At 45.9% G+C, this 558,019-nt stretch overlaps 7 protein-coding genes and 1 pseudogene across 15 annotated transcripts; 3 read left to right on the top strand and 5 right to left on the bottom strand.

Annotated features, from left to right (window-relative positions):
* Nucleotides 1-10,195: 10,195 nt before the first annotated feature.
* Nucleotides 10,196-10,457, bottom strand: LOC121453140 (ATP synthase subunit e, mitochondrial-like). The gene has a single exon (XM_041659651.1). It carries the CDS (start codon nt 10,455-10,457, stop codon nt 10,242-10,244), a length of 216 nt encoding a protein of 71 aa, XP_041515585.1. The 3' UTR covers nt 10,196-10,241.
* Nucleotides 10,458-89,626: 79,169 nt separating this feature from the next.
* Cables1 (Cdk5 and Abl enzyme substrate 1) lies at nt 89,627-192,990 on the top strand. Of its 3 annotated transcripts, XM_041660353.1 has the most exons (10): nt 89,627-90,690; nt 134,249-134,320; nt 139,756-139,848; nt 156,950-157,027; nt 173,405-173,501; nt 174,678-174,834; nt 176,159-176,262; nt 186,167-186,273; nt 187,612-187,819; nt 191,785-192,990. In XM_041660353.1, the coding sequence occupies exons 1-10, from the start codon at nt 89,972-89,974 to the stop codon at nt 191,923-191,925; spliced, it is 1,776 nt and encodes a 591-aa protein (XP_041516287.1). In that variant the 5' UTR covers nt 89,627-89,971; the 3' UTR covers nt 191,926-192,990. The 3 variants fall into 3 exon arrangements, with proteins under 3 accessions (XP_041516287.1, XP_041516288.1, XP_041516290.1); XM_041660354.1 differs by lacking the exon at nt 156,950-157,027; XM_041660356.1 differs by lacking the exon at nt 187,612-187,819.
* A 26,757-nt stretch (nt 192,991-219,747) lies between these two features.
* Tmem241 (transmembrane protein 241) lies at nt 219,748-367,864 on the bottom strand. Of its 3 annotated transcripts, XM_041659603.1 has the most exons (15): nt 367,733-367,864; nt 364,335-364,381; nt 357,840-357,917; nt 349,751-349,832; nt 340,263-340,340; nt 333,936-333,961; nt 330,176-330,227; nt 322,728-322,776; nt 320,687-320,732; nt 316,987-317,022; nt 303,926-303,960; nt 292,386-292,455; nt 288,398-288,491; nt 237,826-237,890; nt 221,005-221,192 (listed from the first exon to the last, which is right to left on the bottom strand). In XM_041659603.1, exons 1-15 carry the CDS (start codon nt 367,802-367,804, stop codon nt 221,132-221,134), a joined length of 891 nt encoding a protein of 296 aa, XP_041515537.1. In that variant the 5' UTR covers nt 367,805-367,864; the 3' UTR covers nt 221,005-221,131. The 3 variants fall into 3 exon arrangements, with proteins under 3 accessions (XP_041515536.1, XP_041515537.1, XP_041515538.1); XM_041659602.1 differs by lacking the exon at nt 237,826-237,890 and having other exon boundaries at nt 219,748-221,192; XM_041659604.1 differs by lacking the exon at nt 288,398-288,491 and having other exon boundaries at nt 221,110-221,192.
* LOC121453722 lies at nt 305,444-305,522 on the bottom strand (annotated as a pseudogene).
* A 12,753-nt stretch (nt 367,865-380,617) lies between the features above and the next one.
* Nucleotides 380,618-403,935, top strand: Riok3 (RIO kinase 3). The gene is made up of 13 exons (XM_041660304.1): nt 380,618-380,836; nt 384,356-384,471; nt 385,137-385,282; nt 385,369-385,476; nt 385,682-385,791; nt 388,009-388,152; nt 392,964-393,091; nt 396,442-396,639; nt 397,167-397,326; nt 400,199-400,279; nt 400,371-400,460; nt 401,235-401,342; nt 402,391-403,935. Exons 1-13 carry the CDS (start codon nt 380,774-380,776, stop codon nt 402,496-402,498), a joined length of 1,560 nt encoding a protein of 519 aa, XP_041516238.1. The 5' UTR covers nt 380,618-380,773; the 3' UTR covers nt 402,499-403,935.
* Nucleotides 403,936-417,122: 13,187 nt separating this feature from the next.
* Nucleotides 417,123-443,002, top strand: Rmc1 (regulator of MON1-CCZ1). Of its 3 annotated transcripts, XM_041659873.1 has the most exons (20): nt 417,123-417,304; nt 417,670-417,746; nt 419,610-419,694; nt 421,951-422,007; nt 423,922-424,008; nt 430,333-430,473; nt 430,712-430,815; nt 432,536-432,625; nt 432,721-432,826; nt 433,742-433,853; nt 437,015-437,059; nt 437,240-437,293; nt 438,639-438,767; nt 439,352-439,458; nt 441,095-441,214; nt 441,394-441,471; nt 441,736-441,840; nt 441,931-441,999; nt 442,080-442,305; nt 442,847-443,002. In XM_041659873.1, exons 1-20 carry the CDS (start codon nt 417,203-417,205, stop codon nt 442,924-442,926), a joined length of 1,974 nt encoding a protein of 657 aa, XP_041515807.1. In that variant the 5' UTR covers nt 417,123-417,202; the 3' UTR covers nt 442,927-443,002. The 3 variants fall into 3 exon arrangements, with proteins under 3 accessions (XP_041515807.1, XP_041515809.1, XP_041515808.1); XM_041659875.1 differs by lacking the exon at nt 442,847-443,002 and having other exon boundaries at nt 441,339-441,471; nt 442,080-442,247; XM_041659874.1 differs by lacking the exon at nt 417,670-417,746 and having other exon boundaries at nt 417,174-417,304.
* On the bottom strand, nt 442,709-490,198 carry Npc1 (NPC intracellular cholesterol transporter 1). Of its 2 annotated transcripts, XM_041659871.1 has the most exons (25): nt 490,061-490,198; nt 478,545-478,667; nt 477,639-477,745; nt 472,232-472,407; nt 470,605-470,772; nt 469,763-470,012; nt 467,481-467,554; nt 466,813-467,183; nt 465,593-465,819; nt 462,322-462,422; nt 459,448-459,550; nt 455,206-455,395; nt 454,822-455,004; nt 454,094-454,208; nt 452,456-452,583; nt 452,237-452,377; nt 451,624-451,713; nt 451,047-451,237; nt 450,480-450,595; nt 449,869-449,998; nt 447,941-448,141; nt 446,898-447,129; nt 445,844-445,957; nt 444,251-444,413; nt 442,709-443,456 (listed from the first exon to the last, which is right to left on the bottom strand). In XM_041659871.1, the coding sequence occupies exons 1-25, from the start codon at nt 490,115-490,117 to the stop codon at nt 443,374-443,376; spliced, it is 3,834 nt and encodes a 1,277-aa protein (XP_041515805.1). In that variant the 5' UTR covers nt 490,118-490,198; the 3' UTR covers nt 442,709-443,373. The 2 variants fall into 2 exon arrangements, with proteins under 2 accessions (XP_041515805.1, XP_041515806.1); XM_041659872.1 differs by lacking the exons at nt 477,639-477,745; nt 478,545-478,667 and having other exon boundaries at nt 490,061-490,181.
* A 12,887-nt stretch (nt 490,199-503,085) lies between these two features.
* Nucleotides 503,086-555,041, bottom strand: Ankrd29 (ankyrin repeat domain 29). 2 transcript variants are annotated; one of them, XM_041660128.1, is made up of 10 exons: nt 554,948-555,041; nt 541,870-541,980; nt 536,886-536,984; nt 530,936-531,034; nt 528,394-528,492; nt 524,663-524,761; nt 513,603-513,701; nt 512,291-512,386; nt 510,598-510,696; nt 503,086-505,422 (listed from the first exon to the last, which is right to left on the bottom strand). In XM_041660128.1, exons 1-10 carry the CDS (start codon nt 554,957-554,959, stop codon nt 505,315-505,317), a joined length of 921 nt encoding a protein of 306 aa, XP_041516062.1. In that variant the 5' UTR covers nt 554,960-555,041; the 3' UTR covers nt 503,086-505,314. The 2 variants fall into 2 exon arrangements, with proteins under 2 accessions (XP_041516062.1, XP_041516063.1); XM_041660129.1 differs by lacking the exon at nt 510,598-510,696.
* Nucleotides 555,042-558,019: the final 2,978 nt, after the last annotated feature.

Here is a 558,019-nt window from a genome sequence, read left to right as displayed (position 1 = left end):
TTTGCAGAAGCTTCTCAGTCTCAGGAGGTCCCATTTATTCAATGAGGCCCATAATGTCTGTGCTGCTGGGGTTGCACGTAGGAAATGGTCTCCTGTGTCCATGTGTTGTAGAGTACTTCCCACTTTCTCTTCTATCAGGTTCAGTGTGTTCAGACTGATAATGAGGTCTTTAATCCATTTGGACTTGAGTTTTGTGCATGGTGATAGATATGGATCTATTTTCATTCTTCTACAGATTGACATCCAGTTTTGCCAGCACAATTTGTTGAAGATGCTCTCTTTTTTCCATTGTATACTTTTAGCTCCTTTATTGAAAATCCGGTGTTCATAGGTTTGTGGGTTGAAGTCAGGGTCTTCTATTCGATTCCATTGGTCAACTTCTCTGTTTTTATGCCAATACCAAGCTGTTTTCAATATTGTAGCTCTGTAATAGAGTTTGAAGTCAGGGATGGTAATGCCTCCAGACAATCCTTTATTGTATAAGATTGTTTTGGCTATCCTGGGTTTTTTGTTTTTCCATATAAAGTTGATTATTGTCTTCTCCAGATCTGTTAAGAATTTTGATGGGATTTTGATGGGGATTGCACTGAATCTATAGATTGCTTTTGGTAGAATTGCCATTTTTACTATGTTGATCCTCCCAATCCAAGAGCAAGGGAGATCCTTCTATTTTCTGGTGTCCTCTTCAATTTCTTTCTTCAAAGACTTATAGTTCTTGTCAAATAGATCTTTCACTTCCTTGGTTAGATTTACCCCAATATATTTTATGCTATTTGTGGCTATCGTGAAAGGTGAGGATTCTCTGATTTTCCTCTCTGCTTCCTTATCCTTAATGTATAGGAAGACAATTGATTTTTTGGAGTTGATCTTGTATCCTGCCACATCACTAAAGGTGTTTATCAGCTGTAGGAGTTCTTTGGTAGAGTTTTTGGGGTCGCTTATGTGTACTATCATTTCATCTGCAAATAACAAAAGCTTAACTTCTTCCTTTCCAATTCAAACCCCCTTGATCCCCTTATGTTGTCTTATTGCTAATGCTAGAACTTCAAGCACTATATTGAAGAGGTATGGAGAGAGTGAACGTCCTTGTCGTGTTCCTGATTTTAGTGGGATGGCTTTGAGTTTTTCTCCATTTAATTTAATGTTAGCTGTCGGCTTGCTGTAAATAGCTTTTATTATATTTAGGTATGACCCTTGTATCCCTAATCTCTCCAAGACCTTTATCATAAAGGGGTGTTGAATTTTGTCGAATGCTTTTTCAGCATCTAATGAAATGATCATATGGTTTTTTTTCTTTCAGTTTATTTATATGGTGGATTACATTGATAGATTTGCGTATGTTGAACCAGCCCTGCATCTCTGGCGTGAAGCCTACTTGATCATAATGGATAATTTTTCTAATGTGTTCTTGGATTTGGTTTGCCAGTATTTTATTGAGAATTTTGCGTCAATGTTCATGAGTGAGATAGGCCTGTAATTCTCTTTCTTGGTTGGGTCTTTGTGTGGTTTTGGTATCAGGGTAAATGTAGCTTCATAAAAGGAATTTGGCAGTGACTCTTTTGTTTCTATATTGTGAAATACATTTAGGAGTATAGGTATTAGCTCTTCTTGGAAGTTCTGGTAGAATTCTGCATTGAAACCATCTGGTCCTGGGCTTTTTTTGGAAGGGAGATTTTTGATAACAGTTTCTAATTCTTCGTGACTAACAGGTCTATTTAGATCGTTCACCTGGTCTTGGTTTAGCTTTGGTATATGGTACTTACCTAAAAAAAAATGTCCATTTCTTTTGCATTTTCCAGTTTTGTGGCATACAGGCTTTGTAGTAAGATCTAGTGATTCTCTGAATTTCCTCTGTGTCTGTGGTTATGTCCCCCTTTTCATTTCTGATCTTATTTATTTGCGTGTTCTCTCTCTGTCGTTTAATTAGTTTGGATAGGGGTTTGTCGATCTTGTTGATTTTCTCCAAGAACCAACTTTTTGTTTCATTGATTCTTTAGACTGTTTTCTCTTTGTTGATTTCTGCCCTCAGTTTGATAATTTCCAGTCTTCTACTCCTCCTGGGTGTGTCTGCTTCTTTTTTTTCTAGAGCTTTCAGGTGTGCTGTTAAGTCCCCAATGTATGCTTTCTCCATTTTCTTTAAGTAGGCACTTAGTGCTATGAACTTTCCGCTTAGCACTGCTTTCATCGTGTCCCATAGGTTTGAGTATGTTGTCTCTTTATTTTCATTAAATTCAAGGAAGACTTTAATTTCTTTCTTAATTTCTTCCTTGACCCAGGTGTGGTTCAGTAGTTGACTGTTCAGTTTCCATGAGTTTGTCGGCTTTCTGGGGGTAGCATTGTTGTTGCCTTCTAACTTTAGTTTGTGGTGATCTGATAAGACACAGGTGGACACTGATATTTTTTTGTATCTGTCGAGGTTTCCTTTGTTTCTGAGTATGTGGTCAATTTTCAAGAAGGTTCCATGAGCTGCAGAGAGGAAGGTATATTCTTTCCTATTTGGGTGGAATGTTCTATAGATGTCTGTTAAGTCCACTTGCTTCATTACCTCCAATAATTCTTTTACTTCTCTATTAGGTTTCTGTCTGATTGACCTGTCCATTGGTGAGAGAGGTGTGTTGAAGTCTCCCACTACTAGTGTGTGTGGTTTGATGTCTGCCTTGAGTTTTAGTAATATTTCTTTTACATAAGTGGGTGCTTTTGTATTAGGGGCGTAGATATTCAGGATTGAGACTTCATCCTGATGAAATGTTCCTGTTATGAGTATAAATTGTCCATCTCGATCTCTTCTGATTGATTTTAGTTTGAAGTCAGTTTTGTTAGAAATTAGTATGGCCACACCTGCTTTTTTCTTAGGACCGTTTGCTTGAAAAACCTTTTCCCAACCCTTTACTCTGAGTAGATGCCTGTCTTTGTGGTTGAGATGTGTTTCTTGCAAACAGCAAAATGTTGGATCCTGTTTTCATATCCAATCTCTTAGCCTGTGCCTTTTTATAGGTGAATTGAGACCATTAATATTAAGTGATATTAATGACCAGTGGTTGTTTACTCCGGTTATCCTTATTGTTTTTGATAGTAGAGTTTGTGTGTCTCCCTTTTTTTGAGTTGTGCTTGTGAAGGGTTGCTAGTTGCCTGAGTTATTGTAGTCAGTGTTGGCTATGTTGGATTCCTTGGGTTGTGATTTTCCTTCTATTACTTTATGTAGTGCTGGATTTGTGGCTACGTATTGTTTAAATTTGTTCTTATCCTGGAATGTCTTGTTTTCTCCATTGATAGTGAACGATAGCTTGGCTGGGTATAATATTTTGGGTTTGCATCCATGGTCTCTTAGTTTCTGCAGTACCTCTATCCAGGACCTTCTGGCTTTCATGGTTTCCATAGAGAAGTCAGGTGTAAGTCTGATTGTTTTACCTTTATAAGTTACTTGCCCTTTTTCCTTTGCAGCTCTTAATATTCTTTCTTTAATCTGTATATTTTGTGTTTTGATTATTATATGGCAAGGGGATGTTTTTCTTTGATCCAGTCTGTTTAGTGTTCTGTATGTTTCTTGAATATTCAAAGGAATATCTTTCTTTATGTTGGGAAAGTTTTCTTCCATAATTTTGTTAAAAATATTTTCTAGGCCTTTGAGCTGTGACTCTTCTCCTTCTTCCATCCCTATTATTCTTAGGTTTGGTCTTTTTATTATGTCCCATATTTCCTGAATGTTTTGTGATGAGAATTTGTTGGCTTTGCTGCTTTCTTTGATCAGTGTGTTTATTTTCTCTATGGTGTCTTCAGAATCTGAGATTCTTTCTTCTATCTCTTGTATTCTATTGATTATGCTTGTTTCTGTAGACTCTGCTTGTTGACCTAGATTTTCCATATCTAGCTGGTCCTCAGTTTGTGTTTTTTTCCTTGCTTCCATTTCAGTTTTCAATTCTTGAACTGTTTCCATTACCTGTTTTATCGTTTTCTCTTGGTTTCCCAGGGTATCATTTACGCATTTACTCATTTCTTCAAACTTTTTGTTATACTTCTCATCCATTTCTATAAGGGCGTTTTTTACATGTTGTTTAAGGGACTCTATTGCTTTCATAAAGTCAATTTTTTCCACTTCTTCTGTGTTAGGGTCTTCAAGTCCTTCTGTTGTAAGATCATTGGGTTCTGGTGTTTTCATGTTGTTTTTCATATTGTTGGGTGAATTCTTTCCTTGGCGCCTGCCCATCTCCTCCTATCGATGCTATCTAATGTGTCTTTTAAAACAGGAACAGGTTTTCCTGCTGGCCAGGGGCCCCGCTTACAAAATGCCTTCTCTCCGTTTCCTGGGTCCCGCTGCTGACCAAGATCTCTTTCACCACTCAGAAGGGTCTTCAGGACCAGGACCAGGCTCCCCGTTCACCAGGGACCTCGCCGACAAAAGGCCTACCCCTCTGCAGGCCAGCCACCAAAACAGAGAAACTCCCAGTGCCCTCTGCCCCGAGCTCCCTATCCAGCGCCCAAACAGGCTAAACTGGGTGATCCTGCGGCCACGCAGAAGGGAGGGGGAGTGAAGGAGGTCCCTAGGCATAAGCTGGGATATGCCAGGGAGAGAGAGGTCGCAGCAGAGGAGGAGCAGCCCCAGCAGAGGGTACCAGCTCTCGCAGGCTAACCGGGGGATGGGGGGGGTCAAGAGGGTCGGGGAATGCCCCCACTTTGTTTCCTGTGTCCTGCCACGAGCCAAGAACACTCTGCCCATTCAGGGTGGTCTTCAGGGACAGGACCAGGCTCTCCGTTTGCCCGTGGACCTTGCCAATAAAAGGTCTACCACTCTGCAGGCCACGCCCCAAAAAACCTACTTGATTTAGTTGTAGTGTGGCGATCTGCTCTCAGTGTGGGCTTCACTGTTTCATGCTTGGACTATTCCGCATGTGCCAGTGTCCGCCGCGTCTGCGCGCCGGTGTCCGCCGCGTGAGTCTTTCTTGTTTATGAGACTCAGAAAAGAAATTCACTAAAGAAATATAAAGTTTATTAGGTTGCGAGATATCAAATGATAATTTTGGAATGTATTGCAAGTTGTGGTACAAAGTAAATTAGGAACAAGACTTTAGACTTGCCAAGATGGGATAGATATGAAATATTTTCTCTGAATCTGTCAAATACAAATGGACTAGACATTGTTGATGTATTTATTGCCTGTATATATTGTATATAGTTATTGTACTTATGTATATACTTTTTCTTATATTATTTATAGTCTTTTTTATTTTAGACAAAAAGGGGAAATGTAGCAGCATATCATTTGTATTTTAATAAATAAAGCTTGCCTGAAGATCAGAAGGTAAGATAGTCCACTGGTCAGCCTTACAGCTAGGCAGTGGTAACACACACCTTTAATACCAGTAGCCACACTAGTTGCCATAGAAACCAGGCACTGCACGCCTTTAATCCTAGCTCTAGAGAGGATGATAAAATGGGAGGAGACAGCTCTCAGACAGAGTCTCATTCTGCGATTCCTGCAGGCAGACATGGTACTGGTTACATCTTGATCCAAAAGCAACAGGAAGTATACTGAGAAAATGGGCATGGCTTGAGCACACATGAGACCTTAAAACCCACCCCCACAGTGCACACTTCCTCCAACAAGGCCCCACCTACTCCAACAAAGCCACACCTCCTAATCGTGCCACTCCCTATGAGCTTATGGGGGCAATTACAATCAAACCACCACCACATATAGTAATAAGAATTTACTAGTTTAGTTTAGTCAGGAAAGCTTTCATATGAATTGCCATGTAGGCAGAGACTGCTGTTTTGTTTCTGGTTATCCAGACCTGAATAATCACACAGAAACTATATTAATTACAAAACTTCTTGGTTGATAGCTTAGGTGTATTCCTAGATACCTCTTGCATCTTAAATTACCCCCCCCCCTTTTTATTAATCTGTGTATCACCATTAGGCTGTGACCTATTGGTAAGGGTTCCTGCACCTGTCTCCTTTGGCACTACATGGCATTTCTTTGCCTAGGTCTACTCTCTCTATATATCTCTGTTCGGATTTCTTGCCTGGCTTTATTCTCCCCTTCTATAGGCCAAAGCAGCTTCTTTATTAATCATTGGTAATAAAACATATTCACAGCATACAGAGGGGAATTCCATACAATTGCCACAAAATCTGAGTCAACTTGGGCAACACAGCTTAACTTCACGACATCCAAATTATAAAATCTTACGTAATATATTTATTATACAGCTTAAACTGAAAGTAACTCCTAGAGAAGATGTTAGCAGGCCAGTGACGTGCTTGAATGCATTAGGATATAACATATCTTGTTGCATGAATAATGAGTCTGAGACTCAGCAGATGTGTTTGTCTAGACCAATGCTTTTTTATGTTACTTTGGTCAAGGCTGCCTTTTGTACCTTTAGGCAATCTTGTGGGTAAAAGAGATGAGATGATATAACCTTTGAGGTCCCACCCAGCTTCACCAACTTCCTACATTTAAGTAATAGTGTGATAGTGGAAGAAGACTGGAGAGTAATTAAGAGCATAACCTTCAGAGAAAACAAGACTAGCATTCCAGTTCCACCCCCAAGAGTAGGCTGTGACCTGAGCACTTAGAGTCGCTGAACTTCTCATGCTTACAAGCGGCAAGGCCATTATATGAATCGAATGTGATAGTAGAGACTCTCACTACAGTGCTTGGAATGTACTGACCTCAGTAATGAGATTGCTGTGAAATTATTGCCACTGTTGCAGAGATGTGGATGGTGAGTCAGAAAGAGAAGTAGGAATGGCGTCTGGACCTTGAAGGCCAGATAAAGTTGATGGAGGCTGGGAAGATGGTTCATACATGTCTAAGCAGGTCACAGGAGCAAAGGCCTGAAGACCCCAGGACGGGTGCCACAGGTTGTGGTGGGGCAGGAGAATCCAGGAGGCTAGTCAGTCACATACCCTCAGAACACACATAGAGAGCTAAGTGAAGTCCTCTGTCACACCAGACCCTCTGCAAGCCCCTGGTCCCTTCTGTTTACTGAATGTTCACTCTAGAGGAAGGATAGAAAGCATTTGCATTCCTAGACCATAGTAATTTTAAATGCTGTCATCTTTGAAGAGTAGATTTTATTCCATACTAACTGCTTCTTATTTGCTCATGATAAAATCAGCCTAGAGGCAGGCACTAAAATCTGGGGTCAATATGAAAACTGAAAGACCAAATTAACACTTTTGGAAAAATACCTACACACAAACAAATGTGTTCCCTGTCTCTTGGCACCCGGTAATCTGTGCCACTCAGAGCCACATTCAGATGAGGTCCCCACACCTGGCGATTCCAAAATCATGGACCAAAATAATGTGTCTATAAACAAAACGAAGAAGCAATCAGAAAAGCACCTACAGAGGGAATGTTCCAAATGTGCACAGGCAGTCCTGCTTCATAATTCAGGCTTGAAAGGAAAACCCGTCTGCCCGTTGGCCGATGCAGTGGAGGGCAGACAGCTCCGCAGTGGACCGGTGTCCATTTCAGGCACAAGGTGTCCTCTGGCAGCACTGACTGTTCCCCCAGAGGTCCTTTCTGTGCACCCCTTTCCAGACACGGTGAAGGGAAGCTGGGTCAAATGACACAGTTGCTGAATTATCTAAAGATGCACCCTGTCGCACGCCTCCCTCCATCTTTGCACAGCCCATGGGAAAACCTTTATCAGAAACACAGCATAGAGGAGGGTATGGGGACATGTCCAGGCTTGAACATTAGAACATACCCTACATGTCCAAATATCACAAGGAGGAATAAAGTGGAGATGTCAGAAATGTGATTACCTATGTATCAGCTGTATAAACTGAGACCGATGTCATGATTCTAATTGTCCTTTGATAAGATATATTTTCCATTCATGAGAAACTTAAAATTTTAAACCCCACAACTTTCATCTCACCAGGGGATAAATTACTGACACACACATTTTCTCTCTTTCCTCCAATCATTTGATCACTCAGTTCCTCAGACATAGGTGTGGCTGAGTAGGCTTTTTGATGTAATTTCAGGGGCCCCGGATTCACTCCATTTGCCTCTCAGCCTCACCTGAAATGTCCCCACTATAGACTGTTTCCTTTTTAGTTCATTCTACCTGTAGGAGTATCTTACTGAGACATGAGCACTCCTACATAACCCAAGTATTTTTACATATGTATGTACGCATGTATATGCATGTGTGTACATGTAGGTCAGAGGACAGTTTGAGAGGATTTGGTTCTCTCCTACCATGTATGTTCTGGGGGTAGAATTGGAGTAGCCCGGTTTGGTAATGAGCCCCTTAACCTGCATTTCACAGTTGCCCATTCCTTGGTAGCGATTCGTTTCTCTGGTGAACATGTAGAACAGAGGCTCAGGAAAGGGTTTTCTTGAGGATGTAATGTTGAAGAAAAGAGGAAATGTCTAATGTCTGAGTCACAAACTACTTCCCATGCACTGAAAGTGCAAGCACTGCCCGGACAGGCACCCAGCACAGCCTGAGGGCGCCTAGTTTGTTCTTTAGGGTTCTGCTCTTGAACTGTGGATAAACACAGCTGTTATGGTGACAGGGCTGTTCTGAGAGCTGAGGAGCTTCTCTGCATGACAGGGCTTTCTCCCAGGTGGCCCAAGGCAGCAGAAAGCACTGGGCATTGGTGGGAAGATAGAAGTCTCCCAAGAATGTGCCATGTCTTCCTGGCAGGTCCTGGCTCTGCAGTTTCCTCCAGGTAGAGACAGTGCTCATCCAGAGAGCATTGAACAGCTGTATCTGGATGCCCAACAAGCCTGATGCTGTAAAACAAAAGCCGAGTGGAACTACCTGTGCTGGGAATGATGTAGATCCCTCTGGCTCCATGGAAGCTCTCGCACCTTTTCAGACAGTCCTTGTGGGCAATGTATAATGACCAACACGCACTGCCTTCCATTATCCTAACATTTCCACCGACAGTACAAAGCAATGCTAGCTACTTCTTGTGCCTAAATCAAATTAGTGGCCATTGCATTCTCCATAACTAAACCCTGCCATGGTGGGGAAGGCCTTTTTCCTTAAGAATACACTTACTGACAATACTACAGAATAGAGGAAGGTAAGATGTTCCATGCCACGTAGGATCCTGGATCCACTGCCTGGAAAAGATCATTGGCAAAAAAAACTGTGAAATTTGAACAACGACAGTTTTGCTGCTTTGTTCCTAATGTTTTATAATGCTAACGGCCTAGTTTTCCCAGATGACCAAGACAAGATGGTAAATAACTGTGTTGGAGCTGGAATGTTGGCTCAGCAGGTAAGAGTATGTGTTGTTCTCAAAGACTGAGGCTCAGCTCCCACACCCACATGGCAACTCACAACTGTCTAACTCCACTTCCATGGAATTTGGTAGATAAGCTGTCACATTCTGCTGGCCTCCTTCTGGACTGGAGAAACAGGTGCTACAAACACATACAGGCAGGCACTTATACACATAAAATTTAAAATCTTTTGAAAGCTTTATTATTAGGCATTTAGATTCTACTTTGCAACTAATCTTGTAAAAAAAAAAACCTGTACTTATTAGTTTGTAGTTAAGTGAAAATATGCTCACTTTTATCAGTAAGAAGTTAATCTGTGTTCTTGGAGATGTTATTCTTTAAGTTGCTAAGTTTAACGTTTCTATGAACTGTTAGCACATTTGTAAGATTTCAGAGAAACACACGTGCGTTTATCTCTAAAGAGAAGTTTTCTTAAACTGTTCAAAGCATTGTTAGATGTATAAGGAGTGTTCCCCTTGTAACTGAAAGCTGTAATTTGAAAGAATCTCTACATTTAATGAGAGTGTATTTAGCTTCTTAATAGAATTGTGAGTGTCCCTCCAAAAAAATGCACGACGCTTTCTGTGAAACAAGCACGTTTCTATTCCAAAGCAGCTTCAGAAGTAGTTCTTTCTAGTCACCTGGTAAGTGCTCTCTCTCTCTCTCTCTCTCTCTCTCTCTCTCTCTCTCTGTGTGTGTGTGTGTGTGTGTGCGTGCGCGCGCATGCGTGCATTTGTGTGTATGTATGCATCTATTACAAAGTTCTGGCTCAGAACTCCTTAAACCTGTGTAATTTGGGGCAATAGATATAAAAACATCTTCTAGTGACCAGAAAGAACAATGGCATAATTGAGGGATTGGGACTGTCACCCACCCAAACCCTAATTCTTTTTTTTTTTTTTTTTTTTTTTTTTTTTGAGCATCGCACGACAAAGCTTTTATTCATTCTCAGCGACTTAAGAAAGGCAAGCTCACTGGCGCTTCACTTGAGTATGCTGTCATCTTGAGCTTCTGCCCGTTCTCTTTCAATCCGTTTCAGCTCATCTAGTCTCTTCTTCTCCTCCTCCGCAGCCACCCTCCTCTCCTCCTCTGCCCGGGGCTTTAGGTAACTATAGCGCTTGGCATCGTAGGCCATGCCGACCAGGGCTGAGTATCGGCCGAGCTTGATGAGCGGAGAGACCTGAACTGGGGGCACCATCTTGTCCATGACCTTTGCGCCGGAAGCTTAACTGAGGCAGAAGACTTGGCAAAAAGCCCTAATCCTTTTTTTTTTTTAACTAATTAATTCTACATGTTGGCTGAAGTTTTCCCTCCCTCTTTTCCTCCCCGCTTATCCCCACTCCACCCTCCCCATCAGTGTCCACTCCTCCATTTATGTTCAAGGGCAGGTCTCCCATAAGAATCAACAAAACAAAGCCTGGCATATCACGTTACAGTATGACTAAGCACCTTCCCATGTATTAAAACTAGGCAAGGCAACCCAGTATGGGGAGTAGGGTCCCAAAAGCCTGTAAGAGTCAGAAACAGTCCCTACTCACTCCCACTGTTAGAAGTCCCACAGGAGGACCAAACTACACAACTATAATATAAATACAGAGGGCCTAGGTCAGTCCCATGCAGGCTCCCTGGTTGTCAGTTCAGTCTCTGTGAGACCCTATGAGCCCAGGTTAGTTGATTCTGTGGATTTTCTTGTGGTCAGACCCCATTCTGATGAGAGAACCAGGAAATCATCAATAACCAATGCTTTAATCAATCATGCCTACCTTAGGATGCCTCCAATGGAACATTAAAAATAGAGCTCTGAGGATTTGGGAGCTGGTAAACACATCTAGGTACCCCAAATCTACAGAGACACGTGCTCCAGACACTCTGGACCTCATTCATACGCCACTGCAATGGTCATGTATTGTGCCCTTTAATGTCCCTCATAATAAACTGGCAAAAATAAGTAAAATGTTCCCCTGTGTTCTATGAAGCTTTAGAGAAAATTATCAGATCTAAGAAATTTGGAAATACCTGATTATTTTAGTCAAGTAGTTGTTTTGGGTGTGGCTGGATTTTTCTTTGAGCTGCCAACTCACAAAAAACAGCATAGAGACTTATTATTAATTATGAAACCTTAGCCAATAGCTTAGGCTTATTTCTAACTAGCTTTTATAATTTAAATTGACTTATTTTAATCTACATACTGCTTATGGCTTTTTCCTCTCCTTCTATATGTTCTCCTTCCTTTGCATCCACCTGGCCACCCCACCTTTCTTCCTCCCAGAGTTCTCCCTCTGTGTCTAGAAGTCCCACCTAACCTCTTTCTGACTAGCTGTTGGCCATTTGGCTCTTTATTAAACCAGTCACAGTGACATATCTTCACAAAGTGTAAAGGAATACTCCACAACATTCACCCCTTTTTGTCTAAATAAAAATGAAAAGTTTTAGCTCTAACATAGTAAAACTGTAAGTAATAAGAACAATTATCAGGTAAGAGTTATATCCACAGCATCCAGTCCATTTGTATTTTGAATATTCAGTGAAAATACTCTATTAACTGTCTTATCTTGATGAATTTAAAGTTTCATACTTAAACCATCTTCTATCATAACTTGTATTACCATCTTAAAACTATCTTTTTAGACTTCAAGACATTTTCTTAAACAATTTAAACTTTTATGTGTCTAAATCTTACACATTTTTTACCTTCTTTGTGAGTTTCTTTTTTGAATTTGGTAACAAAGAAAACTGTAACTACAACTATCTCATCTTCAACTCCATCAGAAATCCAAGAAGAATATTATGCTACCTAAATAAACAGGAGGTACAGAGAAGCCAACTTCCAAAACTATAAAAATGACAGAAGCAGCTGGCTGCCTGGACAGTAACCCAAGTTTCCTCTGTAATGTTGGGGCGTCCATTTTCAGCCTGCAGGGTTGGAATATCTGACAGACTTCTCTGTGAAGTGGGAATGTTTGAAGGACTATCCTGCTCTATCTTGTTATACCTTCCTTTCTTTATTATCCTAAAGAGTTTGTAACAATAATTTGAAAGGACTAGACATTTATATTACATGGCTAAATGAGCTACAGAGGCATGATATCTTAAACTAGAGTGGAAACACATGTACAGTATGTTCTAGCAAAAATAATCTTAAATTTGTATTAGTATACAAAAATCCATACCAATTGAAAATATTTGAGACTAGTGGTCTTTAAAAGTAGACTCAACAATCTGCCTCCACCCTTTTATCCCATCATTTCTGTATTATATCCCCCCTTTCCCTGCAAAAGATCCCTGAATCTAGTCTCCTTTGTTTAGCTTTCTTCCTGACTATGACCAGTAACAGTTTTTAACCAACTCCCCTAAATGACAAACATCCATAACCCACCAAATGACCCATTTCTTGGAAATGTGGGCACTATGTTCTCTGGACTACTTCCTGCTGTCTAGGAGGTGATGGAATCTTTGGGGAACCCTGGGAAAACTGAAACAATGGTCAAGTCCTGGGGAAACTAGCCATAACATTTGTTGTCCAGTCTCTGTGCAATAGGAAAGCACAAGGCTTATCTGTACTCCTGACTAGAATAGTTTCTGAGGCTGGACCATCTCAGTCAGCAGCCTTGAAGCTGTTCTGGATACAGAACTCTGAGGAAACCGCAGCAGAGGCTCGTGAGAGGCTGGATCCCCTGGGTCTCCTGTTTTTATTGGTGCTAAGTCCCTTTGCTCTGAAAACACACAAACTTTCAAAGGTAACATACATATCTACAGTAACACAAGTATGGACTACATGTTATACACAAGCCAGTCAAAAATGATTTTTTTGTTTTATATTTACGCAGGTTAAATATATGTCACCTGTCTTTCAATTTTTTTAGGTTTATTTCTTTATGTCTATGGTCAGGATTTTCACAAGGGTCTCCTCCAATCAAACCTGATCCATTTTAACCTTGAATGAACCTTTTGTTTTCTGTGGCACAAAAACATAATCTCTTCACCAAAGCAATACATTTTCTGACTTTCATTTTAAAGTTAAGGCATTCCTAAAGCATCTAGGCTAATTTAATTTGGCAGCCCCTTCTACAACCCAGTGTCTCTCAGCAGCTGCCATTTTCTGTTTATTAGCATTAAAACATTCAAAATTAACAAAGCACCATATAAGATCCACACTCCCTGTGTAACAGTAGTTTTCATCCTTAACATGCCTTATTTTTATATTACTTTACTCTCCTTTTAAAGACTTTGTTCTTTTTAAATTCTTTTATGACTGCCTATACCCATTTGCTTTTCTTTCTTCAACATCTAAGCACATTTGTAAGCATACTGTGCCGTTTTAGAGGATTTCTGTGTCTGGATCTGGCTTTACTAAGTGCCTGCAGCAGTTTCTGACTGGCAAGACAAATATTAAATTGCTTTGTTAGCTAGCACACAGCTCACCTTAGCACATGGCACTGGTGGCTGGCTCCAGGGCATAGGCAGAAGCTGGCAGCTGCATCTCTGTATGCCACTGAGCCTATCTGAGAGACTGCAGTGACCAGGAAGCCACATTTGACTCCATGTTCTGAACATTTTATTTTTTAGCTTTCTCAGGCCTTATGGGGTATGGTAATATTTTTAAACAAAGCTTGCCTGAATATCAGAAGGGCAAAGTTAAGCCACTAGAGGTCAGACAGTGGTAACACACACCTTTAATCCCAGGATTTGGGAGACAGAGGCAGTGGGATCTCTGTGAGTTCAAGGCCACCCTGGGCTGAAACAAATCCAGGTGGTGGTGGCTCAGTACTAATCCCAGTACTAGGGAGTCACTCCTTTAATCCCAGCACTGGAGGGATATAAAATGGGAGGAGAGAGGCTGAGTCTGTTTAGTTGGCTTAGTCTGTGGTCACCCAGCCTTGGTAGAGGTAAGGCTTCTCTAGTGGCTTGACTGCCTTGCTTTTCTGGTTTTCAGGTTGAACCCCAATATCTGTGTCTGGGTTTTTATTATTCGTGCTACAATGAGAATATACATGGCCATATGTAACTGGAATTTTCTTTGGACTGCCAGCTCACACAAAATGACACAGAGATTTCTTATTAATTATGAAATGTTGGCCTATAGGTTAGGCTTGTTTCTAGCTAATTCTTACAACTTAACCCATTTCTGTTAATCTACATGGTGTCATGTGACTTGTGGCTTTTGCCCCTCCTCCTGCACGTCCTGCTTCCTCTACAGTCAGCTGGCCACCCGGCCTTTCTTCTTCTCTGAGACCTCTTTGTCCCCCAAATCCAGCCTAGCCTCTTCCTGGCTAACTATTGGCCACCCAGCTCTTTATTAAACAAATACCAGTGGCATTTCTTCAACAGAGTAAAAGAATATTCCGCAACATTTGGGCACCCTGAGCACTCGAGTTGCAGCTGGCCGGAGCAGGGAGCTGTGCTGTGTGAGGCACGGGTGTACTGTACAAGGAGCACCCACGGGCTGTGCTATGTGAGGCACGGGTGTATTGTACAAGGAGCACCCACGGGCTGTGCTGTGTGAGGCACGGGTGTATTGTACAAGGAGCACCCACGGGCTGTGCTGTGTGAGGCACGGGTGTATTGTACAAGGAGCACCCACGGGCTGTGCTGTGTGAGGCACGGGTGTATTGTACAAGGAGCACCCACGGGCTGTGCTGTGTGAGGCATGGGTGTATTGTGCAAGGTGCATCCATGAGCATGCTGCTGTCTTTCCATAATGTAAGAGTTTATTGAACAACAATTAACAACAGCTTTAATGGCAGCAATTTTTAATAAAATCCACCTACCTTGGTGGCCTGGGCAGTTTAATCTGAAATTATTTACTAATATTAACTCTCATACCACACAGCACACAGTAAACACATCTATATGCATACATGTGTGTTACAGAATGAATGCTGCAGAGTTCGAGAGGTTTCAGGAGTCGGCATTGACGAGAGAGTGAAGCGGACCAGTGCTGGCAGAGCTGCGCTGGGGCTGCCGCAGTCTGCTGTACAGGAGAAGCTGCAGAGTTCACGAGTAAGGTAAAAGGTCAAGCTAGATCCAGAGTAGGAAACCAGTCAGGCACAGGAAACAGCCAGGCAAGTCTTCTCCACACAGCTGAACACATAGGCGAGCAGGCAGCACTGACGGCAGAGGATGGCTCCATGTTGGGAGTGAAGGAGATGGGTTGGTCGGGGCCCCGGATCACACTGTTAGGTGCCCATCACTTTATGGGGCTATTAGAGGGGAATCACACCCTTTCCTCACTCTGATATGTCCAGTTAACTTTTGGGCCTGATTTCTCTGATAGGATTTTAATATGTCCATGTGCCCACACAATTTAAATTCACCCCCTACAGGGTGGCGCCCTTCCTACTTCCAGGAATACGTCATAGATCATTCTGTGCTAGATGGGAGGTGGCTACAGGTGGTGCAGTTTCTCAGTCCATTCAGTGGCCGAAGTCATCGTCTCCTTCCAAACGGGGTGAAGAGCTACTTAGGTGGAGACTCCTAGGGGGAGGCACAGACTAGAAAAACACTCCTGGAGCCGCGCACAAGCTGAGGCCCTAAACTGTGCAAACTCCTGTCGCTCTGGCTTGTATCAATATTGAAGTATGATATACACACCAGTTGGAACCAAGAGGGAATTGGAGGCTTGTCTGGTATCAAAAACTTGAATATTTGTAAGAGGAAAATGGTTTTTCTTTACCCCTTCCTTGGGGGCTAACATTCTGAGGCTTTGCTAGTTCAAATCCATTACTGGACAAAGGTGTCAGCTGCAGGTAGGAGCTGCCCCAGATGAAGATAAGGACTGGACTGGATGGTTCTGCCTAGAGCATCTGCTGTGTTCTGTAGTGACAGACTTGGGAACCAGCTGGGTACAACTGTAGTAACAGGAGTGGCGGGGCTGCGTCCCCTGGCACCCCGGCCGCCTGGCTAGCTTATGCCCGAAATAACAACACACAAACTGTATTCATTTAAACACTGCTTGGCCCATTTCTATCTAGCCTTTTCTCGGCTAACTCTCACACCTGGACTAGCCCATTTCTAATCATCTGTGTTGCACCCCAAGGTGTGCTTACCGGGAAAGCCTACATCCATCCTGGGTCGGAGCTGAATCGCGTCTGTCTGCCCGGGAGCGGGGCATGGCGTCTCTCTGAGGTGTCTGCCCCTGAGAGGAGAGCTGTCGAGTCTGAGCTCACTTCCTCTTCCTCCCAGCATTCTGTTGTTTTCTCCACCCACCTGTGTTCTAACCTATGAGGGCCAGCCAAGCAGTTTCTTTATTTTTTTAACCAATGACCTTCCTCCATCATTTCCCCTTTTTCTGTTTAAACAAAAACAAAGGAAGGCTTTAACTTTAACATAGCATAATTACATATAACAAAACAGTTATCAAGTAAAAATTACAATAATCTTCATCATAACTAAGGAAAACTATAACTATAACTAACTATTATATATATATTATATTATAATATATATTATATATATATTATATCTTAACTCCATCAAAGACTCCAGAAAGATACAATATTACCTAAGCAAACAAGAAAAAAGCAACTTTCAAACTCTAGAAATGACAGAGACATCTCGCTGCCTGGACAGTCATCCAAAGTTTCTCTGTACCGTTGGGGCATCCATCTTCGGCCTACAAGCCCATGGTATCCAGAGACATTTCCATGAAGCAGAACATTTCAAAGTCAGTTCAGTCACTATCTGTTGTGTCCTGAAGAATGTCTTGCAGACTCTTTCATGAATCAGGAACCCCAAAGGATCATCTCACCTTTAGGCAAGTTCAGTAGTCCTCTCTCTGCGGGTTCTCTGTGTCCAGTTTATACAATAGTCCAGGCAAGAGCAGTTTCTTGCCCAAATGGCTATCAAACTCCATAAGGTGCCTCTTCGATGCCCATCTTCCTCTTGAAGTAGATTGGTGCTGCCAGGAGCAGACATGTCTCATTGTTATGAAAAGCCCTAAATTATTAAAACATTTAAAATGCCATATTCTATAATCTTTGAAAAATATGAAGAATGCCTATCTAAAATATATCTATGCACATCTAGAAAATCTTAACTAACATGACTACAAACTTGACTATTATGATTATCTATTAACAATCTATATTTCTAATTATACATTACATTTTTAAATGAACTACACAATCACAGTATCTTAATCAATAGCAGAAATATGCATATACATATAACAAAATTGACCTTAAATCTCTATCAATAAAGCAAAATCTATACTAATACAAATTATTCATATCTATATCATATCCCCCTTTAAATGTTAAAGAACGTTTATAAACCATATTTGGGAACATGGACACAGTTTTTTCTCTCCAAACTGCTTCCTGCTGAATGGGGGGCGCTGTTAATTAGGTCTTTCATGGTATAACCTGTGTGCTAGTTTCATCTCAGTTGGCAGTTGAGCAAAGCAATTTTCTGAAGGTGTTCACAGCAACCCTTCAGGAGGGCGTGGTCCATCATACCATATCGGAATAGAAAAAATGAACAAGGTCTCATCCTCTGTGAAAACAAAATAAGAAACTCCTTTCCAAAGCATCATGTCCTTAAATCCAAATTTCAAATTCAAGGCATTTTCAAAATATCTATGTTGGATTAGTTCAGCAGCATTTATAAACAAATATCTTTTGGCATCTGTTGCTCCTTCCTCAGCATTCAAACAATTCAAAGAGAGCATAATAGCATACAGTATCAAAATTCTCTGTCTATTTTCCATCTTTGTACAGCTTTGTTTTAACCTCTATTTCGTTTATTTTTACTTTTAACTTTTTGCTTTTTGAGACAGGTTCTCTGTATCTTTGACCTAGAATAACTCTGTAGACCAGGCTGTCCTTGAACTCTCAGAGATCCGCCTGTCTCTGCCTTCCAGGCATTGGGATTAAAGGTGTACACTACTACACCTTGAACTCACAGAGATCTGTTTGTCTCTGCCTTCTAGGCACTGGGATTAAAGGCGTGTGCTACCACACCTTGAAGTCACAGAGGTCAATCTCCCACTGCCTCCCAAGTGTTGGGATTAAAGGTGTGTACTACCACACACAACTACTCTCTTTCTTCCTTATTTTTGTTTTTTACTTTGAGAATTTTAACTTTTAGTCTGCATATATTTTAACACTGTAAATCATTTAAAAATTTTCTTTGTCTTTGATGTTCTCTTTACTGTATCTCTGTTTTTCTGACCACATGAGTCTTTAATTTACCAAGCAATATCAGTAGGACTAAAGCCGTGGCTTTGCCGGCTAGATGTAGTCCATTCCTTAGCTTTCTGCCATTCCAACCTTGTAGCTGAGGGACCGGCCAGAGCCGCATTCAGCGCCACAAGTCTACAGTGTTTCAAGGTCCCTGCCAGTAAGCGAGCTTCAGCAGCCTGTGCTTGCAAACCGCACGAACCGCCTGCGTAAAAGAGTCAGAGCTTGCCCTGGCAGGACAGCCCAGAAAGCCGGCATTTTTAAATGGCACAGCTTTTTTCCTGCTATGGCTGAAAACCGAAAAGCATGCATTCAGCTTTTTGTCAACACCGTTTAAGTGTTTCGTGGCAGGACCTCTAAAGAGCTGCAGGGTTTTGCAGCTGAAGCTGAGTCAGGAAGCCTCTCTTAGATGAGAGCGCTTGCTTGCCTCTAACAAGCAGAGCAGACCCAAGAAATTGCCACAAGAAACATGCTTTACTCTATTCTTTTCCAAGCTTTCTCAGGCTTTCTGTGGACTCAGTTACCCACACGTCTGGGCACCATTCTGTAGTAAATTAGGGGCGGCAGGGCTGCGTCCCCAACACCCCAGCCTCCTGGGGCGCCATTCTGTTGAAATAGGAACGGCGGGCTGCGTCCTCGGCACCCGGCCGCCCACATGGCTAGCTTTACCCAAAATAATTACATGGAAACTGTATTCTTTTAAACACTGCCTGGCCTCTTATTGGCTAGCTGTTGCATATCAATCTAACCCATTTCTAATATCCCTGTAACACCACGAGGTGTCTTACCAGGGAAGATCTTAACCTGCGTCTGTGTCCGGTAGGAGAATCATGGTGACTCCTGATTCAGCTTCTTTCTCCCAGCATTCTGTTCTGTTTTCTCCGCCTACCTAAGGGTTGGCCTATCAAATGGGTCTAGGCAGTTTCTTTATTAATAAGAAATCACTCCCACGTCATACAACTGAGAGCATTGCTTGAAACATGCTACTAACTCTGTAGTAGCTGTGTCCAGAATGTACAGAGTCCCCACAACTAGGAGGTATAGGTAGGAATGAAGGGGAAGAACTTTGAATGTCTAGAAACCAAGTGAGACCTTGGTAAGTAGCTATTCCAAAGGGCAGTGCTGAGGTCTCACCAAAGCATCACGCGCCCTTGGCAGTTTCAGCACTGCAGCTCCCTGCCCTTACCTTATCTAAGTTCCACCATATCAGCAGAGGCCAGCACTCTCCAGCTTAGGGAGCTTTTCTAAGGCTGACAAAAGATTTTAAAGTAATTATAGAAGTGTTCTTCATCTCAGGGTCTTTGATCCCATTCCAAGCTTTGATGTCACCTAAAAGTCTTTGTTATACTGACCTTGCCTTGCTGAACATGGCTCTACTATTTGCTCAAAAGAGCCAAAAATGTCTATTTTTCTCCTTCAGAAAAAACAAAAACCAATCCCCTCTGCCACACAAAACCCTTTTCTCATCATCTATTTTATTTTTAGTTGTTTTAAGGGATAAAAAAGCTGACAAAGAAGCATGGTGATAAGCGTGTTATTTAAAAGTGTATTTTTAATAGCAAGTAATTCTTTCCATTTTGGAAGACTAATTGCCTTTTTAGCAACCAGGCACAAATCAGGATAAATTATTTCCTTCATTAAAAGAAAAACTTCTTCTGCTCCACATCACTGTAGCTGTTCAGTTGGATTGGCATTCCCTGGTCCCTGGTCCTGGGGGAGGCAAAAAGCCACACGTTAGAGCACCAAATGGATGCGGCGTAATAACCAGGCTAGCTTACTATGAAATAGTAAGTTTTAATGAGGTAATAGCTTACAACACCAGGGACCCAGCGATGAAACTGAAAGGACAAGGCAAGGGGCAGAGTCAGCTCTTCTAGGCCCACGTCATCAAGGCTAGCTCTCCCACACACGCGGAGAGAGGTGGAGGCATCTCTCCCAAGTGCCGGGGGTGGGGGGCTTTCGGGAACAGAGGTGCAGAATCAGCTCTCCTATACAGGGTCCGATGAGGGCCAAGGCCAGCTATCCCAGGCCAGTGAGGGGTGAGACTGGCTTAGCACGGCCCTCGGATTTCAACAGGCACCCAGACATCAGCACAGACCCCAGCAGCAGCAGAAACATGGACCCAAACTGGCCCTCTGTAGTGTCTTGAACTCATATGTCACCGTGGCCCCAGTGGCAGCCCGTCCCTCAGACACCAGCATAGTCTCAGGTGGCTGACCAGACCACAGGCATCTCACAGCTCTCAGTGATAACAGGAGCCAGGGATATCAGATACTCGACATGGCCCTCAGTTGCCACCAGGGCACCGACGTCACCATGGCCCCTTGTAACAGTGTGGGTCATTCAAATCTGTACGGCCCTGACTGCAGCATGACCCTCAGACACCCACCTGGCCTCAGGTGATGGTCCAGACCCCGGGTCTTTGCATGCCTTTGGTGGTAACAGGAACCACAGACAGCAACATAGATCCTGTCTGTATTAGAGACATGGACCCAGAATGGCCCTTAACAGCAGCTCAGACCCGGATGTCATCATGGCCCTGTGTGGTAACACAGGCCACTCAGATCATCATGACTCCAGGGGCAGTATGGCCCTTGGAAACCAACATGACCACAGGTGATGCCCCAATTACCACAGTAATTTTAATTTTCGTCTATTTTTATTTTTCTTTTCTTTTCTTTTTTTTTTCTTTTTTCTTTTTCTTTTTTTTTTTCTTGGTTTTTCAAAACAGGGTTTCTCTGTGTTGCCCTGAACTCACATTGTAGACCAGGCTGGCCCCGGACTCACAGAGATTCACCTGCCTCTGCCTCCCGACTGCTGGGATTAAAGGTGTAGTACAGTACGTCTTATGTTTATGATTGTCATTGGCCCCAACTCCCTTAATAAAGGAAGACTTCTGATGTTGTTCTTTGTGTGAGGAAAGGGGAACTCTACCCAGTGAGGACCCAGCAGGGTTTAATAACTGACCTTCCAACAAGAACACTAAATATTGCATGCATACATTTGTATGTAAGTGTGTGATAAACGTACTAATAAAAAAGGTGTACCGTGCAATTTAGAAATTACAAAATATATAATACTGTTTAAATTCTACATCTTTAACTGGTTTTCAGAGAATGATTTAACTAGCTCTTGCCAGACTCTCGAATCTGAAGCCGACATTGCTTGTAACTGTATTAGTCGGTGTCCTCTAGAGTAACAGAACGTATAGGATGTATGTATATATGATTTATTGAAAGGGCTTACAGGCTGTGGTCCAGTTAAGCCAACAATGGCTGGCTGTGAATGGAAAGTCCCAAGGATCCAGAAGGTTCTCAGTCCGCAAGGCTGAATGTCTCAGCTGGTGTTCAGTGCACGCTGGAATCCTGAAGAGGGGACTGTAACGGCAGTGAAGGGTAGACGGCTAACAAGCCGAACGCAAGCAGACAAGCAGCAAGGGATCCCCTCTCCCACGTCCTTATAAAGGTGTGCCTTCCCTCCTCAAAGGTCTGGATTAGAAGTGGATCTACGGACTTCAAATTAAGCTAAAGTACCCCTCTTGTATGCCCTCCATTTGAGGATTTTAGTTGATTTCAGATGTCGTGAAGCTGACAACCAAGAACAGCATCACAATGATTAAAAAGATAGTTCTGACATGAATTAGGTTATTGTTTTCTTAAAATGAGAGACAAACATGAAACAGCAAAGACATGCCAAGGTATTACTCTTCTTCAACAATGTAAACAATCTTCCAATGTATTAAATCATTGCTTTTGAATAGTAGAAGAATATTTTTTGCTTCTTGGATCATCTATGATATAATAGTTACAGGTTACAGACGCAACACTATTTAACCCGTATTATGAATCCTTTCGTCACCCTGTTGTTATATTTAGACAATTAACAAACTATTTTAAGCCCTAATTTATATCATTTACTGATTTCCACGCAAAATCCTTCCACTGTAACTGATTCCAGCCCATGGGTGTGGATCCACTGAAGGCAGGGTAGGGAGGAATATGCAGTTACATAACTTTTTGTTTGCTTTCTATTGCTGTGATGAAATGTCATCACTAAAAGCTAGTGGGGAAAGAAGGATTATTTCAATTTACAGTTTATAGTCCATTGTGAAGGAAAATTAGGGCAGGAACCAATGCTAAGTCCATAGAGGAACTCTATTCACTGGCTTGCTCTGTTTGCTTTCTTACACCTTCCAGGGCCACCTGCCCAGAGATGACACTGCCCCCAGTGGGTTGGGCCTTTCCACATCAATCATCAGTCAAGAAAATGCCCACAGTCTTGCCTAAAGACCAATCTGATAAGGGCATTTTCTCATTGGTGTTTTCTCTTCTCACACGACCCTAATTTGGATCAAGATGACAAAAAAAAAAAAAAACCAAAAACCTGCATATCTTAATCAGTGTTTTATTTCTGTGAAGAGACACCATGACCACAGCAACTCTTAGGGCTTGCTTACAGTTCGGCAGAAAGTTATGGAGGCACAGGCAGACATGGGTACTGGAGAAGAAGCTGAAAGTTCTGCTTCTGAATCCAAAGGCAGCAGGAAGAGAGAGCTAGTGGGCCTGCCTTAGGCCTTTGAAGCTTTAAAGCCCACACCCCATGGCGCACTTCCTCCAACAAAACCATACCTCCTAATTCCTGTCAAGTAGCACTACTCCCTAATGACCAGGCACTCAAACATATGAGCCCACGAGGGCAATTCTTATTCAAACCACCCCACAGCACAACGTCATTGCATGGAATTCCTACTAAGACATGTGAAGAGCCTTCAGAACATGGCGACACAGAGCTGAAATTAACATAATCACAAAGTGATGGCCCTTTGTACTCTATAAATCTTTTGAGTTTCATAAAGTGATGAGTTTTGAGTATAGTCTTTAATATTTATGCCACTATAAGTTAAGTTAATTTAATTTTTAAAATAGCTATATCTAACAACTTGCTTACAAAATTGCTAAAGATTTAATAATTGGCTTTCTTAGACCAGTGCACATCAGGTATGGCAAACGATAAAATCTTATTTCTTCATGGGAACTACAGGGTCTTGGAAAAGCTCCCCAGGGTAACCCCACAGAGCGCAAAAGTTGGAAGAGTTCTGTCACGTAGACCCCGCAAAACTGTTCTCACCTATTCTGCTTTATCTTCTGCAAAAGACATAGTTAGGCCGACATAGCGCTCTCTGAGCAGCCTTGCTCACAGGGTCTGCTTCCTTCTGTGTCCCCCGAAGGCCTCTTGGGCGTTAGCATCTGTGAGTTTCTTTCCCGCTCTCCTTTCCATTGCGCTGCACTCATGGCTCCCCCTCCACATGTTCATGCCCCCATTTCCCATCAGCCAGCACACAGCTTTTATGCTGGCGTTTCCCACGGTTTTCTCCAAGCCTCCCTCTCTTCTCTTGGTACACAGATAAACAGGAATCCATGTCTACCAGAGGATTAAGAAGATATCTACAGCAAACTCAACTTCGGGGAATTTTCCTCTGTTTTCCATGCTCAGTGTCAACATTTTTATGAATTCAGTAATCAGAATCAGAAAAGAGAGGGAAATACTACTATATCTTATTTGTTTGTTTGGGTAGTGCTGGTGTTCGAACCCAGAGCCTCATGTATTCAAGGCAGATGCTCTTCCAGGATGCATCTTGAAATGGGCCTTTAAATTGAGTGGTTGCCCAATAAAGGGCTTTCATCAATAAGAAAAGCATAACATAGAGGAATTGGAAGAAATGGTAGAAAAGTTAGCAAGCCCTATAATAAAATGAGGCATTAAAAACAGACCAAATCTTTAAAAGGCTGATTATAAAATTATTTTATTTAAAGACCTCAATTATATATGGTTATCAAATATTAAATAATTCACGGACCCTTTTAAAACAAAATATTATACAGAGCCTTTCTAAAGGAAAGATGAGCCTCATGAACAAGTAGTATAGATTTATTATTTTTATTATGTTCTTACTGACTACAAATATAATAAAAATAAATGTAAAAATATCAGTAACATTTTAATGAGCAATATTACTTCTACCTGATGAATGTTGTTTTCAAAAGCAAGGTGCCATTATTAAGGTAGTAAGTAAGTAATGAATTAATAAATCTACTCTTCATTCACTGATGGAGATAAATGTCAATTATGACATCTGTTTCTCCACTCACACAATATTGCCACACAAACATCTTCATTGTCACACAAGCATTCAGAAATAATGATTTCCTGTCTTAGGTTCTCCCATATCATATCTGCCACTGTTAATAAACTAACTTTAGAAGAGAAAACCAACACAGTGTGTTTGTCTTCAGTATTTAATGCCGTAGGGAATTTTTAGCTTTCTTTTCCATTCCCTGGTTCTTAAGCCACCATTTTCTACCTCACCATGGAAATATCATATTACAATTCAGAGCACAGTGTCTGTCCTAAAGAAGAATCAGCTTCTGCATCTCTTCACTTTTCCTAGAAGGTGACTAGGTTGCGGATAACCTGTCATATAGGACAGCAGCCCTGGTCCATGCATATCAGCATCCTCTGGGTTGGCTTCTTCTGTCATTACTGCTCCCAGAGATTCTGATCAGACATCACTTTATTTGCCTTTTTGACAGGATGACCCATTGGCCTGAACAGTCTGGAAGTCTCTTGGTGTGGGAGGTCCTTCTGTCTATGTGTTGCTTTTATTGGTTAATGAATAAATCTGTTTTGGCCACTGGCTTAGCTGAACAGAAATAGGCAGGGAAAATTAAACTGAATTCTGGGAGAAAAAAGGTGGAGTCAGGAGAAGCCATGCAGCTGGAACCTTGCCGATAGGCCACAAGCCTCATGGTGAAATATAAAATAATAGAAATGGGTTAATTTAATATATAAGGGCTAGAAAGAAGCTAGAGCTGATAGGCCAAGTAGTGTTTCAAATAATAGTTCATGTGTGATTATTTCGGGACTGAGCAGAGGGGACGAACGAACCGCTTTCCCAACAGTCTCTTGTGCTTTTCTTGACTTTCCTGGAGTGGAAAGAGATATAGGCACGAGTGCCTGTGGGAGAGAAGCACTCATGTTTCCAGCTCTCTGTCACTGCACTGGCTGAGACACAGCACTCTGGTAGTGTGTCTCCATCACCTCTGCCGCGTGCCTCTAGCCCAATCCGGCTATCTTACTACAGACACCCTTCTCCAAAGTCTGCTTTGGTTCACGCCAGGAAGCTTCTACTCTAGCAATTCACCTATGCTGTTTCCCCACTAATCTCTCCTCCCTGGGTCCGGAGGATCTTTCTCTACCTTATGGTGGAAATCACTCTTAGACCAACACTCACCGTTGTGAATCAATTGTAATACATCGGTGAGTTTTTAACTCTCCAGGGGAAGCTCTGATTGGCAGTGTTGGCCGGTTTTCACAGTCTGAAGACTTCCATGGATTTATTTCAAGCCATATACATGATGGTTCTGAATATACAGCTTACCCTCCCTGGGGCTGGGGAAGCAGGGGAGGCTGACATTGTTGGATTCTGGAGATGAAGGAGCACCTGGTTAAGGCTGGTATCCCTGAGGTTATCTGGTGTTGAAAAACTGTAAACAGCAGCTTCCAGCTGCTGGAATCTGCTATTGCTACCAAGGTACAGCATCACTACTGTGGCAAAAATGACAGCAAGTGACACACATACTTCAGGAAGCCACCATTCTCTGTAAGTCTCCCTCTACTGTGCCCTACAGGGATCAGCCCCCTCCACAAGTCTCCCCCCAGCGTTCTCTGTAGGGAGTTACCCCCCTCCACAAGTCTCCCCCAGTATTCTCTGTAGGGAGTTACCCCTCCTCCACAAGTCTCCCCCAGCATTCTCTGTAAGGAGTTACCCCTCCCCCAGAAGTCTCCCCCAGCATTCTCTGTAGGGAGTTACCCCTCCCCCACAAGTCTCTCCCAGCATCCCCTGATGTAGGACTTCTCTGTGTATGTTGTGAATACCATTGGTTAATAAAGAATTTGTTTTGGACCTATTGCAGCATAGAATAGGGCAAGGCGGGAATTCCAAGCAGATAGAGGAGGATAGAAAGGCAGAGTCAGAGAGAAGCCATGTAGCAGGCCACAGGAGATAGACGCCAGAAGCCAGAAAGAACCTAACTGGTAGGCCACAACCACGTGGCGATATACAGATTATCAGAAATGGGTTAATTTAAGATATAAGAGCTAGCCCCTCAGAAGCGTGAGCTAGTAGACCAAGCAGTGTTGTAATAATACAGTCTCTGTGTGATTGTTTTGGGTCTGTGTATCTGGCAAATGAACTAGCAGCCTCTACCTACAGAATGGCTCACAACATTGGGCTAATCTGCGTGGCAAGTCACACACTTCAGGCCCAGAGGCATGTATCCCTGCTCAGGGTTAGGAGGAAAGTAGCTAAGAGCATGTCATTCAGCACCCCAGCCTGGTAAAGTGGCCAATAGAGACTGCTAGGCCTGCACAGGCAGGAGAGCATGATAGATTCCCACCGCCATACACAGGGATATTTCCAGGCCATGCAGTGTGCTGCCTGGCAGATTTAGCTTTTACTCAGATAAAAAGGATTTATATACTTCACGGTGCTACCCAGAGTTGAAGTGATGAGGACGGCTCCCTCCCAGATGTCCCAAAGCTAGCAGTGAATTACCTCTGCCATGCTAAAAGGCTGAGAGAGGCAGAGCCAGTATCCAGGGCCATGGTGATGACACTGCTTACCATTTTAAAAGGCGTTTTGTCAGAAAAAGATTTCAGATGCACAATAGGACAGATTCAGACATAAAAGAACTCTAAATGAGTCACAGTGTGTTGAAAAAATGTACATGGGCTTGGGAGAGAGAAGAAAAAGAGTATAGAGAGTTATAAAAAGAAGTAAATCATTAAAAAATAAAACAAAGTCTTTAAAGAGACAGAGTCATAGATTAAAGAATTAAAGAAAAATAAGCCACATAAAGATGGAATATACACAAAGAGTCTGTATTATGTATATTATTGTGTTTTTTTTTAATTTTTGACGGTGAATAAGCTAAGTACAGAGAGACATTTCATTTTACATGCTGCTAAGCTAAACCACATATATGTTTTAAAGGTATCTTGACTTCAAAATTTGGGTCTAAGGATATGTTGCTTTGGAAAAGAGGTTCTGCTTTTGCTTCCATAAAAGATGAGAACCTGTGGATTCCTTCCAGACTAATGTGGTTCAATGGAACAAGAACCCCTGAAAGGTCTCCATAAACCTCCAAAATTACCTCACTCAACAAAAAGCAAGAAGCAGCTTGGAGAGAACTATACCCAAATTCCTAAATTACTGTTTATAAATGTTAGAGAGAAATACTTTGCATTGATATGGACCTTGGTTTATTGATACAAATTTAAGGTCAATTTTGTTATATTTCTGCTCTTGATTAAGGTATTGTGTTTGTGCAGCTCATTTAAAATGCAATGTATAGTTAACAAATACAGATTAATAGTCATTTATAATAGTCAAACTTGTAGTCATGTAATTAGTTTTCCTAGATATATAGAGAGATATTTCAGTTAGATAGGTATTCTTCAACTCTTTCAATGACTACAGAATGTGGTATTTAAAATGCTTTAAAAACTTAGGACTTTTCATGACAATGGGACACATGTGCTCCTGGTAGCACCAATTACTTCAAGAGGAAGATGGGCACTGAAGAGGCTCCTTATAGAGTTGGTTAGCCATGTGGGCAAGAAACTGCTCTTGCCTGGACTGCTTGATGAACTGGATATGCAGGACCCACAGAAAAATGACTGCTGAACTTGTCAAAAGAAGGTAAGACAGTCTTTTGTGGTTCCTGCTTTATAAAAAAAAAAATCTGCCAGACATTCTGTAGGACACAGAAGAAAGTGACTGACAAACTGCCAATATAGGTGGAACTGTCTTTGCAATTTCTTGCTTCATGGAAAACTCTGCCAGATACTATGGGCCTTTTGGCTGAAGATGGGTACTCCAATGTTACAAAAGTACTTTGGTGATTGTCCAGACAGCAAGATGTCTCTGTCAATTCTAGAGTTTTGGAAGTAAGTTGCTTACAATGGACTTCTTGTTTACCTAGATAATATTATATCCTTCTGGAGTCTTTGATGGAGTTGAAGAATAGATAGTTGTAGTTTTCCTTAGTTATGATAAAAGATAAAGTACATATAAATATTGTAACTATAGTTCTTGTTTGATAATAGCTTGTTGTATGTAATCTTGTTATGTTAAAGTTAAAACCTTCCTTTTTATTTAGACAGAAAAGGGGAAATGATATGAGATTCCCCTCTGTATTCTGTGAATACCGTTGGTTAATAAAAAAGCTACTTTGGGCCTTTTGTGACACAGAATAGGGCAAGGCAGGAATTCCAAGCAGATAGAGGAGGAGAAAGTAGGCAGAGTCAAGGAGAAGCCAAGTAGCCATCACAGGAGACAGACACTAGACACCAGACAGAACCTTACTGGTAGGCCACAACCACATGGCATTACACAGGTTAATAGAAATAGGTTCATTTAAGATATGAGCCAGTCAATAAGAAGCATGAGCTAATAGGCCAAGCAGTGTTGTAATAATACAATTTCTGTGTGATTATTTTGGGTCTGGGCAGCTGGAAAAGGAACAAGTAGCCTCTACCTACAATCCTCTGTAGGGAGTTATCCCTCCTCCACAAGTCTCCCCTAGCATCTTCTGTAGGGAGTTACCCCTCCTCCACAAGCCCCCCCCCCCAGAATCCTCTGTAGGGAGTTACCCCTCCTCCACAAGTCCCCCTCTCTGCATCCTCTGTAGGGAGTTACCCCTCCTCCACAAGTCCCCCTCTCTGCATCCTCTGTAGGGAGTTACCCCTCCTCCATAATCCTCCCCCAGCATCCTCTACAGGGAAACCCATCCAGGATCCAGTTGGCTGAGGAGGAAATGTAGCAACCCCCGACTCACATGTGCTGTGTTAGAACATCCCTTGCCTCACTCATCTCCACTTCCCCAGTGGATGACTGAAACAGAAGTACCAATCCCAAAGATCACACACTATGCCTTTTTCTTACACACACACACACACACACACACACACATACACACACACACACGAGACAATTTTTTTTAAAAGATTTATTTATTTATATGCTCACATGCCAGAGGAGGGCGCCAGATCTCAGTACAGATGGTTGTGAGCCACCATGCGGTAGCTGGGAATTGAACTCAGGACCTCTGGAAGAGCAGCCAGTGCTCTTAACCTCTGAGCCATCTCTCCAGCCCCCACGAGACAAAATTTGATTGTAAATTATGCACACTGAAAAATTGACAATAAGTTAATAATAAAATAGAACAATTATGACAATACACTGAACTAAAAGTTACATGGCAAGTGGTCTTTTTCTCAACATATTATACTGTATTATGTGTTCACACCCTGCAAGACTGCAGGTAACTAAAACCATGGGAGGTAAAATCCTGGATGAGGAGAGACTACTGTACAAAGAACCCTGGTCTCAGTGCCACACATCAAGAGAATCATTCCATCATTCTGTGGATGAATGTAGAAGCCATCGGAAAAGCAAACTAGTTTCAGCTCAGCCAGTACCCCTGCTGCTGCAGAAATTCTCTTTCGGATAGGGAGCATGAGAGTGGTCACAGATGTCCCCAGAAATTCTTACAAGGGGCAGGAGCAGCTGATCTGCTGTTTCCAAAACATTCAGCTGGTGATTTGACTTGAGTCTCTGGAACAGACATAAATACAAAGGAAAGATAGGGCATTTTGGTGGCATTTTACCCACACCACAATCTTTCTCCAAAGGTAATAGACTACACTGAGACTTTGAGAAGACTTCCCTGATAATAAGTACTATGGACTCCCAGCTTCAAAGTTCTTCTAAGCAAACTGCCAGTGTTTTGCATCTCTCTCTGAATAATGGTGAAGTTATGATCCATGTGTCTTTGCAGTGACTAAAGACAGTGCGATCCCAGTTTGCCATGTGGCTCAGGAAAAAAGGATGACCTCCTCTCAGCCATTAGAAGGTACCCATCTGCAGACACCCAGCTCTGACCCCTTGTAGAGTGGCATGGTTAAATGACTGGATGGACGGATGGATAGGTGGACAGACGGATGGATGGACGGACGGACGGATGGATGGATGGACGGACAGACAGATGACTGGATGGATGGATGGACGGAAGGATGGATGGACTGACAGGGGGATGGATGGATGAATGGACAGACGGATGACTGGATGGATAGATGGATGGACGGACGGACAGACGGATGGATGGATGGACGGACGGACAGACAGATGACTGGATGGACGGATGGACGGAAGGATGGATGGACGGACAGGGGGATGGATGGATGAATGGACAGATGGATGACTGGATGGATGGATGGATGGATGGACGGACGGACGGACGGACGGACAGACGGATGGATGGACGGACGGATGGATGGACGAAGTCATGATTCATTTATGGCATGCCAGACTCCAAATACGCAGAATTGGATCTGAAGAGAACAAGAGATGGAGTTCCAGTGTCTGTGGAAACTACACAACTTGCATCACACATGCTTCATTTTGAGGTCACTAAAGGTGACATGCCTTAGACAACTTGTAAGAGGGCAACCAGGTATTGCAAGGATTCCAGTTGCCCCAAGAAGGACAAGAATCCTACTCCAGAAAACCGTATCGATCAACAATTTGAAACTTGAACTATTGGCACACTAACAACCTCCCCACAAAGTGTTGATATGCTAAACAGGAGAATTATAATTATTCTGATAATGTGCTTCTTTCAACTTCATCTCAGCCTCAGTTAGTGACTCCTGTCTGCTGGTTATCTTTGGCTTATGGAACACCCATCCAATGTCCTCCCGTAGTCTAAACCAGCAGGGCAGAAAGGGGCTGCCATGCTGTCACTGAACAAAGCAGGAGGACAGTGGGCCTGGCTTGGTAATTGGGCCTTTGACATAGCTCTTAAAAGTCAAGAGCAGCAACATTCTGTAGAAGTGTCTCTACTTCCTTCCAGACACCAGCAGATCTCAATGCAAAAGTCAGGTTTGGCCAGGCAATGGTGGCGCACACCTTTAATTCCAGTGCTCAGGAGACAGAGGCAGGCAAATCTTTGAGTTCAAGGCCAGTCAGTTGTAATAGGAGCAGCGGGGCTGCGTCCCCAGCACCCTGGCGGCCTGCTAGCTTATGCCCAAAATAACAACACACAAACTGTATTCATTTAAACACTGCTTGGCTCAGTATATCTAGCTTTTTCTTGGCTAACTCTCGCACCTGGACTAGCCCATTTTCAATCATGTGTGTAACACCCCAAGGTGTCCTTACCAGGAAGATTCTAGCCTACGTCCATCTTGGGTTGGAGCTGAATCATGTCTGACCGGGAGCTGGGAGCATGGCATCTCTGCTCCAGAGAGCAGAGCTGTCGAGTCTGAGCTCTCTTCCTCTTCCTCCCAGCATTCTGTTCTCTTTACTCCTCCCACCTATGTTTTAACCTATGAGGCCAAGCAGCTTCTTTATTACTTAACCAATGACCTTCCTCCATCACCAGTCTGGTCTACAGAGTGAGTTTCAGGACAGCCAGGGCTACACAGAGAGACCCTGTCTTGAACAAATAAAAACAAGTGAGGTTTGCAGATCAGAAACAACTTGCAAAACAGTATGGATGTGACCTGAAAGACACTGAGAAAGCCTCCAATTTAAACCTCGAATATAACCTCAAGATAGACTTCAGTGACACATGGGCAGGAAGGACAAGGAACATTTAACATATATTTTTGAACACATGCATTGGTTTAGCACTGTATAAATCTTTATGCCCATGTAAAATGACTTTTAAGCACCCGTTTCCTTTCCATCCAGAGCTTATGGAACTCCACGTGGCTGTAATATCCTAGGCTCTCTTGTCATTCACCTGTTCACCACTAGCATTCTAAGAGGAAGATATCCCATTCCTTCTCTCTCCACTATCAAATAGGATACATAATTTGTCAATAGTGTCGTATGGGAGGTGTTTTGGTCAAGGATATGGAGAATGGCAGAAAAGGGCAACCATTTTAAGGCCATCTCCACGTAGAGATGAAACAGATCCAAGGATGCTTCCAATTGTCTCTTTCAATCAAGCCAAGCATGGAAATCTATCCTCCCCCACTGTGGTTGGAACATCTAATCCTTCAAGCTCTCTGTGACTCTGCAGGCAGAGAACATTGATCTGTCTAAAAATCCCCTGAGAATAATTCTCAGGATATTCCTTCTGCAGTTATTCCCAGAAGTAGCTCCTGGGGGGGATGTGTGGTCAGAGTGGAAATCTGGACGCAGCCATGAAAACAATTTATAGGCATAAAATTATTTTTTTAAATTTTATGTTCCTTATATTTTCTTTTACTGATTATTAAAGTAATAGAGTTCACTGGGAAAAATGTAACAAATCAAAAAGAAGAGAAAGAGAAAATCACCAAGCAGTACACAGCTTGTCCAGCCTAATAAGCTAAGAGAATCTGTCAGTCGAGTGTCTTGAAGTGTCATGGTGCCTCCTCTTTCAAATAGTCTTTTACCAACAACTCCAAAGTCAATGGTTGTACTTCCAGGTAAGACTTCATCTTGGCAGTATACAGCCAATAAAATATGCCAGAGAAGAAACTTAGGTATAAACATAAAACTCATTTATGTTGTGTAGACACATAGACTAAATGTAATTATAGCCAGAAGTTTTAAATAATTCTGTAGTGATGACTAATCTTGGTTGTCAACTTGAAAACAATGGGAATCAAATTAAAACCCAAGCAGCTGGCATGCCTGTGGGAGATTTTCTTGATCGGGTCATTTGAGGTGAACGACCCACCCAAATCTGAACCACACTCCTGGTGGCAGCCCACAGAAAGGACAAGGAAGACCTGCTTGCCCTCACTCCTGGCGAGTTCACCCACCTGCTGCTGAAGCATCCCTTCCCTGGTGTTAGAACCCACTTCATGATGCCAAGGCAGACTGAAGAGCAGCTGCTCTCTGGGATTCCCAGGGACTCCAGCACCAGATCGAGACAGCAGAGACATCAGTCTCTTGAGCCGAGCAACTACCAGGTCCTTCAGGGAATATGCATTGCTAGACTACTCACAGCCTGTGAGACTCTCTATATATGTAATATGTGTGTGTGTGGATTTACACACACACACACACACACACACACACACACACACACATAGAGAGAGGGAACAGAATTGATAGAACGAATACACACATAGACATATATTGTTCTATCAAATCTGTTCCTTCAGAGAACCCTGACTAATACATTTGTATATGAAGCAAAATTTGTATATCAAAGCCGAAGAGACCGGAAGTGGCCCTTTTCATCCCTGCAGATGCTGGATAAATTGTATGGTGTCAGCCTTCATCTGACGGCCACTCTTCATTAAGGGTACAGAATTTCTACTTATGTCTTGTGCTAATGCTCAAAATGTTTGGGATCTTGGAATATTTCCGACTTTGGAGCACTGTGGTCTGACAAGTTAACCTGTAATGATCATTTGGCCATTTCCAAGAGAACCAGCTTCTGTAAAGAGCTTCTACACTCGGAATTCTGGGTATCTTGGTCAAGAAACAACAGCCCTGGGTCAGAGCGAGCCTTCCCACACTACAAGGTCTCTAACTTAAAACATGGCCATTTGAACAGAAGCGTGCAGAGAGCTGCTGTCCAGGGTTGTGATGTTCTGCACCCTGGCCCCCTAAGGAAGCTGGCCTGGAACCTGACTGCACCCTGGCACCCTAAGGAAGCTGGCCTGGAACCTGACTGCACTGGCACCCCCTAAGGAAGCTGACCTGGAACCTGACTGCACTGGCACCCCCTAAGGAAGCTGATCTGGAACCTGACTGCACCCTGGCCCCCTAAGGAAGCTGACCTGGAACCTGACTGCACCCTGGCCCCTAAGGAAGCTGACCTGGAACCTGACTGCACTGGCACCCCCTAAGGAAGCTGACCTGGAACCTGACTGCACCCTGGCACCCTAAGGAAGCTGACCTGGAACCTGACTGCACCCTGGCACCCTAAGGAAGCTGACCTGGAACCTGACTGCACCCTGGCACCCTAAGGAAGCTGACCTGGAACCTGACTGCACCCTGGCACCCTAAGGAAGCTGACCTGGAACCTGACTGCACCCTGGCACCCTAAGGAAGCTGACCTGGAACCTGACTGTCGCATCACAGATGTTATTTATTTTCTGCCTTAATCCCTTTGAAAATATTCTTTTATTTAAAGCTTCTCAATTGTTATAGCTCAATGCGACAGTGAATCCACCAGGCTGAGCTATGTGACTTCACATGGGATAAGTGTCTTGTCTCCTCACAGTCTGTCTCTTCCACTTAGCTGTGGTTCTGGGTTCATTAAAACACAAGTTAAATATCTGGACTATCTTTAAGCAAGGGGCATCCTGTGTTTATTAAACAGAATTAGGCAGTATTTTCCAGATTTCTGTGCAATAAACCAATCTCTTGGGTTTTTTTTTTCTTTTTTTTTCCCCTATTCTTTGAAGTCTCATGATTTTTCATGTAACGTTTTAAGGGTCTTTTTTCCTTAGAAGTGGGAATTGATGAAAACTTGCAAATGCTTGTTTTAGTTACTCATGGGGCAGCAGATGTCAGGACCCAGCTAAAGGAAAAGTCTCTCACACTGGGTGTGGGCTTCACTAAAGTCTGGGACTTTAACTGTGTAAGTTTGTGTTCAAAAATCATCTGGGTGAGTTTGAAGGAATCCTTATACTTACAAATATTCTTGCTGCATTCATTTTTCTTAATAAAAAGAATGATAATAATAACATCTATGGCAATAGAAATATACCACCCTTCAAACCCCTCTATTCTCTAGGATAGAACTGACATTTTCTATCATGTGCCAAATCCTCATTATTACTTGCTGTTTTCTATTGGATTGTGTTGTTTTATAACAGAATTTCTCTATACACCACTGGCTGACTTGGATTGCTATGTACCCTAGCTGGCTGCAAATGGGGACCTTCATCCCAACCCAAGCATCCCAAGTTCTGAGACTATAAACATGAATTATTATTATACCCGGCTCTGGTTTTTCTTTTTAATAATATGTTGAGATAAAACTCATAAAATTGCTATACAAGGACCAAATCAGTGGCAATTAGAACAAAAGCAATCTACAGATTCAATGCAATGCCCATCAGAATCTCAGTAAAATTCTTCAAAGATGTCAAAAGAAAAATATTCAACTTTATATGAAAAAAAAACTCAGGATAGCCAAAACAATTCTGTACAACAAAGGAACTTCTGGAGGCATCACATTCCCTGACTTCAAACTCTACTACAGAGCTACAGTACTGAAAACAGCCTTGTATTGGCCTAAGAACAGACAAAAGGACCAATGGAACCAAATCAAAGACCCAGATATTAATCCACATACCTTCAAATATCTGATTTTTGACAAAGAAGCAAAAAATATAAAATGGAAAAAAGAAAGCATAGTTAACAAATGGTGCTGGCATAACTGAATATCAACATGTAAAACAATGAAAATAAATCCATATCTATCGCCATGCACAAAACTCAAGTCCAATGGGATCAAAGACCTCAACATAAAGCCAGCCACAATGAACCTTATAGAAGAGAAAGTGGAAAGTACACTTGAACGTATTGGCATAGGAGACCACTTCCTAAATATAGCCCCAGTAGCACAGACACTGAGAGAAACAATTAATAAATGAGACCTCCTGAAACTGAAAAGTTTCTGTAAAGCAAAGGATACAGTCAACAAGACAAAACGGCAGCCTACAGAATGGGAAAAGATCTTTACCAACCACACATCAGACAGAGGGCTGATCTCCAAAATATACAAAGAACTCAAGAAATTGGTCATCAAAAGAACAAATAATCCAAATAAAAAATGAAGTACAGACCTAAACAGAGAACTCTCACCAGAGGAATCTAAAATGGCTGAAAGACACTTAAGGAAATGCTCAAAATTCTTAGACATCAGAGAAATACAAATTAAAACAACACTGAGATTCCATCTTACACCTGTAAGAATGGCCAAAATCAAAAATACTGATGACAGCTTAGGCTGGAGAGGATGTGGGATGAAGGGAACACTTCCTGCATTGCTGATAGGAATGCAAGCTGGTACAGCTGCTTTGGATGTCAGTGTGGTGATTTTTCAGAAAATTAGGAAACGGCCTTCCTCAAGACCCAGCAATACTACTTTTGGGTATATACCCAAAGGATGCTCAATCGTACCAAAAGAATATGTGCTCAACTATGTCCATAACATCATTGTTTGTCATAGCCAGAACCTGGAAACAACCTAAATGCCCCTTGATCTAAGAATGGGTAAGGAAAACGTGGTACATTTACATAACGTAGTATTACACAGCAGAAAAAAATATCTTGAAATTTGCAGGCAAATGGATGGATCTAGAAAACATTATTTTTGTGTGAGGTAATCCAGACCCAGAAAGACAATTATCACAAGTACTCACCCATACATGGTTTTTAAAAACATAAAGCAAAGAAAACCAGCCTACAGTTCACAATTCCAGAGAATCTAGACAACAAAGAGGACCCTAAGAGAGACATACATAGATCTAATCGACATGGGAAATAGAAAAAGACAAGATCTCCTGAGTAAATTGGGAGCATGGGGACCATGGGAGAGGGGAGAAGGGGAGAAGAAAGGAAAGGAGGGGAGCAGAGAAAAATGTAAAACTAATAAAATCATTAGTAATAAAAACAGACACAAAAAGAGAAAGAAAGAAGACTGATCAGTCCATGGATAGCAAGCCATTAAGCAGCGTTCCTCTAGGGTCTCTGCTTCAGTTCCTGTTTCAAGGTTCCTACCCACAGGTTCCTGCTTTGGTTTCCTGCCTTAGGTCCCTCAATGATCATTTGCAACATAGAAGTGTAAGCCAAAAACCTTACTCTTGAAGTTGCTTTTGGTTGTGGTGTTTATCCCAGCAATTTAATGCTAACTAGGACATATATCTACTCATGTATGGATGGACCTTCTAGTCATCATGAATCGTGCAGCTATAAACATGCTTTTCTCTCTGTTTTCAATTATTTTCCTGTTTAAATTACTTGAAATTAAAATATAATTGTATAATTTCCCTTCCCTTTCCTCCTGATAGTTCTTGCCTGCCTGTCCACTCCCTGCCCCTCAAATTGATGGACTCTTTTGCTTCAATGTGTTTGTTTGTGTGTGTGTGTGTGTGTGTGTGTGTGTGTGTGTGTGTGTGTATGTATGTATGTAATATGGGATGTTGCTTTATTGGTTGATATATGAAGCTGTTTGGGCCAATGGCTTAGCATATTAAATTCAGGCTGAAAAATTGAACAGAGATATATATAGAGAGAGAGGAGGAGGAGTCAGGGTGATGCCACATAGCTGCTAAAAAGGAAAGACACCCAAAACCTTTGCTGGTAGGCCATCGCCTTGTGGTGATATGTAGAATAATAGAAATAGGTTAATTCCATATGTAAGAGCTAGCTAGAAATAAACCTGAGTCATTGAGTAAGCAGTGTTGCAATTTACATAGCTTCCATGTGATTATTTGGGTCTGGGTGACTGGGACACAACCAAGCAGTCTCCCACTACAAAATGGTGCCCATATGTTTAGGGTTAACCCGCATGGCCAGCCACACACTTCAGATCCAGTGCTTGTATGCTGCTCAGGGTTAGGAGGAAAGTAGCTAAGAGCATGCCATTCAGCACCCCAGCCTGAAAAAGCAGCTGGATTGGGTCTGTTAGGCATGTACAGGAAGGAAAGCATGGGGAATTCCCACCGCCATACACAGAGACATTTCCAGGCCGTGCATGCTGCATGGCAGATTTAGCTTTTACTCAGACAAAAAGGGTTTATGTGCTTCCCAGAATTGAGGTGGTGAGTATGGCTCCTACCCAGTAGTCCCAGAGCTGGCAGTAAATGTACCTCCGCCATATTGAAAGACCAAGAGAGGTGGAGCCAGCATCCAGAGCTGCTGCTAACACACTGCTTACCATTTTAAAATGTTCATTGTCAGAAAAGGATTTCAGATCCACAGAAAATATTCAAACATAAAAGAATTCTAAACAAGACACAGTGTGTTAAAAAATGTATATATCCTTGGGAGAGAGAGGAAAATAGTATAGACAATTATAAAAAGAAGTAAAGTATTTAAAGAGACAGTAAAATATAAAAGTATAGATAGTCATAGGTTAGAAGAGTAAAGAAAAATAAGCCACATAAAGATGGAAAATACACAGAGTCTGGATTATGCATATTATTGTACTTTCTTTGGATTTTTTACTACATAGAGACATTTGTTTCTGGGAGCTGCTAAGCTAAACCAACATACATATTTTAAAGGTATCTTGACTTCAAAATTTGAGTTTAATATATGCTACTTCAAAAAAAGAGCTTCTGCTTTTGTTTCCACAGAAGATGAGAACCTGCGGGGTCCTTCTGGCCTAATGTGGTTTGATATAACAAGACCCCCTGAAAGGTCACCATGAACCCCTAAAAATACTTTGCCCAACAAATAGCAGGAAGCAGTTTGGAGAAAAATATGGCCAAATTTCCAAAATTATTTTTTATAAATGTTTATTTTTATTTAAAGGGGGTTGATTATAAATGGTTAAATGGTCATAGTCAATCTGTTTCTTTAAATAAAGGGGGGGAGATTAGATATAGAGATGAATAATTTGCATTTGTATGGATCTTAGTCTATTGATACATATTTAAGGTTGATTTTGTTGCACTGTGTATATGTATTTCTGCTCTTGTTTGAAGTATTATGTTTGTACAAGTCATTTAAAAATGTAATGTATAATTAAGAAATACAGATTAATAGATAGTCATCTATAATAGTCAAACTGTAGTCATGTTAGGTTTTCTAGATATAAAGAGATATATTTCAGTTGAATAGATAATCTTCTACACTTCAAAACCTTACAGAATATTGCATTTAAAATGTTTTAAGAACTTAGACTTTTCTCGACAGTGAGACATGTCTGCTTTGGACAGCACCAACTACTTCAGAGAGGTTGATAGGCATTGAAGAAACTCATTATGGAATTTGCCTTCAATGCAACAAGGATAGCCATTTGGGCAAGAAGCTGCTCTTGCCTGAACTGCTTGATGATATGCTGTATGAACTGAACACGCATGCAAGACCCACAAAAAAGTGACTGCTAAACATTCCAAAAGACAGGATGGTCCTTCAGTGTTCCTGCTTCACAGAAGAAACTGCCAGATATTCTGTAGTATACAGAAGAAAATGACTGACAAACTGCCAAGATAGGCACAACAGCCTTTCAAATTTCCTGCTTCATGAAAAAGTCTGTCAGACATTATGGGCCTGTAGGCTAAAGAGGGATGCTCCAACATTACAGAAGAACTTTGGGTGATTATCCAGGTAGTGAGATGTCTCTGTCAATTTTAGCACTTTGAAAGTTGCTTACAATACACTTTCTGTTTACTTAGGGAATATTATATCCTTTTGGGGTCTTTGATGAAGTTAAAGACAAATGGCTATAATTATAGTTTTTCTTAGATATGATAAAAGATAAATTAAATATAAAACTTTAGACTCACAAAGAAATATTTTAATTATAATTCTTGCTTGATAACTGTTTTGCGTATGTCATTTTACTATGTTAAAGCCTTTCTTTTTAATTAGACAGAAAAGGGGAGATGATGTGGAATGTCATTCTGTATTCATGTTGTTTTATTGGTTGATGAATGAAGCTGTTTGGACCAATGACCTAGCAGATTAAAGTCAGGCTGGAAAACTGAACAGATATATATACTTTGGGTGGGGGCAGAGTCAGGGAGATACCACATAGCTGCTGAAGGGGAAAATGCTCAGAACCTTTGCTGGTAGGCACAGCCTTGTGGTGATACACAGATTAATAGAAATGGGTTAATTCTAGATGTAAGAGCTAGCTAGAAATATGCCTGAGTCATCTGTTGAGCAGTGTTGTAATTCATATAGTTTCTGTGATTATTTGGGTCTGGGTGGCCAGGAAACGAACAAGCAGCTTTTGAATACATACAAATACAACCTGCTAAGTCCATTTAATATTACTTATACTTACAATTAGAGGGCTGACCACTTGGTGTTGGATTATCAGCTAGGTAGCTCATCCCTGAAGAAGACTATTCTTCCCACTCTCAGCATTTCTTAGTTGCCCATAGTTCTTTGTTTATGTGTGGGATCCTGTGATATCTCCTCCTTCCTACTAGCATGTCTATTGTTGTCCTTGTTCAGGTCTTGTTTGCGCAGCCATTTTATTGATTCTAGGAGAAACAATCCCACAGCAGATTTTTTTGGTCCTCTGGCTCTTACAATCTCTCCACTGTAGTATTTAGGCAGACCTGGCAGTGCCCCTTGGGGACCTGGTAGAGGGCATCATGCCTGTCCATTTAAAAGGCAGAATTCCACCTACTTCTACCTTTTCTTTCTCTTCTTCTCTCTGCTCTCTCTTTCTCTCTCTCTCTTCCCACATGGCCACTTCTCTCTTCCAGTTGACTATCATAAACTCCCCTTTTCACCTTCATGTTCATTAAATCCCATGAGGGTTAATACTGTAGTAAGTCTAACAGCCAGTGGTTACAGCCACTGGGGCATGGCCTCTTATATTATATAGGCCAATGTAGAGCATGAATCTGGGCTCTGGGCTCTCTCTTTTCTGGTTGTGGGATTCAGTTTCTCATCTCTGTTCAAGCAGAGAATTCTGATTTATGAGTTTACCTCTAAATAAATAACCATCTTGTCTCAGTTCTGAGCTAGTATGGGATTTCTTTTAAGTGTCCTTCTTCATTTAGCACCCACGTGGATTCAGACTCCATGTCTACCAGGTGGATGGCCTAATGGCCTAGCCAGTCCACAGCTCAGACAGTCTCCCAACCCTGCCTGCCTTGCTTGCTTTTACCTAAGTGGTTTTTTATAGAACTCCCACCACACCAGGGTTTACTGTGTATGGCAACTTGGAAATTTCCTAAGTGCACACATGACTTCCATTTTCCCCGGCACAGTTCCTTGCCATGTGATGACTTGTGCAGCTTCCAGTTTCTGCTTCCTGCCCGTAGGTTCTGGATTTCTTGTTCCATGTATGGAATTGATTTAATTGCTTTTAATTTGTCAAGCAAAGCATATTTCTCAGTATTTAACCAGTACTAAGACAGGAAACTAAAGCAGCTCAGGACTGTTCCTGTTGCCACTGGTTGTATTACTTTTAGTCATGACTCTGCAACCACAACATCTGCTGAACAATAAAGATTACAGTTTACTGGATCACATGACAGGTAAAAATATATCTCAGAGAAGAGGCAAAATATTGGAACAACAGGGAAAAGCAAAAGGCCTTGAGACTTCCCAAGATCAAATTCTTGGTGAAGGCCCTTATGTTGACCTACAGGTTCAAGCTCTTTATGATGAACAAATCTTGTCCCTATGCCAGCCTAAAATGCTTGAGATAGGATTCAAGAACTAGGAAAAAGAATTGGATCATATACCAGGGTTAAATGGGGCCAGAGAGAACCCTTTAGTGACTTTTTTTTTTTTACAAAGATTAAGTAAGGCTGTACAAATAGGAATAACAGACCCAGATGCTAGATGAATACCTATTGAATCTCTGGCTTTTGAAAATGCCAACTTAGAATGCAAAAAAGATACCTGGGCCTTTAAAGGTTAGATCAGCACCTATGGATGAATGGCAGCCCACTTTCCAAGTTCTTGCCTGCTGGGCTACTTCACACATCGGCTACCTTTGGTGAGATTCCCTTCTCCCACTGTCTCTTTTGCTGACAATCACCTCTATCAATTTCCTGTGAGAGAGGCTTTTTTGTCTCTTGGATTCCATGCCCTTTAGGCCTATTCCTTCACCACCATATTAAGTGATCAGCTTGCACCTTCATTTCTTGAATTTAGGTTTTTCAGGCTCCAGCCCTTTGGCCTTCATGCCTTGTCTCTTAGACTCACATCCTTTGCACTCAGTGCCATGCCCCCCCCCTTTTTTTCTTTTCTTTCTTTTTTTTTTTTTTTTTTTTTGCTGATGAGCAATTAAGTGGCTTGAGCCATTATCTTTCTGCCTCACTCACGGGAAACAAACTGACAAAAGCTATAAGCTCATCCACTTCTCTGGGATGCATTTTAAAAAATTTAAAACCTCTACAGTTAGTGCCATATATAAAGGCTTCTAAACTCGCTTGCCTCTGTACTAAAAATGACCAAAATACCCCTAGATAACAACTCAAACTTATCATCTCTTACCTCCTAAGGAAAAAACCTGTGTCCTACATTCAAGCATTCCTCTACCTCAGTTCCAAACACTTCCTCCACGATTCCTGCTCTCCATCTAGCTACACAGTCTGAGCAGTCTGGACGGGGGAGCAGGTCCCTCTTTCCCACCTGGCTGAGAGCTGTCCTGAGACAAGCAGCAATCCAGCTCAGGATGGTTCCTACCTGTTTCCCAGCCACTCGCCTGCAGCAACATGAACAGCATTTGGCTTGGGAAGAGTTTTTGTTTCCTGTCTGAAAGAGAGATGTGTGTATGTTGTGTCCACACATGTGTTCCTAAGTGTCCTGTATGTGTGTCTTGCTAATAGGGTATGGTTTAAAATCTTTACAACTGCTCTAAAAAAAAAATCATGTGGTCAGAGGGAGCACAGAAACAAACAGGTTGTTTAGCCAGAAACTGCCCTCGTTTTTCAATTTACCCTCTCATCTTTTCTGTAGACTGACCCTGCTGGCCAGTCTTCCAGAGGACATCCCTCAGAGTGCCCCTAGTTCTCGATCTCAACGGTGCTTCCTGTGGCACCTGCACCACCCAGAATCACTATCAGGCAAGGGTCTGGGGAGTAAAAAACACAAAGACACATACCCATCTTCAATTCACCCTCACCAGTCCTGAGGGCGATCTCTCAGGGATCCCTAGTTTCCAATCTCACTGGGGCCTCCACCTGTTCAACTAACCTGTACAGTACCGCCTGTCTACGATGCAATGGTTTGCAAGTCAGGCAAGGGGCTGGAGATTGAAACACACACACACACACACACACACACACACCCAGAGTGGGGTCATCCTTGAAACAAGAATTTTATTGTGTCCCAGGGTAGCTTATATAGGGGTCTCCTTGACTAATGGCCATGCCCCAGCTCTCAGGACTTCTCAGCTGCAAGCCCACCAGAAACCACTCCCCTGCCATCAGGAACTCATGAGGGTATCATGCTCAGAGCAGCTGCAAGCAAAGGAAAACAAGTTGTTTACTCTGGCAGGCAAGAGGTAACAGAAAATTCAGGGTCCGAGGGTCTGCAGTCCCCAATAGGTTCCCATGTATATTCTTTGACTACCTTAGGGTTCTTGGTGCCAGATGCTCTTTCCGAGGAGATCACTGGATAGGCAGTGAGAACTCTGGGTGAGCTATCCCAGATTTTGGTAGTACCGATAAGGCTAAATTCTGTCTTTGTACCTTCTGTCCCTGGTCATCAAATTCAATAAATTCCTCAATCTTTTCACATTGTTTTACCACTGCCTTTTGTAAAGTCTGGATCTCCTGTCCAGTGTTCTGTTCTAATGCCCTCACTGAGGATTCCAAGGTGTGAAGTCTATCTAGTAAAGGTAATGTCTCATCCTGGGATGTAATTTTTATAGTGTACATACTACTTTCCTGGAGAGACATTCTATCTGTTAACCTATCATAACCATTCAACAGATTCCGATGAATACATTTGGCAGCATGAATTCTCTCAGCAATGTCTCAGTGCCTTTTGTCATTGACTGGGTTTTGTTCATCAAATTGGTTGTATCCTTCTTCAGAGTGCTGAATTTCCCTTTTAGATGGTCATTATCAGTCTGTAAAGACTGTGTCATTTCTAAATTATTAAACCATGTTTTTTAGGAGAAAACATGAAGGACAAAGCTAATACCCAGAATCAAATAGAGGGATGTAGAAGGGAAATCACACAAGCCTTGCATAATATCATGCATGGTATAAGTAAAAAAGCTGTTGAATTGTTGTATTGTTATCTGTCATCTTGCCCCTTTAAATTATAAATTTGACCTTATAAATTTTACCTGTAATGAGTTGGAATAGGTGCAATAACCGTTACCGGCCAGTAGGTGTCGCAGTAGCAACCACATGGCTGGCTCAAACAGTTTGAATTGTTTATAGCAATAAATACTGAAAAATATGCTCAAGTTAAAAGCAGTTATTCAGTGTAAATCACAGACTGTGCATTCTACAGAGGTTCCTGGCTGGTCAGCAGCTGTGCAGGGGCAGCTAAGAGATAGATCAATTATATTTTTCGTTATTATAAGGGCAAACTCATGATCAGGAACAAGAAGTTTAAGCTCAGCTGTGTAGCATAGGAACCACAGAGAGAGTGAACCTTTGGCCGCCTGGTGTTTTTCTCTGGGTACTCAAAGGTCACACCTTAACCTGATCCCATCCCTTAAAGATCATTGGCTGACAAAGATTCCTCACCCGCCAGAGGCATTTTGTTTCATGGATCTTTTAGGCACAGTAATGAAAACTTAAAATGTAACATTGGCTCTCACATCTACATATGTAATGGGTTGTGGGGCACATACTGTATCCAACAGTGGTTTCGACATTCCCAGTTCTGCGACCCTTTAACACAATTCCTCGTGGTCTGGTGACCCCCAACCATAAAATTATTTTGCTGCTACTTCATAATGATAATTTTGCTACTGTTAAGAATTGTAATGTAAATGACATCTGATATTTGACCCTTATGCGAAGGTCATTCTACCTCCAGAGAGGTCACAACTACCAGGTTGTCAACTGCTGGCATAGGATTTGGTGTTGTCTGCAGTTTCAGGCATTCACAGAGAGATTGCGACTGTATCACCTATAAGTAAGAGAGACTAACTGTACAGAGCCCGCTGCCTTGGAGCTAGAGTGAGCCTCCCACTGGTGACGCTGGCATCCTCTGCTCACACTCAGCTTCCTGTGGATCTGCAAAGCCCATTAACTGAGCACCCAATAGAATGGAGGAACAAAAGTATTAATAGGAAATACTCCAACTCAGTAAATCTTTCCACCCAAAAGAAGGGATGTTCTGATCTCCAGAACACACATTGGTTTGTGCAGAGATGCTTAGTAGTCCAAAAGGTGAGTCTGGCACCCTTGTCCCATGAGGGCTAAAGTAATGTTTTAAGTATAAATTACTGCACTTCATATGTAACCATCTAATTTTCTTAATTCCAGAGCTCTTTATAAAGCCCACTTCCTTCCACTACCATTCCCGTGCCTTGATCCTCCTTCCCCCTTTTCCTCCACCAAGCCAACCTTGGCTCACTTCTAGACCTCACTCACAGTTCCCTCCAGAAGAAATCTTACCAGTCTTTAAGAAAGCAAGGGCCTCCACAGGAAGCAAAGCCTGCAGGCCAGCACAAGCTGCCACTGTTTTGTCCTTTGTTTTCCTAGTTGGCAGAGAAAGCTTTTTCAAGAAGCTGTTTCGAAACTAAATCTCAGCAGATTTTATTTCCAAGTAGAATTAAAACAGGAAGTGAGAGTTGAAAGTGTGTCCCACTGTGTTGAAAGTTACATTGCAAAACCAAAGTCTCTTCATTCCTAAGAGGCAGAGGGACACTTCCATCTGTCTGAGACTCTGCAGAAGCCCTCTGGAGAGGTTTGGAGGCAGAGTCAAATGTTCTGTGGCTTTGACAGCCAATGAAAGCTCCTGCAGTGTCCATCAGGGAGGGGAGAAAGGCCTTGCAGGGAGCCAGGCAGAGGGCCAGTGAGAACCCAGCAGAGACACAGTGTTTCCTTCATTCAAGGAAAAAACAGCGTTGTAGAGGAAGTCCTCGGTCCCCAAGTAGTTTCTAACTTCATTTAAAATGCTGAGCTAAGCGGTGCCAAACAGCCCAGTGCTCTCCCAGCAGGGCTGAGAAAACAGGTGGCTGTCTTCCCCCGCTCTAGGACGGAGGGGTTAACAATGGGTGCATTTGTCTTATACAGAATAAGTCAAATGGGACTCACTTTTACCCGCCTTAACTACTAAGACCAAGCTCCTATTATTTAACTACATCTTATTTATTTTGTTGCTCTCTTGGTTCTTCACACAAACATCAATAAACCAGAGACCAACATAGGAAGCGACAAGCCATCTAAGGGCACAGGAAGCACACTCTCACACAGACAATGAATTTCCATACTGTCTTCAGCTCAACCAAGAACTTGCGGTCTTGTTTTGTAATTCATTCATTTGTTCGTTGTTACTTACCGAGCAGTCATATGGGAGACAGTATATTGATTTTTTGTTTGTTTGTTGCTGCCGTTATTTTGAGATGGTTTCTCTGTGTAGCCCTAGCTGTCCTGTAGCCTAGGTTGGCCTAGAATTTAGACTTTTGCCTCCCAAGTGCAGGGATCAAAGGCGTGCACCGCCACATCCAGGTAAGACCTTATATTGAAAATCATATATTGGATTAATACAGCTTTAAAAATGACTCATGGCGCACGCCTTTAATCCCAGCACTCGGGAGGCAGAGGCAGGCGGATCTCTGTGAGTTCGAGACCAGCCTGGTCTACAGAGCTAGTTCCAGGACAGGCTCCAAAGCCACAGAGAAACCCTGTCTCGAAAAACCAAAAAAAAAAAAAAAAAAAAAAAAATGACTCAAACTTTGGTGCCTTGAGTCAGTACCTTCCTGTTGCTTTCCACGGCTGCTGCTCTCTGGACTCTGTCAAAGCTAACACTGATAACGAGGCCCCAAGGGCACTGTTGCTGGCAGGTGGTGGCCTTTAAGAGGTGGAGCATAGTGGGAGGCCTGCAGCGAGTGCCCTTCCCTCCCCTCCCCAGCACGTGCTCCTTCACCCTGGTGTTGCCTTGCAACAGATGCAAAATAGTGGGGCCAATCAATTATGGATTGAAAGCTTCAAAACTGGGTTAAAATAATTTTTTAATCTTTATAATTTAATTACCACAGGTATTTCAACACAGTGATGGAAAGTTGGGAATAACCATGGCCATGCGGTGAGGAACTTGTATTTCTTAGAATTTCCTGCCTAGGGCAAAAGCAGTACATGCCTTTTTTTCCTCAGCACTCAGGAGGCAGAGGCTGGTGGATCTCTGTGAGTTAAAGGCCAGCCTGGTCTATAAAGTGAGTTCTTGGATAGCCAGAGCTGTTACATAGAGAAACCCTGTCTCAGGGGAAAATAATGTTCCCAGTAACTTAGACTTAGTGGTGCATGTCTGCCATTGCATTACTGGGGAAGAGGAAGAGGGGGGGATGGGATCAGAAATTCAAGGTCATCTTTGACGACAGAGATTTGAGAGAGACCAGCCTGGGCTACATAAACCTGTCTCACAAACAAAACAACCCAGGCAATATAAATGTACCAGCCTATATCCACTGCCGAATCCCTAGAATGCCTTAAATTTGAAAACACTCAATAAATATTCATTGCATTGAAGGAAAGCAGATTTGAGAAAGTCTGAGACAACAGATCAGCTTGCACACATCTTCACACTCTTCCTAACTGAGACAGAAACACAAGATGCAAGGACAACTTGATAGACCAAGGCGCTCTGATTTACACTTTCAATATGAGGGCAAGCACAGTGTCTGCCGCTGACATAAGTGGGTGGGAACTGGGGGAGAGCTCATGGTTGGAGCACGTGCTTAGACTGAAGGGGGCCCTGACCAATGTGAGGGGTGGAGGAGGGGGCAATGAAGACAACTCTCATCTTTACCTTCTTCCTGCATCTCTCTTCCTTCCCATCCGCCCTCTCTCTCCCTACTCCTACTCCTCCACCAGGATATAATTTAGTATGTATACAAATACTTGCGTTCTTTGAACAAAGAGAACCTATATTGCTGCAAACGAAATCTCTTTTTCAGGAAACAAGGGGTACAGGATGCTGGAGAAATTGCTCTGCTGCTGAAAGTGTTGATTCTCGCCAGCCTGCCTTGGCTGCTAAGGAGGTTCCCTGACGCCAGGTGCCTTTCCACAGTTAGCTCTGTGACATGCACATCTTTAAAAGTGTGGTCGGTCGCGGTCCCCTCTCTTGTCTGTTCTCTCTATCTCCCTGTGTCTCTCATGTCCCCACTCGATGAAGCTCTTTTGCTCTTTCACCCTCCCCGTTCCCCAGTAAACCTCTTGTACCAACCGTGTGAACTCTTGGAACTCTGGTATGTTCTCTTAGGGCATGCTTTGGCGGGGCCTGCCCAAGGTGCCCACTTCACCACTGTTTGTCCTTTTAGAGAGGATCAGGGTTTCATTGTCAGCACCTACAGGGCAGGCCACAAGCTTCTGTTACTAGTTCCCAGGAATCATAGACTCTGTTCAGGCCTTTGCAGGCACTGTGTGCCCACTGAGCACATCCAGCAGAACACCATGTGCATAAAAATAATACAAAGTGAGTGACAGAAGTACATTGAATCTTTAAAACCACCTGCCATTTATTGAACACTTGTTGCATGGCAGGTATGGGCCAGTTGTTGAAGATACCTTTTAGACCAGACATAATAATACACAGATATAAGACATACATTTTAAAAATGTACAGTTCAGTGGTTTGAGCATATTCACAGAAATGATATGACCAATACCATTATCTAATTCTACAATATTTCCACCACCTTCCAGAGAGATGCCATGTTCACCAGCTATCACTAGATAAAGGTATTTTAAACTAACTTTCCAGCTGGGAGGTGGTGACACATGCCTTTAATCCCAGCACTTGGGAGTCAGAGACAGGCAGATTTCTGTGAGTTCAAGACCAACCTGGTCTACAAGAGCTAGTTCCAGGACAGCTAGGACTGTTACACACAGTAAACCATGACTCAAAAAACAAACAAACAAAATTAACTTTCTAAATAACAAGATGGCAATTTTAACTTCTTTTCTTTGGCATAAGGATCATGTCTAATATGAGCAAAGTGGTCAAGACAGTAACGGGGACACCCACTGAAACAGCTTATCTGAGCTAATGGGAGCTCACCAACACCAGCCGGACTGGAAAGGAACAAGCATAGGACCAAACTAGTCCCTCTGAGTGTGGGTGACAGTTGTATGGCTGGGACAGACTGCGGGGCCACTGGCAGTGGCATCAGGATTTATTTATCCCTACAGCTTGTACTGGCTTTTTGGGAACCTAATCTCTTTGGATGGATACCTTGCTCAGCCTAGATATAGTAGGAAGGGCCTTGGACCTTCCCCAAAGCAATGTGCCTTACCCTCTCTGAGGAGTGGATGGGGGTGTGGGGGGGGGGTAAGTGAAGATATGTAAAATGAAATTTAAAAATTTAAGTAATTTTTTAAAATAAAAATAAAAAAAATAATTATTTCTGGAAGAATATTTCTTTGGATGGTATCCTGGCTAATTTTTTGTCAACTTAATACAAGTTAACTTTTGTAAGCTTTACATGATTGAGGAAGAAGACCATCAACTGTCAACATTCTCCACTGCTGTTTGTATTTTTGAGTCTTAAGAAATAATATCATTTCCCACCTCGAGATTCAGAAGGTTCTTGCATATACTTTCTTTTGGGTCTTTTACAATTTATCTTTTATTATATAAGCTCTCTGGAATGTACCTTTGTTTATGGTGTGATGTAGGAATGAAATTTAGTGATTTTGTTTTAACCATGGAGAACCGGCTCCCAGTTCCTGTTACTAGATCTTCACTGCAGGCTCCTTTGAGCAGGGGTCTCTTCAGGAGTCCCCACCCACCTCCACTCCCAGGTCTGCTTTTCCACGCCTGAATCACTGCCTGAATTCCTATGGTTTTAAGGAATCCTAACATCCGGGCAAAGCCTCCTGTCGTGTGCTCTGTTCTTCAGAACCACCAAAGCCGTTATTGGCCCTTAGTTCTCTGTGTAATATTTTGAAAAAGATGATAGAGAGCCTCAAAGTGCCCAGTAGGGTTTACCTAAATTTTACTAAATTCATAAATTATTTTGAGAAGTAGCTCAGTTAACATACTGTTTTCTTCTGCAGTGCAGGGGCACTGAGCTCAGAGCTTACAGGGCTAGGCAAATATTCTAGCACTGAGCATGCCCCAGCCCAACTCCCTTGCGATTTTGAGTTTTGCTGCTCACAAATACAGCAGAGAGCTCTGAATAGATATTTGTTTTCTGTTGAGCGCTAAGATTTCCCCATCATTTGCTCTTGCATAGCATCTGTTGGTCTAGCTCCCAGCTCTCTTGGGGTTTACAGCTATAGATGGTATTTTTCAGACACTTGCTTCTGATGTGCAGATATTATAACCCCACATCTTCTGAAAAACAGAATTTCTCCATGTGATCCTTCAGCCAGTGGTCCCTTTGGGATATGAATATGAGCTAATTTCTGTGGAAACTTTTGATTGTTCTGAGACAGTCTCATGTAACCAAATACGATTTTGAATTCTGATCCTCCTGCCTCTGCAACCCAGGTGACAGCACCACAGATATGGACCCTGAAAAATTTCACACAATGCTTTGCTGAGTGTCAAGCCTGCTGTGGACATTCTGTAAATAACTTGAGTAAATTATGACTACATGGTGGAGCAGTATAGGCCTTTATTCCCAGCACTTGGGAGGCAGAGGTAAGGTTAGCCTGGTCTACAGACCGAGTTGCAGGATGGCCAAAGCTACATAGAGAGACCCTGTGTCGACCGCCCCCACCCACCGCCCCAACCCCACAAAAGACTAAACAAAACCAACTAACTACATTTTAAAAATTGTACACTTCTATACAGTATGCAAATTTCATGTTTTACTACGTTAGTATAAGAATATCATCTATGCATTGCCTTTCTTGAAATTTTATGTAGGTAAAATCTGGTTAGAAAGGACACTTGGAATAGCACTCAAAGAACAGGAAGACTGAAATACCACAAACTGATGTCTGGAGGGAGGCAGTAAGAGGGCAGTGTTGCTAAGCAACCAACTTCGTTCCTAGCTGTTCCTGGCCCCAGTTGTAGAAATCTCCTTTTCCTCCCTCCACCTTGATGAGACAGTAAACAAAAGGGTCACCCCTGACAACGGGAGGTGGAGATGGAGGTGGAGCGTGCGGGGTCTGCAGACCAGCTCCGTGTCTATGACCTGACAATGGGAGGCAGAGATGGAGCACTCGGAGTCTGCAGACCAGCTCCCTGTCTAGGGCGAAGCTAGGATGAAGTTTATGGGAGAGGTTTTACCGCCTAACAGATTTTGATTCCTCTTCCTTGGAGAGGACATGGCCACATTAAGCTCATCCAGGTAGTGACATGATACCCATTCTGTTATCACACACTGGGTTATTCAGAGCTTTGGGGAACCGCAAAGGCACAGTGGTCTTATTTACTAAACATATTGTCCTGACATGAGGACTTCATAATAATTTTTTTTTTAAATTTTCTGGGAGCTTCAGTGAAAGGATGGAGGCTCTGCTTTGGTGTCTGAAGTGACTGGAGATAGCCAGGTACAAATCTGAGAAGCAGGGGCCGGAGGCAGCTGCACTGCCTGAAAGTTAGTTGTCAGTGGTGATCAGTGTGTACAGAGCTGTGTGTGACTCAATCACACAGACACTCTGGGTATAAGGTATGTCAAGGTCTCAGAACGCCATGTGTTACACTCCTGGGAGGGTTTGGGGTTTTGTTTGTTTGGTTTCATGTTTTTTCATACCCAGAGACCTTGGCTGAACTCAAGACTCACTGAACTGGACTCTAGAAATGGCTGAGGCTTTACTCATTTTAAAGGCTGTCCAGATAATTAGAATTTTAGACATGTTAAAGAACCCTAAGCACCTAGTTTACAAAATTAAGCTTGTATCCAAATCACTTAGATGACCTGGCACAGATTCTTGAGTTTGCATCCCTAACTAAGCAGAGATTGGGTCTCATGCCCTTAATTCCAGCCCTTGGGAGGCAGAAGCAGGATGATCAAGTCTTTGGCCAGTGCAGGTGACATATCAATAGCCTGACTCAAAATAAAGCAAAAACAATGGCTGGAGGGTAGTAATAGAGTGCTTGCTTACCACATGCGAAACACTGGTCTGGGTTTGGTTCTCATCTCTAAATAACACACACACACAGTCCTATTTTTGTTTTTCCGAGACAAGGTGTCCTGGCTGTCCTGGAGCTTGCTCTGTAGACCAATCCGTCTGTTTCTGCCTCGCTAGTGCTGGAACGAAAGGGGTGTGCCACCACTACCACCTCCTGGCATAAATTTGCACTTCTCATAATCTTCCAGGACATGTTGATGCTCCCAAAATGGGAACAATAATTATAGAACTACTTCTGGTCTAAAATTGCTGCTCACTGGCCAGGAACTCATAGAGATCTACACGCCTCTGCCTCTGGAGTGCTGGGGTTAGAGCATGAACCACAACACCCAGCTGATATCAACTTATTTCTAACAATTTATACCCAAATTCTTGACTTTTAGCCAATGAGAGACGTGGACCCAGATGAGGGAAGACCTCTTTTCTTTCTTATGTTACTTTAATTTCCCATCTTTCTATTGGCCCTCGATGCTGCTGGTCTGAAGTCTTCTTACCCAAGTGGACTTGAGGATCATGGGAGCGGAAGCAGACAGAGTCTGGAAGCCTGGATGGCAGAGATGCGGCCATGGTGGGGCCGGAAGGTTTGTACTGTGAGGAAGCAGCTAGGGACTAAGCTCATGGGGATTCTACTTAAAGGAAGAGATGACCAAGGAAAGTTCTACCCAGGATGTGTTGAGGGAGGCTGTCCGTTCATTCCCAGCTGTTTAGACCCAAAATAATTACTCAGAAACTATACTATTTGCAATACTGTTTGGCCAATAGTTTAAGCGTATTTCTGGATATCTCTTCTATCTTAAATTAACCCATTTCTACTAATCTGTATATTGCCATGTGGCTGTGGTTACATCCGGTGTTTGTCTCTGGCAGGGCTACAAGGCTTCTCCTGACTCCACCTTCTTCCTTCCAGCATACAGTTCAGTCTTCCCTGTCTAACTTTATTCTGCCCTATCACAAGCCAAAGCAGCTTCTTTAATCTTTAACCAATTAAAGCAACACATACACAGAAAGACTTCCCACACCAAAGATGTCTATAAGAAACAGTCAGAGCAGCAAGGGGGATGATGGGATGGGTGGAGAAAGGAGCCATGAGAAGCCAGATAATACTTTGGGGAGAAGTAGGAGTCCTGTATCACAGAGGGGGTCAGAGAAGGGCAGGTGTGTGCACTGACTGAGCATAGCTCACAGCTACCATGGTGAGTTGGTAAACTGTTCCCTGGTCCTTTTCTATCTGGGGAGATAAATCTAATATTATATGTCTCTGGGTGAGTAAGCCTTGGTCTGGTCTAGTCTGCTTAAGCCTGCAGCATCTGTAATCTATAGACTGAGGATAAACACTTCTTGAAGGACTGCTCTACACGATGTGGGAACTTAAATTTCTCTCTTCTACCCCTCTTAGGTTCTTTGGCGAGAGCCCAGGAAATCAAATGACAGAGACAACAGATAAAAGCTAGAAGTTTATCAACACATGTTGGGGTACCCAGCGGAGACAGTGGGAGAAACTCCACGGGCGACTGCAGTGGGGGCCGGCGCTGCAGCTCAGCCAAAGGACAGTTATTTCATTTTTAAAGGCTGATGTTTCTGTTTAGCTGAGGCTGGCCTTGAAGTCGCTGTCAATTCTAAGCTGGCCTTGGACTTGAGATCCTCCTGCCTCCGCCTCCGAAAAAAGCACCAGGTTATAGATGTCTGTGCTTCTAATAACTTTTTAGAGAAGGGACAGGACAAAGGAAAGTGACTTTGGGCTTCTAAAAGTGACAAGGACAGGGCTAGTTCAGTATGGTTCTTTATGCAGATCCCTTGAATTAAGGAGACAACTCACCTTCACTCTGCTTGTGCGAAGAGGTCAAAGGTTTCTTTGTAATTGCTTCTTAATTGCCCCAACTCAAAATCACCCCTATGTCAAAGTGGCATATTTGAGGATATTCTCCTACCTTTCCTGAGAATAACTAAAAAATTGCTCAGCATCCTGCTGATGTCTTAAATTTTTATTAATTATTCTCATGCATGCATGCAACCAAGGCAGGTCAGAGGACAGTTTTGTTGAGGGCAACTTTGTGGAGTTGGTTCTCTCCTTCCACCTTTGTGTGGGCTCCAGGGATCGAACTCGGGTCCCAGACTTCTGTAGCAGTCCCTTTTACCCACTGAGCCAGCTCATCAACCTGATGACATTTCCTAATAAGCCCTTAGTTCCTTCGTCTTTGTCTTCCCTCCTTTAGATCATTCCAGGAGCCCAGCTGACGACCTGTGGGACCTAAAGCTCTCTCACAGCGATGGAGACCTAGAGAGCACTCCACTATGTCTCGTGTCTTACATTCACCAACCTGCCCTGCAGAAGCACCCTCCCACCCCATACCTGCAGAAGCACTATCCCACCCCATAGCAAACCTCAATCATCTCTCTGGCACATGACTTGAGTTTTCCGGACATAGGCAACAAAGTTGATAAATGTTTCTCTGGAGCATTTTCTTAGAGTAATTATATAGTGGAGATGTTCAAGTGACCCTTCAGATTTCTCCATGAAAGGATGCAGGGTTGCTAGGAAACCAACAATAGGTGTTAACCACACCTCACATAAAAATGTTCCCAACCTAAAGCGCTATAATTATATTCAGAAGAATTTTTAGCTACAGTTCCATTACCTTTTGAAAAGTCAATCTGACAAATATTTATGGAACTTATGCATGCAATGGACTTGGAAATCTCAGGTCCAATTATGCCACTCCTTAGCTTGAAGGTTTTCTTTCCCTTCCTCCCTCCAGAACCCCACAAAATTTAGACAAAAATCACAGTGTGGCCTACACTTTTCCACCCCCAGACCCCCCAGCCCCAACCCCTGCCTTTAACCTGGCCTCCAGGCTGCTCTGTCGGCACATCACCACTCGGGTTTTCCTAGAATCCCGCTGGCACTCACCAGCACGATTTCCCAAAGCTCAGTGTAAAAGGTACTGTCTGAGGCAGGATAATCTCTCATTTTTGCTTATTGATTCTTTGAGACATGTATGCTTTCATTCAAGAAATACGTTTGGCCACTGTGGGCTGAGCAGAACTTGCTTTCCTCCTTTCTTTTTCTTTCTTTTTTCCTTCCTTCCGTCTTTCCTTCCTTCCTTCCTTCCTTCCTTCTTTCCTTCCTTCATTTTGTTTCTTTTGTTTTTTTTAAGACAGGGTTTCTTTGTAGTTTTGGAGCGTGTCCTGGAACTCTCTCTGTAGACCAGGCTGGCCTTGAACTCACAGAGATCCGTCTGTCTCTGCCTCCTGAGTGCTGGGATTAAAGAAGTGGTCACCACCGCCCGGCTCTCCTCCTTTCTGTATGAGGCACAAGCAGTAACTGCTGTCTGCCTCTGCACATAAGTTTCCCCTGGTGACAGAACTGCAGCCGCTGGGAATTCTTTATTCCACACACTGTGATCCTAATGTAATAAGTACAGTGTTGAGAATTTTAAATTTTAAAAAGGAGCCAGCAATTATCCATGAGCGGTTCTTAAAAATCACAGATGCTTTGTTACCTCACTGTGATCAGCATAGCCATGGGAGATGCCCTCCTCTCTCCTGGCTTTGTTTAAATTTTATTAAATTACGGTACTCACATCCCCAAACACTTCTTCTCAAGGGTGCGGCATTGTCTGAGGCGACGTGGCACCAGAAGGCTTCTTCCTGAGGAAATGGATCTTCTCAAAAGAAACATCCCACCAGCTAACTGCCATTGCCCCTGTACTATTCATTAGCTGACTTCATATACTTACGCTCCACTCTCATCTCCATACATAACAGCCCAGCCTCTTGTGACCTCTGCATGTTATCAGAGGTGACAGCAAGTTCTAGCATGGCGCTGAGACATCATGACCAAGGCAGCTTATAAAAGAAAGCGTTTACTTGGGTTCATAGTTTAGAGTCCATGAAGGCTGCAAAGGCCTGGGAGCAGAGCAGATGAGAGAACACATCTTGATTCACATCCAGGAAGCAGAAAGAACACTGTGCATGACAAGGGGTCTTCAAAGTCTCAAAGAGCACATCTCCTCCAATAAAGACACACCTTCCAATTATTTACAAACAGTTCCCTCAGCTGGAGACCAAGTATTGAAACATGTGAGTCTTCTCATTCAAACCACCCTAGCACTACCCTGTGCAAACTGTCACCCCCTAACCTTCTCACCACACAGCACCAGTGTGAATTGTCACCACTAACCTTCTTACCACACAACACCAGTGTGAATTGTCACCCCCTAATCTCCTTACCACACAGCACCAGTGTGAATTGTCACCCCCTAGCCTCCTTACCACACAGCACCAGTGTGAATTGTCACCCCCTAGCCTCCTTACCACACAGCACCAGTGTGAATTGTCACCCCCTAGCCTCCTTATCACACAGCACCAGTGTGAATTGTCAACCCCTAGCCTCCTTATCACACAGCACCAGTGTGAATTGTCACTCCTAATCTCCTTACCACACAGCACCAGTGTGAATTGTCACTCCAAATCTCCTTACCACACAGCACCAGTGTGAATTGTCATCCCCTAACCTCCTCACCACACAGCACCAGTGTGAATTGTCACCCCTAACCTTCTTACCAGCCCAGCACCTCCTAGTGTGAATTGTCATGTGAATTGTCACCCACTAACCTCCTTACCAGCACAGCACCACCCAATGTGAATTGCTGAAGGGGAAGCCCAGCCAATCACCTTGTTTGTGGGGCGTGTTCCCCTTAGGCTAAGATTTACTTATAAATCTTGCGGGTGTGCTTCCCACTCTCTGTTTTCCTGTGCTTAGCGGGAACTCTGGCTTTGTAAGTTCCCCATTTCTTCCCCTTATTAAAGCTGAATATTTTATATTAAAGCTAGTCTGGTTAATTCTATCCACCACTCGCCAACAAATTGCCATCCCCTTTTCAACCTAAAAGTCTACCCTCAGTGACAACTTCCTTCAATAAGGTCGCACTTCACTTCCTAATCCTTCCCAAACAATTCCACCAACTAAGGACCAAACACACACACACACACACACACACACACACACACACACACATCTAGAATTCTTGCTACATATATATACATATATATATATATGTATATATATGTAGCAAGAATTCTAGTTAGTCTTAATAGTAAAAACACAGGATCAGATATAGGAGTTAACTCTAAAGATCAGAGAAGCAGGAAGACCAGTCACTAGAGAGTTCTTTTACCTCTACCAATGCTCAGATTGAAGGGGTGATCCTGTCCTCAGACTTCATCTCCAGACTCCATCGGTCTCCACCAAATCTCAAACTGCACTGAGTTCCTGTCTCCTCCTGCCTTATATTCCTCTCTCTGCCCAGCCCTATTCTGTTTTCAAATCCACTTATTTTTAAAATTTATTTGCATGTGTGTATGCATACATGTGCGTGTGCACACATGTTTGTGTAGATGCCCAGGGAAGCAGAAGAAGGAACTCCCGAAGTTGGAGTCACAAGTGGTTGTGAGCCATACAAAATGGGAGCTGGGAGCCAGACTGTAGTCCTCTGAACCACTGAGCCATTTCTCCAGCCCCCAAATCCATCCACTTACTTTTTAAGTGGATTCTCCTTTTTCCACACTAAAATAAAATGAAATAATAAATGAAAAGGTAATTTCAATCACAGAAATGGCAATGGATTATGTTAAAATGATGGTTTTGAGTACAATAAGTTCTATCACTATATAAAATTATGTCACTGCTGACATTATAATTTTAAGGATATGTATTATTAGATGTTTAGTATATTAGTCATGCTTTTCCAGAGAGAAAGTACTAATGTAATATATATGATAAGTATATTTCATATGTAAATATATTTCTTAGGCCATTTGGCTCACTCAGTTACAGAGGCTGACCAGGAAGCCTACAGCGGCCATCTTGCCTAGAGGCTGGATACACTGGCCTGCTGGCTGCATGGTCAGTCTAACTCAGGCCCAAGGAGGCCTGGGTCTCACCTTCAGCGGAGATGAAGTTGAAGAAAGAGGATCCTCTAGTGTAAGACCCAGAGTCCAGAGCACCTGATGCCTGAAACTCTTTTGTCCAAGAGCAGGAGGAAAGGATGTCCCATCTCAGGAGAGAGAGTTTTCCTTCACTACGCCAGTTCTAGCCAGCCCGCCAGCCAACTGATGGTGCCACTTGGTCCATCAGCTCACAGGCCTATCTTTTCTGGAAATACCTCGAAGAGACTTTCATAAATGATGTTTTGTTCATAGATCTGATGATGTTTCCTAGCCCATTAAAACTGCTCCCCAAGTATCTGCCCCCCATCTATCTTTCTCTCCCCCCCTTTCCTACCTTTGGCCTCTTTGCCCTCTTGGCTCTTTCTCACTATCCCCCCACCTCCTCTCATGGCCTGGTTCAGTTTGATTCTTCCAGATGCCTCTGTTTGTTCTCTCCTTCACAACTCAGTAAAACCCCTCTCGCCCGTATGTTGAAGCAATCTTCAGTCACTTGATATTACATTATGACTCATAACAGCAGCGAAATTACAGTTATGAAGTAGAGTGAAATCATTTTATGGTTGGGGGGTCACCACAACATGAGGAACTGTATTAAAGGGTCACAGCATGATGTGGAAGGTTGAGAGCCCCTGCTCTAGAGAGTCACATACACAAAGGGATTTGGGTGTTATTAAACATAGCTTCTCTCCACTCGACAGTGAAGATATGGATGACAGTTGCCCTGTGCAGATCATTGGACTAGTACAGATAAAGCAGACAATAACAAAACACACAATCCAAAGAGCTCTGCTGGGAGGGTCCTTCTGCTTATCATTCCTGTCGGCACAGTTCCAGCCCAGAAGACAGAGGAAACCGAATCAGAAACTTTGACGCTGTATGGAACGAGGTCTGGCCTGCCAAGAGGAATGCTGGTTGATAGGGAAAGGTGACAACCCCATGTGACCTTAGCACTGTGACCTGCGTGTGCACATGTCCATCACACACACGCACGCACACACGCACACACACATGCACGTACACACAAAAGCACGCACACGCATGCACACACATGCACACACACACACACACACACGCACGCACACGCACACAGACACACACATTTATACCAAACCCGAAGTTGCATACAGTGAATGACGTGTGAGCTAGGTCACAGTTCTCCAGTGGCCTGGGGTGAAGGTAGATTTGGACAGAGAAAGAAGAGCATCGTCTGTATGTTGGTAATTGTGGAAATGAACTGGAAGGACCACAGAGGTGTGTTAACCCTATGCTATTTGTGTGGGTGTCTAGCGTGTCTCATACGGCTCACTCTAAAGCAAGAGAAACGCAGAAAGAATGGCAGAGATAGGACACGCTTTAGGAAGGAAACTCTCAGTAAACACACAATCCTCCCCCTGTGGAGAAAGGGGATGTGGCGTGGATACAGGCTACAGGCGGTGTCTAAAACAGCCGACTGAGCTGACACGGCAACCTGCCCTAGGGGACATTGGGAAGCTTGGGGGGACATTTTTGGTTCTGTTCCTTGGCAACAATGCTGGTTCTCAGTGGGTGGGTGAGCAGGGGTTAGGAATCTAAAGTCCTTTAGACCAAGGACATAGAAGTCTCCACCTCTCATGGATGTCCAGCTGGGCATCACTGGGGTGAGGGAACGGGTCTCCGCAGGAGCCGCCGCTGAGCCGTTCTACAGATTCCATCTTGAAAGCGTGAGGTCCACATAGCACAGGGGAAAATGAATCCCACAGACATACCCAGAACAGTAAGGAACACATCCACAAAGACAAAAAGGCCACAATTCTGAAATCCCTGACCAGAGACTTGTCAAGAAGAATCAACATGTCATGGGGAAAATACTTGCAGGATTGAGAAAGACAGAAGAATTTCTTCTAATCAGGAAAAGGTTGACTAACAGAGTTAAAAGAGAGAAACAAGGTGGGAAGTGCATACCAGAAGTCACCATCAGGGATGTAAGCACGTGTGCTCACAAGTGTGCATACCAGAAGTCACCATCAGGGATGTAAGCACGTGTGCTCACTAGTGTGTATATCAGAAGTCACCATCCGGGATGTAAGCACATGTGCTCACTAGTGTGTATACCAGAAGTCACCATCAGGGATGTAAGCACGTGTGCTCACAAGTGTGCATACCAGAAGTCACCATCCAGGGATGTAAGCACGTGTGCTCACTAGTGTGCATACCGGAAGTCACCATCAGGGATGTAAACATGTGTGCTCACTAGTGTGCATACCAGAAGTCACCATCAGGGATGTAAGCACATGTGCTCACGAGTGTGTATACCAGAAGTCACCATCAGGGATGTAAGCACGTGTGCTCACGAGTGTGTATATCAGAAGTCACCATCAGGGATGTAAACACGTGTGCTCACTAGTGTGCATACCAGAAGTCACCATCAGGGATTTAAGCACGTGTGCTCACTAGTGTGCATACCAGAAGTCACCATCAGGGATATAAGCATGTGTGCTCACTAGTGTGCATATCAGAAGTCACCATCAGGGATGTAAGCACGTGTGCTCACGAGTGTGTATACCAGAAGTCACCATCAGGGATGTAAGCACGTGTGCTCACGAGTGTGTATACCAGAAGTCACCATCAGGGATGTAAGCACGTGTGCTCAGGAAGGACACGCTAGAACCACTTAGCCCTCTAAGACTCAACAGCCACCGTGGACTCAGGGAGCAAACTGCCTCCGTTCGGGGCTGTTTTAAAACTAATTTGCACATTGCCAGCACGGCCTTCCTCTTGCAGTCCTAGCATTAGGGCCACACACAGACTGAGTTCAGCCTGGGCCACAGCTTCAACCTCTTCCCCAAATGTACATACCGATTTGGGAGGCGCTACCTTAAATATTCCCTTTTCATATTTAAAGTTTGACTTCAACCAAGGGTGTTCATACTTAGTAATTTTCTTTGATTCCATATCTAAGACATTTGGGGAAAACAAGTTCAGAATGGTCCTTGCCACCTCTCCCTCCCAGTCTGAGAGAACATACTTACTGTTTCTGTCTATTTACCTGAGCAGTGGCTCCACCGTGGGCGAGCCATGACCTTTGGAAGTACGAGTCCTGTCCAGCTTCACTTTCCTGATGGGGTCATAATCTCAACACATTTACGTCTTGTTTGCGGGAGACAGAGACTCATGGCAACAACTCCAAGTGTGTCCAAAGGCGGCGTGAGATTAAATCCTGAGAGTTGTACAGATGGTAAATGACTTACGTCACAGCCACGAGGCCTATGTCTGTGGCTTGAAACTGGAGGGGGTCTCCGTGTTGTGAGGAGAGGGTGCCCTGTGGAAGGGTCACACGGAGCGGGGGGAGGGGAGAGCAGGTCCTTGCCTAGGTGGCAGGTACATGCACTCTGGCCTCCTTGTCTTGCCCCTCCCTCCAGTATTTCTGGACTCTCACAGGTCACCTGCTTCTGTTTCAGCTGCTCAGGTCCATGGGCTGTCACGTTTCCCACCCAGCTCTTTTGGCCGCAAGCCATTGATGCCTTGACCTGAAACAACTGAGCCAGCAGCCAAGATGTAATTATGAGAAAGGGAGGGGCACCAGTGCTTGACATTCATGTCATTTTTTTCTTCTTTCCCTATGCATAGACAAATTTTTAAAATTATTTTTTCTTTTCAAAAAAGCAACACTAAAGATGACAGAAAATTTTCCCCCAGTATATCATAAATGGTAGTATAATTTTGAAGGTTTATAAAAACATTGGTGAGTGAATTCTTAGCAATAATATACTTAGAATCAACTTAAAAAGCATTAATCCAGGGCCAGCAAGATGGCTCAGTGAGTAAAGTCTGGGGAGCAGAGTTTAATTCCCAGGATCCACGCAGAGCTGGAAAGGAGAGACCCAGCTCCACAAGGTTGCCCTCTGACCTCCAGACACATGCCTGTGGCACACACCTGCAAACACACATCATGTGCATGTACAGGAGTAAATTTAAACAATTTAAATCACTAATCCTCCAGCTCTGCTGAAAGTCATTAAGTGAGTCTTAAAGGAAGTCAGAATCAAAATCAGTCTAGTGAGTATGTGATGCCAGGAGTCGGTGACGTCCGTGCTGATCTGGTGATGGAGCATCGTGCTTGTTTCTGAGAGCGCCTCTCTCAGGCCCTTCATCCGTCAGTAACTGCCAGTCACAAGCAAGCAGCGGTGACGCGCACCTTGAGAGGCAGAGGCAGGCGGATCTCTGTGAGTTCAAGGCCAGCCTGGTCTACAGAGCAGGTTCCAGACAACCAGGTCTACACAGAGAAACCCTGTCTCAAAAAACACCACCAGAAAACCATATCCAGTTAGAATACTCGGCACACAAGTGACGAGGGAGAGCGGTGAAGCAGGGGTTATGCTTTTCTGCGTTCCTGCTGACACAGGCATGAATGTTCTGGAAGTGTGTGCCTGTGTGTGCACACACACGTGTGCGTGTGATGCTGTCTTATAGGCACATATTTCTCATAAAGATAGCTCTTGAAAGGCTTTAAAATTGTTCACAACATACAAACGCTCAGTAACAATGGCAGGTTTTCCTTGAGAAAAGCACCTAGAGACACAAAACAGTTGACAATATTTAAATTTTGCTAATTCTGTATGAAACTGTGTGTGTGTGTGTGTGTGTGTGTGTGTGTGTTATAATGGAGTGGACAGTTTTTGAGACAGTGTCTAGGGAAGCTGCCGTCTGGACCCACAGTGTCCGTGTGTTGATTGTGGAGTTTTTAGTAAGACCTGTACTCAACTCTTTAGTCTGAGGTTTCAGTCTTATTCTGGCCCATACTTTAAGGGATTCTGAGCTGCTAATACCCAAATAAACGGATGTTGAGATTTTTTGCACACTATCCTAGAAAAAAATAAAAAACGCCTTTTCTCCTCAGGTCCACATAGCACGGGGAAAATGAATCCCACAGACACACCCACGAGCTGTAATGACTCCAACATGAGTGTTCTACCTCAGTTGCTCTTCAAGCACCACTCCCATGTCCATCAGTCGTTAAGATAACTGTTAAAAATAAATGCCAAATTTTAGATTTATTTTAACATCAAGTACATGGGGCCTCATTGAAAGCAAATGTGCTTCTTTCTAAAAATCCTATTTTAGTTTCCTAAAATTTTCCAGCTACATTTAGGGAATATGTTGTCAGCTCTGCGTGGTTTACATACCATTTCTAAAAAACATAAATGATAAAAACACTGTTGAATTTTTAGAGCATAAAAACATGACTATCAGGGCATGGTGGCATATGAACCCCAGGGCTGAGGAGGTGGAGGCAGGAGGTTGTGAGTTCAAGGCCAGCCTGAGATACCCAGTGAGACCCTATACCAAAAAATCAAGGGCGGGTTGTAGCTTACTGTCAGAGTGCTTGTGAGTAAGTTTGAGTATGTATGTGGATATATTTGATTTACAGCATCACCTGCTGGAGGTAGCTCCTACGGTGGCTATGAAAACAAGCCTACCAGCTACAGACAGGTCCCTGAGCCAGGCTAGGAGAAAACACTCACTGAGTGTATTGTCTACAGCCTGGCTGTTTGTCTAGACACACCAACCCTGCCAGTAGGTCAGAATGCCAGGCCTTTCTCACCATCCAGAGCTGGCAGGACACTCCAAGGATGCCCCTGTGCCCCATGTATCTGCTCTCATTTAACTCACAAAGAAGTCCGAGTAAACAAGTGATTTTCTCAAACAACCCATTTAAAACCATTTTCCCTAATCAGTTCACTGAAAGAGAAATAAGAGTGAAGCTGGCCAGAAGCCGGCTCAGTGTGCTGCCTCCATTTATTCCCTGTTTCCAGGCAGCTAACTTTCTCAGCTTCGGAACTCTTTGGTCCTCAAAAATAAAACTGGTAACAAAGTTTGCTAGTTGTTTTATTTTTCTATTCTTGCATTCTCTCTCTCTCTCTCTCTCTCTCTCTCTCTCTCTCTCTCTCTGTGTGTGTGTGTGTGTGTGTGTGTGTGTGTGATGCTGTGTGTAAGAATGTTTTATGTTGTGGGCACACATGGGTGTGCTTCCGTGCATAAGTGAGCACAGACGGAGGGAGGCCCAAGAATGTCAGCAATCATCCTTAATCGTCTTCCATCATACTAAATGAGGTGGAGTCTCAAGCCAGAGCTTGTCAATATGGCTGGTTGGCTCTGGGCATCTCCTGCCTCTGCCTTCTAAGGCTGGGATAACAAGCAGCCACCATGCCCGCCAGGCATCTGGAGAAGTTTTGGTCGCCCAGCTCCGGTTCTCACACAAACCAGCAGGTACTTGAACCACTGAGTTATTTCCCTACTCCGAGACTTCTGTTCCTATTGATTTGGAACACCGGGGACTAGATCCCACTCTCCCTTCTTTTTGCTCAGGACTCCTAATCCTGTCTGAGCAGCTCACTGGCAGATGGTATCCTTCATAGCCATGACAAACGGAGAACAAACCCAGGCCTCTCCTCACTCTAGGCGAGCATTCTACCATCAAGCTCCATCCCAGGCTGAAGGTGGCTTCTGAGGTAGGTAGCCCTACGCTTTAGAAGGCTTCCTCAGCGCCTGCTGCAGCCGGTGTTCACCCAGGCACCAGCTGTCAGTGGCTAGACCGAGAAACCACAGCGACCCTTTGGGATTCTGACTCCTGAAAGAGCAGCGGAATCAGGCAGCCCTTCCCAAAGATGTCAGGAACAGTGCATGCTCCATATTGCACAAGACTTTATGCGGAGAAAATGTCTCCCAGATGCCCTCTAAAAGTGGCCATGGCTGAAGTTCCCACCAGTGACTTCTAGAGAGCATGGCTGCATGTTTACCTAAGTATTTTGAGAGAGCCTTTTCTCAGAGAGCAATTGTTCTCACAGGTCCCTGACAGCATGAGCGGGGTGGGGCTGATCCGAAGGCTCGTGGGAAGGCTCAGAAACTAATGACTCTGGAACAGCTGTTCCCAAGTAGACATCACAGCTCTCCTTCAAAACACCCGGAGGAGTGAAGGACTATGTGGCCAGGACCCAAACACCTCACAATGCCAAGGCCGCTGTGCATGGGGAAGCAGTGCATGCTGGGCCAGACCAGGCTGAGCTGGGCTCCTTCCATTCTCACCCCAGCTACTGAAAGGTCATAGCTGGACCAGTGGCCCAGAAGAGGTGTCGATTGCATGTGTCATTGTATGTACTGCTCCCTGGGAGAAGGGCTGTTTCCTGTCCTGAACATGGAAGCAGATCCACCCCAGAATCTGAAGGTGTGTGGTGACTGATAAATACATCACATTTCTGCTCCTCATCCACCCAGAGCCCTCCCCCCACCCACCCCAGGGCTGCTCCTTGTACTCTGGAAACAGCCCAAGTTTGGGAGCAGGAAGTATGGAGTCTGCTTCTGCTCTTGCTGGCCATGTGGCCTTGGACAAGTTGTTTACCCCTAGTCTGGAATTTTATTTTTTTTCTAGGAACAGTTGACTGCATGTAACCCCAAGTTATCACATCTAATAAGAATTTTACTTGTTTGGGTAAATTCTGCATCCTTTTTGTGTGGAGGTGGTAGATGGTTAGGAAAGGGGAAGGGCCAGGCTTGGCTTGATTGGATTGCAGAGAAAAGAACAGAGAGTTACAGGAAGAAAGGAAATATGTCGGAGGAGGACGAGGAAAAGAGTCTAAAGAGACAGTGTCGAGGACAAAGGAGCATGAGAGAAAAGGAGGATCTCTGGGGCACTGTGGGATACGGACACTAGAGAGAGAGAGAGCTGGGACCTTGGACCATCACAACACCCTTTAGCATTCTTCGGGGGAATTTGTTAAATAAGACAATCATTTTTTTCAAATAGGTTGTTAGAAACCGCTTTCCTTTGTTCAGCCTGTCCACACATGATGTAGGAATGGAAATACCCAGGAGATTACAGCCCTCTGCTTGCATCGATCCGCTCCCTCCCCAGTTGCTGACACCTGGAGCGGCAGGCAGCTTGTTCATCCCGGCTGACCAGAACCAAAAACCACACAGAAACTGTGTTAATTAAATCACTGCTTGGCCCATTAGCTCTCGCTTCTTATTGGCTAACTCTTTTTTTTTTTTTTTTTTTTGGTTTTTGAGACAGGGTTTCTCTGTAGCTTTGGTTCCTGTCCTGGAACTAGCTCTTGTAGACCAGGCTGGCCTTGAACTCCCAGAGATCCGCCTGCCTCTGCCTCCCGAGTGCTGGGATTAAAGGCGTGCGCCACCACCGCCCGGCTCTTATTGGCTAACTCTTACATCTTAATTTAACCCATCTCCATTAATCTGTGTATCGCCACGTGGCTGTGGCTTATCGGGTAAAGTTCCCAGCATCTGTCTGCAGCAAGCTACGTGGCTTCCCTCCAATTCCACCTCCATTCTCCCAGCATTCAGCTTAGTTTTCCTCACCTAGCTCTGTTCCCCTATAGCCCTTGTTTTAGTGAGCCTCAAACTACAGGCGTATGGAGGAATTATATTTAGAAATAGAAGAAATCAAGAAAGTCTTTTTGCTTTACCTTTTCCTTTTTTGGAGCCTATTCACTTCAGACCTGGGTGCATGGTTTTTCTTTCATCTCGTAAGACAGAGAGCTAGATAAAGGCTAAGTGCATTCTCTCTGTTTCCCTTTCTACACAGCTTCTCTCACCCATCCCATCTCATCTGCTCTGTAGGATGCTGTCAGTCACTTCACCGCCTCTACTGCCCAAGATCTGATGAGAAAGGTGGAGCAAATCCATAGGAGCTCCTGCCCACAGCACAGGGATGACCCACAGGCTGGAGCGGCATCTGGAGGGGTGGCCTCACTGGTACATCCTGAATAGAAAGTATATCTTCGTGTTGACCATTTAAAAATACGGAAAAGAAGTTAAATAAAATTTTAGTGAAAAATCATTCTAGTTTCTTTTCTTCATAATATTTTTATTAATTCTTTGAGAAATCCATATGATAAATTTTAATCATATTCACATCTAACCCGTCTGGGATGCACCACCCCCCTCCTTGTATGTGCAGTTATGTTTGTGGAATAGGTACATAGATGGTAGAGATGACATACGTGTTAAACTGACTTGTGGATGATCAAATGTGAAACACTGCCATTTTAGTTACTATTTTCCACTAGATGCATCTGGAATGGCTACATTTCTGCGGAGTTCTGCTATGGTTCAGTTAGCCGAACCCACATGGCTACACATTAGTTTGTAGCTTTTGCTGTTAAAATACTGCCTCATGAGGAGGCTTTGTGTTCAGACTGTGCAGACACCAGCAACAAACTCTTTGGCACAAATCTGGAAACGCCAGGTTGTAAAGCATGCCCACTCTAAAGGTTTCTGACGTATAGCTTTAACGTCAGTTTCCAGTTCCCCGGTTATGTCACCATGGCCTGCCACCCCGGAGTTCCATCACACGCTGCATGCTAAGCCATTTGGTGTTTTATATGAATCTATATGATTACATACGAGCTTTGGGGTTTTTGTTTATTTTTATTGACTGTTCACATGCACTGCTTCCCGAGTACTGGGATTAAAGGCATGTGCCACCACTGCCCAGTTACATTTTTACTGATTTTTAATTATATGTATGTATATGTGTCTGTGTGTATGCATGCCGGTGTCCACGGAGGTCAGAGTGTCAGATTCCTTGGAGTTGCAGTCACGGGTGGTAGTGAGCTGCAACATCGGCGTGGGAACAGAACTCAGGGCCTCTGAAAGAGCAGTCTGCTTTCCTAACCACTGCAGCATCTCTTCAGACCCAACATTATTACTGTTTTATTAGTGTGTGTGTGTGTGTGTGTGTGTGTGTGTGTGTGTGTGTGTGTGAGCATCAGTGTGATGTGTGTAGCCTTGCATATGGAGGTGAGAGAACAACTTTTGGAAGTCAGTTCATTCTGTTCCATCTCATGTGGGAACCGGGCATTCAACTCCGATCACCAGGCTGACATAGTGAGCACTATCACCAACCGAGCTGTCTTACAGGCCCTCAAACTAACAAAAGGTACAGCCCCTTTAGATGTCAGTGTGGTGACTTCTCAGAAAATTTTTAAAAAATCTTCCTCAGGACCCAGCAATACCACTTTTGGGTATATACCCAAAGGATTCTCAGTCGTACCACAAGGACATGTGCTCAACTATGTTCATAGCATTATTTGCCATAGCCAGAACCTGGAAACAACCTAAATTCTCCTCGACAGAATGGATAAGGAAAATGTACATTTACACAACGGAGTACTACACAGCGGAAAAAAATAATGACATCTTGAAATTTGCGGGCAAATGGATGGATCTAGAAAACATCATATTGAGTGAGGTAACCCAGACCCAGAAAGACAAATATCATATATACTCATTCATAAGTGGCTTTTAGACAAAAAGCAAATAAAAAAAGCAGCCTACAGTTCACAATTCCATAGAACCTAGACAACAAAGAAGGCCCTAACAGAGACATGCATGGGTCTAATGTACATGGAAGCAGAAAAACAAGATCTCCTGAGTAAATTGGGAATATGGGGACTATGGCAAAGGATAGGAGGGGAGGGGAGAGGAAGGGAGAGGAGCAGAGAAAATATAGCTCAATAAAAACAATTAAAAAATAAAAAAAAAGAATGCAATTTGTTTCCATTTTACGCACAAGTGCTCTGTGTGTATGCCTGCAGGCCAGAAGAGGGCATCAGGTCCTAGATGACTGTGAGTCACCATGTGGTTGCTGGGACTTGAACTCAGGACCTTTGGAAGAGCAGCCAGTGCTCTTACGTCCTGAGCCATCTCTCCAGACTGAATTCATATTCTTCTATTTTTCATTTCTATTTTGCTTGTGGTGTTTTTGGTGTGTAGACAATTTTGTTTCTGAGAAGTTAAATGATTTGGGTGATGCAGACGATTCTGTTTTCCCAAGGCTGTCACACAAACACATACTCACAAGCTCTTTCAGCGTGTGGTCACTGCTTCTGGGCTTGTACACTAGCATAGCGTGTGGTGGCATTTGGTGAAATGGCTCACTTCATGGTGGAGCTACGAAAGAGAAAAAGACAGAGAGCTGGATCTCATAATATTTTTTTTTTTTTTTTGGTTTTTCGAGACAGGGTTTCTCTGTGGTTTTGGAGCCTGTCCTGGAACTAGCTCTTGTAGACCAGGCTGGTCTCGAACTCACAGAGATCCGATCTCATAATATTTTTGAGGTCACACCTCTGATGCCCCCCCCAAGCCACCCACTGAGAATCCCCTTTTAAATTTTCTACCACCTTTCATTAGCACCACGGTGAGGATCAAGCCTTTTCTATGTGACCTTTGGGGTTCATTTCAGATCCAACATTGCAGCCCCCTTCTCTTGATGGAATAATCACATTATTCTCTGAAGGGAGGGTCACGAGACCACCTCTGGACAGCACCATCTGATGCAGAACACTGCAGCTGAGCGACTTAGGGAGCAATAGAGAACCCTAGGCTGGTCTGAAGACTAAGCATTCCGAGGAGCCAGTGGTCAGAGGAAGCCTGGAATAAGCGCCACTTCCTGCAATGGCTACCACTTCTGGCTTGCGTTTCTTAGGAAGTGATATCAGAATAAGTTCCTATCCTCACACCCTGCAGGTCTCCTCTTCCCTCACACAAAGCCACAGGCCTGGAACAGCACTGTGCAGCCCAAACCCTCTTTCTAGAAGACCAATTTTTGCCTTTTTTAAGAGCCAGAGAATTTGCTCAACTTTAAACAAATAAACTCTGCAAGCTTCCAAACATTGACTGGGCTATTCTTGACTCCAGGCTATGCCCCAAGAGTGGCTGAAGAGCATTGACATCTATCTCAGAAAATCTCTTCCACTCTGAGAATCCCAGGTAATGATGTTCTCACATCCAAGAAACTAAACCATCCATAGTAATTCCCAGGTAACAAAGCAATTAAGTCTGTCTTAAGCAACTTGGTTAAGGTAAGCAGCGAGACGTCTATCATCATAAAGAGGTCTTGCTCAGAGGGGTTCTGATCCCGGCAGAGGATTATAGAGAACTAGATCCATGCTGTTCCTTTACTGCTGTTTTGGCCCGTGCAAATGCTGCTTTCCCGCCCACTAATGCTTAGCTCCAAAGTTGAAAACAACTGCATGGCAATTTGGAGCACTCCATAATCTGATCCCCGCCTTGTGGTTTGATGTGATTTGTGTACTGTATACAAGACTTGACCTGGAGCAAGCAGCAAGAACTGTCATTAGAGGCACTTTCCAAGGAAATTACCGTGACAAGCAAGGGTTTGAGGTTTTCTGTAGGAGCCTAGAGCTATTCATTGTAGGCACTTGGGAAGCGAAGCTGTGGGTGCTAAAAACTGTCCACTCACCGTGTCCCCGCTGCAGACACAGGACAGTCCCGGCCAACCAGAAGTCTTGTCTATGGCGACACTCCACTCCAGTTTTTAACTTTTCATTACCATCACTTCCTTTTTCTTTCCACCCTTTGGAGTTGGTACTGACAGTGAGCGCCCTGCAGGGCAAACATTTCCTGGAGCTAACGAGTAGCTGGGTAAGTGCCCTAGGCTTTGCCTCTAGTTAGGCCTTAATTGCTGCACTAGGAAGTACTTTCCAATCAAATTATTGTTTAATCCAAACAAAAGAAAATGAACTGCTATTGCTGTCAACAGCAATTACCAACTCTCCCTGGGAGTCTGGGAATGTGGGGATGGTGAGGGGTGGTTAAATGTAGGGAGAAGTGTTTCTCTGGGTTTCTTCCTCACTCTACACCCTGGTAAACAGCAGAGCAGAGCACAGCCTACAAAATAGATATGGGGAAAGATACAAAGCAGAGAGTTCACGGTCCTCGCCATTCTCAATTAGGCATATACCTGTTAAAGGTTTCTTTATTTTTATTTTATGTGAACGAGCGTTTGCCTGTGTGTATATATGTACCACAGGTATGCAGTGCCCACAGAGGCCAGAGTGGTGCTGGAGCCCCTGAATCTGGAATTGGAGGGGGTTGTGAGCCGCCATGTGGATGCTGGGAACTGAGCCCAGGTCCTTTGCAAGAGCAGCAAATGCCCGTAAGCACTGAGCCGTCTTCCCAGCACTCTTGGCTGAAAAAAGTGGTTCAGTAGTGATAAGTCCCAACCACACTGCTCTGCAGCCCTCACTTCTACTCACTGGACTCACTCAAACTTCCCCACTCCTCCTAACGTCCAATTCCCCGCCCACAGCCCTGGTACTTCTGCTTGCTAAGTCGCTGACAGTCCTAGGGCCCAGCGCAGAGAAATCAAGTATTATTTATCACGTGTGACCTACTTCCTTCATCACGATCAGGTTTTGCTCGGGTTTCAGCACACATCAGAAAGTCTTTCCTTTCGGAGGATGAATATATTCCACTGGGTGTGTGCACACAGTTCTGTTTGTGCATCGTAGGGCGGGCATGCGGGCACCTCCAGCTTCCAGCTGCTGTGGATAGTGCTGCTTCTGGGGATCAGCAGGGCACCGTGTGACCTGTATCCTGCTACACTGGCAGCTACTCTGCTGGCCTGCAAAGCAGAGCCCAAGACCACAGACCTTACAGAGACAGGCAAACTCGGGACCCCAAGCAGAGCCCAAGATCACAGACCTTACAGAGACAGGGAGATAACTCGGGACCCCGAGCTTCCGTGCTGGTAGACCTGAAGAGGGATTTCAGCGCTCAGTCCAGGTTGAGGCCCGAGTCTTGGATTCTCGAGAAAACAGGTTCATCATATTCAGTCAGCTCACACTGGGGCTGGCAGCATAGCTCAGCCTCAAAGCTGCTGCTTCTCTGTGTTTGACCCCCAGTACCCAGACCAACTTGATGCCAAGTCACATACCTGCACCACATCTGTTGGGTCTACACACACAGTGCGTGTACTGGGTCCTACAGTCTTCTTGAAACTCAGTGGTACCCAACAGGAATGAGCAGTCTAGACTTTCGGTGCTCATAATAGGCTTTGTAGATGAGTGAGGAGTGTTGACATTGTGTTGTCATAAATAGGATCACAAACCCTTTGGGGGGTCGAACTATTCTTTCATAGGGATCACCTAAAACCATTGGAAAACATAGACATTTACGCTACTATTCATAATAGTAGCAAGATTACAGTTATGAAGTAGCAATGGAAATAATTTTATGGCTGGGGGTCACCACAACATGAGGAACTGTATTAAAGGGTTGCAGCATTAGAAAAGTCTAGAACCAAAAGACCTTATAGAATATATATAGACAGAGATATCACACACACACATACACACACACACACACACCTCAGACACACACAGACACACACGTACGAGTCCGCACGCACGATATAGGATTTATTAGAATGGCTTATAGGCTGCAGTCCGGTTAGTCCAACAATGGCTGTCTACCAACAGAAGGTTCAAGAACCCAGTGGTTGTTCAGTCCATAGGGCTGGATGTCTCAGCTGTCTTCAGTATACACCAGAATCCCAAGGAAGTAAACGCTAATGCCAGTGAAAGAATGGAAAGCAAGCAGGCAGAGAACACACTTCCTTCTTCCATGTCTTTTATCTGGGCTGCCAGCAGATGGTGTGGCCCGGATTAAAGCTGGCTCTTCCCACCTCGGAGAGCTGGATTAGAAGTGCCTCTCCCCACTTCACCGCTTCAAATGATTTAATTAAGCAAACAATTCCTCACAGGTGCTCCCAGATATGAGTTTTAGCTAATTCCAGATGTAGACAAGCTAGCCTTCACAGTGACCATTATCTTTGCCCTCCTCCGCTGATTTATTGACAAATCTTGCTCATCTTTAAGACCCCTGCCCAGTTTAACAGTCCAGCTCTTTCATGATATGGATGGGCCAGAATTTAGCTGTTCCTACATGGCCGAACACTAACACACAGCCAACTTAGTCTAATACAAGAGCCCAACCAATACGACCCTTGATGTCTTTCATCTCTACCCATGCTGGTGCATCTGCTGGTGTGTTCCGAAGAACACTCACAAGACAGACCATGTCATCCAGGCACCAAATCGACCTTCCGTGCTATTCTAATCCAGTGCCCTTCCCCACGTCAGATGATCACAGTGGACGCTAGTGCGCTCAAACTGCCTGCTATCCGCCAATCTGAATGTTGCAATATCTGTTGCTCATGAGTCTTGCTTGCCTGTTATCACAAGTCAGGCATCTGTTTGTGGTGAAGAGCCCTTTAAAGGTATTTGCTGGCCTTTTCTTATCAATGTTTTGAATTTCTCATAGTAGTAATCTTAAGACCAGGGGGCTAGAAGTGTATCTCAGTGTTAAAGTACCTGTCTAGTGAAGTCCTAGGCCAACTTCCCAACCTGGAAAAAAATGAGGAGAAATATACTTTTTGTGATATGAATAGCAAATATTTCCCTCCACATTGTCATTTGCAGCATTTGTGACTACTTTGTAGTGGAATTGCCTTTTGTTTTCATGCTCTGGGTTTTAATGTCATACTTAGAAGCGCTGCTCCCGTACCTGAGACAATTAAAAATATTCTGGCATTAATGTGTGTGTGAGGGTCTGTGTGTGTGTGTGTGTGTCTGTGTGTCTATGAGTGTCTCTGTGTGTATACTACCTGTGTGCAGGTGCCCACTGGATGTGGTTCCTGGGTACCAAACCCACCACGCCATCTCATCAACCCCTTATCTGTGTTCTAATGACCATAGCAATCCTTTGCAATGCAGATAGTTGTCTCCACTTTGCAGGGAGGAAATTAGGTCTAGACTCAGCCATAGCCTTGGTGAGAGATCCCTGTTGATTTATATTCTCCATGTCCACATCTCTTTGCTGGAATATGCTCTGTTCCAAGACCACCACCTACTTCTCAACTCGACTGCCCAGTCCAAGCTTACTCCCCTCGCCCTGCCAATCATAAATCTGCAGTGGAAGCTTAGAGTGGCCATTTGTTGTAATAGGAGCGGCGGGGCTGCGTCCCCAGCACCCCGGCCGCCTGGCTAGCTTATGCCCCAAAATAACAACAAATAAACTGTATTCTTTTAAACACTGCTTGGCACATTCTGCTTGGCCCATTAGCTCCAGCCCTTACTGGCTAATTCTGATATCCCCATCAGCCCATCTCTAATAAACTGTGTAGCTCCGGTCTTACCGGGAAAGATTCAGCATGTCTGACCTGGTGGCTGGCTTCATCATGTGCGTCTGCCCGGGAGAGCGGAGCATGGCGTCTCTGCTCCAAAGAGCAGAGCTGTCGAGTCTGAGCTCACTTCCTCTTCCTCCCAGCATTTTGTTCTGTTTACTCCTCCCACCTATGTTTTAACCTATCAGGGCCAAGCAGTTTCTTTATTGCTTAACCAATGAAATCAACAGATTAATATATGACACTCCCACATCACTTCCCCTTTTTCTGTTTAAACAAAAAAGAAGGCTTTCATTTTAACATAGTACAATTACATATAGCAAAACAGTTATAAAGCAAGAATTACAGTTACAATATTTTTATTTTATCTTTATCATAATAATGGAAAACTATAACTATCTATCCATTCTTCAACTCCATCAAAGACTCCAGAAGGATATAATATTACCTAAGTAAACAAGAAATAAGAAACTCTAGAAATGACAGAGACATCTTGCTGCCTGGACAATCACCCAAAGTTTCTCTGTACCATTGGGGCATCCATCTTTGGCCTTCAGGCCCATAGTATCCATGAAGCAGGAAATTTTAAAGACAGTTTAGTCATTTTCTACTGTGTCCTGTAGAATGTCTTGCAGACTCTTTCATGAAGCAGGAACCCTGAAAGACTATCTCACCTTTAGGCAAATTTAGCAGTCCTCTCTCTGCGGGTTGTGTCCAGTTTATGCATCAGTCCAGGCAAGAGCAATTTCTTGCTCAAATGGCTATCAAGCTCCATAACGAGCCTCTTTGATGCCCATCTTCCTCTTGAAGTAGATTGGTGCTGCCAGGAGCAGACGTGTCTCATTGTCATGAAAAGTCCTAAGTTATTAAAATATTTTAAATGCCATATTCTTCAGCCTTTGAGAGATATGAAGAATGCCTATCTGAAATATATCTCTATATATCTAGAAAATCTAACTAACATGACTACAAGCTTTACTATTATCGATGATTATCCATTAACAACCTATATTTCTTAATTATACAGTACATTTTTAAATGAACTACACAATCACAATACCTTAATCAAGATCAAGAAATACATATACATATAACAAAATTGACCTTAAAATCCATACCAATGTAAATTATTCATACCTATATCATTTCCCCCTTTAAATGTAAAAGAACATTTATAAACAATATTTTGGGAACATGGGCGCAGTTTTTTTTCAAACTGCTTTCTGCTGAATGGGGGCGCTGTTAATCAGATCATTTAGGGTGTAACCTGTGTGCCAGGTTTATCTCAGTTGGCAGTTGAGTGAAGTAATTTTTTGAGGGTGTTCACAGCAACCTTTCAGGAGGGCGTGGTCTATCATACCATATTGGGATAGACGAAATCCACAGGGAAAACAAAAGAAGACCCTCTCCAAAGCATCATATCTTTAGACCCAAACTTTGAAGTCATAATACCCTTATATCCATTGTGGTTTAGCTTGGCAGCCCATGTAATGAAATGTTTTCCTGTACTTAGCTCCTTCACAGTCAAAAATTTTAAAGAAAACACAATGTACATAATCCAGGGGAGCTGTGGGGCTGTGTCCCCAGCACCCCAGCCGCCTGGCTAGCTTATGCCCCAAAATAACAACACACAAACTGTATTCTTTTAAACACTGCTTGGCCCAGCCGTTCTTTAGAAATCATGAAATTGGAAGTTGGTCAGGACATCGCATCTTGTCCAGTGGACCAGAGGCATGAGGAGTGTAGAGAGAGCGGGAGGCAGGCCCAGGACAGCCTCCTCGAGCTTGTGCTCACCTCTGCTCGAGTTCACCAGGCTGTATCTCCCTCTGGGCTTTTCTAGCCCTCCTGCATCCTTGGAATGTTTTCAATAACTTCTCCTGGGCACACCATGGAGGGGGGATGGGACAAGACTGGGTAGGACAGATGACATCATCTCTGCTACTCAGAAGGCAAAGCAAAGGGACCACAAGTTCAAGGCTAGCCTATGCTATTAGTAAGACTCTGTATCAAAATAAAGTGTGTGTGTACATGCATGCATATGTGTGTTGTACATACATGTGTGTGTATGCATGTGTGTGTAGGCCAGATGAAGTTCTCTTTGACGCTACTGACTCTAATATTCTTTGGTTTTGTGTTTTGGTTTGTTTTCTTCATTTGAGATAGAATCTCAATGCTTTGCTATAATTCTTTATATTTTCCAGGCTGATTGTCTCTCCCTCTCCGCCTCTGTGCTGGTTTAAAGGATGAAGCACCACACTGCCTACTCCCCTCTGATTCTTTTGTCTTTGTTTTATTTTGTTCTGTTAGACAAGGCTTCCTACTGGCCTGGAGCTTGCCAGGCAGCTTCATGTTGCTGGCCACTCACGCCCAGGAATCAGTCTTCCTCACTTGCCAAGCACCCAGATTATAAAAGCCATGCCTGCTTTGTTTCGCTTTGTCTTTAAATATGGGTTCCAGGGAATGAACTTAGGTATTCATGCGTATATGCCAAGCACTTGACTAACTCCACTCTCTCCCCAGACTCACCAAAACAAAAATTTCTAAAAGAGCTGCAACTGCTGCTTAGCTATGTGTGAGGCCTGAGTTTGGTTTCTAGCACTGAAAGAAAAGTATTAGGATGCTGGTTCTACCTTGATTCACAAAGCAAATTCACAGACCACCTATCCCCTTACCCAAAGGGTGCATCCTAAACCTTGCAGTGAGTCCCTGAAGCAGATGATAGTAAACCCTACCCACACATCCCTATGACAATGTCAGCTTATACATCCATCACAGTAAGAGATAAACACCAATAATAAAGCCGAGCCATTGGAGCAGTGTTTGATAACAAGATTTATGTGAACACAACTGCTCTATCTTGAAAGAGTCAGACAAATTTTAATATTTTAGATCCTTGTTGATCACTAGTAACACAGAAGTAGAAAGAGCAACCTAAGATAGAGAACTATGTGAGGTCTGTTGAGGGCAGGAGTCTCCAGAAGCCAATGTCCTTAACTGGCCTTGGTTTGAGAACACATGACCATGCTGGAGGGTCATGACAGTAAAACCCAAAGCCTACTTCTCCTTCAAGAGGATGAAGATGGGTAAAATCGTGAATTATCACAGGAAGCTTGGCTTAGTCTCTTTATTGTCCCTTCTGTGAAGGTAGAAAATTAACTAATGCCAAATGTGCCAGTCTTTCACCTTCAAATCTGTCCTTCATTCTCTGGCACTCTTTGTTCTTTGGGGAGTAACTGCTGCTCCCCAGGTCGCAGATCTTGAAGCCAGTTTTTCCTCATAATGTCTCTGACCCTTGACCCTTCTTTTCCATTCTCATTGCCAAGTTCAGGTTTTACTGCCTTGGGCCTGAGCTGCCATCACGCTGCTGCCCTTGTGCCTCTGCGTCCTGAAATGTCTTTGTCTCACAGGTGAACTGGGCCTTGTTCATATGTGACTCTCCCCATGAGGATGGTTTGGCTCCTAGGAGTCATGGCCATAGCCCCCAATACAAATCTCCTAAGGGGCATCACCACTCTTAGCTTTGTAGATCCTTGACTTCATCTCATAGAGAGCAAAAAGCAGGCTGATGTTGAAGAAAAGAAACTGCATATATGAAAACATCAAAGCTGGCCTGCCCTTGCTCCCTCTGCTTGCTTAACTCTTCCGAGCCTGGGTCCTTCATGCAGCAGAATGTGGTTACAGAGCAGGCATTGACTTAAGAATGAATACGTACCCTCCTGTTTCTTCCGGTTTCTCTTCAATCCCTTCTGCATGTGGCCAAATGGGTGCTCTTCCAATATGGTTTTTAACAAGCTTGTCACTTCTTGTTTAAAATATCATTTGACCATGTACTTATTTCTATTTATATAAGCAAAAGGAAACAAATGAAAGCAGCCATCTCTACTAGTTAGTGGTTTGACCTTCTGGTTCTATATCCTGAGACACATCTAGTTGTTTAAACAATCTCACTCATTTTAAACAAAATCGAAGTATTATAACTGACCTAGTTTCTACCCTGTTTTGTTTGGTTAGCATTATTTCAAAATCATTTTCACAACAGTGGGAACGATTCATGCAGATTTCTTCATAGACATACAGTGTCTCCGGTTTAAGTAAGCGCCCATGGACTTAGCTTCTCGGTATTTCATATGTAGTCATTTTTTCAAGTTTATTTCCTTAAACAGTGCTAGCATGGTTATTTGTTTGCATACATCTTTGACCCTTTTTCTCTACACATGTGAGAACTCCATTTATTCTCAAAAGTTCTTTGCCAATGCCCTGGACCTTCAAGCAGTGTTCTGAAAGAGATGTTGTGATTTCCACCCCACATATGACAAAAGCAGAGAAATGGTCTCCACACACACCTTGAGAGTATGCTGGCTTTGTCTGTTTTCTCTTGCTAATACCATCACACCTCAGGCTGGGTGAGTAATGGAGATGTTTGTTTTGGCTCCTGGCTGTGTGCCAAGGTCAAGGGGCTGCATCTGCTGATGGCCTTTTTGCTGGTAGCTTTGAAGCAGCACAGGAAATCACACTACAGGGCAAGAAGCAGGTGCGTTCGAGCCTCTACTTGCCTTGTCCTTCTTATAAACCTGATTTACTCTTGGGGCCTCACCCTGATGACCTTACTTCGTCCTAATAATCTTTCAAAGATTAAATAATCTATAAAATATAGTTCACATTTTTACTAATTAATTTTGTGTGCATGGGCATTTTACCTACATGAATGCCTGTGCACCTTTTGCTAACAAAGGCTGAGGACATTAGGGCCCCAGGAATTGGAGGTATAGTTTGTTGTGAGCCTCTGTGTGGGATTGGCAATCGAAGTTAGATCCTGAGAGAGTAGCCAATGCTCTTAACTGTTGAGACAACTTTCCTGTCCAGAGCCTCCACCTTTAAACACTACTGTAGTAGGAGGCTGCTTGTTCGTTCCCAATTGCCCAGACCACGAAATAACCACTCAGAAACTGTATTAATTAAATCACTGCTTGGCCAATCACTTAAGCGTATTGCTAGCTAACTCTTATATCTTTGGTTAACCCATTTCTATTATTTTATATTTTACCACGAGGCTTGTGGCCTATCAGCAAGGTTCTGCCTGGCAGCTTGCATCTTTCTCTACTGGGGGCTACATGGCATCTTCCTGACTCTGCCCTTCTTTCTTCCAGCACTCAGTTTAGTTTTCCCCACCTAGCTCTATTCTTCTAAACCACTGGCCAAAATAGCTTCTCATTAACCAATAAAAGAAACACATAAACAAAAGAACTTCCCACACCATTTCCCCCTTTCTGTTTAAACAAAAAGGAAGGCTTTAACTTTAACATAGTAAAATTATATATAGAAAGACAGGTATCAAGCAAGAATTACAGTTACAATATTTATATCTACTTTATATTTTACCATATATAAGGAAAACTATAAATATTTATACTTCAACTCCATCAAAGACTCCAGAAGGATATAATATTCCTAGGTAAGCATGAAGTGCATCATAAGTAACTTCCAAAATGTGCAACAAATAGAGACAACTGGCTACCTGGGCAATCACCCAAAGAATCATTTGTAACGTTGGAACAACCAACTTTGGCTAAGGCCTAGAGTAACTGACAGACCATTTTCAGAAGCTGAAAATTTTCAAAACCGTTTTACCCTGTCTTGGCAAGTCTTTTTGACAGTCTTTCTTTCTTTTATCCTGCTTGTCCTGTCCAGACATTGTGCATTTTGTCAGTGGTTGATGCATGGGCAGTTCCTTGCTAAGAAAAAAACAAATTCCAAGTGGAGTGTCTTCAGTGCTCAACATTCTCTCAGGAATACAACTAAGTTCTATCCTTAATGCCACACAATGTTATTAAACTCCAACATGAGTTCCAGTGGGATCAAGTCATATTCACACCACAGCAAAAGTGGAAGTTAACCTTGTTCCTACCAAAACCCATGTGCTCAGTCTTGAACATTTTCTTATATTTTGTTTTCATTTTGTTTTGAACCAGGCTCTCATCAAGTAGCCAGATTGCCCTTGAACTAATAGCAATCCTTCTGTCTAAGTCTACAGGTGCTGAGAGTCCAGGAACACACCACCGTCACAACAGTCATTCACAAGAGTCAATGGCCAAATGGCTCCTCAGAGAGGTCACTGTGATCTACACTTCCCCAACAACATGAGTTTCCACACTCAAGTAATGATGGCCAGCCATCTGCTTCCTGCCTTTGTGAGCTGCCTCTCCTGAAGTGTAATTTAACAGCAGAGTACTCCCAGGGACCACCATCATCATGGGTGGAGCAACACCATTGTCCAGCCTCCCAGCAGCAGGCACACTGGCAACACCTCCCACAGAATTCGGCCACCCCAGTCCCACTTGGATGTGTAAATACTACAGAAGGGACTGGCTGTGTTGGAGGACACAGAGACCTGGGGCCAGCCTTGACTCACACCTTGCCATGTTTGTGCTAGGGTGTATGTGGGTGTGCATATGTGTGTATGTGTGTGCTTATGTTGTGTGCATATGTGTGTGTCTGTGTCTTTCTAGAGGTCCATTGTGTTTACAAGCTGTAATTCCACAAAAAGTGGTTTCTTATTGACTGTAAGCTGGCTCTTCATTTGGCCCAGTATAACGTCAAAGAAAAGAAAACTAGTTTTCCTTCGCTATACTTTAAGTGCAATGGCATAGAAGAAAGAAAATTTGTGGGTTTTCTTATGTCAATCAGAATATCATTTAAACTCTGCATCTTGATCACAGAGGGAATGAACAGTACCCGATTGAGACCTCCTCACAAAGGCATCTGAAGCAGTTCTTCTAACAGTTTTTCTGCCAGGTTTCTTCCATGGCAATCAATGCCTGAGGCGGTGTGGTACACTAACAAGCACACATTTGGTTTCTGGTCCTGGTCCTTGGCACAGAGATCCCCATCCCCAAAAGTCTCTGATTAACAAGTGCCTAGGAACACACTTTGTTCTAATACTGGTCTCCGAGCCGACTCGACTCAGAGCGCCTACGTTCTATAAAATTGTCTGCGTGGTAGAACACTTTGTAGCACTGAGGTGACCCTTGGCTCCTGGACAGCTTCAGTATGGGAGCTGGTCACCAAAAAGATAAAACCATGATTAGAAGCTTGGAGCTTTCAGCCTCAACCCTTTCCTCTGGGGAGAGGGCCAGAGTTAATCCATCACGCATGTTTGATCAATCCTCCACAGTCCCTGGGTCTGGAGCCTCCCAGGGTGGTTGACACATCCACACTGTGCTAGGATGGTACGCACTACTTCCGTGAAGGCCCTTCCTGTCACCTGTGTACCTCTTCACTTGGCTGCTCAAGGGACCCTTGATAACATCCTATTTAATAAGCTGGTAGACATGAGTATTTCCCTGATTTCTGTGAGCATCATAGCAAATTATTATACTTGAGGAGAAGCCCAGGGGCTGTGAGCTAAGGAAGATAGGAGGAGAAACTACTGACTGAAGTAGGGTGCGTGTCCCTCTTCCCTCTGCAACTGGTGGAGCTATACCCAGGAAAGAATCTGAGGAAAACTAAGACTGAATGTTCCTGCACTGTTGTCATTGTCCTTTAATGAGACTGAGGAGAGGAAGGGCTGCCCAGAACTGCTCTCAGGTGGGTGAGGCACTGACCCCCATTCCTGGCATAAAGTACGGCTCCTCACAAGCCAGTCCTGCAGTTACAGAGCTGTCCGTTCCTTCAGGCAGATAAACCCGCTAGCTAGTTTTCTCAGCTTTGCAGACAAGTCATAAAACCCACAAGGCTGTGCACAGTCCTTGACAGGGACTGCAGTAACATACTGTGTAGCTGAACTTTCTTTGAAATGCCAGATCCCAATAATGACATGGAAACATACTATTCAGTACTGACCTTATTTTAGGCTTGTTCCTAACTAACTCTTAGAACTTAAATGAACCTGTTTATATTAATCTAAGTCTGCCACATCTTCATTATCTTCCCTCCATATTGTACATCCAACTCCCAATGGGTCTCACTAGCAAATTCTACCTCTCTTCTTCCCAGAGTTCTCTCTCCCAGGAAGTCCTGACCATCCTCTCCTGCCTAGTTACTGGCTGTTCAGCTTTTTATTAAACAATCAGAAGGAACCTTAGCGAAGACACATTTTCACAGTGTACAAAAAGATTACCCGACAACAAGGTCTTCTTGTCTCCACCAGGCATCAGGTGTCTAACAACAGTGCTCCCATTTAAGCCTGTGCTTGAACAGTGAAGGAGGTTGTGGTGCCATTGATGAGGAAATGATGGGTTCTTAGGCAGGAAGCAGAGACTTGGAGGTCAAAACCATGGGAGGAAGTAGGGAGATACTCATGGTGTCCTAGACCCTCGCTTCTTAACTCTGGGCCAAGTAATTGAACATGGAGATTGCAAAAAATTCATCAGTAGTAAAGGGTTTCTGAATGGTCAATGACCAAAAATTTAAGAAATCAAACATATAACAGATTGGAAATATTTCTAGCCGAGTTGGTGCTGTTGCATTGCCCTGTGACTTCGCTGAGGCCTTGCTTCTGAACACAGAACACACACACTTTCTGCCACGCATGCCGTCTCACCAGCAACACTACTGACCACTGCCAGGACAGCTCGGATTTAAAGGTTTGAGGCCTGTATGTTGGGCATTACAGTGGTTTTGCCTTTTCTTTCCTTTTTCTCTTGTTTTCTTAGACAGGGTCTCTATGAAGGCCAAGTTGGCCCCCAGTCACAGAGCTCTTCCTACCTCTGCCTCTCGGACTACTGGGAAGAAAAGGTGCTTTCAAACCCCTCTGTGTTAAAGTGTTTTTATTGTCCGTTCAAAGTTTTATGCTCTTCTAGAAATAAAACGTTTTAATTATGAGAGTCAAAGACTTAAATATTTTCATACTGGTACGCCTCGGCATAATAGTATCAAATCAGTGTGTCTTCCGATTGTACTGTTAGAATATTTGGTTTAAAAAATTGTTGTTTGAGTTTCTGATGAAGGCAGTGGTGGCACACGCCTTTAATCCCAGAACTCGGGAGGCAGAGGTGGGCCGATCTCTGTGAATTCGAGGCCAGCCTGGTCTACAAGAGTTTCTGATGAGTTTCTCAGAAAATCATATTAATTATTTTGTCACTGGGCTCACAAAATACCTGATGAAATAACCTTAAAGAAAGGACTGGAGGGCATGCAGGACACCACAGTGGACCTGGCAGCAGGGGTACAAGGGGTCACGGGCACCTGCAAGCAGGTAGCAGGGAGTGATGGAGCAGCGTTCAGCGCATGGCTGGTGCTGCCCACATCCTTCTTCTGTAGCACTTCGGGAACTCTTCCAGGCTGTGCAGAGTCGTGTCTCCTCTGTGATTTTAAATCCAGTCAAATTGACAACAATTACAATCATTAAACGAATTTTGGCTTGGGATTAAGACAGAATATTCAACAGTTTCTGAAATGGCCCTGAAGATACTTCTGTCATTATAATGAATAAGAATTTATTTATCTTATGTATATGACATTGGATTTCCTGGAATTGGCATTAAGGATGATTGTAAGCCACCAACTGGTTGCTGGAAACCAAACCTGGGTTCTCGCAAGAGCAACAAGTGCTCTTAACCGGTGTGCGTCTGTTGTTTTGTGCTGTGTATCTTCGTGAAGCGGTGTCCTCAGCATTGATGGATCAACTCTGAAAATCACAAGAGGCTTTGCATCCTTCAGTGTCAAATATCAGTCAAGGTTCAGCTTTAAATACACCATTACTGTGCAAATTTGAATTCATCTATAATAAATGGCAAATTTACATGAGTATCAAAACTGTTTTAAACAAATTTCATGACCAGCAAATCTTTGTGTACATATTTTCTATACCTATGTGCTGTGGTCACATAAAAATGTCTTTGACAAAGGGGCTGTGAAGTGGAAGCGTCTAAGAGGCCTGGCCTGCACTAGGTGTGGTGGTGCACGCCGTTTTCAAGTTCATAAAAAGGTCTGAGTTCAAGGCCAGCCTGGTCTACAGAGCGAGTTCCAGGACAGCCAGGGCTACACAAAGAATCCCTGTCTTGTAAACCAAAAACAGAAGCCCTGTGCTGAAGAGTGGCTTGGGTGCAGAGGCTGAAAAGCGCTGTTCTAGGAGCTATGCCAGAGGCTGGCACGGGCTTTCCGCTCCCCTGCTTTCTTCGTCCCTTTGTCTTCAGTACCGAAGGCATCACAGTGTGGACAGCGACTTTCTCCACTGGAAGCTACAGAGAGGCCCACTTCCCACCTGCCCTAGAAGTCACAGAATCTAGAGGAGCACCTGGCAAGGGACTGGCGTTTAGGAAATACGGTGATGAGAGTTACAAGTCACATTTCGTCAGCTGCTTTCTGGGGCTGTGATTACCCAGCAACTTAGTTTTTCATTTACTGTCCCTCAACTTCTCATTTTATTCGAATGTTGTATCGTATTCCAGAAGTCCCAGGGAAAACCAAGGAAAGAAATGAAGATATTCATGACAAGTTACCAACGGGGAGACAGTGGACATGTCCCTACCTTCCCTTCTGTCCCTATTCTCTCAACAGAGGTGACACATATTCATTCAAGCAAGGTCAACTTCTCAAAGCCTGGGACCTTGGCCTAGGGCATTTAACTGGGCACAAGAAAGCAGGCCTCTCGGGACACCAGGCCTTGATTTTAGATACACTAGTCTGCTGTGTGTCCCAGCAGTGGGGTCAGCCTCTGTTTATGTGGAACACATATAAAATAACCTGATCTGAACTGGAGCCAATGGCCAGGGTCTCTTCTGATCCTGCCTGCACGAGGGAAGCTACAAACGCCAGGACCCAAAGCATACTGGCCCTCCTATGAGGCTCCTATAGGCTGCATCTTTCTAAAAATACCTAACTCAGTGCCAGACAGCCTGGTGCTGGTTATATAACTCACATTACCAGCAATGCTCCCAAGCCCGCAAGGTAAAATGCTGCCAACCTCACCTTGACACACCAGAACACTGAGACACAGAGCCGAGAACTTACCCAAGCTGGAGACCTGCTCGTCTGAGTTGGCACCGGAGCCTGGATGTTTCTCAGTCTACAGACTTATTTCTCCTTCGTCAACTTCTGAGTCATGTCCACTACCATTTCTATGCCAATTTTCAGACTTACTGGTTCATTGTATTATTTCTAAGGGCCAGCAATTTTATGTAGGCTCTCCCCCTGCCTCTTTTTTTTTTTTTTTTTTTTTTTGTAAAAGCCCAGGTACTGAATTTGTTGATCAAAACAGTGCATGCATGTGGGTCCACGGAGGCAAAGGGAGCTTCCAGACTTGAAACCTAACTATGAAGAGGAAATATGAAAGTGAAAATGAGGGCGGGCTGAGGGAGACATGCATTTCACTGTCTAGTCCTGTATGGCCACGGTGCAGAAGGGATTTAAACACAAAATTGTGCAGTTGGTTACCTAACAAATACTTGAGCTTACAGAGAAAAGGTTTGAGAGAGGTAGCTCTAGCTGCCGAGACTGATAATTTGAATTTAATGCCAAAGGCCACATGGTGGAATGAGAAAAGCAACTTCCTAGGATTGTCCTCTGATTTCTGTATGTGTGCTGTCACACACAGAGACACAGGCACACATGCATGCACACAATAGGCACACACAGGTTTGTTTTAGTTCACCATTTTGAAGCTTTCTGTCATAAATGATTGCACCAAAAGCTTTAGATCCATGAAGAAGCAGCATAATGAGGTGGATATGAGGTAAGCAAAACCCCCTACCTCAAGGTTGGGATGCTAAATGACCGGCAGAAGGCATCAGAACCCCACAACCTTCTAGAGGCATGCACTCAACGACCTAACTTCCTTGCAGCAATGCTGACCTTCCAAAAACCCAACCCAGCTCCTAACCATGCCTCCTTGAGGGACAGACCTTTATCACATGGACCTGTGGGGTCTAAACCATAGTAACTTTCTAGGGCAGCTCAGATTCTGACCTTGTTTAGTGCCTCCCCAAACCGGTCTCACTTCAAATTAAAAACTTTCTTTCCAAAGCTGAGTGGTGGTGGTGGTGGGTTTAATTCCAGCACTTAGGAGTCAGAAGCGGGTGGAACTCTGTAACTTCAAGGCTAGCCTGGTCAGGGGAGCAAGTTCTAGCACAGCCCGGGTTACACAGAGAAACCCTGTCTCAAATCTCCCCCAACCCTAAAAGATCCCTTTTCCCATTCTAATAACCCATTGCTCGTTTGACAGTCAGCAGGCTTAGAACATTTCTTCAAATGTAGCCCTGAGCTCGTGTTGTCTGCTGTTTTAACCATCAAGGGTACAAGTGCATACAAGCCACACTTCTTTTATTCCTTTGTCTCACACAGCACCACACACACAGAAGTTGCTCAATCAATGATCCAACAACTAGTAGTTAAAGATGAATGAGTCTGAGAGAGCTCAGGACCCATGAGGATTTGGGCAGTGTCGACAAGGCCTGGCATCTGACGTGCATCGGGGATGAGCAGACTCTTCCTGTGCAGCGTCCCCTGGAAACCAGAGCAACCCAGATCTCCTACTCCACAGCTTGGGTTTCCGCTCTAGTTCACTCTCAAGGATGAAACAGGAGACTGACTCTGCCTATAAGACTGCCTTACCAGTAGAGGGAGCAGAAACATGCTTGCGTCTGGGAGCCAATGGGACCTGTGTGCTGGCCCAGCCACCATGAGCAACTTTATTGAGTGTTTCTGTGTTTGGTCTTTAAAATCCCAGCAACAATGCCCCTTCACCACCACCTCTGGGTGGTCGAGTCCACTCTGGCTGACACACAGTGGGGGAACAATAAACCATATCTCAGGACCCCACTAGGCGATCACAGAGACGTACTCTGGTTGACACACAGTGGGGGAACAATAAACCATATCTCAGGACCCCACTAGGCGATCACAGAGACGTACTCTGGTTGACACACAGTGGGGGAACAATAAACCATATCTCAGGACCCCACTAGGCGACCACAGAGACGTACTCTGGCTGACACACAGTGGGGGAACAATAAACCATATCTCAGGACCCCACTAGGCGACCACAGAGACGTGGAAACTAAACAGACACTGGTTCCTGTTTGATGCTTTTAATAAACATTTGAAATCAGTTTTCCTACTTGAAACTTAAAATAAACAGCTACATCAAATGGTCACGTAAACGGATTGCTGAAAAGGTATTAGTACCCAGCAAGAATTTCAGGAGGCCATTACATCTCTGGACAGAAGGCCTTAAAACGAGGCATGCCATCCACACTAGAAGCTGTTTAAACTAAAACATGCTACTGTTGCAGGATCGTCTGAGGTGCTGCGCGAGAGGCCTGTGATGAGCTGTCTGGGAGTTGAGGCAGGAGGTTCAGAAGTTCAAGGCCTGCCTCCAGTGCCACCCTAGACTCCAGAGACTCTGTCTAAAATCTAGAAGCAAGAAGAGAGCTGGGGATAAAGCTCAGCGGGGGAGTGCTCACCAAGAATGAGTGTAACCCCCAAAGGCAATAAATAAATATAGATAGATATAGGTAGTTATATTTCATAGTCGAAAGTCTGAAAGATTGTTACTGTTGTGTCCTTGATGGCAGTAATGGGGTCAACAACCTTACAAACACAGGAGTTTAGTAACTTATAAGTGCTCCATCAAATTGAGCACCATGAGCCATTACAGTGGTGCGGAAAGACAATCACTACATAACGTGAAAACTCCCAAGGCACAAGCAGTCTGCTTTCCCTTTTGTTTGAAAATATTCCCAGGACAGAATAAAAATAAAATCTGTCTTAATAAGATAAAACTAAAAATATTCAGAACAAAAATAATAAAAATATTAAAATATTTTCATAGACAACGAGATTGTTAGTGAGTCCCCCTCCTTTTTATTTAAAACTTATCATTTTTTGTTATAAAATAGTGCAACTTTTTTTCTTTTACAGAGGCAGAAGTCTCATTTAACATTGCTTTCCAGAAAAGCTAGGTCAGTGATTAGGTAAATTAAGTCAATTGTAATAAAGTGACTTGAAGTTTCAAGGTAGTTAAAGTCATTATAAACCTGATAAAATCCAGACTTGGTCGCTAGACTTTAACTGTTGTGAGTTGGCAGTAGACAACATCTCTACTTTTTTTTAATCAGGCCTAAATATGACTCAGAATTACATATGAACCATTGTTCATGCAAACAGCCACGTGACCTGCTTGTCCCCTCGGTGTAACGCAAAACTCCCCTATCTCCCAGTCCAGGTTGGTTGCACTTCTCCGAGTCGTGTATGTTTGCTCTCCGCTACTTAATTTACTCTGCTGAAATAGAGTGGAATTTCAATGCAGAGTTACCCATTAGCTCCAAGGCTAAATTTAAACCTCTAATTAAATTAATCCACTCACCTTAAACACTTTGCTTCTCCCGCAGAGAAGGGTAGCAAGGCTTCTTAGGTGTCACAGAGCCTAATTCAGGAAGACAGTTGCTCCACACTGTGTTTAGTTTTGGCTTAGAAAACTGGGTGGACGTTTTGGGAAGCCCCTGGGTAGTCCCACAGTTGCAAGTCCTAAAACCACTTGTTGCGGGGTGGGTCCAGAGTCACAGTGTCCTTAGGCAGGAACCCATATTTCTGGGACATATAGCTAGGAGCCAAACGGATGTTTATGAGATAAATGGGAATAATTGCCCTATCTGTCCCCGTTTACAGATGAGTAAAGAGATTACAGTGGCAAACATTTAAAGGTGGCGACAGGAACATAACTGCAAGATTATTTTAGCCCACCCAGATCTTCAAAGAAAAGGCAATACATTTTCAGGGACCAAATGAAAATCCTGCTATCTTTTGCTAAGAGCACCCGGGGTGTGTAAGTAAAACAGCTGGCTCACATAGAAGGTGTTCACAAACCTGGGCAGCTAGATGCCTTTATTCATCCTTAATCTTGGCAGCCACCCCCTGGGTCTGCGAAAGTGGGGGCACATCCCAGTGGTTAGCGACACTTTCGGTGGGAATGTCCACGTAGAAAAGTGTGCCCTCCCACGTAACTGTTAACAAGGTCCCGTGTGCCCAGGCCCAAGGGTAACGCTAGATTCGGTTACTAGGTCGCGGTGCAAAGGCTCCAGGTGATCTCCCCGTAACTCTTCTGGGAGCACAAGCCTGGGCTGTGGCTCACTGGGCTCTGTGGACACCCGCGATTCTCCGCCCGAGCGTACCGAGGTGACGTGCTCGCCTCCAGCACCTGGCTTCCGCGCGCCCCAGGAATAGGACCGGACGGGCGAGCCCCTGCCCTGCCACGCGCCGGGCTCTGCCTTCCTCCTCCTCTTTCACCTCCTCCTCCTCCTGCACGGTCGCCTCCCGCCGCTGCGGACTCCGCCTGCGGCTTTGTTTTCCTCCCAGGTCTCATTCCCCACACGTGATACTGTGTTATTGCAAAGAGCGCTTCGGAGCACGAGCGCGGGGCGCGCGCACCTATAAATACGGCCGGCCGGGCCCGGGAACACGCGATCGCGCGGCGCGCAGGGCCGGCCAGTGCGCGTGGGTCCCGGGCGTGGAGGGCGAACCAGGAGCGCGTGAGTCCCAGCGGCGCCTGAGCGCCCAGGACCGAGCATGGCCCGCCTGCGGGAGGGCAGGGCCGCCGCCTCGCACACCGCCCGCGCCCCGCGCCCTGCCCAGCCCGGGTCGCCGAGGCTCGCGGCCGCCGCTTAGCACTAGGCACCCGCCACTCGCTTCTCGGGCACCGCGGAACTGACGCCGCAGACGGACACAATGGCGGCGGCGACTGCCACCGCGGGCACGGCCGCCTGCAGCAGCAGCAACAGCAACAGCAGCAGCCGCCGCGGCACGGACGCAGCGGCCACCAGCGGGGTGCAGGCGCCACCGCCGCCTCCGGCCACCGCTAAACCCGAGCCTCTCCGTAAGTCGCGCGTGGACCCGCGGCGCCGCCAGGCTGCCCTGTCCTTCCTCACCAACATTTCTCTGGATGGACGGCCGCTGCTGCAGGACGACGAATGGGGCGGCGGCGAGGAGGGCGGCGCGACCAAACCGGGAGCGAGAGCTAGGATCAGCCTGCTGGCCGCCGGCTGCAACGCGTTCTCTGCACCGGGCACCGCGGTCGCGCCGTGGACAGCGGTCTCCGGTTCCAGCCCTTGTCCGCTGCCTCCGTCCCTGGTCCCCCGGCCGTCGGGGGAATCGCTGCCTCCCCGTTCAGCCCCAGCTGTCACGGGTGCTCAACTGCAGCTGCCCGACGGTCCGGGGGGTGTCGAACAGGAGGAATTGGAGGAGGACGATGCCTTCATCAACGTGCAGGTGCCTCTGGCCAGCTTCTTGGGCTCTGGGACCCCCGGGAGTGCGAGCGGCAGTCGGGGCCGCCTCAACTCGTTCACTCAGGGAATCCTGCCCATCGCCTTCTCCAGGCAGAACTCGCAAAATTACTGCGCCTTGGAGCAGCCAGGCCAGGGAGCCTTGGAGCAGCTGCAGAGGTCCCGGTGAGTATTCTGAATGCCAGGCGCGGCCAACTTGGCGTTGTCCTTACGACAGGAACCCCACCGGGGTCGCTCCCACCCTCCCGCGCCTGACTAGATCCCGGGCTCCTGGCTGGAATCCCGAACTACTAGGGCATGTGAAAAGGGGAAGAGGCCCAGGGAGTATGTGGTCACACGTGTGCATGAACTCGGCACTAGCAGAGCAGGCGCACCCTGCCCCTGCTTTGGCCAAGGAGTTGGAAGAAGCAGTTAAAAAGCTGTTCTCAAGCCTCCCGGTGCAAGCTTCCTGAAAACCGGTCCAGACCCGGAGGCGCGTCCCCAGCTCTGGGCGAGCAGGCCGGGTGCAGTGGGTGGGGCCGGGACTGGGCGGCGCTCCGGAGCCCCAACTAGTAGCAAACACGTGGGAACCCATTGGAAACTTTGTGGAGCCCGGGAAATCGTGTTTTCCTTTTGTTTTTCTAAGAAGTGGATAGTTTTTTTCTGGCATTTCCTTGGTCCAGGCCTATGGTGTCGGGGACAGAAAGGAAATATGCCCTGAGACTTACATTCAGAGAAAAACTGGCGAGAGTTAGAAGCTTGCTATATGCTTGTTTGGGTTATTTGCGGGTTTGTGACATCTTAGCAAAACCGTGAAGTCTGCTTAGTGGAGAAATAGTTGTAGTCCATTGCCGTATGTTGGGGCAGTTGGCTTTGGTTCCGCGTGAGATAGTGAGACTGCAGGTGGAATTCTGCAGGCTTGCAGCACGAGTCCTTCCTAGCTAATAAAAGCCTCCTAAGAAATTATCCCATCGACTATCTTAGTTAACTAGCAGAATCGTAGGCAACCAGAGCCTCTGTTTCCTTTAAGGGCTAGGCCCTTGCCAACGTTCTGTGGGCATCTAGGTAGGCAGGGAGACCACCTCTGCTGCCCATGCTCTCCTGGACGCTTCAGTGAGGGCTCAGACTTGCTATGGCCTGAATAAGAAGGTGACGTCTGTTGGAAAACTTCCTTGCTTAATGGAATGAGAGAAGAAGCAGCTGGGCGCACACAGAAGTTTGCTGGCTTCCCAGTGCTGTAGCCAGAACCATGCTGCTGTTGGGTCTGATCCTTGCAGTGCACAGGGGCCTTAGGCACGGTGGTGGGGTCTGGGGAGGCAGCCTCCTGATTGCATCAATGAATGAATGATTCCGGGTACAAGTGGCAATCCTGCCCTGGCATTTCTTGTCAGAGCATGCATCTTCTGGAAAGCCCATGAGTGGATGGGCAGCTCTAGGCTGGCAGAATTGTGTTAGCACTTGACTTCACACCCTGGCTCTTAGTGACTCTGGAGTCTGAGCCCAAGCCCCGCAGAGGTTATGACAGGCATTGTGCTAAACCAGCGTGTGGCCTGGAGGGCAGACTGCTGACAGCAGCAGGAAATGGGATTACCCTCCACACTTCCTCCAGGAAACTCCAGAGGTGTGGAGCACAAAGGGCACCCTGAGCTCCCTTGCTAATCCTAGCCCTGGAAAACTTTAGGGTGGCTTGTTTACTTTTTTATTTTTGTTTTTCTAAACAGGGTGCCTCTGCGTAGCTCTGGCTGTCCTGGAACTCACTCTGTAGACCAGGCTGACCTTGAACTCACAGATCCACCTGCCTCTGGGATTAAAGATGTGCACTGCCACCACCTGGCTAAGATCTCCTCTATCCAAACACACTTCAGCATTTGCTAGTCTCAAAGATGTGTCTGCCTGACAGTCATACTTGACCAAACTATTTCTGAATAGCCATTATTTGACAACCTGATTTTGGCAGTTCTTAATTGGGGGAGGGGGCAGAGGGAAGGCTGAGGTGTTTTGAGAAAGGTCACTGTGGCCATGGAGACCTCCCCCCCCCCCCCAGGTGTATCACTTTTATGGCTCCTCAAGAGGACTTTCACCTGCTCAAGCTTGCTAGCTCTTGGCTCGCCTGACCAGGCCAGCCCTCTGCTGCTCCTTGCCTTCCTGGTGTATTGGCTTTCTGAAGCCCAGTAGCCAATGGGCTCTCTACATACACTGTTTTACAAAATCTCCTAGGAGGTGAGCTGCCAATCAATGCAGACTTTCCGTGGATTCTTTCCTAGCTCTGTAAGAAAGTCTATGGAGCCTTGTTTTTTCTGATTGTGAACTCTGGACCCTTAGACTTATGGAGAGCTCTGTCTGTTTCCACTATGTCCCACGCGAATTCTTGCCCAGGTTCCCCAAGTGGTTCATAAGAGCTGCCATAGTGGGCTCAAGTCCTCTCTTTCTAGTGAGTTGAAGCTCTTCAGTATTGAGTTTGTTAAGGATATATAAAAATCACAACTTCAAGGCCTGGACTCCTAAAACTGTGTCTGGTTTCTTCCCTCTGCACTCTTGAGGGACGGGGGTGGAACCCAGCTCCTTAGGCAAGCCAGAGAAGCCTTCCGCCACTCCGCTATAACCCCGACTCATCTGGTGAATTGCCTTGCTGTCCGAGTTGGAACTGCGGTGGGAGGAGCATTTCTGTGGTCGGAGCTTAGGGTGCAAGCTCAGTAGCCATGAATCCAAGCAGTGGTCACCACCGCTGTACACAGAAACTGGACATCAAAGGTATTTGATCCCCCCACAACTGCCCTGTGTGTGAATTCTTTTGCAGACAGGGAGACTTCAGGGTCAGGGAGATTGAAGACTGGCCCAGCCACTGAGAGGCACCTTGGCTGTGGCCCGGGCTTGGGACTGGAGAGGAACCTGGGTTTTTGCCATCCATACATGGCCCCTTCCTTTCTGCCCGTTAGCCTTATCCTTGTCTTACACATAGTAGGACCATCCTGACTGTAACAGTTGTCTGGAGCATAGCAGGCCAGTTGTTCCCTGTGATTCTGTAGCCCTCTTCTGATGGTCTGATGTTTTGTTTTTTCTGTTTCATCCTCCAACTTTGTTACCACTTCCTAGGCTCCCTTGTGTTTGCAGGGCTCCCAGAATCCTGCCCGGCCCTTGTGAAAGGATCTCTGTGCAGCTCTGGGGTTTCTGAACTGCAGTTTAACTGTACACACTGCTGAGCCCCACATGGGCAAGGTGTTAATAGACAAAGAGAGCAGATTTTTGGAAATGTATTTTAAGGCTTTAAAACATATTTTATTTTAAAATCATCATCCAAGGCCACAGCTGGCTTCAGAGAACCTTGGAAACTGCTGAATGGCGTGCAGCACGGGGCTCAGGCGTGAATGCCAGCCAGAGGGCTGCCCAGAGGGGCTCAGGCGTGAGTGCCAGCCGGAGGGGCTGCCCAGAGGGGCTCAGGCGTGAGTGCCAGCCAGAGGGCTGCCCAGAGGGGCTCAGGCGTGAGTGCCAGCCAGAGGGCTGCCCAGAGGGGCTCAGGCGTGAGTGCCAGCCAGAGGGCTGCCCAGAGGGGCTCAGGTGTGAGTGCCAGCCGGTGGGCTGCAGATTGGGGCTCAGGCGTGAGTGCCAGCCAGAGGGGCTGCCCAGAGGGGCTCAGGCGTGAGTGCCAGCCAGAGGGCTGCCCAGAGGGGCTCAGGTGTGAGTGCCAGCCAGAGGGCTGCCCAGAGGGGCTCAGGTGTGAGTGCCAGCCAGAGGGGCTGCCCAGAGGGGCTCAGGCGTGAGTGCCAGCCAGAGGGCTGCCCAGAGGGGCTCAGGCGTGAGTGCCAGCCAGAGGGCTGCCCAGAGGGGCTCAGGCGTGAGTGCCAGCCAGAGGGGCTGCCCAGAGGGGCTCAGGCATGAATGCCAGCCAGAGGGCTACCCAGAGGGGCTCAGGCGTGAATGCCAGCCAGAGGGCTACCCAGAGGGGCTCAGGTGTGAGTGCCAGCCAGAGGGCTGCCCAGAGGGGCTCAGGCATGAATGCCAGCCAGAGGGCTACCCAGAGGGGCTCAGGTGTGAGTGCCAGCCAGAGGGCTGCCCAGAGGGGCTCAGGCATGAATGCCAGCCAGAGGGCTACCCAGAGGGGCTCAGGCGTGAGTGCCAGCCGAGGGCTGCCCAGAGGGGCTCAGGTGTGAGTGCCAGCCGAGGGCCGCCCAGAGGGGCTCAGGTGTGAGTGCCAGCCAGAGGGCTGCAGATTGGGGCTCAGGCGTGAGTGCCAGCCGAGGGCTGCCCAGAAGGGCTCAGGTGTGAGTGCCAGCCGGAGGGGCTGCCCAGAGGGGCTCAGGCGTGAGTGCCAGCCGGTGGGCTGCAGATTGGGGCTCAGGCGTGAGTGCCAGCCGGAGGGGCTGCCCAGAGGGGCTCAGGCGTGAGTGCCAGCCGGTGGGCTGCAGATTGGGGCTCAGGCGTGAGTGCCAGCCGGAGGGGCTGCCCAGAGGGGCTCAGGCGTGAGTGCCAGCCGGAGGGGCTGCCCAGAGGGGCTCAGGCATGAATGCCAGTCAGAGGGCTGCCCAGAGGGGCTCAGGTGTGAGTGCCAGCCAGAGGGCTGCAGATTGGGGCTCAGGCGTGAGTGCCAGCCGGAGGGGCTGCCCAGAGGGGCTCAGGCATGAATGCCAGCCAGAGGGGCTGCCCAGAGGGGCTCAGGCGTGAGTGCCAGCCGGACGGGCTGCCCAGAGGGGCTCAGGCGTGAGTGCCAGCCGAGGGCTGCCCAGAGGGGCTCAGGCGTGAGTGCCAGCCAGAGGGCTGCCCAGAGGGGCTCAGGTGTGAGTGCCAGCCAGAGGGCTGCAGATTGGGGCTCAGGCGTGAGTGCCAGCCGGAGGGGCTGCCCAGAGGGGCTCAGGTGTGAGTGCCAGCCAGAGGGCTACCCAGAGGGGCTCAGGCGTGAGTGCCAGCCAGAGGCACTGTTTAAACTGTACTGTTTAAAAATAGCACAGGTCTTGGCCTTTAGAACACCTGAGTTAGCTCTGCATGTAATGATCACTGCGTCCCATGCAGAACAACGTGTATGGGGGAAGGAGTCCTATGATGGAGGACCCATGTCCTGGGTTGGAATGCTGTGTGACCCTGGACAAGGGAAGGAGCCATATGATGGAGGACCCATGTCCTGGGTTGGAATGCTGTGTGACCCTGGCAGGTGAATCCGCAACTTTTCTCTTGAGCTCTTTGGCCTGTGTCTCGGCCCTTGCAAATGCCTTGGCTGTACTTACCTTTCTGAATGCTAATATTTACTGAATGTTAAGTGTGCTCTAGAGCTAGGGCTGTCACATGCCAGTGCAGCTAACATGCCCTGGGGATCTGCTCTTAAAAAGCAGGTGGTCCAGTCAAGCAGGGTAGCTTTTGTCAGTAATACTGGCTCTCAGGATCCCAATGCCGGAGGATCAAGGCCAGCCTGGGTTATTTATTGCCCGAAACAAAAGCTAGTTGTCCTTTCTGACCAACTAACGTGCCTGGGGATAAAGGAGAAGCCACTGTGGAGGGGGGCACTGTCCAGGTCTGACAACTCCTGAACCGCAGGCCTGAGCCTGCTTGGGTCATGCCACCCTTCAGGGAAGAACCCAGGCTTTCTGACTCCCCCTTCTGTGTTGTCCCTCACATCAGTATGGGAAGTTGGTTCCTGCCGCTGTACACTGTGCTCTCTGAGATTCCAGCGTGAAGAAAAATGCAAACCATGCGGGATTGAGAGCCAGAGCCTGGGAGGGGACATGGTCATTTCCTCTAACTCTGTCACCTCCTTACTTTGTGGCTGATTTCCTCAGCTGTCAGCAAACCCAGGTTACCTCTGAGCCGTGTTTCCAGCAACACGAGTTCCAGAATCCAGAGCTAAGGCCTTGGCAGAGCCAAGCTCCAGGCAGGTACTTTCCAAAGACTGACTAGCCTTCCTGAGCTTTCAATGAGCTAAGGAACATTAACTTATGGCCTTGGCCATGTCAGGGTCATCGCAGGCCCAGGTCGCCACAGTGTTTCTATAGTGACAAAGTCTGCAGTGTGTGTGAGCCAGGGAGGCTGAGCAAATGGGAAGCCTGGTGTTTGCTCTCCAGGAGAGGTGTGGAAGCCACTCTGCCTTGCTCACCCAGCAGCTGGCCCAGAGTCCCCTCCCTGGGGAGTTGAGGTGAGGAGGAGTGACCAGTGACAATGAGCATTCCAAGTAAGAGGGAACAGTGAGAGCTGCTGACCTGACCCAGGACCAGCTTGGAGGGTTCTGGGCTCTCGGCCTGTTTCCTCATGGTAGTAAAGGCTTAGGATAAGTGAGCCTGCTTGTCCAGGGCTTGTAGTCTAAGGCCTGTGGGCTGTGAAGGGCAAGGGCATGTCTGTCTTGGGGGCGTAGGATAATTTAACTATGGAACTAGATGCAAAGCAGTGGTGAGTTTGTTTATGCTTGGGAAGCGTGCAGGGATGACTGAGGGAGCCACCGAGTGAGTGGCGGGGATCCCTTCGGTGTAGAGTAGACTTTTGTTTATTTTTTGAGAGTGGTGAGCAGTCTCAAGAAACCCATAGCAACTTCAGACTTGCTTTGCCACAGGATGGACTTAAATTTCTACTCCTCCAAACTCCTGTCTACTAACGTTATAGACAGGTGCCTCTTCCGCTGTGGAGGGTGACATTGAACTTCAGACTCCAGGAGGCCACCCAAGCCTTGGCCTCCCTGGGTGACCATTCCAAGCCAGCACCCGTCCCTCATCAAGGAAGTAGGCCCAATTATAAAGTGCTTTTGTAGATAGATGTGGATTGCAGCCACAGCCAAGTGCAGAGGGCGACCTTGGGAACTTTGTTTCTCTGTCAGGTGTAAAGAAACTGTAGTACTGGTCTTGACATCCTGCGTCATGTATGATTCAACACACGCTGGCCGTGGCTAGACTCAGTCACACAGCCCCACAGTGCCGAACACAGGATGTATAAACATAAAACCGGGCCCTCTCTGTGTTGAGTGGCCCGGGTAGACACATGATTTAGCACAGTGAGGGATGGTAGGTAAGCTCTTTCCCACAGAGCTGAATACTTTTCACCCTCCTGGAGCAAGACCTTAGACACAGTATTGTTATTTAACACACACGTAGCAAGTCATGAGGATCCGGTGAGTCCTGTTTATGGCAATCCCGAGACAGTGTATCAGCCCTGTTTTAAGGTGTAGAGAGGTTAAGTAACTTGCCTGAGGTTCCTCAGTCCATACGTGGGACACTGTTTTAAGGCCTTCGGAATCTGCTGGTGCCTGCACACCTCTGTGTTACACTTTCTTTCGTCAGCTTTAGCCCACAGAAGCTGACTTGATGACCTCAAAGATTGTTGTCCACCCTGACGTCTTCGTTTAGATTCTTAGCTCTGCGTCATCTAAGGAGGAACTCTGTGGGCCAGGGCGAGCAGGACGCTCTGACCACAGCAGTGAAATCGGGTACCTAGTTGGGATCCCCTCCTCAGGTGGCTCTGTCCCCTTTCCATCCCTACTGCCGTCCCTAGCTGACCACACTGCCTCCATTAAGGGGCCTTTGCCCTCGTGTCCTGCAGGTCCCAGCCAAGGGTCAACAAGGTGTGGTCCACTGGTCTTTTACATATCGATTTCCCGGAAACAGCCACACCCTCACGTCTGTGTTGTTTTTGGCTCTCTGTGCTAGGATGACAGAATCAAGGAGTTGTGACAGAGACTAGGTGACCAACAGAAGCTTCAGCTATTGATTCCTTGGCTTGATGTAGCAAAATCATGGCACCTGTGACCTGGCGGGCCCTCAGTGCCCGGGTATGCAGGTCTCCCAGGCCCCTTTCTGCTCACCATTGGCAGCTCCCTCTAGATGACATGTGTTCTTCAAGAGGACCCCTTTCTTCTTTTGGCCGTCATTCCTTCTCCCTGGGTGAGACACTCGCCTAAGACCCACATCTAAGCCTCTACCAGTTTTATTCTTATTTCTTATTAAAGTGGCCTTGGCTGACCACTGGTTGCTGCCCTCCCGTCCCCACCCCCATGCACTGGATGGCTCAACTAAGCCTCTTCCAAGTGCAAGTTCATCCTTTTCTCCCAAGACCATCTTCCCCCAATCCCCAGGCCTTCAATCCTGCCCCAGCTTGTTTGGTAAAGCAGGGAACTTAACCACCTCCCACTCTGTCCTGCAACCTGAAGGACCCATCCCAACCTTAGCTGAGGCTGCCTGTGTCGCCTGTACCTCCTTCCTACCTGCCCTCCTCCAGCAGGTGAGAAACAGGGACAAGGCTCTCACCGCCTTCCAATGCAGCATGTTCTGAAAATCCCTTAGCTATGGGTGGGGCTGGGTTTGCCTAGCGGAGGTATTTGATGGTGAGGTCTGAACTCCTGGGACAGGGCTGGTAACACCACAGGAGTCCACCAGACCACCAGCCGGTCCCTCTTCTGGCTTCCTGGGAGCTGGTGTGCCCTGAGGCCTACCCATGAATTTTTCCCTCTGGAGGCTGTGCCAGTGTCCACATCAAAGGAAACGCATGGAAAACCAGTTTCTGAAGAATCTGCTGGATAGCTGGACGTGGTGGCTCATGCCTGCAACCACACACAAGATGGAGGCAGGAGGACCAGTGTGGGTTCAAGACCAGCCTGCACTATATAGCAAGACCCTGCCTCAAAATTGCTTCAGGGAAAAAAGAATCTGCCACAGAAGGTGATGTGAATGTCCCCAGGATGACTGCCATATTTTCTACTTCCCAATACAAGGGCTGTGGTTCTATCAGTTGGCAGTGTGTTTGCCTAGCGTACAGGAAGCCCCACATTTGAGTCCCCAGCACCATGAAAGGAAACAAAAGGCAAACCCATCAGAAGAGTTTGGTCTATGTAAATTTAAAAAGAACCTTTCAGGGCTGTAGAGATGTCTCGGTGGTGGAGAGCACGCACTGCTCCTGCAGAGAACCTGAGTTGGACCTCAGCAACCGGTCCACCATCCACAGCCTCCTTAACTTAAGGACCACTCCTCTGAGACCCTCTCTGGCCTCTTTGGGTGTCTACATGCCCCCAATATGTGTACACCTACCTTAAAAATTAAAATATATTTTAAAGCCCATGAAATCTTTTTAGATATTGCAGCTAGAATCCCGTGCCCAGCACTTGACACTGTGTGAGAATCGTGAGCTCACTGCTGAGTTTTCATTTACCAACTGCAGTGCCGTGGTTTTGATTTTGGTTGGCTTTCAGAGACTTCCAGGAACACAGCATTGGTTGGGGTTTCCCAGCCCTACTGTTTGTATGAGTAGTTTGGATAATCGCACACTAGTTCACATGGAACAAGGTTGTCATTGGTGCCCTGAGGCTTATTGCTGCATGTTTAGCCACAGGGACGAATGCTTAGAAAGCCTTAGCACTTGGAGCATTGCAGTGTTATGTGAGTGCATGAGGGACTCGGTCTCACTCTTGAGTTGAAGGACTCTGTGTACTTTATGGAGATGGAGTTCATGACAGAGTTAAAAAAAAAAAAACAGCAAGGGTCTAGAATATTTGCAAGGACCAAAAATCTGTCTGCCTAGAACACTGGTTTTTATTTTAAAACACTTTCCTCATTGACCCAATTATTAATCACCAAAATGTCTACTTTGTAGTCTGAGGAAGGCTGGCACTATAAAGGATAGAAGATTGGCAAAGTTAATCTTTTCTCAGGGTGAGTGAGCTCTCATGCCGAAGCCAGTTCTCCCGAGTCGAAAGCAGTGTGCTGTAGGATGTGCGGTGAAGAAGGGAGAGAAGAGAGGTGACAGACTCATGAGGTGGTTTTGGCGTTTGCTCTGTTCAGCGGGTATTGTATATTTGACTTGTTTGGAGCTCACAGCTCACAAAGGGCCTCTATAGGTTTTCCCCATCAAGGCCTTCAGAGGAGGCAGGGGCAGCACAGGCTAGAAAGCCACCAAAAACACTTCAGTGTAAAATCTGTTTCCCAATTCTGGGAGATTTCAAACATCCAAATCTTACCCCTTAAGTCATATCACTTAACAAACCCAAAGGGGTCTGCTGAGCACTGCAGCTCGGCCCCTCCATTTTGTTCCAAGTCTCCACAGAGAGCTTCAGGCTGGACCTGAAGTTAGCCAAGGTTTGGGACTGCATCCTGCCCATCAAGTGTGGTGATAACCTCCTAGGCAGGCCAGCAGCACCCCGGGTTGGAAGGAGTGATAAAAAAATTTCCCAAGAACCCAAGAAGGGCAGCTTCTCCCATGGGGAATGAGCCTGGCACCCCTGCCTTCTCCCCTGTCTCTCCCCTGCTTTGCCATCACAGTGGGAGAATGGGCTGAGAAGGGAAGGACCAGCCGTGGAGTCCCACACCGCTGCTACTTAGCAAACCTTACCACCACTCACGTTCCCTGTGTCCCAGTGTGGCCCCTCATCTGTAGATTGGGGCTGTGATTTCTGCCTTGCAGAACGTATTGGTTTTCTGTTGCTGCAAGTGATTATCTATCAAGAAGAACTTGAAGATGGATTATTTCAGAGACAGCGAGGTGGCTGGTCACGTGGCTTCTGCAGCCGGAATCAGGAGCGAAGTGAATGCTGACATTCAGCCCTCTCCCTTCTTCCTTTCTATTCAGTGTGGGATGGAGTTGCCCGCAGTCAGGGTAGGCTTCCTTCTCAGTTTACCCCAAGGACCTCCCTGATAGACACATCAGAGGTATGTGGAAACCAGTGTTTCCATGACGTTGGTCCTGTTGACAAATTATCACAGAGGTGACTGGGCTGGGGAGCTGAAGCCTTAGTCTCTGTCCAGTTAGCTGAACCCTGCTAACTACCCCATGCTTTTCACCAGGAAGCAACTGAGAAGCTGGGTCAGGCCTGAGAAGGTGGTGAGGAGCTGGGGTTAAGGTACTGGAATGACTGAGTCCCTGCAGTTTTATTATTTCATAACTGGCAGTAAGACCAGCCTATATGGGAAACCGTGCCCCTGCATCCCCAAGACAGCAAGACCCAGTGCAGCCTATTTGCCATTGCTGACTCAGCACGGGGAGTGGTGAGGTACCATAGCCCTTCTTGCCTGTGTGTGTAAGGCACAGTCAGGAGATGCCATGCCAGGAGGATCTCTCAGGGCAAGCCAGGGAGATTCCTCACTCCCTTTGCAGACTTCTTCCCTGCGGTCAGGTGCTGTTTATTCAGCTTGCAGGCTCTAAGTGGCTTACCCGCTCCGGTAGGAGGGTTCCTTGGGAATGGACAGAACAGTGGGGCTGTGATGCGTGGCATCGAGTCCATTGCTACTCAGGGACTCGGCTGATTCCTGTTGTAAGTTCCTCTTCACAGGTCCCTACCTCCCCTTGTGCACCTCAGCCAAACACTGAGGACTTTGTTGAGGCTTCTAGGTATAGTCTGTTTATCGTTGGGACGGCAGCAGTTTTAGGATCAATTTTGCCCAGGTGTCTGATCAGACAGAGTTGGTTTATTTAATGGGGCCCAATTCTTGTTCTAGAAGAGAAGCAGAATCGCTGTGCCAGGGCAGCTGGACTCCAGGTGTCAGAAATCGGGGCCACCAGTTCTGAGGTGGGGTCAGTGCCCTGGCAGCTGGGCTCTGGGTGGCAGAAGTCGGGGCCACCAGTCCTGAGGTGGGGTCAGTGCCCTGGCAGCTGGGCTCTGGGTGTCAGAAGTCAGGGCCACCAGTCCTGAGGTGGGGTCTGTGCCCTGGCAGCTGGGCTCTGGGTGGCAGAAGTCGGGGCCACCAGTCCTGAGGTGGGGTCAGTGCCCTGGCAGCTGGGCTCTGGGTGGCAGAAGTTGGGGCCACCAGTCCTGAGGTGGGGTCAGTGCCCTGGCAGCTGGGCTCTGGGTGGCAGAAGTCGGGGCCACCAGTGGAGTGGAGCCCACAGGAAAACTGTTGATCCCTTTTGGTGTTGGAGTTATCCTTCAGGAAAATGCATTTGGGCATGTCCAGAATTTCAGTTTTCCACCTACCTTTCCCACTTTAGGGTTCATGAGATTGAAGCAGGCTCTGGAAATGTCTCCCTAAGGAGGTCAGGAGAGAGGATGGAGGGGTTCAGGGAAAGGGGAGGATTGAATGTAGTGGTAGTCCAGAGATACATGACTGTTCCTAACACACAACACTTCTTTTGTCCTCTGAAATATTGCCTTCTGGGCCTGAGCTGGCCCTTACTGTTGAAATCAGAGCAGCCATGAGTACCCAGTGAGAGTACCCAGTGTGAGTACCCAGTGTGAGTACCCAGTGAGAGTGAGTACCCAGTGTGAGTACCCAGTGTGAGTACCCCGTGAGAGAGAGTACCCAGTGTGAGTGAGTACCCAGTGTGAGTACCCAGTGTGAGTACCCCGTGAGAGTGCCCAGTGACACCCTCACAGGTTGGGTCTATTACCTTTGTCTCATTAAGGGGCTGGGAGAAGGGCATCAGACCCTTTACTGAGACTGCATGCAGTCTCCTGCTCCCTCCTGCACTGATTCTGCATTGCATTCAGTTCTGCGCCAGCTACACATGGGCTCAGGAGACACAGTATTTAGGAGGGTAAGATTAACTGGAGTGCAGGACTCCTGTATCATGAACAGTAAAAACCCAGAGTCAGATATTGGGGTTCAACCTAAAAACCAGAAAAGCAAGGCAGTCAAGCCACTAGAAGAGCCTTACCTCTACCAAGGCTGGGCGACCACAGACTAAGCCAACTAAACAGACTCAGCCTTTCTCCTCCCATTTTATATCCCTCCAGTGCTGGGATTAAAGGAGTGACTCCCTAGTACTGGGATTAGTTCTGAGCCACCACCACCTGGATTTGTTTCAGCCTAGGGTGGCCTTGAACTCACAGAGATCCATCTGCCTCTGTCTCCCAAATCCTGGGATTAAGGTGTGTGTTACCATTGCCTGACCTCTAGTGGCTTAGCTTTGCCCTTCTGATATTCAGGCAAGCTTTATTTATTAAAACTGAAATAAAATATCACTATAGACCCCAGTGAGACAGCCTGTGTGAGTTGTCATGGGCTGAGGGGGAGCCAGTGACTGTCTTGGAGATGACTTACCTGTGAGTTGGACCTGCAGAACAATGGCATACCATGGTGGGCACCTGGCATTGCCACCCATTGGATGTTCCCCTAGGGAGAGTGAGTCTCACTTCAGCGGGAACAGGGACACTTCTGAGATTTTCAGAGATGCACGCTTGAGTCATCATGCTTCCTGTAAGTCACCCAAATAAGCGTCTGGCTTGACTGGGTGGGATTATCCCTTTGTCTGGAGTAGACAGACAGACACTCCAGGAGGAGCCCACAACAGTCACCTGCTTCTGTGGCACCTAGGTTTTGCTCTTGCAGGGTGTATGCAGGTGAACAGTGTCCCCTCCCTGTGCCCACTGGGAGCTGCAGGGTGGACCCTCTTGGGATGAAGAACTGAAACAAAAGGAGGGGGATGCGGCTGCTCTTAAAGAATGGAGAGGATTTTACAGTAGCAGTGAGGAAGACAGCAGGCAGAGGGAAGGGTCCAGGCTGAACGTGGCTGCAGACTAAACAGGACCACGAGAGGAGAGAAGGGAGGGGAGAGCAAGAGAGGAGCCCCAGACTGAGAAGCGACCTGGGCTAAGAAGCCAAGAAAGTAAAAGGTAGACCAAAGGATTAGGTAACCAAGCGACTGAACTGTATAAGGAAGGGCAGCTGGTAGGAGGACCCCAGTCCTGGACTGGAGAGTTCAGAGTGTGGGAGGTGCCAGCCACACCCTGTAACACGTATGGACTGAGGGATGCTGGGAGAACCTGGCCCCAGGTCCACTTGTTTTGTTACATAAGCACCTCAGTTAGCTGTTGCTGGGCTTGGGACCTAGCAGAAATGAGGCTGTAACTGTTCATTACTTCAGATAAGCTTGCACCGAACCAGGGTAGCTCCAAATGGTGACTTCCTAAGGCCATGTGAGCACACAGAACCAGAAGACAAACAGACAGGTTGGTCTAGCATGGTCAGAGAATGTTAAGGAATGCTAGCAACATTGGGAGCTGGAGGGCACACATCTCCCTCGAGTTCCAGGGGAGTCAGCCCTACCCACCTTGAGTTTAAACTTTCGTCTTCAGAACTAAGAGCTGTAGTCAGAGCTGGGAGTCGGTTCTCATGTGGATGTACCAGCCTTTCTCCTCTGCCTGCAGGACGGACAGAAGCTTTCCGTCACTCGAATAGCTGAGATGACCTCCATCGGAAGGTTGACTCAGTGTTTGGGAAGTTTCAGGCCGTGATCTTTTGGGCCACAGGTAGGCAAACTGTTAGTGAGAGAAATGATTGCATAGAACTGTGCAGTTCATGTCCAGCAGACGAGAGGAGAGAGCCTGGGCATCCACAGTGCTCTGATGCCCATGCTCCCAGAGGAGCCAAAGGCCAAAGGTAACCAGGGCATAGGTGTTTAACACCATGACCCTTGAGGGACATCCCAGATCTGAATTACAACAAAATCAGTTACCAAACCAAAGTTAGGGTAAAGGTGATGGCTTGGTGCCTGAGCTGTGGGGTTTGACTGGAAGATGGGGGGTAGAATCTCTACTCCACTCTGATGTTGACGTTTTTGCTCAAACCTTTGGCTGGCTTAGTGCAGTAATTCTCTGCATATGTTCCCTAGCAGCGCCCTTCAGGGCAGGTGTAGGAGGCACAGAGGTCTTTGTGCTCACAGAGAAGCACTGGAGGGATCTGGAATGTTGAGCACACAGGGCTCTGTCCCTTCAAGGGCAGGAATGCAATACCCATTGTCTGCCTAGAAGTCTAGGAGAATCTAGACACAATCACTAGCCTGGTGCCCTTTGCCCTGCAGATGTGGCTAGTGACTTTTCCAGCACCGAATCCCCACCCCATCCCTTATCGACGACTTGTTTTTCTTAGAACCCGTTTTTTATGGACTTTACAAAGAGTTTCCGGGTATCACATCTGATCTGTAGTTATCTTACTTTGTCCCTTGAGGAGATTTATGGATGCTTTGTTGTTCATGCAGGATGGAGTTAATCATTGCGGAGTAGTTTTCACCAAATTGTGCTGTGCTTAAATACGCCCAAAATACACCACTTGGGATCAGACTCCTGGAGTTTGAACCTGCACCAGCTCCTGAGTTGTCTTGAGCCAACCTGCTTTCCTGCCTCCTAAGGCTCATCTCTCTGTAGCCTGTTAAGACCACAGAGACCCCCACAGATGTGGCCAGAACTTGGTGCTGTAGTGAGTTTGAAGCCCAAACCCTACAACCATGAGCTCTGTGAGGTACATGGACTTTAGTCCTCACTATGTCTGAGTTGTTATAGAAACGAAATTCCCTCTTGATTCTCTGCAGATTTTATGGGGGCCAAAGTCATCATATCAACGGGAGAATTGAACCTGCTGGAGTTTGGTTTTCTCCCCAAGTCCCTAAAACCAGCAGGCTTGGGGCCCCATCTGACCCCAGAAGCCATGCTTTCTCCCTCTGCACTGTTACCATTTGATAAAGGTAATAATTTATCTAAATGAGTTTTGGACTCTGCTTTAGGACCTAGGTGAACAACACATTCTTGACCCTGTCTTAAGGATATACACTTGTCACTCCACAGTGTGGTGTTTGATGACGGGGAGCTGCCTTCGTGCAGGATAAGGAGGCCACAGTTTACAAACTGACCCCTTTCTTCAGACATAAGTGTTTCATGGGGGCCAGGTAGATTGGAAGCATCAGGAACGGTCAATCTCATTCCAGCTATCCTTCAGGCCTTTACACAGAGAAAGAATTTAGCCTGCATTGCTCAGTGAATAGGTGTAACATTCAAAATGCTGAACTTTAGTTCTTTGGAGCAGGAAAAGAAGAGTCAAGACTGAATACAAGGAAGTGAGTAAGACACATACAGGCTGGTGGAACCTGGCATAGGAGGAAATATTTACATGAGTGTTCAGCATTGACTTTCTTTTTATTGTCACAAATTGGTAGCAGATGCCTGCCTTTTCAGACAGACTCACAAGCTGATCTGAGAGACTCCAAGTTAGACAGCAAATCACTCTGCCATTGATATGTTTTGGAAGTTTTTGTTGTTGTTTTCAAAGGAATGAGAATGCACACCAGAGAGCTCTAAAGCAGTGCTTTTGTGAATGGTGGTTAACGAGGGACGCCCCAGGGGAGTGTTAGTTCAGCCTGGGGTAGCCATGTCTGACCCTGGCCACTCTGTTTGCATCGTCCTCCAACCTCAGGGCACAGGAGAAACAGAGTGCCTCTGTTGGACTTTAGGGCCCCTTGTGGGCTACATGTGGCTTGCTCGAGTGCACTTTCCCTAGGGTTGGAAACAGTGGCTTTTCATTTTGAGCCCTGGGTTTAGTCTCAGCGTGTTTTCTTACGCTGCAGGCGGTTTTTCTTGCTGGATGTAAATGCCTTATAAAATAAGGTTGGATGGTCTGACACCTCCTTAGGCCTGGAACACTTTCTCAGAGGGGCGACCACATGCCAGCGTGAGCTGATTTCCCTTGAGGCCGTCGAGGGTCACCTGGGTAACGGGGAGAGTCGAGTCAGCCTTGGTTTTGATGCTGGGGTGCGATCAGACTTTGAGAATCTGGGGCTCAGCCTGAGAAAGTGATGTGTATATGAGGCTGTAGCTGGAGGAGGGCGTGCAGGCCTGGAGGAGGGCGTACTGACCCGGAGGGTGGTGTGCTGGCCTGGAGGGTGGTGTGTGGGCCTGGAGGAGGGCGTGTTCCCCTGGAGGATGATGTGCTGGCCTGGAGGAGGGCGTGCAGGCCTGGAGGAGGGCATGGAGGATGGCGTGCTGGCCTCAATTAGTGCGCACCGCTACAGGGTTTCTCTTACAGCTTGGAAGTTCATCATCGAGGGACGCCAGGGCAGGAACCTGGAGGCAGGAGCTGATGCAGAGACCATGGAGGGATGCTGCTCATTGGCTTGCTCTCATGGCTTGCTTTCCTATTGCGCCCAGGGCCACCAGTCCAGGGATGGCTCCTTCCACAGTGAACTGGACTGTCCACCATCAATCATTAAACAGGAAGATGCAGCCCAGGTTTGCCTGCAGGCCAGTCTGGTGGGAAGATGCAGCCCAGGTTTGCCCACAGACCAGTCTGGTGGGAAGATGCAGCCCAAGTTTGCCCACAGGCCAGTCTGGTGGGAGGTTTTTCTCATTGAAGGGTCCTTCTTTCAAAATGACTCTAGCTTGTGTCAAGTTGAGGTAAAACCAAACAACACAGTTACTGGTGGAGGAGTTACATTCTAGCATGGTGGGGAGACAGTGGCAGAAGCATGAGGCAGGGGGTCCAGCTGTCTCCAGCAGGAAGAAGAGAATGCTGGGAGTCGGTTTACTTTGAGTTTGGGATCCCAGGAAGTGGTGCCTCCTACATCCAGGGTGGACTTTGCTCCTCTCTGGAATCACCGTGAGAGGTGCGTGTGCTAGCATGTGGTTCAGTCAGTGAACAGGGAAAGGAGTGGTCACATCTGGGCTGTGGCTTAGCCTGTGGTCAGGCTGGGAACTCTCACACAGGGACACAGAACGAGAGAGGATGAGACAGCTCAGCTCTGCACTTCTGGCTGACCTTAGCCAAAGGTTTCCAAGCTGTGAACAGGACACCCAGAGGGCAGTGGGCACCACTCTCTGCACAGAGGTCCTGGGAGCCTGGCCACTGCCCATCAGTGTCTGTCTGTATCTTCTTCACAGCTACCTGTACACCACACAGGTGACTTTTTACAAGACAAGTCTTGCTCGTGGTGCGTTCTTAATGCTCTTGTTGTTTTAACAACGTTATTGAAAACGGGGAATCCTGAACCACCGCTCCAGGCTCAGTCTCCCGAGAACCTCTGGTAATTCAGTCAGTACATAACCTTGTTCTCCACATGTTTAAAGACATCTGATGACTGCGTGCTGTGGATGTGTGCTTGAGCCCACGTGTGGCAGCCTGGGATTCATGCCTAAACGAAGAGTCTCGTACATGCTTGTCTCAGGGCATATCAGCTTCCTCGTGGTTGGGAACACTAAACTGAACATTAGTTCTATGGTTTGGACCATTTTAAATAGTCAAATTATGACACAATACACAAAAATTTAAAAAATAACTGAATTACCAAGTGTGTGTGTAGGGGAAGGACAGGTGCTTACTGTGCCGACTGCTAAGAGCACAGTCTTACAGTGTCCCTCAGCCACTGGGCTCCTGCTCTGCCGCTTTGCCTGTGTGTCCCCCCCCCCCCCCCCCCCCCCCCCCCCCGTCAAGAGCAGGGATGTGGCTTTGATATAGAAGTTAATAGATGAGTTCTATATTTGCAAATTTACTTGTGTTTTGTGATAGCTCCATCCGTTTACTTAATGGTGGGGACCAAAACAAGGGTACAGTGCCTGCTACATACCTGGCCCCTAGAATGTGTAAATAGTGGGGACTCTGTTTTGGTCAGGCCCTTATTACTGTGTTTTCAGGAGACGAGGGCTAGAAAAAGGCCAGCCTCATCTAATGTCATGCATTCTTCACCAGCCCCTTAAGGGGTGAGGGCTAGCCTCATCCTCTTTCCTTCATGGATGAGGATGAGAACAATTTACATGACTGGGGTCACAACAGAAAAAAAGACCTCTTGGCTCCAATCTGTTTTTAGCCTGTGATGCTGTGCTGGCAAGGAAAGTCCAAGACAGAAAGAGTGCAATGTGGCGGAGGATGCGTAGGATGGGGGATGCGTACAACAGGGGGATGCATATGACTGGGGGGGGGGGATGCGTACGACAGGGGGATGTGTACGACGGGGGGATGCATACTACGGGGATGCTTACGATGGGGGATGCGTATGACAGGGGGATGCATACGACGGGGGGGGGGATGCGTACGACGGGGGGATGCGTAGGAAGGGGGGTATGCGTACGACGGGGGTATGCATACGACGGGGGGATGCGTACGACGGGGATGCGTACGATGGGGGATGCGTACGACGGGGGGATGCGTATGAAGGGGGGTATGCGTACGACGGGGGGATGCGTACGACGGGGGGATGCGTACGACGGGGATGCGTACGATGGGGGATGCATACGACAGGGGGATGCATACGACAGGGGGATGCATACGACTGGGGGGGGGATGCGTACGACAGGGGGATGCATACGACAGGGGGATGCGTATGACAGGGGGATGCGTACGACGGGGGGATGCATACGACTTGTGGGGGGGATGCATACGACAGGGGGATGCGTATGATGGGGGATGCATATGATACACCATATCTTGATACTGTTTTTTTAAAAAAGCTTCCTCCTAATGATTTCTGTATAATATATTCTCTTTGTGATTAAGAGTCTAAATTCTGGAGCCAAAATTCCCAGGCTTGAGTCCTGGCATTGTGGCCTCAGCTCTGGACTTGGAGTGGCTCATAAATACGATAGAACAGGACCAGGGAGAGTGGTAGAGTTTGTCATAAAAGCAGGAGAACCTGAGTTTCAGCTCCAGCTGTGCAGAAAGCCAGGCACAGCAGCACACGCCTGTAATCCAGTGCTGGGGAGACAGATCCCTGGGGCCTAGACCCCAGCCAGCCTTGCCTGAAAGGCCAGCCCCAGGTCCCAGTGAGAGAGGAAGATGCCCAGTGTGAGTTGTAGCCTCTGTACACACGCATGCTCGTCACACACACACACACACACACACACACACACACACACACACACACTGAGAGACTGATTCCTGGTTCCCTATTTATGAAATAAAGACAGCTACAAACGCAACCAATGGGTTAAATGAGAGACTCAAGTGAACGGATTTATCTGGGGCTTGTACTCACAGAGCCTGTATTTTAGCCCAGAATGGCACTGAGTATGCTAAGTACTCGAGAGAAGATCCTGGGCCATCACCTGCAGCGCCGGATGAACACAGAAACGACACAGTATGGCTATGATTTCATGGCTCCAAGTCAAGGAGGATTTTGAAAAAGTTCAGTCCCTTTGGGACATGTGGCTTCTTCTGAGCCTGGGAAGTTCATTTTGAGCTTTCTGTCTGAGTCTGACTGCCGGCAGCTAGCAGGTTAGACTGTGCCACTTTTTCACCTTTTTTTTCTTTTTTTTTTTTTTTTTTGATGAGTAGCCTGTTAGTCACAGGGGCACCTGCTGGGTCCCACCAGGACCTGTGACAGGGTGAGCAATCGAGGATTAGAAGGCAGGAGGTCACAAAAAAGAGCACCATTCATTTCTGTGCTGCCCCCCTCCCCGCCCCCTGTTAACCAACTTGCCCATTTTCCCTCCCTCCCTTCTGCTGCCCAGCCATAGTAGAACAGCATGGATGGGGCGGAGAGAGCCACAGACACCCTGGACCCAGGCAGACCCATGCACAGAGCACGAAGCCTTCCTGCGACAGCAATTTCCACACCTGTGTAATTATGGTAATTCGAGAAATTTATGCCCTTTTCTTGTCTCTTGGAACCACTTATACAGTTCTCCCGCTCTGACCCTGTCCTCACAGCCGACTGGCACAAAATCAGTACGGGGTTGTTGGGGACAACTCAGTAAGTAGGCTTAGGCTAGTGGCACAGCCTAGGAGATTTCGCGGAGGGTCTTCTAACCTTTGTTCAAAGGTACCAAGGGGAGCTTCTCCTGTGTTGACATTTGTCCTGTCATCTGATGAAACCACTCAGCCTAACCTGCTTACATGACTAACGCATGCCCCTGCTCGCAGGAGGACTGCTCGCCCTGAGAGGACAGGGCGCCGCTCCTGCATGTACGCGTCCTGTGCCCTGTTTTAGGTCGACCTGCACTTGGTGAGGATTTTTTCTGCAGCATATACACTTCCTATCAGCGAACAAGAGCTTCTTTCTTCCTGTCTGTTTATTTTGCCTGGGGCAGTGGTGCGAGATGCTCTGCTAAGTAGAACTCAGTCAGATGATCCCCAGTGTGTGAGTTGTTAAAGACGTCTGTTTAAGTTTGAAAGAAGTGATTAATGCACACTCGGACAGAAGCTACTCTTAGCGAGGCTAGTTTGTCTGCTGGCATTTTCTGCGTCTCTCAAAAGAATCTTTTTTAAAATTTCATCTAAAGATAAAAATTTAAAGAAGATTAAAATCTGATTCTTTGCTCCCTTTAAAAGGTACATTCACTATCTAGTTACCTAGTTAATACTAACCTTCCACTGCCCTGGAATCTTTTTCTCCTGGAGACCCAGAGACAACTCTCATCTTTTGCCGTTTTGAAATTTTTCTTATCTAGGAGAAGATGAGCCCAAGCGAGGGTTTTGGTGAGATGCTGATTTCATTGGTGGGAGCTTGACTTCAGACATGGCCAAGAGGAGGCTGGAGAGCATGAGAGAGGACTTAGATTCAGATCCCAGCACCCATGTGGCACGCATCTGCAGTCCTTGTACACATGCGCGAGCATCTGCAGTCCTTGTACGCATGTGCGAGTGTGGGAGGCAGAGACGGGAGAGCCCTGCGAAGCTTTCTGGCCAGCTAGTCCGGCCTGTAAACAACAGAGAGCCTGCCTCAAATGAGTGGAGGGTGGGGACCAACACCTAAAGTTGTCTTCTGACCACCATGTGTGACCACACATGGCCATACGCAGGCACACAAAACATGCACACACACACACACACACACACACCGACCATACACACACATATACATACACCGACCATTCTAAAGGCCCAGGCACAGCTGTCTTTTCAGAGGACTGTCCATGACAGGTTCAGGCCTAGGCAGAGCGTGTGTAGAAAGCCATGGACGTCTGCTGTGGACGAAAGCATCTGTATGGCTTGCCAGATGTTCAAGGTCATCAAACACATCACTGTCTGAGTCAGCAAGGCCACTGCCAGGAGCATGCTCAAGATGTACTGTGAGGAACAGGTGTGGGCTGAACTTGAAAGGTCACTAGACACGTGTGTTTGAATGCTTAGTCCTCCACAGCTGTGGGCTGACCTTGAAAGATCCCTAGACAAGCGTGTTTGATGCTTGGTCCTCCACAGGTGTGGGCTGAACTCCAAAGGTCTCTAGACACATGTGTTTGAATGCTTGGTCCTCCTCAGGTGATGCTGTGTTGAGAGGTTATGGACATGGAACTGACAGACATAGACCACCAGAGTGAGCCTTCTGTTTTTTAAAATTCTTTGGGAATTTCATACAGTGTATTTATAGCCTTCTTTTCTATCCTCTAACTCACCCTAGAGTCTTTAGTTCCCCCACCTCCACCCTGTCCCCTCCCCACCCCCACCTTGTTTCCTACCCACCCAACAACTTGTTTTTTTTCTCTCTTAACAAAAACAAAAAAGAAAAAGGTCACAAAAATCAGTGGAGTCTGGTTAGTGCTGGCCATCTGCACCCAGAGATGCTCCAGCTCGTGTTTGATGTCACTCCATTGCTCCATTGACAAAAACTGCTCCTGGTCAGCCAAGGTGTGAACAAGCTCCCACTGCCATGGGTGGAGCTGTGCCTCCCCACCACAGTAATCCCAGAAACTGTGCCCCAGTCCTCCTTTCGGTGGTTTCTGCTAGCGCTTCTGCCGCAGTGAGGGGAGAGTCAGCACACAGAAGCCCGGTCCTCACTCAGACACTCCTGTTCTGCAGGTCCCTCTGCATGCAGCTTGGCCTGTGACCACTGGTGCTCACTCTGTTGGCCAGCTACTTGGGAGGCTGAGGCAGCTGGGCATCCCAGTAAGACCTCATTAAAAGCAAAGACCTTGTGAATTTAGGGGAAAATAGTCTATCCCACTTTAGCTGTCATGGCTTGTCAACCATTTGCCCTAAAATTACTGACCAGTACTGTGTGTGGGTGCTGTGTCCAGGAAGGTTCTGTCTGGAGTTGTACTGATTAAACTACATTGGATGTCAGTAATGGAGTCATTGCTAATTTGGTGTGCTTACTCCTTGGGTGGATCCAGCTGCTCCTTGGTATTTCCTTTACTCATAAGAGCAGGCTCACGACAGCCCTCCTGGAGGACTACTGTATGAGACTCCCTGCATAGCTACACCATTCTACACTTTGGTGCTGTGCTTGGCACATCTTTGAGATGCTCTGTTCTTTACTTAAAGCAGCATCTGGGAAGCAGGTAGATGTTGTCTGGGCAGCACATGCTGAGCACATACCACACCACGGAGCTGTGTGCCCAGTCCCCTGTCATATTTTAAGGTACCAGGCAAGCGCAGTGTGGTAGCACACATCTGTAATATCCCAACATTCACTTAGGTTTGCAAGTTTCAGACCAACCTGGGCTACATAGCAAAACCCAGTCTCAGAAAAACAATAGCAAACAAATATGCCAGGAAAAAAACAGGAAGGTTTTAGTTATTTTGTAAGACACAGATAATTGCCTTTAGCAGTTGTCCTGGGTGCATTATGAGCTTCTAAAGCCAGACGTTGGTTAGACAACTAGCAGAGAGGAGGAGCGGCCTTGGAATGAGCCACTGTGCTTTTTACTCTCGCCTCACAGAGACGGAACACCTAAGAGAAACAGTTGAAAGCAGGAGGGCTTGGGTTCACCGTGGTGGGGGAGGCATGGCTCCAACTGTGGCAGTGGGAACTGTCTTGTTCGTACCATGGCCGACCAGGAACAAAGGTGAGACAGACATTAGACAGCTGCTCAATTTCCCAAGTCCTCCACAGATCTGCAGCTTCTGGGGTGTGTTTGTTGAGTCTACCTGTGTGTGCCAAAGGCTGGGCGTAGGACTTAAACAAAGATATCCTTGATTCTTACCCTCAGAGAGCTTGCTGTTCTGGACTGAGGACAAAGGAGTAAATAAACAATTACAAATATAGGCCACAGTTAAGTGTCCTGGAAGAAACATCTTATTTCCTGCCAGCAGCTGTGGAATGGGGAGGAAAGAGTGCCAAGGCCATGTGGCAATCAAAAACATTTAGGGCAGCTCTGCAGTTGGAAGAGGTGACAAGGCTGTTTAGACCGTGGGCTTTGGGTCTTCTGTAGCCCAGGCCGGCCTCAAACGCAGTATGAAACTGTATCCTCCTGCCTCCTCCTCTTTAGCGCTGGGATTGCATGCAGGCACATCTAGTGCTGGGATTGAATGCTTGCTGGGTGCATGCTTTCTCAGCTCAGCCACAGCCCCAACCCCTGCAGCATTTTCTTACTGCAGTGAGCGATATGGGCTTGCATGAGCTCCCAGCAGGCTGAGCAGGAGGACCAGTGACTGGTCAGGTAGGAGCGGGCGGGAGTGTGGATGTTTCGTGGTCGAGTTCAGAAACACACAAAGGAAGGTTGTCAGAAGTGACTGCTGAGATGTGACCTCTTGGAGGTGAGTGACTGTCCTGAGGTAGGGTAACCCGAGGGAACTGGTCTCACCGGGAGCTGAGGTTGGCATGTGAGCGAGAGCCACTTATGCAGAAACCTCTGGGGACTGAGGAGGGCTCGGGGGTCAGGCTCAGGTATCCCCAGTGCATAAAGAATGCTTCAAATGTTGTGAGAGAGGACCTGGGTAGAAGGACCGAGGTGGCAAGGGGCCGGTGCTACGTAGTTAGAAGTTGACTGGAGCAGTTCCCAAAGCCTGGGGTCAGAACTGTGTGACTGTCACTGTGTGTGTGACTGTCACTGTGTGGAGGAAGAGGGCAAATGTGAATGGGGAGAAGCAAGTGTGTGGGGTACAGAGAGGGTGTAGCTGCACAGGTGCCCCAGGCTCAGGGGCACAGGGGCATTCCCGTTGAGTTGGCAGAGATGAATTTGCAGTGGCAATGCAGAAACAGCTTGACTGTGGTTGGTTGACAGCAGACAAGCCTGTAGCTACCGAGACCAAGGGTCTCTTCAGCCTGGGAAGCGCCTGGATGAGCACGTGTCTTTCTCAAGAGCCCTCTGCTGTGCTAACAGGGATGTTCATTAGTATTTGTTTTCCATACCAAGACTTAAAAGCGTTTGCTTTCAAATGTTAGTGTGTGGCATGTGTCTTTATGGTCGGTCAGTTACTACCATCCTGACCATGGGAAGGGAGGCACAAGGGAGCTTGGTGAACACATCTCGGGTCTGAGGACTGGGCTGGTCAGATGGCTCAGCGAGAAAAGGTGTCTGCTGCCAAACCTGGTGACATGAGTTCAATTCCCAGAACTGATGTGGTAGTGAGAAACCCGATTTCTGGAAGCTGTCCTCTGACCTTTATATAGATAAGTGGCCTGCACACACACAATACACATAATAAATAAATGTTACTTTAAGAATTAAAACCCCAGGACCAAGAGGCTATTATGCTGGTCTGAGGCTGGGAGGAGATGGCGCCTCTGTCTCAGGGCATCGTGGTTGGACGGGTTAGCTTTCAGAAGTGGAAACGCTTTAGGGGCTTTCTTCCTTTCCACTTCATACCAGGCAGAGACAGCATCAGTAAGGAACGTCACTTGGCAGTTTAGGATTGGGCCGGCTCTCCCTCAGGCCAATCAGATGACCTGTTAAACCCCTCCAGAGGTGACCAGCTAATGTTTGATTTAGGGCATGCACATATGGAAGGGTTGGGTATGTGCTCCAGTCTATGTGTGTCTGGAGGTGGCTGAGCTCTTGAGTGCACACTGCCCACAGTGACTCCTTGCCCAAAGACGGTGTGCCCTACAGTTTGTGCTGTATATGATCGCTGCCGAGTGGCCTCTTTAATAGAGAGGGGGGCCTCTTCTCCCCATTTTATAGCAAAGTGGAGTCAGGACTTGGCACCAGCTCTGAATGACCAGGAGGCAGGAAGCAGGAAATAGAAGCCAGATCGCTCCTGTGTCTGCCTGATTCACGTGATAGAGCTCTCCTCAAGATCATTATCAGCAGAAATTATTTCCCTTAATCTCCTGGGAGCGTGCCTTAATATTTTTATGCTGACTTATGATAATTTGATTCTGCAACTTTTAATTAAGTAAGGATGAAAACTTTTTAGGCTACTTCTGGAGTCTCACAAAGTCTTTCCTTATGTATGATAGGAATGTACATAGCTACATCATGAACTGAACCAAGATGGGCTAAAGGAGCAGGCCCTTACTGTCCTCACACTGTCCGCCCCCACCCCAGGAGTCCTCAGGTTATGAACAGTTCAGCTGAGGGCCATTGATTTTCAAAAGCTGCTTGAAAATTCAGGGTCCGTCTTACTTACTATGTGCTTTGCTCTGTCATTTTATTGATGGTTTCGAAATGCATGTCAAAGGGTTGACCAGACAGCATCCATATGGGAATCACTGGTTAGAGCCTACTGATGACAATCTGTGAGTAGTAATTTGGTGCTAATTATTTGGTGACTAGGAGCGTATGTATGTAGAATATTTTGTATGTACAGTCATTGTGTAGACAATTGTTGTGTACCCAGAAGCCCTAAGTTCCTAGGAGGGCAAGACCAGAGTGTCTGCCCTGCTGTACAGGGCTGCAGCTGAGGCATGGGGGCGGGGTCAGTGTCCATAGGGCTCTATATGCAGGGAGGGCTGGGAGGAAGGCAGGGAGGGGGTGCATTCTAACCCAGGCCTTGCATCCAGTGCCTTGGAGATGTTTGCACCTGGCACAGCCTTGAAGGGAATTCACGTTTGTCTGTGGGGCATGGGAACGGAAGGGACCCTTGTGTGGAGAGATACAAGCTTGTAGTCAATTTCTACACATACAGCCACCCTTAAACACAACAGAGAAGGCAGGCAAATGGCTCCTAGGGTGCCACCAATCGCTGAGAAGGAAGACAGTAGACCTTCTGAGGCTGCCTCTGTTCTTTTCACTCTGGAGGCTCCTTGAGGTCACCCAGGGACAAGTCTAACCCTGAGGCAGTGGGTGCGACTGACATCAGTTTGTCCTGAGAAAGTGGGTAAGGGGAGAATGGGTACTGTACCGTTGTGTTTCCCACAGCGTTGTTGACTGCCAAAGGTGGACACAGTCCAAGTATTCACTGGCATAGGCATGGTGATGTCTGTGCATGCAATGGAGTATCAGAGTATTGTCTGGTCTTCAGAAGAAGGGAGTTGGAGGAGGTATTATGATGGCTGTGCAGACGATTCACCCAGGGGCAAATGCTGTGATTCCACTTCCTAAGTTGCCTAGCATGGTCAGATGAAGGGACAGGGAGTTTAAAGGTCACAGCCAAGGCTGGAGGAGGTGATGGGAAACTAGCATTTGGTGGGTAGAGGGTTTGGGGCGATGAAACAGGAGATACATGGTGCTGATGACTGCACGACAGTGTGTATGCCTCCATGTCCGTTTATGGCACACGACAGTGTGTATGCCTCCACGTCCATATATGGCACACGACAGTATGTATACCTCCACGTCCATATATGGCACACGACAGTGTGTATGCCTCCACGTCCATATATGGCACACCACAGTGTGTATGCCTCCGCGTCTGTATATAGCACACTTGAATGTGACCATGATGGTGAGCGTCACATGTACCACAGAGTTAACCTGCAGGACAGCATGACCGCAGCTCAGACTGCAGAGGAGCCTGGAGGGAAATGGCTCACCGCCCCTCTTCAGTGCGCTGCATTTCCTGCCGGGGTCGTTGGGTGCCCCTCGGCACTAGGGACTCCTCAGAACAATTATTTTAGGTACCTAAAATAATACAGTTGCCTAAGGACCTGACTGCATCAGGTCATGCATGTCATCTGCCACCTGCTTCTAAGACAACAGTCCCTCAGGCCAGAGAAGAGGTTATTTCTCATGATGACACCCCAGAACTTTGTGGGTAACGCTACCCCAGCCCTGCCCAGGCTTCTTAGGTTTATTTCTTGCAGTCCCAACCAATCTTCTCACTAGGCTGAAGCTTAGATTGTTTCTACCTTTTGGTAAAGTCACTGCCCCCTTGGAAATAAGCTTTGAAGTTGAGGGTAAAAGAGCCTGCTTTCGGCACAAGCAGCAGGAAAGAGCTTCACTTCTTTTGAAGCAAACTTCAGGAGGACTGAGGAGAATTTAAAAGGAGCAGAAGGGAGGCTGGAGCCTGGTCCCTAGAGTAAGTACTAAGGGGATTTGAAGTGGCGTGAAGCCCTGAAGCTCTCAGACACTTCTGGAAGGCAAATGTTTGCAGAGGTAGGCGTGCTAATTATGTGACTTGATCAACCTGTATCAACCTGTCAAACTATGGCATTGTCACCCTGTAAATACAACGACGTGTGTGTGTGTGTGTGTGTGTGTGTGTGTGTGTGTGAGAGAGAGAGAGAGAGAGAGAGAGAGAGAGAGAGAGAGAGAGAGAGCATTCTCCAGCAGTCTCCCATGATGATCAGGGTCTGCTCTGTGGGTCACAGAGACAGCCAGTTGAAGGGTAAATAAGGGTAAGTGGATGAGGTCAGATGTTGGCCTGCAGACTGACCCAGCATAGCACACAGCAGAGAGCCACCATCAGGAGGGGCAGCAAACCCCTGGAGGGAACAGGTTGGTCAGACAATGTTGTGTGCCTGCCAGTTACTCTCTCTCTCTGGAAGACAGCCCTTGTGTTTTCCTGCTGGCTCAGAAGATAAAAAATTGTGCTCCTTTGAAGAGTGGGACCTCAGACATTTCCCCAGCCCTTGTCTCTTGGATCCGAGGCCTTGGGCAAGGTCTGTGCCCCATGGGAGCTTCAGTTTCTCCATCTGCAAATTGGAACTCAAGAGCTCTCATGTTGAGGTGCCCTGAGAAGTTAACACTGCCCCGTCCATAAAGCCCATAGCAGAAGACGTGGTCCGTCTCATAGCCTAAGGAACAACTGTCCTTGTGTTCTTCCTGAGACCTCAATGCTATGTTAAGGACTATGTGGCTACATGCAAAACAAAGTCCCCTTTCTGCCACATTTGCCAACTGAAGAGTTTGACGGACAGGGTTGCTTCCAAACCTTACCTGCGAGTTTCATGTCCCTTGGGTGACTTGTGGCATTTCAGGTCCATCTATAAGCACACACATTTTATTGCACTAATAGCTGAAGTTAAACCACTAGGGTTTTATGAACCCAGGAAAATGGCCTCTTAATGATTACAAGACCTTAAATCTCAGACCTGATTTAACAGACACAGTTCAGCATCAGGATGAACCTGCCACATCCCTGTGCTCCCAGCCTAAGTTTCAAAGCACTTTGTGAAAATGCAAACTGAGCCTGAGGCAGGAATCAGTGGGAGGGGCCGCTGTGCTTTGTAGAAGAGAGGCTGAGACCTCCTTTTCCCATTAGCTGTCCAGGGAGCAAGCAATTGCATGCAGACAGATTAGATTATTCGTACAGGTGGGGCTAGGGCACACATGAAGGGTGTGCCCGGGCACGATTTCCCACCCAGGTTAGTGACCTCTGGGGTTTATCCTCACACTGGCGTCCAGGAAGACTTTGATTCCCTCCACGTGTTACCCTGAGCTAGGCTGGGGTTCTCTTCTTCCTGTGACACCCGGGGTTCATTGCAGTCTGTTTTGTAATGAGCGCCTATTGTGTCTGCCAGTCGGTCGTTCATCATCCGCATGACCCTGGCGCTTTGCAGTGCGTGTTTAGGAAATGAAGGGTGACTTCTTTGTTTCGCTCAGAGTCCGGGGGTGGAGGGGGTGGGGTGCTGACAGAAGGGTCGTGCCGCCTGACCTTTTGTGGTGCGTGCTGTTTTGGTCAACTTTCCCTGTTTTCAGGCATGCTGATTCCCGCCCCTGCCTCCCAGACAGGATTGACATGCTGGTTCCTTGGTGACACTCCAGTTTGCTATCCCCGCTTTTCATCTGAGTGTGTCTAGATAGCATTTCTCCTTATGACTCTATGAATCTACTTGTTTGCCAGAGGGCACCTCATCTCCAGCGGCTGGCATTCGGCTTTCCTCTCAGCTCTCAGTCACTAAAGCCCTAGGGCAGTGGTTCTGGCTTGTATGGGCACTCCCAAACACATATGCATTCCCTCTCTGACACACAGAGGTGCATATATATTTATATGTGTATATATATATTTATGTATGTATGTATGTATGTATATGTGTGTGTACTCTTTCCACTGCATCCGTGTGATATCCCCAAAGCCTTGACATGAAGGGGCTTTTCAGACCTTTGAGATAGGCTGATGAATCCAATACGTGGTAGAATCCCCATTGCATCTGAGTGACTTCGTGTGGCATTAGGCACAGCTCTGTTGCTGCAGGGTGACTTTGGAAACTTTCCCTCAACAGCCTCGTCATTAGAACTGCAGCTGCTGAGGCGGTTGCACTAACACAGCTTCCAAAGACTGGGAGGCTGCTTCCTCTCTGCAGACGCTGGCCGAGCAGCCTGGGTGATGGAGAGATGCGTGGCTCATTTTCTACAGACCAGAGCAAGCCTGAAAGAAGGGCACTGATTTTCAAAGATGTCCTCTCCCAAAGGCGGGGAAAAGGGAGAGAGGAGAGAAACAGACATGGCAAGGAGCCTTCCTGCTTGCTCTGTCCGTGTGCAGAGTTGGGTGACAGTCCTGTGCTTGAGGCCAAAGGCTCTCTAAGCAGCCTGAGGGCAATGCTGTGGTGTCCGTGTAAGTTGTGGGAGGGCCCCTCACATGCCCACATCAATAGCTTTCAGGTCTAACCTGGTGGCTGCTGTAGTGCACTGGAAATAGGACTCATAGGAACCATTAGTGTTAGAGTGGTCCTCATCCTGGTGCCCCTACTGTCTACCGCTGACCTGAGCAAGCCGTTCTACCTCCCAGGGAGGAAAAGTTGAACCCCATAGTTTTCACAGTGACATTCTGAGGGTCTCAGCAGGGGCTTTTGGAGTTCCACAAATGGTTGGTTCATTTTCAATATGTATTTTTCCCCGTATTCATGTGCATCTATAGATTTCATATATCATACATAAATATTTTAACAGCTTTATTGCAATAAACTCTGCTGCCATCTGTTTACTGAAAGCCAATGGGTGTTACACTCCCTGCACACTCATCGAGTTATGGAACCGTCTTGGCTGTCTGATCTTAGCAAGCTTCCATCGCCTCCAAAGGAAACCCTGTAGTCACAGACGGTCCCCATTCCCTGCCCTGTGAACCTTCTCCATCTATGGCTCTGCTTCTCGGGACATTTCATCTAAACGAATTCCTAGGCAATTCTGCCTTAGAAGGTTCTCGAGGTTCATGTTGTAGCTCACGTCGATACTTTATTTCTCTTTTAAGGCTGATTGACACTGCATTTTATTTGGCCATTCATTGGTTGATGGGCATGAGGGCTTGTGTGCGCCTGCTGCTGTGAGCATTCCTGGTGAGTTGATTGTGCAAGGTAGCTGCTTAACATGTTAGGTATAATATATATGAGCTTATGTGTGTCACATGTCCATATTGTGGAGGTTTAAATGTCAACCTGCCACACTCTAGAGTCACCTGAGAAGTGTGTCTCAGCCGAGGGATTGCCTAGATCAGGTTGGCTTGTGGGCTTATCTGTGGGAGATAGTCTTGATAATTGATACAGGAAGGCCCAGCCCATTGTGCACAGCACAGTTCCCTAGGCTAGACCCTGAACTGAAGAGAAGAGAAAGCTAAGCAAAAAGAAAACAGGCAGTATTGATGGTTCCTTTCTCGTTGTTATTGACTGTGGATGTGATACGTGATTAACTGCTTGAGTTCCTGTCTTCTCCCAGAAGTGTGGGAGAATTATATAGTTTGAAATTATATGCTAAAGGTGCATTGGTGGTGGTGGGGGTTGTCAGCGTACTTTTAAAGCAACAGAAAAGACTAGAATAAACACATTGTTGTAAATAAGGTGTTTTAATATTACAGGAAAATAAAACGACCCCTACTGTCTATAACAAGCCTGGTACACTGATGACTGCGCAGTAATTACTTAGCTAACGATGCACTAATCACTCCCGCTGCCAGAGCAGGTAGAGTGTATGCAGTTAAGCTTCACCTCTACCGTTTACTGAAGAGACTGGGCCCCAAGATGTTTGAAAATGGTTGCCACAGGCTCTGCTTATGCTTGCCAATGGGGATTATACCCTTATTGTATATGCAGCACCAAAAGAAAAAAAATGAGATGCTGAGATTCACCTTGGACTCAAAAAATGGCACCCTTGTCTTCAGGTTTTCACATTTGTTTAAGTATTAAAAGGAGGTGCTGGAGAGATGGCTGAATGGTAAGAGCTCTTCCTGAGGAACGTGGTCCAGTTCTTAGCACCCCACAGTGTCTCAGCCTGCAGTCCCAGGGAATGGAATACCCTCTTTGGTCTCCCTGTGTGCCATGCACACACATGGTACACAGACACACATGCAGACAAAACACTCATACAAATAAATAGTAAGTAATTTAAATATCAACAGATTTGATGTGTTATAATCATGATTGGGCCATAGGTAAATATTGCAACAATTATGTTTAAAATGTTTGGAATTGCTTTGTGGTGGTGTCCCACACCTTTAATCCCAACACTTGGGAGGCAGAGGCAGGTGGATCTCTGTGAGTTCAAGGTCCGCCTGATCGACGGAGTGAGTTCCAGGACATCCAGGGCCACACAGAGAAACCCTGTCTTGGAAAAGCAAACAAACGAAAAGAATATGTATCAGTGTGGAGGGCTGAGACTGATGCTGGTGTCTTTGTCAGTCACTTTCTGTCTTAAATACTGAGAGAGACTCCTTCGCTTGCCCCAGAGCTCGCTAGTTTGGCTAGCTGATTTGCTCTGGGAATCCCTTGGCCAGAGTGCTGGAATTCCAGGCAGGCCACCACACCCACCTGGCATTTTTGTGGGTACTGGGGATTTGAACTCTGGTCTTCATGCTTGCATGCCAAGCCCTTTACCTAGCACTGAACCATGTCCTCAGCACTCCAGTGAGGACCTTCTGAATCCCCAGGACTGTTAACCCCACGCTGCCTCTCTTTTCCACCTGTGACTGCAGATTTATTGAAAGTCCACCTCATACAACGTGCTAGGCCCTGAAGGGATTCCAAAGAAGGAAAGACCGTGTTAGCTTTTTTTAAGATGCCTGTAGACTGGTTGGAGGTAAGTGTAAGAGAATCAGAGCAGAGTCATCCAAAGTATGAGTGTTTAGGTGTTAATATTTGCATGTAGCGCCAATACACCAAATGTTGTAGGAATTCAGAAAACACCAAGGACAGCTTCCTGGACCAGGTGGCACTGTGCTGTGTCTGAAGATGAAGGTGGCGTTCTTATGGATGGAGAGAGGATGCTGTCATCAGCTGGGGCATCTTTTACCCCCAAGCCCACTTAGGAGACTAATGCTTCAGTGCCTGGTCCCTGTTAAGCTTTGACAAAAAGAGATAAATATGAGAAACAAAGAAAAGCAGGCATTTTACAGTAAGTTTCTAAAAAGGAGTTGACCTCCCCTGGTGCCTGGACTGGAGACGCTGGGGATGAGGCAGATGCTCTGTGGGCAGATACACTGCAGTTCATCTGAGCAGCTCCTAGAAAACTAGGATTTACGGAACCCCATCGATCGTGAATTTGCTATAAATAATTGCGAGCTGTCAACACCCATTGCTGCTGCAGGTCCTTCAGAACAGAGAAAGGTCAGACCAGGAGTCAGGAGTTTTTAATGGTGGCGTCCTCGCCAGCAGGTCTGTCTGCTAAAGGTCCCTTGGCGCCTTGTGGACAGGCAGCTCCGCCAGCCCTAAGGGAGGGTGGGATGCTCACCTCCATGATGGGTCTTCCTTTTCTCTCTGCGTCTTCCGTCCTTGTGTATCAGTCTTCACAGAATTGGGCACAGATTCTGTGGGAACATGCATGTGTGTCTGGCTTAGGAAGATGTGCAGCTTCTAACGGGGTCTTCCAGGAACTAGGAAACTAAGAAAGGTGGTGTCACCAAGGCTCAGGGCATTGTCAGGCTGGGGTATGTAGCAAGGGGGATGGAGAATGAAACTGGCTTCTGAGGAGGCTGAAACTGTGGGCCAGGGATAGTACTCAGAAGCCTTTCTCAGGGATGGCTGCTGCAGGACCCCTTCCCAGCACTCCAGTCCTCTGCAGGTGTTTCTGGGCCACCTCTGAATCACAGTGTATGCACGGTTCTGTGGCTAACACCATTCCCACACAGTTTTGCATGTAGCCATGGTGGCTCCTGGGCCCTTGTATCTCCTGATTCCATCAGCCTAGGAACCTACCCATGGCTGGGCTCCCTGGGCTCCTTCCTGAGACTAGACTTTGTTCCAAGGAATGCTATGCCTCCCACTCCCCTGAGTCCTGTCTCCCCAGAACCTCCTGCCATGGTCAGGGCCTCTGTTTTAGCTGTGCTTTATCTAGCCTTTGGCCTACTCTGCCTGCCCCTCCACACCTGGGCTCTTTTGATCTTAGCAGCTGCTGGGAGCACAGGTTGCCAGTGCCTGCCTGCCTGGCTGCCTTGGGGAATACAGAACTTGATTCCTGGAATCTGGATGTCCGCTCAGAACATTCCTGACCTGTCCCCGAGCTTCTTGGGCTTGCGTCTAGATTTTGACTGCTTTTTTTTTCTATTATTTCCTTCCCACCCTTACCCTGCCCTGTCTTGGCTCCCACTTGTCACCTCTGTCACCACAGGGGAATCCAGTCTGTTCCATAGGAAGACTGGTGTCATCTGTCTCGTCAGGTTCACAAGACTGGTCTGGATCCTGACTTTTTGAGCCAGTGCATTTGCTTCTCTAGTTTTGTTCTGAGCATTTGATTAGCATGTGTACCCCAGCTGCAGGCATGGGCTCTAGTCGGGTCTGCGTGATCTGGAACAGAGCCAGTGGTCCCGGCCCAGCCCCTGACCATCAGAAGTATACCAGACATTGATAACCTTCAAAGGGACGTGGTAGCCTGTGTAGTAGCTTCTCAAGCCTTCCTCCACCCCGTGGAGGAGGTGTTTGAACTTGTCCCAGAGGGACTTAGTCATTCTGGGCTTCCGTGTCACATTTGCAGGGCCTGGGTGCCCAGGGAGGCCTGCAGGGGCTGACTGCGGATGCCTGGCCAGATAGTAAATCTGTTCACAGCTTGTCTGCCCCAAATAGCTAGAAGTACTGCACTGATCTCAGACCTGGGCTTTCCAGGATTTGGCAAGTCTACTGAGAACCCTTGTGGCAAGAATAAGAAGCCAAGCACCGTTTGTGTTCTCTGCAAACATTTAGAGTCTTTCTTAACCCACCTAGAACAATGTAAAAACAGATCTTATTTGAACAAGCTGGTCGCAGCACCTGGTGTTTTCATTTTAATTTGATTTCTTTGCCTGATTCATCAGATGGAGTCTTTTTAAAAAATAGGTTTGAGCCAGGCAGTGGTGGCACACACCTTTAATCCAAGCACTCAGGAGGCCGAGGAAGCAGATCTCTGAGGTAGCAGTGAATTCCAGGACAGCCTGAGCTACACAGAAAAACCCCGTCTCAAAAAACAAAAGCAACCAAAACAAAAATTGAGATTATAACATTCTCCCTTTCTTCTCTCTAAGCCCTCCCGTATGTCCTTCCTTCTCTCCTCCAAACTCATGGCCACTTTTTTCATTGTTATAATATACATATATGTATATACTTATATATTCCTGAATAGAGCCTGCTCAGTCCGTAGTATGTTGTTTCTTGTGTGTATGTTTTCAGGGCTGATTGTTTGGCATTGGACAACCAATTATGTGCTTTCTCTAGGGAACCTCTCTTTTTTCATAAAAAATGAACCTGTTTTCCTTCCTTTCTGAGGAAGACTCCAGTAGCCCCTGGGGATTTCTATCACTGTGGTCTATATCCTGGGATGGCTCTGACATCAGGACATTCAGCAGTAATGTGGGAAGGAGGCTGGTGTGTGCGGCAGGCCGGCTGGTGTGGGAAGGAGGCTGGTGCGTGCGGCAGGCTGGCTGGGAGCCCTTTGCCCAGTAAACTGCTGGGGAGGTGTTAGTTAGCCTGACTGGTTCTGTGACTGCTGACCCAGCCCAGGCAGTATGGCACTGCCCTGTCAGATTCCACAGCTAGCCTGAGGTTCTCTCTACTCTTTTAAACACTTCTTGCTGCTAGGTGAGCCACTAGGGGCTGTGCTCAAGTTCAGCAGCTTTTTTTGATGAAGCTTCAGATCCGTAGCGACAGAACAAAGCTTGGATCTGGTGATTGGGAGTGAAGGCCATTTTGCTTTAGGACCTAAGGCCTATCTCAGCGAAGTGATTTGACATCCACTAAGAGTCCTCTTGAATTTTGACTTTAAAGTTTGCAATGCATGGCCTGCGTTACCTTACCTTACTTGCAGAATGCAGCGCCAGCTCAGAGGGCTGTGGCTCTTAGGAGTTTAAAACCCTGAAAAGGAAGCAACAGCAGAACGTTCATGAGTTTGGCTTTGCTTTGAGAGCCTTGTCTTTGCAAAACATCATGTTCACAAGAAACACAGAAGTGATGGCAGATGCAGGTTTCCATATAGCACTGTACTGTATGTAGGGTTCCTTTAAATAGCAGACTTCCATAGTAAACCAGTGACAGATGGCAGAGAAATGCCATGTGTTTTAGGACACTACAACCTTTTTTTTGGCAGAGCAAAGACTATGTCCTTGAGGCAGGGTGCATGAATCAGGGCATGAGGCCTGTGCTCAAGAAAGAAGAGATCTTCCCACATCTTACAAAGGCCTGCTTTGCCTTCTAGGCTGGCAAGCCTCAACCCAAGGGCCGAGACTTTTAAAGTCTCTGAGTCTGTGAAGGAGCCTGGGGTTTCAAGCTTCCCTAGTTTATAAGATAAAGGTGGGGTTGTGCTTTATCCAGCCCACCTTTTCCCTATTCAGCAGTGTGGAACTTTCCAAGAATGCACTCAGGGTCTTGGGAAGTAGAATGGAGGCTCAGACATCAAACATGTTCACTAATTATATATAAAGGAGAAGGCCAAGTACCATTCTAAGGGAAGTTGGGGACTGCGCATCTGCCTAAAGAAGGACTTCTGTAGCCAGCCAGGGGGCTGTGATTATTTGAATGAGAAGAGCTCCCATGGGTCGTTTATTTGAATGCTTGGTGTGGTAGTCTGAACATAATTGGCCTCCATAATCTTATAGGGGTGGCACTATTAGGAGGTGTGGCTTTATTGGAGTGGGTATGGCCTTGTTGGAGGAAGTGTGTCACTGTGGGGGCGGGCTTTGAGGATTCCTATGCTCAGGATACTGCCCAGTGTCTCAGTCGACTTCCTGTTTCCTACAAGATGTTGGACTCTCAACTGCTCCAGCACCATGTCTGCCTGCATGCCGCTGTGTTCCCCACTGAGATGGTAATGGACTGCACCTCTGAAACTCTAAACCAGCCCCCTCAATTAAATGTTCACAGCGACAGAAACCCTAACTAAGAAGTTGGTACCAGAAGTGGGTTATTGCTGTGATGGGCCTGACCGTGTTGCTTTGGAGAACCCAAGATTCCAGAGATGCTAGAGTCTGGGGATACCCACCAAGAACAGCTGCTGATAGGGAGTAGAATCAGCCCAAGAGAGAAAGTGTGTTGCAGTCAAAAATGAACAGAGTTAGGGATCTGAGAGTGTTTTGACTTCAGACATGGAGATGTAAAGTTTGGAGTTTGCCCAGCTGGTTTTCCGTCTTGCTTTGGTCCGGTATTTCCTTATTATTCTCCCTTCCCTGTGTTTTAGAATGGTAATGTACATCCTGTGCCATTATGTGTTTGAAGTATGTGATCTGCGTTTTGATTTTGATTTTACAGAGGATTGTAGTTAAATCTCAAAAGAGACTTTGAACTTTGAAGCAGGATTGGAACTGTTATTGACTATGGGGACTTCTGAAGTTGGACTAAATGCATTTTGCATTATGATATTGTTATGAGCTTATGGGACCAGGGAGTGGAATGTGGTGGTTTGAATGGAATTGGCCCCCATAATCTCCTAGAAAGTGGCACTATTAGGAGATGTGGCTTTGTTGAGTGGGTATGACCTTATTGGAGGAAGTATCACTGTGGGGGCGGGCTTTACTATGCTCAGGTTTCTGCCCAATGCCTCAATCAGCTTCCTGTTGCCTGCAAGATGTAGGACTCTCAGTACTAGCACCATGTCTGCTCGCACGCCACCATGCTTTCTGTCCTGATGATAATGGACTGAGCCTCTGAAACTCCAAGACAGCCACCCCTATTAAATGTTTTCCTTATAAGAGTTGCTGTGGTCATGGTGTCTCTTCACAATAGAAACCTTAGCTAAGACAGTTGGTTCCCAGCTGGTGCAACTGTTTGAGAAGGCTTGGGAGCTGCGGCCTTGTTGGAGATGTGTCACTGTTAGCTTTGAAGTTTTCAAATAAACGTCCCTGCCATTCCCAGTTATCTTTCTCTGCCTGGAACTTGTGGATCAGTATGTGAGGTTTGAACTCCTGCTCAGTTCCATGCCTGCCTCCTGCTGCCTTGTTCCCTGCTACCACTGTCATGGGCTCCTGAAACTGTAAGCCCCAAACAAACTCTTTCTTCTGTATGTTGCCTTGGTTGTGATGTCTGATCAGAGCAGTAGAAAATTAATTAATACAAAAGTCCTCTGTTTTGTCTTGTTTGGTCTTGTCGTGGGGAGGGACGAGATTGATCAGTGGGCACATGTACAACACTAAGGCAGATAAATTATATGCTTGAGGATATACTAAATATTTTTTTTCTTTTATTTTAACAACCATTTGAACAGATGTGATCATCATGTCCCCAGCTTGTGACCTGCTTATGGTAGTTAAGGTCTCTACCATCACTTCCCACACCTGTGAAGAGCTAACTCTGCCCTCTAGTAGCCCAACTCATAGCCCAGAACATTGTGTGAGTGGGTTCACGCAAGCAGACAGAACATCAAGGCAGGAAACCTTTGGCATGGCTGCTCCCCAAGGGCCCTACCTGTCCACCCAGTTTTGGTTCCAGAGAAAACAGACCTAGACCTTCACTCTTCTGGCCCTTTGTATGTGTGTGGCATCCAAGTGCACTGTACTAGGTCCCTGCTTGTGTCCTCCCTAGCCTCAGTGACCTACTTTCCTTTGCTAGGTGACCTTTGTAAGGTTTCCATGCAAGGATGAACGAGACAGGTCCTTGCTCAGGGCTGGTTATGATAACCTCAATTCCAAGTGCGCCGCTGATGCAGGTGAGTAAGGGAATTAAATGAGGGTCACTCACCCTTGACCAGAGCAGGCTGTTGGCGGTGACCTCCTTTAGTGGGATCAACTGTCCTTCTCATTAGAATCCCCTGGTGGTTTAAGAAAATCCTTTTAGCTCAGCCCGGACAAGCAAGCAGACTCTCTGGAGGCAGGCCCAAGGGGCAGACTTTACAAAGGCCGTTCTGAGATGCAGCGAGGCTCAAGTGCATTGGCTTCCGGTGCCTTCGTTGTTTTACACAAGGGCATACACCAAGGCCCAGGAGTCAACTTTTAACACATTATATCGTGGTCCTTACTCTTGGACCAGGGCTTTCCACTCCTTGGGCAGTACTCAGTACCTGGCCTTGTCCTTCTAAGATGCCCTGACCACTGTGGTTTCTACCTCCCTCTACCTTCACTCTCCCAGGGTCCTCAGAGTCACTGCTGGGCAGGATGAAGACGGCGGCCACCGTGGAGCCCGGGACAGGATGGATGGATGACAGCTGCTCCTGCCCTAAAGATGGAGATAATGGCTCTCTTGTGCTAAGAAACATTAGGGATGCTGGGTCCCCCCTTTTCACCCTCACTATCTACTGTGTAGCTCTCTTCCTTTACGCCCAGCGACTTACTCTTAAGCTCTCAGTGTATGCAAACGAATTTATTAGAACATGGCCACTCTGCCCATCTGCAGGTCCCTGGGATATCCAGTGACTTCTTGCAGCTGAGCTGTGCGGGCTTAATTGTGAGTAGAACACTTTGGTTGGTGTGGGTGTATTCAGATATGTAAATTACTGTCGTGGGTCTCAGCTCCTTTCTTGCTCAGCATCCTGTGTTTAGTGTTTTGAGGTGAGTCCGAAATGCTTTCAGGATGCTGGTTAAACTGGACATTAAATGTGAACCTCACTGGGGTCAGTGTGGCCGGCATGGTAGGCCCTTGCATATCATTATCAGACAAGGGGGCAGTCCCTAGGTGTGGCTCGGTCTGCTAGTCATAGGTACTTTGATTCGGTGACTTCAGCACATAATGCTTGTGTCTGAGTCTTGTGGGTCTATTACTGAATGTCTGTGTGGTTAATAACATAGCATGCTGTTTAAAGGCTAAGTATTCTTTATCAGTCATTACAATATGCAAAGACTTTTGCTCATCAGCTGTGCCTATGATAAAGGCCTAGGAAACAAATTGCAGGGTGAAAGTGGCTGCGTAAGCTGGCTGCCTGCCCTCAGCTACCTCATCCACACAGCTTCCGGCGGATAGAAGGGTAGGGAAAAGCCGTTGCCATGGCTCCTGGAAGGGTTCAGCATGGTAAGGGGTGGAGATGATCACTACAGCTAGCTCACAGGACACAGCCTTCTAATAACAAGATAAACAGGTCGTTATCATAAGAAGGGCAAGCATTGGTGCTGGCTTGTCTTGGCACCGTGTTAGAGTTTCTTACTGTGACCGATAGTGGGTTTTTCTAGGTTGTGTACCTGTGTCTCAAGGAATCTTTGTGACTAAGGGAAGCGTGCCCATTGATTTAAAGGAACAGGTTAACATTGAGGGTTAGAATTTCATGTGAGCAGTGGGGTTGGGGTGGGGAAAGAGAACATTTAGTCTGTAATAACGTTCATGTGTGACTCTATACCTGTTCAGCTTACGAGGAAAATACCCAATGTGCCAATTAAGAAAAAAAAAGCAAGTTCTTAGAACAGTATAGAAGATGTAGTCTAACACAATGCATTCCGAATATGCAGCCGTCTTTCCCTGGGTGGGAAGAGCAGAACTGGATGCAGCTTTTCTACAGAAGCGCCTTTGGAATCTGCACTTTGGTGGACCAGCGAGGTGGAGGAGGAGCCTGGGGAGGGGGGTCCTGAGTTCAGGGGAGATTTAGCTGCTCTTCATTTTGTTGCTAGGAAAGGTAGTCTCAAAAGATTAAGGAATTTTCCAGTGGTTCTGTGAATTCCTGCCTGAACTGAAGCCCCTAAAGAGTGGCAGGCCACGTGTCCCAAAGCCAGGCCGGCAGTCATACTGTTTAAGTGGACAGACAGTGTCTTCGGGGCTGGGGGAGCCTGGCTGAGCTTGACTGGGACTTCGATTACGCCTACTCCTGAGCAGTGGCTACAGAGCTTACAGGGACCTGCTAAGGGTGATTGCAGAAGGGAGGGCAGTTCTCAGGGGCACACCCTTCAGTGCTCACCCCAGAATCCTGTTCTACAAAGGGAGGCTGAGCGCATAACAGGATTGGTTGAGACTTTAGTATCTGTAACTTACATTTACTTCTGCGTGTGGCCGTTGTGTCCAGTGATGTTTAGGGATGCACCCCATTAATCTATTAATCCTTTACTTCTGACTTCAAGGCTTTGGGTGGTGCCAGGGGTACACTACTCTTACATAGACAGACGTGGGCAGTAAGACAGGACGTGGAGGCAGATATTCTTAGTTACCAAGGCTTTGTCTTATTTTGGCCTGCCAAAAGCAACTAGATTGAGGTGATTTGGAAAGACCATATGCAGTTGGACAACGGAAAAGTTGTCATGCTAAGTACTCATTCTCACTTGTCTCTGGGAGTTAGCCTCAATCATTTGTTTCCAGTTCTCCAGAAGGGTCATGGCCTTTCTGAGGTAGTAACTGTTTACACATGATTGAAGGCAAGAGTCAAGAGCTCAGGCACTAGCCATGCAAGCATGAAGACCTGAGTTCAATCCCCAGTGCCCTTGTCAACAGCTGGGCAGGCTGGCATGCCTCCACATGCTGATGAGGTGGAGACATGAAGCTCCCTGGAGCCTAATGGCTAGTCAGCGTAGCTGAATCCATAAACTCCAGTCCTCGTAAGCTACCTTGTGTGATAGTTTGAATGCAATTGGGCACCATGATCTCATAGGGAGTGGCAGGAGGAGGTAAGGCTTTGTTGGGATGGGTATGGCCTTGGTGGAGGAGGTATGTCACTGTGGAGCGGACTTTGAGGTTTCCTGTGCTCAAGATACCTCCTAGTGTTTCAGTCTACTTCCTGTTGCCTGCATATCAGCATAGAGCAGCTCCTTTTCCAGCTCCATGTCTGCCTGCATGTGCCATGCTCCCCACCATGATGATAATGGACTGAACCTCAGAAATCATGCCACCCCAGTTAAATGTTTTCCTTTCTAAGTGTTGTTGTGGTCATGGTGTCTCTTCACAGCGATAGAAACCCCAACCAAGACACCGTGTCGCAGTAAAGATGGGTAGTTCCCAAGAGGAACAGAATCCAAGGTTGCCCTTTGGCTTGTACATGCATGCACCCACATACACGTGTGGACAGACACAGGTACACGAATGATAAAATGTGCTTTCAAAATTGAATTTCAATGAGTTCAAATGATCAACGTTTGAATTCTTAACAGCATATGCTCAGGAAGGCTCATGGTGCCTCAGCAATCCTGTGTATTGTAAGAGGCATCATGTTGTTTTTGTCCTAAATTTTCATGAAAAAAAAAAAAGTCAAATTTTCATTTTGGCAATGGACACTTGAAACAGGTCTTCTGCTTCTATAACCACCACAAAGAGGTCTGTCCCTGAGTGGCATTATCAAAATGCAGGAAAGCAAGATGGGCGTGGCAGCCCCTGCAGGGGAGGGGCACAGCAGCTTCTTTAAAGATAGCTTTTGTCTTAATCTTTTTTGCTTTAATTTTGTTTATTATTATTATGTGGGGTGTGGGCCAGGTGCACAAGTACCACCAAGGACATTTGCAGTCAGATGGCAAACTTGGGGCGTCCATTCTCCCACACGAAAAGGAACTCTCAGGACCCACTGAATCTTGCCAGAATTCCTTTCTTTTTAATGAAATCATTTCCCCCTTCCTGTTCTTTCCTCCGAGTCCTCCCATATAGCCCTCTTTCTGATTCTTGACCTCTTTTTTCATTAATTGTTGTTAATGCATATATGTGTATGTATATGCATTTTAATCTTAAATACATAAATATAGCCTGCTCAGTCTAGATAGTGTTACTTATAGGTACATGTTTTCAAGGCTAGCTACTTGGTATTAGATAGCCAATTGGTATGTTCCTCCCTGGGGAAGACTTTCTCCACTCTCAGCATTTCTTAGTTTGTGTAGGGTTGAGGACCCGTATTCCCCCGCCCCACCCCTGCACACTTGCTCATGTCCATTGCTGTCCTTGTTCAGCTCGTGTTTAGGCAGCCATGTTGGTGAGGCTGACTGTGCTCGGGACCCCAGCTCAGCACTCCTTGGCCCTCTGGCCCTTAGAATCCTTCCACTGCCTCTCTCACAGTGTTCCCTGACCCTTAAGGGTGGGGTGTTTTGTGTCCGCTGGGCCTGGGCTCCACAACTTTGTGTTTTGATTGGCTGTGACTTTCTGTAGTGGTCTATGTCTGTTGCAAAGTGAAGTTTTATAGCACAGATTCTAATTGTTCTTAATAAAAACCCAAAGTCAGATATTAGGGATGAAAGCTGAGAGATCAGAGAAGCAGAGCAGCCAGCCACTAGAGAGACCTTTTACCTCCACCAGATCCTCAGGCTGTCCTCAGACTGCCTCCTCTGGCTTACTGCTTCAGACTGTACCTCACACTGCATATCCAGACTCCATTGGTCTCCACCAAACCTCAGACTGCATCGAGCTCTTGTCTCCTCCTGCCTGAGCTTCCTCTCTCCATATCCCTTCTTGTCTCCACCTCCCGTGTGCTGGGATTAAAGGCATGGGATCCCAAATCCTGGGATTACAGGTGTGAGCCACCATTGCCTGTCTTTGTTTAATCTAGATTAATCTAGTGTAGCCCAGAGTGGCTTTGAACTAACAGAGGTCCCTCTGCCTCTGTCTCCCCAAATCCTGGGATTAAAGGTGTGCGCCACCACTCCCTGGCCTCTAGTGGCTTAACTGCACTCTGATCTTCAGGCAAGCTTTGTTTGTTCAAACGCAAATGAAATATCACCACAAAGTTTCCTTGATGAGGGGTGAGGACCACACTGCCTGTGGGCGTAAGGACAGTTGTTTAGAATGAACTGAGGGCCGTATATGCTGGGTTTTGTTTTTGTTTTTTTTTCCTCCTGATAGTTAGGAATTCCCAGTTTCTGATCAGTTTTACTGTGCACTATTAACTCCTGGATTTTTCTCTCTGTAGGCGTCGCCTTATCTCCCAGAGATCGTCGTTAGAGACCCTGGAAGATATTGAGGAGAATGCCCCTCTCCGGAGGTAAGTTCTCGTGCTTCGTGTGTGTGTGTGTGTGTGTGTGTGTGTGTGTGTGTGTACATTGTAACAGCTGGCAGTTTTTAGTTCCTAATCTTCTGAATTAAATTTTGAGGATAAGTATTTGACTCGCAGGGACAAAGAGTTCTGTGTGGAACCCGACCCTGAAGTCGTGAAAACTGGGATGCTCCATCTATAGACTGGAGCAGGCCAAGCTGCTTGCAGACTTGGTGGTTCTTTTTCCTGCGGTCTGTGGTTGGTGTTGGTCTGAGGAGCTGAGGATGGCACCCAAGGCCTCCTCATGCCATCTGTGGTGGCTCTCAAGTCTCAGCCCCAGCTGCCCTTTCATCTTAAAAGTGGCTGTTTATGGAAACAGAGCCATATTAGCCCTGGCATTACACAGTACTTAAGATCTTAGGCTTCACTCTCAGCAGAAGCAACCAGATCTCCTCAGGAGGTGATGGTGACGTCACTCCTTAGCTAGTTGCTGGGGCAACCTGGTGAAGATAGTTGCAAGTACTCCCTTGGGTTTGGAAGCATTCCATTCCATTTTTTCCTTCCAGATTAGAAAACGTGCTAGCAAAGCACATTTTTGGGATGACAGCAATTGCTTGTGACTGGCAGGTTTCCCTCCCCTCGCCCTGCCCTCTCCGTTGGCCCACATTGATGCAGAGCTCTGGCCAGGCTTCCCTTGTGAAGGAGAAAGCATTCGCATGTTGTGACTTCTTGCCTTCTCCCTGCAGCTCCAAGCTGGCAAGGGAAAAGTGTCTGGTTCCATCCTTTGAAATAGCCAAGGCCAAGGAGACAGGTGTGGACTGACTTCATCCTTTCCTGAGCCTGCATCTGGGTTCCATCTGCCTGGCTACACTCTAGGATGTAGCTTCTCCTATGCCACTGTGGAGGGCAGAGCGAGGTCCTGAGAGGGCTCCTCACCAATCTGGGAAGCAGAGGAACAAACCCAGATATCAGGTGACTGTGAATCTGGCCACTGACATCATCCTGAAGGCCGGGGTCTGGTAGGCTGGTCTCTACTTTTGAAGTCTCTGGAAATATACACTCCCAGCAGCCCCAAAGGACGTGTTCTGTGAGGCAGACGGGAAGAAGCCACTTCCCTGAAGACACCACACAGCAGCTCCAGTAAAACCAAGGCAGGGAACTGGCTTTGTTCCAAGTAGTTGGTGAGCAGGGAGGAGGGAGGGCAATGCTCCCAGGTGGCAGCACATAACTGGCATCAGAGCCGCACGACATCTCTGCATCCACCCCCATCAGCAAGGAGAAAGGAAAGGAGGCCTAGTGCTCGCCAAGCCAGTATGTGGAGTTGTGTGACAATTGTTAGCAGAAGAACCCCAGCCGATCAGGGTAGCGGTAAAAATTGCCCTCACTAGGGTTCAAGATCAGGCCATTTTGTCCCCAGGAAGTTAGAGGGTTGAGATTGACTTGGGGTGCCCTGTTAGCCCCAGACTGGACGAGGAGCGAGAACAGCCTATCCTGCAGTAACTGACTTCTCCCAACCGCGCTTACAGAAGATTGTCCTGAATTTCAAAGGGAACTTGTGTAAACGTAAACATCTAAAAGTAACCTAAAATCAAGGCAGTTTTTTAAAGTCTTTATTTCTCTAAATGAACTTCCAAAACAAAACAATAAAAAACCCCAACTTCTCAGGGCCAGTGAAATTCTCAGTGGGCGAGGGCACTGGCCACCAGTACTGCTGACTGGAGCCTGGTCCCTGCAGCTCACAAGTAGCAGAGAACAACCAATAGGGTTGTTCTTGGTCTCCACACAGCCCCGTGTGGCCCACGTGTGCCCCGTTGGCCAGTACCTACATATATAAATAAGCAAATAGGTGTGGCCACTACAGAAAAGGCGTTCGTATTTGCTGGGATGTCCTGCTCCCAGGAAACAAGCCATGTAGAAGAAGCCATGCTAGTAGGGAGTGTAGGACTCGCTGGCAGTAGTGGAACCTCGGTTCTCCCATCCGTAAAATGGGCTGACCTGTGAAGTCGGTTTGCCATCTCTGACAGGAAATGTCCCAGTAATGGCACTGACGTGTCCTGGGGATGGGGGGGGGACGACCCAGGGTGTAAGAAAGGCTCTGAGCCTAGTCTGCTTTTAAGGTTAGTATGCAAAAACAATTGCCTCCTTGGTACCTATTAAAGCGTAATTAAGTGTATCCTGTAATCAGTGCTAACAAGGATGAGCTAAATGTTCATTGAATTAGTTTTTAATTTAATTCTCTCCTCATTTAATTTCGCTTCACTCAAAGTGGGTGCTTTTAAATAGGTATTTACAAGATAGTGCAGCCAGCTCTGTGGATTGTCCTCTGCCTGACCCGCTGTCACCTGCAGCCCAGTGTTCCAGTTTCCTTGGCAATTGTTGCTAACAGCGCTCTTGAAGCGTGTCTTTGATTCCCTGGGGTTTTGGTTAGATGCTTTTGAAGAAGAAGCGTAGCACAACAGCTTGCTGAGGAAGGCTTAGGTTAGTGGGGTGCCTGAAGCTGACACCCAGAGACAGGACTTTTATTGTTATATCACAGTATACACAGTCAGTGTTTCCTGAGCACACCCAGAGCTCCAAGAATGGGAGGACTTTGGGGAGTTTGCCACTGCTTGGTGATCACCGGGGACCCCCAAACAGCACACTAGGAACGCAGCCTTGATTGGCCTCCTGTGGCCGTGGCCATCGCCAGCACCTGCCCGTTTTCCTAGACTTGGGTGGTGGAGCTACCTCTGTTGTAGTCACTGTGGCCACCTCCTCACCAGCTACTGCCCTTCTGCTGACTCCGGTCTCCCTGGTAGCCCTAGGAATGAGGGTTCCTCTCTGCAGCCCCTGGGTTGTTCTCCTTCATTCTGTCATCAGGGCACAGTAGGACCTAGAGATTGTCAGGTGACAGACTTGGTCAGACTGTCTGGCACAGAAAGCTCTGGTTTGGGGTTGAGGCAGAGTGAAGAACAGGACAGTCTTAAACTTATTGCCCTACCCAGAATCCCCTGGAGCTTCTTTTCTGTTTAAGCCGCAATCGTCCTTTTCCCCTCAGCCACCCCTTCTGTGTAAGACAGCGGGAACCTCGAGTGGCTGGTAAACCTGGAGTCAGTCAGCATGGGAGCAGTTTGGGGTTCTGGGTCTGTTATACTCTGTGTTCCCTTGAGCCCCAGAACTAAGAAGATGGAGGCCCCCTCTGGTTCTGCCTTTCCTTGATTTCTTCAGGCAGCCCTCTGCAAGGCTTCCAAAGAAATTCCACTTACCGCTCCGAATTCCAAGGGTTGCTGTCTTGAGAATATGGAGGTCCATCCCCCACCTCCCACCCACCTCACAGCTTATTAATAATGTAACACTTGGGATTTGTATATGACTGTGTGCACATGCACGTGTGTAAGTGCCTTCATGCCAATGGTTATCTGGCCATTTATGAAACACACATATGTGTGCATATTGATTTAGTTCTCACAGTGTTAATGGCGGTGGGAACTGGAAGTGTTGCTAACAGAGTTGGGAGCCCTGAGTGGTCGTGATCAAGGGTATAGTAACGTCAGGGTTGGAGGCTGGGAGGACCTGTGCGTCTGCTGAAGCTTCAGCCCACTGTAAGGGACAGTGACGGGAAGTGGTGCTTCTCTCTGGACACACAGCCCACGGGAGGGGGTTTCCTAGTAAAACCCACCAGAGGGTACTGTCTGGTTGTAATGCCTTTGCTTAGGCCTGCATTGGTTTGCATTAGTGAGATTTATTCAAGTGAGGTTGTATTTTAGGGCGGTTTTGTTTCGTTTTTGTTTTTTAAATATATTGTGATCTGTACTCTAAGAAAGGGCTTCTAGAAAGGCTGGCCTCTGCTGGAAGGGTTGGTCAGGGTAGATGGGGATCGACCAGGCCCACCCCCATCTTGGAGATTGCCCTGCGGGAGAGTAAAGACTGGAGTTGCCCTGTAAGTCTAGAACCCTTCTTGTTCCCCAGTTCAGTTCCCTTACTATTAACTTTACCCCGGTGCAGCCATGTCCTCCCGTGTGGCCTTGAGACAGAGATGACTGTATTCAGATGCTGTTCGCACCCAGAGCTCAGTGTGGAGTGCCTTTCCAGAACTTGTTTTTGAAAGTATGAGGTTGAAGACATCCACATCCTAGAGCAGCAGCCAGTTCTTGGGCTCAGAGTCAGGAAGGATTCTAATAGAAGGGACATAATTCGCTTTGTCAAGACAAGACTGTGGGGCCCTGGGCAGCTTGGTATGCACCCGTCAAGACAGGGTCTAGAGAGACAACCAGAAAGTAGGCAGGCCTGGATTCTAGTTTGCTCCAGTGCAACACCTGACTCCAGAAAAAAAGCACAAACTGGGACCACCCAGGAATGGACCAACCAGCATCCACAAGGGAAAGTACCTAACATTCCAACCATTGTAGATAAGATCACCTGATGTCCCTTAGCCCAGCACACACCCATCTGCTTTAAATAGGGCACCCAGACAAATGTCAGCCAACCAGGGGTCCTGAACCTTAAAAATCCCTCACTCCAACTTCTGCTGTTATAAAAACCTCACCCCAACTTAGCTGGGCTCTCGATCGTGCTGGTGCGTTAGACACACGGAGAGTCCAGGTTAGAACTTGAATAAGAGTAAAGGCTCTTTGCTTTTACATAGAGAACTCGGTCTCCTTGTTGGTTTTGTGGGGGCTCCGCACTCTGGGCACAATAAAGACAAAACTCTAGCCTCCTCGTGGTGATATTTTTGGCTCTGGCAGTGGTGTCCATGTGGTTCTGTAAGTCAGCATTCCCGGGTTACTTCAACAGTCTCTTCAGCTGTGGTCTGGCAGAGAAGCACAGTCAGCAATGCTGCCCACTCTCAGGAGAGATTTTACTTTTTAAACTCAGTCGCTTTGGTTCAATAGGTATTTGATTATTAAAATTTATTCTGAAGCAATAAAATGAAACAGAAACTACCTAGGTCCTAATTCTCATTCAGATTAAGCTGTGACTTCCCAAGCAGAGTCAGGAGCTGGGGCAGCTCGCCAAGGTTTCCAGGCCAGATCCTGCTCCAGAAGAAAATGACTCAGGCTTGTTTCTGAAATGAATGTTGCATGTTATCCCTGCGGCCCCAAATCTTTTAAATTTACAAGGTTCTATTCCCTTTACCTGTGTTGATTTAGGATGGCAGCAAGACTAATGTCCTTGGGACCCATTTAGGTTACATTATTGTAACTGGGGACAATAGTCAGCTAGCTTTTCAGAGATGCACATAAAATGTTATCAGTATTAGCAAGGAAATTGTCTGTCATTGGGTTTTTAAAGTTTCCTTGCTCCGGGCTGGCTGTATTGTTTTCCTTAGGCTACCCCACCCCCACTCCTGCCCGCCACGAAGTGACTCAGCCATTTGTCTGGTCTTTCCTTCCTGTCTTTGTGTGGATGGCTCAGTTGTCCACTAGGCAAGGATAATGTTTTTTAAAATGCCTTTTTTTTTTCAGATGTCGAACACTCTCAGGTTCTCCCAGACCAAAGAATTTTAAGAAGATTCATTTTATCAAGAACATGCGCCAGCACGATACCAGGAACGGCAGGTACCACAGCGGCACCAAGCTGCCAGGGCCACCGGGAGGGTGGCCAGGGGAAGGGAGAGGACTGCTTAGTGACCACAGCTAAGCAGATCATAGCCAATGCCACATCCAGACATCTCCACCTGGGGAACCCAAAGAGAGTTCTGATAGGACACGAGTCTGCTTTCCCAGAAAACTTTGGACAGAGAAACAACTGCTTTTTGTTGTTGTTTTTCTGTTCTGTTGGTTTTGTTTTCATTGCTGACCAGCACTGTCTGGGCTGGTCAACAAAGGCTGCCAGATCTGTGCCTGAACTTGGCCTTGGCTTTGTAGGCAACTCTTTAGGAGGATGGGATCTGGACTTTGGCAGGCAGATCTTTCCTCCGCAGGTTCTGGGCCTGCTGACACTTATTGGAAAGCTTTCTCCATCCCCTCACTAAATAATAATTATGGTCGAGAAGTATACAATCTTAATATTAAAATTCTCCGGAGAATAGCATTGCTGCTAGCATGTTTACCAGCCATTCCTCCAAGACCTCTGGTGTCCACTGATGCCCCCTGACCCTAAAGGATGTCCTCTTAGCTGGCATGCTAAGAGCAGAGGGCCTGGTGCCAAGCCCACCTCGTTTGCTAGGATTTCTAGAAGACTACATGGTCTTTCCAACACTCGCCAGTTCTTACAAAATGAAATAGCTAAGATCTCCCAGTGATGCTCAGTGAGGCTCAGCTTTCCTGTTCTTCTGCGGGTAGGAGACACAGTTACGTCTTGTGCAGTGACACTGGGTAAGAGAGAGACACAGTTCACGTCTTGTGCAGTGACACTGGGTAAGAGAGAGACACAGTTACGTCTTGTGCAGTGATACTGGGTAGGAGACATAGTCACGTCTTGTGCAGTGACACTGGGTAAGAGACACTGGGTAGGAGACACAGTTACGTCTTGTACAGTGACACTGGGTAGGAGACACAGTTCACGACTTGTGCAGGACACTGGGTAAGAGACACTGGGTAGGAGACACAGTTACGTCTTGTGCAGTGACACTGGGTAAGAGAGAGACACAGTTCACGTCTTGTGCAGTGACACTGGGTAGGAGACACAGTTCACGACTTGTGCAGGACACTGGGGAGTAAGTTTTTAAAGGCCTTCTTTCTCGAGGTTTATACCTCTATTTTTGGAGGCTTATCAGAACAGAACTTTATAACGGTTGTGATGGTGTCGGAACTGCGCCATCAAGGTCCCCGCATACCTTCCAGACTTTATGTGATCTTCCCGTTATGGTTCTCCAGCCAGTGCTCACATTGTGCGATTTTTTGAATTTTTGTTTTGACTCTGATGCTCACTGTCTCTTTCAGATCATTGTGCCACACTCATTCACTCACCATTTCTGTTTTCTTTTGAGGCTGTTTCTATGCCATTTTTAGGCTTTATTTAAATCTTTGGGGTTTCCCCCCAGTATCTCTTTAACTGTAACATAAACACAGAAAGGCTGTAATTCCCAAATAAAATCAGTGACAAAGCCAGAGAGATGAGCCCAGTTTAAAGGATTCTGTTTTCAGTCCTGACCACCCAGGCACACCACCAGAGGGGTCCCAGAGATGAGCCCAGTTTAAAGGCTTCTGCTTTCAGCCCTGACCACCCAGGCACACCACCAGAGGGTCCCCAGGCAGGCAGTGAAAGGATGTAGCTGATGAAGGATCAACAGAATGGTATTTAAAGTTACAGTGTGGCACTCCCCCCCCTCCTGCCCCGCCAGGGACCACTGTAACTAACAGTCCAGAGAGGCTGTGCTCAGAACTTCTGCTAGTGAGCTATGAGCCGCTGTCAAGGACAGAGCTTCCCTGAAGGTGGTAAAGGTGGAAACCAGACTGTGAGAACCACAGGCTGTAGGGGGCGCTCTACCTGAGAGAGCTGTAAGAACCACAGGCTGTAGGGGGCGCTCTACCTGAGAGCGCTGTAAGAACCACAGGCTGTAGGGGGTGCTCTACCTGAAAGAGCCACTGGGGTTCACTTTCCACCCTGGGATTCATTCGTAAGGACGGGCTGTCCTTGTGTGAAACAAAACTAGAAAGGAAGCCAGGAAGAAAATAGGGTTTCTGAGGGAAGAGAAGGGGTTGAGGAAAGCCAGAATGTAGTCCCTTCAGAAAGCAGACCAGCTGCTTTGTCTGGATGCAGGTCTCCTGTGGATTTGCCCAGACATTCAGGTGAGCCTCAGGTTCAGCCTCACCGGGTAGAGGGACCTCTAGTCATGTGCTTTGGGGGGTGTCTGTGTGGTGACTGAAGTTCCTTGTGTCCTGCCTCAGGAGTAGGGGTGTGAATGCTTGGCTCTCATCTGAGCTGTATCGGTCATGGCTCTGGCATGGCAGCTGCCTGCTTACTGCTGTGCACAATCCCCAGGCCTTCTGCTGATTTCTCTTAAACTCTTAGCCTAGTTTCTTAATCTAAGGGCAAACCAGTGGCCCTTGGCTCATCTCCCCTGAAGATGCTGATAGAGGCTCTCTTGACCCGCAGATGTCTGGCAGTATGATAGAGGCCATCATTGAAGACAGTTGGCCTCTCACAAAACAGACAAGAATGTCAGCACAGGACTCTGGGCTAGAAATGAGTTTGACACATAATTTTTAGAGAGAAATGAGAGAAAGGTACCCCCAAACTGAGAACTATATAATGGGAGACAGTATTGTAGCATTGGAAAGCAAACACACACACACACACACACACACACACACACACACACACACACGGAATATAAAACCTGAGTCGGCCTCATAGTTGGCAGCATCAGAGTGTCTGCTGGAGAATAACACCCTGGCATTGAGGTGGCTCCCTGTTCCCTACCTAGGAACAGCGTCCCTGTGACGGAGATAAACCTGTGAGATAGGTAACCGGCAGGCAAGGGAACTGGAATGGGACCTGCTGTTCTAGACCTCATACGGGAGGCAGGCTGATGCTCCAGCCCTGGGGGAAGCGGGTTGTTGTAGGTTTATAATAGGAAAACAACATGGTTCCCAGCTAAGAAGTGGAGTCCTGTGGCGAGGATTACGTTGCCAAAGAGTTGAGGGAGTAGCCACTGCCGTGAGGGAGTAGCCACTGCCGTGGGGGAGTAGCCACTGCCGTGGGGGAGTAGCCACTGCCGTGGGAGAGTAGCCACTGCCGTGGGGGAGTAGCCACTGCCGTGGGGGAGTAGCCACTGCCGTGGGGGAGTAGCCACTGCCGTGGGAGAGTAGCCACTGCCGTGGGGGAGTAGCCACTGCCGTGGGAGAGTAGCCACTGCCGTGGGAGAGTAGCCACTGCCGTGAGGGAGTAGCCACTGCCGTGGGGGAGTAGCCACTGCCGTGGGAGAGTAGCCACTGCCGTGGGAGAGTAGCCACTGCCTTGGGAGAGTAGTCACTGCTGTGGGGGAGTAGCCACTGCCGTGGGAGAGTAGCCACTGCCGTGGGAGAGTAGTCACTGCCGTGAGGGAGTTGCCACTGCCGTGAGATGCCAGTGAGTAACGCTCACTAGCACCAGGTGGCTCAGTAGCATGGGTGCCAGACTGGAAGCCCTTGATACATTTTGTTTTATCAACTAAGAACTCAACAGGTGGCCTGCCACACATCGTCAGTCCCAGTGCCCAGGAGGCAGAAGCAGGTGGATCTCTCTGAGTCCCAGGCCAATCAGGACAACATAGTAAAACCTTGTCTCAAAACTCGGGAACCTCAGTAGGCTGTCCAAGTGTGGTAATGCATGCCTGATCTCAGCGTTTGGGAGGGGAGTCCGTATCACAACAACCAAGGCGGGGATGTAGCCTGTTGGTAGAGCTGTGCCTAGCAGGTAGAAACCCTGAGTTTGATGTCAACACTGAAAAAAATAACCGTCAGTATTTGTTGGACACAAGTAGGTGCCTTTGGAATGAGTTGTAGTTTTCAGGACCAGCCCTCCAGGAATGGAAAGAATAATAAATACAAATAATCAGGGCTCGAGCTACAGCTTGGTGCTAAGCACTTGCCTAACGTGTGTGAGACCCAGGCTTCATCTCCAATAAACACAACACGAAAAAGTAATCCTTGGATTTTTATAAGGAAGACTTGACTCTCTTGTTTGTGGTTAAACAGAGTAATGTCTCACCACTAAAGTGTCCTCCTCTCCCCCCCACACCTGTGAGTACAGACAGCTGTTACAATAGCGTCTCACCACTAAAGTGCCCCCCACACACACACCTGTGGGCACAGACAGCTGTCACATAGTGTCTCACCACTAAAGTGCCCCCCCCACACCTGTGAGCACAGACAGCTGTTACAATAGTGTCTCACCACTAAAGTGCCCCCCCACACACACCTGTGGGCACAGACAGCTGTCACATAGTGTCTCACCACTAAAGTGCCCCCCCACACACACCTGTGGGCACAGACAGTTGTTACAATAGTGTCTCACCACTAAAGTGTCCCCCACACACACATACACCTGTGGGCACAGACAGCTGTCACAATAGCGTCTTACCACTAAAGTGTCCCCCACTCACACCTGTGAGCACAGACAGTTGTTACAATAGCGTCTCACCACTAAGATGTCTCCCTCTTTGTCCCATACCTGTTGAGCATGGGACAGCTGCATCTCAAGGAGACTTCGAGGTTACTAATGAGAGCTCACCTTCAAGTTGGAGGTGGTGAGGGCTTTATAGTCAAAGTCCTTCAAGGTGGAAGAGGGAATCTATGATGGGATGTGACATTTTCTTGCCTTGATTGGCGTTGAAGGCAGAAACAGGGCTAAAGACAAGGAATGCAAGTGGCCACAAGCAGTTAAATGGACCATCAAACCAGTTCTTCCCACAGCCTCCAGCAGAGACTGCCTGGTGCAGGTGCCTGCAGGCCCATAGTGGCGGCTGGTGCTAGAGTTAGAAGGTAATAGCTTTGTTGCTCTAAGCCAGTAAGTGACGGACCCTGCTAGCCAACAGCAAATACTGAAAAGAGGGAGGCAGACCTGCAGCCCAGCTGTGTGACTGCACACCTCTTCATCATGTGAGAGCCGGCTGTTCATCCACTGCGGCGCAGGTGGGACTGTGAAGTGGTCTAGTTGCCATGGGAAACAAATTGGAAGTCGCTCAATCAGCAGAGCCTCAAGTGGTTGTAACAGACTGCAAAGCACATGCTTACAGGAACTGAAAAGAAGGTCCAGCCAGGCGTCTGTGCACCAGGGCAGCGGTGTTCATGGTAACCAAGGCCTGGAGAAGAGTAGAAATCGAGCATGGTTGCACGCAGAGGGGTGCTCTCAGCCATCTGAAGGGCTGACTGGCACCCAGTGCAGCTAATCTGAACTTTAAGAAAAGCTGTGGCATGGGTGGATTAAAGTAGAAACAGAGGTCAGGTGTTGTAGAACCACATTCTATGAAATGTGCAGGGAATTTAGAGAGGTGGAGAATAGGTGAGGTTAACGGGTCACCAGGAGAGGGCGCGGAGCTTGGGATGACGTGTGCACACACTGTGACCATACGCTGTCACCCCAAGTTGTACTGACAAATTGTCTAATGGCATGTTTTACATTTTCTGTATAAGATAAAATAACAAAACATTGGCAATAGGGACAGAACTTTAAAAACCATTTCAGAGGAAGAGAAGAATAATGTACTTGAGGAGACTGACATACTTACAGCCTCCTCAAGAGAACTGGAAAGCAGAGAAACAAAGCAGTGTGCCAGCCACACAGTAGGTGCTCACACACACTGACAAACTGAGTAACAAGGCCGTGGAAGCGGAGCTGCAGCTTCAGGACCAGAACCTGGGGATGGAAAGAATTAACAATATGAAATGATCTTTGGTACACTGAAGAATTTTTAAAGTTCTGAGCCTAATGCCAAGCAAGTGTTATGTTAAGAAAGTCTAAAGGAGTCTGTGATGGTGGCAGAGGGTAAACTTTAATTATCAGCCCAACAGGCCTCCGGCTGTGGCTGGCAGAGACGAGGACCAGATGGTGTGTGTTGTAGAAGAGCGTGGAGGTTCCTAGCCATCCACAGGAGTGCACTGAGAAGTCTTGTTAAATTAGCTTCATTTCCTCATTGATGGAATAACTAGGTTAGTAAATTAGGAGAGTGCTGTAGACACGGCATTTCTTGATTTCAGCAAAACGTGAGGCTGTTCTTCATTACAGCAAATCCCAGGGGGTGGAACGGAGGGTCAGCTATGCACTGGCACTGCGCGTGTGCACTGGCTCTGCGCGTGTGCACTGGCTCTGCGCGTGTGCACTGGCTCTGCGCGTGTGCACTGGCGCTGCGCGTGTGCACTGGCTCTGCGCGTGTGCACTGGCTCTGCGCGTGTGCACTGGCGCTGCGCGTGTGCACTGGCGCTGCGCGTGTGCACTGGCACTGCACTGGCTCTGCGCGTGTGCACTGGCTCTGCGCGTGTGCACTGGCTCTGCGCGTGTGCACTGGCTCTGCGCGTGTGCACTGGCACTGCACTGGCTCTGCGCGTGTGCACTGGCTCTGCGCGTGTGCACTGGCTCTGCGCGTGTGCACTGGCTGGTTTGCCAGCTGGCTGACCTCCCTCCGCCACAGGGCCTAGAGTAGACCGGCCTGTGGTAAGCATGAGCTAGGCCATGTGGAACAGAGATGGGACACTAAGCTATGACTCTTGTGACCAGCCCGCAAAGGACCAGAGTGGAGAATGTCTGGTACAGACGGAACCGAGGTACAATTGCTTCATCAGCTGGAAGTCCTGGGCCTAGTTCACCGAGATCAAGTTTATCAAGAATAGATGCGATTATTCGCTCTCAGCTGTGCTATAGACGAGACGCCATGTGAAAGGCTGTCGGCGTTAAGATGGACATGATGCTGACTTAAGACACACAGCCTACGTTCGCCTGCCCTGTTACATGTATGGCTTTCGTACCCAGTTAGAGTCAGTCCCAACAGTCACATTGTGGCTGATGTGAGTGTCCTGTCTTACTTAGGATGTTAGCTTGTACCAGGGTGGCCCCATGGTAGTCAGCCCCGTGCGCCTGGACACCAGGTGCCCTTGTGGGAGTCTGACTTTGTCTCCTTTCTCATAGTCCATTCTGGATGCTGTTTCTTTGGTGCCCACCACTCTTACATGTTTACTTGAGCCAGTTTTTCCTAGATCCTAGACCACTGACTAACCATTTTTTAAGTATGGAAGCAAGAGTGCTTGTATAATAAGTATGAGAACCTGAGTCTGAGCCCCAGGACCCATGTCAAATTCACGTATGATTGCTCCTAGCTATATTCCCAGCATTGGGGTGCAGAGGCAGGGCCATCCAGAGACCTCAGAGATGGCCAGCCTAGTCAAAACAGTGGCCTCTGGTTCCGTGAGGTACCCTGTCTCAAGGGGATAAAGCCAAGAGTGCTAATGACATGTGATATCCTCTGTTCCTAGCACAGCCCTTCATGTTCATATGCATGTACCACACACAAACACACACTTAAAATGTGGAGTCAGTGGGGCTCGTTCCACACTCCGCCATCACATGCTTGCACACGGTAGTGTGCAGCTTGCCCCCTACCGCCCCTCCAATACAGGGAATATGTTTTGCAGTCAGGTGATTGCATTGAAATTTCACCTCCCTTTTTCTAGTTAGCAGTTTACTGACTGTACGGGATGCAGTGGTGCATGTGTGCAGTTCATCCAATGCAATTCAATGCATCCTGCTGATACTGCTCTGTGTGGGTCTTATAGGATGAGTTCATGAACAAAACAACAGTCTTGCATCTAGGAGTCAGAGCCTAGCTGGAGAGAGGCAGGCGGCAAATGGTTTAATACATCCCAGGAGATACAGCAGGGTGGTGAGTGAGAGACGTCGGAGGTATGCTAAGGGCTCATGGGAAGCCTTGCATCAGAGGTGTGAAGGAGGTAAGGGCCAACCCTATGGCAGTCAGTAGGAGGAGCATCTAGTGAGTGGAGACAGAACATGTAGGGTGTGTTTGAGAAACTGCAGGAAAACTAGCAAGGTGGGACAGAGTGAGAAAGGAGACAGAAAGAGGAGCTGAGCTCTGAGAACTGGGGGTTTGGAGGTTGCCCACTTAGAGCGCTGGCAGTGCAAGAACCTTCATGAATGGAGGCAAGAGGATATGGTCTGGCTTGGCTTTGTCAAGGCAACCAGAAGCCAAGGACAAATAGTAGGGGTCACTTAGAGTGACTTTTGTCAAAAACTAAAGAGTGGTGTAAATGGTCTCCTTAAAGTGAACTCATTTCATTTAAAAGTGAAATTTTAAAACAACTTGAAATTGTAAAAAGCCATCTGCAGACATGTGTGCCAGCCCTTTGACGAGATGGCCCTATGTGGAGGAAGAAGGGTGGCCAGCTGCCCCATGCTGTAATACCTGGTTGCCAGAGGAGCTGTCAGCTCCTGCTAGTTCCTTCTTCACTGAGTGTCCTACTGTGCACCAAAGGGCGAAGGTTGAACAGACGTCTCTGTCAGGTATAGGTGCACTGGGACAGTAACAGGCCCTCACAGCCTCAGGAGCAAGGATCTGCTGCCTCCTTGAGAGTTCATTGCTGGGAAAGCAGACCTGAGCCCGCAGAGTGACAGGCTCCCACAGAGCACATGGTTATCGTGACTACTCACCTGCACTGTCTGTTAGGAAAGATAGACCTCGCATCTTGGTGCTTGCAGCCCTGAGTGCCTCCCTGCTGCCCAGTGTAGCTGCCACGGTGCCCTGAAAGTGTCATTTCCTGATGGGACTGCTTTGAGAATCATTTCCTCTCTGCCATTGTGTCCTGGGAGAGGAACTTTCAACGTGTTTAAAGGACCCGTTTTTCATCAGCTTTTTAGAATGAGAGGACAGGAGAACAGGAGCTGAAATGACATTGAGGCTTTTCCTTTGTGGACCAGAAAGTTTTGGAGGGGAAGGGACAGCTCGGTAAGAAAAACATGAAGACCTGGCTTGTGATCTCTTCATCCTAACCCCAAGACTAACACAGTTGGGAAAAGGAGTTCGAGGAAGCAGCACTTTTCAAAACCTACAAGCAACCTGACAGCCCCCAAAGAAGATGGCACCGCCCCTTCTTGATGGAGCAAATTCATCTACTGTGTAGATGGTGTGTGTCTTCCCAGAGTTCTGATCTCACTGTCACCGCCACGTGACACCTCCATCCCTGTCTGTGCTCCCCGCTCATCTTCAGCAGCCCCAGCCTAGAGGAGCCCCTGCCTGCAGCGTTCCCTGCGACTGCCTCCAGTGCTGATGAGTGGTAGGAGGAAGAAGGCTGCCCTTAGCTGGCGCTCAGCACCTAACAGATGCACCGAGCTTACAATTTTTTTTTTTTTTTTTTTTTTAGAAAGTATGCTTTAGAAAAGCATGGCGGTCATCTGAGTGTGGTGGGGATACCGTAGTCCCTCCATTCAAGTGACTGAGGTGTGAGGATCATAAGGTGCAGGCCAGCCTGTCCTAAAGTCCCTGAACAGTACAGACTGCTGGCACAGACACGCATGCCTCTCCTCCCAGTGACTTGCCAGGGTAGCAGGGTCATTTGAGGACAGCTTGGGCAACATAGCAGGACCCTGTCCCAAAACAAACAAAACCAGTCTATAGAAAGCATAGCCGTGACACGGCTTCCCTGTGGTGTGTGAGAGTGAGTGTGTCAGTATGAGTGAGTGTGTGTGTCTGCCTGTCTTTGCTGCCTGTAGGTCCTTGTTGCTGTTTTCAGCTAGAAATTTATAAGAAGCAAGAATCCAGTCACAGAGGACAGCCAGCTTTAGGTGGGAACCAGTTCCCGTCACAGGGGACAGCCAGCTTTAGGTGGGAACCAGTTCCATCTGAACCAAATCTTTCTTGGGTGGATCAGGTCACTGTATTATTGTGGAGACCGCCTGTGCAGCCCAGACCACTCGGTCTGGACCTCATGATTGTCCCACGGAGTGATGGGAGTCCTTAGAATATTCATTCCTGCCTCTGCCTCCCAAGTGCCAGGATTGCAGGTGCATACCACCATTCTTGCTGATGGTGAGTATCCATCCTCTCCTTTGTTTCCAGGTGGCCTGGAGCTGGGGGAGGCCAGGCTTTGGTACTGGCCGGTGAGGTGATATTGCTCAGAGGAAAAACTATAATTACTTCTGGCCCGCGGCTTCAGGCCAGAGCCACACTTATGGCTCCGAGTGCTGTCCTGGAGGAGTTAGTTTTCCTAGGAGACTAACTTCTATGACATTGTGTTTGCATCCCCAAACTTCACGGTCCTGGGCTGTGGGTCCCTGACTCATGTGTTGACACCCTAACCATATCCCTCAGGGTGGGAAGCCGAGTCCTTGCGTGTGTAATTGCGTAAGCTGAGGTCATTGATTAGAGGGCGTAGTCCAGTGAGAGTAATGGCAGTGATGGCCCTGCTCAGGGAGGACTTGGCCTTAGTAAGCCCTGTGTTTGGAAGCACTCCTGGGAAATGGGATTCTCTTCAGAGGGCGCACGGCCTTCTCCACACCTTGATCTTGGACCTCTGGCCCCAAGACTAAGAGAGAAATCCTGATGTTTAAACCACTGAGGGGTAAATGTAGCCCAGGTGGGCCTTAAATTCACTGTGTATTCCAGGCTGGCTTTGAACTCGCAGTAATTGTGCCCCGGCCTCCAGAGTGCTGGGGTTACAGGAGTGTGCTGATACCCGGTTTATCTTTGTAGTCTTCACGGGACAAGTTCAATTAGAAACGGAGCCTCCATAAAACTGAGTGTGAGTAGTCCGGCTCGGTGTGGTGAGCCTTCCAGCCCAGCGTGCAGGCTCTAAGTGGGAACGCTGCAGTCGGGTCTGGTGGCCCGAGGCACTGCTGCTCTCCACACTGTGGCCCTCTAAGCTCTCTTAGCTCTGTCTTGTTTATCTCCCCGGACTGCTCCCTCCGCTAGCAGATCTTTTCATCTCAGGCTGATTGTCGCTCGCCCACAGGTCACTTCCTCGGGCAGCCTACCTTCATCTAGTTTGGATGTCCTTCAGCAGTACCCTCTGCTTGCCCATTGCAGAATGCCTGTCTCTGTGACAGGGTGTCCATCTGTCTTCCACCCAACAGTCAACTTCCTGAGGGCAGGGCTCTGGCCTGCATCATTCCTCAGATCCCCAAGGCATCGTCTAGAAGGTGTGCTTAGAAAGTGTCTGTTGAAGAGAGAGGGAGGACGGAGGACCAGCTAGCTTGTTTCTCAGAAGCCTCTTGCCACTCCCTAGATGGCAAGAAAAGCTTCACCTCCCTAGGGGTACTAAGGACCTGGAAAGTGGTAGGATGATTACATTAGCAGTGAAGGGTGAGGCGGTGGAGAAGGTGCTGCAGGAATAGAGGAACAAACTGACACTTCCGCTGCAGGAATCACTGGGACACCTAACTTAGATCTTCAGTGGTCATCCCTCTTAGCCCGGACCAGCTGTCTTCCAGTCCCTGGGCTCCTGAGGTCCTTGTAGCTCCACATCACTGCCTGAGTCCCAATATTCTTACCTGCTAGAATCCCATGCCCCTCTATAGCCTACCCCAGGTACCGAACACTCACACCAGGCTAGTTGTCCACACCACAGCAGGGTTCCAGCACCTTTCTCAGGGCTCCTTCTTCCTGCCAACTCCCCACACAGAAACAGTCTTTATCCCATTTCCGGATGGATGGGAACATACTGCTTTGTGAAGAATGTTCTTGGAAGCCCCATAGACTTCTGCTTTGCCCTTGTCCTCAGTGGCCCATCCAACAGGGAGAGGGTATGTGACATAAAGGAGGGAACTTGTTCCCCAGTGGCTAGCGAGCGTGTAAATGGGGCACAGAACATTTTCTTGTTGTTGTGGCAGTGTTCATTCAACACTCATTATGTAATTGCCGGCTTCAGGCACAAGAGAAAGGGGTCAAATCCTTCCCGCTTTTAATTGAGCTTTGTGAGCCAAGGAAGGAGCGGCTGTGGGAAAGGCGGTCTGAGTGGAACTGGGAAGGGACTGGGTTTTCCAGACACCATGCTGTTCTTTTGACCTCCTCTGGGCACAGCAAACACAGTGTATGCTCAGAGGATCTACCCGGGGTGGGGTGGGGGCACAGATCCAGCCAGAAGGAACAGAACCAAATGGCAGCCATATTCGTTTCCTGGGCTGCCTTTCAAAGCACCCAGAGCTGGGTGGTTCTGTCATTTCTGGAGGCTTGGCACGCAGGACCATGTTCTCCGGAGGCTCTAGGGAGAACTTCTGTCATCATCGCGGTTGGCGGTAGTCCTAGGCATCCTCAGCCCTCAGCAGCATCACCTCATCTCTGTCTTCCAGTCACATGATCTCTTCCTCCGTGCATGTCCAGGTGTCCACAGATCACTCTTTCCTTGTAAAGACCCAGCACATGAGACCAGCTTCAGTGCAGCATTCATCCTAACCCAGCCATGTCTGAAAATCCTTGCTTCTACACAGGGCTGTATCCACAGAGGGCAGGGCTGGGACTCCACAGGTCAGCGCACAGTACTGTCCCTACTCCACACAGGACTGTATCCACAGAGGGCAGGGCTGGGACTCCACAGGTCAGCGCACAAAACCACCCTTTTCACTATTTTCTTTTGCTTCCCTATAGAGCAAAACAATCCCACACCAGTTTGGATTCAAATGGTTATTTATTTGAGGGGAAAAACTTACAGAACACCATCTTACACGACAGCCAGGAAAGGAGTCTAGGTCGCCGGAGCAAAAGAGAGCAAGCAGCGGTCTGCCGCTGCTTTTTAAAGAGAAAGAGACCACGCCCCAGTGGGCTGGTATCTCAGCGGCTATTGGCTGAAGCAACCGAAGGAGCTCCCGCAGCACTTCCTAGGTGTGGAAAGAGTGAATCTGGAAAATGTGTATCTGCATATGTTTAGATCTTGATAGAGCCGGGGACTGTGTTTAGATGCTGTTACATTGTAACACTGCCCCCATTGTTACAAGTGTGGTATTTGTTTCTTTAACGCCATTGAACTGCTTGTCATTTTTAATATCCTTATGGAATATTTCTGCTGTTATGGAATAAGGATGAAATTTCTCCAGATTAGCAGACTCCTCAAGGAAATGGAACAAAACGATGGTTTTTGGCATCAAGCAACACATAAAGATCCTGGGTGGTGTCATCCAAGGTCGCCTGGGTGGTGTCATCCAAGGTCGCCTGGGTGGTGTCATCCAAGGTCGCCTGGGTGGTGTCATCCAAGGTCGCCTGGGTGGTGTCATCCAAGGTCGCCAACACTGAGGATGTGAAAGCAAATTCTGTGAAAAAGCATGGCCATGGAAAGCTTGTGTGTAGAGTTGAAAGGTCCCCAAGAATGTGGACATGATTCTCTTCTGTGATCCCCTTTGAGAGGCTGTACACCCCAAGAGCGTGGACATGACCCTCTGTGGATCCTCTGTGATCCCCTTTGAGAGGCTGTACACCCCAAGAGCATAGACATGACCCTCTGTGGATCCTCTGTGATCCCCTTTGAGAGGCTGTACACCACAAGAGCATAGACATGACCCTCTGTGGATCCTCTGTGATCCCCTTTGAGAGGCTGTACTCCCCGAGAGCGTGGGCATGACCCTCTGTGGATCCTCTGTGATCCCCTTTGAGAGGCTCTACACCCCAAGAGCGTGGGCATGACCCTCTGTGGATCCTCTGTGATCCCCTTTGACATGGACATGACCCTCTGTGGGTAAGAAACCCAAGCCTGTCCCAGGCTGCTGGGCATGCTCAGAACCTCCTGGAGGCTTTAGAAAACGTTGTGTGTATCCAGAGGCAGCCTGACCCACAGCCCCATGGAGGCTTCTCCTTAGCTGTTTTCTTCTTTTCTCTGGAGACATTTATATGGAAATGTGACCTTTGCTTCCTCATAGACCCATCTTTCTGGGATTAATTCCACTATTGAAATCATAATAAGCTTTCGGGACATCTTGACTTCAGTATAGTGTTAGATGTCCCAGATGGGGAAGGCCATGTGTGACGAAGGTAGCATCTGCGGTGAGGTGAGGACGCGGACGTGTTCAGTTCAGAGCCCACTGGAAATGGTATGTGGTCGTCTCATGCCATTCATGACCACCAGTGTTGAAATTAATTCTCCCCTCGAAGGAGGCAAACAAGCTGGATGTTCTTCCAAGGCGTCTCCCTTGTGATGGATGGCTCCTGAGAGCAGAGCCAACCTGCATATTCCCATGAGCCTTTTGGTTCTGGCATGCCTTAGAGTTGCCTGCGTGAAGAGTCTCATTCTGGACTTGTTGTTGCCTGCCTGTCTGGCTAAGGCCTGGAGTCCCTGCTGGAGGCCACATCCACTCTGGGAAATGTGAAAGACATGTTCCCAGGAACTCCAGTGGCAATGTTGGTGATGTTGTCATGGGTCTACCATGCAGGTCTCTGCCATGGCTTCTTCCTTCCAGAGCAGAGTCCATGGGAAGGCTGAGCCCAGAAACGGCAGGAGCGACTCAAAAGTACAGGGCTTCTCTCTCCAGACTGGCCAAGGAGAAACCCACCCTAGTGGAATTGTTGGGAAACAGTCCGTGTTCCTGGTTGCTAAGCTTGGCTCCCTAATACAGTAACACAAGTTTCTGAATGAGATCCATGGTATCAACATCTTCTATACCTAATAGAGAGGAACACCCACAGTGCACCTTCAGTTCATAGAACAATACAGCCCTTTTCCTGCTGGGCGCCTTGGATTGCCCTTGGCACTGATTGTCTCTCGTTTTCTTCTTCTATTAAAGATGTCCAAACAGATTTGGTGTGTGGGAAAGGGAGACACATCAGTACTAGTAGCGAGGAAGGTGCTGCAGTAGTAAGACCATTGAATTTGGTCAACGCCCTCTTTCCTCTGTGTTTCAGGGTCGTTGGTGTTGAGTGACTGGGGGTGTGGGGAGCAAGGGTCAAGGTGGAGCAGAGTGGAGGGTGGAGCCTCTGTGGCTCCAGCAGTTCTGGTGGTGGTAGTGTGTGATCCACCACTCTCACGGTGACCTGCAGGCAGGACTAGAGAGCTACTATGGAACACATAGGCAAAGGCAGGCTCGTTGGTGTCCACGAAGCCCATGGGTGCCCAGCTGAGTGCCTGAAGGCAGGTCTTATACAAAGTTAGGGAGATGATCATGGCCAGGAAGAGCTCAGGTTCGTATCTGGGGCTGCCACACCTGCTCATCTTCAGTGAGCCCTTCACTGGCTTGTGCCCTACTGGCTCCAGCGTTTAGTTCCTGGCACATAATTTCAGTCATTATTGTGTCCGTACAAATAAATTTGCACAGACACGCCATGTGGGAAGTTATCTCTGGGATTCGTGTGTGACAGACCAGCAGACCAGCAGGTGTGACGTATTTGACTCGGGTCCACTCAGGTGTGAAAGTCTTGGCCCTCGCCCTGTTTACACTGGGTCTGGTAGCTAATGAGCTCTGTGTGTTACATCATTGGGCCACGTGTTCGCTTTCAGCTGCCTCCAGCTTTGCATTTCTTCCTCTGAGATCTGGAGAGATGCTAAATGCAACTCCACCCAAGAAGCCTGTCTACACTGGAGGTGAATCCTATTTAACACGCATCGGGTCTGCCAGGCGATGCCCCCAGGGTTTTTCTACTATGAACTCATTTTTTTTTTCAGCTTCCCGATAAGATCATTGCTGATTTTACGCCATTTCACTCATTTGTTCATTCATTCATTAATTCACTCACTCATGTTTCGTTTCTTCAGACAGGATCCTGAGTAGCCGATATTAGTCTCAATTTGTTGTGTAGTCAAGGCTGGGCTTGAACACCTGATCCTCATGCCTCTGCCTCCCAAGTACTGAGAAAACAGGTATGTGCTTCCATGCTCAACTCAGTACCATTTTTTAGATGGGGAACTCAAGGCTCAAAGAGAGACAAGGTGACAAGGCTGGTATCAGGAGCTGGGAGCTTTGCCTTCATCCTCTTTGTCCCTACAAATAGGAACCGTTATAGGGCCAATGGAGAGCCACAGTCCTAGGTCTCCCTGGTTGGTGCTTAGGTGCTTCTCTGCATCCAGACTGTGTCAGACACATTGGGTATACATCTGTAGAGAAACAGCCCGGTGCTGACCCCTTGGTCTTGCCCTCTAGAAGAGGAGACGAGGGACTAGGAGCCTGTCTCCCCCAGTGTGCGCCACTCACCTGGCTGTGGGGTGACTTCCCAATTGGGTTTTGAAGACTCCGTGGGGGTTTGCCGAATATGCCTAAGCAGGACATCAGAGACTGAAGAAGTAGCATGTAAAGACGCAGAACTAAGCTGGCTCCTTCAGTAGGTGGAGCACTGCTGGTACTCAGCATGCAGACATGGTAAGACGCATGGGAAAAACCGTGTCACCTACATTGGAGAGGCAGAGCCAGCAGTGTGGGCTGACTTCATCCCAGGACTGTGGGCAATTTAACATCGTAGTTTCCAAACAAGGTTAAGATCTCCAAACCCTGATTCACTCAGTAGTGCTGTTTTCCCTGCTTCTGACATTGTAATACTGAAGGAGATTTGAAAAGTAAATAACTCCATATGTGAACTCTATTGACCTCGTGCCAAAAAGAATGATTTTTATTTTCTTCCACTCATTTCTTTATTATTTTTTTTTCACGAGCAATTCCCCTTGGCAAAAGTTATTCTCAGATGGCAGGATAAGTGCTTTGAGGGGTTTTGTTTTTGTTTTCAATGTTTTTCCCAGTGGCTTTGATTGCATAAGAACATCGTGTAGAATCACTCCAGTAGATTCTTTATAGCAGGGATGGTGGCTAAGACTGATTACATAATCGTTCCCTCAGTCTATTCTCAGAACCTAACATGTTGCCAGAATATGAAAAGCTAACGATGGTAATGGATTTGAACATCTTTCCAACTCACGGGTCTGGGCACGGTTGCCCTCACATTGTTTACTGTGGGGCAGAAGTCAGTAGTCCTGATGTGGTGTTCACCATGCCTGCGCTGGCCACCCAAGATTCAGTGCGGTCTGCTCCGCCTTGTCTGCACAGCTCACGTCCCCGGCAGCACCTCTCACGTATGGCTGGTCTCACACGTGCTAATATTTGGGTGGGGAAAGGCAGCAAACTTCTGCTGTGCTGAGCCTTGTGTTTTGCAAGAAGAGCAGAATGCCATCTGTTGGAGGAGGTGCGGGAGTATGCAAAAGCTGCTGTGAATTCCATGAATGCTTAATTTGCTGTAGAACTTATTTTAAGTTTGTTTTGTTTTTTTAATTTGGAGTCTTTGCATTTAGTTAGTTGTTTGTTTTTTTGTTTTTTGTTTTTACTTTTTAGAATAGTCCTTATCAGTGGCAGAAGATCCTTCTGTAGTATATTTTCCGTGCTGCCGTACCGAGACAGTACCCAAGTCGGGTATGTATATGCATGCATGCTTTACAGTTCTCTGGGTGAAAAGCTCAGACACCAATGTGCACAATGTGACTTGCCTTTCTGAATTTGCCTAGATTTGATGTTACAAATTCAGTGTTTGATTTTGGGGGTATGTTCTACTTTCTTTTCAGCCAGAAAACTTCCTTGGTTTTGTGTGTGTGGAGGCGTGTGTGTGCGTGCCTGTGTGTGCATGTGCGCGCGTGCGTATGCTCATGAGTGCAACTTCCCCACCATCTGCCTATTTCTAATGTCCATTTTATCACCTTGTCCATTACTATAAACCAAGAAAACTATGAGGTTCACCGTATGCCACTGGGTCGCTCTGACTGTTGGAAAAGGTAGGTTGAATGAGGGCTCAATCCTGTGACTGGACTACATCTTGTGTCTTGGCTTTGGTTTGGAGCGGGACTCCTACCGCAGGGCAAACATGTCACAGCAAAGTGGCACCAGGAACTGCATAACTGGAGTCTGGCAAGAGAAAAGCTCCCCTCGCTGGATTAACCCACCCTGCCTCTGACTCTGAGCACAAAGCAATGGTAGGGGGTGTGGACTTGCACACCCCTTCTCACCACAGCCTGCAGCTTTTGGTTCCTCCCTTGTCTCTCGACTCAGCCCTACTCTAGCACCTGTCATGGGGGCTGCTGGGATTTGGGGAGGGCAGTGTGCCACCTACGTCAGGCACATAGCTGGGTGCTGACTCCGCCTCTGTTCACTAGGGACTGGAGCTGTCCTCTAGTCATTGAGACAACAGGCACTGTAGATCACAGCCCTTGGGGACAATGTGGCCCTGCTGCTGTTTCACCACTTACCCACCCTGCACTGGTCCCACAAGCTGTCCCAAGGCTCTGCTGCTGTGGCTTTGAACTCTCCTCCCTGTGGGTTAAGCGCTTAGCCTGATAAACTTCCTGGTCCTTACATGGACTATGTGATTACGACAAGAGCATCTACTGGTCAGATAACTGCCTTACAGAGCACACCAAGTGTCGACGTTTTTACTTCTACACCCTTAGAACAACCTTGCAAAGTAGGTGTGTTCTAGGAAGAAGTAGCAGATCTTACAGCTTGGAGGTTTGAGGCTCATGCAGGAGCAGCCATGGCTGGCTTCAAGGATGTCCTACAGAAGCTTTCCTTTACCTGCCTAACTTGCCATGGCCACAGTTGTCTCAGAAAGGCAGCCCGTTTCCAGGGAAACCAACCGTGGCAAGGCCCAGAGCATCTGAGTGTGAGCAGCCCCGGGGAGGTCTGTGCCAGCAGCCGATGGATCTCTTTGGGCAAGCCTCTTCTGGCCATGACCTGGATGAGTCCTAGGGAGCTGCCTCATTTCTCTGCACTCCTTTGCTGACCCTTCTGATGGATGCATTCTTTCTCCTGCTCCAGCACATTCTTTCATTTCTTTGCGTACTACTTTCCACTTGACCAGGCACTGGCGATGCAGGGAGAGAGGATGGGCATGGTACCCATCCTCCTGAACTTAATCCATGAGGGGAAGACAGATCAGATTACACAGACAGACAGACAGACAGACAGATAGATAGAGATATATATGATGTCACTGTTTAAAATAGATGCTGAAGATGTTCCAGCAGGACCACTGCCCCTTCCTAGCCAAGGAGTCATTCCATTTCTGTAAGAAAACCTGGCTTCTCCATTCATTTCATCTTTGAAATGTTCACATTAGATTCATTCCCCAGGGGTTAATTTCCATATGCGGCTACCCCTCACTGCTGTCCCAAGAGCTTTAGCATTTTACAGCTATGATCTCTGAGAGCAGTGGTCCCAGGCAAGAGTGGGAACGGGAACCATTTGTATGGCCCCACCTTTTGCGTGGCCACCCCTGCCCTGCAGACAAGCCACACAAGTTCCACTACTGTGGCAATCTTTCCGGGATGGAGCATTGATGTTATCTCCTTCCCAGAGGGCACCCGGGGCTCACGGGGGTTTGTGGAAACAAGGTTCCCAGCATGGCACATGGCATGCTGAAAGGTAAGTGAGTGTGGCCCACTGATCAAGACCCCCCCCCCTTTTTTGACAGCAAAAATGGAGAGTCTGTGTGGAGAACTTTGAAGATTGTATGTTTTTCAGCTGTGGCTTTGAAGGTTTGGGTATTTTTCCTTAAAGAAATGTTCAAATGGAGCTTATCCAAATCATCTATCTCAACATGGCTCCGCGTGGCCTTCTCCATTTTTAGATACCTCAGAGAAATGCAGGCTGCCAGGTAGCTGGTCCCTGAACAGCGTCGGTTCATGCCTGATGTCCCTGATGCTAGGAATGCCTGCCTGCCTCTTAAACCGCCTGTGAGCCTGACTGTTCTGCATTGTGGCCCTGGAGACGACATTTGGATGTAACTTTATGTCTTAGATGTGAGCAGATTCGAGTCTACCATTTCTCAAAGGTGTTTAGTTGAGGAAACTAAGTGGCCCAACAATGAATTCTATACCCAAAGAATACAGTTTCTCCAGCCTGGTGTCTGTAACAGTCTGCCTTCTACCAAAGGAACAAGGAAACTGTGAGTGACAAGGTGGTTTACTGTGCTCTTGACATTTTAATAAACAGACATCCTGTTTATAAATAAATAGTAGCCCATTTGCCATAATTATCCACTGATAACTATAATTCTTTTATTAATGATTAATGGGAAATAAAGGTATATTAATAGATACATCTAAGAAAACATGCATGTCAGTCCACTACGATAGTATTTGCTAGTAACAGCTGTCTTAGCTCGTGCACACATTGACTTATTATATAATACGTCTCCACGTGGAGGAAGCTAGTCCTGTGACGTAGCCATCTGTCACAGCAGTCTAAGGCTGGAAAGACCTTCAGAGGCCAGACAATCTGCCCTTCCTGCTTTGATTCCGGGGTGGCCAAGGTGGGACTAAGGTGGGGGTTGTGTATCATTCCTAGAACTCTGAGCTGTTTTCTGGTTCCCATGTTTCCTTTGTGTTTCTCTGTGTGGACCAGGGAGAGGACCTGGTCATTCCAGACTGTTGAGTACAGCACACACCAGTGGGGGAGATGCTGCACAGCCCTAGCTTCATCACAAGAGGATTACAAAAAAAGAAAACTCCCTAGTCCGTCTGCATGTACTTGAACCTCCTTTGCAGGGCAAGCGTCTCTCAGATAGGCAGCCTTGTCTTCCTGGATGTGTTTGCTGACTTCCCTCACGGCATGGCAACTTCCCAACTCCATCTCCCATAGTCTTGTTTCACCCCGCCTCATCTCCTGCTGTGGCAGACTCTCCCTCTCCCTGTGCTGAACCCTGAGCAAATTCTCTACCACTGAGCCACAGCTGCAGCCCTGATTACTTGCTTGGTTTTATTTTGAGGTAAGGTCTTGCTACGTTGCCCAGGCTGGCCTCAAACTCATGATGCTCTTGAGTAATGGGAATTATGGGGATGTGCCACCAATGCTCTGGGTGGAGTCTTAAATGAAGAATAATTTCCCCATTTGGTGTTTCCTGCCTTTAGTCAGAGGGAGGAATGGCTGTTCTGGTGCTGTCCTGAAGTGCTCCCGCTTGATCCTCCAGGCACCTTCCCCACAGAGCCCATCTAGGCTGCTGGCCTCCTCTTTTAGTATTGGAGAGGGATTTAGGGACTTGTAAGTGTTTGTCCCCAAGTCTAGACCCAACGTGTGACTGCTGCCTCTCTTGGGGGTCCAGCGTTTCTGTAAGAGGGTCACTCTTCATAGCAGAAGACATGTCATCACTGCCCCCATGGGCAACAGGACTTTCCAAACAGAGTTTTCTTTCTACTCAACTTAATTTTATTCTGTATGGGGCATGTGTGAGTGGAAGTGCCTGCACGGGCCAGAGGTGTCAGGCGCCCCTGGAGCTGGGGTTACAAATGATTGTGAGCCCCCTTATGTGGGTGCTGGGACCAAATTCAGGTCCTTTGCAAAAACAGTTCATGTTAGCCACTGATCCGTCTCTCCAGACGCCACAACGCTTTAACTGCTCCTAAATGTGGTTTAACTTACACAGTTGCCTACATGTAACATTTCAGAAAATCATCCATTATAAATTTCATAGCTCTTTTTTCTGAGCCTCCGCATTAGAAACACGGGTCTTGCCTGCAGTAGGACACCCATGTGACATGCCCTACAGTGGCTCTGCACACACGAGTGCATGCAGGGTGGCAGTGGGCACTCGGTGTCCTGAGCAGCAAATGCAGAATTCCTATCATGGTCACGGTTGTGGGAGGCACGCAAGACCTCACAGACTCTCCAGGAAGAAACAAAAACTGGCATCGGCGCCAGGAATAGCCCAGTGGGAGGCAGTGAAGCCAAGGCAGACAGATGCCACACCCCCGGCCTCTCCCACGGAAACACTACCATTGCATTTCCCGCGGGTCCCCCGGGATGGCCGAGAATGCCTGTCTTGCCCAGGTGTGACTCATTTCCTCCATCCTACTTTACAGGAGCACTTAACTCTAACAGGGCCTGGGCCACCTCTGGGGAGCTGGGAAATGTGGCTTTCCATCTCTCTGGAGCCTGTGGCCTTGGCAACAGTGGTTCAGTTCACTGAAGATCCTCTTGTGTTTACTTGGAACCTGGGGAGGCCAGTGAAGAAGCCCCCTTTCCAGCATCGTCCACAGAAGGAGCCTCTTGTCTCCATGTCTGGGGCAGGCAATGTTATAATCCCCCAGTAACACCCCCTTCACCCAGTGACCCATTCCCTCTGCCTAGTCGACAGAGCCACTCAGAATAGCATAGCAGCCGCAGCATGTGACATGAGCCTTCGTGGGAGGGGACTTGGCATTTCATCATCACATCGTCCTTCTCACTGAACCCCTAGGCCCCTGCTCACCCTCTTTTGTGGTCCTGACAAGGGTCTTTCTAGCACCGTCTCTCCCCATGGCATCTCAGAGCCAGCAAGATGCCTGTAGATGTTTGTCCGGCTTCCCTTCCTTGGGGGTTTCCATCTGGAATCCTGCTCTGTCACTTGCTGATCCCAGCCTAGTCTGAAGGAAGTCATCCGTTCCAAAGATTCCGTAGGCCCCTTCCCCACCCCTGATACCTCACCAAGGCTCTGCTAAGAACCTCTGTCCAGTGCCTTTGCTGAGGTCTATAGACGTTCCCATTGCATGGTTTTTTGTTGTTGTTTGTTTTGTTTTTTGGGTTTTGTTTTGTTTTGGTTTGGGTTTTGGTTTTTTGAGACAGGGTTTGCCCTGGCACTAGCTCTTGTAGACCAGGCTGGCCTCAAACTCACAGAGATCCACCTACCTCTGCCTCCCAAGTGCTGGGATTAAAGGCCTGTGACACCACGGCCCAGCTCATAGCCTGTATTTTAACTTGTGGACGTGGACTGTGTCTTAGTTCCTCTCAAAGGATTTCTGCATGGAACACAGTGAACACACTGCTTTCCTAGAGAACTAGACGGATGGGTGACGTGTTTGTCAGGGCTGAATTTCTAGACTTTGAGGATTTGCTCATTTCATGGAGGAAGCAGAGCATGGTGCCACCAAATGTGACAAGAAGCATGCTGTGGTGAGAGCAGGTGTTCTGTGGAGCCCTTGGCGTGTTCCTTAGGGTCATCTCCAGAGAAGCAGAGAGCTGGACAGGTGGCCATTGAAGGGCCTTGAAGGGACTAACGAGGTGATCCAACTGGGGCCATGGGCTCTGCCTCTCTCCAAGGGACTTTGTCACAGCAATAAGAAACTTGCTAAGCCTGGAGCTTAGCCCTTTGCTCCGGTGAACCCCAGCTAAGCCCCTCCTTTGTGCTCCCTAGCCAGATGATCCAAGGTCCACACAGCTGGGGCAGACTGCATTTTACCTCACTGGTATGGCAGGTGAGCCATGCTGGGCATTCAAGCTTGTTGCTGAGGTCACATGGCTTCTGCGTTCTATCTTTTCCTAGGCCCCACTGGTGTCTCCTGACTTTTGTCAGAGTTGGTGGCTTGACTGTGTCTAAAACAGATCAAAAGATAAATAGCACATGCTCCCCCCACCCCTGCAGGTCCACACACTTTTCTTCAGTTGCACCCTGCCTCTGTTTAAATAACAGGCCCTTTAGGTGGAAGCCAGCTAGTTAGAAGGGGACAGTTTTCCCAAGGTCAGTGCTGTGGAGACAGGGTGGAGACAGGGCACTTCATCTTGGGGCGAGGTGACATCCCTGCCATCATGTATTCTAATCACGCCCTGTAGTCCTTTCTTCTTGATTCTTTGTAGCGGCCAACAGAGCCATCTCTGTCTAAGTACACGCCTCAGAAAGATGCAGGAATACTGACCCGCTTGGACCCGCTTGGTGCCCATTTTTTTTTTTTCAGATTACCCAGATGTGAGGTTGGTGTCCCACTGATAGTCACCAAGGGTCGGTCACACCTCACCCAGCAGCTCACAGGCTCAAGAACAAAGTACTTCTGAGGACACAGGAGCCCTTCTAGGGGTCATTTGTGAAGGATTTTGAAATGGTGGGTACCTAGCAGTGCTAGTTCCAGTGCCTTCAACAAAGGCAGCGACTTCAGGTCAGGAGGCTTAGAGAAGCACTTTAGTGACATCGAGTTAGCTGTCACCTTTTCACCTCACGGTTTCTAGCAGTTCTGACAACACAAGTTTACTTGGAACTCGGTCCCTAAAGTGGTTCCCCATAAAACTGCTCTAAAGGGGTGGGGAAGTCCACTGCTCCCCAAGCCATCTTGGCAATCTGTGTCAATGGGCACCTGAAGCCAGGCAAGGGGTCGGCCCAGGGGATGAAGCTGGCAGCCCTGCTGACCCCAGTTAACTCAGGTGTTCACGTGAGGTGGCTCGGAGCACCTGCCAGGCCGTGGTGATGTGGGGAACATCAGTGGGAGGTCGTTCTGTGCAGCCCTGCTGACCCCAGTTAACTCAGGTGTTCACGTGAGGTGGCTCGGAGCACCTGCCAGGCCGTGGTGATGTGGGGAACATCAGTGGGAGGTCATTCTGTGCAGCCCTGCTGACCCCAGTTAACTCAGGTGTTCACGTGAGGTGGCTCGGAGCACCTGCCAGGCCATGGTGATGTGGGTACATCAGTGGGAGGTCATTCTGTGCAGCCCTGCTGACCCTAGTTAACTCAGGTGTTCACGTGAGGTGGCTTGGAGCACCTGGGGCCATGATGATGTGGGGACATCAGTGGGAGGTCATCCTGTGCAGTCACAGATGCAGTCCAGCCTGGCTCCCAGGCAGGCAGCCAGCAGTGTGGCTCGCCAGGTACTGTGTGTTCATCTTCAGATTTTCTTTTATTTTTTCCCTCTCAGTACATGCATGTTAAAGCAGGTTTAGAAAATGCATAAAAATAAGGCCAAAATTAGCAAGCCAGACCTCAACAGAGCCATTGTTAACATTGTGGTCCATTTTCCTCCAAAGTTGTCTTTCCCTCTAGTGATTTCACAAATAGAGCACACAACAGAGGTGGGTTTCATAGTTGGTTTGTTTTTCCAGACCCCACCTTTCACAGCATGCTGGTTGGTGAAGCACAGTAATAGGGAAGGGGACAGATGTGGCCCATCTCTTCTCCTGTGGCTTGAATTCAAGCCTTCTTGTTGCTGTAAGCACACTTCTCCGATGGCGCTTGTAAACTGTACCATTCTCTGGAAGCATCCCCAGCCTAAACCAGCTCCTCCTCCTGCAGCGAGTAGTTGCCAAGGCTTTACCCGCATTAGTCATTGCTGTCCGCCTTGTAGCATGGCCTGCAATCAGGCCTGGAAGCTCTCAGCACATCAAATGACTGACATGCACTTCTGGACTCTTCCCTACTTCGTAACCAGTGTGCCATGCCCCCCACCTGACTCTCCTCTCCTCTCACCCTCCAGCCCCTACCTTGAGCTTTGGGGCCCCCACTATGGGACCAGGAGTGGAACCTCTAGGTGCCGCAAAGGGTTTGTGGAGTTAGATATAGACATTTAAGAAATGGTGATGGAAGCTGGATTGGCCTCGGAGAAAGAAGGCAAAGGCAGATCAGAGAGGAAGGTAAAAAACCTTTTAAACAGTTGGTTTAAGGGTCAGTCCCAAGCCAGGAAACCAAGAGAGAGACTCGGCTTCCTTTAGTGTCTTTCTCCTCTTCCACCCCCTAGCCTTTTGCTCAGATGAGTTTGTACTTCAAACTTCTGGCTTGTACTTTGAGGCTGGCTCGCTTCCATTAGAGGCTTTCAGCCTTTCAGGGCGTAGTGTGGCCAGTGCCCCTTTATAACATTGCATCCATTAGGAAGGTGCATTCCGGTTCCAGACTGCCTGTGTAGAGGGTTTTAGAGCGCAGTGCACTAGAGTGAGAGACAGTCGGCAGAATGTGAAGGGTTATCCCAGCTCTGTTTCCATGCTAAAGGTGCTGCATCTTTGCCCAAGGGCTTCTTTCCTGAAATATGCAGACATCAGTGGGTGACTCTGCCTAGGCATCTGACCAGAAAGAAGAAAGTAAGAATGACCTGGTGGTTGATTTGCTATTTGGAGATTTGGAAAAACAAGCTAGGTGATTCTGGCCAAACCAGTGTCTATGATATGCTGTGTGGACACAGCCATTTGTGTGACGGTCCTTAGTTGAGCAGTAGGTACTGGATCCACTGTTTACCAACTCAGCAGGGGGCGGATTGCTCAGTGGGGTGCAAGGTATCTTTGGGGGTGTGTCCTAAATTGTCAACAGCTTGCACATGGTGTTTGTGTCCTTAGCTTTTGGCATGAGGCAATCAGATGAGGTCATCTGCTTGGGTCCATTTCCTGATAACTGGCCATTCTGTGACAAAGAACAAATTCTATTCTTAGAGAGCTGTCAAGCCTAAATGCACCGCCTGGTCTGGGGCCCGTCCCCTCCTCTCCACCCACTCGCCCCAGAAACATCTCTTTTCCAAACTGTTTCTTTCCTCACACCAAGCATATTCCCACACAGCGACCAGTTCTGCCCTGATCTAATGGGTGAATTGTGCCATTATCTGGCTGTTTGCAAGAGCTGCCTTTAGACAGAGTTTGGTATAAGCTCTGTTAAGACCTCTCCATTGTCTGCCAGTCGCCCTTCTGGGGATGACTTTCCCGTGATGTGCAGAGTCTGAGAAGCCAAGATTTCTCAGCTAAAAGCTGCCTTTGATTTCACTTTTTTTTTCTGTCTGCTGTGGCCTTTGTTCATTGACTTTGAACTTTGGTGGTATAACTCTGCCTCCATCCCAGCAGGAGAAACTGGTCCGGGATGTCCATTGCACTTGAAGGAGTAGTGTTAGCTCTGTAACTGACAAATACGAGATATGATGAACTTAGGAAAAGGAAAAGGCTAACAGGTTTGTGGTTTTAGAAGTTTCAGTCTGGGGCTTGGGGGTAGGGCATGTATAAAGACCTGAGTTCGATTCCTGGCGCCCACATGAGAAAGCCATGGAGCAGTGGCACATATTTGCAATCTCGTTGCTGGAGAGGCAGACAAGTGGATCCCCTGGGCTCTGTAGCCAGGGAGCCTAGTCTATCAGGCAAGCTCCGGGCCAGTGAGGCACTGCCTCAAGAGGGTGCACTGCTCCTGGGAACAGCATCCAAAGCTGCCCTGTGGCTTCCACACATACATGTACAGGCTTCTACACATACATGTACATACATGCACATACACATTTTCAGTCCATGTTTCATTCACTACAGGTGCTGGAGCTGAGTCATGGCCCTCACAGTAGGATTGCGGGATGGGAGTTTTTTCAGTAGCCCCTTCTAGGGCCACCTCCTGACCTAAGTCCTCCATTGAGCCCTCCTAGGGACTCCTCCATCTCTCAGTAGTACACCAGGTGAGGGAGCAAGCCATTTAACACTTGACCTTTGGGGGACAAACTACAGCAGACTACAAATGGGGCTTCCTGACAGCGCACCTGTGTCCTGGAGTCCCACGGTGTGTGATCTCTTAATTAAAACTCGCTCACAAGTGGTATTTCCTTTCCTAGTCCAGTTTTCAGAGCTCTGCTTTCTTCTACTCTCTTCTTTTTGAAGGCTCTAGAAATCCTGTTAATATTTAATTAGCCCTTACATTATTTACACATCCAAGTGTTTGAGCCATTGTGGTCCTTTAAAGAGCAAGTCACTGGGTGGTGCTCCCAGCAGGTGCTCCCAGCTGCTCTGTGAGTCTGAGCTTAAGACACCATTAGAGATGTCACCATGGGGCAGAGTTCAGGGCAGCCAAGTCTTAGAAGCAGAAAGCCTTGGAAAGTCCCTAACTGGATCACACATGCCTTTCCCCATCTACTTTCCAGGTGTAAGTATTCAATTCTTAATTTTTTTAAGTATTATTGTGGGAGAGTGTCTGTGATGTGGGGTGCATGTATGTGGGGGTCAGAGGTTAACTTCGTGGAGAGGTGATTCTCCGCTACCTTTCCATGTGTCCTGGGGTACACACTAGCTCAGCTGGTTTGCATTGCAACCAACTTTACACACTGGTTTGCAATCATATTTTTTTAGATTGGGTCATTGATTTTGCCTCCAAGGGAAAGAAAGGACTCTGAACTTCTCGTCTGGCAGGGAACCCTGTTTTCCTACCGAGATCAGTTGTGTGCATTAATGATAGCCAGCCAAGCCTTTTAGAAAACACAGAGTTGGAAGCTGGCTATGCAGAGGTTAATGGGGAGGGGTCCATAACCTTTGCGCACATGATGATGTAGGTTGACAGGTGGCTCTGATCAGGTGACGAAGTAGCCACTGAGGCTAAGCCTGGGGTCCAGGGGCTGTCAGGGCTGGGGCGTACAGCTGTGGAGGACGCTGGAGCCCCAGATGAACCAGCCTGGTTTTTCAGCATGTAACTGCTGCTGGCTGTCTCCCCGAACATGCTTTCATCTATTATAATCCCCTCTCATCTTGCCACCCTGGCCCTGTCTCTATCCCCTCCCATTCCCCAACTGACCGGTTCCATGGTTGGTCTTCGCCCTGCATTTGCAAACTGTTTAAGTTTGTTTAGCCTGAGAGTTGAGCTGAGCGGGAAAGCCTGGCTAAGCTGCAGTGTCCCCTGGAGCTGGGGTGACAAGGAATTAGAACCCAAAGTTGTCCGTGGCTCTTCACCAGTGCTTTGTGACCCCCGTGGAAGTAAGTAGATGTTCTCCTACAACCTCATAAGCCATATTTGTCCCTGGGCAAAAGTGCCACATTTGAGCCTTAATATGTGTAAATCTGGAATACCCCAAGTGGGACTTGAACTTGCCATACTTTTAAAGACAGGTACTCCTATGCAGGCCTGGTACCTACCCCTGCCTCCAAATGCTGGGATTAATGGCATATGCCACCATGCCCACTGCCTTTTTGATTTTTAAAAGCAGTTGGAGTCTCAGTAAATTAACATTTGAACCTTACATATATCTGGGATTAAAAGAAGATCCTTGGCTTCTCAGAGAACGTCTGCTTTTAATGGCTTCATTCAGCCATCGCTCTGTGTTGTTGTCCTAACTGTGAGTTTAAGGCTGGCGGTGAGTGAGTCCCATTATATTTTTAATAACATCTTATAAGATTTTAGAACAGTGGTCTAAACATTAAGATTTTATCCCTGCTCCAGTGGGACTTTTGGTTGATTTTTTTCACTGGATATTCTTTTTAAAGCTTCTCTTTGGGTACATCAGTGCAATTCACAGAGAGCAGCCGGCGACACCCATGGCTCTGTCAACTCACACATGAGGCCAAGGCTATTATCTGTAATATTAGGGAGCCCATTGTGAAATTGCTGTTACTATGCCAGTCATATGGCTCCAACGGCAATTTCCTGCATCCGTGCTAATGTCAGGTTTCAGTGACATTTATTGAAGCACTTAGTGGGAAAAACCCAACCCAGAGAAGATGGACGGCCAGCATCCTTGTGTTTTCAGATTCCAACAGATTCAGGAAAGGAAATGGATATGTGCCTGAAGATGGATGTAGCTCAGCTGGTAGAATATTCGTCTAACATGTGCAAAGCTCTGGGTTCAGTCCTAGCACCACAGACGACTGGGCATAGTGGCACCTGCCTGTGGACCCAGTCCCAGCACCACAGACGACTGGGCATAGTGGCACCTGCCCGTGGCCCCAGTCCCAGCACCACAGACGACTGGGCATAGTGGCACCTGCCTGTGGCCCCAGTCCTTAGGAGGTAGAAACAGAAGGACCAGAAGTTCAAGATCTTTTCTGCTGCTTATTGAGTTTCAAGGCCACCCTGGGCTGTAGCTCAGATTCTAAAAAGGAAAAACCACATTCAGTGATGATCAGAAATGTCATGGATGAGCTGTTTTCTGGATCTGACTCTCGAGGCACGTACGTGTATGTGTGTGTGCTCTTAACTCACACCCAAGAGCCAACCTGAGAGGATGCACAGAAGCCTGGATCCCAAACATCACCAAGTCACGTTCTAGAGTGGCTAGCATATGCGTGTACCAGCTACAGCTGAAAAGATTCTGTCCTCCCTCACCTCCCTTTCCAGTCTCCATGACTATACAAAGACAGACGCAGGGCAGTGTTCTCAATCTTCCTAATGCTGCGACCCTTTACTACAGTTCCTCGTGTTGTGACCCCCAACCGTAAAATTATTTCATTGCTGCTTTATAACTGTTATGAATCTTAATGCAGGCTATCTGATATGTGACCCCTGTGAAAGGCTCATTCGACCCCCAACGAGATTGCTACTCACAGGTTGAATGCCGCTGGCCTAAGGGATTTTGTAATGCCTAGGACCTAGGGGCCACACACTGGCCATTGCTTACTGATGTGCCCTGACACTGCCAACAGTTTACTACAGCCCCCCGTGGCCCCTCCAGTATGCCTGTGCCACCTGCATTGTGGGTTCCTACACCCCCCATAGCCCCTCCAGTATGCCCTGGGCCACTTGTAGCTGTGGGTTTTGGAGTACTGATAGAATGCCAAGCAAGAAGACCCTGTGGTCACCATTTCCTCCCCATCGAGGGTCACCTCGCTGTTCTCATTGTTCTTCCTGCCTTGAGGATGCCTTCACAGCCTCCTCAGAGAACTCTGGCTTGAAAGGTAAACATCCCTGAGGCTACAGACAGCAAATGGCCAGGCTACTTTGGGGAAATAAATAGGGAGAGCAGATCCACATTATTAAATACACTGTATGTGACTGTATGGTTTTATCATGGAAGTTACCAATGAATGGATGTCACAATCCTAACAGAAAAGGACTAAGAGCTCAGTATGGTAGCCTCTAGCCACCAATGGCTATTTACATTAAGCTGATTAAAATTTCATACAATTAATATGAGCATTAATTGTATTCTCCACACTCTGGGAACTGAAGCAGGAGGATCGTGGACTAGTATAGGCTATAGAGTGAGAGTCTCTCTCTCTCTCTCTCTCTCTCTCTCTCTCACACACACACACACACACACACACACACACACATGCACACACATACACAATTCATACAACTGGAAAATGATGTGGGATGCCCTTCTATATATGTCTTGATTATATTGGTTGATGAATAAAGCTGTTTTGGCCAATATACCAGAGGAAAGCCGGATGGGAAATCTGAACAGAGATAGAGAGAGTGGGTGAAGTTGAGGTTATGCCATGTAGCTGCTGAAGGAGAAAGATGCCAGAACATTAGCAGTAAGCCACCTCATGGTGATACATAGATTAATAGAAATGGGTTAATTTAGATATAAGAGCTAACTAGGAATATACCTGAGCCATTGGCCAAACAGTATTAAGTATCTGTGTGATTATTCAGGTCCCGGGTGGGGGGAGGGCAGGAAACAAAAGCACAGTCTCCATTTATAGAAAAATTAGCTTTCTTAGCCAGACCGTAGTTCACATGTGACCAGTGACCACTGTGTGGGACCGTGTAGGTGGAGAACATGAACTGGTCCATCCTAAATCATATCTGACCTGAGGCATAGTTGAAGATTCATCTTTACTCTCTCACCCAGCTTGACCCTGGCCAAGGCACAGCGAATATTCTATTAGAAGGTAAAATGGCACGGGGGAAATGGTGACACTAGCAGGTCACATGACTTGACACATGCAGGGAAGCCTAGGGTGGAGCCTAGCCTGACCTCTGTGGACCCAAGTGTTCCTGAACACTTGGACAATTTCCTGGGTCCATGAATCTGTGATTCTCTACACAGAGACTGTGGGTCTGCTCCTTATGAAGTATAGTTTTGTTATAGCTTTATTTCCCTTGTGTGGGAAGAGGCATGACTGGCTTGCCCTGTCCACTGGGTTGTGCACTTTTAATAACTGACTGGAGTCAGGCTGTCCTGAGGACTCAGTAAGTCAGCTGAAAAAATTCTGATAGGAGCCACAGAGCACCACAAGACAGCCACACTGTCACTGGCAAATGTCTTAGTTTCTTTACCTATGAGATATGTGCAGATGGATGAGACAGAAAACACTCCTGTAGGCCCCTGCACACAGGTGGCTTTGAGATTTATTCCTCTGGTTCTTCTTGCCCCCATACCCTCAGAAGATGGTACCTACCTTTCTATTAATGTCAGCCTTCAAGTTTTTAATGGTACACATGCTGCCCCCTCCATATTTGTGGTTGATTTTGAGAATCACTATAGGTAGCTCATGTAGAAGGCAGATCAGTCAGGTGATGTTTCTCTGAGGTTGGCTAGTTTCAGGGGACCCAGTGGCCTGTGTAGGCACTGATTTCTCTTTCCCTAGCATGCTCTGTCCTAGCAGCCAGTTCAGTCAGCAGAGCAGCTCTGAAAAGCCACACACATAATCCTGGACACCCTAGCCCTCGAGGAGGGTGGTCTCTATCAGAGAGGACATCACAGAAGGACTTCGATACACATGAAAGCAGTTGCCTTGCCTATAACATTCTTGAAGTCCTCATTTGGATGACTTGTGCCTCCTTGTTACATTTTTTTGGTTTGTTTGGTTTGGCTTGGTTTTTCAAGACAGGGTTTCTCTGTAGCTTTGGATCCTGTCCTGGCACAAGCTCTGTAGACCAGGCTGGGCTCAAACTCAGAGATCTGCCTGTCTCTGCCTCCCGAGTGCTGGGATTAAATGTGTGTGCTACTACCACCCAGCTCCTTGTTTTGAGTCTTGCAATGCTATATTCCCAAACATGGAAGGCAAGCTTGATGTTGGGAATTACATACATGGGTCAGGTCTTGGAGAAGTATTTATAATGTTTATGGGTGGGAGGGAGGAAGAGAGGGAGGGAAGGAGGGAAGGAGGGAGGGAGGGGGGAAGGACAGACATATAGGAAGGGAGGGGACCCTATAAACTGAGAACTTGTTTGCCTTTGTCCTATGTGACTTTGATGTCATTTTTGAGTGTGGTGAACCATCTCCTCAAGAAAATGGCTTTAAGGATGCAATGTGCCTAGGTACCACCAGCCTAGGTCTGCTGGCTGACTTTGAAGACCGCCCCAGGCCATCCTTGGCAGGCCCACAGATCAAAGCAGTGACTCAGCTGAGCTGGAGGTGTTAGCTTTCCTGTGTTGGAAGTGGAATTCTTTCCCTTCTCTTCTGCTCATCACTCCCCAGCTCTTTCTGTCTTCCTGGGTTACCATCAGCCTTTCCATATGGCTTTCTCTTGCTGATTCTCAGAAGTCTCCATCCGGGTCCCATGGTGAGTCATTCTGCCAGTATAAAGTGGCCTTCACCCTCAAGCACTGGATCAGACAGAAGCTGGAAGGCAGGGCCAGACATGGCTGCAGTCTAGAGCCCTGGGGTGTCACAGAAAGCTCTGGATCCCCTGCTCCGTCCTGTACTGACTAGCACAGGATGCTGGACGACTGTCATAGGTAGTCAGAATGACACTAGGTGACTCTGGAGGGGCTCATCCTTTGACACAGTGAGTAATTCTACCTGGATGTAGTCACAGCAACCCTATCTCGCATCTCCGGGGTGGTGTTAAGTGTCAGGAAGAACATTCTATAAAGACTCACTCCCCACAACATGCTGTCTTGGTGGCCTTGACAAGCCTCAATTTCGTCCTCTGTAAAATGGATTAATGGTAATATCATCCCCAAACACATGATGGTAAAAGGCCATGCTGTTGGAAGGCTCATTGTTATTACTGGGACACGCACTGCTATGGAGTTTGGTCTTAGTACTGTGGCACTGATCCTTTCGTTGCTAGCAAGGACCTAGTAGCTGGATTTATCGCAGCTGATAAAGAGTGGCAAGGAGAGGTGATCTTAGTAACTTCAAAAAGAAGCCAGGGTCCCAAGAGACCCACTGTTCACCAACCAGGAAAGCCTGTGTGTCTCAAAACACAGGCCATGTTGAGGATGTTGGTAATCAAGGGCTTCCGAGCCCCTTCCTCCTCACGTGTTCTGTTCATTGGATTTCATATACACTGCAGGCGGTATGCGAGAGTGACCCCCCCCCCAGCACACTGAAGCCCCCAGAGAAAGGCAGCAAAACCGTCATTTCACAGGGTGACTGTGCTGTTTTATGCAGTAAGTGTCACATTTTGGAAAACACACACAAGCATTTCTTCTTGGCTTGTCCTTCCTAGGGACCTGAAGTTGGATGGAGGGAGGCAGTCAGCAGGGGCCATGAGCCTGAAGGAGATCATTGGCCTTGATGGTGTGGAACTGGGTGCTGATGGGAAGGTAAGGTTTCCAGTATCCGACACAAGACCCAGGATGCAACACAGAGCTAGGATGTAAGACTTACTTGCAAGGTTACACCACATCACTGCAATTCTGCCAGTGTGCGGACAGAAACCGCTAGTCAGTAACTCAGCAGAGGCCCGGCAGGAGGTCCCGAAGTATATGCATTTCTCTGCTAACACTTTTTATAGATGATTGTGCAATACTCACACACAAGCACACATCCACATTCCAGGGTGGGGTGATGGTTCGCCTCTCTATAAACTGGAGGTGCTGGTGAGCAGTAGTCCAACCACTAGTGAGGTTTTCTCTTCTCCTGATCCGGGAAGCCCAGCCCGGTGGCCACTAAACCGTGGTCAGTTTGCTGTCCCACTAAACAGGTACATTCCTCTTTCACCCACAGTACTGGGAGCTATTATACGCTGACCTCTGGTACTGGGTAATAGGTTGTCTCTGTACAACCTCCAAAAGCCGGCACCCCTGTGTCCAAGACACAGTCGCTAGTCCAGGCTTTATGTGGGTTGCGTGCTCGTCCTCATCCTAAAGGGTGAATGTTCACCGAGGAAGGAGGAAGGTGGAAGGTTAGGGTCGAGCAGAGGGTCACAGCCAGATCTTTCAGGGACACATGAGAGGAGCCAGAAGTCCTTATCAGAGACTCCTGAGGCCTGGTGTATTCTGAATCCTCTCCTGGATTTAAGATACCTTGTACGTGGCATAACATTCCAGCACATTCTGAGATGGTACCTTATTGTCTAGCATGTGAACATTTTGGCCACCCACCAGGATAGACAGACCGGATGGGGCCAGTTAAACTACACAGTTCAGAATCTGTTCAGGTGAGGCTTGGGTATGAAAGTGGCACCAATTTGGCAAAAATGAATATCAAACAAGTTGCCTTTTTCTTCCTTTCTTTTGTTTTGTTTTGTTTTTGAGACAGGGTCTCTCTATGTAGACCAGGCTGCCTTCAAACCTAGAGATCTGTCTGCCTTTACTTCAAGGGTGCTAGGATTAAAGATGGGCCCACCAGGCTGGGCTACCAGTTGCATTTTTCCAATCCCATTAGATTCCAGAATTGCGTGTTTTTTTAAAAGCAAACCTGATCTTAGAGTAGCAACGGAGCAGAAGACAAGCCGGCCACCCCAGGCATAAGCACTGCTCTTTGTTCTTTCCTCTCAGACAGTGTCCTATACCCAGTTCCTATTACCCACAAATGCCTTCGGAACCCGGAGAAATACCATAGACTCCACCTCCTCCTTCTCCCAGTTCCGGAACCTGAGTCACCGCAGCCTCTCCATAGGCCGGGCCAGCAGCACCCAGGGGAGCCTTGACACAGGTAACGTTAGCTCAGAGGGTCTGGTGACTCATGGCAGGAGGTGCCTCAGTTTACAGTACAAATGGGACAAGGTCCATGGGTGAGGTGAGGCGGGCAGGCACCAGGTGTGAGCACAGGTCACACATACCCAGAAGACCTTTCTCTTAATTAGCTGCTCTGTTACCAGCCCCCAGGGCCAACCCATGTGGGAGAAGCCCAAGCCCAAGCTCTCTCCCAGCCCCCAGTCCTTAGGCTTTTGTATTCTATTGTGTGTTCTGCCTTCTGCATTTCCCACATAACTGGATCCTGACATGCGGGGCTGGGTGCACGTTTCCGTTGCTCACAGTTGTGAACGGGGATAACTTCTGAGCCGCACATTCCACGTTCCCGTTGCTCACGGTTATGACCGGGGTTAACTTTTGAGCCGCACATTCCACGTTTCCGTTGCTCACAGTTATGACCGGGGATAACTTTTGAGCCTCACATTCCATGTTTGCCCATACACAACTACAAGGATGGAAACTCTTAGCAAAATTCCAGCTGAGGGTCTAGGAAATGGCTGGCAAAGTACCAGCCACAGAAACATGAGCGCCTGAGTTCAGATCCGTGGCAGCCACGTAAAAGACCAGCACTAAGGAGACAGACAGGCAGACCCACAAGTGTTGCTGGTAACTGGCCTGGCAGTATTGGTGAACTCCAGGTTCAGTGAAAGACCCTACCTCAAAGATGGTAGAAAAGTGATTGCGAGAAACATTATATCAACCTCTGGTCTCTACACACACACTTGAATACCTACACACAGACTTACAAACTCATGCGTACACTTACACACACTAACCCTAACCCACACATGAAATTCCCTAGGTCAGTCTGCCCCTGTCCCAATTCCCCATCACCTGCAAAGGTCATTTGTGTCAGTGTTTTCTAGTGGCTGTCACGGCTGGTCATGGCCCCGAAGGTCACTGTTTACCCAGGTCATGGCCCTGAATGTCACAGATGAGTTTAGCAATTCTCTCTGAGGCTGGTCTAGGACCATGTGCTGTGACCTACAAGAGCATAGGGCACATGCTGTGTCAAGTTTTGTGTTCTTCTGGGTCAGGGAAATGACCACATAATTTACTAACATAGCAAAACATCAGAATGGTAAGAACTGGCCAGTCTTTTTGTAAACATGTGGATGTACCTCATTGCCAAGCAGAGACGGTCCCTAGACATCAGCCATTGGAGTGACTCTGGGACAAATGACCCTGAGGCCGCCTGTCTTCAATAACTGTTCTCAGCATTTTCCCAGCAACCTCAGCTGGAGTCTGGGGCCCCTAATTGCCATTTTGCTTGTGCCCTTCAGGAAGTGACCTGGGAGACTTTTTGGACTATGACCCAAATCTCCTGGATGACCCGCAGTGGCCTTGTGGCAAGCACAAACGCGTCCTGACTTTCCCTTCGTACATGGTGAGTGGTACCTGCTGACGGGTTGGCGGGTCTGTTAGTGCTCACAGCATCCTGCAGAGGCCTCGGGGAGGTCTCTGGACTTTGCACCTGGGATATTCTATTGAGTTCTCTAATCAGAGTTGCAGGATTCTGGTTAACTGGCCTAGGAATGCCACTTAGAGAGAGGCTGAGGAGGTTGGGTCCAGTGGACATGAAAGCTACCTCCTAGCTTTAGAGGCCTTCGCTTCTGAGAAGGGCATGCCAGAATACACACCCCGGACTCCACCAGGGAAGGGCCTGACCTTTTCACGGGAGCACCAAGTTCAAGCTGAGCTGAGTCTGAATCACCTCAGTGACTGTAAGTCTCCACAACACCCCAAACCCTGTGTGAGTAGGACACAGGTGTTACAAGCAACACTGTTCTTGCTGTGTGTATTCCATGACTTCCTGGTTTCCCGTGTGTAATTTTGATGACACATTCTGGCTGACTACCTTCCCTACCATGGCGGACTCTGGTAGAGCTGTCCTAATTGCTGGAAGCAGGAAAGAGTCTACTATGCAGAGAAATGGACTGACCAGGCCTGTCAATCACAGCATCAGCAGAGGGAACATCTGCCCAGATGCCCTGCCTCTCCGTGCCTTCTGCATCCCATGGGCACTTCCTCCCCTGGCTCACTCTAACTCCTTATCTTAGAAGCCCTACCATCAGCATTGAGCCCAAGGAGTCTCACCGAGGTCTTTTGTGTCTATAGAGGCCAAGGAGCAAAGCGACTCCAAGTCCTCAAAGGTTGCCTGCATTTGTGCTTAGAGTTTAGAACCCCTGGTCAGCACTGGGCCTTTGCCGGTTACTATCAGTGTTTGTAGTCAGAGCCTTGCTGTGCCATATTGGGTAGAATGCACTTCCAAAGTAATTTAATTTAAAATGATTGCTGTCCTCACTTTTAACTACTTACCCCTCAGACCCCTCAGCTCCTAGCATGGTTGTGTTTATGTAGGGATTGTTGGGTTTTAATGTTCGCAGGTTTGTTTGTTTGTTTCTCTTTCATGCCCTGTTCATTCAAGGAACACAGCAAGACTCATTCACCTCGGTGATCAAAGTGACAATCCAGTGACAAAATCCTGTGTCTTGTTCTGAAGGAGCCACCGAGAAGTTGCTGTCTGCATGAGGACATGCGTTTTCAGTGTGGCCCACTTTGTCCATGGTTGATCACTTGATTAACTAATTTGGGCAGGAAACTTGCTCAGAACCCCAGGGAGACCCTTTGCTATTGGCAGGAAGTGGGGAGCTGAGCCTCTGGCTCCTGAGTCGGGCTCTGCTCACTGATTTTCCCTGCTTCTTTCCGAATGGGCTGTCTCCGTGCAGTCAACAGTGGGAGCTAAGGGCAGGGTATGAGGCCATTCTCTGCCGAGAAGATTAACCGATGTCTAGAGGTTTGAGAGAGTATGAAGGTGTACTGCTTGTGGCTGATGTTGGGGTCCTGCAGGGGACTCCCCGATGGAGATGTTGTCTTGTGGCAGCACTGACTTCCCTTTGACAAGAATGGCAGGTTCCAGATACCATATACCTCCTTATTTTATCGTGAGCTTTGGAGTTCTGGCCCCAGTCTTTGCAGACACAGACGACACAGCTGATTTGCCCCCATGGACATTTGGATGACTTTCCAAGTGAGAGTATGCGTGCAGCCCTCCTCATCCTGTTCCCAAGTGGGTCGGTTTTCATGTCTTGGACACTGGGCTTCCAGGAAGAGTCTGTGTTTTACAGAATGCGATCATTCTTTGGCTGCATTTCCTAGTCCAGGCCACGAGGCTTCTCCACCTATTCTGGCCCCAGACAGTGGTACTTTTGATAAAAGACAGGACATCCATTTTTTTTTGTCTTATCAGTTAAATTGTTGACAATGTGTGACAAATAGCATCAGGCCAGCTTCTGCAACTCAGAGGAGCCTACAGGGGATTTAGATTGATCACCTAGGAACTAGAGTGCAGGATTCTTTGTTTTCACAGGTTTGCCTGACTTTTGTATGCTGTGGAGCAAATCTGGAATTTGCTCATTCAGCAAATGTAGTTGCCACCCTACAATGTGCTTCCTTGTTTACTGGAGAACTAACCATCCATAGTCCCCTCTCATCGGCCTTAGAATGAGAGGGAAAGCCCCGAGGCAAGCGAGGAAGCAAATGACAGTGGTCGTGAGGAGGGTGTGGAAGATGCCGGCCTGGAAGAGTGACAGGAGTTGATGAGGGGCATCAGAGATGGGTTCCCTGTGGAAGGCAAGGGTGTGTGCAGAGTGGAGTTGAGACCATAGAGTGACGAGCCTGCATCTGTAATGGGCTGGTGACTCCCAAGAGGGACAGCAAGAGTTGGAGTTATTTGAGCAGTTGCTAAAGGGCCCTCAGTAGAAACCTGAGGCCCATGAGGAGGAATAGCACCCCGACTGCCATCCCATCAGGTAGATGCCAGGTCTCTGAGGCTGGACTCTCCTGTCTGCTGGCCCCAGCGCTTCCTCACCCCGACTGCCATCCCATCAGGTAGATGCCAGGTCTCTGAGGCTGGACTCTCCTGTCTGCTGGCCCCAGCGCTTCCTCACCCCAACAGCCATCCCATCAGGTAGATGCCAGGTCTCTGAGGCTGGACTCTCCTGTCTGCTGGCCCCAGCGCTTCCTCACCCTGACTGCCATCCCATCAGGTAGATGCCAGGTCTCTGAGGCTGGGCTCTGCTGTCTGCTGCCCCCAGTGCTTCCTCACCCCGACTGCCATCCCATCAGGTAGATGCCAGGTCTCTGAGGCTGGACTCTCCTGTCTGCTGGCCCCAGCGCTTCCTCACCCCAACAGCCATCCCATCAGGTAGATGCCAGGTCTCTGAGGCTGGGCTCTGCTGTCTGCTGGCCCCAGCGCTTCCTCACCCTGACTGCCATCCCATCAGGTAGATGCCAGGTCTCTGAGGCTGGGCTCTGCTGTCTGCTGCCCCCAGTGCTTCCTCACCCCGACTGCCATCCCATCAGGTAGATGCCAGGTCTCTGAGGCTGGACTCTCCTGTCTGCTGGCCCCAGCGCTTCCTCACCCCAACAGCCATCCCATCAGGTAGATGCCAGGTCTCTGAGGCTGGGCTCTGCTGTCTGCTGGCCCCAGCGCTTCCTCACCCTGACTGCCATCCCATCAGGTAGATGCCAGGTCTCTGAGGCTGGGCTCTGCTGTCTGCTGCCCCCAGTGCTTCCTCACCCCGACTGCCATCCCATCAGGTAGATGCCAGGTCTCTGAGGCTGGGCTCTGCTGTCTGCTGCCCCCAGTGCTTCCTGCTGCCGCTTCTGCCAGCTCAGGGGAGCAAGGGACCACCAACCTCTGGATCCTGCTGTCTCAGCATCATCTTCTCAGACCACAGTTCTGTCTAAACCAGTGGAGAACCCAAGCCCAAGGCCTTGGGACTGTGTGCTATGGAATTTCAGGCCCCATTAAAGCCTTTTTAAGTGTGTAGTCTCATGAATTCTGTCACCATCCTTTGGTCCCAATGTAGATCTAGTGTTTTTCTAATTCCCCATTTTCACTAAGGCCACCACTCTTCTGACTTCTGGAACTATATTTAGTTTTTCACCTGTCCTGGAAGTTTGTGCAGATGGAATTAGAGACAATACACTCTCTTTGGTCCGTTGTTCACACAACTTGGTGTTAGTGAAACTCACCCACAGAGTTATATTTAATTGCTGAGCAGTGCTGGATGAACACAGTTTACCCAGTCTCTCACTGATGGCCACCTAGCTGTCTCTGGTGTAAAGGCTATCATGAAAACTGCTGCCGTCAATATTTCTGTATGTGGCTTTTTGTGAGCATGGATTTCTTTTTTTCCCTGGATGAAGTCCCTATGGGTGTTCATTCGGCATCAGCCATCCAGGCTGTAGATGGATAGATGCTTCCACTGTCGCTGTTCCAAGTGATATGTCAGAGAGCCACTTGTCCCTCGGCCTGTTGGGAGGGTCTACAGGAGGAGTCCCTCACTTCAGAGTGGAAGTGGCACTAAGATGACCTTGCACTAGATGTTGAACTTGAAACCTCCCAGGGCAGGTATGGAAACCACAGTACAGCTGCACCTGTGGTTCAGCCCGGAAACTTCTAGAAGGTGACCACAGAGTACGAAAGCACGTCATAAAAAGAGACCACAAACCATGAAGGCACGTCAGGCTGCTTGGCTGCATGCAGGCTCTTGTCGGGCATTAGCTAATGTCCAGCCAGAAGGCGGGAGGGTCCTGTCAGGACCACGCTTCCTGTGCCCTGCACTGCCTGCTGCATAACTGAGGAGAGTGGTTCTTTATCACTGGAGCCTGGCAGCCTGTACTGGCAGTGGTGGACAGTGGTTCTTTATCACTGGAGCCTGGCAGCCTGTACTGGCAGTGGTGGACAGTGGTTCTTTATCACTAGAGCCTGGCATCCTGTACTGGCAGTGGTGGACAGTGGTTCTTTATCACTAGAGCCTGGCAGCCTGTACTGGCAGTGGTCTCACTATTACCTGGTTTCCTCCCTCCTTTGTGGGTGTGAAAAGCAATTAAGGAGAGAATATGAGAAAGAACTGAGCTAAGGGCAACAAAATTAACCCTGACGAATGGATTGGCGAGTTCTTTTCTTCCCTTATTCTGCTCTGACATAAAAAACGGACAGATGATGATGTCTATAGATACTCACATCTCAACAGAATACCTGGTAGATGGGTCTCTGGTGAAACTCTTCTCATTCCATGTACTTACTAGCAGCATCCTAGTCCTTTGGCAAACCCACAGCATCCTTGTGTCTCCCTTAAGCTGTAGAAATGTATGTTAGGATTCTGATTTCCAATCCACTATGAAATGCTAAGCAGTGGGAAATGGAGGACTCGGTATAAAGATTCATTTGGCCCGCCCTGCTTGGTGCTTGGTGGCTGGACTCTGCCCCCACCTCCATAGATGGAATTATTCTTGTTGCTTATTTTTGTTAAGAATTATACTGGTGGCTTAGGTGCCCACCTGGTTGCAGAAGGGGCTGCCCAGATCACTGCCTACAACTGCTCCTTCCTTTTAAGGCACGGTGGGGAAACTGAGGCAGCCTCACTTCCTTGGAATGTTCCCACTAGGATAAGGGTGAATTTTGGCCCCAAGAGACAGTAGCAGGGTGGGCAGCATGCCTGACTCTGTTGGGAGCTGCTTGGGAGGATGCCCAGACTCCAAGCCCTCGAGGAAGGAGGCCAGAGCTCCACCAGACCTTCTGCCACCTGTTAGCTTCTAACATCCCACCCTTCCAGAATCCTTACTGAGGCATATGGCTCCCCCTGCCACTGCACTCCAGGGGTCTCTCTTCATACTATTATAGCTGGTGTGGCTGAGTGGAGTCCAAGTTCACCTCTTGGACATCCACCTTCATGAGTCAAGGCGGAGTAACTATAGAAAGCAGTGTACCCCAGTGTCAGCTTGTAGGCCTTTCATCTTTTTCTGGGCCCCCTCTCCCCCCCCTTTCTCCCTGCTCCTGCCTCTGGTGAGGGCCACGCTCCTTTGTGAATCACAAAGCTGTCTTTGGGATGGGGTTCCTCCCCTCAGCTGCCCCTCCTCTTTTCCTTTACACAGCTGAGTGCACACTACTTCCTGCGGCCAGAAAGCTGCACACAAGTGCATCCAGGGACCTCACTTTGATTGGGCCTCTTGTGGCCTGGAGTTAGGTGATGTGCTGTGCTTCCAGGCCAGGAAGGAGCTATGCCCTGTTTGGTTAGCCCTTTGATTTATAGTAACATGCCTGGCAAAATCCAGCATTGTAAGTTTTTGTAACTGGTGTGTAGACCTGTAGTAAGCCTAAAGTATCAGCTCTGTGTCTCATTTCTTCTTCCCCACACCAGAAAGGGTGGCTAGCAGGGACTGGGAATCCTGCTGCCGAGTCTCCCACTACTGCCTCTCTGGCTCATTGTCAGCACTGCAAGAACAGTGGTCTCTGGGGTTTCTGGGAGGGCCAGCCGTAAGGTCTTTGTACAGCTCCCTCAAGAGAGCTTGCCATGCTCTTTCCTCCACGGAGACCTATAGCTCAGAAGACAGTGGTGGCTAGGGTAGAGGGTAGCTACATCCTACAAGGTTTGGAGTCAGACCACCCACTCAGCCTAATTCACTCCAGGCAGGTGAACACAGGGACAGCCCTCCCGATCAGATGTCCTGTGGCCATCAGCACAAAGCAGGTATCGTGTAGAGATGCCAGAGGAGGGAACTGTGGGCTAAGTACTTCAACAGTGTGCTCCAGGCTACCTGGATGCCATGTGGCAGAGCTGGGTGCAGAAGCAGAGCTCTGGCTGAGTCTCCCTGAGAAGCGGGAACCATGGAGAGCTGCCACAGCAAGCAGGGAAAGAAGGTGCCTGTGAAGCCCCCCGCAGACCGAGGTTAAGGCTGAACTCTTGGGAGGCTGAGATGACCCTGGGACAGGGGCTGAACCCTCAGCCTCAGGGAACAGGTGTGGTCAGGGGCTAGCAAGGTTACACAGCAGCACCGTGAGGTCCAGCCCATGACTGTGGCCAGGACTTTATCCCCTAAGAGATGCTGTGACTTCCTGTGACCTTAGATGTGAACGAGGGAAAGTGAGGTGGGTGGAGAGGAATGTGGGCCCTGGTCTGACATGATTGTATCGCAGGAAGGGACAGAAAGGATGGGGTGTTGTAGTGAGTCTTGGATATCAGAAGCTGGGGGGGGGGGGGTGGCAAGGAACATTCTGATGCTCCGTGAGTACAGCCTGCCAGCCTGCCCAGATTGTAGACTTTCAGCTAGGTCTCCAACCTGCAGTTGTCAAAGCTACCCAGATGGTGGGAGCTTGTTACAGCAGGCAAGGAAACCCAAGTGGCCACTTCCTGTTCTCAGGCAGTCTCGCAGAGCACAGCTCACCACTGCTAATCTTCCCCTCGTATCTAGAGGCATTTCACTGCCCCCTACACACCCCAAAATAGACTGAGGCAGACAGGCTAGAGTGGCTGTTACTGGGCCCTTGCCTCAGTAATGTGGGCTGTCGCAAGCCTCCCTCTAGGGTCTTGGGCCACTGGTTCCACCTGGCCATGCACCGATCTCATGCTTCGTGTGAGGAACACCTTTGTTTGGGCTTCCTCTGTCACTCTTCCTGGAGGACTACCAACTTCTTGGCAGTCAGATGCGGAAGCTTGAAGAGAGACAGCCTCCCTGAAGATCGAGTAAGGGGTTTCTCATCTTCACAGTGCCTGTTACTAGGCCTTGAGCACAGCTGATATTTGCAGAGGACCCTACACGTGCCTCAGAATGAATTATCTAACTTAGGAAAGACCTGATGTCAACAGCATGGCAGGGCAGCACTTGAGGCTAAAGCAAGAGGATTGGGAGTTTAAGGCAAGCCTGGGCTTCATGGTGATACTACGACAGGAGGAGCACAAATAAATGAGCAAGTCAAATGCCAGATTGGAGCTGAGCCTTATGTGCTGCGAACAGTTAAGAGGACATGGGACTACAGCTAGAAACAAGCACACAGTAGGTTGAGAGTGGTACAGATTCACTTGTGCCTGCCAGTGGCATCCCTGTGAACTTGAGAGCTTTGCCATCCTGGTAGTTGACGACCAAGGACTGGGCTGAGGGTCTCACATCTATACTCAGTTGCCCAGCCTGTACTCACTCACTACCAGCAAAGGACACCTGAGCTCTTTACCCCAACAGCAAGTATGAAGCCACCTGTAAACTGCACATGTGTGTCTGTTACAGACTACTCAGCATCCACTCCAGGTGGGGCTACATGGTTTTGTTGGGAAGTGCTTGCCTTGTAAGCCTGAAGACCTGAGCTTGGGTCTCAGGGCCCATGTGAAAAAGACTGGGCCTGACAGCACACTTGTAATTCCATCTTTGGGGAGGCGGAGCAACAGAAAGGATTCCCCAAAGCTTCCTGCTGACTAGCCCTGTCTAATCAGTGAACTCCGGGTCAGCGGAGGGCCCTGTCACAGAATCCCTAAAGATGCTACTTGAGGTTGTCCTCTGGTTGTTGTCCACTCCCAACTTCCGCAGTTGGGAACCCGCTAGTACTACTGCCGACTGCAGGCCGTGCTGCCCTTGCTGGGTCTCCACCTACAAGAGAGACATCTACAGCCAGTGAACAAGAACTGCCCAGCCACTCTTGGTAGCAGAAATAACAGGAGTGCCACCTCTTCTCCAGTCAGAAATGTATTTGTCATCCCAGCTGCAAGAGTCAGGAAACGTAACTGCTAGCTCTTGGTCTTTGTGACGGAGCAAAGCCTCCCAGAATGAGGCAGAATGTTTAGTCGTAGGGAAAGCAGCCTGTGCGCTAGGGAACTTAGCTGGGTGAGTCCAAGATGCAGCGTCACAGAACAGAATGGAAAGGATTGTTGGGTGGCAGGGATAATCTGATACGCAAGTCTCTAGACTTCAGACATAGAAGCCAACTAAAAAGTAAGTCATGGTAGACATATCTTGGCTCCTAGACCAGAGATTGGGTGACTTTGACTTGCTAAGGTGATCACTTCTCTGGCCTTGTCTGTATTCACACCTCTTTGTGACGGCCCCATGAGAAGGCTGCTACTGTCAGCTATCCATCGTCTGATTAGGGAAGAACAGCCTGAAAGACAGTGTGTAAGGGGAGCTGGAAGGACCAAAATGGAAGGCCAGGATCTCACTGCTGGTCCTGCCTGCAGCTTGCCGAGGTTGGGACACGCTTCCGCACATCACTGGGCCTCAGTTTCCTCACATGCAAGTTGAGATGGGGTGCATTCAGAGAAGCATTAGGTGAGCTTTCATATTCCCACATCCAGCCAGCTGTAGAGCTTCCTGCAGGGAAGGACCTGGGCCTCCTCAAATGTCTGGACAGACCTGTTGGAAAATGCAAAGGCCCATTTGAATCGGATGTCTTTTTGATGTTACTCACCTGATTTCTCGTCTCCCCAAATGTGAGCTGGATTAGCAGAATCAAGTTAATATAGCTAACAGTGTTTGTGCTCCAGGGAAGGAAAATGCCATTGAGATCACTTTTCATTGGGCATATGCGGCTTCTAGTTGCCACCAAATACAGTTCATGTGCCTATTCTAAGTCTTGTCAAGCTAAGGTGTAGCTCAGTGGTATAGCACTTGCCAGAGCATACCCAAAGCCCTGGGTTCAATTCTCAGCACCGCCAAAATCTAAAATCTCATTAAGCATCACATCAAACCAAGTATTCAGAAAAATCCACAACTTGAGTCAGGGTCACTGAGAAATGTTGGGTGGATCCTTCCGCTAGTGGGTCATCCCTGGGGCTGGGTGGCCTCCACCTCACATCCTGTGGAAAACAGTGACCTGCTGGGTTGACTTCTGTTGTCAGCCTAGAGTGCTGGCCCTTGGCAAATGCACTTTGGGGATGAGCCGAAACTAACTGGCGTGACCCAGCAAAATATAAAATCAGGGTTAAATATGCAGAGCACTGAGCAAGGGAGCCCAGGACATTCCCAAGGTTCAAAAGGAACTTGTCGTAGACAGAAAGTGAACAGGTTGATGGTTGGATGGAATACCGGATACAGTTGTGGTAATGGTTGCATAACAAGGTGAAAGTCTTAATGCCACTATTGCTGCCTTAAATGGTGAATTTTATGCATGTTTTGTCACGTCTTGCAAAAGAAAAGGTTTAAACAGCGGCTGTAATGTGCAGTTTAAACAGCAGCTGGAATGTGTTGAGCATCTGTAATGTGCAGGGACTTGTACAGTGCATCTCTCCTGGTTCTGTACAGGGCAGGTGGGATGTGAGGTGCTGGGTAAATGAGTCTCCCAAAGTCAAGCCAGGGAGGGGCTGAGGGTGGAGCCTTTGAATCCTAACCCATATGGACAACAGGTTGAGACACAGTCACGTGCCTGATGGTCTGTCTACTGGCTGCTTCGGGCCTTGTACGTTGTTCATACATCTGACCCGTGGTTACAGTGATGTTTCTTGTCTCCTCTATTACAGACCACGGTGATTGACTACGTGAAGCCCTCAGATCTCAAGAAGGACATGAACGAAACCTTTAAGGAAAAGTTCCCTCACATTAAGTTAACACTCAGCAAAATCAGGAGGTATGGGAGCTATGGATCACGCTGGACTTTCCAGCCAGGCCCCCTCCAGCCCGCTCCAAGCTCACGCTGTATTGTAGTTCTCCTTGTTCCTCAGGAACAGAAATACAGTCACGTTCAGTAGACACTCTTCCGCTACTGACTGACTCATGCCTGGATGTCATGGGAGAGCCCAGGGCATCAGGCGTCAGGCCAGACTCCTGACCCGCTAGTTGGCACAGCTCTTGGGGAGTTATTCAGTGAGAAAAACCATTTCATGCTGTCTGCCTGCAGCTTGCCAGCTCAGTGAAACTGAGGCTATAAAAAGTGAGAGGATGGAGCTGGAGGTGGGTCTCTGATGGCAGAGTGCTGGGCTTCCATGCACAGACATGGGTCCACGCTCCCTGAGGACACAACCCAGGCGTGGTTATACAGTCCTGTAATACCAGCACTTGGGAGACAGAGCAGAAATCTGAAAACACGAGTTGTGTCTAAAAACAATTGAAGGTCTCAGCTTTCTGGGATGCAGGCAAAACAGAAGTACCCAGAATTGGCACCTGAAGGCATGAGATAACTCCATCTACCTAGACATGACTTCAAGGCCCTATCTTTGAACAGCCACCAAAATAGCCAAAACAGAGACACAGGCCGGATTTCCCATGCAGATGATTGGATGGGTTTGCGGTGCTCCACATCTGCCAGCTGTTCACCCTGTCAAGCTAGAGAGGTGCTGACTCGCTTTGTGGCGTCCACAGGCGTGTGCTCACAGGCGTGTGCTCACCACCTCTGAGATGCTGGAGCATGTGCAGGGTGTACCCTAGAGTGTCCTAACACAGACTTGGTTATGGCATTTTCCAAGCCAAAGAATAATAAGAATTAGGTATCCATGCTTTGTGCATTTGCTAGGCCACTTTCCCAAGGACCCTAGTGGTTCTGCCTTTAGTCCAACACTTCTTCTACCTGACTTATAGTCTAATCAATACTTGGCAGAACTTAGACCAAGCACCTGCTATAGCTCTAAAATAAGCATGGGTCCCTTTCTTCACTTTGAAGAACCCCACCATTTTCCTGGGAACTCAGATATACACAATGTTCTGTGGTATCTGTCTCCTGCTCTTTGGAGCCCTGCCTGCCCGTAATCCTTGGACGTGGTGATCTGGGCCATGCTGTGTCTGTGTTAGTAGACCCACAGAGGGGCCAGAGCCCTAGCTACGCAGTCTGCTCCCACATCAGTGTGGATTAATCTCAGCCTACATCCCCCTGCGGGACGGAAATAGAGAAAATGCCTTCCAGATGGTGTCATCGTCGTCTTGAGGGTCCCCAGAGCTCTCTCAGGAATCCTTGCTTCCTGTCTTTCTCCAGTCTGAAGAGAGAGATGCGGAAGCTTGCCCAGGAGGATTGTGGCTTTGAGGAGCCCACGGTGGCCATGGCCTTTGTCTACTTTGAGAAGCTTGCCCTCAAGGGGAAGCTGAACAAGCAGAACCGGAAGCTCTGTGCTGGAGCGTGTGTGCTGCTGGCAGCCAAGGTCGGAAGTGACCTCAAAAAACATGAAGTCAAGCATCTAATTGATGTAAGTGAGCTGGGTCTTGATGGGGGGCCGAGGATGCACTCAGTCCAGGGGTCCAGGCAGATGGACTTTAACGGCTAAAGGGATGAGGACTGTAGAATGATTTGAAGGGAAATAGATGATTGACCTGGACAAGATTTAAAAAGCCATCATTAGAGTCATGACCTAAAAACCCTGCTCAGAGAAAGCTTGAATGATGAAGTTTGTGTCTTAGGGTTTCTATAGCTGTGAGGAGATACCATGAAGTGGCAAGCCTTATAAAGCAAAATAAAGCAAAATGGGGCGCTTAAAGTTTCAAAGGTTTAGTCCACTATCATCATGGTAGTAGGACACGATGGTGTGCATGGTGCTGGAGAAGGAGCTGAGAGTCCTATATCTTGATCTGCAGGCAGTAGGAAGTGAACTGTGGCATGGATGTGGCTTGTGCGTAGAAGACCTCAGAGCCTACCTCCACCCCAGTGACACACTCCCTCCAATAAGGTCATGCATCCTAATAGTGCCGCTCCCTTTGGGGGCCATTTCCTTCATACCACCACATATGGTATCCACAAGAGTCTTGTGAGCAGCGTAACTGTAAAACACCCACCAGAAATTATGGGTTCAATGTAATGGTGTGGCCTTACTTCTAAAGGACAGCCCCACCAAACAAGGACACCCTGACTGCCCAGGGTGGGTTTATGAACACCTGTTTTAACCAAGAGTGTAGGCAGGCTTTGTGAAAGAGGCCCAAGCCCCTTGTGAGGCTAAGACAGGAGGACTGAAGTTCAAAGCCAGCCAGGGCAACCTAGTGAGACCCTGTCTCAAGTAATAAAAAAAGTGGGGAGGGCCAGGCGGTGGTGGCACACGCCTTTAATCCCAGCACTCGGGAGGCAGAAGCAGGCGGATCTCTGTGAGTTCGAGGCCAGCCTAGTCTACAAGAGCTAGTTCCAGAACAGGCTCCAAAAGCCACAGAGAAACCCTGTCTTGAAAATCAAAACAAAACAACAACAACAACAAAAGTGGGGAGGGATGTAGTGCAGTGTCGAATGTGTGCCTAGCACGTGTGAGGCCCAAGTTCCCATTCCTAATACACAAATGTATATTATATGTTGTGTGTGTACTGTAGTGTATAGATAAACAAAGAAAAGCCGATCAAGAGCCAACTGCCACTGAGAAAATACGCTATCACTCACAGTTCCCAAGAGGAAGGACCTTCCTGTGGGCTGCTAAAGCACAGCCATGGAATGGCTGGATTAAACAACAGAAACTGACATCATATCACTGTGAAAGCCGGATATGCGTTTTTTTCTGAATCTGGTCTCCTTTGAGGTCACCAAGTTCATAAAGACCACCCAACTCCTCTGAGCCTAACTATCTTCAGAGGCCTTATCTCCTGACTGCTCTTCACTGGGGCCAAGGCCATCACTGTTCATTTGTGAGGACCACACCCTCAGTGTGGGGGCAGAAGGAAAGAGAAGAACTGTGGACAAGAGTCTTCATTATTGTTCCCAGAAAGGGGCTCTCACCAGGCAGGTGTGTGGGCCTAGGAGTGGCCAGTTTGGAGAATGCCTGTCTGTGCTGGACTGCCTGCAGGTGGGCAGCAGCAGCCTCGGCGTGAAGGAAGGATTTGGACCTCTTGCGTTTTAAAAGCGTTCTCACAGGAGTGTCCACTGCTGACTGGAGCATTTGAGGAGTGGGTGTTATAAGTGCTCAAAGCCTGGCATGCACAATTAAGTGCCCTGTAAATGTTAGCAATTCTTCATCCAACAAAAAGTGATCATCCAGCTTACTGCTCAAGTCCCGAGGCTCTGCTTTCTGGAAACCCTGCAGACCTGGTTCCTGGATGGTCCCAAAGAAAGGGCTTCAAGGCAGACTCATTGCAAGGCTGAGATCTCAGAGCAGCTGGATTCACCAGGTTTATGGGCAGGAGTCACACTCTGATAAGCGATCCTAGCCCCAGGGCAGATCTGCCAGGAAGTCACTTCGGGCTCACCGGCTGTGACTAACTGTTGGGGGCAGCAGGAGGAGTGTGGTCAGGAAAGGCAGGGACAGCCATGAGGATAAGCTGTCACAGGCACAGAGCAGACAGTTGGTACGATGTCCTATGTATCTGAGTACCCACTGTCTCTACTGAAGAGAGTAAGGTAGGTACTTGCTATATATATTTTTTAAGAAAGAATATTATTTAGGGCATGGTTTACTAATTTTCAGAAATAATACAGGGTCCAGTGTGTGCAGTAGATACATGAACATGGAAATGACCATTGCGTGCCAAATCCAAGCTGAGCATCAATAGGCTTATACAGTTATCCATTGGCTTTTCCTGGTTTCAGTTACCCAAGTCAACCACAGCCCCAAATACTGCATATGAAAGTCCTAAAATGCCATTTGTACATTTTAGCTTGTGCACCAGGCTCAGAGTGTGGTGAACGTTCTCCCTGTCCACCTCAGGCGCGAAACGCCATGTGTCTTGTAGCCACCTTGTTTGCTAGACTGACTGCCCAAGCATCCTAGTATGCATGTCTGACCTACTCCTATGACAGCCTGGGTCACAATGCCTTCCTCTCATCACGCAGGCACTGCATGGCTCAGCCCAGAATAAGCAACAGAGAAAACACATTTGTGGAACTTCACTACAATATGGTTACTGCTTCAGTTGCTGTTGAGCTTATAAATCAGGCACAATAAGTCAAGTTTTACTATAGATACACTATTTTATTACATATCTAGAGGATATGGTATTTTGTGTTCAGGATCTACTTGGGGGTCCCCAGATAAAGTGGGGAATTTATATACTATGCATATAACTAATGCATCTTTAGAAGTAACGCTCATACAGTTCTAAGCATATTCATATGTTTAATCAGAGTTCAGTACTATGCCACACGGCAGAAGCTGACGGTATCAACACAGACCAATAGTTCTGATCTGAAATTAGCACCCTCAAGTGAGGTCTCCTCTCAGTTTTACCTCAGTGCCTCAGCCACTGCTCTGTGAGAGTCTTCATTAGCCAAAAGCTGAGCTTAAACTGAGACCAAGTGCTCTAGCCAAAGAGGGAACTTTCTATCCCCCGTGTCTCTTCTGGTTCTAATCCTGGAAGCCTGCCTTGCCGAGTGAAGAGGTGAGGGGTCATTGCCACTCAGCTGACAGCCTCACAGGGACTTGGGTTCCCATGAGAGAGGAAAAGACTAAATCACATATCTCATGCCATGCCGAGACTGCCTGTGATGATTGCTAGCCGAGGTCTCTAACCGCTAAGCCTGACTCAGTTATGGCAGGTACAACGAGAATCCCAGCTAAGTGGCTCAGCGCAGCCGTTTCCCAGCCATGTGACTGCAGATGAGCGACGTCGGCCTCTTGAGTTTGACCACCTGTAAAGTGGGCACAAACGCAACATCAGTGGAGTAGTGAATGGAGTTGGCCTGAATCCCCAGACAGACGGCCCTCGGGGAAAGTTCGCTGTCTGCATGGACAGATGGACGATGGTCTGGGCATGTTTTCCTCACCCCTGAAACACACACTGGAATTTGATTTCCACTGCAGTGGTGTTGGAAGGGGACACCAAGGAGGACTTGTGCCATCTTTTAGGAGTTGATGTCTCCTGAAACTAGAGTAGCTACGAGAGCAGCGTGTGAGGAGTGCGGCTGTATGGCTGTGCCTCCGATTTCTGGAAGGCGCGTCTGTACGGCTGTTCATCCGATTTCTGGAGGGCGTGGCTGTACGGCTGTGCGTCCGATTTCTGGAGGGCGTGAACCCTGCCTGCCCGAGGTGGAGCAGCACAATACCTTTACCAGACGCATCTGCCCGACCTCCAGAACCTCTCTTCTTTTAAAATCCCCCCAGCACCCAAAGTTCTGTTACAGCAGTGGAGAGCAGATGAGTCCTTGATACTCCCTAGCTCGATGGTAGAAAATTGCACTTGGAAAAAAACAAACAAAAAAGCCTATGTTGTTAAATGCAAAACTAAAATGGCTCTGTTGACTTTACAGAAACTGGAAGAGAAGTTCCGGCTGAACAGGAGAGAACTGATTGCCTTTGAATTTCCGGTGTTGGTGGCCTTGGAGTTCGCACTTCATCTTCCAGAGCACGAAGTCATGCCCCACTATAGACGCCTGATCCAGAGCTCCTAGCACAGGCCCCAGGAGGGCCAAGGACGCTTCCTCTGAGTGCAGCAGCCTCGCTGCTACCAGAGAGGAGGGCGGGAGCCTGGTATACCACGCTGAGTCTCCTGGCAGCTGTATTTTTTACGGAGAAGCCGTACCTGGAACTGGCTAGGGAGATGTCGCTCAGGCTCACCAGGAGGAGCATGGGCTGGGGATGAGGTTCCCGGGTCCCCAGGCGGAACTCAGTTGTGTCCATTCCTCCCAGGCCCATGTGAAGTTCGAAGCTGCTCAGGGCCTTTTCTGCAGACTGGTTCTGACTGGGAGCGTGCTGTGCTAGAACAGAGGGAGCCGAATGTGCAGGGTTGGGAGAAGCTGCTTACAGTTCCCTCTCCCTGTGTCAAGAGCGTGCCAATCTATTTTTATATCTGCCATCGGAAGTGCACTTTCCCTGGGCACAAGGGTGTGGGTGTGCGAGTGTCTTAGGGGCACTGTGACACTTGACTCCCAAGCCAATCCCCACCTTCTATGGAGCTGACCTACAATGATTTCTAGGTAACAATGACTCAGATCCAGAGTGACTTCTCTGCTCTTAGGAAATAACACTGTTTAGAGACTGAACCTGCCACCCACCGGAGGGGCAGCAGTTCCCAGCCGGTGTAGCGTAAGTCGTGTAGAGTGGCGCTGGGAACTTCCTGCCGCCACACCACGGGCTTCTGTTTAATGCTCTAGCTCCTGCCTGTGGAGACACGAGGGCTGCACTCCATAGCGTGTATTCCTGTACTCTATGTTAGAGTGCGTAATGAGCGCGTTTATTGTGCTAAATACATATATGTGTGTATGTTTTAAAAGTCTGTATTGGGGGTAAGACGCATGATTGGAGTCTTGTGGCTTTTGCAGCTGGGACAAACTACCTTTCAAGCTGTGGTTAAGTTGATTGTTGTTACAAAATTGTGACTTGTCCTGATTCATTCTGGGGCTGCCTGTCCTAAAGTACTGACCATGCTATCACCTGGTAGTTATCTGAAGAAAGCTATGGCCTTGGAAAAAAAGAATTAAAATATTTTGTTCTTTTGCATATACATAAATGTGTGTGTAAAGATCAAGTCTCAGCCACTTGTTGTAGTCAGGGTTTCTATCGCTGTGACGAAACATCAAGACCAAAAAGCAAGCTGGGGAGGAAAGGGTTTATTTGGCTTACACTTGAGCATTGCTGTTCATCACTGAAGGAAGTCAGGGCAGGAACTCAAACAGGGCAGCATCCCAGAGGCAGGAGCTGGGTCATGGAAGGGAGCTGTGTACTGACTTGTTCCACGTGGCTTGCTCAACCCACCTTCATGTAGAACACAGCCCAGGAGGCACCATACACAATGAGCTGGGCCCTCCCCATTGATCACTAAATGAGAAAATGCCTTACAGCTGGATGTCATGGAGCTGTTTCCTCAGCTGAGGCTCCTTCCTCTGATGACTCTAGCTTGTGTCAAGTTCACACACACACACACACACACACACACCACCCAGTTCACACCTCCACAGCCAATTTCCTTGCATTCATGCCACCTCAGAACTTGTCAGTCCTGGTGAGGTCACAGGCTGAGACCCCTCTGATTACCTGGAGAAAGAAGGGTGGAGGAAGCAAGCGTTTACAGCGCTCACTCTGTAGCCCAAACTGGCCTCAGACTTGGAATCCTTCTGCCTCAGCCTCCCCAGTGTGCTGTAGGCATGCCCTAACATATCTATGGAACTGAAGCTTGTTATTAGACATTCCAGTCTCAGCCTCCCAGGAGCCGGACAACAGGCGCACACTAGCACTCCTGGCCCATACGAGGTGGAGAAGCTGCAGCTGCCGTGAGAACATGAAGCCTCTTAGGCTTAATTAGCTGAATTCAGTCCTAAATATTTTGCTATCAAGTTTCCTCCTCCAAGTATCAGTTGGGTGGGATATGATGGCACATGGTCTTTTTGGTTGCTCAAAAGTTCAACTAATATTTCAGGAACACACTGCTTACAACGCAAACTGGGAGGCACAAAGCCTCCAAACTCTGCGTTTCCTGACCTTCAGGATGTTCGTGGCCATCCTTTGCTGGTAGTGTCTGTCACCAAGCACCCAGGTGTGCTTTCGGACTCCCAGCCCCTCATTCAGAACCTGCCGGAGAGAGAACTACCCCGGTAGACAAGGCTCCTGGAGGAAGAGATGCCAGTTCCCAGGTGCCAAGCTGGGATTTAGGGAACCAAGTCCTGCCCTGTATCTTGAAACCAGATTTATGTTCTTGGATTTGGAATGATTCGTGTTTGAGCAACTGTAGGTGGTTTCAAGACGTCACTAGTCTTTTCCCTTTCAGTTTAAGCTCTGTGAGTGTGGAGGCGGGAGTCTCGTTTTAACTTGGCGGAGGGGGTGCCTTCACTCCCAGCTGGTGGTCACAACTCCAGCTTTCCAGGGGCCACAGAAGATGAGAAGAGTCGGGAACACACACCACTCAGACTCAGGAAACCTGAGCCTGCGCTGTGAGAAAGACAGGAAGGCCAGTTCTAGAAGCTTCTGTGGCTTTGCCCTTTGCCTTTATCACAGGGAGAATCCTCTGAGGACTGACCTGAAGCTTTCCTAGGGCAGTCTCTAAGAAAACTCTGCTCAGTTACCTGCTCCTTGAGACAACAGGGCTGACCCCAGTCTGGTCTGCAAGGCACGGTCACCTCTGCTCCAGTCAGCCCTGGATGCAAGGGCACAAATGAGAATCAAACCCTAAAGTGGTACCCATGAGAACGGGGTCAGTTCCCATGCCTCCCTGGACCTGTCCCAGAAGCCCCCGCCAGCCACTTCCCCTCTGCTGTATCAAATGCAAATAGGGTTTGTTTTCCTCAGCCATTTCTTTCTGGTCAGAAATTCCCCAACCAGTTTGTCTGTTATCATTAGCCAGCAGGCTCCACTTGGAGTGGTCACTTCCCACAAATCACTCCGGGTCACGTGTCCCATCTTAGTGACTAGGGAGCAGGACCAGACTGAGGTTCCTTCCCCTCCTTGTTATTCCTTCCTGTTCCCATCATCCCTGCAACAGCAAATCAAACAGCTCCAATTCCTTATCTGTGGCTCTCTGACATTTCCTGTTCAGTGTTCAACTGCCAAGGCCTTTGCCCTCCAGGCCTGGTGGCCTCCGGTAACTCAGAAGAAGCCAGGCTGCCTGCTGCTCCTTTGCAAGAATCAAACAGGAAGAGATGAGGAGTGAGCTCAGGTGTTGTGCCCCTAGGGAAGCAGGGGGCTTGCAGAGGACACCCATGGGCAGGGCAGCCTGCAGTCATTACCCTGGGACTGATAAAGACAATGCTACCAGGTGAGGGTTCCTGCGGACAGGAGGAGAAAGCAAACACCAGTTTAGATAGGGATTCCCATAATTCAGACAAATGCTAGCTCAAACAAAAGGCGGCTTCCAGAAGTGCAATAGAAGGCAGAGCTGATTAGAGCTGCAAAGGATGAGCTGTCTGAGTTAAATGTTGCCTGGGGTGGGTAGTTCAATAGAACACTGAGCTGTTACTGGGGATTAGAAGGTATGTCAGTAACATCATGGACAGGCAGAGAGACAGACAGACAGGGGTATGGCATGCCTGTTAGTGGCAGAGTCGCTCATGAGAATCAGAGCTCCCTGTGGATGAGACTTCCTCCTTGGTGACAGACAGGGAAGCTGGAACTACCTGAACAGCTGTCCTCCGGAAGCCCTTGGGTGGCGCCTGCCAGCCGAGTTGCCTGTGGCTTCTCTTTCTCTGTTCCCGTGCAGAGAGTTGAGAGCCGGCCGGCCCTTGGCTTACTAATGCCAAGGCCCTCCACTTCCCCTCTGCCCATCCAAGGAATCAGAGACAGCTTGAATACATGAAACCTCTCCCTGTCTGACACTTGGAAGAAGAGGTTCCCCATTCTGCCCTTTGTTCCCGAACACTCATCAGAGCTCCCAGCATGCTGTCTGTCTGTCTGTAAGTCTGTATGCCCATGGCATCAGTAACTTTTCTAAAAAAAAAAAAACTCTTACCCAAGAGGACAATCTGCCTCAGTGTTCCCCTTGAGCCCAAAACCTGAAACCTTTTGATAGAGGTTTGCTGAAAGCCGGGTTTGAACCAGGGATCTTCACGTCTGTTAACACCATGTACAAGACAGTCAGCCCGACACTGTGACTGAAGCACCACCCTCATGGGATCTCTAAGTCAGAGCCAGGTGGAGAATGCTGCCAGTCTGCCCTTGCTCACCCTGGAGAGCCTGGGATGGACTGGGAAGAGACATGACCCAATAAGACCCAGCTCTGCCCACTAAGGAGAGATGGTGGCCTGGCTGTTAGTTCAGGATTGATGGGGGCCAACTTGGAAATAAAAGAAACAGCTTGACATCAGCAAAGACAGAATTGTCCCTTTATAGAACACCTGAAGGGCCACAGTCTTTCTGCAGAGTAGAGACTATGCCCACATGGTATGTGTGTAGGGTAGGGGTTGGGAGTTTTATAGGGTGGAAAGAGGACTTTGGGGATGGAAGATTCCACCTGCAGGCCAGTGACCTTGCAGTCTCAAGGTGGAAGACATCACTCAGAGATGTGTGAGCTTCCCACCAGGCACTGGCAGTCACAGGTGCCACCAGGGAAGCCAACTTTCCTGTCCAGAAAGTCTCCGTCATTAACCCCTCAGGGGTCGCCCCAGTCTTCCACTCTGCTGCCTGGTATACCTGGTCTCAGGACACTAAGTTTCATCCCTACCTAAGCTGTAGATGAACTTCAGACTGGGTATTATTACATGCAGCCGGGTCAAGGGACCTCTTAGGTTCAGGTTCAAATCCCAGTTAAGCTCTTCTGGATGGGCACCCTAGCAACTCTCTCGGTCTGGGTCGCCTGGCAGTTCCACTCTACCCCAGAACTTCCCTGTCACACCCCAGGGCATGCCTCTGTCTACAGGACCAACATCACCCTGCTTCACTGGCTTCTTCCAGCTGTTTTGTCACTCGCTCCCCAGGCTGCTTGTCCCCTATGCTGGCAACCCACAGCCTGCTTCCCACCTAATCCCTCTTCCTCTCTACCTTACTCCATTTCATTTCTTTGCACCTGCTTTAAGCCTGGGATTTCTTGTCCCATCTCTTGTCCTTCCTCAGTCTCTTTCTGGTCCTTGGCTTCTACCAGGCGTGGGAGTGCATTGAGGGTGATGTGTTCCCCACTGTCATGTCCTTCCCCTGTCCTGTGGACCTTCACACACAGTCCCACATCATACTCATCGTACCCACTGAATGCAAACTGACAGGCTGGACACTCTGAGCACACAGACACCTGTGGTCTCAACTGCACAGAGAGTCCTTTGGCCACTCACTTGGGAAGTCCCTACAAGGCCTTATTGTCTTTGGTGGTTAGGTGATTTCCATTGCCCTCTGAACACGTAAACATTTGGGTTTAACACACTTTCTCTGAATGGTCCCTAGAGTTCTCATGCTGCCACAGCATGGCCTCAGTGAGACACCTGGGAAGATGTGCAAACCCAGCCTTGCCTCAGTGAGACACCCAGGAAGGTGTGCAAACCCAGCCTGGCCTCAGTGAGACACCCAGGAAGATGTGCAAACCCAGCCTGGCCTCAGTGAGATACCCAGGAAGGTGTGCAAACCCAGCCTGGCCTCAGTGAGACACCCAGGAAGATGTGCAAACCCAGCCTGGCCTCAGTGAGACACCTGTGTGAACCCAGCTGTTCCAGGATGCTTAGACTCTGCTCTCAGTTTTCCACAGAGACTGAATATGATTCTTCAGAAAGCCTTTAAAAGCATGGGATAAATCCGGACTAGCGGTACATAGCGGACAATGAGGAATACTGAGAATTCAAGAACAATTGCAGTGGGTTTTTGATCCTACTGCACGTACTGGCTTTGTAGGAGCCTAGGCAGTTTGGATGCTCACCTTACGAGACCTGGATAGAGGTGGGCAGTCCTTGGGCTTCCCACAGGTCAGAGAACCCTGATTGCTCTTCGAGCAGATGAGGAAGGGGGACTTGATCGGGGGAGGGGGAGGGAAATGGGAAGCGGTTGCGGGGACGAAGCAGAAATCCTTAATAAATAATTAAATTTAAATAAAATAAAATAAAAACAAACAAAAGACAGGAAATCAAGACCTACAGGGGAAAGAATGGGAAGAGATGATTATTCATTCTCAATACTTTTCCTCATTGAAAAATTTCATCTCTAGATCCTATTGGCCTAAAATCTGAGCTAAGAGATATGATTCTTACTGTAGCCAAAAGAAGCTTCCACAGGAGGCTGGGGAGCTGGCCCAACTGTTAAAAATGTTAGTTGTTTTTGCAGGGGACGCAGGTACTGTTTCTAGTACCCACAAGGTGGCTCACAACCATCTGTGACTCCAGTACCAGGAGGTCCGATGCCGCCTTCTGACTTCTAACCTGGCGTACATATGGTATACATACATGTAGGCAAAATACTCATGCACATAAAATAAATCTAAAAACAAAGTTTCCAGAGACCAGTTTACTCTTCTATGGCAGACCCTTTGCTGGGTGATAAGGAGGCATTTGATGAGCACATGTCAATGTGGTCCTCAGAGTCACCTGGGGACTTGTAGAAGGCAGGCTCCTATGACTCCAGACTCTCTGGAGGTGCCGTCTGGGAATTTGTCATCCCCAGGCGGCATTTTTCCCTTCCCAAGCTTGACAACCATAGCCATAATGGTGTTGAGGTGTCCTAACAAAACTCACAGAAGGCAGTCAGAGACTCTGATGTCAGCAGGGCTTCTCATGTATGCCAGAAGTCAGAGCACCCAAGTTGGAACCCAAGATTCCAAGGAGCCAGGCTCCTAGCCCACAAGTCAGTTTGTACTTTTAGAAGCAATCCAGATGAGTTGCTTCTCTGACATTAATCTCTGTAGCAGGGCATATGGGGGTGGGGTAACAGATTCTATACCTCTCTTCTCCCTGAGTACTGGAGGATGGAGGGAGAAGAAAAATCATAGGCAAAATAGATTTTGGTACCTAATATGCCACATAGGGAGACACAACCAGCCAAACAGAAAAAACGCCAATGGGAAATAAATCCTTTTGTCCTAGACTGGAAGATTTTTTTTTGTTATAATGCTAATGCTAAAGTCTTCAGAAACCAAACTGTGAGCCTTTGGAAGCCACTCAGAGGGGATGTGAGATACTCTGGGTCCAGAGCTCCAGACTGTACGAGAGATGCATGGCTGAAGCAGTGTGAATGCACAGCAGTGCCCAGGAGAAGGGAGCCTGCAGGGGCAGTGCGGGAATGCAGTGACTGAGCACAGCCAATCAAAGTTGACTATGGTTTCAAACCCAGAACCATTGCTCTAGAAACCCAGCCCCCAGCCAGGGGCAACCATTGCCCAGGGCCTTTATTTGCACACCTAATCGCTGAAGGACAGCTGCACATGGAAACAGCCATAGCCTGCCATCTCACAGTCTGTGCTACAGCTGGCTGCCCTGGCTGCTGCTCCCTTACAGTGCACGCAGTGACTGGAGAGCTGGCTTAGCAGTTAAGAGCACCGACTGCACTTCCAGCGGACCCAAGGTCCAATTTCCAGCATCCACATAAGCTAACAATTATCTGTAACTCCAAGATCTGACACCCTCACACAGACATACATGCAGGCAAAACACCAATGCACATAAAATAAAAATAAATTACAAAACCAAAACAGAAACAAAAAGAACTTGCTCTCTTCTCTGATTTGACTTGGATGAATCCTTCCATGGCCAGTGAGTCCGCCCACCACAGAAAGAAGGGGCAGTTAAGAGAAGACCCAACCCCAAGTCTTGAGAGACAGTAATGTCTTATGATAGGGCAGACATGAAGGCATCAGCAAAGAAGAGAACGAGTGGGGAGAACGGGGGAGAGTGACGGGGACAATGAGTGAGAGGGTCACAGAAGCCAGGAGGAGAAAGCTGGAGAGATGTGGTCAAGAGATGAGGGAGTCTCAACTTGAGTCAAAGCTGAGAACACTGCTAAGGATTTTCATGAACACTACCCTAGAGGTGTGAACCCAAACCACAGCATGTGGGACGGAACTGGGGACAGAGGAGTGAGGTCAGCAAACAGAGCTACCGCTCTTGGGGCAAAGTTTTCTGTGGACAGGAGAAAGCTGGAGAATAAGTTTGAAGCTGGGAACCAAACTTCAACTTTCACTATCAGTCTGGACACAGAGAACGGAAACTTCCGCCCATACGAACCTGGCTTTGCAGTTCTGCAGTCTTAGCTCACGTGACTTTACTGCTGTCTTAGCTCATATTGCTTTATAGTTCGGAACTGGCCTCATAAGTACACGGTGTACTTGTCTACTTCAGACACTCACCAAAGATCCATCAACTCATCGATGAAACTAGCAGACAGTCTGCACCCAAAGAAACTTTGAATCCATGAGTTACAGTCCCCAATCCTGAATTCCTGCTTTGAAAGATTTACCTAGAACCAGACCCAAATCTTACCTCTCTTTCCCACTCTGAACCATGCCCAAACTTTGCTGTTCTTTTCTACTCCTGAACAACTCAAACTTCGTCTTGTTGATGCGACTACTGGGGACTTGAAGGGCCACATACAACAAAGGTGAATGGAGAGAAAGCTTCTGTGTTTTCTAAACAGGGCAGATGGGAGGGTTTTTAAATCCAATGGAGAAGCAGGTTAAGTAACTTAAAAAGACATCCCTGGAGTTCTGAGGAGAGAGAAGACTTGGAATCGAGATGATCCAAAGCAGGGGGTTAATGTCAAAGAGGGAAGGTGGCACTCCTCAGCCATGAACAGAGGAAATGGGGCGGAGGCATTCACCTGACACCTTCTGCTCTTCTTTCAGCAAAGTGTGAGGGCCTCTGAGCAGAAGAGAGCCAAGGCCTGAGACACAGAGAACACCTGTCATAATTAGGGGGAAGGGGGCTACGGGCTCCTGAGAAGGTGTGTATTCCTAGAGCTGGTGTGGGACAATTCTGTATTCTGTCAATTATGTTTTAAATAAATGCTGATTGGCCAGTAGACAGGCAGGAAGTATATATAGGTGGGACAACCAGACAGGAAGTAGAGGTGGGGCAATGAGAACAGGAGTATTCTGGGAAGAAGGAAGCTTCCTCCGCTGTCCTGCCCAGACCACTGAAGAAGCAGGATGTGACCTGCCCCGCTGAAAAAAGTACTGAGCCATGTGGCTAACATAGATAAGAATAATGGGTTAATATAAGCTACAAGAGCTAATAAGAAGCCTGAACTAATGGGCCAATCAGTTTATAGTCTTATGGAGACCTCTGTGTGATTTTTTGGGGGACTTGCTGGCTATGGGAACAGGGCAGGACAGAAACCCCAACAAGCCTGGCCCTCATATTACATAGAGCTGCTGGAGACAGCATGTCCTGTTCTATAACTTCCTGAGTTAACAGATAACGAGGGCTTCTGGGTTACTATGTTCCCATCTTGCCTTGAATATAGCATTTCCAATAGATTTTAAAGACATTAAATACATTATTAGTGTTGGGATGATCCAAGGCCTATGCTCAATAAGCAAGCATTTTGCAACCAACCTATAGTGCCAGCCCTTGGTTTTCTGAGACACTTCCACACCTGTCTAAAGTCACCTTACACACAATTTACTCTGTCACCTAAAGCCAATCATGAGGATGAGTGTCACAGGGACAACAGTGACATTTGCTGTTTGGTTCCTGTAGTGGTTTGAATGGCAAACATCCCCTCAGGTATTTGAACACTACCCTCTAAGTTGGTAGCACTATTTAGGGAGGTTGTACTTTGCTGGAGGAAACCCATCAGTGGGGACAGTGAAATGATTAAAAAACGAGAGGCGAAGAGAGTACCTTTGCCAGCCTCCCAAGGTATGCCCCTAAGAGACACACAATAGAGTTAGTGCATGAGGTTTACTGGGGGAGGGGGGGAAAGGAGTGGGGACATGAGAGAGGAAGACAGACAGGGAAGAGGCAAGAAATAAGAAAGTCAAGAGAAGCAAGAGACTGAGCTGTGCCTGGTGGACACTTCAAAGGGGTGTGCATGTCACGCAGCTGCTGGTGGAGGCAGAGGCAGAGGCAGGCTGGGAAACCCATTCTTCCCCTTTGATTATTATAAAAAGATGAGGAAATAGGAAGGGGTGGTGGGTGGTGAGGCAGAAATGGGGGCACCATGTTCTTTAGAGTGCTTCCGGTTGTCTGGGAGTGTCAGCATCTTTGAGGGACCTGAGAAAGCTAGGATGCTGGGTACTTCCTGGGATAGCTGGCTATTCCAGTCACTGTTTAGGCTCTGTGAGACCACCCGGTACTAGAAAACTGCCGGCTTGGTTCAGCAGTCTGGGCCACCTGGGGCAGCCTCTCTGAAGCTGTCCTGGATGAAGATTTTGAGGAGACGCTTGGACTTGGTAGGATGCTGGCAGGACAGAAGATAAAGTTAAGTTTAGGAGGAAAATTTTTCTTAGGTCCTGGAAATTGAGGCAGAAGAGTCCCAAGACCAAGGAAAAGTGGGAAGGCTTTGAACATTCATAGCCTCACCCCACTTCCAGTTTGCTCTCTCTGTTTTCTGATCTCTCAGCTCCCTGCTCAGGCTGCATGCTGCCATTTCTCCTCACCATTATGGTTGTGGTGTTAATCACAGCAGAATAACTAATACAGTTACAATGTGCAGGTAAAAAGGCAAAGTGCTACGCACACACACACACACACACACACACACACACACACACACATTTTCTCCACTTAATTCTCTCAATAAAGCAAAGAGGGAAAATTACCTTCCCCCCTTTGACAGCGTAAACTCAGTGAGTTTAGACTCTATGCCAAAGCAGATGCCCAGGAAGCTGCTCACCCCCAGAGGCAGCCCTGGCCTCACTTGATCAAGACAACCGGCAAAGACCATGGAGGATGAGGAGACAGAAAATTCTTGAGGAGGAAATTCTGCTTTCCTACTGAATAAAAATGAATTCTTTGCCTAGGGACAAGGTAGAATATTTACTCCCACAGAGTTCCCCCAAAAGGGGTTGGGAGTTGGCTAACTATAACCCAAGCTTCCCCAGGCGAGTCTGACAGACACTGCCCTTCCTCTGGCTGTCAAGCAGCTTTCTTTCAACTTACCCACACTCTTAGGGTCCCTGCCTCTAAGGCTTCTTGAGGTGTCCTCCCCAGCTTTAACTGGCACTCAGTGTTTTCTGTAAATAATGTTGCTGCCATACTTGGCTCTACAAGGCAACTAAATATCGGGAACTCACCAAGGCCAGCTGGCCTAGGTCTGAAAAGGCCTGGGATAAATCCGGACTAGCTGAACATAGCAGACAATGAGGACTACTGAGAACTCAAGAACAATCGCAGTGGATTTTTGATCCTACTGCATGTACTGGCTTTGGGGGAGCCTAGGCAGTTTGGATGCTCACCTAACTAGACCTGGAAGGAGGTGGGCGGTCCTTGGGCTTCCCGCAGGTCAGGGAACCCTGATTGCTCTTTGGGCTGATGAGGGAGGGGGACTTGATCGGGGGAGGGGGAGGGAAATGGGAAGCGGTTGCGGGGAGGAGGCAGAAATCCTTAATAAATAAATAAATTAAAAAATAAATAAATACAGGATGAAAGCCTGGAATCTCTGCTTCTATCTGTATCTGCCTCCTGTACTCTGGTCCACCTGTTCCCTCTGCATGGAGGAACCTTACTCACTCAAGGTGTAGATACCTAGTGGACTTGGGCAAGTCACTGTCCTAACCCTGCAGTCACCTTTATCCTAGAGATAGCAGGGTCTATAGGCAAGACAGCCTACACTCAACAACAATTTACAGTGGAGAGGCTAGCCCTGCATAGATCATCCTGTAAGACCCTAGGCTAGCCCTTGGAGAGATGGTCCTGTAAGACTCTCTGGTGCCCTCTGGGAAAGACAGATTACCTGAAGGTCTACAACACAGGATCAAGGCAGAGACAATGGCAGGCAAGGCCACACCTTGGCCAGAGCAGAATTTAAACACACCATTTGGCCTGCCCTGATTCTTGTTAGAACACGGGTCTGACCCAAAAGACAGTGGTCGCTTTAAAAGGCCAGATCCCACAGTCTGAAGAGACCAGGCCATGCCTCCTGGCAGCTCTCCCTGGAAGAGAGTCAGGAAGCTGTCAGTGCATAGCCTAACAGCAGCCCCTGATTTGTGGGCCTAACCTCTCCCTGGTTCCTCCATGCTCTTCTTCACCTACCCTATGTTATACTAAATCACACGGTGTGAAGATTCTGGCCACCCCAAAAAGGTCATGAAAGGCCAGATTTCTTTATTTTGGGGGAATTGATCTAGAGATTATGGAGAATTTGGTGGTGGGGGTCCCCCAAAGTTGCTCTCTGAAGAGTCCACTCTCCCACACCCTTGCTTACTTTTAATTAAGCTCTTTTTCAGCCTTTAACGGGAAAAGTCTCCTTCGTAGATATAGTGGCTCAGTATCTCAAGTACTGAAAGCAAGTAATGGTTCTGTTTGTCCTTTGTGTCATGTTACAGCAGTCTTTTGCCTTCTTCCCCCATTTTTGGATTGGGGTGTATAAGCATATGGAAAATAAATGTAGGTGTACTCTTCAGTATTCACTGGATAGCCCTCCCGACTCTATCCTATGTCTCTGTATTTCTATCTCCATTCCTCCTATCTAATCCACATGCCCCACCCTGACATTGTGAACCCTGCTGAGTATGGACCCCAACAGATGTCACCTCAATGTCACACCACAACAGGGTAGTGTGAGTGTGTGTGTGATGTGCGTGCTGTATGTGGTGTTTGTATAGTGGGTGTGTGGTGTGCACACATGTGTGAATGGGGTGTGAAGGGGCAGCAGAATGTGGAAACTTGGTGATATCTGCAAGCACCTCATCTTCTCACAGCCCTCATGCATGGGCAGTTACCTACAGACCCTCTGACTCCTCCAGGGTTTTTCTGGTCTTCAGGCAATGATTGGATTCCAAGTTGCTCACAACTCAGCAATTAAAACAGTGATTATATAAGGAGCTTTGGAAGACAGATTGGGTGGGACACTGTTTAAGGCTCCTCAAGGAAGAGGAAGAGTGTGTCTTGGGGCTGTTAAGACACACTTGAGGAAGCCACCTGACAGCCATGGTTAGTCAGGGGTGCCTGACTACAGGATAATTATTAAGAACAAGTCGAGTGAAAAGTCAGAAAAGAATGAAGGGGTTCTGGAAACCTCTCCTGGAGAGGAAGAGAGGAGTTAATTAGAGTCAGTTGTATCATCTTACTTGGGGATTTGATGGTAAGAAGGGATGAATGCATCCCAAGGTCAGGGTATGTGGTCCAACTCTTGACATGTGACAAAGGAAACAGGTTGGACATTACTGTAAGTGCAACTCCCCCACCCTCCGTAGGCAGCTTCTCTGATGTCTGCAACTCCCCTGTCCTCCGTGGACAGCTTCTCTGATGTCTGCAACTCCCCTGTCCTCCGTGGACAGCTTCTCTGATGTCTGCAACTCCCCTGTCCTCCATGGACAGCTTCTCTGATGTGTGGAAACACTTGGTAAGAATAAGGAAAAGGGCAGGACCCTATCTGTGTGTGGTGTCTGAAGTTAATAGATCATAAAGTAGAATACTGATCACCTGGAGAGGGGAGGAGAAGGGCAAAAAGAAGTACTATTCAGTGTGTGTAGAGCTCTGTCTGGGATTCTGGAAATGGTGATGGCTGTGTAATATTTTATGTACACCTAGTGCCACTGCACTGTACTAAATTCTGAATTAAGAACTAAGGGCCACTCCCCTCAGTAATGAAGGAGTATTCCCCTTACTCCACATCCTCTCCAGCATAAGCTTTCATTAGTGTTTTTGATCTTAGTCATTCTGACAGGTGTTTTGATTTGCATTTCCCTGATGACTAAGGATACTGAACAATTCTTTAAGTACCTTTAAGCCATTTGAAATTCTTCTGTTGAGAATTCTGCTTAGATCAGTACCCTGTTTTTAAATTGGATTATTTGTTATTTTGATGTTTAGTTTCTTGAGTTCTTTGTTTATATTGGAGATCGGACATCTGTCAGATGTTGGGTTGGTGAAATTTTTTTTTCCAATTCTGTAGGTTGCTATTTTCTCTTGTTGACTGTGTCATGTGCCTTACAGGAGCTTCTCAGTTTCAGGAGATCCCATTTATTTATTGTTGATCTCAGTGTCTATGCTATTGGTGTTTAGGACGTGGTCTCCTGTGCCCATATGTTGAAGGCTACTTCCCACTTTCTCTTCTATGAGGTTCAGTGTGGTTGGATTTACATTGAGGTCTTTGATCCTTTTGGACTTGAGTTTTGTGCATGGGATTAGATATGGATCTATTTGCATTCTTCTACATGTTGACATCCAGTTATGTCAGCACCATTTGTTGAAGATGCTTTCTTTTTCCCATTGCTAGTGGGAGTGCAAACTTGTTAAGCCTCTTTAGAAAGCAGTATGGTGGTTTCTCAGAAAATTGGGAATCAATCTACTTTAAAACCGAGCAATATCACTCTTGGGCATCTACCCAAAGAATGCACACTCATACCACACCACAAGGTCATTTGCTGAACTATGTTCATAGCAGCATTATTTGTAATAGCCAGGACCTAGAAACAACCTAGATGTCCCTAAACCAAAGAATGGATAAAGAAAATGTGGTACATTTACACAATGGAGTACTATTCAGTGGTAAAAAAAACAATGACACCTTGAAATTTGCAGGCAAATGGATGGAACTAGAAAAAGAAAACCACCCTGAATGAGGTAACCCAGACACAGACAAAAACACAGTATGTACTCACTCATAAGTGGATATTAGACATAAAGCAAAGGATAACTAGCCTACAGTTCACAACCCCAGAGAAGCCAAGAAACAAGGAGGACACTAAGAGAGACATACATGGATCCCCCTGGGTAGAGAAAGTAGACAAGATCTCTTGAGTAAATTGGGAGTGCAGAAGAAGCAGGGAGTGTGGAAGTGGAGTGGGGATAGGAGAAGAGGTGGTGGGAGGAGAACATGAGGGATTGGGAAGGTCAAGCTGGGGGAAGGACAGAGAGGGAGAGCAAGGAAAAATATATCTTGATAAAGGAAGCCATTATGGGGTTAGCAAGAAACCTGGCACTAGGGAAATTCCCAGAAATACACAAGGATGACCCTCAGCTAAGAAGCTAAGCAATAGATTAAGCTGCGAGGGGAACCTTAACTTCTCCTGTAGTCAGATTGATGACTACCTTAATTGTCATCATAGAATCTACATCCAGTAACTGATGGAGGCAGATGCAGAGCTCCACAGCTAAGCACTGGGTCGAGTTCCTGGAGTCCAGTTGAAGAGAGGAGGGAGGAGCAATATGAGCAAAGGGGTCAAGACCATGATGGGGAAGACCACAGAAACAGCTGACCTGAGCTCACTGACTCTGGACTGGCAGCAGGAGAACTTGCATATGAACAAACTAGGCCCTCTGATTATGAGTGACAGTTGTGTGGCTTGGGCACGACAGCCTGAGGGATCAGGATTTATCCCTAGTGCATGAACTGGTTTTTTGGAACCTTGGAAGGATACCTTGCTCAGCCTAGATTCAGGGGGAGGGCGTTGGTCCTGCCTCAAGTGGATGGGGGTGGTGTGAGGGAAAGGTGGGAGGAGTGTGAGAAGGGGAGGGAGTGGGAACTGGGATTGGTATGAAAAATAAGAGTGTTTTAAAAATAAAAAAAAGAATTCAGGATCAATGAGATGGTTCAAGGGATAAGAGCACCCACTGCCAAGTGTGATGACATGAGTTCAGTCCCAGGAACCCATATGGTAGGAGGAGAGAACCAATTCCCAAGAAGTTGTTCTCTGATCTCCACATGTGAGCATACACATAGACACAGGTTTGTGCACATGCACACATGCATGTACACACACATATACAGTAAATAAATAAATATAAAAACATTTTTAAAGGGGCTAGAGAGATGGCTCAGTGGTTAAGTGCTTGCTGTTCTTCAAAAGAAACTGACTTCATGTCCCAGCACTCACACTACCCAAGTAGCTCATAGGTGTTGCCTGTGACTCCAGCTTCAGGATCTGAAACCCTCTCCTGGCATCCATAGGCATCTACATATATCACATATACTTGCAAAACCATAAAAACAAACAGGAAAAAGATAATAAAAAGGCTGAGATACATCTTAGTAGTAGAAAGCTTTGCTTAGCATGTACAAGGCTATGAATTCATCCTCCAACACTTCAAAACAAATAAAACATATATGGCTGAGCTGCCAGAGAAGCTGCATGGGACAGCAATAAGTCCAGGAGCAGCATGGGCTCCAGACAAAAGAGCATCGCAGGCTGGTGTTCCGTGTCCCATGCTGGGTTTTGATGGATCAGCTACAGACAGAAGAGCTTCGCAGGCTGGTGTTCCATGTCCCGTGTTGGGGTTCTGATGGATCAGCTACAGACAGAAGAGCTTCGCAGGCTGGTGTTCCATGTCCCGTTTTGGGGTTCTGATGGATCAGCTACAGACAGAAGAGCATTGCAGGCTGGTGTTCCATGTCCCGTGTTGGGGTTCTGATGGATCAGATCGGCAGTTGCAGCTCAGCCTCACATGTGGTTACTTTGCATAACTTGGAATGTAGGACTCAATTGTTGTCCAGTGTGAAATATACTGTGTGAAAAAATGTCGCTGTGATTAGTTTACTAAAGAAGTTGATTGGCTAATAGCTCAAAGGATAAGGTTATGGGGAAAGCCAAACACAGAATTCTAGGAAGAAGAAGATTGTAGTCTAGAGTCACCAGCAGATGCAGAGAGAATCAAGATGGCATGCCATGCTGAGAAAAGGTACCATGAACACAGCAAAGCATAGATAAGAAATATGGGTTAATTTAAAATTTAAGAGTTAGCTAATAACAACCCTGAGCTATTGACTAAGCATTTGTAATTAATAGTAAGTCTCCAGGTCAGTTATTATTTGGGAACTGGCAGGCGGGAAAGAAATGTCTGCCAACAGCCTAGCTAAAGCAAACTGCTAAGTCTTGGTTGCTGTCTGGTGGCTGAGGGGGTGACACAGACAGCTTGCAAATCTACACCTTTCTTAACTGTTTTCAGGGCTGACCATGAAAGAGCGATGCGAGGCAGTGAGGAAGTGTGTGAGAGGCCTTGGGTTTGACCCCCCCCCCAACACTGCACAGGTACACACATGCCTGCATGAGGTCTGGAAAACACTGCACAGGTACACACATGCATAGGTACACAATGCACAGGTACACACATGCATAGGTACACACATGCACAGGTACACACATGCCTGCATGAGGTCTGGAAAACACACATGTGTACTCTGTGCTTAGCTCTGAGTAGAGTTTTTTAACAGTCCTCTGCTGCCCTTAACTTTTATTCTTCCTATGTATTGCCAATCAGAATGCTACAATCCCAGTCTTCTAAATCTTAGTTGCTTAAACTAAAAGTCATCTTATTTCCCATGAGTCTTGGACAGGCCCAGTCACAGGTCTTTTGTCTGCTGAGGGTTGGCTGGGCTAGGTTAGCCTTGGCTTGGAGGCTGTTCTGCTCCTTTCCACAGGGCCTCTCACCCTCCACCTGATGCAGGCAACAGGTTTTTCTTTCTGTTCAGAGAGAGTAGGAAGTCGCCTGGAAAGGCAGATCTAGTTTCCCACCCTTCTCTCTTATTTCCTCGGTTCCCATGATGGTTTCATCACTCTGGGTGGATTAGCCTTCTAGGTAATCTGGCCAGTAACTGGGATGAAAGTCATACTGCCCACCTTGAATCTCGATGCTAAGTAACTTCATATAATTCCATGTGTTCTTGTTAACTTAGCCAGCTGTAGCCTTAATGACCATGGTTGGGGATATCTCTGCTTCTAAGAGTACTAGAGGGGTGCTGGACACTCAAGAGTCACTTTCTCAGACCCAGGGAAATGTTTACAGTGACCAAAGGGGGAACTCACCTAGTTGACGCTGTTGGATGAATGCTGAGTGGTCAGTTAACTGGAAGATGAGTCAATTGCAGATGAACTAGAGATAAGGGATAGGGTCCTAGTGTGGCTCAGACCAGAAGGGAAGAGCACAGGCACCAAGGGAGTATATCCTGGGTTTTTGCACCAAAATACAAGTCTCCTGTATCACTGACTACCTGGTCAAGCATGGAAGCCTTCACTGCATGTGAGGGGACAGCCTGGAAAGAGTCATCACTGACACAGCCATCTAGAGACACGGGCCTGGTGAGGTTCTCGAAACCCAAAGAAAACAAAGAATATGATATGGAGCCCCAGAAACTAATACACACATCGAAGTCAAGACTCAGGAAAAAGCAGGAGACTGGGAATCTCTTAGAAAGGACAGGGTAAGACCTATCCTTTCCTGAGTCTAAATGCTCGAAGCAGCAGCCACCATCTCAGCCACCCACCCTGCATCTGTGGACTGACTGCTTATGAGGCTCTACCGATGCAGATGCAGTGTGAAATGACTGAGCTGCATCTTTGTTGCAGGATATCTGATCACACTGTGAAACCTGAGACTGGATCAGGGAGCAGAGCCAGCATCCAGCAGACAAGAATTAGCCATAGAGAGTATGGAAGGGCCAGGAAGATCAGCAATCACAGAGAAATCCACCAGAGCAGTGAATGAGAGACCAAGGCTCAAAACCCTGGCCTGGTGAGTGATGCTCAGAAAGAAGCCAGCTGCTAGCTTCCCACTTAGAGCCTTTTAATGACCCAGTGCTGATACTTAGCTTCTGTCCTGCAGATCAACCAGGCAAACAGTGCCTGGATTAAGTCTCTGAAACCTTGGTCTCCCTGAGGCCGAGTCTCCAGTGTGAAGACAAATGGGAGCAGAAGCCTAGCCTTGGAAGCCAGCCCTCCACAGAAAGCAGGAAATAAATGACTCAAATGTTCCCTCTGGCTCAGGCAATTGTTCAAATGAGCTCTGCCCACAGCTGCCAAGGGAGGAGAGGGGTGCCCCTCAGACCTGTCCTGGCTGAGGGGAGGGTGTCCCTCAGGCCTGTCCTGGCTGAGGGGAGGGTGTCCCTCGGGCCTGTCCTGGCTGAGGGGAGGGTGTCCCTCAGACCTGTCCTGGCTGAGGGGAGGGTGTCCCTCGGGCCTGTCCTGGCTGAGGGGAGGGTGTCACTCAGGCCTGTCCTGGCTGAGCAGACGGTGTCCCTCAGGCCTGTCCTGGCTGAGGAGAGGGTATCCCTCAGGCCTGTCCTGGCTGAGAGGAGGGTTCCCTCAGGCCTGTCCTGGCTAAACACATAGTGAATAGAGGAAGAGGTGAACCAATCTGCTTCATCCACAGTAGTCCACTGCCAGTCAGACTGACAGAAGGAAGAAGCCAACTCCTAGCAAAAGCACAGAATCCCCAGCTCACTGGGGATGAGGGATGTCTCTACCAGGACCTGCTCCTGGTGTGTTATCCAGGTCAGAGGCCTGCAGATGCCCCACAGGTTGCTGGAATCCAAGGTCGACTGTATGTTTGTTCAGGATGCAGCCATACAGGGGCTCAGAAACAACCTGAAGCATGGGAAGTTCCTTTGGCTGACTGCTTTCACGTGTGACTCTGTAATCTCAGCCTACTAGTATATAACATGAATTCCAATTGAAATCTCAAGGTCCACATCAGGAGCAGAAGGAGAGAGAGCACGAGCAAGGAACTCAGGACCGTGAGGGGTGCACCCACACACTGAGACAATGGGGATGTTCTATCGGGAACTCACCAAGGCCTTCTGGCCTGGGTCTGAAAAAGCCTGGGATAAAACCGGACTCGCTGAACATAGCGGTCAATGAGGACTACTGAGAACTCAAGAACAATGGCAATGGGTTTTTGATCCTACTGCACATACTGGCTTTGTGGGAGCCTAGGCAGTTTGGATGCTCACCTTACTAGACCTGGATGGAGGTGGGTGGTCCTTGGACTTCCCACAGGGCAGGGAACCCTGACTGCTCTTTGGGCTGATGAGGGAGGGGGACTTGATTGGGGAAGGGGGAGGGAAATGGGAGGCGGTGTCCGGGAAGAGACAGAAATCTTAAATAAATAAATAAATAAATAAATAAATAGGAAAAAACAAAAAAAAATAATAAAAGCTCAGAGTCAGCTATGGGGTGAAAGCTGAAGGATCAGAGAAGCAGAGCAGTCAGTCACTGGAGTTCTTACCTGCTGTGAGACAATGCTCCTGTACACTGTAAAGATTTGTCACTCATATTGGTTTAATAAAATGGTGATTGGCCAGTAGCCAGGCAGGAAGTATAGCCAGGCAGGTGGGGTGACCAGAGTAAGAGAATTCTGGGAAGAGGAAAGGCAGAGATGCAGTCATCAGTTAGACACAGAGGAAACAAGACGAGAATGCCTTACTGAGAAAAGATACCAAGTCACGTGCCCAAACGTAGACAAGAATTATGGGTTAATTTAAGTTATAAGAACTAGTCAGTAATAAGGCTGAGCTAATAGGACAAACAATTTACAATTAATATCAGCCCCTGTGTGTGGGAGCAGGCAGAACGGAACCTTTCATCTACACTTACCTCTACCAATTTTTTCATCAAGATCACTCAATTTCTGGTCCAGATTGTTCATAGATGCTTTATACTTTTGAAAATTTGCTTGCGGGGAAGTTTTCAGTTCCTTCAATGATATCAGATGATTCGGCTCTTTTTCTTTTTCTTGCTCCAAGCTTGCAATCTGTTCATTTAATGCTTTGTTTTCTGGTGCTAGTGACTGCAGCTTGGATGCATCTACCTTATATAAATCCTTCAGCTTCTACTGCAGCTCTGCATTCATCTCTTCAAAGCTGTCAGCACTGGTCATGAAACTCTCATGGAATTTTATGGTGTAGTTCAAAAACTATGTTTAATTATGTATAATTCCATCTTTAGCTTCTTCTCCCCAAGGCTGCCCATCATCAAATAAAGGTGAGCTTCCTTTCATGGCACAATAAATCTTGATACAGTCTACTAGCCACACCAAGGCTGCCACAATTTGAGGCCAGGTATGAGGGGTTCCCACTGTATACATGGAACTCTTAGACAGTGCAAAGGGATGCCCAAGGTTTTTAAAAATTCTTGGAACCTCTTTTTCAAATTTTGTAATAGAAAACTAATAGGCACAGGAAGCCATAAAGAAAGGCAAAGATCTTCAGAAGATCTTTAGATGATGGGGCTTGTTGAGACTTCATGAATACACTACATACATTACCATTTTCTGTAAGAAACACATAGTGCCATCAAATACATTGTTGAATGAACACTTTATCATTAAGTAGTCTTGAATCTTTGATTTTTCTAGAAAATATACCAAGTTGACTGAAGAAGGACACTAAAAAGAAATCCCACACTAGCTCAGAATTGAGTATAATAAAGGGTTATTTATTTAGGGGTAGACTCACAGATTACAGTTCTGTACATGAACGGGGAACAAGAACTGAATCACACTTCCAAAGAGAGGGCAAACACATGCTTTACATAGGCATATATAGTATAAGAGGCCGTGCCCAAGAGGGCGGGTAACTTAAAGGCTACTGGCTGTAGGAATTCCTACAGTAGTTGACTATTCCTGGATCCATGTTCACTAGTTCTTTTACAAAATATAAAGACTTTTCTTTCAGATGTAGGTTTATTTGTACTCAGCTTTCCAAAGGTTGTTCTCTCTTTGTTTTGAGGGGGGTATGAAGGTTTATCAAGGTTTAGGGATCTTAACTCCTATATAGAGAGACAGCCAGCACCACTGGTGAAAACTTCATGCCTATAAGGTTTCTCCTGGCTTCTTAATGAGACCTAGCACCCAACTTTCTGCAAACTGCACAACTGAACACAAGTATGGTAACCAAAATAAGAGCTTCTCCACCAACCAAGGGTCATTTCAATTTTAAAATTTCCGCTAGCTTAACAAAACATGGAAACCTGGATATTCTTCCACTTCTCTTCTTTCTTCTTCAAAGAACTCAGATTGGATACAATGACAGTCATACCAAAACTTGCTGGCCTCGGGGTGACTCCAACGTGGGGGACTACCTGCCATTAAAAACATAAAAACACATATCAACAACAAAGGTTTTAAAAGACTTTTTATAATGTGGCAACAAGCCAAGGAAATTATAAGGAAATGTTCTACTTGTTCTTTACACAACCAAACAACACTACCTGTAGGAAGTAATGCAAAGGGTACTCAAAGAAATGAAATATGGCAGATGGATGTGTTCCATTTTGTAGAATTTGATAAATTAAAATATGTACATAACACCATTGATACCTATTCAGGTTTCCAATGGGCAACTGCTTTGAGCTTGGAAAAAGCTGATTTGGTAATCACATATTTGCTAGAAGTTATGGACATCTTATATATACTTATACAAACAAAGACAGACAGTGTTCCAGCATTTATCACTAAGAAAATGAAACAGGTTGTTGCTTATTATAATATAAAGCATATTACAGGTATACCACACAATCCTACAGGGCAGGCAATTACAGAAAGATCAAATCAAACTCTATAGGATATGCTAAATAAACATAAAGGAGTAATAAATATCCCCAGAAATATATTGTATAATGCTTTATTAACTGTGAATTTTCTAAATACTAATGAGAAAGGAACAACAGGTGCCGAGAGACATTGGATAATAGGAAAAACTAAGGAATTAAATCAGATATACTTTAAAGACATCTGAAGAAAAGGGACAAATCATCCAGAAAAAATGTCCAATGAAAAAGAGTAAAATGTCCTGTTCGTATATCACATTTTCAACAGGATAAAACTACATAAATCTTTCCAAATGTTTGTGTCTGCTATTCTCTATAGACACAAAAAGCAAATGATCTTTATGTAGTCCTAGTCCAATTAAAGATTAAAGCTGGATTTAGAGTTGGAGTGTGGCTCTCTCCTTCTCTAAACTCAAGAGTGCTTGTTAAAGTAAGATCCAAAATCTATCTCATATCAGAACTACCTGATATGAAACAGAAGAAAAACCAAAATTAAGGGACTATTATTGCCACTAATCTCATAATCCTTTTGGTTTCATTTTGACTCTTTAACAGCTTTTCTTAAAGTATAAGTATTATCTCAAAATTTATAACTAGCTGAAATAATACAGTCTCACAAACTACTCTAGCCAGGACTTGAGACAAGCTCTGAACTTTCCTATTTCTCAGAGACTGGACAACAAATGATATAGCTGCTTCTTCCAGGACTTGACAATTAACTCAAATTTTTTTTCAAGATTCTCTAAATATGCCATCACCCCCGGACAGTAGGAAGTAAAATTAAGAAGATGTCATCACCCCCAGACAGCAGGAAGTAAATTAAGAATATAACACCCACATTCCCAAAGGGCAGGATGGATAGTTTTTGGTCTTTCATTGGGTTATGGATATTTTTCATTATTTAAGGGGATTGGTTACAAGTTGCTATTGGTAATGATCAGGAAAAAAGCTAAACAAGGGAGATTAGATTCAGGGTTCTTGTTTTGAAAAGGAAAAAAAGGGGATACAGATATGATAGGATAAAAGGTTAGATTATTGAATCGACTCTGAAAAGAAAAAAGGGAGGATATAGATATGATAAGATAAAAAGGTAGATTATTTAATCTATTTTTAAAAAAGCAACTACTAGTTTTAAATATTTTACATTGTATTTTGTATCCTGTAAATAAATTTTGCATATGATACAAATTTGAGATTAATTTTGTTAAAACATATTGTACATACATTTCTATTCTTGTTCAAGGTATTATACCTATACAGCTCAACTAACAATGTAATGCAAATGTCTAGTTCTTGAAAGTTATTATTATCAACTGTTTAGGATGATAATGAAATGCAGGCTAGTAATTAGTCACCTATTATAATCAAACTTGTAGTCACATTGGGTTTGCTTTCAAGGTCAAACAGAGAAATATATTAAATAGACAGATCATCTTCAAAAACTTAAGAGATCTACAGAATACGGCATTTAAGATGTTTTAATAACATAATTGTTTATGACAATGAGACATTTTCTGCTCCTGATAGTACCAATCTACTACAGAGACAATGATGAGCATTAAAGAAATTCCACATGAATTTATTTTCTTTGTGGCAAAAGTATGCCACTGGGCAATAAAATGTCATTGCTTTGACATTATGCTGTTCTAATTGGGGCAAGCAGGGCACAAGCAGTGGCTACCAAACCTTGCCAAGATAAGATAGGACAGTCTTTCAGAAATCCTACTTCATGAAAAACTCTGTCGAATATCCTAGTCCTGTAGTCTGAAGATGGATGCCCCAACAATGCAGTGGAATGACTGTCCAGGCAATAAGCTGTTTCTGTCATTTCTCACATTTTTTTAGAAGTTACTTGCTTATACTTTCTGCTTATTCAGTTAATATTATTTCCTTTTTGGGTCTCTCATGGAGTTGAAGACTAGATAGTTATAGTTTTCCTTGTTTACGAGACTCAGAAAAGAAATTTATTAAAGAAATGTAAAGTATATAAGGTTGAGAGACATAAAAAGATAATTTTGAGGTGATAATGCAAGTTAGAATAGAAAGTGAATTAGGTATAAGACTATGGACTCATCAACATAGGACAGATAATGGAACACTTTCTCCGAATTTATCAAATGCAAATGAACTAGACATTGTTGATGCATTTATTGTATATAATTATTATGTTTATTGTATATAGTTTTTCTTATAATAGTTATAGCCTCTCTTTTAATTTTAGACAAAAAAGGAAAATGTGATATTTTGTGTTTTAACAAAATAAAGCTTGCCTGAATATCAGAGTACAAAGTTAAGCCACTAGAGGCCAGGGAGTGATGGTGCACACCTTCAATCCCAGGACTCAGGAAATAGAGGCAGAGGGATCTCTGTTAGTTTTAGGCTACACTGGACCACCCAAGATTGAATCAAAAAGAAAAACAGAGCTCACATAAAGGTGATCCCAGCACTTGGGATTCCCATACCTTTAATGCCAGCACTAGGGAGGAGTAATATGGCTGAGCAGAGAGAGGAATATAAGGTGGGAGGAGACAGGAGCAGTGTGGTCTGAGTGAGGCAGCAGTCTGAGGACAGGATTGCCCCTTTGGTCTGAGCATTAGTAGAGAATTCGCGCTACAGTAGCAGCTGGCCTTGTGGAGATTTCCTGTTCAGGCTAGGACAAGAAGTCTTGTCAGTGTTGGGAAGAGCAGGCACATAACACATGTTTGCCCTGAAGCCTGATAGACAGACAGACAGACAGACACACACACACACACACACACACACACACACACACACGATTTATCATTTCCCCATCGCTATACTCAGATCACAGCAGCCAACACTGCCCTCCCTTGAGTATACACTCCAGATAAGTCACTTTAGTTTGACAGATTTGGACCTTTTTAGCTGATGCCCAGTACCCCAGCGTTCCCAAGGCAGTAAGCAAATAACCAGTGCTTACCTTGCAGTATTCTTCAGTGTCTGCTGCTGTCAGGAGGTCATCCACCTACTGCAGGAGAGTGACTGTGAGTGTGTCCTCCAGTATTCCCTTCGTCAAAGATGGTTGGGGAGTTTTTGAACCCTTGAGGGACCTGAACCAAGTCAGTTGTCCATTGTATCCCTTCACTGGAGTTAGTCATCCACGAGGCCCTGAAAGTGGTGGAAGGGCCTAAGCTGGAGCTCAAGTCATTTGCATCCAGCAGTCTGAGACAAGAAGACAGGCTTGACTTCAGGGCCAATCTGAGCTACAGTAGGAGACCTGTTTAAAAACAAGGTGCAGCAGCAACAACCCTAAGAACTCAGCTCCCAGGGACACCATCAATCATTTCTACAGTTGTCCCCTGTTGATTTTTTTTAAAAAAAAGGAAAAAAAATAGGCAAATTATCAAGAAAATAAGTGGTTTATTTTTCTTTATAGCCATATTAGTGCAGTTTAATACACAACCACACAGAATCTTGCCTTTCTCAAAAGAAAGCATATTCTTTATTGGTACAATTCAAAGAAAATCCACACTGCTTTTCAATGGAGCTGGAGTCAGGAATGATAGTGTGCCCTTTATTTCCAGTACTGGGGAGGCAGAAGCTTAGTTCAAGGCTAGCCTGGCCTGGACCTCCAGCAGAACAACCATGGCTACATAGCAGAGACCCTGCCTCAATAAACAAACAAACAAATAAAGCTGGTAAGGATTAAGAACTAAATAGGCATGATGACATAAGGACTGTGGATACCGCGGAGCCCTGGGCCAGACAGCCGCAGTAGAGCTCTAGGGGTAATGTAGTGTAGGGGAGCCCCACCTGGGTCACTGAGCATGAGAATGGGGCTACACAGATGGAAGCTGGGGGTCGGTGTGCTGAAGGAGCAACTGGTCCTCTGTCTCTCTCTGTCATCACAGTACAAACATATTCAAGGAAGAAGACACAATGGGACTCCGGAATGTGGTTTCAGTGAGGGTTTTAATACACCCAACTAGAGATGGGGCTGAGGCTGAGTGCTTTATGGTTGGAGCTGAGGACTCTCCAACCGCTTAGCTGACATTTAGAAGGACGGGCATAGGATGATGTTTGGACAGCCACCGTTTGCAAACTGGGGGTAGAGGTGGCAGGCAGAAAATTTTAGGGGAATTAAAATGAGGAAAATTCTAAGCCCAGATTCTCCATTTGATGTACATGATATTGCTACATACTTACTAGTTGCTACACTAGATGAAGAGCAGAAATGAGTTCTAGACTGGAAACATGCTCAGCAGGTAAGAGCATGTGACACTCATGCAGAGGGCAAAAGTCTGTCTCCCAGCACCCACGTCAAGCAGCTCACACCTTCCTGTAATTCCATCTGCCTTGGATGGATATTCTCTTCCAGCCTCTTTGGGGCACCTGCACTCACTGTGCACACACTTATTGTAATGATCTGTCCTGTCCCTTTAAGAGACAAGCCATGCCCACTTCCTCCCCTGTCCACTGAGGCAGGCAGATCTTCCTTCCTGCTTGCAGCCTGAGTCTCTTCTTTTTCCATTTCCCTCCCCCTTCTGTCTCTCCCCATTCTCCTCTCTCTCTCTCTCTCTCTCTCTCTCTCTCTCTCTCTCTCTCTGCTCTTCCCCCCTCCTTTTCCCCTCCATAACCCACTAAATAAATATCCAACTTCGCTCTGCATGGCATGCCTATCCATGTCTCTGTGTCTCGCCTTGCCGCATGGCTTCCTGCCCGGGACCAGTGCCTTCAGAGGCCTGCTTGGAGAACTGGGCTGTCCTGCCTGGGACTGGCTGTTCTCAGGACCAGGTGCCTGCTGCAGTCACTAAGGAACCTGTAGCATTTTTACTTAATCCATTACATACATAATTTAAAATAAAATTGTATTTTAAAAGCAGGTTGTAGGCCTTGAGTGTTGGCTCAGCGGTTAAGGGCACTTGTTGTGCTCGCACAGCACACGGGTCACACATGGCAGCTCACTACTGTGTGTGACACTACTTTAGGCATACACATGGTACACAGCACACATACAACAACAGAATAAATAAATCTAAAAAATACTCTTAGGAAAGTGAATTGCAAACCACATAAGCATCAAGTCTTGGGACATTTTCACCTTAAGTGATAAGCTAAGACCCGAACAAGATGAACTAAAGATCCTCACATCCTGAATACATAAATTCATCCTATTGTTTCATTTTCTTGTTTTCCAACAAACTGGAAAAAACATTCAGTGATAATGGAGTTGGCTTCACTCTTCCTGGAACTGAGCCTGGGACAAGGAGTAGGTTTTCAGAGCCCCAGGGGGTGGGGTCTCCTACACTCCAGGGCTGGCAAAGTGACTTCAGTATGACCCAAACTCTCTGACACTTGCCAGAATCAAGTATCTGTAAAAAATCATCTGATCTACATGGGAAGTAGAAAAAAATCAAGATCTCCTGAGTAAACTGGGAGCATGAGGATAAGGGGAGAGGGCAGAAGGAGATGGGGAAGAAAAGAAGGGAGTAGAGAAAAACATATAGCTCAATAAAAACAATAATTTTTTTTTTAAAAAATCAGGATCAGAATCAGAAATCTGGTTTTGTTTCATTTTAAACAAGGTCTCATTTTATAGCCTTGGCTGGCCTGGAATTTTCTGTGTAGACAAGACTGACTGCAAATTCACAGAAATCCTCCTGCCTCTGCTTCCCAACAGCTGGTACTAAAGGTGTGTGTGCCACCAAACCTGGTCAGAACCAAAACTTGGAATCAATGTCAGCAATGTAAGTTTTAATGAATCTTCTGGATGATTCTGTTGTACACTAAAGTTTGAGAACACTGTAAAAAACTAATAAATGACAATTTTATTGATCCTCTAAAAAGTATTTCTAAAATCAGTGAGAAGAAATATCTAGATTGAAGCATTATTTTCTTAAGCCTTAGTGGATTCAGAGTCAAGCGACTATTTTGTGTAAAATAGCTTCTCCTCAGTAGTAAGGTGCGGGACTTGACTCCAATCTGGTGTGAGAGATAAAATCCAGTGGTCAATGCCTTGAGATCTCATCTGTGATATGAAGGAATTGCATTTTAAAAAACTTTAAGGAACAAAACCTAGGCATAGGAATGCATGCTTACAGTCTCAGCCCTCAGAAGACAGAGCAGGTAAGACACTGGAGACCCACCTGGGCCACCCAGGACTCAGAAGGCTTCAGGTAATTGATTTAATCACCAGCCTAACCTAACAGATTCTACAGAACTCACCACATTCTGACAAATTCACAAGAACCAAAAGAAATTTAGAAACCAGAAGTAAATCTGCATCAACCACAAAAGCCCTCCACTCACAACACCGTCTAAAGATCTTTCTTGGTATCTCACTTGGTCCAGAACGCTACTCAGCCCCCAACCCTGCCCTGCCCTACATGACTCTCAGGAGCATTCATGCCTTGTTTTCTGTGGGTGGGCATGGGCTCCAGGTAAACCAGAAAAAATCAAGGGGGAAAGAGACTCCAAAATGGAAAGACACAAAACACCACACAAAAAAAAAAAAATGCAATAAGACTCCATGGGACTGTAACCTCAAATTCAGGACAGTGTTTGGTGGAAGTCCTGGTGTTCAGAGGCTGTGTCCATCCAGACGACACGGCCGTCCCATTGAGATCCCCTGCCTCCTGATTCTGCAGAACTGGGTCCTACATGAGAAGATGTAAGATGGGTCCTTTCTCTGCAGCGGTGCAGAGTCCCCTGTGAAATCCTCCCCTCGGTAATGAGAAAGTGGGGTGTTTGAGTCATCAGCAAACACCAAGTTCAGCTTGGTTGCACTCTCTGAGTTCTTTCTATGTTTCTTAAGAGGGAGGCCCGAGTGCTGTGTTCTTCTGCAGCAGATGAGTGTTTCCTTTCCTTGACCATCTCCATCAGGAACTTCTCCGCTCTGAGAAAACCAGCAGGGCCTCGCCAAGTCCACCAAGCAGGAAGCTGCAAACAGTAGCATATGGTCAGTTTCCTCACCCTGTGGCCTACTAAAACTGCCTGGCACCCATAAAGAGCAAGGAAGAGTGATGTGCCCCACGACTACCAGCCCAGGCAAGCGCAGCTCCAGGCACAGCCCAGGAACCATCATACCACATAAGGGGAAAACATCAGTTACATGGTGAGAGGTAAGAGGTCTGGTAGGCCTCCTCAGGGAAGGGAGGGTACCCACATATCCTGACCAGTCAACACTCTGAAGGAAAACCATAAGAAGGACTTCTCATGACTCCTTGGATGCTAGAAGCTAAAGGGGATGGGGGGAATGTGAAATTATGTACACACAGCCTTACACTAGGAAGGGTGTGGCTTCTGAACTTAGGCTAACAACAGTTACAGATGAGCACATACATGGGAATCATGACCTTCCCACCAGCACAGAAAGAGATGTATGTAGTCAGCAATGAAAGCCAAGACACACGAGCATCTCAGCCAGGAGAAGAGTGAATATTTAACATGCCTAAAATTTAATACAGCCAAAGATCTCTCCATTTTCTATTTTAAACTTGTTGGTAGACAATCTGGTATCTGTTGCTCTTCTGGGGACTGGGCTGGGGCACTGCCAAGGGATTACAATGGCGGGTCCTGGCAGAGAAAGGCTTTTCAGAGGTGCCTGCCAACCTTCAGTTACACCATTTTTTCTGTCCTTCCTTTCTATCTTCTCAGCCGATATCCCAGCTATCTTATACAAATTCAGCACACACACACTCATCATGGTACCTTTATATTTCTAACGTGTCTGGGGTGCTGAGTACATGAAACACATTACCGTCATGGTAAAAACCTATGCGGTGATGCTGACACACAGGGAATCTGTACCACTTTGCACTTTTAGAACAAGAATGAACTATGTAAGAGAATGTAGAAGTAATAAACTTATAATCACACAGACATGAGTTCAGATTTATTTAAGCCTTCATTTCCCTACCTGGTCTATGGGAGCAGACTACACAGAACAGTGTGTAAAGACTTGAAGATAACATCTGAAGCTATATACCCCTGTGCTTGGCCTATAATAGACTACCAATAACACAGGGCTTCTCCTGGAGCAGTAATCCAAGCCTTGGTGGCAGTATGCTACCCAATCTCTGCTGGAAATATCTAATGAGGGACATGCATGTTGCACAAGTGAGTGGCCATGGATACATCAGTGAACTCAACCTCTATGGACCTCTTTCCTAGGGGAGACACCGGGTCAGCTCTAAGGACCAAGACATGGCACCTTCTCACATTGTTGTACCTCAAAATGAGTCTGCTCTGCAAGGCAAGAGAAAAAAAGACAACTCTACTCTTTTACCACATTAGAGACTGGGAAAATTTCTCTCGCTCTGGGTTAGCACATAGGAATACTGGCCCAGGAGCCAGTCACATCCCTCTATGAGACAAATAGTAGAGATGGAGCAGGAGAGGAAGATGTTCCAAGTGGGAATATTATGTCCCTTTTTCCTGCAGACACCATCATAAATAGTGAGAAAAACTCAAACCCTTTATTTACCTCACAGAAATAGAGCTGGAACTGGTGTCTTAGTAACTGTGTACACCTATGAAGACTTTCATAATCACCACTATAGGACTGCTTTAGTAACCCAGAAATGGTCTAACTTCCAAAAGACCATACCTAGAAATACCTATTTGTGAACATAGGGAGCTTGTTTGGCTCTTATCTAGTTTGAGACCCTAGAAGCTATAAGGATTCTGTATAATGATATTTTATTTATGTTTTAACAAATAAAGCTTGCCTGAAGATCAGAGTGCAGAGCTAAGCCACTAGAGGCCAGGGAGTGATGGCACACACCTTTAATCCCAGGACTCAGGAAACAGAGGCAGAGGGATCCCTGTTAGTTTTAGGCTAGCCTGGACCACACAAGATTGAATCTGTCAAAAAGAGAAACAGAGCTCACATAAAGGTGATCCCAGCACTTGGGATCCCACACCTTTAATCCCAGAATTAGGGATGTGGAAACCAATGTGATATGACTGGGCAGAGAGGGGGAGACAGGAGCTCAGTGCAGTGTGAGGCTTGGTGGAGAACGATAGAGTCTGGAGATGCAGTCTGAGGACAGGATCACCAGTTTGGTCTAAGCATTGGTGGAGGTAAAAGAATTCTCTAGTGGCTGGCTGCTCTGCTTCTCTATCTGAAGCATTAACCCCTATATGTGGCTCTGAGTTTTCATTATTAATATCAATTAGAATTCGGGCTACATCTGACATACAACTTTGGGGGCACAAATTCAAGAAAAAAAAAAGCCACTTGCCTGTGGCCTTGCAGTCACCAGGATAGGCCAGAGCTCTACATGGCCAGAGTCACCATCCTGCTACTTAGGTTTTCATTTCCTCTCTCCTGGTGGACTTTCCCTGGACCCTTTTCTTGGCTGCCAAACTACGTAGCTGCCGTGAAATCCAGTCAGGCTTTCACTGTTCTATGCAGCAGCAGCAGCACTCAGTCACATGTCCATCAACATCATTGGAAGATTTGCAGAAAATTTAGAATTCTTAAAGGAAGGAATTAGTTAAAAGAGTTTTTCCCATATTTAAAAATGGAAAAGACAATTACATCAAAGAAAGTTATGTCTATGTATAATTATGCAATGCATGACTTAAAAATAGAACAATTAAATGAAGGTATAATCAACTTAACTGGGATTGACATACTGTTAATTATCAGTTTGATAATCCTCATTGTCGTTTTGATAATTCTTGGTTTATCTCTTATAACATTGTTTGGTATGAGTGCCAAGATAAGAGCCTTAAAAAAACTTAATAAAACAGATCATAAAGATATTCAAACAAAGACAGAGGAATTTAATAGAGAACCAATTTCAGCATTGCATCATAAGATTAGAGAAGACCAGCCTAAGGTTTTCAAACAACCAACCTCATTATATCCAGAACTTTATAGGAATTGCCAAATGATAGAGGCTCTATAAGAGCTGATTGGACTCCTGTGGCAATGCCAGATTTAAGGAGATTCAAGAATGTGATAATCTCATATAGCATGAATTTACCATTTGTGAAGAAACAAATGTTAAACTCATGATCAACCTGTAATAGAATTATCCCTAAAGACTAGAGAGACTTGGCTATAGCAGTCTTGAAGCCTGGTCCACAATTACAATGGAGGACCTGGTTCAAAGATGAGGCTAAGACCATTGAAGAACAGAGTAGAGCTAGAAGTATGGAAATCCCCCAAGATCAACTTCTTGGAGATTATGCTAAAGAAAAGCAATCCCTATATGATGGCCACATCCACATCCTGGCTTTATGCTGTGCAGCAGCTTGGAATGCTGGGGACAGAATTGAAGAAGTAGAAAAGAAGATTGAGTCGATTACCAAGGTCACACAGGGCCCAAGAGAAACCTTCGCTGATTTCTTACAAAGAAAGTAGTATAATAGAATAATAACAAATTCAGAAGCTAGACAAATAATAATTGAATCTCTGGCTTTTGAAAATTCTAATTCTCAATGCAAAAGGATAATTAGGCCTTTAAAGGCAAGATCAGTGCCCCTGGAGGAAATGGATCATTTGAATCTAATGACAATGATCATGTTTGGATAGGAGAGGTGATTTTCAGAAGTTTGAGGAAAAATCAAAATGTCAAGTGTTTCCATTGTGGCAAACAAGGTCACCTTAAAAGGGACTGTAAACAGAATGTTCCTAGAAAAAAATGTTTTTATTAAGCATAATCCAAACAGAACACCCCTCCTTTCTGAATTATGCAGAAGGTGTGGCAAAGGCAGATATTGTATTAATGAATGTATATCAACAAAAGGCATTCAAGGTAAACCATTGCTGTTGGAAAACTCCTTAACGGGCCTCTTGCAGGTCCCTATGCTAAATCCGGTTCAGTTGCTTCTTGTCATCAGGGAGGAAACTCCTTCTCAGAGCAATTAAAGAACCTAATGAAAATTGGGAGCTTGGGGTGGGGATGGAATGAGGGTAAGGGGAGATGGGGAGAGAGAAATGAGAAGGGGAGGATGGGGAAAGCTTGGGGGAATTGGATGGTTGGGATGGAGGAAGGGTAAATATGGGAGCAGGGAAGTATATATCTTAATTAAGGGAGCCATTTTAGGGTTGGTGAGAGACTTGACTCTAGAGGGGTTCCCAGGTGTCCAAGGAGATGTCCCCAGTTTGTTCCTTGGGCAGCTGAGGAGAGGGCACCTGAACTGGCCTTATCCTATAGCCACACTGATGAATATCTTGCATATCACCATATAACCTTCATCTGGCAATGGATGGAGATAGAGACAGAGACCCACATTGGAACACTGGACTGAGCTCCCAAGTTCCAAATGAGGAGCAGAGGAAGGAGAACATGAGCAAGGAAGTCAGGACACTGAGACGGTGGGGCTTATCTAATGGGAGCTCACTAAGGCCAGCTGGACTGGGACTGATGGAGTTTACCTTGAATGCCTTTTGTTGATATACATTCATTAATACAATATCTGCCTTTGCCACACCTTCTGCATAATTCAGAAAGGAGGGATGTTCTGTTTGGATTATGCTTAATAAAAACATTTTTTTCTAGGAACATTCTGTTTACAGTCCCTTTTAAGGTGACCTTGTTTGCCACAATGGAAACACTTAACATTCCCACAGGGCAGGGAACCCTGACTGCTCTTTGGACTGGAGGAGGAGGGGAGGGGGACTGGGGGGAGGAGGAGGGACATGGGAGGAGGGGAGGAGGTGGAAATTTCTAATAAAAAAAAGAACCTAATGCCTATTGTAGGAAACCATACTGCTCTGGATGATAGAAAAGCTACAGAAGAGAGAACAAAAGCTTTAGGAAAAACTATAAAGTGGGTATTTTGGCAAATTTCAATAAATGAACAAAGGCCAAAATTAAAATTACAAATAAATGGCATTGTCATTGAAAGTCTGATAGACACAGGTGCAGATGTAAGAATAAATGCACCATAATCTTGGCATTCAAATTGGCCTCTTCAGGAAGTAAATGTTTAGCTTTTAGGGATTAGAAGTTTATCTCAGGTAAAACAACATGAGATGGTTGGAATGTATTGGACCAGAAGCGCAGAGAGGAATATTAAAGACAATGTTACTAACATAGCAATAAATATGTGGGGACATGATTTGTTATAGAATTAGAATACTCACAGGCCGGGCGGTGGTGGCGCACGCCTTTAATCCCGGCACTCGGGAAGCAGAGGCAGGTGGATCTCTGTGAGTTTGAGACCAGCCTGGTCTACAAGAGCTAGTTCCAGGACAGGCTCCAAAACCACAGAGAAACCCTGTCTCGAAAAACCAAAAAAAAAAAAAAAAAAAAAAAAAAAGAATACTCACATTAACATTCCCCCAATTTTAGAAACAAACCATAAATTAATGTATGTTTCTGGGAAAAATATTTGTAGGTATTATAAAGAATAGCCACCGACTGTTCAGAGCACAACACTTGCTAATCTTTCAAAGACATCAACAGTCCTATCTTTAAAATGGCTTACAGTTAAGCCTGTATAGGTTACACAATGGCTTTAACAACAGAGAAAATGCACGCTTTAGAACAACTGGTACAGGAGCAGTTAAATGCTCAGCATATTGAAGAATTAATCAGCCCTGTAATTCTCCTGTATGTGTTTTTAAAAAGAAATCTGGAAAATAGAGTGGTAACATATCTAAGAGCTGTTAACAAGGTGATTCAGCCAATGGAATCTCTACAGTCTGACATTCCTTTGCCTTCTCTATTGCCTGAAGGATGACCTCTTATAGTTACTGACTTAAAAGATTGTTTCTTCACTAAACCTTTACAAGAAAAAGACAGAAAACTTTGCCTTCACCATGCCTACTTACAATAATTCTCAGCCTGCTAAGAGATATAAATGGAAGTTTCTCACACATGGAATGTTAAGTAGTACCACCCTGTGTCAATATTTTGTAAGTTAGCCATAGGGAATGATAAATAAACAATTTTCTGGATGTATAGTTTACCATTACATGGACAACATTTTATTATCTGATTCAAATGTACATCCTTTAGAATGAATGTTTCAAGAGGTAAAGAAAAATTTGTCTTGTAGGGGATTATAAATTGCTCCTAAAAATTTCTATTCATTATTTAGGCTATAAAATAGGTTTACAAAAAATTAGCTCCAAAAAGTGTAAATTAGGAGAGATCAATTGCAGACTCTTAATGACTTTCAAAGATTGGCAGGAAAAATTTCCTATCTACGGTTCACTTTTGGAATAGGTCCTAATGAACTGATGAGTACTTTGGTCAAAACCTTAGATGGTGACAAGGACTTAAACAGTCCTGGAAATTATCAGCAGAAGCTGACAGAGAATTGACTTTGGTGGACGAAAAATTACAGAATGCACATGTGGATCATGTGGATACAAAGCTTACCTGCATTCTGGTCATATTTCCCTGTAAGCATTCCACTACAGGAATTTTAATGCGGAGGGAAGATATTATCTTAGAGTGTATCTTTTTTACCACACAAACCAAGTAAAGAATTAAAAACTTATGTGGAAAAAGTCTCTGAGTTAATTCTGAAAGAAAAACTGAGACTTCGTCAATTAGCAGAAAATGTAGTACGGTATGGGCAGAAAGTGAACCCTGACAACGAGCTTGCAGTCATCTTCGGGGAGAGATCAACAACAAATATCCCCAAAGCAAGAAAGCACAACTTATAAAGAGAGCTAACTGGGATTCTTCCTCACATTATACAGGGAACACCAATATCTGGAGCCCCTACAGTCTATACTGATGCAAATAAATCAGGAAAGGCAGATTATAAATCAGAAAACTTAAGTAAAGTGGATCTAAGCCCTTATGATTCTGTCTAAAAGTCAGAATTATATTATATTCTCATGGTACTAATAGATTTTATGGAACCTCTCAACATAGTTACTGATTCACAATATGCAGAAAGATTTGTTTTGCATATTGAAAGCACCAAAATTATGCCAGAGGATACAGAATTGACTTTATTGTTTTTCCAGTTATAAGAAATAATCAAGAATAGGAACCATCCCATATATACAGAGAGAGAGTATATATTCCATCATATAGTACAAGGTCATATAGTACAAGGTCATATAGTACAAGTAATGCAGAAATTAATCAATTATTGATTACAATTATGCTGAAGGCCACAGAATTTTATTTAAAAATCATGTCAATAACAAAGGTTTTAAAAAAGACTTTTCTATCATGTGGCAACAAGCCAAGGAAATTATAAGGAAATGACCTAATTGTTCTTCATACAACCAAACTCTACTACCTGCAGAAAGTAACCCAAAGAGTACTCAAAGGAATAAAGTATGGCAGATGGATGTGTTCCATTTTGTAGAATTTGGAAAACTAAAATATATACACTACACCATTGATACCTATTCAGGTTTTCAATGGGCATCTGCTTTGAATTTGGAAAAGGCTGATTTGGTATCAGACATTTGCTAGAAGTTATGGTCATCATAGGTATACCTGTACAAATAAAGACACACAATGCTCCAGCATATGTCACTAAGAAAATGAAACAGGTTTTTGCTTATTATAATATAAAGCACATAAAGATATATCACACAATCCTACAGGACAGGCAGTTATAGAAAGACCAAATCAAACTCTAAAAGATATGTTAAATAAACATAAATGGATGATAAAGACCCCCCAGAAACAGATTTCAAATGCAATTATAAATTACTAACTTTGAATTTTCTAAATGTTAATGAGTAAGGAATAACAGCTGCTGAGAGACATTGAATAATAAAAAAAAAACAGAATTAAATCAGCCAATATACTTTAAAGACGTGTTGAGGTCAGAATGGAAACGAGAACATGAATTATGTTGTGGAAGAGTTTTGCTTTTGTTTCCAAGATAGAGATAAAAGAAAAGAAGAGATATAGAGACAATAAAAACTGATGAAGGTTTAGATTGAAACAAGAGATACCTCTGAATTAGAAGAGATGATACTTCATCCGCAGCATGGCTGTTAATTTAAACTAACCTATAAAACTAACAAATGCTTTTCATTTGATCAGATATAACTTGCCAAAAGACAACTGCTCCAAAATTAGGGTTGGGGAAGAGTTTTGTTTCTGTCTTTTGAGGAGAATAAAGGTATCCAGCTAAGGAATCTGAAGATCACTGAACAAATGAGACATCTGAAGAAAAAGACAAATCATTCAGAAAAAGTAACCCAGGGAGCAAATTGGCCTATTGGTATATCACATCTCCAACAGGATAAAATTTCATAAATCTTTCCACGTGTGTGTCTGATGTTCTCTGCAGACATATAATGTAAATGCTGTTTTTGTGGTTCCAGTCCAATTAAAAATTAAAACTGGCTTAGAGTTGGAGTGTGGCTCTCTTCTTCTCTAAACCCAAGCTTGCTTATTAGAATAAAATCCAAAATCTCTGTCTCATGTCAGAAGAGCCACCCGATATGGGACAGAAGAAAAACAAAAATTTAAGGACTATTTTATTGCCACTAATCTTATAATCCTTTGGTTTTATATTTGACTCTTTGACAGATTTTCTTAAGATATAATTATTATATCAAAATTTATTAGATTAATATATATAGGTTTTAAAGTTTTTGTCATGATATTAATGGTCATATAGAGCACTAACTATTTCTAGAAAAAGACTTCATCTACCTTCTTGTACATGATTTCAGGTTTAAGTCTCTGTCAGGTTTTTTTTTTTTCAGTGAAACATGATTATACCTAATAGCAACCTTAGAAATCTCAAAAAGGAGGATGGGGTCTCACAACAACAATTCCACCAGGAATATGATAACACCAACAAGCTGAAAAATACCACCTAAAGATTGTCTTTGGACTACAAACTGCTCAGAACAATTTCAAGGTGGCTAGCTGAGATGATACAGTCTCACAGGCTACTCTAGCCAGGATTGGAGACAAGTCCTCTTCTTTCCCATTATGAAGAGACTGGACACCAAATGACAGAGCTACCTCTCCCAGAACTTCACAATCAACCCAAAATTTTTCTTTACAAGATCCTTTAAAAATGTCATTGCCCCAAGACAGCTGGAAGTGAATTTAAGAATATGATGCCCACATTCCCAAGTAGTGGGTTGGGTGGTTTTTGGTCATTCAATGGATTATGGATATTTGTCATTGTTTAAGGGGATTGGTTACACGTTGCTCTTGGTAATGGTCAGGAAAAGAGCTGAACAAAGGAGATTAGATTCAGGGTTCCTGTTGTGAAAATAAAAGAGGAAGCTACAGATATGATAGGATAAAAGAGTAAATTATTGAATCTACTTTTAAAAAGCAATGACTAGTTTTAAATATTTTACATTGGATTGGACTTTTGTATATTATATGTAAATTTTGTATATTGATACAAATTCGAGATTAATTTTGTTAGAACATACTGTACCTACATTTCTATTCTTGTTCAAGGTTTTGTACCTATACAGCTCTATTAACAATGAAATGCAAATTTCTAGTTCTTGGAAGTTATTATTAACAACTATTTAGGATAATAAGGAAATACAGATTAGTAATTAGCCACCTATTATAATTGAACTTGTAGACATATTAGGTATGTCTCCAAGGTCAAATAGAGATATATCAGAGATCTACAGAATATGACATTTAAGATGTTTTAATAATATAGGTTCTTTTTTTTTTATAATAATGAGACAGATCTTCTCCTGGCAGCACCAATCTACTTCAGAGAATATAATGGGCACTGAAGAAACTCCACATGGAATTTACTTTCTTTGTGACATAAGTTAGCCACTGGGCAAGAAAATCCCTTGCTTCGACTGCTGATGTTATGCTGTCCAAATTGGACAAGCAGGACACTAAAGAAAGTGACTAAAAAATACTGTCAAGACAAAGCAGAACAGTCCTTCCAAAATTCTGCTTTATAGGAAAGTCTATTAATTATTCTAGGCCTGTAGGCTGATTGGACGCCCCAGTGTTGCAGAAGAACCTTGGGTGACTGACCAGGCGGCCAGCTGTTTCTGTCATTACTCACAGTTTTTGGAAGTTGCTTGCTTGCACTTCCTGTTTACTCGGTTAATATTATTTCCTTCTCAGGTCTCTTAAGGAGTTAAAGACTAAATAGTTATCATTATAGTTTTCCTTATTTACCAGACTCAGAAAAGAAACTCACTAAAGAGGTATAAAGTGTATAATGTTGAGAGACATCAAAAGATAGTTTTGGATGGTGATGCAAGTTATCATAGAAAGTAAATTAGGTACAAGACTTTGGGCTCACTATGATAGAATAGATAATGGAGTATTTTCTCTCAATTTGTCAAATGCAAATGGACTAGACATTGTTGATGTACTTATTGCCTATATATGTTACATATAGTTATAGTATTTATTGTATATAGTTTTTCTTTTATTAGTTATATCCTTTTTTATTTTAGACAAAAAGGGGGAAATGCAGTGATATTCTCTTTGTGTTTTAACAAATAAAGCTTACCTGAAGATCAGAGTGCAGAGTTAAGCCACTAGAGGCCAGGGAGTGGTGGCACACACCTTTAATCCCAGGACTCAGGAAACAGAGGAAAAGGGATCTCTGTTAGTTTAAGGCTACCCTGGACCATACAAGACTGGATCTGTCGAAAAGAGAAACAGAGCTCACACAAAGGTGATCCCAGCACTTGGGATCCCACATCTTTAATCCCAGCACTAGGGAGGTAGAAACAGGAGTAATATGGCTGGACAGAGAGAGGACTATAAGGCAGAAGGAGACAGGAGCTCAGTGCCGTCTGAGGTTTGGTAGAGATAGATGGAGTCTGGAGATGCAGTCTGAGGTACAGTCTGAAACAGTTAGCCAGAGGAGGCAGTCTGAGGACAGGATCACCCCTTCGGTCTGAGCATTGGTAGAAATAAAGGAATTCTCTAGTGGCTGGCTGCTCTGCTTCTTTGATATGTGACCCTGGGCTTTTATTATTAGTAGCAATTAGAAATCAAACTACAATTCTGTCACTTGTTCACTTTGGTAAATGAAGGGGGCAGGAAGCCCTTCTTTGCCCCCCCCCCCCCCCGTGAGCTCTTCTTGAAAGCCCTTTCTTCACCTGAAGTAGTTCTGCTGTTCCTCCCATTCAAGAGCATACACATTACCTCCTGCCCCTGGACAAGCACACACACACAGCAGCCTGATAGAAAGGCTGCATGGAGCTCTGTTGGGGGACAATTTCATTTTAAACACTTCTCACTAATCCTCCTTAATCACCAGGAATGAACCAAGGCAGTGCTGGCCCTTGGCCAGCTGTTCTCCTACAGCCCGGGAACAAAGCCCGAGTCTAATAACCTCACATTCCTCCCTTTGGCAGAGAGACTTTATGAAGCACCCAAGGAGCTTAGTGATTGGTAAAATGAAAACAAACCTTGCTTCATTTACTGTGCGGAGAGCAAAGAGGTGGACTTTGATGCTGTGTTCTAACCAGCAGGAGCAGCTCACACGGAGTCCTGGAGTCTTCATGGCATTAGAACTATTTAAGTCAAAGCTTGAGGGAAGTGTTTGCAAACCTTGTAATCCTCACCATTCCTGAAATAAACTCGCTTCACTGAGTAAAGGCATAACCTCAGGCTGGAGAGCACACACGGCCAGAAACGCCCATTCCAAGTGTCTCTTCCAGAGCGTTGTTTCAGAGGCTTTCCAGAGTTTCCCCTGTGGGTATCAAAGGCCTTGTCTCATCTTACAACTATTATTGTGGCTACCTGGCTAGTTCCTACTAAACCCAACAGACAGACAATATTTTCCCTCAGATACAAACCCAGCACAAAGATATATCTCCAATGAATCACCAAATTGTTAAACGTGTTCCCCATCTCACATCTATACTCCAACTACTTGGTTTTTCCTCCTTTCTACCCTACTAAATATTTCCCTAACATCCCATTCCCTTGCAAATAAAATTCACAACCTGGTAAAGTATTATACATGTGAAAAAATAATGGACTTTTTTTTTGACAGTGTGTTATGTAGCCCAAACTTCAAGTCACGACATAGGAAGAATACAGCATACCTAGTTTAACGTAGCACTGGGGATGGAACCCAGGGTTTTGTTTAAGTTTAGGCAGGCACACTACTGATGGAGACACATCCGTAGCCCTTAATTTTACCTTTTTAAATGAAATGCCAACATTAATTCAAACGGGAAACTGATGTTTCATTCACTATATTCCTAAACGGTTTAGAGAATAGACTTTCTCCCCTGGCTCCTAAATTCATTTTCTGTTTATCAAGGCTTGAGTAGTCTCCAGGAAGGGGATCTAAAATCAGAGGGAGCGCATGTCTTGATTCAAAGATAACTGAAAACCTTTTCTTTCTTTCTTTTTAGACAGACTTTCTCTATGTAGTCCTGGCTGTCCTGGAACTCACTCGGTAGACCAGGCTGGCCTCGAACTCAGAGATCTGCCTGCCTCTGGAGTGCTGGGATTAAAGGTGAGCGCCATCGATGCCTGGCTGAAAATCCTTTTCTTTGTTTTGGGTCTGAATAAGTCTCCAAGGCTAGTCTCAGTTTGTAATCTTCCTGTGTCGGCCTCCCGAGTGTTGGGATTTTTGAGCATGTGCATAACATCACACCCAGCTCTTTCCAATCATTTTCTGAATACCCTTGATGTTCATGAGGTTTGTACTGAGATAAAGTCTGAGCCATTGTCATGACTGGCAGCCTGGGAGAGATGGCAGCCCCAGGGAATGACAGGCAGAGTGAAGAGTTGTCATGGAATCCTTGGAAGGAAGAAGGTACACTGTGGTCATTCCGCACAGTGTTACACTCGAATCATTCCAACGAGCACTGCACACATCTGGGGGCAGGTGGGAGGGACAAGCTACACATCTGGCTGTCATACAAAGCCACACCCAGGGTGCCTGGGTGATGCTGCCAAGAACTTGGGTTGATTCAGACCCCTAATCAGGAGATGGGCAAATTCCTTAGAATCGTGTTGAAAAGTCAGATATCATTCTCTCTGTTCATTTGCAGGAACCTTGAGACCGGTGATTCTGTCTCCAGGGAGCACTGCCCAGTGCCCTAAAAACATTCTCCATTATAAATGAGAGGTTCTACTAGCTCTAGTAGGGTAGAGGTCAGGTTTGCTTTATGACATCCAACAATGCACAGGATGGTACCTCACAACAAAGAATTATGTGGCTCCAAACACCAATAGTGCCAAGAGTGAACATTTTGATTTTATTTATTTATTTATTTTGGTTTTGTAAGACAGGATTTCTCTGTGTAACTTTAGAGCCTGTCCTGTAACTCTCCCTGTAGACCAGGCTGGCCTTGAATTTACAGAGATCCACCTGCCTTTGCCTCCCAAATGCTGGGATTAAAGACATACACCACCACAACTTGGCCTGATCTTATTTTTAGTTTTTTACATTAATGTATCTATTCTGTGCGTGTGAGCATGAGTGCATGCATGCTATGGCACACGTGTGAATGTCAGAGACAATTTGTGGCAGCTGGATCGGCACCTCTGTTCACCAAGCTGTCTTGCCAACCCAGAAACCCTGCTCTGGATGGCCTAATCTGAGCAGCTAAGATGCTGCCCTCGCAGGAGAAGAGACTAGCCAGCCAGGCATGGCTCAGCCCTGCTCACCAGAGAGCACCTTCCAGGCCAGTTATCTGTGCACTTCAGTGGCTGCAGCTCACCGCGGGCTACCATTTCCAAAGGAGTATGGGAATCTGGATTTGCAGGAAGAAATCACCTAATTTCTAAAATTTGATAATCAATCAAAACATAAGAAGCAACAACTGTACAGGAAAATGCATAGATCTAAAACATTTTAAAAATCCAAGCCCTGTAACCCCTGCCCTTCGTGACTTTGGATTAGTTTCAATCTCCAGGGGACAAAGACTAGCCAGTCCCATCTGGAAACCCAGAGCTGGTCTAGCACTGGGCCATGCTTGAACTCACACAATGTGTGGACCAACCGCCCGGGTGAGAGGCAGAAGGCGGAATTACACTCTCCTTCTGGAGGTTCACTTTGTGGCTGGAAAATTCTTTGCGGCTGAAAACCAATCCTAATCTCAAGAGTTATAACAACCCAGGGATTTTCAAAGCCAAGGTTCCTTTTGCAATAGATATACATACTGCTTCCTCGATTGGGTCCAAATGGCCTTTCTTTTCATTTTGCCCAGGGCATAACCTCAATTCCACAGACAGAAGCAGCCTGGAGACAGAGTTCCTTCCAGACAACCACCTTGCTGCTTGCCTGAGAGCAACTGGTTTCTCACTGAACTCAGCCTCACTCTGATCTCTCACTCAGTCCAACACCGAGGTTGCTTCGGTTCATTCATTCTATACAAAATATGAAGGTGTGCACGTAAGAAAGAAAAATATTGTCAAGAATTTCGGCTAGCACCATGGAGACAGAAAGATAAACACTTATGCCAGCTTCCCTGGGTCCCCTTTATGGGCTTTAACCTTGCAGACTGACTTGTACTGATGACAAGGCTTTGCCTGTGCTTGTTAGTCCCAGAGTCTGGGGAACTTTGGACACACTAAGGTCTGAGTTTGAATTCCAGTATGATATCATGTTATCTATAAAGCTCTGAGGAAAATCGGTTAAATACCACGCTGCCCTATCCAGGAAATACTCTACTGTCCAAGTCCAACCATCACCATGATGCCATTGCCATCACCGAAGAAACACTCTACTGCCCAACCACCACGTTCTTTATGGTTGGCTGTTACTATCACCAAATAAGAAGCCCCTATGTTTAAACACTGTCGCTAATCTATGGCACTACTGGGAAGGGCAGGAACCTTTCAGAAGCAGGGTCTCCCAGCACTCGGGAGGCAGAGGCAGGTGGATCTCTGTGAGTTTGAGGCCAGTCTGGGCTACAAAGCAAGTACCAGGACAGGAGCCAAGGCTACACAGAGAAATCCTGTCTCAAAACAACAGTAACAATGTGTAAACAAGTAAGAATAAAATAAAGAGGAAAAGAAGAAGGAAGGCGGAGGAGTGTTTCCTCATTTTTACCCTTCTGCTATTGTCCAGACAGGAAATGTCACTGAGAAAGGACAAGAATTCCTTATCCTGTGTGCTCAATTTTGTCTGCCTAGGGTGACTCAGGCAGGGGTTTGCCATTGGACAGGGGAACGAGTGTCTGTGGACACCACAGAAGTAGCAAGTCTGGCTGTCACTGAAGGACAGTTCCTAACGCATACACAAGGCAAAGCCAGCAAGGTGGCCAGGACAGACCAATTTATCAGGATTACTTTGGTACCAACAAGAGAAAAACTTTCCCGCCCACCCAGAATGGGACTGTGCTTAGGTAAGGCTAAGTAACCTAAAGATGATGTAAGACTACACAAAAGGATATGAATAGGTTAAATGGAAACACTGCACCACTTTACGTAGGAGACATGGACACCAGCTCCCAGATCGTGATACAGAGACTTATTATTAGTTTTGAATGCTTGGACTAGCTTAGGCTCATTTCTGGCTAGCTCTTTTAACTTAAATTAGCCCGTGTCAAAATCTCCTGAGTAAATTGGGAGCATGGAGACCATGAAAGAGGGTAGAAGGGGAGGGGAGAGAATGGAAAGGGAGTGGAAAAAAATGTATGGCTCAATTAAAAAAATACAATACAATACAATACATACATAATAAATTAGCCTGTCTCTCTTTATCTACCTTTTGCATCGGGCCTTTTTGCCTTTCTTCCTTCTGTGTATCTTACTTTCATTGCTTCTCATGTCTGTCTGGCAACTGCCTTGCTTCTGGCCCCAGGCGTGTTGCCCTCTCTCCTCATTCTCTTCTCTCTCTGTTCTCCTTCTTCCTCTCTCGAGTCTAGATTTCTCCTCCTATGTATCCTTTCTGCTCGCCAGCCCTGCCTATCCATTTCCTGCCTAGCTAATGGCCCCGTTCAGTTCTCATTAGACCAAGCAGATGCCTTAGGCAGGCAAGGTGAAACAATGCAATATTTCTTTACATAATTAGACACACATCCTTACATTGTTAAACAAATGCAGCATAAACAAATGTAACACATCTTTACATAGTTAAATATTCCACAACAGGTATTTGTAAAGGCTTCTGGGACAGCCAATTATTCCCTTCTTAGACACCACGGTATCCATGACGGCAACCCTGAGATAGATGAGTGGCTAACAGGCATTCTGGTGCTATGCTGAGCTGAGTAGTAGTTAGATATAGAATCTTCATTTGAAAATGCTGATATATAAGAACATGCTGTTTAAGTGTACAATACTGTATATCATGAGTTGTGTAAGAGTAAGAGTGTGCTCTTTTGAATGTCAATTCACACACTGATAACAGTTGAAAGATAAAGAATCAGGGCTTGCTTCCTCATTTCTGCCACCCCAGCATCTGATAGACTGAGGCAGGAGGATTAATGCTAGTTCACGGCCAACCTGGGCTACAGTGTGAGATGTAGGTTAGACGAGAGCTTGCCTAGCACATGAGTACTCCCTAGTACTTCAATCAATCAATCCACCAACCAAACAATCATTCAATGACTAAATAGAAGAGGGAAGGCTTCACTAACATAAAACTTTTCTCAGGATAAGATATCTACTTAGCACACATTCCTGCTTCATTTGAGCAGAAATCAATACCGTGATGAATGTGTGTCTTCTCTCTGCAAAGAACTTACCAGCCCACAGTTGCACTGGTCAGGACCACATCAAACAGCAAGAGTGACAAGCCAGCTGTGATGACCTGCAATACAACAAACGCCATCAGATCAGCAGGAGTCTGGGAGGCTCCCATGTCATTTCTCCCACGCTTTGAAAGGACTGTCTCTGACATCAGTCACCCCTGTCCATAGGCCTCTGCATTTAGCACGGCCTCTAGTCGAAAAGCATGATGTGGAAATGCTATGTCCTGTAGTCTACTGGAATCCCCAAAGAAGCACTGAGTTTTAAACCACTCAGAAGAGAGGTGCAGTGCCAAAGTCACAGAGAAGCTGCATTAACAGTATTTCCTTTGTCTCAACGCCCAGCGCCCAGCTCCAGGGTCATGACGATCACAGGCCTGTGCCCAGATCCTCAGGGAAACACTCATCTGTCCACACAGCTTCAGCTCTCTTCCCCTTCTAATACCCTGGTCTTTCTAGACTGTGACATGCTTTCTTAGAACCCAGGTGCTTCATGGCAGAAGAGAGCAGTTGAATCTGTAATTATCTGGATCACAGAAGCCAAGGTAGAAGGGAGAGGTTAGGCCTACACCTTTTAGAGCAAGGAGACTCAGGAATGGCGGCCATGGGGTCCAGACTCCAGAGTGTGTCTCAGAACAGTTGTCATGGAATGAGTGTGAACCAATGACCTAACTCAGTCCACACTTAGAATGTCTGTGTGAAGCCAGTTCTGAATTCTGCAGGTCAGAGGAGCTACTTGGAGGAAAGTAACCCTAAGGGACCTGCTTTCTTGCAGTGAGAGAGTGGGGTGCAGCTGCTGCTGAGAGCCATGCAAGCTGGGAGTGCTCAGAAATCTCAGCTATACCCCCATTCCCACCAAGGGGATGCCCTGCATGTGCCAGAGGCCTTTTTGGGTGTCACAGATGGGAACAAGGCAGAAAGAAGATGGCCAGGGGTGGGTTTAATAAGCCCCTCCTCGTGCACTGTCTTACATTTGACATGGTTCTTCTCCATGGTGGTCAAAATTCAAAACTGAGCTATCTTGCAGGTGAGATGTCTGATTTTGGAAATAAGGCATGCTACCTGTACAAATGTGTTTACCACCTCCTCACTTTCCAGTAGAGGACAAAGCTGAGGACAGTAAAGGCTAGCCCTAACCTGGAACCCTAGACCTAGAGTTTCTGAAGGCAGTGACCTCTAAGGACCACAGTCCCACCATGCCCTCCATTTCTACCTACCAAAAGCGTTTCATTTGCACATTCCCCAAATATATTTCATCGAGGTTTTCCCATTTATCTGTTTGGAGAAATATAGTTTTATACGGTGTATGTCTGCTTTTGCTCTCTTCCTTTTTATTCACGCTTTTATTGCCATTTTCTCTCCATTTGTTTTCATTCCACAATCTTGAACAAAATTAACAATCCTGATAATCCCTTTTTTCTTTCAAAACATTTATTATTTCCTGGAACAGTGCTAACAAGGACATGTTTCCCAGCACTGACAGGAGGGGAAGCTGCAGTCTGCAATGGTTATCAGCTACACTGTCAGTTGGTACACTGCAGTCTGCAATGGCTCTCAGCTACACTGTCAGCTTGGGACACTGCAGTCTGCGATGGCTCTCAGCTACACTGTCAGCTTGGGACACTGCAGTCTGCGATGGCTCTCAGCTACACTGTCAGCTTGGGACACTGCAGTCTGCGATGGCTCTCAGCTACACTGTCAGCTTGGGACACTGCAGTCTGCGATGGCTCTCAGCTACACTGTCAGTTGGTACACTGCAGTCTGCGATGGCTATCAGCTACACTGTCAGCTTGGGACACTGCAGTCTGCAATGGCTATCAGCTACACTGTCAGCTTGGGACACTGCAGTCTGCGATGGCTCTCAGCTACACTGTCAGTTGGTACACTGCAGTCTGCGATGGCTATCAGCTACACTGTCAGCTTGGGACACTGCAGTCTGCGATGGCTCTCAGCTACACTGTCAGTTGGTACACTGCAGTCTGCGATGGCTATCAGCTACACTGTCAGCTTGGGACACTGCAGTCTGCGATGGCTCTCAGCTACACTGTCAGCTTGGGACACTGCAGTCTGCGATGGCTATCAGCTACACTGTCAGCTTGGGACACTGCAGTCTGCGATGGCTATCAGCTACACTGTCAGCTTGGGACACTGCAGTCTGCGATGGCTGTTCCACTGCAGCAGTGGAACTCAGCTTACATCTGTTTTCCCTCTTTCTCCACTCCTGCCTGCACCTCATTTTCCTCTTTTCAAAAAAAAGTACATTTATTGAGTACAGTGTGTATGTATGTATGCATGTATGTATGTATTATGTGGGCATCACAGTCCATGTATAAAGTGGATGGTTCTCTCCTTTCACCATGTGGGTTCTGGGGTCTGAACTTAGGTGGCCAGGCATGGCAGCAAGTGGTTCTGCCCTCTGAGCCATCTTGCTGGTCTTCCAGCCGTCTTTATCACCTCTTGGAGGCTTCCTTTGGCCATCTTCTCTGCCTGTTCTCCGATCTACTCTTCATGTGACTTAGTCATGACTAAGAAAAGGGAGGCATCCCTTGTCAGGGAATATTTTCCACCAGGTCTGTGCCTGGCACCTCCACACAGTTCTGGAGCTGAGCAGGAGTCCTGTCTGCTGGGACTCGGGCAGCTGGCCTGACTGTGCCTGTGAACTGTGCCTTTTGCCAAGAAAAACATGGCTTAAAATTTTAAAACCAGTCCTGACTTGAAAATCAGTCTGCTCTAACAGCCATGCTGGTGCCCTTGCCCCTGCTCCTTCCTGGAAATGTTTGTGCAACCTCCCGGCTTCCTCTTGAGCCACATTTCCAGGCTCCCCCTAAGTTTTCTTTTTTTAATAAGCAAGACCGCTGATGGCTGTGACGCGCGCTGACATGCCATAAATCGGTGTGGCTTGTTTCTGTCAAGACTGCAGTGGCAGGCTTGCCTGGCAGGCTACTGTGGAGCTGAGCAGGCTGCTTTCCCATCCACTCCATAAGAACCATCAGGGCTTGGTTCTCACACCTTCTTTTCCTTCCATCACTAATCCTAGCAGGGCAACCTCTCAGAAAGGTGGATGCTGGCAGCCAGGTAGTTGGGCCTGTGTGACCAGTGAACAGTTCCCAAAGGCTGACCTCTCCATGGCTGAGGGTCATATTCATGTCTGCTCAATGTGATATGTTTCTGTACACAGGGCTGCTCACTCCTAATCCTACCTATGAGGAAGTAAACGCCAGTAGCTGAATGTTCTATGCCAGAATATAAAATGGCTCATGTATAGTCACTAAGGGCAATACCTAAGCAACAGAAGGACCTCCCTTGACTGATGGATGGAGGGCCAGTAACTCAGAGGTAGCGTGTGACTTGCCCCAGGGACTTTGAGGCTTGTGGCAGTGAGAGTAAAACCAAAGCCTTGTCTCCTAGCTCAACCTTCTCTCATAGCCAGGAACTCAAGAAAGGCTCACACAAGTCACATGTGGCTTTAAGAAACCGCTGAAAGGTTGGGGAGACACTAAATTGATAAAACGCTTGCCTCACAAGCATGTGGATCTTACTGAAGTCCACAGGATCCATGTAAAAGCTGGCACGGTTGGCACGGTGGTAGATGCTTGTAAACCCAGTGGTCTCGAGATAGGCACACACAGGCAGGGCCCTAGAGCTCACACACCAGCCTGCTTGACCTACCTGGTGAGTTCCAGGTCAATAAGAGATCGTGTCTCAAATAAATAATAGAAAAGCACTTGAAAAATGACACCTGAGGTTGTTCTCAGACCTACACACCCATCCACAAGCACACAATACATGTGAGCATCTACATACACATACGAACACACAAGAGTTCATTGAAAGCAAATTCTCATTTCCACACATGATGTTTACAGTGACATCATTCACAAAAGGCAGAGTCAGGAGCAACCAAAATGTCTGTTGAGAGATGATGACCAGGTAAAGAAAGTAACTCACAATAGAGGATCACTTAGCTTTGAAAAAGAGAAAAAAAAATGTGATGCATATTTCAATGTGGATATTAGGCCAAGTGAAATTAGAATCCACTCAAAGTTATCTGTCATAAAACTCATGAAGGCAGAAAGGAGAATGATAGTTTCCATGGCCTAGAGGAGCCCAGAAGGGAGAGTTACTGTTGAATTAGCCATTATAAATAAATAATATATAATATATATATTATATATATAATAAATAAATAATTCATTCAGAATTTTAGTTTGGAAAAAAGAAAAATTATTGAGAAAGATAGTAGTGATGGTCATACAATAGTATAAATCTATTTAATGCTACTGGACTAGTCAGTCATTCATGGTGGTTTTAATAAGAATGGCTCCATAGGCTCATATGTTTGAATACTTGATTACCAAAGAGTAGAATTATTTGAAAGGATTAGAAGGATTAGGAGTTGTGTTCTTGTTAAAGCAAGTGTGTCACTAGGGGTATGAGAGTTCAAAAGTCCATGTCAAGTCCCGAGTCTCTTTCTAAGCCTGCATCCCAGGTTGTAGCTCTCAGCCACTGCTACCGTGCCATGGGTGTGGCCATGTTCCCCGCCATGACGATAATGGGCCAACTTCCTGACACTGTAAGCAAGTCCCACTTACATGCTTTCTTTTGTAAGAGTTGCCTTGGCCCTGGAGTCTCTTCACAGCAACAACAGTAATGAGGATGGTTAAGTTACAGAAGGCAGGCTCAGCAGTCAAAGCGTTTACTGTGCAAGTGTGGGGATCTGAGCTCAGATCCCCAGAATCCACGTAATTGTCAGGTGAACATATCATCCTGCCTGTGCTTCCATACAAACAGTGACATGGGATCCCCAGAACCCACGTAACTGTCAGGTGAACATATCATCCTGCCTGTACTTCCATACAAACGGTGACACGGGATCCCCAGAACCCACGTAATTGTCAAGTGAACATATCATCCTGCCTGTACTTCTATACAATCGGTGACACAGGATCCCCAGAACAAGCTGGCTGGCACGATCAGCCTCGAGGTTGACTGAGAGACCTTGCCTCTGTGCATAAGGGGAAAATGCAGTAGAGGATGACTTCCCACGTTGCCCTTGGCCCTCTACACGTTCAGGCACACACAAATGGAAAGAAAAAGAAAGGCTAAGACAATAAATCTATGTTTATCAGAGAGACAACAGAGAATTTAGTTCCCAGCTCCCCAGTGCCAACCTGTCACAGAGAAGTCACGCTAACAGAGAGCAAGCACAATTTTTCTTGCCCCTCTCCTACTGTTTGCTAAATACCAGTTGTGGGAAGGCATTGATTCTGATGCCTGCTTGTACCAGGGGCATCTTGAATGTCTTGATTTTTTTCTGCTATAACAGAATGTGTAATTTACAAAGAAAAAAATTAAGAAGGATATGGTGGCACACGCCTGCAATCAAACTTGGCCATGGTAGGTGAAGGCAAACAAAACCCATGGTTTAATGTTTATCTATCTATCTATCTATCTATCTATCTATCTATCTATCTATTTTCAGGGTAGAGGAACATGTGCCACAGTTCACTTGTGGGAGTCAGAGGACAAGTTGCAGGAGTTGACTCTCTTCTTCCACAGAGATCCCCCTGCCTCTGCCTCCTGAGTGCTGGGATAGAAGGTGTGTGCCATGACAACTGCAGAAGCAAGTACCTTTACCAGTTAAGACAGTTAGTTTTAACTATTACTTGATACAATGCCTGGGTTAGGTTAGCCTGTGGGCATGTCTGTAGGGTCTTATGTTAACTAAGGTGGGAAAACCTGCCCACTGTTGGGGGCACCATTCTCTGGGCAAGGATTGGAAAGGAACACAAGTAGGCACACATTCATTCTTTTCTGTTCTTGAGTGTGGACACAATGTGGCTGGCTATCTCAAGACACCCGTGCAGTCTCACAGGCAATAACCTGAAATCATGGTTTATAAACCCTTTCCCTCCAAGTGGCTTTTGTCAGAGTATTCTATCACAGCATCATGAAATGAAACTAAGACACCCACTGGGCTCTGTCACTAGTTCCCATAACCTGCCATAAAAATCTAAAACTAAGGCCAGGGTTAGTGGATAAAGTACTTGCTGTGCAAGATTCCCATAACCCATGGAAAGCCAGGAAAGCGTGATGACCACCTTTAATCCTAGTATCTGGTGGGTAAAGATGGCATCCTTGGGGCAGACTGGCTACTCAATTAAGCAAGCCAGAATTGGTAAGCTCACGGTTCAGCAAGAGACCATGAGGTAGTATCAGCCTCTGACTACCACACGTACACATAAGTATGCGTGGACACCCCCCTATCTCACACACACACACAAACACACACACACACACACACACACACACACACACACACACACCCCTGCAAAACGAACACAAAACCCAGAGCACAGACCTGTTTGGTTCACAGTGGGCCTGGAGGTTAGGGGGTTCAAGAATGTGCCAACAGCATCTAGAGTGGCCTCCATGCTATGCCATGATATGACATAAGGGCAATCAAGACAGGGCAAAGAAACTGAATCAAATTCAACCTTTTTCTCAAGAGCCCATGATAACCACTTCCAGAACAGCATCACCTATGAGGGAAAGCCTTGTGAACCTGCAATGGCATTAAATTTTATCATGCATTTGGAGGGGACAGTCAAACTACAGAGCTAGTGACCTGGGGAGTTATCACTGGGGCTGAGAACATGGGGGTGTTCCTCATGCTCCATCTTATACTGTGCGTCCCCAGGCTACCTGGTCCATAGAATGGGATGCATCCTTTACAGTGACTCTAGAGCCGCCTCAGTTTCCCTCCTAGTGCTCCACACTTTCTCTGTTCTCCAACCCAGAGGAGACGCTTTCTAGCCTGCTTGGCTCTGGCCAGTCCTTGGTCTCTGGATTACAACCATAAACCAGAGTCCTGGGACTGAACTCCTAGAAGAGCACCCAATCTGAGTTCTAATCATGACTGCTTGACTACATCTGAAATGAGGGATTTTTTTTTCTTGCTTAACTTGAAGTAGGAAGCTCCACTTCTAATCCTGATCTTGAGATGGGAAGACACAAGCCGTTAATCACACCTTTCTTCTGGGCCACACCTTCGGCTCAAAGCCTATGTAAGGACATGGAAGAGGGGAGGCTCTTGCTCTTTGTCTGCTGACCCTAGCTTTGTTAGCAAGTGCACTCCTTCACTGACGTTAGAGCCCACATCTTCGGGACTCAGCATCTACTGAAGATCCCGAGACATCCAGCTTTGTGGACTGAGCAACTTCTGGATTCTTGGACTTTCTGTTCATAGGCAACCATGGTTGGATTAGCTGGACCACAGCCTGTGAGTCATTCGAATAAATCCTCCTTCTACATACAGAGAGTCACTCTGTTTGTTCTGTTACTCTAGAGAACCCTAGATTTCTGACCCTATATCCTACCTGCTATTTTCAGAAATAATGAAACTTTTATCCGTTTTGGATCTCCCAAATTTCACTGTCTCTGCTCTTTCCTTGCCCTGGACTTTAGGAAAGCACGGGTCTCATGTCCAGGGCTAGGTAACTTGTCCATGTTCCTTATTGAACAGTTGGCTGGTCTCCAGCTACATCGGGGAAACCTTTCACCTGAGCAGCAGGCAGTTCCTGTGCCGTTCACACACAGTTGTGATTAGAACTGAGCTTCCTCCGATATTCCTAAGCTGAGTCCAGAGGTTAAGGACCCTACTGGAGTAACCATCTTTCAACCTTTTCAATACCTCCAGTCACCTTTCATGCAATAATATTGCTGAAGTTACAAGAAAGCACCTCAAATGAACTACATTCTGTCCTTCAAAAGTGTCAGGAAAAGCATCTGCCTTCCTCTAAGAGCTCTTGAAGTGGCTAAAGCTGCCCCTTGCGGAAGGCTTTCAGCTGCTCTCAGAATTTGCCATCTAGAAGATGTAAGAAATGGTCATTAATGCTAATTGCTGTTCCTGCTTTTAAAAAGCAGTTTTAGAGACACGGGTTTTTCCCAAAGAAGAAAGGATCTTGTCAGCTGCGCATGTCCCTTAAGCCCTGAGTAATAAGCACCACGTCCCCCCTCAGGTGCAGCCCGAGCCAGCAGCAGCAGGACTCACTGCAACACGCAGCGTCAGGCTTTGATCTTCTTGGCTTTGTCAATGGGTATCATAACTTTTGTGTTATTTAAACAAATTTTGCTATTTAAAGTGGATCAAGTTTGTTTTTCAAACATTCATTTCAAACCTAAGGTGGGGTGGGGTTAGGGAAGATCAGCGGGGAACTTGCCAGACAGTGAGATAATTGGGGGAAAAGTTGGAGATTCCGAGTCCCTGTCTGTTGTTACTTAGATACACATGACTCCTTTGGCTGTTGTTTTTGAGACAAGATCTCACTATGTAGCAGGCTGATCTGGAACCCACTATGTAGATAAGGCTGGCTGTGAACTCCCGAGGGTCAGGCTGCCTCTGCCTCCCGAGAGCTGAGGTTAAAGGTGCGTGTACTATGCCCAGCTGTCACAACTCTGAAGAAGAAAAGTAATACACACATTGCCTGCTTCTACCCCAGACACCCCTTAGCTAATTCCCCAGACAGTTTCTGGGCATCACCCTTTCCTCAGTATGTTCCCCTGCTGGAGCCATCTCAAAGCCCTCCCTACGCAATTCCTGCTCACCTCCCGAGAGTCCATCCCTAGAGAGCCTTTCCTGAACTTGACCCCATGCATGTATCGTTTCTTCTCTGGGTTTCCATGGTCCCTTGTCACACACATGCCATACACATACCAACATGGTCTGGTCCCCCTAAGCAGTGTGTGTGCTAATCAGCTGTGTGTTCTCAGATGCTAACAACAGAGATCTGCATGGGACGGACGCCTCGTGAGCTTCGTGTGACTGCACTGGATCATCAGAGCCCGGAGAATAGTCTGTGACGTCACAACACTGATCAGTTAAAATCCTTCACAGATGTGGGGTGACTAAGATACCCCCGGTCCCTCGTTGCTGACTAATTATCTCCACAGAAAGGGTTGAGATCATCCTAATGCCAAGACAAACATGGCAGGAAAGGTTCTCACGGAGTCCTGGACTAACTGTGGCAGCGGGATGCAGGAATGCAGTCTCACTGTTGGGTTTCATGGGTACAAACTAGGAGGGAACATTTCTCAAAGGAAGGCATGGAAAGTTCTGACAGATGGACAGACAGAACAAAAGGTATCTTTTCCTTCTTTCCATGTATATTTTACATATGCATGTCCGTGTGTGTATGTGTGTGTCCGTGTGTGTCCGTGTGTGTCCGTGTGTGTGTGTGTGCAAGCCAGAGACTGATATCATGTATTTTCCTCTTTCACCTTATTCTTTGAGGCAGTGTCTCTTAACCAAACAGAGCTCGCCAGTATAGCCAGTTGCTGGACAGTTTGTTCTTGGGATCCCCTGCCTCTGCCTTCTGAGGTTAGAAATACAGGTGAGCTATCATGATCACCTAGCATATATGGGAATCCAATGCTTGTCCTCATGCTGTGTGGCAAGTGCTTTAACCCCCGAGACATTTCCCCAGTTCCAAAGTGTAGTTCCAGACAAGCTGCACCAGTGTCACCTGAGAGCTTGCAGGAAGTGCAGCAGTTTAGAGCCCATCCCTACAGAACGTGCTCAGGGGACAGTACGCACACTCAGAATGGGAGTCTGTTCCAACGGCCTCCAGCTGCTCTGCCATACCTCCAGGGACAAGATGAGCCTTCTCAAAGCATCTGTCCAGGGCTGCAGAGCCTTAAGGTCTATGACAAACAGTCCTGGAGTCTGTCCTGCTGACTCACATAGGGATGCCCCAAATCGAGCTTATTGCTAAGTTCAAGTGGAAATCTAACATGACATTAATAACTTGCTGGGCAGCAGTGGCACATGTCTTTAATCTCAGCACTGGGGAGGCAGAGGCAGACAGATTTCTGAGTTCAAGGCCAGCCTGGTCTACAAAGCAAGTTCTAGGACAACCAAGGCTACACAGAGAAACCCTGTCTTTAAAATAAAAATATTTAATGTGCCAGAATTTGTTGACTCCCCATGAGAGCCCTTACCCACTGGGAGGAGTGGACGGAGCGTGGGCAGAGGGAGAGGTGATGGGGTGGGAGGAGGAGCAGGGGAAGAGCTGTGGTTGGAATGTAAAATAAAATTTAAAAAAATAAAGAAATTTTAAAAAGAAATTCAAACTATTCAGAATAACCAAAAAACTAATACTTTAAATTTAAAAAAATAATAATAAATTACAAAATAACTTAAGAGCAGGCTTTTTGCACCCCCACAGAGACACCCAAGGAATTCTTCTATGTTCTCCAGATGGAACCATAGCTAAGACTAGGAAATTATTTGACATCCATTAAATATCCAAATAATCCTTACTATTCACCCTGTGACTATTACTATGACCAGTATTAATTATTAATGAGCAACAACTCTCACTAACTTGCAGACCTGACTATTAATAGTACTTGATATTGTTCACTAAAATATATGGGCTGTTCACTTCACCAACCTTGTAAGCACAGTGGTGTTGAGAACAGAGATGAACAAAATGAGGTTGAGCCAATGAAGAGGAGACAATTTTACTGCAGAGAAACATTTTTCAAACACCTGTATTTTATAAGAGAAGAAATCAAAGAACAGAATTGGGGAAATGTGGCATGGATTTCTAGGTTGAGGTGAGGAAGAAAGCAACCAATGTAAGGGGAGTAAAATGCCCAGGAGAACCAGGGTCAGGACCCTGTTTCAGTCCTATGGTGGAGGGAGGGGAGCCCACTGTACAGATGAACAAACTGGGGTCCACAGCAGACAACCACCCCAGATCACAGCACAGTTTCTTGAGTCCTGGGCCAAGCTCCCTCTGCTTGCAGCAGCAAGGTGACCTTCCATGGTAGCTTTGTTTAACCCTAATAATATCAACGTGCCTGGGCGTTCTCAATCTTTGCTATCTACGCAAAATATTATGGAAAGTCAAAAAAATGAAATCCCAGTGTACCCTGTCCTTTTCCTTTGGAACTGTTGTTGCTTTTCAAGACAGTGTTCTCCCTGTAGCCCTGGTTCTCAAACTCACAGAGATCCGCCTGCCTCTGCCTCCTGAGTGCTGGGATTAAAGGTGTGTGCCACCACTGCCTGGCTTCATCAGGACTTTTTAGGGCCTGGTTTGACAATCTTAAGAAATTCTCCTATGAGTCTTATAACGAGATAGAGGTAGATCCCTGATTACTGATATATTACTAATTTAAGTGTTGCTATATTAGTAATTTGAGTAAAAGATCCATACAGTTGTCAACAGCACAGAACCACTTGGTAACACAGATGTGTAAGGCAGACTTGGTAAGACAAGCCATCATGAGTACTGTCCCTGTCAGTACTGTGGGCTCCCTCGCCACACCCTTTTACTCTCTCCCAGCAATGTATGAGCGCTCCAGTTTCTAGTTATGATCTGTCTTTTTAACAACTGCCACCTAACGGGTATGAGGTATCTTGGACTTGTGCTTTTTCTGTTGGCTGATGATGGTCAGCGTTGTCTCATGGGCCATTCGTTCATCCTCCTTGAAAATCTGCCTATTTAGATTCTTGACCCATTTTAAAGATTTTATCTTTTACTCTTGAGACATAAGAGTTAGTTACACATTCCAGATTTTTAAATTTGAAAGTGTGTGTGTGTGTATGTGTGTGTGTGTGTGTGTGTGTGTGTGTCTTGTGGGGGTGTGCACACGAGTTCAGTGTTGCAGAGGCCAGAAGAGGTCATCAGAGTGTTTGGAGCTGTGAACCACCCTATCTGGGCAATGGGAACTGACCTTGAGTCCTCTGTAAGGGCAGGAGGCACCGTTCATGACTGAGCCATGTCTTCAGCCCCACTTCTTATCTAAGCGCGGGTCCCATGTCAGACATACAATTTTCCCGAGTGTCTTTCTCAGCTCAGAGTAATTAGGACAGACCCCACATGAGCTGCTTTTCTTCTTGCTTGTGCTTTGGTCTCATAGCCATGTTTTAAGTAACAAGGAATTCTAAATTACTGTTTCATCCAACATCTTAATTAACATGATCCACACATAGCAATAGAGCAATTCTCCATGTGTTCTTCGAATATACAATATAAGCTTTCTACATCATACACTAAGTCAGCTGACATTTAGGCCCAGTGTGATATTAGGGAATTGGCCAGTATGCTCTAGCACATGAGTCCTTCCCTAACTCGGAAGACATCTGATTAGGCTATCCAATGAGCATGAGAACACGAAACTCTAGGAAATCTCACACAGTGTGCAGTGATTTTGGAAAGGTTAGTAACCACGTCTTGAAGCAGGAAGAGAGGGATAGAGGCCTGGCCCCTGTACTTTATTTATTTACTTCTTTGTCCATTGTGCTTAGCATTTTCATTAAAATGTCAGTCTTTAGCCCAAAGCTGTTTCTTCAGTTTGAAGCAATTCCCTTCTTCTTTCCTCCCTTTTTTCATTCTTTTCTCTTTTTGTGGTGTTTGATGTTGAAACTACGCCCTTCACACGCGAGGTCAACCCTCTGCTCCACAGCTGTGCTATAACACTGCTAATGCCAGTATGTGGAGCACTTGGGGCTCTGTCCCTGGTGTCGTTAGGCACACTTACCAATTCAGCCCTCCTCTCTATCTTTTTGTTTTGTTTTTGATTTTTCTTTTGAGACAGACTTTCTCTGTAGCTTTGGAACCTGTCCTGGAACTCACTCTGGAGACCAGACTGGCCTTGAACTCATAGAGATCTGCCTGTCTCTATCTCCTGAGTGCTGGGATTAAAGGTGTGTGCCACCACTGCCCAGCTGTTCTCCCTATTCTTGCATGTGAATGTTCTTTGTAAAATAACTACAGGGTCTCCAGGCAGCACCTTCTACTAGGAAGCATTTCCTCCTACAGGGCATGGGTTCAAGTCCATCTGGAATGAGAGGTGGGAGGAAGGGGTACAGAAGGACTCAGAGATGGGATGCAGCTCTGGTAAGTTGGTCCCCTCGATTTTACATAGTCCCTTGAAGCTGGATCTCCAGACTCGGGTTTAGGAGCTTGGTGAGTGTCTATCTCCTCATTCATGAAAGGTCTGACTTCTAGAGGTTCTGAACTTGGCTTTTTTAAGCTCCTCCATTCCATCCCATTTCATCCCACCCCATCCAAACTGACAACTATCTAAACTCATTAAACATTTACTGCAGGTACCTTCTAGAAGGATTCTGTCCCACAAGACTGAGTTTCTCCATTGCCTTTCTAGACTATGCTGCGGCCTCCAAGCTGCCTCAGACTCTAGCAGACAAAGCTGGACTTGCCTCTACGGCTCCTGCAGTTTCCAACCCTTCAATCAATCCATTGTCTATCGAAAGCTCCACTAGTCCAACCCTTCAATCAATCCATTGTCTATCGAAAGCTCCACTAGTCCAACCCTTCAATCAATCCATTGTCTATCGAAAGCTCCACTAGTCCAACCCTTCAATCAATCCATTGTCTATCGAAAGCTCTACTAGTCCAACCCTTCAATAAATCCATTGTCTATCAAAAGCTCTACTAGTCCAACCCTTCAATAAATCCATTGTCTATCGAAAGCTCCACTAGTTTCTCCTTCCCTGAGAATATGTCCTCTTGAACCAAACAACGTCTCTAGCTCACAACCAGAAAGAGCACATACCTTCCCTCCTTGCTCACTGCTTCCATAAAGATATGCTGCTCCATATACCTAGGGATGGCTCTTCTCTCTCTGGAAATTTCACAAATCCCCATTGCTTTCATAGCTCTCCAACTGCCTTTAAAAATGACATACGTGCAACTTCTTTCTTCCTAGTTGTTTCTGTTGAAATGTTGGCTTGTTACAATGTGCAAAATTCTAGTCTGAAATGAAAGTTTCCCTGTTAAGTCTTTTTCTAGTATTTTACATATAGTGGCCTGGAACAAAAGAACTGTCTCAAGGGCACAGTGTCTACTTGAGACACAGATGGCCAGTGGTGCTTCCTATGGAAGTTTGGAGAGGAGCAATGTTAGTCCCTTTCTACTTCAGCCTCTGCCTCTGCAGGGGGCACTTCTGCTTCCACATCTCCCCTGTCATCCACTTCCAAGTTTACTGCAGAGGGAAGAAGTCCTTTGATTGTGCGATATACAGATTAATAGAAATGGGTTAAATTAATATGAGTTAGCCAATAAGAAGATAGAGCTAATGGACTAAGCAGTGTTTTAATGAATATGGTTTCTGTGTGATTATTTCAGTTCTGGACAGCCAGGACAAACAAGCGGCCTTCCCATTACACAAGTCCAAATGGATCAAAGACCTCAACATAAAGCCAGCTACACTGAACCTCATAGAAGAAAAAGTGGGTAGTACACTTGAATACATTGGCACAGGAGACCACTTCCTAAATATAGCCCCAGTAGCACAGACACTGAAAGAATCAATTAATAAATGTGACCTCCTAAAACTGAAAAGCTTCTGTAAAGCACAGGACATGGTCAACAAGACAAAATGGCAGCCTACAGAATGAAAAAAGATCTTCACTAATCCCACATCAAAGGACTAATCTCTAAACTATACAAAGAACTCAAGAAATTGGTCATCAAAAGAACAAATAATCCAATAAAAAAAATAGAGTACAGACCTAAACAGAGAACTCTCAACAGAGGAATCTAAAATGGCTGAAAGACACTTAAGAAAATGATCAACATCCTTAGCCATCAGAGAAATGCAAATCAAAATAACTCTGAGATTCCATCTTACACCCATAAGAATGGCCAAGATCAAAAACACTGATGACAACTTATGCTGGAGAGGATGTGGGGTAAAGGGAACACTTCTGCATTGCTGGTGGGAGTGCAAGCTGGTACAGCCCCTTTGGATATCAGTATGGTGATTTCTCAGAAAATTAGGAAACAACCTTCCTCAAACCCAGCAATACCACTTTTGGGTATATGTCCAAAGGATGCTCAATCATACCATAGGGACATGTACTCAACTATGTTCATAGCAACATTATTTGTCATAGCCAAAACCTGGAAACAACCTAAATGCCCCCTGACAGAAGAATGGATAAGGAAAATTTGTTACATTTACACAATAGAGTACTACACAGCAGAAAAAAATAATGACATCTTGAAAATTGTGGGCAAATGGATGGAGTTAGAAAACATCATTTTGAGTGAGGTAACCCAGACCCAGAAAGACAAATATCATATGTACTCACTCATAAGTGGCTTTAAGACATAAAGAAAAGAAAACTAGCCTATAATTCATAATCCCAGAGAACCTAGACAACAATGAGAACCCTAAGAAAGACATATATAGATCTAATTTACATGGGAAGTAGAAAAAGACAAGATCTCGTGAGTATATGGGAGCATGGGGACCACGGGAGAGGATAAAAGGGGAGGGGAGAGGAAGGGAGGGGGGCAGAGAAAAATGCATAGCTCAATAAAATCAAAAAAAGGCACACAAAAATTTTTTTTAAAATGTGGAGTATAGATATCAATTTAAAAAAATTAGTAAGAAGTTGACATGGGATACCCCTCTGTATGCTATGAAAATGTTTTATTATCATTGGTTAATAAAGAAGGTCCTTTGGCCTACAGCAGGATAGAATATAGGTAAGAAATTCAGTAACAAGACAGGGAGAAAGAAGGCAGAGCTGGGAAGACACTAGCAGCCACCAGAGGAGTAAACGCCAGAGCAGCACCGGTAAGCCACGCAGCATGTGGTGATGCAGATTGTTAGAAATGGGCTAATTTATACATGGAATTGGGCCGAAAGACGCTAAACATTTATAAATAATAGTAAAGGTCTGAATGATTATTTCATAAGTGGCTGTGGGGACTGGCAGGCGGGAGAGAATAGATGGGACAGAGAAATGACTTCCAGCTACAATAAATCACTGTGTCATTATTTGAGAGCTGGAAGTCCCTAAAAGAAAGTCTGACAAGAAAGTCCTTAGTAGGACCCAGGTTTTAAAAAAAAAAAAAGTGGAATGTGGTCGTTCACTTGTAATCTTATATCTGGGGAGGCGGAAATAAGAGGTCCTTGGGGCTCACTGGCCAACCAGATGAGCCAAACTGGAGAACTTCAGGTCACAGTAAGATAGTGATTCAAAGCCTTCTTAACACTGCAACCCTTTAATTCAGTTCCTCATGTTGTGGTTGACCCCCAACCATATTATTTGTTGCTACTTTAAAAATGTAATTTTGCTACTGTTATGAATTATAATGTAAATATCTGATATTTGGGAAGGTCTTAAGCAACCCTTGTAAAAGGGTCATGACACACAGGTTGAGATCTGCTGCAGTGAGAATTTTTTTTTAATTTATTTATTTATTAAAGATTTCCGTCTCTTCCCCGCCACCGCCTCAAATATCCCTCCCCCTCCCCCAATCAACTCCCCCTCTCTCATCAGCCCAAAGAGCAGACTGGGTTCCCTGCCCTGTGGGGAGTCCCAGGACCTCCCACCTCCTTCCAGGTCTAGTAAGGTGAGCATCCAAACAGCCTAGGCTCCCACAAAGTCAGTACGTGCAGTAGAATAAAAACCCAGTGCCATTGTTCTTGACTTCTCAGCAGTCCTCATTATCCACTATGTTCAGTGAGTCTGGTTTTATCCCAGGCTTTTTCAGACCCAGGCCAGCTGGCCTTGATGAGTTCCCAAAAGAACATCCCCATGTCTCAGTGTGTGGGTGCACCCCTCATGGCCCTGAGTTCCTTGCTCTTGCTCTCTCTCCTGCTCCTGATTTGGACTTTGGGGTTGGAGTCTGGTGCTCCAATGTGGGTCTCTGTCTCTGTCTCCTTTCCTCACCTGATGAAGGTTAATATCCAGGAGGATGTCTATATGTTTTTCTTTGGGTTCTCCTTCTTATTTAGCTTCTCTAGGATCATAAATTATAGGCTCAGTGTCCTTTATTTATGGCTAGAAACCAAATATGAGTGAGTACATCCCATGCTCCTCTTTTTGGGTCTGGCTTACCTCACTCAGGATAGTGTTTTCTATTTCCATCCATTTGCATGCAAAATTCAAGAAGCCCTTGATTTTTACTGCTGAGTAGTACTCTAATATGTATATATTCCATACTTTCTTCATCCATTCTTCCATTGAAGGGCATCTAGGTTGTTTCCAGGTTCTGGCTATTACAAACAATGCTGCTATGAACACAGTTGAGCATATACTTTTGTTGTATAATAGGGCATCTCTTGGGTATATTCCCAAGAGTGGTATTGCTGGGTCCAGGGGTAGGTTAATCCCGAATTTACCGAGAAACCGCCACACTGCTTTCCAAAGTGGTTGCACAAGTTTGCATTCCCACCAGCAATGGATGAGTGTACCCCTTTCTCCACAACCTCTCCAGCAAAGGCTATCATTGGTGTTTTTTATTTTAGCCATTCGGACAGGTGTAAGATGGTATCTTAAAGTTGTCTTGATTTGCATTTCCCTGATCGCTAAGGAAGGTGAGCATGACCTTAAGTGTCTTTTGGCCATTTGAACTTCTTCTGTTGAGAATTCTCTGTTCAGCTCAGTGCCCCATTTTATAATTGGGTTGATTAGCCTTTTACAGTCTAGTTTCTTGAGTTCTTTATATATTTTGGAGATTAGACCTTTGTCAGTTGCGGGGTTGGTGAAGATCTTCTCTCAGTCAGTAGGTTGCCTTTTTGTCTTAGTGACAGTGTCCTTTGCTTTACAGAAGCTTCTCAGTTTCAGTAGGTCCCATTTATTCAATTTGTAAAAAAAAAAAAAAAAAAAAAAATCAGGAGAACAACTCCCAAGATGGACCCTTGGGCTCCACATGCGTATTCACACTCACCCCATGCCGGAGTCTCTGGCAGAAAGGGTGGGGGCAGAGCCCCCGAGGAGACTCACACACTGAGTCGGGAGTATGTCGAAGCAGGATCTCATTTTATTGCATCAGGCAGGAACTTACATAGGGCTGAGGTAGAGGGTGGGAATCTTGAAATGGGCTGAGGAGGAGTAAGGAAAAAGGACCAATAATATCTGTCACGTTAGCGGTGGCTGGGCAGAGGCAGTTTTGGTTCAAACAAACGCACCCATTTTCTCAACACTTACAAGATATATTGAACCTGTACTCTACTTTTCCAAATGTATCTTAAGGCAGTGATAAATCATGGTTTTGAACCAAACAAAAACTATAAAAATACATACAGCAGAGTGTCCCCCTCCCTATCTGCCCAGTTCTCACTTCTTTCCACAGACAATCGTGTTTATTACTTAAGGTTTCTTTCTGTGCATATAATTCAGTATAAATACAAACTATGGGTTTGCTTTTGTTTTTGTTTATACAAAGAAAGCTGGCATGGTACACATATGGTTTGACTTGCTGTTTATACTTGGGGGTTTTCTCTTGGCAATTTGCTGAGAGTATCCATATGTTTTCTTTTTTCTTATTCACATAATTTATAAGTTTTAAAAGATGGACTATTCTGAGAAGCTTGATGAACTTGTGAGTTCTTCTGCTGGGGACACGAATCATGCCCCACCCCAGCATGTCTCCACCACCCTCCCATCTACACACCTGTTAGTAACTGTCTCAGTTAACAGATGCATGGTCATAGCGTTTCCATCCTTACATTCAATTTGCTATTATTTACAGAATAGTGGCTCCAAAGCAAAAGTATAGTGATGCTGGCAATTTTATTGAGATATATTTTAATAATTGTCCTGTATATTACTGTTGTTATTACTTCCTGCTGCTAACTAATAATAGTTTAATTTATTCAGCTTTACATGAGGTATGTGTGGATAGGAAACAATGTAGTATATGAGGTTTGGTACTATCTGTGGCTTCAGGTTATATTCTAGGGGTCTTGAGATGTATCCCCACAAATAAGGGGGAGGCTACTGTACCAGGGCAAAGAGCATACACATTTGCAAGTATAAAATGTCACTTCAGTGGGCATTGATGGCATATGCCTTTAATCCCAGCACTTGGGAGGCAGAGGTAGGTGGATCTCTGTGAGTTAGAGACCAGCCTGGTCTACACAGCGAGTTCCAGGACAGGCTCCAAAGCTACACAGAGAAACTCTGTCCCAAAAAACAAACAAAAAACATCGCTTCAGAGTTTTGTGGCGATAAATCAATACCCCTAAAATACAATGGATTAACTCTTGGGTTTGTTCCCTATTAAGCATGTATAAAACCATGGTATCGCCAACAGCTAACACATCTATCTGTCTAGACTTTCTGGGACTTTGTGACATACTTATGAAATCCAAAAAGAGCACTGGCACTGGAATGACCGGTGCAGGTCTAGTCTGTCTGTAGCTGACGAGAAGACAACGTAACACCGGAGGCTCTCAGTACGCATGTCTCTCGTATCCTGCCTGCCGTGAGGATTTGAAAGTACAACCTGGTATGGAACACAAGGCAGCTGCTAAGCATTAACTGCCAGTCAGAGACCTCCAAATAACACAGGGTATGGCCATGCTCTTAGTTACCCCAGGACTAATGGTAAGACCCTACAGTCTGATTTCAGGGCATAGAGAAGTCAAGCAAACTGGTATTGAAACTTTCCTTCCTGCTGACTGGCTTTCACAATGCTGGAAGGTGACAATGGAGGCCACTAGAGAGAAAAGACACCAACAGTGTTACTCAGCAGTGCGGCCTGTATGCTACAATACCCTGCCAGACAAGGTGTGCCTGCCAGTGTGACAGTGGCATGAAGTGATGGCTTAACCAACTGTTCTGTATTGAACCTCAGTCCTGTTACAAAGAAAGAAATTCAGGCTTCATACTATAAGCCTGGTCAAAAGCTTGTAGCTTACAAGGGAGGAAGCTACTACAGTTGTTTTGCTTCCTAAATATTTGTGCTTATGCCCATAGGTCAGTGCTGCCTTCAGCCTTGGCCAGAGAAGCTTCTCTTGGCAATGACCCAAGTTAATGCAGAGACTCCTAGCTAGTCAAAGTGCTGAGAATTAAGGGTCTATTAAGTACCCAGCCCTAACTGGGACATCTCTATCAACTCTTCACTCCTAAGGCTCAGGGGACACCACAGAAGAGGGGCAGAAAGAATGTAAGAGCCACAGGATGGGAAGCAACACTGTGAAATGCTGTCTTTGGGCAGTGGCATGGCCACTGCACCCATAGACACACTGTAGCTGTGATTTAACCAGAACAGGGTAAGTCAACAAGACAGTCCACATTCCCACGGGCAACATGGCTGGACTCAGTAAGTAGTAGCTAAACAAAGACACGGAGGGGGGGTGAGGAGGAAGTGTAGGGGTATCTGGGGCATCAGGACAGCACGTGTATAAAACTGTCAAAGAATTAAAAAAAACATTTTAAAAGATATTCTTTAAAAAATAAAAAGAGCTAACAGAGCTGGAGAGATGACTCAGGTTAGAAAGCACTGGCTGCTAGTCCCAGCATTTGGGAGGCAGAGGCAGGTGAATCTCTGTGAGTTGGCAGCCAGCCTAGCCTACAAAGAGAGCTCTAGGAGAGCCAGAGCTACACAGAGAAAACCCTGTCTCTGGGGGTGGGAGTGGGATGGGGGTGGGGGTGGGGGCTAACTGTTGGACAGCTTGTCATGCAGACAGGGAAGGTGTGAAAGAGGTCTCAGGTGATACAATCAGTTTCTTTCTTTCCTTCTATTCTACTGAGGTGTGTATCCTGTGTCAGACATTGTGCCAAATACCCAGCAAAGCCTGGTGCACTGGACATACTAGTCTTAAGCCATCACTTGCCTGGTCTGGCCTCTGATAAGCAAAGAACCCCTTGGGCTGGGTGAATGTACAGACTTTCCCATCTCAGGCCAGTCACTGAGTGCTGTGAACAAGTCATTCACTGAGCTAGGCTTCCATTTCTTCAACCACGCTAAGACAGATGGAAAGTCCCCAAAGTCACAAAAACCAGCAGGTAAATATGGGTATAACACAGTTGCAGAATGCTTGCCTGGCATGCATTTGATTACAAGTATTGCAAAAATAAAAGCAATCAAACAAATAAACAGAGTGGCAGAGAATAAACTCATTTTTGTAAAAATTAACAAAGGAAAGCTCAGTGTTTGGAACACTCTAATTCCAGTTCTCAGAATGCTAAGACAAGAGAATCATGAGTTTGAGGCCAGTTTGGGCCACACAGAAAGACTCTGTATCTGAAAAACAAAAACAACAAAGCAAAACTAGAGATATGGGGCTGGAGCCATGAGTGCACCCTTGCAGAACACCTGAGTTCAACTCCTGGCGTCCATTTCACAGGGGGTAGTGATGTGGCATGCTTGTTTCTCACTGGTCTTAGATGTCTGAGTTTGCATGTTCCACGTGTCTTGGTAATAGCTCAGCTGTTATTACAACTAGCTGCCTGGGCTCAGAACGTGCCCTGGGCTTCACTGAATCTAGTATGACAAAAAGTTATTTTATGCTGTTCTACCTTATTAAACAAAAACAGCTAAGGTATTTGGCATGGCTAAAATCTGTAACAAAAGTTAACTTAGAATTAGTGACTCCAAATTGTAACTGTTCTGAGAAATAACATGTGGGCAGAAGCCACTAAGTACAAACACAGCAGTCAACATTTTTACTGAGGACAAAGAAGAGGGAGGTCATATGACTTCACCGTCATGATGTAGCATCCTTCTGTATATGTGTTGCTTTCATTGGTTGATGAATAAAGCTGTTTCAGTCACTGGCTTAGCTGAGTAAAGCTAGGTGGGAAGCTCAACCAGAGATAGAGAGTGTAGGCAGAGTCAAGGAGATATCATGTAGCCACTAAAGGAGTAACATACCATTCTGGTAAGGCACAGCTTTGTGGCAATACACAATGGGTTAAGATGTAAGAGCTAGCTAGGAATATGCCTGAGTCATTGTCCAAACAGTGTTGCAATTAATATAATTTCTGTGTGATTATTCAGGTCTGGAAAGCTGGGGGAAATAAAAGCACAGACACCATTTACATAATGGCGCTCAACATGGGTCTCGAATCCATGACCCTGAGATTAAGAGTTTCATGCTGGATGTTTAGCATGTGTTTTTTGCTTGGCGTTGTTCATGTTGGTTGCAGTTCTATTTTTGTGTGTTTTCACCTTTTCTTTTTCCTGGACAATACTTGATATTTGTTCTCATGGTATATAATTCTATATTAGGTTTAGAACCCTCTTATTTAGACAAAAGGGAGAGGTTGTGGGAATTAATTCAGCCAACAGCCTTTTGGGTATCAGCCCATTAGGGTGTGGTCTGAGGTGCCATAAGAGCAGACAAGAAGAGTGCTCATGCTCTCTCTTTCTTGGTTGGTGGTCAGAGTTCGGTTTGCAGCTTCCAGTGCCCACAGAGGACCATGGCTCTCTACCCTTACTGTGAGTTTTTTTCCCCAAACAAATAAATACTTGTTACCCTTTATTATAGGCTCTTGTGGATGTCCTTAATTACACCTACACCGCCATCTTTAATGAAGGCGACCACATGGAGGGGCCCCACCAAGAAGACATTAGCTCTCTGATATATTTTAGATTAGGATGTAAGTCTGTATGATAATTCCTGTCCTGTCCTAAAACCAAGGTTTATGAAAGACAGGATTTAAAACAATGCTGGTTTACTGAGGCCAACTATTTACAATGTGAAACCTTGGTTTTGCCTTCCATGGATTATGATTATGCTCTGTCTCAGGACCACAGCTGAACATTAGAGACTGAGATACCCCCATTTTATGATGCCTAAACAGTCTGACAAAGGGTCTCTCCTTATCTAAGGTCTATTCAGGCTAACAAAGACCAATTTAAAACTATATACCTTGGTATATGTGCTTAACATTAGTAAGCTGTAGCTTATTTGACAAACTAAGTCATGCAAAAAACTGATAGATTTCCCAGTTTAACACACCCCAATGTTACAACCACCCTGCAGCTCATTAGTTCATTAGTTAAGTTTCTGTTAAAAATGCAGGCAGGTTTGCCTCATTCACAGACTTCATAGTACAGAATAAACAGGTTTCAGATGTAACTTAGGAGGTTCAGAGTTTAACACCAATAAATGCAGTTTTGATAAACTGATAGAGCGTTGACCAGAGCGTTCAGGAGTCCTTAAGTTTCTGTGTGTTTTACTGGCCCAGCCTTTAGGGCTACATACAGGCTTTTTCAGCATGACTGTATTGTCTCCAGCCACATATAACAGAACTCAACTGAAATGCCAGCTCCTCCCCCTCTGAAACAAGTTAGCATCTGAGAGGGTACGGAAGCCTGAAGGCGTGTTCAACTCTGTTCCTGCTCCCCTGCACCTCAACATCCTTCCCTCCCCCTCCTTTGTGTGTTCTACCTCTTTTGTTCAGTAAATTTCCTCCAGCTGTCTTCTAAGCATAGATTTAAAGGTGTGTTTCATCAGGCTAAAGCCAGGCCGATTTAGGAATCATTTTCATGCCTTTTAACCCAAAGACATAGCCTTCTGCTATGACAAGATGTAGATCTGTTAGAGCTGTTTTGCAGGTACCTGCATGTTCCTGGGGAAAGAGATCTGCTACTATATCAAGAAATCTGGTCTTATGTACCAGTCTCTAGACAGATCCATTCCTCCCACCAGAGAGTGTCAAGGCCAACCCACAGGGGGTCCTCCAGATACACCAACCCCTGAACCAGCTCTGACGACACTAACCAGGCAAGGATTGGCAGGTTGACTTCACTCACATGCCCACTCATAAAAAGCTTCATTATCTTTTAACTCTTGCTGATAGCTTTACAGGATGAATAGAGGCATTCCCCACCTCCAGGGAAACAGCAGATGTGACTCCTGGAACACACCATCCCTCGATTTGGCATGCCATCTTCCCAAGCTCCTGGGACATTAGTGCTGGTACCACCTCTCCTGGCTCAAGCAGACACGTATCCAGCAACTGGGACCTGGTTTTCCAGGACGTTCCAGTAAAGGGCAAATCTGCTCCTGTGTCTTGCTCATTCACCCTTGCCTCTCCCATGTGATTCTTTCTGGCAGTCTTCACTGTAGGGGGCGGGTTTGCCTCGGGCGAATGTATACTGATAAATCGGGTGCGCGGGAGGTGGCTCGTCTTTTTTTTCCTGCCTCCTGTGCTACGCGGGAACCTCGGTTCTGCAAGTTTATTAAACCATTAAAGCTATATATATTCTTTAATATCTGCCTGCATTTATTTACGCCGATACACTTCACTCTTCCCATGGCTAGCCTTGTTCATAGGGCCCGTGTTAATAATCTGTTTTCTCTCCCAGCAACCTGCCTTCTCTGCTTCCTCAAGAAACAGATTCCTGAGGTCTCCAAGGTGATAGCTAACTGAATGCTTCTTCACCCAAAACTCCTGCTAAGTAAGCATGAGCTCCCCAACTTCCCATCCCCATGCTGTCCCATGACTGCAGGAAGTAGCCAGACTTGAACCCAAGGAGTCTGGGATGTTAGGGTGGAAGGTCCACCTCACCCCTTCTTCCCTCTCTCCAAGCCCTGCCCCCTTTCAAAAAAGCCAACCAAGAGGCAGCTCCTCCCTCAAGCTGCTGAAGATCAAGATCTACAGGGTATTTAAACTGCTTTCTAGAGAACAGTCTCCTTTCTGGGGACCTAAAAATCACCCGGGAGCATATTACTCTTTAAGCCTGGACTTTTAATTCTTTTTTTTTTAAATTTTAGAAATATTTATTTATTTATTATGTATACAATATTCTGTCTGTGTGTATGTCTGCAGGCCAGAAGAGGGCACCAGATCTCATTACAGATGGTTGTGAGCCACCATGTGGTTGCTGGGAATTGAACTCAGGACCTCTGGAAGAGCAGGCAATGCTCTTAACCGCTGAGCCATCTCTCCAGCCCCCTGGACTTTTAATTCTTAATTCCATTTGATTTGGATTACTATGTCAGCAGAGAGGCTTAATATTGGGGTACAGAAACCTTTGAGGTAGCTTAAAGCTACCTGTAACTCTAGCTGCAGGAGGACTGGATGCCTCTGGTCCATGCAGGCACTGCACTCAGGTGCAAACACCCACACAGAGGAACAAGACTAAGAATAATAACTTACACTGGGTGTGGAGGCACACACCTCCAATCTCAGCACTCAGGTGGAAGAGGCAAGTGGATCTCTGTAGCCTGGCCTACAGAGTGAGTTCCGGGACGCCAAAGCTACATAGTGAGACCCTATCTCAAAACAAATAAAACAATAAAATAAGCCATTTAAAAAAAGCAGATAGGAAAGACAGATGACAGACAGGTAGATGACAGGTCAGTAGATAGATAGGACAATAAGTGTTCTCTAAAATATCGATTGTGGTGAAATCAATAAGCTTCATCTTCTTGTCACTGGTTCTCTATATTTCTTATCAGTCTTTAGGGGTTCTCCTTTTTAAATTGTACATTAGGTTCTGGCTTTGGTCTAGTTTTTGTTTTCTGTTTAATTTTATGTATATGGGTGTTTTGCCTGCATGTGTGCACCGCCATGTTTGTGCCTGGTGTCAGGCACCCTTAAGAGGCCAGAAGATGCCATGAATCCCCTTGAACTGGAGCTACAGATGGTTGTAAGCCACCATGTGGGTGCTAGGAATTGAATCCAGCTCCTCCAGGGGTGAAGCCAGGGCTCTTATTGCTCCGGCTCCTTGTTTTCATTTTTGTGAGACAAGTCTCACACAGCCTGAGCTGGCCTAGACCTTGCCCCACAGCAAGTTCTCAGAATGACCTTGAATTGACCCTCTTTGTCTCCACCTTCCAAATGCTGGGATCACTGTGTACAGCCATCTTCTTCAGTGCAAGTTTTCCCTTTTAATAAAGGGAGTAATTCCTTTCTAAAGCTTTTTTCCACACATCATGGTTCAAAATTAAGTCATAAAAGTTACCTGTTTCAGTAATGGATAACATACCCTATGGCATACTATACTGATGGGAAAATTCAAAGCCTAGGAAGGAACCACACGATCTGCACTCTGATGCTTAACCCTGTCGGGGCATACTGACACGATACTGACTGATGTCTGGGTCCCGTAGCTGCGTGGGTACAGGATGTGCTCCTGGATCCCGTGGCAGGCTCTTTCTTTCCACCAGCTTCCACCAGCTCTTGGCTTTCTAGAGTATTTTCTACATCATATAGCTATGTACAAGAGAATTTCAACAACCAGGTGCAGGCATCCATGACAAGTCTTCCCTCCACCAGACCCACATGGCAGTCCCACCAGGTCCCCTCCACCAGACCCACATGGCAGTCCCACCAGGTCCCCTCCACCAGACCCACATGGCAGTCCCACCAGGTCCCCTCTCTCCAATGTCACTCACAGCTTGGTGAGGGAGAATTGTTTGTATTTTGTCAATCATGTTTTAAATAAACACTGATTGGCCAGGCAAGAAGTATAGGTGGGTCAACCAGACAGAAAGTAGAGGCAGGGTGATGAGAACAGGAGAATTCTAGGAAGGAAGAATTCCATTCCACCACTCCTGCCCAGACCACCGAAGAAGCAAGATGTGATACCCCGCTGAGAAAGGTACCGAGCCATGTGGCTAACATAGACTAGAATAATGGGCTAACATAAGTTATAAGAACTAATATGAAGCCTGAGCAAATGGGCCAATCAGTTTATAACCTAATGTAGACTCTCTGTGTGATTTTTCTTTGGGACCTAATGACTGTGGGAACCAGGCAGGACAGAAACCCCAACAAGCAGGCCCTACATGTTACAGAATGGTGCCCAACGTCCGACCTACATGTTACAACAGCTCATAGGATAGAGCAGAACCAACACTGAGTACTTCAAGGAGAGCCACAGGATTTAAGTCTTGAGACCTGGTTTCAAGTCTGAGCGCCTTCATCCAAATGCATACAAACTATGTGATATCTTCCTATCTCTATCCCCAAAAGGGGTACAAGGTTTGAACCACACAACTATAATTAAAATCAAATAAGAAAGGTGTGTTAAAGCACCTGTCACACAGCCTAGCCAAAAGTGAGTGGCAGTTGTGATGGTTCCTTGTAACTTCATCTTATATTCCACAAGTGGGAGGTGGACCTGAGGGAACATCTGCTTTGGGTTCAGGCAGTGGTTAGGTTAGGTATTCCTATCTATGGAGCTAAAAAATCCTCTTATGTTTCGCCCATAGGCAGAAGGCCCTAGGATATCTGTTTATTAGGGAACACAAGAAAGATGTCATCTCGAATATCTTGCATATCACCATAGAACCTTCATCTGGTGATGGATGGAGATAGATTCAGAGACCCACACTGGAGCACTGGACTGAGCTCCCAAAGTCCCAATGAGGAGCGGAAGGAGGGAGAAGATGAACAAGGAAGTCAGGACCACGAGAGGTGCACCCACCCACTGAGACAGTGGAGCTGATCTATTGGGAGCTCACCAAGGCCAGCTGGACTGTGACTGAAAAAGCATGGGATAAAACCGGACTCTCTGAACATGGCGAACAATGAGGACTGATGAGAAGCCAAGGACAATGGCACGAGGTTTTGATCCTACTTCATGTTCTGGCTTTGTGGGAGCCTAGCCAGTTTGGATGTTCACCTTCCTAGACATGGATGGAGTGGGGAGGACCTTAGACTTTCCACAGGGCAGGGAACCCTGACTGCTCTTTGGACTGGAGAGGGAGGGGGAGAGGAGTGGGGGGAGGGGAAGAAGGGTGGGAGGAGGGGGAGGGAAATGGGAGGCTGGGAGGAGGCTGAAACTTTTTTTTCCTTTTCTCAATAAAATAAAAGAAAAGAAAAGAAAGATGTCATCAATCTTCAAATGGCAGGGAGGTGCTAAAGAGCAAAGCCCCTGCCCCTTCCTAAAAGGAAAATCAATAACTTGTAGAATGGATCCAAACTGCGGAGCAGAAGTTGGTCTTCAGGCTTGCCTTGATCGGTCATTCCCCATATCCTCAGGGGGTCTTGTCCCCTTCCCATTTCTCCTACAAAAGCTGGCAGGCCACCTCTGGTTGACATCATTACCCAAACACATCATGATGTGTGCCGACAGCCCAGCAGGCTGGGGCTAGGAGAGTTGTCAACGAAAAAGCTTGTTTTACAAAGAATCCGATCCTAACTCCAAAGCACAGAAGCCTGAGAGGGAGGAGGAGAAGAGCACTCTGACCACACAGCAAGCCTGAGGCCACCCCAGGGAGGTACACCAGGGAGAGGCACCACCGGGAACACGGTGTTTGCTTTGTTAACCACTGAGCCTGAGAGAACAGCAGGCAAGCAGCATTCTTTAAGCAACCCCAGCCCCTGACAGAAGAGTGTGCCTGCCATTCCAGCTCTGCACCGGTGCAGCTGAGCCAAACAACACACACTTCTGCCATGCCATGGGAACTCTGAGCTCACCTCTTCACCTTAGACCTGAGTTATTTGTTAGAAACATTGTCCAGTCATGGCATTTGGAAGACATGGTGGTGAGTAGCCAGACTAGCAAGGCTCCAACCTAAAATATCTTCCTTTCCCCAACAGGAAACACCCAGACTGCAATGTCAAAACAAGAGGTAGGAGTTAGTTGTTAAGGAGCCAGGCTACAGAACAAATGTGGCAATGGCTGCAGGGCAGGAGAGCACAGGAGGGCAGCACATGCGAAGATGTCAGAATGAACCCTGATACTTTACATGCTGATTTAAATGTATCTTCAGCCGGGCGGTGGTGGCACACGCCTTAATCCCAGCACTCAGGAGGCCGAGGCAGGAGGATCTCTGTGAGTTTGAGGCCAGCCTGGTCTACAAGTTCCAGGACAGGCTCCAAAGCTACAGGGAAACCCTGTCTCGAAAACAACAACAACAACAACAAAATTCAAAACAGCTTTTTTGAAACATAATGAACTTGTCACAAAATTCCCCCTGTGAAAGGGCACAGTTCAAACATGTCCACTGTCCTGAGTTGTGTGCCAACACAGTGTCACTGCACAGCACTGGACTTGTCTTCCCTTTGCCTGTGTATGCACTCGGGGTGTGGCAGCTGGCTTACCATGGAAACGCTGTTGGGTATGACCACATCTGACCCAGCACGCTGGTCCTTCCCACTGCATCAGTGTCTGTGTCCCGTCTCAGCTCCCACTTCCTCAGCACCAGCTTACAGGAATAAAAGCTGATTCCCACCAGGGAATCCAAGCGTCTTTACAGACAAGGAAGCATGTTCTTAAACATTAGGAAAAGAGATTGTAGGAGAGACCCAGCCAATCACTTTGCTTGGGGGCAGGGTCCCCCGAGGATATTTTTTACTTATAAAGATTGAGGGCGTGCTCCCAGTCGCCCCTTCTGCTTTCCTGTTCACCACGGGAACCTCTGCTTCTGTAAGTCTATTTCCCCATTAAAGCTGTATATATTTTTACAATCTGTCTGCATTCATTTTACGCTGATAAGAGATAAATTAGGTCCCTGAGTTACTTGAAAAAAATTAATGTATTTTAAAACTGTATAGTACAGCATGGAATTTCCTTGGTAATTTTTGGTAGTTTTAAACTCTTCAGACACTAGAGTGATGCTAGGACAGGGTGGCAACTTCCTACATACATAAGGCTCCAAAGCATAATCCAAAATGTAAGCCAGCATTTCAAACCTTCGATGAGGGGAAATCTCATTTTCTTCAAATAACAAAAACAGTTTACTTCTCTTCTCTAATTCTTGCAACATTTCCATGAAGTACACACAATTATTTCTACTTTGCAGATGAGAAAACTGGTGTATGCAGAAGTTATGTAATTTTTTGTTGTTGTTTGTTAACATGTTTTTCTGCTTCTAAGCTATGGGCTATAGGCTACTCTCTCCTGTGTCCTCACCCTGGCCTGGAATATGAGAGGCCACTTTCGGTGGGCTGAATAAGAACGGCCCTCACAGGCTCAGATATTTGAATGCTTAGTCATCAGGAAGCGATATTATTTGAGAAGGGTTAAGAAGTGCACCCTTGTTGGAAGAAGTGTGTAACTGGGGGATGGACTTTGGGATCACTCTCCACCTGCTGCCCACAGATCCAAATGCAGGACTCTCAGCCTTCTCTGGCACAGTGTCTGCCTGTGTGCTGCCATGCCCCACTATGATGACGATGAACAAACACCCCTCAATCAGATGCTTTCCGTTCTTAGAGCTACTGTGGTCATGGTGTCTCTTCACAGCAACAGAACACTGACTAAGACAGCTGAATGAGCTTGTCGATAGAACACTTTTCCAACGAGCTACCTGAGAAATAAAACTTACTCTCCTGAGAATCAGGAGCTGGGAAGTGCCAGACCAGCTTCAGCTGTGCAACTAAAAAGAAAGGAGAGCAGTTAACTGGGGCTTGCTTACAGTTTAGAGGCTTATTGCATCACTGTCATGGCAGGGAGCATGGCAACATCCAGGGAGACACGGTGCTGGAGAAGACTGACAGTTCTATACCCGGATCCACAGGCAGAGAGAGACACTGGGCTTGGCTTGAGTATTTGAAACCTTGAAGCCTATCCCCAGTGACACACTTCCGTCAACAAGGCCACACCTACTTCAGCAAGACCACACCTACTCCAACAAAGGCCACACCCACTCCAATAAGGCCACACCTACTCCAACAAGGCCACATCTACTCCAACAAGGCCACACCCACTCCAGCAAGGCCACACCCACTCCAGCAAGGCCACACCCACTCCAGCAAGGCCACACCCACTCCAGCAAGGCCACACCCACTCCAACAAGGCCACACCTACTCCAACAAGGCCACATCTACTCCAACAAGGCCACACCCACTCCAACGAGGCCACACCTACTCCAACAAGGCCACACCTACTCCAACAAGACCACATCTCTTAATCCCTGTCAAATAACACCACTCCCTAATAATCAAGTAAGCATTCAAATGTATGAGCCCATGTGGGCCATTTCTAGTCACACCACCAAAGCCTGTCTCAACAAAACAAAACATCACAAAGCAGAGGGGGCACTGAAACCAGCTGGGCGTTGTCTGAGGGGGAGACGAGCCACTAGACAACTCAGGAAAGGAGGTAAGGGAAATGGAAGCCAAGTGACCACAACCAGCTTCATGGAAGTTTCAGAAAGAATCCCACAGGGCAGGGGTACTCCAGTAGAGGAAACATCTGCTATCATCAGCTCAAGGCAGGCTGGGCATCACAGGGATCCAAGATAGTGCTTCCTCGCTGCAGTGGGGCGAGCCCCTCTTCTGCCTGCTAGAGGGCACAGGACAAAGAAAGGCAACACGAGACACCTGTGCGGGATGAGACTAAGTCACTGCCTGGAGCTTTTCCCTTGAATCCTAACATTCTAAAGGTGCAAAGAAGAAAGGGAGGGCTCAAAGTGGCAGACCAAATGGCAGCAAATGTGTGGCAATCTGGAAGAGCAAGGCAGATACAGACGCAATAAGATTTCTAAGGAGGGCAAGCCTATAAGATGTCTCAGTGGACAAAGATGCTTGCCAACCAACCAGAGAACCTGAATTCAGTCCCTGGGACAGTATAGGGAAAGCAGAGTACTGACTCCTGTGGGCTGTCCCTCACCTTCATAGGAGAGCCACGGCATGTACCTTCACACATACACAAATAAATAATTAAAATATATGATTCTATTTTTATAGGGGGAGAACAAGGCCTGGCATGAGAACCTCCTTCAAAGATGACAAACCCTCCTGCTGGGGGCTAAGACAGGAACAAAGTTAATGACAGATGGGGGAGTCTCTAAGATGAAAGACTCCACATGCTGAGAAATAATCTAACACACTGTGTCACATGTCCACACACTGAGAAATAATCTAACCCAGTGTGGCAGATGTGCACACACTGAGAAATAATCTAACCCAGTGTGGCAGATGTGCACACACTGAGAAATAATCTAACCCAGTGTGTCAGATGTGCACACACTGAGAAATAATCTAACCCAGTGTGTCACATGTCCACACACTGAGAAATAATCTAACCCAGTGTGGCAGATGTGCACACACTGAGAAATAATCTAACCCAGTGTGGCAGATGTCCACACACTGAGAAATAATCTAACCCAGTGTGGCAGATGTGCACACACTGAGAAATAATCTAACCCAGTGTGGCAGATGTGCACACACTGAGAAATAATCTAACCCAGTGTGGCAGATGTGCACACACTGAGAAATAATCTAACCCAGTGTGGCAGATATGCACACACTGAGAAATAATCTAACACACTGTGGCAGATGTCACATATTTTGCTCCTTTTCAGAGAAAAGCGAGGAAATTGTGTAAGGACTGGCTTAACCAATGGCTCCTGACCCCATTTTTGCCAGAGAAGTCCAAGAGAATTGGCTTATTTCGACACTGCTCCCTGGAAGCTTGTTTGTTTGGTACTCTTTGATGATTAATCACAGCCCCCACCCCTCCCCACGATGGGAAGTTTCACAAATGTATCAAAATAAAAGACCAGTGTTGTTATTTTAAGTTATCTAGGATATGAGGCCCACCCAGAGAAACCTCACAGTCAGGACATTTACAAAATTAACTGTCTTCCTTAGTAAATAAGAAGCGAATTCCTTCAGGTCAAAAGTTGTGAAACCCAGAATTGCCATCATACTTTTGCAACACAGAATCCTGAGAAGATGGATGGCACTAAAAATAGCCTGGGGGAGGGTGTAAAGCACAAAAGATAAACAGCCACCTTACCCAGAGCACCAAACACCGCAAATGGCACCCACTTCTGCAGATTCATTTGACAATAGGAAACAGAACCTGGCTTTTTTTTTTTTTCTCAAATCCAGAACAGTATTTCCCTCCCAGGGATCCTCTTGGAAAATCTTGCTCATAAGCAAATGATTCCTAGGTAACTGGCCGCGGTGCTGAGTGTTTCCATACGCTTCCCCACGAAGAGTCCCTCCCTAACATGCCACTCCACATTCCTGTGCCTCCCTGGCAATGTCATGGAAAGGTATCAACAGGCTGCTGGTATTGCCGAGCTAGAGACTGCAAAGGAAATTATGCCGCTGCCTCTAGGCTTAAATTTTCCATGAAAAACTGTTCTCATTGCCACGGAGGCTTAGCCAGTGAACAAGAAAGATGATTTAATTAAGAGACAGCCATAATTAGATTTTTTTTTTCAGTACACTCTTTCAACATAAAAGTTACATTACAGCAGAGCTTCATTTTACTGCACGGCTTATTTTCATCAGAGCATTCCAGAACACACAGAAATGGTGAGTTAAACTCAAAGGAACAGAAGAAAAGGAATATTAGAGTAAGAACACCCATCATCAAATAAACTTTGAAATGTGGTGTGAAGCGGGGAGATATGCTTGAAAAAACTGAGGAAGCAAGAAGAGCCATAAACACATGGGCACAGGAAGAATAAACCTCACCTGTGATGACACCTGAGGTGAGGAAAGACAGAGCTAGCCTGGTCAACTGATAGACAGCAGAGGAAAGACAGAGCTATCCTGGTCAACTGACAGACAGCGGAAGACATAGGAGGATAACAAAAAAAAAAGTAACAGTGGTAACTCACACAGTGGGTGGAAGAGAGTGCTTCAAACCTAAGAACCAACTCAGAACCTGAAGACATGGCTGCTTGTCATTTCCTCGGACATGCCAAGAATAAGGTAACAGCCAAGAATAAAGCTTGGGACTTCCTATAAACACCTCAGGTAGAAACTAAAACATCAGGGGCTGAGGAGACAGCTCAGTGGGTAATGGACCTGGGTTCAGATCTCCAGTGCTCATGTGAAGTTGGCTGTGGCAGGGCATACCTATAACGCCAGTACTTACGTATGTAGATACTGAGAGCTGCCAGCCAGATGGTCAGCTGAGTGAGAGGGAGTGACCCGGGCCAGAGCAGGCCTCGGACAGTGAACTCCACCAGAGCAGGAGCAGATCCAGACGAGGGTCATTAGGGAAGCAGGACTGGGCCAGCAACCTAGGCCAGTGTGGGCCTGAGGTGGTGATCTCCATGGGAGCAGGAACAGATCCAGTCAAGGGACATTTGAGGACCAGGACTGAGCCAGCAACCTGGGCCAGAGCAGACCTGAGACAGCGAACTCCACAGGAGCAGGTACAGAAAAGAACCACTGAGCAAGTGAGCCAGAGCCAGAGACCACTGTGGGCCTGGACCTTCAAGGGAATAGACCCCTGTGAGTCTGGGTGTGAGTCTGGGACCTCTGAGGGAGTAGTTCTGAGCACAGACCTCTGTGGGTCCAGGCGTCAGTCTGGGATGTCAAAGGGAGTAGTCAGGAACCAGAAACCTCTGTGGGTTCCAGGGAGAGTCTGGGACCTCTGAGGAAGTGGGCCTGAGCCAGGCTCTCCACAGGTCTGGGTGCCTGTGAGCCTGGGACCTCCAAGGGAGTAAATCAAAACCAGAGACCTTTACAGGACCAACCCCAAGCCAGGGACCTCTGCAGTAATGGATCCAGATCAGGAACATTTACAGAAACAGGTCTAAGCCAACAATCTAGGCTAGAGCAGGCCTGAGACAGCAAACTCCAAGGGAGTGGAGCAAAACCTGGGAATGCTAAGCAATCTCCAGGAATAAGAAGTGAGCAACAGGGTAACTAGAACCGTGGCAATGACTGTACCCCAAGGAACAGCCATCTGAGCCTTGGATTCACTGGCACCTAGAAGATTAGTCAACAGAATCACAGCCAGACCCAACCACACCTATCAGAGGAAAACATGAGTAGAAAAGGTAAGATCACACACAACACCACAGAGAGCAACACAACACCAGTAAAACCTAAAGACCCTACAACAGCAAGACGTGAACAACCAAATATAGATAAAGTGAAGAAAATGACCTTAAAAAATAACTTCAGGAGAATGTTTGGAACTCTTAAAGAGGAAATGAGAAATTCCCTCAAAGAAATGGAGGGAAAGACAAACAAAAAAATTGGAAGCCATCAGCAAATCCCTTAAGAAAACCAAGAAAATGCAATCAAACATATGAAAGAAACTATTTAGGACTTGAAAGCTGAAATAGAGACAATAAAGAAAACACAAGCCGAGGGAATTATAGAAACAGAAATCATGAGAAAACAAACAGGAACCACAAACACAAGAATGAACAGCAGAATACAAGAGATGGAAGAGAGAATCTCAAATGCTGAAGATACAATAGATGAAATATTGAAAAGAAAACATGAAATGTAGGAAAAGCTTAACCCAAAATATCCAGGAAATATGGGACACCATGAAAAGGCTAAGCCTAAGAATAATAGGTATAGAAGAAGGAGAAGTTCAATTCAAAAGCACAAAAAATATATTTAACAAAATCATAGAAAAACACTTTCCCAACCTAAAGAAAGATATGCCTATGAAGATACAAGAAGCTTACAGAACACCAAACAGACTGGATCCAAAAAAAAGTCCCCTCTAAACATAATAATCAAAATACTGTGTCTGATGCAGGGTTGGTGAAGATCTTCTCCCATTCAGTAGGTTGCCTTTTTGTCTTAATGACTGTGTCCTTTGTATTGCAGAAGCTTCTCAATTTCAGGAGGTCCCATTTATTCATTGTTGCTCTTATTGTCTGTGCTACTGGGGTTATATGTAGGAAGTGGTCTCCTGTGCCCATGTGTTGCAGACTACTTCCCACTTTCTCTTCTATCAGGTTCAGCGTGGTCAGATTTATATTGAGATCTTTAATCCATTTGGACTTGAGTTTTGTGCATGGTGATAGATATGGATCTATTTTCATTCTTCTACAGGTTGACATCCAGTTATGCCAGCACTATTTGTTAAAGATGCTTTCTTTCTTCCACTGTATAATTTTACCTCCTTTGTTGAAAATCAGGCGTTCATAGATTTGTGGGTTAATATCCGGGTCTTCAATTCGATTCCATTTATGCCCCAAACACAAGGGCACCCTCATATGTAAAAGAAACACATCTAAAGCTTAAATCATACATTAAACCCCACACACTAATAGTGGGAGACTTCAACACTCCACTCTCACCACTGGACAGGTCAGTCAGACAAAAAATTAACAGAGAAATAAGGGAAATACAGATGTTGTGACTCAAATGGATTTAACAGACATCTATAGAATATTCCATCCAATCAGAAAAGAATATAACTTCTTCTCAGCACCTCAAGGAACCTTCTCAAAAATTGACCATATACTCGGTAACAAAACAAACCTCAACAAACACAAAAAAATTGGGATAATCCTGTGTATCTTATCAGATTACCATGGCTTAAAATGAGAATTCAACAGCAACACTAATTCCATAAAGTCCACAAACACATGGGAATTAAACAATGCCCACCTGAATCATCAATGGGTAAAGGAAGAAATATAGGGAAAAATTAAAGACTTTCTAAAATTCAATGAAAATAATCACACAACATATCCAAATTTATGGGACACAATGAAAGCAGTGATAAGAGGAACGTTCATAGCACTAAATGCCTACATAAAGAAACTGGAAAAATCCCACACTAGTGAATTAACAGAATGTTTGAAAACTTTAAAACAAAAAGAAGCAAACTCACCCAAGAGAACTAGAGGGCAGGAAATATTCAAATTGAGGGCTGAAATCAACAAAATAGAAACAAAGAAAATAATACAAAGAATCAATGAGACAAAGAGTTGGTTCTTCGAGAAAATCAACAAAATAGACAAACCTTTATCCAAACTAACCAAAAGGCAGAGAGAGAGAATACCCACATTAACAAAATCAGAAATGAAAAGGGAGACATAACAACAGGCACAGAGGAAATACAGACAATTATCAGGTCATATTTCAAAAACCTGTACTCCACAAAATTGGAAAATTTAAAGGAAATGGACAACTTTCTGGATAAATATCACTTACTAAAATTAAATCAAGACCAGATGAGCAAATTAAACAGACCTATAACTGCTGAAGAAATAGAAACAGTCATCAAAAGTCTCCCAACCAAAAAAAAAAATCCCAGGTCCAGATGGTTTCAGCTCAGAATTCTACAAGATTTTCAGAGGAAAACTAATACCAATACTCCTCAAATTATTAGAAATAATATTGCCAAATTCTTTTTGTGAGGCTACAATTACCCTGATACCCAAACCACATAAAGACATTACTAAGAAAGAGAATTACAACCAATCTCACTCATGAACATTGATGCAAAAATACTAAATAAAATACTGGCAAATCGAATCCAAGAACATATCAGAACCATCATCCACCATGAGCAAGTCAGTTTCATCCCAGAGATGCAGGGATGGTTCAACATACAAAAATCTGTCAATGTAACCCACTATATAAACAAACTGAAAAATAAAAACCAAATGATCATCTCATTAGATGCTGAAAAAGCTTTTGACAAAATACAACACCCCTTCATGATAAAGGTCTTGGAGAGAGCAGGAATACAAGGAACATACCTAAACATAATAAAGGCAATATACAACAAGCCAACAACCAACATCAAAATAAATGGAGAGAAACTCCCAGAGATTCCACTGAAATCAGGAACAAGAACAAGGTTGTCCACTCTCTCCATATCTATTCAATACAGTTCTTGAGGTCTTAGCTAGAGCAATAAGACACTAAAAGAGATCAAGGGGATTCAAATGGGAAAAGAAGTTGTTAAACTCTGACTATATGCTGATGATATGATAGCTTACATAAGCGACCCCAAAAATTCTATCAAGGAACTTCTACAACTCATAAACACTTTCAGCAATGTAGCAGTATATAAGATTAACTCAGAAAAATCAGTAGTCCTCCTGTACACAGATGATAAAATCACTGAGAAAGAAATCAGAGAAACATCACCCTTCACAATAGACACAAATAGCATAAAATATCTCAAAGTAACTCTAACCAAACAAGTGGCAGACTTGCATGACAAGAACTTTAAAACTTTGAACAAAGAAATTGAAGAAGACACCAGAAAATGGAAAGATCTGCCATGCTCTTTGGGTAGGTAGAATTAACATAGTTTAAGATGGCAATCTTACCGAAAGCAATCTACAAATTTAATTCAATGCTTATCAAAATCCCTGCAAAATTCTCACAGACCTCAAAAGAATGGTACTCAACTTCATATGGAAAAGCAAAAAACTTAGGATAGCCAAAACAATATTGTACAATAAAAGAACTTCTGGAGATATCACAATCCCTGACTTCAAACTCTACTACAGAGCTACAGTACTGAAAACAGCCTGGTATTGGCATAAGAACAGACTGGAGGACCAATGGAACCGAATCGTGAACCCAAATATTAATCCACACACCTTCAAACACATGATTTTTGACAAAGAAGCAAAAAATATCAAATGAAAAAAAGAAAACATATGTAACAAATGGTGCTGGCATAACTGGATATCAACATGTAGAAGAATGAAGATAGACCCATATCTATCACCATGCACAAAACTCAGGTGCTAATGGATCAAAGACCTCAACATAAAGCCAGCTACACTGAACCGCATAGAAGAGAAAATGGGAAGCACATTTGAACACATTGGCACGGGGAACCACTTCCTAAATATAACCCCAGCGGCACAGACACTGAGAGAAACAATTAATAAATGGGACCTCCTGAAATTGAAAAGCTTTTGTAAAGCAAAGGACATGGTCAACAAGACAAAATGACAGCCTACAGAATGGAAAAAAAGTCTTTACTAACCCCACATCAGACAGAAGTCTGATCTCCAAAATATACAAAGAACTCAAGAAATTGATCATCAAAAGAACAAATAATCCAATTTTAAAAATGGAATACAGACCTAAACAGAAAACTCTCAACAGAGGAATCTAAAATGGCTGAAAGGCACTTAAGAAAATGCTCAACATCCTTAGCCATAAGAGAAATGCAAATAAAAACAACTGAGATTCCATCTTACACCTGTAAGAATGGCCAAGATCAAAAACACTGATGACAACTTATGCTGGAGAGGTTGTGGGGAAAAGGGAACACTCCTGCATTGCTGGTGGGAATGCAAGCTGGTACAGCTGCTTTGGATGTCAGTGTGGCAATTTTTCAGAAAATTAGGAAACAACCTTTCTCAAGACCCAGTAATACCACTTTTGGGTATATATCCAAAGGATGCTCAATCGTGCCACAAAGACATGCACTCAACTATGTTCATAGCATCTTTGTTTGTCATAGCCAGAACCTGGAAACAACCTGAATGCCCCTCAACTGAAGAACGGATAAGGAAAATGTGGTACATTTACACAATGGAGTACTACACAGCAGAAAAAAAGACATCTTGAATTTTGCATGCAAATGGATGGAACCAAAAAAAACCATCATTTTGAGTAAGGTAACCCAGACCCAGAAAGACAATTATCACATGTACTCACTCATAAGTGGTTTTTAAAATAAAGCAAAGAAAACCAGCCCACAAATCATAATCCCAGAGAACCTAGACAACAATGAGGAGACTAAAAGAGACTTACATAGATCTAATCTACATGGAAAGTAGAAAAAGACAAGATCTCCTGAGTAAATTGGGAGCATGGGGACCTTGGAAGAGAGTTGAAGAAGAGGGGAGAGACAGGGATGGGAGCAGAGAAAAATGTAGAGCTCAATAAAAATCAATAAAAAAAGAAATAGACAGGACACCCATCATCAACTCTGGGCTCCCTACTCATACATGGGCATGCACAAACATCCATGTGCACACATAAATAAGTACATGAAATCAATAAAAAGTAAAAATTTCTATTATTAAGATATCAGAAAGCTTGCATGATTCCCCTATTAAAACAACTCAGCCTTGTGTGTGTGATGTATGTGTCTGTCTGTTTCTGTGTGTGCATATACATGTGCAGGTGTCTCATGTCTACATGTGTACGGAGTCTTAGTGGTAAATATTGGGTGTCTTGTCACTTTTTTTTTTAGTTTAGGGGCTACTGAGCTAGGTCAGCAGTTAAGAGCACTCGCTCTTGCATAAGACCCAGATTCAATTCTTAGCACCCACACGAAGGCTCCCAACCATCTATAATAACTCCAGTTGCAAGGGATCTACCTCTGGCCTCTACAATACATACACACAGGCAAAACTCTCATACACATAAAGAAATATAACCTTTTAAAAACTTAGTTTTATCTAGCCCATTGACATATTGAAGTCTTCTGCCTAGTTCAATATCTTGGCAACAGGTCACAAAATATGTCGGCATGCCCCCTCGAAAAAAGAGAAAGTATCTGTGCTGTGGCCTTCACCTGCAAGAAAATCTGAGACAGAAAGTCGGAGCTCAGAAAACCTCCTGTGTACATCAAAATGTTATCAGGATAAATTTACTAGCAGCATTTGCCGCCCTCTTAATAGAAACTTTTACATGGGAGTTTAGACCAGGGTGGCAGTCACGTTATCCACAAGGAGATGTTCTTATGGAGATAGCTTTGAAGACTCCCAGGCGATGCCAGCATATCATTAAGACTAGACAGTGATCATAGAGCAGCCAACTGGGAGTCTCCATGGAAACCAGCAAAAATACATTTTCAAATGCACAGTGACTGTTTTGGATCAATGACTCTTTTTATAAGTTTAGAATGCTGTGAATGGTGCATCAATGGCTTCTTTTGTTGGGCAATCTCAGTTTAGGCTGTGAGAAGCCTTGTTCTTATGGATACTGCATTCAGAGCAACAGTGTAGCAGGCAGTAAATCCACACCACAAACCAGCAAACACAATGGTAAACTCACAGCCAGGAAACTACTGATCAACTTTGTGAAAGGACTGAACCAGCGTTTGACAGAGCCAAGGACCTGCCCAGGGCTGGCTCTCACCAGTCCAGAGCTGTCGGGTGGCATTCAATGCCCTCAATAAGGTAGAAATTAGTGTTGTGCTTATTCACCGAAAAGGACACAATTCGCACACCTGAGACTAGGTGAAAATTTAAGTCTTTATTTAGGTCTCTATTGTCCTCCACAAGGCTGTTTGCTATTCCCATGTGTATCCGTTCATTCAATGTGCTCTGAACCAGCAAGAGCTCACTTTGTAGTACCTTCCAGTTTTACAATGTTTTCTTCGTATGAAGAGCATACTATCCAAAGAGCAACATGAGGGAACTGCCTTCTAAGAGTGAATTCTGACTATCTGAGTTAAGGACAAAAGTCCCAATAAACCCCTGACACCAAACTCTTCCACAAGAGAAGGTTAGACCAAGTGACAGGGACAGAAGAAAGTCCCACTGTGGAGTGATATATTCCAGTAAGTTCTTATAAACCTGGCAAATGTTTTATTGAGTAGATATCATGATTCTCAACACTAGCAGTTCCCTGTGCAGAGCTGTATCAGATGTAAAAGCTACAGCGAGGTAGTTACTGCAGTCCTGCCGCTCTGAGCTGTCTTTAGATGCCCTGCAGGCCAGACTGTGCTTTATGGGGGAAAGACCTGAGGGTTTCAGGGGAACACCACTGTAATAGGCTCCTGTATTTACGGTAGCACTGTTTTGGGAGGAGGAACATCAATAGGGGAAACTGGCTACATGTGCAGATTTTGAGGTTTCGATCCTAGCCCCACTTCCTCTCCAATAACTGCTTCCTGTTCCATGGAGAAATGGAAATTTGCTGCCATGTCTTCCCCATCATGAAGGCCTGTGTTCTCCCAAACTGTAAGCCAAAATAAACCTTTCCTGCCTTACCATGTTCTGTGGAGTATTTGATCACAGCAATGAGCAAAGTAACCAATATTGGTATCTTGTCCATCAAAGCTGCTATGACTAATGACCAGAGACTGGGGTGCTTATAGATGACATAACTGTACTTCGTACTCTTCTGAGGACTGTCCAGTGTAGATCAGGATGCTGGTGGGTTCTGTGTCCTGGGAGAGTGATGGAGGAAGGTCATTGGCTAATAAAGGAACTGCCCTGGCCCATTTTATTGGTTAGGACATAGGTAGGTGGAGTAAACAGATCAAAATGCTGGGAGGAAGAGGAAGTGAGGTCAGAGACTCGACAGCTCTCCTCTCAGGAGCAGACGCCCGAGAGAGACGCCATGCCCCACTCCCGGGATGAAGCTCCAACCCAGGATGGACTAGGCTGGAATCTCCCCGGTAAGCGCACCTTGGGGTGCTACATACAGATGATTAGAGGTGGGCTAAATTAATATGTGAGAATTAGCCTAGAAGAGAATGGGCCAGGCAGTGTTTGGAGGAATACAGTGTCCGTGTAATTATTTCGGGGCATAAGCTAGCTGGGCAGGCGGCCGGGGTGTTGGGGACGCAGCCCCGCCGCCGCCCCCACTACTACAGGAGAGCTGCTTCCTTCTTCTGTATTCTCACAGTGCATGGGCAAAGCAGCTCCACGGAACATTTTATTTTGAGACAGGATCCCACTCTGTAGCCCTGTATGGCCTGAAACTGGTCACATAGACCAGGCTGGCCTCAAATTCAGAGATCTGCCTGCCTCTGTCTCCTGGGTGCAAGGATTAAAGATATGAGTCACCATGACTGACTGGTGCCGCTTTAATAAGGCCACTGATGTCACTCAGAAGGATTCTGCCTTCATAATCTTACCATGTGCTAAAGCTATACCTATGAACATCACCTTAGAGACTAGGATTTCAAACTATGAATTTTAGGGTGGGGCACACACATTTCATATCATAGACGAGAAGTTCGGTGAATAGTGGGAAGAGTCAAGGAGTGAGCACTCTTCTCCCCCTCCCTCCCTCCCCAACCCTGGAATTCCACATCCCTGTCCCACACCTCTCAAGATGGAGACTAAAGTTCTGTCTGCCTCCTTCTCATCTACCACCATCTCTGCCAAGGCTCGTGGGTAAAAGGCTTTCTGGTTTCTCCAGGACAGCCCCAGCCCCCAGGTTCTTCCACAAACTATTGATACCAGTCTTCCCCACTTCCCCTCATTCTCTGGCTTCCATCATTCTTACACCCAAGTCCTTCTTCTAGAAAATACATCTCATCATGAGATCAGGCTGTCACCCTCTTGACCACAGTTCACAGCCTGGTACTTCTTCAGGGAGTTAGGAGCCATCTTCTTTCCTACTTTGCCCTTGACTGCTTCCTCAAAGGCTGCCAATGTCCTCGCTCTATTTTTTTCAACCTGTTCTCTTAACAGCGCTTCTCACAGCCCTTCCTGGCCTTCCTTCCACCCTCTGCTGTCACTAGGGACCTGACCATTATGGTTCCTAGCACCTGCACGTCTCCCAAGCTAAGTGCCTGCCTGCGTTCTTCTATTCCTCTCTTTCCTCTCCCAGTGACCGCTTCCAGTCCTGCACTGTTTGATGCAGGATCTAAGTTCTCACCCACTTCTCCAGGTTTCCAACCCGAAGCAGCTCTAGTTAGATGCTTGGCTGCAATGTGCATCTGTCTAGAATAGTTCACCAGCTTCACTCCCTGCAGTCTCGTTGTTGCCCTTCTGTCTGCCATGCCATGAATGTTACAAACCTTGGAGGCATCCAGGCTTCTCTGGATCCATCGTTATTGGTGTTTTACAACTATCATCACCCACGCCATCTGTTCTAACATGGTCTAGTCTTTATTTCAGCATGTCCCGTAGCAATCATAAGATAGATTGATTAAAATTTACTTTCTTTCAAATTTTCAGGCAGCTCTGACTCCCAACGTTTTTATTCCTGCCACTGAAGTTTTGGTTTACCTCTGGTCTGAATGCTGGAAGCTCAGTTCCTTCTAAGATCTGTTTCTACATTAACATGCCCAAGCATTGTTTACCATCCAGCAGCTGGTCCAGAGTCCACAATGGGCTCTACAGAGCAGCTTCTTTATACTGCCATCTGACTTTCCCCAAGTTTCCTATGCCTCCGCCGGCTCCTCCTCTAACCAACTCACAGTCACCCACCTACTCATCCTGCCTTACTGCTCCTGCTGCTCCTCCTGCCTTACTGCTCATCCTGCCTTACTCTCCTGCAGCTCATCCTGCCTTACTGCTCCTGCAGCTCATCTTGCCTGGATCCTGCTCCTTTCTTCAACCTTGCCTGGGAAACCATGACTCTCGGAGTCTTTCAGCCACTCCTTTGCTACCCAGATTGGCATCACTGCCCAACTCACCCTTATCTATTCTGCGTTATAACAGGCCTTGGACAGGCACTGAACACAGCTAATACATTCCTCCTTCCTTGTGTCTGTCACTCTCCAAAGACTTCCCTAAAGAAATGTTTAGTAATGGTAGAACATGTACAACAGGGGTCTGTTGAAAGAGAAGCTGTAGCCTTCATATCATATCACATCTTCACGTTACATCTAAAATCTTACAGGATTGCTAACTGCTTCAGGCTGGTAGTAAAATAGAATTAGAAAGAACTTCAGAGCCAAATGAGGCGCACGCACACCAAGGCTACAGCAAGCACTGCAGGGACGATCTCTCCCCGTGCTGATGGCCTCCCACGGCTCTGGGAAGCAGAGCATGAGAGCTGCATCAGGAACTGACTGATGCCCAAGCAGCTGGCCACAGGCTGGATTATTTGAGGCGGGAGCCCCACCCAAAGTCAGGGTCATTTGATGTCAGAAGATTCATAGGCCATGTCATAGTGCCAGCCCACAGAGAAGGACATGGAAAAAGGAAGGTTTTACTCTAATGTCTGCTTGCCCCCACTCTCACTAGCTAGTTTATATATCCTGACACATTTCCTTCACTGGTGTTAGAACGTAATTCTTTGGGATTACAACATGGACTGAAAACTGGCAGCTGTCTAGTCCTCCCTGGGACTCCAGCACCTGACCGGAACTGCTAAGACATCTGATTGCGAACTGAACAACAGCCATCCTTTCCTAAAAGAGCCAGCTATGGTTCGACGACTCAGACCACATCCTTACTGATATATAGATAAATATTAGTTCATTCTACCAGTTCTGTTCCTTACAGAGCCCTGACTAATACAGTCTGAGTCCTGCATATATGAAATGTAATTCCACCAAAAAACAAACCAACATCAACAACCAGAAGGCCAGTGAAATATTCCATGGGTAAAGGCACGGCCATCAAACCTGATGACCTCAGTCAATCCCAAGACTCAAATGGTGGAAGGGAAGAATCGACTCCCACACCTTGTCCTCTGGCCTCCACATGTGCATATGTGTGCTCATACACAGATATAAGAATCACAGGCGTTAAAAAATATCACCTATAATCCCAGCAATCGGAAGGCAGAGGCAGGCAGAGTTCTGTGAGTTCGAGGCTAGCCACCTGGTCTACAGAGCTAATTCTAGGACAGCCAGGGCTACACAGAGAAACCCTGTTTCAAAAAACAAACAAACAAAAACAAGACAAAGAAACAAAAAAAAATCATGTCTGATATTGAAGGTTGGCCAAAAGGCCATGGCTTAGGAGATCATAGGGTTGAAAAATTATTATTATTATTATTATTATTATTTGGTTTTTCAAACTCACTCTGTAGACAATTCTGCCCTCAAAAGCTGGAATCTCTGTTTGTTTAAGGCCAGCTAGATTCTACAGGGCCAAGTTCCAGGACAGCTAAGACTACACAAAGAAACTCTATCTTGAAAAACAACATCAAAACAAAAGAGTTTAGTTCAACAGTAAAGCTCCTGCCTGTATGTTTAAGACTCTGGGATCAATCCCTAGATAAACAAAATAAAAACAAGCCAAACAAACAATACCTTAAACTGAATCAGAAGATCTATCAGCAAAAGTATTTCCCAAGGGCCATTAAAAGGACAGACTTGGTTTTCTAAGCCGCAGCTGGCTGATGACAATGGCGTTAGCTCCTGGGGAGCCCAGTGTTACACAAAGCTGGCTTTGAAAGGTGCTGCTGCCACTGGGGATGCCTTGCCTTTCCTGGATCATCATCACTAAGAACTCACTCCAACCTCGGCTGCTTCTTTCCAACGACTGAGGACCCAAGCAGTTTGAAATGAAAAGCATGAGATAAGGCACTACCCAAACAGGGAAGAATTCTCACACAGGTTTAAATCTGCTGGAAAGACCCACTAAGAGTGGCAACTCAGGCTGTGCCCTCCTTACACACCCACACGTCACTGTCACACTGTTCTCTTGAATCCATTCACGTTTTCTGGTTCAGTCCTTTGTACTCCCAGTGAGAAAAGAGCTCAGATTTTGCCCGTGCATTAGATTTCACATGCTCAGTTTACTCAGAGAAGAGACTTTTCTCTTTCCAAAGGTTGCTAAGCACTATAATGCTTTCTGGATCTTAAAGTATTTCTCAGATTCCAAGAGAGGAAAATGATAATCATGATAGAAACATTACTGAAGCCAGGCATGGTGCTGATACCCTTAATCCTAACACTCAAGAGCAGAGGCAGGATGTTCTGTGAGTGTGAGGCCAGCCTGTTTACACAAGGAGTTCCAGACCACCATTTAGGGTTATACAATGAGACCCTGTCTCAAGAAGAAAACAGAGAGAGACAGAGAGAGAGAGAGAGAGAGAGAGAGAGAGAGAGAGAAGAAAGGAAGAAAGCAAGCATGCAAGTGATTGCTGATATGACAACCCCTTGAACAATGATTGAGAAAGAATACTATTTTAGAGCCAGGAACAAGGCCTCTCAGCCTGGGTCTACAAGTTTTTTTAGGAACCCAAATTCTCCTCTAGCACCACAGGGCCATCCTTCTGAAAACACTGGAGGTCACGATGACATAACCAGGCAATGCTGTCTCACCAAGTACAGTTGTGGTATGTTACAAATGCCAGTGCATTTAGACATGCAGCTGGTCCAGGAGATGGGTATACTTGGCCGCTAAGAACACAGAACTCACATGTGATAGAAAAGTTGTGTGTTGGGGGTGGGTAACAGATGTACTGAAGAGGGAGAGAAAGAGAGAGCTTATCTGAAGCTGCCAAGAACCTTAATGGTTCACCTAATCTAATCCTCTACACTTAAGGATTGGCATCAAACCACAAGAATTGGGGGGAAAGTTATAAACTTCCTTTCAAGTTGTGAAAAAAAAAAGCAAAGGAAATTCTCAGAGACCAGTGGTCAAATAGGCGAAACCATACACAGATAAACTCCATCACATCGTAAAAGCCAGAATGAATGCCATGTTCTACAGCCCGTAAGGAAGGTTTGCGAGCCACAAAACCCAGCATCGGAATGAAAGCTGTGGCTTTTTTTTTAAATGTGATGACTTTTAAATAGTTTTTTAAAGATTTGTTTATTTTATGCACATCGATGTTTAGCCTGTACACATGTCTGTGTGGAAGTGTCAGATTCCCTAGAATTGGAGTTACAGATGGTTATAAGCTGCCATGTGGGTGCTGGGAATCGAACCCAGGTCCTCTGGAAGAGCAGCCAGTTCTCTTAACCACTGAGCCAGCTCTCCAGTCCCAATGTGATGATTTTTAGTAAGCAAATTTAGTTAAGTTCCTATGTGATTATGCAACCATCACTACTACAATGTGGCTCTAAGTCATTTCCATCCCACAAACCACAACTTCTTTAAACCTATATGCAATAAATTTCTGTTCCATGAAAAACCTCCAATATATTCTGTCTGTATAAATTTGCGTTTTTCTGACATTTTACACAAAAGGAATAATATACGTATTACTTTGTGACTATGTTTTTCCACTTAGCAGAATGCTTCTAAGAGTCATCTGTATTATAGCATATATTAATAGCTCATTTCTTGCTACTGTTTAACAGCATTCTACCACATGCATCGATATCTTGTTTATCCATCCACTAAGAAACTCACATCTACATTCTTTACGTGTTTTGGTTTTATTATTAATGTGACCATAAACACCAAAGTATAGGGTTTTTGATGAGTGTGCATTTTCATTCCTCGTGAGCATTTTTTGGGCATATAGGTCCTGCATGGTTGTCAGTCTGCCTGATAGAAAGTACTGAGATGTTTTTGAAAGAGCCTGCATAAATGTCTATGAGGATTCTGGCTCTGCGTCATTCTCAAAGTCAGCTCCTAGTAGCCTTGATGCAACGTGTGTCTCTTCTGGAGACTATGCAGCTGGATCTTGCCTTTTAAAAATACAATCTGACACCCTCTGCCCTTTTTAAAGATTCATTTATTTTTATTCTTTGTGTTTGAGTGTTTTGCCTGCAAGTATGTTTAAGCACCACATTCATTCATGGTGTCCACAAAGGCCAGAAGAGGGTGTCAGATCCCCTGGAACTGCACTTACAGGTGGTTGCGAGCCACCATGTGGATGCTGGTAATCAAATCTGTGTCCTCGCAAGAGTAGTCAGAGTTCCCAACCTCTGAGCCATCTTTCCATCCCTTTAAAAGGGATATTTAGTCTATTAACATTTAATGTAACTATTGATATTGCCACTAGCATCACATCTCTCAGTCTTTATTTATTTGGGAATGTCTTTATTTCTGTCATATCTGATGGACAGTTTTTCTATGTATTAAGTCCCTGGTTGCATATGTCTTTTTTTTCCTTTAGCAGGTTGAATGTGGCCTCCTCTTGCTGCCTCTGGCCTCCAGGTTTTTGTTTGGAGGCTTGTTTGCTATTTTTCACTAATTGCACTGATTTCTTCCATGTGTGCTGAATCCTTTTTCCTCGATGTGTTTAACATATTCTATTTGTCTTTTAACAGTCTGATTATAATTTGTTTAGGTAACATGCTGTTTTTGTTTGTTTTCAGGACTTACTGAATTTTTATGTCTTTCATAAGATCTGGAAGTTTCATCCATTATTCACCTAAATACTTTTCTGTCTCTGATTCTTCCTTTCCCAAGACGGTTTTTATATATAAGCTGATATGTGTGATGTCTCACAGGTCTCTGGAGTGCTGCTTACACTTTCCAATTAATTTTTTTCTTTGTATTAAATGTTTTCTTCTCTCTTTCACAGTTCGCTTTTTCTATCGTCCCAATCTGCTGAGTCCCTCTACAGAAATCTCATTGCAGTTTATGTTCAACGGGTTATTTCCTAATTCCCTGTGACTAACACTCCGAATTCATGGCTCTTCCCTCTGATTTCACACGGCTGTAGTCCCACCCTGAGTGTCCTGAAGGAGCCACTTTGCAATGTTCCGAGCTAACTCTACATCTGAAGCAGATAAGCCAGTTCCCACTGACTTTTCCCATAGGCCATAATTTGCTTCTCTAAATGTCTTTAATTTTTTGGGTGAATGCTGTGCTTTCTAGGTAATATGTGGTAGCAACTCTAAGCTCTGACTTTTCCCACATCTTATTACTGCAGTTGCTTGTTCTGCTTGTTCAGTGATCTTCCTAAAACAAGTGTGAAATCTGCCTCGCCAAAAGGTGCAGCCCTGATGTTCTCACTAATGTTGTTCTTATTCTTCACGCTAGTGTAACTGGTGTCCTGGCCAGGACCAGAAAGAGACTTTTGTTCAAATATCATGAGCCAGAAGATCTTGTCTCTGCTTCTACGCAGCAGGAGAGGACGTTTGAACCTCAGGCAGTTTTCCTGTCTGCCTTGGCTTGTACCTTCCTCTGACTCTTTTAGCCAGGGATGTATGGGTATGTCTGAGTCTGCTCTACCTCTGGTGTGTTCCTAGACATAGAAGCATCCGGTGTGAGACGTATGGTGGGCTCCAGAGCTCACAAGGCTTCTACAGAGGTCAGCAGCAAGACCTCTGTCCACAGCACTCCAGTGAGGCCTATAAACTCAAGACAGTGGAACTACTAGCTTCTCCTGTTCACTTCTGACCAAAATGGCCACCCAAATGAACAATGCCCCAAACAGAGGGTGCGACCTCTAGAAGGAGGGAAGCTAATTTTCATGGCTCCCCATCACACTGGCGGAGCGGGGCAGCGGCAGGCAAGGACACTGTGAATTCACTCCATCCCTACCAAGAACAAACACTTCTGCTTTCTTATGTGCTTTTAGTCAGCTTTTGGAGCATGAAAATGGAGACTTTGGACAATGTTATCCCAGCTTTCAGCTTGTTTTCGAGACTCTGTCAACTTCCTCCCTCTCTCATGCTTAAGATCTCAGGCAGCCTCCCCATTCTACTAAGAACAACAAATACTGTTAAAGGCAGGCCATGTGTGTAGGTGACATCTCCACTGCACAATCTCATTTCCAGAGAAAACAAAAGCAACAGAAAAAATACAGATGGCTGAAGACAGGGGCTCCAATAACTAACTTATCTTAGTTCGATGGAGGTCCTAAGCCCCTAAGAACTGTCTACGTTTGATGGAGGAAGGTCATTGGCTAATAAAGGCACTGCCCTGGCCCATTTTATTGGTTAGAGGATAGGTGGGAGGAGTAAACAGAACAAAATGCTGGGAGGAAGAGGAAGTGGGCTCAGAGACTCGACCGCTTTCCTCTCGGGAGCAGACGCCTGAGAGAGACGCCATGCTCCTGGCTCCTGGGCAGACGCACGCTAAGAAGCTCCGACCCAGGATGGACATAGGCTAGAATCTTCCCGGTAAGACCGGTTCTCACAGATTATTAGAGATGGGTTGATGGGGATGTGAGAATTAGCCTGTAAGTGCTAGAGCTAAAGGGCCAAGCAGTGTTTAAAAGAATACAGTGTCCGTGTAATTATTTCGGGCATAAGCTAGCCGAGCAGGCAGCGGGGTGCTGGGGACGCAGCCCTGCCGCCCCTATTACTACATACATTCTTCAGACAGGAGGGGAAAGAGAGCGTTTCTGTTGCCATGGGGCTTCACACAGTCGCCTTCTTCTCCGGAGCCTTCACAGCCCACCCGCCTCTCCCTTAGTCAGTCAGCCCTGGTCACTGTGATACACAAAAGCTCCTCTTGTAACAATCCTAGTCTTGAAGGCTCCTGAAGTCTCTCCTTCTGGCCATCTGTCGGCTTCCCTCTACCACCTTTTAGGAATGCGGTGAGGGGAGAGGTCTCAGAAATTATCACCAGGTATAAGTCACTAAAACGGTTTCCTAAAGGTCCCCCTTGACACAACCCACGCTGAGAAGGCTGGCCACACAGGCTTCTGAGGTAGACTTTCCCAGCCCCTCTCTCTTACCTTAGCAAAGAAAATCCAGGCTGCGCACTGCCCTGGGGCCAGAATGCTTTTCAGCTTTACTGTGCTGAGCATGAGAAAGAATCCTAAAACTCCGCTGAAAGGAGAAAACACCCTGTTAGTGAGGCAGCCTTCCTTCAGCTACAGCCAGTCACTCCGGCTCATCTACCTCCATCCTCGAGCCAGACCCTCCCTCCCCTCCCTCCCCTCCCTCCCCAGGGGCTGTGACTACAGCTTGCGCCCCATCAATGTCTACTTTCTGAGCATGTCACAACCTCCATCACAGCTGTGTTTTCTAGTACCCCGGATGAAAACAAGTTTAGAGACCGGAACCTCTATTTGTCTAAACAGAGATGAGAGTATTTCACTGGCAGTTGAGAGAGGCTCAGAAACCTGGCTGTCATGACAGAAGATATGTATATGGGCATTGTCATGGTTTCAGTATTAAGATTCCATCACAGATGTAAATACTGCTAGGGGAGGGGCTGTGGGGACGTGGATGCATCATGAGCTCTCCGATTTTGGATTAGTCCTTTTATGGAGTCATCATTTGAAGGCATAATTGAGAGATAATGGAAACATGAGGAGGTGGGACCTGGTCAGAAGTGCACCCCTGGAGCCCATTGCTCCCAGCCCTTCCTTTCTGATCTCCTTTCTGCTTCAGGGAGCAAACACCTCTTCTACTGTATCCCGCCAGCGTTAAAGAATTAATATACCTTCCCAGAGAGAAACTGCTCACTTAGAGTTTAAGAGAGGAAAATCTTCACACACACACACACACACACACACACACACACACACACTCGCACACACGCACACATGCGTCAGCTGCAGTTACTGCTCAAGGAACAGCCAGTCTCAAACAGAAGGTCTTACTAACCTATACGCACTCCAGGCTTACGCATTTTACATATGCTGTCATCCTTAAATCTCTTGTAGGTCCCAGCCCCAGGTTACTCTTTGAACAATTTAAACACACAAGACACTGCAAGCCTGGCAAATGGGCAGATGGGACATTTACACAGCAAAGAAAGCCATAATCGTTAGGTACGCCAGCTGGGTTTTTTTTTTCCCCGTGAGTAGTTGTTATATGGGGTCATCTTGTCCACCAGGCAGAACTACACTTTTCCTGTCAGTAGGGCACTAGGACCTTACTAACAGGCACGGGGACTTAATGGTAGCTGTAACGCTCCCTGCACTACCCCCTTGAGCTGCTGGTGGAGGCGTGATGGCGGCCAGCCGTGTTGAACAAACATGTCATCCTAGCATGGTGAGGCCTGCCTACCTCTAATGGGCCTGGGGAGCTTCAGGGGCAGTATTCCCTTAGCTAAATTCTACATTGTGTGATTTAATGTCTCTTAAGCAAATCTTTTAGAAAACTCTCTATTGCTAGTTCTATGATTCCTACATCACCTCACAGGAGGACATAACAGGATCAGTCTCCCTCAGGCTCAAAGTGAGGGAACCAGACAACCTGGGGCAGACATGTGAGCCAAGAGCCAAAAAAGATATTTTGATGTTTGAATATTTCTCTTAGACACCTGTCACAGCACCAAAGTCTAAAGCAGTCATCAAAGAGTTGGAGCGGGGTGTTCTAGGGTGCACGTCGCTGAGGACCCCAGAAAGACAGCTAGTGTTCCGAGTTATCCTCTTGGCAGCTTCCACCCCAGCAGCCAGGGACCAAATCCCAGCTGTGTCCAATCTCCCAAACCTCCTCGTATCCTTGAGTTTTGCCCTCCCCGTCCAACACCAGCTGAAGGGCATGAGCATAGCCTGTTCCCTCCGCACAGACCTGACTAGGATGAGCTTGTCTCTGCTGTGTAGAGAAACGCCCAGTGCTTCCCTCCCATTGCTTGGTTTGCTGGTTTGTAAACAATTTCTGAACTGTGGCTACTTTATCTCTATCCTCTGTTCAGCTCTTCTACCCCCTTTGATATGGGGAATATCCCTCTGAAAAACAGAGAAGGGATCTCTAAAGTGAAGAACCCCAGGAGAGAGAAAGATCTGTTTCAGGGGTCTCTAGTCATGGCTATCTCCTTCCCCTGAGGTAAGCATCATCCCCCTCTGAGCTTTCCCAGGATTTCCTGAAGGTAACACTCCTGTCCTGAGAAATAGCCATGGAGGAACTATTGAAATGATGTGGGAAAACAGTACACACTTTTTTTTTTTTTTGGTTTTTCGAGACAGGGTACACTTTTAAAAACGTCAGCCTTGCTCTGACGGCAGATGGGTAAAAAGACAGTTAAGACAATTCAAGCAAAGATCAACAGCTCTTAAAATAAAAGGACCTGATCTAATGCATTGAGTTGGGGGAAAGCTGTCAATGGTACAGGACCAGAAACAGCCAGAGCGTGTCCCCACAGAGCCAATGCCAGGGAGCTGTGAAAACGCTTCTGTTCCAGTAACTAAACCAGTGTTGACCGTGCCCCAGAACCCACCTGCCCAGTCACACTCAAGGACACCAATTCCAGATTCCCCGGGCAGCAAGAGCTCCATTGTGAAAGCTCTGCTCATGGGCAGGCGAATGGCTAGTCAAGCTGACGAGAGCTGGGGAGCTAACAGGAGCACTGTTGGATTTCCCTGAAGCTTTCCAGGGTGAGAAAGAAAATCTTCACAAGGTTCAAATTAGGAGAGTCTATAATATGGCCCCATTGCCTTAAAACACCTGAGGAACATGGCATACTCATTCCAGAAGCAGTACGTAGCTACACCTCAACTTAAAAGAAAAATGATTTATCTGTTCTATTATTCTCTGTGTATGAGTGTTTTGCCTCCATGTAGGCATGTGCACTTTGGGACTAGAGTTACAGATGGTTCTAAGACACCATGGCACTGGGAATTGAACCCTGGTCCTCTGCAGCAAATGCTCCTAATCGCTGAGCCAGCTCTCCAGTCTCTACATCTCAGCTTCTCACCTTTCTGTGCGGGGATAGACAGCACGGTTTTTATTCATGGTTGAGAATTTTGGTTTTGTTCGTTTTTTCTTGACTAATGACAGCACGAACTGAACACGTGCCATGCACAGGCACTGTCCAAAGCATACACCTCTATTGATTAGTATAAAAGCCTGTAAAAAAAAAAAAATCTTTCTCCCCGGAAGAGTGAAGACAAGTTAAAATCCTGCATAAGATCCTCGGCAGGGCCAGGATTCAACATCAACAGTTTGGAGATTTTTCTTGCAGCTGACCTGAGCAGATACTGATAATGGCCCCTATTATCTGGGCCAGGTATGATGCTTAGGAACTTATACATATTCGAGTCACACAATATTGGTATTACTGTTCTTTGTCACAGATGAAAAAACAAAAACTTGGGAGGATCAGATAATCTGCCCAGAGGCCACACAACTGGCAACCTAGCAACCACCAACCCCGGGGTTGGCCCAGGTCTCCTCTTTCCCTCCTGGCAAAATGCAAGCTTGAGACTGTGCCTAAAGCCTCCCCAGCCCTCACCACTCAAGATTTTGTCTAGAAATGGCGGGGCAGGATGACAATGAAGAACTTGGTCTCCATCCTTGAGTCCTTCCCAAAGCCAGTTTAGTGTCTAGACTTAGACTAATTGCCGGTTTCTACCATGTACTTCTGAGTCTTGGAGTTCCACTGAAGGTTTCTGCAGATTGGCTCTGGCAGCAAGAAAAAAGCAAGATCAAAATGGTGAGGACACAAACATCCCTTGAACTGAACCAATTTCGTTAGTTTTGCGCCCTGAAGTTCTGTGTGGTAGTTGTGGAGGGGAAGGGTGGGAAGCCCAGCTCTTCGGCAAGCTTGAAAACCACAGTCCTGGCTGAGGCACAGGCCTGCACAGGCCAAGGTCTGCAGGACTCAGGCTGGCACTGAACATGTGTGAGTGTTCGGAATGCCTGCTGGAGACAGAGCTGCTTCCCAGAATGCCTCCTTCCGCACCTCAGTTGGCTCACCGTATCATGCTGGCCTGCACAGAGATGAAGACACAGCTAACAGCACAGAAAACACGCGACGTGGCGCAAGATTACCTGGCACAGCAGCTGCCATGGAATCTGTAGAAAGACAGGAACGGAAAGTCCGCGGCACTGAAGAGGTCACCTAAAGAGCACAGCAACGGTGATGCAATGGTCCACACAGCTCCCCAGACCCCACCCAGCTACTCTGGGAAGCAAGATGGTATCTTCTGCACCATCCATTCAGCCCTCCAACTCTCATGTCCCTAAGAATCTTCTACTTCCTCCTGCTAAGAATAAAGTAATGACAGTGATCATTTAGTGAGAGCCTGCTTTGTGCAAAACCCTGTGTGACATGTGGTGACTTATCTCTTGCTCCTTGTCGTGACTCCGAGAGGTTCTGGTACCCCACTCTAGTTCAGAGAAGGGACGCAGCTTAAACTGTGGAACTGTGTGACTGTGGAACTGTGGGGACAGAGTGCACACCCAGGTCAACCCAGGCCTTAGATCTCTGGCGGCAGCAGCAGCCCACACAAGGGACAGCAGAGGAGGAGAGTCTTTTTAAAGATTCTTTTCTTTTTTTTTTTTTTTTTGGCTTTATGTTAAAAAAAGATCATGAATGCACTTGCTGACATCTTTTTCATGTTAGTGTTTAATTACCGCACAACAGCGACTGTGCACACTCAGTTTAGCTTAAGCCCAAAGGGTGCATTTATTTCTTGTGAAGTAAGTTCATTCTTTTAGTTCCACTTTTAGTACAAGAGGAAATAATCACACATATTGGCTGTTTCTCCCTGGAATTTGAACTTGGTCACAAACAAGAAGTCAGGAGATTAAAAAAGCAGAAAGCCTTCCAAAAATGTCTTGAGAAAAAGAATTAAGCATTTCCACAGTGGACAGATTAATCCTTTCAAATCTGGAGTTTCTGACACTGCAGGGGCCTGGCTCTCTGGGGCCTGGGCTTTGGTGTGGGTCTGTCCTGGGCCGCTGGGGGACTGAGCTGACATTAAAGCATCCCTTGCCGCAGAGCCTTGTGGTGGAGCTGTGAACACTTCCTTCCTTCACCACTTACACCAATGAGTCGAATATTTCACAGACAGCTCAGCAGTAGCGTGTTTGCCTAGCACACTCAGGACCCTGGGTGCCATCAGAGGAACATGCACAAACATGCATGCACGCATGCTGAAACATATTTCTGAACAAGAGTCAGTGAGCTGCCACACTTCTGTAAAGCCCCCTAAGCGATCTCAAATGATTCAACTGAAAGCTCCAAATTCTGTAACTCTGAGAGCTTGCATGTTTTAAGATTAAGATCAACCTTCACTTATGCGCATGTGTGTCTAAATAAAAGCATTCGCAGGGCTTTGGTTTTCATGCGGCCCATCAAAGGTCAGGGTTCTCACTGTTTTTAGGTCACCATTGCACTGAGTGTCTCTACCTTCTGACTGAAGCCCATGTTAGTAAAGTCTCAGCCCTCCAGCTTCCACATCTCTGACATTCTGCTACTGCCTCCTGCTGAGAATAAAGTAATGACAGTGATCATTTAGTGAGAGCCTGCTTTGTGCAAAGTCCTGTGTGACATGTGGTGATTATCTCTTACTCCTTGTCGTGACTCCGAGAGGTTCTGGTACCCCACTCTAGTTCAGAGAAGGGACGCAGTTAAAAGTGTGTGACTGTGGAACTGTGGGGGCAGAGGGCACACCCAGGCCAACCCAGGCCTTAGAGCTCTGGCAGCAGCAGCAGCCCACACAACGGGGAGTATAAAAGAGAAGGAACCTGCTTTTATCCACCAGCTTCAGAACTTTAGTGTATCATGCACGTGCTACATCCCGAGGTTCTTTTCTGCCGAGGACGACGACTAAGATAACCCTGGGACGGTGGCCCTGCTCAGGCATGTGGAGGGGACATCCCTGGAGAAATTGTTCTGTCTCTTCTGCAGCAGCTGGCCCTTGGACTTTGTCCAGTCTCCCAGTGTGGGAGGAACTGCAGTGCAGTCAGGGAATAATGAGGGATGGCGGAGAGGGTGATCAAGATCCAGGGCCTTGAGACTCCTCTGGAAGAACCTCCTCTTGACATCCCATCTTTCATCATAAATGTTCCAGCCGGGTAAGCCAGTGAGGGTACACGGGTAATATAGGTAGCCAAGGCCAGGCTCTGGAAGGGAGTCTAAAGAATAAAAAGGATGATGGGGGTAGATGAAGAGGGAGAAGAATAGCAAGAGTGATGGATAAGGTAGAGAGGAGGGGAAGGGAATAACAAGAGGGATGGTCAGGGTAGATGGGGGGAGAGGAATAACAAGAGGGATGGATTGGGTAGAGGGGAGGGAGGGGAATAACAAGAGTGATGGATAAGGCAGAGAGGAGGGAGGGGAATAACAAGAGGGATGGTCAGGGTAGATGGGGGGAGGGGAATAACAAGAGGGATGGTGGGGTAGATGGTGGGAGGGGAATAACAAGAGTGATGGCCGGGGTAGAGGGAGGGGAATAAAGAGCAAATTTCAGTCTTAAGAGAAGACTCTTCTTAAGAAGAGTCCCAGCTAAGTCAGAGCGGTGGTGGCACGCGCCTTTAATCCCAGCACTTGGCAGAGGCAGGCAGATCTCTGTGAGTTCAAAGTCAGCCTAGTCTATGAAGTGAGTTCCAGGACAGCCAGAGTTGTTACACAGAGAAACCCTGTCTTCTCCTCTCCCCAAAAGAACCCTGCCAGCTAGATGATAATCACTACCCAGATGACAAAAGCCAACTCCTGTAAGGGAGTAAAAAAGAGAGGGAAGCAAAAACGTCGGATGAAAGAATAGCCTGCCTTGAAGGAGAGAGAGCACGAGCAAGGAACTCAGGACCGCGAGGGGTGCACCCACACACTGAGACAATGGGGATGTTCTATTGGGAACTCACCAAGGCCAGCTGGCCTGGGTCTGGAAAAGCCTGGGATAAAACCGGACTCGCTGAACATAGCGGACAATGAGGAATACTGAGAACTCAAGAACAATGGCACTGGGGTTTCTGATCCTACTGCACGCACTGGCTTTGTGGGAGCCTAGGCAGTTTGGATGCTCAACTTACTAGACCTGGATGGAGGTGGGGGTTCCTTGGACTTCCCACAGGACAGGGAACCCTGATTGCTTTTCGGGCTGAGGGGGGGGGGGACTCAATTGGGGGAGGGGGAGGGAAATGGGAGGCGGTGGCGGGGAAGAGACAGAAATCTTTAATAAATAAATAAATTAAAAAAAAAAGCCAAAGGCAGGGAACATCCCAGTTTAAAAAAAAAAAAAGAATAGCCTGCCTTTATCCTTAGGTCATTTCTCAAACCATCATATTTATACACAGCATCTACTTGTCTGCACACCTCGGCTGCCCCACCACCTAGAACTACCAATCCTTCGAGAGCAGGGACTCCATCTCACACATCCCTGTCGCGACTCTAAGTCAGCCTTACAAAGACACCTCGGTAAGCACCACTGAAAGAAGGGCACCTGAAGGACTGGGTGCTGCTGTAGGCCAGGGATGTTCTAGACTCCACTGTGTGGCCCACAATTTCCAGCTGACTCTCAATGCGTCCCTTTTGGTGCCCTCAATCTTCCCCTTACTAAAGCAAGTATTTTTTCATTTTTATTTTTCTATAAAATGTATTCTGATCATGGTTTTCCCACCCTCATCTCCTCCCGCATCATCCCCGCTTCCTTACTCATCTAACTCTGATGTAGGAGGGCCTTCTGTTTATGCGTTGCTTTCACTGGTTAATGAATAAAGAAACTGCTTTGGCCTGACAGGGCAGAACTTAGGTAGGCAGAGAAGACAGAACGGAATGCTGGGAAGAAGGGCAGAGTGAGAGAGAGCCGCCATGGATCTCCTGCCTGAGACAGATGCTAGTTAGAATCTTGTCGGTAAGCCTCAGTCACGTGGCGATACACAGATTAATAGAAATGGGTTAAATTAATATGTAAGAATTAGCCAATAAGAAACTAGAGCTAATGGGCCAAGCACTGTTTTAATGAATACAGTTTATGTATGGTTATTTTGGGTGTAAGCTAGCCGGGCTGCCGGGACAAACAAGGGGCCCTGCTCCTTGTGACATAACTCCACTTCTTTCTCTCTCTAGAAAACAAATCGGCAAATTAAATAAATAAACAAGAACTAAAAAAAGAAAAGAAAAATCAAACGCACAAGAAACACACACACAGTGGGTTCCAGAACAGTTAGAACCATGTAGACTAGGCTAACCTCAAACTCACAGAGATCACCACTTCCCTGGTTCTGTGATTAAAGGGTACACCACCACAACAGGCAAAAGGGAGGCTTTTAAACAGAGAGGGGAGTCTATCTGTTTTTGAATAGCCAAGGTCAGTAACACCGATATAAATACCACAAGGAGGTTACAGAATGTAGCTTGCCCAAGCCCAGGAGTGCTCCATCTGGGAGCCTGTGAACATGTTAAGATGCTGGGGGCTAAAGATGGACCAACTGTTAAGCACTTCCTGCTCTTACAGAGGACCCAGGTTTGATTCCCAACACTCACCTCAGAAGGCTTACAACCCCTGTAGCCCAGGAACTCGCCTCTGTAGGTGCATACACCCATGTGTTGTACATACATAAACTCGAGCAATGCACATAAAATACTAATCATCTTAGCCGGGCGGTGGTGGCGCACGCCCTTAATCCCAGCACTCGGGAGGCAGAGGCAGGAGGATCTCTGTGAGTTCGAGGCCAGCCTGGTCTACAAGAGCTAGTTCCAGGACAGGCACCAAAAACTACAGAGAAACCCTGTCTCGAAAATCAAAAAAAAAAAAAATACTAATCATCTTTAAATTAAAAAACACAAAACCCTTGTGCTACTCTGTCTGAGCTACATGGCACAGGCACCAAATAAGTGATTGGGGGCTGACCCACGCCTGCTGGCAGCTACATGAGGCCTCTGTAATCAAGGGTGACTAGTGGGCTAGGTCCCAGCCGGCACTTTGCCGAGCAGAGGACAGGAACCCCATTTCTCTGAAGGTTATAGAGCACAAAATTGCAACATGAAGTGAGGCCTGAGGTAAACTTGCTGTCTCCCCATCTCAGGCCTGGAACTGGCCAGGAATGGGGTGGGGTCACCTCTAGAGGGTGGCCAGTGCCGCTGCTTTACCTCACCAGGGGCATCCCATGGACCGAGGTCATTGGTGGCTCGTATTCCTGAGCTCTCCCTGCTCTTCTGGGGGCTTTAAAGTCTCTTTTTAAACCCACAGCAGATGGCCCCATAAGAATACAAAGTGCAAACTTCTAAACATGGGGTGAATGTCTCTACTACTGGTCAAAAAGCTTAAAGAGAAAGGAGTGGGGGTCTTCTCAATTGTGGTTCTAAAATTCTTGAACCCTCTCAGTAAATGTGAGGTCAAAGGCTCGAGGAACAGGTTGGCTCCATCTCCCCAGACCCAAAAGAAATGCACTGCTCAGGGCACGCAAGCTACCTGCTTGCTTCCTTGCACCTAGGAAGCACTTCCAGGAACACTCATCCTTCAGCCACTCAGAAACAAGGGAGAGCGGGAGCAGGAACTCCATGAGGATAGCTTCCCCCACTAGACCAAGTCAGACTGAGCCCTCCTGCTGTGCTGGGTGAAGCAACAAATGGCACTAACACTGTGATAGTGACATTTTCTTAGTTAAATGTACAGCTGCTCTAAGCGCCAACAAGTCTATTAGCTGTTTTATCTGCTCAACTTTATAATTAGTGGTAAACAACCCTTAGAAAATGTGGTTTAAATGAAAATGGCTCCTATAGGCTCATAGGAACCGGCACTGTTGGGAGGCGTGGCTTTGTTGGAGGAAGTTTGTCCCTGGGGGTGGGCTCTGGTGTTTGAGAGTTTGACCAGGCCCAGGATCACTCTCTCTTTCTGCTGCCTGAGGATCCTTCTCCAGCACCATGCTGCCTTGCCATGATGATAACGGACTAAACCTCTGCAACTGTAAGCCAGCCTCAATTAAATGTTTTCCTTTATAAGAGCTGCCATGGTCATAGTGTCTCTTCACAGCCATGGAAACCCTAAGACAGAAAACACCACCGGGATTGATTTAAAGTTAATGGAATGGACTCCCAAGGGGTAGTGCACATTCTGAATGTGATGTTAGTGTTAACTGTCAACTTGACAGAGCCTAGGATTATCTGGGAAATGGCTTCTGGCATGCTTGTAGGAGATTCATTATGTGTACTGAGATGAGAAGACAGGCCCACTGTGGGTGGCACATTCCCTGGCTGGGATCCTCGACTGTACAAATGGAGAAAGAGACGACCTGAGCTGCATCAGGCATTCAGAGTTCCTCCTGACTGCCGATGGGATGTGTCCAGCCCCTTCCCTTCCACACAGTGTTGGGCAATGTCTTTCAACAGGAGACAGAATAAATCCTTATTCCTGGTTTGTGACAAAACCAGGAGAAGAAACTAAGACACTGAACGAACATTTTTCATACCAAAGTCCTATCTTAACGTCTCTGTCATCTGCTCTAAGAAACAAGCATAAGCACTTGACTACTCCTCGGTGACTGTGCAGTGATGGCTACTGACCTGGTGAAGCCCTTACCTGCATTTCTTAATGAGCTTCACTATTCTAGCCAAGAGTTCCTCTACAGAAATCCTCAGCTCAGCAGGTGATCAAGGCAAACCATCATCGCTGGTAAGGTTTGAAGGCTATGGAACTCCCCAGATAGGAGAAAGGAGAAGCAAACACATTCATTCTTAAGGCACCTTGATACACAATTTGAAAAAGTTCCAAAAAAAAAATAGCAAACATGATATTGATATTGATTAGCACACACAGAGACACCCCCCCCCCCTTTTTAAGTTTTTTGAGACAGGGTTTCTTTGTGTAACCCTGACTGTTCTGCAGACCAGCCTGGCCTGAAGCTCAGAGATCCTCCTGCCTCTGTCTCCTAAGCACTAGAATTAAAGGCATGCACCACCACCACCCAGCTGGTCAGAGCACTTTTATAGAAAGAATAAAGTGTGTAGCTAAGAAGATGGCTCAGTCAGTAAGGTGCTTGCCACACAAGTACCCATCTTAAAAAAAAAAAAAGGGCATGGTGGCATGTGTCTGTAGTCCTAGGAATCAGTGAGCCCCAGATAAAAGTGAGAGATCCTGTCTCAAAGGAACAACATGGATGATGTCCTGAGAAATGGCATCCAAAGTTGGCCTGTCAGACATCCACATACTCACACATGTGCACATCTGCACACACATTAGCATGCATACATATGCACACATACATGCATACATACATACATACATACAAAAAGAAGACACCTTTATATTACTCAATCAACATGTGAGGAAGGCAGTGTGGTTTACAGTGTCCCAAGAATTAGATCGTGAACTTGCTACTAGTACACAGAGAAGGATCTAGCTTCTGAATGCTGCCGGCATTTACTCACCATCCCGCATCTACCTTTGCCAGGGGGTTTGCAGGACCCTCCTATGACACTAGGCATCCAGGACTTTGGAAATTTCGGGGCATTCATTTCCTAGAAGTTTCAGGTATTTATAGCAAGGGAAGTCGAGGTTATCCTTGCTGTTGACATAAGAGACACAGCCAATTTTAGCTCTGCAAAAATCCTTCTCATGATTTAAATTTCCTATACTCAGCCTCTTTAATGACACTACTTTGGTTAGTATGAAGTCACAGATGGACTCCTTCTATATGATGAGCTTACATGTGTCACACTGGTCTCTATAACTCAGTGATACTAATCTAGACCAACCCTCATTTACCATGCAATGGTTTAAAGTCTGAAGAGCAAATGGAAAGCAAACCTCAGGGGCAGGGGTGTTGGTTCTCTCTCTCTCTCTCTCTCTCTCTCTCTCTCTTTCTCTCTCTCTCTCTCGTTCTAGGGATTGAACCCCAAAGTTTACAGGTGCTAAGCGAGTTCTGCACCTCCAAGCCCTGACAAACAAAATCTGAAGGAAAATTATTCCTCTTCCAGTGTGACCACACTCCAAATTAGTTCTCAAATTAAGACTTTTCTTTTTGTCTCTGACATACCTTCTGATTGAGACAGAATTCATACTATAAAATTCACCCTTTGAAAATGTACACTTTCCAGGGTTCCGCGTAGCCACAGCTCTGTAGCCATCACTACTGTGTAATCATAGAGCATTTGCACACCCTGAAAAGAGAGACTGATGATCACTGAAGATAATTCTCTGTGCAAACCACTCTAAACTCAGACAGCTGACCCAGACAGTAGCAGTCCATCCAAGGCATTTTTATATTGACCTGAAAACTTAGCAGTAACTCGAGGTAAAAGGCTGGATCGGTGGCCAGGACAGATGAACTATCACCAGCATCTATGTTTGAAAACTAAAGCAGCTGCAGGAAGCGAGGCCCAAGTGTCCTAGAAATGTATTCACTTGCTCAGGACATTTCATAATAACATACAGGGACCCCAGGAAAGCAGAAATTAAGAACAGGATCACGACGGCAGATGCCCTCAGCTCCGGTCCCCTCCTACACACCTGCTGGGCCTCATCGTGGTCATGACCACAAGGTCAGGTGCCCTCAGCTCCAGGTCCCCTCCTACACACCTGCTTGGCCTCATCTTGGTCACAGCACTCAACTCCTCTGAGCTTCCGCTCCCTTACTTGCAGATTTGGGTAGCACTAGGGATTATTGTTGAAATCTCTCCCAGCTCTGATGATTGTGTGACATATTTAAAGCATAATCTCACCAGGTGGTAGCGTTGCACGCCTTTAATTCTAGCACTCTCGGAGGCAGAGGCAGGTGGATCTCTGAACTGGAGACCAGTCTGGTCTACAGAGTGAGTTTCAGGACAGCCAAGGCTGCACAGAAAAATCTTGTCTCAAAAAAAAAAAAATCAAAAGAAAAGAAGAAAAAGAAAAAAAAAGCATAATCTCTTAGCTGAAGGACAAGCAGATCTCGATGGATTGGAAAAAAATAAACACAAATCTACCGAGACTAACTCAGGGATAAAAGAACAGGGAGGCTGGGAGATCCTGTGAGTGGAACTTTCCATCTGAAAGGCAAGAGGCACCTTAAACATCTGTAAGGCCCAAAGCCTGAAAAGAGGTGGCTGAGAAGACAGATGAGAAAAGCACTTAGTACTGACAGTTCTGTGGGATACGCGGGGCTTTCAACACGTGATAATGGTGAGGGCATTCAGCAGGGTCCTAGGTAGCGGTGCCATTGCTGTGATAGAACACCATCTGCTGTGATGGCCAGAAGCAAGTCCCTCTAAAACTCATGCTCAAGAATAACCTACCTTGTGCAGTAAAAGGAGGATTTTTTTAAAAAGTGATGAGAAGTGGGGTCTCTGAGAGACGAGCTATGGTGAAATGGGGTAACGAGATGAGGGCACTGCCCCCCAACAATTTAACACTGCCTGACTTAGTTAGTGTTTGTTTGTTTCCTTTCTTTAAAAAAAATTTTTCGAGACAGGGTTTTTTCTGGCTGTCCTAGAAATCAATTTATAGAGCAGGCTGGCCTCTAACTCATAGAGATCCACCTGCCTCTGTCCCTGGGTGCTGGGATTAAAGATATGCACCCTCACTACCGGTTGAAATGAAAGCATTCTAAAGTAACATCATTTTAATAGAATTCTTATCTTATGTGGGTGTGGAGGCTCACTGAGCCTCTTTACTTATTTCTCTTCCCAACCTGGCTGCACCAATTCCATCCTCTTCCTGGGCCTGGCCTCTTACCTACCTTCTTAATTAGTCCATGGATGGTTGGCCTGCCCTCACCCTAGAAACCCCAGTGACCCAACAAGAAACAAGTGACCCTGTGACCTGCCTGGACCAGAACTGGAACTAAAATATACCTCTTTTTACAAGATAATTTACCCTTGGGGGTTAGAGAGATGGCTCAGAGGTTAAGAGCACTGGCTGCTCTTCCAGAGGTCCTGAGTTCAGTTCCCAGCATCTACATGGTGGCTCACAACCATCTGTAATGAGATCTGGTGACTTCTGGCCTGCAGGCATATATGCAGGCAAAACACTGTATACATAATAAATAGATATTTTTTTAAAAGATAATTTACCCAGTCTGTGGTTTTGTGTTACTAGCAATAGAAAACAGCTAATAGTACTTCAAAACCGTCCACGGAAAAAACAAACTGCGTGACAGAGCAGAGCATTTGGGGAAATTCCTAAACCTGAGAAACAACCTCAGAGCAGCCGAGGCAACAACAACATAAAGATAATTTGAGAACCAACTCTTTACTCCAGCATTAAAAAGATCGGGTGGGCAACTATGACAAGAAATTGTATTAAAATGGTGCTGGCAGGGAGAGCAGGCGGGACTCTACACTGGCAACCAAGTCTGATTAGCTGAATCCGGTCCTCAGAAGCTACATGTTGAGAACCACCTGCTGCTGAGTGTGCTCTCTGGCTGCAACACACAGTGAAAAATACACAAATGCACACACACGCAGTGCACACACATATACATAGACACAAACACAGACACACAGGTGTACACACACACACATATACATAGACACAAACACACACACGCAGGTGCTCACACACACACTAGACACAAACACACACACAGACACATAGACACAAACACACACACGCAGGCGCACACACACATATACGTAGACACAAATACACACACACACCAGGTGCACACACACTAGACACAAACATACACACACAAAAAAATAAAGGTACATTTTAAATGATACTAACTAGAAATAGAATGAATTTGAACTGTTTCGCCAAATACTTTAAAACTAGCACAGAAGAACAGCTTTGGGTAGCCAGGGAAGAGATCTCAGAAGAGTGCAAAAAAAAAAAAAGAAACCCTGTCTCGAAAAACCAAAAAAAAAAAAAAAAAAACAAGTGACAGCTCTGTCTGTACTGCACTCCCTCCCTCTCCCTCCATCCCCCTCCCTCTCTCTCTCCCCCTCCCTCAGTCTCCCTCCCCCTCTCTCCTTCTCTCCCTCTATTTCCCTCTCACCCAGTTCCTCTCTCCCTCTCTCTCTTTCTCTCTCCCTCCCTCTCTTCCTCTCTCTCCCTCTCCCTCTCTCCCTCCCTCTCTCTCTCTTCTTCCCTCCCCCTCACACACACACACACACACACACACACACATTTTATTCAGCCATAAAGGAAAATATTATGTGAAATGGACAGAACTAGAGATCATTGTATCACATTTTTTTCTCACATGCGGATTCCAGGCTTCAAGCATATAAACCCACACACATGACATGAAAGCATGAAGGAAGTAGACTATTTGGGGAAGAAGAGACAGTGGAAGTGGCCCAGGGAGGACAAGGGACAGTAGCAGGGTACGGTCATTAGTAAAGGACAGTAATATCTTTGTATGTGTCATAACAGAACCTACTACTTTGTAGGCTAATTAAAATTTTCAAAGTTCAAAATATAAGGTAAAACTTTTTTTTAAAAAAAAATAGGGATAAGAATAAACTCATGGGCAATAAATCCTCTTCCTGTTTTGCAGTGATGGACCCAGGGCCCTAAATGTGCTAGAGAAGTACTCCACCGTTGAGTCACTCTGCCCCCACCTATGGAGCATTCACAACCTCATATCTGTCACACAGTCTTCAGAGACAGCAGGCTCCGAGCCCTGAGTGGACAGGGACTGTAAGCGAGCAACAGAGTGCTTACCTGTGGGATGAGACGCCACTGCCAGGAGAGCCACACTGGAAAACAAAACATAAAGTTCAGCAAAGCAAGCAAGAACACTTTCTCGAGCACACAAAATGCATTAAAAATACACATTTCCTGTGGGCAGGAGGGCTCCTGCTTAGGACAAGAAGGGTCTCATTCCCTCCTTCACCTGTCACCTTCCCTGACCCTGGCTGGCCTATTATAATGCTCATTATCTTACAACGATTATTTGAAAGCTAAACAAAGCAAGTTCCAAGCTACAAATAGGTTGCAACCTAAAGCGAGCTGTTGAATGTGAGCTAAGGATATTTTTGTCATAAGATGAGCTGTGTAGCCAAGCACTGGGCCGAGCTCTGGGAGTCCACTTGAAGAGAGGAAGGAAGAATTTTACAGTCAGGGGCTGGGGTCAAGATCATGACAGGAAACCCACAGAGACAGTTGACCTGAACTAGTGGGAGCACATGAACTCTGAACCGACAGCTAGGGAGTCGGCATGGGACTTACCTAGGCCCTCTGAACGAGGGTGACAGTTGTATAGCTTGGGCTGTTTGTGGGGCCCCTAGCAATAGGATCAGGACCTGTCCCTGATTAAGTCCCTGCTTAAACTGGCTTTTGGGGACTTAGTCCTCACGCTGGATGCCTTGCCCAGCCTTGATGGGAGGGGGGGCCGGGGGGGGGGGGGGAGCTTGGTCCTTCCTCAATGTGATATGTCATGCTTTCTTTTTTTATTGATTTTATTGAACTCTACATTTTTCTCTGCTCCCCTCCCTGCCTCTCCCCTCCCCTTCAACCCTCTCCCATGGTCCCTATGCTCCCAGTTTACTCAGGAGATCTTGTCTTTTACTACTTTCCATGTAGATCAGATCCATGCATGTCTCTCTTGGGGGGCCATCCTTTCTTGACTACCATAGGAGGCCTGCCCCTTTCTGAACAGAGGAGGAGGGGGTGTGGGGGATAGATGGGAGGTAGGGGGAGGGAATGGGAAGAGAGGAGGGAGGGGAAAGTGTGGTTGATATGTAAAATAAATGAAAAAATTTGATAAAAAAAAAGATGAGCTGTGTACATTCACAAATGTATCATCTGTCCACTGCACAGCTGAAAACTCCCTAAGCAGATACTCAATAGAGCCAAGTGCTGAGGGACACGAAGGAGGGGGTCTCTGGTGTGGGCCATGTTCAGTCAATAGAGCCAAGTGCTGAGAGACAGGAAGGAGGGCTTCTCTGGTGTGGGTCAATCTCGCATTACATCATTTCTCTGGAAGCCTCTCCACCTCCCTGGACTCCTACTGCTCCCTGAAGCCCAGCTGCAAAGGGCTGAATTCTCACCTTCTGCTGCTGCTGCTGCATTTAGCAAAATTCCCTGTCATCTGGGCAACTGATCTAGATACAGGATAGGGATAAAATTTATTGTCTAAGCCTGGCAGTGGTAGCACATGCCTTTAATCTCAGCACTCAGGAAGCAGAGGTAGACAGATCTCTGTGAGTTCAAGATCAGCCTGGTCTACAGAGTTCCAGGACAGTTAGGGCTACACATAGAAACCCTATTTCAAAAAACCAAAACAAACTATAGAAATGATCCCTGAAAGTATAGTCTTGGCAATGGGTTTTTGATCCTACTGCACGCACTGGCTTTGTGGTAGCCTAGGCAGTTTGGATGCTCACCTTACTAGACCTGGATGGAGGTGGGGGTTCCTTGGACTTCCCACAGGACAGGGAACCCTGATTGCTTTTTGGGCTGAGTGGGTGGGACCTAATTGGGGGAGGGGGAGGGAAATGGGAGGCGGTGGCGGGGAAGAGACAGAAATCTTTAATAAATAAATAAACCAAAAAAAAAAACCAAAACAAACAAACAAACCTTGCTATATAAGTGTAAGATCTGGGTTTCCACAGATAGGAAGGCTGCTCAGGTCTACACCCTGGCTGTATCACAGAGTAGCCCAGCATCCTCTGCTCAGTCAATACCCTGGCTGTATCTCAGAGTAACCCAACATCCTGGTTTATATCACAGTCTTCAAGGACAGCATGTGGGCATTTCTGATTTTCCAGACTCTTCCTCTAAAACACAGGGTCAAGCTGACCCCAGGGACTGGCTTCGAGATGCTAGCTAGCTAAGCCCCTGCTGATGAGCAGTATTTACCTTATCTATGCTCTTGATTGTTTTAATGGAATGCTCTCAGAACAGCAGGGGTGGGAAGAGAAGACTCATGGGAAAGTGGAGGGATCAAGCCCTGCATCCCATTATTTAAGAACCTATAGATGGCTTCCTGGCCCACCCAGCTTCTGTCCAGAGCCCTCCCCACTTCGCCCCCACTGCCCTCTTTTGGCGCGTGGCATCGCCCAGCCCAGCCTATCTGGGCGCTGGGTCCGAGTACCCGGGGCTCCCGGGCGGGCAGCAGTTCCTTTGTTTCTGGGGCCTGCCTGCACCAAGCGGGGTCGGCGCTTTGTTTGCGAGCTGCCCAACCAGCACGGAGGCCTGATCTTTCGGCGCCAGGAGACCCAGCATTGGGGTGAGTTTCTGGCCCACGGCGCCAGCCTGGGACGGGGAGCTCGGGGGTTTCTTGGCCCCCTGTCCTTCTTGAGCTCTCTGCAAGGCCTCTACTCCCCGGGTGCTGCCTCTTTCTTCCTGGCCCACTCAGCTTCCGTCCAGAGCCCTCCCCACTTCGCCCCCACTGCCCTCTTTTGGCGCGTGGCATCGCCCAGCCCAGCCTATCTGGGCGCTGGGTCCGAGTACCCGGGGCTCCCGGGCGGGCAGCAGTTCCTTTGTTTCTGTGGCCTGCCTGCACCAAGCGGGGTAGGCGCTTTGTCTGCGAGCTGCCCAACCAGCACGGAGACCCAGCATTGGGAGAGCCAACATTGGGGAGAGACAGCGTTTGGTAGGCAAGGAGACCTAATCCGGTAAAAGAAGATCCATAGGGAGCATTTGGAAGAAGAGATGGGCCGACGTCAAGGCAAGAATTCGCCCAACAAGCTGAAAAGCAACATGAAGCTACCAGAAACAAGCGACCTCACAACGGGAGGACAAGAACCCCTTAATCAAGAGGAAGGAGAAAAGATTGACTTCATGAAAGTGATTGACACCCTTAAACAGCATGTAAAAAATGCCCTTATAGAAATGGATGAGAAATATAACAGAAAGTTTGAAGAATTGAATAAATCAGTGAATGATACCCTAGAAAACCAAGGAAAAACAATCAAACAGATAATGGAAACAGTTCAAGACCTGAAAACTGAAATGGAGGCAAAGAAGAAAACACAAACAGAGGGCCGGCTGGACATGGAAAATCTAGGTAAATGAATAGAGACTACAGAAACAAGCATAACCAGCAGAATACAAGAGATAGAAGAAAGACTCTCAGATTCTGAAGATACCATAGAGAAAATAAACACACTGATCAAAGAAAACAGCAAGTCCAACAAACTCTCATCACAAAACATTCAGGAAATATGGGACACAATAAAAAGACCAAACCTAAGAATAATAGGAGTAGAAGAAGGAGAAGAAGGGCAGCTCAATGGTCCAGAAAATATATTTAATAAAATTATAGAAGAAAACTTTCCCAACCTAAGGAAAGACTTTCCTATGAAGGTGCAAGAAGCATACAGAACACCGAATAGGCTGGATCAAAAAAAAAACATCCCCTCGCCATATAATTATCAAAACACAAAGCATACAGAATAAGGAAAGAATATTAAGAGCTGCAAAGGAAAAAGGCCAAATTACTTATAAAGGTAAACCTATCAGACTTACACCTGACTTCTCCATGGAAACCATGAAAGCCAGAAGGTCCTGGATAGATGTACTGCAGAAACTGAGAGACCATGGGTGCAAGCCCAGATTACTATACCCAGCCAAGCTTTCATTCACTATAAATGGAGAAAATAAAATTTTCCAGGATAAAAACAAATTTAAACAATATGCAGCCACAAATCCAGCCTTACAGAAAGTAATTGAAGGAAAATCACTAACCAAGGAGTCCAACAATGACCACAATAACTCAGACATCTAGAGACCCTTCACCAACACAAAACAAAGAAGGGAAACACACAAACTCTACGACTAAAAAAAAAAAATGACCGGAGTTAACAACCACTGGTCATTAATATCACTTAATGTCAATGGACTCAACTCACCTATAAAAAGGCACAGGCTAAGAGATTGGATAAGAAAACAGGATCCAACATTCTGCTGTTTACAAGAAACACACCTCAACCACAAAGACAGGCACCTACTCAGAGTAAAGGGCTGGGAAAAGGCCTATCAAGCAAATGGACCTAAGAAACAGGCAGGTGTGGCCATACTAATCTCTAACAAAGTTGACTTTAAACTTAAATCAATCAGAAGAGATGGAGAGGGGCATTTTATACTCATAACAGGAACAGTTCATCAGGATGAAGTCTCAATCCTGAACATCTATGCCCCTAATATAAAAGCACCCACGTACATAAAAGAAACATTGCTAAAATTCAAGGCAGCCATCAAACCGCACACACTAATAGTAGGAGACTTCAACACTCCTCTCTCACCAATGGACAGGTCAATCAGACAGAAACCTAACAGAGAAATAAGAGAATTAATGGAGGTAATGAATCAAATGGACTTAACAGACATCTATAGAACATTCCATCCAAATAGGAAAGAATATACCTTCTTCTCTGCAGCTCATGGAACCTTCTCGAAAATCGACCACATAGTCGGTAACAAAGCAAACATCCACAGTTACAAAAAAATATTAGTAACCACCTGTGTCTTATCAGATCACCATGGATTAAAGTTAGAATTCAACAATAATGCTACCCCCAGAAAGCATACAAAGTCATGGAAACTGAACAGTCAACTATTGAACCATACCTGGATTAAGGAAGAAATAAAGAAAGAAATTAAAGTCTTCCTGGAATTCAATGAAAATAAAGAAACAACATACTCAAACTTATGGGACACTATGAAAGCAGTCCTAAGAGGAAAGTTCATAGCACTAAGTGCCCACTTAAAGAAAACAGAGAAAGCTCACATTGGAGACTTAACAGCCCACCTGAAAGCTCTAGAAAAAAAAAGAAGCAGACTCACCTAGGAGGAGTAGAAGACTGGAAATAATCAAAATGAGGGCTGAAATCAACAAAATAGAAACACAGAAAACAATACAAAAAATCAATGAAACAAAAAGCTGGTTCCTGGAGAAAATCAACAAGATTGACAAACCACTATCCAAGCTAATCAAACGGCAGAGAGAGAATTTGCAAATTAATAAGATCAGAAAAGAAAAGGGGGACATAACCACAGACACAGAGGAAATTCAGAGAATCATTAGATCTTACTACAAAAGCCTATATGCCACAAAATTGGAAAATGTAAAGGAAATGGATACTTTTTTAGATAAATATCATATACCAAAGTTAAATCAGGACCTGGTGAACAATCTAAACAGACCTGTTAGTCGCGAAGAATTAGAAGAGGTTATCAAAAACCTCCCTACCAAAAAAAGCCCAGGACCAGATGGTTTCAATGCGGAATTCTACCAGATCTTCCAAGAAGATCTAATACCTATACTCCTTAATGTATTCCACAAGATAGAAACAGAAGGGTCATTACCAAACTCCTTTTATGAAGCCACAATTACTCTGATACCAAAACCACTCAAAGACTCAACCAGGAAAGAGAACTACAGGCCAATCTCACTCATGAATATCGACGCAAAAATCCTCAACAAAATACTGGCAAATCGAATCCAAGAACACATCCGAAAAATTATCCATTATATCAAGTAGGCTTCATTCCTGAGATGCAGGGCTGGTTCAACATACGAAAATCTATCAATGTAATCCAGCATATAAATAAACTGAAAGAAAAAAACCATATGATCATTTCATTAGATGCTGAAAAAGCATTTGACAAAATTCAACATCCATTTATGTTAAAAGTCTTGGAGAGATTAGGGATACAAGGGTCATACCTAAATATAATAAAAGCTATATACAGCAAGCCGACAGCTAACATCAAATTAAACGGAGAGAAACTGAAAGCCATCCCACTTAACTCAGGAACACGACAAGGCTGTCCACTCTCGCCATACCTCTTCAATATAGTGCTTGAAGTTCTAGCAATAGCAATAAGACAACATAATGGAATCAGGGGATTCGAATTGGAAAGGAAGAAGTTAAACTTTCGTTATTTGCAGATGATATGATAGTGTACATAAGCGACCCCAAAAACTCCACCAAAGAACTTTTACAGCTGATAAACAGCTTTAGTAATGTGGCAGGATACAAGATCAACTCCAAAAAATCAGTCGCCCTCTTATACACAAAGGATATGGAAGCAGAGGGAAATCAGAGAAGCTTCACCATTCACAATAGCCAAAAACAGCATAAAATATCTTGGGGTACATCTAAACCAAGGAAGTGAAAGATCTATTTGACAAGAACTTTAAGGCATTGAAGAAAGAAATTGAAGAGGATACCAAAAAATGGATGGACCTCCCTTGCTCTTGGATTGGGAGGATCAACATAGTAAAAATGGCAATTCTACCAAAGGCTATTTATAGATTCAATGCAATCCCCATCAAGATCCCATCAAAATTCTTCACAGATCTGGAGAGGACAATAATCAACTTTATATGGAAAAACAAAAAACCCAGGATAGCCAAAACAATCCTATACAATAAAGGATCTTCTGGAGGCATTACCATCCCTGACTTCAAACTCTATTACAGAGCTACAGTAATGAAAACAGTGTGGTACTGGCATAAAAACAGAGAAGTCGACCAATGGAATCGTATAGAAGACCCGGATTTTATCCCACAAACCTATGAACACCTCATTTTCGATAAAGGAGCTAAAAGTATACAATGGAAGAAACAAAGCATCTTCAACAAATGGTGCTGGCACAACTGGATGTCATCCTGTAAAAGAATGAAAATAGACCCTTATCTATCACCGTGCACAAAACTCAAGTCCAAATGGATTAAAGACCTCAATATCAGCCCGAACACACTGAACCTGATAGAAGAGAAAGTGGGAAGTACCCTACAGGAGCTGGGCACAGGAGATCGCTTCCTATGTATAACCCCAGAAGCACAGACATTAAGGGCAACATTGAATAAATGGGACCTACTTAAACTGAGAAGCTTCTGTAAAGCAAAGGACATAGTCAATAAGACACAAAGGCAACCTACTGACTGGGAGAAGATCTTCACCAACCCCACAACAGACAAAGGTCTGATCTCCAAAATATATAAAGAACTCAAGAAACTAGACTTTAAAATGCTAATTAACCCAATTAAAAAATGGGGCACTGAACTGAACAGAGAATTCTCAGCAGAGGAAGTTCAAATGGCCAAAAGACACTTAAAGTCGTGCTCAACTTCCTTAGCAATCAGGGAAATGCAAATCAAAACAACTTTGAGATATCATCTTACACCTGTCAGAATGGCTAAAGTCAAAAACACCAAGGATAACCTTTGCTGGAGAGGCTGTGGAGGAACGGGTACCCTCATCCATTGCTGGTGGGAATGCCATCTTGTGCAACCACTGTGGAAGTCAGTGTTTCGGTTTCTCAGGAAATTCGGGATCAACTTACCCCTGGACCCAGCAATACCACTCCTGGGAATATACCCAAGAGATGCTCTATCATATGACAAAAGCATTTGTTCAACTATGTTCATAGCAGTATTATTTGTAATAGCCAGAACCTGGAAACAACCTAGATGCCCTTCAATGGAAGAATGGATGAAGAAAGTATGGAATATATACACGCTAGAGTACTACGCTGCGGTAAAAAACAATGACTTCTCGAATTTTGCATGCAAATGGATGGAAATAGAAAACACTATCCTGAGTGAGGTATCCCAGACCCAAAAAGATGAACATGGGATGTACTCGCTCATAATTGGTTTCTAGCCATAAATTAGGGCCACGGAGTCTACAATAGGTGAACCTAAAGAAGCTAAGTAAGAAGGTGAACCCAAGGAAAAACATATAGTTATCCTCTTGGCTAAGGGAAGTAGACCAAATTGCCGGGGAGAAAATTAGGATCTTGGGGGTGGGGTGGGATGGGGGTAAGGGGAGATGGGGAGAGAAAAGGTAGAAGGGAAGGAGGGGGGACTTGGGGAATCAGGAGAATTGGGATAAAGGAAAGGTGGATAGGGGAACACGGAACCACAATTCTTAGTTACGGGAACCACTTTAGGGTGAGCAAGAGATTTGACCCTAGAGGGGCTCCCAAGTGCCCAACATGAGGTTCCCAGTTAGTTCCTTGGGCAGCTGAGGATTGGGAACCTGAAATGACCCTATCCTAGAGCAATACTGACGAATATCTTGCATATCATCATAGAACCTTCATCTGGTGATGGATAGAGATAGAGACAGAGACCCACACATGAGCACTGGACTGAACTCCCAAGGTCCCAATGAGGAGCAGAAGGAGGGAGAACATGAGCAAAGAAGTCGGGACCACGAGGCGTGCACCCACCCACTGAGACAGTGGAGCTGATCTACTGGGAGCTCACCAAGGCCAGCTGGACTGTGACCGAAAAAGCATGGGATAAAACCGGACTCTCTGAACATGGCGAACAATGAGGGCTGATGAGACGCCAAGGACAATGGCACAAGGTTTTGATCCTACTTACTGTGCTGGCTTTGTGGAAGCCTAGCCAGTTTGGATGTTCACCTTCCTAGATATGGACGGAGGGGGGAGGACCTAGGACTTACCACAGGGCAGGGAACCCGGACTGCCCTGTGGACTGGAGAGGGAGGGGGAGAGGAGTGGGGGGAGGGGGAGAAGGGTGGGAGGAGGGGGAGAAGGGTGGGAGGAGGGGGAGGGAAATGGGAGGCTGGGAGGAGGTGGAAACTTGTTTTTTGTTTATGTTTTTTTTCTTCTTTTCTTAATAAAAAAATTATAAAAAAAAATAAAAAAAAAGAACCTATAGATGGTAAGACAGGATTTATACATGGTCATAAATACACACATGTGCACACGCGCACGCGCGCGCACACACACACACACACACACACACACACACACTACAGAACTGATGATGCCTAGTCCTCTGCATGGGCTCTGGACATCTCTTCACATATACCCTTCATTATTTTAACTCTTTGGTCACACTTTCAGGAGTTATTGCTCCATAGCAGGATAACGGAACCCTTTTCCACCCCAAAGTGTCTCCTAAGACTTGCCATGGACCTTAAATGCGATCAGGATCACTCCATTCAGCTGAGTTGACTCTCTAAACCCTCTTTGCAATTCCACAAACCCAGCCTTGCCCCATGCGTGTGCTGTGCCCTCTGGGGAGCAGAACATATTTTACTCCTCTTGGGATTCCAAGCAACCAGGCATACAGCTGATCCTCAATATGGGTTCTGATGGGCTTAAACTGTATCTGTGGTAAGAATATGTCTGAAGAAAAATGTAACTTGAAACCCCTTAGAGTTCTAAGATTATAAATTACATACAAAGGCTAAAGAGGAAAATGTGCTAATATAAAAAATTATGCTAGTATATAATACCTGATGAATAGCAGATCTTTTTAAAACCTACTCCTTGATAAAATATTTACTGAGTGCTAAATGTGTATTCGTGTGTTTGTAACTGTTGTCTGTGTGTTATGTGTCTATCTGTGTGTGTGTTTATCTCTGTCTGTTGTGTGTGATGTCTGCGTGTGTGTACGTTTGTCTGTGTCTGTGTGTGTGTGTCTGGTGTGGGAGGTCTTTCTGTATATGTGTTGCTTTTATTGGTTAATGAATAAAGAAGCTGACTTGGCCTGTGATAGGGCAGAGCAGAACTAGGCGGGGGAGGGGACTATACTGAATGTTGGGAGAAAGGTGGAGTCAGGAGATGCCCATGGAGCCACCAGAGGGGAACAACACAAACTGCCAGCTGGAACATTGCTGTAGGCCATGAGCCTCGCGGTAAAATATAAATTAATAGAAATGGGTTAAATTAAGATGTAAGAGGATAGCCAAGAAGAAGTTAGAGCTAATAGGCCAAGCAGTGATTTAAATAACATAATTTCTGTGTGATTATTTCAGGTCTAAGCAGCCGGGAACGAACAAGGGGCTCCCTCCAACATCTGTCTCTCTGTATGTGCCCTGTGTGTCTCTGTGAGTGCGTGTGTGTGTGTATGTGTGTGTGCACACGTGCACGCGTGCGCATGTGTGTGTGTGTGTTACTGCTGATTGAACCTAGTGCTCCATATGCACACTAGGCAAGTACTCTACTGTTGAGCTATAACTTCATCCCTATTTTTACTGTTGAGTTTTAAAGTCTCACTAAGTTGCCCAGGCTACCTCTGAACTCACTTTGCACCAGGATGGACACTAAACTTGGGATCACCCTGCCTCAATGTCCTCAGTAGCTAAACATAGGCCTGAGCCATTGGGCCTGGCCAGGAACTGTCCTAGTAATAGAATGAAACAGTAAATGGGACAGAAAGCATCTCGGTGCTTACAGGACATAGGCTGGGACGACCTAGGGGAACCATGGATCTCCAAACACTAGCCTGCATGTTTTCTGTCTCATTGAGTCACTCCCCATTGACAGACTTGTGCATAATCTTACCTGGAGAAAAAAGAAGTAGAGAATGTGTCAACAACATTATAGTAATTTTATATTTTATGCATTGGGGGAACTCAAGATTCTAAGGAATTTACAATACAAGGACACTCTCATGTACTACCTAAATTCTCCAACATGCGGATAGACTAACCTGCATTTAGAAGCTTCAGTTATTTTCAGCTCTCTGGCCAATCTTTCCCTGTACGGTGGCCTTATTCATTCAACTGAACCGAAGGGGGAAAAAAAGGCATTAGCCCTCTCCTTATTCCTACACTGTACTTCTCAGGGGAGAACCGTGTCTTATTTCCCTCTGGGTCTTAAGCAGTACAAGGCATCCAACAGATGCTCACAATGGGTTCTGATGCAGATAATCACTTCTAGGTGTGTCGACAGTGGCAGCACATGGTGGGAGCAGCAACAAGTCAGAGTAAGCAGCAAATTCACTCAGTGGAGGAAGAATATCTGCCAGAGACTGAGAATCCTACACCTATTGCATCTCCCAAAATATTGAGAGACCAAAACAAGCCTCTCCCTTGGTGGACTACTCTCCACGCTTGCCTGGACAGGGACAACCCATAAATCTGAGCAGAGTGCAGATTTTCCAGCATCGAGCACCAGTGGCCAACCGATCAGTGGTTCTTGCCAGGTGTGAGGGCGCACGCCTTTAATCCCAGCACTCAGGAGGAAGAGGCAGGCGGATCTCTGTGAGTTCAAAGCCAGCCTGGTCTACAGAGTGACTTTCAGGACAGCAGCCGCTGTTTCACAGAGAACCCTGTCTTGAAAAAAAAAAGAGGGGGGGAGAGAGAAGGAGGGAGGGACTGAGGGAGGGACTGAGGGAGGGAAGGAAGAAGTGGTCCTAATTATGATTCAAATATCTTTGCCACTTACTGAAGAAAAAAAAATCTAGACAGAGTTAGGGCTCTATTGGAGTGTGCCACAGCCTCAGCCTGGAAGACCTGGGTACCAGGGTTGTAGGCAATAAATATCCTCATACCAGATGGAGGAAGAAAGGACAGAATAAAGAACTGAGGACCATAGGGGCTCACTTTTCTGTGTTGCTATACCTCTGTTGCATGGCATATATCTTCTGTAGAACTATTTCCGACAGCTCAACACCTGGGAAATACTTTTCTTTTCAGTGCTGGGGATTGAACCCAAAGCCTAGTGCATGCTGGGTACTTTACCATTGAACTGTAGCCCTGGGAAACACATTGAAATACCAAGAACCACTGGCAATTTTTGGAAAAGGGTAGGGGCTTGCCTGCCAGCCTGCCAGCCAGCCTAGCTGCAATGACAAGCTCCGGGTTAGGTGAGAGACCTTCTCTCACAAAATAAGGTAAACGATAGAGGGAGAGCCCAGAAGTTGACCTCATACAAACACACACCACAGCAGAATGAATAAATGAAGTTTTTTGTTTTGTTTTTGTTGAGTATAAAGGTAACAAACAGCCATGCTCAGAGTAAGTTTTACATTCAAAACAGTGCAATAGGGGCTGGAGAGCTGGCTCAATGGTTAGTGCGTAATGCTCTTACAAAGGACCCGAATTCAATTCCCAGCACCCATATCATGAGGCTCACAAACACCTGTAACTCTAACTCCAGAAGATCTTCCGGCCTCTGCCAGTATTGTTTTCATGTGCACGCACGTATGAACAAACACAGACAACCTAACAAAAATCAAAATACTAAAGGGCGTTTTAACAACTGCTGGGTTGAGTTTCTCTGAGATGGAGCTGCAGGGGATGCTGAACGCCAAGGGACTCCATCAGAAATCACCACCACCAAGTGCTGAGGTAGACATCTAACATGGTCCTCTCACTGCAAGTCTGGACGTCAGGGACTCTTGGATCCTCAGCAGCAAGTCTCACTTTCTCAGCCAAGTCTGCAGCAGGTAGCCTGAGGCTGCTAAAGCCCAAGAACCATCCTGACTATCCCATATAGCAGGATGACCCATCCCCTGATTGGCTGGGGTAGAGGCGCACACAGGAGTCCATATGCCATACTTAAAAGTTACACAGTAAGCTTCAGACCTGACTAACCACCTTAACAAATACACCATGAAAACAGCCAAAAGTCTAGATTAAAATTATAATTCTGAGAGTGTCTGAAGCTCACATCAGTGGGATCTGGCCTCTGGCGCTCTGCTCGTACCCTCGTGTGTGTGTGTGTGTGTGTGTGTGTGTGTGTGTGTGTGTGTGTGAAGACAAGAGCCAAGCTCAGAACTACTTGTAAAAGGGATTCAGGATGCAGTCTGGAAGCAAAGGTGTGGGCACCTCCAGGGGAAAGTACGGAACCCTCTGAAGCTCAAGCAAACAGGCTTTTCTTGCTTTGGCTAAGAACAACCATTTGGATTCGTCAGATTGTGATCAACTCACAACATTTTAAACTGGCTTTCCTAGCAAGCCAACTTGTTTAAAATTCACTAATCAAAATATTATCAGAAAATCAAAAACTCATCTCTAACCAGGATACACGTTATTCTTGAAAAGACGTAAATTCTGTCTTACCTGAATATATAGTTCAAGTACTGCTGGTCAATGTCACTGAAAAATTAAAGAGAGAAAAAGAGAAGACTCATAATAAAAAGAATTTTTAAATCTATAAATGGTCATTTTACTGTATTAATAAATTCTACCTCTAAGTTACTAATTTTATAAATTATCAAAGGAGAAGGAGCATTTCACATTCGAGATCAATTCTTGTCATTTGACCTGAAGTGACTTTAAATTTCACACAGCTCATTGAACATGGAGAGCTGGTGCCTGCATGGAGTCCTCAGCCCATGTTCTCATTTCTTTGGTGAGGGAAGGGACTCTGCAAACTACAGAAAGAGAAATGTGGACACCAACCTTTGACCTACAATCTGTCCTGTCTGCACAATATGCTAGTGCAATCAGTGGTGGCACAGAACTGTGGGAACAGCCAACCAATGTCTGATTTGACTTCAGGCCCACTCCATAGAAGGAACCAGAGACTAGACAGTCCTAAGGTAAAACTTAATGTAAAACCAAAGACAACTGGCAGATAGGTGGATGGATAGATAGATAGATAGATAGATAGATAGATAGACAATAGATAGATAGATAGATAGATAGATAGATAGATAGACAGACGATAGGTAGGTAGGTAGGTAGGTAGGTAGATAGATGATAGATAGATAGATAGATAGATAGATAGATAGACAGATGATAGAGACAGACAGACAGATAGATGATAGAGATAGTCAACAGACAGACAGATGATAGAGATAGATAGAAAGTCAGATTGATAACAGATAAATAGATAGAGATAGATTAGATAGGTGATAGACAGATGATACATACATAGATAAATAGAGATAGATAGATAGATGATAGATTAGATAGGTGATAGACAGACAGATAGATGATAGATAGATAGATAGATAGATAGATAAGATAGGTTATAGACAGATAGTAGATAGATAGATAGATAGATAGATAGATAGATAGATAGATAGACAAAACTGATTCCTGGTGATATTCTGCTATAGTCAGAGATCAGTGCCTTGTCCAGGCTTCATCAGAGAGGCTTCCTCCAGCAGGAGATGGGAACAGATCCAGAGACCCACAGCCAGACATTATGCAGAGTTTAAATTGGAGGTCTCTACCAAATCCCTCCCCTCAGAGCTCAAGGAACTCCATGGAAGAGGTGACAGAAAGACTGTAAGAGCCAGAGAGACAGCGACACCAGGAGAACAAAGGCCTCTGAATCAACTAAGCAAGGTGCACATGAGCTCACAGAGACTGAGGCAGCAAGCGCAGGGCCTACACAGGTCTGCACCAGGTCCTCTGTGTATATAATATATTACATTGTAGCTATTAGTTTGGTGTTTTTATGGGACTCCTGAGAAAAATGAATGAGTCTCTGACTCTTGTACCTACTTTTGGGACTTTTTCCCTCCTGTTGGGTTGCTGTGTCCAACTTCAATATGAAAGTTTTTGATTCATCTTACTATATTTTATTTTGCCATGTTTGGTTATTATCTCTTAGAAGTCTGTTCTATTTTAATGAGAGAGAGAAAGGGAATGGATCCTCCTTTCTCACACAATATATCCTAATTATAGTTTCTCCCAGTTTCTCCACACCTCCTCTCTATCTCATACGCTCCTTCAATGAAAGAAAGAAGGAAGGAAGGAAGGAACAAAGAAAGAGAGGGAGGGAGGGAGGGAGGGAGGGAGGGAGGGAGGGAAATTAGAAGCTAAATTACTGACATGGTAAAACTCAGAAGAAAATAAACCAGACAAATTAACCAACTGCTGTGGGATAATGCTCTTGTACATTATTTGTCACTCATATTGGTTTAATAAAGTGCTGGTTGGTCAGTAGTCAAGCAGGAAGTATAGCTGGAGCAACCAAACTAAGAGAATTCTAGGAAGAGGGAAGGCAAAGAGTCAGTCACCAGGCAGATGCAGAAGAAGCAAGATGAGAATGCCTCACTGAGAAAAGGTACTAAGCCACATTAAACACAGACAAGAATTATGGGTTAATTTACGTTGTAAGACCTGGTTAATAATAATCCTGAGCTAATTGGTCAAACAGTTTACAATTAATATAAGCCTCTATGTGTTTCTTTGGGACTGAACAGCTGCAGGACCAGGCAGGACAGAAACTTATGCCTACACCCAACACATTTCAGGATCAAACGAAGTATATTCTTATTTCAAGTTAGTTATCCAGGTAAGTAAAGAATGAACCAGTTCCCTCAAACTAGGAGTAAGATTAGAATGAAAAAGCCCACTATAGCACTGGACATGCATGTGACTGTCAAGAAACAGGAAATACAAATTCTAAACCCCTTCCATAGTGGGCCTATTCCTTTTGAACACAGTTGCCAGTTTAGAGCTAATACACACCTCACCTGGGTCAGTTGCTTCCCATTTATGTGTTCACTACTTTCAGGAGAGTCATTATCAACTCTATCAACCATCATGGACCGCTGAATGCACTGGCTTTCAGGGCTGGTTTCCTTAGCAGACAAAAATCCAGGGCCATGACATGGCTCAGCTGGTATTGCTGTTCTGAGGCCCTTGGTTTGCTCTCTAGGGACTGATGCGAGAAGGAGAAAACTGACTCCCAAAAGCTGTCTTCTCGTTGGGTGGTGGTGGCCCACGCAATTAATCCCAGCACTCAGGGGGCAGAGGCAGGCGGATCTCTGTGAGTTCGAGGCCAGCCTGGGCTACAGATTGAGTTCCAGGACAGGTTCCAAAGCTACAAAAAAAAAAAGAATCCTGTCTCAAAACAAAAACAAAAACAAAAAAACAAAAAACAAGCTGTCTTCTCGCCTACGTACAAACCATGGCATAAACATACCTCACATATGCATACACAGTATTTCTCTTTTAAAATCAAGAGTATACAAGTACAAAATTCAGCTAAAACCTTCTATCTCAGTGTATGTTCTAACACTACATGGTACTTAATTAAAGAACCATGTGCTATTCATCCAACCTCAGATTTAAGTGGGCATCATGTACTTTGAGTGGCTTTGTTTTTTCTGAGACATGGTTTCTCTATGGAGCCTAGTCAAGCCTTGAACTCTAGATTCTCCTGCCAAAGACAAATTTAGTGGTATTCACAACTGCACCTGGCTCTGCTGGCTTCTGGCTGCAAAAATACTTCATTCAAAGAACAAAAGGCAACCCAAGAAATAAAAGTCACAGGGGCAGGGCCTAGGGGCAGGATTCATCCCCTAGGCCTTCTTCTCCGGACCTCCAGGCATCTCTACACCCAGAGGCCAGCTGGTCAGTCTCTGGCCTCAGCTTGGTGGAAACAAGAATTCTTTCCTTTTACTTAAATTTTAATTTTTTTAAATTTTACACTCACCAAGACTGTTTCATTGGCTACCTACAATGACTGGGAACTAGGGAGACTTCCAGATATAAAAACTGAGTCAGATTTTAGGGGCAGTGGAATCAAGAACACAGAAGTTTCCCTTCTGAGCTAGGTGCAGTCAAGTGGCACCCTGAAAAACTAGAAGTACGGGTGTTTCATTAAATCACTACCTAGATGGCTGTGCCTAAAGAATAGGAGACTTCCCTGCCTCTGCACATATTGTTAAAGGCTGGTGACAATCGGCCAAGAGGTAAGTGGCCCAATGAACAACAAGAGATGGCTTAGAGGGAAGACTGTATCAAATGTGGGTCACATCTCTTTAGTCAACCAACTCCCCAGATGTTAAGAGCTCACCTTAACACGCTGGGCTTCTGGGATTTCCGAAGTATTCTGTAAGCCCCTAGAAAATAAGGGACACAAGTCATTGGTACCTTCTGTTTAAAGAGCTGCCTATACTTCCAGAAAAGCAGAAAATCCACAGGGAAAGGCAGCTGGGCTTCCCAGACCCCAAAAGAGTGCTGGTCCCTTCTCCCTATGTTGTCAGTTCCAAAGATGGGAGGAGAAAGACCACTGGCCCACATCATCGTGGTCAAATTAATTAAAGCAAGCAATTAACTAAAGCAAGCTTTTTTTTATATGGGCTGCCTCCTCCTAAGGACAGGTTTGAGAGGTCAGCAGCAGACATAAAGAATATAAGGTTTCTATAGCTTAGAGGTAAGGGAATTCCAATGGGGGATTTGGTGGGATTATAGGAAGAGAATATAAGCATGACAAGTTAGTCATAACAACCTCCAGAAACAGAGACATGATAGCATGGTGGTCATAACAAGTTAGTCATAACAACCTCCAGAAACAGAGACATGATAGCATGGTGGTCAGAATAAGGTAGTGATAACAACCTCCAGAAACAGAGACATGATAGCATGGTGGTCATAATAAGGTAGTCATAACAACCTCCAGAAACAGAGACATGATTGCATGGTGGTCATAATAAGGTAGTCATAACAACCTCCAGAAACAGAGACATGATTGCATGGTGGTCATAATAAGGTAGTCATAAGAACCCTTTTGAAAGAAGATAGGCTTGCTAAATGGTTATAGACAATTTTTTGAAACAAAGACATAATTGCCATTCCTGGAAAAGGCACTATAGAACCATTTGTAGCTAAGGTTACAGGTGTCTCCAATTCTGGAGAAAAAGAGGTTTAATCATAAATAGGAATGAGCCTAGTTTGTCTTTGCTATAAGTGGCTTTTAAGCCTAAGATGGAGACAGGCTGGTTCATCAATTTCACAGGGAAAGGCCCCAAAAGGGCGCTGGCCCCTTCTCCCTCTTTCATACACTGACAGGAGGAAACGAACCGAAGGGTTGCAGGAATACAAATCCCATGACCAGGTCAGTCACTGCGGTTGCCAGGGGAAGCACTTGACCAAGAGTGACCAGGTGGTCCAGGTGGCACTGCTAACAGCAAGTTCCACTTCCTTCCCATGATGCCCATAAAGAAGGAAACCTATGAGATTTTTTATTGCAACAAAACCAAACAAGATACACTGAACTCATGACTTGAAATAAAATTAGATTGTCTTTTGATTTCATCTTTTGGTTTTTTGTTTGCTACTGGAAGAATTTTAGACATGACATTCTGATTGTCTCTCAGGAAGCCTACATGTTCAGAAATGAGTTCCAGATGGACTACATAGAAGGATTTCCAGTGGCTTAGATAAAGCAAGCATTCCTTAGAAACTTGTGAAACAGGTTTTCCATCCCAAAAAGGAGTCCTTCCCAGCAGCTACTGAGCTTTCTTAAATCCACATTTGTCCACTCCTGTACTGTGGTGCTTTCTCCCTGTCTCAAGCATTTCTCTCTCTCTCTCTCTCTCTCTCTCTCTCTCTCTCTCTCTCTCTCTCTCTCTCTCTCTGCTATGCTCTTTCTCTCCATAGCTCTACTCTTCTCTCTGCTCTCCCAATTCCCTAGTCCTGGCCATGTCCAACCTGCTTTACTTCTCTCTGCTGTGGCCCCTTCCAGATGCCTCTGAATAGTTTCTCTCTTACTCACAATAAAAATCTTGCCCCTAATAGGGTGGTCACATCAGTAGTTTCTTTACTGAGTCTCCTCGCATACACTAAGTCTGCCATTTTTACGGAAGAACAACTAACATTACAAGTAAAACCCAAACCAAGGAGAGTTTGACACAAAAGAGAAATTATGTTGGAAATAGAAATACCTGAGGAGAAGTCCAAAGTAGAAAAAGAAAAATCTAGAAAATTTCCATTTAACTTCAACCTTAATATCTTAATTAATTTCCCTATTGTGTAGGGTCACTTAAAAACTGGCTACACAATAAGAGCTTAATAACAGTCCTCAGCCATTTAAATAAACACTTTTAAAAACTTACCTACACAAAATAAGTGAACGACAGCCCAAGAATATCCATCTGCATCGAACTGTAACACAGAATTAAAAAGAAAAGGAAAAGCTAAGATATAGACAAACAGAAATTTGTACAGCGGGCAGGAGCCAAGTGAAGAGCGAGCCTAAGGCTCCGGAGCCTCTTTTCCGGACCTAGAATCAGCTCATCTCCCCAGACATCTTCCTGGGTTCTCCACTGTCCCCTCTGTCCCCCACCAATGTGTTAGAATGTAAATCCGTGACATCCAAACACTTGTATGACTGTCCTGGTAAAAAATGGAATCTCTCTAGATGGAGACAAGCCATTGTCTCTTCCCTTAAGAGGTAATCTGGTTGGGTGGGTCCACGACCTGGCAGGGAACTACCCACAGAAATGCAGGACCACTCTAGGAAAACTGGCTCACCTTAAAACATGCTAAACGAACAAATGGAATAATTATTCTTTTAAAGACTTACTGTTTACTTCCCAGCACAGTCCCTACTGGCTGCAATGGGGTTCAGCTGTCTTCCACCTTTCTAACTCAGAAAGATGCTGTGCTAGTTTGAATGTAATTGGCCCCATAAGCTCACAGGGAGTGGCATTAATAGGAAATGTGGCTTGGTTGCAGTTGTGTGACCTTGTAGGAGGAAGTGTATCACTCTGGGGGTGGGCATTGAGTTCTCCCATGCCCAAACTACTCCAATGTCAGAGGTCATTTGCTGTTGCCTGCAGAATGTCTGCCTGAACTCCGCCATGTCCCACCATGATGATAATGGACTGAACCTCTGAACTGTAAGCCACCCCAGTTCAATGTTTTCCTTTATAAGAGTTGCCGTGGTCATGATTCTCTTCACAGCAATAGAAACCCTAACTAAGACAGATGTAATTTTGTCATTTTTTCTCTTTCGCCAGATACTGGCCAGAACCTACATATGCTTTTTCTGACACTTGGGTTTTCTGATTCTTTCTTCAATGCTCCACTCCTCCTCAACCATGGCGGCTGCCTGCCACCCTGTGGCTGATCTCCACACCAGCCAGGTCCCCCTCATCTCCTACCCCCACCCCCACCCCACTTCTCTCCAGGGTTCTCTGCAGGTGCTAAGATTTAGAGCTTGCTCATTTGGGGTGGTGCTATTTTAAACTCTAATGAAATTGTCCTCCAGTTTATGTTTGAGTTCACTCTTCTTTTTTATTAGTAAGACTAAGAACCTCAAAAGGAAACCCTGATTTCCCAAGTATCATCTGGAGACCAGGAAGGAGCTCTCAAAAACTCCAGTGACATGGCAAACATATCTTCAGTCATATCTACAGTCTCCCAACCTGAAGAACAAAGACATCCTGCATTTTCCCAAGCGTGACTGTTTCCCATTCAACACAGCCAAGGGGACTGTATGAATTTACTTTGGCAATGCTGGGGAATAGAACTCAGACATTCCACATGGTAGGCGAGCAGTTTCTCACTGCCCCACTTCAACACTGACTCTTCCTTTTCTGTAAGACTTGACATCATCAAACACTCCACAGTTTCCTTGTTCTGCTTCTATCTCTCGCTCTGCAGGAGGTAGGGATTAGAACAGAGTACACACACTAATAGTCTGACATAAAGTAAATCCCAGAATAGCCATGCCCCACCCGAGTTGCCCTGCTTTCTCTCTGCTTAACACCCCTCATTCTTCCATATTTAAACCTGGTAAGGAGAGAGGCTTGCTCCAATGTCACAAAGCTCTGGATAAAATTCTAAAATACACATTTACTAGCTTATTTGGAGTACACTCTTTGATTAGAAAACAGAGATTAAAAAGTCCCTACCCAGGTTCTGGCTATTACAAATAATACTGCTATGAACATAGTTGAACAAATGCTTTTGTCATATGATAGAGCATCTCTTGGGTATATTCCCAAGAGTGGTATTGCTGGGTCCAGGAGTAAGTTGATCCCGAATTTCCTGAGAAACCGAAACACTGACTTCCACAGTGGTTGCACAAGATTGCATTCCCACCAGCAATGGATGAGGGTACCCGTTCCTCCACAGCCTCTCCAGCAAAGGTTATCATTGGTGTTTTTGACTTTAGCCATTCTGACAGGTGTAAGATGATATCTCAAAGTTGTTTTGATTTGCATTTCCCTGATTGCTAAGGAAGTTGAGCATGACCTTAAGTGTCTTTTGGCCATTTGAACTTCTTCTGTTGAGAATTCTCTGCTCAGTTCAGTGCCCCATTTTTTAATTGGGTTAATTAGCATTTTAAAGTCTAGTTTCTTGAGTTCTCTATATATTTTGGAGATCAGACCTTTGTCTGTTGCGGGATTGGTGAAGATCTTCTCCCAGTCAGTAGGTTGCCTTTGTGTCTTAGTGACAATGTCCTTTGCTTTACAGAAGCTTCTCAGTTTAAGTAGGTCCCATTTATTCAATGTTGCCCTTAATGTCTGTGCTGCTGGGGTTATACATAGGAAGCGATCTCCTGTGCCCATTTGTTGCAGGGTATTTCCCACTTTCTCTTCTATCAGGTTCAGTGTGTTCGGGCTGATATTGAGGTCTTTAATCCATTTGGACTTGAGTTTTGTGCACGGTGATAGATATGGGTCTATTTTCATTCTTCTACAGGTTGACATCCAGTTGTGCCAGCACCATTTGTTGAAGATGCTTTCTTTCTTCCATTGTATACTTTTAGCTCCTTTATCGAAAATGAGGTGTTCATAGGTTTGTGGGATAAAATCCGGGTCTTCTATACGATTCCATTGGTCGACTTCTCTGTTTTTATGCCAGTACCACACTGTTTTCATTACTGTAGCTCTGTAATAGAGTTTGAAGTCAGGGATGGTAATGCCTCCAGAAGATCCTTTATTGTATAGGATTGTTTTGGCTATCCTGGGTTTTTTGTTTTTCCATATAAAGTTGATTATTGTCCTCTCCAGATCTGTGAAGAATTTTGATGGGATCTTGATGGGGATTGCATTGAATCTATAAATTGCCTTTGGTAGAATTGCCATTTTTACTATGTTGATCCTCCCAATCCAAGAGCAAGGGAGGTCCATCCATTTTTTGGTATCCTCTTCAATTTCTTTCTTCAATGCCTTAAAGTTCTTGTCAAATAGATCTTTCACTTCTTGGTTAGATTTACCCCAAGATATTTTATGCTGTTTGTGGCTATCGTGAAAGGTGAAGCTTCTCTGATTTCCCTCTCTGCTTCCATATCCTTTGTGTATAAGAGGGCGACTGATTTTTTGGAGTTGATCTTGTATCCTGCCACATTACTAAAGCTGTTTATCAGCTGTATAAGTTCTTTGGTGGAGTTTTGGGGGTCGCTTATGTATACTATCATATCATCTGCAAATAACGAAAGTTTAACTTCTTCCTTTCCAATTCGAATCCCCTTGATCCCATTATGTTGTCTTATTGCTATTGCTAGAACTTCAAGCACTATATTGAAGAGGTATGGCGAGAGTGGACAGCCTTGTCGTGTTCCTGAGTTTAGTGCGATGGCTTTGAGTTTCTCTCCGTTTAATTTGATGTTAGCTGTCGGCTTGCTGTATATAGCTTTTATTATATTTAGGTATGACCCTTGTATCCCTAATCTCTCCAAGACTTTTAACATAAATGGATGTTGAATTTTGTCAAATGCTTTTTCAGCATCTAATGAAATGATCATATGGTTTTTTTCTTTCAGTTTATTTATATGCTGGATTACATTGATAGATTTTCGTATGTTGAACCAGCCCTGCATCTCAGGAATGAAGCCTACTTGATCATAATGGATAATTTTTCGGATGTGTTCTTATGGAATATATACACGCTAGAGTACTACGCTGCGGTAAAAAACAATGACTTCTCGAATTTTGCATGCAAATGGATGGAAATAGAAAACACTATCCTGAGTGAGGTGTCCCAGACCCAAAAAGATGAATATGGGATGTACTCACTCATAGTTGGTTTCTAGCCATAAATAAGGGCCACGGAGTCTACAATAGCTGAACCTAAAGAAGCTAAGTAAGAAGGTGAACCCAAGGAAAAACATATGGTTATCCTCTTGGCTAAGGGAAGTAGACCAAATTGCCGGGGAGAAAATGGGATCTTGGGGGTGGGGTGGGATGGGGGTAAGGGGAGATGGGGAGAGAAAAGGTAGAAGGGAAGGAGGGGGGACCTGGGGAAACAGGAGAATTGGGAAAAAGGAAAGGTGGATAGGGGAGCACGGAACCACAATTCTTAGTTAAGGGAGCCACTTTAGGGTGGGCAAGAGACTTGACCCTAGAGGGGCTCCCAAGTGCCCAAGATGAGGTTCCCAGTTAGTTCCTTGGGCAGCTGAGGATTGGGAACCTGAAATGACCCTATCCTAGAGCAATACTGACGAATATCTTGCATATCATCATAGAACCTTCATCTGGTGATGGATGGAGATAGAGACAGAGATCCACACTGGAGCACTGGACTGAGCTCCCAAGGTCCCAATGAGGAGCAGAAGGAGGGAGAACATGAGCAAAGAAGTCGGGACCATGAGGGATGCACCCACCCACTGAGACAGTGGAGCTGATCAACGGGGAGCTCACCAAGGCCAGCTGGACTGTGACTGAAAAAGCATGGGATAAAACCGGACTCTCTGAGCATGGCGAACAATGAGGGCTGATGAGACGCCAAGGACAATGGCAGGGGGTTTTGATCCTACTTAATGTGCTGGCTTTGTGGGAGCCTAGCCAGTTTGGATGTTCAACTTCCTAGATATGGACGGAGGGGGGAGGACCTAGGACTTACCACAGGGCAGGGAACCTGGACTGCTCTGTGGACTGGAGAGGGAGGGGGAGAGGAGTGGGGGGAGGGGGAGAAGGGTGGGAGGAGGGGGAGAAGGGTGGGAGGAGGGGGAGGGAGGTTGGAGGCTGGGAGGAGGTGGAAACTTGTTTTTTTGTTTATGTTTTTTTTCTTCTTTCCTCAATAAAAAAAAAAGTCCCTACCCTTTCAAAATTGTCAAGATTTTGTGTGTGTGTATACACATGTACATGTGCGCACGTGTATATGTGTGTGTACACATGTATATGTGCGCACGTGTATATGTGTGTGTACACAAGTATATGTGCGCACGTGTATATGTGTGTGTATACATGTATATGTGCGCACGTGTATATGTGTGTACACATGTATATGTGCGCACGTGTATATGTGTGTGTACACATGTATATGTGCGCACGTGTATATGTGTGTACACATGTAATGTGCGCACGTGTATTTGTGTGTACACATGTATATGTGCGCACGTGTATGTGTGTACACATGTAATGTGCGCACGTGTATTTGTGTGTGTACACATGTATATGTGCGCACGTGTATGTGTGTGTACACATGTATATGTGCGCACGTGTATATGTGTGTGTACACATGTATATGTGTGCACGTGTATTTGTGTGTGTACACATGTATATGTGCGCACGTGTATTTGTGTGTACACATGTATATGTGCGCACGTGTATGTGTGTGTACACATGTATATGTGCACAGGTGTATATGTGTGTACACATGTATATGTCCGCACGTGTATATGTGTGTACACATGTAATGTGAGCACATGTATATGTGTGTACATATGTATATGTGCGCACGTGTATTTGTGTGTACACATGTAATGTGCGCATGTGTATATGTGTGTACACATGTATATGTGCGCACGTGTATGTGTGTGTACACATGTATATGTGCGCACGTGTATATGTGTGTGTACACATGTATATGTGCGCACGTGTATGTGTGTACACATGTATATGTGCGCACGTGTATATGTGTGTGTACACATGTATATGTGCGCACGTGTATATGTGTGTACACATGTAATGTGCGCACGTGTATTTGTGTGTGTACACATGTATATGTGCGCACGTGTATGTGTGTGTACACATGTATATGTGCGCACGTGTATATGTGTGTGTACACATGTATATGTGCGCACGTGTATGTGTGTACACATGTATATGTGCACACGTGTATATGTGTGTACACATGTATATGTGCGCACGTGTATATGTGTGTACACATGTATATGTCCGCACGTGTATATGTGTGTACACATGTATATGTCCGCACGTGTATATGTGTGTACACATGTAATGTGCGCACATGTATATGTGTGTACACATGTATATGTGCGCATGTGTATTTGTGTGTACACATGTAATGTGCGCACGTGTATTTGTGTGTGTACACATATATATGTGCGCACGTGTATATGTGTGTACACATGTATATGTGCGCACGTGTATATGTGTACACACGTATATGTGCGCACGTGTATATGTGTGTACACATGTAATGTGCGCACGTGTATTTGTGTGTGTACACATGTAATGTGCGCACGTGTATTTGTGTGTGTACACATGTATATGTGCGCACGTGTGTGTGTGTGTACACATGTATATGTGCGCACGTGTATATGTGTGTGTACACATGTATATGTGCGCACGTGTATATGTGTGTACACATGTATATGTGCGCACGTGTATTTATGTGTGTACACATGTATATGTGCGCACGTGTATATGTGTGTACACATGTATATGTGCGCACGTTTATATGTGTGCAGACATACAAGCCTATAGGTGTACAGGTGGAGGCCAAAGACAGACAGCAGGTGCATTTTTTATTTTTGAAATAGGGTCTTGCACTAAACCTGAAGCTCACTGACTGGCTAAAAGCCCCTGGGATTCTCCCTGCACTGGGCTTGTGCCCCCACACGCAGCTTCATTTTTCGTTTTTAACTTGGGCACTGGAAATCCAAACTCTGGGCCTCAAGTATTTACCCAATGAGCCATCTCCTGAGCCCATGTTTTGAACTCCAAAATAAGACAAAGTATATAAATCGTTGCCACAGAGCCCACCAGAAGGCAAGTCCCCATAAATGTTTGTTACTGCTAGGGCCCCTGAGGTTCTTCCCAGCCTTAATATCTCCCCCTGTCGTGATGATCTGTTGCCATGGCCTGTTTCCCTCTCCTTTGCTCCAAAAGCCTCCAGTGTCTGCTGAAACACACTAATGTACGTATCCTTGGAGCCCAGCTCAGTGCCTGACCATTGGTAGAGTCTTGATAATGCCAGGGAAGAAAGGGGGAAAGGTAAGAAAGGAAAATCTAGCAATGAGATGATCACTGGGGCTGAAATGAGTCTCTAAGGGCCTCCTAAGATAAACAGCCTGGGCCCAGGATGTCAGTGAAAACCACTCTGCAGAGGAAGAAGGAAAATCAACTGTGATTGATTGCCCAAAGCTGGGGTGACTCGGGTGAGGGATCACAGGTTCCCAAGGCTGGTCAGACAATGACATGCTGCCCACAGCCACTGTTGAAGGCCTGGAGAAGGTGGCCATCCTGGTAGCATCTGACCATCTTTGCAGGGCCAGGCTATTGTTCTGAAAGAAAGGCAGAGAACACTGCACGTCCGATGTGAGCTACGAAAGGCTTTGACGATGCTGTGCGTTCACTGGACTTACTTGTGCGTCCTGGAAGGGAAGGCACCCTGCAGCAGCCACAAGGAAGAGGGCACTGTGAACAGGCAGATAAAACAGGCAACGTCAGCTTTCAACATCAAAGCACGTCTCAGAGAGTGTAGGGCTGGGGAGGGGAGACACACGCATCCACTGTAAGCTCTGAGACCACCCAGGTACTCTGACCACCTGAGAGTCCCGCTATCTGTACCTCACAGTCATATGCTCTGCTGACAGCTGGGCATTTCCTCCTCTGTGACTCAGCTGGCTTGTCCCTAAAGCCCAGTATTCACAGAGTACCTGAAAACTAGAGTTGGCTTACCCCAAAAGTGTCCCTGTTCATCACAGATCCCCCCAGATACGAAAGAGGCAAACTGGGAGATCAGATCACAACCATGTCAACTACTAAATGAATGCGCATGGAAAGTACATTATGTCTTATCCACCGCTACTAATAACTGATCTCAAGATCTCTAATAATAGGGCATATCCATCATGTGCTCTTGACAAGGTGTCCTCAGGACACAGTGTCAAGTCTGTGGCTTTGAACTGAGCCATGAGGAAATGATACACAAATGTGGAGACCAGGCTGGCTGAGAAGGCAGAAGCACTTGTCACCAGACCTGATGGCCACTCATGGTGGAAGGAAAGAACTAACCCCAGTAAGTTGTCCTTTGACCTCCACACATCACACACGCTTCGGTACAATCACATGTGTGCACAACACACACACATACACATCACAATAAATAATTGTAGTTTTAAAAACTTTTAATGGGAAGGCAAGTAAAAAAACTACAGAAAACGGTTGAAGAACTGACCAAGATTAAAGGATATGCAGGACACGTGCCACTCTGGAGGGGAAACCGGTACAAAACACAAACGGTCAAATAAAAGCATCAAATGGATGCCAGGCTTCTAATGTCACTGGTTATGTCAGGGGTGGCTGACATTAGGAGACATACAAAGTATTTAAGAACAAGGTTATGGCTATACAACTTGTTCTCAAGTAGATCAGAAAAATATGAATAATGAAATACATATTCTTACATACATTAAGTTATATTTGTATATATGGATTCATGTATATATGAGATATATGTGTGTATGTATATGAGATATATATGCATAGTATTTAATTTAATAAAAATATTATCAATAAAAAATTAAAACTTTAATCTTTATTTCCCAGATAAAAAGTTTTTTTTAAGAAAAACCTCTTATAATCCTGAAATACAGGTGAGGAACCACAGAGCTGGGATTGGCTTCACAGTCATCCAGGAGTGAAGCAGTGGGTGGATCTATAAGCTAGAGCCACTGAACTGGGAAACACAGAAACTTGATTATATTATTCTGTCTAATTTTTACTAACTATTGTTTAAAACGTTCTCTTACAAAACCCCATCACAGCTGGGCAGTGGTGGCACATGTCCTTAATCCCAGCACTCGGTAGGCAGAGGCAGGCAGATCTCCCAAATTCAAGGCCAGCCTGGTCTACAGAGTGAGTTCCAAGACAGCCAGGGCTACACAGAGAAACCCTGTCTAGAAAAACAAAAACAAACAAACAGCAAGGACAAAATCCACAGCCAATCAGAGGTATTTTCAGAACTCTCCTGGCTGCAGGCTTTGTCTAACAATTCTCTCCAAAGCACAAGCCTCTGCTCTGCTCTGTCTCTAGTCTGCTCTGGCCATTGTATAAAGACAACAACACAGCCCTGGGCACCTTCTCTGCTAACAATTTGTTACACCGAATGACAAGGAAAAGAGGTCAAAGGCATTTTGTACAACAGTGGTATTCAGTACAGATGCTGTCATCTTCACCTGGAAAAATTTTTATTTCATTTTTTGTTTCAGTAATGGGGCCTGACCCACACATGCTAAGCAAGGGTTCCACCCCTGAGCTATACCAGCCCTGCTTTTACTTTTATCATGAGACAGGATCTCACAACCATGCCAAGCTGACTTTGAACCTGCAATTCTTGTGCCTCAGCCTTCTGACAAGTTGGTATTACAGGGTTTTCTATGCCACCATTCGTGACTTTCAGGAGATGTTTACATATGGCATTATCAAGCATTTTATACCAATATGTTATCTATGTACAAAATTTTATATTCTTTTTATAGATCACATACATATATACATGTACAAACACGCACACCCATGTAACATACAACAACCTGAACAAGTCACAACTCAGCACATGATGATGACCCACCCCAGTGGTCCTCCTGACTGATAGGTGGCTCTATACTGTACCCAGACTTGCTGTTTGGGCACTAGGCAGAAGGAGGCCCTGGAGATCCCTCATAGCTAGACCCTACCTTTGGGAAGGTCAGAACAACATAGGCCAGCCTGTGGCCCAGAAACCTTGGCACTCAGCCTACCCACCTGACACCATGGTGAATTTTCAGTGTCCTAGAGGGCAATAATGGCAAACGGGAGTGGGGACTGTCAGCAGCTTTCTTGGTCAGCACAGAACAGGCTGGTTTTAGTGGGAAGGAGAATCCTGATGGGTTTGAGGGCTGACTCAAGGAGTGGAAGGCCACACGGGGGATGAGCAGGACGAGGAGTGTACATGCATGCGCAGGCTAGAGGTCATGCCTCAGGAATGATCCACGTTGCTGGGTTTTTCTTACATTTATTTTATTCTGGTGTGGGAGAACTGTCTATATTTTGTCAATTATGCTTTAAATAAATGCTGATTGGCCAGTAGCCAGGCAGGAAGTATAGGCAGGACAACCAGACAGGAAGTAGAGGCAGGTCAATGAGAACAGGAGAATTCTGGGAAGAAGGAAGCTCTCTCTTCAGTCCTGTCCAGACACCAAAGAAGCAGGATGTGACCTGCCCCACTGAAAAAGGTATGGAGCCATGTGGCTAACATAGGTAAGAATAATGGGTTAATATATGTTACAAGAGATAATAATAAGCCTGAGCTAATGTGATAATCAGTTTATAACTTATAGAGACATCTATGTGATTTTCTCTGGGACTAAACAGCTGGGGAACTGAGCAGACAGAAACCTCAGTCAACGTTATTCATATGATGTTTACTTACATATATGTCCGTGCACCAGATGCATGCCTGGTGCCTGAGGAAGTGGTGAGCCTCCATGTGGGTGCTGGGAATCAAACCAGTTCCTTCACAAGAACAAGTGCTCTTAACCACTGAGCGAGCTCTCAAGCCCAGATCCACTTTGTTTTTTGAAATAGGGTCTCAAAACCATGTCTTTCCCATTATATCACACACTGGAATTACAAGGCTTTTAAAATGGAGCTGGGGATTGATCATGAGCATCGTGCTATGTGCTTGTGTGGTAAGCACTAAGAACTGAGCAATCCCACCACCACTCCAGTTTTGTTTATTTTTAGATTTTAAGTTGTTTCCATGTTTTTCATTTGGTTCATCACTACTACTGCACAATTAGTGAAGTTTTGTGTACTCAGCATAGAAATATAATATGGGTTGGTTTTTCCCCTTGCAAGAAAATATTGCACCCTTTTGATCCCAGCACTCGGGAGGTAGAGGCAGGAGGAGTTTAAGGCCAGCCTGACCTACATAGTGAGTTGCAAGACAGCCAGGACTACCCAGAGACACCCTATCTCCAAAAAAGAAAACATTGCAAAAAGGAAAAAATAATTTTAAAAATAAGAAACAAAGTACAAATATATGACCGCTGATAAGAAATTCCTCCTTCAACTGTTTCCCAACAGTTTACATCAGGTCTACTCGGACATCCTTGGGGTGTTTGTTTTCTTTTAACTTACCTACAGATCTTTGTGAGCGATGTTTTCTGTATGAAAGAGAAAAGACATAATACATTAGTCTTTCCAAACTCCTTCACTTCCTTCAACAAAAAAATTTAGATTAAAAGCAAATAAATTATTAAACCAATTTTTAGGGGGCTTAAGAGCTCACTGCCAGGGGCTGGAGAGAAGGCTTAGCAATTAAGAGCTCTGGTGGCTCTTCCAAAGGTCCCGAGTTCGATTCCCAGCATCCACACAGTAACTTACAACTATCTATAACAGCAGTCCTGTGGGATCCAATGCCCTTTTCTGGGGCGCATGCATGCAGACAAAATTTCCATATACATAAAATATATAAGTAAATAAATCTTTTCTCTTTTAAAGAGAGCTTGCTGCCCTAGTGTTTCCTGCTGCTTCCTGTTGCTTAGACAAAGAATGACAGGTGGCGGCAGAGTCCTCTGCCAAAGCACTCTGACCACGGGTACAGTGTTTGTTTATGAACTAGATGATGTCGGTGTCAATTTTCAAATCTTACACACAAATCCAAGGACATGGAGAGAAATCAATGTGATCTACATCTGAAAAGAAACTAATCTCCAGTTCAACTTCTAGACTCTGTGTATGTATTCATTTGTTTACTGATTTTTTAAAAAATATTATTATTTAAGTGTGTGTGTGACTTTACATGCACCACTTGCAGATGCCCACAGAGGCCAGAGCTGGAGTTACAAGGTGACTGAGTATAAGACACTCAGAGTGGGTACTGGGAACCAAGCGCAGGTCCTCTGAGAAGGCAGAAAGGAGTCAAAACCTCTAAGCCGTATTTCCTGTCAGAGCTAATGGTCTTGGGAAGAGAACTAGTCTTGTTATATTTCCCAGGCTGTCCTTGAACTCCTAAACTCAACCGATCCTGCCTCTGCCTCCTGTGTAGCAGTAACTCCAAGCAAGCATCATTGTGCACAGCTACTCCTGTGTCTCCCTAAAGATCCCTTTCACTCACCCGGCTCTGACTGGGCAATGTTGGACATTCTCTGGACTAACAGAAATTCTGGAAACAGAAATGGGGATAAGGAGCATTTATCTCACCCTCAGAGAGAAGGAAGAAACAGCAGGTTGGGAGAGTGTAAACCTGGCACTTAAAGTGCCTTGAAATGAGGAACTTCTAACCTGGACTCTCTCCGTCTTTTTAATCAGATCAAGTAAAATTAACCCGTGGCCCAGAAGAGTAAAGTTTTAGCAGAGTCACACAGATTTTTCTGCTTTATGATGAAATAGGAGGAAGAATGACAGCTTAAATCTGGCTATTTCCGGATCATTTTAGTATCTGGGACAAGCTACAACTTCTGACGCCTGTTCAGATGGTGTGTTGCTTAGAACAGTGCTGCAGCCAGGCACAGAGACACACCCCTGTCATCCCAGCACGAGAGAAGGAGAGAGAGAGAGCACTGACAGAAGAAAAATGTGGTCTGCTCTTCAGGATACATTAAGTTTTCACGTGCTGGTAAGTGATCACATTTTTGTTCTTTTAATAAGCAGCTTCTATTCGAGAACAAAGCTATGACTTGTATCTTTGGGGTCTTTTGAACAAGCATGGCGAGCATGGGCAAGCATGGCTGTGCTGCCCCCTAGTGGGTAGAGTGCCTGGGCTCATAAGACCTGCATCTTCGATCTTGTTATTGTAAAATGTGCTGTCTTTCAAGCTATATTAGAAGCTAAAGATAGTGGAGCCCTCACAAGTCTGGCTGAAAGCAAGCATGGAGGGCACGGGTTGTGGGGCCAGTCTACCTTTGCTAAGAATAGCATGTCTTCCCAGCAACCACTGCAGGGTTTACCACACAGCGGTCCAGTTCCTAACAGGTCAGCCTCTTAGGCTTTTTTTTTTAAATTAAATTAACCACCCCCCCACCCCCATTTTACCTAGTCTGGGCTTTGTTTCTTTCGGTACAGGGTATCATGTATCCCAGGTTGGCTTTGAACTCACTCACCTTCCAGTGCTGGGATTCAGGAGTGTACCACCACACCCAATTATTTTGTTTTCATGAGACACACTCTGTATCTCAGACTGGCCTGGAACTCACTATATAGCTTAAGCTGGTCTTGAACTCAAAATAACTTTCCTGCCTCAGCCTCCTGAGAACTGGGATTACAGGTATAAGCTACCATGCCCAGATCTTTTCTAAATTTCACACCCTTTCAGACAGACTAAAGAGGCTGGGAAACAGAGTGATAACACACTGCATAGCGCCATTCCCCTAGGGCTCTGAGAACAACTTGGTCATTACTGTAAGGCATTCTCATTTTCAGGGCCTTGCTCCAGAAATAAGTACTCCCAATATCTCAGGGTTTGGGGTTACAAAATGCAACTCCTCAGAAGTCCTATCTCAGCTAATTATGGTAGCACAGGTGTATAGCTTCAGTTCTTGGGAGACTGAGACAGGAGAGCTGTAAGATCAAGGCCAGCCAGAACTACACAGTGAGAACGACTCCAGTTCCGAAGAGAAATGGTCACATGACAACAATTACAATAAGATATAATCCAGATATCACTGTGGATAGTCTAATTTCCTGCAAGCACGGATTCGAGTGTGCCAGGCTTTACCTGTATTGTCTAGTGTAATTATGGGTCAACAGACAAGACGGGAAGGAAATTAGGGAAGAGGCTGTCCAAGGTCTTAGGGTTTGGGCTCCACATTCTTGTTCTGTACCCGACTCTGTAATGGCATAGCCTGCCTGCCAGTTCTTCAGTGATAACCTCTCTGACCTTTAGCCACCAGCCTTCAATGGCTTCCTCTGCCTACCTGAAGTGTAGAAAACCCCAGTCATCCCATGTAGCTCACTGGAAAGGCTTCCCTGTGGTCCCCACATATGGCTGCAGCCCACATATGATCCTCGGGGCATCAGAGCCCACGTGTTAACGTCAGCTCTTCCCTACTCAACTCCGAGCTTCACAACGGTCGTGAATGCACTTTCCTCTCTCAACTTCGGGCCTGGCAGAATGTTTGCTGTTTAGTACAAACAACACACGATGAAAAGCAAGCCAACAGAGGCAGTATTCTAACACACCAGGCTATGAGGCTAATCCCACAAGCCACCATCCCCTTCCAGCCAGAGCCAGCAGGGGAGGGGCGGCACAACAGAGCGAGAACACACAGAATGAGCTGTGGATGGTGGAAATGAATTGCAGGCTCTACACCAAGTAAACTCTCGTAATCTGGGAATGATATCAGGAGGAGTCAGTTTTACTCTCTGGAGTTTATAAATTTATATATAACGGTAAAGCCAACTCTCCTCATAATTTTTGACACTTATTATTAGTGGGGGGCACATCAGCAGGTCTGGGGACAGCTCATGGCAGTCAGTTCTCTTCCACTGTGTAGGTTCCAAGACTCAAACTTTGTTGTATAGCTCGGAGGCAGCCCTTACCCAAAGAGACCCCTCAGTGGCCCTGACTGTAACATCTGACAGCGTGTGAGGGAGACAGCGCTGTGTCCGTCACGGAAATATATCCTTCCAGGTTCTCAGCTATAATGACGTAGAACATATCACACAACAAGGAGGTGGCACAGACGGCATTTCAGGTCCTGGGCTACAGAGTGAGACCTTGTCTCCAGGATACCAGATCTGCTGGTACAGACCTGGAGTCCCAGAACCGTGGAGGCAGAAGCACAGGGATCAAGAGGTCAAGGCCAAGTGCTGAGGAGGCAGAGGCAGGGAGAGCTCTGTGGTCCAAGCCCATCGGTCTACAGAGTGAGCTTCAGACCAGGACCACAGGCACAAAATGAGACTCTGACTCGAAAAAAAAAATCAAAACAAAGGAACAAACGGAAATCCAGAAATCTTCATCTCAAAGAAGATTTTAATGACAAAGTGCTAAGAAACCACCTACGTGTGAGCAAACAGGGACTGGCTCACACACACTCATCCAACATGGAGCAGCAACAGCAGTAGGCTGTCTGAGACTTGACAGATGAAAAGCCATTGTGTCAGTACATCTATATGTGTACAAGGAAAATGTCTGTAAAAATACAGGCTTTTCTGGTGTTTTTTCCTTTGCATTTCCTACAGCTGCTTATATCTTACTACCTTCACTATGGAGAGAGGTTTGTGGGTTTTCTGAGAGACAGGGTCTCGCACATCCTGCATAACCAGGTATGACCCTGACCTTCTGATCCACTTGACAACTGCCAGGACCACAGGCACACGCCACCACAACCAGGGCTTCACATGAGCTAAGGACACTACCGGCTGAGTTATGTCCCCAGACAAAGGTTTGTGACTAAAATTCTCACCCACTTGCTTGCTTCGCCATTTACTCTGATCAGAACTGGTGCTAGCCAGGTGTGTTGTACACACCTCAGGGTTAGAGTTTCAAGGTCTTCCTCAGCTATACTGTGAGTAGAGGTTTGAAATAGCCTGGGCTAATACCCTGTCTCAAAGGAAAAGAAAGAAATGGCTTGTTGGTTTGTGTGACTAAGGAAATAGAGTTAAAGACTCTAAATATTCTGTGTTCCCTAGTTACTATCACTAATTCTTTCATCTTGAAGCCTGATCCTAATTTGCAAGTAAAGAAGGGTCAGAAAAGTCCTGGGGTTGCTCTCTCACTTGACTTGATGCCCTCATCTGTAGAATCTTCCTGACCAAACCAGGAAGCAGAACTCTGTCGGGGTACAGGCCTTCATTTCTAAACTCATGGCTTAAAAACCTGAGTGATGTGATTCAGCCCCCACCCCAAAAAAAGCTCAGAAACTGAACTTGAACCTCAGAAGCCCTGGGGCTTGTTCCTGGGGTATAAAGAGGTTTATCATAGGGCTCTGCTCCGAGGGAGGGGAGTCAAAGGAAGTAAACTAGGGATGTAGAGAAAATAATGCCCTGTCACCAAACCATAACACACACACACACACATGCACACGCACGCACACACACATGCACACGCACGCACACACACATGCACCTGAAAAAGGTTGGGGGGCTGTAGCTCAATGGTAGGGTGCTTGGAGAGCATGCATGAAGTTCTGGGTTCCATCTCCAGCACCACAAACATGGATATGGTGGAACAGATGCATAGCCCTTATCTACAGAGCAAGTTACAGGCTAGCCTGAGGTACATGAGAAGGGCATCTTGGGCCCTAAACTAACAACAGAGTCAACACGTAAAGTGATGACAGATATTCTTAGCCGTGTCTCTATGACCCAACGCTAACAAAGCCAAACTCACAGTAACAAACACAGTTACCCATCTCCTATCTCAAATACCTATCCTGAGTTTGAGACTGCATAGGGCAACCTTCAGACTGCATAGTTAAAACCAACAGTAAAGGTTTGTACAGTCATTTTTTAACTTCATTGGCCTGAGGAGGTAAAATGTGATTTCTGTGCCCAAGGCTCATGTCACAGGGCAGAAGCCTCGATGGGCAAAGGCTCGGTGGACTGCCTGCTCCTTCACTCACCTCCCTGGTCCTCCCGCATTGCCTCGTCCTTCGAGGTCTGGCTTCTCCTAACTGTTCCTCTCTTCATTACTGCTTGCTGATCTTTCTTCTGGTCCCTTAGTCTTTCTTTCTGTCTGGGAAGATGCTCCAACACAGGCATCCCTAACTGTAGCTCTATTCATTCAAAGACTCGGGTGATCTTCTAGTTCCTTACAGTGTCAGATAAGACTAGGCCTTGAAAGAAGAGTAAGTCTCCGTGAGCGAGCAAAGGCCAGCACCTTGTATGACACTCAGCTGTGGGCTTCCTTGTGCTGTTGCGACCAGCTACAAGTGAGAGTGATTTCCCACACCAAATTCTGTGTCCTGAAGGTCTGGTTCTTCCCTGGCCTGGGGTCCAGCTGCACTGCCCATCATCAAGCAAGATGGGTCCCCTGAATCAGTGACCACTGCCAGGCAGTCTCACTGGAACTGGTGGGAGAAAAGGGCTTACATTTGGGTCATGTGCTGGCTGGTTTTAACGTCAACTTGACCCAAGCTAAGGGAACCTCCATTGAGAAGAAGCCTCCACAAGACTGGGTTTCAGGCAAGCCTATAGGGCATTTTCATAATTAGTGATTGATGTGAGAGGGCCCAGCCCATTGTGGGTGGAGCCACCCCTAGGCTGGTGGTCCTGGGTTCTCTAAGAAAGCAGGTGGAGTAAGCCAGGGAAGCAAGCCAGTGAGCAGCACCCCTCCACAGCCTCTGCATCAGTTCCTGCCTCCAGGTTCCTGCCCTCGCTCCTGCCCTCACTTCCAGTTGTTTCTGGTGTTTCATCAGAGCAACAGGAACCCTAACTAGGGCAGGCTACCGAGTGAAAAGCGGGTCTCTGACGTTTAAAGTAAGGGCTATGAAACATTTTTTTTAAGGCAGTTTGCTTATTTACCTCTTTCCAGACACACTTCTGGTACCCGCAGATGAGAACTTCAGCTACATTATGCAAAATGAAAAACACAGGAACAGCCTGAAAGCAAACAGAATAGCAAACATCAAAATACGTTCTCCCATCTTTCAGTCACTTGACTTTTGTTTAAAAATAAGGTGTATGGGAACATGCAGCCTTCAGTCTCTCCAGCAGAGAATCTTCTAGGCCAGCACTTTGCTGGAGTATTCTTCATTCTTCCTCCAAGATTTATTTATTTATTCTATGAGTAGGTTTTCTGCATGCATATTTGTGTACCATGTGTAGGCACAGCTAGTGGAAGCCAGAAGGTATCAGATTCACTGGAACTGGAGTTACAGAAGTGGGAGCCACTATATTGGTGCTAACAACAGTGCCCAGGTTCTCTGCAAGAGCAGCAAGTGCTCTTAACCACTGAGTTGTCTCTCTAGCCCTTGAAGTATTAATTTTGGTGGGGTGTATGTCAAGGTTCCTCTCCTATGGGGTTTTCATCCTCAGACTTAAGTACCCCCTCTGTATCATGCACCATGCCAGGTGCAGGGCACAAATCCCATGAGCATAGTGGACACACTGTCCCCAGCATGCAGGAGCTCAGGTGGCGTATCCTACAAGACACAGCGAGCCCAGCGAGGGAAGAGCAAGCCTTCATGGTGGAAATGAGGTCTTAAAACACAGAAGTGAGCAGCTTTATCATGTGATAGGGTGACCTGGAGCTGATCAAGCTAAGAATTTTAGAACAGACTTTTTGACTAGTTGAAACCATGGCTTTTGGTTTCCTGACTATGAATCCAGAAATGAGATTAAGTTTGGGGTTGAGAATTTAGAACTTTGGAGTTGAACTAAGGACCCAGAGGAGGTTTAACTGTCTAATTACACACTGTGGGCAGTTGTTTCCATCTCCCTTGGCCTGGCTGACCAGCAGCTGCAACGGGACCTGTCTGTAGGCATAAAACTGATTCCAAGCACACAGATAACAAGCACATGGATAATGTCACATGATTAACAGCTCCAAGTTGCCCCAGGATTGTTTATTTTGGAGGCAGGATCTATGAGCTATACAGCCCAGGCTGGCCTCTTAGAGATGAGATTACAAGCACGCAGCTCAACACCCAGTGTGCTAACAGTCAGCAATTGTTGACTTTGCATTGTTCCTTAACCCTCTTCCAAAGCAGATGACACTGTAGCTATGAGCCTCACAGACAAGGCAGACAAAGTCTCTGAAACTTCCAGGCAAGCTGCTCTGCTGTGACATTTAAATCCCAACAGGGATGTAAATCCCAGTGACCCTGCCACTGTCCAGGTTCAACAGGACTAGGATGAACCAGATCCTGACAGCTAGTTAGAGGTGTGCCTTATCCTTGTGGTTCTAGCACTCAGGAGGCTAAGGCAGGAGGATCACTGCTGGTTCATGGCCAGCCTGGGCTACAGAGTGAGTTACAGGCCAGCCTGGGCTACAGAGTGAATTACAGGCCAGCCTGGACTACAGAGTGAGTTACAAGCCAGCCTGGGGTACAGAATGAGGTACAGGCCAGCCTGGGCTACAGAGTGAGATGCTTTGACAAAAAAAAAAACAAACCAAATCGTGGCAGCAATAAAACTGCTAAACTCTGAAATGGGTGAGCTCTAACCAAAGCTGTGTTGTTTTAAAGGAGGTATCACTGATTCTTCCTTATGTTTTAAATCTAAGTTTCTCAAGCCATTTTTCCTACTGAAAAGCTAACAGATTAGAGACAGCCAGCCCACAGCTGACCAGTTAAACTGTATCCCCAGGACAGAGATCGACCAAAAGCAAAGCCAACTCTTCCTTGGCCTCTAGCTGCAAAATCCTCCCTCGAAACCCTGCTGTTTTGGTTCTAGAGGCTTGCTGTTGCCTGATGCCTTGGGAACACCAAAGCATTTCCCCCATTGCTGGGTCCAAATATTCAAAGAGAAAGTTAAGAGAGTATGGTTTATTCTGGCTCACAGTTTGAGGGGATCCCGTCCATCATGACTGACAGGGAAGGAAGGCATGTGGCACCATCATCAGCAAGAGGTAGCTAGTCACCCTGCCTCTGTAGTCAGTGTTCTGGTTCCTGCTCTCTTGCCGTGATAAGACACATGACCACAGCAACTTATACGGCAGGCTTGCTTACAGTTTCAGAGGGTTAGAGTCATGATCAACCATCATGGAAGGGAGCATGGCAGCAGGCAGGCAGCCATGGCACTGGAGCAGCAGCTGAGAGCTCACGTCTGGAGGCAACAACCATCAGGCAGAGAGAGCTAACTAGGAATGGCATGGGCTTTTGAAACCCAAAGCCCACCCACCTGCTGTGGGACAATGGTCTTATATCCTGTCACTTGTATTATTTTAATAAAATGCTGATTGGCCGGTAGCCAGGCAGGAAGTATAGGTCAGGCGACCAGGCAGGAAGTAGAAGTGGGGCGATAAGAACAGGAGAATTCTGGGAAAAAGAAATGGTGAGTCTGCAGTTGTCATCCAGACACAGATGAAGCAGGATGAGAATGCCTCACTGATGAAAGGTACCAAGTCACATGTCTAACACAGACAAGAATTATGGGTTAATACAAGTTATGAAAGTTAGTAAGGGAAGTAGACAAAGACAAGATCTCCTGAGTAAATTGGTAGCATGGGGACCTTGGGAGAGGGCTGAAGGGGAAGGGAAAGACAGGGAGGGGAGCAGAGAAAAATGTAGAGCTCAATTTAAAAAAAAAGAGCTAATAAGAAGCCTGAGCTACTAGACCAACCAGTTTATAATAAATGTAGACCTCTGTGTATTTCTTTGGGACCAGGTGGGACAGAAACATCTGTCAACAAACACCCCAGTGACACAACCCGGTCCTTCCTTAACAGTTCCACCAACTGGGGACATTCAGACATATGAGCCTATGGGGGTCATTCTCATTCAGACCACCACAGTCAGGAAAGTGACCCACTTCCTTGAGCAAAGATCCACCTCCTAAAGGTTCTGTGGCCTTGAAATACAGTGGCACCTGTTGGGGTCCAAAAGTGATTGGATACAGGAGTCTATAGGGGTATTTCACACTCAGCCACACACTGCCCTTTATTACCCTCATAGGCTTAACTTCGGCAGGACCTACGTGGGTTAAATTAGACAAAAATTATGATATGTGGCGACAGTAGTAACAGTAGGTAGAAAACACTGAGTGTTTACCGTACACCAGATGACCGCCTGCTGCATACTCACCATTAACATCCCCACTACACTGATGAGAAAACTGAGGGGCAGATTGCTTCTGGTTCTTAACCTGCTATTAATTGCTTAAAACCACTTTTTCTGAGTTGTCATCATTGAAATTGCCAAGGCTTGACCCAAAGACGTACGTGCTAGGCAAGCTTCTACTCTGAGCCACACCCCAGCTGAGGCCACTCTAGATATTTGTTTCCCCTACGCAGGACCAAGGGAGTTTATTTTTATACCCTTATGATTTTGGGGATGATCTCAACAAGACAAGTTCCTATCATCAGCCACCATAGAGCCCAAATCATGATTCTGGAAACAAATCTGCCAAATGTAATTGATCACGTTGTACCTCAGGCCATTTCATTTAATTATATGGGTGTACAATCCACAACTAAGTAATTAATATTTCACCCACGTGCAAATGAAATTCTTTGATATGAAGATTAAATTGTTAACTATGAACTTAGAAGTTTGTCATTATTCTCATGCTTCCTGGGATACAATTTTGAAGTCTCAGAAAAATTTCCCATAGAAAACCCTGGTCCTGACCACAGACATGGCCTCTGGTCAATCTATAGAGGTATAGATGACCCTAAGGCAAGCACGCTCCTGGGTTAGCTTCTCCTTATTAGTATTATTACATTTTAGTTATTTCTGTGCATGGAGGGAGTGGGTGAGTGTGTGACCTCAAGAAGAGATCAAAGGACAGCCTACAGGAGGTAATTCTCTCCCCACCAAGCGGGTCCCAGGGATTGAACTCGGGTCCTCAGGAGGTAATTCTCTCTCCACCAAGCAGATCTTAGGGATTGAATTTGGTTCTTCTGCCTACAGGAAGTAATTTTTTCTCCACCAAGCAGGTCCCAGGGATTGAACTCGGGTCCTCAGGAGGTAATTTTCTTTCTCCAACAACTAGGGTCCTCAGGTTTACTGGCAGGCACATCTACCTGCTGAGGCATCTCACTGGCTCCCTACGTTAGCTTTTTAATTTCTGTAAAAGAATGACAGTCCTGTTTCTTCTCTTTAGATGATTTTTAAATATGTAGATATGTCCTTGATGTATTCTATAAAACAATTGCATGCAGGCAGGCCCTCTCCATAGAAAGCAATCTTGAAGATACTTGTTTTTTTAAGAGTGCATCTTACACTGTAGCCCAGATCATCTTGTAATTCACTATATATCCCTGAATGGCTTTAAGTTCTCGGCAATCCTGCATTGACATGTTAGAATTACAGGTATGTGCCACTACACCTGGCAATTTTTAGTTGGTTTTTTTTTCATGAACCACCACACTGTTCTGCACAGCAGCCACACTATTCCCAGCTTCTGACAGCAATGCCTGAGCATCCAGATTTCCCCACATCCTTACCAACACTTGTGGTTGGCAACAGTCACCCCGATGGGAATGAAGCAGGGTCTCCAAGAGTTAGTATCTGCACTTTCCTTTTTCTTCACACAAACTATACTTAACATCTGTGGGTGTTTCCCTGCATATATGTCTGTGGACAAGTGCATGTCTGGTGCCTACAGGAACAAGTGTCTACGGGGCACACGGCCACACGCCGCACCTCTCTCACACCTCTGCACAGAACTTGGGGCCATCACTGAGGGAGCCCGAGGCCAGTGAAGATTGAACGGAAAGAGTGTCTGGACATGACAGGAGCCTACAGCAGCTGCCACCAATGCATAAGTCAGGCATGCCCGCGCACCTCTGTCATCCCAGCACTCAGGAGGGGTTGGTGGGAGAATCAGAAGTTCAAGGTCATCCTCAGCTACACAGAGTTTGAGCCTGGGGCAGATGAAATAAAAAGATAACAATGACAACAAACAACTTTGGGATGCTCTCTTCTCTTCTAACCTCTTCAGAATCAGTCAGCTGTAGTGTGGTGTGGGGAACCCACAAAGAACTCCCCCATGGGGCCCTGCAAAGCTAACTCAGACAGCTTCAAGGCTTTGTCAGATCTACTCAAAAGTGTTTCGTATAACAATACACCCACGATTTTAACTGCACGCATCCCCAAGTTTTCCTGGATTCATTAATTGGCAGGCTGGCAGCAGAACTGTGAGGGCTGTTCTCTATCCAACACAAACTGTCTGAGTGCCCAGTGTTTATCCAACCGGGGAATGTCTACGCAGCAATGGAAAAGCAAAGAACGGAAAAGATGCTGGGTTGAATTCTCTCACTGAACAACAGGTGTCTCCTACTCACTGTCCTCCCACTTCCAGTGGGTATATGGGGTGGGAGTTCTTTCTCTAACAGGTCTGAATTGAGCAGCTTCTCTTTGCCTGTTAGACAAGGCCATAGATGCTCTAGGTTAGTCCACTCAACTGTCAGGCTCGGGAACTCACATGAAAGCGGAAGTCAATTGATTAAACTAGAATGTAATTCAACTTCTTCAAAAAGTTCTGTTGTAAACCACAAGACAGCTCAACTGAATGGTGTATTTTAGGGCTGAAGCTGGTGTAAACCCTGTAACCAAAGAGCAAGCTAAAGACAGGCTTGCCCAGAAATTATCTTCCTGACACCATTCTAAAGTGACTGCTGAGAACAGACTGAATGGGGATTTCAGGTGGGTTTTCTGAGGAATTTTAGCCATTGGATATTTGAGTCCCTTGTTAAGCAAGGTGCCTGAACCTGAGAACAGCCGCACCCTCTTCTTAGTCTGGCCACCCCACCGCAGACTGAGCCCGGAGCCTCTGTCTCCTCCCGTCTGTGCTCCACGCTTCTTCGGCGGCAGTGGGAGATGGCAAAGCTAAGGTGCATGGCAAACTAGGAAACACGGCCTCCCCCTCCCAACAAGTCTGCAGAACAGCCATGGGCAGTGACCACAAGGACCCAATCTAAGTGAAGTCTGGGACTCAGATAAGAGCCATGAGGAAGACAGTCTCCTTATGAACGGAGAGGAGGTGAGGCTGAGGTGATCGGCACTGACACTGGACAGATACCCTGTGGAAGTGCAAGACAGCAGTGGATTTTCTGGGTATGTCACTCCCTCTGGATCCTGCCAGGCCTGAAGCGAGTCTCTATCCTAAAACTTACTTACACGAACCAGTACCCTTCCTGACTGCCTAGACGAGAGTGGGCTTTGGAACAAAGTAAAAAGACTATGTAGTCAGACTCCATGGCACACACGCGTACTCACACAGATTCTAATTGCCAGGTTCTGTGGTACATGGGCTGCACAGAAAGACAAAGTCCAGGCTGGAGAGAGGACTCGGCAGTTAAGAGACCTGATTCTTCCAGAGAACACAGGTTCAATTCCCAGCACCCACATGGCAGCTCACAATGACTGCAATTTCAGTTCCAGAGGATCTGACACCCACACACAGACACACATGCAGGTAAAACACCAATGCACATTTAAAAAAAGTAAATTATTTAAAAAATTTAAAAAGCCTTTTTTAAAAAAAAGTCCATATTCATTAGTTCTTAAGGAGACCAATCTGAAAAGGACAACATACGACACATCAGAGGAGCTGCCACTTTGTGGGGACTGGAGGCAGGACTCTACACCTACGCCTCTTCCTCCATTAGGTCGCTGGTCTTTGCCTCATCCATCACTTGCCCAGTGACTATGACTCACATAAAGATATAAAGGAGAGCTGGAGGGATGGTTCAGTGGATAAAGTGCTCGATGCACAAGCATGAGGACCTGAGTTCAGATTTCCAGAAACTACCTAAAAGCCAGGCGTAAATGGGGCACATCTGTACCCTAAAAGCCAGGCGTAAATGGGGCACATCTGTACCCTAAAAGTCAGGTGTGAAGAGGCACATCTGTACCCTAAAAGCCAGGTGTAAAAGGGGCACATCTGTAACCTAAAAGTCAGGTGTAAATGGGGCACATCTGTACCCTAAAAGTCAGGCGTGAAGGGGCACATCTGTAACCTAAAAGCCAGGTGTAAATGGGGCACATCTGTAACCTAAAAGTCAGGTGTGAAGGGGCACATCTGTAACCTAAAAACCAGGTGTGAAGGGGCACATCTGTAACCTAAAAGTCAGGTGTAAAAGGGGCACATCTGTAACCTAAAAGCCAGGTGTGAAGGGGCACATCTGTAACCTAAAAGCCAGGTGTGAAGGGGCACATCTATAACGAAAAAGTCAGGTGTGAAGGGGCACATCTGTAACCTAAAAGCCAGGTGTGAAGGGGCACATCTGTAACCTAAAAGCCAGGTGTGAAGGGGCACATCTGTAACCTAAAAGCCAGGTGTGAAGGGGCACAGACCTAAAAGCCAGGCATGAAGGGGCACATCTGTAACCTAAAAGCCAGGCGTGAAGGGGCACATCTGTAACCTAAAAGTCAGGTGTGAAGGGGCACATCTGTACCCTAAAAGTCAGGTGTGAAGGGGCACATCTGTACCCTAAAAGTCAGGTGTGAAGGGGCACATCTGTAACCTAAAAACCAGGTATGATGGTGCACATATGCAATTGCAGTGGTAGAAAGGGTGGAGGTAGGCAGATCCCAGGGTCTCACTACCCAGCTAGTGTAGCTGAAAGTTGATGATACCATGTCTCAAACGTAGTGTGTGTGTGTGTGTGTGTGTTAGAAGATTCCTATTGTTGACCTCTAAAATCCACATATGCACACACATATAGTGATATTTTATTTATGTTTTAATAAAGGTTGCCTGAAGATCAGAAAAGCAAAACAGCCAAGCCACTAGAGAAATCTTACCTCTACCAAGGCTGGGCGACTGCAGACTGAACCCTGAGCCTCCATCTCCTCAACAGTATAAATCATGAAAGAAATGATTTAACTTCCAAATTACTTTCTCAACTGCTATTTTATAACTCTGAAGCTATCCGAACAATATTGTTACCCAGCTAGACAAACTTTGTTGGTTTTACATCTGAGAACTCAAGAACTAACATAACAGCAAACACTATAAAAAGACAAAATTATTTTGCAAATTCTGTACTTTTCCAAAAGGCAGATACAGTTATTTTCTGATAAATAAAAATAGAAGTTGATAAGGTGAAAGGAGGCTTTAATACCATCTTGATTTCTAAGTCCATGTGGTTTTAATGGACTGCAGTGTAGAGTTCCAGATGATGCATTTGGAAACCACACAGTTGAGGAGCTCAGTCCTGAAGCAGGGGGATGAGGAACAGGAAACAAAATGGACAGTTCATGTGACTAGTCCCCCCGGATACTGCTCCACTCTTTCCCACACCTGTCTTCACAGCTGCATCCAGCATCCCCTGGACCATTTTATCAATGCAACTGGTGCTGTTGGACTTTCTGTGAGTTACCAGCTCCCAAATTGTGATGCGGGGACTTCTTATCAGTTATGAGAGCTTGTCCTTGCCTTAGGCTACTTCCCATCTACCTCTTAAAACATAATTAACCCGTTTATATTAACTATGTTCTGCCACGCGGCTCATTGCCTCCCTTCCATACTGTACATCCCATTTCCTCTGGGTCTGACTCATGAATTCCACCTCTCTTCTTCCCAGAGTTCCTATCTCTGCCCAGAATCCCACTGCCTATCCTTTCCGGCTTAGTCATTCAGCTCTTTATTAAATCAATCAGAAAGTGCCTTGGCAGAGACACATCTTCACAGTATACAAAAAGGCAGCCCAGTTCCGACTCCTCAGCAGCAGGCACAGGGTCTTGCTCAAGTGAGGCTGGACCGCGGCAGACTTCACAGCTGTTGCTACTGTGTCTCTCTTTGCCCACCTCCGCCTTGTGAGAAAGCTGGCCCTGTCGTAGCCTCTAATTAAAAAGATGCTTCATGTTATCTCAGGCCCAGGTTTCTCTGTCAGAGTTTGGATATCAAGGGTCCCCTCAGAAGGGCTCACACACTGCAGGCTTGGTCCCCAGGTACTGGTACTTGTTTGGGAAAGTCTGGAAACTATAGGCAGCAAGACCTCCAGTAAGTTACTGGGGACAGGCCTTTGAAAGTTACTTCTGGTCCTCCATCTTCTATCTCACTGTCCCCATCTGTCATGGGGTGAATAGCTCAACCACATCCTCCATTGCTTGATGCTCAACCTCACCACAGGCCCAACACCTAAGAGGCAAGGACTCAGTCTGGGACCCTCTGAAACAGTGAGCCAAAATATATTTCCTTAAGTTGTTCCCTTGGTGTTTTGATTACAGCTACAGTAAGCTGACCAACAGCTCTGTTCTCTGATCTAATTTTACATTCCAGCTGATGTTGCCCCCCACAGATGCCAGGTGCAATAAATTAAAACACAAAAGGCAACAAGGAAAGAGGGGTTGTGTACCCCCCCCCATACACACACACACATACAACATTCTAATACTTACCAGTCTGGACAAAGCTCTGGACCCTGCATAGATTATACCCACTGACAGCACTGAAGCAGGAAGCCATGCCAAAACATTAGATCTGAAAAGAGGGGGAGAAATTATAATGCTTTTACTACTTCATGTTTGAAAAGACCTAGCTGGATGGGTTGACCTTCAGAGGCACCAATGTCTTCCAACAAGGTTGTCTAAATATCCTTGGGGGACCCAATAAGTGAGATGTGTTCTTTACTCGCTGAGAGAGCAGACACACACACACACACGCAGACACACACACACACACACACACACACACACACACACACCACACACGAAGGCATCTAATATATAATTGTCATGTAACATCTACTTAGCATTCAGGAAACCTCCAAACTGAGCATGGACAGGCCTTGCCACAGGCTCAGGAGAGGACACAACTGACTTTCTCCAACGGTGAAAATTTTCAAGCACATCAGTAATTTTTTTTTAATGTGTGAATGTTCTGCATGTACACCTGAAAGTCAGAAGAGGGCGCAAGATCCTACTACAGATGGCTGTGAGCCACTATGTGGGTGCTGGGAATTGAACTTAGGACCTCTAGAAGAGCTCTTAACCCCTGAACCATCTCTTCAGCCCCCCAATAAAACTTTTTAAAAGACTGTTTACCTAAGATATTTCAAACAGCTCCACAGAATCACAACTTTAAACCAAAAATTAGAAAAAAAATGGTTTTTAAATAATAAACCTCAGGAGTTCAGGTGGTCATATTCTGGCAAGGTACATGGTCTGCAAATGTAAGGATCTGTGTAAGATCCCCAGGACCCTTGTAAAATCTGGGTGTGCTGGTGCACCCTGTAATCCAGTGCTGGCGTGACAAGAGGACCTTTGGAGCTTGCTAGTCAGAATGCTGAATCTGAGGGTTCCACATTTAATGGGAGACCTGTCTCAAAAAAAATAAAAGGTGGCCTTTAATCCCAGCACTTGGGAAGCAGTGGCAGGCGGCTCTCTGTGAGTTTGAGGCAAGTCTGGTCTGCAGAGCTAGTGCCAGGACAGCCAGGGCTACACAGAGAAACCCTGTCTCGAAAAACCAAAAAGATAAGAAAAAAGGTAGACAGTGATTGATGAAGACACCCACAGTCAACTCTGGCCTGAGCACACACGTGCACAAGAATGTGCACAGGTATACATGTGTATGGTTAAGACTACCAACCAAACACTTTTAATTTCTTACAGAGGGAAAGCATCCCCATATGTTCATTTTGCACTGGACTTTGAGTCCATCAACCACATGCCGTATCCATAAGGAAGTCCTACCCTCTCACAGAGAGGTATAGGAAGTGCGGCTTAGAACAGGCATTGGATAAACCAGAACTGCCAATCACGTAGACCTTTAACGGAAGGATGCCTGGTCACCTGGGATGCCAGAGGAAAAAGTGGTCAATCAACCCAGTGATTTTCCTGCTATTCTATGAGCCAGCCTTTCTGAATCCCCCAAAATCCTGAGCACTGTTCAGGCCCTAATCCTAGCTTAGTCTCCCAGTGAATAGAACACATCCCTATGAAAGAGGCACCAGGTTCTCTGCATCCTCCACCAATAGAATCTACCTTTTCACTTATCACTTATCCTTCCTCTGGCCCTAGCCCTGTTCTCTGTTTATAAGCCAATAGAATCCATTCTTATTGCAAAGGCCATCAGCCACAACTTCTACTATGTTTAAATATGTAAGGAAAATAGACAACAGGCTCAAATCCCAGAGTGTAGTTGGTTGTATTACTTTGTACTCCTGCTCTTTAGTTCTTTGGGGGGCCTGCTGCCCAGTGTCCAATAAATACACAGGGAGGCTTATTCTTTCTTATAAATGCCCAAACTTAGCTTGGCTTGTTTCTATCCAGCTTTTCCTAAATTATCTCATCCACCTTTTGCCTCTGGGCTTTTACCTGTCTCTGTTTCTGTATACCTATCTTTACTTCTTACTCCATGTCTTCTTACTTACTTCTTACTGTGTGGTGGGTGACTGCCCTTTCTTTTCTCACTTCTTGATCCCTCTCCTTGTTCTCTTGTTCCTTCTCTTTTTCTCCTTCTATTTATTCTCTCTGCCTTCCAGCCCCACCTATCCTTTCTCCTTCCTTGCTATTGGCCATTCAGCTCTTTGTTATACCAATCGGGTGCTTCAGACAGGCCAAGTAACACAGCTTCACAGAATTAAACAAATGCAACATAAAAGAATGCAACGGGCTGGAGAGATGGTTCAGAGTTTAAGAGCACTGCTTGCTCTTCCAAAGGTCCTGAGTTCAATTACCAGCAACCACATGGTGGCTCACAACCATCTGTAATGAGGTCTGGTTCCCTCTTCTGGCCCACAGGCAGGCAAACCACTGTATACTTAATAAATAAATGAATCTTTTAGAAAAAAAAGAATGCAACACATCTTTGTATCATTAAACAAATGTTTTACAGCATAAACAAATGTAACACATCTTAATATTCTATAACAACTGGAGACCTTGACTGAGTACTGGCAAAGAAGGCACTGTCAGCAAGGCCGTGGTGGTGCACACCTTTAATCCCAGCACTTGGGAGGAAGAGGTTGGTAGATCTCTGTGAGTCTGAGGCCAGCCTGTTCTACAGAGCTAGTTTCAGGACAACGAGGGCTACACAAAGAAACCCTATCTTGAAAAAACAAAAGGGGGGGGGATAGAGCTGCCCCGAGTTTTCATTCTTATCTTTTCCCAGTTCACTTTCCTGCCAGTGGAAATAGCTGCAGGAACTCCCAACAGAAAGACATTGTGCTGGGAAGTGAGCTGACATCAATAGCACTGAGGTTGTGGTGTTGACACCATGCCTGCTGCTCCACCTTCTTCTCTGCCTCCGGCCTGAGACCAGGCAGCCTGGCTACTGACTCTCACTACCAACTTCCCTTCATCTTCTAAGGTCTAAGGGACTCCCTCCTCTGCCATTTTTGCCAGATCACGGGTAGGAGCTTATGGAGTTGAGGGAGAAGAAGAGGGAGAGGGTGAGATAGTCCCATATAACAGGAGAGTCCCAGAAATAGGGCTCCTTTCAAGCTGCTAGTCTGGGGGGGGGGGGGGTTTAAAAGAATTTATAGCAGAAACTAGAGTGGGTGTGGGAGGAGGGTGAGCTGTTAGTCCAGGGCCCAATGAGGTGGGTACCCAGGAGCCTGCTCTCACTTCCAGTCACACAATCACCAAGGCCACAATCAGGCGTGCTTATTTAGGAGTGTGCAGGCTAATTTTCTGTCATCTTGACACAGGTTAGAGTCAGCTGAGAGGAGGGAACCCCAATTGAGAAAATGCCTCTATAAGATCCAGCTGTAGGGAAGCCTGCAGGATATTTTCTCAATTAGTGATTGATGGGGAGGGCCCCGCCCATTGTGGGTGGAGCCATCGCTGGCCTGGTGGTCCTGGGTTCTATAAGACAGAGGACTAAGCAGCTCCCCTCCATGGCCTCTGCACCAGCCACTGCCGCCAGGATCCTGCCCTGCTTGAGTTCCTGTGCTGCCTTCCTTCAGTGACGGACCATGATATGAAACCATAAGCCAAATAAACCCTTTCCTCCCAAACTTGCTTTTGGTCATGGTGTTTCAATGAAGCAATAGTAATCCCAACTAAGACCAGGAGATAGCAAAGAAACAGAAAGCAGAACCCTCTCTTGACGTTCTGAGAACTGCTGATTTGGGGTCCCTGCCCCCCTTGACCAGTTCCTATCCCCTGTTCCTATCAAAAGCTGTCCTCTCACACAGATGCACACTAACTAACCCCTGGCCAGGTTCCTACTGAACAGTCAGTAAATACAAGGCGAGAATCTCAAGTCAAGCCTACCCAGCCTAGGCCTTCAATCATGTCTCTGCACTATGCCCACACACCCATTGTCCACTACTGGGAGACAAGGCTATCGACGGGTACGCTGCAAGTAAAAGAGCTAACAGAGATGTTCTCCATTATCACAGTCCTGCCTGCAAAAATAGATGTCTACAGCCCCAACAAAAAGATGAACAGAGAGAGGAGCATGCCATCCCCACCCTCAGGGGCCAAGAGATACTGCAGATGGTGGCCATTCCCCTAGGAAAAGGCTTTCCCAATTCTCAATTGTCACACTAGGCTTACAAGGATCAGAAGCAACAACACAAACCCACAGCAGGCCATGCGCCAGAAGTGCAGGACTGAACCCGCAAGCAGAGCACTGATGAGAAGGATGAGGGTGTTTAAGTCGCGCAGGCAGCTGGCTTGGCTGCAGCAGCCCAGGGCTTTGGAATGTAAGGTCAGTAAAGTCCCAGACCTCTGTACTCAAGTCCCTCTTAAAATAAACAAAGGAAACTCCTGCTGAGTTACAGACTCCAAGAAATGAATCTGCACTGATCACTGTGGATGTCGGGGGAAGAAAACAACCCTAAGGAATGTCTTATGTGCCGATCCCTACTCCGAAATACAAAAACACAACTTCAACCGGATACAGAAGAGACTCCTGGGAGACGGAGCAGGGAGGCTCAGGGAGATGCTCCAAACATCCAGCCCAGGCACTGACCCGCCATCTCACTTGGGGCTAACAGGAAAGAGCAAGTTGTGCTCATGAGACAGTGGCTGCCCCTCAGCCAAAAGGGGTGCAGGCATTTTCCTGAGAACTTCAGACACCTTCAGAGGTGTAACTGGCCTGGCAGGGATGAAGACATTCAAGGGACACCTGTGTCCCTGACTTTATCAGACTGTTCAAACGACAAATTCCTTCAGGAAATTGGAATTAGCTAGAACTCTCAAGCTGGAGAAACAGAATGCCTAGGCCAGCCAGAGGAGAAACTTTTTCTACCAGAGAAAAATGTACAACCTGCCAGACGAACAACAGAAGATAGAACAACCGATCAAAGAAATGTACAACCTGCCAGACGACCTACAGAAGATAGAACGAGAAGTCAAAAGTGGGCACGGCCACCCATTGCCAGGACTGCTATCTTAGCTATTTTAATTGGTTTACTGAGGGCAGATGCTGAACATGTGTTACTGGAGCACAGGCTGTGGCTCTAATCCGTAACAGCTGGCTCTGGGGATTCTTGGCTGCTCTGAGCAGTGAGAAAATGCCATCCTCCACCATGCTGTAGGCCTAGTGTGGTATGCACCTATTGTCGGTAAACCAAGACCCAACCACACTCCAGAGACAGATGCTCCCTGAGCCTGCAGCAGCTCAGCACCAGAAGCCGTGCTGTCACCACCCAGCAAATGTGACACACTGCTACCAGAGTCCGGTATCCTTTATAAAGCCTGCACCTGCACAGCTTCTCTTCCTTTTCCACCCTCTCTCAGGCGGCCTTTCATGTTTCCCCACATACCCTGCCCCAGTAAATCTCTTTTATGAGGTCTATTATGCGGCGTGATATTTGCGACATTCCTTGGCCCTCCAAGCACCCAGGAGGCAGAGGCAGTGGATCCCTGTGAGTTCAAAGCCAGCCTGGTCTACACAGCAAATTCCAAGCTACCCAGGGCTACACAGCATGTTCCAGGCCGACCCTGTCTCAAAACCAAAAAAAAAAACAACAACAACAACAACACTGCAATTATAATCCAGGCCATGCCCAAAAGGGAAGACCTGGGAAGTACACTCCCAACGTCCAAATGTCACATATACTAACATTTTGACAATAATGGGATCCTGTTGCACATACCATCTCATAATCTACTTAATTTCACAATTTCCCATGGCAAAAAGCCAAACCCAATTTACTGATAATTGAATTAATGACCATTAACGTGCACTAATAATAACTGAATAATACCAATGGCTAGTGAGTGGCGCATGCCTTTAATCCCAGCACTGGAGAGGCAGAGGCAGGAGGATCTCTGGGAGTGTGAGGTCACTCCGGTCTATGGAGGGCCTATGGTTGGATATTTAAGGTTTTTTTACTCTCCCAATGCTGTGTGAGTATTCTTGAATATATTATTTCCTCACGTGTGTGATTTTTTAATAGTGTTCAGGATAAACTCCCAGAAGCGCTATTGAAAGATGCAGGCCCTGAAGTTTAACTTGTAGAGGGCTACTCTGAACATCAGGAACAGAGGCGCTGCCTGCCCCCACTTTTAATCCATCATCTGGAGGCTTTGGCTTGTATGTCTGTTAATTCTCTCATTTCCTTACCCACATAGGAAACAAAGCAGATTTATAGTCTGTGGTGACCCTGGCAGGGTCTCAGGTCCCTTTGGCATCTGGGCCTCTCAGGAATTGCTGAGCCCATGAGTATGTTCATGCGCACATTTACATGCGTGTGTATGTGTGTGCATGAGGGTAGCTATGGGAAGCAGCTCCTGGCTCTGCCACGCCCCATCACTGACATGTGAATCCTAGGTCTGTTTTCCATCTGCATGCCACCTGCCACCACCAAGAACTGTGTGAAGTCATGGAATGTGTTGGCATACATCATAAAACTGTTGTCACTGAGATGAAGCTAATTAAATTAAATCACTGTTTTTCAAATAGAGCATGCCTTATTGAGAGAACATCTGCTCCCTGCAAACACTGCAATGTTTTGTTATGGGTGCCTGGAGGGCTCCTCAAATGGAATTCTCAAAAATCCTGTATTCTGCTGACATCTAGTGGACCTAAAAATAGCCTCCAGGCATGAAAATAAGAAGAAGGTTCATAAGTGGACCACTGGCATGGCCTAGAATAGTAACCGCCTGCCACTGTAAAGTCAATACTTGTCTTACAAGCAAAAGGATCGCACATATTTTTTTCTATTCTGTGTGTATGTATGTGTACATGTTTGCATGTGTGTACATGTGTGCATGTGAAGGCCAAAGGTCAGCCTCTGACGTCTTCCTCAGCCGTTCTGCACCTTGCTGTCTCCTGAGGCAGGGCCTCTCACTGAAGCTGGATGTCACAGACTCTGCAAGGCTGGCTGACCAATGAGTCCCACCCTGCCCCTGCCAGTGTTGGGGTTACAGTGAGTCCCACCATGCCCCTGCCAGTGTTGGGGTTACAGTGAGTCCCATCCTGCCCTTTCCAGTGTTGGGGTTACAGTGAGTCCCACCCTGCCCCTGCCAGTGTTGGGGTTACAGTGAGTTCCACCCACTCCTGCCAGTGTTGGGGTTACAGTGAGTTCCACCCTGTGTCTGCCAGTGTTGGGGTTACAGGCATGCACTTCATTATTTTTTAGTTCACTACTTAGGGCAAAAATAAGATTTAATAAGCCACTCTTCTAGACTAGATCAGTATCTTATGCACAACACAAATTATAAAATAATAAAGTGAGAGATAATGGATAAAAAGAGGCCATTTATCTAAGAGAGCAAAGAGAGGTACATGGGAGAGTTTGGAGGGAAGAAAGCAAGGAGGGAAATGATGTAATTAAATTATAATCTCAAAAAAATTAAAAAATTTTTAAATAAAAATAATTTAAAAAATTGAAAGGCCATGAGTTGTTTTCCATGCACTCTGTTTCCTGCTTGTAAACCGAGATGTGAGCTCTAAGCTCTTCCTCCACCAAGCCTCTGCACAGACATCATGGATTCTAACCTTCCAGAATGGTAAACCCCAAATAAACCCTTCCTGCTGTAGCTGCTTTGGTCCTGGTGTTACCACAGCAACAGAAAGTGATGAACACATTGGTATTGTTCTTAACTGTTTTGTAAGTAGAAAATAATAATAAAAACTCCCACTAGGCAGTGAGTGGCACAAGTCTTTAATCCCAGCACTCAGGAGGCAGAAACAGGTGGATCTCAGTGAGTTCAAGGCCAGCCTAGTCTATAGGGTGAGTTCCAGGACAGGCTCCAAAGCTACAGAGAAACCTTGCCTCAAAAAAACCAACCAAACAAACAAAAAATTTCCCAAAAGATATTTAAAGCTCTTCAGTAAGCTCTCTGTAGTGATCTTTAGCCCTAAGACAAAGGCGAATTAATATGGTATTGTGGCTGCATCTGATAATTTAATCTCATATTACTGACACTGTTCAAGATTTATCTTACTATAAAATCACTGAATCTCAAGGTTGGAAAGGAACTAAGAGACCAAACAACTCAAGCATGCATTCAAGTCTCCTGGTGGTAAAATAGATATGTAAAGCAAGTGTACATGAGTCATGAGCCAGTCACAAAGAGGCTATGATACCTTAAACTGCTGTTGAGCTCCACACAACCCAGTTTCCACGACATATGAAGCAAAAGTCCACCGATGAGTGTCTGCCACCTGGAACGGATGAATGTCCAGACGAGTTACTCTAGGCCTACAGAGCACAGTGCCATCCGGCCAGGACAGACCTGCTGATGGCCGCTAATACGTATCTGCAACCCTTCTACACCTCGCTTTCCCCGTTTTCCCAGCTCTTCTCTAATTCTGTAGACAATGTCCCATCTCTACTCCTTTGAATCCAGCTCTCCAATACGTGCTGATATTCTTATTTGCCTCTTCTCCTTCTAGACATTTCCTGAACCTCATTCATAGCCATAGATATGGATGACTTCCAGATCCCTGTTCTCGTCTAGATACTTGCACCCTGAAATTCCATAGCCTCACAATCATGTCACGTGCAAAATGCTGCCTTAGACATTTCCTGAGCCTGGTCATCATGCTACTGCCCTCAGTCAGCCAGCTGGGGTAGCACCTCAACCTTCTCCCTAGCCCTTCCTCTGGCTTCACTGCCCTCATCTACTTGGCAAAATCGTCATAATTTTATTTTTCCCCATAACAGTGTTCACATCCTAAGCCACCTCCCTAGTTTTTGTTGTAATTTAGTTTTTCCTATGGTGCATCTGGTCCTTGGTGGTATGGGACAATTCTGTATTCTGTCAATTACATTTTAAATAAACGCTGATTGGTCAGTAGCCAGGCAGGAAGTATAGGTGGGACAACCAGACAGGAAGTAGAGGCGGAAAAAGGAGAACAGTAGTATTCTGGGAAGAAGGAAGCTCTTTCTGCAGTCCTGCCCAGACCACGGAAGAAGCAGGATGTGACCTGCCCTGCTGTAAAAGGTACTGAGCCATGTGGCTAACTTAGATAAGAACAGTGGGTTAATATACATTACAAGAGTTAATAAGAAGCCTGAGCTAATGGGCCAATTAGTTTATAATTAATATAGACCTCTGTGTAATTTTCTCTGGGGGCTTACCGGCTATGGGAACTGGGTAGGACATAAACCCCAACAAGCCGGTCCTCATGTGACACCTTAGCGTCCTATAAAGACCCCCCAGGGTTGTCCCCACATCCATTCTCTACCTTGTAGCAGTTTTTTCTAAGCAGCTAATTAAACCATGTCACTGACTTGATTTAAAAATGGTTGATCCTTCCTCAGCCCTTAGCCTCTTCACAGCCCCATACACCTGGGGTCATGAAGTTCACTAGAGGAACAGTGCTCTTAGCAATATAGTCAGGGGCAGCATGTGTTAGAACATTGCCCTCTCCCAGTGTGCAAAGCACATCAAAATGCCAAATGAACCGGGCATGGTGGAACATAACTGTAACCCCAGCACTTGGGAGGCTGTGAGGGAGAGATGGTTCTGTGGTTAAGAGTGTTCTCTTCTCTCCCAGAGGGCCCACTTCAGATCCCAGCACCAAGCTGGGGCTCATAGCTGCCAGTTCCAGGAGACCCAATGGCCTCCTCAGTCACTACACACACACACACACACACACACACACACACACACACACTTATAAAACTAAACCTTTAAAAAGGGAGGGGGTTGTGAGTTCACCGGCATCTCCTGGAGATGATAGGCAATAATTACAAGTATTCTCTTCAGTGGTGTTTCTTATCCTTATTCTAGGGCTCTAAGTAGTATTCAACTTCTAGAGCTACCCAAATGCAGCAAGTCCCCATGTCCCCTTTAAATATTGCACCCATAAAGGAGCCCCTGTTTGCGAAGCCACCCATGCATCTCGAAGACTCATGGTGGGTCCAGGACTCCCTCAGCCTCGTGCAGCTCACGTCCTCCTGACAGGTCTTAGTACTGCCCTTCTACTTTCCACTGATTGTAATCTGAACATTCTAATTTACCATGATCATGGCCATGTCACATCCATGTCCAGGGGTCATATATGACGGCACTCTGACCTCTTAGGTCACACTCAGTGTTCAGCTTAGTCACCTCTATACTCTAGATGACTCATATATTTTATGACTGTATTTTAGTCCCAAATGACCTGAGACACCTCACCTCCGAAATGACTGTATCTTACCTATGTGTTATGATACTAACTGAGAACCCTTGGTCTCCAGGACAGAGTCTCTTATACGTGACTCCCAGCCCTCGTGATTTGGGCCAGTCCCCTCCCCACAGGAGATGCTCTCACTCTGCCTTGGGGATTCCTAAGGCACACAGCCTGCAACCTTGAAATATGCCAGGCTATTTCCTTCTTTATAGAATTTGTGGGTACTATCCCATTACCCATAGTAGCCCCCTTTTCCTCATGCGTTAGGAGGCAACTGGTCAGTAGTAAGAACTATTGCTTCGCTGCCAGCCAAGAATGGAGCAACTAGCTCATGCCATGAACCAGCCTGCTCTAAGAGTGGAGGTCTGAACCTGGTCGATTCACCCCAGAGACATGTAGTAGTGTTTGGAGACTTTTTTAAGACAAGGTTTCTCTGTGTAGCCCCGGTTGTTCTTGAACTCATTCTGTAGACCCAGCTGGCCTCTAACTCACAGAGCTCTGCCTGCTGAGTTCTGGGATTAAATGCACTCACTCATCACTACCCCTCGGCTTATATTTACATTTATGTTTATATTTAATATTTATTATTTTATATGCTTGTGTAGTATGTCTGCAGTCCCTTTGGAGGTAAGGCATGGATGTAGGATCCTCTGGAACTGGAGTTACAGATAGTTATGAGCTACCATGTAGGTGCCAGGAACTGAACCCTGGTTTTTCACAAGAGCAATGAGTGCAGTGGTGACACACGCCTTTAATCCCAGCACTCAGAAGGCAGAGGCAGGGGGATCTCTGAGTTTGAGGTCTGCCTGATCCATACAGTGAGTTCTAGGTCAGGGCTACACAGATAAATCCTGTCTCGAACAACAACAACAACAATGTGGTAAGATGGCCGAGCAGGTGACAGTACTCCCCACATGGTGGAAGGAGAGAGCTGACTCCTGGAAGTTGTCCTCTGACCTCCACCCCTCAACTCTGGCACATGTACACACAAAAATAAATAGGTACAAATAAAAGTAAAATATAAAAAGAGCAATGAGCAAGCACTCTCAACCACAAAGTCATTTCTCCATCTCCCAAACATATTTTAAAAAGAAGCACAAAGGATGAGGTCTATGCACATTTAAATGGCATAATGCTTTAAAAAAATCAGCCCTAGGGTTTCCCGTAAAGAATTCACAAAAGCTACCCAAAAGGGCCCATAGAAGACGAACTATATATTGTTTTAAGGATCCAAAGGCAAAAGGGAGGATTAAGCGATAAATGGGCATATTAAAAGCTGGTTAACTATTGAGGGAGGTACGATTTTCTCAGAGTGACCATATGCTTAAGTAAACTGACAATAGCTAGAAGCTTTATCAAACTTCTAGGAATAGCTAGCTACATGGTATCTCCATGAATTAAAATAATCATAAATGGAAATGTGATATAAGTGATCACAAAAGAAACATGTTTATCAATAAAATAAAGGATTTAAGTAGTAAAATTATAAATAAAAGGTAAAAAACAAATTGCAAAAAAAATTTACAATGAATATCATGATCAAGAGGTTGTACACTTTTATTTAATTTTTTATTTTATTTTTTGTGTGTGTGCGTGTGTGTGTGCGCACCCAAGGGGACCAGAAGAGGACATCAGATTCCCTGGACCTGAAGTTACAAGCAGTCTCAAGTTGGCCTGATATGGATGCTGGGAGCTGAATTCTGCTCCTTTCAAGCACTTTTGAAGTCAGCGTCTCCAGCCCTGGTGGTTATACCCTTAAAATGTAAAAAAAAAAAAACCCTAAAATCAGGCCTGGTGGCTCAGGCTGAGGCAAGATCACAAGTTCAAAGCCTGCCTGGGCTACAGAATGAGTTTATGAGTTTAAAGCCAGCCTGAGTAACTAAGCAAAGCTTTAAGGGCTGGTGGTATCGATAGGTAGTAAAGAGCATCTCCTAGGCCCAATCACCTGTACCAAACACAAAATGCACCAAATTAATAAGAAAAATGCTACAACCTCAGTGAAACTAAGTGGGCAAAAGGCACAAATAGAAATTCACTGAAAACAAACACTAAGCACAAGAAAACTATCTGACTTCATGAATAAGTTAATTTGTGAACAAAAGTATGTTATTTGTGCATGCAATCTGGAGAAAGGAAAAAATAAGAGTCATACCGGTTGGATATGGTATTACAGAAACGTACATAAGCATGCAAGGTTAGAAGGTAAACTGGGGCTGGAGAGATGACTCAGTGGTTAGGAACACTGGCTCAGTTCCCAGAACCCACAACAGGCTATAATCCTAGCTCCAGGAGTTCTGATGCCCTCTTCTGAACTCTGGGGACAGCAAGAACATGGTATACATACATACATATAGGCAAAACATTCATGCACATGAAACAAATCTTCAAAAAAAGAAATTTATAAAATATTTTTAAAAACGATTTGTTATCAGGCATGGTGGCCCATGCCTTTAATTCCAGCACTTAAGAGGTAGTGGCAGACAGGCAAACTCAGTAAGTTTGAGGCTAACATGTTCTACATAGCGAGTTCCAGGACAGCTAGCCAGAACTATGTAGAGAGACCCTGTCTCAAAAAAATAAATAAGAGAAAAGAATGGGGGAGGGAGGGAGGGAGAAGAAAGCTAAAGAAGTTTGTAGGACCCAGGCATGAGAAGCTTAACAGGAGCAGAGCACCCAGAGGAAGTTCTTAACTCCCAACCATCATCACCTGTCGGTGTAGGACCCAGCCGTGATGAGCTTAAAGGAGGCCTGGATCTCAGTAGTTTACCCTGAGGCAATACCTGGTTGTAGGAAGGACCACAAACTGAGATTACCCAGACACCAGGCCATCCAAAGGAAATTCCTAATGTTCAAAGGAAATTCCTAATGTTCCAACCATTGTAGATAGGATCACCTGCCAGCACACATCCCTCAGGACACCCCTAGACAATCAGGTGTCCTGAACCTTGGAAATCCCTCACCCCCACCTTTACTACTATAAAAACCCAACTACAACTGAGCTCAGGGCTCTCCGATTGATTTATTCCAATATGTTGGACACAGGATACCCCGAGTTTGCAAACTTGTTTAGAATAAAGGCTCTTTGCTTTTACATATGAGACTCAGTCTCCTTGTTGGTTTTGGGGGAACTTTGCGAACCTGGGCATAACAGTTCTTATACCAAATTTCTTAAGTGGGAATATCCAGAAAGTCATTCCAAGTTTTACAGGATCACATACAAAAATGTCTGAGGCTTTCAGGCTTCCTGGGGAGGGACATGAGTCAGTGTCTGCTGAAGAGAAAAATCCAACAGGTCATTTTATCTGGTGTGAATCCTGGCCTAACGGCACTGCTTTCAGGCTTCCTGGGGAAGGACATGAGTCAGTGTCTGCTGAAGAGAAAAATCCAACAGGTCCAGTCTATCTGGTGTGGATCCTGGCCTAACGGCACCGAGACTTCAATGACCGCTATCTGAGTTGCTCTTCAGAAGGACTCGGGGGCCTTTGCACAGACACACCCAGCAAACCAGGAAGGTCCCAGATGGCTGACAAGCGCTCAGGTAATGGTTCCTTCAAAAACGTGGTTTTGATAGGCAGAACCTAGCTTGCTAAATTAGGTGTCTCTTGTGTAACAATAAAGAGGCTTTTACAAAGCCACAAGGCAGTTAGTCATCAGAAGCTATTTCCCTGCTTCTGCTGCTGTTGCTAGGCCATTAAGTAAGCTGGGGTGACCTTAGTAACACAGAACACCAAAAGCCTGCTAACAAAATGGGTAAACTATAGTGTCTCTAGCTGCTGCTGAACCTATGTGTTCAGTTGGAGCCTCCAGGCTGCCCCTGTAAGCTCAGGAAAGCCCGGGTCCTCCTGCTCAGAGAGGTCCACATTTGCTGCCCCTGTAAGCTCAGGAAAGCCCGGGTCCTTCTGCTCAGAGAGGTCCACATTTGCATCAGCTGCTCATGTTTTTGATTTTACCATACGTGGGCACAGACCCAGCTTGTGGAGAAACATCAACACCCCTCACCTACAATCTAGAAAACTTCCCTGGCCTGGTTCTCTGGGGTCAGTGAACTGCCCTGGAGTTGCTTTGCTCACTTCAGCTGCTGTTATACTTCTTCAATTTGGCTTGATCTGGCCTGGGGAGGGAGGAGGGAGAAAACCTAGTAAGTATACTTCCTAAAACTGTTTTAAAGAACTCTCTAAGACATTGTTGGACATTTCCTACAAATGCATATGCAGGTAGTTGAAGATATTTGCCCTGGGAGCTGGAGAGATGAGTGGTTAAGAACACTTGCTGCTCTTGCAGAGATCTAGAATTTGATTCCCAACACCCATGACAGATGGCTCACAACTACCCGGAACTCCAACTACAATGCCTTCTTCTGGCCTCCAAAGGTTCTTCATTCATGTGTCATATACACACAAATACACACAAACATACAGATTTTAAAAAACAAAATCTGGGGGGGGGGAAGATACTCACCCTTGGAATAATGTAGGATAGGTGAATTTCAGGACCGACAGGACATACTGAAAACAAACACAAGACTGATGAACATTTTGAATGACAGAGAATTAATAGTGCATATAATAATAATCCTATTGAAGAAATCTGAGTATTCTATATAAAGGCCTTCATTCCCCCCAAGTCTGAATGGGCAAAAGAATGGCCCTCTAAGTTATACTGAAGGGAACAGCTGGGGTAAGATTATATTTTTGTTTTGTTACTGTTTGCTTGTTTGTTCTTAAAACAGGATCTTATCTGTAACCCACCCTGGCCTAGAACGTGCCATGTAGCCCACGCTGACCTAGAACGTGCCATGTAGCCCACCCTGACCTAGAACGTGCCATGTAGCCCACCCTGACCTAGAACGTGCCGTGTAGCCCGCCCTGACCTAGAACGTGCCGTGTAGCCCGCCCTGACCTAGAACGTGCCGTGTAGCCCACCCTGACCTAGAACGTGCCATGTAACCCAGGATCCAAGTAATCCTTTGGCCCTGGCTTGCTAAGTACTGGAATTACAGGTATACCCTGATTCTTTTTTAATTCTTTGTTGTGTATAATTTATTGATATAATATACATATGTGTACATGTTCATATGTGTGATTGTGGCTTAGCACATGTGTGGAGGTCAGAGGACAACCTTAGATGTTATTCTGCCTTCCACCTTGCTTGAGATAGGTCTTTTGCTATTCACCATTGCATATGCCGGGCTAACTGACCCATGAGTTGCTTCCTATCTTGCTACAGGAGTGTAGACACACACTGTCACATCAGGCTTCCCTTGTGTCTGCCTCCTATCTTGTTTTAGGGGTACAGACACACGCTATTACATCAGGCTTCTAGTGGGCTCTAGGGATCTGAACTCAGGTCCTCACACTAGCGAGGCAAGCACTTTTACCTCAGCACCTCTTCAGCGTTTCTATAAGTCTTTTAATCAGATTTATAGACCTTTATAATGGAGGGATTGTATTTTGTCTTTGGAGATATCTTTTTCTAGTATAAACACTTTATTTATTTATGGTCTAAAGCCATTAAATACTTTAGGAAAGGACTCTGTTAATTCTCCACACTATCTTAAAAAAAAAATTAAAATGATGCAGCCAAGCCAGGTGCAGTGACACACCCCTTCAAGCCCAGTGCTGAGGAGGCAGATGCAGGAGGAGCTCTGTGAAGTCAAGGCCAGCCGGATCTACAAAGCTAGCTCCAGGCCAGCTGAAGATACAGTGAGACCCTGTCTCAAAAGAAAGGAGAGAAGAAAAGGAAAAGGAAAGTAGGGAAGGAGAGTGAAGAGGGGGAAAAGAGGGAGGGATTAAATAGTAAGAACCAATGGTATTGAGGATGTTCACAGAAGTATCTTCCCTGGCCTATCCAAAACTCTCCCTGAATAAGTTCCTACATGTTCCGATTACAGATCACTTCCTGTGCTGCGTTCACTTACATCATTCAGTGTGCCCCATCCTATTTTTCCCTGATGCTTCTATTCTGAACTACAGAAAGGATGAAGAGAGGCCTGGGCATGGCCTGAACACCTACAACAACCTTAATTACAATACCAGTATTTTCTCAATGTGTTGTATGCTTAGCTTTAGTTCACAAACTGAGGGAGATTTAAGATGCTGACACTCCGGTGGGGTGTAGGTCAGTGGCTGAGCTTTAATTCACAAACTGAGGGAGATCTAAGATGCTGACGCTCTGGTGGGGTGTAGGTCAGTGGCTGAGCATATATCTAACATGTGAAGCCCTGGGTTCTGTCCCTAGTATAACAAAATAAAACAAAGTACTGAAGCTCTCGTCTCTTTTTTTTTTTAAAGAGGCAAAAGCCTCTGAGTTTGAGGTCCAAGACAGCCAATCTCGAAAAACAAGAAAGGAAGGAAAGAGGAAGGAAGGAGGGAGGGAGGAGGGAGGGAGAGAGGGAGGGAGGGAGGGAGGGAGGAAGGAAGGAAGGAAGGAAAAGGAAAGAAAGAAGTCTATTGGTTGGTAAATGGCTCAGAGGTTAATAATGCTTACAGATCTTGAAAAAGACCCCTCTTAGATCCCAGCATCCATATTGGTTGGCTCACAACTACCTTTAACTCCATCTCTAAGAGCGCCAATGCCTCTGACCTCCTCAGGCATCTATCCTCACAGACACATACACACACACACACACACACACACACACACGCGCAATTAAAAATAAAAAAATAAATATTTTTAAAAAGAAGTCTCTGACAAATTGAACTTTAGCTCTAAAACGTCTCTGAGCTAGGTAATCCCCGCACTCAGGAGGCAGAAGGAAGATTCCAAGCCAGCCTTGATCACACAGCAAGGCCCTGTCTTATTGGGGAAGAGGGTAGGGCTGGTGAGATGGCACTAACCACCAAATCTAATGAATGACCTGAGTACACTCTGAACTGACTTCTGCAAGATGCCCTCTGACCTCTACCGGTGTCCCATGGTAGGTACACCCTAACACATACAAACATTAAATAAATAGACAAAGGCTGGAGAGACGGCTTGGCAGTTAAGAACTACCTACTGGCTACTCTTCCAGAGGATCTAAACACATGACGGCTCTCACAACCATCTGTAACTCCAGTTCCAGAATATCATATGCAGTCTAGGCTCTGCACACTGCAACACACGCTGCACAGACATACATGCAAGCGAAACAGCCATAGGCATAAAATAAAAATAAATCTTTTTTAAAATTAAAATAATAATAAATAATAGCTGGGTGTGGCGGTCCCACTATAAATCCCACAGAACGTGGGCGGTAGAGGCAGGAGCATCCACTAAACTCAAGGCAACTTCCCACTCTTATCAAAATAGGAGTTTCTGCCTCTCAAAATTTTAAACCCTTGGATATAGCGGAAATACTTGAAAAGGAGATAAAGACTAAATGAGTCAATCTGTGGAGTAAGGGCTGATAATCTTTTACACTGCTTCTGGAACTTTGGGTCCTGGGGCAGAAGGCTCTTGGGGGCGGGGCAGAATGTTTCTACCTTCAGTTTTTCTTTCCCTGAGGGAAGAGCAGAATCTGTTAGCTTTCTGATTGTTTGCGTATGTATGTAATTATTAACTTGAGACAGGGGTTCAAGTAACCCAAACTGGCCTCAAACTGAGGATGACCTTGAAGCCCGCATCCTCCTGCTTACACCTTCCAAGAGCTGAGAGTGTAGGTGAGTGTTGGGGATGGAGCCCGAGGCTTTGCGCACGCACGGCCACATCCTCCTCTTGAAGACAGTCCTCCAAGTCGGAAACGAAGTTCCGGGGAGGCGGACTCAGAGTCGGTTTCCTCGAGGTCCCCATCCGGACCAGACAGCCCGGGGCAGCTTCTGTGACGTGGACCGCACGGCTCGCAGCCCACGCGCAGTCGCGGCCGCCCGCACGCTCACCTTGTTCGTGAGGTGAGAAGCCAGGTAGCAGGTGCAAAAGGTGACGCCGAGCAGGGAGCGCCTCCCGATCATCTGTCAACTCGCTCGGCTCCCCAGGACAGGCTGCGCCCACCGGCCGGACCCCACCCAGCCGCCACGGTCTCGGCCGCCCTGCCACGAGGCTCCGCTCCGCCAATCAGCGAGCAGCTCGCCCGGGCGCCGCCTCCTTAAAGGGGCCTCTCCTGCTAGGACACCTCAGCTTCGCCTCCGGCCCCGGGTCCTCTGAAAGGCGAGACCTTTCTAGCTGCCGGTGGTAGAAAATGGTGGAAAAGAAAGTAAGCACGTTACCACCAAAGACGTCACAGCATTTCTTATGGTTTGAAGAAAAATAGCCATAGCTATTACTGAATGACTGGATGAAAATGCTCGAAGCTTTACCGAATTTTTCCGATTTTCTACGTTGCTTCCGTTTAATTTTGGCAAAAACACAAACAAATTAGCCACGGTTGAAGTTAATTTTAAAGTAACTAGAGAGATGGTTCAATGGAGTGGATATTGCTCTTGAAGAGGACTGCAGTTCGGTTCCCAGCATCCACCTCAGAGGATCCTGCTGGACTCAACAAGTGCACAAGAACAAAAGTACATTCTGAAGTACAACATGCACATAACAGAAAATAAAGTAAATCCAGAAATACTCTTAACAGAAGCTTGAAAACGGAACTTATCAGTAGGTAGTGCCCTAGACCTGTAATCCCAGCAGGTGGGGGAAGGACGCAAGTAAATTCAAAGGTCACCTGGACTGCAAAGGGGATCCAAAGCCATTTGGGGCTGTGTGGCTTTGAGCCACAGACAGGAAGGGAGATCGTCTTTTTCAAAGCAAAATTTTAAACATAGCCTGGGTCGCCAGGACAGGAAATTAACGCTGGTGTGGGCGGATAGTAGGAAATGAACAAGAAGACGTTGGTGATTTGCGTGGTTAATAAAAGGTGCAGGTGGACCAGAGAGGTGGTTCAGCAGGTGAAGGCGCCTGCTGCCAAGACAGACTACTTCAATTCCAGAAAAAAATCAGAAGAAAAGAACGGATATGAAAGTGTGAAGGGGCATCACCGGAGTCCAGGGGAGTGTGAAAAATAGGGGTGGATATCATTAAAATGCATTGCATGCACATGAAAATTTCAAAAAAAAAATAAATTAAAATAGACTTTAAGCTTTGGGTTTGTTTGTTTGTTTTTTTTTTAATTTTCGAGACAGGGTTTCTCTGTACTTTGTTCCTATTGTGTTAGGTTCAATCTTTTTGATGGCTAGTGTTAACTTGACAGTAACTGAAGTAGGAAGAGCCACCTCAAGCGGAGGCACCACTTTCTCACTGGGTGGTGGAGAAAGGGAGCTGAGGGGGCGTGTCCATTCATTGCTCTCTGTTTCTGCCTGTGCTGTGATTGACAGCTGCTCACGCTCCTGCTGCCTTGCCTTCTCCACCAGGGCTATACCCCAGACCATGAGCCAGAATGAAACTTCCTCCTGTCAGTTGCTTATGTCATGGAGTCTTTTTATGCTCACAGGAAAGAAAAGACTCAGACATTAGTTTGGCAATTTCCCTAAAGATACAAGAGAGTTCAAATATGTGATTATTGATATTTTGTTACTTGATTTTACTTTAAAGTTCATATTTTTTCAATACCAGAATGTGGACCTGGCTTGTGACCAAACGCAAAACTGCTGGCTAAATATTTATCAACAAATGTTATGAAAGATTATTGTTCGGTTGAAGAGATGGCTCTTCAGTTAAGAGCACTGGCTGCTCTTTCAGAGGTCCTGAGTTCAACTCCCAGCAACCACATGGTGGTTCACAGTCATCTATAGTGGGAATGGGATCTGATGCCCTTTTTCGGCAATAAAGTTGTATATGAATATAGAGCACTTGTACATAAAATAAATAAATCTGTTTGCGGGTTTTTTGTTGTTTTGTTTTTGTTTTTTAGTTTTTTGAAACAGGCTTTCTCTGTGAAACAGTCCTGGATGTTCCAAAACTCACTTTATAGACAATGCTGGCCTCGAACTCACATAGGTCTACCTGCTTCTGCCTCCCAAGTACTGAAATTAAAGGCGTGTGCCACCATCACCTGGCAAATAAATAAATCTCAAAAAAAATATTATTGTTGTTCCTAAACACATCCAGAAATTCCAATCAAGTGAAACAGAAGAAACCCAGAGCATATGACAGTTTAAAAAGTTTCTACCACAGGACATGGTGGCAAACACCTTTAATCCCAGGCAGAGGAAGACAGATCTCTGAGTTCAAGACCAGCCTGGTCTACGGAACAAGTTTCAGGACAGCCAGAGGTACACAGAAAAACCCTGTCTTGAAAAACCAAGAAGAAAAAGAAATGAATGTTTTGGGCTGGAGAGATGGCTCAGAGGTTAAGAGCATGCCTGCTCTTCCAAAGGTCCTGAGTTCAATTCCCAGCAACCACATGGTGGCTCACAACCATCTGTAATGAGGTCTGGTGCCCTCTTCTGGCCTGCAGACATACACACAGACAGAATATTGTATATATAATAAATAAATAAATATTAAAAAAAAGAAATGAATGTTTCTATCCTAAGTCACAGAACATGTAACTCATATTAGCTTAAATAACAGCAATGTGTTGGTTCATTTAGAGAGTACAAAGTCCTTGTGCTCACAGATAAGCACCAGGGATGTTAACCATGCAGAGCTGTCTCTAAAAAGGAAGAGATGTATAAACTGTTTCCTGCCCAGAAGGCTGGTGTCTTACTTAGGGTTTCTATTGCTGTGAAGAGACGCCATGACGCCGGCAACTTTTATAAAGAAAACATTTAATTGGGAGGATGGCTTACAGTTCAGAGGTTCAGTCAGTTATCATCACGGCAGGGAGCATGGCGGCGCACAGGCAGAGGTGGTGCTGGAGTTGTATCTCAGGGTCCTACATCTTGCAAGCAATCAGAAATTGACTGGGGCAGTAGGCAGTATCCTGAGCATAGGAAACCTCAAAGCCCATCCCAACAATGACACACCTCCTCTAACAAGGTCATACTCACTTCAACAAATCCTATATAGTGCCACTCAAAAAAAAAAAAAAAGAATAGATGTGGTTAATACCTGGTGACCTCTGCATTATCTGTACAGCCAGGCCACACCTGACCGCCCACAGACTTTTACAAACAGAACCTGAGGTAGTTAATAGCCTAGTGTACTTTGTGCTAGCTGTGTGATGGAAACCACACCAGGTTCTCTCCCAGACCCTCAAGATGACACATGTAGCCTATACAGCCTGACTATATGGAAGAGGTGACGTGTTCTCTGGGATTGTGATTTGTGGGCTGTTTTTCTTTGCTTTATGTTTTAAAACCACTTATGAGTGAGTACATGTGATAATTGTCTTTCTGTATCTGGGTTATCTCACTCAAAATGTGTTTTCTAGCTCCATCCATTTGCCTGCAAAATTCAAGATGTCATTTTGTGTGTGTGTGTGTGTGTGTTACTCCTTTGTGTAAATGTACCACATTTTCCTTATCCATTCTTCAGTTGAGAGGCATTTAGGTTGTTTCCAGGTTCTAGCTATGGCAAACAACACTGCTATGAACATAGTTGAGCACATGTCTGTAGTGATATGAGCCACGTGGCCACTTCCTGCTGCCCAGCTCCCGCATGGCTAGGTTTACCCGAAATAACAACACGCAAATTGTATTCTTTTAAACACTGGCTGGCCCATTAGTTCTAGCCTCTTATTGGCTAATTCTCACATCTTGCTTTAACCCATATTTAATAATCTGTGTTGCACTACGAGGTGCAGCTTACCAGGAAAGATCTTAACCTGCGTCTGTGTCAGGTGGGAGAATCATGGCGACTGACTTCACTGCCTTCTTCCCAGCATCCTGTTCTGTTTACTCTGCCTACCTAATTTTCTGTCCTATTAAAGGGCCAAGGCAGTTTCTTTATTTAACCAATGAAATCAACACAAAACAGAAGACTCTCCCATATCACATGTTCTTGTGGCACAATTGAGCATCCTTTGGGTATATACCCAAAAGTGGTATTACTGGGTCTTGAGGAAGGTTGTTTCCTAATTTTCTTAGACATCACCACAGACATCCAAAGGGGCTGTACCAGCTTGCAGTCCCACCAGCAATGCAGAAGTGTTCCCTTTACTCCACATCCTCTCCAGCATAAGTTGTCATCAGTGTTTTTTATCTTGGCCATTCTTACAGGTATAAGATGGAATCTCAAAGTTGTTTTGATTTGCATTTCTCTGATGACTAAGAATGTTGAACATTTCCTTAAGTGTCTTTCAGCTATTTTAGATTCTTCTATTGAGAGTTCTCTGTTTAGGTCTGTACTCCATTTTTTTTTATTGGATTATGTGTTCTTTTGATGACCAATTTTTTGAGTTCTTTGTATATTTTGGAGATCAGACCTCTGTCTGATGTGGAGTTAGTGAAGATCTTCTGCCATTCTGTAGGCTGTTGTTTTGTCTTGTTGATCATATCCTTTGCTTTACAGAAGCTTTTCAGTAGCTTTTCAGTTTCAGGAGGTTCCATTTATTGTTTCTCTCAGTGTCTCTGCTGCTAGGGTTATATTTAGGAAGTGGTCTCCTGTGCCAATGAGTTCAAGTGTACTTCCCACTTTCTCTTCTATAAGGTTCAGTGTGGCTGACTTTATGTTGAGGTCTTTGATCCATGTGGGTATGAATTTTGTGTGTGGTGATAGATATGGTCTATTTTCATTTTTCTACATGTTGATATCCAGTTATGCCAGCACCACTTGTTAAATATGCTTTCTTTTTTCCATTTAATATATTTTTTTGCTTCTTTATCAAAGATCAGGTGTTCGAAGATGTATGGATTGATATCTGAGTCTTCTATTTGGTTCCATTGGTCCTCCTGTTTGTTCTTATGCCAATATCAGGCTGTTTTCAGTACTGTAGCTCTGTAGTAGAGTTTGAAGTCAGGGATTGTGATGCCTCCAGACCTCCTCTCTATCTTAAGCTGAAACAAAATGGCAGCGGTTGCCCCTAACAAAGATGATGCCAAGGTCACGAGGTCTAAACACAGAGGAACCAAGGAATTTTCAACAGACAGAAATAACAAGAGACATAGAGGATGCATAGAACATACATTTAAACAGAATCATATCTGTGTGGCCACACCATTCACACATTATTTTATACAGGAAATATATAGGAAAATTCCTCCACGGCGGGTGCAGGCAGTGAGGGCTGAGACTGAAATAGTTGCCTCATGGACCCGACCAGTTTTGCCAGCTTCTGTGGGACCCGCAGCAGTAGTGGTGGCAGAGACAGGGCTCTGTGACCAGATAGGACAGGTAGACAGGCCTGGTCATTGTGGAAGGCAGCACAGAGAAGGGAAAAGAAGACAGGTATGAGTTGGCATGGCTGGATAGAAACTTTTCCATCTGCCTGTTTGCTGACAAAAATTAATCTCCCGTGTTGGGGGTCTACCATTAGACAGCCACTGTAGGTTGTTATTTAGGGGTACATAGGCCATTTTCCATAGCTGGGGAAGGGACGTGAGACAAGATCCAACAGCAAATTTATTTTAGGCATCCCTAAAATAATGTGAGGATCAAGCAGATTGGTTCGAACTAGGCCGAGCCCCGTCAGCACAGGGATTGGGGTCCAGGATCACTCCGAGTGGCCCAAAGGACAATAGGCCAAGACTAAGGACAACAGTCTGGTACAAAAAACTAGATCCCAGTCCTCGGCTGTGGGGAATTACCAGAGATGAACTTCAGCAAAAGCTGACTTGGAGGAGGGGACAGAGATGGAGTGGACAGGAAGTAGGAAAGTGGTCTGGGTCCAGGATCCCCATGGGCAGGAGGGAACATGGAGAGAGCCTGGTCAAGTCACACACCAATGTTGTAATTTATGGTGCAGTGTAGGTGACCCTGGAAGGTCCTACTGCGGGTAGGAGAGGCTGCAGTTGGGAAACCAACAGATATCCATGCAGAGAGAGCTTGGGTATAAAGTTAGTGGGGATTGGGAGGATATAAGGGTAAGGGAGTTATGGAGGGGAGAGAGAGAGCGAGCAAGAGAGAGACAGAGAGAGACACAGTGAGAGAGAGAGAGAGAGAGAGAGAGAGAGAGAGAGAGAAAGAGGAAAGAAGAGGGGGAAAGTAGAGGCAGTGTCTGCCTCTTCAGAAGAAGAAAGGACAGAAAGAGAGAGAGAAGAGAGGAGGCAGGAGATCAGCTTGTCTTGGCAGAAAGGGGGAGACTGGAGCGGGCAGAGCTTGTTTCTTAAAGGGACAGGGTGCCCAGGTGACAGGACAGGCCAGCATAATTAAAATTATAACAGTAGTTATGTGGCCCAGGGCAGTTTAGCCACACATATGGGGCCCAGGTCACACAGTTGCCATGACAGGCTTCATTAAAAACCAGCCAAGAAAGTAGACTTGAGTTTTAATTCACCTGCAGGCAGCACATAGTTCCAGAAAAAGCCACAAGCTGACACCACCCTGGGTCAGGCCAGCCTCTAAGGGCAAACATCTGACATTCCAAACACCCCAACTGTTAGATAAGATTAGATAAGAACACTAGATGTCCTTGAGACCAGCACACACTTATCCCCTTTTGCCAAAACACCCCTAGACAAATGCTAGTCAATCAGGGTTCTGAACCCCAAACATTCCCTCACCCCACATCCTCTACTGTGATAAAACCCTACCCTCCAGTCTGCACATTTGTACAGTTGGACACAGGGGGTCAAAGCATGAGCTTGAAAAAGGGGTTTGTTTTTGCATAAGAAGGGCCCAGACCCTCCCCCAGCACCCTTCCTCCTCCCCCAGCTTTGGCAGCCATGGCATGGCAGGCCTCAGGAAAGACCCAGCAAGATGTAGGTGTAATGGTCTGTCCTGTCCCTTTACATCCAGTCCACTCCCTCTCCCGTCCACTGCCGAGGTGGGCAGATCTTCCTTCTTATTCCATCTCCCAAAGAGGTAGCTTCTGCAGTGGCTGCTCTCCCCTAGTCCCCCCCACTTTGCTTCTCTCTCTCTGCTCTTCTTCCTTCTCCTCTTCCCCTCTTTCCTTTCCCCTCCATACCCCACTAAATAAATACTTTCTCTGCATGGTGTGCCTATCCATCTTGCTCTCTCACCCACCATGCAGCTCCCTGCCTGGGACCCTGCTGCCTTCATGGCCTTCCGTGGTCTCAGGACCCACTGTCCAGTGCTGCCCCTCGGGGACCTGCAGCATTTTACCTAAACTCAGAAGACTCTCCTGCCCCTTCTCCTGGGGTCAGAATCCGGAGCTGGGTATTTTTCCCAGAACAACCATGTGTCCCATCTGCCTGAACGCGGACCTCTACACACACCAGCAGCTTCAGTGGTGAGTTTTTCCCTTTCAGCCCCCAACCACAGCCTTCACGGCTATGGTTGAGCCCTTTGTTGCTTTCCATAGCTAAAAAACGTGACAGACGACCCGGGGTCAGTCCTCCCATGCTAGCACTGAACAGGCTGTGTGGTGCACTAGATTGGGGACCCAGAGCCACTCTGATTTTTCTTTCTCCTTTCTTTTTCTTTTCTTTTAGACTACTTGTAAGTGGTCCCCGCCATAAGAGACCACTAGGAGCAGCCTCTAGGCCTCTCCGGCTTCCGAGTGGCCTGGACCAAAGCCAGTCAGGCCTTGCCTTTTACAGGCCCTGCAGTGTTCGCTGCCATTTCATACCTCACCTGTAAAGAAGGATGCTCTTCTATAGGCCCAATGTTTTTTTTTTTTTTTTAGCGGGTTTTCATGTCTTCAGCTATGGTATAAACCCTCAAACTACACTCTGCCAGTGTTCCACTGGCTCTGTTTTTCCCTGCCATAGCTGCCAACAAGATTGGTCCAATCCACAAGGCAGCTGTTTTCAATTCCAGCCTTTGCTCCCCACCGTGGCTTGTGGCATGGCAACTCCACGACAGGACGGATCACACCTCTAGTCTCTCGTTATTTTGTTTAAAACCCCCACAGCTCAAAAATTGTGGCTTTTCTATACATGAGATCACTACCATTTTGACTGAGGGCAGGTGACTTCACCGCCATCTTAACTGAGAGCCAGGTCAGGTGACCAAGTTCTACCATCTTTACTGAGGTATTCCTTGCCTGGGTCCCTGGTGTTAACTCTGTTACATGGATGGCCTTACTGCCATCTTAACTGAGGTTAGGTGACTTCACCACCATCTTAACTGAAAGCCAGCCAGGTCAGGTGACCAAGTCCCACCATCTTTACTGAGGTATTCCCTGCCTGATTCCCCCATGTTGACTCTGTTACCTGTATGTTTTGTGCAGTGGCATGCCTTTGGTAGGGCCCACCAAGAGCATCCACTTCACCCAATTCCTGTTCACTGTGTGTGTGTGCACACTTGAAACTTTTTTTTTTAATATTTATTTATTTTGTATACAATATTCTGTCTGTGTGTATGACTGCAGGCCAGAAGAGGGCACCAGATCTCATTCCAGATGGTTGTGAGCCACCATGTGGTTGCTGGGAATTGAACTCAGGACGTTTGGAAGAGCAGGCAATGCTCTTAACCTCTGAGCCATCTCTCCAGCTCCCACACTTGAAACTTAAATGCACCTATGTTTAATGTTAAATGTTATAATTGTCTGTTCATTGCATCTCATTTCAGACAACAAAAACAATGTCTCATGTTTAAAATTAGTATGTACTTTTAAGTCTCTTACAAAAAATACTATATATGTAATCCAATCCTTATTTAAAATATATTAAGCTATTCTCTACTATTGTCAGTTCTGCCGTTAACCTTCTCTTGTAAGCAGTTTTTTCTTCTGTCTTTTACAAGTATGAATCTTACCTGTTAAGTTGAGAGCCAATACAGTCAAGCTCGGACCCAGCTCTCCAGACAGATTCTACAGTATAGTTATAACTCATCTATACCTGGTTAACAGCCCTCAACTGTTCAGAGATCTGGGGAATATGGCATTTAAATATTTACTTATTAAAAAAATTCATAGCGCCGGGCGGTGGTGGCGCATGCCTTTAATCCCAGCACTGGGGAGGCAGAGGCAGGCGGATCTCTGGGAGTTCAAGACCAGCCTGGTCTACAAGAGCTAGTTCCAGGACAGGAACCAAAAAGCTACAGAGAAACCCTGTCTCGAAAAATCCAAAAAAATAAAAATTAAAAAAATTAAAAAAAAATTAAAAAATTCATAGCAAAAGGAGACAGGTTGGCTCCTAGCAGCAGCACTCTATTTCCTCCAAAAAAGACAAAAGACAAATGGGCACAAAACAATGTCCATCCCCAATTTGCTTCAACTGTCAAATGCTGACCACTGGGGAAAACTGCCTTTCATCTAAACTGAAGATATCCAGATATGGACAGAATCACTGGAATCAACAGCCTAGCTGCTCAGGTCAAGGTAGGCTTGTCTTCCTACAGATTTTTTTAGCCCACAGGATCTTCTGGAGCCTGGCAGGCCTTGCACTAAACAGTAAAAGGCAGTAAGACCCTCAGTGACAATGGAGGACCCTAAGGTGCCAACCAAGTTTTTTTTTTTTTATCAATAACTCAAGTAAAATTTTATCCTTCTCAAAGATCTCTGATACAGTTCGACAGCTGAGAGGTTTTGTCAGTTTAAAAGGACAACCTCACCAAACAAATTTCATCAAAATACAAGTTATTAAGGTGTGTACCTGCAAGTTATAAAGGTTTGAGGACAAATATAAGTTATCAAAATTCTCTCTCACACCTTCAGTCTTAAAGATACTTTTTATTATGCAAAAAATATCTGTCACAGTCATTCTGATATAAATATGCTGCTGTTTAAAACTTATGTTTTCACAAACCCAAAAAAGTTCTTGTGAGTTCCAGGAAGCTGAATTTAAGGATCCACCTTAAACAGGTCAGATACACCCCTCTCAATTCCCTGGTCCTAAAAAAAAATTTTTTTCTAAACATAACTTTGTCCTGTTCTACCAATATCTTAAACAGGTGTAAGAGACACCAGACAGTCCCATATCACAATGGACAGGAACAAAGAGACCAGCTATGCCAATATATGACCAGCACCCAGCTTTCTCAGGTCCCCCCCCCCCCAAGATGATGCCCACAAATAAGCAGGAAGTTGTCTTGGGAATCCGTCACCCCAATTCCTTTAACCTGTTGTGCATAACCTCCCACCTTTTTATTATAAATGAAATGGGAATGTAATGGTCTGTCCTGTCCCTTTAAGAGACAAGCCATGCCCACTCCCTCCCTGTCCACCTCCTAGGCAGGCAGATTTTGCTCCACTTCAAGCCTGCAAGTCTCTTTCTATCTCTCTCCCAAAGAGGTAGCTCCTGCAGTGGCTTCTCTCCCCTACCCCACCTCCCACTCCCCACCTCCCCTCCTGCTTTGTTTCTCTTTCTCTCTCTGGTGCAGCTCCCTGCCTGGGATCTGGCTGCCTGCGTGGCCTGCTGTGGTCTCAGGACCAGCCACCCAGTGCTGCCACTCAGAGACCTGCGGCATTTTTTCTTAAACCATTACAGTAGGCCCCTCACTCAGCAAAATGTGCTGAGCCCCCAATCTTGTCCTAATTACTGGGAAGAAACTACCAGGCATCCTCCACGTAGTTAAGATGCAATCAGAAGTTAGCTGGGGGCTCTAGATGCGTTTACTGATAATGGCGGATGGAAGTAACTGCCCCCACCATGGCCCCTAGGTACAGCTGCAGCTGACCAGTCAGCTCAGGACAGGTTTCCCCAGCCTGGAGGTGCGCCAATCCTGAGGCTGTTACTGTGCAGCTAGCAGACCCCCAGATGCCTCCTTTGCTCTAACCCCAATATATATATATATATATATATATATATATATATATATATATATGACCTGCCCCAGTGCAACTTGGGGTCCCTCCTACTCCACCTGGATGGACACTGGAGCACCCAAGTTTGTTGTAGCCCACTCCAACAGAAAATCATCAGGGCCCTAAAGCTTAAGAAACGTTAGACTGAGAGAAATTGAGGCAAAAAGCACAGGACATATTTGGGGGGCTGCCAGCTTACCCTGGCCAGACTTGAGTTTATTTCAGAGTTTGCTTATATACAAAAGCAGAACAAAGCACAGCACAGTCAGTGTCTGACCACAGGACAATTCCTGGCCTGAGTGAGCAGCCTCAGATCTGACAAGTGCTTGCTGCTCAGAAGCATCCTCACTTTCTTTCCTGATGTTCCAGAGGTTTGGCGTCAGCAGTGTTTCTTCTACTAGATAGAGTGTTCTTTTCTCATGGGCAAAATTCTCTTTCCCATGGGGTAATCAGAACTTTCTCACAGCCTCAAGGATTCAGGCAGAGCAGGCAGCTTGAACTCAATGACTTTTTGAAGTCATAATTGATTGCAGATGGAAACTGAGTCACTTGTGGGCCACCACATGAGTTAACTCGTAATTAAATGGACTCTTTGCTTTTGCATCAGATTGGTCTCTTGGTGGTTTTGAGGATCCAGACTCTGGGCACAACACATACAGATTCGGACTCTTTGGCGGTCTTTGGGAGACTCTAAGATCTGGGCATAACAGTAGTGTTCTTCACTATAGCTCACGCCATCGTTACTGCTGGCCCTTGGCCATCCACTCCCTGAGATCGCCAAGCTCCGTGACCACACCACCTACGAGCCTCATGGGTACAACCTGAATGTTTTCTGACGACTGTGGCTATTGCACATGCTTCCACGCCACTCCAAGAACTGTCATCCCGCTGAGAGAGTTCAAGATCCACCTGGATCCCTTGCTCAGTACCCTGACTCTGTATCCTGGTCTTGTAAGCATCCGAGATCAACCCTACTTCCACTTCTCCGTGGTTTCCTTTCAGTTGAGAACATACTGCATTTGCTTCTCTCTAAGAGTTTCCGCGGCCCACCACCAACATCAGCACCCAACCCAAAACCCAAGTCTTGGAAATAAGAGGAATATCTAGGCTGGAATATGCAAAACCGCCTGAAAAAAACGTGCCCACGCACTTGAGACTTGAAATTACACAGATGGCTTAACACATGGAGAAAATATGTCAAGGCAAGTCTAGACCTCGCTCACCCACTGACAGGCTAGCCTTACCCACTGCCATCTACCCACCGCACAGCTGTCAGAAATATTTGCTTTTAATGTCGTTTTCCTGCTTGCTATTTATTTTGTTATAGCGAGTTTTGTGCTCTATTTTATCTTGGTACTTGTGATTTGAACCTGAACAACACCCCAAAGCTCATGAGTTGAAAGTCTAGGTGACCAGCTAGAGGGGCCATATAATCTCCAAACTGAGTTACTCTATTTCTATGTGCCTGTTTCATTTTCAGTAAACTTGAGGGAAGGATAGACTCTTTTCCTCAAGGTCGGGTTGGGATTAAAACACTGCCCAGTGCTTGGACGTAGTGCCAAATAACGCTTATGCTCATCCAGTCATTTTGTAAATTTCTCGACAAAATTGAGAATCGCAAATTTTATTATGCCGTCTTATTTTTTGCTCAGTGTTATTCCACATATTTGGCAGTTTTTCTCATTCCACACCTGCCCCCAAATGACTACTGCAGCATCCTCAATCCCTAAGAATTCCTTTTCCCTCTTTAAACCTGCTAGTTCCGACCCCCGAATCCGTTCCAGTTTCGAATTATCCCGGGAAATAAAGGATAAGCAGAGACAGCCTGGCCTGAGCATTGGGAGGCCACGCTGCCTAGATTACGTAGATTCGGTGACTGGGAGGAGGAAGGGACGAGCAGGCGGTGCCCGCACCCGGAGTACGAGCTCAGAGAAGCCACACCTAGGCCCGCGGCGCCAGGATCGAGTCAACACAAACCCGACCTTTGAACCCCGACGAGCCCGAGGTGCAGAGACCGGAAGTAATGCCTCCCTGGGCGAGCGACCAATAAGAAGTGAGAGCCCCAGCGAGGAGGGCGGAAAAGGAGCGGTCCAGTTCCGGAGGCGGCCACCGCCGCCGCCATCTGTCACCGCACCTCCGGCACCGGCAGCGGGTTGCTAGTGCACCGCCCGTGTCCTCGGCGGATCCCGCTCCTCGTCCTGTCACCTCTCGGCTCCGTTCTCGTCCTCGCCTTCTTCCCGGAATGGATCTGGTCGAAGTGTCTTCACCTGAGCCCGGGCCCGCGGCAGCCTGGGGACCCAGTAAGGTGAGCGGTGGTCGCGGCACCCGCGGGATGCTGGTCTCCGAAGCCGGAGAGGCGCCCGGCAAGCCGTGGGGACCGCCCCGGGTGGTCGGGACTCTGGCTGGGTCTGTGCTTGCCGTCTCCATTTGTCGGCTGCCTTGAGCAGACCGCCCCGCACCTAATGGGTCGGCCCTACCCCGAGAAAGCTGGCAGAAAATTGCTTTAGGAAGGTGTTGCCTTCAGAAGGCTACGGTTATCCCAGTTCGGTAATTTCTTGTTTATAAAATGGTAAAGATAAAAACGTAGGTGCGCCTTCCCATTCCAACTACAGAAGGCAGTAATACTGTAAAATGATTATGAATTTTCATGATCTGCCATAGGCTTGGCTTCCCCGTACTGCTCGAATGGCAAACTTAGGTTCTTTTTTGTTCACGTCTGATTTTGGTCATCGGTTGGGATGATCCTGAGTGTGTCATTGCTTAGAATGGAAAGAACGCAGTCAATTGCTGAAAACAGTAGGCTTCATTTTAGGTTTGTATGCCTTAGCTGTAAGATCCTGAAGGGGGTCCAGCGTTTTAAACCCCGGGAGAGTAATTAATTCACATAGTAATATTATTGGAGCATACTTTTTTACAGAAAAGGAATAATTAATTAATAAGAGTTTTCTTTGTTTTTGCTTTGTGTGTGTGTGTGTGTGTGTGTGTGTGTGTGTGTGTGTGACAGGATTTCTCTGTGTAGACCTGACAGTCCTGGAAAACTTGCTCTGTAGACCAGGCTGGCCTTGAACTCACGGAGATCCGCCTGAGGGCTGGGATTGAAGGCAGGCGTGGGTCACCACCGCCGGCCTCAACTGTTAAGTTTTTAAAAAGTTGATTTTATAAGTTTATAAACCTGCAGGAAGAGTCAAATATTCTGTTGGTAAATGCGCTTACATCTTGATGTCATTTTCCCCATTTGTGTGTGAGACTCTGAGCTTGGATGAGGTCAAGATTAACAGACATAAAAAGATAAAATTAGACAGACCACAAAAATACAGGCCAGATTCTTTCAATTTCTCCAGTTAAACACCCACAGAGGTTGTAGGAAAAGTTCAATGGAAACATTGTACTCTGAGAAATGTTTCACTTCCAAAATAATTAATACCGGATAAATGATGCCCATCATCTTCTTATCTAAGTGTATATCTAAGTATAAAACCCCATTTTCATCATTTCTCAAAAATTATGTTCCTGGAATTTATTGGTAGTTTGTTGGGTAGACCGACTACCAAAACCAGGCCTGTCTCATCACTTAACCATTTCCTTTTCTAATCAGTGGAGAACCGAGTGAGGAGTGAGTGCCTAAGGAGTAAGAGACTTGAGAATATTATTGTTTTATCTGTTTGCCTGTTCGGCTGTTCTGGAGCGTGCTCTGTAGATCAGGTTGGGCTTGAACTCTGCCTACCTCTACCTCCCAAATTCTGAAATTAAAGGCATAGACCACTGCCACCCAGCTTTGTTTTACATTTTTAAAAAATCACTACTGTTTGGTACTTTTTTGTTTGTTTGTTTGTTTGTTTGTTTTGAGACAGGTTTTCTCTGTAGCTTTGGAGCCAGTCCTGGAACTCACTTTATAGATCAGGCTGGTCTCAAACTCACAGAGATCCTATCTGCCTCTGCCTCCCGAGTGCTGGCATTAAAGGTGTGCGCCACCACTGCCCGACTCAAGAGAATAATTTAAAAGGTGAAAGATTTTGACTCACGGTTTCAGAGACTGTGGTTACTTGGCTGTGTCATGACTTGGCATGTCATGGAAGTCAGTGCTGTTGTTCCTGTAGTGGCCAAGTGACCAGGAAAGAGAATAGAAAGAACCCTTATGGTCTACTTGTCTCTGGAAGAATCCTCACAGACACCCAGAGGAGAGAATCTAGGCATTTCTTAATCTGATTATATTGACAGTCACAATTGACCTCAGATGTACCCGGAAATGAAAAGGGGCAGGAGGTGGTTACTACTTACTGTTCGTCATTGTCCCGTTGTGATGAGAATCACGACTGGGAGAGTACAGTCATCTGCTTTTGGAGCCTGGACTTTGGAACTGTCAGACCAAGAATTTCACATGCATTGTGAGGGCCAACGGAAGCCATGTTCTACACATTACAGAGAACTTCAGTCAACCTTCAGAAAGTCTCTGTTCTTTCCTGGTGGTCCTTCTATAAGGAGGGACCAGCTAGCTCTACAATGGCTGGTGTCAGTGTGTGCAAGGGGCCATGTTCACCTCTCTGTCTCAGGCTGAGTGCAGACCAAACTTGCTCTGGTTCCCTCGGGCATGAAATAGTTGTCATTTGGGCTGGAGAGATGGCTCAGAGGTTAAGAACACTGACTGCTCTTCCAGAGATGACAGGCAGGATATTTGCCGCATCACCGTGGTTAGATAGTTCTGTGGCTGATAGAGATGTCACTGTTAATCCTGAAGTCGACTTTTAAGGGATGAATTCACTTTCTTTATACCAAGAAAGATAGTGAAAGCAACAAAAAGTTTAGCTAAGGAAATATAACTAGTAAAATCTAAGACATGGAATTGTGGAAAGTGGAATTGAGACAAGGAGTAGATGATGAGTAAGATGTTTTAGAAAAATATGAAATAAATCTAGAATCTGTGTTTTAAGAAAGCAGTGAAAGTGGTGTCTTTAAGGGAGAATCCCAAGGAATACTACTCTTTTGTGATCATACTTTGACAAGCCTTAATCTCAGACTCTGAAGTTTAGAAATACAGTTTTGTGTCACATTCTTGGTTTGTTTTAGTGTACTCAGACATCTTAAGGAAGATTGACACTTTTTAAAATAGACATGTTCTCATGCTTAAATTGGAATTAGGCATAACTTCTGAGTGGGATTTGAATTGTATTCGTTGGTAAAATTAATTATATTTTTCTTTCTGAGATGGCCTTGCTCTGTAGCTCCAACCCCACAGCAGTCCCTTTCCGTCTGCTCCTCAGCACTGGGGTTACAGGGGTGCACCATATGGCTGGTGGTGTGTCTATCCCCATATGAAAATCTACTAGGGAAGCTAAATCATAAGCAGAAAGGTGTTTGAGAACTCCTTGCCTGGTGGGCAATGCAGTGTAATAGCCTGGTACTTTCTAACCTTGAGAGCATGCCTGCCAAACAGGCTGGGTGCGTCTGTTTAAGTTTACTGCTACCCTCCATAGGATTTGCACTGGGGACTGACCATATGACTCAGTGAGTAAAGGCCCCTGCTGTCACCCTGACAGTCTGATTTCAGTCCAGTTCCTGGGACTCACATGGTAGAAGGAAAGAATCAACTCCACAAGTTGTCCTTTGACCTCACTTGCATTGTGGCTTAGATACGTAAGAGTAAATAAGTGAAAATGTAACTTAAAAAAAAATAGATTTGTGCTGAGAGATGCTTCCTTTTAAGGTGATTTTTGTAAATATCTAATTACTTGTTTTGGTCATTTTAATTAGTTTAATTCTCAAAAGATAACCTCATTTTTGAGTTTTTAAATCATTATCATAAAGTTTTGTCTCTTTTGTTAAATAGTGCCCGTGGGCTACCCCTCAAAACACAGCGTCCTGTCCGCTGACCGAGGTGATGAGTGAAGAGTTGGCCAAAGAGCTGCAGCTGGAAGAAGAAGCGGCTGCTTTCCCTGAAGTTGTGTACGTGACACTCAGCACTTGCTCTAACAAAGTAGCTTCTGACTGAGAACTGCCCTTACAAATGAGTAAGAGTGCACCCAGAAAGCAGTGCAGAAGAAACTCTACTGAATTTCATTCCTGATCCTCAGTACGGATTGGACACACTTAGAAAGTGTCAGGTCTTAGAGCATTTTAGATCAGGAATACTTAACTGAGTCTATCGTTCCAAAATCTGAAAAATTCAAAACCATAAGTACTTTTCATCCCAAGCAATTCAGATGAAGAGATTCTGAGTCTGCATTATCTTAAGACAGACCACTCTTTCTTTAGGTTTTGTTCCTGTTACTGCAACAGTTGAGCTACTGAGGTATAGTTTTCTAGTGTTATTTGTCTCTTCATTAGTTTTTTCTCTACTTTGATTAGACCACAGATGAAAAGCATTCTGGGTTCAGTATGGATTTCCCACAGACCCTTAGGTCTCTCCCGTCTCTCTCACCTCGCTGGGGCTCCCTCAGAGTTGCCATAGGTCTGAAGCTAGCCAGGTGAACAGGAGCTGGGAAATGGTCTGGGAGATTCTCACCCTTCTTCAGTGCGATGTCAGCATTGCAAAGACGCTTTCTACTCTGATAGTCAGTAGCTGTTAGCACAGCACACCGGCTCAGCTTGTATCACCTTATTTTCAATAGTGTTGCCGAAGGACCATTCATTTCTGGAGAAAACGTTGACACTTCCAGCGACCTAATGTTGGCTCAGATGCTACAGATGGAATTTGACAGGGAATATGACGCTCAGCTTAGGCGTGAAGAAAAAAAGTTCAATGGTGACAGCAAAGGTACCTTATTGTGACGTTTCCATTGGGTGGTAGGAGATGCTCATACACACTCCCAAATAAACAGTCAACTGTTTTTACCTTTTAAGTTTCCATTTCGTTTGAAAACTATCGAAAAGTGCATCCTTTTGAAGACAGTGACAGCTCTGAAGACGAGGTTGACTGGCAGGATACTCGTGATGATCCCTACAGACCAGGTGCTTTTTGTTTCTGGGGTACAGTTGGGAAGGGTAGAGAAGATTAAGTGTCCCCATGAACTTGTGTAGATATATGTTTAGATTTGAATCTCATTTGATAATTCACTTTATTAGATTCAAGTGTCTCTCCAGTGCTGAATGTAAGACTTTACTCTTTGCTGTTTTTATATTTTTGGCTTTTCTTTTTTTATATTTCTGTCTTTAGCAAAGCCAATTCCTACTCCAAAAAAGGGCTTTATTGGAAAAGGAAAAGACATCACCACTAAGCATGATGAAGTAGTATGTGGGAGAAAGAACACAGCAAGAATGGAAAATGTAAGTTAGAGAAAGTATTATCTCTCAATCAAGAGTTTAAATATATTTTAAAAACAGCATTCTAGACCAGGTCTGGTGGGGCACACCTTTAATCCCAGCACTTGGGAGGCAAAGATGGTGGTCTACATAGTGAGTTGCAGGCCAGCCAGAGATACTTTGTGAGACCCTGTCTTAAAACACAAAAGCAAACAAACCAATAGTATTCTGCATAGAGTATAGTAAATTTCTAAGTTTATTTTATTTATTTCATATGGGCCTCATGCCATAGTCGGGCTGGCCTCAGACTCATGATCCCCTTGCCACCTCTGTGCTGGTCATCACATCAGATGCAGAGATGCTTTAGAGGATTGCATAATTCTGAAAACTCTGTCACTGAAAGTACAGAGACTGTGAGGATAGTTTCAAAACCCAATTGAGTTACAAGATTCTAGAATTTAGAGGTAAAGCTGAGCACAGCAGGCACATGCTGTAAGCTAACCTTGGGAGGGAGAGAAGGAGGGGAAGGGACTCAAGGTCATCCTCAGCTATGTAGTGATGACAAGGCTAGCCTGGGCTACATGAGTCCCTGTCTTTAAAGAGAGAATGAATGAATGAATTCTTAGTCCTTAGTACATTATTTTTTACAAAATTGTATTTTATAAATGCTTTTCATCTGTGGTCTAATCAAAGCAGAGAAAAAAACTAATGAAGAGACAAACAACACTAGAATACAGAACACAGCATTGGCGAGGGGACAAGAACTATAAGGAAGACGTGTGTACTTTGTAGACTTTGTGACTTTGGTACTGGTGCTCGGCTGCAGTGCCTTGTGCCTGCTAAGCAAGCCACTGAACTCCACTCCCACCCAGCACCATGCTTTTGGAACTACCTTTCTAAAGTTAAAAATAATATTTTTTATTTAAAAAAATATGTTTCTGAGGGGCTGGGGAGATGACGCAGTGGTTAAGAGCACTTGTTCTTCCAGAGGACCCAAGTTTGATTCCTAGCACCCACATCAGGTGGCTCACAACCACCTATAAACTCCGGCTCCAGGAGAGCTGATGCCTCTGGCCTCTGTGGACATTCACATGTGCTTACGTACTACTCATGATTAAGAATAAATCTTAAAACTAAAAAGCTTGGGGGATGGAGAGAGAGTGCTCAGCAGTTAAGAGTACTCCTGCAAAGGACTGGATTTATTTCCCAGGACCCACCTGGTGGCTCGCAACCATCCTTAACTCTAGTTCTAGATGATCTGATGTTCTTTTTTGGCTTCCATGGGCCCCAGGCATGCACGTAGTGCACATATAAATATGCAGGCAAAACAAGCATCCACGTACAGTTTTTTAAGTTGTGTTTCTGTTTTATTTGTGTCTGTAGTGAGGTATGTGTATATGAGGGAGGGAGAGAGGCCAGAAGAGGGTGCTAGGTCTGGAGCTGGAGTTACAGATTGTTTTGAACCTGTTGACATGGGTGCTGGCGACTGACTCAGGTCCTCTGGAAGAACAACAAGGGTTCTTAACTGGGGAGCCACTTCTCCAGTCCCAAATAAGTAAATAAATCTTTTTAAAAAGCATTCTCTTTCATAAATTCTGTGGTCAGTAAGAAATACGCAGACATTAGTGTACACGTTCATTAAGGAAATACCTTATCAGTATGGCTGTGTTGTATCTTGTCTGGAATGTTCTGTGGTCCTGGAACAGTGTTCTGTTCAGCAGGACTTTGTGATGACAGAAGGTTGCTTGTCTCTGTCTTTGCTACTAAGCACTTGGTGCAACTAAGGAACTGAATTTAATTAACTCAAATTTAAGTGTCCATGGGTTGGCTAGCAGCTGCCTACATGTGCTGTGCAGCTCTGGAGTCATCACTAAGGCGATTGGTGTAGTTTGCTGTAGCAACTTAGTCTTCAAAAATAATTATGGAATTATATTTCTTTGGTAAGGTCAGTGTAGGCTTTATAATATAACATTGTTCATTGGCTTAAAAACAAGGTATTAAGCAAATGCTGAGAGTCGTTCACTTTAGCTGTGGTAAGGTGTTTTCTCTGCATAGAGTATGCCTTCCTTTGGTGTTGCTCCTCTTTGTATCAGGGAGCTATGTCCCCTGTGGTGCCCGTGGGTCCTGTTTTGGCATGAAGTCATGTGCTGAGTGGGAAATCTACAAGACTGACCTCGCACTGCTGTTTCAGCACCATTCCTGTATAAAAATATTGAATTGCTAATTTTCTGTCTTTGTCAGTTTGCACCTGGCTTTCAGGTAGGGGATGGAATTGGAATGGATTTAAAACTATCCAACCACGTTTTCAATGCTTTGAAACAACATGCCTACTCGGAAGAGCGCCGGAGTGCCCGTGTCCACGAGAAGAAGGAACATTCTACCGCTGTAAGCATTCTTAGCACTCCGTCACTTTGGGGAAACTTGTGTTAGAAACTACTGTTTGTGGGGGAAAAGAACAAAACAAAGCTTCATGATCCGCCCTCCCCTCCCTGCCCTCCCCCACTCTCCTGAAATCGGCTTTTCAAATCGATCCTACCCAAGTGACTTTGCTTTTTGGCATTTTTTTACTTAACATAATAGTTTTAATCAGTTATTCCAAACCCACATGATGTTTCCAGTTTCTAGAAGTCCTGCTGCCAGGCACCTAGGATTTGGCATAGGAGGTGAAGCCACTCTTCCTGTATGACCCTCACATGGAAGCAGTGCCCAGAACAGCACCATAGCTCAGCCTCCAGGAGTGATGCCATCTGTAGTGGGCTCACCTTCTAGTGCACCCCAGGAGCCAGGTGTGGTGGCCCAGGTGGTGTGGTTCGGGTAACTGTTAGACACATCCTGGGCCGCGCTGTTACCAGAGGCTTCAGTGGAAGTAGTAATATTAAGCTTCAAGCCCTGACATCACTTACCACGTCTCTTGAGGAACCTGTGCAGCTTAGCAGAGGCAGTTGGTGGCCCTTGATTTCCTATGCTTCCACAAGTTTCAGAGTGTGTCCAGGACCTGTATGAGGTTAACCCTGCTAGTGTTTAGTAAAATGGGGAAGCAGCTCAGGCCTGCCAGCGACTAGGCTGGTCAAGGAATTCAAATTGAACCGAGGTGGCTCATGTCTATAATCTCAGCACTTTGTATCTGGAGACTAACACAGGAGTATTGATTGTCATGTGTTTGAGACTATCCTGGGCTTCACAGTGATTTCCTGGCCAGCCTAGACTAGTGAGGCCTTGTCTTAGAGAGAGAGAGAGAGAGAGAGAGAGAGAGAGAGAGAGAGAGAGAGAAGTTATATTAGTTCTCTGAGCTGATGCACTTGAAGAAATGCTTGAAAATCAGTTATGAAAGTATAATGTGTAAACTGAGTTAAACTTTAATAATAGGTTTTAGTAATACTTTTTTTTCCCCCAATACAGGGTTTTTCTGTGTAGCCCTAGCTGTCCTGGAATTCACTCTGTAGACCAGGCTGGCCTTGAACTCACAGAGATCTGCCTGCCTCTGCCTCCCAAGTGCTGGGATTAAAGGCATGTGGTGCTATTATTTTTTTAACTAATAATCATATTGCTTCAGAATGCCATGTCTATATAGAAGTTCATGGAGATGATAGGGAATTTGCAGTTGAGCGCATGGTTATATGGCTTCCTTAAGCCATCTGAGTTATAGCATTCGTGAGTTAATTGGAATAGTTTTTTTTCCCCTAAAAGATTATGTTATTTAGGGTATATACTGTGTATTTAGTTGAATGCTCTGAATATTTAAAGATCTGTTTTATTTTATGTGTATCGGTGTTTTGTCTGCATGTGTGTCTTTGTACTATGTGAGTGCCTGGTGCCATTGGATCCCCTGGGACTGCAGTTACAGACAGTTATGAATTTACATGTAGTTGCTGAGAATTAAACTGAGATCCTCTAGAAGAGCAGCCAGTGCTCTTCTCTTAACTGCTGAGGCATCTCTCCAGCCCAAATGTTTTAGAATTGGTTTTTCCGTTTTTTGTTTTTTTTTTTTTTCTAAACAAGGTTTCTCTGTGTAACAGCCCTGGCTGTCTTGGAACTCACTTTGTAGACCAGGTTGGCCTTGAACTCACAGAGATCCACCTGCCTCTGCCTCATGAGTGCTGGAGTAAAAGGCATGCACCACCATCAACCATCATGTTTCAGATTTTTAAAAAATTTTTTGCCAGGACTGATGAGATGGCTCAGCAATTAAGAGTACTAGCTGCTCCTCCAGAGGTCCTAGGTTCAATTCCCAGCAACTACATGGTGGCTTAGAACTATCCATAATAGGATCTGATGTCTTTTTCCGACTTGCAGGTATATATGCAGAGTACTCATCTATAAAATATAAATAATTAAAAATTAGCAAAAATAATAATGATTTTTAAAAAAAAAAAAACACACGCAGTGGTGGCACACGCCTTTAATCCCAGCACTCAGGAGACAAAGGTAGGTGAATCTCTGTGAGTTCAAGGCCAGCCTGGTCTACAGAGCAAGTTTCAGGACAGCCAGGGCTACACAGAGAAACCCAGGCTCAAAACAAAAAAAAGTTTTGCCTATTACATGGATACTTGTAGCTACTTGGACTTAATAGTCTCTAATGTTTTACATTAGTGAAGATAATATGTGTTTTGGAAATAACAAAATTACTCAACTCTTTAAAACACTAATCTTTTGTATTAATGAAGACAATGTGTACTCTTTCAAAAGTGAATTTACTAAACCCTTAAAAAAGCTGTGCGAGGGCTGGAGATGGCTCAGTGGACGTAAGGACACATATTGTTCTTGCAGAGGCTCGGGGTTTGACTGCCAGCGCCCACATTGGGCAGCTCACAACTGCTTGCTTGTAACTCCCGCTCCAAGGGATGGCTATTATTATTATTAATAATATAACAAAAAAACAAAAATTTAAATATAATTAAAAATGATACTACTTAAAGTAAGTTGGTAAAATAAAATTTTAATTCAACCAGTGTTTGGGTTTGATGTGTTTTAACTTCCAGTTTATTTTTTAAGGACAGAATGTGAAAGTAATAGCCAAAGAGCCCTTCTTCAAGGCTCAGGAGGTAGGGGACCACATAGGGTATACAGGGCAGGATGTCACAAGTTTGATACTGGATCAGGACTGGAAGGGAGTAGCTGTTGTCTCACAGCCTCAAAATACTCCAGAGGTGTTGTATGAGTTCTATCTTTATAAAGCTAGAAAAGGGACCTGGGTAGGGTGGGGTCTGGGGAGGAGCACACTGACATAGTAAGAAGGAGACAGCAGGTAAATTGATCGCCTCGCTCCTCTAGCCCCTTCTCATGCTCTGTTTCTGAAGGGGAGCTGTGGGGATGGCCTCCCATTCTGTTTCCTCCTCTGGGGCTAATTGTTTATCTCGGGACAAAATTAGAGGTTACCAGGGCTCAGGGGGAACATTCTAATGGGCAGGAGTGTGTCTTGTGGCTCCTGAATTTGATATCAAACATTCCTGGAGCCACAGTGCCACCCAGGACCCATCACTGTCTCTGTACCTTGTCTACATTAACATCCTTCCTGGGAAGAGGAAGAACGGATGAGTATAAACGTATGGTGCAGGACTCCAGGGTTGGTTTTCCGTGAGAGACTCCTTTCCCGCAGCGGGGAGACAGCTAGGAAGCCGGGAGCACTGTCTATGAGAAGGAGGTGAAGCCGCTCTGCTGGGGGGGGGGGGGGCTCGTCCTGCTGCATCAGAGCACCCCCTGCTCTGCGGACTGAGCTTACGGTGAACTGGAGGAGGACAGTGTGGAGGCACAACAGATGCGTATTCATCTCCAGATGCTCTCAGAGCAGGCGGGGTGGGCCTGGCCAGGGAGTCACTTACACACAGTCTTTGCCTTATGTCCACATTCAAACACTCCATCCATCTCATGAGCCCGTGCTCTGCCATCTTGGGTTTTGTCCTTCATTGGCTCCTGACCTTTGAAAATGGGTTACCATGGCACTGCTTTCAGCACATAACATCCCTTTGGAGCTATTCCTCAAGAATCTCTGACCCCTGAAATACACGAAGGAGGGAGAGTGAGAAGTCTCTAGAAAATGAAACCCTCAATAAAGAAGAAGACTGTCACTTTCCAACGTCCGAACCTCCTAAACCTGATCAGCCTCTAAAGGTGATGCCAGCCCCTCCACCAAAGGAGAATGCGTGCAGTAAGCTAAGCTCCAACCCTCCTGCTCGATCTCAGCTCAGACAGAGCAGCTGTCCCTACAAGTGGCGGAGGGAAAGTAGCTCCAACTCAGCCCTCTGTGGATGGACCATCGAGGGAAGATGGAAATAAAGTAGGTGGGGTGAGTGTCCTAAGAGACCAAACTGGGAGCTCCAGCCGCGGTCCTGGGATGGAGGGAACAGAGACCACTGGAAGGAGTTGAACCAGTAAGAAGGCAACAAAGATCAAGGCTCGAGATCTGCACCTGAGCCAGGGAGAGCCCAGCCTCTAGGTTCAGCTCTGCAAGCAAGTATGCTGCTCTCTGTGGATGGTGACGATGAGACCGAGGGAGACGACCACACTGAGTAGACCTCCACACACTGTGCTTTCTTCTAGTCTCCACCCCGGAACACTCAAGGGCAAATCAAACCTCTATCCAGACAAGGGAAAAAACAAAAACAAAAAAACCTCACCATCTCCTGGAAACCTTTCTTAACTTTTTTTAATGAAATGAAATTGTTTCACATGCTGCTGCAGCCTTTTAAAGTACTGAAGTAACTGGAGAATCACCATCGTAGCCCGAGAGATGTGGCTCCTGCTTTTGAATGGGGGAGGTTGTAATGTGTTCTGAGGATACCAAGCGGCTACCTGTGTGGCTCGTGCCTGGGGCTCCATTCAGCAGGACTGTAGTGACAGACACAGTGGCGTCAGTTAGGCCGTGGAGAGCACAACGAAGAGCTCGTACCCTGTGACGGCACCTATAAATTCCCATCTGAGTAAATTTCCCATCCTTGGAAAGGTTAAAAAAAAAAAAGAAGAAGAATCTCTGACCCCTGAGGTTGTCTGCCACAGAAACAGTGACTCTATGGTCCAGACTTGTGACTGTCACCAAACTCAACTCTTTAGCCTCATGGCGCTGGAGCTGAAATCCAGGGGCTTCTGAGGAAAGAACTGTATTGTGATCATGCTCTTTTAAGAACCTGATTTCATGTACCCTTTAAAAAGGGAATCTTCTATGATGATCATTTTCATTTACTGTACTTTATCTCTTACAGGAAAAAGCAGTTGATCCTAAGACACGCTTACTGATGTATAAAATGGTCAACTCTGGATTGCTGGAGACAATCACTGGCTGTATAAGTACTGGAAAAGAATCTGTTGTCTTTCATGCCTATGGAGGGAGGTAAATGAACAAACACCGTTCTCCTCAGGACTGACAGATTATGTATAATCAAACTTATGCTGCCTAGCAAGTAGAGTCATTATTGTAGAAAGTTTAGACATTACTTTTTATTTGTTTTGTATTTAAAACAACTCAAGTGCATACTGATCAAGTCTTTGCCTTTCACTTTTTTTTTTTTAAGTTTTTTTTTTTGTTTTTTTTTTTTTTGTTTTTCGAGACAGGGTTTCGCTGTGGCTTTGGAGCCTGTCCTGGAACTAGCTCTGTAGACCAGGCTGGTCTCGAACTCACAGAGATCCGCCTGTTTTTTTTAAGTTTTTGAGATAACGATAGAGCTCGTGTTTAGCATACATAAGGCCCTGGGTTCAATCTCCAGCGTCATAAAAAGGAAGGTGGTATGGGAAGGGCTGTGCACTTTTATACTTCTGAGACTGACCCTCATTTCATGGGATCTTTGTGGGGTTTAATGAGATCTTATTTCAGAATTCCTAGTAATAATCCTAGGAAGCATTTATTTCTTCCTTTATAATTTTGAGTGCAATCTTTCAGAAGTTTGTATGCATTTGTTTACTTAGCTTATGCAGTAATCTTTTCCCCCAGTTAACATACTTTTGACTTTTAGGTATTGGCAGACTGTATATTTCTAGACTGCATTATACCTTTAAAGTTTTATTTTTATTTATGTGTATGCATCCCACTGACTGTAATAGGCCAGGAGGCATGGATTCCCTGGAGCTGGTGTTGAAGGTGGTTGTGAGCTGCTTCCTCTGAAACTGGAAGCGTAGCAAGTGCTCTTGACCTCTGAACCATCTCTCCATCCCCACACCATGCTATTTTAAGTAACATTACTGGAATATATAGGAAAATCCTTGAACTTAAGTGTATTTTACAGCTATACCCTTAAGCTAAATTCCTAATGAAATTGCTGTGGAAATGCTGTATGCCCTGTTTTCCCTTTTTTGTTAAATGGTTAGTAGAAGACTCTACTGAATGGAGAGCTGGATTTGTTCCGATTTAAATCCTGAGCCGGCTAGTGTGTCAAGTAATGTTGTTGGATTTCATGGTTTTTCCTTGTTTTTTTTTCATATATGAAAATTTTGATTAAAAGTTAAACAGTATATTTTCTTGGGGCTGGAGAGTTGGCTCAGGATAAAGTGCTTGCTGTGCAAGTGTGCAGACTGGAGTCGCCTGTGTTCCAGTGGTAGGATGGGGTGCAGACAGGAGAACCCCCCAGAGCTCGCCTGTGCTCCTGTGGTAGGATGGGGTGCAGACAGGAGAACCCTCCAGAGCTCGCCTGTGCTCCTGTGGTAGGATGGGGTGCAGACAGGAGGACCCTGGAAAAGGCTAGTTGAAGCACATAGCACACCATCTCCAGCTGCTTCTCTATAGAGATTACTATATGTGTATTAGGCTTCTTTAAAGAAGCAGAAATGATAGAATTATACACATATGTATATATTTTAAAGAGAGATGATTTATTAGAGTTCCTCACAAGCTCTGGTCTGTTAGTGGAACAATGGCTGTTTCCCGATGGAAAGGCCAAGCACCTGGTAGTTGTTGGGCCCAGGAGACTGATGTCTCTGCTGTCTCGATCTGGTGCTGGAGTCCCTGGGAATCCCAGAGAGCAGCTGCTCTTCAGTCTGCCTTGGCATCATGAAGTGGGTTCTGACACCAGGGAAGGGATGCCTTAGCAGCAGGGGATGAACTTGCCAGGAGTGAGGGCAAGCAGGCCTTCCTTGTCCTTTCTGTGGGCTGCCACCAGGAGTGTGGTTCATATTTGGGGTGGGTCGTTCTCTTTAAATGATCTGATCAAGAAAATCCCTCACAGGTGCTCCCAGCTGCTTGGGTTTCTGTTGATGACAAATATAGTGAAGTTGACAACCAAGATTGGTCACCACTGTGTGTGTCCTCGGCTCTAGAAAGACAGCAGTTGTCCTGGGACTGGTGGGGACGGAGGGAGTCAGCCACAGACTTGGAGTAAAGGCTTCAGCTCTGTCTATAATTGTATTACATAATTTCCATTTTGTGCTAATCAACAGATGTATACTTTTACCTGACAGTAAATGTTAGAAGTACAGGAATAGCATGGTCTAAACACAGTAGATGTGGTTAAGAAGGGTCTTAAGCTGGCAAACGAAGCCAGACAGGATACACATAGGTAGTCCCAGCTTCTTAGGAATTTAGAATGCACTTGAGCAACAGCAAGACCTTATTCTAGAGAGAGAAGGAGCTGGCCATGTTGGTACATACCCTAATCACAGACAGGATTTCAAGGACCAGGTAGAGAAAGGTGAATGTCCTCCACAGAGGACATGGCCATGGATTTGACGAGGCACAGGAAGAGAAGAGCTTGCTAAAGGACTCTGACGTTTTGAGGCTGAATGGAGAAGTAACTGTGAGAGTGTACTACAGAAAGAGGTTGCTGGTTAATTTGATTCCAGTCTCTGGAAACATTTCTTTTCTCTTCCAGCTTAGCATACCTGCAGGCATTTAGAAGTAAATGATACTATAATTCCATCCATCTCCTTCCTTTCCAATTAGCTCTGGGGAGTCAAATATCTTGAGTCAGCCCCAGCCTCTGCCTCTCTTGCTCCTCCTGAACTCTGGTCACTTGATCTTCATGAAGTGTGTTGTTGAGAGTACCAGTGCTCAGAAGCCTTCATGATTCCTGCTGACTTGGGAGAAATGTCTAAGCTCTTTGCAACTTGCCTGCCTCTTGCCTGAAAGAAGGAATTATTTGTAAAAGACTGTTCTAAGTGTTAATTTTGCTGAGTTTTGCTCCCAAAGCACCCAAGGTCATAATAGTTTGTTTTAGGAAGAATATTTCCTCATTATTTGTCAAGCTTGATTCTATAGTGATGAAATACAGAACATTATATTGTAGATTGATGAAAAGTATCTGGCAGTTCATTTGAAAGTATGTTTTATTAAAAGGAACAAAATCGGGGCTGGAGAGATGGCTCAGAGGTTAAGAACACTGGCTGTTCTTCCAGAGGTCCTGAGTTCAATTCCCAGCAACCACATAATGGCTCATAACCATCTGTAATGAGGTCTAGTGCCCTTTTCTGGCATAGAGGTGTACATGCAGGAGGAACATTGTATACATAATAAATAAATCTTTAAAAAAAGAAAAAGAAATAAAATCAGCTAGGAGCAACAGTGTCTGTCTGAGGTTCCAGAGCCCAATGCTTTATTAAAATAAAACTTGAAGTTTTTTTTTTTTTTTTTTTTTTTAAAAAAGACAAAATAGGATGACAGTTTGAAACAAAATAGGCATACTTGAGTGGAATGGAGTCTGAGACCGTCTTACTGTGCGCCTGCCGGTAACTTGCTGGCTTTGTTCTTCCTTTCAGCCTGGAGGATGACAAGGAAGATGGTACAGCTATACCAACCGAATGTGCCATCAAGGTATTTAAAACAACCCTTAATGAGTTTAAGAATCGTGACAAGTACATTAAAGATGATTTCAGGTTTAAAGATCGCTTCAGTAAACTAAATCCACGTAAGATCATCCGCATGTGGGCAGAGAAGGAAATGCACAATCTGACAAGGTAAAGAGAGCAGCGGTGCTGCAGGTGCCCTTGGGCTTCCCTTTGTGTCAGGGCTGCTACCCAGGCCAGACCCATGCTGTCTTTTGAGCTGATTTACAGAAATAACAAGGGCTGTGGCTTCCTAGTGCTTCCCAAGGCTTTTGTCAGAAAGCATCTCCATACTTTGAACCAAAATTCATATTTTGTAATGCAAAGCCATTTTCCTTCTTCATTGACACTCAAGGTAAACTAAGGTGTTGTCTGCCCAGATATCCTGTCATTTGTATGAAAGCTCTCTGTTGAATAGTCTCTCTGGAGACTCCCAGCACAGGCAGAGCACCTGCCACACCTGTGCCAACCTTTACACCATGCCGTGCCACCTGTCAGCTTTCCTACCAGTGGGCTGTATCTTAGTGGTTTTGTGTTCCCATATCTCCTGTGTACAGTGTAGTACCAGCTCAACACAGGCCCTAGCTAGGTATTTGTTCAATTAATGGCATGTTTTCTCCTCCTGATCTTTATATTCTTAATCATTTCTTTCTATACAGAATGCAGAAAGCTGGAATTCCTTGCCCAACAGTTGTACAGCTTAAGAAGCATATTTTAGTTATGTCTTTCATTGGCCATGATCAAGTTCCAGCCCCTAAATTAAAAGAGGTGAAGCTTAGTAGTGAAGAAATGAAGGACGCCTACTATCAGACTCTCCATGTAAGTTGTGCCTTTATAGCTCCTTTGCTCATTTCTTCCACCCAAGTTAGAGTGTACCTGTAGTCCCAGCTATTCGGGAGGCTGAGGGACTTGAACCCAGCTGTTCAAGGCCAACCTGGGGAGCACAGCACAAGAACCTATCTTAGTGATGGTAATAATTTTTAAAAATTATGGAATCATACTTTTGAAGCATAAGAAGGATAAACAGAATTTTATGAAGGATTGTTGACACTAAAGTTGTCTTTTAGACAGGCATGGTGGTGCTCACCTGTGCACTTGAAAAGACAGAGACAGGAGGATGGTCACAAGTTCGAGGCCAGCCTTGTCAAATAGACTATATATGAAGACACTGTCTAAGGGGTGGCACTAGAGAGATGATCAAGAGCACATGGCCCTCTTGTAGAAGACAAGGTTTTTAGCCGGGCCGTGGTGGCGCACACCTTTAATCCCAGCACTCGGGAGGTAGAGACAGGCGGATCTCTGTGTGTTCGAGGCCAGCCTGGTCTACAAGAGCTAGTTCCAGGACAGGCTCCAAAGCCACAGAGAAACCCTGTCTCGAAAAACCAAAAAAAAAAAAAAAAAGATAAGGTTTGTTTCCCTGCACCAAAGTCAGGTGACTCACAACCACCTGTAGTTCTAGTTCCAGAGGATCTGATGCATATACAGTGCATTCAGGAACTCACCTCACAGATACACACAAAGTAAACAGAAATAATCTTTTTAAAAAACTAGAGCTGCCTCTAATCCTACAACTTGGGCAGTTCCAGCTAAAGGATTGCAAGTTGAAGGCCATTGTTGAATAGTTTAAGAAAACTTTAAGCTATTCATGGAGCCAAAGCAAGCTTCATTCTTAGAATATGAAACTGTTTTTCACAGAACTTTCAGTCAAGTCTGACTCCCTATGACTTACGGTTCTTTAGCCGTAATGAAAGGGCCTACCTTTAATCCCAGCACTTACTTGAGAGGTGGAGGCAAGCAGATCTCTGAATTTGAGGCCAGCCTTATCTAGAGTTTCAGGACGGCCAGGATAACGAATGTACCCTTGTGCATGCTGACCTCAGTGAGTACAACATGCTGTGGCATGCTGGAAAGGTAAGGGGCACATTTCAGTTAATATGCAGGGACATTTTCTGGTGTAAACTAGCAGAGAAACCTCATCTTGAAAAACCAAAAACAGAAAAAGAAGAGAAAGGGCCTGCAGTTCCTGTTGAGAAGTCAGGGAAGCAGATGCTATCATGATGGCAAAGTGATGATGAAAACCGAAGGTGATAGGGCGTGGTGGTAGCAGGGTGCAGGGACTGCAGTCTGAGAGCCCGTGTCGGGAGGCTTGAGTTACTTGTGTTTAGGAACAACTGAATTAAATTTGAAGCCTGCAGCTTAAGAAAATGTCCTCAGTGCTTTCATACCTCCTCTGCTGTGTTTGCGCATCACACGGTGTCTACACGGAGCAGCTAATGTGAATATAAAATACTGTCCAATAATTTATTAAGATGTGGTGCAGATATTGGCTTCATCACAGCACTTCTGGTCGCCAATGCAAACAGGGAACTTTGGGGCAGGGAGTGGATTTGAAACCAATATACTTCTGTGTAGCCCAAGACTGAATTTGCACCCCTAGTATGCCTGTAAAAAGCCAGTATTGTGTGTGCTTTAACCTAGCCCTGAGGAGAAAGCAGGAGAATCCCAGGGGCTTGCTCGCCAGCTAGTCTGGCTGATCTTGTCTCAGGAATGAAGGTGGACAGCAATAGGGGAGACACCTGACGTGGACCTCTGGATTCACATGCATATCCATTTCCATCTCGCATGTATACATTTATGAACACAAGATACAATTAAAGAGGTTAAACCACCTTCTACGGGCAAGAGAAGAGTGAAAGCAAAGAAACCCTTTTCTGGATGTTTTGGGCAGTGGGGCTGGGAAAGAGATGAAGTGATGAGCTTTTGTTATAGTTTTTAGAGGTAGCAAACCAACTTTGGCAAATGGAGAGGTGGGGTTGTCATTAACCACGAGTATATGATGCTACTTAATTTAAAAGGCTGGAGCCCACATGTGCTACACACTGGGGATCCCAGCACTTGGGAGTCTAAGGCAGAGAGTTCATGAGTTTAAGACCATCCTAGGCTACACACCAATACACTGGCTCACAAACAAGAACATCTCTTCCACCATCACTAGCAGGAAATAATAAATACATTTTCGCTTGAAATTGTGTATGCTCCATGGAAGTCTGGTGGGATACTTGTCCTTTTATAGAGGGAAGCATCTTGCCTTTGTACATGGTTAGGTAATGGTGCCATTGGAATCTGAGCCTGATTCAGTTATCACAGCAGGGAAGCAAAATGGCACACATGGATTCTGACAGTGTCCTGCTATCCCTCATTCTCCTAAACACAACTAAAACAGCAACAGAAGCAGCAGCACTGGACTGTAGGAGAGAGAGGAGGCAAGTAAGGGTTTGGGTTGCAGCTATGACTCAGCTGTAGAATGCGTGTATGCATCTTTGGGTTCAGAGTAGTGTGACCAAAACAAAAATAAATACAAAAGGAAGGAAGAGTTTTGGTTTTTGTTGTTGTTGTTTTGGGTTTTTTTTTTAAATGTTTTTTGTTTTGTTTTGTTTTGCAAGATAGGGTTTCTCTGTATAGCCCTAACTGTCCTAGAACTCCCTCTGTAGACCAGGCTGACCTCAAAGTTACAGAGATCTGCCTGCCTCTGCCTCCTGAGTGCTGGGATTAGAGGCATCTCTGTCACCCAGGAAATAGGTTTTTAACTTGTTTTTCTGGGAAGTATTTGTTGACACATTCATTTTAATTAGTAATTTAATTGATTTAATAGAGGAATATTAGAACTGTGCCTTCATTTCCCTTCTCACAGTTGATGCAGCAATTATATAACGAATGTACCCTTGTACATGCTGACCTCAGCGAGTACAACATGCTGTGGCATGCTGGAAAGGTAAGGGGCACATTTCAGTTAATATGCAGGGACATTTTCTGGTGTAAACTAGTGAGTGTAAATCCATTAGTTTGTGCTTTGTGTTAACTAGGTCTGGTTAATTGACGTCAGCCAGTCTGTAGAACCGACCCATCCTCATGGCCTGGAGTTCTTATTCCGGGACTGTAGGAATGTTTCACAGGTAAGTGCAAAGCATTGCCTTCTAAAGGATGTAACAAGTTCAAATATTTTTCTCCCAAGAAAACTATATTTGTAGAAATTTAAGGAATACCAGCTGCCTTGAGGATAAGGAGATAAAGAAGAATTTTTCAGAACTCACTTATTCATAGACTCTTGAGTCCATGACTCACGTGGCCTCCATTTCTAACAGATTAAGGTATTGGTTCTTCTGCTGCTGTTTAAGGAGTGAGTAGACTTAATGCATGCATAATGCATAAACCAAAGCTGGAACGTGGCAAGCCTGCATACTTCTTCCCGTTTTTGTTCTTAGGAGGAGGACAGTCTCCTCAGTGGGACAGTGTCCCCTGTCTGCTTACTGTCACTTTAAGGTAGAGTGAAAACACTTTGAAATTCACTCCCTAAACACAGAGTTAGGTCCCATCTGGTTCCCATTTCTAAAGGAAAGGATTTGCTAGCAGCAGATGTAGCGAGAGAGTAACGTTGTACTGTAGCTGACCTGTGCACCTGCTTAAACATTGTAAGTCATGGCATTTGGTGACTGCATGGCATCTGTCCACAGTCATTGTACACAGGGCACCACGTGTATAACTGAAGAAGAGGTACCAGGAAGTGGAAGAGTTACTGAAGACAAACAATGTTGTGTAGAGCCTGGGCTAGTTAACCTTGAGAGAGAAACCTCAGTGGCTGCAAAATAGTGAAGGAGTGTAGTGCAGCTTGTGCATGCCCGCCTGTGAGAGCCTTGCGGGCCTTCTGACCGTTTGCGTGTCATCACTAGTTTTTCCAGAAAGGAGGAGTAAAGGAAGCCCTCAGTGAGTGGGAGCTCTTCAATGCTGTCTCTGGCTTGAACATCCTGGCCAACAACGAAGCTGACTTCTTAGCTGAGGTGAGTGGCTGGGGCACAGTTCGAGGAGCTCAGGGCTTGCCTGACACTCTTCCCCCAAACTTTGGATCTTCCTTCTCTCTACATGGTTCTTTTCAGACGTGAAATTTACCCTCTCCCCTGACACACACACACCCTAAACGCATCTTCACAGAGTTCATCAGAGTTTGGCTAAAATGGGTGCTGGCAGGCTGGGTGTGGCGCACATCTTTAATCCCAACATTCAGGAGGCAAAGGCTGAGTTCCAGGGCCGCATGGCCTAATAGTACATAGTGTGTTCCATGCCAGGGGTCTAAAGAGAAAAGATGGGCAAACACATTCCCAGCTCACTCTCACTTCTCCTGGTAGAAGAGTGAGGACGCTGACGGGAACACCTGTGTAATAGAAAAGAGTAATTCACGGACTACCTTCCCTTAGCAGAATATAGTAAGCTACAAGTAGCCACATGTAGGTATGTGCCTTCATTGTAGTGCCAGAGCCACAGAAACAAAGAGGCAGAAAACCTGGTCTATATAGAGAGCTAAGCCAGTCAGGGATACATAGTGAGATGCTGTGTTTAAATAAATATATATCTCCACATAACATTGTGTGTGTGTGTGTTTCACAGTATCTCATTACTCCAGCATTTTGCCCACAAAGCAGAGAGTAGTTAGAGTCTGTTCTGGAATTCCCGTGTGTGACTTGAGTTTGGCTAAGCTCTGGAGGAGCTTAAGGCTAGGCAGGCAGTCGCAGAAAGCTGTTAGCTCAGTCCGCTGGTGTAGACACTGCTGACTAGAAGCTTTACAGAGTGCCTAGCAAGACTGACTGGAGATTAGTTCCTGGCTTCATGAATGTATCAGCACTAACCCTGGTAAACAGGTGTATTTGCACACATCACACACAGGCATAGACAGGGTGGGGAGAGGAAAAAGGGAGGTAATAGAGAGAAATTCAAGACCAGCATTAGGAATGGCCGAGTGTTAGAGAGGAAAACTGCCACTGTTTGTTTTGGTTGGGTACGTACATATAAAGTCGGAACTTGATGACTGGATTCGATGTATTGGTTCTGTAGATAGAAGCTTTGGAGAAAATGAATGAAGATCACGTTCAGAAGAATGGAAGGAAAGCAGCCTCGTTTCTGAAAGACGACGGAGGTCCACCTGTGTTGTCTACAGAATAGCACCTGTACCCTGCTCTCCACCAACAGCAGTGATCGCCAGCTGCCATAGCCAACGAGTGTGGGTGACTTAAATACCAAAGCAGGAGTGGACAGTGCTGCTCCTGCGCTTACCACTTGTAACCCAGGTGCCAGATGTGTGGAATTTTTAACTTGGCATTGAAAGAATAAAATGTCACTACCTCTCATCTCACAAAAAGGATAATATTCTTTAACAGGTATAGATGTCTAGTTGAAGGAGTTTGGATTATACACAGCTCATGATATGAAATGTCTTGATGAGAAATTTTCCGCGTAGGGAGTATTTCCGAGCGTGGGGAGCTATGAGGCGAAGATGGGAGGTTTGCTGGCTGCACCATGCTCCTCACCTCCGGCTTTCTGTTGCATCTTTCCGAAGTAAATGCTATCATTCTAGTTCTCAACTTCTCTTCCAGGCTGTGACTGGGATTTTAAAGACCCCTTGTGGGTGGTGGAAATGGGGATTTGGCTTCAGAATGGATGGTGGAAATAGATATAAGCAATGTACCTTTTATTGGTATGTCATGAAAATGTATGGAATTCCACATTTCCATCGCATATCCAGGAAAATGACAGGTTTCTGAAACATAAGGATAGAAGGATTTTTTAACTAACTAAAATTTAACTTTTGGATTTTCTTCATTTATGTTAAGTGTTTGGGATATAACTCATCTACATTTTAATAAAAATGCAAAATATCTGGAAGGACAGAATATAAGAATCATATTTGATACATTTTAAGAAGGCAATGAAACAAATTTCAGTTTACAGTTTCCTAAAATTGTTCACATATTGATTGCTAGTTGTTTGCAGAGAAATAGAGCAAAGTAATGGGAGGTGTTCAATAAGTGCAGGACAAAGCTGTGTGCAGAACAAGTCAGGTGACGAGTTCCCCAGCTCACCAAGCTGTCTGGCCTGATGTGTCCTTACACTGGCTGGACTCTGACTGCTCTGAAAAAGCAAACAGTGGTTTGAAAGACATGGGTTGCTCGCTCTTACTTTATTTGCCTCTTTATTACCCCAGTTCCAGGAGTCTGGTTGGATCCACTACACAGCCTAACTCTGTCTGGTTATAAAGAGTAAAACTATAAATGTAATTTATGTTTGAAAGATTTTAACATTATTTTAAAATGCCAAATCTGTTTCTTGTAGGACTATTTTGTTTCTGTTGTGCTGCTTTCAGTTGCATTGCAGTGCAGTGGGGCCTTAAGTGACTCATCCCACACGAGATGTTTGCTACTTTGCAACAAAGATTTAAATGATGATTAATTATTTATTGGCTGTACAGAAATTCCAGAGAATTCACTTGAAACAATCATTTAAAACTTTGTTTTCTTTCTTGACATACTCATTTTCACACCATTGCTTGGAGTGTGCTGTGAACTTGCCTTTCCAGAAATTAAAAATGAAGAGATCATTTTAGACTTGGCTCATTGTGTGGTTTATTTCTATTCTTATTTTAATGTCCTGGCACCAAGACAACCTTTCTGTAGCAAAGTAAGCAGTGCTATTTTAAATACACACACATGTTGATAGAGGTTTCTGTCCTGCCCAGTCCCGCAGCCATTCAGTCCCAAAGAAGTACACAGAGGTCTGTCTACATTAATTATAATCTGGGGATACTTTTTTTTCCCTCTTGTGAGGTCGGAATATTTTTTACATAGCAGAAAATGATATAGAAGATACTGGTTTGATAAATAATCCAGTAGAGTGTGTATATATAAATAAATAGGAATGCTTTGCCACACTTTATTGATATTGGATATAATTAACTATAAAAAATAAGTTTCCAGCATAAGGATGATTGGAGAAAAATTCTATTTCAGTAAAAAAATTCATTACTGGTTTCCTTGACATATATAAATAATTAGATCATATAACTTGAAAGGCAGAGGCAGACAGATCTCTGTCCATTTGAGGCCAACCTAGTTAACATAATGAGTTCAGGCTAGCCTAGGATACATAGTTACACCTGTCTCACAAACAAACTAAAATATCCCAGCACTGTGGAGATGAGGCAGGAGGACTACTACAAGTTTGAGACCAGCCAGCCTTAGACTCTGCCTAAGACAACAAAATAAAATGGATAAACAGGTAAAATGAAGTCAGGGAGATGCTACATAGGCTGACTCCCATAGGAAGATGGAGACTGTAGTGGTTTGAATCAAAACACCCCATAGGCTTATATATGTGGATCCTTGGTACCCAATTGGTGGATCTGTCTGGGAAAGATTAGGTGTGGCCTTGTTGGAGAAGGCATGTCACTAGGGATGGGCTCTCCAAACTGGCCATCAGAAGAGATTGCTGTCTGCACATTGAAGATCCAAGCATTTCTAACACTTTAGAAATACGGAGATGACACTCATCATATTACATTTATGGTTTATGGCAGCATATATTTTTCTATTGGATTTTTGTAGGGCCTGCATTAAATTTTAGTAAGATTTGAGGCTAATGAGATGGCCCAGTGGGTAAAGGCACTTTTTACCAAGCCCGATAAACCTGAGTTTGATCTCTGGAATTCACCCGGTAGATGGAGAAGCACATATATGAGAAACAAACTGTTCAGCTGACTGCTAGTCATCCGAAGGGCTGACTGGGATTGGACAATCTACTTTCAAAGTGGCCCCACTCATGTATTGGGGGGAAAATTGCACCTATACTGTCCGGTGCTAGAGGTTTCGGTAGGAGAGTGTGCTGAGATACAATGGGGCCACATTAACAGGAGAAACCACACCTACTTATTGACTGTACATTTTGCATGGCATAGAGTGCTCACCAAAAAACAAAGGCAAGGGGGCTGGAGAGATGGCTCAGAGGTTAAGAGCACTGACTGCTCGCTCTTCCAGAGGTCCTGAGTTCAATTCCCAGCAACCACATGGTGGCTCACAGCCATCTATAATGAGATCTGGTGCCCTCTTCTGGCATGCAAGCATACATGGAAGGAATGTTGTATACATAATAAATAAATAAATAAATAAATAAATAAATATTTATTTATTTATTTAAAGGCAAGCAGGTAAGAGTTAAACTAAGGTGCACCTTTAATCCTGGCAGAGGCAGGCAAATTTGTCTTAAAAAAAAAAAAAACAAGCTATTCTAAGTCATTGGACAAGCACCAAAGATACTCTTGAGTTGTTGAACAAATGCCAGTGTGTTTGAGTAAGTGAGAACAGGCTCATGTTTGAATGCTTGGTCCCCAGTCTGGGGACCTGTTTGGGAAGAGTTGGGAAGTGTGGAGGAGCTGTGTCACTGGTGGTGGCCCCACACCAGACCCCAAGGTATATCTGCTGCCCTTGGGTCAGGATGTAAAACTCTCAGCTACTGCTCCAACACCATGCCTCTCCGCCATGATGATCACGGACTGACCCTCTAAAACTGAGCACGCTCCCAACTGTGTTGCCTTGGTCAAGCTGTCTCCTCGCAGTAATAGACTAGGAACCAGTAAGACAATCAGTAAGTGCGTGAGGAAAAGGAGACAAGGCAAGGGTGTTGTGGCAATTTGATTCCAGTGACACTCCAAGACTTAAAGCTTACCGTGACTCGGGGCAGAGCAGGTGACTGGAGCTGGCTGTAAAGAAGCCAGCAATTTGAATAGAGAAATACACCGAAAGGAAAGGGTGGGGACTTGAGTTTAGTGAAGAGACTGTCTCTTGCTGGGTCTCCAGCCAAAAAACAAGGTCAGTTGGTTGCTTCTTGGCTCCTCTGATCTAGCAGGTTTTCACTTCATCTGACTTCCAACTCCTTGATGGCTAATAGAACAACAGAGATTGAGTTTAAACCTGCAGTCTTGGCAGAGTCTGGCACAAGACTGGAAGGCCCTCCAGACCTTGGCCTAAGTGGTCTGGCCAGCCGGGTGTTGACTGTGGGGCTGTGGGGTCACAGATGATAATTAAAATATTAGTAGATTCATGTGCAGCTGCTAAGCCAACAGAAAAAAATTACAAGACGCAAAATGACTAGGAAGAGAAAGATTAGTTAACAAGGCTGGTGTGTACAGCTTTCTTCCAGCTTGACTTCCCACCTCGCGTCCTAAGAACCCTGCCCCATGCTTGGTTAATAAAAACCCTGAGACAGATATTGGGGTTCAACCTGAAGGTCAGAAAAGCAAAACATCCACTGGCTCTTACCTCTACCTCTGTCCAAAATGGTGATCCTGCCTCCAGGAATCTCAGAACAAGACTTCTGAGAGCTGTCTTCTCTCATCTTATTTCCTCTTTAGGGCTGGGATTAAAGGCCTGTGCCACTACTGCTCGGTTTCTATGGCAAACTAGCGTGGTGGCTGGGATTAAAGGTGTGGTTACCACTGTCTGTTCTCTGATCTCCAGGCAAGCTTTATTAAAACACAAATGAAATATCACTACATTGTCTTCTTTTAGGAAGGTTACAAGTGTTTCTTGCAGCTGTTGCTGAATCAGCTTCTCAGAACAGCTGGCAGAGAGAGCCAGGGAGCCAGACCACAGCCATGACAGGTTTCTAATGGCCCCTGTTAGAGACCAGGCCTTAGTTTCTGAACCGTTTCTGTACCCCAGTAAGCCTCTGCTGAAGCAACAGTCCAAACCAAATTAGAAAAAGTCCAGGTTTCGTGGATATAATGCTCCCCGATGGCTTTCCAGCCCCCACCAGAAAACCAGATGTCTGTTTTCTGGGGTGCAGTTTAAATACCCTGTGGGAGTGGTCTTGAGCATCTCTAGGGGAGGGATCATCATTTGGTGGGCTTTCTAAGATGCTGGAGGGTTTGGAGAGAGATGGGGAGGGGGCTTGGGGTGGAGCTTCTGCCGGAACTTTCCAGACTCTTTGGATATTTGGTTGCCAGGGGCTGGGAGAAGCTTCCCCCCCCGAACAGTTTCAGTTTACTGGAACTAGCTGGAGCTGAGCAAGTAATTCTTGGGAAAGTCACAACCCAGAGCAACCAATCAGAGGGCGCCCCAAAGTCTTGTTCAAGCTTAAGAGAATTAAAGTTAGCTTCTCAGGCCCTGCAGCCGACAAGCACCTAGTTACTGAGCTGCCAGCCAATCGTATAACAACCCATAAACTTTTTGTTTAAGCCCACTAATCAGCCCCCAGACTAACCTCCCCTCCCTGGCATTCCCCTTCAGGTTTCTCTTGCTGTTGCTCTGTGTCACCCAAAATGTTAGAATTATAATAAAGCGGTCTTGCTTACTGCATACGCGACTGGTGATCTTTTATGGGACTTCTTGCTGACCGTGACACAGGCCTGTTGAGGGAGCTGCGGACTGCGTTCCTGCCACCCCAGCTCCTGGCCGCCTGGCTAGCTTATACCCCGAAATAACAATACACAAATTGTATTCATTTAAACACTGCCTGGCCCATTAGCTCTAGCTTCTTACTGGCTAATTCTTACATCTGGACTAGCCCATTTCTAATAATCTGTGTACCCCACAAGGTTGCTTACCAGGGAAATATTCTAACCTACGTCCATCCTGGGTTGGAGCTTCATCGTGTCTGCCCCAGAGAGGAGAAGAAATGGCATCTGAGCTCACTTCCTCTTCCTCCCAGCATTCTGTTCTGTTTACTCTACCCACCTAAAGGCTGGCCTATCAAATGGGCCTAGGCAGTTTCTTTATTAGCCAATGACCTTCCTCCATCACAGGCCAGACTGGCATGTTCGGGAGTGACATGTTTTACACCCTTTTGACTCTGGGACCGACTGAGCTACTTGTGGCTACTGGCAGGAGGCTCAGTCTTGAGAAGGCAGCAGTGTCTCCAGGGCGCTGCTTAAGCGTCCTTGTGATGTGGCAGCTGGTTCTCCCTATAGTGGTGGACACAGGACAGTAAGGGAGGAGTCACACGGGCTTTAAAAGGAATTGTTTTTGAGATCATAATTATATCATTTCCCCCTTCCTTTTCCTTTCTCCAAAATTCTCATATACCCCTTCTCACTCTCAAATTTATGGCCTCTTTCTCATTACTGTTGGGTCCCCTAGGGAAGCTGCACCCATAGTCTCATGAACATGACTATCCAAACATGAGCTTGAACAAAGGCACCAATAGATGTGTGAACAAAAGTTCCAAGAGGAGGCTTTATCTTCCACTGAAACTGATTCTGTTACTCCCAGAGTTGATCAACTGAACGGAACTTCTCTGATTATGCAGAGATTGGAATCCTGCAGACCCAGAACGACTCACAGTTTCCCTGCTACGGTCTGCCTCCTCCACAGCTAGTCCTTACCTTCTTTATCTGACCTAACATCCTTTGAAATGTATTGACTTAATGAAACCTAAGGATGTCCTCAGAGAGCATCTGGGCCATAGCACGTGTTTCCTCTCTCTTGTTTCAATCCACCTACCTAATGTTTCCACCAGTGCTTTTGTTTTTGTTTGTTTTGTTTGTTTGTTCTAGACAGGGTTTCCCTGTGTAGCTCTGTCCTGGGACTCACTCTGTAGACCAGGCTGGCCTTGAACTCAGAGATCTGCCTGCCTCTGCCTCCCTAGTGCTTCTCAGTCCCACCAGTCATGCACCACTACCACCCAGCTCTACCAGTGTATTTTTAAAAAGTATCTTAATTCATGATTTTCTTTATTTTTACTACATAAATGACACTGCTTCCACATTGGAACATGGAATTTGAGGTAAGCTACAATTGTGTTCCTGGGCCACTGTCACTCATATTTGGTTTCAGAATAAGCTATCTCATCTCCACTGAAGTTAGAGCTATGTTTTTTGTTTTGTTTTTCTTGCACAAATGTCGGCTATACTCTGAAATTGCATTAAATCATGTATTATTCTGTTGGTTCATGGGGCAACCTAGTTAGTAATAAGCCTGAGCTAAAGCTGAACATTTATAATTAATGTTGAACCTCTGAGTTGGTTATTTGGGAACTGGTGGGTGGGAAAGAAAAGTCTGCCTACAAATGATATCTAAGATGGGACTGGAATTTCCACATAAGAATTCTAAACACACAAAAGCTGAGTCAAGTGTGGCTCTTTGGTAACCGCCTATTCTTGGATAGGCTCTTTTTGCTAGCTGCAAGCAGAGGCACAGCTCCTTTAAGAGACAGATTCCTGGCCTCGGTGCTAGCAGCAAAAATAGGCATGGCTCTTTTAAGAGGCCTTTTAAAATAGGGTTTATGAGCAGCAGGTGCTGCAGTGCTTGATGGCAGCATGAACCCAAAAACTCCCCTTGCCTCAATTGCTGTCAGTATTCTGTCCAAACTGGACCAGCAGGATGCAAAAGAAAGCAGCTGCCATACCATGCCAAGACAAGGTAAGACAGTCCTTCAAAGTTCCCTGCTTCTCAGAAATGTCTATAGGCCAAAGTTGGAAGCTCCAAAGTTACAGAAGAACCTAGGGTGAATATTCAGGCGGCCAGTTGTCCCTGTCACTATGTAACATTTCAACTCTCTGGGGTCTTTGATGGAGTTGAAGACTAGATAGCCATAATTAAGGTTTTTCTTAGTTATAATAAAAGATAAATTAGATAGAAAATGTTGATTCATAAAGAAAAGATAAATAACAGAGTATTTTCTCTAATTTTGCAAAATATAAATGGACAGGATATTATAACTGTAATTCTTACCTGTTGTATATACTTTTACTATATTAAAGTTAAAAATAATTTTTTTTAGACAAAAAGAGGGAAATGTGGAATGTTAAGTTGTGAGCATAGCCTCTACCCCCTCGTACCATCCTAGCCTCCAGGCCTGAGAGTTGTATTGGTCTGGACTCCAAATCCCAGCATGCCAGGGTATTTAAGTGAGTGCATAAAGGAGAAACACATGGTCTCCCCCCCCTCCCCCATCATGGTGGCGTTTACAGCCTCCTGGTTCACCCTCAGGGCCACCTGAGAACGCAGGAATCCCATTAAACCTGGATATTTCTTAATTTGGCTTGTTGTGATCTGGCTTGATTGGGATTTTTGCATCAGCAAAGAGCTTGTGTTAGGAAAAATTTCTAACATGGAATATTTCTTTACTCTGTGTAAATTATGTTGTGATTGGTTTAATAAAGAAGCTGGACAGGATAAGGTTAGGCAGGAAATCCAGAAAAGAACACTGGGAAGAAGAAGGGTAGACTGAGAGGAGTAACCAGCAAGACACAGAAGAAACAGGAGGTGCAAGATGAAAGAGGTCCACCACATAGCAGAATGCGGGTTAATTTAAATTGTAAGACCTAGTTAGTAGCCTGGCAGTGGTGGCATTTAGGAGGCAGAGGCAGGTGGGTCTCAGTGAGTTCAAGGCCAACCTAGTCTACGAGCAATTCCAAGGACAGTCAGGACTGTCACGTGTCTATCCTCAACTCTAAAAGCCAGAATCATGTGACCAAAGCTGCCTACTGGGGCTGGAACATGGCCCCCTCATTCAAATACATCTTCACTAGCTTTCTGTCCTTCACTGCCTAATCTTTCTCTGTTGATCAAGCTGGTTTCAAACTCAGAAATTCGCCAGCCTCTGCCTTCCCAGTGCTAGGATTAAAGGTATGCCCCCACCACACTCGGATTTAAGAATTTCTTAATTCCTTTTCACAAATTGGAAATTTAGCTGGGAAATCTTAGCCTGAGGTTACCACTCCCTGCATTCCATTTCCTAAAATCTATTTATCTCCTTGATTTGGCTCCATTCCCTTCCTGGTGCTCTTTTTTTCTTTTAAATGACTTATTTATTTTTATTTAAGGTGCACTGGTGTTTTGCCAAAATACACTCTGTATGGGTGTGTTGGATCGCCTGGGACAGGAGTTACACACACACACACACACACACACACACACACACACACACACACAGAGTTATGAGCCACTATATGGGTGCTGGGAATTATATCCAGATCCTCTGGAAGGATAGCTAATGCTCTTAACCACTGAACTATCTTTCCAGCCCCTCCTGGCTCTTTTTCTTCTCAAAATTTACATTTTGTAATTTACTCTGCTCAGCTTGCTCCTTTTCATTATAGATTTTCATAAGCATGAACACTAATATCCACATGGCAGAGTCTATACTAGGTTGTTTTAAGTTCCCTCTGCCAATGGAATTAATCCAAACCTCTTCATCTTAGCCTTAGGCAGACTCTTCGGACAAGGGCAAAAGGCAGCCACTTTCTTCACCAAATATCACAAGAACAATCTCTAGGCAACACACTAAAATTCTCCTCTGAAACCTCTTGAGTGAGCCCCTGACAGATCAAATAACTCTTAGTACTTTGTCTTCCGTGCTTCTACTAGTATGGTCCATTAAGTAGTGGTTAAAGCATTCCACTACTTCCATAGTCCAAAATGACCACGTCCAAATTCCTCCACACAAAAGCATGGTCAGGCTATACTCCAGTACCTGGTACCAACTTCTGTCTTAGTTAGGGTTTCCACTGCTGTGAAGAGATACTTGACCATGGCAACTCTTATAAAGAAAACATTTAATTAGGGTGGCAGCTTACAATTTCTGAGGTTCAGTCCATTATCATCATGACCATAGCTGTGCGGATAGATATGGCGCTGGCTATATCTTGGCTTGTAGGCAAGAGTAAGTCAACAGAGACACTGGGTAATGTCTGAGACAAGCCACGCCCAATCTCCCACCACTACTGAGGCAAGCTGATCTTCATCTTCCAGCCTGAGCTCCTTCCTTTTCCATTTCCCTCTCTGCCTCCCTCTCAAAGAGGCAGCTTCTGTCTCTCCCCACTTCTTCCCTTCCCCCTTTCTGTTTCTCTCTCTTCCTCTCTCTTTCTCTCTCTGCCTCTCTGCTCTCTTCCCTTTCTCCATAACCCACTAAATAAATACCCAACCTCATTTAACATGGCGTGCCTATCCATGTCTCTGTCTCTCACCCGCCACCAGCCGCCTTCAGAGACCTGTGATATGGTCTCGTGGCATGCCCGTCTGTCTGTCTCTTCTTGTGGGACTGGCTGCCCCATCGAGGTCTCTCACCTAACACGCAGCTCCCTGGGACTCATGGCCTACTGCAGTCACTCCAGGAACTGCACAGTCCCTGCCTGGGATTGGCTGTTCTCGGACCTGCTGCCCACTTAGAAACCTGTAGTGTTTCTGCTGCTGCAGCCTCTCGGGAATCCATAGCATTTTTATTTTTACCATTACACACTGGGCCATGCTTTTACATGGCGTGAAGATGTGTCTATGTTTTGCTTCATCTGCATAAGGCAGCTGATTGGTTTAATAAACTGCTGAATGGCCAATAGCTAGGCAGGAGAGGATAGGCAGGATTCTTAAAGAGAGAGAACTCCGAGGAAGGAAGCAGAGAGGTGGAATTTCACCAGTGAGACCTGGAGCATTGAACTCACAGTACTGAAGAGAGGTAAGAGTCATGTGGCAAAATGTTGATTAATAGAAAAGGGTTATTTATATTATAAGTGCTAGTGGGTCAAGCCTAAGCTAAGGCGAAGCTTTCACAATTAATAAGATGTCACCATGTCATTATTTGGGAGTTGGTGGCCCAAAAGGAAGTCTGGCTACAGGGTGGCATCCTGAGCATAGGAACCCATCCCTACAGTGACACAGTACCTCCGATAAAGCCACACCCACTCCAACAAGATTACACTTCCTCTGAGATTATGGGGCCACTTACCTTCAAAACACCACAGGTACAAGGCTAAAAGCAGATGTCCCCAGAGTAGACATGAAAGGGAATCCTGTTTTAGTCTTGCTAAATGTATCAGAAACTCAATAGCAGGATATGAACCATGAGGTGAGTTTGTCATAAACAAAATGGTTGCCTGGGCCAGATAATCTTCATGGACCTTTCTGTCTCCTTTATCCTCACAGCTGTAGGAGAACTCCAACTTCATCCTCTCAGAAGTCTTGTTGGGTCAAGGAATTAATATTATTTTTATAAAGATTTATTTTTATTATTTTTATATGTGTCTACCACATTAGTGCAGGTACTCACAGAAGCCAGGGGTGTCTGATCCTCTGTAGCTGGATTTACAGGCAGCCGTGAGCCCCTGCCCCCCAATGAGTGCTGGAAACTGAACTTGTGTCTTCTGGAAGAGCAACAAGTGCTCTTAACTTCTAGCTACTGCTCTAACCCATATAAATTAATTTACCATACAGTAGATGAATAAGAAGAAAGCATACATGTGGTGATATTTTGTTTGTGATCTAACAAATAAAATTTGCTTGAAGATCAGAGTGCAGAACCAGCCACTAGTTAGCCAAAGAAGCTGGACAGTGGTGGCACACACCTTTAATCCCAGCACTTGGGGAGGCAGAGGCAGAAGCAGGGGGATTTCTGTGAGTTTAAGGACACTCTGGAGTACATGAGATTGATCCTGTCTAAAAGAGAAACAGAGCCAGGCAGTGGTGGCTCACACCTTTAACCCCAGTACTTGGGAGTCAACACTAGGATGGTGGGGACAGGAGTGATATGGCTGGGTGGAGAGAGGAATATAAGGTGGGAGGAGGCCTGGTCAAGGATCCACCAGCTAGCTGGTCCTGACTAGAGTTCTCTCACTGGGAAGGGAACTCCTCCAGACTGCTGGCAGCAATGCTGGGCTGTACCCCCTAACACACACACACTTCAAAAATTAGCCTCTCTTATAATATAGTATTCTTGCTAATTTTTCTAACTAAAAGGAATTTGAAAAGTTCAAAGAGGGACACAGAAGTCATCCAAACAGCAGCTAAGTAGTGAGAATCACTCCAGGGACTAAGGTCAATAGTCTTTTTGTCCTCTGACACATGGTCTGACAAAGACCAGGCAACAAAACCCAAAACAAGAAAACAGCAACAGGAAATTGGGTGTGCTTTTAGGTTCTAGGAAGTGTCAGGAGCGCCCTCTAGCACCCGTGGACTAGCACAGCACCCGCTTATCGCACAGACCCGAGCTTCCGAGCTCAGGAAAACACAGGCCTGGAGTCGGAGGAAGAAGTAAACATCCGGCCCAGTGGCTGCTCCCTCACTCTTCCTGGGGTGTCGGGGTGTCAGTGCAGGAAGGACACTGATCCTTGCTTGAGCTGCGCTCAGTCTGTCTCCCTACTAATGTGAGCTCACCCATTCCAGGCAGGAATCTCTCCTAGAGTCCCTATGTCTGCACAGAAAGTCTGGCCTCAACCTTGCTTTTCTTATTGTTGTATTATTGTTTTGGATTTGTTTTTTCTTTGTTTGTTGTTTTCTTTACACCTATTCCAGTCCTGTGTGTTCGGGTCAGCCCTTCAACTTCTTATCTTTCCCGTTTTGCACAGCCTCAACCCTTGCTGATCACATCGTTTTAAACCAGCACATTCTCCGTGGAGCAAAGGGGCAGCTAGTGCCCAGCCCCCACGCAGGAGCTCAGTCTCTCAGCTTCTGGCTGCCTGGGAGCACGCCAGGGCCTTCGTGAGCAGTAAAATGACTCCACAGTGAATGCAAGCTAAGATTTTGGTTTGCTAATTCTTCTTCCATCTTCCAATATTTCAGCTTTCAGATGTAGCAAAAGTTGTTGAGTAGTCTTATAATTTCTGCTCTGGGGAGACGAGCGGTGGGTAGAGTGGCTGCCTAGCAAGCAAACCCTCTTCTGTTCTCTCAGGTCACCTACACTCATGTGGACACACCCACATAGCATAGACAAAACCTTCGGAAAACAGAAATATAAGTCAGCCCAGAAGGGGGCGCCGCACAAAGGCAAGGCTCCTCAATTCTACTGAGGTTGGTCCTTTGTGGTGATCTAAAAAGAGTACCGGGAATCTGGAAGTCCAGGTCCTCAAGATGCCTGTTTGTGCAATTTTGCATGAACCATATCCAGCTTCATTTTCTTTTTTTTTAATTCTACTTTCCCATTTCTTTTATTTTAAATTTTTTATATATTTTACATACCAACCACAGTTACCCCTCCCTTCCTCTGCTTTCCCCCAGCATCATTTTCTTAACAATTTTTAATTTACTTTTTAATTTATTAATTTTTTTTTAATCTAGGAAGAATAAGTGCTCCTATCTGGGCACAGGACAAACAATCAAGTGGTCTTTATTGTTGATGGATTCCGATTGCAATGGGGCTGAGGAGATGGCTTAGGTGGTAGGGTGCCTGAGATATAAGTTTGATGGGCTGAGTTCAGATCCCCAGCACCTTTGGAAAGGCTGAGTAAACCCTGTTGGATAAGGAGATCCCTGGAGCTCATTGGTCAGTCACTTCAGCCAGTGAGTTTTGAGTTCATGAGTGACCCTTTCTCAAAATCTTGAGTGACAGAAAGACACCAGTGCTGACCTCTGACCTTCACACAGAGTGCATCTACACATGCTCAACACACCACACATACATATTCAAAAATAAATAAAATCATGTTTGCCGTAGAAAGAGACAATACCTGGACAGGTAAAAGACTTGATTCTGGATCTTCTGGATACTCTCAGCCTATGGTAGTTGGAGCATATCCTGAGCCCACAACACTGTGAAGCTGACTGTGAACAGGGTCTTCCCTTGGCAGTGTTGGCTGCTGCAGCTGCAGCAAAGAACCGCAGACTAAGGGACTAAACAACTATCTTCTCACAGTCTTGAGGCAGGTAGCCCAAAGTCAGGGTCGGCAGGGCTGTTTCGTTGTAAAGATTTGTTTGTTTATTTGTTTCTTTATTTATTATGTATAGTGTTCTGCCTGCATGAACATCTGCAGGCCAGAAGAGGGCACCAGATCTCATTACAGGTGGTGTGAGCCACCCTGTGGGTGCTGGGAATTGAACTCAGGCTCTCTGGAAGAGCAGCCAGTGCTCTTAACTGCTGAGCTATCTTTCCAGCCCTCATTTCTTTTGTAAAATTTTATTATATTTTTCCAGGTGTGGTTGGTGGTGTACACCTTTAATCTCAGCACTTGGGAGGCAGAGGCAGGTGGATCTCTGTGAGTTTGAGGCCAGGCTGGTCTAATTAACACAGATAGTTCCAAGCCAGCCAGGACTACCTAGAGAAATTCTGTCTCAAATGTAATAATTTTTTTTATTACATTCGTTTATGTATGTGGGTGCTGACTTACTACAGTGCATGTGTGGAGGTCAGAGGTGCAGGAGTCCTTCTATTCTTCCATCCATGTAAGTCTCAGGGATCAAAGGCCGTTAGTTAGAGCCATCTCGCTGGATCAGGACTTCTTCTTGGCCTCTCTGGCTCGTAGATGGCCGACCACCCGGCAGAGTGGGAACTTAATGCCCTCATCTCTCTTTTTCTTCTTTAAATAAAAGTCATTATCGGTTTAAGGCAACATCTGATGACTTCATTTTGCCTTAATTACATCTTTGAAGCTGCAAACGCAGGCACATTCTGAAATATTGGGGGTTAAAAGTTCAACATGAAAACTTGGTGGGGGAGGGCAGAATTTAGTCCCCAGTATCCTGGCCCATGACCGGTTGTTCAAAAAATCAGTCCTCGGGGCTGGGCACAGATCTCCCTGAGTGGTCGCCTGGGGCGAGTTAGGTCCTGAGGGGAGCACAGAAATCAGCCTCTGCTCGTAGGTCTCCTCTGCTGCACGATTACAGCCAGCCTCCTGCCTCATCCCTCCGACTAAACTGACAGGCGAAGAAACCTTGCGTAAAGGCGACAACTCACCATTGACTGGCAGTCTCCCGGCAGCCAGCAGGCTTCCGGGTCACGTGACTCGAGGCCCCCACCCAGAGGGGCGTGGCTATGATGGTGGGACCTTCCTGGGTCCAGTGAAGCGGCGAAGGCCGCGAGTCACGTGAGGCGGGGCGGGGCCTAGGGCAGCGGCCTGAGCGACGGCGGAGACCTAGGACGTCTGGGGGCTGCGGGTTTCCCGCGGGTCCCAGCCATGGGCGGCGAGGACTACTACCTGGAGCTGTGCGAGCGGCCCGTACAGTTCGAGAAGGCGAACCCGGTCAACTGCGTGTTCTTCGACGAGGCCAACAAGCAGGTGAGCGGCGCCCGCAGCGAGGCCCCGCGCCGGGACGCTTCCCGGCGCCGTACTTGCCGTGCGCACAAGGACTTAGCGCTGAGTGCCCGGTGTTTTGTGCGGGAGCAGAGACGGGTGTGCAATTGCACGGGCGGTGCTGGAGTGCGAGTTGGCTTTCAGATGGTCAACCTTAGGGTCTGGCCTGCTTGTGCACGGTGCTCTGTTTGCTCTCTTCTTTACTAAATTTGTCTGAGCACCTACGTAGGAATTTGCCAGGTTAGTTTGTTTAGACGAATCAAGGGTGTGGTACGGTAGACTTGATCCTTGGAAGGTTGATCTAGGTCTTTACAAAGCCCTGACCATTAACGTTGCCCCTTCTTCCTCAGGTTTTTGCTGTTCGATCGGGTGGAGCTACCGGAGTGGTCGTTAAAGGCCCAAATGATAGGAATCCCATCTCTTTTAGGTAATTTGCCCTTTTCAGAATAATATCCACGTGTAAACACTGGGGCTTTTCTGATTAAGAAAGTTGAATCGTTTTCTTTGGCCTCATCTGAGCAGCCTGGGATGGAATCCTGTGTGTAGGAGAAAGCAGTAGGCGCCTGCGGGTACAGTTTGACTGTCAGTAACCTGGGAATCAGAATTTCCCAGGACACCTACTTCCTGGTGCTTGAAGGTCCAGTATTCATGCACTCATTTCTGCTGTGCCGGACCTGGGGACTCCCCCTGAGGTTAAAGCCACAGACCCGCTGGCCCACTTTACATGAGTGAGTGAGATTGGTAACAGTGGCCCCTGTCACCTTCACAAGTGCCTAGGTTTGAGTGATCTGAATTCTTCTGATTGCAGCAGCAGAGAGAAAGTATTGCGTAGGGTCTCAGTTCACTTGTGGAGCAGGCCTGTGACCCCAGCCTTCTGGGAAGCTAGAGAGGTAGCTTGCAGGTTATTGGCCAGTCTGAGTGGCATAGCAAGACCCTGTTTCAAAAAAAATCCCTCGCTTTTACCATGAGTCAACTGTTTGAAGCAGAGGACAGTTGTTGGTCCTCATTCGGTGGCGGTGGCACACACCAGCGGTGGCGCACACCAGCGGTGGCGCACACCAGCGGTGGCGCACAAGTGACAACTGAATTAGCCTGCCCCTCTCTGGAACTCAAACTTAGTGCAGGAGAGAAGAGATTCAGCCAGTGTGTTTGATGCGAGTAGCTCTGTGCTGGGCTCTGTTCAGAATGTGGGAGGACTCGAGGGATGCAGTTTTGACCTTGAGACGGAGTTGAGCAAGGCTTAAAATATGAAGGGAGTGATTTCTGGTTGGATATTAGACCTAAATAACACCATGAGCAAAGGCATAGTGTTTTGGGGACTCTAGGTTAGGGTATCTGTAGGGAAGGGTACATGAGGAAGGTGTACTCACTGGCAGAGACTGCCTTGACATTATATTATGCATTCTTATGGGGATTAGGGCTTTTCCTTAATGGTGAAAATCTGTCGGGTCAGCTGTGGTGTGGGTATCCAGTATTTGAAAATAGTGTATTTCCCTGTCGAGAGCAGAGACAGCAATAACTCTGAGAGAGAGAGTGTTAGTTTGGCTGTGTGTTGCCCAAAGCCACGGGGCTCTGAGGTGCAGACACAGGCTCAGTAAGTTACGGGGTGAGGTGCACCAGTGACACATGGAAACTGAGAGGGGCCGGCCTGCCATAGGTGACATCTCGAGGTTCCCAGGAGCTCAAAGTGTTGGTAGGATGCAACATTGAACTTGTGTGTGCGTGTGTGTGTGCGTGTGTATGTGTGTGCATCTTTTCTTAACTCCTTGTGTTTTAGACAAGGTCTCCTTGGCATATTAGCATAAGTGACCCTTAGGGGCCTGCAGGTCTTTGTGTCCCCAGCACTGGAATTACAGTGCCACAGTATCGATTTTTTACATGGATTCACACTCTGGAGATCACACTTAGGTCTCTGTGAGTCAACGGAGCCCAAATACTTTTTTTTTTAGGAAAAAAAACAGCTTTATTGAGTTGTAATTGACTCACAGTGTGTTGCACAGTTACTGTATACTGAGATATTTACACACCCGGAAGCCATCCCTCTAACCCTGAGTGCATCTGTAGTCCTCAGGTATCCAGCAGTTCTCAGGCGATGTGTGTGACTCCAACCACTTGGCTGTGTCCTCTGTCCACTTCTCTAGCAAGTTGTTGATGTCAGTAGATTGTGTCCACAGCTTCAGAGTTGCAATTCTAGCATTAGGCTTCCCGCAGAGTCACGTGGCTTTTTGTCACAGAAGCAAGAGCTAGGATTCAGGGTACGTTCCCTCTAACATGTTCTTTCTTGTTTCAGAATGGACGACAGAGGAGAAGTGAAGTGCATTAAGTTTTCTTTAGAAAACAAGATCCTGGCTGTCCAGAGGACCTCCAAGGCAGTGGTAAGGCGGCGCACACACCAGCAAGAACAGAGGCAGGGCTGCTGAGTTCTAGTGCTTTCCTCACCCCGAGGGATCCAGTGATGCGAAGCTGTTGAGAGCGTTTGCAGTTGACTGGATGAATGAGCTTAGCATCAGTCTGACTTTAAAACAGTGTGTATTCATAAGATAAGACACTGTCTATCGCGACATTGTCACACTTGTGTACTGTGTCCCATGCTCATGTTCTGCCCCCATTACCTTCTCCTGTCTCCTCTTCTGGTCCCTCTCTTTCCATGTGTCCCTTTTCTACTGTGATTTATTATTTTTATGTGTATGGATGTTTTATCTGTCTGTGCAGCATGTGTGTGCAGTGCCTGAGGAGTTCAGAAGAGGGCATAGGATCCCCTGGACCTGGAGCTATAGGGGGTTGGTAGCTGCCATGTAGGTGCTGGGAATGGAGCAGCCAGTGAGTGCTCTTAACAATTGAGCCACCTCTCCAGCCTTTATTTTTTTAAAAAAGTAATTTGGGTTGTCCTGCATATTTGTGTTGCTTGCTAACTGGTAACATGGATTATGTGAGGTATATTTTTGACTACTTGGTGAATTAATCTCATTCAAGTCACTTCGTCTGCTGGTGTTTCTCTTGTCTGCTGCTGGATTGGGTAGGAATAGGTAGATAAACATAGTTGGAACGGCTTGCTGGCACTTCATCTCTTAGAAATCGTCGCCATTGCCCATCGTGGGATGGGATACGTGGTACTTCTGCCTAGCACAAAGGAGGCCTGCGTCTGCTCTCAGCACCCACTCACCAGCTAACCAGTGTTGTCCATTCAGTTCACTGCTGTCGTCTGGAGAAGCTTTGGGAGGAGAAGCAGGCTGTGCTTGCTGTGCTTTAGTATTGTATTTGCAGGAAGCCCGAGGAAAGTCAGTACATTTCCCTGATGTCACCCACTTGAGAAGTTTATTTCTTCTCTTTCTCCTCTCTCCCTCCCTTCTTCCTTTCCTTCACTCCCTCTTTCCTTTGCCATCTCCTCCCTCTTCTCCCTCTCATCCTTTCTCTTCCCTCTTTGTTTCTCTCCAACAACTCCTCCTTTTATGACCTGGGTTAGCCTGGAACTTACTACATAGCCCAAGTTGGTATTGAGCTTAGTGCAGTCCTCCAGCCTCAGCTTCTTGAGTGCTGAGATCCTAGGAATAAGCTGCCGTACTTTACTTGAGGAATGAATTTTAAAAGTCTCTTCATGAGTTCCAACTGAGCATTTGGATGGACTCTTCAGCTGACTGATGTCTTAGGGTTTCTGTAGCTGTGCAGTGACACCGTGACCACGGCAGCTCTTAAAGGAAAACATATCATTGGGCAGCTTACAGCTGCAGAGGTTCATCGTCGTCATGGTGGGTGGCACACAGGCAGATGTGCTGGAGAAGGAGCTGAGAGTTCTACACCTTAATCTAGGCAGCAGAAGCAACTGTGTCCCATTGAGTGTAGCTTTAACAAAGGAGATCTCAAAGCCCACTCCACAGTGACACACTTCCTCCAGCAAGGTCACACCTACTTCAACAAAGCCACACCTCCTAATAGTGCCACTTCCTCTGGGGGGCCGTTTTCTTTCAAACCCCCACAACTGGTAACCTGATGCTGGTGACAGTTAACCATAATTGGTCTCTCTGTCTTTTGTCTGTGGGTGTTTGTGTAGTTTGTTTTATTTATTTATTTATCTATTTGTTTTGAGATAGGGTTTTGCTTTGTAGCCCTGGTTGTCCTGGAACTCACTCTGTAGACCAGACTGGCCTTAAACTCACAGAGATCCACCTGCCCCTGCCTCCCTAGTCCTGGGATTAAAGGAGCTTTCCCGCCTGACATGAGCTATTTTCTAATCATTTTAAAAATCTGTTTGTCAGAGCTGGGCGGTGGTGGCACACCTTTAATCCCAGCACTTGTGAGGCAGAGGTAGGCAGATCTCTGTGAGTCTGTGAGTTTGAGGCTAACCTGGTTTACAGAGGGAATTCCAAGACAGGTTCCAAAGCTATACAGAGAAACCCGGTCTTGAAAAACCAAAACAACAAAAAATCTGTTTATCCAGCATAGTGGCTCACATCGTTAAATTCCTCCCATGGCTCAGAAGGCAGAGGCAGGCAGATCTCTGTGAAGAATTCCAGGACAGCCAGGACTATATAGCGAGACCTTGTATCAAAACAAACACATTTGTCCATTTTATCGCACGGTAGGCTATTCCGTCTGAAATTTTCTCTTTGTTTTTTTTTTTTTCTGTCTTTCAGGACTTTTGTAATTTTATTCCCGATAACTCTCAGCTGGAATACACACAGGAGTGCAAGGTACAAGGGGGGTGGGGCAGGGGCGGGGCCTCATTCCTCACTGCAGCTTCTGTTGTTGGTTGTTGGTTGGGTGGTGGAGGCACAAGCTGGGAATCCCGTCTAGGTTGGTGATGAGCTGCAGAGGTTGGCTGTGGGGCTATGGGTTCAGCTATGATGTTGGACATTTTCCCTTGTTTTGAAATTCTGGCTCGTTAGCCGTAAAGTGGAGGAGTGCATGAGCGAAGAGGTTCCTCTCAGTGCTGTCTGGGGCTTCCTCACTGCGCTTGCCGCCTTCTGTGTCTCAGGCCTGGGAGCCACCACTGCCTTCTAGTGATGTTCTCTGCAGTGTTCTTTCCTCCCACGTCCTTGCACTGTCTGTGGATATAGATCCTGGTCTCTCGGATAGATTAGTGCGGTTCAGTAAATGAGCCCACAGGAGCTCCTGGGGCAGCTGGGAGACTGACCTGAGCTGCCAGTGGATGGGAGTTTTATTTGGCATCTTATTGTTCTTGGTAAGTGGCACTCAAGAGGGATCATATCGACGAGAGGAGCCTCCACCACTTAGCCAGGCTCCTCCCAGCCCTTCAGGCCCTGTCAGTATGAAACAGCTCCTTGTCTGAGCCCTGCTGTGCCCATCTGCTGTTGGGCAACCCAGCCCTGGTCTCAGGCTGCTGGGACCCATCTTAGCCTGTGCTCACTGCATAACTTCAGGCCCTTGTACATTGTAATGACTGGGAGAATGTCAACACTTTGAAAGGCATAAGTTGGATTTTGGGTATTATCTTTTTATAAAACTCAGGCTTTCTCCTCTGGTCGGCACAGTAGAAGGAATTAAGATGCAGAGTCTTGGGTTAGGACAAAGATCTGGAAAGCTGTGTTTAAAAGAGCATTTGAATCACAGCATGCTGAGTTCCAGGTGGCCCAGCTTCATAGATCAATTCATAGATCAAGGCCAGCTTCTGTTGTCATAGTGAGATCTTTTTTTTTTTGGGGGGGGGGAGGGTTGTTACTGAGTAGCCATTCTGAGAAACTCATTAATAAGAGATAGTGGTAGCCGAGCCCTTCCGAAGAGTTGCACAGCCTTTCTTATTACAAATTAGAAACTTTAAGTCTTTAAAACACCACAATATAAATTTTATTTGTGTGTGGTATAACCATATAATGTGTGTAGGTATTCATGCTCTCACAGGTCAGTGAGAGTTGTAGAGTGTCCTGTGTCGTAGGATATTTTGTTTGTGCTCCTGAGACTGCCAATAAAGTTTATCTTGAATCAGAGGGTGGAGCTAGCTACTAATTGATCAGAATTAGCCATAGAGGTTTTGGAGGACCCAGGACATATAGAGGGACACAGGAAGTAATAGGGAGGGCCTTAGAGAGATCTAAGGGCCCCTTTGCTTTCAAAGATTTGTGGGTCCTTTTGGATCAAGGAGAGAGAGGAGGTCACTGATCGCTTTTCCACTGTTTCTCTGATCAGTCAGGTTTTTACCCGAGTTTTGATTTTTTTTTTTTTGTTTTAATAAATCGCTTAACCCTGCCTTGTGCTCCGCATTTTAGGCCCTTAGGGCAGATCTCTTTCTGAATCTGGCTGGTGGCCAGCAAGCCCAGAGATACACTGTCTCTGTTCCCTCCCACCCCAGTGCTAGGGTTATGGCCATTCCTGGTGATTTGTGTGAGTGCTGGGGATTTGAACCCCAGCCCTCGAGTTGTGCAGCAGGTGCTCTTACCCACTGAGGCATCTCCTAGCCCCTTTTGTTAATTTTTATTTGTTTATTTTTTGGGGGGGGTAGTGTCTCATATAGCTCAGCCTGGCCTCCCACCTGAAACACAGCCAAGGATTTCCTTGAATTCCTGGTTCTCCTGCCTCAGCCTCCCAGGAGCCGGGATTATAGGCATGTGCAACCAAAGCTAAAAACATTGTTTCTGCAATTCTTCCAGACCAAGAATGCCAACATACTAGGATTCTGCTGGACCAGTTCTACAGAAATAGTCTTCATAACAGATCAAGGCATTGAATTTTACCAGGTTTGTGTGGGTTGTTTGGTTTTCTAGAGAAAGCAAGGCAAAGGGCAGTTCAGCAGCCTGGTGTTGTGTACCGGGGTTCACAGGAAGTAAAAGTTCATGGTCCCTAAAAATGACTGTCAACAGTTTGCGCACGTCTTCACGCTTCTCTACACATTGTTATTATTATTATCTTTTACAAAAGGGGACTGTTGGAAGGGAGGCCACTTGCTGGTTCCCTGCTGCTCAGCCCTGAAATAATTACACAGAAACTGTATTATTTAAATCACTGCTTGGCCCATTAGCTCTAGCTTCTTATTGGCTAACTCTTACATCTTAATTTAACCCATTTCTAGTAATCTGTGTATCACCATAAGGTCATGGCCTACCAGCAAGTTTCAGCATGTCTGTCTCCGGCAGTGGCCCCCGCAGTGGCCCTGTGGCTTCTCCTGACTCTGCCTTTCTTTCTCTCAGCATTCAGCTTAGTTTTCCCCACCTACCTCTATTCCCTGCACAGGCCCAAGAGAGCTTCTTTATTAACCAATGGTATTCACAGCATACAGAGGGGAATCCCACATCACTTTTTTTTTTCTGTTTAAATAAAAAGGAAGGTTTTAACTTTAACATAGTAAAATTACATATAACAAAACAGGTATCAAGCAATAATTACAGTTACAATATTTATATCTACTTTATCTTTTATTATAACTAAAGAAAACTGTAACTATAACTATAAATTCATCAACTTCATCAAAGACTCCAGAAGGATATAATATTACCTAAGTAAACAGGAAGTGCATTGTAAGCAACTTTCAAAACTCTAGAATTGACAGACATCTCACTGCCTGGACAGTCACCCAAACTTGTTCTGTACTTTTGGGGCATCCATCTTTGGCCTAAAGGCCCAGAGTATCCAGCAGACTTTTCCACAAAACAGGAAATTTCAAAGACAGTTCAACCTATATTGGCAGCTTGTCAGTCACTTTCTTCTGTGTCCTGCAGAATGTCTAGCAGACTCTTTTTGTTCTTTTATGAAGCAGGAACCCCGAAGGATTGTCTCGTCTTTAGGCAAGTTCAGCAGTCATTTCTCTGTGGGTCCTGCATGTCCAGTTCATCAAGCAGTCCAGGCAAGAGCAGTTTCTTGTGCAAATGGCTAGCATACTCCATAAGGAGCCTCTTCGATCCCCATCTTCCTCTTGAAGTAATTGGTGCTGCCAGGAGCAGATGTGTCTCATTTTCATTAAAAGTCCTAAGTTATTAAAACATTTTAAATGCCATATTCTGTAGTCTTTGAAAGGTTTAAAGACTGCATATCCATCTGAAATACATCTCTGTACATCTAGAAAACCTTTTTGTCTTTTTGGATTTTGTTTTGTTTTGTTTTTTTGCTTTTTCGAGATAGGATTTTGCTGTAGCTATCAAGCCTGTCCTGGAACTAGCTCTTTTACACCAGCCTGGCCTCGAACTCACAGGGATCCACTTGTCTCTGCCTCACGAGTGATGGGGTTAAAGGTGTGTGCCACCACTGCCTGGTTCATTTAGAAAAATCTAACTAACATGATTACAAAATTGGCTATTCTAGATGACTGTCTATTAACCTATATTTTTTAATTATACATTTTATTTTTAAATGAGCTGGACACAGTACCTTAATCAAGAGTAGAAATATACATATAGCAAAATTGATCTTAAATTTGTATCAATAAACCAAGATTCATACCAAAGCAAATCTCTATAGCATATTCCCCCTTAAATGTAAACAAACATTTATAAACATTATTTGGGAATATGGATGTAGTTCTTCTCCAAACCGCTTCCTGCTTTTTGTTGGGTGAAATAATTTTTGGGGGTGTTCACAGTGACCTTTTGGGAGGTGTTGGTCCATCAAACCACATTAGCCTGGAATGAATCCACAGGTTCTCAATCTCTGTGGGAACAAAAGAAGAACCTCTTTTCCAAAGCAACATATCCTTAGACCCCAATTCTGAAATCAAGATACCTTTAAAATATTTATGCTGGTTTAGCTTAGCGATCCCCAGAATCAAATGTCCCTCTGCAGTCAAAAAATTCAAAGAAAACACAATAATATACATAATCCATACTCTCTGTTTTTAGTCCATCTTTATTTGTTTTTATTCTATCACTTTTTAATATTTTATTATATCTAAAGACTTTTCTTTTAAGATAGAAACACTATAAAGCTTAGGCTATTCTTGACTTTGAGATCCTTCTTCCTCAGCCTCCCAAGTATTGTAGTATAATTTTTATCTGTAAACACATATTAGACTGGCAGTCAGGTATTTAGGTCCATCACAAATAGTGTACAGATTGCAGTTTTTCTTCTCCCTGAGACAGGGTTTTTCCATGTAGCCCTGTCTATCTTGTAAATTATTCTGTAGACCAGGCTAACCTTCAGACTTTATTTTATTTTTAACTCTGTATATATACTCTTTTCTTCTCTCTCACAAGCCTACGTACATTTATCCAACACTGTGACCCCTTTAGAGGTCTATAGCTGTATGAATCTGTCCTCTTGTGTATCTGTAATTATTTTCTGACCAGGATGGCTTCTTAAAATGCTAAGCACTTCTTAAGAACCTAAGCTGCAGCATTGCTAGGGGAAATAAGGCACTGCCTGCTTGCCCCGCCCAGTCCAGCACTGCAGAGCTGTTCCTTGCCTCTGAGAGCCATTAAGCTGTTGTAGCACTCTGCTCACAAAACCCATTTAAATGCTCCGTAGCTGGACCTTGTCAGACTTCTTACGGTCAGCACGGCCCAGGAAGCCACAGCCATTTCAAAACAGCGTGGATTTTTTTTCTGCTACCACTGAATCAGGAAAACCTCTCTTAAAGGAAGCATGCCTCTGCTTGCTTCTAGCAATCAGAGCCCACCCAAGAAAATGCCACTACCAAACCATACTTAACTGTGTTCTTTTGTGTCTATGATTCCTTTTTAAGCTTTTTCAGGTTTTATGCATATTTAGTTAGCCATGTAGGGTGCCAGTTTATTGAAAGGGAGATCACTTGTTGGTTCTCAGCTGCTCAGCCCCGAAATAATCACACAGAAACTATATTATTTAAACCACTGCCTGGCCCGTTAACTCTAGCTTCTTATTGGCTAACTCTTACATCTTAATTTAACCCATCTTCATTAATCTGTGCATCACCACAAGGTTTTGGTGCGCCAGCAAAGTTTCAGCACGTCTGTTTCTGGCAGCGGCTTCATGGCTTCTCCAGACTCTGTCCTTCTTTCTCCCAGCATTCAGCTTAGTTTTTTTCACCTACCTCTATTCTGCCCTGCTTAGGCCCAAGACAGTTTCATTATTAACCAATGGTATTCACAGCATACAGAGGGGAATCCCACATCAGGGGACTCTTGCATATAAATTTCTGCAGCCTAGTTTTTTCTTGCGTAGCTGTATCTTTTGCTGTTGTTTCCACATTTTGTTCTGAGAACAGTTCTGCTCTGTGGGTGATCTGCTTTTGTCTTGCATTTCCTGTTCCAGGATGTCTAGTTCAAGTTTAGTGTTTTATAGTTATAGTTAGAAAGTTCGGTGAGTTTGCTTACATCTTCATAGATAAAGCAGTACTTGGAATTACATAGATGCGAACAGATACCATGACATTGTTATAGAAGTTTGAACTTTCAGTAGCAGTGTGGGAATCTCTTTTGTGCTATGTTGCTGGGCCTGGATTCATTGGTTTATAGACAGTTCCCATCTTGGAGAGAGAAAGAGTCTCACTGCCTACTAGGACAGGGTTCTCAGCCCTTGGGTTGTGACCATTTATGTTTCCCTTCCTGGGACCATGTCAGCTTTCTTTGGCTTCGGAGAAAGTGTATATTTGAGTAGCGTTAAACATCATCAGTTACCTTATGAAGCATCCCCAGAACTGAAGCTCTTCACACAGAGACAGCTTCCTTTCTCCTTCCCCCAGCCTACAGCCACTATCACTGCACTTGTTGACTGTGTTGTTATTCATGTAATAGTGGTTAATACAGTGTCAGTTTGTTCCTGGCTTATTTTAGTTTGCATTGCTGTCAGGGTTCCCTCATGTTGTCGCTTGTGGCAGGATTTCCATCTTAAGACTGGGATGCAGTCACTGGACTGTGTTTTTTTTTGTCCACTTATCTCATGATGGGTATTTAACTACATCTTTTTGCTTTTCTGAATCATGGGTGTGCAGATACATTTCACAATTTGGTTTTGATGTTTTAGATGCATGTAGTCAGAGTGGGATTGCTGACTTTTTGGCCAACTGCTGGGCTTTCCCATCACCATGCTGTAACCCCTGCAGAAGTGCACAGGGCTCTAGTTTTCCACATCCTTGGTTCTGAGGATCAATGCATGCTAGGCAAGCTGACTGGGAACGCCTGACAATTGTCCTGTCTCAGTTGCTGTATTAGAGTTGTCACCGTGCCCTAACAGTCTATTTTTTGCTTTGCTAATGTCTGTTTTAATGGACATGAGACACTCTCACTGAGGATTTGACTTCTATTTCTCTGATGGTTAATAATGTGGAACACCCCTCCTCACAGCTGCTAGAGCTCACACGTAGGGCCTGGTCCTTGGAAAGGCTTCTGCCCCAGCCTGTAGCATGTTCTTATACACATCACCTGAGATTACACACTGCAATGCAGATACTGGGGAGACACCATAGCTGTTATTGCACATGTGAAATTATAGACAGGAGCAGACTCAGGAGTTTCCAGAGTCAGTGGTCCTGCAGGCCTTGGCTGAACAGGATTCTCCTCCATCAGAGATTCATTCCTCTGACGGGTTGATGTCTGAACACTAGCTGTCACCTGCTTTATATTCCCGCAGCCTCTGACAAGGACTGTAAAGTTTAAATCCATGAATGGAGAAGCCTGGATATTCTGGACACAGGCTGACAGAGGGGCTCCCTGCAGTCATCTCTCTCTCTCTCTCTCTCTTTTTTCTTTTGAGACAGGGTTTCACTGTATAGCCATGGCTATACTGGAACTCACTGTATAGACCAGGCTGGCCTCAAACTCACAGAGATCTGATTGCCTCTGCTCCCCAGTGATAGGATCAAAGGTGTGCACCACCACCATCCAGCCCCCTACAATCATCTTTAAAAATCTATCTGCGCTCAGTGGTCAAGAGCATGTGTTGCTTTTTCAGGAACATAGTGGGTCACAACCACCTGTAACTCCAGTGCCAGCATATTAAAACGCCTCTTCTGACTCTCATGGGCACCAAACACGTACCTAGTCCAAATAGATGCATGTAGGCGAGACGTTTGTTACACATAAAATAACTCTGAAAACAATCTGCTGTCTCTAGTGAGAAAGTGTTCATTGTAGGTCTTCGGGTTCTAACACAGGTTCAGTCTGATGAGGTGGGTCAGCACTTGCCACACAGGCCTGACGATCTGACTCCGATCTCTGGAGCCCTAGTGTAAGGAGCAAACTGTCTCCCAAAGTTGTCTTCTGACCTTCATGTACACAGTGTGACATACCCATGTTGACATACACACACATAATAGCAAAAAAGAAATAGAACTCTAGCAATGCTCCTTCTGGTTTTTAGTATGTACTGTCATGTCTCAGTGCACATGTGTGGGGGTTGGAGGGCAATTCTGGAATTTATTTCCTGCCACCTTTTCGTGGGTTCTGGATCAGATTTAGATCAGGCAGCAGGTGCCTGTTCTCTGACCCTTTACACTCTTATTTTGTGAGGCTTGACTGACAAGGTTCATGCTCTATGATATTGATTTTCCTCACAGGCCTTTGGCATGTTACTGGGTGAGAGTTGCTATCTTGAGTCTGCGCAGTGTTTTGACTGTGTCAGAATATGGAACAAACAGTTAGATGTGCCTGGACTCTAAAGTGCTGCACTTGCGAGCAGTCTTTGTAACAGTGAGGTTTCAAAGGGGTCTGCCTGGGACCCAGTGCCAGGTGGGGTACGGATGGAGCCTGGTGGCTCATGGGAAGGTGGCTGACTCAATGCCTGGGATCCATGCATTGCTTCACTTTGACTGCTTAATGAAAGCTCTTCGGTGCATGGTGCCAGAGCGTGTGGAGGCCCAGCCCTGGTTATAATTGCTGTTCCACCACTCCCAGCCTCTGTCAGCCCGAATTTCTCATCTCTTATGTTGTCTGTTTCTCAGGGTGTAGTAAAGAGCCTTGAAAAGCACTAGGCACATGGTGCTTTATCTATTTATTTTCATTACTAGGAATGGCTGTTACCTGTGTAATCGTTGACTGGACTTACTTGTTTTGGTGTTTGGTGGTGTTGGGCTTGAACTGGAGCCACATGCTTGCTAGTCCATCCCGAGCCCTCAGTGGGCAGTCTCTTAATGTTTTGTTTCTTGACCTTGGTCCCAGGTGCTGCCTGAGAAACGAAGTCTCAAACTCCTGAAGAGCCACAACCTCAATGTGAACTGGTACATGTACTGTCCCGAGAGCGCTGTGATCCTGCTGTCCACCACAGTCCTTGAGAATGTTCTGCAGCCTTTTTATTTTAGGGTGAGAGTGAGCCCCAGGCCCCTCCCTAACCCAGCTCTAAAGCAGTGATGAGTCAAGCCCCTGAAAGGAACCCCATCCTCAGCATGACCACCAGAGGCACACTTCCCTGTCTGGCAGTTCAAGAATGGTTGGTTCTCTGAAGAGGAATTAGGAGACAGTGTGTGCCTTCATTGATTTAACGTAGAGCAGCTAAAACATGGAAGGAGTGTGTAAACTTTCCTAAACTTTCCCCAAACAGGCTGGCACCATGTCGAAGCTTCCCAAGTTTGAGATTGAATTACCAGCTGCACCGAAGTCAACTAAACTTAGCCTTTCAGAACGAGACATCGCAATGGCGACCATGTATGTCTGTCTTCCGAGGGTTCCTTTTGTAATTGCCACTAGTGACCCAAGTAACGAGGGCGTGTTAGGAGCTCACAGGAAAAGAATCCTTAAAACAGATAACAAGAGCCAGGCGGTGGTGGCGCACGCCTTTAATCCCAACACTTGGGAGCAGAGGCAGGCGGATCTCTGTGAGTCCGAGGCCAGCCTGGTCTACAAGAGTTAGTTCCAGGACAGAAAAACCTAAGGTCTTTTGACACTTTTTAAAAAGATTTATTTTTATGTGTACGCTTTATCTGTATGTATGCGTATGCACCATATGTGTGCATCAAGTTCCCTGGAAGTGGAGTTAGAGAAGGTTGTTCGCTGCCCTTGGGTGCCGGGAATTGAACCTGGGTCCAATTGCTCTTAACTGCTGAACCATCTTTCCAGTTGTATCATTTTCTTTTGATTGTATTCGTTTGTGATCTCAGCATGATTTTTTTTAACCTGTCTTGTCTGACACAATGAGAACATTGAAACAGTTTCAATGAAACATTTAAACAATTAAATAGGTTTGCCATAGAATTTTAAAAAATTGTTAATTGAAGCGTAGGAAGGATTTTTAAGCTAATATATAAATGTTCATATACATATATATACACACACACACATTTATATATGCGTGTCTGTGTGTGTGTGTGTGTTTTTTCCTTTTTTTCTTTTTGGTTTTTCAAGACAGGGTTTCTCTGCATAGCCCTGGCTGTCCTGGAACTTACTTTGTAGAGCAGGTTGACTTTGAACTCACAGAGAGTGCCACCACTGCCAGGCCATCAAAATACCTAATTTTTAAAACTCTAACAAAGAAGGAGTGGAATTATTTATGTAGGGAATTATATAATCGCTTGGAAATACAGGTATCTCAAATTTTACGTTTCATACTCTAAACCTTAAGCCAAAATGAAATCAGTACAAAGAAACATTTTCTGCCCTGCATCTCTGCTTCAGGGTTTGCTCCAGGGGCTGAGGATGTGACTTAGTAACTAACACTGGCTGCTCAAGATTCTGAGATTATCCCCAGGTCCAAAAACAAATTCCAAATCACTTCTAGTTTGGCTCTGTGTTTCCCACCTTAGCTTTTTAAAAATTACCATTATTTTAGTAGACTATACTGCTCCCTTTCCTTCTGAGGGCAGAGAAGTGAGTGCAGTCTGGCTGCAATGGCCGGGACCTGTTCTGTCCCTTTTGTGTCTTTTCATGTCACCGGGGCACTGAATTCATTGCTGGGAGAGAAGTGCTCACGTCTACTGTGGAGAGTGAGTGTCCTGTCTGTTAGGGGCTGTGTCCTGCTACTCCGGAAGAGAACACAGAGCTGGGAGTGAAATGGCGTTGCTTGTCATGACTGCTGGCCTGCTTCTCTTCCCTGGCTGGACTCAGTGCTTGCCTTCATGGCTTTCTTTCAGAAGACCGTAATCAAATTGTATGTGGAGAAATTTTATTACCCCTTTAAGATGGGCTTATACAGCCCAGGCTGTGCTGGAACTTGTACAGTAGTCAAGGTGACCTTGAACTCCTGATCCTCCTGAGTGTCAAAATTAGGAGCTAAGCCACCAAACCCAGTTTATGTCATGTTAGGGTTCAAACTCAGAGTTTTGTGCAGCTAGGCAAGCCTTACTCTGTTAACCCAGCTACATACCCAGCTCGGGGGAGGAGGGACTTTTAAATGGCCAGTTATGCCTCATGCACCTCTGTCTTTGCTTAGATACGGACAGCTCTACGTCCTCTTCCTGCGGCACCATTCGCGGACCTCCAACAGTACGGGAGCGGAGGTGGTGCTGTATCACCTCCCACGGTATGTCTGCTGCCGCACGTTCTCGCCCCTCTTTGATTTTAAAACGGAACTGAGGCTTGCTGACCTCTTGCCACAATCTCGGTGTTGTCTTTCAGAGAGGGCGCATGTAAGAAGATGCACATTCTGAAGTTAAATAGGACGGGAAAGTTTGCTCTAAATGTCGTGGACAACCTGGTAGTGGTCCACCACCAGGACACAGAGGTAGGACTTGTGCCCCAAGCTGTGCTGCTGTCTGCTTTGGCACTTGTTTTTGAGACAGGGTTTCCCTGTGTAGCCCCGACTGTCCTGGAACTCACTCTGTAGACCAGGCTGATCTCGAAGTCAGAGGTCCCCCTGTGCACTGACACTGCCGCCACCACCACCACCACCACCACTGGCTTATGCCAGGACTCTCAATAGGCTTTGTGAGAACTGGCAAACCCAGACATGGGTGGGAAGAGTACTTAAGTGCAAAGGAGCTAAACAGCGATTCCCTGACAGTTTGTCAAAAATCATTTCAGTTTGGGGACACAACTCGCTTGGTCGAGCGCTTGCCCAGTGTGTTCCCTCCCCAGATAAAAACCAGCTGTCATCGTGCACACCTATTCCCTAGTACTTTAGCACAATAGCGAGCTTAAGGGGCTGCAAGAATCCCTGTCTCAGAAAGAACCAAAGAAGTTAGAAACGTTGAGAAAATTTTTGATTTGATCTTCGGAGCTCTTACTCGACTGAGCCAGCCGGGCTGGGACTCTGCTTCAGATCCCCAGTGTCATGAATCTGTGGCCTTTTTCATGTGGTGAGTGTGGGTAACAGGATTTGACGATGTAGGCCCATCAGTCTGCAACAGGTCTTCTCCAAATGTCTAACTGAACACCTGGCAGCACGCAGGCCTGGGGGTCACGCTGCTCTATCTCTGTGTCTGAAGCTATTTCCAGTCCAAGTGAAAACGACCTGCCTGTATCTCTCTACAACCTTACATTGAAGCAGGCCGTGGGTGCAGGAGTATTGTGGAAGTGATAAGGGTGGAAAGGGACATGTGAGGATGAGGTCCCTCTGTGTGGAGCGCTGGGCTGGTGCGAGCGGAGGCTCCAGGCTTCCACACTGGCGACATGCGATGCATTTCTCCCTACCCTGTAGACATCAGTGATATTTGACATCAAGTTGCGGGGAGAGTTCGATGGCAGTGTGACTTTCCACCACCCTGTACTTCCAGCCCGGTCAATCCAACCTTACCAGATCCCTGTGGCAGGTAAGAGAATTCCGTGGGCTAGCAGTGCTGTCTTTTCCCTTGGGCAATATTCTTGCTGGAATCGTCAGGGGTCATATTCAGAATGGGAGAAGGAAAATGGACTCCCAGAGGGTTAACTCAGGACCTTATTCTCACCAGGCAGATGCTCTACCACTGAGCTACCTCTCCAGCCACTAGGGATTGAACTCAGGACCTTACCCTCGCTGGGCAGATGCTCTACCACTGAGCTACGTCTCCAGCCAGTTTGTTCTATTTTATAAAAACCAAACACTGCTGCTGCTTCTCTAAGCTGTCATTGTTTCTCGAGAAGCAATTTATACATTAAATGATTTTTCCTTTGGAGAAAATACTTTTCCTTCCTTGGGTCTCACAATAGAGAGTTGAGATTACCAGAAGGCAAAACCAAAGCCTTCCTCTCTCTCCCTCTCTTTTTTTTTCTTCCTTTTTTTTTTTTTTTTTTTGGTTTTTCGAGACAGGGTTTCTCTGTAGCTTTGGAGCCTGTCCTGGAACTAGCTCTTTTAGACCAGGCTGGTCTCGAACTCACAGAGATCCGCCTGCCTCTGCCTCCCGAGTGCTGGGATTAAAGGCGTGCGCCACCACTGCCAGGCCTTTCTTCCTTCTTTTTTTTTTTTTTGAGGCAAGGTTTTTTTGTGTAGCCATGGCTATCCCGGAACTCACTCTTGTAGACCAGGCTGGGCTCAAACCCACAGAGATCTGCCTGCCTCTGCCTCTTAGTACTGGGATTAAAGGTGTGCACCATCACACCTGACTGCTGTGTGTACCCTTTTAATGTTGGTAAATCCTTAACATTTTTCTGTTTCCCCTGGCTTTGTAATCCTGGAATTAAATTCAGCTGATTGTGGCTGTTATTTTAATGGGGTCACATACCCCTTTGTTTCTAACATTCTGGGTTGTAGTTAAGATTTGTCTTTTATTTTGATTTATGTCCGTCTGTGTGAATCTGCATATATGTATGAGCATGTGTGTATGGGTGCTGCCAGAAGTCAGAAGAGGGTGTTGGATTTCCAGCAGCCCATGAAAATGTCCCCAGGAAGAAGTGTGTAAAGATCCCTCACTGTGGTTGATTTTAAGGTTTATTTTTTAAAATATTTTATGGATTGAGTGTGTAGCACAGCCATGTCTGGTGCCTGATGAGGATGCTGGATCCCCTGACACTGGAGTTACAGTTGCCTACTACCACGTGGGTGCTGGGAACCAAACCCAGGTCCTTTGTCAGAGCAGCAAACGCGCTTCCCCACTCAGCCACCCGGCCAAACCTGACACAGTGACAGCTTACAGGTGTGATTCTGGCCAGTGCCCACAGGTGTGGTTCCTGAGTGTATTCTAGATCATTCCTCCTTCTGAGATGGGGAGGAAGTCAAGAGAGTAGCAGGTTAGGAGCTGAGAGAACCCACTAATAACAGGGTTTCTTAGTTCTAATGGAGACTGTAGAGAGTTAGCTGATCAAATCCCCAGTCCCTGGTGTTTCACAGGAGGCACGTGTGAACTGACCTGTGACAGTTGCTCAGCCTGTGACACCCTTATGTGCTTTGTGGGGACCGCGAGAGCCACACTCTAGGTGGCAGGCCATCAAACATTCAGCTGGCCCATCGTGCTGTGAGTGCCAGGTGTCTGACGGCCTGAACGCCCTCCTGTGTGCGCTCTGGCATCTGGCTCCCCTAGATAATAACATGACCAATAAGGAGGAGATGATGGCAAATGATTGACTGGGGAAAACCCTCGGCTCTGATCTAGTAGTAGAGGATCGATAAAGGAGGCTAATTGCTTGATAAACCTGCTAACTGAAGGGGGTCAGATTAGTCTGGGAGACGACTGACAGTAAGAGGTCAAGAGCGCATGCGTGAGTGGTGGCCTTTCTTGGTGTGTTTCCTGCTGTACCATGAGCCCAGCCGGTACCGACATTGGAACTGATTTTGAGAGAGATGTTGGTTTTGTCTTGCTGAACAGGTGGCTTTTATTTGACTGCTAATCACCTGAGGTCTCGAAGGCTGAAATGCCCAGGCTCTGCATTGAGGCACGGCATGGGCACTGGAGTTTTCCTCTTCTGCCTGGCGTGCAAGTGCTTTCCTGAAGCTTATCTGCCTGTGCACAGCCTTCATCTGGGTGGTGGTGTGTAGAGAGACCGCCTTACTGAGGCAGCTCAGTAATGCCGTCTTTTGAGTCTATCTGGGTAATTGGCACAGAACTGGGAGCCCTCCTCATTTCCCCAGGGTGACTGGGATGGGTCCCTGTCGTGTGAGGACGGGAGGACTTCTTAGCTGAGTTCTCTTGCGCCTAGACCTGCCAGTGCAGTGTAGTGGGGCTCACTGTCCACTTGACTAAACCACAGCCATCTTCCTTTGCATCATCAGTGAACCTGGGTATCCCAGGTGTCTCTTTCTTTCTTTCTTTCTTTCTTTCTTTTTTTAAAGACTTATTATTTATTATGTATTCAGTGTTCTGCTTGCGTGTATCCCTCCTGAAGGCCAGAAGAGGGCACCAAATCTCATTACAGATGATTGTGAGCACATGTGGTTGCTGGGAATTGAACTCAGGACCTTGGAAGAGCAGGCAAAGCCCTTAACCACTGAGCCATCTGTCTAGCCCCAGGTCAATGTCTTAGAGTTTTAATGTACACCTGTAAATGGTGATGTGTCATCTCCAGTTAGAACAAACCTGGGGCTGGGGACGCGCACGACTCAGTGGTTAGGAACACTTGCTGCACTTGCAGAGGAACTGGGTGTGTTTCCCAGCACCCGTGTGGTGCTGCAGAGACCCCAGGTGATTAGCAGTCAAACAAATGTGGTAGACAGCTGTCTGTAACTCCAGCTTCGGGGATCCAGCGTCCTCTTCTGGCCTCGTCAGGCACCAGACATGTATGAGCTACAAACATATACACCTGGGTAAAACACTCAACCCATAAAACATTTAAAAAATAAACTTTAAAATCAACCACGGTGAGGAAATCTTTGACACACTTCCTGTTTCTGGGGACATTTTCATGTCTGTAACAGACACTGTCCTTCTTCCCAGGTGTATCATTAGTGAGACAGGACAGTCTCTTCCTCCTCCCCACCTAACTACAGTTAGTAATGTCTGCTCAAGGCAGTACGAAGTATTTTTTCCTGGCTGCTGGTCACACTTGTATTCTCAATTTGTAGGTCCTGCTGCTGTGACCAGCCAGTCTCCAGTTCCCTGTAAACTCTGTATCCTCACAAAGGTGGTGTCGCTGTGCACAAAGGGACTGTGTCCCCACCCACTGCACTGGGAGCTGCTCCTGGGGACGCAGGCCTTTTGTGGCCTCCAGTGTGGGGGCTGGGCAAGTGCTAAGTGAAACAGGGCTTGCCTTCAATTTTCTTCGACTTGGAATTTCCTTTAACGTATAGATTCTTCATCATGGATCGTCTTTCAACCAGACATCATTATCAGTGCAAGCCAAGGTAGGTCTGCATAGCAAAGTGTGTGCTGACTTTAGATTCATCACCGCCATTGCCGCTTCCGGTGTGAATCTTCTAAATGACCCCTCCCTTCAGTCTTGAGAATAGGATTGCATCTCACCTTAGACTCACATCTGTAGGTTCATTCTTTTTTCCATGAGCATGTGTGATTCTTACAAGTAAGGTGACTGAGAATGGCCAGTCCCCCTTACATTCCTGTGGCCATTTCAGAAAACTGCCTTGGTGAGTGTGTAGAAGGAGCTACGGGCAGGCCTGCTTTTCGTCCCGCCCGGCTCCCGCATGGCTAGCTTGACACCCAAAATAACAACACACAAACTGTATTCATTTAAACACTGCCTGGCCCATTAGTTTCAGCCTCTTCTTGGCTAATTCTCACATCTTGACTAACCCATTTCTAATAATCTGTGTAGCACCACGAGGTGGTAGCTTACCAGAAAGGATTCTAGTGTACGTCCATCTTGGGCTGGAGTTTCATCGCGTCTGCCCTGGAGATGAGCGGCATGGCGTCTGCCTAACTTCCTTCTTCCCAGCATTCTGTTCTGTCTACTCCACCTACCTAATTTTCCGACCTATCAGGCCAAGCAGTTTTCTTTATTGATTAACCAATGAAACAACAGATTGACAAATGACCTTCCCACATCATGAGTGGTCCGCGTTTTCATCCCTAACTCCACCTCCCCATGGACTTCTGTTTGTCTTCACCCCTTATTTCGTCTTGCTGGTGAGCCCTCCTTCAGCCTCTTATCTCTTCCTGTGGCTTTGCATTTGAGAACGCTGAGTTAATCTTTAGTCACTTTGGGAATTTTCCAGCCTCATCCTCTGGGGGGAGTAACGAATTCACTTCTCTTCCATACATTGACAACAGTGCCAGATCTTGGAAGCTGAGAAATTGGTCCCTCCAATTATTTTTGATGTGACATACCTTTCTCCCAAGGAACTCTGAGAAACCAGCTCGCCTGTTAGTACATGCCTAGGCTAGTGAGTGGATAGCAATCTCACTATTGTTTGGGCCTCACCTCTGTATCTATGAGTCAGTACAGAGAAGGAACTAAGTACGCCATCTACAGTGATGGCCCAGGATGGGCACGTTGTAGGGAGTGGAGTGCTGTCCTTGTCTCCATGGAGATAACACTGGTGTGACTCTAAATGCAGTTTGCTCAGAGCATGACTGTCAGTTCCTCCAATCTGCCACCTTCCTGAGTGTCCTGAGTGTTGGTTAGGAAGACAGGGATACTAACTGTGTGTTTGAAGAGGTCTGGGGTGCTCTTTGTTGGCTCTGGCTCTGGCTTGCACTGTGTTGCTGAGCTTGCTGCCTCTCAACCCGTAGGTTACCTCTGGAACCTCCAGGTGAAACTTCAGCCCATAGTCAATCTCTTGCCAGATAAAGGGAGGTTGATGGACTTTCTTCTCCAGCGGAAGGAGTGCAAGATGGTCATCCTATCTGTCTGTTCACAGAGTAAGTGGACTGGTCCTTCCCACAAGGTCTGTGCTCTCACCACCATCCTCTCCCCTATCTGCCTCCTGAGTGCTGGGACTGAAGATGTGTACCATCACTGCCCAGCCTACCACCACCTTTAAAAAAAATAGTTATACCTGTGTGTATATGTGTATGGGCACGTGCCATGGTACACAGTTGGATGTCAGAGAATCACTTAACGGGAGTCTGCTCTCCTAGCATTGGGATCTGAGATTGAACTCAGGCCGTCAGGCCTGGTGGTGGGCGGGTGCTTATTGCCTGCTGAGCCATCTCGCCAGGTGCCCCTACCCCCATCTTTCATCTTTTGCACTTAGGGCTGTGTATTTGAAGGATGGATTACTTAACCCTTCAGAAATACTGGGAAACGCACAAATGATTTGTAGGCAGGTGGCTTCAGACGAGATCTGACTACACACCCAGTGCCCTCTAGTGACACTTGCCTTGCTTGCTTCTTTGAAGGTCCTTGAAGACAGGGTTTGCATTGGTCACCTTTGCGAGTCCTTGTCACCGCCATACCGGGATTCTCATTACACTGGGTCTGACGTATGTGTTGTCCCTTCTAGTGCTGGCCGAGTCAGACAGAGCCACGCTGCCCGTGATAGCCACTGTTTTTGATAAACTCAACCATGAGTATAAAAAGTACTTGGATGCTGAGCAGAGCTACACCACGGTAAGTTAAATTGTGAAGGAGTCCTGCCACACAGTGTAGGTTATGTAATGTAATGTCAGAGGCTTGGTGTTGGCAGCACAGGGTGCCAGTCACAGGCCGAGTCCCTGCATGCTCCTAGCTTGAGGCTTCGATCAATACCTCACTCTTCTGCTTTTTCAAACCTGTTTGAGCTCACCTGTGTTTATGTTCTTGGTGTTCTTCTATTTTGTAGAAAGAAAATCACCCTTGGCTTTGGCCAGAGCCTGTACTTGGTAAATTAGAGATGTGGTTTTTACTGTTGGCTACCTTCTTCCCTTCACTTTAGCGAGTATTTACAAATACAAGGTTATCTAGAGGGAAGTGTGGGAGAGGTGTGAGGAGTGTCCAGTGTCTTCCCCCATTTTGATGGGTTTGTTTCGTGACCAGATTTTAACGAGGACTGTGAGTAGAGGTTTGAAAATGTCCATTGGAGCCTGGATCACTGTTGGGTCACACCTGAAGGCCATGACTGTCCCTCCCCCAGAGTCCACCAGTAGCCAGTAGTTCAGCAGGGAGGGTTAGGGCCTTGTGAGCCTCTCCCACATCCGTGATTGACTGCTGATAGGTCCAGTGCAGTGCAATGCAGCTGTTGTGGGATGCTGGCAATAGCTGTGTCAAGCTCTATAGATAGCAGTTTGCAGCCCTTTCCCTGTCTTCTGGCTTTTATATCCTGTTTCCTCTTTTGTGATGTTCTGAGCCTCAAAAAGGGATGAGTATTTGACAGTCAGCTGTCTTCAGTGTCTTGAGCAGCCACATCTCTGCATTCATTGGCAGGACCACAAGAAGGTTTATCCTAAGATTAGCAAAAAAGGATATCCTAGAATACTGCTGCCATCAGTATCAGAGGCGTCGGTTAAGTTCCTAGCACTGTGTGTTTCAGTTAGTAGACATCACACGTTCAGTGAAAGGTTGGGGGAATTCGTGTGGCTGTACAGCACTGTGTACTTCTGGTTTCTGAAACAAGAACATTTGAGACAATAGGAGACATTAGTTTAAGGGTGTGATTACCCACAGAGGACACTCTGTCCCTGTCCTGTGTCAGCCCTGTTTGGTTGTGTCCTGGGCTGCGGTCAGTGGTTTTGGGCCTCCACACTGTGATGAGGTATGAAGAACAAGCCATCTGCACTGAAGTTGAGCATGCTCACTAGGGACACACAGCAGGAGCAGCTCTGCTCGGTCACCACTGAATCCCCATCACACTGGGCTGTGACTGTGACCTAGACGGTGCTGGAAATGTTGAGATTGGTGAGGCCCTGGATCCATTTCAAACACTACAAAAAGGAATCAAAAATCCCAACATAGACCGAGTGCAAGAGCCATTCCTTTACTGTCTGGTAGAGCTTCGTAAACGATGGTGCAGTGGCCAAGAGGAACAAAGAAAGTCAGGTTGGTTCCAAGTCTCCAGAGGTTAGAAAATGTGTGATTGTGGCTTGGTTATTTAATCTGATCACGCACGAACCCTGGAGTGTTTGCCAGGACTAGCTCTGCTTTGCAGAGTTGTGTCTGGTCTGTCCCAGGTCTTGCTCATGTTCGTTTGGGTAAGGATTCAGCCTCAGGTTGACTGTAATGGGACTGTTTCTGTGGACGGTGACTAAGGGCATAGCTTGTCTCACTTCAGGCAGTAGAAGCAGGGCAGAGCCGGAGCAACCCGCCTCTCAGAAGGCCGGTGCGGACCCAGGCGGTGGTGGACCAGTCCGATGTGTACACACACGTGCTGTCGCCGTTCGTGGAGAACAAGGTGTGTTGGGTTCCTGGCTTTTGTGGGGCAGCCACAGGAGAGGGCCTGGGGCTTTCCAGTGTGGACGGTTCACAAGGGCTAATGCAACTCCAGCAGAGTAGAACACTGGACCACTTTACTGCAGATCAGTGGGCTGCCTGCAGCTTCTTTTACAACTGAGAAGACCCCTTCCTCCGTAGGAGATGCCGCACAAGTTTGTGATAGCTGTGCTGATGGAATATATTCGTTCTCTGAACCAGTTCCAGATCCCAGTGCAGGTACCTTCAGAAGGGTATTTGCTATCCTACATTAGGGGAATCAGGTCAGGACTCCGCCAGTCTAAGAAGAGATAGCTTTTTCGTGTGCAGAATTTTGGGTGGTTTTTAACATGGCATTTGTTTTTGTGGGGATGGAAACTTTGGTGTTGGTGGAGAACACTGTTACAGCTAAACTATGGCCTGGGAGGGAGTTCAAACTGTTGCAGCCTCAGCCAGCCATGGTGAGCGACTTGGTAATGTCTTTTACCTTTCTTGTGTTCCTAGCATTACTTACACGAACTTGTCATCAAGACCCTTGTCCAGCACAACCTCTTTTACATGCTCCACCAGTTCCTGCAGTACCACGTGCTCAGCGACTCCAAGCCTTTGGTCTGTACCGCTGGTTTTTCTCTTTGGTAGTCACTACAGCCTCCCAGTGGTGGCCTTTCAACTGAAGGTGGTTGGAACCCTGTCTTTCAGGCCTGCCTGCTGCTGTCCCTCGAAAGCTTTTATCCTCCCGCCCACCAGCTGTCACTGGACATGCTGAAGGTAACTGTTCTGCCACAGCTTTAGATGTCACCAGCATCCCTTCCTGTGGCTGCCCTGACCTCCATCTTCCTCACTTTCAGAGACTGTCAACAGCAAACGATGAGATAGTGGAAGTTCTTTTATCCAAACACCAGGTGTTAGCTGCGCTAAGGTTCATCCGAGGCATTGGTGGCCATGACAACATTTCTGCGCGCAAATTCTTAGATGCCGCCAAGCAGACTGATGACGTCATGCTCTTCTACACCATATTCCGCTTCTTTGAGCAGCGGAACCAGCGTCTGCGAGGGAACCCTAACTTCACACCAGGTGGGAGAGGCCCGGGGTGACCACAAACAACAGGAGCAACTTCTGGGTGGGAACTTAGGAACATTCCCAGCAGCCCACCTCACCCTTAGACTGGGGTCTCTATTGAGTAGATTCAGAATGCTGATGCTCTCAGCAGAGGATTGTTCAGGGCTGAGGCATTCAGGCATCTCAGACATACTGTATATATGATCTTGGAGTATCCCTTAAGACGAAAATGGTGATAAAGTAAGACGTGAGGGAGAACAAGCTTGAGTTACTATATATATATACATGTGTGTGTGTGTGTGCGTGTGTGTAGTGCAGATAGCATGAGTGACAGGTCACAGCCGCCCAGTAGTTTAACACAGGGCAGCTGGCTGGGGTTGAAGGTAGGAGCTCTGCAAAAAGATTAGTGATCTCAAAATTTAGGAGGATGAGGTATTTTATTAAAGAAAAATAAGTTAAAACCCAGTATATCAGTATATAAGCCAGGAGCTTTTTGTCTGCATTTCCTTCCACGCCACACACCGCTGGCTGGTGACTGAAGCCATTCTCCCTACAGGAGAACACTGTGAAGAGCACGTCGCCTTTTTCAAGCAGGTTTTTGGAGAACAAGCTCTAATGAGGCCTACAACATTCTGAAGTCCCTTGACAGTTTTTAATATAAAAATGTACAAAGTTAATTTATTGCATTAATAAAGCTCTTTAAACTACAAAATGTTGTAATAAAGTACCTACAACATTCTCAAATGTTGCTAAAAATAAGCTATACAATGTGTGTGGTGGCTGACTCCTGAAAAGAGGAGACAGCACATGGACTGGCTTGTCAGAAGTGTGATTGGGTCGCATCCACTGTCCTTCCTCTTGCCCGAGACAAGGTTTCTTTGCTGTAGGGCTGACGACTGTCACCTTCAGATTCCATACTACATGAGCTCCTGAGTTTAAATGGTGGGTGGGCTGCACCTGCCACAGCTGTGACACAGCCCATCGCCTGGGAACAACCAGCACCCAGCACGGCCTGGACAGTGTGGCTGTCCTGCAGTAGACTTGACCTATCCATAGACGAAGTCACCAAAGCCCGCTACAAGGCTAAAAATTGAGGAGCCGTTCTCGCTCTGTCCCTTTGTATCGATCTTGAGTGGTCTGTCTTTTAGCTTTAGTTACCGACGGTCCTATGTGAGACAAAAGAAAAGAAGTATAAACAATCTAGGTATAGAAGAAAGCCCTGGTTCTGTTGATTTTTTTTTTTCTATTTTGTGTGCAGGTGTTTTGCCTGTATGTATGTCCATGCATGACATGTATGCAGCGCCCCAGAGGCCAGAGGAGGGTGTCAGTTTCTCTTAGACTGGAGTTAGAGACAGTTGTGAGCTGCCATGTGGGTGCTGCTCGGGATCAAACCTGGGTCCTCTGGAAGAGTGCCCAGTGCTCTTAATCACTGAACCATCTCTCCAGCCTTCAATTTTCTGTTTTAATGATTCAACTTCCTAACAACGCTGAAAGGTGAATCACTCTTGTTCTCTTCAAGCAGAGGCCATTTGGATGAGGTGGGATCACCAAGAGCAGCAATAGCATTTGACAGGCTCTGGACAGTCACCACCCTGGACTGCTGGGAGGGCTGGCTGTTTCCTCCTTCATCTCATGGCAGTAGCCAGTCAAGAGTTGACTTCAGAGTAAACAGGGCAGTTAATCTGGCTAACCATAAAGTCCTGGGAAGACTTCATTTCTTCCTTGGATAATTTTGTATGCAGTATCAATTATCAAGTGGCCATCAGTGCAAATTCAAATACAAAGGAATGTTCAAGATTAAAAATTTCTTTTTGAGTCAGGGTCTTTCAGCCTAGGCTGGCCTTAAACTAACTGTAGATGACCTTGAACTCTGGATCTCACCTTCCACCTCCCAAGTGCCGGGACTGCAGGGGTTGTGACACCAAGCCCAGAAAATATGATTTTCTTTTAGCACTCTTACCTACGTAGCTGAGTAAGACAGGAAGAAATATCAGCCCGTGAGTGGCTCCGAGTAAGACCATGGCTAAGTACATCCTGAAGTAAAATATCTCAAAAATCTGAGATTTGGCAAAGGCCAACACCACAATCCCTCCAAATTTTGTAAGTGTGATTCCACTGAATACCTGAAGAGGTAGAAATGACTTGTTAGCCTATTAAACGAGCACACATTTTCACACAAGCCTGCCTTAGCTGTGGGCGGCTGCAGAACTACTGAGACACTCTGTGAGCCAGGAGGAAAGGACTTTGTCTGCACGTATCCAATGTGTGGAGGCTGGAGGCTGACTCTGAGTGCCTTGCTCAGTGGATCCTAATCTCACTGGAATTGGAGCTCAGACAGCTGGGCTGGCTGGCCAGTGAACTCCAGGGATCCATTCCTCTCTGTCCATCAGAGCTGGTGTAACAAACGGGTACCTCTGTGTCCACCTTATGTGAGTGCAGGGATTCAAACTCGGGTTCTCATGCTTGTGTGGCAAGCACCTCATTGGCTGAGCCATCTTGATGGAGGAAGGTCATTGGCTAATAAAGGAACTGCCTTGGCCCATTTTATTGGTTAGAACATAGGTAGGTGGAGTAAACAGAACAGAATGCTGGGAGGAAGAGGAAGTGAGCTCAGACTCCACAGCTCTCCTCTCGGGAGCAGACGCCTCAGAGAGACGCCATGCTCCCCGCTCCCGGGAAGATGCATGCGATGAAGCTCCGACCCAGGATGGACGTAGGCTAGAATCTTCCCGGTAAGACCGGTGCTACACAGATGATAAGAAATGGGCTAGTCCAGGTGCAAGAGTTAGCCTAGAAGAGTCTAGATAGAAATGGGCCAAGCAGTGATTAAATGAATACAGTTTGTGTGTTGTTATTTCGGGCATAAGCTAGCCAAGCAGGTGGCCGGGGTGCTGGGAACGCAGCCCCGCCGCTCTTATTTCAACACCATCTAGTCATGGAGAAAGGGTAAAAGCAATGTGTTTCCAAGACAACTGTCTTACGTTCCTCAACTATAATGGCGTTGGCTTTTTGGTTCAAATCAAGAAGTATTTGATCTTAAGACAGAAACTAAAAAATTAAAAGGTTACAGTGTGGGGATGGGCAAGCAACATGCATGTGTGCTCAGGACAACACTGTGTAGTCATTTCTTATAACAAGCACAACAGACCTACTGAGACACCTTGCTGGCCTGGGAAATATTTTAAGTCTCTGACATCACAAAGCAAATGCTTAAATTTCCGTTTTACTGATATTCTCTATAGCAGCAGAGTGACTGATGGGGAACAGGGATAAAGAACTGCATCAAGGACCTCCAGGAATCAACTCCAGACAGCTCTGCAGGCTCTGGAGCTCAGGAGAGCCTCGCTGTAGCCACACAGTGCTGACTTTCCTGTCTCAGCTATCCAGCTGCCTCAAAGACCACACAAACAAGGACAATTCTGAGGAATCACAGTCTGCTCAAGGTGTAGCTAGCTATTTAGTCAACTGTATGAAAATCTGTCATTGCTGGGAGCTGTCATTTAAGGAATGGATCCAAATTCTGTTTGTGTCTCTTCCAAGAGGCTGTACTCACAGAACTACCCATGTGGGCCAGCGCCTCTTCCGCTCGGCTCACTCGGCTTCCTTTGGTACTCATGGTGAATGCTCTTGTTATATGGCTGCAGAACTCCACGGAAATGCCACAGCTCTGAAACAAAGCATTTCTGTAAGAACAGATCTCTTTCAGCTGGAAGTCCTGAAACCACAGCAGGACACTCAAGTGCTCTAGGCGCTGCCTGACTCCACTTTTCTGGAGCGACTTGGTTTTGTCTAGGGATTTCTGGGAACTTTTCATGATTACCTGTCCTTCCCCACTGAGCCAGCACACCGTCATGCCTTCGTCTGGACCTGTTACCACTCTGAAGTTGTTCCTATTTGAATGTTTACCTTTCATTAATACTCTTTCAAGCTCACATCTTCAATACTTTCTTTTTGTTGTTTTTGGACACAGCGTTTCTCCACATAGCCCTAGCCGTCCTGAAACCTGCTCTGTAGACCCGCCTGCCTCTGCCTCCTGAGTGCATACATCACCATGCCTGGCTACATCTTCAGTACTTTCTAACTACCTGGCAACTGTATGGGAAGCCCTGCAGAATAACCTGGTAAGTAAACCTTGGGTATCTTAATGTCATTAGGCTATAGGTTGTTTTTTGTTTGTTTTTGAGACAGGATATCAATTTGTAGTTCAGGCTGGTCTGGAACTCACTGTCCTCTTGAATGCTGGGATGATAAGCATGTGCCATCATACCAGGTCACGGGGCCACATTTCACATGAGCACCACAAACTACACTGCTCACTCTACAGCTGCAAACGAGAGGGGAGAAGACTGCAGCTGTGAACTTGCGAGCCTCCTGCCTCAGCCACCCTAGCTGGGACTCCCAGCTCAGACACTGAGTGAGCTTCTGCTCCCAGATGGTTTCCGTGCTCCCCGGACCCTGCCTGACTCAAGCGCTCATCCTGACTCTCCCTGTGCACTAAGAGCAAAAGGCAGCCATGATATTTCAGCCCCCTTCAGAACTTATATGAGATCCAAGTACAGTTCGTGCAGGAGTCACAGGCGCTAGGGACAAAGTAGAGCTGGACTCACCATCACCAAGTTGACCAAGGAAACAGCGTTTAGACTGATACCCCACAGCCACATGACACCGAACATGTTGACCAGGATCATAGCTATGGTGACACACATGATGACTGCTGACCACAACTCACAGCCCAGAATCACCAAAGTCACCAGAAATATGGAGCCCAGAGACACGCTGAGGTTAAAGATGGTATCATCGATAATGGTCAGGTACTGCTCATAGAAGACGTAGAACACACTAGGAAGGACAGTATTTGGTTAGAGCTCCTCGCACCCTGGGGTCTTCCTCTTTACCCCACCACCCTACAAAGCGGGAAGACTGCTGAAAGGTGACACCCCAGACAACCACTGAGATTGGTATGATGACCCTGGAGCCACCCAGCTGTCTTTCATAGCCCTTGGCATCCAAAGCAAGGTCCGAAGTGACCCAAGTGTGTGTTTACGTAGTTCTCACTTGTAAGACCAACTCCTGCTGCTTTACAAACACTTCCAAAGAATTCTACTGGCTGCTAGGAAAAGGAACACCACTCGGGGCTGCTCTGGGAACCAACCTGGGCTGTGACAGAGTTAGCTCAGCTCTGCCTGATAATTAGGACACACTCTGAATGGCCACACAAAGAAGCTGCCACTCTTCAACCGACAGCACGCTTATGCTCTGAGAAAAACAATCATTTGTCTGTTCTGCCTTCCTTATTTCTCAAGGAAAAGGCAGCAGCAGCAATAGGGAAATAAAAAACTAACCCAGCAAATGAAAAGTCTGTATCAAAGCACTGTCCTAGGTCTTGGGCAGGGATCCCTGCCAGCTGCTGACTCAATGACTGGTATGTCCCTTGTGCAAGGCCTTCTCTCCTGTGTTACTTCGCCATGTGTCTCTCTGGGCTGGGACAGTGCACCAAGATCTGCAGTCCCCAGATCCACAAGGTTCTGGCCCTGCTCACCTCCAGTCCCCCTCACACTCCACTCCTGGCTAAGGGTAAAGCAGATGTCAGAAGGAGAGCAAGGAATCTGTGGCCCACCCACCTCATCCCATATAGCCCTCCCTGTTTTACCTATATGGGAACACGCGGTAGTTACTCCCCTTAGAATTCATGGTTTCTGTGATGTTTTTAGCTACAAGCTGGGCTTTTTTCATGGCGTCAATGTAGTCAGCAGAGGTCTTAAGTACAGTGTGGTAAGTCATGAAGTAAGTGGCCCCAACATAAGTGTCATCTCCGATGATGTTAACAGCAGAACCATAGGCAGCATGTCCCCTGAGGAAGAACAGGGGTGTCAGCACGGTTACAGTCCCCTGAGGAAGAACAGGGGTGTCAGCACGGTTACGGTCCCCTGAGGAAGAACAGGGGTGTCAGCACGGTTACGGTCCCCTGAGGAAGAACAGGGGTGTTAGCACGGCGATGGCTTAGGGTGGAAGGGGAGAATATGAGCACTTCAGGTGAGGTGAAGGCCCCTGACCACCCCTCTGTGAAAGAGCATACCAGCACATGCCCATGGGCTGGGAGTGTCAAATGGGTCAAGGCCAGTGAAGTGCTTGGCATGACAATGTACAGTGATATTTTATGATCTAACAAATAGAGCTTGCCTGAGGATCAGAGCACAGAACTAGCCACGGTAGTTAGCCATAGTGGCCAGGCAGGGGTGGCGCACGCCTTTAATCCCAGCACTCGGGAGACCACCCTGGGCTATATGGAATTGATTCAGTCTGAAAGAGAAACAGAGCTCACACAAAAGGGATCCTAGCACTTGGGATCCCACACCTTTAATCCCAGCACTAGGGAGGTGGAGACAGGAGCTCAATGCAGGCAGTCTGAGGACAGGATCGCCCTTCGTCTGAGCACTGGAGAGGGAAGAACTCTGGCCACTCTGCTGCTCTGATCTTCAGCTTTCACCCCGATACCTGACTCTGGGTGTTTATAATTAGGAACAATTAGAATTCATGCTAAAGATACTCCCTTTAGCTAATACTTTCTAACTGAATTCCAAAGAAGTCCCATGCTTTCATGAAGAAAATTCCAGAATATCCTCAATAATCACAAGCAAGGCAAATTCTAAGATCTATTTTTTTTTTTAACTTTTTAGAGATAGTCTTTATCAGAACTAGTGGAAATCTCAAAATAGACATGACACACACAAGAAGACTCTCAAATGTGATTCTTACAAAACCAAGCCCATCCATGTGAGTTATATCACACACGTGATGGTCAACTTTCACTGACAAAAGCTTCCAAATCAATCCCTTCATCTTTAATATTTCTAGGCCAGGCATGGGCCCACATCTTCCAGTCCATGTGGGCAATGGGCAGTGTGTTAGTCTGACTGTAACTGGCCCCTATAAGCTCACAGGGAGTGGCACTATTTGGTGGCATTGTTGGAGGAAGTGTGTTACTGTGGGGGTGGGCTTTGAGGTCTCTTATGCTCAAGATACTGCTCAGTGTCTGAGTTCACTTCCTGTTGCCTGTGGATCAAAGATGTAGAAATCTCAGCTCCTTCTGCAGCACCATGTCTGCCTGGACACTGCCCCGTCCCACCCTGATGATACCGGACCAAACCTCTACAACTGTAAGCCACCCCAATTAAATGTTTTTCTTTATAAGATCTGCTGTGGTCATGGTGTCTCTTCACAGCGATTGAGACCCTTAGACACGTCACCAAAGCAGAGATATTGTTCCTTAAGCACAATGGAGCGGGCCCTGGGCCTCTCACTCTCCAGTGTGTTCACCTCTGCCTCTGCTCCTTCACAGTGTGCATAGGAATCTGCCCAGGGTCGGGACAGGAACCAGAGCGTGGAAAACCAGTGCCCAGTAATGGTTAAATCTGCTGAACACCAGGCGGTTTCTTTAACTGGGGGGGGGGGGGGGGCTCTACTTTTACAGGACATTAGTCCAGGGCAGAGAAGAGGCCCTTTCCCACAAGTCTACCCATCCAGTTCTGTTTCTTAGTTAAATAGGATGCTTATCAGACATGGTTCCACAGTACTTACCCTTTGCCACATTTGGGGTTGGGGTTATCGGAAAGGAACATGGGCAGGAATTTCATGAACTCTTTCCCCTGAGGCCTCTGTTTGCCCTCTGAAGTCAGAGGTCTGCAACGGACACAGGTTGGATCAATCACTGGCAAAGAGGAGAGCCAATCGTTAGAAAAAAGGGCCCCACGATTTAAACAAAAGCAACAGCAACAACAACCACTTAAGACAAAGTACAGGGTTTTCCTGCATCTTTCCCTCCATAAAAGCTTCAGCTCTGTGTAATTTCATAGTTGAATAAATGTCAGCCCCAAGTCATTTCATCTCAGGCAAACTACACAGAAACCCCTCACTGGAGTAGGTGCCCTGTTCTGAACAGCACCAAAGAGCACAGACTCTCCCATGCTTTCATCAAGAAAATAAATGTGGTTTGGACAAGCTGAAGGGTCGGACTGGGGAACCAAGTGTCCTTGTTCGGGTACATGCGTGCACAGCTGAGGACGGGGTAGTGACGGGGGAAGGAGGTGCAGCCCACACCGACAAGCAGGCACCAACTAGGGCAAAATGACATGAGCAAGTGAAATTAAAAAAAGAAAGAAAGGAAGATGTGGAAAAGGAGATGAAGGTACCAGAAGCGTTGCAAAACTGGTGAGAGGCATTGTAGAGTCTACAGCAGGAGGACTGCGGAGCGACCCAGTCAAAGTAATCGTCAATCCAGGACGACGGGGCAAAGCCTATCCGGGTGCTGGAGAGGAGAGAAAATCCGTGACTGGCTTGGGAATTCCTGGGAACTCCCGGTCCTTCTCCCCACCTGAGACTGCTGTACTGGTGTGACTGAAGAGAACCCTTCAAGATGATATGTGGCCAATAAGCTGGCTTTGCTTACATGAAACTCAGTCTAATAGACTTTGAGATACAACAACAAAAAGCAACTTTCCCAAGAAAATCTGTTTTTAGTGCAAAATTTCAGGCTTGAGTAGATGCTGGCCAAGAGTTCCTCCTTCTGCCTGTTTCTGCTCAGAGGACCCAAACTGAGCTGGGCATGGTGGTACACATCTGGTCTGTAACCCTACCGCCCAGGAGGCTGAGATGGGGCAAGCTCCAACTTCAAGACCAGCGTGGGCTATACAGGAGACCCTATCTCAAACACAGTAAAGAGGAAAGGAAGCATAAAGGAGCAGGCGGTCGATACTGACTAGGTGTCCAGCTCAGCTGCGTTAAATATCTGCTGTACCAGGGAGTCACTGTCACAGCCCATGCCGCCGCACACCATGCTCTGCCCCTTGCGGGTGGTGTAGTCATGGCCTTCCTCCAGGACAAAGTACACAGGTGGGCCCGAGTGCAGGTACTGACCAAGGGATTTGAAATAATCAATCACATAGGAATCCTGAAACGAAGACCAAAGAAGAGAAAAGTATGGTTTGATGGGAACTGAAGGACATGGTGATGGCTAACAAAAAACGAGGATGTCGGGCGCCCGAGTTGTCAACCTAGACTCAGGGTTCTTGTCCCCGGTCCCAGTGTGCACCTGCTGCTAAGCCACAACCAGAGGGGATTTCATTAGGTGACCTTGGGAGTCTGGCTGCTTCACCACTAAGGCTATGTACCATGAAGAGCAGTGTGCGTTCACAGTGCCAGCGGCCACTACAGCATAGCCCTGGAGTTCACCGTCACCCCTCGTGGGATTTGCATTCAGAAGCAAGCATTAACACCTACGCACATGCCCTGAAGACTCCATCAGCAGCTAAAAGTTAACCAAGAGAAGCACCTTACATTTGGCATTGAAAGAGACTGATCCAATCCAATTTCCACTTTGTTCACGACTGCAATACTGAATGATAGAACACCCACAAATACGGCTATCTGGAAAGAAAAGCAAATGGCAAGACACCGATTGCTAATGTAATAATAAATTCAAGAATAGAAATAAAATCTTACAGACCAAAGAAAGACATGGTTTTATTTTACTCTTGGTCCCATGCCCTGTGTAAGGCCAGGCAGGTGCTCTATCACTGGACTACATTCCCAGGCCAAAGCCAGACTCTGCTACCGTATAAGACAGAAAACCCAAGGATACCCTGGAGGTGGTGGAACAAGTCTTTAATCCCACCACTCGGGAGGCAAAGACAGGCAGATCTCTGTGAGTTTGAGGCCAGCCAGGTCTTCGGAGTGAGTTCCAGGATGGCCAGGGCAGTTATACAGAGAAACCCTATCTCGAAAAACCAAAAGAACCAAAAAGCCCTAGAAAGGGCCTGCTGCTGTACTTTTTGGTTTTGTGTTTTGCAGTGGATTAACAGTGGGTGGGAATCCCCTCCCAAGCCTCTCAGAAGGCATGTGACACACCTGTGTAGGGAGAAGACAGAGAGAAACCACAAAAAGTCCGTACCACAACTGGTCGCAGCCAGTCCTTCAGCAGAAGTGGGGCAAAGGAGTTTTTGAAGAAGCGAAACAAGAAGCTTTCAGAGGCCTGGGCGCCTCGGCCATCACCAGCACCTCGGACACAGCACAGGATGTCCAGCCGATTGTTCTAGGGTACAGAGGGACGAGGCCATGCGGAGACTGACTTCACTTAAGACCCTAGAGTCCCACATATCCTGGATCTTACCTCTTGCCTCTTAATATCTAACCCCAGGAGGCTCACAAAGCAGGTAATCTGAAGGAGGAAGTCAATGAAGACCGCCAAGCCCGCAAACAGAGAGAAGGTGTGGACAGCCGGCACGGAGGACAGCGCCCCTGCAGAGAAAGGAAAGCGCTGTGACACCACTTAAAGGCCTGAGGGTCCCAGGCTAGGCCGCCCTGCACAGACGCCATTTCCTCCTGAGGGTCCCAGGCTAGGCCGCCCTGCACAGACGCCATTTCCTCCTGAGGGTCCCAGGCTAGGCCGCCCTGCACAGACGCCATTTCCTCCTGAGGGTCCCAGGCTAGGCCGCCCTGCACAGACGCCATTTCCTCCTGAGGGTCCCAGGCTAGGCCGCCCTGCACAGACGCCATTTCCTCCTGAGGGTCCCAGGCTAGGCCGCCCTGCACAGACGCCATTTCCTCCTGAGGGTCCCAGGCTAGGCCGCCCTGCACAGACGCCATTTCCTCCTGAGGGTCCCAGGCTAGGCCGCCCTGCACAGACGCCATTTCCTCCTGAGGGTCCCAGGCTAGGCCGCCCTGCACAGACGCCATTTCCTCCTGAGGGTCCCAGGCTAGGCCGCCCTGCACAGATTCCATTTCCTCCTGACCCACTCTATCCTGATCATTTTAGGACCAAAACTATTTTTTAATAGGTTGTCAGCGTTTAGTGGAATTAAGTTTAAACAAAAATCTAGATTTACCATATTATTTTGGGGCTAAAAAAAATATCAAACATTATGATGCTGGGCTGGCCACATGATCGTAGAAACAGACATTGGCCTCTTTAGACAGGATAAATGCAGTCCTGGGGATGCCACAGCCAGTGGTGGCGTTTGCTAAAGGCACACTGGCGCCGAGGCACGGTCTCAGCTGTTGTCACCGACACATGCACTGTGTCCCCGCTGCACCTCTTCCTGTCAAAGGCACAGTAAAGACCACAGGTTTCAAAAGCATTTGCTCTGTACAAATGAAAGGCGACAAGGTGGCAGCCTCCACTGAAAGCTTGCCACCTAAACCCAGCCTACAATGGCGTGTGGAAGAGCGGGCGGTCATGTGGGCACTGTGCTGGTGACCTCAGTGTGAAGACTGCTTCTTGGCACAGACTTCCAGCCTCGTTCAGCCTCTGTAAGGACCCAGTCACTTTCTCTTTCCCACTCTGGGCGTGCAGGGCAGGCAGCAGCTGCTCAGTGCTGCTCTGCACCAAACAAGGCTTGAGGATTTTACTCTAGCTCATTCTGGTTCCTCGGACAAGAAGCTTTGCTCATTAACAAGCCTGTTGCCCAGGGAGTTTGTGTTCGGTGAGGAGCCGGTCTTAAGATCTCCTGCTGCCAATGTACATGGCACTGCCGAGGATAGTGGCCACGTAGGGGTGTCATTTCAAATACTAGCACTTGCTACAGCACAAGAGCGCGAGGTGGCAGGGGAGCTCAAGTCTCTGTCACCTTGGATCCCAGCATTGATAATGTTCTGGGATGCACAGGACAGAGGACACCGCCAATAGCCAGGACATTGCGGTCCAACAAGCGATGCTCGACTATGAAACAGCTCACAGACGGGAGCAACAAAGGGGGCATCATCAGATACCCACAAGCCACAGGCCCGGGACAATCTGCAGTGAAATTACCAAAGAAAAATGCTGAGGTCTCAGAAAAGGATGAAAGGAACATAGTAGGGGCCACTTCCCCGAGGATTCTGCCCAGTTGCTGATCCAGTGTCTCTTCCTGAAGACGTTCATCTCTCTTAAAGGAAGAAAAATTCACTATTAAAATTTTTCTGTAACAGGAATGCCAGCTCATTCCTGTCTTGCATTAACTCGAGGGTAAAGGAAGCGATGGTTGGATTAGGAGCTGCAGCAATGGTGAGCCACTCAATTATCTGGCTAACTGAGCTAAATGAGCGCAGGGAGGCTCACGGCTGCAGGAGGGTGGATCACTAAATGACACTTGTATGTCACTGAGTCTCCACTCGGACAAGCAAGGGCCCCAGGCAACTGAGACCACAGTCTACAATGGCTGACTGTGTGGACACATCTGTCATGTGTCTACAGCATGCTGGAACCAATTTAATAAAATTTATACTTGAAATGATTTCCTTATTGTGTTGGTTCTTATTGCACACATATGAAAATGGTGTTTAATACCAAATTCTTATTTTGTATCTATTCCACACAATAAAGTAAGGGCTGAACTTCTTGGTCCCACAATGTGTAGAACAAATCAGAGGCACCAGGAGCTGCTGAGGAAAAGGACATGAAGCTGTCTGCATGCTCAAAGGCAGTGTGGTAACTGCTGGGCAGGCGTTCACAAGCCCAAGGGCTGGAAGTCTGAGCTCCCTGAGGGGATGAAGATTTACCTGGTAGGTCTGCACGAGAATGAAGATGTTGTCCACCCCGACAGCCAGCACCAAGAATGGGATGACTTCGATGACAATGAGGGTCAGTGGCATCCCCATGTAACTGAAGATGCCCAGGGAACAGGCCACTGAGCTCAGGACGATCAGGATCCCTGCGATGCCCAGTGAGATCTTAGAATCCACCTGATATCAGGCAAAGGCACAGATCATGAGAGCTTTGTCCTGCCTGTTATAGGTCTATTCAAGATAAGTTAAATGTACAGTCCACAGGGTGAGGATACAGAAAAACCTCTAGGTTTCTCCCAGCAACAAAGTTCATACACTCACAGGTGATAGCATGGACAAGATCGTCCTCCAGCACCCTCCCTGTGTCCCCGCACTCACCAGAAGTCGGCTACAGCTCTGGATGTGTCCCAAGGCAAGCGAAATGTACAGAAACATGATGGCGTAGCTGACGGCAATAGTGAACACATCACTCTTACTTTCCCGATTGAGTTCATCTTCAATGCTTCGCTCGGCAATGAAAGAAATGGTCAGATTGGGATTCTTGTAGTTTTTCACAAAGTTAACAAACCTAAGGAGTAGACAAGTTTTTATATTTTTAATCGAAAGTTATATGATAGTTGAGTAAGAGCAGTCTCAACACAAATGCCATCCTGCTTCACCTCTGCCCGGGAGCCTGGCGAGATGCCCTCAGACCACAGGCAAATTCCAGCTGCTGACCGTTCTGCCTTTTGTGGTGGTGCAGGGTGCCAGACACAGGATCCTGGCACTCTCGGGTCATGGTTCTACCTTTAAGTGTAACCCCAGTCCTGAAATGACCTGTTTAGAACATTTTTAAATTGGCCTTTTTCCCCTTCATCCTCAGAGATACGTCTCACTATGTGTCCAAGCTGGTCTAGTATTTCTGAGTTAAGTGATCCCTCTACCTTAGCCAGAGCACCGGGATCACTGGCACACACCATCACGGGAGGCTTAAATGGAGCGTGTGTTAGTTGATATATGTATTCATAGGACAAAGTTGTTTTTTTTGAGACAAGGTTTCTCTGTGGCTTTGGAGCCTGTCCTGGAACTAGCTCTTGTAGCTGAGGTTGGCCTCCAACTCACAGAGATCTGCCTGCCTCTGCCTCCCAAGTGCTGGCATTAAAGGCGTGCACCACTACTTATTTGTTTATAAATGCTGCTGAACTAATCCAACATAGATATTTTGAAAATACCTTGACTTCAGAATTTGGATCTAAGGATATGATACTTTGGAAAAGAGATTCTTCTTTTGTTTTCACAGAGGATGAAACCCTGTGGATTGCTTCTATCCCAATATGGTATGATGGACCACGCCCTCCTGAAAGGTTGCTGTGAACACCCTCAAAAAATTACTTCACTCAATTGATGACTGAGATGAACCTAGCACAGAGGTTATACCCTGAAATATCTGATTAACAGCGCCCCATACAGTAGGAAGCAGTTTGGAGAGAAATAACTGCGCCCATATTCCCAAATATTGTTTATAAATGTTCTTTTACATCTAAAGGGGGATATGATATAGATGTGAATAATTTGCATTGATATGAACCTTGGTTTACTGATATTAACTTAAGGTCAATTTTATTATATATATATGTATTTCTGATATTGATTAAGGTATTGTGATTGTGTAGTACATTTAAAAATGTAATGTATATAGGTTGTTAATAGATAATCATAATAGTCAAGTTTGTAGTCATGTTAGTTAAGATTTTCTAGATGTACATAGATATATTTTAGATAGGCATTTTTCATATCTTTCAAAGATTATAGAATATGGCATTTTAAATGTTTTAATAACTTAGGACTTTTCATGACAATGAGACACGTCTGCTCCTGGCAGCACCAATCTACTTCAAGAAGAAAATGGGCATCAAAGAGGCACCTTATGGAGTTTGATAGCTATTTGGGCAAGAAACTGTTCTTGCCTGGACTGATGCATGAACTGGACACAAAGAACCCGCAGAAAGAGGGCTGCTGAACTTGCCTAAAGGTGAGATAATCTTTCGGGGTTCCTGATTCATGAAAGAGTCTGCGAGACATTCTGCAGGACACAACAGATAGTGACTGAACTGCCTTTGAAATTTCCTGCTTCGTGGAAATGTCTGCTGGAAACTATGGGCCTGTAGGCCGAAGATGGATGCCCCAACAGTGCAGAGAAACTTTGGGTGACTGTCCAGGCAGTGAGATGTCTCTGTCATTTCTAGAGTTCGGAAGTTGCTTATTTCTTGTTTGGTTAGGTAATATTGTATCTTTCTGGAGTCTTTGATAGAGTTGAAGAATAGTTAGTTATAGTTTTCCTTAGTTATGATAAAGATTATTGTAATTTTTACTTGATAACTGTTTTGTTATATGTAATTTTGCTATGTTAAGTTAAAGCCTTCCTTTTTTTTTTGTTTAAGCAGAAAAAGGGGAAATGATGGAGGAAGGTCATTGGTTAATTATAATAAAGAAACTGCTTGGCCCTCATAGGTTAAAACATAGGTGGGAGGAGTAAACAGAACAGAATGCTGGGAGGAAGAGGAAGTGAGCTCAGACGTTATGCTTCCCCTCTCTGGGCCAGACGCGATGAAGCAAGCTGCCAGGTCAGACATGCTGAATCTTTCCTGGTAAGACCGGTGCTACACAGTTTATTAGAGATGGGTTGATCGGGATATCAGAATTAGCCAGTAAGAGGCTAGAGCTAATGGGCCAAGCAGTGTTTAAAAGAATACAGTTTGTGTGTTGTTATTTTGGGGCATAAGCTAGCCAGGCGACCAGGAGCTGGGGCAGCAGGAACACAGCCCGCAGTTCCTACTACATACCACCACCGGGCTCATAGGACGAAGTTTTAAAAGCAGATATGTAAGTTCAATACAAGCTGTCAGATTCCATCTATTTCTCTATAGGAAGTCAAAAGCTTCCTGTAAAATTCACTTGCGAATGTAAGGCCCCGAGCAGCTATAACAGACTGAGAGGAACAAAGCAGGACTCGTATTTTCTAATTCCAAACTTACCACAGCAATCAAGAAAGTGTGGCACTGGCACAAGAACAGACACACAAACGCATACACCTAAGGGGCGGCACTGTGCCTGACAAGGATGCTACGGCCACTCGACAGTGGAGAGAATGAAGCTGGACCCCGACCTTGTACCATACACAACACGGACAGGCTGTGAGCGGGAGACCTGGTCTCAGAACCAAGGGCTGATTATGTAGCTCCACGGCATAGAGGCCTGGGTCTGAAAGATTTAAACGGATCAAGCAGAGGAAAGAAACACAGGACTAAATCTGTCATGGCGTCAGGTCATGGCTGCAGGGTCACCAAAAACAAGGCGATGAAAGGAACGGTCTGAACTCCACAGTGAAGGACGTTTGTGCTTCAAAAGTTCCAAGGGGGAGAACCACAAAAATGGAGAAAATATCTTGAAATCACATGTCTGATAAGGGACTGACTTCTACCTAGAATACATAACAGGTTTTATAACTCTAAATAATAGAAGCACAGAAAATTCAACTAAAATGGGCAAAGGGTATGGAAAATAACTTCATGAAAAAATGCTTCAGACTTTTAATCAAGAAAATGCAAACCAGAGGGCTGGCTCCAATGGTGGGACGCCCAGTGAGCATGCACAAAACCCTAGGTTCTGCCCCTGGAACTACACAAAACAGGGCACGGTGGTGCAAGCCTGTGATCCTAGCACTTGGGATGTGGAAGTAAGAGGATCAGAAGTTCAAGACCATCCTCCAACACACAGAAGGTTCAAGGCCAGCCTCAGTCACACGGCACTGTCTAGAACACAATAAAGAAATCAGAAAATGTTACTCAGTGCTACTCATCATACCAGCCGGCATGGAAAGGTCAGACAAAGCAGCAAGCACAGATGGCATCACACATAGGGGAAACTGCCAATCAGGTCTTCAAATAGTCAAAGCAGAGTTACTATAAGACCCAGTGATTCGATTCCTACAGATATACATTCAATTCCAAAGGAATTAGGCATGTCTGATCAAAGTGTGTATAAAAATATGCAGAGCCATTCTTTAGAATAGCCAAAAGACAGATGCAACCCAAATGCGTGTCAATGATAAATATATAAATAGAATGTGGTATGGTTATACAGTGGAGTATTTGGTCAAAATGAGAAACAAAGCATTAATACATTTCACTATATAGACAACCTTGAACACATTATGGCAAGTGGAGGAAGTCAGACATGAAAGTCCACATATATAACCATAGTCATACAACATTCATAGCAGAAAAGTCTATGAGGACAAAAGGCAGACTTGTGGTTGCCTAGTGCTATGGGCAAGAGGCTGAGAAGATGGGAGAGCAGGGCAGCTAAAGGGAACAGTGTTTATCCTAACAGAGCATCCTACTGGCTGAGGCCTAAGAGGAACAGATAAAAAGAGTGGATTGCACAAAGGTCTAAGAATTTGTCTGTATTCTTGCATACAGAGAGCTGTTTAAATCATCTGATTCTAGGAAGATCTCTTCAAAGACTTCTTAGCATAGCTACTGCCAAGTGAAAACAGTCCCGTAACTCAGATCTGCTGCAGTTCAGAGAGTGAGGTCCAAGTGACTGCACAGCCCGTGTCCAGCCCCAGGAATGACTCACTCTTTCTCCCAGGCCTGGGCCCTCTGGAGCTTCTCTGTGTCGTTATAGTAATTGTTGACAGGGAAGGTGATCACAAGAGCGGTGGCATTATTGTAGTTCTGATCTAGAAAGCAAAAATAGGACATAAAAGAGCTGAGTACTAACATGCGAAGTTGAGAAACACGAGTTGCCACGGTCCCCTGCTGATGCTGTCCCCACCAGAGCTCCCCTGAGCAGTGGACACAGAAGGGGTCTATGTATGCAGTCAACAAATACAAAGCATTCTGACAGTTGTCATTTGAGGAGAATGGCCTTTCATTAAAAAAATTAACCATCAATTCTTGTTTATTTTCCTCTTTTATAATTTTTTAGTTTCTTAATTTATACATAATGAGCTTTACTTTGGTATTTGCACACATGTATATAATGTATTTTGAGCACGTCTGCCCAGTGGCCTCGTCTGCACTCCCCACTCCTGCTGACTCCATGCCTGCTCTTCCAGTCCCTCTTGTATTTTCAGGTCCTCTTTGAGATGAGGTCTCCGTATGTAGCCCAGACTCACCTGGAACTCGCTCTGTAGACCAGGCTGGTCTTGAAGCCAGAGATCCACTCACCTGCCTAATCCTCCTGAGTGCTAGGATCACAGCTGGCCAGTAAGAGCCATCACTGGTGTGCACTGTGAAATCGAGCCAAGCGGCAGGACTTTTCACTCTATTCCTCGTCCTCCCGGAGCCTGGGAACGGCCAGCTGTGGCAGTTTCAGGGGCACACAAGCAAACACAAGTGTGTATTCTCCCCTTCCTTCTTTGCTCTCCAATAGTATAAAGCTGTGTGTCTTGGAACCCTCTGTGTCACACATCTCAGAACTTTGGAGGCTGAGGAAGGAAAGTCTGTGGCAGTCAGGGCCACCTGGCCAACTTCTAGGCCAGCCTGAGCCACACAGTAAGGTCCTGTCTCCAAACACAAAACAAAACTCGCAAAACAAAAAACGTGTCTTAAGATTTTGCTCCATTTCAGGATCTAAAGACACAAAGTGCTTCCTTATTTTCTGCAGTGTAACATATCCAGCACAGTCTAACCAGGTCCCCACTGGTGGAGATCTTTGCAGTTTTTAAAATTACAAATAAAATGACTACAAAAACTATCTTCAAATGTTTTAATACACAAAGTTCCTATTTGCACAATTAACCTTTCCTGTCATTTTGATAAGTTCTTTCAAACTTCCCTATAAAGTTTTGATAGTGTATCTAACAAAATACTGAGTCCTACCTATACATACACCAGGAACAAAGGACAGAAGAAGTTGTCCCTGCTTGGGGTTACAGTTCTGTGGCTTTTGCCAGTTTGTTAGGTACAAAGACTAAAGTGATCTTACTTCACAAATAGAGGTGAACATGAGTATTTGCTCCACATAATTAAATTCATTTGAGGGGCTGCAGAGATGGCTTGGCCGCTGAGACCTGAGTTTGAGTCCTAACACTCCCGCTATCCCAGCATCGTGTGGGGCAGAGAAGGGAGGAGCTCTGGGGCTTGCTGGCCACCAGCCTACTTCCAGGTGCCTCTGTGCGCACAAGCACGTGCCCTGTCCCACCCCTTCACGTGAACCGCACACACGTGCACAAGCACACATATGGAACACCTATTCTGCTTCTCGTAACTTTCCACTACTTTAAACTAGACCCCTCCACCACATAGCTCTGTGATTAACAGCGGAATGTCACCTGCTATGAGTCTGGTAGGTGTGTGTATGCAGTTTTCCGCATTTTACTTTTTAAAGGAAAGCAAACAAAAGTTTATTAAGAAATAGCTCCCTGTAGCCAGGAAGGTGCTGAAAAATGAATTTTCCTCTTGTCTTAAAATAACAAACTGTATGCTCTCTTTCACACATGACTTTAACCCCCCCCCCCCCCCCCAGGGTTTCTACGTGAAACAGTCCTGCCTTCAAGGAACTCACTCTGTAGACCAGGCCGGCCTCTGCTTCCTGAGTGCTGGGTCAAAGACATGTGCCATCCCAGGCTGACTTTAAAATTCTTACAGTCAAATTCAGTCTTTCCTTCTGAAGCTTTTTTTTTTTAATCCCTCCTAGGTTTTCTTCCAGTTCTTTAACAGTTTCACTTTTCACACACCCATCTTTAATCCCCTGGAGTTTATTCAGATGGAAGGAATAAGAAACCAGATCAGTTGTGTGATGATGGCGCACACCTTTAATCCCAGCACTTGGGAGGCAGAGGCAGGTGGATCTTTGGGAGTTCGAGACTAGCCTGGTCTACACAGTGAGTTCCAGGACAGTCAGGCTACAAAGAGAAACCCTGTCTCAAAAAAAGGGGGTGGGAGGAGAGAGAGGGAGGGAGAGAAAGAGAGAGGAAAAGAGAGAAGGGAAAAGAGAAAGAGAAGAAAGAGACCAGATCCACCCCTCTCCCAAGGCCCAGTTATGACATCATCCTTTTTTCCCACCATATAAGGGTTTTTTGTTTTTGTTTTTTGTTTTTTTTAATGGCATGAGGCAGAACGCATCTCAAATACAGATCACAACTTCTCTCTTCCCTTCTGAGGGGGCAGCAATCAGGCTGCAGATGTTGGAGGTGTCAGCTGTCCCAGAAGTGCCCTCAGAAGCAGCTGTGGCAAACAACTGCTCCATCACTGTCCTGACTGGTTTAGAAAAACGATTCTCCCTTTTTGTTTTCTTGTTATGTTGAGACAAGATCTCACTATGCAGCCTAGGCTAGTCCCCGACTATGATTCCCCTGCTGCCACTTCCTGAATGCTGAGATTTTTTAGGTGGGTGCCATCAAATCTGGCTTCAAACCCAAAGCTAAAGGAGATAGTTTTTGGATTCCAAGGATGAGAAATTAAGACTGCCGATTTCTAAACTGTAAATATTTCCGCAGCTTCTTACCATCATAGCCACCGAGCACAAGCCAGGGGAAGACGGGTGTTCCAGACGTACTCAGGCAAGGATCATGGAGCATACTTGTGTCATTCAGAGAGGTGGGAGCCCTGCCAAAAGTTCAGAAAAGCTCACAATTAGAGCCCAGATACGTCAGCCTGAACACTCCCGTCGCAGCGCCTATGCTCCAGGAACTCGGGTCCTTAGCCGAGTAAGACACCTGGCACCAGCAGCTACAACCCCAGAGACACCAGTGACACATGGTGCTGTGTGGGACAGAGGGATAAAGAGTATAGGTAGCCCACGAGACTTAGCTCTCTGAGCATGAAGTAGGTGAAAGAGATGGCTGTAAACAAAGCTTCTTAAACTGTTCTTTGTGAGCCCATGTGGGGTCACACAAATAAATGTGGGGTTACAAAAGAGCCCAACTGTCAACAATGAAAGTTCCTGAATGTTCAACAATCGAGTTATTGGTATTTCTGGCAGTATCCTCTCATGCTGCATTGTGTGTGTGGCTTCAATGCAGCCCTGGTTCTGAACCCGTGCAGTGTGTTACATGCATCACACCACATGCCAACAAATGCAGCCTGATTCAAGAGTGCTGTATGTCACAGACGGCAATGTGTTACTACTGTGCACACAGTTTTCCGTTGTACTCTGGAAAACAAAGCCTTCCAATATTTCTCCCTGATCATTCCCTAGAATGTATCCAATTATAATAATATATATTTCAAGTATATTTTGTTAGAGTGGTTTCATTTTCAAAACTAATGACTAAGTTTCGTAAAACTTGTTAAAAGACTTGTGGCTTGGGTCAGTATTTGCAACAATTTCTAAAGCTGCCTAAACACACTCTGCCTTTCATACTATGTGTTTATGAGAGGAAATGCTCTAACATTGATCACTGTAAAATCAAAGTACTGATCAACTCTGAAAGGCTTTGAAGTTGGCCTAGCCAATGTCCACCCAAGATTGCATTCTTTATGTCCAAGTAAATAAGCACACCCACCTCATTAGTATGTAAATCTGCTTTCATCTTTAATGTAAATTTACCAAAGAAATGCTTCAAAACAAAACTCAAGGTTTATCACCAGTAAATGTTTGACCCGTACCCACGGAACACTATACCCAAGAATCCATAAAATTTCTCAGGTGAGAAGGGGTCACGAGTGGGATGAACTACGAATGGAGCATACAGCAGGTGGCGGGGAGGTGGTGACTCAGCGGGGAAACCTTGTCTAGGAGCACAGGGCATGCAAAGCCCCAGGACTCCCAGGAGAGGAGTTAGGGCTGCAAAGAATCAGGCTGTGAGGCAAATGGCGCCTTGTTGATTGGTTTAGATTCTCGTCCCAGGGGTCAGAGTTCTAGGAGGTGCGCAGCACAAGCTAAGTACAAAGTGGAAGAGAGTGGACACAGGAAGCAGGCCGGCCAATCAGGAGGCTGTGCACACCTCCCAAGACAGTCAGCAGCCCAAACTCAGCTGGGCACTTGGGAGGTCCTCAAATAACACTGCCCTTCAGAGCTGCCAAGATGAGCCCTGGAGGCGGGTGACATTTTAGGGAGCAGTCCTTTGCCAAGCCTGACCACAAAGGGAAAGAAGAGGCCATGCAGAGGTTAAAATGAACAGAACCATCACTTAAGGAAGGTGCAAGCTGGGGACAGGCCTGAGACCATAAAGTATGACCTTAGACTATACTGTATGCAGCTGACAGGAGCACCGTGACAGGCAGGCTCTGAGCCTAAGCCTCAGCTCTGAGGAGACACCTGTGCAACTCTTGCCCACACAGGAAAATAGTTTTTCCTCCAAACACAGAAATTACATAATATTGAATGCTTTTCAGCCCCCCACAGCTCCCTCCCACCATCCCAGTTTAGGGCTTATGAACACATGGGCATTCATGTCTTATGCAAACAACCTGGTTTTAGTGGCAGTATCACTGAAGAGTGAACACAGCCAGCAGCCAAACCGTCACATAACAGTCACTGACACAATTTCAGGGTACGAGAGTTTTCAGTCAGAGAGCTCTACTGTGGACAAAGTTGAGCAACATAGTCATCAGAGACCAAGTCTTTTCTGTTGCCATGGTGAACAATAAGGCAGGTCAAGAACACTCAGGGATGGTAGGCCCACTGGGAGTCATGCCACTCTTCCTGACAAGTCAGCTCCCTCACAGGTCACTCAAGCTGAATGACCAATCCCTGACTACTGTAGGACAATGCTCTTGTACTCTGTAAAGATTTGCCACTTGTATTGATTTAATAAAACACCGATTGGCCAGTAGCCAGGCAGGAAGTATGGGCAGGGTGGCCAGACTAAGAAAATTCTGGGAAGAGGAAAGGCTCAGTCTGCAGTCACTACAGTCACAGGGGAAGCAAGATGAAAATGCTGCACTGAGAAAAGGTACCAAGCCATGTGATGAAGACAGATTATTATGGGTTAATTCAAGTTGTAAGAGCTAGTTAATAATAAGCCTGAGTTAATAGGTCAACCAGTTTATAATTAATATAAGCCTCTGTGTGTTTTTTTTGGGACTGAATGGCTGTGGGACTGGGAAGGACAGAAACCTCCATCTACACCTGACACACAGCCTCCAAAAGGAAACCTCCAATGGGAACCACAAGCCAATCCCCCTTCACTCTTTGAAGGAAGGCTTCATGCATTAAAACTAATTAAGTGCAATGACAGAAGGTTCTACTTGAAGAACAAGAAAAGCACAACGGGCTCCTAACTCTCAGGGGGAAGGATGAACCTGTGCGCTGCTGCTGTGCCCAGTTAGGCTGAGAGGTACCTGCTCTTCCCAGGTACGCTGTCCACTTCAGGGCCTCCGTGCTCGCTGCTCATATCTATCTGCAGGTCCCTTTTCTTCCCCTTTGTGCAGTTCTACATGTGAAAGCAGCATGGATTCCAACCCCTTCCTGCTCAGCCTTAGTGCTCTCCTCAGGCCTCACCCCTACCCGACTCGACACACACAGTCCCACACCAGACAGCTGCTTCTCTCAACGGCAGGCCTGACCCACGACTGGATCCCCTCGGACAGTATTGCTCAGCGGCATCACAGTGGTCTCAGTCTGTGTAAGTATTAATGTCTGCACTAAATTAAGAGTGATGTTTTCACAATGTGCCCCCGCTGTGAAGCAAAACACAAGTCTCCCTCCGTTAGAACGTGAGCTCCTCAAGGCACAGCTTGCTCTGTCCACTGGGTCTCGAGTCCTGTGAATGGAGTGAGTCACAGAAGCTCTCAAAGAGTGACAGGGTGCACGAACGGCTGCCACCACTCACCGTGTACAGTACAGGAAGTGTGTGTGGTAGTCGGCATAGACAAAGAAGTCATCGCCTACTTGGTGGTCCAGCATCGAATGGCTGTTCTGGAAGTAATTTAACACACTCATAATGGTGCAGTTCTTGTTGTATGGCGAGAGGGGGGCCACACAGATGTCTTGAAGTGTCACGGTCTTATTGTCGTAAGATGCAGTAATGCTCTCAATGGCAATCTGTAGGTCAAGCACCTGAAACCCAAACACGTCATGCTTCCTAAATCGTCATCATCACAAACCATACTGCCCAGAGAACCAGACGAGAAGGATGCTCTGAGCAAATCCTCCCAAGGATGGGGGAAGGTTGTACCACAGCAAGAGAGAGCCGATGGCTCCTCTAAACAGGAATTAGGATGGAGAGCGCCTGCTAGCCATGTCTGGGGAGAAGACATGACCATAGCAGATCCCAACACAGGACATGAAATCATCCTTCACTCTTCTTCCGGCATCCACCAAGGCACCAGTCCTGAAGCAAATTCTTGGTCTTCTGACATTTGTCCCTTGCCAAAATATACCACTTCCTGCCTTGTTCTGCCTTGTGGCCATTTATGTATACATGCACATTTTCTAATAGAAGATGTTATTCGAGAAGACAACTTCAATTAAGGAATTGCCTAGACCAGATTGGCCTATGGGCATATCAGCAGGAGACTGCCTTTAACTGTTAAGTGATGTAGGATGGCCTAGCCCACTATGGGCAGCACCATTCCCCAGGCAGGTAGTCCTGACTTTTAACTGTTAAGTGATGCTGGATGGCCTAGCCCACTGTGGGCAGTGCCATTCCCCAGGCAGGTGGTCCTGACTTTTAACTGTTAAGTGATGTCGGATGGCCTAGCCCACTATGGGCAGTGCCATTCCCCAGGCAGGTGGTCCTGACCTTTGTAAGAAATCTAGGCAAGCATGAGCCTGCCTGACAAACAGCAAGCAGCATCCTCCACGGTTCCCACGGCATTTCTTTGGCTGTGAAGTGAGTTCCCTGACTGGAACAGCTGTGTGGGACAGCAAGCAGGCTGCCTTCAAATTCCTGCCTTGCATTCCTGCTTGACCTCCTTTAGGGATGAACTGTGTGATCTGTAAGCCATGTAACCCCTTTCTTTCCTGTACACCTTTGGCTCAGGATATCACAGCAACAGGACAGGCACTGCAGCTTCCCTGCATCAACGGTGACTGCAAATGGCAGGTTACCTGGTGCAGAATCTCTTTGTCCAACGGAGGCCCAAAGGGCACATCGGATCCTGAAGGGTATGGCTCATAGATATGGACACTGGTGTTGGGGGCCTGGATAATAAGCTGCTCCATGCGAAAAAAAGGCCCAAAGTGCTTATCAAAGTACTCCTTCTCCATGCGGGCCCGACTGTGAGGGGCCGACCAGAGCTCCACAGGATTGGTGGTGACCCGGACAAACACCAGCCCAGAAGAGCATGCAGCAATGAAGACCAATGAGAAGAAAATGACGCAGGTGGGATTTCGGACACAGAAAGTTCCCCACTTTGTGAACATGCGCCTCAGACAGCCATCAAATGCTGTGCCAAGTGGGTCACAGCACGAGGCTTCCCCTGGAAGAGTGAGAGGAAAGGAGGAAGGAGGTCACTAGTGAAGCGATCCCAAAGGGAAACGGCCCCACAGCTGCCCCGTGCTCAGTCCCCAGAGCCTCTGCCTGCCTCTCTCTCAGTGAAGTCGCTCTTCTTGGGTGCTCAGGACCTCCACTGACTTTGCTGCACCCAACTCTGCCCTCAGGGCTTCTGTGGCTCTTTCCTTAGTCCATAATTACATCATCGCTAGTCTTACCTGGTTCTGAGGAGCAAGGCTCTCGGGCCACTAGGATCCCATCCTTGACCTATACACAGACTTACCGGAGTCACTGGTGTTCACAGAGAAGGCTATATTGCTGTCGATGGGAGTGTACTCAGACACAAAATACCGCCTTCTGGAAGAGAAGCATGGAGGTGGTATTAGTATACTTGCTCCCAGGTCACTTGCTCCCTGTCAGCATTCTCAGTCTAGGCTTGGTGAGGAAGGTCCTTCTGTCTGTGTTGCTTTTATTGGTTACTGAATAAAGAAGCTGCTTTCAGCCAATGGCTTAACAGAATATAGCCAGGTTGGAAGAGATATACAGAGAGAGAGAGTAGGCGGAGTCAGGGAGTCGCCAAGGAGCTGCCAGAGGAGAAAGACACAAGCTGTCAGTCGGAACCTTGCTGGTAGGCCACGAGCCTCATGGTAAAATATAATAGAAATGGGTAAATTTAAGATATAAAAGTGAGCTAGAAATATGCATGAGTTAACAGGCCAAGCAGTGATTTAATTAATACAGTTGCTGTGTGGTTATTTAGAGTCTGGGCAGCAGGGAAAGAACAAGTGGGCTCCTACAGCTTGGGCTCACCAGCCTCAGATAAGACTGAGGAAGGTAATAAAATGACAAAGGTACTTTCATACTGGAACCCACAGGTGTCGCTTTTAGGTCCTCTAGAACGTATTTCCAGGAGCAATAAGCACCCCTAGCGTCCAGACCACGGCTGCTTAACACCATTCCCTAACAAAAGGGACCAGAAACTCCTTGGTGAGGAGGATGATTTCAGGCCTAGGGCAGGGAAAGTATCCAGTGAGCCTGGGGTGGAGCACGTCAAACGAACACAGGAGCTAACGGGAGGGAACTCCAATGCCTGGATATTAGATACAGTCTACAGAACGAATAAATCTAAAAGGTGCACCACTGAGTGAGTGAGCGAAGAAAGGGTTCGATTAGTAAATGACGAGGGAGAGAGAGTAACCTATAATCACCATGGGGCAACGCCATCGATTCAAAGGACCCACCAGTGGACTGCGAGGGCTGGTTAGAGGAGAAACAGTGTTAGCAATCTTTGAGTAGCTCCTCCTTCTAAGAAAGGCACAGTAGAAAGCAGTAACTACATAATCCAGACAAACCTCGTGGCAACGAAACCCACGAACACCAGACTCCCTGCCAAGGTGCACCCAGAAACACGACCACATCTGCCGTGCTCTTATCCACACACAACCGCATGCTGGCAACCGAAAGACAAGACCAATACCTATCAAGAGTGTCTTGGAATGGAGAAAAGTAATAAAACTAAAACATGAATGTACTGAGGGGCCCTTGAAGCAAACAGTGGGCAGGACCTCAGCAACACTGGTGAAAAAGTCTGTGGTTTAGCTGAGAACATTATGATAATGCCAACTTTGGATTCTGAACATTGCCTATGAATTCTGTAAGCTGTAATGTTACAGGAAACTCAGAATACACACACAAAAATTTTGCTACTACTTCAGCATTTAGATGAGTTTAAAATTATTTTATTTTACAATAAAACTACTAAAAGATGTATTGTCTTGGAGCTGGGCGGTGGTGGGGCACGCCTTTAATCCCAGGACTCGGGAGGCAGAGGCAGGCGGATCTCTGTGGGTTCGAGGCCAGCCTGGTCTACAAGAGCTAGCTCCAGGACAGGCTCCAAAGCTACAGGGAAACCATGTCTCAAAAAAAAAAATAAAAAAAAAAACCCAAGCCAAACCAAACCGAACAAAAAAAAATCCAACCAAACAAACAAAAAAGTGTTGTCTCAGGTTAAGTGGATAGTTCAGTCTGCAAAGTGCCTGCCATGGCAGCACATGCTGGTAAACCCAGCACTAGGTGGCAGATACAGGTGGACCCCTGGGGCTTGCTGGCCAGCCATAACTGGTAAGCTCTAAGCCATGACAGACCTTGAACCAAAAATCAAAGCAGAGGGCAACTGAGCAAAACTGACCCTAACACACACACGTGTGCACATGTGTGTGCACACACGACAACACACAAATATACCGCTGTAAAGCAAGATGCAAACATATGTAGTACTTCAAGTGACTATGTCCAGTCAGATGGGCTCACACAGACTGCCTGTGGTACAGTGTCTTAAATCACACATCATTCTGAGTAAATCAGTAAAACTAACTTCAAGTGTTTAAATATCTAAACAAAACCAAACTATATACTAGCTTCAGAGAATAAGCCAACCAGGGGATGGTATCCATATATGCATTTACTTCCTGCCTGGATTAATTAATGTCAACTGTAAACTAAGGTACCACGTGGGCAATTTTGATCTTCTTGTCTTGAAGAAACAAAGCAAATCAACCAGCTTACCTGTGGCACCACACTGCCAAAAGTCCTCCAAAAAATACAAGCAGAAATGCCATGTAGGTGATCCACATGATGACATACATGGCATCCAAGCCTAAGATCTTCCAGGGGATGGCAGGCGGTGGAGGCTGCGGCTTGGGGCCGCAGACAGTGGCACAGTCCTGGCAGCTACACGGCCCTGTGATCTCGTCTACAGACTCGTTGCAGCCTTTGGTAGCATTTCTCATGGGCTCCATCTTAAGGATAGGAAGGTCTACAAGAAGAAATCATGCTGAATTAGGGTCTCCTGAGACTACGTTCTAAGTTTCGTGTTTGATTATATTAACCCAATGGGAAGCACACGGGAACACAGTGGGGCACAGCTGGGGACTAAGAATGCAAGAGCCACGCTGTTATCATTCGCTAGGCTTTGGGGGTGGGATGGGGTGGGCACTGACGGGGTTCTTCTGCTGCCCTGGTTTTGTGCTGCAGCCTGAGGACTCCCAGGCAAGCGCTCTCAGCTAGGCTACATCACTTAGGATACACTGTGATGTTAACAACCCTGTGCACAGCATGTGCCCTGATCTCTCATGGACCAGTCACGTAGGGCGGGTCCTCTGCGCAGCTGGGCAGCAAATACTTCTCGGCCTTTAGAAAACACGCACCATGCACACACACATGCTGGTTCATTCTTTTAGTTACAGTATCAATCCCTAAAAGCAACTCCTTTTCTTACCCAGCCCTCCTAAGTTAACCAGACAGGACGAATGTCCTACTTGTATCTCTGAATTTATCTTTCTATAGCTGATTGACCCCTGGGTTTTACAAAACTGTAACTACAGCAAGCTTGAGAGCCGCCATCCTACCTGAAAAGATGGGGATGATGGTGAATGGCGCCTGCCCATTGTCTTTATTGAACATGTACTCAATCCAGTTGGTGGCATTGCAGGCACTGGCATCCCTTCCACACAGGAGCCCTAAGGCCTTCTGGTTACTTGATGGGGCCTCCACATCACGGCAGGCATTGTACATTGCTAGAAGAATCCCAAAGGAAAAGATGGAGACATTATGTTTGCTCTGACTCTCCACTCAAGATCTAACTGAAGGCCTCTGGAACAAGATGCACTGTGACCACACAGCAGCCAGTGGTGAGAGCCCAGGACACTGCGAGGCAGGAGGGAAGGAGACTGTCCCTAAACTGACCCATTAAACCCGGCAGTGTGGCAGGCCTGACTCCAAGTGAACTGAAGAACCAGGAAAGGGAAACAGCATTCCAATTGCTCTCCCAGTAGCTTCGAGAAATCCCACCCCCATTATAGAGGGGCTCCCTAAGAGTCGGGGGACAAAGCCCCACTTCTGTTATAGAGGGGCTCCCGAAGAGTCGGGCTTTGGCATGCAGACTCTCTGAGGTAAAGGTGTGTTTATCTTCAGCTTCACTGGGTATTGTGAAATTGTTTTTCTAATGGTTTCAAGCATTTGCAGCAGCAGTGAGGGCCAGGCTATTGGTATCCCTCTTGCTTCATGTCCTCACAAAGAGCTGGAACTGACAAACTTGATTTGTGCCAATTTGATAAGGCATGAAGAATGACACTGTTTCTCTCTGGATTTCAGGGATGGCTCTGGACACTACCCACTTGTGATTTTTGCATTTATTCTTTTGTCTAGAAATATTTTCTTAAAGTCATAAAAAATGCTATGTTTATTTGTACAAGCTTTTAAGTACTTTTAATTTACACAACTTTTCATACATACTAAAATATAGATGAATATGTCAGTTTTACTGCCCCATTTACCAACAACCCGTCTCTTCTCGTAATGATTTATAATGATACAGTTATTATGTACCAATTCTACACATACAGTTCTGTCTCTGGCCAGAATCCTCTCTAGCTGGGCTATTACTTCACATCTTTTGGAAGAGTTCATCCTACCGTTTTTAATACTTTTGTGAACGGGACCTTTTCCCTATTAAGCAATTTAAAAATTCTGTTTGTTTTTTGGTGTTTTGAGACTTAGTGTATGTAGTCCAGGTTGACCTCTGTTTCATGGTCTTGCCTCAGCCTTCTAAGTGTTAAGAGTACAGGTGGTATGGCAAGACCACACCTGGATGGGTTGCTTTTTGAACTTGGCTGATCTTATTGGTCCTAGTATATTTAAACAATATTTATTAAATTAGGAAATAGAATTACGTATCATCATGACATTTTCAAACAAAGCCATCTGATATGGGTGCTGGGAACTGAACAGAAAGAGCAGTATATGCTCTTACTGCTGAGTTATCCTCCTCCAACCCCCGAATTAGAGAGTTTTAAAACAAATAATTTAAAGATATTGTTTTAATGGTTATAGCTCAAGTCTCAGCATATAGCAAAACAATGACCAATGTACTAAAAACTAACTTTCCACAGCTCCCTGGATGACAACAACAAGCACATAGCCCAGCCCGGCGCCTGACACCAGCGTTTGAAAAGGAATTTTAGTTACTTTACTTACCATTCGCAAAGCTCTGTCCAACATAGTACTCCAATTCCTTTACATTTGTTTTATTCTCCTGGGTCTTAGGATCGATGTAATCATCAGTGGCTGTCACGTTCAGAAACTGGCTCTGGTGAGGGCTACACGTTAGCTCACAAAACAGGGTCATTAGGTTATAAAAACATGACGGACATCTAAAGAAAAAGCAGATTATGTTTTATGGCTTCAGATAGAATAGCAAAAATGGAAGGTAAAATATTTAAAATTTATTTTAAAGAGACAAATAAGTGTCATGAAAAAAAATAGACACAGGAAAATGTTAACCCTCTTCCCAGACCTCAAATTCTTTATATGTATTGGTGTTTTGTCTGCATGTCTGTCTGTGTGAGGATGTCAGAACCCCTGGAACTGGAGTCACAGACAGTTGTGAGCTGCTATATGGGTGATGGGAATTGAACCCGGGTCCTCTGGAAGAGCAGCCAGTGCTCTTAACCACCGAGCCATCTCTCCAATCCCTAAACTCACAAATACTTGGAACTTTATAGTAACAAAGAAATGGCTTTTAAAATTGCCCTCCTATTACATTTAGCTTATTCAGAAGTAATTTCAAAAAGGGGGGGGGAGGCTTTTCTGAATTCTGTGCTTTGTAATTTAGAGATACCTATCTTTATATCAAAGATGTCACATTTCTGATGAAGAGAACGAGGGGTAGATGGGTGTGTGTATGTGGACTGTACGTGGGAGTATTTGTGTGTGTGTGTGTGTGTAGGACCATTATAGGATTTATCTTTCTTCACTTTACTGAAAGGTTTTCTTCATAGGAGGACCCTTCCCCACTGCAGCCAAGTTCTGAAGATTAAAAAGAGCCAGGGTCAGAAGCTGGTATAGGAAAGGAAAAACTCAGAGAAGCATCATGGCGGTGCCTACTGTGCACCTACAGTGACACTCGGGTTTCTATGAGACCACAGCTGACTCTGGTCCTGCAGGTTCAAAGTTCAAGTTCCAAAGAGTAGTCAGGGTTTTCTGCCCTGTGGTAAGACCTAGGACCTCCCACCTCCGTCCATATCTAGGAAGGTGAACATCGAAACTGGCTAGGCTCCCACAAAGCCATCACATTACGTAGGATCAAACCCCCGTGCCATTGTCCTTTGCGTCTCATCAGCCCTCATTGTTTGCCATGTTCAGAGAGTCCAGTTTTATCCCATGCTTTTTCAGTCACAGTCCAGCTGGTCTTGGTGAGCTCTCAATAGATCAGCTCCACTGTCTCAGTGGGTGGGTGCATCCCTCGTGGTCCCGACTTCTTTGCTCATGTTCTCCCTCCTTCTGCTCCTCATTGTTACCACAGGGCAGAAAACCCTGACTGCTCTTTGGACTGGAGAGGGAGGGGGAAAGGAGTGGGGGGAGGGGGAGAAAGGTGGGAGGAGGGGGCGTAGGGTGGGAGGAGGGGGAGGGAAATGGGAGGCTGGGAGGAGGTGGAAACTTGTTTTTTTGTTTTTTTTTCTCCTTTTCTCAATTAAAAAAAAAACAAAAACAAAAACAAAAACAAACAAACAAAGTTCAAGTTCCTAATGAGACAGGGGCAGCTGAGACTACCACCTTGTCTGATATGCATGACTCTTTTTCAGACCATGGCTGTAAGTAGGGTTGTCTGAATGAGTGCTATATGCTCTTAACTTCTCCAGCCCCTAATTAGACTTGAAAACAAATATTTACAGAAGCAGTGAGTCACAGGGCACCAGTGCAGCACACAACTCACAGGGCACCAGTGCAGCACTGCAGCAGTCTAGTCACAGGGAAGCACTGCAGGACTCTAGTCACAGCACCAGTGCAGCACACAAGTCACAGGGAAGCACTGCAGCACTCTAGTCACAGCACCAGTGCAGCACACAAGTCACAGGGAAGCACTGCAGCACTCTAGTCACAGGGCACCAGTGCAGCACACAAGTCACAGGGAAGCACTGCAGCACTCTAGTCACAGGGCACCAGTGCAGCACTCTAGTCATAGGGAAGCACTGCAGCACCCTAGTCACAGGGCACCAGTGCAGCACTCTAGTCATAGGGAAGCACTACAGCACCCTAGTCACAGGGCACCAGTGCAGCACACAAGTCATAGGGAAGCACTGCAGCACCCTAGTCACAGGGCACCAGTGCAGCACACAAGTCACAGGGAAGCACTGCAGCACTCTAGTCACAGGGCACCAGTGCAGCACTCTAGTCACAGCACCAGCGCAGCACTGCAGCACTCTAGTCACAGCACCAGTGCAGCACTCTAGACACAGCGCCAGTGCAGCACCCTAGTCACAGGGCACCAGTGCAGCACTCTAGTCACAGCGCCAGTGCAGCACTCTAGTCACAGCACCAGTGCAGCACTCTAGTCACAGGGCACCAGTGCAGCACTGCAGCACTCTAGTCACAACACCAGTGCAGCACTCTAGTCACAGCACCAGTGCAGCACTCTAGTCACAGCACCAGTGCAGCACTCTAGTCACAGCACCAGTGCAGCACTGCAGCACTCTAGTCACAGCACCAGTGCAGCACTCTAGTCACAGCGCCAGTGCAGCACTCTAGTCACAGGGCACCAGTGCAGCACTCTAGTCACAGCACCAGTGCAGCACTCTAGTCACAGCACCAGTGCAGCACCCTAGTCACAGGGCACCAGTGCAGCACTCTGGCAGGAATGGCTCCTGGGATGCGTACTCATATCCAATATAAGTCTCCTCCATTTAATCTCCATGATCGTTGGTTTCAACAGCTGCACACAACTCCATGGTTGTTTCTCTTGTTACTGTAATGTGAGCTTGACCTTCTGATCACATGGGCGACCTGACTCCAGCAGATGCTCTCATCCGTGATCCATCATCACTAAAGTGCATACTAAAATAAATGGGCTTTGATAAGTGGCAAGGCCTCTGATCTGGCACTATCAATGTCCAGAGCCTAGAGTGGCCTGAGGAGACGCCTCATTTGACCTATTGCACATTCTGTGATTCCGGGAGAACAATTTAGCAATGGTTTTCCACTCTGCACTGCCCACTTCTCCTGAGCTGAAGCAGGGTAGAGTCCTCATCTTCATCCTAACCTCCTTCACTAGGCTGCTGAAGTCTAGATAATTTAAAGACAACACCATCTGTTGAAAACAGCTAGATAGGCTTAAGGAAACCTATTCTACAATCCTGGACTCCAACAACGCTAGCACAAGCTTACCATTGACATAGCCCAGATTTACAGAGGAGCTTATGCAAGCACAGCCATTTCAGCCGAGTTGCCAAGCTTGAGGACCTGCGTTTGCCCCTCAGGACCCACAGGATGCGAAGGAGTTACCCGACCGCCGCAAGCTGTCTTCTGCTCCTGTGCACCATGGACACACGTTAAATAACTGCCTTCAAAGCTCAGAAAAGAGGACGGGCAAAGCAGCACAGCAACGAGTGAGAAACAACCCGGGGAAGCACAGAGGTGAGGGCCGAGGTCCTGAGAAGGACACCATGTAAAAGCTCCACTCCTCTACATGCTGATGTCCAGTTATGCCAGCACTACTTGGTAAATAGGCTTTCTTTTTCTCCGTTTGATATTTTTTGCTTCTTTGTCAAAAATCAGGCATTCATAGGTATGTGGATTAATATCTGGGTCTTGGATTCAGTTCCATTGGTCCTCCTGTCTGTTCTTATGCCAAAACCAGGCTGTTTTCAGTACTGTAGCTCTGTAGAAGAGTTTGAAGTCAGGATTGTGATGCCTCCAGAAGTTCTTTTATAGTACAGGATTGTTTTGGCTATCCTGGGTTTTTTGCTTTTCCATATGAAGTTCAGTACTGTTCTTTCAAGGTCTGTGAATTTTGCTGGGATTTTGATGGGCATTGCATTGAATTGTAGATTGCTTTTGGCAAGATTGCCATTTTTACTATGTTAATTCTACCTACCCAAGAACATGGGAGATGTTTCCACTTTCTTGTGTCTTCTTCAATTCCATATCTATCACCATGCACAAAACTCAAGTACAAATGGATCAAAGACCTCAACATAAAGCCAGCTACACTGAACCTTACAGAAGAGAAAGTGGGAAGTACACTTGAACGCATTGGCACAGGGAACCACTTACTAAATATAACCCCAGTAGCACAGACACTGAGAGAAACAATTAATAAATGAGACCTCCTGAAACTGAAAAGCTTCTGTAAAGCAAAGGACACAGACAACAAGACAAAACAACAGCCTATAGAATGGGAAAAGATCTTCACTAACCCTACATCAGACAGAGGTCTGATCTCCAAAATATACATAAAACTCAAAAAATTGGTCATCAAAAGAGCAAATAATCCAATAAAAAAATGGAGTATAGACCTAAAAATAGAGGAATCTAAAATGGCGGAAAGACACTTAAGAAATGCTCAACATCCTTAGTTATCAGAGAAATGCAAATCAAAACAATTCTGAGATTCTATCTTACACCTGTAAGAATGGCCAGGATCAAAAACACTGATGACAACTTATGTTGGAGAGGTCGTGGGGAAAAGGGAACACTTCTGCATTGCTGGTGGGAATGCAAGCTGGTACAGCCCCTTTGGATGTCAGTGTGGCGATTTCTCAGAAAATTAGGAAACAACCTTCCTCAAGACCCAGTAATACCACTTTTAGGTATATATTCAAAGGATGCTTAATCGTGCCACAAGGACATGTGCTCAACTATGTTCATAGCAGCTTTGTTTGTCATAGCCAGAACCTGGAAACAATCTAAATGTCCCTCAACTGAAGAATGGATAAGGAAAATGTGGTACATTTACACAATGGAGTACTACACAGCAGAAAAAAATAATGACATCTTGAATTTTTTCAGGCAAATGGATGGAGCTAGAAAACATCATTTTGAGTGAGGTAACCCAGACTCAGAAAGACAATTATCACATGTACTCACTCATGGGTGGTTTTTAAACATAAAGCAAAGAAAACCAGCCCACAAATCACAATCCCAGAGAACTTAGACAACAATACAGACCCTAAGAGAGACTTAAATAGATCTAATCTACATGGGAAGTAGAAAAAGACAATATCTCCTGAGTAAATTGGGAGCGTGGGGACTTTGGTGGAGGGTTGAAGAGGAGGGGAGAAACAGGGAAGGGAGCAGAGAAAAATGTAGAGCTCAATAAAAATCAATAATAAAAAAAAGAGATAACAACAACAACAACAAAAAGCTCCACTCTTAAAGGCCACAGGTCCCTGTGCAGTCCTCTTGGGGCCAGAACAGCTCAAAGGAAACCGAATCTTAACTCTGAATGCAACTAGGAGAACTGAGTGTACCGTGTGACTTTCTTTCCTCCCGACAGGCCATGAGCGCCTTCTCCGAGTACAACAGAGCAAATGTCTGGTCTGTAAAAGCAGGCCAGAGTGGTACTGTGTCTCGAAGCCCACCGGCTATTTGCCAATGGTCAGCCTACCTGGACAGAAACTGAAGGGGCAGCTGCAGGTTGCTCTTCAGTGTCCGAAGCTGTTGAACGTCACAGCAGAGACTGACATTGTCGAAATAGAATCCTGGACAGAGCTCCTGTGAGGAGAGAGCCTCAGTCAGCGTGGCGATGCGGGCAATGAGCCGTCACTCATGCTGGTCACACAGTTCTGGCAAAACCCTCTTAAAAGGCCAGAAAGTGGGGATTCACAAGCAGTTGGAGACAGCTGTATTCATTTTTCCTTCCTTTACTGCTTTTCTTTACAAGTTAACCCCTTCTAGTCCAGCCACACCCACTCTCCACTCCACAGACAGTCAAATCTTAGACTAAGTCTGAGGAAAGAAGAAAGGTGGGTAGAAGATCTAGTGCCACGCTGGATTATTTATGACTTCAAAGCCAGTCTTTTCAGCTTGATTTTTTTCCCCAGTATTTTTTAACACAGGCCTAAGAATCACATTAACAATAAGCAGAGTCCTGGGAGGCAGTCAGAATTTACAGGCCTGCAGAGGAACAGAAAATAGCTAAAATTGGGGAAGAGAATTCCCAGCCTCTTAGTGCCGGAGTCCAAGTAAGTCTTGAAATCTAGGAACAAAACCAACCAACCAAACAAACAAGCTAACTTCTAACACACTTTGCAGAAGTAGCTAAAAAGCAGCATCTGAGGTCCTAAGGTCAGCTCTACACAGTAACTCACTTTTGGAAAACTCCAGGAGACTTACAAAGTCAGCACTGGAAGATTAAGCCGGAAGCCGTTCTATGGGCTCTGCACTGGGGTACAGGCTGGAGCCTAGGATAAGATTTAAGCCTGAGGCCTGGGGTGACAGCAGTTAAGAGTGATTACTGATCCTATGGAGAACTCAGCTCATGTTGGTCGCCTGGCCCCACAGCAGCCCTTACCTGCACCAGGTCATACCCGTCCTTCGGTAAGGGTTTTGGTGGACCAAAATATTTGCAGTTGTACCTCTTATCTCCAAATGCTTTCCCACATTCTCCATACCAAACACAGGATTGTGAAAACACCTAGAGAAAGTCAACATGGAAAAACCATATTTTATTTAGCAAGAAACGGTGCTCAGCCAGCAAACCAGTCAATGACACCTAAAAATGAAGAAACAACAACAAAGGTTCTTATTAAACATGCCAAGCAATACTGAGAAAGCTGGAACAAGTCAGGCGTGCGGGGGCTACACCAGCAATCCCGGCACTCTGAGGCTGAGACAGAGAAAGCATGAGTTCAAGGCCAGTCTGGGCTGCACAGAAAAGACCCAGCTAATGCTGTCTCACAAACCAACAAGACAAAATAGGCAGGCCACAGGGTGAGACGGCTCAGCGGTCGTGAGTACTTCCCTCTCTTCCAGAGGACCCACCTGAAACCCAGCTCCATACTGTCTGACCCCTACTGCTGGTCTCTGTGTGTGCAAGCATATGTACATGCACACATACTTTAAAAAAGCAACCAGGCTCAATACCCCAAACGGCTTTGTCAAGTCAGCGATGCAGGCATGGAAAGTATTTACGAGATACAGACTTCCCGCATATCTGGATGAGGGCTCTACTTCCAGGAGCTTCACAGTACAAGCAAAAGCAACAGGGTGACATGGGGACAGGGCACACACAAAAAGTTAGATAAACCACCAAAAGACTATTTCCACATATACCTAGGTTAGCTGACGTTGGCACAAGTCCCTGGAGAACAAACCACCAGTACCACTGGTCCGACCTCAAGTGGTGCAGGACGCACACTGTCTCTGAGGGCTAAGGGAAATGAACGCAAGGACTGCATGTGCTAACTTTAAGGGCTATCACCTAGGCAACATTAACTCGTTAAAATTTCTTATGAAAAGATGTGTCAAGAGCCACTCATATTCTCCATGTGACAGTCACACAGCTATCTGGAACTTGAGACAAGGAAGGGCTCCAGTGAGTCACCACCCTGTCCATGTGTGCTGCTCAGATGAAGCCCAGACTGCATCACAGCTGACCCAGCAGAGATGACCCAGCATGCCAGGGACTTGTAACCGTCCACGGAAAAACATGACAGCCAGGAGCAAGCTGGATCCTGAGATCCCTGGTGGAAAGCCTTGAACACACTGGACGACAGGACCAATCGACGCCCATGTGTCCCATAGTTCCCAGGCAAGATGCAGATCCTGGAACAGAAACTACGAGGGCAGAAGAAATAGAGGAAGAACAGACCCATCAACCAGACCAAGGTACAATTGTTAAGGGATCCAGAGACAATATAAGTTGTTTAAACAGTAAAATTAAAACTCAGTGTGCTGGAACCTCAGCTACCACAGAGAAGGGATGAAACAGGAAGTAGGAGAGGCAGAGGTCACCTGGAGCCCCTGCCTTCACAGAAAGGGAGTAGCTTAGGAGTGAGTGTTTGCTCAACATGGGGAAGGCCTGGGTTCAAAGAGGCAAAAACAGACACCCCAATCCCCACATGGGAGATGTGTGAGTGTGTGTGTGTATGTGGGGTACCACACCCTGTCACTTTTAGACAAGGGACAGTAGCTCTGGAGCTTCTTCCCCAGGCTGCTTGTGTCTACGGCACAATCTCCCTCTCCGAACTCAAAGTCCTATGTTTAGGCCACAGGGAGAGAAATTATCCAAATGGGGAAGTGTCAAGATTTCTATCTATCTATCTATCTATCTATCTATCTATCTATCTATCTATCTAATCTATCTATGTACTAGCAAACCAATCCCAGTTCTACCTTCCTCCTCTCCTCCAGCTCTCACCACCCTCCCCCTATCTGCTCCTCAGGCACAGTCTCCCCAGGAAGTCACCTCCTTGAGGCAGGACCAAGCCCCCTCCCCCATGCTGAGCAAGCCCACAGAGAATGGGCTCCACAAAATCAGCTCATGCAGCATGGTTAGATCCTGGTCCCACTATCAGTGGTCCCACATACTGCCCAACCCCCACCACTGTCAACTGCCTTCACGGGACCAAGTTCGGTCCTATGCAGATTCCCCAGCTCTAAGTCCAGTGTTTCTGTGGGCTTACTGACCCCTTTGCTCATATCATGGCTCCTCCCTCCTCTCTTCCACCCGACTGCAGGAGCTTGGGCCAGTGCTGAGTGTGGATCTCTGCATCTGCTTCCATCAGTATGTGCATGAGGGTTCTGTGATGTCAATTAAGGTTGTCCTCAACCTAATTACAGGGAAAGGCCAATTCAGACCCCTCTCCACTATTGCTTAGATTCTTAGCTGGGGTCATCCCTGTGTATTTCTGGGAATTTCCCCAGTGCCAGGTTCCTTATTAACCCCATGATGGTTTTTTTCTATCAAGATATCTCTTTCTTTGTTCTCCCTCTCTGTAGAGCAAGTTCAAGATTTTAAACCAAACTCAGCAACTCAAGCTGAGAACTGAAGTTCTGGCCTTCCACAGACAGGTGGTTACCAATGTAACTCAAGTCAAAAAGACAAAAGCTGGTTATGGAGGTGGGGACACAAGGAGCCGTCTCTCATTCCTCACAACTCTCTACCCTACCAGATGCCAAGCCCGTCTCCCAGCAGAATTACAGAGAAAATTCAGGAGGCCAGTTAGAGTTTATTTGGGCAAAATTGATCAGGAAATTCAGCAGGGCTGACACCAAAGCAGGTTCTGAGCTGAACACTCAGACAATGTAGTCGGATGCCATTTCCCAGAAAGCTAGGGGACTAGCTGCCAAAGGGCCACAGTTAAGTAATCCCAGATCAACAAACATCCACCCCAAATCCACGGTGAACAGAACAATCAAAATGGCCCAGTGTGGTTTCACAAAGACCACGCTTTTTATGCTCAGCCCCTGACTTCAAAGCCAAGCATCCCTGCCCCTGGGAAGGAAAGGGGAAGGCAGGAGGGGAGTCGGGCACTCTGGATCCCAAGAAGTCAACACTTCAAGTCAATAGGCAGGTTGAGCCCACTACCCCTGAAGGAGTCACTTAACCACCTCAATAGAACAAAACTATTTGGGGTTTCCTGGCCATGCTCAGGCTGGCATCTCACAGAATCATCTTGCCCACAGCAACAGCCCCAGGCAGAGAGGCCCAAGGTGTCCATCAGCTCAGGGTCCTCCCAACTGTGATGGGCGGCACCAGTGCGCAGTGTCTCATGTATTCCACAGATGCACACAGTGAAGCCCCAGAGACTACAGACATAATTTGTGCAAGATCACACAAGTAGTGGCTTAGTCAGGATTGAAACTGAGGCCTTTTGGAGCCAGGCACAGACTCCTCATAAAAGGTAATTAACTCCACAATTAGGGCTCTTCTCTAGAGTCAGCCGCCCACTTCCTCCTTTGTCAGGGCAGAACCTATCGTCTCGCAGAGCAGCACTCAAGGGCAAGACCCTCTTCACAATTACAGCAAGCAGAGCCTGTTTCCTGCATGACTCTTCCCCTGGCCTCTTTCTTGTCAACACCTTTGCCTCTTGGTATCCGCACCTGCCTATGAACAACGCTCTAATTTCATGGACGGCTCCAAGCTCTCCACACCCACCTAGCTGCCTGCCAGCCTCTGGGAAACCAATCTCTTTCCATGTGTCTATACCCAGGCCTCTTGCAACAGTTTAACCTTTGAAACTGCCTCCACTGCTAACATCATCCACTCTGATAGGACTCCCTTGCTCAACCACCTCCCAGTCTGTAGTCTTCATGTGCTTAGAACCCACCCTCTCCCGCTGCCTGTGAAAAGCGCTCCAGATACCTTGTCTTGGCTCTTCCCTTCCTTCTGTCCTATCCTGAGGAGACCTGTCTGCCTCCACACTGCTCCCTGTCCTCCTCACTACCCACTAAGGCCATTCTCCAACTCCCGTATGGTACCTGTCGACGCGCCTAGGCATACGGTCCCATGAGGACACAGCACATTTCCCACGCTTATGCCACAGCACTTGCTAAGTGTCTGTTGTCACAACCCCATGCAGACAGATCTGTGACTCATTGTACTGGAATACAGATGAGCAGGTAAAGTGCCTCATCTAAGGTCTGGACCAAGACACGGCAAAGCTGGACACCTACCTGTGGCCTAGGTGCCTCAGGAGGCTGGGCTCTCCTTCCACTGCACCAAGGGACCACAGGTTTAAAGAGACAAGGCTGGACCGTGCTCATCTCTGCAACCCATGGAGAATCTGACTGGTGCCTTAGTGGCGGAATTTGCAATCTCAACCTCACCACAGTACAGAAGGCAGCCAGGGCTTGTGTGACAAAGAGGGCTGATGTGTCACAACGTCTCCCCAGGCAGTACAGCAGCACACGCTAATGCCACCACGCTCTGGGCAAGCGGAACTCATGCGGCCACACGCTTCCCTTTTAGACAAAGAACCTGACTTCCAAACACAATGCTGCCTGTTCTCTGACACAGAAGCCTGATTCTGAGATGAGGGCCGTGACGTTTGTCCCTAAACTTGGCATTTGGGAGGCTGAGGTAGCAGGATTGCTACTGGAGGCTAACCCAGGCTATACAGCAAGACTAGGTCACAAAACTAAACTGAACAAAACACACCCTGGTTTTAAATTCAGAAACATCCTCTTTTTTTTTTCCCCCTTCCCCTGAGATAGGATTTCTCTGTGTATCCTTGACTGTCCTGGAACTTGCTCTGTAGACCAGGCTGGCCTCAAACTCACAGAGATCCGCCTGCCTCTGCCTCCCGAGTGCTGGGATTAAAGGCAAGCGCCATCACCTCCCTGCTCAGAAACATCTTCTTATGGAAAGAAGTATTATGCGCAGTATTAAAATGAAACTCACCATGTTTGAGGTCTACCATCACCAAAAAGTGAGTCTAACCAAAACATGAGCCCTGCTCTAGGGATGGGCAGTAGCAAAGGCTGCACATGTGTGACACACTGAGGTCACTGAGCATGGCTAAAAGCAAAAGTCGCATGTGATTTTTACCACCAAAATAACACAAAGCAAACCCGGTCTCAGCTGTTCTTCACCAGATGAAATGAAAGCCAGAGACGGCAGAGCTACAGTTCTGTCAGCATCCTGAGGTCAAACGGGATTGAGGATGGCGAGCTGAGTGTCACACCACACCACACCACACCCAAGTCTCTGCCAGTGCATCCGCTGACTCACGGACTGGGGTGTTCCAGTCTGTATGCTGCTGCCACCACAGAATACCTGAGACTAAGTGATAAGAAGAAATTTATTTGTCTCACAGAGCTGGAGGCTAGAAGGCCTGGGTGGAGGGGCTGCATCTACTCATTCATTTTGACAAAGGTGTATTGAGTAGCTCAACGCTTGCAGGGTGTGTGTGTTCCAGCACAGGAACTCGGCGGGCGCGTTCAAGCCAGCGGTCAGATGTGGCATGTGCTCACACTGGTACTCCTAACTGAAGGGGCAACATTACTTAACTAGTACGTTTTGTCCATCCCTAAATTATTTTTTAAAGACTGCATATTTTTCTTTAATTGCAAATCAATAAACACCTATCACAAATATCCAGGTTTTGCAGATACACTGAATTACAACTGAAGGCCTTCCTTGGATCAACCCTATTGTTTCTCACATTGAACCAGGGCTAACACCCACGTCTCCCTTCCACAGAGGGTTTGTTTTTTGTTTTTTTTGTTTTTTTTTTTTTTTTTGCTCTTTTTGAACTCCCCTCAATTATTTTTATCTAGATCCTTTGGGTCAAACTCCACACCACAGAAAAAATAAGCCTCATTGTCTCTTCCCTAGGCTTTTGTGTTACCCATCCTGTCTGCCCTGTCAGATGACCTTTGCTTAGATGCCTCCCCCACGACTCACTTCCTCATTAGGCTGAACTCTGACCCCTTTCACCCTGGTCCAGTGCCTATGTTCTCAAAGTAGGTGAGCTGTCTTAATAGCTCAGCAGGGCCTGGCACTGAAGCAGAACCTGTCCTCCAAGTGAGGCAGCAGATGTCTCGTGTTCTGGTGACATGTTTTGGTCACATCTTGAGAGCTCCCTTGTAGATGCACTAGGGCCAGGCACTGACAAAGTCCGCCTCTGAGGGCCAAACATTTACTCTGTAGGCTTCTGAGACTTCAGGTTGCTGTGGCAAATACTCAACTCTGCCTGTAGACATTCAAATGCAGCCATAGCACAAAGTAAACGAAAGGACACATCCCAATAAAACTTTATTTACAAACGCTCTGGCTAGGCCACAGTTTGCTGGTTGTTGCTCTAAGATCAAGCAAAATTTACGAGATCTGCAAGAGCATTTTCTTGCATTTGTTTTGATGCCTTGTAAGACCATGAGATTCTCAACAGCTGGGCCCAGGTATAAGTCTTCCTTTGAAACACCCTGCAGGCTGCATCCCAACCTTCAACGACTCAGAAACCGGCAAGACTTAGTGAATTGAGAGAATCTCACTGGGTTTCTTCCGTTAAGAGATGAGAACTCGTGGTCATCTGGCGTCAGCCCAGACTTAGTGGTGACAAGGCTAGAGTGAGTCTCTACTTTCATAAGACAGGGAAGATGTGGTTCAATTACTAGAAATATTACCGAGTCAGAAACTTGCCATCAACAGGGCTAGTGCAGGAAGATTTAAGAAAAACGAACCCGTCTGCTATCTATCAGCAACTACAGTCTACTGTCCATGAGCACATAGGGAGGGCCGTTACCCACACTACACAGAAAGAAACCCTGACCACCACCAAGAGAGCTGTGTACTCCTGGAGGCCTCTCGTGAATCCTGCTGAGGGCCAAACTCACAAGCCCAGGAGACGCGCCGGTTACACGCCAGGCACAAAGCCGTGTAGTTTCTCACTCGCCTCCCTTCTCAAACACTCCATCACACAGAATACAAAGATTTTACAGGCAAGGGAACTAAGGCTCAGAAATGATATTCCAAGGCCACAGAGCTCATAAGTAACATAATTCTGAAAAACAAGACCAATGTTCTCCAGCCCATCTTCTGAACCTTCCCACACTCCCAACCCGAGTGTCTGCACAGTTCAAACTCCAGCCCTGTCTGGGCACTGACTCCTCCTCAGAAAACGCTGCAGCAGACAGGTAGCCCCACCTGCTGCGGTGATGGTCCACAAATATTCTTTTTCACAACCTGGTCATCTGTAGAAACAATGACTACCATTCCCATCTCTAGGTGGCTGTCAAGTGATAACTCCTTCCTCGGTGTGACTGACAGTCCTCAGCTCCCTGCCAGCACCCAACCACGATGCTACAGAGTTGGGATCGCCACATGTGCTACCACTGGTAAAGGCAATAGAGGAATCAGCTCCAAGAGGGGAAAAGGCCAGGTGGCTGCTGGTTAGCCCCATTGCCCACTGCCTCTGTAGCAAGTTTGGACACAATAACAGTAAAATAGGATGGGGTGGAGGGAACTCTGCCCAGAGAGTATACTGCCTTTGGAATTCAGAAGACATAGTAAACAAGCATGGCAGGCCTTGGAGGTGGAGGCTTGTTTTGATCTGACTTCTAGGGTAGAAACCTCTGTTTCTGTTTCAAAGCCGGCCTGGCACGCACGCGCACACAGAGAAAGGGTAATTTTGTGCACACCAAGACTTGCCTGTGCATGGGGTTCGAGTCAAATATTTCTAGAGCTCTCCATCGAGTTTGCATGTAAGTAACTCACCCAAGGCCACACTACTAGTTACTGTTAGACGAGTACGAGCTTCAGCTCACACAGGGTCAGAAGAGCCCCAAAGCCACAGCAAGTGAGCGCTGGTGTGTGTCTGTAGAGGGCCATGGTCAGCCAACTAGCCACTCCCCGACAACGACCAAGCCACACCGGAGACAGGAGCAGGTACTGAATGAGAAGCTTTACTGGTCAGACAGGTAACTGTTGGGCACCCACTCACTTCAGCTTGCTAAATACCAGGAATGAGGGAGCAACACCTGAGCCTGAGTAGACTGCAGAAATCAGCGCAAGCTTCTGGGCCAGCACTGACTAGTCATGTGACCTTGAGACAAACATGAACTTAATGTTCCTGTTGATAAAACAAGAAAAATGTGGGGCTGGAGAGAACTCAGTGGCTAAGAGCTGCTCTTCCAGAAGTCCTGAGTCAATTCCCAGGCACACACTGCGGCTCACAACTGTGCATAACTATAGAAGTCTTGAGTCAATTCCCAAACACGCACTGCGGCTCACAACTGTGTATAACTATAGAAGTCTTGAGTCAATTCCCAAGATCACACTGCTGCTCACAACTTCATATAACTATCGTTTCATGGGATCCAATGCTCTCTTCTTGCGTGCAGATAAAATACATATATATATATATATAAAATACAAAAATAAATAAATCTTAAAAACATGAAAATATGCTTTTACTGAAGGAGTTCTGTGAGGACAAAATGGTTAGCCCTGTGCTCATAATGACACACTGTGCGTCTCTCATCTGTACTCCAGAATCATCCCCACTGCCTGCTAGGAAGACGGCTGCACATGACCTGGCAGAACTAACAGCTCCTAGGAGACCGAGGCAAGAGCATTTCCAGCCGGCGGCCAGCCTGGCTTACACAGCAAGCACGACTGAAAAAGAAAAAGATCCTGGCTATTTTAACAACTTTATGAAGATGGTATACCATAAATCACCCCTTCATTACAATCAATGTCATCACCAGAAATCAACTGCAAATACATTATATATGGATGCATGCATATATATATAATTTATTGTTATTTTATGTTCATTGGTGTTTTGCACAATGTATGATGTCTGTGTGAAGTTGTCAGAAGCCCTGGAAGTGGAGTTACAGACAGGTGTGAGCTGCCATGTGGGTGCTGGGAATTGAACCCGGGTCCTCTGGGAGGGCAGCCAGCACTCCCAACTGCTGAGCCCTCTCTCCAGCTTTGATCACAACTAATATAGTTCTTGCCCTCAAGAGGCCTGCGTTTGGCATTTCAGTAAAAAAAACAAGTAACTTTTACAAACACCCTGGAAAGTAGACACAGTTACTATGACTTTATAGGGGAGGGAACTGGAGTTCCAGTGGGGAGAGACGGAGTTAAGGACCCCCTCCTACTGCCGCCCCCTCAAAGACTTTGTTAACAGAAAAAGCCACTGTAGCAGTGTAAGCAAAAATCAGGAGCTTCCATGGGAAGGCATCCTGGCTGGGGAACAGCACAGGGGCCTGGGGAGGCTGGCACAGACTTTGTGTGGTCTGTCTGGGGAGCAGACGCCCTCTGCAGAGCTCCAGGTGACAGTGAAGGGGGCACCTGAGACAGCCTAGATCAGACTTGCCAGGAGGTGACGCGCCATGCTTCAAACAGTGAGTCTTTAACAGGGACATGAGGAGACTTAGCCAGGAGAGGGTGCCTGTGCCTCCCTCAACAGAGGGACTCTTTGTTCTGGCTGATATAAATTCGGAGAAATACAAGGTTCTATTCAGCAAGCCCTTTACCCACTTGCAAACAAAGAAACAAAACCTTCCTTTTCCAGTCGGTAATTTGTTATCAATCCGCCTGAAGCTGGAGAAGATCACACATACCCACTCCAATTTCACAAAGTTATTAATCCCTTCCTCCAGGTCAAAAGATTAACCCACTCCAGATCATCTCTGAATGCGCCACTTAAATATTTAAGGAGTGCTCAGACCTCAACATATTCCAAGTTCTTCAAGGGGGAAAAAGGTCAGGCAGAAGAAGCTCGTTTATTTCCCCAACTGCATTCATACCTGGATGAACAGGTGGGCTGCTGTTTGTATGAGGCAGGGTCTTGATATTTACCTGACTGGTTTAGAACCTGTTAGGTAGAAGAGGTTGGCCTCTATTTAGAGATCTGCCTGACTCTTCCTCCCTAGGGCTCAGATTAAAGGCGTGCACAGCATGACTATCAGCAAACACAGCATTATAAACAAGCTGTCTAGGCAGGCACCTGCAACTTTAGCAGGTAGGGGGCTGAAGCAGGCTCACGGTGAATTCCAGGCACACCCTGGCAATAACCCGGGCAACAGAGTGTCAAAAGCTGGACCCTTAGAAACTGACACGCAAAAGAGCCAAAACAAATGGGAAAGCAGAACATTCAACTTGGAGATGTTATTCCATCATCTGTAAATTTAAAGAGAAAAACTAAAAATCTCTCCAAATGCATTTTAGATTTTCCAAAGGACAGCTGTGTCTAATCCCCAAGCAACTTGATTGGTGTTCAGACTGAAACCTGATGAGCTGCAGTCAACCACCAGTACAAGTTCCAAAACCAGATACCCCACCCCATCTCTTCAGCTGCCTGGGAGCCTTTAGATAGCAGAAAGCTGCTTTTTGAAACAATGGGAGTGTTCCTAGTTCAGAGGACTTTGGAAAGACTTCCAGCATTTTGCAAGAGAATCAACTTTAGTCTACTTAAATGCTCTAGAAGAGGAGCTCACTGCTTATCAACCTTGAGGTAAGTTTAAACCACTTTATAGCGTGGAGTCTGCTGATTAGGTCCTGACCTAAAACTCTGGGGAAAAGAAACTGCTGACGTTTTCTCAAAGGCACCACACTAGGCAGGGAAACGGCTTCTCCACACACTGACTTCATCTCAATAATGATGAGGTTTTTATTATTTCAAAAAAATCAAGGCTGAATCAAACACCTAAAACCAGAGATGGCAAGGGTTGGTCTGTCCCAAACAGCTCCCTTCTGCTTTTCCTGACTCTGGGTTCAGCCTGGTATCTGCGTGTGTATACTTCCTGGCTCCTGGGCCCTCCTGGATCAGCATCCCTACATCCCTGAGCACTGCACAGATATGTAAAGTCCAAAGGATAGGTTTCCTAGACTGGGTAACTGAATCACCACCATGTCATAACTCATAAGTCCAGTAGAGGGGAGTTAGTGGGCACAGGGCACAGAATTTCCATCGACTTAGTCATCCTGATGTGGTTTAATTAGTACCCCTCCGTAGACATCACCAAACACACACCCAACTGTTTCCAATGAGAAAACTAGACACACAAACAGTAGTGACACACCCATGCCCAAACTGGCCACAGCAAGGAAAAGCCAGATGAGGGCCTACTGCGTTTGTGGGCCTCAGTTTCCCGAAACTTTATAACATACGTGATAAGAGGCAAACCACACTCTTTACATTAGGCTGATTCACTTCAAGTACTCAATTTGGTGCCTGAGTCCCGTTCTCTGCCTCCACCGTCTGGAGATAAGGAGCGATAATGCAATAAGAGCTACGTAAACTTAAGAGTTGATGTGCATGTAGAATTTGTCTTGTCTAAAATGGATAAAAACAAGCAAAGTCCCTCTTCTCTGCACCCATTGTCCCTCCAATCCCACTTCCTAAATCAGGTGACCACAGCTGGAATGAGCTCAAAGCTGGCCAAATAGCGGCCCCCGCTGTCACCTCTCCCAGACCACAGGGCAGCGTGAGGGTAGACAGACACAGGAGAAGGCGACCTCCGCGGCTGCACCCGCAAACCAACTTCCCCACGCCTGCGCCCGGGGTCTCCGGAGCCGCCGCACGGCCCAGCCCGCCCTCCCGCCCGCCCGGGGCTCTGGAAGTCGCTCACCTGCGCAGGGCACAGCAGCAGCAGCAGGAGGCCGAGGGCCGGGAGGCGCGTGCTCATGCTGTCACCGCGCGGGGCTACGGACCTCTGTGGGGCTCGCTGTGAACCGCGACCCGAGCTCCCGGGCACTGGCTGGGCGGTTTCAGGGTAGGCGCCTGACCAAGGAGCGGGCAGACGCAGGCGGCGGGCTGCGCGCGCAAGTCAGGAAGGACGGAGGCGGTGTCGGCTACCGCCACTCCGAACCCCTAGGAGGCGGGGTTAGGCGTTCGGGGGCGGGGCTTAGAGCACAGAGCGGGGCGGAGCCTTGGCTGAGCTACGCTGCCAGCCCCCTCTGCTCCGGACCTCTGTGGGTCTGCACTGCTCTGCTGCCTGGGGACTCCTAGAGCACAGGTCTCAGTACCCATCGCCAAAGCCACGCTGGCTCGCGCCCTCCCCGGGAACTAGTCCAGCTCTTTTGTGTTGCGCCATCCCTGCGCGCCTCTCGGGCTGGGATCTCTCACACCTGGGAAGCTGCACTTTTAAAATCCATCCTAGGATGGTGCTCTGGACTTAATCAAACAACCTCTGACTTTGATGTTTCAATTTACTGCTCCTTTTTTCCTCCAGGATTGGAGAGGTCGGGCGAGGGTTTAGCACGTACTACTTCGAGGGAATTTTCCTAATTAAGAAGCCATTCCTCGGATCACTGAAACATTTCAAACTCTGTTTCTTTTATATTTATTTATTCTTGGTTTTTCAAGATAGGGTTTCTTTATATAACAGTCTTCAACCTTTGTTTCTTTAGGCCCCGATAAGTACTCTGATCAACTCTCCCAGTCCCAATTACCCAAAAGGAATCCTTGCTGTCGCATCTTCTAGCCAACGGGGCTCTTCAGAGCGGTGGCCTGACCCTGTTGGGATAGGACTGCTTGATTAATTCAGACCAGGTTTGAGAGCGCCCTAAATCGCACCTCCTACCGGCCAAGGCGCGTCTAGCAGTGAACTCATGCTTACGGTGGAAATGTAACCTGTGAAGTTTAAATTTTTTAAAAATCACTTGTAATTGCACCATGATGGTCAATCTATGTTACACTGTGCTGTATTTTATCTTATGAGTTTTTTTTCTTGGTGAAAACTATTTTAACATGATTGAGACCCAAATAGAAGCTTTTTGTTTGCACAATACCACCACTTTCCCTTCCCTAAACCTTCTTACATTCCCTAACTTGTCTGGATTCCACAAAGCCTTGCCTCTTCCTGAACTCTCTGCTTCCATGTGGCACTGCAGTCCAATAGCATGGAAGCTGCTGCTGCTTTTCCTCATGAAGAGAGAAAGAGGGAGGTATGACCAGAATTCCAGAAAGCAATGCGCCCATGTCAGACCTGCCAGGCTGATGGACTGGTGAGCACTTCCATGTTTGTGCAGAGCCAGAATAATGCAGGTCCAGGGTCAAGTTATTTCAGTCCCCCTACCACGCACCACCCACCTGTGTTTGACCTTATGTAAATCCCTTTGAAATGTACAACGAGAGCCCTATCTTCCACCAATCCAAAGGCTAAAGTATCAAGAGCTAACATCTGAGACAGCTACGCAGAGGCTTCCTGGATTTGCTGTGATTTGTCTATCTTTAAAAGGTGCCTTTATTATTCCTTGCTTTGTTTTGTTCGTGAAACTGCTACCACATGGGCATAGGGTATTTGGGGCACCTGAACCTCTGTTCCTAGACCATGGTCACTGTGTGTGTGTGTGTGCGTGTGTGTGTGTGTGTGTGTGTGCAAATTGACCCAAGCCAAAATTCTGTTTCGTTGGCGGATGAAAGAAGGCCTTAAATGGCTATGCTAACAGCTTGTGATCCATCCGGTAACTTATTTAAACAACCTCCCATTGGAGTTCCTATTGACACTTGCTATAGGAAAGAACGACACAAAACTCAAATTTCTGTAATCTTCTGAAGAAAACAGAAGTTATCCCCTGTGCTGAGGGGTTGAACCCAGAGCTTTGGACATGCCAAGCAAATGCTTTACGAATGGGCTACATTCCCAGACCCAATGCAATGGTCTGCTCTGTCCCTTTAAGAGACAAGCCACACCCACTCCCTTCCCTGTCCGCTGAGGCAAGCTAATCTTCAGTTTCCAATCTGAGCCCCTTCTCCCCTCTCGAAGAGACAGCTTCTGTGTCTCCCTTCTCCCCACACCTCCCTCTCCCTCTCCCTCTCCCTCTCCCTCTCCCTCTCCCTCTCCCTCTCTCTCTCTCTCTGCCTCTCTCCCTGCTCTTCCCCCGTCTCTCCTTCCCTTCCATAACCCACTCTGCATGGTGTGCCTATCTGTCTTGGTCTCTCACCCGCCATGCGGCTTTATGGTCTGCCCTGGTCTCAGGACCCGCTGCCCGCTGCAGCCACTCGGGGACCTGCAGCATTTTTACTTTTACCATTATAGAGACAGTCTCTCAATAAGTTGTCTGGGTTGCCCTCAAATTTATAATTCTTCTGCCTCAGCCTCCTGCTAGACAGGATTGCAGGCATATGGCAATATGCCTTGTAGGTATTATTTTTTATTTTTTAATCAAAGGAAATATGCATTTTAATTTTTATCGTTAAGCTGCTTCCCAAAGAGGTTTCAGGCTAACCCTTTGTCAGCAACACATGGAAATTCCTGATTCCCTGCTCCTTCTCCAAGACCTCCATTCTGATCAGTGAAATATCAAATCTGTAATTTATTTTATTTCTTGTTTTTTTAAATGTCCACATGATTTAATTTGTATTCTTTTAATTATAAGAATAAAAGTCTACCTATTTGTAAGTGACTTTTCTGTATACTTTTATTAGATATATTTATTTTTCATATATTTTGTAAAACCTTGTATACATATATAAATAAATATATGCATGTGTGTTCTTGTGTTTCTGCACATATGTGTGTATGGAGGCTAGAGGTTTTCCTCAGATGTAATTTGTCTTATATGGTTTTTTTTTTTTTGCTTTTTTGTTTGTTTAGTTTTGTTTTTTTGAGACAGGGTTTCTCTGTGAAGTTCCTAGCTTTCCTGGAACTAGCTCTTGTAGACCAGGCTGGCATCAAACTCACAGAGATCCGCCTGTCTCTGCCTCCCGAGTGCTGGGAGTAAAGGTGTGTGCCACCATCGACCAACAATCTTGTATGCTTTTTTAAGACTTATTAATTTTATTTTCTGTGTATGGGTGTTTTGCCTGCATGTATATCTGTGCCCCATGTGAGTGCCTGGTGCCCATGGAGGTCATAAGAAGACACTGGATCCCCTAGAACTGGAGTTACAGACACCTGCAAGCCACTATGTGGGTGCTGGGAAACAAACTTTGGTTCCTGGAAGAGCAACAAGTGCTCTTAAGCACTGAGCTATCTATCCCCTGTCCTACAGATTCTTTTATGATGTGAGGCATAGATACTGTTCAGCAGAAGTGCGCACTGTAATGAACTCTTGCAGCGCTTCAGGAACTCTTGTCATTGGGACAGTCACGGTCAATTCTGTAGACATCTTGTGAAATCGTGATGCTTCTCCCTCTATAAGATTCACCCCAAAACATCCCAGCAGTGTATACATCATTCTTTTCACCTGACTTTTCTTGTACAGGCAGCTGGATGACTTCTTCCACATTATGGGGCTCTGGTGTGAGAGCATTCACTCAGTCAACCCTTTGTTCTCATAGTCAAATCTACATAAAGCCAGTCCCCCACAATTGTCCTTATTGACAAGGCTCATTGACAAGAAAGGAGCCCTGAGCAGGAGGCACTGAGCAGGAGAGACAGCATGTCTGCTCTCACTGATAAACCAGTCTGGGTGGCCCTGAATTCTCTAGCAGCAGACTGAGGAAGGGGTAACTCACTGGCCTTTGCTCTACTCTAACAAGCTATTAATATTCTGTGCTTATTTTCACCTTTTGTTTGACACAAGGTCTTAGTCTAGGAAATTAACTGTTTGTACCCTTTCTCCTAAAATATACAGGAGAAAAGCTGGAGTCCCAGAGAAGGAAATTCATTCTCACCTGGGTCCCAGAGAAGGAAATTCATTCTCACCTGGGTGCCAGTGGATACAGCACCAAGATGCTTATGGGGGGCAGAGGGGGGAGAACAAGCTCCATCCTAATCCTCCTGGTATTTGCTGGGGAGCTTCATGGCCACAACCCTTCTGAGACACAAGGCGCCTACCTTGTCAGTCTTTGTCCATCCTGTTAGTCCTAAAAAATGCACGCTTGACACTATTGTTATCACCTATAGAATTGTGAACTATGTCTGTATGTGTGTGTAAACTAAAACCTTGTTGGATGGGTAGAGCAGTGAAGAGGAACAGTGAGGAACACTGAAAGGGAAAAATCAAGAGAACATTAGAGAGAGCGTAGAAAGAATAAACGGGACATGATAAAAAGATTTAGTGAACTAATTTCTTTTATTTACCCTCAGATATCTTTAGCCAATTTTTGCCTGCTAAAGCAATGCCACTGAATCCTGAGAAGTTTAGTGGGGCTCAACCCTAATATAAACCTCGATGATTTTTAAAATGTATATGCCTCTGAGTCTGTGTGTGGACATGTGCAGATGAATACAGGTCCCTGTAGATGCTGGAAGGAGCTGTAATCCACTGTAGCTGGAGATACAGGGGTTGTGAACGGCCAAATGGGTGCTGAGAGCTGAACTTCAACCCTGGTCCCTGGGAGCAAGAGCAACAAGTGCTCTCCAGAACCTGCCTCGTTTTCTGGGACAAAGTTTCCCACCTGGGGCTGAGAGCCTGGGGCTCACCAGTAAGGCTAGGCTAGGTGGCCGCCTGTCATTCTCTCCCCGGTACTGGGGTTACAAGCACATGCCACCATTGTTAAAGTCTCTATATTTGTTCTGGAAGCTGAACTCACATCTGCATGCTGACAAGCAAGCACTTTGCTGACTGAGTTATCTCCAGTCCCCTGCAAAAGGTTGTTATTGAGAAAATTATTTTATGGTATGTGTTGCTGACACCTTCCTCTCCTGGGCTATTTATTTGTCTAAGCCACACCTCCTATAGTGCCACTCCTTATGAGCTTATGGGAGCCTATTACATTCAAGCTATTACACTCTTTAACTCAGTCTGGGACCCCAGCACATAGGATGAGGTTTCTCACATTCAGGGTGGGTTTTCCCTTATTAGTTAAATCTCTGGAAACACTCTCACAGGCATAGCCACGAGTGTGTCTCCATGTGTTTCAAGTCCTGCAGGCTGACTGTGAATACCAACTACCTCTGTCCACCAAGGATGGGAGGCTTTTATGCTCCAGAAACTCCATGAATGCTGTTCCCCAAACTATCAGGACCCATTACCATCTGAGATGCAACCCCAGCGGTCACCATGCTTTTCTTGAACTTCATGTAAATTCAGTTGTATTTCTTTTGTGTAATGTCTTTTACTCCATGTTATGTTTAAGGCTACGTGTGAGGTAACTTTACTGGAAATAAGAAGGGTACGTATCAGAACTGATGTAAGGGGGAGTATTCGGATTGAGGTAGAGTCGAAAGCCAGTGGATGGCTGTTTTGTTTTTCTGACCTTCAGGTTGAACCCCAATTTCTGTCTCTGAGTTTTTATTAATCATTCTACACACAGAGGAATGTGTTATGTGAGTGGTGGAAGGTACGCCCCAGTCCATTTTTGGATCATCAGACTTTAGCATCCTTAAGGGGATAAACAAACTTTTGCCTTGTCTGGTTTCTGATCAGTCATAGCTACTGACACTGAAGTTGTGTGTTGTAGCTGTAAGCCGTTCTAAATGAAATGTCAGTAAAATTCAGCTTGCGTAAATAGGAGCTTTAAAAAGTCTTGACGAACCAGCAGCAGGAGAGGTAGGTAGCTCAGCAGTTCAGAGCACTTGTTGCTCTTACAGAGCATCCTGGTTCAATTCCCAGTACCCACATGGATAACTCCAGTTCCAGGGAATCCAACAACTTCTTCTGGTCTCTGCATGCACTAGGCATGCTTGTGGCACATACACATACATGTAGGCAAAACACCCAAACATATATAACATTTTATTTTAAATCTAAAAAGTCTAATTGCAGAACTCCAAAGAATTGAGACTATATGTTGAATGTAGATATGTTCAGAATGCTCATGGTATGTGGTTGAATGTAGACATGTTCAGAATGCTCATGGTATGTGGGCATCATGGAGTATGTTTGTAGTCACAGCAACACGAGGATGGTCAGGAGCACTAGGAGTTAAGGCTACCCGAGGCTGAGGCCAGCTTCTGCTGGAGTTTATAAGGAAAAGAGGCCTATTTAGTCACTGTTTGGAAACTCCTTTTTTAGAAGCTGTTCTGTTCAAGGGAATATCCCACACTCCCTCCCCCTCTTTTTTTTTTTTTTGACCCAAAGCCTACCACAGTGGACACATTGCTCTAGGCTTTGAGTCCCAGCATAGACTTGCTAAGTGGGCACCTGAAATTTGAAGCCAGATTCCAAAACGTCCTTGGGCTGCCTTTTACAAAATCTTTTTAAATTGGGGCTGTCTGACATCATATGTCCTGAAAGCCTAGTTTCTCTGTACACTAACCCCTGGCCTCAATATGTCCTTGACAATGTGACCTGATGGCCGCCAGAGGTAACTTTCAAATTTTCCATCCTTTGAAACCTTGACAATTTTTGCCACACAGGGGACCAGTAGACAGAACTCCCATTGCCCACGGTTTCTGGGTACTAAGGTCCCACCCTTCCCTCAGCAGCCAGTGTCCCACAGCACCAGTCTTGTTTGCTAGGGTCACGCTGCCTCCAAATTCCCACCTATCTGGAAATTAGGACCCTAAAAATTTCTGCCCTGACCTTACTGCTGGAGACACTGCCCCCCCCCCCCCCACCTCCCCTAACCCTGCTTACCCAACCCACTCCTATGGGACCACATGCTTCATTCAATGGCTACCATCCTTCTCCTGTTCCCTCTCACTCCCCCTCACCCTCTCTGGAACAAAGGTCGAGGCCAACTTCCTCCTCCTTACTCACCTTCCTCTCCTCCCCTTCCTACTACCACCCCTTCCTTCCATGCCAGAACCCACCTCCTGGTCACTCTCTACACTGTGCACTCCCCCCTTCTCTGTTTGTCTGCAGCTCTGCCTCCCCCTCTCATTCCTGTCATGTGATCTGGTCATGCTGGGATTCTCCCTGCAGGTGCCTTCCCACTCTGAACTGTAGAGGTCCATCCTTGTGTTTCTGTTTTCCCCTACAGCATCTGCTGGCCTGGCCCTCAATGGAACCAACTCTGCTCGCCTGGTTTCTGCAGCCTGGCTCCTGCAGCCTGGTTTCTACAGTCTGGCTCCTGCAGCCTGGTTTCTGCAGCCTAGCTCCTGCAGCCTAGCTCCTGCAGCCTGGTTTCTGCAGGCTGACTCCTGCAGCCTGGTTTCTGCAGCCTGGCTCCTGCAGCCTGGTTTCTACAGCCTGGCTCCTGCAGCCTGGTTTCTGCAGCCTAGCTCCTGCAGCCTAGCTCCTGCAGCCTGGTTTCTGCAGCCTGGCTCCTGCAGCCTAGCTCCTGCAGCCTGGTTTCTGCAGGCTGACTCCTGCAGCCTAGCTCATGCAGCCTGGTTTCTGCAGGCTGGCTCCTGCAGCCTGGTTTCTGCAGCCTGGCTCCTGCAGCCTAGCTCCTGCAGCCTAGCTCCTGCAGCCTAGCTTCTGCAGCCTGGTTTCTGCAGCCTAGCTCCTGCAGCCTAGCTCCTGCAGCCTGGTTTCTGCAGCCTGGCTCCTGCAGCCTAGCTCCTGCAGCCTGGTTTCTGCAGCCTGGCTCCTGCAGCCTAGCTCCTGCAGCCTGGCTCCTGCAGCCTAGCTCCTGCAGCCTGGCTCCTGCAGCCTAGCTCCTGCAGCCTGGCTCCTGCAGCCTGGTTTCTGCAGGCTGACTCCTGCAGCCTAGCTCCTGCAGCCTGGTTTCTGCAGGCTGGCTCCTGCAGCCTGGTTTCTGCAGCCTAGCTCCTGCAGCCTGGTTTCTGCAGCCTAGCTCCTGCAGCCTGGTTTCTGCAGGCTGGCTCCTGCAGCCTGGTTTCTGCAGCCTGGTTTCTGCTGCCTACTCCAGAATTTTTAAATTGGTCAGTTGACACAGTTTCCTGGGAAAAGTTTTGTTCATCTGTCTGTTAATTTGTATGTGTAAATAATGTGGTCACAGTATGCTTATGTCTCCGTGTGTATATGAGTGCTTGTTTTAAGATCTGTAAAACTTGTAACTTCAGACTACAGTAGCTCTGGAAAAGTATAAACACACAGATAGATAGCCGCCGTTTTGAGGTCAAAACTAAAACCTTAGCTCCATCTTTACTAAGGGCATCCATGTGCACTGGCTCCACCAAGGAGACCTTCCTTTCCAATATACTTTGGCTTACAATATATTTCTATATGATAATTCCTGTCCTAAAAAATAAGGTGTATAACAATGCTGATTTACTGAGATATTAAAGACATGCCTCTGCATTCACGTACAGGAATGAATTTTGCAGGCAGCCAGATGTTGTAACTTAAGAGTAAACCCCTTGATACTGATTTAAACACTAAATTGTTTATAGTGTTAAAGCTTGGTTCTACTTTCTACAGATCAGGATTATACTCTAGGTCTCAGGACTACAATTAAAATCTAGAGACTAGGGCTGGAGAGATGGCTCAGCAGTTAAGATTGCCTGCTCTTCCAAAGGTCCTGAGTTCAATTCCCAGCACCCACATGGTGGCTCACAACCATATGTAATGAGGTCTGGTGCCCTCTTCTGGCCTGCAGGCATACACGCAGACAGACTAATGTATACAGAATAAATAAATATTTTTAAAAATTAAAAAAATAAAAACTAGAGACTAAAATATTCCTTCTAATTGTCTCTACTAACATTGGTAAGCTGTAACTGACTGGGCAAACTGTATGTCCAAATTTAACATAGGTTTAATTTAGTGGTTGGAGAGAAAGGGAAGACAGGACCTAGACAGATAGAACCTGGGCAACAGAAGACCAAAGATGAATAAAGACAGGCAGAGGCGCCTCTTGGACAAAGACTGATGTGCTTATTGCAAAGAAAAAGAACATTGGGCAAGAGAATGCCCAAAGAAGAAAGGAAGGGCCTCTAAGGTACTGGCCCTAGAAGAAGATGATTAGAGGGGACGGGGCTCGGACCTGCTCCCTGAGCCTAGGGTAACCCTGACTGTGGAGGGGACCCCTATGGATTTTCTAGTGGACACAGGGGTTGATCACTCTGTGCTGAAACAATCATCGGGGAAGCTAAAGAATACAAAGACTATAGTAATTGGACAGAAACAATATCCGTGGACCACCTTACAGACTGTAGATTTGGGGAGAGGACAAGTGACTCATTCCTTCCTGGTGTCCCATGCCTTTATTAGAAAGAGACTTGTTAACAAAGTTGAAGGCCCAGATCAGGTTTACTCGAATCGGGCCGGAGGATGATTAAATCCTTTTGTTGACTGAACCAGTGACCTTCGTTCTCCCTGCTGTCCTCAATCCCGCTGCCCTACTGCCCGAGACTACCATCACTGCACTGACATTTTGGCAGAAGAAGCTGGTACCTGAAACGATCTGAAGGATCAGCTTTGGCCTGGGAGTTTGAGCTGGTATAAGGACAGCAGCAGTTTTGTGGTTGAAGGTAAGCAGGAAGGTGGGGGGCAGCAGTGGTGGATGGGAAGCAAGTAATGGGGCATAGCCTCCCTGAAGGACGTCGGCTCAGAAAACCAACTTGTGGCTTTGATACAAGCCCTACGGATGGCAGAGGGGAAGTCTATCAACATCTACACTGACAGCAGGTGTACATCTGCCACTGCCCATGTACATGGGGCAATATACAGACAAAGAGGACTTCAACATCTGCAGAAAAAAGACATAAAAAAATAAAAAAGAAATTTTGAGCCTCCATGAGGCCATACATTTGCCAAAGAAGGTAGCCATCATACATTGTCCAGGACACCAAAAAGCTCGAGATGCTATGGCTAAAGGAAATCAGATGGCAGACCCAACTGCTAAACAGGCGGCCCAGGGAGCAATGATCCTGGCAGTCAAAAGAGCCTAAAGATTATCATGATATCAGTGAAACCAACTTTAGATACACCCCCGAGGACTATCAAATTAGGACTGGTAAAGTGGTGTGGGAGAGTTGTCTGTAATCTGTCAATCATGTTTTAAATAAACGCTGATTGGTCAGGCAGGAAATATAGATGGGAAAACCAGACAGAAAGTAGAAATGATACAAGGAGAACAGGAGAATTCTGGGAAGGAAGAAGTTGATTCCTCCCACTCCTGCCCAGACCACCGAAGCAGCAGGATGTGATCTGCCCCACTGAAAAAGGTACTGAACCACATGGCTATCATAGATCAGAAAAATGGGTTAATCAAGATGTGAGAATTAGCCAGTGAGAGGCTAGAGCTAATGGGCCAATCAGCTTTTATGGAGACTTATGTGTGATTTTCTTTGGGGCTAAACAGTTGTGAGGTACTGGGCAGGACAAAAACCCCAACAAACAAGCAGCCTGGCCCCCCATGTTACAGTAAAGAAAACCCCATATGGGGCAGTAGGGACAGAAGGAGGAAAACTAGTCCTCCCACAAAAAGAAGGGCACAAGTATGTTATCAACTTACATTACCTGACCCACTTGGGGGCCAAGAAACTAAAAGATGTGGTTAGGTCCTCTGACTATTACGTTATAGGACTCTCTGACTTGGCAGAAGAAGTAGTCTAAAGCTTCAAGGCTTTTGCTATAACTAATGCAGGACACTCCATATATACTCCTGGGAAGAGGCTCAGGGGTAACTGGCCTGGGGCCTACTGGGAAATAGATTTTATAGAAATTAAGCCAGCCAGATATGGTAACAAGTACTTATTAGTTTTTATAGATATCCTTTCAGGCTGGGTAGACGCTTTTCCTACCAGGACTGAGACAGCCAATGTGATGGCTAAGAAGATCATATAAGAAATCTTCCCAAGGTTTGGGATACTCAAGGTAATCGGGTCTGATAATGGACCTGCCTTTGTTGCCTAGGTAGGTTAGGGACTGGCCACCCAATTGGGGATCAATTAAAAATTACATTGTGCTTACCGACCCCAGAGTCAGGTCAGGTAGAAAGGATGAATAGAATTCTAAAAGAGACCTTTACAAAATTGGTGCATGGACCGGGAAGAGACCCGCGGGAATGACTGGACAGCCCTCCTTCCCTTTGCCCTGTTCCAGTTTGGAACACCGCAGGGTGATTTAAACTCACCCCTTATGAGATCTTATGTGGAGAACAGCCACCACTCACTAAGTTGGGTGGAACGTATAATCCTGATGCTATTCTTTCTAGACCTTTATTTTTCCCGCCTAAAGGCCCTTGAAATGGTGAGACACCAGATCTGGGAACAACTGAAAGAAGTATGCATCTCTGCCTGGATCCATGCCTCCCACGTGAAGCGAGCTCCTGGACTACCCAAATTATAGTACCTGGGGCTTTTGACAACACTACCAGTCAAGAGGCTTGTGTTTGGGGGACTAATCATAGGCTGACTCTTACTGAGGTTATGTAATAAGACTCTTAAGAGCCCTAAGACTCCTGACACCAGGTACTTGGTTCCCGGTTTAGATAAATGGTGGGCTTGTTATACAGGCCTGACACCTTGCATCCGACATCAGTTTTTAATGACACCAAAGATTACTTACTGTGTGCTTGTATAACTGGTACCTAGGGTCTTTTATCATCCAGCTAACAAGCTTGAAGATGAGTTTGACAAGCACCCAACTCGCTTTTGACAAGAACCTATTTCTCTGACATTAGCAGTAATCCTGGGCCTCGGGGTAGCTGCCCTAATACAGGCCCCTCAGTACTTTAATGAATTAAAACTAATTACCTTCATTAGAGAAGGAATAAGTGCTGTTCAGATTTTGATGTTACGCCACCAATATAGTGCTTTACAGGGTCAAGAAGATACTGAAATCTAGTTCTACGATTAGAACTAGGTACTAGAAGAAGTGCGGAGATGAAAGACCTGGATAAATCCAGACCCCCCCCCCCCAAGCAGGAAAAAATAGAGCCAAAAATCTAAGCAGGGAGGGAAGAATCAGGAATCTAGGATTAGCTGGTTCAGTTTCAGGAACTAGCTGAAGATAAAGTTAGATTGTAATCTTGAGTATAACCTTGAGAAACAGGGAGTTGCCCTCTTGTGATTTGCATTGGTATTTTTGGAATTTTCTATGATGCCCTCCCTACCCCCTCGGGATTACTGGGCTGTGGTTTCTTCCCTTAAAAACCCCTTCTCCCAGTTACCCGGAGTCGAACTCCTCCCCTGCGTCGGTTATGAGTCTCGGCCCCAATGCCCTGGTTCCTGTCCTGTCAAATAAACCTCGTGTGATTGCAGCAAGGACGGTCTCTCGTGAGTTACTGGGGTGGGGGGGGGTGTCATGTTATCCCAAGACTTGAGTGAGAGTCTCCCCACACCAGGGGTCTTTCAAAACCAAAGCTCCCAGGGGTCTTCTCTAGATTCTTGATGTCCCTGCTACAAATGTTTCTTATATTCTAGTTCTGCAAACTGATCAGCTATTTCAGAAGAGAAAGTTAGTTGGCAAAGAGCTGACCGGCCAGGAACAGCACCAACAATAACAGAGACTAGGAACTTTCTATTTTCAATGTCTTTAATGGCTACCCCAGGAAATTTTGTTTGAATAGAAAACTTTGGGAATGTTCACAAGTGTTCCCCCACAGTAGAACTAATAATAGCATATCTCTGTAAGTGAAATGAAAATTAAGATCTACTAAGGATCTGAAAATTCAATCTATTTACCAACAGAATTGAATTACTCTGAAATTTTATTCTATTCAAAAACCACACAGGGGTCAGTGAAATGGCACAGTGGGAAAGACACCTCTGCCAAGCTTGAGGACCCACGTTTGGTTCCCAGAACCTACACAGCGGAAGGAGACTACTCCTGCACATTGCTCCCCAACTTCCAAGAGCACAGCAGCTTCTACAAACAATAAACATAGAAATAAGGTTTAAAAACCACAGAAATAACACCTGAATTTTTTAAAGAAAGAAAAAAAAAGCAACAGGCAATTTGGGAAGTGTATTAACTTTATTTGAAACATGAAACATGTTGTCAAACAACTGGATATAGGGGCAGACTTCTGTAGTGCAGTCAAACAGATTATCTGCATAGGAACTGCTCATGTTAAGTCTTTGGATAAAAGAGTTGATTGTTAATGAGACTAATATAATGTAAGAGTCCTTTACACATGTGCAAACTGAAGCATGGTTCCTGAATAACTGATGTTTGCACTTGTGCAAACTGAAGCGTGGTTCCTGAATAACAGATGTTTACACATGTGCAAACTGAAGCGTGGTTCCTGAATAACAGATGTTTACATGTGTGCAAACTGAAGCATGTTCCTGAAATAACAGATGTTTTATTCAGTCTTTGGTACATTCTTAATGACGTTTTCTCGACCATGGATAATATAATTACATCTAGATCAAATGCTAATCCAGACACCTGTTTCCTACAGTACAAAGGTCTTTATTAAGTATTGCTAAATATACTGAACTAATTAAATGGCCCCAGAATAGTTCATATGAGGGACATGTTTTATTGAAAAACATGAAATTCCTGATACTGTTTTTTGGCATTTTAATGTTGGTACCTACACTACTTCTTTGCTTCGGAACAGTGATGAACAACTGGTTCTGGCGCAGGCTGAATAAAAGGCAAAGCACTCAAGTCCACATTATTTTCTTGTCAAATGATAACATTTCAAAATTCCTATGGGGAATGAGTATTTGTATAACTTTGCTGAATAAGGGGTTGTCAGTGAGGAAGCTGGCACTGATCTTTAGCTACCAAAATATTTTTGTCTGGTGTTCTGGCAATGCACAGCTTTCTGATCTTTTATTTCAAAATTAGACAGGATTTTGCACAGCCCATTGGGCTCAGCACTTTTCTGAGAGCTGGGTGCTGTTTGTGACTGGCTTTGTTAGCCATGTTTATCAAACTCTCCTCATTCCGATTGCATTTATCATAATTTTAAGAGACTGTCTTCTAATTTCAAAAGTTTCATTCTGGCATTTACTGACTGAAAGGCTCCTGGTAGCACCGCATGTTACTAAAGTGAAGCCAATTTAGGATTACTTTCCCCTCCATCTTAGCACAACTTCACACAGAGACTGTCGCTTGGAAACCGGAGCATAACATGAGCAAGAACACTGGATATGTGTTTAAACACGAGAGGCACTGCTAGTGTTTCATATGGTGCGTCCCAGAACACTTGATCTCTGTGTGTGCAGTTAGGCACTGACAGAGGCAGATAGACACCATTGAAAGGGCACTGAACATCAGCTTTAGAGCTCCTCAGAGAAACGATCAGTAAACTTGGGGTTCCTTCTTAGAACCAAAACACCCATGAGCGTGCACACTGAACATCTTTAAATACAAACAATACCTTTTACTATGGGTAATCCCCAAGTGGTAACGGTAACAGCAGCAGTCCTTACGTGTGTCATGCTTCGTCCAGTGAGCTCAGAGTCAGTGTGTCAGGGCTGCGGCTGGAAGCCAGATTCCGCAGCACAGTGTGTCCTCACTTGTGGCACGGAGAATGACTGACTCCAGGCAACACAACCAAAATCAAAGCTCAAAGAAACTTGTGCTTCCCAGCCTTTGGGGGTTTCAGGTTTCCACTGGTTTCCTCATCGACAGTGTCAACTAAGAGACAGCAACTTTCTACGTCATGAATAAGACGAGGCTTCACCAATAGCTGTAATTTACCTTTTCTGTGTGTTATTGGCTCGTCTTTGAGTAACACACAGTGGAATGTCAGAAGTGGACCTTATATAATGAATGCTTAGGTCATGAGAATCATGGCTATGATCTTCAGGTGGTAGAAAATATTTTATACTGAAGGAGAATACATAACTATGATGGATGCAATGTATTTTAGTATAGCTACATTCAACACAAAAGCAAAAATGTGTTGATTCATTGTAGGGAAATCTTTGACTCTTAAAGAGCAAAGCCATTTGTTGGCCCTTTCAGCATGAAAACCGCGTCAAACATGTTTAACTGAGGGACTCACACTAGCATAGTTGTAATAAGTTCTGTAGCATCTGTGAATATCCATGTCCCCAAGGGCCAAGTTACAGGGCCGTGAGACGCCCACTGTAAGTCGGTGAGGGGAAGTGGACCCTCAGCCCTTCCTTGGGTGAGTGTACAATGCACAAACCCACAGGGTGGACATTCTTTCTTCAAAGAATTTCCAAAATTGTTAAAACCCATTTCTTTCCAGACAATGTGGCTTAAGTTTCTATCTGTCTAAGCTGGAACCAAATTCATTCTTGCCAGGTCCTTCTTTGCTTCTCAAGAGGTGCAGTATGCGTTCATTTTTGGTTAGTTCTGCTGGAAGCTCATTGGCCTGAAAGAAGACGAGATGGGCATTATGGTGTGGTTTCCGGGACTCAAAGGAGGCAGGTGACCCCACACTTGTCCTTCCTCCACTGGGGCCTCCCTTTAATGTGGAAATGGTACCTGCTCTTTTCTCACCTCAACGTTAACTTTGTACTTAGCAGATCTTTACTATACTAGAGGCTCCCGAAGGCAAGGCCTACATCTTACAAGTCATTGTGGCCACTTTCAGCACAGTGCCCAGCACATCTCGCACTTGGTGAATGAATACAGGTATTTGATTTTTTATATTCAGTATATTGAGGTGGTTTGTCGGATGGGGAGGACTCAAGACAGGGATTTTTTTTTCTGGCCACATTTCAATTTATTTATTGTAACTTTTTTCTTATTTTAAAAATTACATAGTGTGTGTGCATGCACCCACAGTCAAATGCATGCCAGTGGCTTGCGGAAGAGTCAGTTTTCTCCTTCCAGGGCTTGACTTCCAGACCTTGAACTTAGGTCATCAGACTTATTGGCAAGCACCTTTGCCTGCCTAGCCATCTCTCTGACCCCTCACTAATCATTTTCATTTGTACATATTTATGTATTTATGGGGTACAGTGTGATAATTGATACACAGATATGAAATACGATGATTGAATCAGAGTGGTTGGCACCTCCATTTCCTTGAATATTCATTGTTACTTTGTTCAGGGCTCTGAACATCTCTTAGTTCTTTATAAAACACACAGTAAATCATTGAAAACACTGATTCACTAAAACATTGAAATCACTTGCTGTCTGACTATAATTTATTTCTTCCACTAAATGTTTTGGTATCTGATATCCGACCTGTCCTGACTCTCACCCTCCTCCTGGCTCTGAGCTCCTCTAGACCATCTTTATTCTCTTCCTCCATGAGGCAAAGCAGCTTTCCAGCTTCCATATGTAAGGAGGAGCTGCAATCCAACAGGACCTCGTTTGGAGGGAAACAGTCAGGAAGCATTTGGAGCCTAAGGCACACCCAGGAAGCCACAGTTTCTGTGGCTACAACTTCCTACAGGACCTTGTTATCACTCTGCTGGTCACTGTGTCTGCTGATGAGACACATCAGTAAGCATTTAGGGAGCTAGTTTCTCCCACAGGCATCGTGTGTTATAAAGAAAGTAATTCTTAGCCTAGCAGTGGTGGCACACGCCTTTAATCCCAGCACTCAGGAAGCAGAGGCAGGCAGAGGTAGGCAGACCTCTGTGAGTTTGAGGCCAGCCTGGTCTACAAAGTGAGTTCAAGACAGCCAGTGCTACACAGAGAAACCCTGTCTCAAAAAACAAACAAAAAAAAAAAAGAAAAGAAAAGAATTCTTGAACTATGATTTCAGGACTCATTTTATACTATTAAATATTATAGGGCACTTGTATATTTTTAACTTAGAAATGAAAGCTGAAAAATGTATTTCCTAGTTAATGAAAAATAATAAATCTACTACAGGTTGGTAGACAAAATATATTTCTAAAAAAAAAAAAAAACCCAAATGCATTTTTTTTTTTTTTTGGTTTTTTTCAAGACAGGGTTTCTCTGTGGTTTTGGAGCCTGTCCTGGAACTAGCTCTTGTAGACCAGGCTGGTCTCGAACTCACAGAGATCCACCTGCCTCTGCCTCCAAAGTGCTGGGATTAAAGGCGTGCTCCACCACTGCCCGGCTTCAAATGCATTTTCAAAAACAAAAAACTTAGAAATGTGGACTTTCTCATTGGCCTTACATATTTCTTTAGTAGGGAGCTTCACAGAGGATAGCTGGATTCTTCTGTCTGCCTCTGCATGCAGGCTATGGTGACATCCTAGGAGGAAGATGCGGCAAACTCAGCTGTACACTGACGGGTGGCTGGGGGTGGGGGAGGACCGTGAAGCCCACACAGATCCCTGCAGATTTTTGATTAGACACCAGCACTTGCCAGGAGGCAGTTCCTTTTCTTCTTCTACTCTTCCTTCACCTCTGTCTCTCCCTTCTTGCCCTTCCCTTTCTTCCTGCTCCTCAGATTGTATAGCAGTTGCCATACAGGAAGAAAGACTTGCAAATTTCTAGAAGGAAGCTCCTTAAATCCAGGAAGTGAACAATTCAAAGTCTCAGCGAGTCTGAGCTCCTCAGGAAGGCTGTGTAAACACCAAGGATGTCTGCAGGGAAGAGATTCCTCCACCCGCTCAGCAGGCACAAGCCAAGCAGAAAGTGCGGGGGCTCTCACTTCACTGAGCTAGGGTGGGCTTTTGGTCTTCCCTGCCCCGTCGGCAACCTCTCCTCTGTACCCGTGAGCAAACCCAATAAACTCTTTGGCTCACTAAGCTGGACTTGGGTGACACCATTACTTTGATTTGTTGTCAGTCAGTTCCTTCTCTGGGGTGAGGAGACATTTTTCAGGTCTCTCCAGGAATAATGTCAAATGACACCTCCTCTCTTCCCTTCTCCTTTCCTCCCTTCCTCTTCCCTCTTCTTTCCTCTCCCTTTCCTATGGGCTCTCTCTCTCTCTCTCTCTCTCTCTCTCTCTCTCTCTCCTTCTCCCTCCCCTTCCCCCTCCCTCCTCCCTTCCTTCTCTTGCTGTGTAGCCAAGGATGGTGTAGCATTCACAGTACTCTGCCTTAGCCTCCGGACGCCTGAGCTTACAGGTATGTGCCTCTATGCCAAATTAAGAAATCATTTCTTATGAACAGCCATGTATGTCTAGAGCATATCATGAAGTTTTGTATTTTGCGACCAGGACACCTACAGGTTCTAGCATTAGTCATAACATTTGGAACATACTAGCTTACCGAGCCAGGCAGGGTGTGCAAACAACGGCGCGTTTCTTTGTGCCTTATCAAAAAGTCACAGTCATTAAAATTGCTACCAATTCATCAGAAAAGACTTTCTGGACTGATAAACTGTTAGCTTCAAGAGTCATTCTCGCAAATAAAACTGGGGCCAGCGAGTGGCTCAGTGGGTAACAGAGCTTGTGTGCAGGCCTCAGCCTTAAGTTCAGTTCCTGACTCCACCAAGTTATCAGGAGAGAATGGAGCTAGAGGTATTCCCTCTGACCTTCACACACTGTAATGCGTGTGTGTTAACACTCGCACACATATGTACACAATAAATTATCCAAATAAAAATGATGAATGATTAGAAAAGCAACCATTCAGGAGTTCAAGGAAATCCCTGGATGCAGGAGACAAAAAAACAAAAAATGTCTTTAGAGCCTTCGGGGTTATGCTAGACTCCTGCTACCTTGTTCTGGGGCTGCAATGAAAGAGGATGGCTTCTCTTGGTGTTTGGTGGGCAGGGGACAGTTTCCCTGGCAGCGATTCCCAGGACGTGAGGCTTTCCACAGTGTGAGCCTCCACACACAACTTCAAGTCCTTCAGGGATGGTGAAAGCTCAGCACTGTGGCCACTGGAAATTACCCGTGACTGTTACGCCGAGGTTAGTTCATTAAGGGGGAAACGCATTGTTTTCAGTTTCTATATCAAGGTGTTAACGGTGTTCCTCACTACCCAGGTTTGATTTCCTTGAGAGTTCCGTGTACAAAGTCTAGAGATAAGATTCAAAAGAAAGGCAGTTGTGACTTCAGCTGGTTATCACCCAGCCAGGCCAGCTAATGGAAGATAAATCTAAGTATCTGGGGGAAAGTGAGGCAGCAATGATAACAGTGGGAACAGTACCTTTGTGTGCTAGGTAAAATGAAAATGAATGGAACCTTGCCCTGGCACATTGTTTCTTTGACTCTTCTCAATGCATTGCATGTGTGTGCACGCTTGTGTGTGTGCTATATGTGCTAGGACATACACTAATATGTACATGGAGGCCAAGGAGGGCTGTCCTTTATCACTTTCTTCCCTGTCCTTTAAGGCAGAGTCTCTTTGAAACTGGAGCATATGGTTTTCAGCTGAGCGGGCAGCCAGCAAACCCCAGTGGTCTCCTGTCCCCACCGCCCTCTGTGCTGGGCTTACAGGCAAATGCAGCATCAGGACAGCTTGTTCTAGGGTTTTGAGGTCCCAAGCTGACAGGTGCGCAGCAAGCTCTTAACCAGCACCTTCCAGCCTGCGGTTAGTTCTGATTGTCAGCCTTACACAGCCTATAGAGTTCCAACAAGAGAGAGATAAACCAGGTTGGACTATGGGCACGCCTGTCAGACTGCTCTTTAGTTGGATAAACTGAGGAGGGAAAACCTGCCCACCGTGGGAAGCTCCATTCTCTGGGTTTGGGTCCTGGACTGTGTAAGAACAGAGAAAGGGAGCGAGCACGACATTGTTCTGGGTTCTTGATGTGGTTGTGATGTCACTCGACGTTTTAGCCCTGCCGCCCTGCCGTGGGTATGATGTCACTAAATGTTTAAGTCCTGCCGCCCTGATGTGGTGTGATGTCACTCGACGTTTTAGGCCCTGCCGCTCTGACTTCTCAGTTGTGATGTCATCGAGAACTAAAATGAACCCTTTCTTCCCTACACAGCCATTGTCGGGTTAAATTTTTTTTTTTTTTTAAATCACAACAGCAGCATCAGAAAACTGCACCAGCCCTAATGGTTTCTTTTTAACTTCCAGTCTTCACACAAGGACCTTCAGCAGATGTCAAGAGGAATTACAATGACAAATCCTTTGCTATGACTGTAAACTCTTTGACTTCAAATTTGGTCAGACTCGAAGGATTTAAGATAATAAAAATATGGGTTGGTGATGTAATGGTGACATGCAATCCTACTGATAAAATAAATAAAAATAAATCCTGACAGTCACCAAGCATACATTAGCAATTCTCAATATATCAACATCTGACTTACAGGGAAGGTGACAGGCTTCTAGGACACTGGCATTTTTAGAGCGCACACTCCCCCTAGTGGCTATCTCCTTCTTCATACCAGGAAGCCGCACCATTGTAAACGTCTGACCCCTTGTCTCCACCTCCTGGAAGCTGGTATTAGAACCATATGCTGCCACTATTGGTTTACGTGGTACTGGGGAATCCTGCATGTTAGGCATGCACTCTGCCAACTGAGATACATCGCCACCACAATTCCCCGGGTCTAAAGACATTGGCTAGGAATGACTTGTGATTGCAGGCCTGCCCTAACTGTGTGTGACTACAAAGACTACAGAAGCCTGAGAGATGCTGGTCTTGCCTTATGAGAGGTGTTCTCTTTGTACAGGGCCCAGGTTAGTTAAAGGATAGGTTGAATGGGTACCTTGTTTCTCAAGGCTGGATCTGCCCCTGCTTCCAGGAGCAGCGCAACTGTTTTAATATTCCCGCTGAGCACTGCAGCATGGAGAGCCGAAGTTCCATTCTAAGAGAAAATGAGAGAGTGTCAGGAGTGGCTGGCTTTCACCATGCCAGGGGAATAACACAGCCGTGTTCCTCTGTACCCTCGGTACCTACTCCAGCGTCCTCGGTACCTACTCCAGCGTCCTCGGTACCTACTACAGCGTCCTCGGTACCCACTACAGCGTCCTCGGTACCTACTCCAGCGTCCTCGGTACCTACTCCAGCGTTCTCAGATACATAGCTTTATTGTATATGGGTAGATGTTCAAGTATATGGGGAAGGGAAGGGAAGATTATAACCAAATTCAGAGAAGAATGGAGTCAATCATAGGACGCTGGCTCCAGTGGGCACAGATAGCTATACAGAACACTACAATGCAAGCTGGTTTCCTACTTGATGACTCACAGTCATCATGATTTGGTATAAGTAAAAAGAAAAAAAAATCACACCTGGAAAGAATTTGCAGCAAGGCAGCCTTTCTGATTGCTTTCCCTGTTTGAACGCTAACTTACCAAGCTGGCTCTGGTTCAAATGCTTCAGTGTTAGCCAACATGCACAGGAAAGTTAATAAAAAGACAAAATAAAAATAAAAATAAAAAAGGTGTGTGAAGCACAAGTAGCCGCTGCCTAGTCCGCTCGTAAGTTTCTCTTGTCAGTTTGACCTTCATAGATAAATTCTTGTTTCTGAATGATTACAGGAAGTTAGGCTTTCTGATTTCCAAGTTCGTGGAAGACCTGCAGTGGTTCATTAGGAGAAAGGACAGGGACTGACAATTCTTCATTAGAGGCCAGCAAGAATGGGTCTCTAATGAAGAATTGTCAGGGCAGACAATGTTTCCAGGTGGATGGGGTACAGCTATGGGGTCATTCCAAGGAGAAGAGTTTGGATGTCTTGATGGGTTCCGAGGACACAACCTCCAAACCTCTAAGCCACGGGGTCAACTTAGAACAGGCATGGAAATGCTCCTGTAGCCAGCAAGGCTGCCTGGGGGCTAAGCCTCGTCCACTGCTCTTTTCTCACATGTCCTGACAGTCTAGAACATTCTGCAGCATTCCCAAATGTGCAGTTTCATCAACATGCACCCATGGATTAACACTGTGGACGGCAGCCGCATTCATTGCTGTCACTTTCTCTGGCTATTCTGAGATGCAGGACTGGGAAACCGCAACAGGAACTGCAGACCCACAAAGCCCACGTGCATCCTGTGCTTTCAGGGCAGTTAGCTGACTCCATGCTACAGACTCCTCAGCACAGAAGAACTGCCATTCACTCTCCAGAAAGACTCACTGTCGGAGGCTCCCAGATGTTTGAATTTCACACTGAAACTAACCAAGCAGAGCGGGTCTTTGTTGGGGGATGAAGAGAAGGGCATGTTCTCCTTAGATTTTACAAATCTTCAAGTGGTATCAATAGTTCACTTTCCTGTTTCTAGTGTAAATTATATTTTTCCCCTGAAAAACTATGTATTAGGAGAGGGTTCTTTGCATCATCTTTCCATTCCCACCAGGACCCAGGGATCCTGAGCTAATGACAATTCAGTTCTATCTCGGTCGCCATATTTCTTGGCTGACCTATCTCTTTTTGATAGAATGGCATAATTCTTTTTAGGTCTTACCTTCAAAATGCCGAGAGTAGGTGAGAATTTGAGCAACTCCTCTATGACGTCATTATACCCTTTGTTGGCCGCTTTCAGCAGTGCTGTAGTGCCGTCCTGCAGGGGGAGGGGAGCATGGGAGCTGATTATCAACACACATTTGTGCTGGCCGAGAACTAAGTGCTGGCTGACAAGTCAGCAATGTCTACTATAGGGCAGGCTGGGCGCACACTGGGCAGTAACTGCATGGGAGGACATCACCCACAGTGGGTGACCGTGGTGCCGCAGGAGCAGACGCTGCTGCAGTTCCCGAGAGCAGTGCATCAGGGGCAGGGGTATTTCAGGACCATAGCTTGGGGTTACCATGGACCCAAGAGACCTTCTCTGTTGTCCACGACAGCGGAGACTGCTGGACTGCCTTTAGTGATCTATGTTACTGAACCGCCTTAAAAATACATGCAGTCCTGACGTCACCTGCCCTGTGCAGTTGTTTGCTTATGTATGGTGGTGGGAATGCAGGAGGAATAGGTCAAAATTTGATTAATCTTTTAAAAATTGCATAGACAAATTTAAAAATCCATCTTTAATGATCATTTTTGGCTCAAAGAGAGACCTTTCCAAGTAATCATTTTCCTGCTTGTATAAATGGCTGTGTCTGGAGGACTGTTTCTGAGCTGTCTTCGTCTGCCCGTGGAGATCATCTGGAATGGGCAGGAGAAGGAGGGTGTGATTAGGAGATATTTTTCTTCTAATTTCAGAGCCGACAGGAAGACAACAGAAGAGGGGGAGGTCAGGAACAATGCCTTCAGATTTCCCTTTTCTGAGTTTAGACTGCTATGCCACCAGGAGCAGCGCAAGAGAAGGGACAAGGGACATCAGACACGAGTCTCGTGCTCACAATGCTCACAACCTAAGCCGGTAGAATCTCCCCAAGTCACTCTCTTCTATGGCCCTGCAGCCTGGCACAGGCGGGCAGCATTCAGGACCGACCTCAGAAACTGACTGTGGAGAGCAGGTGCCTGAGGGATGTAGCACAGAGGTTTGCAGTGGGGAGCAGGAGTGAAGTGCAGCATCCAACAGGATCCAATAGATCCTGCATGTTCCCGACCTGCCAGAGGTCAAGTGAACCCATACGTCGCCCCAGCTCCGCTAGAAGCCATCTCAGACGGAGAGGCAGGAAGGCAACAACACCTGGGAAGTTTCCACTTAGTTGGACTTTGACTGTTTTCCTGCTAAAGAGCAGGTAGGGCTTGGAAGCCCAGTTGAGTGGTAAACTACACGCTCAGGGGCCACATCTGAGCCCAGCTGGGGCTGGGGCATGCTGTCTACTCACGTTGCGTGCAGCATCACGGTCAGCTCCCCTCAGCAGCATCACGCGCACCACCTCACTGTGGCCCATCTGGGATGCTATCCACAGGGGTGCGGTTCCGTCCTGTGGGGAAAGGAGGTACCGAGTGTGACAGGGGTTCTACTCACCTATTCCAGAACCTCAGGAACACCAGATCTCCGAGTCCAAAAACCTTGGAGAAGATACCCTCTCAAGCCAATCTGCACAACCAAGGGGAATGTGGAGAAGAGGTGGCCCAGTGAGTGCAGGACCACAAAACAGTGTTCTGCAGGCACGGCCTCAACAACTGTTCATGTCCACACATCTGTCTTATACAAACAGCCTTTCTTTTTCCCCTTAGAGACAGGGTCCGGTGTATTTTAGGTTGGATGAGAACTCACTGTATAGCCGAGGGTGACCAGGATCCTGTCAGCCCTACCTCTACCTACTGAATAGCTGGAATCACATGAGCCACCACACCATTTTATTGGTACTGTATTGAAGCCATGGCTTTGTGCAAGCTAAATAAGTACTCTGCCAACCGAGACACATCTCCATAGAGCTGTTTTTTTTTTGTTTGTTTGTTTTTCGAGACAGGGTTTCTCTGTGGCTTTGGAGCCTGTCCTGTAGCTCTGTAGACCAGGTTGGTCTCGAACTCACAGAGATCTGCCTGCCTCTGCCTCCTGAGTGCTGGGATTAAAGGTGAGTGCCACCACCGCCCGGCAGAGCTGGTTCTTTTTTTAATTTATTTATTTATTAAAGATTTCTGCCTCCTCCCCGCCACCGCCTCCAATTTCCCTCCCCCTCCCCCAATAAAGTCCCCCTCCCTCATCAGCCCAAAGAGCAATCAGGGTTCCCTGCCCTGTGGGAAGTCCAAGGACCACCCACCTCCATCCAGGTCTAGTAAGGTGAGCATCCAAACTGCCTAGGCTCCCCCAAAGCCAGTATGTGCAGTAGGATCAAAAACTCATTGCCATTGTTCTTGAGTTCTCAGTAGTCCTCATTGTCCACTATGTTCAGCAAGTCCGGTTTTATCCCAGGCTTTTTCAGACCCAGGCCAGCTGGCCTTGTTGAGTTCCCAATAGAACATCCTCATTGTCTCAGTGTGTGGGTGCACCCCTCGCGGTCCTGAGTTCCTTGCTCATGCTCTCTCTCCTTCTGCTCCTGATTTGGACCTTGAGATTTCTGTCCGGTGCTCCAATGTGGGTCTCTGTCTCTGTCTCCTTTCATTGCCTGATGAAGGTTAATATTCAGGAGGATGCCTATATGTTTGTCTTTGGGTTCACCTTCTTATTTACAGAGCTGGTTCTTTGATGCCAGGGTGTAAAACAGGCCGGGAAGGTTCTGTGGGACCCTTATTCAAGGGACAGCTGAGATGCACCCCACACTGCAGAACTGAACTTCGCTAGCAACGAGGCAGCTTGTCTTTCCTCTCAGTCCCAGCCCCAGATGACCCGCTTCTCTGCTTCCTGTGTTGGGATGAGGCAGTGCATCCTGCCAGCACATGTCCGTCATGGAAGAGTGGGCAGTCTCTTTTGAGGTAGGGTCATTTCTCTTACTTCTGTATTTGGTACCCCAAATCGCCCATGGCTATGTCATGCTTTAAACAAACATAGACTTATGTAGAAGGTGATGCTTTTCCTAGAAACGGACTCACAAACTAGTGTAACAGGATATTTAGGGTAACATTTTCTGTATATTATTTACTAACTCCCTTTTTCCCAAGGCTGAGAAAGAGGAGAAATAATAGGAAGAAAGGAAGGGGAAGAATATGACCACAAGGCTGTCAATTGGCGAACAGGAAGTCTTTGTAGTACAGGAAGAACCAGGAGAGGGAAAGGATTCATGTTTCCTCTCTGCCTGGCTTGACTCTGGCTGTGTGGAGGGCACAGGGGTAGGTAGCTAGGTGATCCAAACACCTAGGGAAAACTGGGAACTCAGATGGAAAGGGAATTTTCTTCTTTTCATAGAATAGAACTCAAGAAAACGGGAAATGTTTTAAAGAAATTCTGCTCTAGGCTAATGCCTGAAAGTGAAAGGATGAACACACACACACACACACACACACACACACACATATATATATATATATATCTGCCCAGCATCTGGCTATTCAGGAATTTATTATGCTTGTGGGAAATTGAAAGTGCTGAGGGAAGAGTGGCTTGAAGTATTTTTGAGGTTGAGAGGACAAAGACACAGAAATGACTTGCTTGAGCAGAGTCAATGGCAGAGCCAACACCTAAGATGAAATCATAGAGAATCTCTAGGAACTAGTGCAGATGCTTGAGGACCAGAGAGTCCAGAAGATTCAGGAAGGAGTCTCTCTAACCCCTCCCCCAGATACCTGAGTAGTAGCCTGATCTCTGAGAAGAGCAGGAGGAGGTCACAGGATCCAGAACTGGAAAAATGTAACTGCTGAGGTCATCATGGTAGTATGTCCCAAGAGTGTGGAACACCTACCTCTCCATTGGAAGGAGGGCTAGCAAGCAAGATGATGCAAGGGTTGGCTATGCAGCTGCACCTGCTGCAGTGTGGAGATACTACATCGCATACCAGATAGTGCAGGCACACAGGGTAGCCTGCGTTCTGGCAAAGGGTTAGAGGATGGATTGAAAGGTGGTGGCGGCAGGGTTGGGGGGGGGGCACAGCATCGGTGCCTGTGTCTTGGGAGAGCGGGAAGAGGGAGCTGGAGGACGGAGGAGGTCTGAAGACAGCGAGCCTGCTCCATACTTCCTTTACACCTCTCTCCAGCTCTTGCAACTGTTCTTATTAACAAATTATAATTTGCACTAAAGGCATAAATTAAGAGTACAAACTAAAGAATTGCTTATTGCTTATAATAAAACAACTTCCACAATTTTCATTTGGTTCTCCAAATTGAGGATTTAATTAAGTATTCACCCAACCAATAATTAACTATGAAAGCCCTTCTGTGTCTCACGCGGAATACTGAAATAAGTCTCTCTTTTCAAAGGAAAGTCTAGAGAAGGCAATAATGTTGAAACGTCCATACAATTGCAAATGATAATGAGTGAGCCAAATGTGCCCAGTGAACTAGAGGCCCCCTACTGCTGTGAGCTTGGGGTCAGGCTCCAGAGATAGGGTCATAGTTGAGTTGGGTCCTGAAGGAAGACCAGGGCCAGGGTTTTGTCAAGTAGCAGGGCAAGCACACATTACAGTGTCTTGGACAGGCATGGTGGCAGGCAGAGCAAACAATCAATCCTATTACTTTGGCACATAGGTACAGGTGGGATCCTGGGGACAACAGAAGAGCTCTGGGCATGTCCTAGCCATGAGCAATCAATATGCATGTGGCTTGCCTGTTCTGTGTCTATTTTGTTATTTGTGGATGTCTCCACCAGAGGGCAGCCAGGGAAGGGAAATGAGCTGCCTGCCTCATGTACGAGTTTGTCAGGGCATGGCTGTTTTAGCAAAATTATCCTGGAAAAGTGCTGAGACATCCTCAATGAGGACAATTATCGCTACTCTCAACACATAACAGTCACGGCAACACTCAGATCTATCACGTTAACTGGAAAACAAACAGAAAACAAAAAACCAAAAAAACCCAGACTGCACTTCCTGCCTGTGAGGCTTTGGGCAATGCCTCTCAGGCGCAGCATCTTCTGCAAACATGTCAACCTTGCAGAGACCTACTGATGAGCCAGCACATGGACAGCCCGAGAGCATGGAGATGGACAGGTGCTCAGAAAATGCTTTCTGGGTCCAGGTGCCATTCACCATGAACAGAAAGTGGTCCAGGTGCCATTCACCATGAACAGAAAGGGGTCCAGGTGCCGTTTACCATGACAGAAAGTGGTCCAGGTGCCGTTTACCATGACAGAAAGTGGTCCAGGTGCCGTTTACCATGAACAGAAAGGGGTCCAGGTGCCGTTCACCATGGACAGAAAGGGGTCCAGGTGCTGTTTACCATGAACAATGAACAGAAAGCCTTGACTTGACTTCTGGTTCTGCAAGCTCATCCACCTGATTTCTTCCCCAAGTCCCCAGGTGGCCCTGTACAACAACTGGATGGGGGAGCAGCTGGGTCCTACTGACTGGTACAGGACACAGGGGGTCACCAGTGATCGCATCACTGATGATCACATCTCCAGACTGACGCTGGAATCCAGGAGGGTGAGTCAGATCACACTGCCAAGCCTAGCTAACTGTCTAGGTGAGTGGGGGATCCCTCTTTTACCTCACCATTTCTGCGCAATAGTCCGTGCTTTCCTCTTTCTTATTTTTATTTTAATTTTTTAAAGACAGGGTCTCTCTATTATGTAGCCTAGACTGCCCTTTAACTCACTGAGATTCACTTGCTTCCTCTGCCTCTTGAGTCAGGGATTAAAGACATGCACCACTACACCATCATAAAAAAGATGGAATACAAATATATTGTTTTACTTCTCTGGGGTTTTGGACTGAATTGGAATGGGCAAAAAAGATATTTAAAGCAGTGTGGCGGTTTCTCAGGAAATTTGGGATCAACCTACCCCTGGACCCAGCAATACCACTCTTGGGAATATACCCAAGAGATGCCCTATCATACAACAAAAGTATATGCTCAACTATGTTCATAGCAGCATTGTTTGTAATAGCCAGAACCTGGAAACAACCTAGATGCCCTTCAGTGGAAGAATGGATGAAGAAAGTATGGAATATATACATATTAGAGTACTACTCAGCGGTAAAAAACAAGGACTTCTTGAATTTTGCATGCAAATGGATGGAAATAGAAAACACTATCTTGAGTGAGGTAAGCCAGACCCAAAAAGAGGAACATGGGATGTACTCACTCATATTTGGTTTCTAGCCATAAATAAAGGACATTGAGCCTATAATTAGTGATCCTAGAGAAGCTAAATAAGAAGGTGAACCCAAAGACAAACATATAGGCATCCTCCTGAATATTAACCTTCATCAGGTGATGAAAGGAGACAGAGACAGAGACCCACATTGGAGCACCGACAGAAATCTCAAGGTCCAAATCAGTAGCAGAAGGAGAGAGAGCACGAGCAAGGAACTCAGGACCGCAAGGGGTGCACCCACACACTGAGACAATGAGGATATTCTATTGGGAACTCAACAAGGCCAGCTGGCCTGAGTCTGAAAAAGCCTGGGATAAAACCGGACTTGCTGAACATAGTGGACAATGAGGACTACTGAGAACTCAAGAACAATGGCAATGAGTTTTTGATCCTACTGCACATACTGGCTTTGGGGGAGCCTAGGCAGTTTGGATGCTCACCTTACTAGACCTGGATGGAGGTGGGTGGTCCTTGGACTTCCCACAGGGCAGGGAACCCTGATTGCTCTTTGGGCTGACGAGGGAGGGGGACTTTATTGGGGGAGGGGGAGGGAAATGGGAGGTGGGGGTGGGGAAGAGACAGAAATCTTTAACAAACAAATAAATAAATAAATTAAAAAAAATAGAAAACTTTTAAATACTTTTAGCTACTTCTGAACAAAAAATAGTTTTAAAATATATTAAACAGAAGAAATTACTGTGTTGTGAAGGGCACTCCACAGCTCTCTCTCTCTCTCCTGTGTGTGTATGTGTGTGTGTGTGTGTATGCGTGCTCAGAGCATGAAGGGAGGGTGCACGTGCATAGAGGCCAGAGGTTGGCGTTAGGTGTCTTCCTTGATCACTCTCCACCTTGTTTTGAGCTGCATCTGTCACTGAACTCATCACTTTGATAGGCTGGCTGGTCAATGGGCTCCAGGAATCAGCCTCTGCCCTTCCTGCCCTTCCTGCACAGCTGCACTGTGATTTGTGTATGGATTTGGGGGTTCGAATCTCAGGTCTTCATGCTCGTATGGTCACACTTTAATTACTGAACCATTTTCCAGCACCCCAAACCTGCTTAAAAAAAGAAGAAAGATTCACAAGTAGTAACTGGCATTTAGTATTGGGTTCACACCAAGTGAAAGAACATTTAGACTTATTTTGTAGGTCAGCAAGAGGACTAATAGATGCAGGGCACGTGGGGACCAGAAGCCAAGGAAAGAACAGGAAACATGAGGGCTGAATAGGACTAACAACCCAATAAATAGCAATGTGTTGCCTGTATCTGAAAGTGTTCAACATTGGATGATAATTGCAGAAAGAACTCAGGGACCAAATGGGTGGTTAATAGGGTGACTATGGCATTCCCTATCAAATATGTTGCTATTTTCAGGCTATAGCTAATATATTCTACAGAGAGAGGATATATAATACCACTCATGTTAGAAACCTATCTTCTATAATCTTATCTAGGCATCTAAAATCTATTTAGAAAAAGAAACCAGCCCATTTAACTCCATAGGAACACATGTAGGAAATGCTGTATGCTCTCTGCTTCCATGGCCTTCTAGTCCTCAGGCATGGACTGCTTTCATCTGTAGGTTTCAGGTCTGATATTCTCTGGGATCAATTCTACTGTTAGTTGGGGATTCTCAAAATGCAAGGAACTTTACCAGTAATGATAAGGGCCAGCAACAAGACAACTTTGCTACCAGAGTTAGTCCAACCCAGAACTACTGCAGTGAGAATTTTGGTGGGAATGTTTTATACCATTTTCATAGCAACTCTAGAGCAGAGTTACCATTACTGTCTTGGGTTTATAGACGAGACAATGAAGGTCCAGGGAAGGTAAACCACTTGCTCTAGGTCATGGAGAATTGAACTGTCTTTCATTTCCTAAACATGATTATCCTCATGACTGCCAGCTCCTCTCTACCTGAGGCCTAAGCTGGCACCCCAGGTGTTTACCTTTTTCCTAGAGCTTGTGTGTTGCCCACGAGCATGGGTTCTACATCTAGAGTCCTCTAGTTTCCAATCATGGGTCCTTCTCTGCCACCAGACCTCCCTGGTGTTCTGCCCAAGTCACGGTGTCTTTTGGTGGTCAATAGGCCTTTTCCAAATGCCTATACCATGTGCAGAGTGGCTAAGACAGCCAGTGCCCTCCACAAATGTTCCTGTGATAGTCTACTTCAGTATTCACATGCTTGGAAACTTACAGCAATCTGGAAGCTCTTGTTTTTCCCATTTCCCATGTGTCTCCAAACTTGTGACCCGAGAGAATATTCACTCTCTGGGTTCTTGCAATTCTCTGTCCAGCTGAAGGTTTCTGTTAGGGCAGTGGTTCTCAGCTTCCTAATGCTGGGATGTTTTAATCTTAATCCTGTTCATGGGTTGCGGTGACTCCCAACCCATGAAATTACTTCCATTGCTACTTCATAACTGTAATTTCCGTACTGTTGTAAATTGTAATGAAGACATCTGTGTTTTCTGATGGTCCTAGGTGATCATTCCACTCTATATGGGTCACGACCCACAGGTTGAGAACCACTGCTCATTAGACGGTCTTTCTGTCAACTCCTTAGAAACACTGACGAGCAGAGGAGGACTAGTTAGAGGTGAGTGACACAGGCCAGCCAGAGGCTGGGCAAACGAGACCAGGCTTGGCCACTCCAGAAAATGCTGCTCTAATAATGTGGGTGAGTTGAGCTGGGGAAAGTGTACATCAAGGCATGTGATTGAGAGAAGAGTGGATTCAGTGACATCTTTGTTAGTGATTAAAATGGTTTGGCTCCTGTCAGGTTCTCCTTTTGAAGGACACATGGAAGAAACTAAAGCAAATTTTTCGAGTGGCAATGGGACTCAGTGATCCCAGTGACTCTGCAACGTGGAAGGAACCCAAGCTACACACCACCCAGCATCAGTGTGGCTTGTTCTGTGATCATGCTTCCTCAACACAAACCACAGGGATAGTGTTACCAGTTCAGCTTCCCTGAAGCTCACATCAAATGTCAGCTACTACATTAGCATCTTGTCACAGGTGCTAACGGCAGGACTCTACAGAAGGGTGTGTGTGTGTGTGCATTTATACGTGTGCACACGCACACATGTGTATGTGTGTGAGAAGCATGATAACCTGACCTTCAGCACCACATAAGCTGGGTGTGGTGGTATGAGCTTCAAAGCCCAGGGCTGGGGAGAGAAAAGGAGAGGAATCCCTGAGACTCGTTGAACAGATAGTCTAATTGAAAGTTCTCAGGTTCCAGGGGGAGACTCTGTCTCAAAGCCAAAGATGAACGGCTCCTAAGGAGGGACAACTGAGCCTGACCTCTGGCTTCTGCACACACGTGCTGCACTTGCGTACATTCAACATGTGCACACACACATCAAGCTTTCCTAAAAATATTAAGAATTGGAAAATCAGGTACACATCCTTGTCTTCAGTTATAAATTCAAGAGTTCTCTGATGAAGATCTAATGAGTCAGTGGGATTTCAGGACCAAACAACAGTTCCACCTGCCCTGCCTGCAAATGTTCTACACCGTGCAAGCCATTTTAGTGAGAACTCTAAACCATGCTTCTCCCAAACCTCTAAATACCCGCCCCCAAGCAGCCTTGCTCGCACGGCTTTTGTCACACTTAGAGTGTTCGTTTTCTTAGACAGAATGGCGTCAGCAGGGATCTACTGTCAGAGAAGGCAGGACATGGAGTCACTGACCTGCGTAGCTGAGTCTTTAACTAGAGAACTGCAGGCTCCTGCAGGCAACGGAACTGGTTGTGGTTTGAGAGCAGTACGGAGTGAGTGTGTGCCGCATAAAGGGAATGTCCCCTCCTCCCCCATCCCAAGTAGCTCTTATTTTTATAAAACACTTTGCCTGATTAACAATCTTTCCAGACCTGGACTCTTCAAGTTCCAAAGCACTTCCTTAGAAACAGTCTTTGGGAGGGTGTGTCCCTTGCTTTTTAACCACAGGGCAGGTCCTTGTCCACTGACCAGGTGAACCTCACTCCAGAGGAATGCAAACAAGGGGGATGTGTTGTGGTTACTGCTGCCATGCAGGCTTGCTTTTTAACCTCGTGGCTTTAACTCAGGTTCAAGTGCACACTCACCCATGCAGTCTTTGAAATACTGACTCATATCAGCTTGGGTATTGTTTTTTAAGCAACCATGACAGTAGGAATAAGAATAATGAAATGAATTTACACACAGGCTTCTTAAAGTGACAGAAATTACTTTGCAAAGATATAATAAAAGACACTTGGCAATCTCAACAATCCCCGGCATTCACGTTCATGGGGCACCTGTGGTGACAATGACCTTCAAATCAAATCCACGCCACTCAAAGCCTACCAACTCCTTCCATCAATTACGACAGAATGAAGCCTTTGCATCAAAATAAGACCAGTTAACAAGATATTAAACTTCAACTTCCAAATGTCAGCTTTGGCAAGGCCTGATGTACATTTTTTTTCTTTTTCTTTGTGTGTATGTGTTCATGTATATGTAGCTGTGAGTGTGTGTGTGTTACATACACATATGTGTATGTTTAGGTGGAGGCCAGAAGTTGCCCATGGGTATAGTCCTTCGGGAGCGATTGACCTTGTTTTTTGAGACAGGGTCTCTCACTGGCCTGTGGCTCACCTATTAGGCTCACCTATTAGTCAGTGAGCTCCAGGGGTCTGCCTGTCTCAGCCTCTCTGGTGCTAGGACTAACAAAGGCTTGCCACCATGTTTGGCATTTTTACATGGGTTCTGGGCTCAGATAGAGATTGTCATGCTTGCTACTGAGAGTCATATCTTCATTCTGTTGTGCAGCTTTTCTAGACTGCTTCCATCCCAAGGGAAGTTCTAGGACCATGTAAAACTAAGAAAGTCTTTACAAGCTTAAAACGTGTAATTCATCTTTCTAGCTCTACCTGGTGGATGGTAACTGCCCTGGGGATACTGACTGAATGCTGATAAAACAATTATTAAAGCTCTCTGGAAGCTTGAAGGGCTTGATGGGAGCATCCTGCTTGTCAGAATCACAGAGCTGGGTCTACGAGGTGGTGTGGTGGGTCAGAGTGCTGTGACAGAAGCCTGGCGGCCTGAATCCAGCCCACAATCCAAGGTGGAAAGAAAGGGCGGGCTCATAAAAGTTGTCCTTTGATTTCCACATATGTTCTGTAGCACACACACACACACACACACACACACACAAATAATACATTTAATTTGATTTAAAATCCACAGAGCTAAGCAGGCATAGTGGTGCATGCCTGCGATCCCAGCATTGAAGAGGGTGAATCATGAGGATGAGACAAGCCTGGGCAACACAGTGAGACCCTGTCTTAAAAACAAAACCAACTGCCAGTAACCAAAACAAAGTTATTGGCAGAACTGGTTTAGAAGTCTGGATTGTTGACGGCAAAGCTATTATACCCAGACTCCTCTTATTCATTAGGTATTTAGGTTAATGAAGACCCGCGAAGTCTACGGCCAGAACACAGACTCATCTAGAGGGTCCCCATTGCTATATGTCATGTAAAGTCCCAGGCATTCCCATGCCAGACCAATTACAGAAACCTGCCTTGGATATAATATTGCTTAAGAAATCAGTTTGACTTTCTAAACAAACAAACAAACAAACAAACAAAACAAAACCTTCAAAGCAATGTGCTCTTAACCTCAGAGCACAGATGGTTCCTATGACACGGAGAGCTACGCTACCTTACATTTGTCATCTATAAACTGGCCCCAGTGTTATCCTGCATTCAAGAGCTTTAAGTATCAGCTAATTGATTTGCCAGATGTTAGCAGATGACAGACAGCAGGTACTGCTGAGTGAAGCCTCAATGGCAGTAGGCTTGTGAGCAATGAAGGCACAGGACCCACTCTCGATTTCAATGTCAAGGCAGGAGATACGGCGGCAGCAGCGTATCAGCAGGGAGACCAGGCAGGGACTTGCCTCTGTTTACCTCTGTCCCAGGTCAGCCAACACTCCTAACTTCAGCACAGTCATAATTTATTTGAACAGGAGGTGACAGAGTGTGTACTTGACCTCAGACATTAAACACTCAAGTTTTCAAAGTACCGAGACGTGACGCCAGCTTTAGTTCAGAGGCATCTGGCTGAGCTTGAAGCACAGAGCACGAGCCATCTTAATCAAAGATTAACTTCTTATAACAGCTGGAGGAGCTGAGGGATGTCTATGGTGCCTGCTCTATGCCAGACATATGCTGCCTCGGCCCTTGGCGCTCCCGCCACATGCTCCATAGACTTTGGCAATGACATTACCTGCCTTGGCTGGTTGACTTTTGCCCCTGAAGACAGCAGCAGTCGAATGACATCCAAGTAACCTCCTTGGGCAGCTAGGAAGAGGGCAGTGGCTCCATCCTGAGGAAGAGCAAGTGTTCAGATTCAGGCTTCATATTTATTTTAGAAGAAAATTAAGGTATGTATACTTAATAAAGTTCCCCATTTGCATTTTCTTTTCTGTTTCTATTCTATTGCCAATTAATAGCTATGAGCTATTATGTAAACAAATGGCACACACACACACACACACACACACACACACACACACACGAAGGCCAGAGGACAGCCTCTAGTGTCATTCCTCAGGAAGGCACTGTTCACTTTGTTGAGATCTCTCACTCAAAGTCTGGCTCACATTGCCTGGCCAGTGACCCTGAGGGATCTTCCTCTCTGCCTTCCACGTGCTGGGATATCATGCAAATGCCACCCCACCCAGGTTTTTAAAATGTATTTTTAGATTTATTTTATTATGTGTATTAATGTACACATCCAGGTACCCAGAGGCCAATGTGGGCTTTGGATCCCCTAGAACTGGAGTTACAAATGGTTGTGTGTCACTATGTGGGGTCTTGGAACTAGACTTGGGTCCTTTGCAAGAGCAACACATGCTTTTAACTGCTGAGCTATCTCTTCAGTAGACCCAGCTTCCTTCTTTCCTTCCTTCCTTCCTTCCTTCCTTCCTTCCTTCCTTCCTTCCTCCCTTCCTCCCTTTCTCTCTCTCTCTCTCTCTCTCTCTCTCTCTCTCTCTCTCTCTCAAATGAGTTCTGGGGATCAAATTCAGGTCTTCATGCCAGGAAGCAAACACTGCACTGAGTCGTTTCCCCAGAAACTTTCTGTGACTTTTTGAATTGGAGTTAGTGTCTTTTCCTTGGCATCTCCCTCTTCCTATTTTATCCATGTCCCACAACACACAGTTTCTCTGAGTATTAAAAGGCATGGTGGCTCAGCGGCAGAGTGCTATCCTGGCATAAGCACACACACACACACACACACACACACACACACAATGATTTCAGGAAACCTGCCTTAGAAAGATTCTCCACCTCGCTGCTCCCTGTCAGGCCAGCAGGTGCCAGTAATGCCTATGAACACAAAGGGCAATTTGCACCACGCCCAAAGCAAGAGCTCAGTCTCTGTGAACTTTTCTGTGTTTGGGGAGCACTTCTTTGTTTTCTTTCTCAGACACATGTCTTCCTGATTTCAGCAAATTTATAGGTTGCGCTGTCCATACTCACTGCAGAGTATGTGTGCAGAGGGAAAACGTTTCTACTCCACAGTAGAAAACCTGGACGCGCCCTTGTGGAGTTAACACCCAGCTAATCCCCACACCTTGTGCTGGGAGTGCAAGGCAAGCTGAGATCCCAAAGGCCTTTCTTGGCACAAGCCCAACAGGCGTGCCACCTGGGCGGGGCTGGATTTCCACTGGGTGTCTGCTGAGCTACCAGATTACCCTCGAGGCAATCATAAAAAACAAACCAGCCTGTACAGATTTTTAGGAAGATGTTTGGTAATGGTTACAGATTTCAGCGGCTCCTCAGTTATTGGCACAGAAAGTTCCCCATGCCGTAGCTGCGGCTAACTCTGGTCCTCTCTGAGCTGGACTGTCCACAAACTGAGTCTCTTACGGGGCATCACAACTTTCATCTCCCACTTGTTTCCAGAGATCTTCGGCATGTACCCCACCCCTATCATTTTTATTTTGTTTTTTGGTACAGGGTCTCACTCTGCAGTCCTGCCTGGATTAGACCTCACCTATGTGGACCAAGGTGTCCTTGCCTTGCTTCCCCTAGTACTTGGATCAAAGGTGTACACCACCACATCCAGGCCAATTATTTTTAATAGAGATATTTGTACCATTTTACAAAAAGTAAAAATGAATTTGCAGCACATGAAATTTCCCAATTCTTCTTACAGCAGAGAGAATTTTCCTATGAATTCAGCTGAAGTCTGTCCTTCCAAGAGCATTCTGGAAGAATATTGTCTAAGGAGTACAAAATTTGTATCCACCCTCAATTTGGACTGCTAACTCTGGGTCCATGTTGTGCAAACAAAACTTCTATTTGTGAAGTTTCTGGAAGCCGATTCTATCCAGCCCCACATGGCAGTAGCCCAGATTCTCAGCTATTCTTTTTTTACATCAATCCATAGAGAGGTGTCCAAAGCTTTGGACATACATTTATTTTCCCTTTTTGTGTATGTGTGTGGTATAAGTATGTGTTTATGTGTGTGCACATGTGTGGATCCATGTGTGCATGCATACTCAAGTGTATAGGTTAAAGGTCAACTGCTCTTCACCCTATTTTTGGAGCTAGGGTCTCACTGAAGCCACAACTCATTACCAGTTTGGCTAGACTGGCCCCAGAACTCTCCCCCTCCTCTTTTCAGTGCTGGGATTGCAAGTGCACACCAAGAGCCTGGCTTTGTATGTGGTGCTCCAGATCCAGGCTCAGGTTCTCCAGCCTGCACAGCAAAGCACTGAGCCATCTCTCCATCTCTGACTGTGGTGTTCAGACTCAAACATGCGTCAGAACCTCCTCAGGCTGCAGCTGTGCCCATAGAGCCTGGCTCTGCTGGTCTGAGGGGAGGCCTGGGAACTGGTGGTTTGGACCACACAACAGGTGTGTCTAATGGGCAGCCAGATGGAGAAGCACTTGTTAGAGAGTTAGCAAGAATCTCAGGCCCCAAACCTTATAAACTCTGAAGTGCCAGAGGGTAAGGCTAGTTGCTGTGGGCTTCAAAGAGGCCTGTGATTTGTCAGTTAACGAGGGAAGCTCTGGAAAGGCCATCCAAATGGAAACCTGCACACCCACACATTACCTGGCTATGCAAACCTGGCGCCTTCGGCATAAGGGCTCACAGTGTACTTGAGGAATGGCCTAAAACACAGTTCCTGTATAATTGGAAGCAGGACTCTCCCCTGCCCCCACCCCCAGACTCTGTCAAGTCAGCTCATCTTTCCATATTTTATTTTTCCTACAAAACCAGGATAATAACCTTTGTCAGGGAGCCTATGGAATTACAGTGACAATTAAAAAGGCCCCCGGGCTGTGTACTAATTGCCAATTAGCTGGAAAGAGACTCCCAGTGGCAGCAAATGCCCTTCACGGTCCTACCTTGTGCACGCATCTCCAAGGCTCACCTCTCGTTTCTCTTCGCGAAGCCTTTCTGCACTAGTGTCTACAACAGGCGGGTACAGTCCATCTGCTGGACCACATGGCTCGTCACGGCTCGAGTAAACACGCGTCTGAGGGGACAGCTGACTGCACTAGCGAAGTGTGCCAGGCGTCCAAGAGATTTAGGAGGGTCATGGTTTCCATGACAGGCAAAGCTCATCTCGTCAGGCCATTTCCCTTGATGTCTCAGATGGAAATCCCACTGTGCAGGGCTGGCGAGATGGCTCAGTGGTTAAGAGCACTGGCTGCTCCTGCTGAGGACCTGAGTTCAATTCCCAGCACCCATATCTGGTGGCTCACAACTGCCTGTAAACCCAGCTCCAGCAGACCTGACACCTCTGGCCTCTGTGGGCACTGGCATTCATCACACACACACACACACACACACACACACACACACACACACACACCTGCACACATAATTATAAATCTTCAAAAAGAGAGAAAACCCCACTGTGCTCTAACTGGCACTTGAAGTTGACATTTCTGACATTGGGATTAGATTGATGTTAGATGTGGTCAGTGGGTGACACTCACATAAAGTTGGTCATGGATGTTGGCTCCGTGTTTCAGCAAGGTCTCCACCACTGGCATGTGCCCATACTGACTGGCAGCCAACAGGGCAGTGCCGCCATCCTATGGAAGGAAAGGACACTGTATTGCATTTTACCAAGCATACTCTTCACATAGAGAGTATTCCCGGAGATAATGAACACATCTTCCTTTTTTATCTCTTTTACCTTGTCTTTATTTTTAAAGACTTATTTTATTTTTATTTGTTTGTATGTGTATGCCTGTGTGTCTGAGTGTATGGCATGTGTATGTGGGGTGCCCGGAGTGTCCACAGTGGTCAGAAGAGATGTTGGGTCCCCTGGAACTGGAGTTGCAGAAGACTGTGAGCTACCCAGCATGGGTGCTGGACACTGAACTCTGGTCCTCTGGAAGAGCACCAGGTGCTCTTAAATATGGAGTTGTCTCTTCTGTCGCTCGCCTTTTCTTTCTTTCTTTCTTTCTTTCTTTCTTCCTTCCTTCCTTCCTTCCTTCCTTTCCTTCCTCCCCTCCCTCCCTCCCTCCCTCCCTCCCTCCCTCCCTCCCTCCCTGTCTTTTGTTTGTTTTCATTTTTGTTTGTTTTTCACAACAGGTTTCTCTGTGTGACAGTCCTGTCTGTCTTGGAACTCGCGTGGTAGATCAGACTAGCCTCGAACTCACAGAGATCCCCCTGCCTCTGCCTCCTGCGTGCTGGGATTAAAGGTGTGTACCACCACCGCCTGGCTCACATTTTCTTTACAATCATGAAAGATTTCATCTTGAGGACGTGCACATGTTGTGCACTTGTGTAACCTGCCAGGGACACAATGCAGTTACCTCACCAAGTTATTATCAATATGAAATATCCTGTACCAAATGAGGAGGTGCAGCCCACATCCAGGTGCTGCCAAGCCATCTCAGAGTCACCAGAAAAGCCTTCCACAGCTTTTGCCCAGAGGCCCAAAGGGCCCAAAGGGCAAGCGTTGGCTTCTCTTTGTGGTGCTATTTGGTTTTAAGCCACTGAGTTTAAGATGTTTAACTGCCTACAGTCATAGTTTTCATGGGACAAGATGGGCCGCAGATGATGACACCATGGTCCACATGCTTCTCACTGTCGTACTTAGTATTTCCCATGAACATGTGCCAGTTTGTCCGGGTCTCTCTAAAGCACGGTGCTGAGACTAAGCAGAATGCTGTAATCACGTGTGATCAGAGTGGGGCATCCCTTTGTTCCATCAACTCCGCTTTTATCTCTGCGGCTGGAATTAGACCAAGCACTTATGCCAACCACATCACACCATTGACTCAGTGGTCTGTGGTCAGGGAGCCATTAATGGCTTTCCTCGGGTGCCTCTGCTAAGGCAGCAGCTTTCCACCTCGGAGTGATGTTTGTCTCTGTGACCTGTGATGTGGAAGCTTAGGAGTAATTCAATACATGTGACTTAACTAAAATAGCAATTATAAATATGATAGTAAAGTTTCTAAATTTGGGCACAGGGTTTTTTTTTTTTAATTTTATCTAAAGCAAATTCTACCCCCAGAAGGTCTGATTCATAAGGTCTTGGGTAACCTTCTAACTAGTCATGTGGGGGATGGCTGTGGTAGTCAGGCGCAGGTGGCCTTACCTGTAAAATGTCTGCTATAGAGGTTTTGTGTTCATAGTTCAAGGGCCATCCTGGTGCATGGAAGTATCTAGAGAAGGCCTGGAGGGGGGGGACTGTCTGCTAAGGATCAGGGCTGAACCAGCCTTAAAGGGTGGGAGATGGAGGGGAGAGGGGCAGAAAGCTGGGGCTGGTGACAAGAGAGGGAACATACATTGCTTGATAGCAGCAATGACTATTGCGCCTTTGAAGCTCAACTTTCTGCTTCTCTCTGCCTGATGAGGTAAGAGAACAGTAAAATACAGTGGCTCTGACAGAGGACCAAACTCACTTGTAACGTGTGTGTGTGAGTTGGCATATGAGCTTATGTGCATGTATGTGCACAGGCGTGCCCATGTGGGTGCATGTGGAGGCCAGAGGTTAACATCATGATATCTTCCTCAATTGCAGTTATGTTTTTAAGACAGTGTCTGTTACTGAACCTGGAGCATATCATCTCTACACTGCTTGCCTTTGGGGTCCTTATGTCTCTCTTGCCCCTCACCCTCAGGGCTGAAAGTGTAGATGCATGCCACAGTGCCTGGCTCACTAGGACCAGGTCATACTTTCAATAACTCCTATTGGAACTAATATAAAAATAGAATAAACACAGAAATAGGGCTGTTAGAGAGACACATGGCTATAATTTAGTGTCCCTGAACAGAAAATCAATGATGCAAGAAAGAGCTAAAGTAATTCCCCATGAAATTTTCCAAGAGTAAAACTTAGAAGGAATTCCAGAGACTGGCCAACCCTGAACCACTTGTAACCCCACGAAACCCACTTCCTTCAGCTTCAGAATCTTCCAGCAAGAGAAGCACATATTTGTACCACAGATTAGGAGAAAATGAGTGCGTGGCTGCAGAAGGTCTTAAAAGGCTGTAAACAAATCAAGATCTCCACTTTCTTACTTTGGTCCTACATTCTGTGGATGCTCCAAATCCGAAGAGAAATCTCACGACGTCATTGTGGCCTTGCTGGGCAGCAAAGAACAGGGCAGTTGTACCTGACTGGGAGAGAGGGGACGGCTTTAAAGAGACATTAACAAAATTAATTTGCAAATAAAACAGAGAGTAGTATCTTTACACAGACACTTCCTAGCTCCAAGAGGGCCACAATTGATTTGTTGTGATTTTCTTCCTTTTTAAAAATTTTATCTTTTTAAATGTGTTTTGTCTGCACATGTCTTAGTGCACTCTGTGTGTGTGTGCGTGTGCGTGTGCGTGTGTGTGTGTGTGTGTGTGTGTGTGTGTGTGTAATGCCCACAAACGCCAGCATAGTGCATAAGAGCCTCTGAAACTGGAGTTACAATTGTTAGCTACCATGTGGGTGCTGGGAATTGAACCTGGGTCCTCTGGAAGGGCAGTCAGTGCTCTAGTTATCACTGAGTTACATCTCTAGCCCCTGTTGCTAGTTCTTGATGAGAGAAATCAAATGAGAGGAAGACTTCATTCTTGTATGAGAGGATGGTCCTCCCCAGAGGATCAGACTGCGTTCTGATTCCAGTACATACCATTGCTCTATACCATGAAGGATGAAATTGAGGATCTGGAGAGGAGGCACTCCGCTGTGGAGGAATCCTTTTGGGTGAAGATCGGTCACTGTGGTTGGTTTAATAAAGAAGCTGACTGGCAAATAGCTAAACAAGATAATGCTGGGAAGGAGAAGGGTGGAGTCAGGAGTCACCAGATGCAAAGGGAGCAGGATGAACATGCCGTGCTAATAAAGGCCCTGCCATGTGGCAGAGCATAAATATGGAATATGGGTTAACTTAAAATGTAAGAGCTATTTAGCAAAAGCCTGAGCTATTGGCCGAGCATTTGTAATTAATATGAGTCTCAGTGTGTTTATTGGAGAGTGGCTGCGGGACAGAAACTTCCCCTACAGCACTCATTCTGAATCACCTGGACAGTGATGAGTATCCTTTTTAGTGCAAAACAGAACCAAACTCCTTGCTAAACTCTGTGAACTGTACCACAGTAGCACGGGCCTGTGATCCCAGCCATCAGCAGGCTGAGACAACAAGATCAAAAGCTTGAGGCCAGCCTGGGCCTCATAGTGTACCCCATCTCAAAAACTCCAACTAAGCTCAAACAAAAGAAGGCAAAAAGCCCAGAAAGAGTGAGAAGAAAATCTTGTTTGCAAGAGCTAAAACATGGGAGCAGTGGAAACGTCCATCTGTGGGCAAACGGGAGTGACATGGCATTGCCGACAAGGCAGAAGGTTAGCTTTAAAAGGATGGGGATGATGACGGAGACCACAGCATGGATGAAGGTAAAGATTTGTTACATAGAGGAAGCCTGTCCACAAGGACAAACACTGTTATATTCTGCTATGGTGTCTGAAGAACACAAACGCACGCAGACAGAAAGTAAGGAGATGGTTGCTAGCAGCTACGGGAGGGAGGAGGAGGAGTTATTGTCTAGTGGGCACAGCCACTTGGAAAGAGTTTCAGAGAAGATGCAGCTGTGGTTACACAGCACTGAGAATGTATCCACAGTACCATAGCTGCATATTTTAAGATGGTCAGTTTTGTGTATATTTACTATGGTAAGGATAATAATTAAAATTGATGAAGAGGGATATGTGTCAGGAGAAAGACCACACATTTGATGACTGGGGTGCTGCAGCCACAGCCAGGGGATGGGGTAGCACCAGCTCTAGAGGCAGCAGAGGTCTCTAGCAGGCATGTTCAGCCTTGACACTGTAGCCCAACACTGTCATCTCCTAAGACCCTGCTTGGGGACTGTGTAAATGAGCTGCAAATAATTCACCAAAGTCTCCTAACATTTCCAGGAAGTTCATGGTTTTGTGGTGAGCCCCACTCATAATTATTCTGGGTGCTTATGGCCTAGAGGCCATGGCTTGTTTGTGCCTAAAGAGGGAATGATGCCCAACCTACTCTCCGAATTTAGATCTCTGGCCTCCAGATCTACTAGATAATTAATTTCTGTTGTCTTAAACCATCCAGGTCATGGTGATCTGTTGTAATGGCTACAGGCAACAAATATTCTTGGTACAGTGTTTGGGGAAAGCAGAATGAATTAAAACATGGAAGAATTCTGGTGGCAGAATTGTGGTTCCAGAATTTAGTAATTCAGAGTAGCAAACAATCAATGCAAAGAAGAAAAGAAAGAAAAGGGCGGGAGGGGGAAGGAATCTAAACAATTTACTTACAAATCCTCTAGCTGGAGGTCAGAGCAGAAATGGACAAAACATTTTTCAAAACTGGACATATTAACCACTAGCAGTCTAACTTGACATTTTCAGCAGACTCAGACATGGTATTTTTAGCATGTTTCCTTCGAAGCCTAGTCAAAGACTGGTCCCCAAATCATAGTGTCACACGAACAAATTCTTGATAGCACAGCCGTGGCCAATGCATATCATTTCTATGAAGTTGCTCATCATGGGGATATCTGGGAAGAGGGGTCACAGTGGGAATGAGAGGGAATAAGGGGGCAACGGCAGTGAATGCAATCGCACTGCACACAGAGAAGGAATCGCAAAAAAATAAAATAAAATAAAAAAGAAGAAGAAGAAAAGAGAAGATGCCCATCACCTTTACAGTGGGTTTTTGGTGAAACCGACGCACTTCTCCAGGCTCCGAGAAAAGCCCTCTTCCCACAGCTCACCTGGATGGGAGGTACTGATTCCAAGCAGGCCTGAGGGCTAAGGGAGCACCCCAGGTCCTGTGGACTGCACTGGTCACTCTGCTATCCACTTTGAAGGGGGCAGGACACTGGGTCACAGCATCTAACAGCTTTGCAGGTAATACCCTACCTCCAGCTATGCCCCAAGAGGAAAGGCGACCTGACCTTTCCCAGAGCCCTTCTGCTTGCCCTGAGGTTTCCCACAGACCTGAACCTGCAGCATCCGTGCATTGCTCTCTGACAGTGAAGAGTGCTAAGTTCCAGCATAGTTATAAAGAAGTTTTGATGAAAAACTTGGGCAGAATCAAAAAATTTGCTTCTGAAATAAAGTTTAGAGAGTACCCAGGATTCTTTCTGGTGTTTTTTTAAAATTTATTTATTTATTAAAAATTTCTGTCTCTTCCCCGCCATCGCCTCCCATTTCCCTCCCCCTCCCCTAATTAAGTCCCCCCCCCCCCCCCCCCCCCCCCGCCTCCTCAGCCCAAAAAGCAATCAGGGTTCCCTGTCCTGTGGGAAGTCCAAGGAACCCCCATCTGGTGTTTTTTTTTATTAAGAGAAAATATTTATTTTTCAATAATTTTTTGATACATTAACTAAAATGATGATCATATCAGCTTGAGGTAATTTTTTTTGTATAAAGTCTTCAGTATACAAGCTTTCCTTCTGAAGCCCAGGACTCCAGACCGACTTCCGGATCCATGCTGGATCGCTACAGTGTCTGCCCTCAGGACCATTGATCTCCAGTTGGTCTAGCAAGCGCTGTAGGTCTAGGAAAGCAAGGTTATGGAAATTCTAAGGAAACATTCTGATGCTGAAAATGACTTAACAGTGGGGCATGGTTTAAGCCTGCTGCAAAAGTATATTCCAAAGTTCCCTGATAGAGTCTTCCTCTAGGTTAGTACTTATATTGCTCGAGGCTGGCATGGGCTCAGGAGCTTAGCGCAACTGCTGGAAATGCCCACAGCATCCTCATCTGGGACACAATTTATCTCTGGACTGAATGCGCTCCAGTCCAGTCCTCAAGAGCTATTGTCCTCAGGGCACGAAGGTTTCCATCTGCTAGTCTAGTTGAGTCATTGTGACCAAATGAATGAATAAACATAAAACCACAAAGCCACACACCAGCTAGAAGCCCATGGTTTCTCTTTGCTCTGCCCTTCTCAGTTGTTCTCAAGAGGTTTCTGGACACAGTGTACCTGCCCTTTGGGACTGAATTTTTGAATAAGCAGCTCTGGACTGCATTGTTTTTATTAGAGAAAACCCCTTTTGTGTTTTAAACAAGGACTATAAATCAGAAAGAGAAAAAGATGTGGGTAATTTTAAAATACATCTCTAAATGAGCTTAAACATCTTCATCCCAGAGAAAAAATTCATTTCAGCAGCCAATGTGAAGAGCCGTGTGAAACAAGGACCTAGTGTTGTGAAGATTGCCCGGGAGAACCTGCGTGAGAAGACGGGCCAAGCTGACGGCAGTGTCTACGCGGCTTCTCTCTGTAGATCAGTCTCGCAAGGGCTGTGGGTCAATGGTTGTTCGTCCAGTCCACAGACTAGGCCTCTAAGATTTAGCGGTAGGTGACGGCCTGCCGGAGGTAAGGCAGATTGTGGAATCAGGCCAAAGGAAGAAAGTCAAGGGTCCACTATGTCTAGGACCTGTCCTTGGATGTCCATTTCATACCTGGGTCTGTGTGAACGTAGAGGCCAAATTTACACATCTCCCTAAGGCTTTGTCTAACCAGGTCCTGCATCAGCTTGGAAATATATGAGGCCTCCTCAGACCCGACCTCCAAAGCATGTTAAAATGCTGCCTCCAGCCGGGCGGTGGTGGCGCACGCCTTTAATCCCAGCACTCGGGAGGCAGAGGCAGGCGGATCTCTGTGAGTTCGAGACCAGCCTGGTCTACAAGAGCTAGATCCAGGACAGGCTCCAAAACCACAGAGAAACCCTGTCTCGAAAAACCAAAAAAAAAAAAAAAAAAAATGCTGCCTCCATCTTGCCGCTGCTCTAGGTTGGGCCACAGGGAGCCTCTGGTGAGACCACGCCCCCAACCTTGATCAATGCGCCCACATTTTACTTCACCGTCCCCCCCCATGACCCTTTTGGAACGCTTACTTAATACCAGTGCCAGGTGGAAAAGAGATCTGTAAGGGTTGTTTTGTGAGGACCAAGTTTCATGATAAATAGGCTGCAGACAAAAAAATACAGTAATATCTGGGAAATTCCTATAAATTCCACAGTATCTCATCCCAAGAGAGGAAGAAGTACTGATTCAGGTCTGAGACAAAAATGTTTGACTGTCCTGGGCTTCAGGAGGAAAGCTTGTATACTGAAGACTTAATTCACCTTTCAGAATGGAATCTAGATCCTATCAGCTAGGGATTATTGTACCCAACTACATGACAGATTTTATACATAAAAATTACCTCAGCTGCTACGATCATCATTTTAGTTAATGTATCAAAAATTGCTGAAAAATAAATATTTTCTCTTAATAAAAAAAAAAACACCAGAAAGAATCCTGGGTACTCTCTAAACTTTATTTCAGAAGCAAGTTTTTTGATTCTGCCCAAGTTTTTTCATCAAAACCTCTTTATAACTATGCTGGTAGGGACCACACATGGTTTGGATATGTCGTCCAAAGACTCAGAGCTAGGAGCTGAGTGTCCATGTGGTGGTATGGAGGAAGTGGAACTTTAAGATGTAGGCAACAGGGTGAGGTCGTTGTGGGTAGAACTACAGTGAGTGTCAGTAGAGTAAGGATTGCTGTGATCTCCTAGAGGGGCTAGTTCTCACAAACATGGGTTGTTAAAAAACAAGCGTACTTTGTGCTCCGTGTCTTTGGCTTGTGGTCATTTCTTTCTACTCTCTGTAACTCTGTCACGTTGTGAGGCAGCCAAGGAAGACCTCACAGCTGCCAAACAGACGCAACTCCTAATCTGAGATTTTCAGTCCTGAAAACTGTGAACTAGATAGCCCTCTATTTTTAAAATAAACTACCCAGCACCAGTTATTTTGTTATGATGGCATGGACGAATGAATACTCTTGAAGCTGCTTCATTCCCAGAGTTTATTTTAGGCAGAATAAACTCTGCATGGGCTTCGGTGTGGAGCAAAGCAATGGCAACTTTTATCCTCTTAAGCAGTTTACTGCCTTAAAGACCACAGACCTCTTATCCTGGGCATTTTTATTCACATGTACAACCTGACTTACCTCTCTCTGGAGGTTGATGTCCGCGCCCTGCAGAACCAGCTCCCTCACACAGTCTATGTGGCCAGCGTAGGAGGCGACCATGAGGAGTGTGGTGCCATGCTGCAGGGAGGGAAAGAGATGAACGTTAGGCTCTTACGGTAGAGAGGAGTCTGTAGGAGACTACAGAGATGTTAGCTTCCCCAGACAGGGCACATGAGATGAACGGCTCAACTAACAGTGATGCCGACTGCACGGGGAAAGAGCACGGGGAAAAGAAAACTGATAAATTCCCACTGTTACAAATTCCCTTACATCCATCTCTCTCAGAAACAGTACAAGTGAAACATCTAGACGCCATTTTAAGCCTACAATGATACAATGTTCTCATTTTATGACCCTCACAGAATGACTCCTGATTCAAAACACTGCTATTAATTCAAAAGTGAGTTGAATGTTACCAGCTGCTTTTCTGGATTTGGAAGGGTTTTATTGTTCTTGTAAGTTGATCATTTCCACGCCCAACCTTTCCCCCTTTCCCTTCATAGCTCCATGTCCTCTCCTGTCTCCTCTCTGTAAAGGTGAATTCAATCAGTGACATCTGCTACAATGTTGACTGATGGTTTGTTCTTGTGCAGGTGTGTGCAGGCATGTGCAGGCATGTGCAGGTGACCACAGCTGCAGTGAGTTCATGAGATCTGTGACCATGTATGTCATTGTCCAGAGGACACTATTTGAACTAATTAGTCGTTTAAATTGTCTAAATTGTCCTCTCTCTCTCTCTCCCTCTTGGACTACATAACGAGTCTACGTCTAAAAAATTTTTCTGTTTTATTTATTTTTTGAAGAAGAAGTGGGAGTTTATTTAGAAAAAGTTTTAACCCAGATTTAGTCATTAAATTAAGGGGAAAAAGAGAGAATCTCAAGAAAAAGATGTCCATGTCATCAACTATGGACATGGGCTTCTTAAGAGTCAACCACATTTTATTTTAATTAAAAAAGTCTTTTGATTTCTTCTTTGACTCGTTCAGTAATGTATTGTTTATTTTCCATGAGTTCCTGTAGTTATGAGAGAGTCTTTAGCTGCTGACTTTAACTTTTATTGCATTGTGTGGTCAGAGTATTCACGGGATTAGTTCATTTTTTCTGAGTTGTTAAGAGTGTTTTTGTATCTCAGAATGTGGTCTGTTTCGAGAAACTTCCATGAGCTGCTGAGTAGAATGTATATTCTTTGGGGCCTGAGCGGAATGTTCTGTAGATAGCTGTTAGGCCCATTTCATGGATGATGTCTTTTAATTCTGGCTTCTCCATTTATTTACTGTTGAACTCCTTCCCCTGGAGTCGTCCTGACTGGAGTGACAATCTTTCTATCCCTAACTTCTTCCTGAATGTGGACAACTTTCATTTAGATGAGAAATAGGCAAATTCTTGGTGCTGTGGAATGAATGTGTTCTCCAAAATTCATGATGAAATCTAATTCCCATTGCTGTGGCTTTAAAAGGCAGGCCTTTTAGGAAGTGATTAAGACAGGAGGGACTTGCCCCCAGGTGGATTAGTGCTGGGGGGGGGGGGGCTTCCTGCCTTGTTCTATAGACAGGACTCTTAGCAGACACCAAATCTGCTAGCACCTGGGTCTTGATTTCCCAGCCAACATGACTGTAAACAATAATTTCTGTTGTTTATAAACTACCCAGGCTCAGGTAATTTATTACAGCACCTCAAGTGGACTCTTGGTTTAAAGACAATTTGTTTAAACACACTTTAAATACATCCTTCTACATGAGATATAAGGATATATCTATATCTATATCTATATATCTCACAAATCACACTGCTTTCAAAATGAAGAAGCAGAAGAAAGTATCAAGCGCAGGGGTTAAGAAGGCATACTGCCAGTGCAGAAGGGCCATGCTTCCAGAGGCTGGAGAGGTGCAGGGGTTAAGAATGCATTCATGTGACAACATAAATGCACACAGATATACATGCATGCAATTTAAAGAAAAATTTTAAAAGGGGAAATAGCCTTAAAAAAAAGTTAATCTATATAAGAGAAAGGAAAAAAACTTAGGCTAATCCATTTGAAAGAAAAGATAAATACAATAAATAGAAAAATATACCTTAATAGATTGATTACATTTCAGTTCTATACTATGGTCAATTGATTCACTAGAGAGAGAGTATAAAAGGTATCCTAGTAAACACACAGTAACTTCCCTTTCATTTAAAACCCTTAGCTTGACAAATTTTTGATTCCCAGAATATTAAGAGCATTTCATTTTATTGATTGAAGTTAAAAATATATTTTAAAACAAACCGGTTTTGAACAAAGCATATATAAATGTATATAAAAGTAGTAAGACTCAAAACAAAAAATAGTGAAATACATACATTGATATATCTAAAAAAATTGCAAGAATCTTGTAATTCACATCAATATTATTAAATAGATGAACAAAGCAAAAAAAATTAGCAAAGATGGGTTTAGGACCCCCAGGCATGGCAGTATAAAGTGGGGTTAGGTTAGGACCCCAGGCATGGCAGTATAAACCTGTTTCAATGAAGTAAGAGATGGGGCCAAGAGATGGAGCCAGCCAGCGAGTCCAACAAGTATCAGGGTAGCTTTGGCTGTGCACTGAGACTCTGTTTCAGAAAATTAAAACAAAAACCCAGGAAACCCAGGTGAACAGTGTCAGCAAATCAAAGCTTTGGACATGCAGTATGTGGTCTAGAGACTCAATGTTTGTTCTCTACATCTTTGCAAAAGTCTGAAAATGCTGCTTGGATTGAGAACAATTCCCCAGAAAGTCCCCTCGGGGCACTCTGCATCCGAAAGTTCCCTGCGGGTTTCTTAGGTGGTGTAAGTGGGAAGTGGCAGCCTAGAGATCAGTCATCACAATCAGTGACAGTCCTAGAATCCAGATTCCATGGTGCCACGCGCAAGAGGCAGACATCCAGCGAGGACATTCCAAGGGGAGCGAAGTCCTTCACTGTGTCCACACATCTCCTTGTCCCTTCATACCTCTGACCGCCCTCAGGAACAGCGAGATGCCTGAGACCACCGTCATTTAGATGTGTGAAGCAGACACCTCCTAAGATTTCCGGAAAGCTCCTGGTAAGTAACTACTAAATTTATTTTTAAATGTTATTTCTTTTATTATTACTGTATCTGTTTTTTTTTTGTTTTTTTTTTGTTTTTTTTTTTGGTTTTTCGAGACAGGGTTTCTCTGTGGCTTTGGAGCCTCTCCTGGAACTAGCTCTTGTAGACCAGGCTGGTCTCGAACTCACAGAGATCCGCCTGCCTCTGCCTCCCGAGTGCTGGGATTAAAGGCGTGCGCCACCACCGCCCGGCTTTATTACTGTATCTGTATGATGTGCACGTGTTAAGGGAGGGGTGCACACTACAGCACACCTGGGGAGGTCAGATGACAACTCAGTGGAGTCCGTTCTCTCCTTCCGCCTGTCTATGAGTTCCTGACTCCAACCCAGTCCACCAGGCTAGTGGCCAGCACGCCCACCTGCTGAGCGATCCCTCCAGAGGAGCAATGGATAAGCATACTTATTTATTAGTCTATTGGTGGGAGCAAAAATCTTGTCAAAACAGCTGCTGGACAGATAGACACAGCATAAGCCCTGTGGGAAGGGTGGTAGCACAGGTAACTCAGGGTACTAGAAAAGGTGGGTCTGTGAGGTCCAGCAGAGTGACCTTCAAAAGCTGGAACTCGGAGGATGTCACAGTGTGTGAAGTGGGATGACTTAAGGAAAAAAAGGGGGAGTAGGCACCAAAATGGTCAGAGACAAAGGTCACAGGTGGCATCTGGTTCCTACCCCTTCGTGATGATCAGTATGGGGCAGGAACTTGTCCATAGAGACCAAAGGAAGACCAGGATGGCAGTTCCCAGGTCCCCAGGGTCCCCTTTAAGCCTGGGTTCTGACAAAGAGCAAATGGCATATTCAGATTGGGGCAATCAGAGGGGAGATTTAACAAGAGACTATACATAAAGAAGGGGTCTGGCTGTGTAGTTCTGGGACTGAGTGACAGCAGGTGCTGTGACTGGCCAGGCTTGGAGGTACAAAGGTAACATGAAGGCTCCTCCACCAGTGTGAGCACCAGTGCCAGGCTGAACGGGCGCCCTCTGGCCCCTCCAACTCTCCTCCACCTTCTGCTTCTAGAAGATGCTTTCATGCTGGGGCATTTCTTATGACTCAGATTCCAGGCCCAGAACCATCCAGAAAAAGGTACAGAATGGATCAGGATGTTCCTAGTGACCCAGTGAACACACTAGGGCCAATCTTGCCATTTCTTCCTGGGGCTGCTGGGGGTTTTCACTCAGCAAATTTGTGCATCCTAGTTGAAAATCGCAGAGCCCGGCTCAAGGAAGACATAAGGCTCCTTTGGAAACATTTTGGTTGAAACCACAAAACCATCTCCTTATTTGAGGCTCTCCTTGTGCCCGAGGATGTGGAAAAGTCTTGCTAAACAGAAAATTGATAGCTTCTGGCTGGAAGGGGACCTGCCAGTGGTAGGAGCTCTCATTTTTCCAAAGGGAAAGGACGGGAGCTATGAAGGCTTCAGTTTCTCGGGCTTTGCATCCATGTATGAAAATCACAGCAATCACGGCAGCCTACACGTGCTCTAGATTACCCTCCTTCCCTCCCTCTCCTCTCCCTCCTTCCCTCCCTCTCCCCTCCCTCCCTCCCTCCCTCCCTCCCTCCCTCCCTCTCTCCCTCCCTCTCTCCCGCCCTCCTTTCTAACAGTTGTTTACTAAACAGCCCTTTATTCTTGGAACTTGCCAGTCTCCTTCCCACCTATGCTGGAGACCTTCTTTTCTGTGTGGGTAACCACTGCTTTCTGACTTGCTCAGCATGCTTCTGGGCACACCACTGCCCCTTGGGATTCTTGGGAAAGAATAAAGCAAGCAAAGACAAGAACAAGTATGAGCATGTGAAGGAAGCACATGCATGCGTGCACAGGCGTGCTCTGGCATGCAGATACCACGTCCTTCCGTACACTGTCTCTGCAGTCCACATCCACACGACCACTGTTTAACAGCAGCTTCAGCAGGGCCAGGTTTCCCCTCCTCGCTGCCCAGAATGCAGCGTTGGCAAGCGGGGTTTCCTTCTGCAAGAGTGGAAACAAACAGGGTCTTAAGGTAGATGTCCACGATCATGGCTGCTTCTGTGCACACAGACAACACCTTCGCAAAGGGAGAGTTTCCCGATGAGGTGTGACCACTGCAAGAACGCCCTCCAGTTTGTAGAATTCCAGTGTTTCATTTACAGCCTCTGGCCCCAGGCTGTCCCTAGAGCAGGGCTCCCACGGACCACAGTCAGTGCCTCACCTCCCATCAAAGCCTTGACTTCCTGCCTCTGTTGGGTCTTTGTTCACAGTTTCCTTTTAACTTGAAATGGATTTTCCCCGTCTTAGAAGGACAAGGTTCTGCCCAGACGCCATTTCCTCTCTGAAGCATGCCGTGTAACCCCTTCCTTGCAAGTGAAGCAGAATTTCTCTCTCTCTCCTGACCCTTCAAAGGAGTTCAGTGGTACCTTTTCTGTTTCTTCAACATTGTTGAGCCGATTCCAGCTATTGGGATAGGCAACTCACTTCCCCTTCACCCAAAAGTTTTTCTTCACCTGGAACTTACCAGAAGTTTTGGGTGAGAACTAGGGACTTTGGGCAAAGAATGCTGTTTTGTGTTCTTCCTCACTCCATTGCTGGGGTATTTTGAAGTGGCTAAATTAAAGTTGGGCCATACATGTGGAAGAAGAGGGACTGGAAATAAAGCCTCTAAAAGGTAGGGTAGAAACAAGCCGGTTTAACTTCCTGTGCTAAGACACACTGGGGTGGATTTGTAGAGAAGAATCCTTGAGAAGAAGAATTGCTGGGGATGGGAGAGTTCTGAGGTCCAGACTGCCACACAAAAATGCCTTGGTCCTGGGAATCATTGTTACCTTTTGCTTTAGATATAGATCAAAATATTTGCCCTGAAGTTTATGGGTGGGGGAGGAAGAGAGGGAGGGAGGTAGAGAGAGGCAGAGAGAGGGAGGGAGGGAGAGAGACAGAGACAGAGAGATAGAGGGGAGGAAAGAAAGAGGCTGCGGAGGGTAGACTTATTGCCTAAAAATTGGGTTCTATTTTTTTTTTTTTCTGAACTGAAACACTCCTTCTTGGAAGGAAACTCAGAAGTCTCAAGAAGTAAAAACAAAATTTGAAGGGCTCAGGAAGCCCCTAAAACTTACAAGATTCACATGGCTTCCTCCCCGAGGGTATAAGCGATAACAATTGCTGACCAGAGAAAGCTCTCTAGCCAGCGGAGCCCATGCCACTTGTGCTAGGAGCGCCAAGCGGGAGGCAGCTTTCTGGGGTCGTCACCCATGCTGGGGTAGGCTTGTCAGTCACTCATGGTCTTGACAGTAAACCCAACAGCTCACTGACTCACCAAGCCAGACTTGAAGAACTGTTTCTTTGGTCTGTTCTCTGTGTTCAGTGTGGGGTAAACACATGCAACACCAACATTTATGGTGATAAATGCTCATTTCTCCAGATGCTTTCCTTTATGAAAGTTAGAGGGAAACTTAAATTCCTAATATTAGTACTATCACAGGATGCTGCTACTCTCAGGACATTTTACAGTATTCACATTATCATCTCTCTGACTGAGAGGCCTATTTTCAAACGTCTTTTAAATACAGTCGCATGCCCAATAACATTTTAGTGAACGACAAGCTGTATATACCATGGTGGTCTCCTAGGATTATTCTGACCGGCGACACCAGGTATCTTAGTTTTTACATGCACGTTCTGTTCCCCTCATGGACCCTCTAAGACCATCTCTCAGACATCTATTATAGAGTGGAGGATGGCAATCACGTGGCAGCCCCTCTTGGCTGTGGATGCAGCTATAGCTCCTACAGTCAACTCTGGCATGTTCCAGAAATGAGCAATATGTGAGTGTTAAACTGAGTACTGTTTTGAGTAGTGTGACGAAACCTTGCACTCTCTTTCCTGCCCGGGATGGACTCCCTCCTGTGCACAATGGATTCACACTGTATGTGCCATGCACCCTCTGTTCACTTAGCCACCTCAGTGACGATACCCCCTGTGCTTGTGTCCAGGTAACTCTTACGTTACTTGGCCACAGCCCCAAAGACCAAAGTGGTGACATGGGGATTATATTACAGTATTTCGTTATAATTTTCCTACCTTATTAATTTTGCCATTAATCTTTACTGTGTCTAGTTTAGGAACTGTCATAAGCATGTATGTATAGAAAAACAGAACATGAAAGGTTTATAAATTCCTGTGGTAACTTCTTGAGGGAAATGGGTCTTGAATAAAGGCATGAGGACCAAATTGTATTAAATACAGTGCTTCCCTGAGTTAAAGTGACAGTGGCATTAACCTTGGCTACTCAGGAAAGCCAGGGACAGTGGGCGTGCAGTGTTCGGGATGATGAGAACGCTCGCTGGTGCAAGTGGTTCGTTTCCGAAGCCCTTCAGCAGAGCTCAGTAGTGTTGCTGTGCAAACCCGAGGGCGGCAGGCTGCAGAGTGAGAAACAGGCCCCAAACATGGTTGAATAGTTTCCTGGCGTGACATATCAAGGGCAACCATTTATTTCCCTGAAGGTATAAACTTGACTCTCTTGAGTTTTCAAGCAAACCTGTGTCCAAGGTGCTCACACTAGAGCCTCCCACATCTGCCCAGGGCTTGTCTAACTTGCTAGTTACTAGTGCCCCAGTGAAGCCATGGCAAGGGGGATTGATGTGAATAATAGATCATGAGATATTGCCTTCTAATAGAGATCGCATGAGGCCAGGATGAAGTCTAGGAGAATGAGCTGAGGGGCTGCTTCAGTGTTAGCATGGAGTAGCTCTGTAGGCTTTTCCTAAAATGAGAATAGGGTGGGGTGGGATGGGGTGTGATAGTGTGAAAGAAAATACCCCAAAGGGAGTGGCACTGTTAGGAGATGTGGCCTTGTTGGAGGAAGTGTGTCACAGTAGAGGCAGGCATTGAGGTCTCCTATGCTCAAGCTACACCCGGTGAGACAGTTCACTTCCCGGTTGCCTGTGGATCAAGATGTATTAACTCTCAGCTTCTTCTCCAGTGCCATGTCTGCCGGCATGCCACCATGTTCTGCCATGATGATAATGGACTGAGCCTCCGAAACTATAAGCCACCCAACTAAATGTTTTACTTTATGAACATTGCTGTGGTCACGGTGCCTCTTCACAGCAACTCAACCCGTAACTAAGACAGGGGTGGGATAACATTTGATTCAGTGACTTCGCTTGTCCTTTCCTTTCCTTTCCTTTCCTTTCCTTTCCTTTCCTTTCCTTTCCTTTCTTTCTTTCTTTCCTTCCTTCCTTCCTTCCTTCCTTCCTTCCTTCCTTTCTTTTTGTTTTAGATTTTTTGAGATAGGGTTTCTCTGTGTAGTCTTGGCTGTCCTCCAAGTAGCTCTGTAGAACAGGCTGGCCTCAAACTCACAGAGCTCTGCCTGCTTCTGCCTCCTGAGTGCTGGGATTAAAGGCGTGCACCACCACAAACACTGACTTTGCTATTTCAGTTGAACTTCAAACACCTGGAAAAATGTCTGCAAACAGCAAGTGTCTACTGTCAGAACAAGCTTTGGAGCCAGGGCCTCTTTTCTTCTTAGGAAGATTTTAGAAGTTCCTCTCTGGTTGGGCTGGACAGATGAGTTTTTAAGGTGATAGGCAACGAGTTTAGTAAAAAGCGGTAACTATTTCATTCTCCCTCCAGGCTTTGGCTTTCTGAGAGGTGGAGGAAGGTCGGACAGAACGGTTGATCTGGGGTAAGAGAGAGTCGGGTTCAAATCTGCTCCTCTTTTTACCTTAAGTGAGTTCCTTATGTCCTCCTGACCCCAGTAAGATGGGAGGGATAACAGCACCTCTGTTCTGTGTTGGAGGACTAGACGAGACAACACACAAGCATGCACTTTATCTGACTGAGAAGTCCTATCTACAAATGCATAAGCAGAGTTTGATGTATTTGCCCAAGCAATACGTATACATGGTCCCTAGCATGTGTTAGGAACAGGGTCATGAGTTAGAAATACAGGTTAGCTTTGATCTCTGCCTACAAAGGCTTTATAGCCTCACAGGATAACCCATGTCAACAGGCCTGAGTTCTGAAGATCAGCGCAGGAGTGTGGCTGCTAATGGTGAGAACAGGAAGCAGACAATGCTCACCGTTGCCTGAGGCCTACCCCAGCATCACCCTCAAAAGTGCAACGTAAGGCCGGGCGATGGTGGCGCAGGCCTTTAATCCCAGCACTCGGGAGGCAGAGGAAGGCGGATCTCTGTGAGTTCGAGACCAGCCTGGTCTACAGAGCTAGTTCCAGGATAGGCTCCAAAGCCACAGAGAAACCCTGTCTCAAAAAACCAAAAAAAAAAAAAAAAAAAAAAGTGCAACGTAGAGGCCATGAGGGAGCAAAAAGGAATGGGATTATGGGGGTCAGGGGACCAGTGATCCAGGTCAGAGCAGATCCATGAATTTGGACTTTATCCTGGGGAGCCGAGGAAGTGTTTGAAGATGAGAAATATCAGTTTTGCACACGAGAAAAGTCCAGTGACTGTCATGGAACATGACACTGGTGCATAGGAGGCAAGCGATATAGATGCTAGAGCCATAGACCGCTGTAGGAACAGGGACAGGAGTAACTGGCTGTCCTGGAACTCTGTAGACCAGGCTGGCCACGAACTCACAGAGATCCGCCTGCCTTTGCCTCCCGAGTGCTGGGATTAGAGGTGTGCGCCACCACAATGAGATCAACTCCGAACATGCTAAGTTCTGCTGCATATGGGGGCACCTAGATAGAAATGTCTAGCAAAGAAATGGGCATATGCCCCTCTGGCAGTGTGGCCACACACTGAGTGGAGGCCGGGCATCTTGAGCTAACCTTATGGAGTTCACACTCCATGCCACATGGCATGTCTGCTTAGACATCATTCAGTCCTCAGCTAGGTGCTGTTACATGCTATCTCACACTCAGCTAGGAGCTGTTATCATGCTATCTAACACTCAGCTAGGAGCTGTTACATGCTATCTCACACTCAGCTAGGAGCTGTTATATGCTATCTCACACTCAGCTCGTACTGTTACATGCCATCTCAGACTCAGTAGTTCTGTTACATGCCATCTGAGACTCAGCTAGGTGCTGTTACATGCTATCTCAGACTCAGCTAGTACTGTTACATGCTATCTCAGACTCAGCTAGTACTGTTACATGCCATCTGAGACTCAGCTAGGTGCTGTTACATGCTATCTCAGACTCAGCTAGTACTGTTACATGCTATCTCAGACTCAGCTAGTACTGTTACATGCCATCTGAGACTCAGCTAGGTGCTGTTACATGCTATCTCAGACTCAGCTAGTACTGTTACATGCTATCTCAGACTCAGCTAGTACTTTTACATGCCATCTGAGACTCAGATAGGTGCTGTTACATGCTATCTCAGACAAGATGAAAGAGAAATGGCAAGTCAGGCACTGGCACCAGGCAGGCTGCTGCTCCAGGCTGCTCCTTTTGTGAACCACCACACTGTTCTGCTGCCCACAAACTCCTTAGTAGACAGCAAGGAATAAGGCTGCAGGGACCTCCAATGACCTTCCCACCCTCCCTTCCAATCTCCTCTCCTGCCAAGACAGAAAGTTTCCCCAACTTTCCTTTCAGTGGGGAGTTTACAGGAATCACAACCCATGGTAACTTCCAAATCTCCCCTGCACACATTATGTACAGAACCGCAAAAGTTGTGGCGGGGGCTGGGCAAGTCCTTCAGGCTTTAAGGAGGCGATGCTCTCTGTCTCTCCCCGTCCTCTCACCTCCCCCTTCCTCCTGGACTTCCCACCACACTACATATACACTATCAATCTCTGTAAATAATAAAGGAACTAAAAAGGTGCTACTTTAAATGAGTGAATTATAGGCCAGGTTAAAACAAACTCAGATTTGTTCATTTATTTTCCTGTGGCTTCTCCAAGTGATTTCCAGTGAATGGTGAACTGGAGCTCACTATGAGGTAATTTATGTCTGAGGACTTGGACAAAGCTCATGGGCCCCTGCACTTGTCTAGCTTGGCATAGCGGGTTTCAGCTATGACCACCAAGCTCAGTAGTGAGAGACTTCGTCTTCCTGGCAAAAGTCCCAGAAACTTCTATTAGCTGGTAGTGGTTTTCTCTGATCATGAACTTCCCACATCCACAACTGAGAAAGGCTCTTTCTTAGCAACTTCAGTCCTTGAAGACCACGACTTGAGTGGTTGGAATAGCGTTGGAATAGCAGTTAAAGTCAAAAGCCAAGTGCACTGAAGTCCACGGGCCTTGCATGCATGCGCGCACACACGCACATGCGCACGCACACACCTGCCACCACCATCAACAACTCCAACAAAACTCTCAGTCTTACCCTATGTCACAGTTTGCTTCCTAATGCTGTGATAAAACATCACGACCAAAATCAACTTGGGGAGGAAACTTATTATTAATCTTTTACTTCCAGCTAACAGTCACTGCTAAGGGGAGTTGGAGCAGGAACTGAAGAGCAGCCAAGGAGGAGGGCGACTTACTGGCTTGCTCCATCTGCTTACTTATATTGCCCAGGACCACTTGCCCAGGCGTACTACGTTCACAGTGAACTGGACTTCCCACAACAATAATCAGTTAAGAAAATGCCCCACAGGCCAGGCTGGTGGAGGCATTTTCTCAGCTGAGGTCCCTCATACCAGATGACTCCAGCCCTTATATGGCTGCCAGAAAACTAGACAGCACACACTGCATATAAGCCTATTTCCTTGGCCAGAACAGATTAGGAACTGCCAATTAGGAAGGGTAGATCTGGGGGAAAGTTGGTAGGTGCCAACTGAGGGAAGCAGGTGCTGGCAGGGTTGGGGTGGAGCTCTGGTAGGAAGCCTGATTGCCCTGTGCTAGCCCGGGTGTGAAGTGAAGTCACAGCTAACAGCAGAATGAAGCCATAACAGGGAGCTTTGGAGGGGTCCATGCGGTTCAGATTCACACTGCCCACATGCACTGATTCCAACTCGACACGAAAGGCATGAGCTGATGGATAATGCCTAGCAGACTCTCGCATGGATGCAGCAGCAATGCTGACTTTTTTTTCATGGGGTTTGAAGACCCAAACACTTGGGCTGAAAATAAAAAGCTGAACCCCTGGCTCCAAGTTAAAGTTAATAAATGTTCAATGAATTTATTAAAGAACACATTGTTTTGTCAATTTTATTAACTGCTGAATTTGCTATAATATTGATCCCATGCGAAAATAATGTGCAGGCCTGGTTGTTTCCACCATAGTCACTGAGTACAGGTAACAACCATAGAAAAAGAGCATCGTTGAAAGGTAAGTTACTCATGGCTAAATAAATAGTTTAGAAGACGCATGTCATGAAAATCTCCTAGACATTTACAATAAAGTCTCTACAATTATTGTAGGCTTCGGAGTGTGTTTCAGTACCCTTGATCTGATGGGAGGCGGATGAGGAGCATTGCCAACACAAGTCACGACTGGCCTGAGACGCTGGTCCTTCCCCTGATCTCCACTCCACTCTTCCCCTTGCTAAATCCACTTTTCTTCTTTACCTAGCACACAATTCTCTTTTCTCTATCTGCTCCAACCTCCCCAGTTCCAGTTCCCCTTCCTGGTAGAGGCCGGGTCTTCTCACACTGCAGCACAAGATACACCCATCTGGATTCTAGACCCCCACCCTTCCAGTCAGATGCACAGACTCTGCTCCTTCAAGACTCAAGCTAGTCACTTTAAAATGGTCTTTAAAAAATGATTTCTGACAAGTGGTGGTAGTGCGCACCTTTAATCCCAGCACTCAGGAGGCAGAGGCGGGTGGAACTCTGTGAGTTCAAGGTTAGCCTGGTCTACAGAATGAGCTCCAGTCCAGTCAGGGCAACGCAGAGAAACCTCATCTCAAAAACAAACAAAAATTTTTTCTTTTCTGAGATTATAACATAATTAAATAATTTCCTCACTCCAAACCCTCCCCCATATCCCTCCTTGCTCTTTTTAAAATTTATGGCCTCTTTTTTCATTAATTCATGATATATACACATATGTGTCAAATATACACACATATATTTGAAATATATATGACATATATGTGTATATATATTCCTAAATACATAAATACAACCTGGTTTTCTGTATTGGTCTTCATCAGGGCTAGATGCTAGAGAAGGGTCTCCATCCCACTTTATTAAAAACATTTTTTTTTTTTACTTTACATACCTACCCCAGTTCCCCCTCTCTCCCCTTCTCTCACTCCCATCTTCCCCCACTCCTTAGAGGGGGTAAGGCCTCCCTTGGGGAGTCAACAAAGTCTGGCAGATCAAGTTGAGGCAGGACCAAGCTCCTCCCCCCTGCATCAAGGCTGAGCAAGGTATCCCTCCATAGGGAATGGAGCCAGCTCGTGCACCTGGTCCATCCCAGTTTATAACCTTCTATCCCACCTCACCTATCAGCTGCCATCTAACCATACTTTCTTATTCACTGAAAACTGGCAGGTAACCAGGCAGTGTGTGTGTGTGTGTGTCTGTCTGTCTGTCCGTCTGTGTTTATGTGTATGCAAATGTATACAGAGATCAGAGGACATTCCTCAGGTGCTGGCCATCTTTTTCTTTGATGACAGAGATTGGTCTAGAGACTCCAAGCACTCAAACCTCAGGGCTCTACCTGTCCCTGCCTCCTCCGTGCTGGAACTATCTGGGACTATAAGCATGTGCTACACACGGGGCTGGGGGACAGAACTCAGGTCCTCATGTTTGCAAGATAAGCGCTTTACCAACTGAGCTATTACCTCAGCCCAGAAGCTTCCTTTCCACTTACCCAAGTCTCAGTTGAGGATCAACTTCCTCTCTTTTCCTTTAATCCCCAAGGGGGAGGTCACCTTCATTTTCTAGCTCATTGCTCTAGCTAGTGGAAGCCCACTGCGCGGTTACTTCACCTCTACCTCCTGCAAAGATTGTGTGGTTGCAATCGTCCCTTCTACTCCCAAGCACTCAAGACACTCCCAACTGCCACTTTTGTGAATTGTGTTTCAACACATTTGTATTGTGTTGTGTTGAAACACAATTCACATACTATATAATCCTCTCAAAAATGCAATTTTATATGTTTTGGTTATATAACCATCACTACTATCCATTCCAGAACGTTCCATAACTCCCCACAAAGAAACGTTGATACCCATTTACATATTAATATTCCTTCCCTCTCCTAGCCCTTACAACCACTAATCTACTTTCTGTCTCTTAGGAGTCTCCTATTCTAGACATTACATTTAAGAGGAGGCATAGTCTACATGGCTCCTTTCACTTACCCTGTGTCCAAGGTTCCTACATTGCAGCATGTATCAAGGGTCTGTTGCATTTGTTTGAATAATTGTATTATATAGTTACATTTTGTATTACTGCAACAAAATACCTGACAGAGACAACTTAAGGGAGGATTTATTTTATCAACAGGAAGAAGGCCAGCTAGATTGCTGTGGGATAATCTTCTTGTACACTGTAAAGATTTGTCACTCATATTAGTTTACTAAAATACTGATTAGCCAGTAGCCAGGCAGGAAGTATAGGTGAGGTGACCAGACTAGGAGAATTCTGGGAAGAGAAAAGACAGAGATGCAGTCATCAGACAGATGCAGGGGAAGCAAGATGAGAATGCCTTACTGAGAAAAGGTGTTAAGCCATGTGGCTGAACATAGACAAGAATTATGGGTTAAGAGCTAGTTAATAATGAGCCTGAGCTAATAGGCCAAACAGTTTATAATTAATATAAGCCTTTGTGTGTTTCTTTGGGACTGGCGGCTGTGAGACCGGCAGGACAGAAACATCATGTTACACTAGATGGCTCAACAGGAGGAGATGCCACTAAGTCCAATGACTTGAGCTTGATCCCACAAGGTAGAAGGAGAGAAATCCAGCTGCATGCTGTCCTCTGACCTCTTCACAAACACCACGGGCATGCATGTGTCCCTAACACAAAAACCAATAAATGTTAAAACATAAAAAGAGAAGATACATGAAGTTTTTTTTTCCCATCCTTCAAGGAACCAGATAGCAAGTGATAAGCTGCAAACCAGGAAAAGAGCTTCACTAGACACAAGTGCCCCAGCACCAGCACCGCGATTTCAGAAAAAAAGTGTCTGCCATTTAATTCTCCCAGTTTGTAACTTACAATACAAACTGTATCTTTAGCTGATGGACATTTGGAGTGGTTCTGTTTCTTGCCTATTTTAAACACCATTGCTATGAATGGGCATACATGTTTGTATGGATATATTTTTACTTCTGGCAGGCACATATCTAGGAGTGCATTCACTGGACCATGTAATTCTATGTTTTAAGGTTTTTGAAGACAGACAAGACTTTTGAAATCACACCTGTGCTGGGAAGATGGCTTGGAGGTTAAAGTGCTTCTTCTGCGAGTATGAGGAAGACCATTCATGACTACAGCCTCAGGGACGTGATCCCTGCGCAAGCCAGCTGCGAGACTAGCTCGTGGGATAGGACGGACGTGCAAGTGAATATATTTTTGACATTGATCTCAGGCTTCCATGTACACCAGCACTCATGTGCACTCACACCCTGCTCCCCAAAAGGAACACACATATATGTACATACAAACAAGCAATGGAAAGATAAAGTATAAATCCTCCTGGCGATGCACGGGGTTCCCAGTTTTGCACTTCTTTGCCGGCACATTTTCACTGTCTTGCTAATTAGTCAGCCAAGTGGGGGTGAAGTAATATCTCACATGGTTTGGACCTGCACGTCCCTGACAGTAAAGGAGGTGGAGCATCTCCTTATTGACCATCCATCCTTTAAGGCTGCTCAAGTTTCTACCATCATAAAGCAATAAACCTTTGTCAGCTCTGGATCCCAGCTGCAGCCAAGGCCTAAGACAAAACATAACAACAACAAAAACAAAAACACTGCTTGCAGAATCTCTTTTCTTGCTACTGTAATCTGGCTCCTGAATGTAACCCTTTTAGAAACTGCCTTTGGCAAGCACCAGTGGCTGCTCTGTTCTGAAACTCGGTGGTCTTTTCCATCTGAGCTCAATTTCCCTGTGGTATTTAACACTAAGGCCCTCTTCATTTTTACTGAAAGACGAGCTATCCTTGGCTTGAGTGGTAGCCCATGTTTCTGTTTTGTTTTTATTTTATTATTTTATTATCCATCTCTGGCTGTTCTCTCTCAGTTCTCTCACTGGGCTTCTCTAATTCTGTTCATTCTACATCTTTTTTTTTTTTGAACTTGTATGTATGTGTGGTACATGTCTGCTGGCAAGTTAGATGATCTGAGTTTGAACCCCAAGACACACAAGGTGTGCTTTCACACAGGTGTGCTTCTTGTGTGTGGTCAGAGGCCAAAGGTCAATGTCAGATGTCTTCTTCTATTGCTTTCCATTTCATTATCTGAGACAAAACCAGACGGGCCAGTCGGTGAACCACAGACTCGATGAAACCAGACTGCCTGGCCAGTTAGCCATGGATGGACTCTGCCCATCTTTGACCCCCATCCTGAACACTGAAGTCACAGCCTGAGCAAGTCATTTCTACCAGTACTTCCACGTCCCCAATTCTTCATTTTAAATCTTGATCTTCTTGGGTTCAGTTAGCATGTAATTCTTTCTGCTCACTGCAAAATCTCCTCACCACCTGCTAAGTTCCAGCTGGGTGTCTGTCTCCTTAGCACTAAGTTACAGCTCGGTGTCTGTATGTCTCCTCAGCACTAAGTTCCAGCTGGGTGTCTGTCTGTCTCCTCAGCACTAAGTTGCAGCTGGGTGTCTGTCTCCTTAGCACTAAGTTACAGTCTGGGTGTCTGTCCTGGGCGTCTGTCTCCTTAGCATTAAGTTCCAGTCTGGGTGCCTGTCTGTCTCCTCAGCACTAAGTTGCAGCTGGGTGTCTGTCTCCTTAGCACTTTCGCGTGGATTTCCATTCATGCTCAAGCTATTCCAAACCAAACATTTCACCTTTCTCTTTTTGCCCTACTCATGAATAACACCTGTTAATAAATCCTGCCACTTGAAACAAATCTTGTCATTTGTCTAATTTCTTCCATTCTCCCTGCCTACACTCCAGCCCAAATCCATTTTTTAATTTAAAAAAGTTTAAGTTATATTTTTATTAATTCTTAAGAATTTCATAAAATTCATTTTGATCATATAACACATACCCAACTCCTTCCAGATCCACCCTTACCTCCAAAACCACTAGCTAACCATAGTGTCGTTCTGATGGTCCCCCTACCTGGCTTATCTCCAGCGGTAGCTAGTGGCTTTCTGACATGCAAATCTTGTCCTGCCATTCTTCTGCCCAAATGAGTTATCAAAAGAGATTGGGCAGTAGGGCCTTTGGAGTTTGTTGTACTCACATTTCAGTCTTAAGACCATTAGCTTTACAGTTGCGAAAACTTCTCTGTCTTTATCGACTCAAAAAGAAGAAAGAAGAAAGAAGGAAGGAAGGAGGAGGAAGAAGGAAGAGAAAAGGAGGAGGAGGAGGAGGAGGAGGAGGAGGAGGAGGAGGAGGAGGAAGAAGAAGAAGAAGAAGAAGAAGAAGAAGAAGAAGAAGAAGAAGAGACCATCCCTCCCGAAGATTGGCTAATAGAGGCACAGTTTAAATATCCAATCCATTTGACTTTTTTTTTTTTTAACCTTCAAGCCAGGGCAAATCAATTGCTCCCCCTTTCACCCTCAAGTGTGGGGATTAAATGGAACGACTTTAATGAATGAACTCTTTAAAAAAGACAAAAAGTCCTTTGGATGCAGAAGCCTGGCGATCAAAAGCACTTCCGCCTTGCAGATAAAGTGCTGTGGGGAGGAGGTGGTGCGGAAGGACCTGGAGGGCCTGGTTGGGGATGCTGCAGGAAGCCCTGACCTCCTCTGTCTTCTTCCCTACCCTGGCCTGTTACCATGGCAACAGTCCCAGCCGCCCCGCCGGGTTTACCCGACCCCAGCTGAAAGTGAGCAGAACTGGAGCGAAGGACGGCTGCGTCCCGCACAGGAGAGCCGCCTGAGTCCTCCGGCCCCGGCCGCGCCGCTCACCTTGAAGGACATTCTGCGTGTCCCCCTCGCCGCGCCACCGCCCGCCTCTCCGTCTCTCTGCTCGCCCGCCCGCCGCCTGCCGCAGAGGGGCCGCCCCGCGCGCTCCCGGGGACTGACAGGGCGGCGCCGGGCGCGCGCAAAGGCAGCGGGGCACGCGCGCGCATTCGGCCCTGTCCCGCGCTGACAAGCCTCACCCCGCGCAGGCACACAAGCACAGCCCCGAATTTTGCGTGCACTCTGAGCTCTCCACACTCAAATCACGCTCCACAGACAACTTCCACACTCACAGTTCTCCATACCCCATGCTCAGGACGACCTCCATGCTAATATCCTATACCACACACAGAGTCCGCACACAGTGTCCACAGTCACCCAGGACACACTCCACGCTGATGTCTTACATCACACACAGTGTCCACAGTCGCCCAGGACGCCCTTCATGCTGATGTCCTACACCACACACAGTGTCCACAGTCACCCAGGACACACTCCACGCTGATGTCTTACATCACACACAGTGTCCACAGTCGCCCAGGACGCCCTCCACGCTGATACCCTACACCACACACAGCGTCTAGCGTCTACACAATGTTCACACTCACCCAGAACACCCTTCACACTTGTGTCACACTTTACTAAGTTTCAAAGAGTTTTCACATTCAAATCCTGCTTCACACACACACACAAAGGTCTCCACACTCCACCAAAGACATGGTCCGTGTCATGGCACACGCCTTTCACATAGGTTCTCTGTGAGGCCCCAAAATGTGAGCCTAGTGCCACCTTGTCTGATGGTTGCTCAAAATGGTTGAGAATTGCAGCTACACATCCTTCCTCAGGATGTGGTTACGTGGGTCTTTTGACATGAAGATGGCTCACACAGGTAGATCCTTTCTACCCTGACAGATGGTCAGGATATGCAAGCATATTTCTCCCTCTTTTGTATTAGGAGGTTACCTGGGGAGTGGCTGCCTTCGGAATGCTTGGTCTAGGATAGCTTCACTGCCTAAACAACAGAATGCTGACGACTTGATGCTTCCAAGTGTTAAAGCAATTAACTGTTAGAATTGTCCTTTCTATCATGTTAAAGTAGTCTTTCCTTGCCTTCTTCCCCTTCTGTATTGGGGTATAAAAGTGTGTGGAAAATTAAACACGGACGATTTCAGTATTCACTGGAATGCCCTCCTGATACTATTCTATGGTTTCTGTATTATTATTTTTTACATGTCTTTGTATTCTTTACTTATATTTCTAAATCCCCACGCCCCTACCCTGGCAAAAGGTGTGTTTGTCTTGGCTGGTCCCCAACAGTTCTCCACACAGTCTGCACCCAAGGAGTCCTCCGCCCTGTGTCCTACATACACCACACACATAGCTTCCACACGGTTTCCACCCTCAGCTCATACATCCATCTGCACACACACACTTTCCAAATTCCAACCACACTGTGCCGTTCCCCTCACTGATATCCACACATTTAAGTCTCAGGCATAGGAGGAACCTTGTTTGTATACCTGATGCTCAGCCTTCATTACAGAACAAATATGGTATTTTTGTTGGTCCAGACTCCAACTTGGTTTTGGGTTTGCGTGTGAGGTTCCACTGTCTTTCCCCTGCCGTGTTCCCAGCCACTCAGGAGTCTGCCGTCTATCAAACTCGGGCATTTAATTTGGCTTAATCTGATCTGATTGGAATTCTTTCCACCGGCAGAGAGGCTCTGTTAGAAAATATTCTTAACAATTTTAAGGTGACATTTTAGGAAGAATTGGCCTGCCACCCCACCACTCTTTCAAAGAACTATTTTTTATTTCTGTCTTTCTCATTCTTTTTCTCTTTTGTCCTTTTCCAAGAATTTATGGGTATCTCCCCCCTTTTTAGCAGTGTTGGTGGGAAAGGTTTTTGAAAAGAACCTTTCAATTTCATGAGTAGTGAGTTTTCCTTTTGGAGTAGAAATGTCACCTTTTATTTTATGTTATTTTATTTTAATAATATCCTTTTCCTGTCCTTATACAACACACCTGTCCACTCCTTCATACAGACCATTGCCTCTTGGTGTGGGCTTGGGGCAATTGGCGGTAAGAAGGTCATTTTTAAAAAATATATTGTTTTTAATATGTAAAAGTAAAAAAGAGAAGAGCCCAATGTGAAGGTTAAAGGTGGAGTCTCACCCCTCAGCACGTAGGAATCATTTGTTCTTTCTCCCATTGCCCTCTCTGCATCTCCCTCCCTCTTCTCAACTGCATTTGTGATGAGCATCTCATTTTAATGATGTTAAAAATACAAGTACAAATACAAGCGATCCTGAAACTGGAAATGTCAGTTCATTGGTGAATTCCTATTTGTCAGTTTGCTACTAGTTATTAGACTCACGGAGCCCTTCCAGAAAGTCCTTGCCTGGATTTGGTATTTTCTTCTGGCAATTTCAAAGTTTCAGGTCTTTGACCCATTTTGTATTGGCAACATTTTAATCTTTTCTTTAAATTCAAGAAAGACTCAAACATTTTCCATTGTCTTAGATATCTATGTAGACAAAACAAATTTTTAAGTTGCTGTGTGCACTACTATACAAAACAAAGTAACAGAGCTGTGTGTGCAGTGTGGACGGACACACGGAGAAAGAAGCGTCATTTCGTGTTTGCACTTAGGAACTAGCTGGTTTCCTGGTGAAGATCCTGGGAGGTGGAGACTGGGGCCCAGAGAAAGGGAGGGCTAGACCTGCAATTAATCCTGTTTGGCTCTCCTGTTAAAGTGCTTTCTGGCAGCCTCTCGCCAGGGTGCCGATGGGATCCTTGACTGTCTCTGATGGGATTCTTTTTAGTCTCTGTGGGTATTTACTGCACCATCCCACATACCTGGCTAAGTTTATCTTCATAAAACAGTTCCTAGAGAAAACAAAACAGTCAGGGTTATTGTCAGACAGAATTTCCTAAAATAGTTCACCCTAAAATTTATCAGTGACTCATGCTGAGCCAAACATGGAAGTCCATACCTCCCCACTTCCTTATCCACGTGATCCTAACATGGAAGGGAGTACACACCTCCCCACTTCCTTATCCACGTGATCCTAACATG

This window comes from Microtus oregoni, unplaced genomic scaffold (genome assembly GCF_018167655.1).
Source record: "Microtus oregoni isolate MIOR12 unplaced genomic scaffold, Mior012 000011F_ref0000422, whole genome shotgun sequence".
Classification (NCBI taxonomy): domain Eukaryota; kingdom Metazoa; phylum Chordata; class Mammalia; order Rodentia; family Cricetidae; genus Microtus; species Microtus oregoni.
The sequence above is the reverse complement of the archived record's forward strand: the minus strand, read 5'-3'. Positions and strand labels throughout refer to the sequence as shown.

Coding starts and splice junctions, on each gene's coding strand:
- LOC121453140 (XM_041659651.1), bottom strand. CDS start 10,457: ATGGTGCCCCCAGTTCAGGTCTCTCCGCTCATCAAGCTCGGCCGATAC.
- Cables1 (XM_041660353.1), top strand. CDS start 89,972: ATGGCGGCGGCGACTGCCACCGCGGGCACGGCCGCCTGCAGCAGCAGC. Junction 134,321..139,755: donor GAGAATGCCCCTCTCCGGAG/GTAAGTTCTCGT, acceptor TTTTTTTTTCAG/ATGTCGAACACTCTCAGGTT. Junction 173,502..174,677: donor AACTGGGTGCTGATGGGAAG/GTAAGGTTTCCA, acceptor CTTTCCTCTCAG/ACAGTGTCCTATACCCAGTT.
- Tmem241 (XM_041659602.1), bottom strand. CDS start 367,804: ATGATCGGGAGGCGCTCCCTGCTCGGCGTCACCTTTTGCACCTGCTAC. Junction 357,918..364,334: donor TATCCTACATTATTCCAAGG/GTGAGTATCTTC, acceptor CATCCGTTCCAG/GTGGCAGACACTCATCGGTG. Junction 333,962..340,262: donor AGAAGTGTGTCTGGAAAGAG/GTAAATAAGCAA, acceptor TCTTTCATACAG/AAAACATCGCTCACAAAGAT.
- Riok3 (XM_041660304.1), top strand. CDS start 380,774: ATGGATCTGGTCGAAGTGTCTTCACCTGAGCCCGGGCCCGCGGCAGCC. Junction 380,837..384,355: donor CAGCCTGGGGACCCAGTAAG/GTGAGCGGTGGT, acceptor TTTGTTAAATAG/TGCCCGTGGGCTACCCCTCA. Junction 400,461..401,234: donor ACTGTAGGAATGTTTCACAG/GTAAGTGCAAAG, acceptor TGTCATCACTAG/TTTTTCCAGAAAGGAGGAGT.
- Rmc1 (XM_041659873.1), top strand. CDS start 417,203: ATGGGCGGCGAGGACTACTACCTGGAGCTGTGCGAGCGGCCCGTACAG. Junction 437,294..438,638: donor CATTATCAGTGCAAGCCAAG/GTAGGTCTGCAT, acceptor CTCAACCCGTAG/GTTACCTCTGGAACCTCCAG. Junction 441,472..441,735: donor AGTTCCAGATCCCAGTGCAG/GTACCTTCAGAA, acceptor TTGTGTTCCTAG/CATTACTTACACGAACTTGT.
- Npc1 (XM_041659871.1), bottom strand. CDS start 490,117: ATGAGCACGCGCCTCCCGGCCCTCGGCCTCCTGCTGCTGCTGCTGTGC. Junction 478,668..490,060: donor TGCTGCTGTGCCCTGCGCAG/GTGAGCGACTTC, acceptor GACTTTCTCTAG/GTGTTTTCACAATCCTGTGT. Junction 443,457..444,250: donor TGTCTTACTCAGCTACGTAG/GTAAGAGTGCTA, acceptor TGTCTCACATAG/GACCGTCGGTAACTAAAGCT.
- Ankrd29 (XM_041660128.1), bottom strand. Junction 531,035..536,885: donor ACATCAACCTCCAGAGAGAG/GTAAGTCAGGTT, acceptor CCTCTCTCCCAG/TCAGGTACAACTGCCCTGTT. Junction 524,762..528,393: donor ACATCCATGACCAACTTTAT/GTGAGTGTCACC, acceptor GCTCTTCCTCAG/GATGGAGCCACTGCCCTCTT.